Consider the following 460,795-nt stretch of genomic DNA (forward strand, 5'->3'; position numbering starts at 1 on the left):
GCGAGCAGAACAGATGTTCTAGACGGGCCACCTGGAACAACATGAGCTATTGTGTTAGGATTACAGGTGGAAGAAGTTCATGTACTTTCTTGGCCTATATGCAAAGGACAGAAAGTCAACCACATAATTAAATATGGAACTAAAACACTAAAACTGTTTATAGTGTATTAATAGTGTTGCTGATTTGGAGGATTCAAATGCTTTTTTGACCTGTCTGTCGTGTATTTTTTTGGGACTCTCAAAGGCAGAATTGTGCAAGCCTCGTTTATGTTGGGTGCTTTCTGAAAGTATTACTTCTCTTATGCTTCCGTCTCTTACTGACTTCCTTCTATTGCTGCCTTTTGTCTTTTGTCCTCTGAGGGAAGCGCTCCTTTGACCGTGGCCTAAATCACCAGAGTGATGGGCCTGATGGGAATTTGAGTCAGTGGTGGACCTGCTGAGCCGGAATGATCCGCTGATGTTCTCAAGGTTACATCTGCTAATGAAGAGGTCAACCGTGCAGCCATCCCTGAAGCCACACTGTCCTCAGCTTACCTCCGCAAAGTCCAGCCCAGTACAGGAAACGGCCATGGTGTGACACATTACCAATGCATTATGTCTTCCGTTTAGTCTGTTAAATATCTCCTAGGCTGTTTGGTGTGATGTGAACGTATATAGCTCTGTATCTAGAATTTTGTTCGAAGCTAAAATGATGCATGGTGATCAACATTTAGATCCTCAAAACCCCACCATATTAGTTATTATAAGCACCATGCCCACAGTGACATGAGCAGATGCAGAATACAGTACTAACCTTTAGCACTGGACCCTAACTATGGGTAGGACCACAACATTTGTTACATTTGTACAATGACAGACCACTACTAAAAGTGGTTTCTCTGATCTGATCCTCTATAATCTTTAGCAGTCACAGTAGTCCCTTCAAACTTGACTTGACTTGTCTCATCTCCCACTCAGGGCAGGATGTGGTTGTGCACACACTAATTTCAAAATAACTCCCCATATGTCTTCTCACTCCTTTTATAGTCAAAGGCATGGCCTCTCGGAGGGCAGACAGAGACACCTGAAAGAGAGGGTGTGTCTACCGTTTGAAGAAGGTGAAGAGCACCCTCAGTTTACCAGTGATGTCAGGGACCCCCTCATTATAAACCCAGGTTTTAGTCTGTTGGGTAATGACAAGCTGGTGAGAGAAGTAGAACTGCTCAAACAAACAAGCATCAGTGAATTCCAGGAAGTTCCCTTTGCAGACTTCCTGAAAGCAGTGGGCATTGACTTAGCTACCAAGTAAAAGCTATTTGTAATTTGAAACCACAACATAGAGAGGCTTTGTTTTCCTATACAGGCATGATGGGTGCAAAACACTATCAGTGAAACTGACCTACTTTTGAGACACCACCAAAAGGGTAGGTTTTTTTGTCAGCAAATTAGGAACATTTTAATTTATTTTCTTTGTGAGCCTTCATTCTTCATGTTTATGATTCAGGGTGTGAAAAGAGGCAACTTCCTGTAGTCTGACTGAAACAAACTTAAGCTAACAGAGACCTCTGGTGATAGAAAGATAAAGGCGACAGCTAGGCTGGTAAAATTCCACTTCGATGCAGCTGAGATTGTGAATCAAAAGAAATATGATACCTGAAACACTGCAAGTGAAGAATTTGTCACAAGAAAGAAGTAGGTGAAAAAGGAGAGTCTGTTTTCATGGGAGCAGAATCACCCTCATTGTCATTCATTATAATTTCACAATTGTGAAATTCTGTTCTTAAAAACCGATTGAATTGAACTGAATAGAATTCCAAAAAGACAATACGATAAATATAATCAAATGAAGATGATTTGGATCATAATTACACCCATGCTTTTCAATCATGCTGACGAAATGTAACTGGCTCAGGGCTCCCCCTAATGGAGGAAAACAGCAACAGCGAACCAACGCTAAATCCTTTGTTTACTTTCATGCAGCCAGTTGACAGTTTATTTCTCAAGAGCTCTTGCTCAACAATATGTTTGCAGGGTACGATTTCATATGTTGTGCAGTGTCACAAGTGAAATCCTTTCTAAAGTCACACACTGTGTCGGGGACATTCAAGTCAATAGCACATTCCAACTCTGAAGAGCTAACAGCGAGGTGCCATCTGTCCAGTGGGCCTACAGCCACTCGGGGAGAAACAAGAGCGACTCTACAGTAGATCTAAGTCTGGAGCCCTGCAGTGTCCAGCAGGGAGCCCCTGTGCTTCCCTCCCAGTAAACCAGACAGGCACGCCTTCAGGACGGAGGAGGGTGCTGTTGTTGTTGGAATATAGGCTTCTTTTGGGCCAGCTGAGAGCCACTCAGGAATGCAGAGCAGCCAGGGTCCTCACCTGTCGGCCAGCCTGCCCTGAGATGTCTGCTGTGCATCAGGGGTTGTCAAGTTTCAGCGGTCTAGAAGTAGGGCATCCGCTAGCATTTGGGGCTGAGTGAGATGTTGTTCAGAGTTATTCTGAACAGTAGTTAATGATAGATCCCAATGGCTAGCCAAGATAGACATTGAAATTACTGGCACAATGACTGTACATAGGGTATAAAAAGTTGAGGTGTATTGCAGATCTTGTTTTCACAAATTCTGCATTGGTGCATTGTCATGATATGTTTACTGTAACATTAAACATCCCAGTAGACTGATATAAAAGCAGACTGGGCTGAACATGAGCATTATAACATTGCCAATAAAAACACTTATTCGTGTGAAGTGTTTCATAACGATGAGTGTCGTGTCTCTCAGGAATTCAGATCATCGCATGGATCCTTCTCATGTTATTTTGTGCCTCTTATGTCGTCAGCCAAAAATTCCAAACCTAGACCAAGATGACTTGTTAAAACGATTTGTGTGAAAGGTAAGAAAGAACACCTGGACTGAGAAGGCCAGTGTCTGCTGAAAGACAATAGATCCTAAGTCAGTATCTCAGTGATGATAAGAAAAATAAATGTTATTAAAAAAAATGCAGACCAGGCACTGCAAGCCAAATCTGAAATGTACTCCCAGACAACAACATTAAGAATTCCTGTCGTATTTGGAAGAAACATTTTCCACTGGTGGTTTTGTGTTCCTTTACTGTAATATAAAACTGTCCTCTTTACTCAAGTCCTTTATGTCCTATGGTCAACTGAATACATGTAAAGCTTGAGAGCTGATGTCAAAGCAGATCTCTAATCCTGTTAGATTGTTTTTCCAGGTAAAGATCTGGACTTGTCTCATGTTCATACCTCAGAGTAGCAAGTAGAGGCCCCCTTCCCCCCCCCCCCCCCCCCCCCCGCGCGCCATGCAGTTACTCTGAACGGCTCTGAGAGTTTAGCTCTGAGACAGAAGAAGCCATGTTTGCTTTTACAGAGAAAGATTTACGGTCAAGTCATGTTAAGACTTCATCAGGACTGATTTTTGTTGACATTACTAGCGTCACTGAATGTGACCACAACCCTGCACCATGAATGTATCCAGATCTTCCTTCTTCTTCTTTGCAACATCAAATAAGTATGATCAGATTCATTTTAGATATCAAAACATCTTGCTGTCAGTTCAATGAACCTTAGAATGAATTGGGAATCTTGCCATGTTTCTGGTATTGATACTGGTACACTTCAAGCTCTGTGTTTTTGTCAAGCAGTACTGTGTACCCTACACTGGCTGAGAAATATAATTGAACTGAAATCTACAGCTGAGCTATTTAACCGTGAAAGATTTCTTCTTTTCATGTGCAACCAATTGCCGCTGCCCCACTCAACTTCTTGTGCAAAAATCTGGAGGTATTGTAGACCAGCTAACTCTTTTGAAGGTGCGGTTACGAGTATGAGCAATTCTGCAGAAAGTGCTTGACCACAAAACGGCATGAGTCCATAAATCATTAGTTGGAGGGGAGGGGAAGGGGGGAGGGTAATGGTCATACGTAGGCTACAAAAAACAATATGACGTTATTTTGTGAATCTAAAGTGCAACAGAAGCCACGTATTGCAGGTTTAACACTTATTATTTTTGCACTTGTTATTCTGAAGTGATTTCAACCAGCTTTAAAATGAAATAGTTTGGCCACCATAGCAAATCCTCCCTGCATATCACCCTGCTCTGGTGGATGTAAATCTAAACCTGACCTCCCCCAGCATTCCCATGGCTCTACTACCTATGTCGAGGGCATGGCAGAGCTGGAACAGATGTCGGAGTGTTGAATGTTGAATGTTTGTGAACTCATTATGCACCTTTTATAGCTGACTTTAGCTTCGGTTGAACTTGGAATTAGGATGTGTGAGAGCAGGGCTTTATGGGTGCCACTTGTGAGCAGGACATCAAAGGGCAGCTGCTAATTACAAGCTTGTGCATGACTGAGACCTTCAATTAGTTTAGTAGATCAAATTGATTACCGAGAAGGACAATGTTAGAGCTAGACTACAGTAAGATCCAATGGTATTGAAATGAAGCATAGGACTGGACATATGTATAGTGTGTATGTAGGCTCAAATCAATCAGAAGTCCCTACATCTAAGAATTGGCAAGCTAGCGAACTGTTGCAGAACAAGCTTCATCAATTATGGATCCCTAGATTTGGTTTCAGTGGTGTCTGGAGCACTCCCCCATTCAACATAATCCCCCGGACAACCCTCCCCCAATCTCTCTCCCTCCAGCACTACCAACTCACCCCGGCTCTGGCTCCCTGCACGCCGGTGTCAACCTGCAGACTGACAGCTCACTCTGGGAATTTCAGAACGAGAAACGAAGAGGACTCAACACATGGGACTCTGATCACAGCTCCTGTTGTATTGAGTGTGGGAGAGAGAGAGAAGAAGAGAGTAAGAGCATAGAGAGGGAGAGAGAGGGAGAAAGTAAGCAAAGAGAAAGAGAGAGGGGTAGCGAGAAAGGAGAGAGTGAGATTAGTGTGTGTGAGAGAGGGAGAGGGTAAAAGGAGAGAAAGAGTAAGAGAGGGAGAGAGAGAGGGAGAGTCAGAGAGAAGAGAGTGTAAGAGATAGACAGGGGGATGGACTGCAAGTAAGTGTATGGGCATACACAACCAGGAGAAGGCTTTTGTAAGGACTCAATTGAGACATTTCATTTTTTGGGATCTCTAGCCTGGCTGTTTTAGTGTATGGAGTCAGAGGAAGCCCCTGGAAGGAGCAGCTAGACTCCATTACAGATCCTTTCAGCCTAGTCAGATAGAGAGATTGAGAGTTTGAGAGAGAGAGATAGTAAGAGAGTGTAGGATACAGTAGGAGCGAGGTGACTCAACATCAGGACAGACATGCAGCCCTTCACCTGGATCATTGCTCTCCCGCTCTTGTTCTACATATCCTTGGGGAGTGTAGATTGTAGGAGGTAAGTCAGATATCAATCACATCCAGGGATTTCAAGAGAAAACCTTTGCTAAAGAAGATTAGTGAAGAAAATAACTTTTGTGTGCTGGTTGTGTCATTGTGTCCATTCACTCAGATGTCTTCAGCAGGTGTTAAGGACAGTGTTTACTGGTCTGGTGCTTCTGCACAGCAAAGAATTCAGTGGTGACATTCCTTGCCAGTGTCATGGGTATTACAGTGTTAAAGCAATTTTCACATCGCAAACAGCCAGTAAACTCATTCTGCAGCTGTCTAATGCTTATGCTGGGGATATATGCTACCGTGTTTAACATTTTAACCTTGCTACATTATAAATCATTTCCCATCTTTCTGTCAAGACAAACAACCAACAAACACGTCTAAGTAAAGCCTACAAACCAAAGTATGATGTTATTTTAAGTGCAGTCAATGAGACTGCTTGATGTACCTGTGTGGGTTCTAGGATTACATGGAAATATGGTTTCAATGTTATCATGGTGAAATTGTTGTTTTGGTAGTATGTGTACACTTCAAGGCATTGTGGCTACAGGACTGGGGGGCCACCATGCGCACCATGAAGCTGTGTCAGCTAAATGTGGCGACGGTTTATAACTGTGGAGGGACACCTGTCACACTTCCTGGCCTCTCTCCTGGAGGCTATTCTGGATGATTCCAATCAAGTCTCAGATTCCTTCAGTCCCCCTGGAGCCACCCACAAGATGCCAAACATACAGTGTAGGACATTATGGGAGATATCAGGTATCTGATATCTGGGGATATCCCATATGACTGAATATTTCCTGAGATCTCCCTATTACCAGAGCTGCTGGGATGGGGCCCTTCAAAGCCCCAGAGACCAGCTAGGGGTGGTGGCACAGTAGACATCTCAGAACCATTTGGATCTTAAAAATACACTTCCAATCCAATCACTACGGTATGTCCTGTAGCTTATTTCCAATATGCTGACCTGCCCACAGTAACTGGGAATAAGTGTGTGCACATGGCGATAATGAAAAAATAGGAAATAGTTTCCTGCTGGAGGTATCTGTGTAACACATTTTTAGGAGTGTCTGATTAAGTCTAAGTAGAGAGTGTGAGCATTCCCCCCCCCCCCCCCCCTGTAACCTACATCCTGTCAGCTTGTCTGGGCTCCATATGGAGCCCCCCTTTCCTCTCTGTAGGGGGGGCTCACCCTGCCTGGGGAAACTTTCTTTGGCCTGTTTGTTGTACCCACACCGCTGCCATTAGGGCCATAATTAGATGTGGGTGCCTGAGGACCTGCATTTGGGTAATGCTATAAATGAGACACTAGGGATAGGTTGGGGTCGATAGTCACCCCCAGAAAAAGCAAAATGGGTTACGTTCACTGACCCAATTTGCCTCTCACGTTCGATAGATTTGCCGGAGCCACTAAAACAAAGTCACAAAAAATTACTGAGCACTCTGTCAATGTCACTCAAGACAAACTTCGACTAACACTTAATTCAATTGACCACAAACCCTCCAGGCTCCATTCAGGGAAATATGGAGCGCTGATGGAGAAGTCCAAAGCAGCTGAAGGCCAGAAGGATGGAAGTCATGTTGATAACAGAGCTGTGTGTCACTGACTTCCTGTCCCTCACCTGCAGGCATTACAGACAAGTTTCTGCAGGAAGCCAACCAGGTGTGTGTCGATATGGCAGTAGGATAGAGTGTTGCTATGGCTGGAAGAAGAACAACAAGGGACAGTGTGAAGGTAGGCATCTCAACATCATCACATATGTCCTAAATGGACCAGGTTCATTTATAATTTCTACGTTTGAGTAACTTTGAACCTTCATCTTCAACTGTGCTCTCTATATATGCTTTAATCATTGCATGAGGACTTCATTCTGTACAAAATGGATGTTCAATGAGTGGAAAAATAAAGGTCAACCATTTAGAGTCCCTTCCACAATATGGTGGGTTTCAAATGTGTTATTCCTTGTGTGGTGGGATATTTCCTGACCCCAGAAAATGTGGAACACATTTATTCGGGGATAGAGTAACTGCCATACACATTATAAAGATGTGGTTATACTTCCTGTCTGTGAACCTGTGTAACCTCTCTTTCTCTCTCTCTCTCTCTCTCTCTCTCTCTCTCTCTCTCTCTCTCTCTCTCTCTCTCTCTCTCTCTCTCTCTCTCTCTCTCTCTCTCTCTCTCTCTCTCTCTCTCTCTCTCTCTCTCTCTCTCTCTCTCTCTCTCTCTCTCTCTCTCTCTCTCTCTCTCTCTCTCTCTACCAACCGCCACAGCTCAGTGTGAACAGGACTGCAAGCATGGAGAGTGTGTGGGACCCAACAAATGCAAATGCTTCCCAGGATACACAGGAAAAACGTGCAGTCAAGGTCAGTGTAACAGTACCGAGGCGAGACATTTGGCTCAAACTGCCAGTCTCTTTACGTACATCCTCATTTAGATGATGTACGTGATGACGATGTCCTTATTCACATCATCATCAGTCCCTATGTCGGTCATTATTTCTCCAAACGCCCGATAAATCATCCAGCCAGGGTGAGAGGATGAAATTCTCCCTCTGTCTCTCTCCAGATCTGAACGAGTGCGGGCTGAAGCCGCGCCCGTGTGAGCACCGCTGCATGAACACGTATGGCAGCTACATGTGCTACTGCCTCAACGGCTACACGCTCATGTCTGATGGATCCTGCGCCAGTGAGTCCCTCCTGCACAACCTACTTGATCTGGCAGAGGATGCACATACTGGAGACAGTTGTGAAGGGTGGCATTTCATGTGCGCGTGTGTCTGTGTGTGTCTGTGTGTGCGAACATTTGCAGACTCCAGGACATGTTCTCTGGCACACTGCCAGTATGGTTGTGAAGAGGTGCAGGGGGAGATCCGCTGTTTGTGCCCGTCCGCAGGGCTGCAGTTGGGGCCAGATGAGAGGACCTGTGTGGGTGAGAACCACTAACACCAACCCAACCATCTACATTCCACTAAAAACACTCTTGGTAATCTCGCTGGACCTCTCAAGCTTATAGCTTAGCAGCATTTGCCCACCATGGAGGGGTCAACATCTCAGGCATAGGTCTGTATAGACTTTATTATGTGGTTTCACATTCCTGGTCAGTCTCAAAGCTTTTCACATCAGAGCTCAATCATCTGTAGCCAGTTGTATAAAATGGAGTTGAGTTTCTTCCCACAACCCTGCTTGAGTTGAGAGCGTGCCAGTATTCCATCATGGTTATAAAACTGGTTGCTGAGGGACCTTGGTTCGACAGAAGAAATCAGAGGTCAATGATCCATCATTCTTTGCCTTCTTTCTTTCTTTCACATCAGATATTGATGAATGTGTGACTGGCAAGAACCTCTGCCCATACAACAGACAGTGTGTGAACACCTTTGGGAGCTACTATTGCAAGTGCCAGAACGGCTTTGATCTAAAGTACGTGGATGGCAAATATGACTGTGTAGGTAAGGTATACAATCAGCTAATCACAAACAAAAAAACATGATCTAAACAATAAATGACATAAACTCTGTGTTTAGGAAAAGGTCACGTCAGCTTGCTTGTATTTCCAGACATTGATGAGTGTGTGGTTGGCACTCACAAGTGCAGTCATCACGCAAGCTGTCTGAACACCCAAGGATCCTACAAGTGCAAGTGCAAGCCTGGTTTCCGTGGCAGCGGCTTTGACTGCTCAGGTGAGAAATAAAACTTTACTTGTCTTTCGAAAAGTGTTTTACAAGTGTAAAACGGTTTAAATTTGATTGTTTATCAGACATCTACAATGACTGCTGTATTAAACAATTACATGACATATTAGTTTTCATCCAAAACTAGATCAGAAAATCTTTCTTAAATATTGACCTAGTTGTTATACAGTCACAAACTTCATCTGTGCATTTAGGACATCTGAAAACATAAGCCCTAGCCAAGGCCAGCTTCCTGTTTTCAGACCCCTTTGCGCTCGACAGATGTTAGTCAGGGAGGAGAGGGCCCAATTGAAACAACACCTGTGTAAATATCTGCAAATGTAGCAAGCCGGCAAGACAGCCTTCTGGAGGAAAGAGGAGAGGCAGGGCCGGCACAGGGGAGCCTCAGTGTACTCCCTGAACTCCACACAGAACAGTCTGGAAGTACACAGTGTTAGGTGGCACAGCAGGCAAGCTCACGGACAGTACAGGATGGTGGGCTTCGTGCCAATCAAGATGATTTTATGTTTTGTAGTCAAGCCCTTTTATCAGAACTGGGATGGAGACAAGGGAAGTGCCGATGAGTTCCTCAACGGTGAGATTGTGAGGAATGCAAGGCTATCAGCATCCCCTCTTTGCACCTCGCCCCAAACTCCCACCCATCTCTTCCTGCTTCTCGCTGTGCTCTGTGTGCGCTGTGAATCCCATACTCCTATCTCCATCGCTACAGGCTGGCCACATGATCGCGTTGTGCACCGCTTGACGTGAGATGTAGAACTCAGCATGTGACCGTTTCAGACGTTATCGTGTGTTAGATGAAGTACCACTGGTTGTGCATGGAGCAGTAAATGCTAGACACACTGTTTCTATCTGCCATGTTTCTCCTGCATGATATCCAACATTCTTGTCTGTGGCCTTCCCTCTGTGTTAGTTATTGCAACTGAAATGTATTCCTCCGAAGAAACTGTATTTTACCTGCAAGTCAAGTCTTTGCCATTCTGTCATCCTTCTCAACCAATGTCACGTCTCAACGACATTTTATGGTCTAATAAACTAATATTTTATCGTAAGTCCTGTATCACTTCAGCAGATTCCACGTTTTGATGGGAGTTCCAGAGGTCTAACCTGTTTCCTCTTCCTACAGCCATCCCAGACTCCCCAGCCAGGGCCGGGAAGCTGGACGAGCAGATCAAGAACATCATCCCTGAGTCCCAGGTGACCCTCCCTCCTCAGATCCGTCTGCAGCCCTTCGACTATGAAGGTGAGGTCTACATAGGTGGCTCAAAGGAGATGGGCCAGGAGGAGTTCCCTGGTGGAGAGGACTTCCCTGAGGAGGAAGGGGAGGACAACCAGCTCAGTCCAAGAGGGGATGTTTTTGGTAAGCCTCCCTTACCTCAGAGCCTTTCCACTGATCCCTCTTTATTACCACCATGGGTGGTCCCAAATCTGATTAAACAAACACTAGTCCTTAGGACTTTTACACAGTTTGGATCTGCTGTGAGAGGATTTCAACCCATTCCAACACGTCTCTCAACATCCACCAAACCGTGACAAATTGCAAATAACAAGTATTCCTCTTTACATTGAAAAATAAAACATTCATGATCTACTAGGTATTGTAAGTCATGCTAATCAGGATTGAATCTCGTAACAACATAGCCAGGAGAGGTTGAAAGTAGGGTCAAGGGTTAAGGTTGTGTTTAAAATCAATGTATATTGACCAAACAACCCAGCTGTCCATCTGTCTTCTCTCTTTTTTCATGTTGCCTTCAGAGGAGCTGTATTCTCTGTGGCCACCTCTTACAGATGTCTCTAGTCACAGACAATTTATGGAGTCTATGCAGTGCCCTAATTACAGGCACCAAACCTGGCTGCATATTTGTCAGGCCTCTGGTTTCTTGGCCATGCTTAAATGGAGTCTAGTCTACCATATGATGGCTTTCTTCTAACACTGATACAGAGTCTCTTATCCCAGTAATTGGTTCTCATCATCTCCTGGGAGTTGATGCTTTAGGAAACATACGTGACATATAAAACACCATGCTAAACCTATGCTCAGGACATGGTTTATTTGCATTGAGTTATCATAGTATGTGCATGTTTCATGGAATTAGTTTACATCGTGTGCGCTGCTGCTTCTTCAATGGTCAGCGGATGTTCACTTGTCATCTGCGTTCATCAGGTTTAGGTGTAACCATGGTGAACGTTCTTTTTTTTTTACTGAAATAATATCCCTGTGAAAGGTATGGCCAAGCCGCAGTGTAATGTCAGTGTAGTGCCTGTCAGACAGCATTAAGTTGAGGGTCACCACACACACACGTACCGGTCTCAAGGCCTGCTGGACCTGACAAACCAGGGGCCTGTTGTTTCATGTTCAGCTCCTGACCTTTGACATTGTCTGTGTATGCTCCCCTTTGACAGCTAACTCTCAGGTTTAACACACACCGAGTACATGCGTTTCAACGATGACTTATATATCAAAAGCACTTTGGTAGACAAACTTCGTTTTCAAAGAGTCCTCTGCTTCACCACTGTAATTTTGCTATGACCTCAGAGTGGAGTGTGAGCCTGAAGGAAGGACAAACATCTGTCGAATAGTGTTGAATGTTTGAGTGACAATCCCACACAGTGTGAGTAGACAACCTAGCATGGTGACTATATAGCGAGTCAGATGGCTGAGCGGTGAGGGAGTCGGGCTATTAATCTGAAGGTTGCCAGTTCGATTCCCAGCCGTGCAAAATGACGTTGTGTCCTTGGGCAAGGCACTTCACCCTACTTGCTTTGGGGGGGAATGTCCCTGTACTTCCTGTAAGTCGGTCTGGATAAAAGCGTCTGCTAAATGTAAATGTAACTAGGCAGAGGTTGCTTGAACCTTCCTAGAAGGTGTCACATCTCTCGAACCTTATGTGACTCTGAACTGTGTTCTCAAGGCTACAAGGCAAGTGAGGGTGTTTGGGTGCAGTACATATGTCTGGGGGATATGTCTTTCAACTTCTTATACACTCACAGACTGGCATCATTGCAGGAAAAGCATTTCCAGTGATACATTGATCTCAGTAATCAATCTTACCGGTAATCTCTTGTCTGGAGGAAATACACTGTGTGTCAATGTCTACAGAAACCATGTTCCTTGTGATAAAGCACATGCATGCTTTTTGGGTTTGTACGGCCGCTTTGTAGCTTAGGCATACACACACGAGAGCAGGAAGAGGATCACTCAGTATTAGCATGCCTCTTAGGAAGACAGAAACAAGGCCGCTTTTCTTGATCTTTATGGCATCAGGCCTACCAGCAGACAGAGCCTCCGTCAGAACTCAGATAGCAAGAGGAGACAGGCCCCTGAGACGTCCATCAGCTCCAGGGAGAAATTCTACTCTGTCGGCATGTGTGAGCCTGGGGATACGACTCCTTCCAAGTCTGTTTACCATCCAGAAGGACGACGGGGGAAGTCAAGAGGGAGTGAGTTAAGGAGGATGGGAGCACAGATTCAAAGCCTTTTATTATCCTCCCCACCAGAACAGCTGTCGTGCAAACAGACCTGACACTCGAAGGGAGAGTCTGTCATCAGCTTCACTGGTCAGACCCCCCCCGGCCCCCCTACACACACGCACACACACACACACACGCGCACACACAACGGCCGACGCCCAACAAGCAGGTTCAATAAGCTCAGTCGCCGTACTGGTGGTATATGTGAGGGGGGGTTAAGGAGAGCTTAAAATGCTTGCGTTTTGAGTTACAACATCCTTAGAGCTATCTGGAGAGATGAGGGACGGCGTGGCAGGTCGACGCTTGTAGGCAAAAAGCCCCTTGGCTGGCTTTTGTTTTAAGAGAGGAAATCTCTCAACAACAGAATGCTGGCATGATCTTCAGGGATCACATATCCTTTAAAGAATGCATATCATTTATATATCCTGTTTTGATAGATTTAGAGGCCTAGTTCAGGTATTGTGACCCATTTGTGATTAAATTATAATGTATAATATGATGGATAAATAGCTTACCAAAGCACTGATTCACAGCACACTGACATTGACACACAGCTATCTGTTCCCAAAAGCAGTTCCAGAGGAGTTTGAATCAGTCTTTGGTCCTGCAACAGAAGTCAGAGAAATCGAAATAGCGCCAGTCCAGGAAGGTAAACTGTTTTTATTTGCTAACATCCTTTTCTAATAACAGACAAGAGTTCAGATGCCAAGAGGTGACATCTAATTCTGCCTTCCAGATTTCATCATGGACTGCCACTTTGATCAAGGGGCGTGTGAGTGGGTACAGGACAAGGATGATGACATAGACTGGAGTGTGGCCTACCATGAAAATGGTAAGTATGACCCTCAGACATCAGTGACATCTGAAGTTCCGGGTTGTTCTACCAACACGGAACAGTATGGCCATCCACATCATCAATCAATCCAACACCTTTGCCTCCTTACACCTCCTCAGGTCAGGAATACTACATGTCAGTCAGTGGCCTGCTCGGGGAAAAGAAAGACATGGCCAGGCTGAGGCTACTGCTCAGTGACAAGACCCAGCAAGGTAGCTTGTGCTTGACCTTCAACTACCGCATGTTGGACCACCACGTGGGCAAGCTGAGGGTGCTGCTGGATAACAACGTCCACCCACTGTGGGAGCAGAGCAGAAGCCGAGATCAGACCTGGCAGCCGGAGCTGATCTCCATAGTGTGGGAGGACGAGCCTCCCAAATCTGTGAGTGAACATTCCGCTCCACGCAAGTTCCCACTTAGGTGGATGAGGACCATCTCTGCATTATTCAGCTGCAGCATTCAAACGTTGACTGTGCCTGGATCATTTGTTTGCTCTGTGTTCTGTGTAAAAGTATAGTTGCACATGGGTCACTCTTGCCAAAATGTCTAACCAGTAGCCCTGTCCTCTCCCTGCAGGTAATCTTTGAGGCTGAGCGAGGAAGAGGCATTGGGGGAGAGATTGGGCTGGATCATGTGGTGTTGACCTCGGGATCCTGTGAACAGTATGAATCCATCTTTTAAACCGCACCTCTCGGAAGATCTCTATCCTACAGTTTGCAGTATCAAACATTTGTTGAAACGTATTAAGGGAATTTGAGGTTTATTTGTTGTTTGTCAGTAGGCCAGTGGTGGGCTATAACAGCTATGGAATGGCTGAGGTAGTTCTAAGGGTGTAGTTTTAGTGTGTGTAGATATTATCTCAATTTACAACTGTTTAATCGTATTTTCCCTTGATTTCACCACACACACAAAGAGCTTATCCTTCAAATAAACCATTTATTTTGAATAAAATTCACTAACACTTTATTTGCATAAGATCTCAGGTTTTATGAGGAAATTTCAGGAATGATCCATTCATTATGTCAATATTAACAGTGGTGTGCGCTGGTTTTAATTTTGTATGTTTGTGTTATGAGCAAAATAGGTGCTATGTAAGAAATGTAATGTGACTATCTACATTAATTAAATTCAAAAACAAATACAGGATTAATCCCAATTCTTTGTTGGTGTGCATGATCCTATGTATGCATAACCGCTGTAAATTATGCTTTCATCCTATCTATTAAAATGTTTTTCTACATTTTTCAATGTGTTTTCTATTTACATTCTATCACTTTTATCTTTTGAAGCTAAAGTAGGCCTGCACTCAGAAAGTTTAACCAATAGTTCTAGTTTTTTTACTCCGAAATCTTTTGAACTAAATTCAATTAAAACGTGTTCTTTATCGTTTGTTAAATATCGCCCTCTGTTGGCAATGCACTTTCATACACGTATGAGGATTGTCACAGTCAGACAAGACAGCAGTTTTAAAAAGCAGCACCAGCATCATCATCCGCAGATAGCTAGCAAGCTAAGCAGTGCTGTTGACATAGAAGCAAATAACCGTTGAGTCTGTAATTAGCTGTCAAATGTCTGATAGCCCCGTTGTCTCAGGCAGCAATTCGGACCTACAGAACTAGGTTTGCTAGCTAACATTAACATAACATCGCTTGCAAAGATCAACTATAAACTGTAGCCTAGCTAGCTAGCTAGCGTTAGCTGGACGGATTCTGGTTGGACAGGTTCATAAACAAGGTAGGTATCTGGGGAAACCAGTTTTCTAGATTGATTATAAATAAATGCAACAAAAAAAGGATAGTGTATTATTAGAAGACAGCTGACGGTGGTTTACATATTTGCTGTCTGTCTTTTTTCGTTTTAGCATACGTTAGCTTGTTAGACTGATTTGTTGTCTTATTATGTCATGCAATGACATGAAAAAGAGACTCATGTGACCAAGGACCAGTGTCTGCGGCACATGATCCGGGCTGGCTGAGACGGGAGGAGGCTTCAATCATTCACTTGTAAGTCTCAATTCATTTCCCTGGCTCCCAGCAAAGGTTAAACTGCAGTCTCTCTCGTCTTACTTGTTTGAATGTGGCCTAAAGCTATTGAACCTTGCATCCTGCTTTGCAGAAAAGGAGTTGTTGTATAACCATGGCAGGCAAGTCCTCCCTGCTGAAAGTCATCCTTTTGGGAGATGGAGGTGTGGGGAAGAGCTCCCTCATGAACCGCTATGTCACCAACAAGTTTGACACGCACCTCTTTCACACGATCGGCGTGGAGTTCCTCAACAAGGACCTGGAGGTAGATGGGCACCTAGTCACCTTGCAGATCTGGGACACTGCGGGCCAGGAGCGTTTCCGCAGCCTGAGGACTCCTTTCTACCGCGGCTCCGACTGCTGCCTGCTCACCTTCAGCGTTGACGACAACCAGAGCTTCCTGAACCTGGCCAACTGGAAGAAGGAGTTTATCTACTACGCGGACGTCAAGGAGCCGGAGAAGTTTCCGTTCGTGGTGTTGGGGAACAAGGTGGATGTTACGGAGAGGCAGGTGTCCGCTGAGGATGCCCAGCAGTGGTGTCGTGAGAGCGGCAACTATCCGTACTACGAGACCAGTGCCAAGAACTCCACCAACGTGGCGGTGGCGTTTGAGGAGGCCGTGCGGAGGGTCCTGGCCATGGAGGAGAGGACGGACCACCTCATCCCTACAGACACGGTGAACCTCCGCAGGAAGCCGCGCTCGAGTGCCTCCTGCTGTTGATGACGCCTGGAGTTGACGTCACTGAGGTTCGAGCTCATCAGCGCTCTCCAAAGCCCAAGTCTAGTTCTTCTTGTTATACACCTTCACTCTGGAGTGCCTAACTCCACTGTTGAGATGAGCTTGAGGTTTTCTCCTGTTACTTAAAAAATCTCATTTAAATGTGTCCTTAATAAGGAGATTATAAGTGTTCACATTGGGATTATGAGAAGAAGAATTAGGCCTTGGTGTTAGGTTGTTGCTTTCTCATCGAAGTTGAAAAAACAGGTATTGTCGGAAGATGATATTCTAGAGAGATTTAGCCTACTTGTCAAAGCTCTGATGTCTGGAAACACGTTGATATTTCAACACCTGTGATCACTGAACGATACTAGCTGTCTAAAATGCATCATCAAAGTTATTAATATAACTTGGTGGCCACAATATTTGAATGAGGTTTCACTTCTTGTTGGTTTTTCAACCTTCAAAAGTTGCATGGTGACTAACTAATCAAAGGTTGAGAAGAACTGCACCTGCTTTGCTTATTTCAAATATGCTTGTTATTTTGCTGGTTGAGCTTTGCTTTAATTTTGTGGGTATCTGCAATGTGAAGATGCTGTTGCTTAGTCGGTGCATGGACATCCATGCCTGGACTTTGTTAGGGACCTGGAATGGATGACAGCATGCAACACAGTATGCATCATTTGTTGTTGACAGAAATATTTGCCACCATTCCTGATTTATTTTCTGAAGAAGAGGGTTCCTTTTTGTGGAAATATGGAGGTTTCTCTCATTGTGACAAATGGTCTCTGATCCCGGGTTGAGATGAGATGAAAATGTCAGTCACATGATGACATACTTTTCTGCTGAGTCACTTTTTTTGCAACCAGCCTTCAAGTGTGATACTGTAATATACTGTTATGAGAGTTGCTAATTTAAAAGGTGCCTAATATTAAATATTATTTACAGAAATGCTGTCATTATTTTATTTTCTGAGATTTAAACATTTATTATTATGATGAAAGATGTGGAAGTTTGAGTGTTTTCTTGAATTTTACCTGCACTTTCTTGACCTTATAATGGCTGTTTAAAAACATTACATGGATTGTGTTCTCATCATCTAACAAACACACTGGAAGATAAGTTAATATAAACTACAGTTATCTCTCACTAACACTAACTTTCTAAAAAGTTCTATTAATACATCAATATTTGAATGATTTCTTGAGTTATTACATTTTCAGATAGAGGATAAATGCACAACATCCTTTGATCTAGTGGTAGAGAAGTGACTTGCCCAGAAAGCCCAGTGTTTCTGTCACAATTTAAAATATTCTCTCCTCCCTGCCAAACTTGTGATTCCAATGACTTGTTGAAAAGCTACGGCAGATAGTTTTTTATTTTTTGTTACTTATTTTCCATATTGTATACAACATTTAGCACTTAGACAAATGGTATGCATATTTACAACTACAATAAATTATGCGTAAATTACACTTTCCCCTTTATTTCTCTCCGGTGCGTCTATTTTCACAAAGCATAAAACAAAAGATGTCAGAAGCATGTTTGTAGCTTGCTGTTACTATTTTATCCAAATTACATACAACTTGGTTAAGTCATGAGGTTTGAATAAAGGAAATTATGTATGAGAAGTGTGTTTTTGAGTGTGTATGTATCTGCAGGCCATTGTATAATAGGTCAGGGTATACTAACAAGTATCTTAAGACTAGGGCACAAGACTATGGACAAAAGCTCAATGTTGCTATTCCATACTTGTGCCAGTTAGTCAATGGAACAGTTGTCGTTCTGTATGCCTAAACATGCCTCGTTAATTACCTAGTAGGGAGAACAAAAAACAATTACAGTTTTTTTATCCATAGTTTGGAATTTGACATATCACTTGATCAGGAAAAGTCTACAACAAAATATGCCATTGTTATCAATTTCAGTTAGCCTATCAATTTCAACAGTAATGCTTATATACAGTAATAGGCAATTTATTCAAATAATATAATACAGTAAAATGTCATTCATTTATGAGAATTAACAAAATACATGTATCAGTAAAAATAAAATATATTATAACAAATTGCACACAACCAATATAGGAAAGAATAAATCAGTTAATTAGGTTAGCTGATCAGCTTAGAAGGTGCTTCTTTCCAAGGAATTGAACTTTTCTGTCGAATGCTGTGGAACGAATTGGAGCATTGGTTTCATAGAAAGGATTCATCGCAAACTGAAAGAGAGAAACAAATGTAGAAACATTTACCAGATATTTGTAACATCTTCGAAGCTTCAATTAATTTCAGAGAAGATGTCAAATATGCATAAAAAAGCCACTTACTTTGATGTATAAATCATACACATCATTAAAGAAGTTCTTAATGCCATCTTCCTGCCGGACATCATGAAGCATGATGAATCTCATATGTAAAACTAACAGTTAAGGAACAACATGAACAAGGACTGTCTGATTACTAGTCAACAGCCAATATAGAGCAATGTTAGTTTTACAGTACTTGATAGTATTTTAGTAGTTTGCCTATTGTATACTACACTGATAATCCATCAGTGGGTGAATTCTGAAAAAGGATATGTCCTGCAGTGACAAAAGCTGACACAAACCACTCATTGAACTTGTCCACAGTTTTCAAGTACATATTGTTCGACAGCCACATGTTTTCATCCACTAGGTCAAGCGCTGCATGTGCAATGAATTGGTTCAAGTGGCGGTGGTCATCCTGTTAACAAGAAAAAAACAGAATGGACATACAATAATAATTGTAAATATCAGGTCACAGATTTTGACTGGCTCTTAAACCATATTGTCTGTATATGTATATTCTGTATGTTCCAAGTTATTTTAGCGAAGAATGTGAGTGTACTTTAAAGTCGACGACAGTAACATACTAGAAAAGTTTTCTATTTAATATGGTTAGATATAATGTCATACCTTTGACTCAGTTTTACCAGACGGTAAGAATTCCATCTCAAAGACAGGATTGTCATGATGACCAACCATGACAAAATAAAAACTACCCGCCATGGTTCACTTTTCAGAAATAGGCCCTGTTAACAATAAAAAACGAATTCAAGCGAAATGAACCAAATGAACAAGGACACAGTGAGGTACAGTAATAGTACGGTTGAATGCATTGATGTGAAAAATGGCTATCGCTAGCTAGCCAGCTAGCAAGCTAATGAAGAAATCTAACAAAATATCTTACTTAAATCGATATTTATAGCGCTGAAATTAAACCCCATGTATAAATACTGGTATAGATAAAGGGCTATACTCTTATGATAATAACTATTTGCGTTTGTTTACCTGTTAAAGAGATCCGTCTTCCTGCCTATGTTGTCGCATCTGGATGACGACGGCAACTTCAGGACGCTAAAGTGTAAATGTACGCATTTGTGTCATATATACAACATCTAAATATATTTTGTACTTTAAATAATGACATATTATTATTATTATTATTATATTTGTTAATATATTGTAAATACACGTTTAAAATATGTATATTCCAACTGGCACTTACACGACGTCATAACTGTGTGTCCGGAACTAAAGCAACAAAATGTCAGTTAGTTGGATTTAAAACTGTGGACACTTGGATAACGCCAACTGGTTACTAGGCAAGGCGTTTACCTTAATCCGAGCGGTTTTTTAAATTGTAGAATTAAATTGTAGTTTTCTGAGTAAGTAGCAGCTACATCTGAACATGTAGCAAGTATGATAGGTTAGGGTGTTAATTAGAACGTATTTGCTTCCCCTTGCTCAGGTCAAAATGTCTGTAACCAAGGAGGAGGCTTTATCTCCAGATGAGCTGAGGAAGAGGCTTTACCAAACTTTTAAGACTAGGGGAGTGCTTGACACTCTTAAGGTAAGTAAGGCTACGTCAGCTATTTTCGTTTCCCCAGCTATTGAGTTAACTGTTTACATCGTTGCACTTTTAACTTAGCATTCTCCCTGCTCGTTTGTCTCTCTGTGAAACACTCAATTCTAGACACAGCTTCGAAACCAGTTGATTCATGAATTGAAGCACCCTGTCGCGGCTGGAGAAAATGTGCCCAGTCCATTTTCTATGAGATCAGATTCTGTGCTTGTAACAGCCTCTAACAGTCTGGTGGCTGATCACCTACGGAACTCCGGATATGAATACACACTGTCTGTGTTTTACCCTGAATGTGGCCTTGGCAAGAATATGGTGAGTACTCAGTGCGCGGATGCGTGAATTTAACAAACCTAGGTTAGATGCATTCACATTCAGACCAGTTAGTTGCAGCTTGCTACTTGCTATTTTTCTTCCTTGTTAATTTGTCTATTTCATGTCTTGCCAGCTTTTCAACACAAGAGATCTTCTCCAGCTGATGAAAATAAGTCCAGGCTCACCTCTTTATAAAACTCTGGTAATGTCAACATTCCAGTGAAAAGTAGGCTACAGTTTTTTCTTCTCTGTACATGATACTGATGATTAATTGACCATCTGAACAGGCATTGCGGACTCAGGCGGATAAGAAAGGTACTCCTACAGTACAGTGTTCTGTTCATCCACCATGTCAATTCATAAGCTTCTCATTATGTGTGTCTTATGGCCGATTTCTGAATGATGTGTCTGATTTCCCTCAGGGTTGCTCATCAGCCTCCTGATGGAACTAACAGATGCTCACATGCATAAAGACCGCTGTGATGTTGATACCCAGACCACCACGACACCAAGTTACAGAGAGTCTCTGGGTGCGATTCAGTTCTTCCTCAAGTCTTAAAATGACTAAACCCGGGACCATTCCACCAGGTTTGTACAGTACTGACTCACTTGCTCAAAGCAGTTTTTTTGTTCACAGTTGACAAGATGAAGGTTATTGATGAGGAGTATGAGGCGCTTCGTTACCGTGGGGACAAGTGGGTTTCATATGAAGCGAAACTGGCTGCCTATAGAAAAGAGATTGAGGCGCAGGTGCAAGCAGAAATGAATGCAAAGGTACACCAAACACTCACATCACATGCTATTTTTACTCAGTGTTTTCATTGTGTTGCTTATTTTCGCTGTGTCTTCGCTAAACAACCTGTGTTTGCTTTAGTTACAGCATTTCAAAGAAGTGGAGATGGCCAAGGTGAAGATGGAAGAGAAAGAGAGGTCCCGTAAAGAGATGTTTGAGTTGAAACAGGAGATGGAGAGAACAAATGAACAGAAGGCCGAGGCGTTGATCACCAGGGAGAAACACGCCATAGAAAGGCTACAAAAACAACAAGAGGTGCTTGTAATTCACTTTTACAATAATTGACATCTAATGCAAAGGTGAGGGGACCTGTACACTAAATGTCTGTGGAATTATCTCCTCTTCAAGATCGAGGAAAAGGATGTCTTCATGCAGAGACAAGCCCTGCTGAAGGAAATCGAAACCGTCCGAAATAGGGAAACAGAGCTGAAGATGAGGATTGAAGCTTTTGAAAAGTAAGATTATGTCTCAAACATACACATGCATGCACTGTAGTAACACTGAACCGGCCTTTCACCAGTCAGCTCAGGAGGGTTAGGTGCTTTTCTCAACAATGTGTACTGAACTCAGGACCTGCAAAATTCAAGAGGAGAAGAACAAGACCATGGATGATTTGCTCAGGAGGAGAGAACTTGCAGTAAAAACGATGGAGGACACGTACGACCAACAACTAAAGAATGAACTTTCAAGGTAACTTACTGCATACTTGTCTTTTTGTCTGTTTCATTTGAAACCACAAGGTGTCACTGTAGTTTAGGAAAACAAAGTCATTAATGGTTATACTTAATGGTGCTCCACAAATTGTTGTGATAAGGCTTGGTTATGGATTGTTTCTGCCAGTGTTGTGTTGCCGTTGAGGTTGTGAGTCTGTCCCCTTGTTGCTATGTGTAGGTTTGTTTTGCCGTTGCTATCTGAGGGTTGGTGGAGCTGTTCAGTATCGCAGGCTTTTAACTGTGGTACAGTAGCAAGCTACTTGTTTTTTTGTTCTTTAGATGATCAATGTTTTACTATCACCACAATAGTATTATGTATTAAATCCCACATCAGGCTGGTTATTTTTAGAAGGTAAATCTGGCAAGTAGGCCTAAAGCAAGCTGTCAGGGAGCATTAGTGTAACATGCTGGTAACATTGGGGCCGGTCATCAAGGTTGTCCAACAAGAAGCATAGAGATGGCTGTTTAGAAGACAACATGCTGTTGCAATATTCTGTCAACATGTTGACTTTTGGGATAAAGTGTATATTATACTATGGTTATAGATTTTGGTAATGTCTTGCACATTAACCAATAAATGACTCAGCCCCTTTAGGAACTTAACTAAAATGCCTGATATGGATTTTAAAGTTGTGTTTTCTTCTCTGGTGTTTGTGAATTGTAGGTATCAGTTGGAGTTAAAGGAGGATTATGTGAAGAGGACTGAGAAGCTAACAGAAAATGAGAAAAAAAACCAAGGTGTGTGCGTTTCCCTTCTGTACGTTAAGGACATAGCTTATCTCTGACCTCTGTCATCTATACAACTTATCATTGTCTGTAGTAACGTTTTCCCAACGCCATCTTTCTCCCAGTGGAATCTTGCCGTATACAAAATGAGTCGTCCTCTCTCGATGCCAAGCTAAAGGAACACACCAGAGCCCGTTCTGAGCTGAGGCAACTGCAGGTAAGCAGCGCCACCCCAAACCGATCTTCTACGACTGCTAGAAAGTTCTCAAAGCGTTGAGGATCTACTTTCGACACGTCTGCTCTGCTCCTCCACGTGCCCTCCTGGGGTTGATGCAGACGGAGCTGGACACAGCCCAGGCACAGGCCTCCATCCTGGGCCAGCAGAACGAGCTGCTGAGGGAGAGGCTGGGGACCATGAGCGACTACCCCAGCCTGAGAAGGGAGAAGGTGGAGCTGCAGGCCCAGCTCAGGCTGCTTAGGAAGCAGCTGGAGGAGGCCCAGGGGGAGAACCAGCTGCTACGAGCAGGTAAGATGATAGGGTCATCAGCCAGCCACCCCCACCAAGAATGGGAATTGGTAGAGTCTGCTCACGGTACCACAAAGGCTTGGCCCACTCCAGCCCTGTCATGAGGGGGTTTCATCTTAAGCCTGTGTAATAATCCATTGTATCCCACCATTTTGAAATGTTCTTTGTCACTACAAGTTGGAGTCTGTTGAAGACATTTTAGATGTTTTTTTTGCAACTCAATACAGATGTGTCTGATGAATGCTTCTAGGTTTGTCCTGTTCTAGTGTGGTGTCTGAAGAAGCAATGTAGTGTGAAGAATGTCGTCTTGTTATCTGTCCAACTGCCTCTGGCTCTGGGGTGCTAGTTTGTCTGCGTGTGTCCGGCCTGTCAATGCAGGGCCTCTTTAGTCTGTCTGTAGCTTTACAGGCAGCTTTTTGAAGTGAAAGCTTGCGGTTCAGAGGGGGTTGCGGGGGAGGGGAGGGGTTGGAGTCGGGCAGGGAGCCTAGAGGAGGGAGCGACAGAGGGCTCTCTTTACCCTGGGCAGGGTGCCATGGCTTCACTCCTTTTTCTGAGGGACACAATGCTCTTCCTGTCAGAGGAGAGGACTTGGGGATGAGAGTCGACGCTGTCTCATCCTCAACAGGAGTTGGCTTCGTTAACCACATCACACCATGTGCCCAACGCTGTTATCCCCCCAGCACCGTGTCTGTCTGCCCCGACACAGCCTGGCAGACGAGCTAGAACTCAACCACTGGGGCTGAGGAACTTCTCTCCCTGTTCACACCCTGACAACTCTGGTGCCACACTTCCTTTGACTCGCTACCCCCGCTATTCTTCCAAGTGTGGGCGTCAGGCACTGCATGGTGTCGAATGACCGGGTGACAATGCACTGTTTTGTGTGTAAGCTGCTGTGCTTGTCCCCTCCTGCAGACCTGGGCCGGCCATCCAAGGAGCAGCTGGGCCTGCAGGCAGAGCTGCAGCGCCTGGAGAGCGCCCGGAGGCTGGACAGGGAGGAGTGTGAGAGCCAGAGACAGGTGTTGCAGGCTCAGCTCCAGAGCGAGGTCAGTCACGCCACGGGGCTGAGTGTGGGAAACAATACGTCCGCTTGTCTTCAAACGCATCTGCATCCACCAGTCCATCACTGTGGGACTGTTTCAGCCCTGCATCTGGCTTTTACAGAGACTCAGACATTCCGGCGGGTTTAAAGGTTCTTTCCCGTGACATCCTGTGTGTGTTTTTGTGTCTTTGTGTGTGTGTTTTTTTTGTGGTCTTTGTGTGTTTGTACGTGTGTGTCTTTGTGTGTGTGTGTGTGAGAAGGTGGAACTTTGTGCTCAGTTGAAGGCCCAGCTTATCGAGTGTGAGGAGAGGACCCAGTGGATGACCACCCATGCTGAGGACGTCAAACTTCAGCTCCGTCAAACACAACAAGGTACCACCTGAGTGTCCGTGCTTCCTAGTGGTGGCCTTTGAACCACCATGTGGTCGTAGTTCCTCTACACGCATCAAACTGAGCGCTTAGCCTCGGGATCCCCCTGTTTGCTGTAGTATGCATCTCAGTAGTTCAAGCTGGCTTCTTTTCCTTGACCTTGTTTCTACACTGGTCTTCAAGTGCCCAAATGAAAAGCTACCCTGCAGCTTTGACTTAATCTGTGTTTTATGATGAGAAATTGAAATGAGTCGAGGAGACGAAGGCATCTAAAACCTTAGATGCACATTCATAACCCGCCAAAATCAATTTTCGAATCCATCCTCTTCTATCTTATCTGCTATGTCTTTATGGTGGTTGGTCAGACTTTCTCCTTTTTTCTCTCCCATTTCCTCCTCCTCCCTTCATCCTGTTGTGTGTGATGCTTACGGCAGCTCTGGAGAGCGAGGTGCTTCGTCACCCCAAGCCCTCTCTGGTGGACCGCTCAGTGCTGGATCTCAGCCCTGACAAGCTGGTACCCCCTGATATCTATGTGGACAGGGCTCTGCTCAGGGTCAGGGGGCCTTACGGGGATGTGTGTGAAGCAGGTGGACCCTCCAGAGGGCGATCAGGCCGCTGGGGCAGAAGCAGCTCCCCGGATTCAGACGGGGATCTGGTGGCCGGAGCCAAAGCCAGGATCAGGGTGCTGGAGAAGGAGGCAGAGACTCTGGAGGAGGCCTACAGGAACTACCAGCAGAGGGCAGTGCACGCTGCCGTATCTCACATGCTGCCCCCGCGACCACTCTCTCCGCAGCGGGCGACCGTCTCCCACCGCCCTCTCTCGCCTCCGAGGCAACACATACCCCAGCTCTCTCGCCCCTTCTCCCCTCAGCACCCCCAGGTCTCTCAGAGACCTCTGTCACCCCAAAGACCCACCTCTCTGCACCACAGCAGAACCCCCCCAGCACCCCACCCCAGGGTGACCTTTTCAGACGACCAAGGCCAGCACTGGTTCCCAGGCCCAGGAAGCAACCGGGGTCTTCAGTCCCTGGACCTCAGTGAGTCCCAGTGGTCAGCAGAGAGAAACCCCCAAGAAGGAACATCTTCTCCCTCCAGGCGGCTGTCCTCAACCCCCCTCTCCCTGTCCAGGCGCCAGCTTCAAACAGAGACTGTGGAAGGTAAAGGATTTTCCTCAGCTTCGGTCGGCTTTATTGTGTCTTTCCTCCTTCAAAGGTTTTTCCGAAACAACTTTTCCTCCAAGAAATAAACTATTTATGCTTCGGCAACAATTCTGAATACCCTACTCCAGCCAGCCATTCTGTACACTGTTTATTTATTTACCTGGAGATCCAAATGACTCACTCAACCTCACTCTCACTGCGTCCTGTTCCAACACGGTAGTAGCTGTATGTTTCGTAGGGGCTCTATCCTCTTAACGACCTCCTCGATTCCTCAGAGGCAGCGTCTGGCTCTCCCGTGCCCTTCCCCGAGCTGTCCCCTGATAGGCCCGTGTCTCCCGTACGCTCGGCAGACGCGGCGGCATCCTCTGGAGACTTCGCCTCCGACCTCAGTTCTCCTCGCAGCCCGCAGCTCAAGAGCACAGCGCGAGACCAGTGCAGGTACCTGGCTGCTCTGGCCTCAGACGTCCGCGCCGCCGCTGTTTTAGAGGCTGGTGGCATGCTGACGAGCGTCTGTCCTCTTCTCAGCCCCCCCCAGGTCCAGACGGTCTTCTCCAGCTCCGACTCGTCCCCCCAGCCTGAGAAGATCACCTTAGAGGATCTCGCAGAACACCTGCCAGGTACTCTGCGATGGAAACCTCCGATTATTTCTGAGGATACTGTGTGTGTGTGTGCGCGTGCATGTGTGTGTGTTAGGTGTATTATCGGGGCATTGTGTCAGGGTTGTATTGTGACCTGCTTTCGTGTTGCCTCGGTACTAGGATGACAACCACAGCCTACAACCACTTAGTGAGGTTTTACACTGTGATAATCCCATGGACTGCTCTGTCCATTTCATCCGTGTGCTGTGCTTCCCAGTGCTAGGATTTACCCGATACATCCATAGCAAATGCAAACCGCTGCACTATCAGGCTGAATTGATGTCCAAGCAAAGCCATTTGTCCATATTCTGCCATACGCTCTAAACTCTGTTGACTAAGACCGTTCTGCAGAGTTACGATTAAACACCTTAATCCGCGGTGGCCATACAGCAGTCTATATATAGCTGCCATGAATGGGTCATGGCAGAAGTCTTCTCCCTGGGACACAGAGAGGGAATGACAAGCACTCTGCGTTCCCAGAATGCACTGCTTCCTAAAGCGGCGTGTTTGTCCTCAGTCCTGATTGAGTGGAAAAAACATCCTGACAAAGAATGGACACTAGCACTAGTTACATGCCACTTCTGGTACAGCACGTTCTGCTAGCTTTGCTGAAACTGTGTGAGACAGGGACAATATGCTCACATCAGAGGATGCATGTTCATCACCAGCCATTCTCTATGATGATTTTAGTCTTGACTGGGTATAGATGATTCTTTTACATTAATTGACTGCGAGTCATAGAGTGCATGAATGCGAAGCTCTAGAAAAAAATCTGTTCTGCTTCTTTGCCGTTTTGCTCTGTACAGTATTAATAGAGGAATAATGTACTCCATCTGTCTGGGTCCAAATGTACAAAGTAACATTGCAACAATGTTGTGTTCACTTGAAGATTTTAGATTCAGTGTATAAGATGTATTTTTTTAATATATGTATATATAATAATAATAATAATAAACTGGTACCCTCAACTTGTTAGATTCTACAAAATCAGCTTGTGCTTGTTTGGGTTTCCATTGGATCTTTTTTAATGAATGTGTGACTGGCCTCCAAAGTGTCCTCTCAGTGGCCCTACACAATGGTGAAGATGAAGGGCAACTGATTATGTATTCTGTGGCAGTCCTCCTGCCCTCCTGCATTATGGCAGCGCATAAAGGACCTCTTTGTGTGTCTCTCCCTGCAGAACCCAGCCACATTCCAGAGCTGCTCCTGGACACGGCCATCCCTCTCTCTGAGGAGGCCCCTGACGGCCCCTCGGCTCCCCTCCCCCAGGCCCCCAGGGACCCCCCAGAGACACACATGCAGACAGAGGAGCAGGGGGGTGAGTGAGCCAGACTGCACCCAGCACTTAGTTGACCCTTCACCGCAGCCAAAACCATCTTCCCACATTTTATTCATAGTACTACTGTACCATTCGACGATTCATAGCTCACCAACGCACACTTTTCTGCCTCTCTAACGTCTGTTCCAAGATTTGTCGCTTGGTCAACGTAATAATCTTGTTTTTCTTCGTTGACGTCCAACCAACCCCAGATGAACCCGTCAGGGAGGTGGAGAATGAGGAAGAGGAGGAGCTGAGGTGGGAACGAGAGAGGAGAGAACGAGCGGAAAGGCGACAGCGAGAATGGGAAGAAGCCCAGGAGAGGGAACAGAGGGAACTTGAAAAACTGGAGAAAGAGAGGGTAGGGAGCGTCTTGATGGCGGATCTCGTCATTTGCACACCGAGCAAGTCGTATCTTTTTCATTTTCTATTTTTTGAAAAGTTCAAAACAATATTGACTGAGATTACGAGTTGAGGCTTATTGTTGCCCGTCTCTGACTAGCTTTTAGAAGAGGAACGTCTGCAGGCAGAAAACAAATCACAGGAGGGAGGAGGCCTGGAGGAACCAGAGCATAAGGACCCAATGGGGGGTGGTGAGGAGATGTCCACAGACGTGAACCCACTTGAGAAATACATGAAGATGGTTCTGGAGACAAGAGAGAAGCAGCATGCACAGGTAAAACAACATATTCAAAACCCGCCCCTGAATGTAGTTTCACCAAAGCTTTGTTGTTACTGCAGATGTGGAACAGACATCTTGTGTAACTAATTGTCTGAACTTGTGTGGTTGTTCAGAGCCCTGGGAGAGAGGAACAGGAAGAGACAAGCCCAGAGGCAAGGAGTGTGTCCGAGGAGAAAGATGACAGGTAACTCTAAACAGTTCTCAGATCTTTTGAGGAAGAGAGTTGTGGGATTTCTTGAAGACCGTTCTGGATGGGAGAAAATATATTTCAACCTCCTTCAAAGGAAAGGGCCCTCAAGTGATATGCCAGTCTGTAAGACAGACTGCATAGCATAGGCACATAGGCATAGCTATGCAGGTATATAGCAGAGAGCTATGGTATATACTGTGTGATGTATTCTACTGTAATGGTTGTCAGTGATTAACCTTTGGTTTCTGTCTCCTTAGCATTGCTGCGTTCTCTCATGAAGATGTGGATGATGAGTTCTGGTGAGCTGAGGTGATGCATAGGACATGTATTTAGATCACAATCCGTTTTGATCAGCAACCCATTTTGATCCGGTTTGATTTTGGATAGTTATGTTTGTGAATGATAGTTCCTAGGTACATTGACTGTACTTAACACTAAATACAGTGTTTTGTTTATGGTGCAATTGTTTTTATTTTCTTATGCATTCTGTTTTTAACATCTATAAAAACTATGCTTGTTATAGTTTTCAATGGCGTTGTGCTTGCCGTGAACAATAAATGCCAAATGAAAGTATTGAATTTTCATTTTTATTTGTCTTTTCATATGAACAGTTAACAGGCTGGTTGTGTAATGTCAGAGGGGGACCCCTGTCAGACAGGATGGTGGATTGTTGTCCTCCAGGTGATTGATAGGTAGCCATTTTGATTATTTTCTTTTTGGTACTATACACAGGAAGCACTGAGACGCAGTGATGTTGTTAAAGTTACATCATCTTCCTGTAGGCCACTGTATACCCTTGCATTCGGAAGTTCTGCTGTACAATATCTCAGAGATATCTGTTAACAAGACATTGGCAATAAAGACATGTACTTGCCGAGGAACCTTTGGCTGAATCTTACATCATTCAGATTGCCATTTCCAATCATATGTTGGTGGTGTTTTGACAAAAAAATATTCATTTACAGGATCAGTGAAGGAAGAAAGCATCACCAGAAATACATTTATGAGGAAGCCCTTGACACTCATAGAAAATGTACGCTATAAGGTTAGAAAATACTATATAGGGTTCATATACTTTTGACTTGGGAAAAAGGAAACTAGGAAACATCTACAACTACTATGCCATAGATAGACAATGGATTAATTAGTTTTTCTATTAGAAAATAAAAATGAAAAGGGCAAACACTGCCTACCATAGTTGTCAGTACAAATGACTACACATTAACTGTATCACTGCATAAACTGTTGTCTCCTTCATGCAATAATGAATTAACATCGATATATCCCTGTAAGTGTCCTCTACCTAACCAAAAAAAATGATTACATCAGTAATAAGATCAGTATTAACAATTGCACATCAAGAACATTACTGAAATGCAATTCAAGATTTAAAAACAGTTTAAGTGGTTATATCTTCAATACAAAAAAGTTGAACAAAACCAATTCCTGACTTGTAACATCTTTACATTGTACAGTACACTCAAGCACTATGTTGTAGCTCTACATCCAGACTAGCACTACATCAAAGCTCAGTCTGAATAAAGAGCAGTTAACATTCACACAAATGTCACGGTATGAATTATAAGGTCCTCCGTGGTAGCAAAGCACAGTAAATCAAAATCAAATCATCTTAAAAAAAACATTTTTATATATCACAATTTAAAACAAATCTAAATGTAAGCATATTGTGTTTTGCAAGTACAGGGAGAGACACGACAATCACTGAGTTACCAATAGGGATTTGGAATGTATTGAGGAAGATAATACTCTACACTTAGCAAGCATTATTAATTTCTCTACCCCATAATCAATGTAGAATATACAAACCTCACCTGTCCCAGACTCTCAACAGTAGTTACCCTCATGAAGTAATGTTTTGTAATATCGATTTTCATATCAAAATGACATTAATCTTAATCAGATTAAAGTATTAATCTGGAGGTGTAGTGTAATCCCACTGTTGTACAGATGTAGTGTTATTCTCTGTGCTCTCTTTACTTACAGTATCCATCAGAGGCGTAGCCACGAGTAGGTAATTTGTTCTAAGGCTTACCCAAAAACGAAAATATCTCAGAAAGATTATGCACCGGGTGCACATTGAAAAGTAAACAAGTAAAAAAACTGAAAAGATGCCTATCCATATTTTTCTAGGCCTACCCAAAAAAATTATTCTGGCTACACTCTGGTATCCATATCAAGAAGAAATACTACTTGGGTCAGTTGAATAGTAGATTTGTAAGACTCAGCTTGTCATTCCCCACAGTCTTGTGACAGTAACCTTTACACTGATGTTCTTAAGAAGTGTACATGGAATTCTAGGAATACTTTCAAGAAAACTGAAATTAACCATTCAAACCACCACAGTTTTACTCGCCCACTGAAATGGGCAAGTGGTCATCTCAAGTAAAGAAGGTTCCATCCCTGTTGTACACCTGAGGTAGTTCTCATTCAGGGCGCTAGTCTCTTGCAGCTTTTCTCATGCTTGGATGTTTGTGCTTCTAACTAATGGGCACCTTGTTCAATTAAATGTCAACACTGATACAGGAAGACCATATTTTTAAACCTAACAAAACTTTATTTGAGGAATAACAAAATGTCTAAAATGCACTATATACTGTTTGTGGCTTTGTAAGGCGTGTCATGCTGTGCTAAAATGGATGACAAAAGTTCGTTTTATTTTTTATCATGAACAAAACATGATGTTCTCTGTTAAACTGCACACATAAGGTCTATATTAACAACACCACAGTCTAAACACATTTTGCTGACCAGTTTCCTTCTTGTTTTAAAATTGTTGTGTAGTGCACTGTTTTAAGCTTCACTAACAAAGACTGGCTGGAGTCATAGGGCTATTGAAAGAAAATGAGACATGAAAAGAGAATAGCTTATCAAGAAAAAAATATCTTTTTGAGATTGAGAACTACAAAAATAGGAACAAAAGTATCTCAAATATCAAACATAAATCAACAGTTCCAACACACATCAGGCTGAGTTAGAGCAGAAAGCAACACTGACGAGTTAGTTGGTTAGGAGCATTGTTAGTACTGCACTAAATGAGAGCAGTTGGCAGGTTATTGAAGCTGAATTTTCTCTTGGTCCAGCAGGGAAGCCAGTAGCTAACCTGCATGTAGGGTACATGTAAGTGTGCCTGTATGTGTGAGTGTGTGTGTACATCATTGTATGAGCAGTATTTGTGTGTGAGGGACGGCTGCATGTGTGTGTGTGTGTGTGTGTGTGGGGTGGGGGGGGGGGGGGCTGGGGGGGTGGGGGTGTCATCCTTATGTGTAGGAATTGAGGCATTCCTTTGAGCGTGACTGGATGTCCTGCAGCTCCTGCTCTTCCTTCAGTTTGATGTCTTGGTAGGCATGCATATGACTGGCGTCCTTTAAGTAGGCCCAGTTTGCTGACAGAATCATGAGGAAGTGGATCTGGAAGAGAAGGGTGAGGTGGATGGCCGGTGAGCATGTCAAGATGCAAAGCAAGCTACTTGTCAGAGCTATGTCACACACGTACACAAACAAAGTTAAAGCTTGACAAAAGACAACCTGCATTATTATGTTATCATTAATATCAAAATTACTATCATTACTACGGTATTGTTACACTACAGACATTACTACAAAACAGACATTTTAAAGGGGAGAGGAAGGGGGGGGGGGTGTTCTACATGCAAGCGTCATGACAATGGCAGTTAGAGCACTTGAGGTGAAAATGAGATTCTGAGGTGACATGAGCCAAATCCCACGACCCTGTGACTGTTCTCTCTAATAAAGATCTTTGTCTAGCACTTGATTAAAAAATAGACCATTGGGGATATTTTGTAAACAAAGATTGTTTATTTTGTATAGAAAGAGAAAAATGATAACTACAGTCTTCAAAATCTATGGATAGAATTAAATATTTATGAAATATAAGTCATCATAAACAGATTAAGGAGTCCAAAAATGTAAGCATGCAGGCTCAGTGTTAAAAAACAAACAACTTTAAACAACTTTTTCTGGATGAATAAAAGAAATTGATGAAACAAAAACATCAGCTGAACCTATAAAGGCATCAGGTCTCATAAAAAAAGACACTTACTCTTCTAAAATAGGAAAAAGAAACCTTCTTTATAAAATATATGAAGTCTTAAAGTGAGGCTATAGATGACCAGCAGCAGTATACCTCTGGTACTGGCCTTACTTTTATAATACTTGCTAGGTATGTGTGTGTGCAGTTAATTTGAATTCTACTGTACAGAACTGTACATCTTGTCAATTTCATCAGACACTGCAGATGAAACGTGTCAAGCTACATTTAGGATCTAGTGTGACAGAAGTAATACTGAAAATTCTCTGTGTAACACTTTGTGGCTCCCCTGGCTTGCATCAAGAAAATAGAAAAGTATAAATGATTAAAACTAAGACAGAATTGGGAATAAGGCACTTTGCCGAAGTAGAAATGTCTGAAATGTGGCACAACGAACAAATACTGTACTTCATCGCTTTAAATAAGAAGCCTTGGCTGTGGAGAACTTATCTTTGACACGGACAGAAGAACAGCATCATAACAGAGTCAGTTATTTTTTCTCATGGTCAATCATATCAGTGCTATCAGCTGAAAGGGCTGTTTTATATCATTTATGAGATCCCTAAAAACACTGGGGTAAAGGAAAATCCTGCCAATTTTATACCACTTCATTCTGACGCCCACTCTCCACGGGGGCCTCTCAGAGAGGCCTCTACCTGGATATCAAACGCTAAAAGATGCATACAATCAGCTATTTACACTTTTACTGTGAATTTCTAATGGAGAGATGCTTTTTTGTCTATTTTTCAGTTTTTAGTCCATTGATGTGAGTGGCTGCTGTCTCTACCCAGTGCAGTGTCATAGACTGCGCTGTGCTGTTTTCTTAAGAGGAATTAAAACTTAGTGCAGCAGTCTTCTCGACTCTTAAACTTCAAAACAGCAAAGTTATAAGTGGTAGCCATCATGTAGATCAGCTGGTGGAAGAGAACAGAATAAAGGAGGTAAGAAATCACTCCAGTAGCTACGAATCTCCACACACCAAATTAGCAACTGGTGGTTTGAAATACGAACAGCCTGATATAACTGCTAATGGATCAAATTAACCGATATAATTATTCACACACTCCCTTTCTAATATCTCTTTTTAAATATCATTTTTATAGCCTTCACGAAGTTTGTCTTTGATATAGACATCGGTGAGTCACAGTTCATCCGGTACCATTGTTGCTTAAATAAGACTGGAGCCGGGGGCCTCTATCTAGGCAGATGGTCTACAGAACATGTATCTGTGTAAAAAGCCTATGTGTAATCTTCCTTAGAGCGCTTACATAAACCACATGGGAGATGGAGGGAGGAGCACTGTACTCATGGTCTACAGATTCAAACCGTGCGAGAATGGACTAGGGGAGAGGATGAGAGGAGAGGAGAGATGCTTACCAGAGCAATGACGGTGGCCCCAGCTCCAGCACACGCTACAATGTACAGGTGGTAAGACAAGTAGAACTGGAGGGGAAAAAAACAAATACATGAACATGCAATGATTAGATTTGGTCCGTGCCTTCTCACTGTGAGCTTTCCAATGTGTGAGCTTGTGAGGTTTTAAAGTTTTGTCCTAATCATTATTCCACTTGCACACTTCCAGATTGGCTGTTCTTTTGCAACTTGAGTTCTCTTACCTCGCTGGTGTTGCAGATGTCTCCTAGTGTGGACCCGCAAGCTTTGCCTGGCGTAGCGTTCCATGGGATAATTCCTGCAGTCATTACATGGTTCATCAAATGGTTAATATTTACACAGAAAGTGTCCGATATATCATCTTCATAAAAGTCAAATAGTGTTGCAATAAATGAGCCACAGTCATAGTAAAATATCAGTGGTCCGTAGTTAGAAGAATTTGCAGCATAATTGTACAGGGGACCAATCCTACATTAGAATACCATAATGTAACTGATGAGTTGAGCATATCAAAGCAATGAACCTCAGCAAAGTGAACAATTGGGGTTATTTGATCCCACAGCTGCAGTAAAAGGCTTGCCTGTGAGGGGATAAAGACGCAGTGGAAACACACGAGCAGGAGAACAGATACCACTTGTGGTTTTCTGTAACATTTATTATCCACCACACTACTGTGTTGGCTCGGAGCCAGGCGGACCTGGCCGGAGTTTAACATACCAATAAAGAGCAGTGATCCACAGCCTCTCTAAACTGCTGCACACACAATGTATCAGTGTCGGCCATGTCCAGAAATAAAAGGATGGTGGGTGGGTCAGAACAAAGAATATGCTCTTTATGCAATGTTGAATATGGTTTATTCTAGAATGCGGCTTGTTGTGGCCCGGGGCGGAATGGTTGAGTGTCCGTCTCCTACCGTACTGACGGACGTCAACGCAGATGGAGTCCAGGTTGGTGAGGTTGGCCATGGGGGACCGCATGGCGGCGCAGGTGGACCACATGTTGTAGAAGAGGAAGACAGGCACGGCAGAGAAGCCGAACACGCCCAGCCAGGCCACGCCCAGGATGTAAGTCAGGAACACAAACTAAGACCACAAACGCACACCGTGAATACCTCATTAGGTCCTCGGCGACGGTCGCAATGCCTCACGTGGTCGAACATAAGACGTGTAGAACATCTGCAGCTGTCGTGATAAGAGTTCAGTTTGAGATCTGTGGTGGAGGTGAAAGCGACTCACCAAGCCACTGATGCAGCGTCCACAGATGGTGGTCTTGAACTCGCTGTGCAGCTCCTTGACCGCGCTGGTGGTGTAGAAGCCCTCCGCTAGCAGTATAATCCCATACAGGAAGAAGAAGGAGGCGATGCCATAGATGACATACTGCATCAGCTGCACTCTGTTAACACATCACAGAAAAACACACTAGTTCATTCTAAAGGTTATGGCCTTGAATACAGCATGGAAGTGAGTAAAGGTAAGGAGATGGGGATAACAACATTCCTACTGTATGTGAGGTCAAAGGCAGTGCCTTCATCTGTCAGACACTCAGTTGACAGTCTCAGGAAAGTATAGCCTACCTACTTAATTTTGTGATTGAGCGGAGCCTTGAAATCATTAACAACTTGCACTGATGAATTGTAAACAGCTGGCCCTAGTTGAGAATGACTGTCTCCGTTTCGCTAAGAAGGGAAAAAGGCTCCCAAGCCCACCCAAACTGTACTGATAGCAGGTGACACATGTCTGGAGAAATTATCTGTTGAGAGACTGATCATCTCCGAGACATCTTAAATTAAACAGTGCACTCACAAAGTCTCCCCTTAAACAGAAAACACATGCTCTCTATCCTGTCTCGCCCCTCTCTCCGGTCTCCCCTCTTTCCTCTCCTAACCTCCATGCCAGACTAATGGATCAGAGTAGAACAATCCATATAAGGTCCTGCCTCCAGGATAAGAATCACTCAAGACTTATCTCCTAAAAATAGATGTAATTAAAATTCATGGATATCTAACAATGGAACAAGTAGACAATGAACAGTCTTGTCGCTGACTTAACGTCCTTTATATTTTTGATGGAAAAAGTGATTGAAGTAAAGGTGCAGAGATAAATTCTCCAGAGCTACTACAGTACGTTATGGGGGAATCCCTCGACACATTATCCAGAGAGCTTCTGTCAGAAGACACTAGGCTGATGGAGTGTGATAGAGTGTGTCAAACCATTATTCGATATGTCTATATAGTGTTTAGCACGAGAATTATTGAAGGGTCATCTCACATGTCGGTCAGCATGGCGTGATCACTGGTGACCTTGGAGAAGTGGTTCTCCAGGATGGTGACGGTGCCTGTAAGTGCCACATGTCCGCAGCCACAGAACAGGGCTACCCCAGAGAAGCACAGGATGGTGGCCACCAGAGATGCATAAGGGACCCCGCCCAAACACTTGATGCAGCACTCAAAGCAACCTTCAGAAACACACACACAGAAAGACAGTCCAAGGATTAGTACAGTTGTCGATTAGCCTCGTTTGACAGGGTAACATTAGGTGCGTGCATGAAGTACATTCCCCATATCATTGATACTTCTTACTGTACAGCATGACAGTTCAATGCCATTGCCTTTCTCCCTGCATGTCCTTATTAGTCAACTCCCAATGTTTTTCGCAAGGACAAAGTCCTTATAAGGTCCCAGCCTGTCACAGCGCCACATGGCTACATGCGGTGCATTAGGACAGGCGCGCAGCTCCGGGAGCAGTTTCAACTCACAACGACCTAAGAAATTCAAACGAGCTGTTGCATAACCTGCTGACTAGAGAAAAGGTCATTTAAATATTCATACAAATATTGGACTTTTTCACCTTCAATAAAGTGACTCATCTTTCGGACAAAAAACATAGCCCTTACACCCACACTTAGCTGAAATCAAGCACAGTTCATATTTTCAGTAATGTCAACCACATTGTCTGACTCAGCCTAGCCAGACACTAGTTATCTGGCTGTGTGCATCTATGCTAGCTGGCTATTCATTAGCACACTTTAAGCACACTAATGGTTGTCGAACAGGTCACTGGGATGGGTGTCAGCCAAGCCGTAATGGAAATCAATGCCAAATTTTCAATGACAGAACCGAGTGACCCAGATGAGTCTGTAGTGTCTGCATTTGTTGTAGTAGTATAGACACACCACAGAGTCGTGCCTCTGGAAACAGACCACAACGGGATGCAAATCACATCCACATGTTCGTCTGGTCCAAGGAGGATGTTGTATTTCAAACAGGAGGCTGAGATTTATAGCCTGGCCTGGTAAAAGAGTGAGGTGCATGCGGTGATGGCCTTCCTGCTCTAATTCCCATGAAACAGGAAGATACAGCCAATACAGCCTATTACGTGTTGAAGTTGAGTCAACAATTTCCATTCACATTGCACACTGTTTACACACTGGTCCATGTTCCGGAATGTTTGAGCCTTTTAATTCTGCACTTCAGTCAGAACTGAGAAAGATGCGGAGTCTCCAGAGAAAATTCAAACTATAAATTCACGTCTCCTGTCAGGACAAAAGAGGCACAGTCAGAAAGTGAATCCTGAACTTTTGTGGAACATATAGAAGAATGAAAACATGTTTGTGCCAGACCAGGGAATAGCAGTTGGCATGACAGCAACTGTGTTAACCCAAGCCAGTGAGTGTAGTAGCTCCATATATCCTTATATGGAGCTACTGTCACCAGTACCCTGGTGTACTGGTACCCACACTGTACAGGGTACTGGTACCCACACTGTACTGTATAGATTGCAGACCAACATCTTGCAAGGTGTTTTATATCTTAGTGAGAAGAACATACACAGGCTTGGTTTAACCGACTCTCTGAGTTATAATCATCAGTCTGCTCTCTGTGTCCTTTGAAGACAATAAATATAAACAAGCAGTAATTACCATCAGTCCCTGTGAAAGTGATGAATATCTTTCCCGAGGAGGAGTGCGACAAAGATGTATGAGCATACATTAGTTTAGCATCAAATGGACAGTTGAGTGGCAGGAACAGTAACAACTCACATGGCTTTATTATGAATTCCGCTGAAGAAGAATCTATTGTGACAGGTCATGTTTAGAAGGCGGCGTTATTGCTCGCCTCATTAAGTGTGTGTTTGCTGTAAAAACAAGCCATCAACCATATTATACTTGATCTCTAATAACCAGATAGCACACAGCCCTCTCAGTCATCATATGGCATGACATGTTAGTCTGTAGCCCGTGTCTTGTGGGAAATCATTGCCTACTGCACTGTTTTTACCACAGATCTCGACCAATATGAATTATTTCATGCCATTCAACCATTTCAACAGACCAGCTACAGTACTGTGAAGCTGCCCTGTATCCCCAACAGTATCCCCGTCCCGCTCTCTCCTACTCTGAAAAGGTCAAGCTGCAAAGTTACCATCTGCCATGCCTTTCTATCTCCATCCAGTGAAACTAGATAAAATAACATTTACCATCAAAGGCCACCAATCCAATCAATGTGCCACATCCATTTCATGTTTAGCCTTTAACAGCTTTGGCCTGCTTTCCTCAGCAGTTCACAGCCCAGCAGGGAAATGTGGGTTAAACTGCCAGGCCACCATATGCATGCTGTCATGTGACCTCTACAGTACCCTGGTGATACACCTAAGAGTGGTGTTGAACGGAGGTTTTTCACAAGCCCACAGACAGGCAGACAGACAGACACAAGCCCACAGACAGACAGGCAGTCAGGCAGACAGACACAAGCCCACCGACACGCAGACAGACCGACAGACACAAGCCCCTGCGAAACAAAGATCCTTTTACTCTCCGAGCTGAAGTCCCGTGCCTCTGGTAAGGTGTTATTTTTAATAACTCTATAAATCCAAGGTGGTATTTTCTCAGCTGGGGTGTACACGCTGGCTGGTTAGACTGATACCTCTGTAGTTCACTGAGACAACACTGGCACGAGCACAGACCCACCAACTCAGTTTAAACACTCACCAGTCACCACCACAAAAATACTGCTCTGTTCACACAAAGAACCACTGTGAAACTATGGTTCGCCTTTGCCTTGATCTATGAAACAGATAGAAACTGGGGGGAAAAACCATATCAAACACCCACTGTACCTAGCTGCTGTTAATCCAATCTCAAGAAGGAATCCTATTCTCTGCTGACTGCTGTGCTTTAGAGGAATAATATCCGCCTCCGTCAGATGATCTCTGATACTCTCTAGAAGCACCATTTCATATTTCAGAGTCAACACTTTACCATTGGAACCAGAGCTTAATGACGATCTGTTTATAAATTTAGCTTCGGTGACCATCACAATATCAGATACTCATAGAAGGGGCGAAACATGTGCTCTCTAGTCTCCCTAAACTATTCCCATTCCAAGACTTTGATATTTACTCAGTCTTCAATTCACCACTTGTGTGAACTACAGACTTAGTGAGTATGGAGAGGCTGTGTCCACAGTGGTGTACTGTGCAAAGGCAGACAGTGATGAGGCTCTAACGGATAGATGTGCAGAATCTGACAAAAGGTCCGGTATTGTGCAGTGTTAACCTTCCAACACAACAGTCATCTTATTTTCAAGATCTCTCCCTGACTGTGCACGTGTGGGTCTTAACAGCCGAGAGGATATTGCAGTCTTTCATTTCCACTGTAAGATCCTCCTTCACAGGATGAGACAGAGGGAGTTGTTTACTTGCTGAATGACACACACACACATACACACACAAGATGGAGCCCATTGGCAGGACCTGAACAGAGAGGACCTCTCCAAATGAAACTCACATTGGCTCTTTTTTCTTTGATGACTTTCAGATGCTCTGAGTCACTGACTGATATCCTAGTTTAACATCCAGGCACTTCAAGACTCCACACATAGGGGAAGGGAGAACGAGAGAGGGATAGAGAAAGATAGAGATAGAGTGTGTGTGTGTGTGAGAGAGAGAGAGAGAGAGAGAGAGAGAGAGAGAGAGAGAGAGAGAGAGAGAGAGAGAGAGAGAGAGAGAGAGAGAGAGAGAGAGAGAGAGAGAGAGAGAGAGAGAGAGAGAGAGAGAGAGAGAGAGAAGAGAGAGAGGGAGAGAGAGAGAGAGAGAGAGAGAGAGAGAGAGAGAGAGAGAATGCAGAGCGCAACAAAAACAGAGCAGTCAGAGAGCGAGGGACATTTGGGATGCCTAACTAATGTGACCAGCTGCAATGACACGGTGCCAAACAGTAGAGCTCTCATTACTATGGTCATGCTATGGCCTAGATCTTCTGCTCCAGGATCACAAGTATTGAGAGATTGAAGGAAAAATATATAAACATAGAGAGAGGGAGAGGGAGAGAGAGAGAGAGAGAGAGAGAGAGAGAGAGAGAGAGAGAGAGAGAGAGAGAGAGAGAGAGAGAGAGAGAGAGAGAGAGGGAAAGAGGGAAAGAGGGAAAGAAAGAGGGAAATTAAAAGAAATAAAGAAAAAAGAGAGAGAGAGAGAGAGAGAGAGAGAGAGAGAGAGAGAGAGAGAGAGAGAGAGAGAGAGGAGAATGGCTGGCAGTCAGAAAAGCCCTAACACAAAGGGCCAGTGTGTAGCCTGTGTATGTCCCTGGTCTGTTCATCAAGCTAGGCCCTCAATGGGGAAGGGTCATTCAGAGCAGCGCTGGTCCACAGCCATGCTCTTCCGGTCACTTATTTGGGCGCTGGAGCCTAGGGCAGGCCAACCACAGAGCTCCATCCTGTCTTCCCACCATGCAGTGCAGCACCACAGTGGGTGTTGGAAGAGATGGGTGGCAGCCACTTCACACTCCAGGAGCATCCTGTTTCTCTGGGCCACTCTCAAGACAAACAGGAATCTTCCACTGTGATAATCAGATGGCCAATTAAGACCACGACAGGGAGTGTATGAGAGTACATGAGAGGTGGAGAGAGAGAGAGAGAGAGAGAGAGAGAGAGAGAGAGAGAGAGAGAGAGAGAGAGAGAGAGAGAGAGAGAGAGAGAGAGAGAGAGAGAGAGAGAGAGAGAGAGAGAGAGAGAGAGAGAGAGAGAGAGAGAGAGAGAGAGAGAAAGAGAGAGAGAGAGTGATCCCACAATTAAGAACAAAGGAGAGAGAGAAAGGTAGAAGTTGAAAGAGCTTGAGAGGCAGGAGAGAGGATGGGGGGTGAACCTCAGCCCTAACCCTGCTGCTGCACTGGGCTCCAGCTAATCCAATCACAGCCTGTACCTTCAGATCACTCCATCACACTGACCCCCACAGCTGGCTCTGCTTCATCACACACCCCTACACCACCCCCACCCCCCTCCTCCACCCCCAACCCTGCTCCGCTCTGCCATCACGTGTCCCTACCTGTCAACACCATCTCACACACACACACACACAAGACCCCCACAACCCCCAACAGCTGGGAGGCTGGGAAGAGCTGGGGGACTGAGGGGACTGAGCCTCACGGTCACAGCTTACATGTACAAGGCTTGGGTTTAAAGAAGCACAGTCCAAAAAAGATTTTTTTGGTCTCAATTTCAGTCGGGGGTCCTGCTTTCTACCATTCAAGGCTGTCAACAGAAAAACAGACACAGAACCACCCTGAAGAGTTTGAATATCTCCATCTCGTTGTCTTCTCACTCTCTCTCTTATTTCTGTTTTTACACACATCTAGAAAGGCTACCACAGGTAGCCTTTCTAGCTAATGACCGCATTCAGGCCTTATCGGCCATCTCCTCTCATTATTAACAGATGTGACCAGTTTGCCTTAATGCTAACTGTTGTTGTTGTTTGTTGCACTTCTCAGGGCGCTCCGCCAAAACGCTGTTTATGAGAGCCTTTCAGATGTTTCCACGGCGATGTGGAGGGAGATCTGCACGGTAATGACCAGCCTCTAGAGAACAAGTGATCTGATGTGTCTGAGGTGGTCCCACGCTTACTGAACGATAGAAGCGCTTGGCAATGCCGGCTAATGCTAGCTCGCTCATGACTGATGATTTCTGTTCAGACTGCTGCTTTAATCATGACAGAGCGCTGGAGTGATAGAGGCATGCAGAAATCAGTGTCACTGTAAAGCGTAGCTAGGGTACAGTGATGTTATGATGTGGTGACCATATTTCAGATGCATACACCAAGTGAGTCCTTTGCTATGATTCTCTCTTGGGGGGGGGGGGGGGGGGGGGCAGAGAAAGGATAAGAAAAATCAGTGAAATCCATATCAGCTGAGTCCAATGGTCGTGGTTGTGTACATAGTCATTTTGTGATCTGTATGCATGAGTACGTGTGTGTGTGTTTGTGTGTGAGTATGTCAATTTGTATGCACCTGTATGCGAATGTGTTAGGGCGCATTCATTGTATTTGTGCTGGTTTGTGTGTGTGCGTGTCCCAGTAGAGTGATTAATCACCAGTGGTGTCAGTGTGACTGGTGATGTGCTTGTCTTTGTTCTGGTCTCCCATCACACAAGACCCTCTGATCAATCCCATTACTGTCCCACTCACTGACTAAAGCCCCACACTGACCCACACAATATGTACAGTTATGATTGATGCACCCCACATTTTGCACTAAATAAACAGCACTTAACAGTGACTCTAACACAACTCACGGCAGCCACTAATGAAATGACTGGCTCAAGCGGACCCAACAATAAACACTTGAAGAAGAGCCTCTTATAAATACTTAGTATGGAACAGGTGATAGTTGAACAGACAGACTGTAAATTAAAATGAGACCAAGCACACATTATTACAATATCTCCGTGCTGGGATAGGTGAACTACAATGGACATAATTGTCAGCGGAGCAAATGAGTTTGCATGGAGCCCCGTTGAGCGTAGTCTAACCCTGCTATTGTGTCGTGAGCCCAAGCAGCCTCAAGTAGGTTAAACCTCCAGTAAACAAGGTTGTGAAAAGAGCTAAACTGGCCTTTTGTTAGTGTTCAATGGTACCTTTTTTGTCCTGGCTCTGCCCTTGGTTCTCTTCTGATGTAGTTTCCATGGTGGTTTTGAGCCAATCCACCAAAAATTCTTCCTTTAAGCAAATTCTCTCCTCCTATCGCTCGCTCCCCCACTCGCTCTCTCCTTCACTGTCTCGTCCTCTCTTGCACGTTTCCACTCTCTCTCTGTTGCACTCACTCTTTTCTTCTCTTTCTCTCTCTCTTTCTCTCGCTCCCTCACTCTCTCTCTCACTCTTACTCTCTTTTCTTTCGCTCCCTCTCTCACGTTTTCCCTCGCTTTCCTTCTGTCCTGATTGACTGAGGCACAGTTCTGCTTTAGAGGTCTTGACAGACTGGATTTGAACGGTCCATGAACAATGCTGCCAGCTAACCTACAAGTCCAGTTCTGTGTCCCTCGGAATCCACTTTCACAGAAAATACTGTGCACTTGTTTCATTCGCACTGACTGTTTAGGGATTCTGTCTGTGTTACACATTTGGCCCATTCCCCCCCCCCACACACACAATATCCCCGCCCCCACCCAAGGACTCTCCCTATAGGATGCGTCTCGAGTCTCTTCCTCAATGTCTAATAGAGTGGCACCATGACTGACAATTGGGTGGCGGTGTACCATTGAGGGTGGGTTTGTTACATCATTGGGGGTTGGGGCTCCAGAGGGATGAAAGCCCCAGTCTGTGTTGCTTACATCATTGGGTGCTGGGTGTGGGCGGGCGGGTGGGTGGGTGCAGGGGGCAGACCCTTCACACCCTGATCTCCACCATATGCCCCCTGATCCCTGTGGCATACATTAACGACCTCTGGTAGCGGTCTTCCCTCCATCTGCTGACTCCCAGCTCTCATTTTAAAAAGGACAAAAGAGAAGGATGAGGACCACCTCCTCTAGAAACAAGAAAAAGGGCTGTCCTCTGTGTTTGGACATAGTGAGTATGGTAGAAACATCAAGGCTCTGATGAAAGAGGGGAGGGGGGGCGAGCGAGAGAAAGGGGTGGAAAGATTAAGATAAAAGAGAACCAGACACTCACACAGACGACTGTCAGACAGACCAACAGACAGGCAGACAGGCAGACAGACAGACAGACAGGCAGACAGGCAGACAGGGAAGCAGGCAGACAATGTTGGCAATATTTGTTTGGCTTAGAGCAGCTAAGCCAAGCCTCCTGAGGCCAGCTAATTAGCGAGCTAGTAAAGCTGGAGGTGAGGCTAGAGCTAGAGTAGTCTTCTCCTGTGTCCACAGAGACCAGATGGGGGATTGGATCCTCAAAGTTCAGGGAAGTGAATTTAACAGGGACCTCACAACAACAAACTCTCCACAAATCTGCAGACACTTTCATTGTCAACCCTGTAAAAACATCACAAGGACAGATTTAGACCCCTTTCAGAAAGGAATGAGACATTTGCTGGTTGTTTTGGTTGAGTTTAGGCCTACAAGGTGATATTTCATGTTGGTCGAAGGCAACATGACAGACACTAATTGATGTAAGTGGTTCATCTGAGGCTTTGACATTATGGTGAACCTTGTAATTATTCCACTAAAGGAATTGTGAAACATGAAGAGGGAACACATGAGTGAAGATGACAGTTGATTCCCTCCTAATAGACACTCAGTTTTCAGCTTTGCACAGCTCCAGTTCACAGGAACTAGGTTAACTCTCCCCATCTCATCTGTTTTGTAAGAAAATCACAATAAACATAATGCAAACATGCAATAAATGTAGACGTCTGCACCCTGTTCAAAATATAGTTTTTCTTCTACAGTATGGTACTGGCTTGTTTATGAAATCGTCCATCGGCTAGAAATAGTTGGCTTCTGGACCATTACGCAGACACCCTTCACGCACTCAGCTTTCAGCTTTGATTATTCTTCTGAAACTGTTCAGACAAACAGTCACCAAAAGTGCAGAATTGTTTTGGACTGGCACTGCATCATGTTTATGCTACTAGCGTTTGTTGTAACAAATCAATTCCTTATTTAGCTCAACTCCCTTCAGGGAAAGCATTAAAGAGAAGCAACAACTCAGAAGTGAAGGCGAGAAAAAGCCCTTCAAGCAAAGGCCCCAGCACTCCTGACGAGGAGGTCACAGCGCTTCTCTGTAACTGCGATGTTGAAAACAATAACTCCCTTCCATACACATTCCAGGTTCTAACCACAGCTCTCTACTTTCATTGCAGTCTATTCAAACAGCATGTGAGGGCCTCTGAAATTCAAAGGGAGTCAATGTGTTTCAGCAGTCCTTTGGGTTCATATCATAATTAATATATGGCCCTGTGACTTTTTTGTCTGCTTTCTTGGTCTATTTTTTATTTCAAAGGGCTTCTTAGGCCACAGGGAAAGCCATCTGTGGGAACAACCTCAACGCTACCCCCCCAAAAAAACGATTGCAAGACGGTGCCTGATGGACTGGAGTGCCAACGCATTTCCCCAAAACACTTGGATTGGTTGAATGACTGTGAGAATATCAACCGCACATGGTGACAAAGCAGGGCATCACTGAGGGCCTTACAGAGCCAGCTTGGGGTCGGAGAGAGAGGGAGATCCAGCCCCCTTGTCAAGGACACCATCTGAATGATGATGAATCCTGGTCGAATGCAAGGAGCTGCATTGTGGGTCAGGCTTTATGGCATGAGACTGGGCCTGAATGGTCTCTCAGTGTTCGCTCACCCGTGAAGACCTGTGCTCTGCCTGGCCCATACAGAAGATGGGAGTTCTCATGGAGCCAAGGCTCTGGCCAAGCAGGGGCCTTTCACTCACATGAACAGGCTGAAACATCACCCTCACCATGCCAACCTCTCTAATTGAGCTATGGATGGACCAGAGGGAAAGACATCACATAGGATGGAATGAGGGGAAACCTGTTCGGGAAGCCTTACAGAGACTAAATTCCTAAAGGATTCTGGATGTTTTTCGTTTTACACTGCAGAGTGAGGATGAATTACGTAAGAAGACCTTACTCATAGCCTACATGAGGTGGTAACTTTAAATTATGTTGACCTAGTTAATACTTAATACAGCAAGTCAATGTGCTCTATATTTCTGACTTCATGTTTTGGCATGATGCACTACTCCATTGATCTGTTCACGAAGGCACTGGTCCATGTGCCCATTATGGGGGTGGGGGAACTTGAGCGAGTTTGAATGTGCATGTATTTGTCCTTGTCTTGTGTCTTGAGGACCCCCTCGAAAACGAGATGCTGCACCTCAAGGGGTTATCCTCCAAATAGAAATAAAATAAAAATAAAATTATGCACATCCATTCTCTTGTTTGTTGACCCATTTACAATATGTGGCTAAACAAGAACAAAGCAGTTGAAATGCAGTAGCTTTAAAGCTACACTAGGTAATATTATAAAATACATTATATTATTCAAAAAAAGCTTCCACGATTCTAGTGTGAACTTATATTCTTTCCACCAGTTCCAGTTTGATTAACAGTGGTTACACAAAATAAGCCAAGGAGCAAAGCCCGCCTCGCCAAAGGCAATTGGCTGGAACAAGATTGCTGGAGCATAATTGGTTGAAAAGTAGCAGGCCGCTCCACTGGCATTGAGCTGTTTGTGTTACTAAACAATTCTCAGAGGGCCTCATTTGCTTACACAACATGTTTTTAGGGGGAAATATATATTTTCTTAAAGAAATAATCTTACCTATTATACCTTTGAATCACATACAGCAAAATACAAGGCCTAAACTGGGAGACACTCTACACTACAGTGTTTTGTGGTGAAGCACAGCCCAAAGCTTTTCTCTAAAACATATGGCCAAAATGTCACATGTGCTGAGGGCTTGCCATTCTCAACAAGAATACGACATCAGAGGTCTTGATCTTCCAAAGAACACCAGGAGGCAAGCTAATGTCACTCAGACATCGTCTGAAGCCCCTGGATGCACCTTCACAGAGGAAATGCAGTTTTTATTGGGGAATAAGTGGACATGCCATTAAAGAGTAACCATCCTCATTCATTATAGAGGAATACATGGAGAGAGAGGAAGACCCACAATGGTCGTACCAACAGTAATGAGGCAGTTACTTCTCTTGCATGTCAGACTGAGCAATGGGATTACAAACATGCATGACTCATGTCAATGTCTGAAATATAAATACAATTATAGTTTGAAAACATTGTTTATGGTGTTTCAAAGGGGCATGCTGTGGTAACTGATTGGGCAAGGTTTCTTCGAAAACAACTTGTTTTCAAACAGATTGCAGACAAAACTAAGGATTCTCAGTCAAGTGATGCTGTATAGTGGTCAATCTGGTTCGAATAAATAAATAAATAAAATCTTCAAAAAAAGTTACCAACATTTTGTTCAAAACGTCAACCTTTGGAGACTGATTAAAAACACATGGAGTTCATCCTAACTGCTTCAGATGTTTGAGACTTCAGAAAACAGATGATATACTGTCTGAACTTCAGCCTCAAGATACTAACCACAGGGTCATTTTGTGCTCGAAGGATTTCTTCATGCATACCAACTCATTGCCCATAGGTTTCCATCAACATACCATCATTTAAAACCCTTTCCACTCACGGTTACAAAACTATCAGCCTTAGCTATTATTCTCCTATAAAACCCATAATCTCTCCTGTGGAACTGGTTGAAACTATTGTGCTGTCCACTGGTAGAAATTCCTTTCCCAGTTTAATTGCTAGTGTTTGACCAGATAAATTCCCTGGTTCTCTGATTCAGCACTTTTCTAATTGCATGTTTGTGTTTCTGTCATTTTGGGTCTGGAAGACTGGGGATGCCTGGCAGCCATGTTTCCCCTCTCATGTGACTTCACACCCCTGGTGCTGGCACCTCCAGCCGGGCTGTGGGATTGGCTGCTGGGAGCAGGAGTACAGAATCACAGATGCTTCCCATTACTCATGTTTCCTGCTCCACCGTGGTGGAATCTGCCACCAGGTTTGAAGAGCAGAGGTTGACGACCCCTTAAAGTCCTAAAGATTACAGCTGTCTTTAACACCATGCGTTGAGCCTTGAGAGCACAGCTGGGGGTTAGGTTGTAAATGTGCCAAAGACTAGAGATATCGAATAGAGCTTTGGGATGATGCAGTTGTTTCCAGAGAGAGAATACTGTATTTTCGATTTGTTGTGATGACCATCAGCCAGTTTCTGTGGTGAGCCAAATTATTTCCCACTCACTTCAGCATGCATGGAAGTACAAAGTTACCTCAGATCAGTTCAGATGATGTTAGAACAGCCAAAATAGTGGCCTCAAAAAGTATATGGTCTACTAGAAAAATTGAGGTTCTAAATCACAACAAAGCACGTTTCCATTGCTCTCATGGGTAAATGGAGTTCATTCAATAATTCTTCGGGAATAAAAGAAACCACTGAAAAAGCATTTGGGATGGAATTTCCACTCTGCGGGTGAGCAGAAGCAAGCCATTAACCCCATGATCCATTTACTCCAGAGATAAGGGAAGAGAACAGCTCAGTGAGGTCTCCTTAATAAGAAACGGCTGTGTTGATGTATTACTGTAATTGTTCCTAGTTGACGATTACAGAGAGATAATAGACAATGTTAACAACAAACACTACAGATCCTAAAAGAAATTCTGCTTTAGCCAAGTCTCTATGTAAATGTTTTCAATGGCTCTGGCTCTTCAATAACGTAAGCACTTGACTGACTGCTTTCCTTTAGCAGCAACACAGAATTTGTGATTAAGACCCCCATGTGGAGACGATATCCCTTTAATCTGACTCAATCTGTCCCCTCCACACCTTGTGTCTCTGGGGAGGAGACCACATTCACACTTGGCAGCTCTGCTAATGAAGCTTTCAGTGATGACTAACGATAATGGTCATCAGCTCTAATTGCTTCCACTTGTCAGGCTGCTAAGTCATCTTGACAACACCTATTAAGACCATCTGAGTGGTCTACTGTTTTAATGGAGCTGGACACAGTATCAAGGATAAAACAAAAGCTCACCTCAGAAAATGTAATCTTTTAGATATTATTTCCAGAAGCGTTTTTAACTTTTTGCTCAGGAATGTGTATTAAAAACAAAAATACTTTATTTTAAGTGGGGTTGGTGAAATAATCAAAATAATGGAAATTCAAATAATGAGCAAAATCGTCTCTCGATCAATGCAATCACAAGAATTGTACAGTAGCCTACACAGTTTGACACCTGTTATAATACTAGACTTGATGGTCTACTGTTAACTTGGCTCGCCAGATGGTTTGTAACACATAACCATCTGGGAAATCGTCTTTGGAAACTGTTTGGAAAAGGGCAGGCACTTTCAAAACATACTTGGCAGGTGATTGGATGAACTATATGTCTATCAGCGTCTATCATGGATGAACTAACTAAAAACAATCATAATATACAAGTGCCATTTTACGAGATACCAAGTATCTTGTTTACATTTCAACATTGCTGCCTGGTTTGATGTTGTTTACAATGTAATAGGCCTTGACGTCTGCTATGATGTAAAGTTGCTGTGAGGCTAGTGAGATCTTCTGTGTCCTTAAAACATCCCAGTGCCTTCAATTGATACTTCATACAGTATATAAACTTTACAGATGATGGCCAACATTTCTACTATGTGTAGATAATATAATAATACATATATTAAATGTGAAACTATTACTGTTGTTTGACTTTAAAATCATGTTTGTTTTTCATGCCTTATTCTTTTTTCTTTTTTTTCTCACATCACAGCTGAACTTCCGTCTGGCAAAGAGAGACACAAACTTCGTTTGACATTGTTGTTACCCAGCCATGTGAACCACCTCAAATCTGAGAAGTCCACTGTGTTCCCAGCATGAAAAAGAACAGCTGCTGCTATAGAATCTATTATCAAAGTCCCTGAATTGAACAAGGAAAGGACATTTTTACCCAGAAGGGTGTTATGAATAATACTGTATCGCTGTATTACCGTTGGCAGGAAACATGGCCGCATGTACACGCAATGTTTTACAGTCTACAGTTTGTTCAATATGGACATACTTCTCTTCACGTTAGAGCAAGTGTTTCCAGACTCAGAGATTCTACTTCCCAGAAGTTCCCACGCTACAGCTGGTGCCGTTGTGAATAACATTAAGCTGGAAAGGACTTTCGTTTTGTCAAGTCACACAGGGCAAACACACACGAACCTGTGGGCACAAGCACACACCGACGCACACACACACACACACACACACACAGACAATAGAGACATAATAAAACAGAGACAAGACTCTCAGGCTAATCTTGGGGGGTTTCCCATGACTATCCTCGCAACCCCACCCGCCCCCCACCATTCCCCTTCTCTCTCTCAGCTGCTGGGAGCTCTTTCTCCCCGTCCCTCCATCGGCGGGACTATTGTTCTCCCCAGCCTCATGCTGCCCACCTCTCACCCCTGACCCCACAGTTTACCCTATCCTAGCCCTGCAACTCTGCTCTCCCAGCTCTGTTTAGCACAGGGACAGCCTCCTCCATTCAGCCCAGCCAGGCCTCTCCACAGGCCAGCCAGCTAAAGGAGACGGTGTCAGGATTCATCGCCAGCGCTATGACAACAGGGCAGGCGACAGGCAGCTCACTTTAATGCCTTTGTTCGGACACGCACTCCTCTCTGCGCTGTGAGCTTCTAATCCGGGAGCTGAATCCTGGAAGGACAAAGACCGCTGCAACCTGAACTTGGCATCTCAACCCCACACAGATGTGCCAACCATGGGGGGGACAGTGGGAGTTCTCTAACTGGACCATGTGGTGTGTCCCCCAACTTTTGACATCCCTCATGCCATTCGATCAGAGGAAATACAAAGTCACAGGTGGTGAGAACTAAAAATGGAAACGGCTCAATTTTAAGGATATTAATGTATCTACCCTGAGCTATATCACTGCATTCTTGTGTTGCTAGAGACATTAGTAAGCAGAAAGGGCCTTGTTCAATGCGTAAAAAATACCTTGCATGTTCATTGTATAACACTCAGTCCTGGATAGACCTGTACTTTGCCTAGCATAAGCTACCATGTATTGACCTATGGTCAATGAACAGTGCAAGGGTTAAAAAAGATTCCATCTTAAAGCAACAGTCTCTGTCAAACTCATTTGCATGTGTTCTTCCACTCGTGAAACCCTCCACTCGTCTGAAAGATACTAAAATTAGCTCAGTACATGCCTCAGACATTGCATAGTCTACTTTAATGTGTCCCAAAGCCATGTTGTTCTTCATTAGATTCACCTCAGCCCTGTCCTAAACCACAGACCAAAACACACACAGACATTAGCCCCAGAACCAAGCTTTTAAACATCAAAACAGAGTGAAAGATAATCACATTTGTTACAAGGTCTTCAAAAAATAAACCAAGCAAAAAAAAAAGTTAGCTGGCCAGAAAACATAAAATGTATTTTTCTTAGCCTAAATCAAACCGGCTTGTGGGATGTGTGCTATGCCAAGTGGAGCACACACACACACACGCACTGACGTCTCACCCTCTTGAATAAAGCATAAAGAATGGTGCAAAGATGGCGGAAACACTGAATCATACTTCCAAGTAAATCTCATTACTCTGGTCCACTTTTACAAGTATAGTTCTACAGAGCTCTAATTGGTCCCAAGCCTGTGAGTGAGGGCACCAGCAGCCTGTGAGGCTGGAGGCTGGCTGTTCTGTGAAGCTGGGGGCTGGCTGTTCTGTGAGGCTGGAGGCTGGCTGTTCTGTGAGTCTGGAGGCTGGCTGTTCTGTGAGGCTGGAGGCTGGCTGTTCTGTGAGGCTGGAGGCTGGCTGTTCTGTGCCTCCCAGATGTTCTCCTGCCTTCACTGTGTTGTTTCCAAACATCAGCTGTGGTAACTCTATTGTTACAGAGTTTGTTTCTCTTAGAGCGGAGGTCAGGTGTTAAAATGGCGTGGTAGACCTCACAGCAGTGTGAATGCCATGCAGCAATGCTAGTTAGCTCCTCTCCGCGATCTCAGATGCCTAGTTATGGGGTTGATGTGTTTTTCTGACTAAAACGTGGGATTTCCTCTCTCCCCTGAAGCTCCTGGTTATTGGTATTCATTTAGTCCAGGGCTTTGCAGCGCTGTTCACTTTTTCAGAAACCAGGATACGATAGCGTTGCTTTGACTCTAAAGAGGAAACATTTCTTTGAACAGCAGTTTGACAGAACTGAATATTCTTCCCCATCTTATCACAGTCATTTGTGTTGGGAACATGCAAAAGTCAATTGTAGACATACGAGACATAACAAGTCCCTAAGTGGAGGACTAAGTTTTATTTTTATTTTTTTTTACGTTTTTTTTCATTGTCCACTTTCTGTAATTTCCCCCACACAGCCAGTGGCTCAAAACACGCTCCCTTGACACGCCAGCTATTGAGCTATTGGGTTTCCTGCAGCTGTCGCTCAGTCCGGAAAACTGCTCTGCTATTCCAGATATTTTCATCTGCTTAGCAGACGTTCCTATCAAGTCCCTCTCTCAGGAGGATGGGAGGTAGACAGCCTCCTCACTTGGGAGACCTCGTCACACGGGAAGATAATTCCTGGCTGAACAGTGTGACCATCGTGGTCATTGCCCGGAGACACTATTCAACACACATGCAGTCACATGCAGTTCAATCACCCCAGTCTGACCAGGGATGAGTCATGTGTATGTTACGTAACATACAAGATGTGCTCCTTAGGATCAAGTTGAGACAACCAAGTATTGTAGGCCTATGTATAAGATGGCTTTTGTAACCACTTTGTCATTAATAAAAAAAAGACTTGAACGGAAATAGCACTCATGCATAATTCTTTTTGACTTAGTACAATCTATTTTTGTCATTTTCACACGTCACTACATATAAATAATGGTAGCCATTGTTGGGCAATCCGTGTGTGCAGCACCCACATAGTCACATCTGTTTTCCTGGTGAACACCAGAGTCCTGGGTGTAGGAACATGCTCGTTGAAGCCATAGCTGATCACTAAAGGGTGTACTGGTAACACTTTAGATCCAGATGCCAATAATAAAGAATTAGATAATAGGTAATAAGGACCTTATAAGATGCTTATTAACATGAACATGTGTTGATTAAACATACTAACTTACTAAGGCCTTATTGCCTATTAACTAACTCTCTTTACAAGCACCTGGATTGAAAGTGTTACCGATGCAATTTCACGAATCCCTGAAGAGCACAGAGTCACAAAGGGTTACTTGGGTTTGTGTTTAAAAGTCTGCTCGACACGTCCTGAGCGTATCCTTTTGGATGTGTGTGAATGGTTGCGGGCTGGCCAGGATGGCTCTTCATATGGTGAGCACTTCTCATTGGTGCGGAGGGGAACCCCAAATGCTTTTGTCTTATGGTTGTTTAGCAGCGGCGTTGAAAGAGTGGAGGACAAAGAGCTATCTGTGGAGGGTTGAATATGCTCCATGGGCTCCCAGCCAACAGCTCAATCCTACAGGCTCCTTCTTTAGCAGTCCTCCACCACCACCCCACTCCCACAGTTCAAAAGCAGTCTAATGTATTCAGAGTGTATTCTCTCGCTCCCTGCAAATGACCTTGCAGGGGATTAGTTGGCATCCCTGACTATTCCTCCTCACTGCTTTCCTGCCTCTGCTGCCACTAAAATGATTTTTCTTCATCGACAGTCCACCATCACAAGCAAACAAGAAGGCTGGTGGTTGTAGGAGCATCTGAGGTGAATCAACAGGAAAGCACAACAGATCAAGCCAACGATAAAACAGGGATCCAGTTAAAATTCTTGCTTTTGAACAAGGTCAGAAGGGAACAAAATGTGACCCGTGGCAGGCTGAAAGACAAATGGTTCCAATTATTCACTTTTCCTTGGATCCAAAACGTCTACTTCTGAGGACAGGGGATTGTTTAAAGGTAAAGTAATTCAATCCCCTCAGACACGTTTAGAGGTAAAATGGCTCCTCCTGTGTCGGTTTCACTCCACTGTTGTCACATGTAGAGTTACACAAATCCTTATGCCTTAGGCTAGTGCCAGTAAGACACAATGGGTCCCCAAGGAATGAGTTAGATCAAGATCAAAGACAGTCATCTATCTTGTTAATTGCATGATCTTCGCAGCCACTCTGGCCCCGCCTCACTGTGACCTAGTCTAATCCCCTGGCCCAGATCCTGGTCTCGCCAGAGAGGTATGGCCCTGTCTGACCCAGGCATGATGACATCACAAGCCTGAGGTGTCACCCTTCCTCTTGATAACAACACATGGCTGTCATCTGAACCAATGGCATCGCGCCACTGTCTCTGACCCTGCAACGCAGACACTTCTATTAACCTTTGCTATGATCTGTTTATTTAGTTACACTAAGCCATGAAAATAGGCCAACCGCGGAAAAATATATCGATTTGTGCCTCATCGATGCCATCCTCTGTGTGTGTTATGTGGAGAGAGTGTGTCAAAAACTGTAAATGGAGTCATGGAAAATGTGTCTGTGTGGAGTCGGGTAATTTGATTTGAGGAGCAGCAGAGCGTGCAGTACAGTGCCTGTTCAATGAGGGTGTGGGAATGCACATCAGTGGTGGGTCTGTGTCCCTCTGCTTGCTTGTCCAATCCATTATTTCACACAGGCCTTCTGGAACACACATTATATGCGAAACAAAACCTTTGATACTGACTGCTATTCCACAGACAGATATCTACCATCCCCTCGACAAACAACACTGCCAGCATACAGTACAGAGAGCATCTGTACACACTCTGCACCACTGGTGTGGCTCGCAAAGACCCAATGAAAAAAAGCACAACTGAAACTGCCCTGATCGTATCTTTAGCATGAATCTCCCCTTTCTGGCAGGACCAACTTTATGCTCCCAGCCAATTTGAGAAGTAGTAGACATTTGCATATCTGAGATATTTCTTGTTATTCAAATGTCATACTGCTTCCACCATGTGGAATTGTGACAACACTCTGTAAGGGTAAACTCTGGGTAGCAGCTGCTGAATCTGTCCCCACTGTGGGATGGTGAATAGGCCCTTAAAACGTAAAAGTGAGGGAGGGGCAGGGGGGGGGTTCCCATGCTTGAGCAAGCATTCCCACTCAGGAACTTCTATTCCTATCATTTCATATCACAATACACAATGGCCCTCTTTGTGATCTGAAGACTTATTAAACTCAACAAATGAACATGAGCGCTTGGGCAGACCTGCAATGTTGCTGGTGTCGGTGGGCAATCAACCGTCGTCGGGCGAGGGTGGAGGGGACAGAGGAGGGGGGGGGGGACAGAGCAGTGAAGAGGAGAGAGGGAAGGAGGAGTGGAGGTTGAGAGACAGCAGGGGGGTTGAGATGGAAATTTGAGGGCCAACGGAGAAGAGGAGGAGAGAAAAGGGATGAAATATGTCTTTTCATAGGACTAAGTGCTTTCCCTTCAGGAGCTGCAGAGTATGTCTAAGAGGAAGGGCCTCGTCTACAAATTGATTGCCAGTGACGTTCAGTCAGATCCTCTGCCAAATGGAGGGAGGCCCAGAAATCACTTAATTATGACAACAAAGTATGTCTCATTAGCATAGATATTTAGTATATTTAATGACTGTGAATCCCCTACAGACTGGTAGTCTGGGAAATCTCACATTGTTGCAAAGGGAGTCAGACGTTTTTCAGACTTTGTGTCTACAAACCTTATTGGCGAAGGCCTAACTGAGTATTTGCATCACACAATAGTCTTGCAGTTCTTCACAGAGAAGAGTTCCTCTCCTGCTGTCCTTTATCATGTGCAGTGCCCTTGGGGACGTTGGCAGGAGGTCATCTACACGTGACCTCCAACCTTGGGTTGGGAGATCACCTTGGGTAAACTCAAAGCAGGGGGAAACATTATCTCACCAACTGTTATTGCTCAGGCATCAGCTGACAAGCTGCTGATTCTGTGAGCGAAAACACCCCCCGCCTCTGGCCTCGACATATACAGTTATGGGTCCTCTTCCCCTACTTCACACCAGGATGCAGGGTCACGCACCAGTCCTGTGTCTTTGTCACTGCCACACTAACACAGCGTGATGTGACGAAAACAATCGGATACTTTCCAGACATCCTAGTGCAGATGGTGGCAGGAGAACCACAGTGTAGCTTTCAAACAGCCTGAGGCAGCCACAACTCATGTTTCCCAGACACTTTTCTTATCCTGTCGGCTTGATCGCCTTCAGAGGGCAAAGAGTGAAAAACAAGCCTCTCTATCTTCTCCTTGTGTGGAGTGATTTGAAATTATGAGTCCAGCAGTATGCAGTGGAAACTCCAAGATCTAGTTTACCAGAACGCATTAGTCATACAGATTCACAAATCAAATGGCAAATCAAATAAGACAAGAGCACCCATGACATATTTTACCAAATTAAAGATTCAAATGACAGGAGAACTGGTGAGCAATGTTTAGATTGCGTGGTTTAATGGGGTTAAATCCCTCTTTCCATGGCACTATTGTATTGATTGTGGCTGTAAACAGTACCGTGTTGGAACAGAAGGTTAGTTTCCATGTTTCCAAGTTTCCATGAGGAAAAACAATTTGACTCTTCTTGGCTATCAGGGTCTGGCTCAAGAAGGAACAGAAAATAACTGTTCAAGTCAAGGCCATAATTTGCTGTATTTGATTATGCTTAACTCTAGAAGTCACAAGACAGACCTAAAATGTTAACCACCAAATAACTCAATTGTACAGTATCTATGAATGCAAAATTGACAGCCTGGTAGGTTTTCCTATTTGCTTTCTCCATCTCTATCTCAAATAACTTATCCAACTTCGTCTTCAAGCTACTACAACAGAATAGTGAACTGACTCGGGAATCATCATTGCCACTGTATAGCATTAAAAGATCATCGGAAAATGTGTATCTGCATTGGGAAATTGCCACTTTCTGCATAAACTTATTCTGCACACAGTTACACATACACCACATTTACAGTGTCACCTCTCTAAATTACTCAAAAGTGATGTCTTGACAGACCACAGATTAGATCTGTAAATAGAACGAAGACCACATAGTTTAAGACTCAAAGCTGTTTGTACAGAGGAGGTCCATGGCAACAGGGGCTGCTGAGTGGACAGGTGAGTCACATGACCAGCAGTAAGTAGCTGTTGGCAGGACATTGACATCCATGCTGTTCTTTCAACCAAAAAAAACACAGTGACAAGTATATTTCCACATTCGCATACTGTAGGCCAAGACAATGTTAAACTGTTGACCATAGACACAGATGCCTTGATCTCCCTGGGACATCGGAATATGGCATTTCAAATGGCAAAGGAAGACAGAAAGTTATCAGTTATACAACATCATCAGTCATGGCTTCAAGGCATCCTGTTTGTTTTGGGCCGCACAAATCCATGCACACATTCTTCACTTAATCAATTTCAGATTGTTTTGAATACAGCTGCAAGCCTTGCTTCTCCCAGGTTCAAATCAAGTCTAGGAACAATTAGACATCATAATATAATCAAAACCAGTTGTTCATTCACAGGTGTCATTAGTCTTCATGCTGATAGAATTGACTTATCACATCTAGAACTTATACGCAATTCCATAGAGTTTTACCAGAAGGATGATCAGTGCCTATTTAGAAGGGGCTCAGTATGAATGACTAATCTCAAAGGTAGGTTTAAGAGGATGAAGTAAAACCTCCAGTTCTGACATCACAGTCCTTCCCAACCAAGGAGCAGCAGTTGTTTTAAGGTCCCACGGAGAGCATTTGAATATGAACTGAGACTCAGTGAGTGACACAATGGACAATGGTCAATTGCCATGCAGGCCAATATCCTCCCAGAGAGATACAGGACGAGGGGCCGTGCTGTGTTAGTTCACAGGGTGGCTACTCTGCAACTTGTAATTCAGTGAACTTCCCTCTGCGTTAGGAGCCGCTCAAGTCGCACAAAGGAGCCGGGTCCAAATTAGGAGCACAAAGACGCCACTGTGGGAGCTTCAGAAGGAATTAATGAATGCTGATACACATTCTCACACTGTCAGGAGTCTCCTCTTCAGCCTCTGCTACAAACCCTGCAAATCACCGGGCGTCTTGTGAGAGCGCCACTACATTTGCTGTCTTAGAATGTATCTATGGGAAGATGGACAGCCAGTGGATGACCCCTTGCCAGTGCACCGTCTGACACTGTAAACAACGTTGAAATACATTGGAGAGTGTCAACAAGCTGCCTCCTGCATCATGGAGCACATAGCCTCAGCATTTGAGTGTTTCGTTTATGAAGAATATGTGAATACACGAAGGCTAATTCCCCAACTTTACAATGGAATAGCGAATGGTGAGGCAGCTAACTGCTCGTCCTTTCTATATTGTCCCATCTGGCCAACAGCCTCTTACTGCCCCAAAGCCCATAAGTCTGCTTGGAGCCTTTAAGAAGTGCTCAACATCCGTGGAATTGGCGCCTCACTCCTCCCAGGCATTCCCAGGGTGACAACACAGATGGCAAACACTTGGGACTGAGTCAGAGATCTGAGCAGGACATGGGAATTACTCCCATTGCATCTACCAGTTCAGCCCTTCACATGACAACATAGGCCAGCTAGACTGGGATGCAGTAGAGTCTCATGTCGAGCCCGGAGATGGATGCCTCAGTCTATGAAGAGTGTGTGGACCTTGAATAGACCATTCACCAAGTGGTTTAAGGGAAATGTAGTTGTACTCATCACACTGAGTGAGATAAATCTGTTGATGGTTTACCAACTCGAAATAATTGGTCTAATAGTCTAATCAAGGGCACATTCAAATAACAACTATTTTCACACCACACTAATTTTGTACCCTGTTCTGAAGTACCAATTCCACATGTTTTTAAGGGAAATGTAGTTGTACTCATCACACTGAGTGAGATAAATCTGTTGATGGTTTACCAACTCGAAATAATTGGTCTAATAGTCTAATCAAGGGCACATTCAAATAACAATTATTTTCACAGCACACTAATTTTGTACCCTGTTCTGAAGTACCAATTCCACATGTTTTACATACAGCGACGTCCTCTCAAAATTCCGTTAGTCCACATCGGTCATGGGACATCTTAAGGCTTTCGGAGAAGAATGTATCGGTCTGCTACTTTGACCAATCAATCAACTTGTGACAAAGACTCTATGATCAGGAAGTATTAATCATCAAAGCAAGCGTGCAAAGTGATAAGCGGGCAACTCATCAAGCAATGCAAATTCACTCAAATCTACAACTCACTGCGCAGTGGGCAACCAAAGCTGAGTGGCGCATGACAGTAGGGAAATCCTTTTAGACTTATCTCTAATCGCGTTCCACGACTTGGTCAACTACCCTGCACCTTATGCCGATACTAACGCAATAAGGTCAGATAAATATACTTTTGAAAAAATAAACCGATGGAAACTAATTGTCAAAGAATTTGCGATGAACTGTATAGATGGCAAATTTTTCGAACGACAAAAATGTAATTATCAAAAAGTGATGGTAAAGTACAAGTTAGATACGAGTGAACATTTAGATCATAAAATGAAGTCAAAACGTACCCATTGTTCAGTTTCCCAGAGGTTCCGAAGTTAAGTGGGGTCCGATGAAAGTTCAGCAAACAGAGATGTTGCGTCCGGGGATGCACAGCGAACGCCAAACTAGTCCACGGAGTTTCTGCGCTCCGTCCTGTTTGGAGACAAGCTACCGTGACGTCACCACGAGGGGGATTATACCGATAGTGTGGAAGGACAGAGCTTGCTTCGGCCCCTCACCTCGCCAATCTGCTGAGGAAACTGACAAAGTTTTACAGGGCGTTCAACTCAGACATAATTAGTCTCGCAACACCCATTCAGCCCGTGTGTGCAGCATGTAAAAAAACATGTTGCTAGTGAAGATAATATACATGCAGAGGATGAAACTAACTTTGAGACTTTTCTTCTTTTACCAAAGAATGATCCCGGGTTCGGGTTTCTAAAACGGGTCTGATAATTGTCAGTAAAGCGACCTGCACTATATCATGTAGAGTGTAGATTATTCCAGAGTTGTGTTGGGGTTTCTCAATGCTTGAACACATCAGTAGGCCTTATATGTGTACTGCACAACTAGCCTGATAAGATGTTATCAGGCCAGTTGTGCAGTCCTTAGCAAAAGTGTCAAGAAGGGACCAATGCCCCATCCTGCCCTTGCAGGGGTTAAGATTCAGAGCTGAATAGTTAATGAAATCCATTAACTCTTGCCTAATATCTCAACTTCTGTGAACAGGAACATAATAATCACAGAAGTGATTTCATAAGTTACGGATATGCCTATACTGGTGGACTTTCTTGCTTTCATGTTTTGATATCAATATTACAGTGTGTCCTTTCAGGCTGACCACTCGGGTAAATTCCAATCTCTCTGCTTTTCACAGAGTTGGGGCCAGTGTAGGGATGGAAACAATGCCAATCACCATTGATCGAGAGCGTTGGTATCCGGTATCCAAGGAGCCCCAAGCTCCCTCTAGCAACAGTCTTTTCACAGGCCGCCAAATGGCTAGCTCTCAATGGGACGCTTCATGGTCAAACAGGGCTTCCGCCCAACATGGCAAGGACAACAGCATCCAGACAGCATTCATTTGACACCAGCTATATCCCCTATCTTTGACTGAGAGATGGAAAACCCTCAGTTCACAACTGGATGTTGTGGTAAGAGAACCACACTGAGGGAAATGGTGTAGTTCCTTTAGTATTTGAGAGTTTGATGTAGTCTGTAATTACTGGTGCAAAACAAGGTGTTAAGTTGTACATAGAGCTCTGGAAAAAATGTAGAGACCATTGCACCTTTTTCTTAAATTTTTTACAAAGTTGAGTGAGGAACAGAAGAATAAAATTTGCAGTGGCCTCCTAAATTTTACTTTAGTGTTCCTCACTCAAAATTGTCCTCAAAATTGTACTCAAAAAATGAAAGAAAAAGGTGCAGTGGTCTCTCAATTTTATCCAGAGCTGTACAAGGAGAAGATAATCCACTCTTCTGCTATAATAACAGAGGCCAAAATCCATCCTCAGTAAAACACCCAGGATACATCCATGCTTAGTAGGCTGTCCGGATGTACTGCTTGTCCATACTTTTGTGTAGCATGTGTCTATGTAAATAGGCTGGCTGGGAAAATTCCAGGGCTCAGCTTGCTGGTACAGTAACAGCAGCTGACAGACAGAAGACATGCAACTGTAGCTAGGGTGCAACAACAACGCAGTTCAGCATTTCCCATTGATGCCCATAGGCCTATTGTTCAACCACTGTGTTGTACGAGAGTTGTTCTGTATCCTGAAATCTGTGACATGGCTACAAATCCGAGTTAAAGACCTCAAGGAACTACCATATAAAACTAGGTTAGCAATTTTGAAGGGTGGAACTGTTGTTGGACATATCTTCTTTTAACTTAAGAGAGAAGGTTAACAGGCAAAACATTTGCAGGATTTATTGCTGCCAAACATTCCTCTCCAAATTCTCAAGATCTCAAGAACATTTGGCCAAAAAATCACTTTATACAAACATAAATCACTGTGCTAATACCTTGCAGATTTAAAAAGGAAAGAAGTAAAAAAAAAAGGTTTTGGGGTTACAGGGAGCAGACTTTGCCCCTTCAAATTGATTCTCCATTCCGAAGTACAGAACCAGCTCACAAACAACATCAATAAGACGTTTGTCAAACTGCCTCCATGAACAATAACTCAATTCAGACTAATTAGTATGCAAAACCCCACATAGTCTAAAAGGAAGAGGCCATGGACTAAGTTTCTGCTAATAGTATTCACATTCACCAATTTGGTACTTTCATTCGACCTGCACATATGACCTGCACAGTATAAAACTATATTTCCTTATAGGAACAGGGACGTCATCAAGTCAAACCACATTAATTTCGCATTACATTTGTGCATAGAAAGTAGCATATTGCATAGTTTAGACAGACTAAAAGTTTAGCTAAATACCTTCATTGGAATGATCCACAGTTGTATCCATTTTGTCAATCTTTGTGCTTCCAATGTGCTTTATGCTCTTGTATAATTTGTTTAAATGTAATCTGAGTATGGGTCAGAGGGGGTGAGTGTGAGAGGACTGAGGTAATCCTGCTGCTCTTAATTGCAAATAAAAAGGATTTTGGAATGCAGTGTCAAACACAATCACTACCATGGTTACAGAACCACTGAGGTTCAACAAATCGCAGGATAAGAATACAGACACAGGCTCCAACTGTGAAGCACTCTAAACTTGGACAGCACATTGACTCTGGTTTGGGCCTGAGTTGTGTGCCAATATAGTCAAACTGTGACATGTAAAAAAACTAATGACTCCAAACCTTAAATAATATTGAGGGAAAACTGTGCTCATCTTTGTTACGAAATTATACTGTACAGTATATTACAGTAAACTCACACATTTTGGTCCAATATGAATATTGAGTCTCAGGGAAACTCCAGGGGACAGAATTTGAGTATGCTTTCCATTATCAATCGCTGCAAATATGTGTGTGCTAATCTATGACTCAAGCAAAATGGATGGTTCAATGTTTCCAAGCTTTGTCCAAATTCTTTCTCTAATGCCAGGAGATATGAAGTCACAGCATGGACTACATGACACATTCAATTACTTCTCATTTGCATGCCCTTTGAGTTGAAAGAGTCAACACATAAAGACAGTGAGTAAAAAGTGTTTCAGTATCTTTTCAATTTAGTGAATCCAGCTGTGAATTTACAACCTATCACAAAGTATGACTTTCATCAAAGGCCTTTAATGAAAAGCTGTAGATCTCATTATCATCCCAGGAAAAAAAATGCTCTCAAGCCAGACCAGTTGAACGAAAGACAATACACTTCTACTCCACTGTTGAACTAATCTAAATTTTGAGGCTTAAATCACCAGCAAAGTTACAACAATTCCCAAGTACTGTAAACCTCAATCATGTATTCACTGCAAAGTAACACGGAAGCAGGTGACATTTTGTAAAGGCAAGTTCATTAATAAAAAACATGAATAGTTTATTATAAATATAAGGTAATAATAAATTGGTAAATATTACAGTTAGATTATAACACATCATTCTGAATTTATTTTAGAGTGTGAGTACACTCTGAAAGGCTTTGACCTAGTTTTTGAAGTCAACAACAAATGAGTTATAACGTGGAACCACATCTGGTTTAACATTTTAAAACCAGTGGAAAAGAAGGCTCACTGACAACTGAAACCAGATATAGAGGAACCATGTTGTTTACCATTGACCACACAACACTATCAAAAGAATATAAACCATGCTCTTAAAGAATGCCTATTAAAGTAAATCTTGTTCATAATGAAACAGAAAAAAACAGACTAAACAGCTGTTGCTCTTCATAGTCCTCTTTCAGACTGGATGACTTGGACTCCTCAGCTGACTTTACTCATTGAAGGTTCCTGGCAGTTCACGTTTTGTGTTTCTACTAATGTGTTTCCCAGTGTCATCTTCATCTACCCCTGTTTGCATGCCTTTTCCATGGAACGAGTAAAAAGAAACTGCGCAAAACTATGGTCAGTTGTGATGGATTGTCTTCAGGTATCAGAGTCTTAGAGTCTTAGGGTCCATTAAGTCATACTCACGGAAAGTTGTTGCTGGACACTAATAGGAGTTTTCCACTAGCACCAGCTCATGTTGGCTCCCTGGAGACTGAGCCAGTCAGAGGAGAACAGCAGGCCAATGGACAACAAGGGACTCCCTTGATACTCATTTGACTTCGGCACTAAGATGTCGAATAATCCATGTTAATCAGGAGAGACTGACTATACATCCTTCACTGTCCTCTGTGGAAGAATTTGATTTATGATGTCAAATAATTGCAAATTCCACTTCCCAAAATGGTCTGTTTTCAGAGGGAAGCTTGTCAAACAGCAAAACAAAATTCCATGACTATATGGAAATATCCTGTGATGAATTCTACCGGTCACAGGGTGACATTGCTGTTCTTTTAGGAACATTTAGAGACGGCCTTGTCGTGAATGTCCAAACAGCCAGTTGTGAGGGGGTGGTGACCTACACTGGGAGGTCAGGGGAAGTGGTGGATGTATGCTGGGCTGAACTCGCATGTCATTTATCACCCCTGTGGCCCCGGGGTGAGGGCACTCAGAGAACAACCTCTCTGATGGGGCTGGGGAGGAAGTCATATCTCCTCTAGGCCCCGTGGAGTGGGAACGATGAGGAAAGCTGTGTAGAGACCCCCTGGGATGAAAACGTTTCATATGAAGAGCATGACTGAAACTACACTGAAGAGCGTGTGATGCAAATCAAAGGTTTCGGAGTCAGAAATGCTTGGTGGGTTGACTTCACAAAGTCTGAAAGTAAAGTGCTCTCAGTTCGTTCTTTCTCTGTACAGACTGTTCTCTGTTAAAAACATAAGATATGGTACAACCAAGAGCGAGACAGAGAAGGTAAACTGAGTGTATCTGCAAGCACTTTGATAAGGGATACAAGTCCCGCATCTTCTGCCTTTGATTAGCAATGCAGAATAGTGGGGGAAAGTTGGGAGCAGACAGATTGTTTGGAATCATCAGTCAGCCTTGCTCTGGGAACAGAAAAACAAAACACCACACTAAGCAGCCCCTCGTGACTGGGCCTTCCAAGGTAACGTGGACACTGCCGCTCTCCTAAACTCACTAACTGAAAGTGGATGAAATAGGACACATTCTGTCAACCCTTTATCTTGTGTTGATTGCTTTTGTAGAAAGAGCTGTCCCTCCTTTTCGACGTCTGAATGCCCAGGCTTGCCATATGAAAGAGTAGAACAGAACTTGAAATAAACGCTGCGAGTAAAACTTGTGTGGACTGAAATCAGAGGGACAATCGAGCTTGGATGCTTCCTCGTTCATGCTCAGGCAAGCCCAAAGATCGGCCTCGTTTGTGATTGTATTTCAAAGTACAGACATTTTGCAACCAAGTGTGAGTTGTTAAATGTTTGCCAGCCGGGTTATATTTCATATTGACTTAAATACTGCATTAACCCCCTGCATGTCAGAAATGGATGATCTGTGAAGAAAAAAAGTTCAATGGTTTGACCACACTTGAGGTGCTTTACTGTAATACTAGTTTATACTGCCATCTAGTGTCTCAGTTGCACATTACATGCATTCACTACCAGGTACTGGTACTGGTAGTGAATCACCTCAGATAATTCCAGTCTGCTCCTCAACCAGAGAGGTCAAATTGCAGAGACGGCAGGCAAGTCGAGTGTTATTAGAAATATTTTTTACCACCACAGAAGTTACATGCCGAGACTTGCACTTGAGATCTCCTTTTATGTTATTGGACAGATTAATAAAATTGCACATTTGAGTTGACCTCGGGGAAATTATCAACTTATGGGACGAGGGAGACTTATGGCATTTGAATGGTATCACCTCCATGCAGCTGTTCTGCTGTTGCATCAGCCCAGACAGGTCTCCTGAGCTGAAGCAGTGTCTTAGAGCATGGAGGGTGGTGCCTCATGTGTGTGTGTCTGTGAGTGTGTGTGTGTGTGTGTGTGTGTGTGTGTGAGAGAGAGAGAGAGAGAGAGAGAGAGAGAGAGAGAGAGAGAGAGAGATAGAGAGAGAGAGAGAGAGAGAGAGAGAGAGAGAGAGAGAGAGAGAGAGAGAGAGAGAGAGAGAGAGAGAGAGAGAGAGAGAGAGAGAGAGAGAGAGAGAGAGAGAGAGAGAAAGAGATATATAGATAGATACAAGCAGTCATCTACAGTTTTCTGTTTTCCCTTTCGGGTGCAGAGGTGCTAGATAGTTAAACAGTTTTTTGTATTACAGTATAACTCCACTTTGGACAAAAACAACAGTTGTCGATACTGACAGTTTATTGCAGACTGAAAGCATTTCACACACTTGAACAGGAACCAATGCTCCTTTGTAAAACACACACAACCCCTAACAAAGCATACTGTCTTCTCCCAGAGTACCGTACAGAGGGAAACAGCGCTGACTGCAATATAAATCTAGCTGCAGAGACAGTCATCTGACAGTTTGAGATGGGGGCCCCTTGGGCCATGCTCACCACAGTACAGTAGCTGTATAGGATGGATCAGTTTGAAGTTCTGGCTTGATATGGAGCATGAAAGGGGCTAAAGTCACAGCACCAGCTGACCTTATTATATAGAATATTGTGTGACTGTTCTCCTTACAATCACGTTACAAGCATGAAATTACCTGCCAATCCAAATAAGCATTATTTTCAAGCATACGTTTTCACACACTGACAGATCGGCCTGATTTAAAAGTGTTGTTATGAGTAAATAATTTAACCCAATGCTCTCCCACTGCTTTTTCCTTAAGTGGAGCTATTTTCCATCTCCTTGTCCTCTCATTCATTTCTTTTTATATCCACAGCGCTGGCCCTCTGGCTAATCTGAAACAGGGATATTACTCCAGAGCAGATTCCACCCTTGGTCTGAGGTAACACAGTGGGTTATCATCAAACATCTCACTTTCACTCCTTCTGCCAAAACACAATTATTGTTTCAACTTTGACCCCTTTGGCCCCTTGGATCGATTGGACTTCTGTTTTATTGACCCTGTAAATTTTGCCAGCTGATAGACAAGACGGGGTTGTGTTTCTTTCTCAATATATCTCTAGAAACAATACATTCTCTTTACATTTATTTAACCTAAATGCCAACTCTGTCAAACTGAGTTGCTGTCTTCCCTGCTGGTATTATATTAAAGTCATGTCCCACTATTCATTTGCAAGATTGTTATTGCATGTCTGTCTTAAGAAAGTAATAATTCTTCTGAAGACTGAATACAATCTTTTCCATTCCCTTTGTAAAATACTAATTGGAGGTTACATGTTTCATCTAATATTGTATTCATTCTGTAGTTTGTAGAATGTTGTTTTTTTGTTGTGGTTGATTGTGCCTTGTGTCAACAATATCTAGCTGTGATTCATAGAATTAGAGGTCATTAGTGAGCTGCAAATTATTACACAGCTGTTTGTTCGCTCCTCATTTGTGTCAAGTGATTGCTGTCTTGTTAAATGTATCATAATGTAACCCTGCCAGTCTCTATCATCTCTGTTTTATTGTATGTAGTTTGTTTGGCAGAAGTCAACCAGGCGTCTCTACATCCATCTGTTGTGGCTTGTCTTAGTTGTCAGAAAGCATTGTGTTTAAAGCAAGTATAGATGAGAAAGCAGCTTCGTACCTCGGCCCATCATGATCAAATTATGATATCATATCCAATTCATTTGCAAGGCCATGGATTAAAATAATTTGCATTCTGTCCAAGTCATGTATCTAAATGAGCATACATGGCTCATTAATTGCATACATTTGCAATGTAAAAATAACATGCATAGAGAGGGGGGAAAAAAAGCTTTTATGCTGTGATCATATTATATTTTGCTTTGATGCTGAACTCACAAAAGTCCCCACTAATTGCCATTTTCTTTCTCAATTGTAATACTGCTGTCACGGCCACACCCTGACAACTGCAACTGAAAAAAGGCTGAATTATGACTCTATTGGTTAGAGTAGAAAAGTGGCCCAGTTTTCTTTGTATTTGAGATTTTATAGATTTTAGATGAGCTACTTATTTAATCATTCTGACAATTGTGTGTCTAATGGCTCATTTCTGACAAATTCACTTTATTTTGTGTGACATTTTGGTTTAAGGTATGTTACAGTTTTGCTGTGTAGAAAAGTAATTACATTTTCAAATTAACTTGGCAAACTTCTAGTCCATTTGAGAAAAGTTTAGTGACTAAACTGTGATCTTGATTGTGATGTATTCAGTGCCAGGTGCCAATAAGTCATCATTTTCTCTCAGGTCTGAGCCTAATTAGAGAATCGACACACAGCCGTCTGCCAATGGGGAGCATTACTCAGCTTCAATACACTCCTTTGACTTACACTACTTAGTGTGTGTGTGTTTCTGTGTGTGTGTGTGTTTGTGTGTGTGTGTGTGTGTGGGGGGGGGCGTGTTTAGTTATTTTTTGTGGTGGGGGATCCAAAGTCCTCTGAAGAATAGTAAACTAAGGAAAGATTTGACTTCTGAGGACACTTTCTTAGTCTTTGGTCTTCTATGTGTTTCTGTGTACATGAGTTTCTCCGTACGTGTGTATGTGTGTGTGCGTTAAGGAACAGTGGTCCACTGTTATTTAGGGTAGGTGCAAACCAAGGTCCTAGTCCATAGTACAGTAAGTCGTCACCAATCCCTGCTAACTGTTAGCCTGTAGTTCTTCAACAACAACCAAGTACCAAGTACCAAGCCTTGTGAGCCCTATAAGCCCTTCTGACATGTTAAAAGAGGTCACGCCCTTCTTGTTCACCAACCCATTCCTTGGAGAAGAAACCTATTTAATGCATAGCCACTTCTTTACTGTACGCTGTTCTCAGTTGGTGTTTTTAGTGCTTCAGAAAGCTGTCGGAAGTTTTTTTAGGTCAGCGCTCTTGTACTTTCCGCCTAGCTCCCCTGGGACGTTCAAAAATCACTGGGGGGGGGAGCCATCAAGCACAGCCCTCTCTCAGGTTGTCCTCGACTGCAGTGCAGTTCGGTTTGTCTCTCAATGGCCTCAGTGAAGCAGTCTCTACTCAGAGTGCTGTGAGACTCACAAAACAGGAACCACTTATGAACATTGTATTGATTTACTTTCCTTTTCATGGCTTGTGAAATTTAAGTGTAGGTGCTGAAGACTTTAGACATCGGAATGTCTGATGTCTGAGTTTTACATATGACTCACAAACTGTATTTCATGTCTAGCTCCTTCATCAATGACATGGCAGAGAGAAATGTAAATGTAATATTGTTGCGCTAATTGCCTCCTGCTCCATTTAATTGAGTCTATTGATTCCACTAAAATCTAACTGTGCCTGATTGTTTCTCTGCAAGCTTCAGAAAACAATTGTATGTCAATAATATCCATTTTCAAAGCAAATTGGAGTTGGAGTTTAAGCACATTTCTTACTGCTCTTTCAGACAGAGAAGCAGACACCAGAACAAGATGCTAGTTGTGCCAAGCCAGATGAGAGCTGTTCACTATCTCTGCTTTATAATAAGAAATCAAAATAATTTCTTTATTTCTGTGGATCTCTTTTCCGGAATGCGTTTGCCAGTGTTTAATTGTGCTCACCAGCTGAAACACTCCTGGCTTCTGAGGTTGCATCCGTCATCAGAGAAGTGCATGCACACCAATCCGCTTATCAATGTGTGTCTCGGAGATGTTTTTAAACTGTGTTTACTGCGCGCCTGTGTTCTAAAAATGGTTCCAAAGTGATAACGGAGCCAGCAAGTGGAGCACACCGATGGGACCTTGTAACAGGTGGATTCAAACCAAGGTGTCTGTTTATGTAGGAGGATCAACAGTAACAGATTCAGAGAGGGGGGTGTGCACTTATTGAGAGCTGGCAAGTACCAAATTAGATGAAGGCAGGAAAGGAAATCAATCTTGTGTCAATCCAAGGAGTCCTGTTTTGGTGTGGTGTGCCAATTGCAGAACTATATAGGCCAATAAATAGCAGTTGCTCGACTTTTTCTGTTGATTAATTAAATCTATTCACTGACACTGTCCAACGCTCAAGACTTCCAGATAGTTTGCTTAACAAGCGGTCCTTTCTCCTTATTTGCATAATGAGATGTCCTCTTCAGTTTGAGCTCTCCAGTCGGTCTGGAGGCTTATTGTGACTGATCAGTGAACTAGCCTAGTATGGTATAGTTAAGAACAGCTCTTATGAGATGGTCTCTGAGACAATGTACCTTGTCCCACCAGTTTTTGTTTTGGATAAGAGGAACAGCAAGGCCTGAATTATTTAATGTAAGTAAAATAATCTAAAAAGGGATGCAAAATTTCACAGTATTTCACCCTACCAGATAGAAAAAAAGTTCACTGTGTTCCCATAGCAACATGCTTAAAGGAACGAAAAATGAATCCAGGGATACCCCTTCGGCCGCAGATCCACACGCTGCACTGTTGACTCGCCTCCTGTTTCTGTCACGTCACGATTTTTACCTTATTAGAGATCGACGTCCAGAAGCACACATACATTACCACCCCCGTCTTATGAACAGAAACCGCTAAAACACAGCCCAACATCAACATCTGAGAGGTTCAGATACACATCGAGAATGTTCTTTTGACATTATCAATTTTTCTGTGTGATGAATGAACAAATTCAGATGCATTCTATTCATTGGAATTCTTCAATTATTCATAGGTTCATGCCGCTAGCTGTTGACAGCTCTGGAGTGTGAGCTCAGGCATAAGAGGTTCGGCTTCAGTAATAAGAGCTCACTGGTCTTCTTCTGACGTGCTACACCTCCTCACAGCAAAGGCAGACATATCTCCAAACATAGGATTTCACAAATCTGCACACAAATTACCTTTCAACATACATCCAATAAAATACCTATAGCAATATTGAAATGAGAAGGTGTATGGTAAGTACATTTCCTGTAACAAACATTATGAACGTCATTTGTTTCCAGATAGATGTTAGTATTTCACACTGGAAAACTAATTTTATGTGTGAAGCTTAAAATCATTTTCAATGTTTGTCTCATGAGATAACAATAGTTTCAACTGCAGTACCTGTACTTTCAGATTTTTTTTTATCCTACGATTAATTAAACAGGTTTGTTTGAACATGAACCTGAGCAGGAAGGAATCCAATTCTACTCTGAAAAATGTATTACAATAAGACACAATTAATTATAATTTGGTGAACATATTAAAAGAGAAAATGTATTTTCCAAATCTACTGCATGTTATTGCATCCATATTATATGCTAATAAAATAACATGAGAAAAAGTTGATAAAGCACAGTTGAACTAAACCAAATAGGCAAATTGTAGTTTAATTGTGGAACCTTAGGTACTACGTATAGCAGGTTCACAGTGCACACAATGCAGTCTGTTTGTATTGTGATTCTGAGTGACATGATGCAGGAGAGAGCACTTGACATGTAAAGAGTGAAAACACTAATGTTGAATAATGAGAGCTGTTTGGTTTTGATGGATCGCCTTCGGCTATTAATGTACAGTATATTGTTATGCTTTTGGTGCCATTTTAAATACCTTATTTGCAGTCCCAGAAGCAATGCATCTCAAAGTCTATGTACAGTTCAACGTCACAGCAAAAAAGAGAAATTGGATACTTTCTACCGACAATATGGAGGCTTCTCGATAAGGATAAGGGTGAATTCTGAATGTGACAGTAATTCATCTTTAGTGCATGTTTTTTTGTTGTTGACAGAATCATGCTAATCACTTTTACGTAGCCATTTTTTCTGTAACTACATTATGTTCTCTATTTTTTGCATGCAATATGGCCTTGTTGTGGATATTGCGCATCTATACTATTTATTTCATAGCCCCTGGCTCCTCCATGAAATGGAATGACAGCAACTATCAAGGGAAGAATTTCCCCGTTTCCGCTCAAAGACCCAGGCGGATGAAACAATCAGTTTCATCAGCCAACAGTCGTCACCACAGGGATTGTTCAACCGGAGGTGCGAAATATGACTGAAACTGGGTTGCTATTTCAACAAACATTAGAATTCCAACACAAGCTGGCACATAGTGAGACAATAGTTTACACAGAAGCATTAGCAATAGCAGGATAATAACTTATGTTTCTCTGTTTTCATTCACAGTAATGGTGAGTGATCCTGTGACATATTTCGAAGTTCCACTGAGGGGGAAAAGACGTAAGCAAGTTCAGCAAGCGAGTTGGTGTTTGATCTCCTCTCTCATCCTTTTGACAGTTGCCCAGTTCCAGTGACATTGCTCAGTGAGACAAGCCTGCCAGGCAGAAACAGATAAGAGAGTGAGCCAGTGTCAACATCAAGCAGATGTTGGGCAAGGAAAGGAAGTGTGCTTGTTTGGATTTTGGGTGAATAAATGAACATTTGGAACCCACGTGTTTAACTGGAGAGGAAGGCATGCAGGTGAACTACCCCACATGATCCAGAGGATTTGAAATTAACAGTTACCCTGTGAGTCTACACTGTAACCATAACTGTATATTATGGTTACCAGACTATATGAACCTCAGGTCCATCGGACCACCCTCCCTCCCCTTAGAGAGGACTGGAACAGTTCAATAAATTCACATCCTGTAATCAGGCAGGGCGACAGGGTATCTTGTTGTAACCAGTGGCCGTGGAGCATAAAGTAAAGGTCTAGACTGAGGATCAGCAGGGGTTTCACTGCTCAGCGATGGAGAAAGGCTCAGTGACTGCCAGGTTGTTCCTACATTAATGGGGGAGGGTTGTGATTGGCGTGTGGGCTCCACTGAGGGCCCCCTCTCCCCTCCTGCCCTGGGGGGAGAAATGACCCCTCAGAGCCACGTTCCCCTGGGTCATGAAACAGGTTACACCACCAGGATCCATAAGCCACTAGCTTCTCAAGAACCCTCTGAGAAGGAACCTCACCCATGTCTAGCATACATAAATCCCTTTTGTAAAACATGGGCCCATGTCTGCATTGTGTTTGTCATCCTCTGTGTGTTTGTCAAGGTACTAAAAATAACCCCATTTGATTAGAATAGGAAGATTATGATAATTGTAGGGGTTGTGTCTGAATTCATACATCCTCCTCATAGTCCACAGACATCCTCTCATTAAATCCATCCCATGTTTCCTCTGCTGTATCTGTCAGCTTAGAAAATCTCACCTCAACATCTTTAAGCACCAGTGACAGCCCAGCTCGCCAGCATAGTTACGTTCAGATCCATGGAATGAATGATGAAAGTGGAAAAAATCCGAGAGTGAGATAAAAAATAATAATATATGGGATCGATGTTGCAATGGATACTTCCCCATGCATGATTGGAGTCGCTCCAGTGCACATGAGCATCAGGGTGGCTTCATTCTGCTGGTTGTTTTCAGGTGGGCTTCTCTTCAGCCAGTCCGGCTTATCTTCTCCTCTCTGCTCATTCAAGGGGATCGATGACAGCAGCCTTACCCCTGACTGGGAAACGAATAGAGGCTTTCTACAGGTGACTGCCTCAAGTGTGTTCTCCTGAAGATAATGTCATGTCGCCTTAAACCCACACCAATCAAGTGGACATGCCCAGTGTGACAACATGTTCTCTCATAATCACTTTTCAACTTCCACAAAACAGCACTGGAGAGCATTGTCTAGCTCAGAGTGATATCCTTGTAAAAGTGATATTCTTACAAAATAATGTTTTCACAAAATGGTAATAAAAATAAAAAACACTCAGTAACAGCTGCACTTAAAACTTTTTGTTTACATGTGAAAGTTGTGTCGCGTTTAAATGGACTGCCCTATAAACCTGGGATGTACAGTAAAATCCCCTGCAGAAAAGCAAGCAACAGGAACCTGTCTGTCTCGTAACTCGACGGCTTTCAAGAGGCTCGGCCCACACAGAGTCTTTATTTTAATGGCAAGACCTAGAGGAATAAAAGGGTTAGCTCATGTCAGGGGTTTCATCCGTCTAGCTCTTTCAACATAGAGAGACATATTTTGGTGACACTCTGAATACAGTTTTAGGCCCTTAATTATGTGACCCGTCTGGCCCAAAGTCCTTTCTCATGAGACTAATGGCCAATTGGGGTCTGGGTTGTCGGTTGTAACACAGTCAAGCCAATTGAGTCTGTCTTTGTGATGGTGACTAAATGACAAGAGGGTCAAATTAGTTCTGACCCCTAACCTAATCTATTTTTTTATTTTCTGTTCAATTAGGGCTGGATTCTTTTGCAGGATGCTCAATTGAGGTTTTCCTGCATCTTTAAGGGTTTGAAGTATTTACTCATGCCCTAGATGATTCAAAATCTTTTGGTGTCAACTCCAAAGCACACTGAAATGGTAAATATGCACATTTTATTCTAAGACCTACCATACTGATGTCCATAAATATAGTCTTATCTATCATTAGTCTGTTATTGTCAGTGAATTTGCAGCAGCTCAAATGACAGAACATGGGAAGCCTTAAGCCAGAGAAACCCATGCTTATCTTGTACCATGAGATCAAATGTGACACTTGCTGTGTAGGCCATAGCATTAAGTGGGGAGATGGGGGAGTTTAGCATGTCCTTCTTGGGCTTAGACAGTCAGCCTCCCACAGCAAACCACCAGGAAGCAGGGCAGTAACAGCCCACCAGGCTGAAGTGTTACTTTGCTCCAAACATGTCATAACAGTTAACCACGTGTTGTGTCGAGGAGTAATCGTTAAATGCCTCTGGATGGCTTGGCATGAATGAACAACAGGCTTTTTCTTTTTCACGCTTGCTTCCTTGCCCAAATAGAATGTCATTCATGTGTATGGACTGTGAGACACCTGCAGGCAACTCAGGGGCTTGCTTAAAGCTGACACACTTCAGACAGTGTTTTCATTACCAGGACAACGGTATAGTATATACAGTAATGTGTGATTTGGTCATGTGTTACGGAATTGGCAATTTCTGCCTTTCTGTCTGTCTCCAAACTCCTATCTATCTGCCAGATGTCCCTCCCTGTCTCACTCTGGGTAGCCAACCTTTCAGCATTTTCGATGATGAAATCTGTTTCCAGGGCAACCAGGGTACCAAATACATTCCCAGAGGCTTTTTGCAGGTGGATCTTTTGTTTACACCATATCTGAGGGTCTGCATTTCTATCAACAATCATGAATACAATAAAATTCTCATTATCATGAAACAATTTCCTGATTTAATGATTATAAATCCATTATTCTGTTGAATGTACCACTGTTTTCATTTAGTAGGTTGCCTTCATTTCAGAGTTTCTTGATTTGTTCATTTGAAGGTAAACTGTACAGAGACTAAAACAATAACTGGGGAACACACACAGGCCTGGGAAAAGAGTATATGATAGAGCCTCAATGATTGATTTCAGGATATTACTATTATTTTGATTATGAAATGTACTGTTAGTTTAAGTTTATTTTGTTCTTAATTAATAAGTGTTTTTAATGTATTTGTATTACATAGGGTTTCTATATGTTGCTAAGAGACAAACGCTATACTTTTCTATATGAACGTTTGTCTACTTTGACATAGTGTCTGGACTCTGCTAAATTGGTTTTGGATTGCATTATTGAGGTCCTGATTTCTGATTGTTTTATCCGAAATGCATGTATAATCTACATAATATCTATACTGTACATTGTCATTCAATGTATCGAGGCGCACTTGCAGAGCCATGAATATGACAACTATATGTCCCACTCCCACAACACAAGCTCTGTTGGCGCGCATTTGTGAGATGCTGCCATAAAGCATGCACTTGCACATCCATGTAGTCTTTTGCAATTTGGGGGGGATTGTAAACCGAGATTGATTGGTTCAATAGAGGTTACATTGTTTTGTAATTGTTGACTTCGTCGTTTATTTGACTTATTGAAAATCACCTCACGTCCTGCAGTTTAAAACGTTGCGCTTGCGCGCAAAGACACCGGGAGCTGTCCAAGCGCTGAATCGGAGAAGACGTCCACTGCTCTCTGATTCCTCAACATTGGAGGGTCCACTAATCAGAAAAAATATTACACTTTTCAAACAATACTTAACTAACAAGCATGTTGGCTTTACATTTTGTTTTTGAATGTAAGGAAACGCCCTGCTAATCGTTCTATGTTGCGTATTGGGGATATTTCGCACCTTCTTACGTTATCCACAGGTTCTTTTTTGCGGCGTCAATGACTCTGAATTTATGTTTCTTTATACGTTCTCCTCAAGAATAGCCAACTACATCAAGGAATCCGTGTTTCATCAAACTAAACTATGATCCTACGGACTGGAATGCCTCCTGCGTTTCTGAGTGCCACGAGAAAATTCAACTGCGCTTTGGACAGAAAGAAAGCGATTTTTCTGTTTGGATTATGTGCTTGACCGATAGCCTTTTTATACATATGGAAGAAATAAAAAAGTAAAGATTTAGGAAAATCAAGAGGAATGAATCGCGCCTTTATCATAGTCTTGACAGCTTTACTTGCATGTTTAATGGAGATCAGCAACTTAAGGTATGTGTATGATCTTATGAACTAAGAACCTCCTGAAAACTTATAGGAAACAGATGGTTAATGTTTTATAATGTTGAAAGATTGGGTGTATCTTTTCAAAGCAAAAATCCTTAATGATCTTCAAAGAAACTTTCCCCCGCACAAGAAAGTTTGAGGAAATGAGCGTTGACGCAGAATGTATTGGATCGTATTTGATAACGGGACAGATGTAAAATGTTGATACACTCAGTGTGGATAGCATAAGGGGGGTAGACTGGAATTGGGGTTGTGAATGGTTTCCCTCCTGCTGCTTGTATTACACCTAAATACCTGAGTTATGGCATACACGACATTCCTATAACAACGTGCATTTTAGGTCCATAGTTTGTTGGTCTGTATACAGCTTCCCTACCATTATGGATTAAGTGAAGTTGTTCCAATCAAGTCACGGATGGACGTCCCTGACATTGCAAGCAAAGATCATTGTTGGTGTTTTGCCAAGTTAATCACCGTCTGTGGGCGTTGTCATGAAATAATGTGCTGCTACAGTCAATTATTTCTAACTGTGTCGATGAATAGGTGACACATTCTAATATCTATAAGAAAAATAAAATAAATAACGTTTAATCGTATAATTACCGACTGTTTCAGACACGGTTTCCAATTTCCTTTCTCTCCTACACCGGTTCTATATGATTGAGCAGGACTGGCCGTGTTTCTTGTGTCTGTCACAGGGTTGTGGATGCCAAAGAGCATGAGTCCAGGTCATCAACAAACTTGTCTCCCTCGGACTTCCTGGACTCTCTTATGGGTCGAACATCTGGTTATGATGCGCGAATAAGACCGAACTTCAAAGGTTGGTTTTTGTTATTTTTCCATGATTATGTTATTTTTCTTTCTTCTTCTTCTTCTTCTTGATAATCTTTGTCACAAAGCTCAAATACATCATCAAAAGCAAAACATAAATAATCAGGCAGAGGAGACCTCTACTATTAGACTAGATTATAAAGAATGGATTCTCAGTTTGACTATTGACAAAACAGCCCCCTTGGAAAAAGCACACATCTAAATGATGACAGGTTATATATCACTTTTGTAGACAGGAACATAATCATCCCAGCAGGAATTATATGATTTGGGGGTTGAACCTTTGAACATGGCATTATGTCAGTTACTCACATCTGACAGGTTTATATCCCCCCGTAGAACTAGTGTAGATGGGTATTGGAAACAGAGCCAGACAACAATAACTGTGAGGTTGCCGATCATGAGCGCTGCAAACAGACAGAGATGCCACCGTGACAGGCCAGATGATGGATGGGATCCCCCTAGCCAGGCTGTCGGCCGCTCAGGTCTTCCACTGTGCTGCCGTGATGCTGGGGAGAGACTCAGAATCTGTCCCTGTGATAGAGCTGACTGACAATAGGATGCGGGGGAGGGAGAAAAGAACTGGGGTAGGGGCAGACTGGGATTTGGGCATATGGAGGGGCACAACCCACCCCTCCACCCGGGTTTGGGGGGGGTCTGGATTTAAGGCTGCTGGTAGTTTGGGAGCGCCACCACAGACAAATATAGCTGACTAAACACCGACACCGACAGACAAACCTTTTGGTCAGTAAGACAGAACCGCTGGCCCAGATCTATGTACTCGATCTGGAGGAACAGGACAACAAAGGTAGACAAGATCTCAGACAGAGAATGAGGACGAGACAAAGACGTGTCTGTTTTACGCCTGCTGGTGTTTTGAGAGATGGAGGAACAGCAGGAACTGTTTTCATCTGTGTGAGAACATTCTGGATTTGTAAAGAGCAGACAAGAAGATGGAGATAAAACTCATGGACCTAAGCAAGCTGTCTACAATTGACCCTGTCTCTATTTCTCTCCATCTCTCCGTCTCTGTCTCTTTCTTTCTATGTCTCTCTGTCGCTTTCTCTGTCTCTATCTCTCTGTCTCTTTCTCTCTCTGTTTTTCACAAGCTCTCTTTTTTTGCTCTTTCTCACTCTTGCTCTTTTATTTCTCATTCTCAAAACAGAGGTATTCACTGCCTTTGTTGTTGTCACCGAAAAAAAACCTGTTCGTCATCTACACTGCTACTAAGAATACTGATTGAAACCATACGGCTGAAGGCTGACCTACATATGTCTGTCCAGAACTTATTCTGTTTCAATTTTCTGCCACTACAGTTAAATGCAGCTTCTCGACTACAAACTGAAGCAAATATTAATACCAAATCCCATGAAATATTGATGAGGAAAACACAGAGGAAGGGCACAGCGCTCACAACTTCACTTAGCACACTGAGACCAAGATCTTTCAACTGCTTTTGGAGGGTAAAACTGTTTGTGCTCACTGGGAGATCTCCCTTCAGAAGGATCTGGGGAGTAAAAGAGTTTGACACAGAGTTTACTTTTTCATACAAAATTCATGACAGTGTTTATAGATTATGTTTTTCGCTTTACTATTTGTTTCTCTATATATTTTAAATTATACACAGATTTCATGTTGCATTACTAATTTACCAGTCATTTTCCAATGTGTGCATAAGATATCAGTGGAAATATTATTTCTGATTATTGTGTATAATACTGTATGTATGTTCAATAATGTTTCAATATACAACATTCCATACCTTAACATCTCATTAATTCAATATTCAGACACCATATCAAGCAACACAAATACTATGATATGACTGTCTATTTCAAATTACCATTATCAGGGACTGTTGAATATTTAATCTTATCACTGCGTAGCTACTGTTCGTACCTGGCATGCTTTTGAGGAAACATTTGTTTGAAGAGTCAGTCACTGGCAAAGCATGAAACACACAGGATGCTTTGCTGAACATTATCCCTCGTTTGTATTAATACACAAATACGGAAAGAGTATTTTGTTAAGGAAATTAAATCAAAGACAGTTTGCAGTCACAACTAATTATGCCTATCTTACGACAAACAGAACCTTATTTCTCACTGTCTATGTTTTGTCATCTACAGTATTCTAAACTCCTCCTTTCAGTTTAGCAGTATTTTGGCTATAAAGATTCCTTGACTTTTTATTGTCACCTCATTCTCATTCCATTTCACAGGTCCACCTGTAAACGTTACATGCAATATTTTTATCAACAGTTTCGGCTCTGTCACAGAGACAACCATGGTAAGTCACCGAGCATATTGATGGATTTCTGCCCTGTCAAACATGTCAATGTTATTTATCGTCCAACCTGCAGGTCCACCAGTTAATGTTACCTGCAACATATTTATCAACAGCTTTGGTTCAATAGCAGAAACTACAATGGTGAGTTGAGCATTGCGTTGCTTGGCCATGCTAATACAGCCTTGCTCTTTGCTCTGGAGTTAAGACTGATCCATTCGATTTCTTAACTCAACATGGATGTTTTGGATTTTTATTTCTCATTTTTATTTATTCACGAGACATGATCCAGTTTGTGCCATCTCTTTAGCCTATTGGCGTGTCCAGCAGGAAAATGATAGGGGCCATCACACACACAGCTGAATCAAACATTTTCCCATAATCCCTAGGGTAGTATCAGATTACTATTCCCATGACATCTCCATGTGTGAGTTTGATTCTCCTGTTTTAATAATTCACGTTGAAAATTCCAGCTAATAATTCACTTTAATTGCAGCCAATACCTGAAGTGGGGGACTTAGGGCTAGTGTTCCAAACAGATTAATTAGTGTAATGTCTGAAGATGCCTAACTGCTAAAGGGGTAAACAATATAAATCCTGGAATCCAGCATTGCATCTCTTTCCATCGTTGCTATCAAGGCCTCTTTAATTACATTTCAAACTTGTGAAAGTAATATGTGGATTTTTGTTAACAAAAACGTTATCAAATGCATACATATCAGCAGGGAAACACAAATTCTGATAGACCAGAACTTTATTAATCAAGACAGAAAGGCACTTTGGAACCGTCAATATTCTGTGGTTTACCAAAAATGATCTGTGAGGGTTAGGAAAGGAATCTCATTTGATAAGATGTCTTCATCAGTTACCAACTAAACCTCTTGAAAACTGCACATTTAATAACTGCATCTCAAAAACTCAGAGGACTTTCTTAGTCAACCATTCACTGTATTATCATCTATTTCCTGTTACTGTTTCTCTAATGATGATTCTAATAATATTTAAAGACAATACCTTTTAATGAGTCCAAAAAATGTATTTAGTGTTCAGATGATGATACTGTGTGGTGATTTAAAAATGACGTATTGGTGTATACTCTATCATCAAAAATGTATCCTAGGTCATTTCTGCCAAACAGTTATACAGAGCAGTGTTTTAATTGTTGTAACTTTGTCAACGTACACTTTAGAATGGACATCAATACTGCAATAAGTGTAACGAGGATCAGTAAAAACCTCACTAATGATCTACTACATGGTGTCGACAATAAAACTGAATGCCCCTATGATTTAAACCGAACCTGAGGCAGAAATTTGGCCTACATTGCTGCATCATAGAAGAGTCTTTAGAGTATGAATGTGAACAGAAATACTGATCCTGACAACATTCAAAACACAACGTTTTTCTCATTAGTGAGCATTCAGGTGTTACTGTACATGTAAAATAAGTTCACAATAAAGTGGATAAACAGATCTCTATTTCCTCAGGATTACAGAGTGAACATCTTCTTGCGTCAGAAGTGGAATGATCCTCGACTGGCGTACAGCAAATACCCTGATTCGTCTCTGGACCTGGATCCCTCCATGTTGGATTCCATCTGGAAACCTGATCTCTTCTTTGCCAATGAGAAAGGGGCCAACTTCCATGATGTCACCACAGACAACAAGCTTCTGAGGATCTTCAAAGACGGGACTGTTCTCTACAGTATCAGGTAAAGTTTGTGGCATTTTACTATGAGATGGTATGTTTCAAATACATTCTTTCAATAGTGGGGCGGATATTTGTGTTCTGTGCCTTGAGAATTACTACTTTCTTGGTGGAGATTTACAAACAAACCAGCAGAAATTCAAACCCATTGTGATTTCAGCAGACATTCAAGGGCTTCTTTTCAGCTGTAGTCTACCTCCAGGCCCCGTACATGTAATTATCCTTGTAAGAGAATGGTTCCTACATCAAAGACTGAGTCTGAGTATGTGGCCATCATGGGATTTGTCTCAATAAACTATACGCTCTGCAGGAGGGGCTTGTCTGCCCTGCTCTGTAAAACAATGTACAGTTTCCTTACCAGAGCTTTGCATGAGAAAAACAACCAACAGAGCATTCCCATACTTAAAGACAGGATATGGTATATTGTTGGAAAGCTGTAGTCTTATGGAATCATTCTCTTGGAAATCTTTATACCAATACGTTTGTTAAACGTTTCAGTGGATCAAAAATATTAACTCTTAAGAGAATCCAGTAGACAAGGCATAGCTGACTCTTTCTCAATGGCCTCCTCTTTGAAAATCCAATGTGCCCTTGAGAACAAAAAAGAAAAAGCATTTCATTTGATTTCAATATCACTTCAGTAGAATAGTGCATCTTCACGGCAATGCTGGGACAGATGTAATACAGATCAATTTGGTATCCATTTGAAGAGCAGATTGTGGCTGAGAGGTGCCCAGGTGTGGAGGGGTGCAGGGGGCTTGTGAGGAGATGAAAGGTGGTTAGACGTTCGCTCCATTCACGAAAGAGATGACGGCTGGAGACGACAATACATCTCAGAGACAATAACCCCAGTAATGAAAGTGTGATAGGAACCTGCTGAAGGGAATCCCACCTGCTGTGTGGGAGGGAGGCACCGAGTCTCAGAGGAGAAGTAGAGGAGCAGAATGAGGATTTGCTGCAGGAGAAGAGCATGCAATTAGCATAGATACAGTATGCTTGGGTATTAGGTCTTGAAATAACAATCGGAACCTCTGTGGAGTTCACTTTTTCTTAAATAATTTGCTCATGATATTTTTTATATTTAATTTAGTCAAATCTATATTGGAATATGTACCATTATCTATGGCGCAATACAGAATGTGTGTGCTGTCCTGTTTTAGTACTGAATACAAGCATGCTCACCAATTTTGAATTGACTAACTCCCTTGTAGGTTGACTCTCATTCTGTCATGTCCAATGGATCTGAAAAACTTCCCCATGGATGTCCAGACATGCACGATGCAGTTGGAGAGCTGTAAGTATTGATTCAAACTCTATCATAAAACCATTCAAACCCTTGTACATGACCCATTCACTTGTGACTGAAGACTTTTGTGTTGAAAATGTCTCTAAAATCACATTGTTTTTGTCTGCATTTTCTTTGCCGCTCCCTCCAGTTGGGTACACCATGAACGATTTGATCTTTGAGTGGCTGGGAGACGGACCTGTGCAGGTGGCTGACGGGCTCACCCTGCCTCAGTTCATCATGAGGGATGAGAAGGAGCTGGGCTACTGTACCAAGCACTACAACACAGGTCAATAGTCACAGTGAATCGTGCAGGGGGCGTAGGTTTCATTAGACCTGGGTCATGTCCCACCCGATTTTGGAAAATCTGTCCCACCCACATCGGCTGCAACCTCGATAGAATCAAAAAAGAAGCTGTCCCACTCAAATCTGAAAACAAACCTACGCCCCTGGAACAACGACCCAGTTTTTTGTCCTTCGCCCAACACATCCGTCTCTGTGCTGTAGCTGACGTGTCTCTGTGTGGGGTTCCTCAGGTAAGTTCACCTGCATCGAGGTCAAGTTCCACCTGGAGCGTCAGATGGGCTATTACCTGATCCAGATGTACATCCCCTCCCTCCTCATCGTCATCCTCTCCTGGGTCTCCTTCTGGATTAACATGGACGCCGCGCCGGCCAGAGTGGCACTGGGCATCACCACAGTGCTCACCATGACAACGCAGAGCTCTGGCTCACGGGCCTCCCTACCAAAGGTGAAGCTCTTGTCTTCGTATTCTCTGCATGAGTGGACAGTCTGTCTGACGATGGGCCTTAATGGGCTGCATTTAGCTCAACCACTCATGTATAATTAGCTAAAGTCATCCTCACGAATCAAACTGTAAAGGCTAATAAGATGTTCATGCTTTGCTGAATTTCAAATATTGGATCCCAATAGAAATCAGAAAAACAAATAGGTATGCCTAAGCAAACAGTTAATCCGAGGAGTTTTTCATTTAAATCAATAACTTTTAAATCAGAGCCTCTCAAGACATTCCTTTGCAACAACAAAAAAGACTTAACACACCAGACAGATGGTGTGAGTGTAAATAATGTTCTAACTACAGCAGTGGATACAAAGAGCTTTATTTTCCAACTCTCTCTCTGTCTCTAAATTGGCTTTTTCATTTACGCTAGCAAAAGGGAGCACAAGCAGTATGAGTCATCTCTTGATGATCAATCACTCCCACTCACTGGCCCGCGTATGACCGTTGAGGGCTTGGCCACGTCAGACAGGCCCACATGAAAGAGACGTACACTGATAAATATTTAGATGGAGGCCTTCAGAGAGGTCCAGAATACAAAAACACAAGCTGAATATGCCTCGAGTGCTCTCAAAAACTGGAGCTGTTTTTTTTTCACACCATGCAAATTATCTGCCATCGTTAGAGACAGGGGAGAGGTCATTCTGTGATGAATAAGGAAGCAACTTCAGGCTCAGGTAGGCAAGTGTTCATCTCATCTGATCAGCGCAGAGGAAGATGAAAGACTTTAGGCTCATGAATATTGCTGCAATATCCTTTGTGTTACCTCTGTACTTAAATAAGCAATTATTTACTCAATTGAGTTCCTAGCACTTCTAATTAATTCATATTGTGTGTCTGTGAAAGGAATTTGATCTTTAAACCAGAAGATCTGTGAATGCATGATCAATTTGAAAAGTAAACTTTCTGCTGCAATAAAGCATATGCAGTCAAATACACACATTGTCACATAAGAATATTTCACAAATAGTATTGGTTTGTCTTTCTTGCAGGTATCTTACGTGAAGGCTATTGATATATGGATGGCAGTTTGTCTTCTGTTTGTCTTTGCTGCACTACTGGAATATGCTGGAGTTAACTTTGTCTCTAGGCAACAGAAGGAATTCCTTCGCTTGAGGCGAAGACAGAGGCGGAATCACAAGGTAAACACTGCTGGGACACTGCAGTGCCTCTTAAAAATATGTTGTTCTCTGATATTGACCCCTGAGAAACCGAATGGGGTTGTCCTTGTCTGATTAAGAAATGATGTGCCAGTTTGTCATGTTACTGGGAACGTGTGTCAGGCTGTCTAGGATCAGAATAACTGGGATCATTCAGCTGTTTATCCAGTGTTTATGAAGTCCCTGAACATTGGGACTACGCGTATCTACAGGCAAACACCCGAGTCGCAGCCTGACATACGGCCCATGGTCCTGTGTGCATAATGTATGTGTGAGCATAAAGTCATGCTGTTTTCTCCACTAAGAAGAAGAACAATCCCTCGTTTGTTTTATTTCACCAGGATGATGACATGAGAGATGGACGTTTCAACTTCTCTGGCTATGGCGTGACTCAGTGTCTGCAGATGAAGGATGGGAATGCTGTGAAAAATACCGGCCCAGTCCCTGCCCCGCCACCACCTGTACAAAAAGACATTGACACGATGAAGAAGAAGTTTGTGGACAGGGCCAAAAGGATTGACACAATCTCCAGAGCAGCCTTTCCGTTGGCCTTCCTTATCTTCAACATATTCTACTGGATCACGTACAAGATCATCAGGCATGAGGACATCCACAAAGAGTAGTTGATCTGTCCCGTAGGTTTAACCCATTTCTCTTCCTTGTTTCTCTGGGTGAGAAATTCTTGGATGCCACAGAGAAGCGTTAGTTAGGAGACTGTACACAGAGAAAATGCACAGTGATGTTGTGGGTGATGTTCTTTCAGGGATACAAGTAGATGTTTGTACAAAACCCTAGACAAAGGCACGTATTGATTTACGAGTGGAAGAATTGGTGAAACAGAAAATAATTTGTTTGTTCTATTGCTGCATATTGTCTCCTGGAGAATTTTCAATGGTTTTTACTCAAAGCACAGTATAGTAATGGAGAAGTGGACCAAATATTACCAAACAAAACAACACTGCCTTTGCATTGGTTCCATCTTGCAGTGGAGCAACATGTCATGGATTTGTATATTTATGGTGGTCAGGATTTCAGGTAAAGTTAGACCTCTGAGTGTTGGAAGGAAAATATGTTTCGTATTGAGAATGTTCAGAGCTGTTTTATACAATTGTACTGCAGTTCGTCACCATTTCTATAAATGGAAAAATATAGCTCTTCTGTTCATTATTTAGAGAGCTAATGCGCGCGCACACACATACGTATTTAGAAAGCACCAGACACACCTCCTTTTCATGTGTGTGAGGCTGTGAAATGATAACATTCTGAATTGGCAGTTGGATACCGCAATTCTATGAACAACCCATGGCCTTTGATATCATGGATTTGATGAGATGAAACGATGCTTCCCCATTTTTCACAAAGCAGCATTTCTTGCTGCTCAGCTGTCTGTCAGAAGCACTGCTTATCTGAAGCTCTTCTATCTAGGGCTGGATGGATGTCTGTTCTTGTTCAGTTTCGGTCTATGTATAGTAAGTCATATTGTTGCATTATTGATGTCACCCGAATGTTTATTTTTTATTGTTGATTCAGTGAATCTTTGGCAGTTTCAAATTCCATCTGTTTAATTGGTAATTTTTTCAGTCTCACATTAACATAGGTGATGTATTGTAACCCGGCTTATGTTCCATTAGGTAGGTCCATTCTAAAAATGAACAATCATGAAAGACTATTATTACGAATGGCAAATTTCTGACACATAACTACATTTTTCAAAATTGCCATATGCCAATGAATATGTATCACAGGTCAATATTGCAGGTATTCTAGGTATGGTTTTAGAGATGAAGTGTACGTCTTTTGTAGATTTACTGTACTGAGCTGTTTATTGTCATGAGGGAAATTGTTTATAAAAACTATGTATATTTAAAATTCCTATGAGGACTGTTGAATGCATCCCCCTCACTTCTCTGCCACAGTGTTGACATGCCCTCATTGGGTTGCCACACTTGGCATTATATACAGTCATGCAACTAGTAAAGAGATCCTCATGACACTCATGGTGTAGAGCAGCTACTGGTCCTTGCACTCCTGATAAAATGTGGTGAACTCTTTTCTTGAAAGCTGATACTGGTAATAGGTTATTTACTTTACTGTACATCAATAAAGTTGAGTGTGCACCACATTCACAGTGTGTCTGAATATATTCTGTATATTGTAGGAAATCACCTGAATTCATTTGATTCAGATTTCAGGTCTTTCTACTTTTACATTTACATTTACATTACATTTAGTCATTTAGCAGACGCTCTTATCCAGAGCGACTTACAGTAAGTACAGGGACATTCTCCCCGAGGCAAGTAGGGTGAAGTGCCTTGCCCAAGGACACAACGTCATTTGACACGGCCGGGAATCGAACTGGCAACCTTCAGATTACTAGCCCGATTCCCTAACCGCTCAGCCACCTCACTCTCCTTTTATCAACAGCTGCCTACACTTTCTAATGTTAATGATGATTACATGACTATTTGGTCATAGAAAAAGATTTCACTCACTAATGGACAAAAGCTAAAACCTATGGTTTCCAACAGGAGCTGGGGATGAACGTACAGTAATAGAAACACCAACAGTGTCCTTTCCTTTTACCTGGCCAATAACTCAGGGTGATGGCAGATGCCTTAGATCTTCCTGGGTCACAGGGAGTGAAACAGACGCGAAGCGACAGCGAGCTTCCATTAATGCAAAATAATGGACCTGGTCCAGAGATCACCACAGGTGGCATTTACTCATCTGGACACCAACTGAATGAAAACGGGAAGGCAATGTTTCAGTCACATGAAAGCAGTTCCGTTAAACACAGCAGGTAGCTTTTGTGCTGTCTCAAGTCCCTTTAATTGCCTCTGAGTTGTTTAAAAGTATATAGAAATTCCTTTCTTCTGTTCTTCTACAACATAGAAACTCTATTGTTTCCTCTCATGTTCAAGAAGATTTTTTTTTTTATCAAACAGGAGAGAGTGCACATGTATGTATGGTTAGAACGTCTTACTGTACATTGTTTAGCGACTAATATTGGGTTATTTTCTTTAAAACATAAGGGACAACCAGGAAATGATTTTAGCAGCTTATCCAAACAGAAGCATCATTCTTAACTGCTCTTCTAAAGGGCCTTGCAAAAACACCAGGATTATAAGATAGTAAATAATTCTAATCCACTTCGATTTACCACACATTTGGCTTTAGGCGCAGCTTGACATTATTGCACATTATTTCTCTGGATGAATAAATGCTGATGCAATCTTATTTGGAAACATCCAATGAAGCTTAGTAATGACAGCTTATAAAAAATACAATTATTTTCAGACTTATGTGTAAAAATAGACTGTGTCTTAATTGTCTGCGAGAAAATACAGCTCCCATCATTCATTAAGCCTCAAGACGGTCTGGGAGAAGTAAGAAATTAGAGGGTTTCCATAGCAACTGAGCAGGAATTGAAAAGACCAGCATATGAGGAAAGTAGGGATTGATTGAGTTATGAAAATTGTGAGATCATTTACCAAATGGTTTATGTCTCTCCCGTCAAGAGGAATGTCTCAACAAATGATGTGGCTGCCTGTTAAACCTGTTATTGAACTAGAACCAAGTGACCATAACTCAGTGTCAAATCAGTGCACAAAACCTTAACCATGAAACATAACCTTGACTGAAACATAAAGCCTCAGACACAAGTCCAGACAAATAAGCAAACACTCAACAAAAAGTATGGCGGGATCAGTTTCGTGGGATTACCAGTCTTCATACCAAGAGCAAGCAGGCCTGTGTCGAAGGAGGCCGCGTGGAGATCCAGAGTGGGTATTACAGATGTCAGTGTGCAGTGGTGTGTGGGCTGGCGGTATTGATCCCCAATCCTTTGTCATGGCTCAAGGTAGTCCATAATCAATGAGAATGAACCGTCTGGGCATGCTTCGGTTCTCTCTGAGGTCGGCTGAGATTACTTTGTTTTATGATTTAGAAGGGTCTCTTTCAAAAGGCGACTGGCGTCAAAAAAATATGTGTATCTACCTTTAACTCTTAACAGCAGATACTGTATATTATACTGCATATGTTTATACTCGAAAACAATGTTTAAACTCTGCTGCCAGTCGCAGGAAGACATGTTTAATTACTGTTATGTTGTTAGAATGACACTTTGACGGTATATATTACTGTAGCCAGTAACCCTTGGACAGAAACCATATTAATGATACATATTTGAAAACATGTTTTGGAATAATATTGAATTGATGAATTCATTTGTTTCTCCTCTACATATTGACTTCCATATTTGACACTTTGAGGTCCTAAAAATGTTAATCTCTGACCCTGGTCAATAGCAAACATTAAAATCAGAGGTCTCAAGGTCAGCATGCATGGAATAGCCCAAGTCAGTGAGAAACAATACAAACATTATCTCCAGCCGTATTAATCGTGTTTGTAAAACTGCCAATCTTATTAGAACCACAACTACTATGTCGGACGATCTTGTCAGGGGACTCTAAACCTGAAATGACAAAACAACCTCGACAGCTCCATGTCTTGGTTTTGTCCAGCAATTACAGATGATGGCCTCATTCATGTCAGGACGGCGCTCTTCATCCAGAAGAAAGCAGTTCATCGGCGGTCAGACGTCCTGAGGCTACCCAGCTCAAACTTAATGGAACTTAGCATGTGGTAATGGAATGACAAAACAGATCCCCCCCATGTGATGTTCCTCAGCGTGGCAATGCAAGTTTTTCAGGGAGTCCTTGGGGATAGAAATCCTCCCCAGCTGCTCTCCTGTCAAGACGAGCGGAAACCTCTGACCCCTAGGAGAACCTTAGGCTTGCGTCTGGTACGTCAGGGAGGAAGGCAGAGGGTAAAGAGTGTTAAGGTGTTTAAGCAAGAGGGGAGGTGAGAAGGGAAATTGTGTAAGATTGGTGTGAAATCGACATGGAGGAGGAGGCGAGCCCCCCAACAGCAAGTGTCACATGTGATCCTGAAACAAAGGTTTTTTGTGAGCCTGTATCTATTCTTTATGGGAAAGCACATTCACTGCCGCTGAATGAGACTGAAGGTTTTCTTGGGGGCGTCGAAAACCTTACAGATGCAAAAACAATATATATAAGTGTTGTACAGACGAGACAAAAGAGACAAGACAACACAACCCACAAACAATATCCACCACCTCCTTGTGTAAGTCTATTTTAGTCTCGTAATAGTGAGTCCATAGGAGCCCATTATATGGCTGTCTGAAGCAGCAGAGCACAGACACCAAAGGTGTGAAAGAGAGGGAGAATTTATCTCTCATCAGATCGAGTGACACAAACAGATGGAGACTCAGCAGCGACTGGCTCTGATAGCAGCAACGTTATACTCCTACCCCCTGGCCCCAAAGGACCAGCTTCAACCAAACGGGGGCTGAAAATCTGGCTGAGTCACACTGTCAAGTCTTAGCAGACACCTTGAGCCAAGCTGTCACAGGACTAAAGGGCCCAACACAGACTGGGCTAGCATATGACAAGGCTGCTGTTTGAGCACACTTTAAAGAACACGCCGTTGCTGTTCGCCAGATCGAGAAACACTTTAAATAGCAACCATGTAGCGGCACGTCACAATAACGACAACATCTGAGGCAGGTTCATTTTCACTTTATTTATTTTTTACATCCTTTTTTCCAAACCGAAAATAAACTGATCCTTAAGGGGGAGAGTGGCACTAAAAGCTTTCGCAGTGTGCTAAGCGTGGAGCACACCATAAAGGCGTAGCTCTTCCCCAGATATTTCTGAACACGCGAATAGCATCGCTCCCTCAGTAATAGGAGGACTCCATCTCCCACTGGGCTGCAAACTGAAGCTCCAAGACCTTCTAGAGTGTTCCTGCAGACAAGACTAAGGGTCTAAGGGGTGAGCAGAGTGGCAGAGCAGTATCGAACACAGTTTAGAGGTGTTAAATCCCAGGTGGTGATACATCCCAGGTGGGAAAAGAAACTGACACACACATGAAGAAAATATAATGTATGTCAGTGTGTGAATCACATCAAAGTGATGTGAAACATGGTGTTTAAATAATGAACTGCACCATGACTTCACCATACTGGCACTCCTCATTATCACTGCATATATTTGCACTTACGTTCCTGTAGTAACAACAGAGCCTAGAGGAGAGACACGAGTCATAGATTCATTATAGAATATATGAATTAACTGGAAAACCATTAGATAACTCTTCTTAGATTATATGGCAGATGTGTAAAACAGGAATATGGAAATTTGATACTAAGTACTCTATAGTGAATCGTTATCCTGACATAATTTGTTCTCTCTCATCTGGCCAGAGATAGAAGATCTACAAGTCAGCGCAGGCCAGATCAGGTCCCAGTCCCCTGTGTGTCCAGGAGAGCAGCCACATCTGCCTCCAGCTGCCTCTGGGCGAGGCTGTGGATCAGCCTGCGGTAGCGGTCCCCATCCACCAGGGGGCGCAACCTCCTGCTGCTCCTCTCCTTGTCCCGGTCCCACTTGTCCCTGCACGTGTGAAGGCCCTCGGCGGAGCCTGGGTCTGGGACCTGCAGCTGTCTGCCTCTGCTGGCTGCCTCCCCCTCCTCCTCCTCCTCGCCACGGAGCAGAGATGAGACACCATCTTTGAGTGACAGCAGCTCTCTCTCCAGGGACAGGGAGAGGGCTGGAGGCTGAGATGTTGTCTCACATCCCCCGTGTCTGAGAGGCAGAATGGAACAGGAGGCAGGCAGGAAAGCACGTAGAGACTCCAGGAACTGGAACAACTGGAACTGGCTACAGGTAAACAATAATGTCAGGCTGGGGGTTCTTAATGTCATGCCTCAATAATTGATATGCATACATCAAATGTGTGTGTGCGTGTGTATGGTAGATATATATTACTAGTCACTATTATATATCTCTGTAAAAAGCAAACACTCGTCACCTGCAGTGGACAGACAGCTCTCCACTAAAAGGAGTTTTCTGCTGCCAGAGAAACAGCATGACAGCTGAAGGGCCTGCTGGGCTGGACAAGAGGTAGTGTGGGTTGATGTCCAGCTTCTCGCAGCGCATGCTCCTCTGGACCCAGACAGACACATCACCCAGACTGCGGTCAGGAGAGTCTATGTGGAACACCCACCGATCCAGGACTGCCAGCAGGCTCAGCAGGTCCTCCATGGCATTGTCTGCAACGAGGGATAAAGGAGAAGCAGGACTTTCACGTACACGAAAAGCTATAAAAAAACATATCAAACACAGAAGAGCCCTTATGAACTACTTCGACGATGGCGCTACAGCCATGGAGACCTTGCCTCGTCTCTAAGCACTGATCTGAAGAGTCACGTTACTCTACCTGCCGTGAGTTTACAGTTGTCCAGCAGCTGGAGGGTTCGTTCTGCACGGATGTCTACGGGGACTTCACCACACTGGACGGTCACTGGTGTTAGGGTCGTGTTGACATGAGCAGAGGAGCCCTGACTCTGGATATAATGGAGCATGACGGGGCATTTAACACAGCTGGAGGTCAGTAGAGGGGTTAGTGAGGTCACAGCGGTCACTGCCAGTCTCTGTGATTGGGCCTCATGACTGACTCCTGGCTCCTGCCTGCTCCTCTTGGCTGTGGGTTGTGGGTGAGAGGGGAGAGGCGGGGGACTGGGGACAGGAAACCAGGACGATCGGCTCTGGCTCTGGAGGACCGCCGGAGCTGGGCTTTGACCTGTCTCTGTCAGGATGGATAAACTCACACTGTCCACTGGTCTGGAACACAAAGGGATAGCACATCACTAACAATCCCCCGTCACAGGAACGGCTATCACAACAGGGAAGCAGTTCACGTTTTGCAGAATCATTGGATGAGTTCTGGTGGACATGTGGTTCGGTGTGAGAGAGAGAGAGGGTGAGAAAATGAGAGAGTGAATCAGAGAGTGAGTGAGTGAGTGATCGAGCATTTAAGAGAGCCAGTCAGTCAGCGAACAAAAGGACAGGTGAACCACTGACAGCCAAAACAGCTCAGAGAAGCACAGTATTACTCTCTATGCCAGAGCCGCCCACAATGTTATCCCACAGCAGTACTGAGAGCCCTGAAGCAATTCCACCGTACGGATCCCGATGCTCTCCATCCTCCAGATAAGCGCCAGAGTTTAACTAGAACAGGTGGAGTAACTAGGACTCTGATTGCTCCTCGCTCCAACAAAAAGAGCTGGGAGAGCTATTTGAGATGGTGTTGCTATGGCTACCAGGGAAGGATGTGGCTGCCGTGGAGCAATTTCTCAGCGAGTCTGCAGATATCGCCTGAGAGCGACTGGCGCTTCCACACACTCGGGGCTACAGACAGACGGCTGGACGGGGAGGCATTATTGATGTCCCCCCTCAGCATCCTGCTCTCAGAGCGTCTGAGATATTGGATGTTGGTTTTGTTTCACAACACAACTTGAGTGATGAGAATCACAACAATCAAACTTTGGGCAGTTTCTCATGTGACTCAAGTCGGCCAGAGGGGCTGTTTTCTTCTTGGAAATGTGGTTTAGAGCAGTGGTTTTCTACCCTTGGTCCTCAGGGATCACTGTCTGGAATGTTTTAGATGCTACAACACACCTGATTCAAATGAATGTATTGTTAACAAGCTCTGCAGAAGCCTGATAACGAACATGTTTTTAAATCAGGTGTGTTTGAGCAGAAAAACATCGAAAACATACAGGACAGTGGGCCCTGAGGACCAGGGTTGAGGACCACTGGTTTGTTTAGAGGGAAATAGCAGTCATGTTCTCACTGAAAGGTTTTTGGTGAAATTCCTAAGGATCTGACAGCAGGTAGGTTTCTCTAGCCTGAAACCAACACTTGAATGGACGCCATTATCACAAAGTATCATCAAATTAGCACAGCTTGCAGCATTACCATACAGTCACGCCTCCAGCTTCATAATGAAAAGGAGCGTTGCAAGTCATTATACTTGGAAAAATAACAAGACAATGCAGTTTCAAAATCCATTACTAACAACTTCTACATTGTGTTGTTCAATGACTCATAACTAAGGGCATTTGGGAAGATATTTAAAAGAACGGATTCATGAATCTTACAAAATAGCCCCACTTTAGGGGTAAATAAATAGACAATCCATTGAAAGAAACATTAGACTTACATTATGCCGCCTGGGGAGAGTGTGACACCCACAACCAAGCGGTCGTCGATGATGCGATGCCAGAGCTTATCCACCAGTGGTGATGGTGACGTCACTGGAATGACCTGCATCGGCTCATCCAAGGTCTCACCCTCTGTCTCCTCTTCCTCATCCCACAGGGATACAAGGCCTTCCTGTGTACGGGAGTTAGACCAATCATATCAACATCAAATCCTACACAAGCACACGTACACACACAATACAGATACTACAAAGTAATAATGAATGTAAGATTAATTTAGCAATGACATCGTAATGATGTTTTGAGAGTTTACTCAATCCTACTTGCTCAGGTTCTGTCAAAACATAATCTCTCCCTGAGACCGCATCTGCGAGAGCTTGAAGCGACTGCAACAGGACCTTCTCCTTCACCCTCACATCTCTCTGGAGGTCCTGCAGCAGAGTGGAGCCGCTCTAAACGGACAGACCACATCACATTTAGTCATTTAGCAGACGCTCTTATCCAGAGCAACTTACAGTAAGTACAGGGACATTCTCCCCGAGGCAAGTAGGGTGAAGTGCCTTGCCCAAGGACACAACGTCATTCAGCACAGCCGGGAATCGATCCGGCAACCTTGATTGATAGCCCGATTCCCTAACCACTCAGCCATCTGACCGCCCCCACATCAAGTACACACACTAAACACCAGTCTCAACTGGTACTATAATCCAATTCTATAAAGTGAGATTATTCTATGGTGATGAACGTTGTCGTCACCTGTAGCCTTGACTCCAGAGCTTTTACAGTAAGAAGGATGTTTTCCCGCCCAGTTTCAGATGATTTGTCCTCTCTGCTCTCCTGGCAACACTATACAGAACAGAATGCATACATCGGGAGTTCAGGCTGTCAGGTCCAATAGGAGCCATATTTTTTCAAGCAGCAAGTTGTTGCCAGCCGTTATAGGAGCAAAATAAAAATCCTCTTCTCAAAACAAAATGTGGAATAAATAAATACACGTCTCACTGAGTATGTGGATCCGCAGAGGTCCGTGACAAGGAAATTGTCCAACAGGTTCTCAGTAAGGTTCTCATATACCAGCAATATCTGGTCTGTTCCACAACCCAGGAAGTCATCCACATGAAGGGAACGGACACCTGACCAACATGATGCTACCTGGGGACACAGTGCTTTAGGTTAGTTCCTTTATGTGTGACTAGTATCAGTATAACTAATAGTTTATGGTTCTACATTTAATAGAAGTAGGACTGTGTCATTTGAGACCAAATATTCAAAGTAAATATTATTCATATGGATATACAGCATCATATAATAGATAATCACACACAAAATATAAAGGTACACTCCAACACCTGAAATGTGTCTTTCCATATTGCGCAGGCATGTCCCTGGTTGAATGATATGGCAAAGAGACTGCCATTTCTTCCTAAGTTGACCATCTTAATGTCCACTGGTTCCTCAAAGGGGAGCTCGCATACATCTCTGGGAATTCCATTCTCAAAATAAACCAATTGTTTTCTACTGGTTGCAGCAACAACAACTGATTTCAATGCATCGTTCACCTCTTCAGCTGACACCACCAAGATGCACTGTGTAATTGGACTGTATGCATGAGGTAAAATTGAACCTCCATCAAGTAGTTTTTCATCCTCTACCAAGTACCCAATACTTTTGCCCACATCTTCTGACTGATCTTTTGAATGCGTTTGGGAGCCTAAGATGAAAGTTTTTCCTGAATTAAAAGGAAACGCACTGATTACATTTAGAGTGAGCTTGATGGGCATTTGTCTAACTTCACCCGCTCGGGTATAGAATACATCATCACCATAACTCCACAGAACAGTTGGGCCCGGCAAGATTTCAACATTATCCCTCATTCGATATGGCAGATTAAACTCCATATATGACTCCAATGCATTTGAGTTACTCAGACTGAAAAGGCTATACTTAAATCCGGCTTTCTTCATACACTGAGTCAATAAAACGCAGGGTCTTGTGACTCGCTTTTTCACATCTAGAGCAGAAGAACACATCACTATCTCAACAGCTGGAGAACTCTTTCTGATGATAACAGCCACTCCCTCTTGTGTCTTTAAAAAACTGCTGGTATTTCGATGAAATGACAGTCTGATGAATTTTAGCTCTGATTCCATTTGATTTTCAGTTGGGATGGTGCACTGGAACATAAGAATTTCTCCCAGGAATGACAGAAGCTTCTGACTTTCCCTGTCTTCTTGAGTCATTCTGACGCTTGTGTGTGGAGTCTTGTTGGGGCTTTGCAGTTGACTTCTCGCTAACACCAAGATGCTTTAAATCAAAGCCAGTCCACAGGATAAAGTTGGCTAGAGAGCAGGCTTGCTATAGCTATTAGCTAGCTGGTGACTGTATTTGGTTAGACAGTTTGCTAGAGTCCCAGAGCGATGATGCCCCCAATGCATCATCCCCAACTCGGTTAAACCTACAAGCCTACCTGACCATTTCTAATCTCAAAAGCTTGAGTTTGTTGCTAGTTTATTTAAACTTTTGCCAGCAGTTTGCAGCCCCGACTTTACGGAAATCAAAACAACGCGCCACAGCTCGCATGAACCCCAAGGACATTCAATATATCTCACTGGGCGCGCCTGACTGGCATCAGAGCGAAGAGTTACAGTTAAAGACACTTGTTTAGCTGGATTGTAATGAACTGTATCAGCTAGATGTTTTTGTTTGTCCGTTATTGGCTAAACCAATTCATCACATTGTTTAAAAATACATTATTGTGTAATCAACGACATTTGTAGTAAACATTTGATTAAAACAACGTTTGATCCCAAGAGGAGGGGCCAAAGAAAGAGCCAAAATGGCCTCGGACTGGCACAGTTTCACAGTCAACTCTGATTCATCACAACTCAACTTCTTCCCTCTAGCTAGCCACACCGATAGCATACAGTATCAACAGAGTCCCTTGAACATGGCGGAGAGTGGACAACTTGAAACCGAGCAGGTACTGTAGCTAGTTGCTTTTTCATCAGGTTTGCAAACGTGTTTAGAGCTTGTCTAGCGACAGCTGCCGCAAATAACGAAAACATTTTAGCTCTGATAAAAGCCAGCTTCTGACATCATTATTTTTCATACAGGACACGGAGAAGATCGAGGAGATAAGATTTAGGTTCAAGAATGAGTACATCCAAGGTACGTTAGCAGCTAGCTAGCCAACTAGCAGTGCACAGCTTTGTGTTATTGGAGTCGAACATGCTGTGTGTTTATGTCATTTGGCGAGCTACCTAGTTCTAATCGTTTGGTTTGGGTGGCTAGTTGTTACATAGCTAGAACTAAGAACTTATTTCATAATAACTAGATAATCTTGTAGTTATGTTCCGTTATACGACCTCGCTATGAGCCTGCTGTAATGACATGTGATGTCAATGGTGCCCAGTTAATAACTGAATGTTAGATGGCACAGCCATCCTTTGGTCAGACCCATTCCATGTTTACTACAGATTTTAAGGCCCTGTCGCATGTCTATGGGAATGTAAGCGACTAAGCATTCTGACACCTTAATTGTTAAAAAAGACAACAAATAGGGCATGGCCGTATAAAGCTAGCGGAAATAGGTTCTGCTTTACTGGTCACCACTCTGTACTAATGTAGGCCAATGGCTAAAAAGTTAAACTATGTCAGTCGGTCACCTTAGAAACTCCTGTTTGATATGATGAAGATTATATGATGTTTCATTCTTGTCAGAAACTTCAGAGAAGTATGATTCCAGAGATGTGGACAGATTACAAAAGGATGATGCTCTGGTGGAAGGATACCTGACATGGAGACAGTTTTCCATCGATGATGCCTTAAAAATGATTGATGAAAGCTTTCAGTGGAGAAAGGAATATGGTGTGAATGGTAGGTCTGATTCAGCACTTTTCAATTCACAGATTGTGCAGTGGTAATTAAACTATTAACCTATAACTTTGATATGGTGAATTAACATGTGGTTCAGAGGCCAGCTGGGCTCTTGTTTGCGTTAGTGGTCAAAACAGGACTCTATAGTTTCATTAATATACAAAACTAAACTGGATTCATTGGCAGTCCAAACTGCACTGTGAGCCTACCACTGCCTAGCCAAGTGGCATGATTCATATGACTGTGTTGTCCTTGTGTTCCTCAGAGATGGATTCTTGGCCTTCTGCCAGACACAGCCTTATTGTTTCTTGTGCTCCAGTCTCTCCTCCATTTAGGCCTGAGGCAGTCTTCTATCTCTGCTTTTTTTTTAAAGAATCAAGCAATTACATAATTTTGATGGCTGTAAACTACCAGTTAGTCAAATCTCTGTTCTCCAGAAATTGGATATGCAAACATTATTCCTTGCCAATAATCAGACCTGTGATGTTTAAAATAATGACCATTTGTGAAATTCACAATGTGAATGTGCTTTGACTTCAGAGAAAGAGTAGAAATGCCTTTGATTAGGATGTTGTCAAATAACTTGTAAAATGAATCATGAATATCATTTATGTTCATTAATAACATTATTTCTTTGTTTCAGATATCTGTGAGAATACTATTCCAAAGTGGATGTTTGAGACTGGTGCCGTCTTCCTCCATGGTTACGACAAGGAGGGCAACAAGCTCTGTATGTTGTCATGACTTTGCAGATATGTTAGTACTGAGGGAAGTTATGTGATGCATCAATTTGCAAAATCAATGTATAGAAAATGTGATCTCAAAGCCCTATCGATTATTGGTTAATTGTATACTGACTGCCGTCTTTCATCTTTTATAGTCTGGTTCAAAGTCAAGTTGCATACCAAGGATGCAAAGACGATCATGGACAAGAAGAAGTACGTGGCTTTCTGGCTGGAGCGTTACGCCAAGAGAGAACCAGGGATGCCCCTCACCGTTGTGTTTGACATGTCGGATTCGGGTCTCAGCAACATTGTAAGGACGTATAAGGGGTTGTTGACGAGCAGGGTTTAGCCAGAAAAGGCCTTCCGCGCAGTGTTAACCTAGTTACCCTAGTGGATCTGATGCCCGAGCCACCCAGCTAAATTCTAGATCAAGTCTTTAGATGAAAAACTTGAGAAAAGGTTTGTTTTAGTTTGGTTACTTTTGGCATACAGTATATGATATGTCCCATTTGAAACCCCCTGGTGCTTTGCTGTGAGTATTATTGCGGTCATGGTGAGAATCCTAATATGGCTTGCTATTTGAGCTGTGGACTTGGAGGGATTGATGCTCTTCAATGGTTTAACACTTTGGAGATTAAAGTGACCTTTAAATCCGGTTGGTCAATCTGAGTAGACTTCCTAATCCAAAAGACTGACTTTGTTTCAGAAGTGGGCTCCCAGCAGGAGCTCTCTGACGGCGTGCTCATTTCAGAGGCCAAACTCTCCTGGAGAAATGCCCCAATTAAACACACAAGGCGCAAAGAATAAATAACTCCCTGAAACCCAAATATGAAATGAGTGGATTCGAAAATCTGTTTGGAAATCTGACCTAATGGAAGTTTGTTGAATGAAAAGTAGTCTATTGGGCAGGAGCAGACCTGTCTAGTGTTGTCTCATTAAGACCCTGGGTGAGTACTTTTTAGCAGTGGTGCAGTCAGCAAGCCCAGGAACCCAACCAGACAGTAGCTACTCTTAGGGATCTGCCTCCATTAATGGCTCTAGAGTTTCATGATGAGTCAATTATGCTAATCTTACCCATGTATTTGCCACATGAAAGGATTGTCACAAAGGTGGGGTTCACACACCTGATTATGTTTATTTTTTATAAATGTGCCAGATAAGTCTGTTGTGTTGTGGGATTGATTCTCTATTGTTACACCAGCTGTTGAGGGGGAGGGACAGATAGTTCTAGCTGTTAGATGTGCTCTTTTTTCTAATTTACACACAAGGACAGACACTTTCAGATTGTTTAGACACAATCTCCCAAAAAGGAACAAGATTGCTTCACGGGTAGTGACACAATCGGTCAGAGAATTCTGCTAATACATTTTACTATCCAGAGTATTGCGATTAATACTGCCTTTTATTTTCTGCTTTAGACTTGGTGTTTCTTTTTGTTCTTTATTTGTCATGATACCCATCACCCCTGAATAATGGTATTTCACATGATTGGGTGGAAGGGTGACTGAAAGGCCCAATTCATTTCATACTTTCAGAAAATGGGAGTTTTAGTCATTGTGAACTGGGTCATTGCACAGCTTGAGGCATCACAGACTGTAAACAATTTCCCTATTGAAAGTCCATAAGACATATTTTATAGTCATGCTCTGCTTTGAGGTTTCACAGGCTATACTGTTCTTTCTGACTCTTTTGCTTTCTGGTTTCAGGACATGGATTTTGTAAAGTACATCATTAATTGCTTCAAAGTGTATTACCCAAAGTTCCTATGTAAGTATGTTTTTATAGCACATTATATAACTTTATTGGTCACATTTCTATAATATCTTTTGAGGTCACTTATTGCACTCATGCAGGTCATACTCTGATTGTGTTCTTTTCTCTGACTTGTTTTATCATTTCAGCCAAAATGATCATAGTGGATATGCCTTGGATCATGAGTGGTAAGATGGCAAGCTCACAAGCAGTTATTGTCATTGTCTTGTAACCGCTTCATCATTAGTATTTTCACACCCTGTGATGTTTGTGTTTTCCTCGATAGCTGCATGGAAGATTGTGAAGACATGGCTTGGTCCAGAAGCCATTAGCAAGCTCAAATTTGCATCCAAAAGTGATGTGCAGAACTTTATCGGGCCGGAATATTTGCCATCCCACATGGGAGGAACGGTAGGTTTGTCCTCGGCTCAGAGGAGAGAGAAACAGTGCTGCCATTCTTCTTTCTTTCTCTTATCTTTCACAATGTCTTCACTTTCATTAGTTTCATATGCCTCAAAAAGTAATTTTGAAATACCAAAGAGCTGATAGATTCTGTGTACGTTTTTACCCACTTTTGATGAAAAAGTGAGTAGCCTTGCATTTGTTATACACCAGCATTGCTTGACAGCGATTGAAGCGAACTGATCCAACAAATGACTGTTGTTTTCTTTTGGTTCCAGGACTCCTTCAAGTACAGCTATCCCCCTCTTCCTGACGATGACTTCCAGACACCCATTTGTGAGAATGGACCAATCGTCAGTGAGGACGACAACGAGAGTAAAGACGGTGAATCGGAGTGCAAGGATGTCCTGGAGTCCAGTTACAGCTCTGAAGTGGCTGTAAAGCCCAAAAAGGTACAACACTTCCTTGTCTTAACCAACTGTCATTTTCTTCTTCCTGAAGGAGTGGATTGGCAGCAGGGGGGTAATTGCAGAAACACAGTCACATTTTTATATTCTACATTAAAAAAAAACCTGGTCTCCTAAAGTTGTTGACCGTTGAATTTGATAATAGACTCTGTAACTCATTAACCACAGTGTACATGTTTATTGTAAGCTGAGAGACTGGTCAACTACAGAGAACATTAACCTGAATGTACTTAACTGAGGTGCGTTTCGTTTAACAAAGTTCACACTTTTTGTGTTTTTATATGTAGTGTATTTAAATAGCAGTTGGCCTAGGTATGCTCTTTTCCAGTTACAGTTATAAACATATTAGTTATCTTCAACAACTTTCACAACTTACAAACACACCCAGGCCATGTTTGTCGTCAAACGAGACGTCGGCCATGTTCTGCAAAGTTCAGTCAAGTTCCCTTTCACTTTGATGTGGTGCTTCACTCATGGGCTTTTTTTCATTTCTGGAATTCAGTGTGAGATTACAGCATGTAATCGGGTACTCTGCCGAGACGCTGTGAATTAAGAGGCAGTAATGCCCTGATTTGGCAGCTGTTAAGCTCCTGCTCATTGTCTCTGTCAAGGTGACTCCTAATGTCTTCCGCTGCAGCTTAATCCTGCCCAACACTACCCACACATCACAGCCAGTCTCACTGAGCGCATGGCGTGCCTCTAATCTTCTGAGGTCTTTTTCAGGATACAGAGAGATGGTGTCAAGTCAGTCACAGAAGCAGTTTTGCAGGGTGTTTTTTTCATCCTCTCACACCTTCATCTACCTGACTTCACACAGGATTTTTCCAGATGCTCTCAGACACTCTCGTTGTCTCTATTGTGTTCCAGACTAGTGGCTTTGTTTTTGACCTTGTTGGAGGCTGGGCTGCAGGGGCTGTCAGTGGCTCAGTGATGGTCTCATCTGGTTTGCAGGGGGAGGGGTTAGTGACCGGGCGGGGGGGGGGGCCGCAACTGAGGACCCTATCATAGAAACGTCCACAAACCTTGGCTTGGTCCATACACCTTTGCTCAACATCTTCCGTTCTCGTTCTCTTTCTGTCTAGAGGAGGTCTCTCTCTTTCTCTATATCTGACATTATGAAATTGTCATGACTGGCATATGCTGCACACGTTCTTCTCCCCTACAGGGTCTCAATCCAGAGCACTGTAATCTATTTAGCCTTATTTTTTTGGGGGGGGCATGCGACCCGCCAAACGAACGTGCATGGGAATAGAGAGTGGGTATTAGGGAGTCATTTCAGGAGATACTTAGGGATTGGCGAGATTCTTGTGCACACGAAGACTAGCAGATATCCTGTCCCAAGTACCCCCTCGTTTAAGGACACTTTCTTCCGAGTATTTATAAACGGATCCAAGTGCTGGGGGCGTTGCTTGCCTCTGACAGTCTGGTTGTTTACCCTTGTTAGGTGTGTACTATCTAGTCCCTGTGTAGCCCACGTTTATTCAGAGCCAATCAGGTGAGGGGGGGTAGACTCCTGTTGAGCCTTTAAGCCATTGAGGAACCTGCGCTGTTGCTGGAGACTTCTTGGTGCACACAGACTCAAGTGGCCCGGCAGGCCTGCGTCACACAAAGCTGCTCCTGTGAGCCTCTTACGCGCCCACAAAACACAAACGGAAAAGATCCCATTGTTGGCGAATAGCACGTTGGTCACCCTCAACAGATTTAGATTTACACAACGGCGATATGCAAGTTTAGTTGGTAAATAATTCACGGGCTCCTCATTTGAGAGGCATGCGGATGGTGTCAAAGCACACAGGAATTATTTTTATTTATGGACTTTGTAAAACTTCAGGGTGGGAATAGCATGGGGGTTTGTTTTGAGCCTCACCAGTGAGACTAATAGGCCTAACCTAATGCTCTGACCTCTTATGTTTGATCAACACGCGTCGTTGTTTGTGCTGAATGGCTCAAGGAACCTGTGGAGCTGTTTCAGGCCAGCCTCTAGTGGGATGTGTGGTAAGACTGGAGGTTGAGCTGTCGGAATGTAAAGCCCCAAAGGGAATTAGCCAGACAGTGTCTGTATGTTAGCGAGTGTGTCTGCATGCGTGTGTGTGTGTGGGGGGGGGGGGGTGCCTCTAATCAGCCTGTACTGAGCTAGCCCTTATCTCATGATGCGCTGACTAAGGCTAGGGCCTGGTGCTAACCCCAGTTAGTGTCTGGCCTTCACTTTAAACCCTGTCTGTACAGAAGGCCATACATTCCTCACTGTCACTCATGGATTTAGCTTCTGATTCCTTTGCTCCGCGTAAACGAGGAAACCATCCCACCGATACTTTTTGGGGTTCAACAGTGTGTTGGTTTGCTGATCGCTCAGGGAAGCTAATTGCATTTCTCTCTGTTTTGAAACAAGGGCTGGTGGTAAGGCTTTGTAGGATCTCGCCCACACAAGCCTCACAGTGGAGATCTGCAGTGTGACATTTCTGCTCACCTGTGTGCTTCTGGGCACTTCATCCTTGATGCATCAGCCATCTGCCATCACGGACAAGTTCAACCTTTTTACGTTCAAAACCTACCGGGACTACACATTTCATACTCTGAAGATGTGCCCACACGTTTCAAAATGGCCCCTCACGTTTCAAAACGAAAGACGACATGTACTTTTATGACTTTTTAATCCCTTTTTATTGATTTGGCCTTTATGTTTGAAGAGAGAAACATAGCTTAGCCAACCAGTACTCTTTTGATATTTTAACCTGTAATATTGTGCCTCTTTAGACACCTAACTGTGTTAATATTATATATATTTGATACAGTCCAGAGACTAAGGCAATGTTATTAATGCCAAACGTATATCCAATAACTATTTTAATTCAAAGGCATAGCCTATAATTGCACTTAACCCTTGAATATGATATACAGTTTCATACGCGAAGGGAAATTGTTAAAAAACAATCACTACCAGCACAAAATGTGTCATTCTTTTTCCTTATACTCTTGATGGCATATTTGCACTCAACTGTGTCATAGATTTTGCTATATATTGTGCACTATACCAACTGCTAGATCACGTTATGCAAAGCTACCTCGGTATAATATATTATGGTATGGTATAATGGCCATGCACTGTGCCTTATTGTCACAATCATACAGCAGGCCATTCTGAATCTGTACCCAAACCACTCCATGGCCACTTCAAGATCTCTGCTCACAGACTTGCCTAAAGCACAGCTTACTGGATGTTTAGGTGTTTTTGTGTTGTAGTTTTTAGAACACAGCCAAGTTAACTTTTTATAGTATTAATTGCAGTCATGTAATGTAACCTTTTTAATATGGTTTAGTTACCAAATCTAACATTTTATTTGATCTCATGTATGCACCTGCTTTCATTAATCAAAATATTGATTTGAAGATTCTTTGTTTTCCACTTAATTTAATTAACAAAGTATTTTGTGATTTGATGACAATTGTATTAATTTTTAATGAAGGGATGTATTTTGATCATCCCTTGTGTTTACCTTTAGTGTTAGTGCCTTTTACCTGTACTACACTTGATTTGAAAAATCATAATAAATAAAATAAAAATGCTGTTTGACAAGAAACTGTCTCTTGATGTTCTCACTGTCAGCTGTGTGTCACAGCCTTCTGCTGATTGGGGGAGGAAGTGTGTGTTGCTTCGCACAGCAGAAGACACACTTCCCCATCTGAGTAATTAGTGGTTATACAGGGATCACAAGCAGATCTCCCCTCACCTCTCCGCCAGCTCTCTCATCCTCTCCTGCTGTGTTCACTCTTCCATCTGTCTCCTACAAGCTGGGTCCAAACAGCACGGGTGCTCCTGAGCAATATGGTACACTAGAAATGATGCAAGCTCCACCCACTGACATTCACTTTTCATTTCCTAACTTTCTGCCAACTTTGCACAATGCATGTGTTATCAGTCCTATAGTCTTGTGACTTGTCATGCATTAGGGTGGATGTGAGGAGAATGTAGGGTAAAGTGTATGGGTGTTGTTGAAGTGAGAGTGCTGACTTGTAGAGATACAGTTCCATTGTGGGTTTGTGTGGCTGGTTGTCGTCATGGGAACTTTGTGAACTTCACAAAAGGGTTGTTGTGGTTCTGAGTGTTTTAATTTATTTGGGGAAAATGTGGTCAAGTGCTCCCATGGCCCCACTAGACTGTGCGCAAGGGTCAGTGGTTGCCTTCTGTGTCGCAATGAAACGACTTAGACATGAGCTGACATGTCTTCAACCCTATGCCGACAAACAGACCCTTTACCAAGTCTTTAAAACAGATTGTCTTATGTGTTCATGAACCTAGTTTGACACGGCTAATGTTATTTCAGGTCAACTTCCAGGAAGACAGTCTGAAGTTGGACGACAGTGACAAAGGGGACAGCCGGACCAAAGGAGCCAGGAAGCCACTAACCACCTTCAAGGGCCCCCTTCTGCATGTTAGGTATATACCCCCACCCCACCCCACACCTCCTTCCATCCATCCAGTCATCCATCCAGTCATTCATCCATCAGCTATATACTCAAGTTGAATAGATTCCTCAGTCCAGTGGCCCCAGGGCATCCGGTAGTTCTGGAGTCATCCTGTAAGGGTTAGAGGATCAATGCCTTTTGACTTAAACCACAGCCAGGTGTCCGTATGTTTGCACCTTGCGGATCAATTGATTCTCTCGGATTTGAGCAGAAATCAAGAATAGCTTATTGAGTGAAAATCCTTTGGCAGGCTTAATTACTGTGGTGCAATGATCAATCAGACTCCTTGATTGACCATTACGGCCTATCATCAGTGTAGTGCAGCCATCATGCAATTACTTTACAATGAAGGGCTCAGTAAAGACAATAGTATTTTGTCAACAGCTCCCTGTGTCAATAGAAAGGCTACACGTCTAATGATGTCACTATTTATGCTGGCCAACAGGCAAACCTTCCAGCTACTGTAACTACACACTCCGCAAGGCACATTCTCTTTCCTAATCATACATGTTGCCTGTTTTGGGATTGGTCTCATTGTTGAATTTCCAGGCTTCAATGTTTATTGAGATGTCAAATGAGGTTGTTCCTCTTTTCCTGAGTCATTTCCCCCGAGTTTGGCTTTTAGAGTCTTTGATCTGACATTTTCTTTCACAGCTGTAGGCTATGAATTAGAGTAATAAACAGATTGTACTGTATATGAGCTTTAAATGCAATTAGGTTACGAAGCCGTGTTGGCCCTGATTTGGGTCCAGGAGGATTTTAGGCACAAGTGGGGATGTGAGCCTTTGATGTTCCAAGTATGTTTGTCAAAGGTTTCCTAGGATTCTAGTGGGTCACTCTGGTCTCAATGGACCACCACTGTCCCCAGACTCCTTTCTGGGGCAAAGAACATGAGGGGGAATGATAAGGAAGGAAGTTGGAACAATCCCTGTTCTAATAGCTGCAGCCTGAACGGGATGCAGAATGAGAGATTTTGTAATCACAACGCAGGCATTTTAATCCTGTGGTTCCTGTGAAGGTTGGGGTGGTGTGGGCGGGGGGTTAGCAGTGGAGACCAAAGTGCCTGGTGGCTAGTTTCTCAGGCTGTGGATTTGCCTGTGCTCCACATTTCGCAGCTTTGATGCCAGACCACAAATGTTTTTTGGCCTAAGTTTGGGAATAATGTGGTGTAATTCCCCATCTTGCCTGTAAGTGGGTTCAGATAGGGCTGGCACCCAGGGGCCTGACAGCTCCATATGGGTCAGGAGGTAGCAGGGAGAAAGCCCTGCAGGAAATGGTAGTCAGCTGCTATTTTACTGGAAATAATCCCTTATTTTTTATGTTTACTTGAAGGAGACACTCTCCTTTATTAAAAATAGCCCTAGAGTTCAATAGATAGATGACACTTACTGTGCTCTCGGCATGTATGTGAATATGGTTACTTGAGGTAAGAATAGTGCCAAACATTGTACAGATGGACCGTGTCTTCCCAGCTGAGCCCACAGCAGGGATGAAGAGAAAGCTAGTGATTGTAAGTGATGGAAACAGCTGGTTTAAGAAACGTGTATAAACAGAGCCTCCCAAGTCCCAGGATACACGAGCGGTAACCATACCACAATAACTCTGAGGCAGCTACATCTTAATCTGAAGCGTAGGAAGCTTAACCAACCAGATCGATACAGACAAGACATCACAGAGAACAACAACAAACAGGTTGTAAAGTAATTGGAAGATCATGTCGACACCACGCAGATGTATTGGCATTTGAGAATTATTATGATTCAATTCAATGTCCTTCATCACAGATTCTGACAGATAAAGACTTTTACTCTCCTCTACTCCTCCCACTCCCACCCCTCCCTCAGTCCAGCAGAGGAACTCTGCTTTGGCTCCAAAGACACTGAAAAGAAATGCCTCATTGTCCTGACCAACGTCACCAAGGATCAAGTGGCCTTCAAGGTTAGTGAGAAGAATGTGCAGGAGTGTGGGTGTCTTGTAACTGTGTGTGTGCGTGTTAGGCCGTAACTGCGTACATCATTGGACACAAAAAATGTTCTCCATGCAATCCATTGCTGTGTCTGTTTTCCTCTTTCATAGTTGTCTTGGCCGTGTCTCACCACAGGTACGAACCACGGCACCTGAGAAATACAGAGTGAAGCCCAGCAACGCCACCTGTGAACCAGGTGCTTCGCTGGACATAGTGGTGTCCTTACATGGAGGTAGAGCACTGCACTTCTCCTCTGCACTCTCAAATCTCATCTGCTTGGCAGATGTTTGGAAATATACTTTCACCCACAGAGAGAGCTTCAGAATAATCAAAAGGCCCAGACTGTTAAGTTTCCAAAAGAGCTGACAAAGTGCAGCTTTCTCTTTTTTTAATCTTTTTTTTTATTCACATACATATTTTAAGAGGAATAAAATAGTCATCTTTTATCTCCCCTAAACCGAGCCTTCCGAAATCTAATGGAGTGTAAATACAGAGGCTCTAGAGCCTCCATACGTTCCCCTGGAAGGCTGGAACACCAAAGGTCAAACCTTCTCTCAGTCTAGTGAGACTAACATGGAGTTTGGATACAGGAACTTGGCTGATAAGAAGCTGAGCGGGCTTTCAAGCATGGAAATGTCAACGGTGGCTTATGATGTGATCGACATGGTTCAGATCAATCAAATCATGGCACTATTCCAGACTTTTTCTAGCTTTCAACTTCATTAATTCTTTTTTTTTTTTTTTTTGGAAGGGACATCTATGGCCTGATATCTTGAATCCCCAGCTTTGTGGATAAGACATGTCTGTTTTCTAATCAGAGAGAAGGAAACAGAGTCATCTCTTTAGGCTCTTTTTAGTTTCATAAAATTTTCGTTACAAGGGACTCGTTTGTTTCAGTTCCATTCAAAATCTAGCGGGACATCGCCCTGGAACATTGCCCTGGAACTGGCTTTTTCACAGATTCCCGCCCCACCCCGCTTAAAAACAAAGGGGAAATTGAAATGAACTGAGAAAAAAAAACAGATTTCACTTAAATATATGTATTTATGCTAAAGCGAGGATTAAAAGCAAACGTTCCTTAATACTAAAACATGAGCGTGGTTAATGTAGTCTTTGGGTTGCAGGATATCAGGCGTCTCTGCAGGATCGCTTCCTTGTGATGGCTGCTGAGATGGAGCAGAACGCCGGCTCACCAGATCTCACCCAGTTCTGGAAGGAAGTTCCCAAAACCAGGGTCATGGAGCACAGGTAGCTTGTATGTATTTGTGCGTGGTCATTCTTGAGATGGGCATGTCAATATTGTCATATAACTAAGTCACGAGCAAAGGTCGTTGGATAAGATAAGTGCCTTCTTAGGACTCACATAGTTGCTCCAGATATGTTTCTCAACCCCTTCTAACCATTTCCCTCAGCCCGCTTCTGTCAGGCTGATTATCACTTCCTCCCTCGAAGAGGAACCTCATGTCTGGGTTTCCTTCCTGTAGATTGCGCTGTCACGTCCTGGAGAGCAGTAGGCCCTCCCCCAGCTATCAGGCGGACAACCCTATGGAAGCAGGAACCAATGGGCATCAGGACCTTCAAACAATGGTATGCTCTGATTGGAGAAAAAGTCTCACGTGTTTGAATACCTCTTTCGTTTAATTTTTTTCCTCTATTATCCATGCTCTGTTTTTACACAGCTCTACAAGTTCATGCAAACTGCATTGTGATAAGTGCGTCGGCTTGAGCTGGCATGGTGTTTAACATGAATAAACGACCAATCACCCCCCTCCTCATCTCTCCCCCTCATCAGCTGATGCGTCTGATGGCCAGTAACTCCCGGTTGGAGCAGAACATGAACGAGTGTCTCTGGGTGCAGAAGGTCCTCGTGGGTCTGGTGCTGATCCTGTGTGCGTTCAACCTCCTCTGCCTCTACCTGCTAGGTACCGGAGGGCAGCCCTCCTGACCTGCCCCAGCGGCTTAGACAGAGACTAGCCTTGTCCTTCTTAGGCAGAAGCAGAGGCAGGTCAGAGGCTAGCCAGCGGATGACTGCTTCTGGACTCACTGATAAAACAAGAGCAGGTAGGTCCTACCTCAAGGGCTGTCTGTTGTCATGCAGAGAAAGGCTTTCTGTGGTAGCAGTGAAATAGGGACGTGCGATAATGCCGCGTTTTCGGTTGCCCAGGGAGATTCGCTCTCATCTCCTTCGGGCATTTGAGAGTTACAGTAGCAGAGACTCCTAATCCTGTGACGTGAAATCGATAATGTATTTTTTATGACTGATCATGGATCTTTAAATTAAAGACTATTTATTACAAAGCTCACATAATGTACTGTAGAAAAATACTAAATTATTTTCTGATTGTAATGTATAATATTTCTTTTGGATACATTATATAACTATATGAACAAGAATAAACTTGCGCCATTGTTTTTATCAAGTTATGTCTATTGTCATGGAGTGTCCTGTCTCAGCTAGAGATCCCTCAGTCTGAGCAAGGCCGCCTCCTCCAGCAATGATCTGACATGGAGGAGCACCTAGAAATGTTTCCCAAAATACATCAGTTGAAGCTGGAAGCACCACCCAGAATCCTGCCAGATAACAATCTCAGACACATTCTGTACAACACTGAAGAAACATCGCTCCTCCTGGTTTGGCATAAATAGTCTTGCTGTGCTTTTGAGATGCTCCAGTCCTGCTGTGTCCTCCTGATGCCAGCCCTGCCCCATGCTCCAGTCTTGCTGTGTCCTCATCCTGATCCCAGCCTCTCCAGTAACAGCCTCATCGGTGCAGAGGTGTCTAATTGAAAACACAGCAGAGTGTGTGACCTCACTAAACCTCTTTCTATGTACTCCAGAGAAGCTACTGAGAGATCTGTGTCTCCGATATCGCCTCTATTTGTTTTAATTACCCGATGCCGGCAAACTAAATATACCCAGGCAATTACTGCTGAGTACGAGGACATGGCAGGAGCAGCTCACCCAGCTCAATGGGATAGCTGGGTATCTATAACAAGATCCAGCTCAGAGCAATCAGCCTATGGGCCACTGCACAGAGGGGGAGCATATTTAGAATATTAGAAAAGCATGGTCTCATGACACATGTACCAACGACAGTTGTCAACATTTTTCGGCTGATGGTGGCATTTAGACGGTGATAGGATAATGATAAAATGACTCACTGCTCACTTAAGGGAGTTTACCGTGTTGGGCTTTGTAAAACCTCTGAGCAGGTTCCGCTAGCCGTTGTTTCCTAACTTCTATTTTTATTCCTCTCATTCACATGTCATGTCTCCTTTTCCTTTTAAAGGTTTCCTTTACTCTTACACGCAGTTGAGAAACCTCTTCCCACATCAATGGGCAGTTGTTATAAGTCATTGGATCGTTCTAAGAGAATGTGTGCACTGGGTGTAAAACTCGCTTTATTTGTTGTTTTTTTACCGTTGCCGGAAAAATGCTTTTGCTGCTGTTCGGGAAGTAAGTGCAGGTGCATTAGGAGGAGGGCAAGGCTAAAAGCAGTGCCTGACTCCAGACAACGTATGTTAAAGCTTGGGCATCACATTCAGGTGGGCCAAGACCCTAAGTGCTGCCATACCTCAGTACCTGACCAAGTCCAAAGACTCACTTATAGGAAGACCAATCCTGTTAATTATGCAAGATCAAAAAACCCAATAGGCATGTTCTCATTAATGATGCAAGACCACAGCCCAGAGGAAGTTGTTCAATAGAAAGTGTGGCCGAACAACGGTTCACATGACGGTTCTCCCCCACTGACGGTGTCTTCATTCCTGATTTCCCAGATGTCACTAATTACAGGGGTCTGATCAGGTTCTGCTCAGGGAGTCTCAGAAGTCAGGAACTCCTCCACACCATTGATTTAACATTAAATGGAAGTCAATCGAAGCTGAGCTCAATGTGTGGCTGGCCCCGGGTGCTCATGCTACGTTTGAGGGGACAATGATTTACCTCCAGCAGCAAATTGGGAGAGCGGATCGATGGTGAGCTAATGAGTATTGCCGGAGAGGAGAGCCCTTGGATGTGTCTGAGCAACTGTTGCTTTATCACAGCAGAGATAATCTTCATGTTCGCTGCGCAGCACATTGCTGCCTCTCTCGACAAAAGCTCGCTGTTTTATCCAAATAGAAATACCAGGCTTTTACATCTACTTTTCTTGACAGAACCACAGTTTACTTTCTATTGACACTACCCTATAAAGCTCCCTAGGTCTCGCACAAACACAGCCCGTTCAGTCGTGCTTCGCTCCTCTCCTTTGTAGTGTGGCTTGTCCAGTCAAACCCGACGAGGTCAGGGGACAGTGAGCCCTGCAGCAGGCACACTAATAGACATTCAGAAGAGACGGGCAATGGTGACAGGCTGCCATGAGCCATAGACACACTCAGAAAGACACCTCACTAACAGTCACCTTTCATTACCACAGACAAAATTGGAAGAAGTGTGGTAAAAACAAGCAGAACTTTAACTGAAGGAATGACTTTTACTGTAGATGCTGTTATTTAGTTGGTCGTGGTGTAGATTGTGATTCCTCCATAGTTGTCTTATTTAAATTGTAAATACCAGATTTCAATACCCCCAAAAAAGCATCTGAAATAATTATCTAAACTCTCTTAACTTTAATGTTTCAAAATGTGAATTTCCTCAGTAACTTTTCTTGGGTTATTACTTTGTGGAAAATTGAAGCCAACACAAACTCAAGGAGAAGGCAATCAATAGATCACTTTAGCTAAATGTATCGGCCCTCACAAGGGCCACACTTCAGTATCTCCAGGTATCCATTTCTCTGGCAGCCTTTGGCTTCGTTTGTCTTGATTACTCTGATTCATGGGGAACCCTGAGGCCCATTTTCATCAGAGTCAGATTGAACTCTGATTTGAAATACTATCGACTAGCTGGATTGTAATCATGCTGTAACCTATTTATTCAGGGGAGAAATATATTTGTCTATTTTCAATAACACAGCTAATGGTATTGTTATCTGACAATGAATGTGGGTGTGTTGGTTTGTGAATGTGTGCATGTGTGTTGATGTGTACTACAGTATTTGATTGATTCATTCTGATGATAGATCATCTCTTGTGTGGTTTGTAATATTCCTGTTTATTTATTAATTATTTTATTAATTTATTTATTTTGAGACCATCCATTGATTCATCTTTCCTGAAAATGTATAGTGATAAAATGAATAATTTGTTCATTTAAAAGTTAAGAGAAAACACAGAAGTTAAGAATTAACTCAATATTGTGTTCAAAGTGCAGAGCTGTTCTCCTTACATGGTGCCAGTGCACCACCTATTGACATGACTTTGAAATGGATTGCAACAGAATGGCAAATATTCTATACTGCAGATGTAACCCATGGGTAAGATTGGTACAGACTAAATAGTTTCAACTCTAAAGGTAGGTGAACACCATGTATTTCACAAAGTCTCTTCTTTGCCATGACCTTTGTCATGTTTGTTTACTGATCGTAAACGGCACAACTGGGCACTCCTAGTCAGGCAACACAGTCCGAAACATGCATTTGAATAACGGCTATAACACCAACTCAACTGACATGATAAAGCTATATCTTTATCGTAAAACAGTATCAAACTACAAAATGACTGATTATTCATGAACAGACCCCAGAGGTAATCCCAGACTATGAGGCATGAGGGAGTGATGTGCTTTCTCCTCTCTGGGTGAGGAGTTTCTCCACCAGACTGTTGGGAGGGGCCAGATCCACAGGGAGCTTGCCCTGGGCGTTCCTGCTGGAGCAGTCTGCTCCGTGATCCAGGAGGACCGAGACCAGGTCAGGACTGGAGCTACGAGCCGCAGCATGCAGGGGAGACTCCCCATTCTCACTGCTGTTCACACTTGCACCTGGCGAAGGCCAAAAACACAAACACCTCAATTATACTCAAAATTATGTGTTCTTTCTCAGTTTAAAAACCGCATCACATTGCTAAACATATTGAGAATATCTAGAATTTTATGAAAATTGCCTTGTTTATGTTTGGTAGATGTGTTTTGGTAGAATGGCATGAGAACTATTTTAATGTTGCTATTCCTTTCATAAATTCTGCCTTGTAATTCTGCGTAAAATAGCTCACGATGCAGTAAATAAGGCCCTTAACCCTCGTGCTGCCTTCGGGTCACATGACCCAAAGGTTCATAACGAACCATCGTTGTGTTTACCCAATTTTACCCAATACAAAAACAAATACAAATAATTTTCTTTTAACCATTCCAATGTGGGGGGTCTGAGACAGCCCGACAGTTAAAAGAAAATGCTTCACTTTGTTTTTGTATGAGGTAAATTTGTCGCAATACGACGGTGGGTCACAATGACTGATGGGTCAGAATGACCCGAAGAGAACACAAGGGTTAAGACAGTCACACTAATTCTCTGGCATGATCTCGGTCAACTGAAGAAAATTCAGTTTCATACCCAGCTGAAGCAATCTCCTCACAGTGCTGAGATGCTGATTGGTGCTGGCAGTGTAAAGCGGGGACACTGATTGGTCGACATTGTGATTCACATCTGCACCATGATGAACCAGCGTCTCTATGCACTCCAGGTGACCTGGGCAAACATACTATATCATCAGACTGGGGGGCAAAAAAGCATGGAATCAGCTTTTAAGACCAGATTACAAACATGAGCCTGAGGTTAGGCAACTGGGTATTATAAGAAAAACAAGGTACTGTTTTAGAGGTAATTTCCATCATACAGTTGAAACCTTAATCTGCTTGGAAAGACTAAGGATAGTCTTACATTTGTTAAATATTAGCCGTGTAAATGTATATATTTTCCATCAATAAAAACTTTCCAGAAGGAAACAGAAGAAACAATATCAAAAAATTACCTCATTTAACTTTTTTGGTCAATGCTACATTTTCTCACCCAAATTTATAAAGAAACAAAGGTGCAACAATACTTTGTACCTGGTGCAAACACATGGTAAATCTAAGCCTTCCTCACAAGCCCCTGACATGCCTGTAGAAGGAAACATTGCGAGAGTCTGTCCTGGAGAATGTGGCCTTTGGCTGACCTTTGGCTGCAGCTCTGTGGATGGGCGAGTCTGAGAGGCAAGAGCCCTGGGGCACAGCCCCATGCTGCAGGAGCAGGGTCACACAGGCCACATGGCCCAGGTCACAGGCCTGAGACAGGGCAGTGGTCTGCTCCACAGTGGGTGAGTTCAGCTGGAAAACAACATGGCACTTCAACTCTAATGAGAAGGTTCTCTCTACTCTGTACGCTCCAGCTACTTCTTTTGGGTCAAAGATTATTGAGAAAAAGGAAAAACCTGAACCGTTCAGTCAAGCACTGACAACATTAGTATTGGAAATGACAAATAATTGCCGTCTCACCTACATTATGTATGTCGATGTTGACATGGGTGGTGCACTGTGTACTGGGGAATTAAACAGAGCTTTGCAGTATCCAGTTGTGAGTTTCTTCACACCCCACAGATCTGTCTTTTGACAGAGCTGATCAATTTGTCAGCTTTTCAGAAAGTTTTTTCCTCACATTTTTGGCCAAATCATGTGACTTTCTCAGTATGAGTATTGCTCTCTAAGGATTTTGATAAAAAAAAAAGCAAAAAGCCAAGTGTCTGTATTTGTGGTTAACCACCAACTAATTTCACACACACAAAATAGAAAATCGGCAATAATTGCCTGTTTTAACAGAATGATTTGTGCTTACTTTGTTCGAGTTTCATGTCCTTGTCAAACATTTATGTCCTCAAAGTTAATTTTAAATGACATGCTCGACTATGCACCCAAATTTCCCTGTCTGATTAATAAAGCGTGATCTTCTCTCATGCTATTTCGAAGTGTTTCTACTTTCAAGAGGTGGCCTCTTTTGTGAACAAAGTAAGTATATAACGCATCATCTTACTGACATTAGCCCCATTGTCTATCAGCATCTTGGCACATGCAGTGTTGCCCTGTAGACATGCTACATGGAGGGGAGAGACTCTGTCCAGGGTGGCCAAGTTCACACATGCTCCCTGTAAGGACCAAAGAATTATGTAAAGAAAAAACCACACAAGATACAGCACCAAAACATCAAAACAACCAGCCTCTCATAATCTTGAATTACATAATGGTTTAATGGTATATTCCCCTCATGCAGTAACTTGCTTGGAAGTTGATCACACAATGTAATGTTGGACATTGAATAACACTAGACAAGTAAAGGCATGCGGTGGTATGATAACAAGTCCAGAGCAGTCCTGTGTGCAACTGTACCTGAGCAATAAGCTTTTGCAGACTTAGAGCATGGCCGTTGTAGGCTGCATCATGAATTGGAGACCAATCAGACTGGATATCTTTCGGGGTGAAATATCATGGTTAATTCTTTCATAGGTACCTAGACTGAATGCTTAAGCTTTCTTTGCGTTGTACCCAACTCCTCTGCTACTCACCACTCATCAATGGGTTTGAAAAGAAAACGACAGCTCCAGTTTGACCTGCATGGCTGTCCCCTAATTTCTGTCTGTGTCCAGTGGGCTGTGCCATTGTATGTAAACTCACAGAGCACCTCAGTTGCACAGATGTTGTAGCACAAACTTTGAAACGCAAGAAGATGACACTGCGATCGACTGAAGTCTCATAACACTGAGCTAACGTCGACTGAGTTTGTGTGTTTGTTGTTTCAGCTTACAGATGTCTTTTATCTTCCTGACAGTGTCTGTCATGGAGGAAGAAGAGGATGTGCTGGTAGAGCAGGTCTGCAACTTGACACTGTCATCCCAGACTGTTCACACCTAGCACCTCGAGCCAGAGAGGGATCGGGCAAGGAAAGTGTTCACGCCTATCACCTTCTGCCTGAGCGAGAAAGGAGGAGGATCCTGAATTTGAGAGCGAGGAGGGGATTGGGTTTGAGGTTGAGCATGATGGTGTGAGAGTTAGAAAGAGGTGGAGTTGTATCTCATAACACTGAGCTAACGTCGACTGAGTTTGTGTGTTTGTTGTTTCAGCTTACAGATGTCTTTTATCTTCCTGACAGTGTCTGTCATGGAGGAAGAAGAGGATGTGCTGGTAGAGCAGGTCTGCAACTTGACACTGTCATCCCAGACTGTTCACACCTAGCACCTCGAGCCAGAGAGGGATCGGGCAAGGAAAGTGTTCACGCCTATCACCTTCTGCCTGAGCGAGAAAGGAGGAGGATCCTGAATTTGAGAGCGAGGAGGGGATTGGGTTTGAGGTTGAGCATGATGGTGTGAGAGTTAGAAAGAGGTGGAGTTGTATCTACCTGATATAGACACAACCGACTCTGACATGCAGGAAACATTTAGTATTCATTATTCAAATGGTGGCATAGCTTATTTTTGTGAGGGCCTCCTGAATAAAGGTGTGGGGTCCAACACGAGATATATTTTATAAATATTTTAAACCTTTTGAAACTGTACTTTTAACCTTTCGAAAATATTTGTTCTCAAATTTCTTTAAATGCACCCTCTGCTAACTTTGACTAGGGAAGTGACAAATGCCTACTTTGGTTACTCATAGTTGTAGTCCCCTCAATATACAGTTAGAATTATTTGATGCTGCAAGTGCTGACATTAGTCCCATTTGTCATTGTTTTGGCAATATGTTAAATGTCTGGACACGCCACTGCACAAGAAATGCTGAGTAGGACTTCATATTAATTCAACGCAAACTATATAATAATAAATAAGAAACTTTTTGGAAAATACATTTCCAATGGCAGCATTTGAGCGCACATCACATTAATCTACGAGTCCAATTTGGGTTTGGACTAGCGAGATTGAGGAAATGGGAAATGAGCCACTCTCCTCTCTCCGGTTCCAGGATTTGTTATCCGCCGTCGATCACCTTCTGGAAATAATATTACAATAAAACTTTGAGGGAAGTGACGAGTGGATGAGACGGTGGAGCTGAAATTCCTTGGTGCCATTAGGATTCCGAGGACGGCAACTCGAAACACGTCGTCATCAAAAGAAAAGCGAACTGGAGATGTGCGTCCATACACAGCATAAATAGTACGTCCGATTAATTCCATATCACTTTTAGCATGATATGATTGTCTTTGTACTGCTCGAAGTCCATAGCAGAGAATGTCTAATATATCCTTAAACAGGCTCTGTCCATAGTCAGAAAAGTGATGTTGTTGGATAGTTACTATCCACCACCAGATGGCAGTCTCAGAGAAGGGACTATCCAACTGCAACTTCGTTTACGTGTGTTGATGTTACTTAAGGTGTTGATGATCCCATGCAGCAAACTGTCACTCTACAAGACAAGATGATAACAATATTTTTGTAAGATTCTATAAACTCAAAAAACTAACCATACTATTGACTTCGTGACTTGTGATCGTACATTGGTTACTTTAGGCTATCACGGTAAGATAGGCCGTGCATGTTTGCATACTTTGATGAGCCATTAACAGAATAATTAACATATAGGATAGGCCAATATGTCTCTCTGTTTGCTTATTTCATTCCACATATTTTACGCACGTAGAAATAAAGTTCAATTGAAGGAACAAAACAAACAAACAAACAAAAAGCATTAAAAGGGAAATGAGAGGACACACCCCAAACACCCGATGTAGTAGAGTATTTGACATATTGTTTGCATGTTTCATTAACAGGCCTGTTAGGCTACTGTGGATTTTGAATTCATCCTAGGCCTCTTCAGGTAAACCCTTAGGTTAATTATTTTACTACTACTACAAATTCTATAATTTGGATTGTAGAGGAAAGAATAAAGCTAAATTTACTCCAAGCATTCTTCACAGGAACATTCTTTTTGTCGTCTACGACCAATGTGAGGCCGTTAAACCCTGACTAGAGGGATTAAATGGAAGCACATGATGATTCAACCCGTGATTTTACTGAGCGCATGCCATCGACTAAATGAATGAATTTCTCTTTCTTTTCTTCCCCTGACACCGTAGCACACTTCTCCACACAGTCCATGATGGCATCCCCAAGGCTGGAGACTTTCTGCTGCCCAAACCGAGACGCATCCACCGAATTTGTCATTACTTTTCAACCGCTTTTCTTCGGTGCCATATGCATTGGCAGCGCAAGTTTGAGTCTAATTTTTTCAATACTACAGATTTTGCCCAAACGCAAGGGCTACAGACGTCTTGGACAGTACCCTTTGCCGAAACCTGCATCGTCCTCGAGAATATTGTTCATAATCAGCATTTGTGATATTTTGGGATGTGCAGGTAAGGCCTAATATTTCTGTGCTCAAGCAAGGTTTTCTAATTAAATATTGGCGGCCCAAGGAATTCCACGTGCCCTTTAGGCCTATGGGCAGTCACGGATGTAAAAGATAAACGTTTTAAAAGATTGTCCAGAACCTGTACTTGGAATATGTCACACTGAACTGGGAGTCAGGTGGCTGAGCGGTTAGGGAATCGGGCTAGTAATCAGAAGGTTGCTGGTTCGATTCCAGGGCAATGAACTTCACCCTACTTGCCTGGGGGGAATGTCCCTATACTTACTGTCAGAGCGTCTGCTAAATGTAAATGTAAATGAACTGAATTTGAAGTCCAAGTATAGGCCTTTGACATACACACATTTACATAGAAATAAGTAGCAGGTTTGATGCTTTTTGGCCACTGCCAAATTAATTCAAGATAATTTATACCAGAATCGACTATTTAATTCTGAAATAAAGTTCCTCTCAGTGATTCATGTCTTCTAGAGACATCATGTTGCCATGTTTTCTGTGAAAAGAATACTGTTATTTTTGTGATGGAAATAATACCCTCCTCTCCATTTGTTGGGATTGATCTCAAACCCATTTAATTCCATGCCTCTATAAAAGACAAGGTAATTGGCAATGGAGATGGTAATACTAGGGAATCGTCAGTTTATCAAGAATAAGAGTCGCATTATCTTGCGTGTTGTACAGTCTTTTACCTACGCATTGTTTTAGCCATATGTGGTTCCTGTTTGTTTCTCAGCACGGTTCATTTTCCACTGCAAGTGAAAGCACTTAAAAACAAGTAAAGCATTCCTTGGCCACAATTTAGATGCAAACACCCAGCACAATGTACGTCACAGGAACTTCCTGAAGGTATTCTCAGTTTTCCAAACCTTAGTGCTCTGCAGCTGGGCCAGTCCATTTGATAGAGGAAGTGGAAAGACCCTTATAAAACATAACCCGGGGCCGATTGTATTTCCATTACTAACATATGCAACTATAACCAAAAGGATTCCATGACAGAATCGAATGAACCAGCTGTATATTCGCAGAACAAGAGGAGAAGCTTTGATAATTGTTATGTGTCCCTACAAGATAGCACTGTTAGCACTAATATTATTTGCTTTTACTTGATTGATGTTGATGCATACAGTGTCACCAGTAAGACTCACAGACACATCGTTCTCAGAGAAGTGTGGAGTGAGACAGTCCCTGCTAAAGCCCTTGTGTTCCTCTTGTGTTTCTCAGGAATCATCGTGAGATCGTCCATCTGGCTGGGCTTGCCAAACCTCGTTAGCGGCATCTCTGTGGCCAACAGCAGTGATGTCTGGCCAGAGGTGTTTTGTGTGGGCAGCGCAGTACGTACAGTTCCTTAACTTTCTCTCTCAGCAAAGCATTAAAATAACATAATCACAAGCTACTCAAATATAATGCACTGGGGAAATCAAGCCCATAGTATACTTTGTTGGACATAGTTACTTGCATCAAAAGGTTGGTTTAAAGGTATGCATGTTCTGAATAATATTCACCTTAAAAACATTTCTTCTCACACAAACCTGTGTCTGAGGAGAATCAGCAGTGTGTATAAAACAGCTAATCTGCAGGGAACCTGACCCAGATTCAGGTTTGGGTCTTAGAACAAACTACTGAATCCCACACGTTCAGAAAAGGTCATGTCTCAGACTGTGAAAGCACAAATGAGCAATAAGATATAAATCCAATCAGTTTTTGTATTTCAAAGAAAATGCTGTGTGCACTATTGGCCAGATACATTCTAAACCTTCATGTCCAGATTTCTGTAGCTGTGATGTCTAACTATTTATCAAGTGTACTTTAAAGCACAGGGTTATTCTGAACAATTAATTTTTTAGGTCATGAGTTTTGTGTGTGTGCTGAAATGCCAAGACCATTAAAACTATTACAACTAAACAGGCACCGAAGTAGCTTCGAAATGGCCCAAACGCAGTTTCTCCTCAGAGTATTCATGTATATCTAGTGGAATGGTTGTGCAGCCTTATTATGATGTGGTGGTTGAGCCTTGTTCTCTCCTACAGATGTGGATCCAGCTGTTCTTCAGCGCTTCCTTCTGGTGGACCTTCTGCTATGCTGTGGATGTCTTCCTGGTAGTCAAGAGATCTGCAGGAATAAGGTACACCTTAAACACCACTAACATATCTCTGCTCGTTCCTCTGAAAAGTCCTGTATCTTGCGATGTGGTTAAAAACAAACATTCACACTAAATTATTCAGGCATTGTTAATGACATTCCACTTACATTTGGCAGACAGAGAAAATTGAATATTTTTTCAGGCCCTTCTGCTTTAGCCTCCAACTCCATTTTCTGTGTAATCAGTGAGATACTTGATGTTCAGAGAGCTGAGTCTCATGATACGTGACCTTTCAGTCTCACGCTCACTTTATCATTCTCTCTTGTTCTCTTTCTTCGCTCTTTCTCTCTGTCTCTCTCTTTCCTCTCTTTCTCTATCTCTCTCCCTCTCACTCTCTCTGTCTTTCTCATCCCATCAGCACTATCATCCTCTATCACATGATCACATGGGGCCTGGCTGTGTTGCTGTGTGTTGAGGGTGTAGCCATGCTATACTACCCGTCAATCTCCAAGTAAGAAAACAGTTTTCTTCTCAGTAGGGTCGACACATTCCTGTCATTGTCTTCAATCGATTCGAGACGCTAAACCCTGTGTCTCAAATGTTGCCTGATGTTTAGAAAATACAGTACTTGGGTTTATATGCATAACCAGAGAGTCCTGTCATTTGACACACTGTGACGTGTCGACCTTTTGTTTGCAGTTGTGAGAATGGTCTTCAGCATGCCATCCCCCACTACATCACCACCTACGCTCCTCTGCTGCTTGTGCTTCTGGTCAACCCTGTGCTGTTCGCCCGCACCGTGTCTGCAGGTCAGTGCACCCTGCATCTCAGTCACTAGCTGAGACGCATCGAGAGGAAGAAGTTGAAATAAGTATAACAAATGCAAATACGACAGCTGCATGATGGTCAGACACGTTCAGCCATGGAGGTGGTTGTTTCATGTCATGATGTTGGATTGTTTTAAATGTGGAATTTGAGGTTGACTGAACTTTTGACTTTTGACTTTTAAAGTTACATCCTTACTTAAGGGACGACAAGGAATCTACACAGAAAATGAAAGACGCCTAGGCACAGAGATAAAGATACGCTTCTTCAAAATCATGCTGGTGTTCTTTATTTGGTGCGTATTACTTACTCTTTGCTGAGAAAAAGGGATTCTCATTGTGACGTATGAGCAATACTATAGACTGTTCTATGCCATGTTCTCTTTTTAAGATAGAGCACAGCAGCTCTTATTCTGTCTTCAACACACGGCTTGTAGAGGGAAAAAAACCTGCTTCTATCTGGAAATAGCAGGGCTTGGGTGTGGAACTGTAACTCGCTCAAAATCCTTCCTCAGAGATTAAACTAACCGTTTCTGCTAAATTACTTTCCACAGTCACAAATACATTCTCTGTGAGAAAAAAAATAGATAATAGATGCATTCTGTATATAAAAAGGTGATAGTGTACCTTCATTGTTGATATTGTTCACAGCTGGTTACCCAACATCATCAATGAGAGCTTGCTCTTCTACCTGGAGATGCAGATAGACATCAAGGCTGCCACTTTAAAGAATGTGAGGAACGCAGCCCTCATCACATGGTTCATCATGGTAGGTCTCATCCTCAATAGATTTAATATGGAATTCAACAAAATAATTTAATCAAGGTCATAACAGGATACCAAAGTGAGAGCCAAGAAAGGCTATTCATCCATTAAATAACTATAATAAAACATAGTTGGCATTGCATATACTGCAGACTAGAGGATATATGTACTGAGGGCTGAGGTTGGGGTCTGTGTGTGTTGCTATTTCCAGGGGATCCTCAATCCAATGCAGGGTTTCCTCAATACCCTGGCCTTCCATGGATGGACAGGCATGGATGTGGACCTGAGCCTGCAGCGCAGGAGGGAGCTGGCCTGGGACTCTGCCTCCACCTCGGCGGCTGCCACAGGGGGCTACAACCCAATTGTAGGCTCCACCCTACTCTACCAGAGTCACGTCCAGGAAGGCAAGAAGAACATGACGGCCAATGGGCATCAGCCGTCCGACGCGATCAGCGTCCTCTCAGAAGGTAATGGGTGGGGCACTCAGAATGGAAACTCTCCTGTGTATGAGGGGTGGTGAAGATGACCTTCCTGTCCCCCACACATGGTGCTTCCAAATGCTGCTTGGTCGACTCCTCCACACACCTGGGTAGCACAAGCTTTGATCGTTTTCAAAAGCTACAGGTGTTTTAGTGTTCCAAAATGATGTCTTGGAACATTGTGAATGTTATTGTTTTTGAAGATGAAGGTTAAGATAACCAGAAACGACCAGGGACTTCATTATTGTACATTACTGTACCAGGAGTGCTGTCAATCTCATGGAAGGATTTGTTTTTGCAGGAAGAAATGCAATTTAATGTTTTATCCAAATGTAAAATATCCATGTCTCACATCTCTTGTATAAAGATGTGAGGACAGAAATATGAAATGTATTTTGGGAGAAATGTATTTTTTTTTAACTATTTATGCAGAATTAGTGAAGCGTTCCTGCTGTACTCATCACATAATGTACACAATAATTCAATGTTTTGGTCTATATTCAGGATTCCTGACAAGGACCCTGAATATGTGCACTAATGAACAACTTTCAAGAAATAAAAAACAATTTCAAAGGTTTTAATGTTTCATGTTTATGAATATAGCCCTGAATCTGACAGAAAGAAGGTTTTGTAAGTAGCTATTAAACTATATCACTTTTTTTCCTACATAACCTTCTCCTGCCATTTTTTTAAATTACAATTAAAAATAAGACACATTACTTTCCAGACAATTCAGAATCCCAAAATACATTTACCAGTCATATAAAATGTACAGGTTTAAACAGCTGGTAGAGAGGAGAAGCAATGAAATGTAAATGATTGAAGCTCATGTCTCTCATTTAGAGTGTAGAAAAAGAAAATGTTCATCGAGACAGAATTTTGAAATCCAAAAACAGGTAACGCACGCTTTAACACAGCCATCTCCCCCCATTTTGTCTTGCTAGGTTCTGAGTCTAGTACAATTGAAATCCACATTTCCAGTGAGCTTCGCGAGTATGAGGATGTAGACGCAGATGAGGAATCGCTGGAGAACTCTGTGAAGCACTAGCTGGGGCCAAATGCTGCAACAACCACCAGCCTCTTCTCTCCACACACAGAGACTGTGTTCATATTAAGCTTCCCCAAGTCCTCGTCTAGAAGGACCACTCTCTTTTCCAACGCAGGGTTAGAACGTTTCAATAGATACTTTACAAGTATTTAAAGCAATCTTTTGTGAGCTGTACTGTGTTAGTTGTTCTCCATCAATGATATTTTATCAGACAAACTTGCACTATGTCTATAGAGTATTCTCTGTCTATATGTGACACCCTAATGGGCTTTGCCTGTTTGTTTCCACAGTACACAATCCTACTAATTAATCTGCTGTAGATGATGTGGTGTTATATTATTGAATCATCAACTGTACAGTAATGGAATAGTCCCATGGACAACTCACCGTTTCATATTGAAGTCAGTCAACAGTAAAGACCTGTCATTCCCCATTGTTAAATAACACAAAGGCTGACCTTTAAAAGTGTTTGAGTTACTTGATAAAGATGCGTGTACTAAATTCAACATGTCACCAGATGACAGGCTCTGTGCATCAAATCAACACAAATGCTCATTCGCACCCGGTGCATCAGATGATTAGGAGTATTCATATGGGTTGTTGAAAAGTCTGTTTTAATGTTGTTTTTCTGTCATGTTTTTGCATTCCTGTTCTTTTTCATATAAAATTAAACAGACATTTTAAGTTCTTGTGCCAGAACTGCATTAAGGTGACAGTCACTGTAATCCCCTTTTACTTTAATTTCACCACTTTCAACTAGGTCAGGACCACCAGTAATACAACATGTATAACTTATGCTCAATAAAAGTCCAAAAGAGACCAAAATAATGACAATACAGAACACAGACACAGTAATTTCTAGTATCAAAATAGAGTGATTTATTTGAGACATTTGAGTGTTGACTTTATCGTCTTGGAAACAGGTGAGCACACACCCTGGTTGGGAGTGGGAGAAAGATAGCTGTCACAGCACTTGTTTCACACTGGGCCCCTCAGCAAGCCAAGATGGCCCCCAAATAACAGCCCCATTCTCAGTCTGACACAGACAATAATGGCTCTCTGCAAAAAAAAAAGAATTATGTGTAAAAAAAGAAAAGAAAAATGCGATAGGAAATAAAATGCTGGCCTTATCTCTTTACGCAAATCCGAAACATAAGCTGACCCTACCCTGAAAAAGTGCACTTAACATTGCTCTAAAAATTTGCTTTACTGAAAGAGTGAAGGGACCAGAAAAAGGCATATCAAAGTGGTGGCCTGTTAGTTTGTAGACACTGCTCTCACAATATAACCCCAGTAAGCTGAAGCAGACAGACATACTGCACACAATTAAAGCTAAGCCCATAATACAGGCATTCAAATAAGAAGTCAGATCTGACCAATTAAATCAGGCGGTGGCAACATCGGGACCTCAACCCAACTAAACCAATCACAGCTTAGAAGCAACAGCAGTACTTTCACTTGACCAACCAGAGAACGCTCAGGCAGTACAAATAAGATACTGGGTTTCTACACGACTGATCAGGGGAAGGTGTCAAATAGAGAAGGGTTGTTAGAACAGCTCAGTAGATGACCCATGACACTTTGTTACTGCAGCAGCATTGAAGAATTGAGATAAAAGTTGGCTCTTATTTCAGGTCAGTCCATGTGGTGTCTGTCTGTTCAGCTCCCCAGACGCCAGGCTAATCACAGACGAGATGTCACAAGAGTTGCAATATCCTGTTCCAGAAATGGGAAATCCAAGAGCCTTGGGGCTACGAAGCAAAGCAGGTGACCGGGCACTCTTGTTCAGTCCCATTCTGTCCACTGGGTGGTCTGCTGCAGCAGGCGTTGCTGAGGCACAGATCCCACATGGCTTCAAAGCAGAAAAGCCTTAGAGATGAGGAACAGTATAACTGAGATCCAAACCAATGTCACACATTACTGACAAAGCACCTTAATATACTGTATGCATAATTGGCAGAATAAAAGAACAGAGAATGTGACAAAAGAAATATGTCTGTCATGCACCAGTTATCCAGGGTCTTGTAAAGTATTAGGAAAGAAGCTCTAGCCAGTGTTGAGCCCCAAGATGACATTAAAGTGTACTGTATATAAACATATATACACAGTATATAAGTCTGTGTATTTATCTAATTTACATATCTTTACATTCATTAAATTTACATCCAGAGGGGAGAATATACACCTTTGGCATCTTGTACAGACGCCCACCAAAATGTTTATCCTCTAGTAAACCAAACTTCGTTTGAACTTGGCAGTTTTTTGTTGTTGCTGACCATGATGTTATTAAATGTGAGCTCAGAACTACTCTCTCAGCGACATATTTTTCAGACTTCTAAAAGTCAATTTATGACAAATTCGACAAGAAGTACTCTTGAAACAAGCCATTCTCCACTGAGGAGAAGTTAAGCATTTTTTCAATTGAGGATGCTAGAGTATCGCTTATGATGTTACTCTCCTTGAGCCTTCCTATTGTTACTCAAATCATGGAGGAACATTTGCGCTTAGAAGTTCTAAAACACAATCTTTCATGATTCATCGGCAAACACACATCAACACTGATTTGTCTGTTTTCACACCTCCTCCTGTGCACACCTTCTTTCCGGAGGTTTCAGAACCTCAGCCAGTGAGCAGCTAGACCACAGGCCAGGAGAACGACAGCATGTTACATCATCTCCTCAGACAGAGGGTCAAATCAGTTGGACTGGCTTCAGTCCAGCCCAGTGGATTCTCCCAGCAGAACCCCTTTGTGGTCTCCCACTGGAGAACGTCCATGGGAGTTCTAACAGACGTTTAGGAGGTTTTGGTTTTCTAAAGGTTCTCACACTCCTGAAGTGTGGTTCCACTGAGGACGTTGTCAACACTGCCAGTCCTGCTGGAGAGTGTGTTTGCTGATGTCAGATGGCCTTTCACTGCACAATCCATGGTCTGTCCTCAAAGTCACTGCTAGGATGCTATTTTCGTAGATCAAGAACGCATACCTGGAGGGAAAAGATAACAGGATTAATTAGACGTGAGTGTTATGGTTCCCCTCCTTGCAGCCCGGTAATCAGAAACCAGAGGGATGGGTGGTTTCTTACACATCACCCTTATCAGTGTTAGCAGCAATATGGAAGTGAAGGGTTAACAGCTAATAAACAGATGCAGAAGAATAGAGGAAATTAGACATATATACATACAGACGATGTGACATCATGATAAGGGCGGATGTGACAAGGGGAAATCTTACCGATCCATCGGAGGCGCTGGCGCCCACTTTGTCTCCAGTGCTGTTCCAGCAGACCTCGAATATGCCGCCAGTCCCCCTGTAGCTGTGTACCAAGGCCCCCGTCTGGAAAAATACAAACCACAACGATATCACAACCAAGTCCAGAAGGATTGGCCAGTTTCCTTTCCATTCAACCAGGGGAGTAGGTTTCATTGTACATCCCACACACACACACACAAACAAATCTACACCCCCTGCATTCAACATCAGTCCCTCACCATGGTGTTCCAGATGTGGACACACTTGTCGAAGGAGCCGCTGGCCAGGTGGCGCCCGTCGGGGCTGAAGGCCACGCTGTAGACGGGCTCCTGGTGTTTGGTCAGCGTGTGGATGCACACGCCCCGCTCCACGTCCCACAGGCGCACCGTGGAGTCAAACGAGGCACTGCGGGACCACGAGAGCACAAGAGCACATGGTCATGTCTTCTGCTGGATGCTACAGAGCCAAACAAGAACCCGTCACACTGTCCACCCCTCAACATGGTTTAAGATGTTATTTTGTGTGTTGTGACACCAAATGCAGCAACATAACAGGTTAACAAATTAAAGGTTATTTTTGGAGCAGGAACATTAGGCTTGAAAACATATACAGTATCAAACAGATTCCTCATGATGCCCCAAAAAATACACAAAAAAAACTGATGCTGTAAATATCTGTCACCAAAAAAGAGACCGATGAAAGCAAGTGATGGTATAAAAATGGTCTGACAGTCATCGGCACGTGTTCATTAAAATGGTATTATTAGGTAAGCCGAGCCACCTCCAGCTACATTGGAAATCACACTCTGAAAAGCTTTGGGGAAAGAAATGTGAGATTAAACTAAATAAAAAATGAGTTGAAATACATTATGGGACAAGAAGCAAGCTATATCTCGCCCACAACGGTGACATTTACCTAAGATCATTATCCTGTTCCTTACAAGCCGTGCCAATAGTGGCGGTTTTACATCCACAGTGAAATGATGTGCCTGTACTCTAGGATGTCAGTGGAAGCCGTAAATGCCTGTGTTAGTTGAACTAGAACATTTCCACATGCTGCACGCATGTCAAGGTCAGGAGCGAAGGCTCTGGGCCGCTGGCAGAGGCTGAGACCCAGTCTGCATGGATTTCATCTTGAATGTCAGGGCTTCATAAGAATCTCCTCCTCCGGTACGCGCACAAACGCACGTCTGTTCTCCTCTTACAAGACGGTCAACGTTTTCTCATTTCAAGCCCTTTAGTTTTAGTCTGCTTGCCCGGGTACTGTGTAGGGGGACGGAGATAGTGCCGGGTGTCTCACCTAGCGAGCATGATGTTGGAGTTGGGGTTGCTGGTTCCAGGGCCTGTCGGGCTCCACTTGATTGTGTATATTTCTTTGCTGTGAGCCTGGAGGTCGTGGACACACACGTCCTGTTTCATACTCCAGATCTGAGCCAAGGGAGAGCAGGAAGCACCATGTCATAAAGCTCAGTGGAATAATTATTGTCTTAACACTGTCATTTAGGTTGGGCTAACTTAAACTTGATTTAACAAATGGGCTTAATTTAAAAACGTATCGTATTTACACCAATTGCATTGGAAAGTATCAATTGATTTAGCAGCAGTTATCTTCCGAATACTAAATTCAATTTGGTTCCAGAAAATGCCTGAGAAAACTATTGGAAACCACTGCACGAAGGGGTCTGACTTGTTGTTGATCATCTAGTCTCACCTTTAAAGTCATGTCGTCAGAGCAGGAGGCCAGCAGCATTCCTGATGGATCCCACTTAATCGCGTTAACTTCATTCTGAGAGACAAACAACAAAGACAGACTGTCAAGGCTTCTTCAGAACAAAGTGGAACTGCTCTTTTTGCCCGGACATCCACCATGACACGCATTTCCTCAGCCTCTATGCAGAGAGCCTGTTGCTCGACGACTGCCGTGTCGTCCGCGACGTGTGTGAAGAGCGCGCAGCGTGTTTACCGTGTGTCCCTGGAAGGTCTTGAGAGGGCGGTCGCTGCCCAGCCGACACACATGGATGCACATGTCCGTGCTGCAGGAGGCGAAGGTGGAGTTGTTCTGCCAGTCCACGTCCAGAGCTGGGGCTGAGAGACCAAACCCACGCAGGTCAGTCATGTCCACACGCTAGATAATCTACTCTGGGCTTGCTTCACTGACATCAACAACTGCAGATTCAATCGGCAGCTACAGAAGCACAGATCGTCTTGATTTAGCTTTACCTGAGTGGAAAGGGAATTGCTGCTTGGCCTCTCCTGTGTGTGCATCCCAAATGATTGTCGTCTGGAAATGGACACATGTATTAAATATATGTTGTATAGTATTTGGATTCTTTATATAGTAATTTGATCTATTCTGTTTGCGACTGGATGCTACGTCAAATACACTGTCTTTGGAAGCTTTTGGCCAACACTAACTTCTTTCTGAAAATAATGACTTTATACTTTTCAATACTAGTGTACATTTTAAATGACGCCCACCTTATCTACACCAGCACTGAGGATAGAGTTCCCCTTCTTATTCCACTTCAGTGCAAATATGGGCCCTTTGTGTTGCCCCAAAGTGCTCGCCAGATTACCTGTGAGGAGACAGATCAATGTTCTTCAGAAAAAAACAGCCATGGATATGTGTAACACACAGACCATAACATAATTGTGAACTACAAAGAACTGAAGATGGTGAACACATACCGTCTTTCGTCCATATCCTTGCAAATCCATCGTAGGACCCTGTTGCTAGAAGAGTCCCTTCGCTCTGTTTGGGAGGGAGAGAGGGGGGGGGGGGGGGGGGGGTTGGAGTGGTGGTGGAGGGGGGACCAAAACGTTACTTAACTACTCTGGCTGCACAGAGACACAAGTGATTTCCCCCCTGTTTTGAGGCAGAGCATGTAGGATGGGTGAAGACCTACATTCCAGTCCAGTGAGGTGACGTCTTTGTTGCTGGGGACGTCTTGGCCTCCCTCTCGGATGCAGTGACGCAGCACCAGTTGGGTGGAGCTCGAGTTACTGTTCTCATTCAGGTTCCAGATCCTGGCTGTCGAGTCCCCAGAACTGAAGGCATAAGAAACAGAACGAGCAGTCAACCAGCAGCTACATCCACACTGGTATGTGTGTGTGTGTGTGTGTACAGTACGTTTCTCTTGTTGAATATTGGGGGTCTTCTTCAGACTCGACACATCCAATTCTCTTGGACCAGCCAGGCTGGTTCACTTGTACATTCAGAAGCATTCAACTAAAGGCCCACTCACCCTGAGGCCAGCAGGGCGCTGACTGGGTTCCAGGCACAGATGAACACCTCGGACTCGTGGCCTCGCAGGACCGTGGCCTTGCTGGCTGGGATCTCCACATCCACATCCATCTCCATCTGCTCACTGTGGTTATCTGATGACACAACATCCACCCTCGGTTAGCTACATACATCGTACCACACCAGATATCAAATACACAAAGTAAAATACATAAGTTAAGGTCAGCAAAAATAATTACGTAGGCTACACGTTCTGTTGGTTTGGTTTAGCAATAAAAAATTACAAATGTCTAGTAAATAGATGTCTGCCTGGTATTTGATAAATCATTGATAAAACATTTTGATAATTAAATGGGAGTTAAATGGCGCACAACATTTCCCTCAACATGTAAAACCGGTTATCTATTAAGCAATTACAACATAATTATTGCTTCTTGACCCACTTTAAGCAGCCTCTAAAGGAAGGAGCTATGGTTTAGCGGGAGGAGCTGGGTATTTGAACCTGTGCTTGCATTTTTAGAGAGCGTTGTGTTCCATCTCTTAGTCATTACACTAGGACAATTCTGCTTGTAGCCACCCAAACTGTTGACCCTTATCCCAGAGGGATCTGCTGACACAAACATCCACTACCGGCCTCCCCTGGTCTGGCTCGGCACCCAATCCCCTGCTCTCAAGTTTCTCTGACTGAACTTTAGAACTTGCTAAACAGAACAAAAAGATGGTAAATGTGGCTGGTTCGAATCAGTCACATGTAAAACCCAGTGTTTTGGGGTGTCACATCACTGTTGTACATCTCTTAATAGAGGTGCACACAGACACAGTTTGGGTTGTTGACGCGAATGTCAGGCCTGCTCTTACTCATGTTGTGAGTGCCGTTCTCGTCTCCATTCAGCATAGGCTCTCCGTTCTTTGGTGTGTTGCCCTGGTGACCCAAGGCGCTGTCGGCCATACCGCAGGCCTGTTGCTGGGCCAGTTTGTCGCGGAAGGCCTGTTGCCGCGTCTGCACTACGTCTGGCATCACCGCGTCGATAAGCGACAACGACTCGATGGGCCGCCCGTCAAACACAGTGCCATCCTGCCGGGAGAAAACACACACACACACACGTTTACCGACCCGTCAATGTTCAGTAAAACAACGGAGCGTTAACTGACAATCACTGACTATGTGATTTGATTTCCTTTGTTTATCAGACACTATAGTGCAATGACGTCCAGTGGTGTCATTAGAGAAGTCAATAAACCTGCACTGCATTCGGATGAGCCTGCACTAGGTTGAACAGAGCCAGTGTATTAGTAGGGGCAGCCGTGCGTAAATAGTCATTGACCATTGATTTCCATGCAGCAAGAGGTCTACAGTTTGCTGGGTTGAAAGTTTAGACGGCAGTGGCTGTGTTTGCCCGGGGGGGGGGGGGGATCCAGTTCACAGGCCACCATGCCAGGAGGCTGCAGTCTGTTTGCTCACCTCATTGATGCTGATCTCTGCCTCCACATACTGGAGGCCCTTCTGCAGGATGGAGATCAGGGCTGCAGGGGGCACTAGCGTTCCATTGATGTTGGACTGGCTAATGTGGCTCTCGATGCCAAAGGTGAAAGCCGAGTGGGAGAAACCTTGAAATGAAAACAAAACCAAAGAACACTTCCTTAATGAAAGCACCAAAGACAAAAAGTATTGTCCGGTGTGTGAAAACATGTTTTCTGAACGGCAGTATCAACAAAAACAAATGTTTCCAAACTCATGTCAACAATTATGATAAGGGCCGGTTGAAATGCCAGAGCAGGCATGCTTTTCTCAAATGACTAGCTTCAAAGAGAGTTTCCAACAATGGAGTAATGAAATACAGAAGCTGAGGCCTCAATAATTCATTCACGGCCTGAGAAATAGGTTAGAGTGAATGGCATGTTGACAACTATACATATGAAGGAAAGCGATCCACCAGACGAGCATATTGGAGGACATACTGGGATGATATTTTCCACAAACATTGAGTCAAGCGATTGTGGTCTTCTGTCTCACAAGTCTACTGAGCGGCTTTCGTTTTTTTTTTGTTTCGTCTAGTCTGTTAAGCGGAGAGCAAACATGGTTTGGGTGGCAGTCATACCTGATTCTTGGAGATATCTGTAGACCAAGAAGTTCACTTCGTCACTGGTTATACTCATTTTAGCCCACCTCAATGGATGAGGTATTTAGGAAGGTTCCGCCCACTCTATACAAAAAATAAAAAGAGAAAGATAGGGGGGAAAAAAGTGAAAGATATTTAGTGATTATTATTTACATTTTGCAAGACACCAAGCCTTTCCTCAAGTGGACTGAAGCAGATGGCAACACATCCGTCATGTTTGAGCGCCAAGAGATAAAGAAGCCCCTTGAAACTCGGAGCCCAGGGTGAGCAGAGCAGTGCTTCCCCAACACAATCACCCAGGATGTTCCTAACTTCCTGTCGCCATTACCATGTGCACCCCAACCCGCCCCCCTCCCTGTGCCCAATACAACAGTCCAAGCCTCACTGACAGACCCAGCTGCTGGGTCACTTGACCGGCCAATCAATCTCCACGGCTGAAGCAAAGTATTTCTCAGCTCTTCATCCTGACCCGACAACAGTGTGTCCGAGTCAATATCCATCTGGGTAATAGGGTCGAGGTTGGAGTCTCCCCTTACTGACCTAGCCAGTCATCTAGATAGAAGGGTATCTGATAAAGAAAGGGGGCCATCACATGTTAGCTTGGAGAGATTTAGTAAAAGGCAAAGGAGGGCATGGAGTTATTTTATCCCTCTGATTGATGTTAAACCAACACTGCAGTATTACACAGTACCTTTCATTTTGCAGTAGCTAAATGAAATGCCAGACTGGTTACAGGCAATAAGAAAACGCCTCTGTCACACTGACTCTGGCCGCTACCATTCATCCACCTACATGGAAAACATCCCCTTGTTTATATGTACATAGACACCAGCCAAATATATTACTCTAGATGGTCTAAAAACAATCCACGCTTGACATTCCCATCATTGTCATGTTTGATTATTTATTTCTATTCACATGGATTGAAATTATTTTAGGAATAAAATCAAGTCGCTGAACAATAACATCATTAAAATGAAGGGATTTCTAATACTGACAACAACAATTATTCTGCTCCCACTAATAAGACCTTGTTTTCAGGCTAATGAGCACTTAGCAAAAATATATGATTCATCGTTTTCTAACAATATATGAGCTAATTGTCAGAGGTCGTTGTGCATAAGAATAGACACAGGTGGAATCTAATATCACTTTTAAATGAGCATGATTCATAAAACGAATTAATGATGGATTAAAATGGTCTGGAGGATTAAAATCTCCAGTTGCTCAATGCCACACTCCCAGCAAATCTCAACCAGGCCATTATTAGACCTGCTTCTAGGCTGGACCGTGAACACCGTTTGTATGTCCTTCATTTCAGCCTTACCTGTGAAAAGTAAATGGAGGACCTCTCTCTCTCTCTCTCCCTCCAGCACAGCCTGTCAGACAGTAGGAATGCATGTCTCTCAAACCTCCATACCAAACAGCCTCGGCTCTCACTCATGTTTCTCTTTGGTAGCATAGCAACAAGCAGGAACCAGCACAAAATAGACATAGAACAGTGTTGTCCCAATTACCATTGGGCACACTGCCAACCGGGCTGAACATGTTACTCAACATGAATAATTCACCGTTCACCTTGGGATATTCTTTCAGATGGACTCCAGCTTTTATTGCACCACCACAGACACGGGCCATGAATGAAATAAGCCTGGAATTGGCCGAGCAGGAGCGTGTCTCACAAATTCTTCCAAACAGGATGAGATGGCTGCTTTAATTTTGGAGCAAGTGAGAATCAAATCTCACACACTGGGACATTCCCTCTCTGGGATCACAGTGGCTGGAATGCATTTCAAATCCCTGAAAGGAACACTTTTAACATGAAAAGAAATCCCTCGTTTCAGCCAGCTGGGTACATGAACATTGCGGTCGAAAGAGAAAAAGGCATGTCCTATAGATGGCTACATACCAAAAACCTCTCAACAGACACAAAACCCCTCCGTTTCAGTTAGTTCAGCCTCACAACCTTGGCTAGACAGGAGCACAGAGCCACACTGGTTCAGACCATTTGATACCAGGAGGGGCCTGGAAGCTATCTGTATCAAAGCTGTGAGCCGTTGCTCCCATGCCCGCTGCCACTCCACAACAAACAACTGGAACCATAATTAGTGAGGAGCATGGAGGGGCATGCGTGTCCGCCAGGGGAGTCAGCAGCAGCACTAATCCGTGTATCAGATTGGGCGCATGACGCCACCATCCATTACAACGCTCCCTTGGCATCCAGGCTCTCCCTTGACAAAACACGGCCTCTTCCAGGGATGCTGACAGAAACGCTTACCTAGGCACTAGCTTTGTGCTGTGGCGGGCATATCCACTCGCTGGTAAGGTAAGGGTAGTCCCACGAGGAAGTCATGATCCGTTTCAAGTGAAAGGAATACGGCAGAGACAGTGCCAGATAGCACTGGTGAAGACCCAGGCTGGGACTTCTGATACCACAGTACGGTAAAAAATGTGCAGTGTCAACTCACCCAAAGTGGATATCAGGAAGGGAAATCGTTTTACATTCATTCACTAATCTGTTTGCACAACCCATCACATTCTTTTATATTCCATCGTAATACAAGACATTGTGTTTGTCGTCCTGACCAGGCCATTGAAATCTGGCTCTTTAGAAGGGAGATATTGGCAATGAAGTTACACATGCTTTCTCCCTCAGGCGATGACTCACTCCACTGAACTGTATAAAGCCAGCAGCAGGAGAAAAAAAACACATTCGGACAGCAAGACTCCATTAATAAAGACGTAAACTGTTAACAAATCCATACAAACCTGCACACTGATCAACAGCATTAGGTGGTTTGTTCTGCCTCAGGTGTATTTCCACTAGGATCCGCATTAGATTTAACTAACAAATGGATATCCCACCGGGCAATGATGAGCTTCCCTGCCGTGGCCCTCTGGCTCATTAGGATCATCATTACTCTTAGAGTAACAGTTATTACTTTACGACGTCATACCACTTTAACCAAGCAGCCCTTGACCCAACCTTACAGGTCACAACTGATTTCAAAGCCTGAGGATAGGAAGGGAGTACAACAGCATGGAACAGACCATGGCCAAAGCATGACTGCTTTGTGACCAAGCACACCCAATAAATAAATAAAATACACTGGACTGAAATTATGTTGTTGATCAGTTCATCTACTCTAGTGTAAAGAGTCCTAAATTGGAACCTTAGTCCAGATATGAAGACCTACAAAGCAGAATAGGATATCAACAGAGTAGAATAGGATAACTGCAGAGGCACATTTTCTCTGGTTAATCTCCTCTAAAAATAGATGTCAATTCTGGATGGTTTGTGGTGTAGAACTCAAGGGCAGAGAAATTCTGTCGCAGATGAGAACATTCCATTAGAATTCACTTATTGGAAAACCGCGACAGACAGGAGGAACATTTTGATACGTAGAAGGAGAATCGCACGACTCAAGTCGGATGACTTTTTTTCATTCACAATCATCATTATATTTGGCCCTGATCTTGTTCAGACTGCTTCATGTCTCACAATATACTATACAATTAAACAACTCATATGTGTCATACAAATCAGTCCAAAGTGAAAATTAAATAAAAAATAATGAATTCTGATTATAAAGTTAGAAATCACTTCTAAGAAATCAATCAAATCGGACTGAGCAGAGAAAAACTGTCGTTTAAAGTGACTGATGTAGAAAAACAGGACACCACAAAAAAAAGACGTTTAAAAAAAAAAAAAGAGAGGAAGGCAGAGGCACATTCTACGCTACACATGCCATGGACCCCATTTTCTCTTGAACAGTCACCTCCTGACAGATGTGCAAACAAGACCTGGAAACAGCAGCCATTTTCTCTTGAACTGCCCTGCTGAGTTAAACCCGCCTTTGAAGCTTTGGGCTGCAGTCATGGGGGATGGGAAGGGAGATGGGGTGGAGCTGGTTGGTGTCTGACAGGGGGGGTGATAAATAACGACCCAACAAACAGGTAGTCACAACAACTATACGCATTATTCCTTTCCTTCTCAATGAGTCACTCAGTGACGGCGGATGTAGGTTGGAGAACCAGTGGGGGTTGGTAGGCTAGTCTACTCTCTCAGGGATCCTCCACTCCCACGCCTGTCTAGAGGTGGCAGAAGTTAGGAGTTACATTGCTGGAAGGGTTAAAGGGTCACAAATCCCATGCTCCCCCCCCCCAACCCCCCCCCCCCAGATCCTTGACTCATCATTATGCAGCAAAATCAGCAGCATTTCAATGACTAAGAGAATACAGACACAACATAGCAGCTGGGAACTTTTCAAGCACGAACACAGTGACCAACTTTGTCTCAGATATCAGTCACCCAGTGTTTGATAAGAAAACTCAATCTAAACTTGATGCAGTGTGGATGCACACCCTCGACCCTCCTCTCTCCACACAGTTCCACTCCACTGCTACAAAGAAATCCACAGATAACGAAAGAGGCTGCTTACCACAGCTTTTATAATTTGAATTCTTCACAAAGAAACAGACCAGGGTAGTAGACACATTTACTGCCTGATTAGACACCCGCCTCTGGCCTGTGTTCTCCTGTTCCCAAGGGAACACGTGAGGACAGCCACAGATACACTGGCTAACAGAGCGCGTTCATCATGACATGATCATTATGGGCAGGAACTTATACCCCCCGCCCTCCGCATTCGCCGATTTGCATCTTACAAAAATGACATCCCGCAGAGTAGGCGACTGCCTTTCTAATCGTTGTGCGTTCAACAGCCGTGGGAGACCGAAGACTGAAGGCTCTTTAGTTCTGACAACAGCATCAACGGGATAATTAGAGCTACTGGAATCAGCCTTGTAAAATTAATCCATCATTCCCCAGAGAGGTAGTCCATGTCTAAATACCAGGTCCCTACTGGGGAAGCAGTATGGCGGGGGAGAATACAGAGGGCCTTATTTCTCAGTCTGAGAACAGTCATTCTCATTGCAGCACAGTAACTGGCCTCCCCTGTCTGCTCCAAGTCATCCTTAACACTGTATAGAAACTGAGTAACAATGGCTTGTGTAGTTTAGACAGTTGTGCTCTGCCATCTACTAATTCATATGTAAATATGATATAAATGTAGGTTTATGGAAAAACAGTGTGAAAGTCCTTTCCGGGTGAGCCAATCAAGGTTTTTATTTCACTTTGGACCGCACCTCAGTTTCTTGCCAAAGCCAATGTAGGAATGAACTGCAGTTATTAACAGCTCCAAATAGAGATGGTTTGTACAACCCGAGCAGAGTTTTTTAAACATTATTCAACGCCTGGGCTTTACATCAAGAGCAATCATGAGACAAACAGCCGACACCACAGGTTTGCAACATTATGTGTCACTATGTTGCATAATTTGTTAACAGACTTAGAATTCCTGACTACAACTACTGCTTAGATTAGCTGTTGACTTAGCGGTGAGATAAGCAGCAAATTCAATAAAGCAAGAGATGCAGCTGTCAGACACAAAACAAGCAAAGGTCTCCTTGCCTGCGCATCACTGAAATTATGTGGCATTCTCTTCTGACAATGGTAAAATTTCAAGACTGCGTGGAGCCGATATCCTTCAGTAAGTATCAGATGTACATGTGCTGTTTTTGTTTTTTACTTCAAATATTATTCATTTAACTCTAAACATGTCAATCATTTTCCACTGGGCACAGACCTTGCAGCAGGCAGCATACTGTCCCTGTGACCTTAACCGTCTCACTGTGACCGTCAGGCCCTTTCACTCATAGGCTCACTGGCCATTTCATAATAAGATGTAAACACGGCGATACACCATTGTAAGCAGTAAAAGTGTTTCTATGGCGACTAAAAGATCCTGCTTCTCTGTCAACAGCTGCTCATGCCATCCTAAAGTGCTCCCCCCCCCCCCCCACCACCGCCCACCTTCTCCACCCCCTCCTTTATCCTTCAGCCTTCCTTCTCTCTGACACCAGGGTCAAGCAAGCTAGGAGGCCGTAACTATTGAAACACTAATCTTCATTCAAAGACATGCCCTGACTCATAGTTGGACACAGTCACATTAGGAGAGGGGGAGAGACAGTCTTTCTACTAAAGCACCTCTAAAAAGGCTGTGGTATGAGATTATCTCTCGGATTTGTGTGGTGGATAGTTCTGCCCTACTATGTTTCACCAAAAGTATCAACTGTGAGAGCCCTATATCCTGCAAATGTCCACTGAAGCAAACCAGTTACCAGGACCTTGACAGCTACTAGACTAATGTACATCTGCTATGTGCATTCACAGTATAAAGTGTGAGTTCTTCATTACAAAAGGGCACTCACCCTTTCACACAAAAGCTTTCGCAGAATTCCCTTGGTATGCAGTCATCACAAATAGGATTAGTGGCAGAAAAACAACAAGGACTTTGGATAGATATACCTTCTCTGAATGTGCCTACTATTCTGTTCCCTTTGTCTTGTTTAATCATTAACCTACTCTTTCTGTGATGATTTACAACTATCTATGCATTCTGGAACTATTTATACAGTGTTCCAATGACAGTACATGGTTTGGACATTGTGAACTGTCTCGGTCGAGGAACTATTGGAGTCAGGGTTGTTGCTTCACAGCTCTAATTGTCTGGAGCCATGCAATGACAGAATAAAACAAAAGGCTTTCTTTAAACAAATGTTTTATCAGATAGGCATGCCATATTGGCATAGTTTGTCCTTGTGATATAAATGTAGAATGAACCCGAGAATCTCAAGTCTCTTAACATTTAGTCAGAGAATAGAAGTGAATGTACTGCGGGTTGCGTGCTGAGAGTGTATCAGACTACACACAGCAGGAAATTACAGAGATAGAGGATGGCTAACCAAAGCAGAACCGAAACTTTAACTGGCATCCTATAGACGTTGCATGGTATCCGGAGCCACTGTTCAGGGTTTTCCTCAAAATAAGATAACCTCAACCAGGGCTGGCCATGGCCAAGGTTGCAAACAGATGACCTACATAAGCAAACAGACAGCAGAAGAAATATTTACCGACCATAAAATAAAACATTCATTGAATGGTATTCACTCATGACTTCTTTCTAGTAAAGGAACAGGTTCAAGCAGATGAATAAGCGGTGATTCATACTTAACTAAAGATTGATAGTGCTGGAAATCACTGTGCCAATCCCTAAAGCAGGAGGCTGCCTATATCACCACATGAACATCCTCTCCATCAACTAGACAAGGAACTAATGGATGCATTTAACAACAGTTAACTACCTCTGTACTTACCATGAAACTGTATTCCCTTTACACTAGATTACATTTCTTTCTATCGTACATGGCGTGTCTATTGCTCTGCAATCTTCTGAGTTACACAATTCACAGAGCAACTGATTAGATATGCCTGGATGGCTTTTGTTCTTCTTCAGGGGGGGAGGAACAGTGGGTCTTCTTTAAACTGTCTTCTAACAAGGGCATTCTTGCAGTTTAGGTCCAAGAATAGAAATTGATTCAATGTTGCAGTAAGTAAGTTGGCTAGTGGCCCATGTGAACAGCAAGGCTCTTCTGCCACTTCTTGGAAAAAAATGTTTCTCTTCCATGTTCTATCATAAATCAATATTGCTGCGGAAATATGTGGACAGTCAGATATAGACTTGCAGAGCAGTTGTTGCATGGATTTGACAGGGGCTCACCCCTCACTGGCTGCTGGTGAAGATGGGAATCTCTGCCTTGAACGCATGGGGATTGTTCAGCACAACGTACACAATAGAATATCCACCAATGTTGATCTTCTCAATCAATTGCATCATGATCTATTTAGAGCCACCAAAGGGAAGCTGGCAACCATGTCTCTGAAGGCAAATTGAAACATGCGGTGCCCTGCAGCTAACCGCTCACCTAGTGACGCACAGTCACCAGCAAAGTCAAAGACAAAGAGGTCTCCTCAGAAAGAAGATCACGAATGCTGTGGGAAGACATTTTGAACCCCACGGCCCAACTCTGTTATCCATGTATGCCCTTAGGGAGCAAAGCAAGCCAAGACTAAACCATCTTCCTCTTTAGAAACATCCTACTGAAAACAAAACAATAATATAATCTCTCGGAACAGAATGTTCCCTGAGGTTTAAACCAATTCAGTCTTTGCTGTTCCAATCAACGTTCAGTTATCTCTTGCTGCAGAGGCACAGGGCCATCTTACCAGGCTCCTATTTTAAAACATACTAATGGGTGGGAACATTACAACACTAATAGCTTTCACAATTCCTCAAATGGAAAAGAGCTGAGTCAAGAAAAGCAATTAGGCTGTAATAAAACCTCATTGTTCTTAATAAAGGGCAGTAAACCAGTTTTTTTTCCTTATGACTGTAATTGGGTTTCACAACTACCCAAACAGGCCAGACATAGGTAAGAGTGTTTTTTTTTTTTTTTTTTGCAATCCGACAGGTTCACATTGTTTGAGGTGGCAAATCTCTGAAGAGACACCTAACAACCATGCTTGTAGGCATCAGAACACTGAGTCCCTCCTTACCCGTATAATGTAATTGGTGTTTGTGAGAAGAGGCTGATGGCAAGCATGGCAACATATAAAATGCCTTTATGAAAAGCATGTTTGGAAATTCTACTTGCTGAACTAGAATTAATATTACAACACAATTACTACATACTTCAAGGAAGTGCAGGATAACCCATGTTTGATCATCCAGAACAACCTCATCAACAGGTAATGCATAGGGTGTCACGGGCCTATGACCTAAGAGGCCTTAGGAACCCATCCATTCCTGAAAAATCTGCCGTCCATGTTTTGCGTACACAATTAGAAGTAACTTTATTTCCCACTCAACTTTCAATTCAAACATACTTCAAACAAGTAAAAAATGTATTAGGTTGCATTTGGCCTTTATAACACATTTACGTTAGACTGACAATAGCACTTGATAAACAGGCCTATAATGAAATTAGTATATTGACTGATACTGTAACAAGACTGTCCCTTCCTTAGCCGGTGAAAGCAAGTGCAGTTGAGTGACCCTCCCCTCCCCCACTCAAAGGCTTCCAAACTATCTGCACGGGAAACAACCTTAAATTGTTGCATATTTATTGAAAGTAAGAGTTAATATAAATCGATTAATGCTACGTTCAAAAACAGCTTTTATCGCTACAAGCAGAAGCTTATGAAGCAAGTTTAAGGTACTTGATGATCACAAAAGAGCGACAACGTGCTAACAAAAGTTACTGTATTTTAAACTGTGATGGGTGTTCGCTTTGAAATATGTCCAGAAATGTAATGTATAATCATTACTATGACATAAGGGGTGAACTGTTAGTATACATAAAAATAATTGATCCAGTGAGAGGCATTTCAACACACGTGTTAAGTGACAATGTGAGCCGGTGCTTTACAATACCCACAATATTAGCCCACAAATGGGCGAAAAGACTCCCTGTAATACACTGTGCAGCTACAAGGTTATTCATGACACTTGAGCGAGAGTTCCAACTTACCTTTCTCTTTGAGAGAGTGCTTGTGGTATTGCCGCGCCACCTATTCCTCTTCCACAAGGAGAACCTCCAACTTCAGTGAGCGAGCGGCGACTTTCCTCCCATTTTGCTTATCATAATTCGAGTTCTGATTTAACGATGGTCTCCAACTACGTTCAGTGCTTAACTAGTCGATTTCACCTCGACAATAAATTATGTGATATTTAGGTATGTTTACACTCACAGCTGTGAAGCCGAGGAGGTTGGCTTCGGAACACTTTTCAGCGTTTCTGAGAATGGAACGCAAGAGACAGCAGCAGCAGGCACTCAGCGGCAGAGGGAGAGGTGGGGTGGGGTGAGGGGGGTGGAAGAGGAAGATAGAGAAGCCCAGAAGGGGAGAGAAAAAAACTACACTATCACTGTCCATGTTTTAGGAAAAAGTGAAGCATTATTGGAATCATACTTTCTTTTCAATGGATTCAACTTAAAATCAGGGATAGCATTTTAATTCGTTGTCATTCTTATTTACATACCAACATAGGGGTTATTTGTTGAAACCGTAGGCCTATATCTTGACGACCGAATTCTACATTTAATTTGCATTTAAAATATCAGTGATGAAAGGGTGTGTTTTTTATTTGAGATGTGTATTACTTTTAAAGATAAAGGTCAGCTGGATCAAGCCATACGGCTTCTTATTTGCATTATTTTGCATATGCCATGTCCACTCAATTTCCCCTACGCTATATTCAAAAAATATAGGCTACATGTTTGACGTTAGATCGTGAACCGAACCGAAATACTGAACTGAATCTACTGCAAGAAAGGGCTACAGTAGCCTAGTAGTGGAATTCTTCGTATGAAACTCTACCATGTATTTGGCCTCTGAGCCGGTTCCCCCTCCCCCACAGTTCCGTATTTTTCGCCTGCCCGGTCACAGAGTGGTTGATTAATTCTCCTTTCGCCTTGCTCAGTCATTCAGATTTGGAAAGTAAATAACAAGTTGACATCATTACGGCTCTACATTGGTGTGACACATTCCTTTGGTTACCGTAAAAAATGAAACATTGACGCCCCTAAAATTTGAGGGCTCAGAATTATGCAATTCATTTAGGCTACTACGCAGCTGAAAATAAATAAATGCAATTTAGTTTTCAAAAACACGGGTTTGTATCACATGAAAGCCCACACATGAAGAAAAGTAAAATAAAGAAAGAGCCTGCTTTTTACTAACGACAAGCCAATATATCTTCCTTTCTCAGATATATTTGATCTTTTATACTGTATACTGTACTCTAAGAGTAAATAGGATGTATGCACATGAGTTATAAGAAAGATCAGTCATTCCAGTGTCACAACGCGATCATCTAGTCGCATGATGGACAATAACCAGACTACAAATACATTGTTTCCACAATTGCACATTCTGTCCCTATTCGACAGAAGAGAAAGGGGTTTGTTACAGTACGAAGCAAGCTACATGCCACATTTTGGATCGTCATGCCCTGCTATTAGGGTGTGTATGGTAGGCACTCTTCCTGCCATGGAGCTGGGGCTGACCTCCTAACAAAGAACAGGTTCAATCTGCTTCCCCTCCCCCAACCGGGGAGACTGATGAGGGTCACATGACCTTTCTAGACAGCACAGAGCGCGGATGGTAATATGTAGCTGTGGGGGAAGGGTGCCGCCAGTCACACGACTCTCGTTGGGCTGTACAGGCCTGGGAAGCGCGGGGAAAGCTCAGCCTGTAGCAGGGGAATATCCAGCTGTGTGTGTGAGTGTGTGTGTGTGTGTGTGTGTGTGTGTGTGTGTGTGTGTGTGTGTGTGTGTGTGTGTGTGTGTGTGTGTGTGTGTGTGTGTGTGTGTGTGTGCGTCTCTATGCTGCAGTGCCCATCGACATTTTGTATTTAGCTTCCTGAGCCCCTCCAGTTTTATTTATACCACAAAGAGAATATGAGCACGGGGTGTGTGAGTCAGTGTGGCAGGGCAAACACAGATAGTGTGTGTGTGCACGTGTATATGGCTTTGCGTGTATGTGTGTGTGTGTGTGAGAGAGAGAAAGAGAGAGAGAGGCGGGGAGGGGATTGGTGGAGGCTGTTGTACCTGTGTGTGCATACGTGCTTGTTCATTTTTGGTGTGTGTGTGAAAAAAAGCGAGAGAAAGAGAGAGAGCTTTGTATACTTTGTAACACTGTACCTCCCCTCCCCCACTCTCCTCCTCCCATCCCCCACTATAACCTAACAGCACAGGCAGGAGGGTTTCTGTGGTGCTGTTATGTCATTCAGACCCATTTTCCAGACCAAGCAATTGCAGATACAACAAAAGCAAACCAATGGCAGCTACATAACCTATGGTAGTTTGCACAGGTATATTTCTATGTATGTATTATGTACACACTATGTAAATATATACCTTTCTACTTTATCACATAAACATTTCCGTTTCACATTTGACACTTCACATGCATAAGCATTTTTTTATTTATTATCGAGTACATTCTTTACCTAATGATCTGTAGGGGGAAGAGGAGGCGGCGGAGGAGGGGGGGGTTAGGAAAGGCGGGAAAAGTAGACAGATGTCAGAGAATGGGGCTGAGGTGAAGGGTCAAGGGTTGATGACCTGTGGATCCTCCAGCTTCTCCTCTTCTGCCCCCCCTCTTTTCTCCTCCTGCTCTGGCGGAAAAGTACCATCGATTGCCGTGACAGTTCAGTACAGTCAAATAATACATTATTGCTTGTAGTCTGGCTTCAATATGCTCTGAAATCAAAGCTTGTTTCCGTTCCCCTCGTGTCTTTGGTGACACTGTTGTGTGCTCTCAGTCAATTTGTTGGTGTCATCATCTTATTATAGTCTGAAGAAACCCAAGTCCTACATTTGTTGCAAGTGTGTAAAAGCACACAACCCGAACACTGAATAGTTTTATCATGAGATCATGTTCATTGATTACCGTTAAAACACTGGTTTACATTTTGCCCCTGATTACAGCTAACCTTCATGTTTTTATTTACATAACGTTTGAACCATAACAGTCACTGCATAGTCAGAACATGTCTTAAAAGCATAATGGCGTCACAGGCTTTGGCACCTTGAAGTGTGCACCACCATGTACAATGCAGATGACTAACAGTTCTGCTGGTTGAAATGTCAGCAATTAGGTTTCCATGGAGATCCTAGCAGCCCTGGACGGGGGGGTGTTATGAACATCCTTCACACTCGGCTGCTAAACTGAAATGATAATTTACTGTTCAGCCTCTGTCTCTCTGATATAGGAAACTGTATTGAGAAATATTGCTAAACGCTGTGACTGTATAACTTGTGAAATGACCATAAAATGGCTAGGCAGTAACCTTTTACCGGCAGCAGTATTAACATTGAATTATTGTGTCACATGGTTGCATTTATTCTGCATCGATTAGAGTGGCGTCGAGTCAAAAGTTGTTATTTTAACCAACAACATTGAATAATTTGGAACATGTGTTTTTATTTCATAGAGAGAAACACCCCTGAGAATGTGGTCTGACACCGGCAGTGTATTGTTAACCAGAAGGACCGGGGAGGGTTAGGGCTGCCTTAGTTATTGCTGTGAAGAGGATCAGTGGATTCAGTCCGCTGCTGCTTTGTCATATCAGCATATTGCTGTGTAATGGGGCCATCCAGCCAGCCCATGTGGGCACACTGAACTGTCACCCATACACAATCACTCTGCAAACTCATGGGGTTATTTAGAACTAGTTTCTCTACCTACAGGAACACGCAAAGGATTTGCATGTGACCAAATGAGAGAGAGGTTATCTTAGGCAAAAGAAAACTAACTGTGTTTATCAAGTTGTGATGACAGTCTTCAAATTAAGATGGTGATCTTTTTTAAATGGATGAGATGACTATGACAGGAATACATAATGTGCATTATATCACCTGATTAGTAAACTAGGTCATGAAAATCATGCTGTAATGTTGTGTGAGTCTCTCTCTTTCTATCTCTCTCTATCTTTCAATATGCATATGTATGTGAACCTGTGTGAAAGAGTTTTTGAGAGGGGGGAGAACAAGCTGGGAGGGAGGGGGTATGAGAAGAAACATTAAGACCAAAATCTGCTTAATTTTCCATCATATACTTCATTCTAATATTGCTTGGAGTTTGATTTAACAAAACCCCCCTTGTGAATTCTCTATTGTTGGGTTAATGAGTCTGGAACATCTTATGGAAACAACTAAGTCCAAAAATCAAAAGGGAGAAAAAAACGAACCTAGACAAGAACTTATCATATAGTTGTGTGTGGCCACATTGCCATCTAGTGGTCATTACAGAGCTCAACAGAACATCACTGTATCCCGCTCAACTTCAATCAAGGATTTCTAGGGCATCTATGTATAGAACTCCTCTACAGTAATCTGTAGCATATACAGGATCAATATTTTAATATTTATAACATGTATATATAACATCGTTTTCTTGACACATCATGAATACAGAAAGTCTACTGCTCAAGTTGAGGGACATGCCTTATATGCTAGTATGATTGAGTAAGGATAACACAAAGAACAGATTAGGAATGGGCCCGTATCATGGGAAATTAAAATAACTGAAATTGTGACATACACACCCACCCTAACCCTAACTTTAACATTAACCATAACCCTAACTTTTTAATACTTAGAATATATATTTTGCAACACCAAAACATATATGTTTAAGTGTTAATTATTAATTTAGCAAAGATCCATGGTAAATTATGGTAAAATAACAACAACATTTTTGGCTTGGATATAAGTTACAGTTGGCACGACATAAAAATAAGCGTTTTTAATTTAAAATAAAACATTACGTTTATTGTGTAATTTTATCCAGGCAAATGATTCCACCTGGTGGCTGACATCGGAACTGCCAAGCTATATATTTTTTTAATGTGACATTAATGTAGGGAGTGGCGACACTAACACACACACACACACACGCACACGCACACGCACACACACACATATTAGGGTTACTTGCGAAGACCCATGTGTGAACAGGGAAGACCATACTCCAGGAACTCCACACAGAAAGGTCCGGAAGATAGCCATGCTTTGAGAAGTGAGTAAGTGAGTAAATATTTTTGTTATTAAAGTCAGAAAACCTAATGAGATTAGTCTCTTAAATGCAACAAATATACATTGTAATTCAGAGACTGTGTTTTTCATGGTTCAGTCGTGCTTGCCTAATTATTAGTAGATGGATATCTCTTGTTATGATGTCATCCCAGGGTTGTGTAATGTTTGTTGCCACTCCTGACTTTACAGGAAATGTGAAGAGTATCTGAAAATCATCCAAGATACTTCATCAATGTGCTATCAGGATGTGTTCAAACAGAAAGGGGTCTTCTATTAAAGCAAAAGTACAGGGCTTCATGTTCTTTTGATAAATATACACACACACACACACACACACACACACACACACAGGGAATTGATGGATTTATTAAAGATTAACAGATAAACATTCCACATTTACTACGCGTTGTTTTCCTCGATGGTTGTGACAGAAGGGCCAGAGATATGCATCTGTAAAACTCCACTGTTCTAGTGACCAGCCAAAGTCTGAACCAATTTCTTCTTGATTTCTTGGTTTTCAAGGGGAAATAGGCAAACTGCCAGGCGGTGGAAACAGAAGCAGTAAATGTTCAACTGGTCATGCCTCAATACGATTGGCAGAGACTTCTTTATGTACTTTGTCTCGACATATCCAGAACTTAGTTGATTGCTGCCTCTCATCTGAGTGGCCCCTTTACGCAGGTGTGGGTTTATGACAAAGAGCACACCTGCAGCCCGGGATCAAAGATCACCAAGCAGTAGAGCACTATGTACCTCTTTCCTCTTCGGTGTAAATAAATGGCGTAAATGTATCTGGTGTGTTGGCAGTGTGTTCAGCTGGTGTTTTGAAATACTTATGAAATACAGTATTGTGTGACAGAAAAGGTCCACCTTGGTATAACCAGGGAACCATAACTGTCTTCAGTATACGTCCAGAAGAATTTCATTGAAATTGTTTAGTGTGGAAACAGTGATTTGGCTTCTCCTGAATGTAGCAGCTGCAACATTCTACATGCTGGGAAAGGAATCCCACAACCTATAAACAATTCAGATCAATCTTACATGTTTGGGTTAAAACCGATATGTTATTTGTGTTGAGGGACCATGTATGGGTTAGGATGGGGTCAGAGAGAGGTCAGAGGATCACAGCAAGGGTTGAGGTGGTGGGGTTAGGCCATTCAAAGGTGGTTGAAGGATTAAGGGATCTGAAAAGGAAGTTTTGGGCTAATGAGGTTGGTTTTGGTTTATGTTACTTTCAAAATAATCTATGCATTTCTCATTATTAAAATGTGGCCCAGTGGTGGGATGATGACAGTAGTAAAAGGCAGTAAAAGGATGTAAATCAACACAATAACCATGCTTTGATAGTCCACGGGGCACACATTCAAATCACTCTTGAAGCAAACAACTATAAAGTTTCTTCACAATTAGGTAATGTATGCTTTTCGTATACACAAAATCTATACTCAATTAGTTTGGATGCACTTCTATTTACACATGTAAACAGAAGTTACCATGGAGACCCCCAGTAATTAATGGTCCGAATTAAGGGATTGACGTGGTTCGTTGAAAATCAAGTCCCACCTCTGCCCAGACAAACACCTCCAAAACTGCATCTGCTTTATGGCCTGAGTTCACTATTGGCAGAGGCTTTTCCCAGTCAATGAAACAGTGGAGTGGAAGAGATGCGTGTCCCACAGGCTGCAGGAGACATTAGGACCGCACACAGGCTTCGTGTTTCCTCCACCACACACCATAAACCCCCCCTGCCACACATGGCTGTAATAAGCCAACAAATTAAGCCATTACACAGTTTTTAAGGTACACAGACATCCGCGTTTAAATATTTTAAGAGTAGCAAGGGATATCTCACCAGGAGTTGCATTGTGTCTGAGACCACCAGGGATCTGAACACCCATTCAGAGTCAGAGAGCAGTATCGTACCTCCAGGAGTGGGTCTACACGAAACACATTGGTTTTAAAGACTAGATGGTCTGTCATTGTGGTTCACTGATAACCACAATCAGAAGGTCAAGATTTCAGAACACAGTACAGGAAATATGGGAACCACAGTAGTATGGGAATGTAAACATCTCATCACATCAGTTAATCAATGACGTTTTTATGTGAGGGCGATCCCCACTTTTGGTGCTGGCAGCTTATGCTTTCCAGGATATACTTGTTTGGGCATCTTTAAGGATTTCTTTTATTACAAAGGGAAAGGCAGAAGAATTGGCTCAGAGCTGTGCTGGCTCAAGGGAAGAGGGCATACCTTAGATGAATGTAATGAAGGAGTAAGTCTCAGTTTCTGTCTAATTCTGCACAGTTTAGGATCAACACATAAAAGCTCATTACATTGGTGCTGTAATGGTATACAGGCAAGTAGTCAGTAAGCTAAGAAAAGCAAAGCGAGAGTGTCTTGTAAACCCTCTAGGGAACTTTCTTATTAAATACAGACTCTTTTTTCTCTCTACAATAAATGGCTGCGATTTCAGCCTTTTCCTACATGTCATATTTTCTCCATTCCTAGGGCTATGAAACAATGCCAAATGCTGGGAGTCCATGTTGAGGAATGTGTTTAAGGATGGTTGTAATTGTTTTCCAGGTAGAATTGTTTTTCCAAGCTACTGTTAAATGGTGAGGCCAGGCTGGAGCAAAGGGGTTCCCTGGGATGCTACCAAGCTGCTTCTGGGCCATATGTGGGGGCTTGGTTTAGACAATCTGTGTACTCTGCATTTTGCATGTTTGAATTTGTTGTGTCATCAGTATATAGATGTAGGTTTATCTGCTGTATTACATCAAGTACATTTACGTTTACTCGACGCTCTTATCCAGAGCGACTTACAGTAAGTACAGGGATATTCCCCCGAGGCAAGTAGGGTGAAGTGCCTTGCCCAAGGACACAATGTCATTTTGCACGGCCGGGAATCGATCCGGCAACCTTCTGATTAATAACCCGATTCCCTAACCGCTCAGCCACCTGACTTACCCAAGTACATGGTTAGGTAAGATCCATGTCTGTTATACAGTTTAGGGTACATCAAGTAGCTACACATTTTTGGGGGCTGAATATATTTATTTCTCATCTTTGACTTTGAGATTAAATATAATAAATTCGCATTAATTGTACTGATTAATCTTAATTTGAAACTAAGTCTCTAGATAAGATTTCAGGCAATAACGGTGTAAATGAAGGCCTAGTGTGCTCATTGCAGGACGCAAGAGTATTGCAGAATTAAATGCGTTTTTAATCATTGTGATGATAATTGAATCGTGACCATCGGTCACGATTACAGCTTCAACATCTATGACCTTCCACACACAGTACCTGCTCCTATACACTCGCTGTATTCGCCAATCACCCCGCAGTCCTCCAATAGCAAAGCACATGAGCGTCTGACTCCTCCCCTGTGTATAATTGAAGTTTCTTTAGTTTCTCCAACGGAGTATACGCGCAGTGTAGTCCGATCTGTGGAGGGATAAAAAAGCAGAATCTCAGGACCATGTTTCCCAGGAGCCTACGTGTAGGTGCTACCCTCTGTATATGGATTATAGTGTTGTCTACCCAGGGAAATGTGTCCGCGAAGAAGCACGATGACTCCTTCTTTACCGGCAGCATTTATCGAGCAAGATGCGCCTCAAGATGTCTCAGCCTGCACATCACTCGCATCTCTGCGTTTTTCAAGCACTCTCAGGTAAGAGCATGTTGCTCTATCCAAAAGTTTTACTTAACTGAGTCCTTCCATCCCAAAAATACAAGATTCCCATAAGTTTAATTTAATTTGATATCTCTTGAGACGATTATGTGCAATTAACCACTTCATGTAATAAATGCCTGTTTGTCGTAGTCCACTGAGTAGGCAAGTAATTAAGGGCTGCTGAAGTTTTTAGCGTGACTAAAGAGGGAGGTTCATATACTATGATAATTGGAAAGTCCAGATATGTTAATGGGACAAGCCTCGAGAAATGTCTGTTAAAATATTAAATGATGGCAACTGATATCCATTTGTTGTGGCGGCAGTCTTTCAAGCTATGTGGCATCCGTACTTCTTTTGTAGAATGACATATGTACATGAAACATACAGTATATTATACAATTATATTCATTTTTTATTAGTTCAGCCCATTCATCATAGTTGAATGTCTTCTAAATCATTGATGTATGTAATTGTGCATTGTGAGAAATCTAGATTTTTTTTATTTTTATTAACAAGTCTGAGAAAGTTGTGGTGGGACCGCTGATCCAATGGTTTAAATGTGATGTTATTTTCATAGTTGAGATTCCACTAGGATGTTGCCCAGTTGTATTTCTCACCACAGATTAAGTTAATTTGCCTCTCCACATTGCCTCACAAAACCAAGACAATAAATTCAGAATTATATCCCCTATGACCACTTAACGTATTGTGATGCTTTGTAGTGGATTTGTTTGAAATTGAATTGAAGTTATTTGCTGAAGATTTATCCTTGTCCTCTGGGTGATTTGGTATGTGGTGTCAGAAGTTGTTTTTCACCCATCACTGGACACACTGTTCTCTCTCTCAGGACTTTAGTCAAAGAGCTGGCCTCGAAGCCTTCCTCCCTTAACTCTCTTTCACCTCCTCCTATCTGCCTCCTGTCAGCTTTCAAACCCTACATTTGCATTTACAAGGATGAAAAAAGTTGTATTTTTCAGTTTCATCAGGCCCTTGCTTTATTAGTGTTTAATAATCATTACAAAGCAATGCACAACTTCAGTTCACGAGTTGGGCCCCAGAAACAGTATTCTTAAACCAACCACCTCTACCTTCTCTTCTACACTGGATACATTTCTGTTTAAAATAAATGGCTTTTACCAAAAGTGTTTGGTTTCAGATAGGTAACAAATTGACATTTGGCATGTTGGAATGTGTTCCAGAAACGATCTCACTCACCATCTCATCTCACCACAGCAGGAGACAAAAGGGCAAACAGGTCATTGATGAAGTTACACTTATAATGAAGAGATAATGGACTAAATAATTGACTGCAGAGCTTGAGTCACTGTGGTTAAAGTCAGGTGCATTCAACGAGGAGGAAATGAGAAGGAAGTGTTGTTTATGTAAAGAGAGAGGAGCATTTTTTGCCTGTGATAAGGGGGCTGATTGAGCAAGCTTGCCAGTCTAAGAATAGAAGGCAATTGTTGTTCATACTCTTTTAAGACTCTTGAATGCACTGTGTTCCCAACGGGCCTTTCATGTGGAAATGGGAGGTCTGGTCAGCTGCAAAAACACATGCCTCTCCTCCCCCCTGCCCTGCTGGCCCTTGCTCTTGTCCCTGGCCTGCCAACAACTGCCATGCAGCATCACACCTCACAGACTCCTAGAAAATACACCGATGCTGTCCCTGTGAGGTCATCCTTCTGCTAAATGCAGGGATCCACTCGGACTAAGTGTGATAATCTCTAATGTACTGTTGCCACAACCCTGGAGCATGCTCAGTCAGCACGACCTACAGGTGGATATGCGTCCTCCGGCAGATCTTGTTACTGCGGCAGGCGAAAAAGCAAGCTGCTCCACTTTAATGATTGAGACTGCAGACCTTCTAATTCAACTCAGAAAGCCTTCATGCTCATTTAATACTGGTTGAGGAAACCAAGACATACAATGTTTCAAGTTTCACGGAAATGAAACTTCAGCAGTATGTCAAGTGGGAGGAAATTTACTATTGATAATCGAGTTTTCATTAGGACAAAGAAAGTATTAATATATGCTTTTTAATGTACTTGTTACTATTCAACCGGCAATTTGTTTTTTTAAATCTGTTATTAAGATGTAATTTCTCTGCTTTTCATGTTACATTGAATTTACATTTGTGAAATCCTTCCAGCATTTAACTGCCTTCCCTGAAGCTGGCTTAATCTGGAATCAAAGGCTTTTTGTTTGAATTTGTCACCAATAATGAATTACTGAGAGGTGGAAACATGCAGATTCACAGTTGGAAAAAGAGTGGGTTTAGTTTTTTTAAATTTATGGTAACTGCTGATTTATAGATGTACTATTTCCAAATACATATGTATTTATTGACATTTTTCTTCACTTGTGGGGGGAACTTGTCACCCTTGTACAATAGACAGAGGGGAACACCCAGTCATAAATATGGCCTCCAGACACTTTAAAATATTAAGAGTGAACTGGGGTCTCTGTTCCCTAAAGCATTTTGAAAGCATTAGCCATGCACTGGATTATTTATGTGAGGACCTATAAAGCCAGAAAACAAGGTGTGTCCATCAGGTCTTGTTATTTCATTAAGTCTTTCAAAAAAAAGAAATTCGGCCTTTCATTCCTGGTATTGAAGTTTATGTATGACACTTTATTTGGTAAAGGAAAGAAATACATGGCAAAGTAGTTTTTCCATGTCTCCTCATTTTACCTTTGATATGTAACAACTTTAAATGGAATGAAACCACAGACACTGGCCTTCTCATGGTTAGAGGTTTTCATTGGTGAAGACAGTGGATGAATAGGCTCCGTGTAACTTCACTTTACTGTAAGAGCTTTTATATCAGGATAGTGCTGTATGTGAATGTGACCTCCAAAGGCTTCTCCATCTCTGACAAACAGGCATTCTCACCTGGATAAATAAAACCATCACATAATGTGAAACAAGTCAAACGAAATAAAGCAGCACCTGAAGAAGTTGAATTTGTTCAGATCATTGTCCTATCTCTATAATTGGAGTTCACGTTTAGAAACAGTTAATCAAATGACCGCACGCATACTCTCCTATAAGCTTTGAGACCTTTTATTTTTGCAGTCGGTAGTGCCTTGACCTGCAGGCTCCAGGGTTAGTTATTTTGGATCCGATTGTAGAGCCCCTGGGCAGTTTAAGGACACAGAAAGGCTGATCCTTGCCCTGTCTCTGTGGTTGGTCAGTGATGTACAAGAGCTCGTAGACTTGCACTCTATAACGGGAGCACTCAACAGACAAGTCCGAAATTAATAATCAACGCTGTATTAATAAAGGGTACATCTACACCAAGTAGTCTGGAACGACTCCAAAACCTGCAGAGATTGTCTTACAAAAAATCAAAGAAACCTCTACAGGAAACAAAATAATTCTGTGTCAGTTTTTTTTTAAAGCAGGAATTCTGTCCTCAAGGAGGAAGCAACAGTTTATCCACGTTCCTCTCAGAGGTCCAGACGATACAACATGCCACAAGCCACCTGCTTAGACTGCTCAGCCAACACAAGGCGTATTACATCTGTAGGATGAGCCCCCTGTTTACATAACTCTACCAGTGACACTTGAGAGAAAGCCCTGGGTTCACCTCTCTCTGTCTCTCTGTCTCTCTCTGTCTCTCTCTGTCTCTCTGTCCTCTCTCTGTCTCTCTCTGTCTCTCTCTGTCTCTCTCTGTCTCTCTCTCTCTCTCTCTCTCTCTCTCTCTCTCTCACTCTCTCTCTCTCTCTCTCTCTCTCTCTCTCTCTCTCTCTCTCTCTCTGTCTCTCTCTCTCTCTATCTCTGTCTGTCTCTCTCTCTTTCTGTCTCTCTCTGTCTCTCTGTCTCTCTCTCTCTTTCTGTCTCTCTCTTTCTCTCTCTCTCTCTCTCTCTGTCTCTCTCTTTCTCTCTCTCTCTGTCTCTCTCTCTGTCTCTCTCTCTTTCTCTCTCTCTCTCTCTCTCTCTCTCTCTCTCTCTCTCTCTCTCTCTCTCTCTCTCTCTCTCTCTCTCTCTCTCTCTCTCTCTCACACACACACACACACACACACACACACACACACACACACACACACACACACAACCTGCACTGTTTGGGCTAAACCCAAGTCATTCTAGCCAATGCATGGATAGCACCGGATGAGTGTGGGACTGTGTGTCTTCAACCCTGGCTGATGTTGAGCTTGCAGGGGAATGTCCCGGTGAGTCTAAAGGGATGAAGCTCTGACCTATAATTATTCCCATCGGTCCCTGACATGGCAGGGTCAGGTCTGGACAGCTGGGCCAACATCCATTGAGCCCTGGTGCTACAGAGATGCTGTCACACAGCAAAATTAGACCCTCACCGGATCCCCCACTGTCTGCCTGTCTTTCTGTCCGTCTGCCTGTAGGGATGCATGGCTTAGAAGAGGTGTCACGAACAGGTCTGCTGATTTAAGAGCAGTTTTGGAGTTCTGACTAACGTGTATAAATGATCCTGAGGGATGGTGTACCGGTGGAAATGTCAGGAGTTTAGCCTATTCGCAGAGTTACCGATTGATGATTTGAACTTACCTGATGGATAGCTTTTTGTATCATGCGGATAATTGTTTGTCAGGGAATTGATTGATTTGATCCAGCCCAGTGTTTTAAACGTTCATATCTACTGGGGTTTTCAGACCGGTCGTAAAGGTGCATAAAATAATAGTTCTAAATTGAGAAGTGTTGCATGATAACATGACAAGTGTTGTTTGACTCATCCATGCTATGCTAGGAATGCCATTTTACGTAATTGCAATCAGCTACAGGGAAACTTTTAAATACACCTTTAAGGAGGAAATTCTCTGTCCTCGACCTTGTCATACAATTATGAATTGCTTTGAAGCTAACTGACCATTATCCTTGACACCAAAAGCACAACACTTACTAGTACTGGATGGCAAATTAAACCCTTTAATGATAAGTTCTCTGCCGAGGTCTCTCTGGGAATTTCCACCGGATTACATTGTTTGAGAAGGCTTTGAACTTGACATTGAACTTGAACAGACTTTTGGCTTACAGACCCTTAAAGTTAGGCTATGTCCTGCCTCGGGGTCTTATAGCAAGGAACAAAGAACATATTCAGGACTTGCAATGACTTTTCATTTGTAGCATACAGTGTATGTATTAGCCAATGGAAATTGGCTTTATGAAGAAGGTTTTCTATGATTTTCTCACATCTGGATTTTCCCAGCTATTCGTGGTTACAGAAGAATATCAGTTGCAGTAGTTGCGGCTCAATATACACATCCACCTGAGCCACCGACCTGGACACAGAGGTATATTAAAACCCTCCAGTGAGTTAATCAACTGGTCATTTAGTCCAAATATAATTTATCATGCAAGCTATCCAGTGCTCAAGTGAAAGTGTAATTGGTGAAAATGCCCTTCTGGCTCCATGTGCTATTGGACATTCAGGAAATAGCCACTCACAGAAGTCATTTACGCCCATGGTCTTTCTCACAGCGACTGAGAGGCACTCCATCTCTAGCCAGCTCAATTAGGACCAAATGTTGGGTCTCTGTGGTGCCTAGAAGGTGGCACTTACTCAGCCATTAGTGGGAATTGGAGGTGTCTGCAGTCTGCTCAGGAGTGCTGACATCAGTTCCTGTCTGGTTGACCTGTCGGGATGTCTGTTGGGGAGATCAAACAGACTCTGATAAGAGCTGAACGCGGCACTGCACTGCTCTGAAGCTGACCAGAGATCTGCCCCCACAGCTCTGACCTTGCCGTCTTGTGTTACACACTGAGAAGGTTGCACTGACCTCTAGGAGCCTTTTGGGTTTGTGTATTTTTCCTGTGGTAATTGGCGTCTCATGCAGGGAAGTTGTGATGGAAGAGATTTCGAATGCTCCCCTGAGGCTGGGTTTGGGTTTGTTTTGTGTCACACCCACATTGATGACACCAATCTCATGGTCTGCTTTTTCTGTCTTTCAGAATAATGGATCCTTGGTGTGGTGTCAGAATCACAAGCAGTGCTCAAAGGTGAGGTATCGACAACACTCCAAGCCTGATGTACACACTCTGACCAATGTCTATCTACGGGGGGGGGGGGGGGGGGGGGGGGGTCATACTCATATCAACAGGTTACTGCACCAACCTACAGTATTCGACATATTAAAGTGAAACATGAAAACGTCGTCTCTTTGTTAATCCGAGTTTACACTGCAATAGGATTTGTCTATGAAACTCTTCCCGGACGCCTTGTTTGTTTTTCATGCCCTGTCCTGGGGATGGTTGATGTAAAGCTGGTGTTGACAGCTTCCCTGAAAAGACGGTGCTGACATGTCCTCTCAGCTTCCCTCCGAGGTGCTGACACGGCTCTTGCTGTTGCGCTGAGTAGACGGCGGAAAGGGTATTCTGAGAGAAGAACCAGGAGGTATATGATGACACCCCGGCCGTGCTCCCACGCACGGGAGAGACAGGAAAGATGCACTCTCTCTTCCTACCTGTCAGCATCTCCCCTTTCCCTCTGCCCCTCTCTCTCTCTCTCTCTCTCTCTCTCTCTCTCTCTCTCTCTCTCTCTCTCTCCCTCTCTCTCTCTCTCTCTCTCTCTCTCTCTCTCTCTCTCTCTCTCTCTCTCTCTCTCTCTCTCTCTCTCTCACGCTGAGCATGAAGCAAGCCCACACGCCGGCTCCAACTGTGTCGGATGTGGAGGTGGGAATGTAGTCCTGGATATAAACATCAATTGAGCGAATGTTCACCGTTCACACTCACGCAGATGTTTACGGTTTTCACTTTCAGGAGAGCGTGTCTTTGTTTGCTTTTCCTTTGTGAAACAAAAACTTGAAGGAACAGCTCACGGGATGTGTTTTCATGCAGAGATGATGACAAATTGGACCTCATCCTCGCCTGTGTTTAGTGCTTTTGCTTGTACGACTTGTTCATTTGGCACGGTGCGCGGCTACAAAAACAAATACATCTAGTGTAAATGTTTGCCTTTCTCACACTTTTATTGAGTCCTGTTTTATGAATCACATACCTTGAAATGTCCAAGGATTCTCGTTTATTTGCATGGGCAGATGCTTAATATCGTTGGCCATTTAGGGTATTCTAAATGATCTGACAGCCTATTTTAATCGTACATGACAACAGGGAAAAATCCGAACCTGGAAAATGAGGGTCTGCTGTAGCTGACTTTACAGGCACGTTTGGTGGAAACATTAATCACAACAGTCAAATCAATCTCGTGATAATTGTAATTGATTTCAGAAGTTGCCCTGTCCATATTAAGGGAAAATGCAGCTCATTTAATTCAGAATAATCTACATTTTACTATACTATCCTGTTTACGTATCTGCTAGGTAAACATTTCTACTCTACATTCCTTGTTTCTTCACATGGGAAAAATGTACATTAGTAATAATGCATCTGATGTAATTCCCAATGAGCAACAAGCGAGTTTGGGTATTATAAGGATAGATAGGCATGCCTTCTGTTAGAAACGAGCCTCATTTGTTTTCACTATAATGCAGTGAAACTTGTTTCTCTCCTTTCCATAGTGACGGCCAACATTGGTTCTTGGCACCAGTCATTCCCCAGTCATTCATCAGGAGTTTTATGTTTGAAAAGGTTTTTGCTGGCTGCAAGTCCATGCACAGCATACTGTTTTCATAATCAACCCGCTAACATTGCTGAATCTCTGAAAATGCCAGAGATTCTTTAATAGACATCTTGTTCTCCCTGTACTCTAACAAGCATGTCCGTTTCGCACTTGTTAACCCTTGACTTTCATATGCATGAGTTGAGTGCATTCTTGAAAGTAATTGGATGAAAGGTTTACAAGGCTTGTTGAGCCATAACAAATATTGAACTCCCTCATGGTAAAGTTCGGTTTTAGGAAGTCAAATTCTGTTCCTATTCCTTTTTGACGTTTTCCAAGGTATCTAAACACGGACCTTCTTCTTACTTCAAGCGTCTGCCCAGGCCTGGTGTTTGTGGAGCATACATACACACACTTCACATCCCCATGAGGAACTCAAGTGTTTACCTAAGCTCTCTGTGGACGTCAAAACATGGGACTATTGTGGAAGCTCCAACAATCACCCCAAATGGGCCCGTGTTGTACAGTGACCAAGGGTGAATGACTCTACAGCCCCTGATTAGCCTCTACACTTCATCAACAGCGCACAGTCAAACAGACAGACAAAGGCGCTGTCTGGAGCCCCCCCCTCCTCCATGGGACTGGTGCAGGGCTGTCCACCCTGGGCTCCCATGGCTTTGCTCAAGGCCCCTTAGTGAGCGCCCTGCCTGTGGAGATAATGTGTGGAAAGGCTGGTTAATTATTTAGACAAAGATGCGGTGACCCCCGTCCATCTGTCTGCGCTTTAGGAAATCAAAGCCTCCCGTTTTCATTTGAGACGGGAAAGTCATCTTGGCCGTCTCATGTGCGGTGTCCGGAGTCGGCACCGCTCCCAGTGTCCCCATTGTCATGGTAATTAACCCTCTTGCCCTCTCAGCGGACCAGAAAGAGGTTTCGCGCGGTGCGGCATGGGGGAGGCATTAGCATGCTATAACAGTGGCCCGGCAGCCCAGCCCTATTCACATGGGACGCTGGCATTTGTATGAGCTATTGTCATTCTGTCTTTGCTTTGATAGCGTCCCACTTGAGAAATGTGGAAGTTTGAGGAGAAAGTTTTGAAAACTACAGGGCGTTCTCTCTCTTGACTGTGTGTCTGTGTGTGTCTGTGGATATGCAAGAAAAGAGAGCAAGCCAAAACGCTTTCCACATTTGGAGCATGGCTGACATAACTGGGTAGCTTTCCCCAAGGGTGTGATCCAGGCTCCAAATCAAATGCTACGATTGACTCGAGGCAGCTAAACGCCAGTCTGCAAATAAGCAATGCACTTCATTACTCAAAGTCCTCCAAGGGTATGAGAAGAAAGAGGCCGTGTCTCATGCCTGGATGAGTTGGCCTCCTCAGACTTTCAACCCAGAATTCAATTATTTCGTGTCTGAAGAACATTTTTTCTATTTTCTGAAGAGAAACATACAATTCTGCTTTAGGATACATTTGTTATGCCTCTGTGCACGGTTTCTGACCAGTATAACAGATTTCCCAGTGAACTAGAAAGCGTGGATTTCTAATCTGAAGAGATTTACTGCAGTAATCTCTGGGATAGCATCTATCTCTAAACTGTGGGCTGATTACTGCTGCCTCTCTCAGGTTTCCTGCAACATGAACACACAAGGTTTTTTCAAGAGCTTGCAGAAAGAAAAAGCCTTAGGAAGCAGGATTGTTTAGAGGAAGCTGTTTGACGGCAGTGCGTCCTTTTTGGAATTGAAATGCCCCAGGTGTTCCTATTGAGATATTTTAGAAGTGCTTCTTCCAACCAATCACTACACACATAGTACAATGATTAAAAATAAGACTATACAATGTCATTTCATTCTCTTGCTTCACATGTGCCTCAACCTTTATGTTTGGGACTAAGGTTTTGGAGCAGTTTGCTTGACTACTAATCATTGAAAAGCTATGTCTCTCATTCAAAAGTGTCTTTCAAAGCCTGTCTTCAGCCCCCCTTCCAACCCCCTCATTTTCTCACGCCCCCCAAAAACGTTCAACTTCCCCAACAGTAGTGTTTTTCTAGGTCAATCAGTCCAATACAATTTAATTGGTAGCACTGGCTCAGTCATGAATCTGCATTAATCTTCATTAAAAAGAAAAATAATAGTAAGAGCTTGGGGGAAATATCACATTCCTTGTTGGCTTCAAACTTGAAGAGTGTGTCATGGCAAGTTACTAAGGTCTTTGTGTGGTCATCTTTTCTTTGGCCCGCAGGGCAGTATATTTTGTGGTGCTGTGAAAAGACCTGATAAAGTAGGTTCTGTGTGGAGGGTTTATGGCAGGGCATGGCACATTTTTTGTTCTTGGACAGACTTCAAAGCCCCTTTTGGTCATGTTGAGGCCTAACACTCAGACTGGACACCTCTGATGTGTGTAGGGCAGCACTACTAGAAATAGCCTGGACACATCAGGCCAAATCTGAACCAACCCACTGTCTTTTGTAAGGATATTTTGTTATATATTTTGATAAAGGTTAAAGGGATGTGCTTAGTTCGACCATTGGATCCCAAACTGACAATTGATTCATCTGCAACTCATTTCACATTTCCACACAGCGACTCTCTCGATCTTACTTGTCGAAGAGAAGAAAGAGGAGCACATACCTCAGGGTTGAAACTCAGGCTAAGCTCTTTTTTGTATGAGTTTGAGGCCTGTTTGTGTGTGTGTGTGTGTGTGTGAGAGAGTGTTTGTGTGTTAGTGTATGAGAGAGGTGTTTGTGTGTGTGACTGTGTGTGTGTGTGTGTGTGTGTGTGTGTGTGTGAGAGAGTGTTTGTATGTCGGTGTATGTGAGAGTGTGTGTGAGTGTGTGTGAGAGAGAGAGAGAGTGTGTGAGAGAGTGTTTGTGTGTGGGTTTATGTGAGAAAGCGTGTGTGTGTCTGTGTATGAGTGAGAGAGTGTTTGTGTGTGGGTGGCGGAGGAGTATGAAGCAAGGCTGGTCAGTCCCAGCAGGACAGACCTGATCTGGACATGGCTGTTAAGTTTCATTGGCTGAGGGGGGTTGCTCCATTGACTGCTATCTGTGGAGCTCATTATTCACATGGTGGGTGGCAGAGAGCGAACCCCCTCTGCCAGACCAGACCAGACCAGCAACCCTTGCAGAGAGGAGACTGAACAGCCTTCCATCTCCACCGGGGATGATAGCCTGGGACTGAACTGTAATGACGATGATAAAAGTGAGGTTAGCTAGACTTCCTCTAGTGAGGTAGCAGCTATTCACTCTCGCTGTTTTAAAGCAGCAGTTAGAAGAACAGGCATTATGCCATCATTTTTTAGGGGCATTTCAGCCATGTATTAGCTGTTTCGAATTTGAAAAAAAAAGGTTTTAGTTTCCCAAATAATCTTTCAAAGCAACCCCCGATTTCACGCCCTCTCCTCATCAAATGTCAGATGGTTTTTAATTTGCCTGGTGTCCATGGAAGGATTACTGTAATCAGAGCTGCTCGGAACAGTCACAGCTAGGCAATCTGTTCTCATCCAACTGCTTATGCTCCTACTGAGTCAGTGCAACTCTGGGCTCTTTTTCTGTCAATTTACCAAGACGCACAAGCTCAGCTCATCTTGAAATCCCTCCCTATCTTGCTCTTATGTGAACCCTCATAGAGACCTCACAAGCTGAAAGAGTTTAAGGACATTGCTGTTTGGTAATTAAATGGGATCTATTCTATTTGGTCCATCGATTGACAAAAGGGAACTTGCCTTAGGCTCAGTTTTGTTCAAATGATTGTTTTTTTAATGGGGGGATATTGGTTCAATCAAATCACATCTAAAACATTGCCATTTTAGCTGTTAGCTTTGTGAAATCACATGCATTCTCTGTGATATGGCTGAAGGGATCGAAAGAATGGTGTCGAACCTTCAGTGGCTCTTAGCTCCTATGTAATCTAGGGCCTTGTGGTCAGTCTGTCAGCAGAGTAATTTACACATCTAGGATTTACCAAGGCGAATTTGCCTGTAATCAAAAAATAATTAATCCCGGTTTAAGCTCTGGTTTGATCCTTGCAAACACACAGCAGTGTAAATCCTGAGCCCTTTGGCCCTGGCCTTGCCCTGTGGCCCTCTGGGTAAAGCAGGACCCCTGTGAGCAGTGAGACATATGGAGAAAACGAGGAGCCTGACACCCTGATCCACCATGAGGAATGTCTTCTAGATTACCACAGCGCTCCTCATTATCTTCCCTCTAGCAGGAGGTGATGCAGTTCAGCCCTGGTTAGCAAGGAGGGCCGCTCCCATAAGGGTTCGCTAGCAGGAGACAGTGGGGGCAGGTTGAGTGGGATTAGTGGATGTGGAGTGTTTCTCAACCTCAAATAAACAAAGGCAGATACTGGTGGAATGTGACCGCTGCATGTGATTAGTTCCTTCTGCCTCCCGTCGAAGACATGTCATGTTAGACATGTTGTTGACCCAGATGTCAGACCACTTGATGGTACAAATAATCCCTACTGTCTTTTTAATATCGCAGCGAGCTCGAGACCATAGGCTACACGGTTTCACAGCCCCGTGCAGCAGAGGACAGCAGGAAAATGTTAGCAACAGTTCATTTGTTTGCTATCCCGTCAATTCTCAAAGGAGAATTGGCCGTAAGAGCGAAAGCCTTTTTTTTCCCTTTTAACTTCTTTGTGAAAAAATTTGACCCGGTTATCACAACCATAAATCTATTAGTGTTTAAGAAGTCTCAATAGAGCTGGCTGCTGGGAAAACACATTAGCGCTTGATCCCGTTCTAAACTCTGCTTTCATGTGTCCATCAATATTGTGTCGTTGCGGCGGTTGGTGTCATCGCTCGGAGAAGTGCAGACGTGTGGGAGTTGGTCTTCTAAATCAGACGTGATGAAGAGCAGCGTGGCGTGGGACAGAGGGGAACAGCGACGTGATGGAGAGCAGCGTGGCGTGGGACAGAGGGGAACAGCGCTGAGGGCCTGTGTTTCCCAGGCTGTTCCACAGTGAAAGGACAAACAGTGTCTTTATCGTGAATCTGACCCGACGCACGACGGAAACATCCTGTTGGCTCTTATTGTCATGAAATGTAAACCGAACCCTGAGAAAAGTGATCGCCGGGGTCTCCGATTACGGCCCACTGTAATTTTGTCCCTTGTCGCACAACATCAAATGGAGGAGACCTGTGGAGTCCCCCCCCCCCGGCTGCTTTGACAGTCTCTGTGTCTCATGAGGTGATGGACTGGTTTTAGTGAGTAGAGAAGGATGTCTGTGTGTGGTTAGGTGGACTGCTGAAACAGAGTCATGAAGTATTAAGGCAACAGCTATTGCATTCCACAGCAGACAAAGCCCAATACTGGCAGAGCTCTTTTTTTTCAGCTCATAAATAAAGCAGGCATTTCTGATTGTGGGGTGTATGTATAATTCATGGCCAGTCCCCCCCGCCACCCCCATCCCCCCTCCTTCCCTTCTCGCTTTCTGGCAACAGATTCCTTCTAGGCTCTTTGTTGTCTGCTCCCTCAACTGCATTTAAATTAATAATTAAAGTGATACTCAAAGAATGTCTGTGACACCACCTGCTTTGCTGCTCGCCATATCATGCTCCTGTTGAAGAACAAAATTGCTGCTCTTTAGCCTTATCAATTCCAGCCCAAAAAAGATGGAAATCAACATCGCTTTTCCTGGTGTGAAAGTCAGGGAATTGTTTAATTACTACTGTTTCCAGGCCATAAAGTATGAAGGTATTTGGCCAATTTAATATTACGTCTATCAAAATTGGACATGAGGTGTTTACATGTCACTTGACTGGAAATAATTTCCATTTGCCTTTAATTATTGTAACATTAATAATGAATAGGCAGTAATAAAACTTTGACAGGAACATTTAGCTGCTTTCTGCTTCCAAGGATTTTTTTAACGACTACTGTATATATAAAAAGGTTTTGCCTACAAATATCTGTAATTAAAAGTATCAAAGATGTTTGAAATATGTAAGAAACGTATATTTTCCTCCACTAAAGTAAACTATGGAAGTTACAGAGAGAGAGACATGCCCCCATGATTACATTTCTGGGTTGTGAACCCATGACAGGGTAGAAAGAGACACAGTGAGTCATGTATCCTTGGTAAACTCAACCAACACAAAACCAACAGACGCTTTTGAAGTTTGAATCAACCTTAGCAAGCTGTGGCGAAAGATGAGTGATTGTGTGTGAGTGTGTGTTTAAGGAAAGAGAAAAAAAGGTGGTTCTGAATCGCATTTCAAGTTAGAACACTCTTGTTCATTTGTCTTTGTCTCCTCCATCTTGAAGCACATAATCCACTCCAGGGTGGCAGCATGCCTTCACTGTCCTCCACATACACACCTGTGTTGGTTTACTAGGAGCACAGAGAGACAACCTGGCAGTCTCACGTATGGCCACACCCCAGAAAGCAGACCAAACAGAGCACTGAGTATTATGTGAAAGGTTTACTGTAGCAGTCGACCCAGCACCCAGCCACTCCACCCAGATTTATTCGCAACAGTTTTACAATCCTATGAAAATTAATGGTAAGTCAAAGACATATTGGAAAGGCGTATTAACATATTATTTTATACTTATTCAGATCACAACTCTGACACGTGATGAAATATGTTTCCACTTCCTTGATGTGGGGACCTCGTGTTATGATACTCCCAGAGTGCATCAAAAGAGAAAGGCATTTGAAAAATGTCACGCAGCTCGTTTAAAAAGAACTTTTTTCGGGACATGGTTGAAATAAAACACTCGACTTGAATATGGATTTGGATGGAAACCAAGCTGACTTCTGAATTCTCTCTAATGCAATTTGAAGTGGGGCCTGTGCCACGAATAAGAATGAGAGAAACAGGGGGATGACAGGGGAACCATCCAGAGTAATGGGGCTCCTAGTAATGCCTCTGAGACACAACTGGGGTGGGGTGATGAAGGAGAGGGGGAGAGGCGGAGAAGAGGTAGGGAGAGAGGAGGAGGAGAGGGGGTAGAAGATGCAGAGAGAAGGGAAGAGGAGACGGAGAGAGGGGGAGAAGAAGCAGGGAGAGAGGAAGGGTAGAGGAGGAGAAGAGGATGGAAGAGAGGGAGAGGAGAGGGAAAGAGGTTAAGAAGAGGCACGGAGAGAGGATGTTGGAGAGGGAGAGAGGGTGAGAAGAGACAGGTAGAGAGGATGTTGGAGAGGGAGAGAGGGTGAGAAGAGACAGGGAGAGGCGAAGATGAGAGGGAGAGATCGAGTGGGTGAGGTCATGAAAGTGTGAGTAATAAAAGAAAAAAGAAGAGTAGAGGGAGAGAAGAAAAAGAGAGAATTAGAGAGAGAAAGAAAGGAAGTGAGTATGCCAGGAAGAGAGAAAACGTGTGAGTGAGCAGTTTAAACCCAGAACTAAAGTAAGGTTTGGTGACCAGCTCCTGGATGGGTCGATAAATATGAGCAGCCTCGAAGCTGCCGGAGTAATTGAGTCTGGTCGCCGTGTGCGTGAAAAGCGCCAGGGCAGCAGAAAAAGCCCATAACTCAGTGAGATAGGAGGTGAGATTTACAGCGTGTGATCAACAACAGAGATTCCCTCATATCTGCCTCTCCCAGAGGAGTTTGGTCCCTACGCTCTCTCGCCTGCCTGCCGCCCAGGGAGCAAGGCACGCACTGACATCAAACTTCAGGCCCTGGGTCGATAGCCTCTGTGTGCCGGAGCCATCTCTTACATCATGAGATGATGTGGAAAAAAACTTAGGCAAGTGGAGCTTTGGAAAGTTATGCTTAGGTGACTTTAGAGCAGAATTCATGGGTACAGAGAAAACTCTCTCGTCGGTTATGCATGTGTAGAAATGCTGTATTTACTTGATAGATGTGAGCATTTATGAAACGAAAGCATCCATCATATCTGTCACGGAAAAGCCACACACATCTCCCCTGATCCAGCCGCATGATTGTACAAATAGGCTCAGGCTGTATGGGAAAAAGTCTCCTATGCGATACATTAGTATGAATTATGTTCCCACTTTTATTATGTCTGCAGTGCTTATTGTAAGGCCTGGGGCAATCTTGCCTGGTAGCAGTTCATGCTTCATTAACTGAAGCAAAACACTTCTGTGACATTTTGTACATGGATTTCTCCCCTCGTTTATGTTGTTCCAGCTGTCCCCTTTGGGTAGTGTTTTAAAAAAAAGATTTTAACGATGGACAGAGATAAGCAAGACCCGGCCGCAGGGGAAGTGAGTTCTAGGATGCAGAACCACCCTCCCCTCCCCCTGCTTCTCCCCTCCTCCCCCACATCGCCCCAGCCTCTGCCACCCACCCACCACCCCTCTGCTGTGTCCTGGCCGTGACAAACTGAGGACGAGCTCTTGGCATTGGCAGCCATTCAGGCTGACTCTCACATCGGCCCCACAGAAAGCCTTTCAGGGTCCCCCGGTGCAACAACTGCTGAGTTTTATTACAGCGTGAAATGGGGAGTGAAAAGGCCCCATGGACGGCCCTACTTAGTCATGCAGAATGTGTCACTTTTGGGGAGGAAGATAAGAGCACAAAAGAGAGAGTTGGGAACACAATCGCTTTTGTCGGGAGACTGTTAGCAAACAGCTCCAAGTCCATAGAAATGGCGAGACGTGCTTGTTTACATCTGAGAGTGAAAACATTCAATTCAAGATAAATTTGTGGAAAATTGTGAGGAAATATGTTAAGTACTCATAGGAGAATGGCATGGTTTGCTGTTGTTATTCCAACAGATGGTAGCATGGTTGCCAGACTGAGAGATTTGCTTGAAGAGAATGTCAGGCTGGCATCCACACTAACAGATGTACCATGTCCATCCCTATTAGAATGTGTCTCCTGTTACATGCTTTCTTTGCCCAGCTAAAATCCAATGGTTCTGCCCATGCTAAAGAGTCACAGCACCTGATATTGTTGGAATTGGCAAGAAACTGTGTAAATTCACTCAGTTTTTTTTGATTGATGAGAGCACCTTTGTAATTATATACAGGCTCTTCTATTTGCTTTGGCAAGACATCTGTCGTTAAACCCCTCCTCCTCTCCTACTAAAATGTCAGGTTGTGGGTGTGGCTGGTGAGAAATGCTGACAGATTGTCAGTTATCAGCACACCTGTGGAGAACTATCACACAGACCACTCCAACGCTTACATTTTATGACCCCTTTTTTACAACATATCCATTCCCTTAAGAAAATTGTAACAAGGGAACACATTCCTAAGATATCACCTTCTGGTGAATCAGCATCCTGCACACGCGTGTGTGTGTGTTTGTGTGTGTGTGTGTGTGTTTGTTATGTGAACAAAACTAGCTTCAAGGGTTAATAATTAAGGGTAAGGCTGAAAAATGGGAAGAGGGTGGGTCTGGAAACACAGAGCAAGCATTCTGATCTGTGTCGCAACGTCCCGTCGCGTGGTACAGTACACTATCTTAATGACCGTGGCTTGGCACGCGAGCTCAGGCATCTCGAGATAAGTTCCTAATCCATTTTCACTTTCTCTAAAGATCTGGCTGTGTGCTCAACTCCACAGAGACGCCATCCTATGAGAATAGCCCCCGTTTTTTTTTTCTCCCAACGATGGAATGCATTCATTCCTCGCACACAAGATCTTTGAATGGGAAAACGGGCCTGATCCTGAGGCTTACGAGTGTATGTTCAGTGATTTGTAGAAGGGATTTGTGGGCTTTAACGTGTGGGTTACTGGCGGAGGTTCCTAGAGACTCTGATGGAGCAGAAGTCATTCCTTCAACACCTCATTGTTCCAGGATGGTGCTTCTTGAAGATGGGGCACGGTGCCTCTGCCAGGGCTGCTACTGCCCTCTGCCTGGACGCCTGCCCTCCGCCTGGACGCCTGCCACCTGCCTGGCCGCCTGCCACCCGCTACCGACACTGGAGCTAGATGGAAGTGTTCAACGCTTCCCTCAGGCTAGCGTGGAGGGAATTCTGAAATTCATTTGAGGACACCGGTGGTTTTCAATATGGCATCCTCGCAACCTTTTGACTCCTTCCCGTTCTCGTATGTTTTCAAAGTTATTTCAGTCTCAGGTTGTAGTTGTGGTGTTCGGTGGAGCCTGGAGTGGGTTTGTCTTGGATTCCTAGACCAACATAACTTATTGCCGGGTCGTTATGAACTGACACTGATACATTCTCCAGCAGTGAAGGCTGAGTCACACAGTGAAGACTATTCTGCATTACCCCGAGTGACTATTATTATCTCGCCGTTTTAACACTTTATCGGCCAGACGAGCCAAACGCGACCCAGCGACAAGACACAGGGAGACATAACGAGGTGAGGCGAGACTGGGGGAGAATCACACCACAGCATGTAATTGAGAGCTGGCAGGCGAGCGCAGGGCCTTGATTGCAGCATGTTTCACCAGAAGCCAGATTTGAGCTTCAACGTGTGCCCGTCCTGCTCACTCCATAAAAAGCAAATAAACTTTTCACTGGCAATGGCATAATAACGACAGAGGCTGCTAATGAGCTAATTAAAGACTCATAAACACAGGTTCGGCTCCCTGACTGAGATGTGTAATTTTGTTACATCAACTTTGCGTTTAACTGATTCTTATGATGAATGCACTGACTGTACTATGAAGACATGGGCGCAGATTGTAACGCCAGAGAAATGTTTTCTCCTGGGTTTCCATATGCCGTTCTTGGTTTGGTCTGGATCTCTCTGAAGTAAGGCATCCAGAAGCCTCTTAAGCCCATGGTTCACATCAGAAATATTCCTCCTCTCTCTTCTTCTCCCCTCCTCGTTATTTTTCTCCAGGCAGTACCCGTTTCTCCTTTATCAGAGACGATTCCCCCCCACTGACCAACCATGTTGAACTTTCCCAAAGCAGGAATGTGGTGAAGACTGTTGAAAGTTAGCTGCTGTGACTCCATCACTGTTAGCTGGTGCAGGAGGCGAAATTGAATGACTAGCTTTGGCAGGTCTCTGGTTGGTGTGGTTTGGGCCTGTCCCAGACGGTGAACAGAAGCAGCACAGCAGTGGTTTCTCTCTGGGAGCCCTCTGCTCTGCTCTGCTCTCCTCTTCTCTGCTCTGCTCTGCTCTCCACTCCTCTGCTCTGCTCTGCTCTGCTCTCCTCTCCTCTGCTCTGCTCTCCTCTGCTCTGCTCTCCTCTGCTCTGCTCTCCTCTGCTCTCCTCTCCTCTGCTCTGCTCTGCTCTGCTCTCCTCTCCTCTTCTCCCTCACTGTCTCCGCTAGCAGCCAGCAGTCAGCAGAGGGAACGCATCAAGCCCCATCCTCTGAATCCAGACTGAATTCTTGCCCTTTACTGTGGTGGCATTGCCTTGATTTTGTTGGACATGCATGAAGTTTCATGTTTTATAACATTTACCATCATTGAATTTGATTTGTTGAGGGTGAGTTGTTGTATTTACGTTGAAAGGAATTTCAGCATATTGGTATATTTTCATTTCAATTTGACCATCCGATAGGTTTGGCTAAATGAGTCTGGCAGCAGTCGCAATGAATTCGTCTTTCATCCTCTGCCAACACCAAACTGATGCAGTAAATCAGTTCCACGTGTTGCAAAAGGGAATCCCAAAAACCTTTTAACTGGGTGTATCATCTATTAAGCATCCTCTCGGCTCTGTACTGAAGGCGGTGCAGAGTGAAGGTTGTGCCGGTGGCAGACTGTATCAGGTTCAGACATGAGTGTGTGTGTGTGTGTGTGTTGGTGGGTGGGGGCGGTGGGGGGGCTGATGCTGATGCATCAGAGAAGGAATTTGTCAAGGCCAGGGCCAGACAAAACCCCAGAATGCACCTTTTCTTTCTTTTTCGAAGTCAAAGCACCGGTGTGCTTTACTCCATTCACAATGATCCCCCTTTTAGCCCGCAACTCCTTTTGTAGGAAATTGTTTATGTTCTTTGAAGGTATGCGGGGCATCTGTGTCAAAGAGGTGTGACGGGTTGTTGCGGTGTAGTTGCCAGGGAAGTGGCTGGGAGAGGTACTTGTCATACAGGCAGGCAGGCGGGCGGGCGGGCTAGGCGGGCTGTCTGAGCGAGAGCACCTCTCCAGTGTGCTAGGTTTCTTTGATGTGACTGAGTCTTTGAAGCGCTGACACCCTTCTCCCTTTCACAGTGCCTGGAGCCTTGCAAGGAATCCTGGGACCTGAAGGAGAACCAGTGCCAGGACTTATGCGAGGTATGTCACCATCGCCTCAGACCTCAAGTGTTTGAGTACTCCCTCCAGAGAGGGAACATTGTAAGAAGGGGGAAACTCTGAGGGGAGTGTGAAGTGGGTATTTTTCTGTGCTGTAATGGCACTCTTGTCTAAAATTGAATCAAAGCTGTTTAACTTACTCACCACTCAAATGAGTCATAAGCTGAAATGTAAACAGGACTTTCCCTGTTAGCTCACTGACCTGCCTGTTCAAGGCCTGGCAGCCCTAAACTTAAAAATGATCTGACATATATTTTTCCCATCTGTGTCCGCCCCCCCTTCCCCTTCCTCGTCCTCCCTGCCCCCCTCCAGCCCCTCTTTCCCAAGAAGCACTACGAGTGTCTGACGAGCTGTGAGTTCCTGAAGTCGGTGGAGGGGGTGAAGCAGGGCGACTGCCCCGCCCCCGAGAAGGCCAGTGGCTTTGCCGCCGCGTGCGTCGAGAGCTGTGAGGAGGACGCCGAGTGCTCCACAGTGAAGAAGTGCTGCTCCAACGGCTGTGGACACACCTGCCAGCAGCCCAAAAACCTCTACAAAGGTACATGTTCGCAGGCCACCTGTCCGGTCACCTGGCTCGCCTCAGAGGCGCCTTCGACGGTGGCTTCCGTCGTTCGTGGCCTGTCTTTCTGCTATCTTTTCCGTCATAAATTCACACTTTTTTGTAGCAGCATTAGGTGTATTATGTATTAAGTTTGAGTGTATTAGGATTCCAGTTTTCCTTGTTTCAGTGGACCCATTAATAACATTTAAATCCTACGAGTCCACCCAGGAGTACATCGGCCACTTTGGCACACCCATGTACACTGAACACTGTATAGTACCTGTGTAGTGTAGAATCATTTTAAGCCAATTTAAAGGTTCCTGACATGAGAGTCGTTTTAGTTCACTTCCCAACTGCGAATGATGGGCACCCACAAACATCTCCAGATTCCCCCTAGCGGTGAAGATACCTTCCTGACCACCTTGAAGGTGTTTCACAACCCCACATGCTCTCCAGCTCTAGGAGCCCTGTCTAATGGCCCAGCCCGAGGAAAGTTCTCTGAGCGTGCCCTCATTGTGTGAGACGAGTGCTTGCTTCCCCACCGGGAGATAAAAGCTGGAGCTCCATTCTTTGTCATGTCGGGAAACTGGGGCCAACAGCCTTGGGCCATAACAAAGGCTGTGCAGGGCCGGTATCAGTAGAAGATGGGAGCCGGCTCTTAACTTTGAACCACTGCAGTCGGAGCGGTGATTACTTTGAAGCGCGTAGCCACTGTTTTGTGTATGTGTGTGTATGTGTGTGTTTTGAAGCAAACTTTTAAATTGATATATGCTCAGAAGTGAATGATGAGAATGAATAAGGTGCAGGTTCTGTGCCGTACCAGGGCCGGGAGATGAATAGCCATGACTACGTAGGCAGATGAATGAAGACTCATTCAATACAGAGATGTCTTCGCTCAATCACCGCCACCCACACCGAGACACAGCTGACAGTTAATGCCATCCAGACAGTCTGACTACCCGAGGATTGATCTCTCACTTGCCCATATTCTAGATACCCATGCGGTCAAACTCTTGATAATTTCCATCCTAATCTCCAGTGTTAAAGGTCTAATTATGTGCTCACGGTTTGGAGAGTGTAATTGTTTCTGTGTGTGCACAAGTGTGTTCAGGATGATCCACAATGCTGGAAGCCATTACCCAACACGAGTGGTGCAAAATGGAGCATTTCCCACTGCTGAGATCACTCTCAGATGTGAGTGTGTGTGTGTTTGTGTGTGCGTGTGTGTGCCTGTGCAGGTGAAGAAGGTCCCCAGTGAGCATGTGTCCTTGACAGAGTATAGGCAGGATGAACGAAGCACATCCCTTTGTGCTTGCTACCTCTTCTCTAAACAGAGATACCAAGGACCCCCAACTGGGTTTTTATTCCATATGAACTGGAGCTCTTCCCCTTACATCTACACAATCCACTTCTACTTGTTTTCAAAGACATGCTGCGATGTGAAATATTTAATAGGATATGTATAACATAGCAGATGGTGAAGCAGATGAAGACTTTTCAGGGGTTTCAGTGGGATACAAAAGCATTCTTGTGTGAATTTGTGATAATTCTCCTTTTAGTTATTGTTTATTTAGTATTGTTTATTAAAATTCCACTCTTTCCTTTGTTTCATTCAGAGAGACCCTATACTCCCTCTATCTCTCTGTCTCTTTCTCCCTCTGTCTCTCTCCATCTCCTTCTGTGTCCATCTTTCTCCGGCTCAGTCTCGCATTCTGTCGACTACAACTTCTTCTTCTTCTCAACCCACATCCACGCGTCCATCTGTCAGTCTCCATTTATAAGTGCCCTCCCTCTGACAACAGTGAATCCACCACAGTAACTTGGTCACTAGAAAGTCATTAGACTTGGACGCCCCATCATCCCCCTTGTTGACAGAGAGGACCGTGGGACTGTGTGATGCAGCCATTATTGGATAAATGGATTTATGGGAAAACATTGTAATTCTTTAACTTTTGAAGTGTGTTTTGGGAAATGTTCCTCCCCCATTTATCGGTTCCTGTTATTAGAAAGGTCATAATGACAGCGTGTGCGTGAGTATGTCGAATTATAACACACAACTTTTTGTTGGCGCGTTCATGACGTAGGACTGGCACTCCGCTCTTGATAGTTGTTCAACAGGAGTTACATCATGGATTGGAAACAGGAGAGCAGGCGTGTGGTCATTGAAAGATGAACACTATAAATACCATTCTTGGACAGGATCTCAAGCCAATAGTTCATTTTCATGAGGGAGGAGGTGTAGAAAGGTTCAGGATTGGTTGTTTTGTCCCACATGATGATTTCCTTTTGTCTGTGTGTGTGTGTGTGGAAGAGTTCTGCACAGACAAAAGATGAGTCTGATTGGAGGAAAGACGCAATGTTGTGTTTGTATTTAAGCGTGTCCAAAAAGTGTGTATTCGAGTGTTTAGGGGGTATCACAAATACACAGACACACACGCGCCAGAGCTGTGAAACCACGGCACAATGGGACACAGCTGTTCCTACACAGACCTGTTATCTGTGGGACACAAAAATGGCTTCGTAAAATGTGGTTGGAAAATGGACCCGACTCCATCTTTATGTGCATCAATCAATCACATCAAGAGGCCTCTAGAAGATTGAATAGAGACATAACAAGATCACCCCCCACACACACAGACACACCCCAACCCCCCCCCCCTCTCTAACAGCACACGCTGTTCCTGATAACCTGAGTGTGTTGTTTGCACCACAGGCTGAGTTTATTGCTGTGAATGCAAAGCAGCTACAGGAGTGTGGTGCTCAGTAATGCTGTGAGCCGCCAAGTAATTTATAGGGAGCTGTGCGATTTATTCGGCGTTCTTCTGTACTCCTGAAACCGCTTTTTTGCAATCTCCATCTCATTATCACTCCGCCCACCTCTCAATCAACAACTCACTACGTGTAAACTGTCATAAATCCTACAGGGAGAGTTAATCTGTCGTGGCGGAACACTTACACTCCATCCTGGACTTAATAAATCTCTAATTTATCACACATGGGTACACTGACTGAGTTTGAATGGGTTGAATGTGTGGAACAATGATACAACTAGATTGAAACTTGTGTCTGGGTGCGTGTGTGTGTTTATCTGTTGGCACACCTCACCATCATGATGTCATGTCCTCTCACCGCCGCCACTGGCTCACAGGAAGTTGTTATGTGTTTCCCACAGGGGCTCCCCTGAAGCCGAGGAAGGAGCTGGTCTTCCATGAGCAGCCGTCAGGCCAGCTGGACATCCGCTGGTCCTCCAAGTTCAACATCTCGGTGGAGCCCGTCCTGTACGTGGTGCAGCGCCGCTGGAACTATGGCATCCATCCCAGTGAGGACGACGCCAGCGAGTGGCAGACCATGGCACAGGTGAGGCGTGCCGCTCCAGCCCTCTGGAACACATCTGGTGGGATGCGCGTCTTGCCAGCGTGTTACGTCACAGTCCCATTGTTTATCCCTCTGATCTACTTCCATCTGACGGGGGTCATCGTAACCTTTTTGGAAAATAACAAACACGTCGACTAAAAGCGTGGCGGGTATGACACAGCTGTGGAATCACTGCTCTCACTCAACGACTGTAGCACACGGTTGCACATTCCATACAGACACCGTGTCTTTGAACGTTCCCCCAAAGAGAAACATGTAGATGACTGATGTGGCAGCAAAGGCTGCACGAGCTATGACCCTGCGTGATCCCTGACCCCTGTGGGCTTGCTCCCCCCCCCCCCCCCCCCATCTGTCCCTACAGACTACAGAGGAGCGCGTCCAACTGGCCGACATCAGAGCCACCAGATGGTACCAGTTCAGAGTGGCGGCCGTCAATGTTCACGGGACCCGCGGTTTCACTGCCCCCAGCAAACACTTCCGCTCACACAGAGGTCCGTATGTGTCTGTGTGCGTGTGTGTGGCCCTTCCTCGAGTGTCAGTTCCTGTTTGACACCCAACGCTCCCCATTTGCTACAGTTAAGACCTTGGAACAGGTGGAGCCTTTGGGACACAACTTTACAAGCTGATTTGCCTCAGTAACGCCTGAATTACCCTCTTTAGCTACACATGCTCATGAGATGTGTGTATATGTGTGTCTGTGTGCGTGTGACTCTGTCTTTTTCTGAAATTGAATCAGACATGCACAAGCACAATGCCGAAACATTGAGGTTTGAGAAACATTATTCTTGTGTAACTTTGACGGTTCTCAGGTTTAAACATCTGCTGTAGTACACAGCTCAGATCCTGCTTGAATCAAGCAGAAAGTCTAGGCCTATATGATTTATTTTTTCGCTGGATGACTCCAATCCATCAGTGCTTAGCATAAGCTTTTGAAAGGACTGCATTTGTATCAGTACCTAGCTATCCTGAACACTAAATAGGATTAGTTTGCTCAGCATTTCTCCTTCAATGTCCCCAAACTTGAATAAAGAGTGTAATAGAAATTGTAATTCAGCTCATAAAAAAAAGAATTCTACCAGCAGAGCATTTATTCTCTGTTTTGCAACCAGATCTTCATTTAAGTCTTCAAAGTTGGGGTTTTCCCTCTTTACGGTCATATAAAATGTAATATGTCTGAATTAGTTAGGATATTGCAGGTTTCAACTGCATGTGGGAATGAGGTAAGGTAGGCCTGCTTCAGATCTTTGGCCCAGATTAGACCTTCAGGATGGCAGCTTATGCTGGCTCCTTGCTGCTCTGAGTGTTCCATGTTGAATGACACTAAATAGCCGTGTACTGCAGATGCAGATGGCAACTGTTAAAGTGCCAAGCTTTTGTTTCTATGAGTTCTTGTAAATTACAGGTTTATGAACGGGATATTGTGTGTGTCTAGATTTCATTTGATTTACAGCAGATAACATCTGTTCAGCTTGACAATAAGAAACCGGGCCATGTGTGCCAGGCAATTCAGTTGCATTGAGTTGAAATGGCTCAGAAAAAGTTCAGATGTCGCCTCATCGCCAGAACGAAAATCCTTCACGTGTCATGGACCACCTGTGTGTTGGTCTTCAGTTTGAATTCCTAAATAAAAAAAAAATCTTAAATACTGGAATGTTCACAGGGGACCCAAAACACACACTATCTTGTGGCTCATGTGAGGACTAAGAAGTCTTAATGTGTTTGGTGGTGTATGCTGGCTGACCTTCCCTGTCAGCGGTATTAATACACGAGCTCCCCTGAGTGTTCTGGATGTGTGTTTGACATAGCCAGACACCAGGTGGACCGGCACTCTGCTGCAGGGCTTGGAAACGGATCTTCAATCAGTCCAATCAGAGCCCGGACATTGATGGATTGATGGATGCTGTCATGGATTTGATGAGAACTCAGCCGTTCTGTCATTCCATTGTTATTGACATAGCACAGCCACATCATCTGATTGCAATTTCGCACCGCCATACTTTGTTAGGTGCAATTTGCAAAAAACTGCCTGCTTATTTATCTTTCGGATAACATTAGCCAGCTCTCTGAAATGGTGCGTCCCAATTCCAGTCTCGCTCCACCTCAAATGTGTTTCAGGTGGGAGAAGGCAGGCAGGCAGGCAGGGGGAGATGAGCTAACTGGGCTGTAGACTCGATCATTTTCTCATTATGGGCTGATTCCCTGTGCTCTGGCATGTGGCCCTGTCCTCCTGAGTCCTGCAGACTGGGGCCAGGCTGACATCAGCACTGCGCACGGCAGCCTCCCGGCAACTAGCCCAGGTCACAGCCCATCTGGCTGGCTTCAAAACAGGCTTACAAAGCCTCTCTCTTCTCTCTTTCCTTCTCTCTCTCTCTCTCTCTCTCTCTCTCTCTTTTTTTTCTCTCACTTTCTCCTACACACACATTCGCGCATTAACCTGCACACATGGAAACGTACACGCACACACGCACACCCATGTGCAAGTGCACACGGACACACATGCTGACACCCACTGGTTAGGTAGCGACTCTGACAGGATGGAATGTGGGGGTAGAGTCAAAGTGAGCAGCATGTGTTTGTTAACCCCTGACCCCGTCTCCATCCCGTGAAGCGCTGTCATAGACATGACATGACACCTGTCATAACATTTCGTGACAGATTGTCAATGTAAGACTAATTACTCTACGCCATCACAACGGCTCCTTCTCAGCTGCAGTGAGAGGCTGTTAAAACCAGGAGAGATTTACCCGGGTTTGTAGCACGAAATAACCAAAACGCCTATCATGATATCCAGTTTAGTAATGAATCCTGTCGATGGAAGATAAAATTGGTTATTCATTTCAAGTATGGATAGACAGATGGCTATTTCTCCATTTTACTGCAGGAACATGTTGCTGTCATGTCTGATGCAGACTGTATTTGTGGCTGTCCTCAAATTTGCTAAGCGAAAACAGCTCAAGATGATTCTTTGTCATCCATTAGAAACAATAGCCTTTTATGTATCCTATTAGGCTTAGTCTCTATTTAAATCAGAACAGCTGGAGTGAGGGCTGCTGTCTGACTCTGCCTTTTTGTGTGTGTGTGTTGGTGTCTGTGTGTGTGTTTTGCCTGTGTGTGTGTGTGTGTCTGCAGATCCGTCTGCCCCTCCCAGTCCCACCAGTCTGCGTGTTACCAACATGACACAGGGTACTGATGGTCTGGTGACAGCTCGCCTCAACTGGACCCTCCCAGAGGAGCCTGACATCCCTGTCCATCACTACAAAGTTTTCTGGAGTTGGACTGTCGCCAGCAAGTCCTTGGTACCATCCAAGAAGAAGAGAAGAAAGACGACCAATGGGGTAATCCTCTCTCTGTCTCTCCGAGGTGTGGATAGGGCTGATGGAAGCTGTAGTCTCCTCCAGTTGAAGCCTGGGACCCGGTCTGGGTCTGGTCTGGGTCCAGGTCTGGACCTGTTCTGAGTCTGGATGAGCTGAGCCAGAACAAATTCTGTCTGCTCCAGACCTACTTTCGACTTGGTCCTCCAGCCTCAACACTGCGAATGTGAACCACAAGTACACAAAGGGAAATAGGATAAACAATGAAAGGCTGCATGTTGGATGAAACAAACTTTTAAAGCCATCCTTCACACAGCGAGACACAATGCCCTTTTCACTGTTTTATTTCCTTATACAAATTAAAGCTCTCTTAAGCGCATGGTTAAACTTGGAAAGAAAACACAACAAATCATTTGAGCCTCATTTACAGCGAGATGAATTATGTAATGTGTTGCTTGGAAAACTTGATGCATATTTGTTAAAGTTACTGTTATTTAGAATACTTCTGACCCAGGAACTGGACAGAAATAAACCTTATATCAAAGACAATATTGCTTTAAAGAATATAATATTTTCACAAACGTATATGTCCAGACAGTGAGACCAATACTGTCTGTAGAGCGTCCCATCCAGAATTGGTTCTAAAGATCAGTAACAGATGGTATGCCATGGAGGTGAGTGAGGTGGCAGATATCAGACACCTATTGACACATGTACTACTGGTTTCCACTTTGGCACCTCAGGGCTTTGAAAGCAACCTGCTGATGTAGGAATGTAAAAACAAGGCCAGTCAATAAGCTGGGCCTATCAAGCCCATGCTGATGGAGGAATGCTGGGAGCCAAACACAAGGCGACCAGGCCCCAGGAGGCTGTGATAATACATCCCCCTCACGCAGCCCACAGCCTCTGGGCCTGTGCATTGTCTCCTTGCGCTCATCGCATCCCCAAGCACATGTGTTCCCGATCAGCGCTCCATCTCCTCCAGACTGGCTTGGTGGAGCTAAGTGGGTGTGGGGAGAACCTTGGGGTTTTGGAGGCTGGGAGTGAGACAGGATGCTGAGTCTGGGGGTCCTGATGGGGTTTGTGTGTCGGCAGGCTCAGAGCTGGGTGGACCTGGAGGGGCTGCAGGCGAACAGCAGCTTCACAGTGGAGCTGCAGGCTGTGACCTACTGGGGGCAGGTGCGTCTGAAGAGCTCCAAGGCCTCTCTTCACTTCACCACAGGCCAGAACGAGGACTCGGGTAAGGCATGCCGCTTTCGAGTAGGGGTAAGAAAGAAAACAACCAGTCCTTTGAGCCTCAGTTGAAATCTCGTTATGCTCGCGGTTAAAGTTTTCTATCCAATATCCTTCTATGCACTGTATATTTATCATTATTGCATGATTAAAAGGCCGGTAAAGGATAGTATGCCAAATAAATGTGAAGTTGTTGTACCCAACTTCTTCAACTCTTTTCTTCCCCAGTTAAATTGGCGTCTAAATCAAGGAAGGAGGAGATGTTGCCTGTTGCCTCCACCCTGGGGAAACGCCCCGCAGGGCCTTTGGAGGTGGGCACCCCCTTCTACCAGGACGGCCTGCTGCAGGTCCGCGTTTACTGGAAGAACAGAGGAGGTATGTGCTCCTGGCCTGGTCTCCATTCTACTGTAATTACTACCCCGGGTCCTATCCATCATCCTGCTTCCTTTTATCCCCTAATCAATGCAGGGTTATGGATATGATTCTCAATGACTTACACGGTGGACGTTTCATTTAGAAAGAAACGGCATGGGATATTGTAGATCAAATAAATGAAACAATGTGTCTTTGTGACGGGGGTAATGGGAGTGCCGGGTGAGTGGGTGTAAATCTGCACCGGGCCGGGTGCAGCGGAGGCTCTGTTTGCTAAAGAACAATAAACACAGAGAGCCAAGCCCGTGTGATGGGGTTTATTGACAGCTGTAGTTAATAGATCCTCCCGTACAAAGCCCTCCCTCATATTAGTGCTGAAACAGTCCATTTGGGTTTTTACAAGGTCTGACGTCAGGCAGTAGGGCACGTCGAAGGGTTAAAACCTGTTGGAATGCTTGTCCCTGCAGCATATGTCCCTAGCCCCGGCCCTTCCATTAATACCAGAGTGGAAACCTTGAAAGGCATGCACCAAGGGAAGCCTGTCAAGTTCCATTCACTGGTCTATGTTATGTTACTAATATATGTCATCGCCCAAGCCAAGCTCCACAAGGCAGAGTCAAGAATGCACAGCCTTGCTGAATGTGAGGCTTGGTGGTAGTGATGGAGAGGCTCACTGCTGAATCACAGAAAGAGAGTGTTAAGAGAGGTAGAGAGAGCGAGCGAGAGAGAGAGATTAAGAGAAAGAAGAGGTAATGCTTCCTGGTCCAGAGTCATTATAAGAGTTGGCTGGGCTTGAGGTTGCCAGGGGTTGAGTGATAGTGACTGGGTTGGGCATTTGTTCAGCCCAGAGTCTTGTGGAGTGCATTGAACTGACTGGGCCGGGGCCAGGGCCAGATCCTGTGGCTTGACTGACTGCCGGCCTGGTCTTGCAGTGAGGGCACAGCACCTCGCTGGGCTGATGGATCACTCTGCCTACGAGCCTGACCACCCATGTTCCACTGCAGTAAACAGACAGCTGGATCTGGGAGTTGTAGTGCCTGGGTGTCCCGGCTCAGGTTTCCCATCAGTCCTGTGTGTTCTGATTGAGGGAGAGACAGGTTAGCTTAACCCTGATTGCAACATTCATCCACTCACTGTGAGCCAGAGCAGCAGCAAAGGCCTGATCCCAGAGTTGGTTCTGACCTGACTGTCTGGGCCGCCTCCAGAGGACCCAGAAGGGTCTGTTACACCGAGATAACGTATCACCGTCTGTCCGACACACAGACAATAGGCAGTCCAGCAGCGTCGGCGACGCTTCAGAGATTAGTTTCCAGTCATGATTTATCCAAGTCTTCCGCGCCGCTCTCTACCTGATTTCCATGTTCCTGCTCTTGCTTTACATACCACTTCCCTCCCATGTCAGACCCGGCTTCTCATATCTTGTTTATTTTTCCCAATTTCCCCCTTCCTCGTAATTCCCTCTCTTCTGCTTCCAAAGTGCTCGGAGGCTGTGCGCGCCAGATCCGTGTCTAAGCCTTCAAAGGACCCCTTTTATCTCCTCACCGCAACCCGGGCCCCTGCCAAGGGCTAACACAGTGTAACTCAATTATTAATCGGAGTGGTATCATTTCACATCCAAACGACGCAGCTAGATGAATAATAAATCCAGTAGAATAACAGGGTGTGTTGGGGGGGAGGGGGGTTACAGGAGCATAAACACTGCTGATTAGTCAATGAGGTACTGGTGTAGCGTAATGAAGTGAATGTTGCTGGTGTACCCAGACTCAGGGCTGCCTGCTGCTGCACAAGTTAGATGGTTACACTCAACAGTTGTGTACTGGAGTGTTTATAGAGAGAAGCTGGTATGTGATGGTTGAGACCTGCGCAGCATAGCTACTGGAGAAATTCAATAGGACGATTTTCACATATATTATATTCACATGAAAACTTTTAGCGTCTATGACGGTCGGTGACGGTGATAGACAAAATCAAACTGATACAGAGAATTGATCAGATTAGACATCCAAGTTGTTTTGATTTGTCAGATAACATCACTTCGCTGCACACGCAATTATGATGTCTGAAATTGAATCATTCTTATCAGGCGCTTTGTAGTACTTTATGCCGACATACCGTAGGTCGGGCTGAGTGATTTATTTATCTCTGTCTCTCTCTCCCTTTTCCCCCCTCTCTCTGTTCCTCTCACTGTCTCTCTCCCTACCTCTTTCCCCCCCTCTCTGTCTCTCTCTCTACCTTCATCCCTCATTCTTCCCCAGACCCGACGGTGAGCCGATACCATGTCCAGTGGGTTCCAGAGTACTGTAGCCACAATGAGACCAGGGGACCGGAGAAGTCTGTCACACAGGTACGTCCCACGTCCTTCTTTCACCAACAGTGATCATACCATCTAGCGACTACACAGCTCCGTGGCTCTTCTTCTGTCTGGTCCTAATCAAGGCCAACCGCTCTAATGAAAAGAGTTCCACTCAGAGAGTCTGAGGCCCTGGTGTGTTGCTGTGCACTGGGCAAATTAACCACTGTTGTTTGTATTATTATGACTCAGTCAGTGTGGTCAAGCATGTGGTTTGCTGGGCCGTAAAATAAATTTACTAAAACAATGTTTCCGGGAATGGGGGGCCTTTGCCCCCCCCCCCCCCCCCCCCTCCACCCCCACCCCCAGCATGAGAGTCTAGGCTGAAGAGGCATTTCTTGAGGGTAGCAGGGTTGGGGTCCAGGGGATCTGGAGGGAGGAGGAGGAGGGGGTTGAGGGCTTGGCTGGCTGGACTCAGGCTGATACAGGATGGCAGAGGCCTGGCAATCAACGCATTCTTTTGGGACCTGATCTCCGGTTGCTAGGATATGCACATCCTTTTTCTATAGATCACTGGGAAGTATTCCAAAGCAGCGCTCCTCCTCGTTCCCCTGTGTGTGAATGTGGCGCCTCATTCAGATTTAATCAGAGCTGTTTCATATCAGGAGGGAAAAAAACACACCAACTCTGGCTATTAGTTTGGAGCCATTTAATTACCAGTGCGAGATCTAAAGCTTGGACTAAGCAAAACATTTCTTTTTTCCTCAAAAAGAGAGGCAAGAGGCGATTTTTAAAAGATCAATGGCTGAATAATGTAACGGTATTAGTCCACAGCCTTAAAAAACAGGAAAGAATCGATCAACATTGATTTACATGTGATCCTCATTTTAATTCACACAGAAATCCATTCAGCTGTTTTTCTCTTCATTCGGTTTCTAATAGGTTATGTGTTACATTTGGAACCCCTACAAAGAGAATGGCTATTTACATAGAAGTGTTTGTACGGGGAAACAGTGTTAACCCTAACCATGTGAGTGTTCTGAGTGTTCCTGTAATGTGGAGCGTGTTCCACATGCTGGGGAGGGAAATTCAATCCTCCCTGGCTCTGTGTATTTAATTATCTGTGTAGCCCACAAGGGACATGACCTGGGCCACATGATGTCAAAGTCATCAGGGCTGAATCATTTTTTTCTTGGCTCAGGAGAACTACATCAACCTCCCAGGCCTGCTGTTCTCGTGCAAGTACAAAGTCACCGTCCACATGCTCAAGTCGAAGAGACGCGCCAAGGACGAGAGCACCACTTTCCTCACCCCCTCCTGCGCAACCATCAGGAGCAAGACCCACAAACACATCCCGTGCCCTGGGGAGGGAGGTGAGACACAGCCAGAAACAGCCAGACACAATTGCCTGAGATTTAATCAGCATCGGTCCCGCGCCCTGATGGTGATGTTGATGAGAATAGATCCTCAGATGAATACAGATGTCTAAAAATGATTCTTTTTTTAATTGCTGTCTCTTCCTCAGCCACTGGTCTTCCCAAGGTGTTGGCCAAGCCAGAGAATCTGACAGCCTCTTTCTCCATCCACGAGGGCAACATCACCGGTAACTTCCTGTGGCGAGTGTCCAGGGTTCTGGCTCATCAGCGAATCACAGGCTTCCAGGTCACATGGGCAGAGGTCACCACAGAGAGCCGACAAAACAGCCTTCCCAACAGCATCATCTCGCAGTCCCAGATCCTCCCTCCAGTATGTCTACTCTCAGTCACTTTCAAAACAAATAACTGTTCACCTTTGCTCTTGTCTGAAAAGATAAAGCTCATATCATCATCATATGTCTATGCTGTCATTTGTTTTTGGAGGAAGCACAGGCAGAAAAACATCTGTGTGCTACTTAACGGTGCTTTCTTCCACTGCTGAAAAACAAAATTTTCAGTGTTTCATTATGCAGTGTTTGTCAACATTGGAGGTATTTTTAAGGATACACAGTGATGGCCTCTTTACATAAAGCTCCTGATAGGCTGGGGTTTGCAGACGGAGAGAGAGAGGGAGGGAGACAGACAGAGAGAGAGAGAGAGAGAGAGAGAGAGAGAGAGAGAGAACGAGAGAGAGAGAGTGAGAGAGAGAGAGAGAGAGAGAGAGAGAGAGAGAGAGAGAGAGAGAGAGAGAGAGTGAGAGAGAGAGAGAGAGAGAGAGAGAGAGAGAGAGATAGAGAGAGAGAGAGAGAGAGAGAGAGAGAGAGAGAGAGAGAGAGAGAGAGAGGGGAAGGAGAGATCTGAAGGCGGAGTGTTGTCTCCTGGTAGAACTTCTCCGCCTCCCACTTTTCCTCTACCTTCCCTCGTACCTCTTTCATCCTCTGTGAGAGCTCAGAAAAACCCAGTGTTTTACATAATCTCCTCTATCAACAACACGTTAGGACTGTCTGCGCCGCCCAGCGAGGTAGACAGATCTATAAATAAAGGGCCCCACCACCATACAACTATAGGCTGGAAGAAAAAGAAAACAGGTTTTATTAGAACAAAGTCCACCTTTGCAGATAGAGAGAGAGAGAGAGAGAGAGAGAGAGAGAGAGAGAAAGAAAGACAGAGAGAGAGAGAGAGAGAGAGAGAGAGAGAGAGAGAGAGAGAGAGAGAGAGAGAGAGAGAGAGAGAGAGAGAGAGAGAAAGAAAGAAAGAAAGACATGAGCACAGGAAGGAACACCTCCCAGGATTACACCAGTGGGTTCAGCAATGTTTTGACAGTCAAAATCTGCAGACCTGTTCACTGGGTGTAAACGTTTCATCCAAGCCATCTTCTGATTAACCCCAACCAGGACCATAACTTGTTGGTGGTGTCCAACCTGCGGCCGGCCACATACTACAGACTGGAGGTGCAGGTCATCACAACAGCAGGCGAGGGTCCTGCTACTGTCAAGGCTTTCCAGACTCCCGGTGTCTTACCCGTCCTGCAACACCGTAAGCAGTAACTTTCTATCTGGTTTGAACACTGTTACTGGATAGCCGTTGTATTACTTTTCTTTCGACTTAAAAAAACCCAACTACGAACTAAAAAAGATGTGTTTCTTGTGCATTGTAGGACCCAGACTCAGGCAGCACCACTCACACCACCAGAAGCCGTCAGCAGAGAGGCATTGAAAGGCCTGGCTAGCGTGATCTTTTTGGGAGCAGATCCAATGTCTACCAGCGCCGTTTCCCAGGAAGGGAATAGAGAGTGGAACCAAACAAACACAGCAGACCAGATTCTGATCTGACCCCCTACTTATGTGCTATAGGTTCTCTTCCTAACTGTAGCTGTCCCTTGTGATACCACCTACTGACTGGGGGCTGGCACAGTCAGAAACATACTCTAGGGCCATTCTCTTATTGTTATATTTCATCGTTTGGGGCTGTAGGACAAAGTTTGTGTTGGAGCCATCAAACTGTTACACCCTAATTGAAAGAACAGTATGATGCTAAATTGATTCCCATGTCAGTGAAAGATGTTGGCAGTGTGATTGAATACCCCTTGAATACACCGAGGATATGAATGGAGGAAATGCCGTACAATTGTAAAACACAATCATTTATTCATCTAGTGAGGAAAGTTTGATTTCACCTATTTATTTTGATTTCCCAAGTACAAAAGAGGGCGCTTAGGCATACAGTATGTGCTGTTGAATAATGTAACTAAAGCCAGTCTAGTTTAATCCAAAAAATAATTCTCATAGTATGTTGCATGTAGAAGTACATTTGATTTTTACTGTAAATGAATTACCAGCTTCAAATTGAATGCTTGTAATGGTTTTGCATGACAAATGTTAGTGTTGTGTAGGCATGAAATACTTCTGTGTTACCTCTTTTGAATATGTTAGCATTAACTAATTAACAGAGAACTATATGGGGAATAATATGTCATGTTTATTAATGAAATTATAACTTTGTTTGCAAATGATGGAATTGTATATGTTCTTGGCTGTAGAAATATTTGTCGTGAAACAGTCAGTGAATGTCTATATTTATTTATGTGTGTATTACAAAGTTTGATTTGTGTTGGATGTGCGTGGATGTGTGTGTTTGGTGTGTTTTAGTCTTAGAGTTTTTGAACTGGCAAAACATCTTGTAAAGACATTTTGTAAAAATGGAATTGTAAATACAGTCTTATGTTACATGTTATTTTTCCATGGTAGAAACTGTACAAACTGCTAAGTAATAAAAAATAATCCTTAACCTATACCCTTTGCCATTTCTTGCTTGATCGAAAGTCTATGAACCGTCAAAATTCAGTGTACTCTCTGAGCATGAGGTTATTTGGCAGATGCTGTTGCTTGTTTTGGCTGGAACGCCCATATTGCTAGACTCCTAACACAGTGTGTTCACTGATCTGCCCAGGAGACTGAGACACGCACTCCAGCAGTCTAAATAAACAGGTCATTCAGAGCTTAGCAGCCGCAGTGAATGCATGGTGACCAGGGCAGGGTGCTCCACAGCATAATGCCACGCTTTTGAGTGTACTGGGGTATTTAAAGAGCTTTGAATCTGTTAAAGCAATGTTCTCTTGCTTTCTGTGTATACAAGATTATAATTTTTCATATTTTTTATCATATTCTTCCTATGTGATGTTCAAAACATTTGCTGTAATTGTGTATTGTTTTATTTTTATATATACCAAAAATGGCATATGTGTGAGTGTGGGGGAGGTTAATGTATGGTATGTACCGTGTGGTGCTATAATATTGGGTTTGATTTTTTCAGTCATTTCAGTTATTGTGATCACCTTTTCTTAGCAGTTCAGTGCTAAGAATCCTACCTCTCACACCTGTCTGAGCCACACCATCCTTATAGAATAACAGGTTTGATGTACTCCAGTCACCCTAGTCAGTTTGTTTTGGACAACCAGAGATGTTTGCCCGTGGTTTGGCAAACAACCTGCTTAATGTTTTCACTGTCCACTTCTTTCATATGGAAAATTAGCATGCATTCGATTCTCAAGGACTGTCATATAACCTGAGTTCCCGGGTGGTATGGCAGAAGTACAGTATAAATCTATGACTCCATTGTCATTGTGTCATAGAAATGAAGATACAAAGAGATACAGAGAAAGAGGGAGAGGGATATTCAGGGTTAGAATTGCACCAATACCAAAATTAGCTCCTGCATTTGGAACCACAGCAGCCGTACAAGTCTAGACAATTGGCTGTTGTGCCTCAGCGAACGTCCAAATTTCCAAGTGGTCAAGGCCTGGTCTCAACCTTCATCCCCAGCACTTTCCACTGTGAGGAGCTAATTATTCTTAGTCCTGGTTTCGTGCACACGGAGACCATCGAGCTTGGCCTCTCTCCTCTCTGAGATGTTGTTTATATGCAGTTCTATTAAGTCATAACAGCTTAGTTCCTCTCAGTCCGCGCTCACTAATCCTCTTCTTAGCTCCAGGAGCCGAGCCAATGTTCAGCCCAAACTGCTTTCTCTGAGCACTCCCAGTGCCTCACCCTTTCAGTCGCTCTCCACGCACACCAAATACCACGGTCATCAAGTGTGAAAACCTCAAAACAAAAGCCCCCAGCCTCCTTTGAGCCATGTTGTGCTGTGTCCAAATGTCTGACGACGTGAAAGGGAAGAAAAACGGCAACAGCCAAATAAAAAGCAACACATTCGGACGGAGGTTCTGTCTCGGACAGTGGAAGGCAGTGGGGCCGAGCGTATTCACCTCACGTGATCACGTCCTTTATTGTGGTCGAAAGCCATTTTTATCCAATCACACAGTCTTTTTTTAACAATATACAAAAGTTGTTTTTTTTTATATATAAACCATGCCTGTCATTTGTTTAGTCTTCAGCTGATTGCTATTCTTTATAATATTATGAAGTATAAAACAGTACCTTGTTTCACAGGAGAGTAACAAAGACTGTCTGTGTCTCCAAGACATTTCCTTTGACCTCTTAGCACCGTTCTGCATATTAAAACTGCACTGAACCACGCTTTGCCATTTATCAAACTTTGCACGCTATTTCTGTCCTGTTTTCCTCTTGCATGTGCAACAACCTCCCTGCTCTGAGACACCCCCACCCTGACCGAACAGGATCAGTTGCACCTCATAGGGAGGAGGGGGAATTCTTCACACGATTGTTTTTGTTTGTAGTGCACTTACTTTCCAATACCCCTGGACGCTTCCGTGGTCACGACACTAACCCATCTCCTACTCCCATGTTTCTGAGTTCCAAGGCACGTTTTTTGTCACTGGCACAGAGTAGAGAATGGTTTTCATGTCACCACCACCTGGAACTATTCGGTTGGCATTGTGAACCCTTTAGATATGAATGACCGGGATATGAGCTTTGTGAGTTTGATCAAAAGTAACTGGAATGTCTTTTCTCTCCATTAGAGGAGTCCATGTTGCTATAGGGTTGTGGTCTGGTAGGAACTCTGACCTGGCCTTGGGCTGTGGCGTGTTTCTGGTTAGGCTCTGGTTAGTGGGACCAGGCAGCAGACACATGAAAGGCTCTGGCTGTCAGGCCGCGAGGATGTTCTGTCTAAGTCTAATGAAGTCCAGAGCATGTGTATGTGGGACCTGAGAATGTGCTTAGCACACATTCTATGAGCATGCTACATGCTAAATATCTGCCATCTCTGCAAAGAGCAACACAGACTAAGAAGAGGCACAAATAAGCAAATGGATATACTGGGTTGTGCAAAAACTCACAAATGACAACTCCACATCCTAGTGTTGCTGTCTGTTTGAGAAGAAAAAAGAATAAAGTAACCAAGTTGGAACATTCAGTGCTTGCCTGGACATATTGTATTAACCTTCAAGGACACAGTGGAATTCAGATGCACCCAACCTTTAAAACGTTTTTTTTTCTTTTCTTTTCCCCATGAGTCATATTGCAGAAGGTAACCTGTGGAGGAGACGACAGGCTGCCAGTTCTCAAAGCTGGGTCGAAGGTAAACAAGAGGTCCACCGAGACTCTAGTTTGTGTTTACAAAAGAAATCCTCCCCTGAGAAATCATTATCTAGATCCCTCTTCCCAAACCAAACATCCTTCTCCTTGAGCTCCTACAAAGTGCAGAGATTATGTTGAGGACTATCATCCATCCAAGTAATAGTTGCATATAATCTGCTCTGATTAGCACTAATCCTGTTACGGCTCCTTCCTGGAAATAAACAAATATTGACCCAAGCACCCTGTTCCTAATTAATACAGTTATATCCTGTCTTTCAGCTTCATATGTCTTCTTCCACTTTGAGTGTTCAGCCCAGCTGTGTCTAGATATTGGTACTGCAATGCTACACAGTACCATATAAGCTCCTCTTAGGCCTCTCGTAAAAATGTCACGTGATGCGTAGCATACACTAAATTATGCAAATACTACCAAATACTACTGTTAGACTGAAAATAACTGGAAACTTTGAAACACTGTATCTGTGACTTTAAACTAGAGTTTCAGTACTACAGTGTTAGCAATGTTTACTGCTTGGACAAAGGGGATAAGAGTTCTCCACTCACAGCCCAAGGCGTGCCTGGTGGCAAGAGGTAACTTTATGTCTAGAGTTCGCCTCTCTCCTCTGAAGTCAGTGTGTGCCGAGAGGTCAGAGAGTTGGACGGTAGCTGAGCCTCAGAGGCAGGTCAGAGGTGAAAGGTCGCCATCCCCAAAGGACCAGGGCAAGGCAAGACCTGGGCTTCGGGTTCACATGGAATCCTCACAGAGGATGTAAGAACTGATTGTAGGGAAAACATCCAACTCAGTAGTGAATCTAAACATTGTGTGAAAAGGAAAGGATGCTGTAATTCTAATTTTGTGTCATTTGTCTGAAGAAAAACATAAAATGAAGGTTATTTGGGAGTCAGGTGGCTGAGCAGTTAGTGAATCGGGCTAGTAATCTGAAGGTTGCCAGTTCGATTCCCGGCCGTGCAAAAATGACGTTGTGTCCTTGGGCAAGGCACTTCACCCTACTTGCCTCGGGGGAATGTCCTTGTACTTACTGTAAGTCGCTCTGGCAGAAGGCTGCGGTCCATCAGGACCAAAACCTCACGCCATAAGAACAGTTTCTTTCCATCTGCTACTGGCCTCTTCAACAAGGCCAAGGACTCCCATTGACATTCATTCACTTATATAACTATTACAAGTCCATCTAATGGCAATTACAGTATGCACAAGCCACCTTACCTCAGTATCCGTTTGCACTATGTTGACCACTCACGCTGCTCATTCTTATTGTTATTTTTATATATATTTTATTTTATATTTAAATTGTTGTATTCTTAGATTGTTTAGTTCTTAGAAATAGTTAAACTTTTGTACTTTTACTTAATTTAAGATTCATATATGTTTAGTGTTTTGCACCTCACCCTGCCACAGTAAATTCCGTGTTTGTATAACATACATGGCGAATAAACCGAATTCTGATTCTGATTCTGATAAGAGAGTCTGCTAAATGACTAAATGTAAATCAAATGAAGGTAACACATGTGAACTTGTTAATGAAATTATCCATTGCTAATACTAAGTTCACACTGTAGAACATGACAGGTGTAAGAAGTCTAAAATGAAGATATTCACAGCATCTAGTTGTCAAGTACACATATGAAGCTATTTCTGGTTTTCCTTTGACAAATTCAAATGAATTAAAATTACAAAAGTGTATTGTCTTCACACATACTTTCATACAACACCCTTGACACTTACCCTGACTACTTTTATGAATTTCTTAACAGTATGAGCAATGATACTGAATTTTATAACAACACACTGCTTCTAAATATAATGGAGACCGTGCCAACATACGGCTGCGAGAAGCACAATGATTATAAACAAATATCTAATCTTGCTCTTGTGTGTATGTATGTGACAGTGTGTGTGTGTGTGTGTGTGTGTACTCCTGGACTGAGAGCTCATTTCCACCCTGATGATCACAGGCACCATTGATTATAATTCCAACTAGCAGGCTGTTCTGCCCTGTGGCATACAAAGGAATCTGGACGTGTTTAAAGCACTAACTTTTATGTTTTTTATATACTAGCATAAAGTTCAATTTTGATGTTGTGGGCAGCTGGCTCTCATTAACAAAACATGATGTCAAACAGAGGCTGGTGAATGTGAGCCACTGTCACTTTCTAGTCCTGTGGTGTCTGTTTGAGGGGCCTCTGTACTGTTATTGTATCGTGCTGTATGGAATATGTTCACACTGTTCATGCGGAACTGATTTAATTTAATTCTACAAAGATTATCAAGCTAATTATTTGTAAAATACGAAACGTCTGAAATTATCAAGATTTAAATTCTGAAATGTAACTGAATTCTTAAGCCAATTTGATTTAGACATTCGGTCAGAGTATTTCAAACAACCAATATACTTATTATCCAACTGTCACAGTTGTACGACGGCGTGCTTTGTAAAATGCGAATCATGCACCTGCGTCATTTCACATCTACTATTGGAACACCGTAGATGTAATTAAGTGTCACCCACTTCAACCCACGAGGGTTGCTCTCCACAATTTTGGTCTTCTCATATACAACACAGGGAGGTGCAGCAGCTTCCCTGGTTCTGTGAGGCTGCCTCTTCTGGTTTGTTGCTGTCAGATGGTGAGGGGAACAACACAGGAGGCCATAACTCACAGGCAGAACAGTCAGTGAGACTGAAACCATATGCATCCTGCTTACCTCCCGTTAAACGTTATCTGCTTTTCTGCTCTCTGTGTGCACCGCCACATGAAATATTCTCATTACGCTACTGTTCACAGCCAATGTGTATTTTCTTGTGTTGAAAGTATGCATGTTTTCCTGGTACTGTGTAGGGACAGTGTGTAAAGTTGCATCAATGAGGGATATTCACGTGTCGGGCATAATGGTGCTATGGAGCTAGTCTTCAAATAAATCCATCGTGTCACAGACAGCATGACGAGTTTCAACAAAAATCCCTGTTTGAATGCATCGTTGCCTTTACGCTGTTTTGGACCCTGCTCGTGACATAAACAGTTCCGTTTGTGTTAAGGTGCTGAGAGCCGGCCAGATTTAGGTGAGCCGAGGGAACAGTGTGATTTGGTGTCGGGATGGGCCGGTGTGGCCGTGTTGCCTGTAACACGTTTATGACACCCCAGAGGAGGGGAACATGTGGGATACATGTTAGGGAGGTTAGCTCTGCGCAGCTAGAGGGGAAATGATAGCTCTTTTTCCACACTTTGATGATGGGTGACCGTTAGCCACCGACCGCCCCTGGGATGAATGTTATTATCGACTACTTCTGTGACGTTATGCAGACTGACTGGTTCTCATCAGTCTCCATGTTGTCATCTGTCAGGTCCTGAGTAGAGGAACAATGTTTCCGGCTGACAAACCCTGAAGACCAGGCAATTAAAATAATGTATTTGGATGAAGATACACTTCATTGAATTGCTAAGAATTACACGACACTTTACTTTTTAATTAATTAGCAGACTCTTTCATCTGAAGCAACATACAAATAATGTAGGATCAGAAGTGTACAATTCTAACATGTATTTCGGTGGTCAAGGGATGTTCTGTATTTATCAGGCCCAGGGCAAAGTAACCACATCTCACCTCCCATGCACTGTGCAAACAAAATTAAACGACAGTGCAACAACATCTCAACTACAGTTTAGTATCACACAGTACAGTGCGGTAAAAACAACATAATCTCTGAAGTACAACATCAAACAGTTTTGTGGGTGAACTGTGGAACAAGATTGCCCTTTTAATCTCCATTGCTAACTGTAGTTCAGGCTTTGAGGGAACATACTTCACGTGTATCTCAGAGTCCAGGCAGGAGACAATCACAATAACTCAGCATGTTTTCCTGAAGGGGAAAAGCAAGGGATGAAGACCTCCCTATCAGTGCCAAGATGGGTCATACACCGTATATCAAGAATTCAGATTATATGAGAGCATGAACATTTTCCCACTTTGATTCAGAGTTGATTTACAGTTTCATATTATGTTTGCAGTGTCTTGGCAGTGTTCAGCCTCTCACGTGTTGTGTAGTGTGTTTGGTTGTTATGATGTTGCTACGGACCCCCTCTCTACACAGCTCATCCCTACCTCAACTGAGAGAAGCCTTTACAGCACAAATCCAAAGGCAAGTGAAATATAGAGCGGCTTGAAGAATTGATTTAAACCAGCTTCCCTGATGTGAACGTAGGGATCTTTTTGACGTGTCATTTCATGTTTCAAAAACCAAAATGTCAACATAATTTGATTAAAATGGATTTATGGCACACTGTCAATGTATGAAAGTTTGTAGACTGTTTTTGATTTCTCTGGAGGGGAGTCCTTTACCTTCCAATTGTCTTGTTTAATATGAGGACAGTGCCTTTCATGTGCTCCTCCAAGAAGGAGGCTTAATGCATTACAGATCCTTTTCAACCCTCTGACAATATTTTACCATCGTCGTTTTGCGGTACTTGGGAAGAAACCCTATTAATCTTAATGATACTTACAGTAAAGCAGAAAGTCAATACTCTTTGCTTAGATGAAAGTTCTAGTTTGAACTGGGAATGTCGCATACCTGTCTTTCTCTGCAGAAACACATGCTGGACAATAGTTCACAGTCATGTGTGCACGTGAAGCTGTGGTCACGTGCTTCCAAACATTTGGCCTTCCAAACATGGGTTTGTCAGACGTTAATTTTCTACTGACGGTATACTATAGTGTCAAGTAAAACAACAGTAGCTACAGAACTTCAAGCTGAGCTGTATTGATGTTCAACACAGTGAGAAGAGAGACAATAAGCCTCCCACTCTGCCTTGTGTGCTGTATCTACTGCTGTTCAGGGCGGGGGTCGGGTGGGGGGCCGGGTGGGGGGCAGGTTGGGCCGATGGGAGTAGGTAACGGCGGGTGAGGGTAGGTGGGGGGGTATATGGGGGGGTGCATTCCTAGAAATCTGGGGCCTCATCTGTAGAGTTTTAGGTTAGCAAGAGTAATGATGCCGCAAACACAGAATGCCTGATGTGATTAAACCAGGACCCATGCTAAATATTATTGTTCCGTCATGACCTCTTCACCTCCACTGATCCCACTGTGGTTCTGGTGTTTCAGAGGCCTGCAATAACCAACCACCCTGAGCTGCCTGTACAGCACTTCCAGGTCCAGGGTGATTAACTTAATCAGTACATCCAAATCTGAACCAGGAAGCAATAATATGTAAAAAAAATCATATGAAACCCAAACATTTTATTAACTAACTACTCAAGTGGTCTCCCTATGGGTAAGCGTCTGGTCTTGCTTGACGATCTGTCTTTCATAGAGCACCCAGCGTTGGCTGCCAAGAACAGCACTCTGTCTGATGTGTCTGGCTCTTGTTAGCACATGATAGGTCTCTAACGGTGTTCAAAAGCAAGCTCTTTCTTTCTCCCTCTCCGGGCTGTGTGTTGCTGTGGTTGTGAGGAGCCTGGCCTGTTGTATGCAATCACTCATTGTCAGAGATGTCAGGACTAGTAAATGACACACCTCCAAACAACTGATGCTTTGCCAGCGTGAGTCATTTCTTTTCATTGCAGAGGGCCTCATACAATGGCTTTGAACAGGTGTTTATCTTTCTCATCTCTCACTGCTATATTTAATCTCTCATGCTCTTCTTCTTCTCTTTCTTTTACCACTATCTGTCCGTTGACCTCTATTTTTTTCTTATTAATTTGCATCAACTTGTCCATCAGTCAAAGTCTTTCTCTGTAACTCTCTCTTTTGGTCTCTGTCTTTATCTCTGTCAGCCTCCCTCTTTTTCTGTCTCGCTCCTTGTCTCTCTCTATGACGCTCGCCCTTCCATCTGTCTCACCTACTTGTCTGCTCCTTACTAATCCCCTCTGTTGTTAACATTGGAAGAATAAATCTGCATTCATTGTGCATTGAAATGTAGCAGAAACGGGAGGTCTGAGAAAACCTAACGTTTAGTCACGTTCCATGGTGTGTTCTGACTGAAAATAGGTTTCTCATTCAGTGTTATTTCAATTCTCAATATTTTCTGTGGCATATTAATCCTCTTTTGAAAGGCTCACAAATTGTTGAAGTACAAGTAAAGAATTACATGAGCAGAGAATTTGCTCTCTTGAAGGTCTGCCAAGCATTTAAAAAGCCTGTTTCATATTGACTCATTGTCCACATGGTTGGAATATTCATTGCCGTTGCCATGGGCGCTGTGTTTTCTGATCATGAGCTGCAGCTGACGGCTGGACATCTCTGATCCAAATCCTCCAATTGAATAGATGGAGGCCTGATTGATGTTTCAAGGAAGTTCGTTCTTATTTAAATATTCATGGGTCCATGGCCTGCAGGGGTCACATGAGAAGCCAAAGCCAACCTGTGGACAACAATAACAGCCCACTAGGTTCCTCCAGTCTGTCTGCTTCTCATTAAAATTAACCTTCACTGGGCTACCATCCCATCACCCTGCATTCCTCTAGCTCTGCTATTTCCAGGACACACCCCACCAATATACAGGATGTGTGGCCACTGGAATCACATTGGCTACGTGTTGTGTCCATTCACAGTTTCTTTATTCAGTAGGCTACAGTAGTCTATTCAGAAGTTACCACATCTTATGAAGATTGAGAGTGACAGATAGCAACGGCATGGTGACTGAATCATATTAGTCATGTTACAGGTGTTGCCTCAGGCAAAACATTTCCATTTTCTTTTCCAACTCCTTCATTTACAACAAACCACACTAAAAAGCTGTCCATCAAGGAAGGTCTGTCAATTCCACAACACAGGCCCTTTCTGGGGCTAGCTCCAGTCTGCCACACCACATTTATCACACCATTAATAATGTGGAATAAGGAACAAAAAGCATTCTTAGAAGCTTTTAGAAGATTTATTCATCGTGCCATAGCTGTTTGCACTTAGCTGAAAGTTTTCTTTTGCCAAATATGAATAAACTGAATGATGAACGTCCTACAAGTGCTGGTTATAAGTTTCTTCCACTTATTTTGGTCAGCATCCTCAGTGGTAAGTTGACTATTGACGTGTTAACAACCATTTGGAATACTTCTACTTAATGTCCTTTATGTGGACAGAGCAACAAAGCCTTTCCAGAGAAAAGCAGGCAAAAACAATACGATACTATCATGAGAGACCTTTTAAAAGCCTTGCATGAAGTTCTTTGCCCATACCATGCAGATCACCCATTCACTCTTCATCATGGTATTTAACCCTTGTGCTGCCTTCGGGTCACATGACCCAAAGGTTCATAACGAACCATCGTTGTGCTTACCCAATTTTACCCAATACAAAAACAAATAAAAATAATTTTCTTTTAACCTTTGCAATGTGGGGGGTCTGAGACAGCCCAACGGTTAAAAGAAAAGGCTTCACTTTGTTTTTGTATGCGGTAAAGTTGTCGCAATACGACGGTGGGTCACAATGACTGATGGGTCAGAACGACCCGAGGAGAACACAAGGGTTAAGTGGAAAATTCCAGGAGCAAGTTCCAACTTTTTTTCTGACACCACAAACAAGGATGAAGAGTATAAACAACGTGAGGTGGTGAGTGCAGCCCACAAGCACGAAATGCGAGGCCCTCGAGATTACGCATCCTCACCAGGGGAATCAACTCAATACCTCAGCAGCCCACACTCCACAACGTTGATTACTGCAATAAACATGCATTCAATGTGTCTATCGGCTTGTAACAATGGAACAGCAATACATGTCTGGGTGACCTGCTTATGACAAAACAGTCTGGAAAGATATCGATAACTACTTCATTCATTGTGCTAAATGATGTTTGCTAAACAGACTATTCTGAATCTTCTCACTTTACATAAACAAAATGTTTTTGTGAGAATTTAATTACTAAGCTAGTGTGAGTGTAGGGAAACTGGGCAAACAGCACAATAATGAAAAGTTTTGTTAAACTGCCAGAGAGGAAGAACATCGTTCTATTAAATATACAGCTCACATTTCTTTCTTGTTGCCGTCAAGTGTTTGCCGCACTGCATAATTTGTCTGCATATCTTTATTTATGAAGTCTGTAGATATGTGGCCTCACATTCCTTAATGATGTTGAAGCAAAGAAACATTTGGAGAGTATGCCAATAAACGCTGAAAATGTGTTGAAATAACTTTTTTTTTCCAAATCATATCAATTAACTGTCAAGATACAATGAATACTGTGAATACCCATGACGTGTGTGCATTGTTGGAATATTTTAAACTGTACAGTTATTTTGACGATTGGGCTTGGTACATTAGCTTGACATCCTGGTGAAGATGAATAGTTGAGTGAACCATCAAACACCAAATAGTATAGTCTGTGCATAACCCTTTGACTTTGTATTGTGGGATGGAATGACTGAGTTAGTACAGTGATAAGAGAGCCATGGATATGCACTGTCGTTTGTCTCATGTATCTCATGCTAAAGATAGCTGTTCTTCAGATGAGAGAAGCTTGATTTCTAAATTTCCTATACAGTGAGTCAATTAATTCCCATCGCAGCCTTTGAAGTGACACATGGAATGGAATGAAGCATAACATCCTCAGGGTCCCATTTAGTGTTCAATGAAAATAAACATTTGTTGGCCAAGTCTGATCTTGTATGATTCTGAAGGCAATGACCTACGGAAAACGCCAGTGGTATTTCTAAAACATAATTAAAATGTTAGGTGTTTAGAGATTATCTCATTTGCGAGTGCTGTATTGTGTTGCTCTATCTGCCTACACTGACAATTAGGTCGATGCTGCTCGTGAGCTCAAAACTAACATCCAACAGGACATACTGATACTCAATACGAGCGCCATGGACAGCAGCAAACCTCCATACCACCAGTGTGGTATTATTATCAATCTGTATGTGCCTCTTTTTTCCCTTTTCAGCTTTGTACATGAAGGCTGAACAATCTCCGTTAAAGTCATGTGAATTTGCTCTGTGAATTTGCTCTCTTCCCAACAGCAATGTTCTACTTACTGCTTATCACTGCAGCGGATTCAGCAGCAAAACTGTCATATGGATGAGTAATTGAGGAGCGTTCAATTTGATTCCGGACAGTTTAAACAGATTTCCAAAGCCTTCGGTTCTGCTGCCCATAATCCCCCCTTACACAATATCCTGATTTATCATATCTTCGAATTTCACAATCTGGGGACACATTTGCCCCTCAGGAATGCATATACATTACTACGAAGCACCACACTGAAATAAAATAAATTCACAATGCAGTCTGAAAGAATGCGAGCATCACATATGTCACTGTGAATGAAGGAGTTTTCATAACCCTCAACACTGTTACTAATTTGGGGGGCATTTCGTTTGGAGAATTGCATTAACCGAGAAACAAACAGAGCCGCCCGCAGTGCAGTGTCTCTCAGCTCAGTCCACGTGTTTGAGGTGACAAAGACACGCTCCCAGCTGAGACCAGCATCTCCCCAGTGACAGGAACTAAAGCACTGAGTGAGTCAAAACAGGCCACCATGCCAAAACACTCTTAAAGAGGCATGAACTGGCAAGTCCCAGATCTCCACATCTTGAGAAATAATCACTCCCTTCTGGATGTGTTTATGAGAGCCGTATGGTCTCAGCTAGGACGCCTGTACAATGCACCAGGAAGAGGAAAACACACACAGTACAAGTGAACTTTCTTCTATTGGTCGAACCAAGACTTTGTGAGATAAGAGGGATAAATTAAGGAAATGGACTTTGGGTAAAACAAACCAGTATCAAAACATAAGCATTAAAGCCATACCTGATTGTTGCACTGCATGTCAGGGGTGATTTGTGGCATGATGTAGATCGAGGATTGGTAATTCAACCCACTCTACAAAGCCAATTTGTCAGTGCTAATGTAATAAGCCTTGTTTTGGTGGAGCGTGTGGCTTTGGTGAAATATTTCAAGTAGATTACTCACATCCGTTCCATGATTGAAATAAGAAGACGACTATATTTCACTTTTCAGCTATGGTTTGTATATTATACTGTAGGTATCCCTACATGTGCTTTTGATAAAATCATAACATTCATGCTTTAAATCGTACTACAAAATCATTTATTCTGGCATATGTGCAGTTATTTAAGATTTTCAGTAAAAGAGAATATTTGTCCCTTGGCACAGAGCAATTGTTTTTTTCCAAAGGAGAGAGCTTCGTCCAACACCTAAGCGAGTGGAGTGCCATGACAGTGAAAAAAAACCTTCTGATCCACATGAATGGAGCCAGACCTTGGGCCACTGAGCCAAGGAGCCTGGACTTTTTTAACTGACAATAACACACTGATATTCAATAGTTTTCCCATTTGTATGTATTCATATAGTTAATTAGTTTTTAATATTGTTTGTATTCAAGCAGACATGGATATTTGTCTCAAAGGATCTCCCTAAAAAATAACGGAGTGGAAACTTTATGTAAAATAATATTTGAAGGTTCCATGTCAGTCATTTCAGACTAATGTTATAAAGTGGAATTGAAACCATGGCATCCTATGATTGCTAAAACACCACACAGACATTTAGACACCGTGCCATGGTTATTTGAGTGGAGGGCTGTTTGTTTGCAAGGTTCAGCAAGATTACGATGGGAGAGATTCATGTTCCAACTGAGGCTCAAGTTATTCCTCATCAAATCCAGGGATGTGTGTTATTTTTTCTCTCGATTTGGAAGCAGGCCTTTTAAGCTGACAGAGATGGTGAGAACTCATGCCATGGAGTGGGATTTGCATCTCTCTTTTATGATTCCGTTTCATTGTTTATGTCTCAGCCCTGTGATTCCCTAAGGAGCTCTAGGAAAATCAGGCATTTGTTTGTTTGTCAGAAACCCATTTATAATAGATCCATATTTCAAAACAAAGAAAACCATCAAAGCCTTTATCTTCAGCATTATATTCAACTCAGTAAAACACTTGAAGCATGTTCTCATAAAGATGTGATTAAAGACATAAAACTGATTACAGCTCAGATGGGATTCAGGCCCTCTCAACATCACACCTTTTTGGATTGTCAAAAAGAAAACATAAATCCATTTCAGCCAGTGCAATGGTTGGTTTAGACAATCACTAAATGTTTGTTTTTATGCATCATCAGACAAAAGCTAATTCCTTGTATGTGAAAATATACTTATTGGAAAAATAAATTCACTGTCCAGACCTACTCTTCAACAGTTAAGCTACTGGACATCCTATGATTGGTTTTGCTCTAGTTTGCCACTGCAATCATCTGCAAAGCAGGATGAAAGAGTTGGAGTAGCTGTGTTTCCTGAGTCCACGAAAGAAGGCTTTATGTGTCTCTGCAAGCTCGTTAAGAAGCGAGGGGGAATGTCACGGAAAGGAACACATGTGGATATACCATTCCCAGAGGAGTGGCCCCAAGTTTAAGAGTCAAATGTGTTCAATTGGGTTTGCCAAGTTTTCACGAATGGCTGTTGCTATCAATATATTGTATGAAATATGAAGAGACTTTGATAACAGATAGTGCCAACAATCTGAGATGCAATATAAAAACTTTCCTGGAACAAAACTCGGAAGTGCAATAAAAGTATGTTTGTTATTGTTACGTTGGGAGGCATGGTTATTGTGTTAACACGGTCCCTTTGGATTTATCATTGCAAAAAACTTTCGAATCTTGATTTAGGTCAAATGTATTTCCGAAAGATGAGCTAGGCATATTAAATTAATATAACTGTGAGAGGTAAACATCTTAAATCAAGTCCAAAACTATAGGTATTACTAGAGCGTGAGGTGTGTGGGACAAACCTGCCACAGAAATTAAACTAATTTGTTTGGGTTCATCTTTCTTTGCAGGGCAAGTCGAGACGAATTGCTGTGTTGACATTTACGAGGCCTCTGATTGGGTTGGATTGTTATAACAGGTTTGATCAACACGGAGGGGTGGTGCTAGTTAGGGCATGCTGTCTACTATCTACACCAAGCGCACTACATCCTTACAGGTCCCTATGGTTGGTTCTGGTGACAAGACATCAAAATACTTTTACCTTACCTCCTCCTTAAAGCCCCCTCATGCATCAGAGAGCCACTCAACAGCACAAATCAGACACTGCAAAATATAGCTACGAAACAAACAATTCCTTTTATGATAATCTAATGCATAAACATCAGAACTCCCCATTGCTCTGAGCAGGTCAGGTTGGGCAAATGACATTGACAGTAGTTGCGAGGGTGTTGCTTCACTTTACATCTGATTTGATTTTAATTTGGATTTAACGTTACGAGCAGAGAATCAATAGAACATCACACAAGGAATTGTCTGGAACCAATTTCCCTCCAGTGTGACCCTCGTTCTGAGGTGTGTAAATGAGGGCCACCACTGCGGTGACCACAGCCCAGAGTGCATCTATCACCCTGCCAACTGTTCTCTCTCCATCCCTCCATGCCTCTGTCCCTCTCGTAGTCGGTAAGAGCTTTAACCTTGAGGCCAAGGCAGCACCAAAACATGTGCAAGCAATTTGTTAAGAATAAATAAAGGGATGATTCTCTGACAGGCAGCACAGCTGCTCTGCTTTGTTGTTGCTAGGTTGGAGGACACCATTCATGGGATGTGTCACCGGAGTGGCATTATTGTACTGTCACCGAAATGACCTCAAAGCCATTATACAGAACACCTAGGACAGGCAGTACGTGAGTCCTACTAGAAGGATACTAAGGACACGAGCATACATATTGACTCCAGTGTGCCACAACATGCTAAGCACATAACTCCTGCTTCTCTCATACATTTTTCATTCGCTGTCCATAGAAAATCTAATCAATGTTTACAAAGAAAGGGAGCCAAGTGAAGGTCGATAAAAAAACTCACAATACACACTGGTACATTTAGTCATTTATCAATTGGTAGTCTGCCAGATTGGTTTCAATATCAAACCATGAGGCTGTGAATGCAAATGAAAAGACCACACCCTTTTTTGTCCCTGCCTCTCTCTCTCTCACACACACACACACACACACACACACACACATTGACCTGCTGTGTAGGTCTGACCTGCACTCCTAAATACCCTCCCCATCACACATGGCCTCAAAGCCACTTGCACAGGCACATGTGGTGGGATGGAGAACTATTCAGGGAATGTCTTACAATGTGTGAGTAATGCATCATAAACTTTTGCATCCATATCACTTGCTTTCTCAGCCTCTTTTGCAGAGGCCAATGATTCATACCAGCCTGGAGAGCAAGGGTGTTTAAAGCAAATTGCTGTCTATATGCTTTCCCCCCCTGCCCCATCAAATCTGTAATGCAATTGAGATATCCAAAGCAAATAAAAACTTCTCATAAAAAGATAAACCGTGGACTGACACCAAATCGCTCATTCTCTTGATGTCAGATCGTCTCGCCATGGCAGGTATGGGTTATGGATCTGTTCATTTCCTCCTAACTGAGCCCTGCAGCAGATGGATTGCATATTGAAGGGCTTCAGAGTCACCAATGACCATTTATAAACTGTTAAAATATGAGGGTTTAGGAGATCCTACCTTTGCCAAGGTGACAGATTTAAGGTGCCATGATTTCCCGACGGCCCAGGTGACCTGGAGCTACTTGGAGAGTAGACCTATGAGAAATCACCCACTGGTCTGTGAGAATTTGTCCAGATATGTAGAATTTGTATTGTAAAAAACATCTTAAACAAAACAACTGGGTTGACAGTTTAAAATATTCTTGAATTATGAAAATGAATCCAAGCTGATTAACTTCATTTTACAGAGCTGCAGTTGAGGATTGCAGAATAAGCATGTGTACAACCCAGTCTCCGTTCGACAGCGACAGCAACAAATAGAGCTGTGAACTGTATCTAACACTGCTCTGTGACTCGTGGCCCACTGTCATCCAAGAATACCACATAAAACAAAATAGTTCTTATAAAGCTCTGCTGTCCCTATGGCTTTGAGGTTGGGTTTCGGGGCAATAAAGGGGATACTAAACCCCCTTTAGGAGACTCTGCGGCCTTGGGGGTTAAGGTAACAGCTAATTGTTTCGCTCACGTCCTGAAGATATCCACACTGAGCTCATGAATCCAGCATGTGACTTATGCATCCAGCCACATCCCCTGGTTCTCTTCCTGCTGCAGGCCTCTGATTTATGGCTGGACAGTGGCCTGAAGAGGTGTTGGATTCAATGAAATACAAGGGAGAACATCTGGAAAGGCCATTGGTTGAAATTCACAACTTGGGCTGGTTTGATAGCGATGGCCGTTGCAGACGTGGAATTCAGATGACAGAGCACTTAACGGGACATTCTGGGGCTCCTTGCTGATCGTACAGATACGTGTGAACCAAGGTTATTCACACTTTAGGTAGATCATTCTCAATGTTCCTTTTAAAAGCAGCAGGTGAGCAAATGAGCTCATAAATGAGCTTATTGGCTTTATTTTAATGTGTCCCAGATGCACGGCCCATCAGTGATTGTGGTGTCCTTGATGTAATATAGATTCTTGGTGTGGAGAATCAAAATAATCTGCGCAGCCAGTTCTATGTGGCAACCCATTGAAAACGGTGTGTCATCATGTTGAGTCCTCTGGTGTAGGAGCCATGAGGAGAGGGAGCATCAGTGTGTCTAGGCATAGCGACCCTCCCCCCCCCTCCTCCTCCTCCTCTTCATAAGAGCAGGCGAGGTGTGTTGAAACACTAGCCAGTAACATTGAACTTCACCCCCTCGGTGCACCAACGACTAGCATGCGGTCTGCTTTTCATTTGGTGGATTACCTGTGTATGGGGGGCGGGAGGGAGGGATGGGGGGGAGGGAGGGGGGGGGGGGGGGGCGGGCAGACGTCTCTGCAGTGGCTCCGTGTGTGTTCTCCCCATCCCTGCAGAGCTGTCTCATTAACACAGCAGCACCCAGGCCGGACTCACATCTCTCTCTTTCTTTACCTCTCTCACTCTCTCACTCTTTCTTTCTTTCTTTCTTTCTTTCTTTCTCATTCTCTCTACCCCGCTCTCTCTCCATCTCCATTTTTCTCTCTATCTATCTCTACCTCTCTTTCCTTTTTTCCCCTTTCTCTTTCCTCTCTCTTTGTCCTACACACTGACTCCACACAATACTGGTAGACGGTAATAACTCACAGGTTTACATTAAAGCAGATGGTTGACAATATCTACACTACTACTTCTCACACTATAGGGAGGCAGATGAGAGAGAGAGAGGAAATAGAGGGACACCAGAGCGGATAAGGGCAAAGGAAGAAGGGCTGGCTTTTCTACAGCACTATCTTCTATCTCATGAGGACATGCCTCATATCACCTTCATGTCATTCTAAGCCCTGTGTGTGACAGACATGAACTGACTACAAACCTGGAGTTCCTATAACGGAGGGATTCTGGGTGGAGGAAGCATATCCCACGTACGGCTCTCTGTCAGAGGGCTGTCAGAGCCTGTGAGGGGCTGTCAGAGGACAGGATCCAGACCGCTGGCCAGCACAGGCCAGGCCAAGCAGCTGTCACCTCTCTGACACAGGGTGAGCCCATCCATCTGGCTGTGAGAGGCTCACGACGGGGGCAGAGAAACACAGCAGTTCCCCACCCACGCACACAGACACACCCACACACGCACACTTGCACACACACAAACACACACACTGTACATGCATGTACAGACAACAAACACATATGCATATACACACACACATACAGGCACTCAAGCATGACAGAGGATAAGTGTTCAACACCCCAATGCTATTCTGGTTGATCACTGACTCAGTCTTTGGCTTTTGTCCAGATTAATCATGCTCTCACCGAAAGATCTGGGAATAGGTCTGACACACTGCCATCACTGGCCAATCAGCATAAATAAACAATCAGAGCATATGGATGTAACGGCTTCCTGCACTTGACTTTGACTGATCCACAGAGTGGCGTTTTTAATGCAAACAATTTTACACGTAACTTTTTCGGAAAGTATTCGCTATTAACAAACACGTAAAAAGTAAGTGTTAACTTCCAAATGGTGTAGTACTGAAGTTGCTTTTCTGGGTTTAGACATGGTGGTGCAAAACAGTTCACTGCAAGGCCTATTCCTCTTGTGTGTTGACAGACACTCTTGCCGAGTGCAGTATTGACACCAGAGCAGATTGGGGTGCAATCCAGTTCATCTCACAAGGCATACTACTGCCGCAGGGTCAAAGCAGGACCCAGACATATGGAGAACATTTTGAGATGCTCCAACTCCACCACATGAAAGACAAATGGATTGTTGCGCTTCCCGGGAACTGATTTCTATGCAGTCCCCAATCACCCACTGACAGACCCAGGCTCCAATCAGTGCACTGCCTTACCTGCACAGAGCTCAGACCACGCTGGCACTGCCTTCTCCGTCAGGCTCTTTCATTGGGAAATCTATTCTTTACAATGACATTTGCACGAAAGCTATTTTCTTTTGTGAAGATTGGTGTTTGATAGTAAACAAATGAAGACTAAAAATCATTGTGATGCATGTACCCTCAGATAACCAATCAATAATGCACTGATGAACTGTTTGAGGGCAAACTACAATGAGGTTTTGATCATCATTTGATGCACAATCCTGAAACAGCACAATCATTTTCTACCATCATCAACAAATAGACACTAAACACATCTAGAAAGTTCAGCATTTTGCATTTATTCATACTCATTCAGAAAGTTATGTTCCCACAGAGTGACTCACTTTAAAAATCTGGAAACAGTGCACGTAGCCTCTGGAAAGGTTTATGTAGTAATTGATGTGAACAATGTCCCTTGCTGTCTATGAGAGGTGTACAGTGGGCTGCTGTGACTGTGGCAAAGAGCTGTGCCATCCAACTGGTGTGGAGACAGCAGCCGTAAATTCACCAGATTGGCTGCAATTACCCACCAAGTTTGTGCCAACACATTTTTTCCAGCGATTATCAGCAGGGATGCCTGTTAAGTATTAGAATCAAGTGAAGGTGATGTGTTGTTTTCACAGTCTTGGACAAAGACTTTCATTGTTGTGTTGTTTGTGATAAAAAACAAAGCAGGTCACCGGCCAATTCCGAGCTATTCTAGTCCATATACAGTCATCTGGTCTCCTCGTCGTTTTGAAGTGATGGAGGAGAATAATGTAATGTTGTAATGGGAAGTCTGAATGAGAGAGGTGCAGTATGGAGTGCCATATTGGGTAAAGGGATGAGAAAACAGAGAAGGTGATAATGTGATAGAGGATGAGTGATTGAGAGAGAGAGAGAGAGAGAGAGAGAGAGAGAGAGAGAGAGAGAGAGAGAGAGAGAGAGAGAGGGAGAGAGAGAAAGGGAGAGAGAGGGACAGAACAAGAGATCAATGAAAACGTGATCTGATGTCATTGACGAGTGAGTGAACTGCTGCTCTTGGTGGTCCGTCTAACAATTCAAAGATGAAGAGAATCAACTTTGTTTGGATTGACTTTTATCTTTCCATCAGGCAATATGAAGGAGGCAGTACGCTATGAGAGTGTTTTCCATTTTGCCACATGAGAATCATGTCAGGTCTGGGAGTTCTTGCAGCATGGCACTTTGACAGGCAGCTTGTTCAAATAAAGGACCCACAAAGCCCTGAACCAAGCAACTGAACTATTGAGAAATGTATTTACAGGAATACAAACGCATGACAACACAAAACCAAAACAGAGTGATTTCCTGTTGTCCCCCAGAGATAGTCTCTATGCGGCATGGCAAGGATGCATATTCATTTAGTGACAGCAGAATGTGAATTTTCCAGTCAAAACTTAATTGAAATGGTTACATTCTTGTTTTAAAATGTGGGCAAATTTAAAACATGAGCTCTTTGTGACAGCCTAACGTCTTTCTAAGTATACCCAGGAGAATTCGGAAAATGATGCAGGGATTATCAATGGCAAATAACATCATATGGTGCTCATTGTTTCAAAGAGAAGAGTGTGAAACCAGATGATTCGTTTTTTGAAGAGTACTGGTTGCATGGGAATATGTAAATGTGAAGAATGCTTTCGTTCTATGTCTTTTGCATCTGTCAGTGAGATGTCTGTGCTGTGCAAACCCTTATTTACTTTAAATGACACTGATTTCCCTCAAGGATAAACTAAAAGCATATAAACAAATTCATATGGTGTTTAACTTAAAGCCCATAAAAAAATTCTAACCAAGTTGCCAAAAGCAGTTACTGCATGCCTTTTGGATATTAAGGAGTCTTCTGCTCCATGTTACAGGGGTATTTCTGTTCTGTCAGCTTGGATATACTATAGTGGACAAATCAGGACTGGACTAGGTCTCCATTGGCTGACTAGCTAATTAAAAGAAAGACACAAGAACAAATGATTTTTTCAAATGAATGCCAGTGTGAAGCCAACTTGACAACACACAAATGCTTTGAGACCTTTGCCAGTCACAAGAATGAAAACAAATAGTATTTACTTCTCAAACTGAGTTTACCGTAAACATCTCTTTCCTGAAATATTTCCAGGAGGTTATGTGACTGAGTAACAACACAAAGGAGTCTCCGTGACTTCAAAGACTAGACAGACCACAAAGAGATGTTTTGAGTTTCTAATTAGGTTACGATTATCCTTGTAGAGCGAAAGGAACTGTTGTGAGACTCACGCGAGCGCTACAGAAAGGCCACTATGGACACCATATTTCAAGCTGGAGGTCTCAAACCCAGTGTTTACACTATGGTCTCCAAATATGAAAAGGGCGCAACAGTGTTCTGTTTGGTAGACAGTGTAATAATTTGAACAGAAGACAAGGCAATACCCTAAATGTTTTATTAGTTAAATATTGAAAGCATACTAGGCTCACAAATTGCCATAGTATAATGTCACATGTTGAAAAGTGTTCATTACATTAATATTCTGTGTTGACATTTTTGACACTCTCTTTTGATTACTTTTACAACTAAAGATTTACAAGATTTTCTTTACAAGAAAACAGTGTCAGATAATTTTTATATATATATTATGTGGGGAGGAATGGACATATTAGTGACACAGTTAATACCTTTTTCTTGTGGACGGGAAAGAACATGTTTGTTACTGACCTGAATATCATCAAGGGTGCCTTGGGGCCTTTTAAATGTTGCATGATCACCAAATGTTAACAGCAAAATGGAGCATACACATTGGGTCTGATCCAAACACAGTCATAAAGCCCAGTATCTTGGACGGCAGCCTCAGTCAATACAATGCGATAACAACAATACAGAACAATGCCTTCTTAGTCACTCCTGGTATTCTCATAAAAATGACTCTGGAGACAAATGGCTGCTTAATAAAGGTCCAGAACGCTAATGGGAAAGGAGTCTCGTTCATTATTCCATTATGTTGTCTAAACCACACCGAATGATTCATCCACATAATCACTCTGGGCACAACGTTTGCACTGTCACAGTAAACTGTAGGCACAAAACGAGCCATTCATAAGCACACTTTTATTGAAATTATATTAATTGATCTATCCTGAACCATCCGGATCTGGCGTCCTTGGCCTCGGTCTCCCCAGGGGAGCTGCGCCAGGACTCGGTCTGAAACCTGCATAAAAATAAATGAGAAGCTCTGGGGTCATAGTCTAAAGCCAGAGGATATTGTTCGATTCTCCCTCAACCCACCAGGAGGCTATTTAAACAACCAAGCATGCTAATCAACCTGGTATAAAAAGATTCTTCTGGAAGGTGCCCCCCCCCCCCCCCCCCAGATCCCCCCTTAGCAGTGAGGCCAAACTGGGCCTATTTCGAACTCAGAGGAAAAGAGTAATTGGCTCTGTCTGAGGCAAGTAACTCTCTAAAGAGACATATATATGGTACAATGTCTGTCTTAGACCAGTACTCTCTAACAGGACATACACATTGTGTGATGTGGAGGTAGAAACAGGTTCTCTTGTAGCACAGGGAGCATTACAACTTTATGAGCTGCCTTGCTCCTCCTGTCTGTGTCAAGTCAGATCCAGTGCAACCTGAAGATGAATCAAGTAACTATAATGTGCCCCCGCGGATGGCCTGTTCCTTAGTCTAGGAAGACTTATTGTTGTATTTTTACAAATTACTGGTGACGATTTATGTCAAAGGTAAGAGCCAGGAACCTCCTCTGTAACAATAGCAGGCTAGACAATCCTTGGAGAACTGGGAGGGGTGGAGAGGCGAACCAGCTCTATAACCACAGGATCCACATGATCTGAGCCCTCCTGCTGCCAGCAACACATCAACAACGTCTCAGAGGAACCGCATTGTGACCCCCATCTAAAGAAGCAGTGCGCCCACTCCCCCCAGTATAATTCAATATTCTAATACTCCCCTGGTATTTGTTGTGACCACAGAAATACGATAGTGTTCATTTTCCACTTGTGCTGGGAACCCACAGGTCAGCTGGCTGGTAGCAGATCACAGACCTCGCTTTGACTCTAAGGTTAAACTAATCAGGCCTGACTATAATAGGCAAGGTCTATTCCCTTTGGAAGTTTACAGTAGTCACATATTACAGAATAAAAGTAATTTTGCATTATTTTTATCAGCCACTGAGCAGAATTCACAGGACTGAATTATGTTACTGTATTTTCTTTTTACTTTACCTATGTCATCCATAGGGCAAACATACAGATACATCAGTACAGTCAGTCAGAGTAGGAATTGGTTCATCATGAAGAGGTTATAGTTTTTGTCACTAAGGGAAATACTTTGTTTGCAGATTACTGCTAAATCCAGAGAGCTCTTGATAGTCGATCAGTTGTCTGATGAAAAGAAAAGCAATGGAACACTATCCCCTAGTGGCAATACAGTGGTATTGCATTGAACTCATTATATCACTACTTAAAACTCATTACTTCATTACACATACCTTGTCTAAACATTTCAATCGACACATTCAACATCTGTGTCTATCTCACCACATGAGTAATCTGACATCTGACTGGTGGTTCTGTTTTGGAGTATTTCTGGGTCTGGTAGGTTCTGATGGGTGCTTCCTCTCTGTAAGGTCGTTACCCAGCTGTGTTTCGCTGTTTCTTAGTTCATCCGAATCTGTCATCAGCTGTTTTTTTTCTAATTTCATGTTAGTTATATAATCGCCCTATATAGTAAATATTCCACAGCAAAATTATCTTTGCACAATTTAAAATACTCACCAAAGGAAATATATATAATTAAAGATACAGAAAGGTAACCTATTTAATGAAAATCATCCAAATATACTATTAATATGTTGTGTCAAAAGGAAAATAATTGTCCAGCTAAACACTGCTAGTTCCACTACAATATCATATCACCAGTCTCGGGGTCAAAAGAAAAGCTTTGGAACACTGACTCTTACTGGCAATAAAGCAGTATTGCAATCATAATTTACTGCTCCAGTTTATGATTTTTCTTTGCCACCACTTAATAGTGTTATTGAACCACTTTCTCTAAATATGTAACTGTCAATATCAACAAGATCATCATCATTGTAAGCATCATCCATCTGTCTTACTAATATATACAAATGTTATTTCAAATGAAAACCAAACCGATTTCAAAGTTTCAAATTATATTTTTACACATATACTAGATGGTCATATGTTCTCATTTAATAATGGATTATTAATGGATAAAGTTATAATGGATTAAGTGTTTAACCCTTGTGTTATCTTCGGGTCATTCTGACCCATCAGTCATTGTGACCCACCGTCGTATTGCGACAAATTTACCTCATACAAAAACAAAGTGAAGCATTTTCTTTTAACTGTCGGGCTGTCTCAGACCCCCCACATTGGAATGGTTAAAAGAAAATTATTTTTATTTGTTTTTGTATTGGGTAAAATTGGGTAAACACAACGATGGTTCGTTATGAACCTTTGGGTCATGTGACCCGAAGGCAGCACGAGGGTTAAGGAAAGAGAGGTTTCCCTGGGTGTGGTAAAGTTCAACTGTGTGCCAGTGTCTGGCTGGGTGGGGCATGTCAGTCCTTTTAAATACATTTTCTCAACACCTTTCCCAAGCACTGACTTAAGTATGTTTTGGTTTTAAATGCATCTCATCATACCAGTTTATCATATTTAATATAGTGAGATCGTCAGCCTAGTAAAGCGCCTAGTAAAATTATAAAAGTAGACAGGTAAACTGGCTTAAGAAATTCAACCTCCACCTGTATTCTCCCTCTAAGACCTCTTATTCAACACCCACATACCCAAGTTTATGACATTCAAGATATGATTTGACCATCTGGTCTTTATCTAGAATTCCTGCTGTGTGTGCATTTGAAAGAATGACTCCAAAAGGAAAAAGTCTCTCATTCCTACCCGTTTCTTGCTATTTTATATTTTAAAAGAATTATACAACATAAAAAGGTCAGCATAACTGTTTCCTCTTTTTACATAATTAAGGATTAACACGTTGATCACTTCTACATTTATAAAATGGTATATTATATTTTTAAAGCAGTATACTTGTTTAAAAAAATCCCTGCTATCCCTGCCTCTCCGCTCTGCTTCCCAGAATTGAATACCCTCTCTGACTGCCTGCCTTCATGTCCCGTTCAGTGTTTGCTACCTAGCAACTCGTCTGTATCCTTCTAGTCTTCTAGCTTTCGATTTGTCTCACCCTGTTCTGTCCCCTTAGCTTTCGCATCAGAGTTATCATCTGCCTGCTCATCTGAACCTGCTCCGTCCATCTGACTGTCTACCTTTATGCCACCCCCGTCTTTTTTGTCATCTTGCTCGTTATTCGCATTTTTCTCCACTTCTGCCGTTTCTACTGTATCACTCTGGCTTGAAACATCGGCCTTCTCTCCGGGGTCTGGATGTTGCTCTGCACTCTCATCTGTGCCCGTCTTTTCCTCTTTCATGGACTGTTGCTCCGTATTCCCCACTTCTACAGCTGATGTCTTATTTTCTTCATCCTCCGTCTCCATGCTTCTACTGATCCCCATAGAATGATCCACCCCCCCTTCTGGTTTCTCTTTTTCCACATCCCCTGCCTCCATTTCTTCCTCTGCCTCCTTTGATCCTTCTTCACTCCCTACTACTCCCCCAGGAGAGATGGAACAACTCTGGGAGTTTGGCTTCTGTTGACATCTGTTGTCCACATCTCCTACAGCTTTTGAGTCATCCGGTTCTGGTTGGACCTGACCCGGTTCTGCATGCTTGGAGACAGTTGCAGTGTCTGGTGTGCTTCCATTTATCTGATCCTCTTTGGAGCTCAACGTAGAAGCTGGAGAACGCTCTGTTTCCCCATCCCTTGTCTCTAACTCATCTTCATCCCCTTCCTCCCCCCCAGGAGAGGTTGAACAGCTCTCAGGTTTGCCTTCTTTATTTGTGTCAAGCTGATTTTTGAGAGCCTCTGCTTCTGACCCAACCTGTGTGGGATTGTTCGGGTTTGCTAGCAACCCAGTTTGTTCCGATATGTTTGTGTCGGGTTGTTTCTGATGTCCGGTTTCTCCTGCGCCCGTGTCCTGCTTTGTGGGACATGTCGGTCCTTCTGGTCCTGGGTCTGGTATGGCCTGGCCTGTGGGTTCCTTTGTTATTGATTCATGTGCGGCCACTTCACTCTTCTGGTCAGGGAGACTGACCACAGACACTGCTGGGTCCTGATCTGGTACTGTCTCTTGTTTGGGTCTGGTTTGTAATATTTTCTGGTCTGACTGGATCATGCTGACTTGGGAGGGTGAGGGTGGATCAGACCTGTTGCATTCTGCTGAGGGTTTTGTAGGAGTCAGAGCTGGAGGTTGTGTGTCACTTGTCAGTTTCGGGGTGCTTGTATCTGTGGGCTTTGTTTGACTCTGAGCTGAATCCTCAGCCTGCTGAGATAGATCTCCGGCGTGCTCTGACTGATTTGGTTCTGATTGGACCTGACTCGGTTCTGCATGCTTGGAGACAGCTACAGTGTCTGGTGTGCTTCCATTTATCTGATCCTTTTTGGGGCTCAACATAGAAGCTGGAGAACTCTCTGAAACACAGTGTTCTCTCTCTTGCTCTGTCTTTCTGATTGCTTCCTCTCCATTTTGGTCCATGGCATCTTCGTCAATTCCTCCATCATTTGTCTTTCGCTCTGTTTCCCCATTCCTTGTCTCGATCCCTTTTTCCGCCTCCTTTAACCCATCTTTATTCCTCCCAGGAGAGGTTGAACAGCTCTCAGAGATTTCAACGTGATGACCCTCAGCTGAAACCTCAGATTTGTCTTCTGTATTTGTGTCAAGCTGATTTTTGGGAGCCTCTGGTTCTGACCCAACCTGTATGGGATTGTTCGGGTTTGCTAGCAACCCAGTTTGTTCCGATATGTTTGTGTTTTGTTGTTCCTGATGTCCGGTTTCTCCTGCGCCCGTGTCCTGCTTTGTGAGACATGTTGGTCCTTCTGGTATTGAGTCTGGGTTAGGCTTGGCCAGGTCAGGGAGACTGACCCTCACAGACTCTGGGTCCTGATCTGGTACTGTCTCTTGTTCAGGTCTGTGTTGTAATATGTTCTGGTCTGACTGGATCATGCTGGCTTGGGAGGGTGTGGGTGGATTAGACCTCTCTTCACTTTGAGCTTGCTGAGGTAGTGCTTGAGTGCTGGGGAGTGTGGCTCTGTGAGAGTTATCTTCAGTTCTTTCGATGTTCTCCTGCTTCTTATTCCCGTTCTGTTCATCCAGTCTCCCTAACAGAGAAACATAGAATGAGAGGATGTGTGTTACATACCACTAAGGAAGCTAATTCCCAATAAAAAGGATCATAAAATATGATGGGCACCATATGAACGAACGAACGTACGTAACGCTCATTTGATTTAAATCAAATAAGCCCAAAGTAGCAAATAAAGACCTTTTTTTGGACTGTGCTGCCTTGCCAGACTCTCAAATAGTTCTCTCTTCTCCTTCACTTGTCCTGTGAAATATAAGGATTGAGTTTCAATAGTGGTGACTTCAATTCAATAGTCTATACCAAAAACTAACAAAACACATTGCATTGTTGTTTGTTTCTCTCAGATCTGACAATTGACGGTATTCTAGCGGTAACAGTGGTAACAGTGTCATGGACTGTACAAATAAAGATACATATTTCAACAGGTCTAGCATGTTGTGTGGAAGATCTACAGAGCAGTATTTCGAATTTTGTACGTTTGCAAAATAGCGAGGCTGCTGCGTGGAACGGTCACTCGAAAAAGCAATGAGACGTCTGATAAAAAAAGAAGAAATCTTGACTAAAACTAGGTTAGCCTGGGAAATATAAGGATTGAGTTTCAATAGTGGTGACTTTACTCAATGTCCTCTGTACTTGCAACATTAAGGAAAATTAATATAACCTTTTGGTGGGGAGTCATGTGGGGTCTTGTCATGCTCTGGAACCTCTGTTAAAATAAAACAAATTTCTGCAAATCACAAACTCTGCAAGTCTGATGACAATCTCATCTCATTATGGTATCTTCTAGCGTTATACAAAATATGATAGCAGCTTTGTAAAAACATAACCTTACCTTGCATCAGAGGATCCTCCACATCATCTTTCTTGTTGCGAGCAGGTTTTGCTATGAGTCAGTAAACAAAAATGGAGTTGGAGGAAAAACAAAGACGTACAGTAAGGAAGTGACCATATGTGAATGAAGCATCTGTCTTTTAGACAACTGATCTATGAACCATTTTACTCCCCCCCCCCCCCCCCCATCTTCAACCATGTGATGGCCCTCTGTTCAATGAGAAGGGTCTTACCTTTCTTGTGTCTCTTATAAAACCACAAGCCAACAGCCACGATCAGCAAAATGACCAGGCACAACAGGGCAAGACAGACAGCCAGTACTGTAGATGAGCTTTCGTCTAAATAAAGATACACCAAAACAATAGTACAGTTGCTTACTTACAATCGACTGACACTCACTGATGTGCAATTATATAGCGTTGTCAAATGTACAAAGTAGCAAAGTAGACAAACAACAAATGTAAGGTTAAGAATGATGTGTTACCTGTGAAGCAGTTCTTCACTTGGAATTGGGCCTGCTTCTTACTCACAAGGTTGCTAACTGAACACTGGATGACTGCTTCGTCATGTCTGTCCTTAACAGCGATGGACAACTTTTGACCAATGGATGAAGAGCTAAGCAATGTGCCCTCCAACCCCGCCCAGCTGTATGTCATTGGGGACTGTTGGTCTTGAGGGTCTGCATTGCACTGCAGTGTTGCCATGGAAGCAGTCGTCTTGGTATCGTTGACCACAACCATACAAATAATGGTGGGTTGTGCCACTTCAGCTATGAAGAAACACCATAAACGGCATCAAATCACCTTCAAAAAGCAGACTTTACCACAACTTCTTCACACTTAAATATGGTAGGCTATTCTATTCAATAGTATAGAATTTAGAGGTGCGTAGATTCATTGTGGTTATTAATCTGGGCTATTTAATTTCCATCCTTGAGGATTTTTTCCCCCCCCCCTTGGTGTGCAGGCTTTACAAAAATGTACAATGTTTTCAGACCAATGGCAATAATATGGCTTATGCATGAGTAATATAGCCTGCATATAGCCTGCATAGCATATAGCCTATGCATGAGTAAAGTATAACACAATTTCCACACAAATTTACCGATGACCTCCACTTGATGGTATGAGTACTTCAGCAGGTTGTTGATGTGTGCTTCTAACTCATAATGTCCACTGTCTTCGGCAGTGAGGTCACTGATTATGAGCTCTCCGGTGACGAAGTCTAGGACGGTCCTACCCACATAAGGGCCAAACTCCTTGTTCTGGCTGCCATCGAATTCCACCACTTTATTACCCTTATGTTTCCACAAGATCTCGTTCATTTGTCCCGTGACAGTGGGGACCAAAGTGATCTTCCCTCCGAGTTTTCCATGCTCAGCGTCTGCCGCCTTCACAAACACTGAAATCATACCTGTCAGGTCAATATATAGGCCTTCCAAACAAAACACATTGCATTGTTGTTTGTTTCTCTGAGATTGACGGTATTATAGCGGCAACAGTGTCATGGACTAGCCTACAATATACATATTTCAACAGGCCTAGAATGTTGTGTGGAAGATCAACGGAGTAGTATTTCGAACTTTGTACGTTTGCAAAATAGCGAGCTTCTGCTGCGTGGAACAGTCAGTCGAAAAAGTAATGACAGTCAGTCGAAAAAGTAATGATATCATTACTTTTTCGACTGACTGTTCCACGCAGACTAAAACTAGATTAGCCAGACCAATCTGTGGTTGATTTGTTGAAAGATCGGGAGGAAAATAAGAAAATAAGAAAAGTTTCAGATAATTGTGATTGATTGTACGGGCTAGCTAGTCTACCTGTCAGGTCCAGTTTACATTAGCTTAATTAAATGTAGGACCTAAACTAACTACACGATGGATGATGTTATAAACAACTTATTGCAAAACACTTTTAAGTTACTCACCAAAGTAAACTCCAATAAATAAAATAACACTTTGGATAGCCATTGGAGGACGAAGTGAAACTGGTTTCGTTTACGTCTCTTCGAGAAAAAGTTTTTTTCTTAATCCACGACAATCAAGTTTACTATTTCTCAGGATAACCTATACATTTACATTGAAGGGTTGTGGGGGAAATAACTATAAATTACATCTGAAAAAGCAACGATTCAATATTTCGATATGTAGCCTATAGCCTATTGCGTTTACAGGTAGGCTGGTTGATTTGAGTTACAGGTGAATCCACCTCTTCTTAAAGGACCCTTGTGAAGTTGGCTAATTTGAGTATAGTTAATTATTCCGCGACTTGTGTAGTTTGATAGCTACCTGATACTGAAGAACATTATGAAATACGCAAGGCAAACAACTCCATTGTTATTTCAAGATTTTGAATAGGCTACAGGCATTTCCTGAATCAAAACGTGTTTGGGTCACTGCGTCTCAACTGTAGCCTACTTTAGGCAATGTTGCATCAATGAAACGTGAACTCTGCTCTATTCCCCTGTCAATTCATATGCACATTTCTTAGGGTTATGATAGCCTGCCTTCAAAAGTCGCATAATAAAAGCCTATAGCCTAATAAAATGTAATTCAAATAACAACAATCAATCTGATTTGTATTTCTTTATTTGTGCTCTTTATGTGAACAGGATATAGGCTACAGTTTGAACTGGGAAAATGAAGTTACATTATTATTAAACACACTTTAGCCTACAAAGCGTGGGTGGGTTGATTTACCCCTGTGGAACCAATATGCTATAGCTTGTGTGTGAGCTTAATGTGTGCACTTTAATAAAGAAAATTACTGACAAAGAATGGTGCAAGCTAAGTTGATTGAAGTTCAAGGAATAGCCAAGTACTGTATTTTAGCCCTTACTGTATTTTAAAAGAATTATACAACATAAAAAGGTCAGCATAACTGTTTCCTCTTTTTACATAATTAAGGATTAACACGTTGATCACTTCTACATTTATAAAATGGTATATTATATTTTTAAAGCAGTATACTTGTTTAAAAAAATCCCTGCTATCCCTGCCTCTCCGCTCTGCTTCCCAGAATTGAATACCCTCTCTGACTGCCTGCCTTCATGTCCCGTTCAGTGTTTGCTACCTAGCAACTCGTCTGTATCCTTCTAGTCTTCTAGCTTTCGATTTGTCTCACCCTGTTCTGTCCCCTTAGCTTTCGCATCAGAGTTATCATCTGCCTGCTCATCTGAACCTGCTCCGTCCATCTGACTGTCTACCTTTATGCCACCCCCGTCTTTTTTGTCATCTTGCTCGTTATTCGCATTTTTCTCCACTTCTGCCGTTTCTACTGTATCACTCTGGCTTGAAACATCGGCCTTCTCTCCGGGGTCTGGATGTTGCTCTGCACTCTCATCTGTGCCCGTCTTTTCCTCTTTCATGGACTGTTGCTCCGTATTCCCCACTTCTACAGCTGATGTCTTATTTTCTTCATCCTCCGTCTCCATGCTTCTACTGATCCCCATAGAATGATCCACCCCCCCTTCTGGTTTCTCTTTTTCCACATCCCCTGCCTCCATTTCTTCCTCTGCCTCCTTTGATCCTTCTTCACTCCCTACTACTCCCCCAGGAGAGATGGAACAACTCTGGGAGTTTGGCTTCTGTTGACATCTGTTGTCCACATCTCCTACAGCTTTTGAGTCATCCGGTTCTGGTTGGACCTGACCCGGTTCTGCATGCTTGGAGACAGTTGCAGTGTCTGGTGTGCTTCCATTTATCTGATCCTCTTTGGAGCTCAACGTAGAAGCTGGAGAACGCTCTGTTTCCCCATCCCTTGTCTCTAACTCATCTTCATCCCCTTCCTCCCCCCCAGGAGAGGTTGAACAGCTCTCAGGTTTGCCTTCTTTATTTGTGTCAAGCTGATTTTTGAGAGCCTCTGCTTCTGACCCAACCTGTGTGGGATTGTTCGGGTTTGCTAGCAACCCAGTTTGTTCCGATATGTTTGTGTCGGGTTGTTTCTGATGTCCGGTTTCTCCTGCGCCCGTGTCCTGCTTTGTGGGACATGTCGGTCCTTCTGGTCCTGGGTCTGGTATGGCCTGGTCTGTGGGTTCCTTTGTTATTGATTCATGTGCGGCCACTTCACTCTTCTGGTCAGGGAGACTGACCACAGACACTGCTGGGTCCTGATCTGGTACTGTCTCTTGTTTGGGTCTGGTTTGTAATATTTTCTGGTCTGACTGGATCATGCTGACTTGGGAGGGTGAGGGTGGATCAGACCTGTTGCATTCTGCTGAGGGTTTTGTAGGAGTCAGAGCTGGAGGTTGTGTGTCACTTGTCAGTTTCGGGGTGCTTGTATCTGTGGGCTTTGTTTGACTCTGAGCTGAATCCTCAGCCTGCTGAGATAGATCTCCGGCGTGCTCTGACTGATTTGGTTCTGATTGGACCTGACTCGGTTCTGCATGCTTGGAGACAGCTACAGTGTCTGGTGTGCTTCCATTTATCTGATCCTTTTTGGGGCTCAACATAGAAGCTGGAGAACTCTCTGAAACACAGTGTTCTCTCTCTTGCTCTGTCTTTCTGATTGCTTCCTCTCCATTTTGGTCCATGGCATCTTCGTCAATTCCTCCATCATTTGTCTTTCGCTCTGTTTCCCCATTCCTTGTCTCGATCCCTTTTTCCGCCTCCTTTAACCCATCTTTATTCCTCCCAGGAGAGGTTGAACAGCTCTCAGAGATTTCAACGTGATGACCCTCAGCTGAAACCTCAGATTTGGCTTCTGTATTTGTGTCAAGCTGATTTTTGGGAGCCTCTGGTTCTGACCCAACCTGTATGGGATTGTTCGGGTTTGCTAGCAACCCAGTTTGTTCCGATATGTTTGTGTTTTGTTGTTCCTGATGTCCGGTTTCTCCTGCGCCCGTGTCCTGCTTTGTGAGACATGTTGGTCCTTCTGGTATTGAGTCTGGGTTAGGCTTGGCCAGGTCAGGGAGACTGACCCTCACAGACTCTGGGTCCTGATCTGGTACTGTCTCTTGTTCAGGTCTGTGTTGTAATATGTTCTGGTCTGACTGGATCATGCTGGCTTGGGAGGGTGTGGGTGGATTAGACCTCTCTTCACTTTGAGCTTGCTGAGGTAGTGCTTGAGTGCTGGGGAGTGTGGCTCTGTGAGAGTTATCTTCAGTTCTTTCGATGTTCTCCTGCTTCTTATTCCCGTTCTGTTCATCCAGTCTCCCTAACAGAGAAACATAGAATGAGAGGATGTGTGTTACATACCACTAAGGAAGCTAATTCCCAATAAAAAGGATCATAAAATATGATGGGCACCATATGAACGAACGAACGTACGTAACGCTCATTTGATTTAAATCAAATAAGCCCAAAGTAGCAAATAAAGACCTTTTTTTGGACTGTGCTGCCTTGCCAGACTCTCAAATAGTTCTCTCTTCTCCTTCACTTGTCCTGTGAAATATAAGGATTGAGTTTCAATAGTGGTGACTTCAATTCAATAGTCTATACCAAAAACTAACAAAACACATTGCATTGTTGTTTGTTTCTCTCAGATCTGACAATTGACGGTATTCTAGCGGTAACAGTGGTAACAGTGTCATGGACTGTACAAATAAAGATACATATTTCAACAGGTCTAGCATGTTGTGTGGAAGATCTACAGAGCAGTATTTCGAATTTTGTACGTTTGCAAAATAGCGAGGCTGCTGCGTGGAACGGTCACTCGAAAAAGCAATGAGACGTCTGATAAAAAAAGAAGAAATCTTGACTAAAACTAGGTTAGCCTGGGAAATATAAGGATTGAGTTTCAATAGTGGTGACTTTACTCAATGTCCTCTGTACTTGCAACATTAAGGAAAATTAATATAACCTTTTGGTGGGGAGTCATGTGGGGTCTTGTCATGCTCTGGAACCTCTGTTAAAATAAAACAAATTTCTGCAAATCACAAACTCTGCAAGTCTGATGACAATCTCATCTCATTATGGTATCTTCTAGCGTTATACAAAATATGATAGCAGCTTTGTAAAAACATAACCTTACCTTGCATCAGAGGATCCTCCACATCATCTTTCTTGTTGCGAGCAGGTTTTGCTATGTCAGTAAACAAAAATGGAGTTGGAGGAAAAACAAAGACGTACAGTAAGGAAGTGACCATATGTGAATGAAGCATCTGTCTTTTAGACAACTGATCTATGAACCATTTTACTCCCCCCCCCCCCCCCCCCCATCTTCAACCATGTGATGGCCCTCTGTTCAATGAGAAGGGTCTTACCTTTCTTGTGTCTCTTATAAAACCACAAGCCAACAGCCACGATCAGCAAAATGACCAGGCACAACAGGGCAAGACAGACAGCCAGTACTGTAGATGAGCTTTCGTCTAAATAAAGATACACCAAAACAATAGTACAGTTGCTTACTTACAATCGACTGACACTCACTGATGTGCAATTATATAGCGTTGTCAAATGTACAAAGTAGCAAAGTAGACAAACAACAAATGTAAGGTTAAGAATGATGTGTTACCTGTGAAGCAGTTCTTCACTTGGAATTGGGCCTGCTTCTTACTCACAAGGTTGCTAACTGAACACTGGATGACTGCTTCGTCATGTCTGTCCTTAACAGCGATGGACAACTTTTGACCAATGGATGAAGAGCTAAGCAATGTGCCCTCCAACCCCGCCCAGCTGTATGTCATTGGGGACTGTTGGTCTTGAGGGTCTGCATTGCACTGCAGTGTTGCCATGGAAGCAGTCGTCTTGGTATCGTTGACCACAACCATACAAATAATGGTGGGTTGTGCCACTTCAGCTATGAAGAAACACCATAAACGGCATCAAATCACCTTCAAAAAGCAGACTTTACCACAACTTCTTCACACTTAAATATGGTAGGCTATTCTATTCAATAGTATAGAATTTAGAGGTGCGTAGATTCATTGTGGTTATTAATCTGGGCTATTTAATTTCCATCCTTAAGGATTTTTCCCCCCCCCCTTGGTGTGCAGGCTTTACAAAAATGTACAATGTTTTCAGACCAATGGCAATAATATGGCTTATGCATGAGTAATATAGCCTGCATATAGCCTGCATAGCATATAGCCTATGCATGAGTAAAGTATAACACAATTTCCACACAAACTTACCGATGACCTCCACTTGATGGTATGAGTACTTCAGCAGGTTGTTGATGTGTGCTTCTAACTCATAATGTCCACTGTCTTCGGCAGTGAGGTCACTGATTATGAGCTCTCCGGTGACGAAGTCTAGGACGGTCCTACCCACATAAGGGCCAAACTCCTTATTCTGGCTGCCATCGAATTCCACCACTTTATTACCCTTATGTTTCCACAAGATCTCGTTCATTTGTCCCGTGACAGTGGGGACCAAAGTGATCTTCCCTCCGAGTTTTCCATGCTCAGCGTCTGCCGCCTTCACAAACACTGAAATCATACCTGTCAGGTCAATATATAGGCCTTCCAAACAAAACACATTGCATTGTTGTTTGTTTCTCTGAGATTGACGGTATTATAGCGGCAACAGTGTCATGGACTAGCCTACAATATACATATTTCAACAGGCCTAGAATGTTGTGTGGAAGATCAACGGAGTAGTATTTCGAACTTTGTACGTTTGCAAAATACTGTAGCGAGCTTCTGCTGCGTGGAACAGTCAGTCGAAAAAGTAATGACAGTCAGTCGAAAAAGTAATGATATCATTACTTTTTCGACTGACTGTTCCACGCAGACTAAAACTAGGTTAGCCAGACCAATCTGTGGTTGATTTGTTGAAAGATCGGGAGGAAAATAAGAAAATAAGAAAAGTTTCAGATAATTGTGATTGATTGTACGGGCTAGCTAGTCTACCTGTCAGGTCCAGTTTACATTAGCTTAATTAAATGTAGGACCTAAACTAACTACACGATGGATGATGTTATAAACAACTTATTGCAAAACACTTTTAAGTTACTCACCAAAGTAAACTCCAATAAATAAAATAACACTTTGGATAGCCATTGGAGGACGAAGTGAAACTGGTTTCGTTTACGTCTCTTCGAGAAAAAGTTTTTTTATTAATCCACGACAATCAAGTTTACTATTTCTCAGGATAACCTATACATTTACATTGAAGGGTTGTGGGGGAAATAACTATAAATTACATCTGAAAAAGCAACGATTCAATATTTCGATATGTAGCCTATAGCCTATTGCGTTTACAGGTAGGCTGGTTGATTTGAGTTACAGGTGAATCCACCTCTTCTTAAAGGACCCTTGTGAAGTTGGCTAATTTGAGTATAGTTAATTATTCCGCGACTTGTGTAGTTTGATAGCTACCTGATACTGAAGAACATTATGAAATACGCAAGGCAAACAACTCCATTGTTATTTCAAGATTTTGAATAGGCTACAGGCATTTCCTGAATCAAAACGTGTTTGGGTCACTGCGTCTCAACTGTAGCCTACTTTAGGCAATGTTACATCAATGAAACGTGAACTCTGCTCTATTCCCCTGTCAATTCATATGCACATTTCTTAGGGTTATGATAGCCTGCCTTCAAAAGTCGCATAATAAAAGCCTATAGCCTAATAAAATGTAATTCAAATAACAACAATCAATCTGATTTGTATTTCTTTATTTGTGCTCTTTATGTGAACAGGATATAGGCTACAGTTTGAACTGGGAAAATGAAGTTACATTATTATTAAACACACTTTAGCCTACAAAGCGTGGGTGGGTTGATTTACCCCTGTGGAACCAATATGCTATAGCTTGTGTGTGAGCTTAATGTGTGCACTTTAATAAAGAAAATTACTGACAAAGAATGGTGCAAGCTAAGTTGATTGAAGTTCAAGGAATAGCCTATGCGAAAGCTTTTACTTTCATAAACCTTTAGAACAACATTTTTTTAAGTAGGCCAGGCTAGAGTCTGCCACGCATGTACAAAAATAAATTACTTTACACGATGCATAATTATATGGAGGACTAAAAGTGCCACAATGAATTAAATAAATACACCATTAAATAAATAAATACACCATTAAATAATTACTTAAATGTGTCATGAATTAATTAAAATAGACATTAAATACAGAAATGTGTTCTTAAATGTGTCATGAATTAATTAAAATACCAATTCATTTAATGTAAAATACATATATAATTATTTCACTATTTAAGTATTTCATGCTACATTTCATGCTACATTTCATGCTACATTTCACAACGAGTTGTGTTGCAGTGCTTCATTAATTGTGTTATCTGTCAAACTCGCCCATCAAAGTCAGTGGGTGGGGCTAGCGCGAATCTAGTCTGATCCATTGCGTTGGTCTGAAGTAGACTGCCTGGATAGAGACGATGGAGGATCTTCATGAACTTTCTAGGGAGTTGGTGAGAGATATTTTAGACTTAGCTGACGACGTGAAGCAGGACCTGCTGACCCAGAACATGTAGCGAGTAAAGCAGAGGAACTTCTTGAAGTTTGGAGTTATTTCCAAACTTTCCGACCAAGATAGTGACCACAGTGACTGCAAATTTAGACTCTGGTACCAGGGTGCATCAGCATCTTCCTCCATCAAATTCGCTGCTTCTCTCAGCAGCTCCGGGCAAGTTTTAGACATTTGGTCCTGCACCTCGCACGCTGTCTCAACATGGGGGCTAGCAGGACCGAGTCTTCCCCTCGATTAATATTAGCCGTAGCATTGCAAAGTGCGGAAATAACTCCAACTAGAGAAGGTACAATTTCTGGGGAAATTGTAGGGTGTGCTCGCTTGCAGGTGGGTCCGTCCCCTTAAGTTTTTCCCATCTAGTGATATTTTCAAGCATTTAGCCTACTCAAGAACCCCCTTTGTAACAAGCTACTGTAACAACGTTGTCACCGGCAGTATTTCCGATGGAATCGCGATTCAAACAGTACCATCTGCTAAGTGAAAATATGCCCCCAAAAACGTAAATAAGCTTTACATCTATTTAGGGAGAAATGGCTAATTCAAAAGAAGGCTAGCCAAACTTGACTGAGGGAGGGGATTGTTTTTAAGCGCCGGAAATGAGAATGTGTCTTTTGACATAAAGTTTAGGCTGTGGCACTGAAGCCAGCGACGCACCACACAAGCTTGAGTTTAAATACATTCTTTAATGTGACATTACTTACTGTACATGCAAGTCTTGATTTGCTTAAATGTACATGTAAGCTGCTAGTAGTAGTACACCACGGCACGATACGATACTCGCTGTGCAACTGCACATCAATCCATGCGTCGTTGCTAACGTGTGCTGACGTGGTGACGTAGCTAGCACTGATTACCCTTCGTTGACTAAAGGAACTTTTTGCCACAAAAACGTTGTAACCTCCTAAACCGTGCAACGGAACGTAAATAAAAATACAAGCAACGCAATCGAGACCAAGACATCATTTTGACACAGGCGTTGTCTATGTAGTCCAAATATTGACTGATCCTTAGGGGGGCGAAAATAAACAATATATATGTGAGAACAATGGTTGTGCTCGCCGAAGGCGTGAGCACACCCAATAACTTTAAGAAGTTCCTCTGCTTTACTCGCTACATGCTCTGGGTCAGCAGGTCCTGCTTCCACATCGTCAGCTAAGTCTAAAATGTCTCTCACCAACTCCCTAGAAAGTTCATGAAGATCCTCCATCGTCTCTATCCAGGCACTCTACTTCAGACCAACGCAATGGATCAGACTAGATTCGCGCTAGCCCCACCCACTGACTTTGATGGGCGAGTTTGACAGATAACACAATGAATGAAGCACTGCAACACAACTCGTTGTGAAATGTAGCATGAAATGTAGCATGAAATGTAGCATGAAATGTAGCATGAAATGTAGCATGAAATACTTAAATAGTGAAATAATTATATATGTATTTTACATTAAATGCATTGGTATTTTAATTAATTCATGACACATTTAAGAACACATTTATGTGTTTAATGTCTATTTTAATTAATTAATGACACGTTTAAGTAATTATTTAATGGTGTATTTATTTATTTAATGGTGTATTTATTTAATTCATTGTGGCACTTTTAGTCCTCCATATAATTAGGCCTATGTGTGTTTTATGTAATTTACTGATCTTTACCTTGAATTACTATAGGGGGCGCTCAAGTTTGATCAAAAACGTGCCTTCGTATGATAGCCCCTCGGCACGTCCATTAGCCTAATTATACCGGGAAGTTATTCCTTAATTCTCATCATGAGAAATACAAGCCAAGGTGTCGCGTGAGAACGTGAGAAATGGGCTCTGTTGATATGCATGAGTTTCACGGCGAATGCGTGAGACTGTATTGTATTGTTCAATGTAGTATGAAAATAGTGGATTAGATGGTACAGCCTACTCGACCGTAATGTGTTCCATGTGAACTGTCTCAGTCTTAAAACAAATGCAGAGTCTAAAAAGCACCTGCATCTCCAATAAAAATTGTGTATTTTGTCTTTAGGTTGAGGTGGCCATCTGACTATTTGTGAATTGAATTAATATTGCTAGCATAAAAATTATTAGATATTTATCTTCTCTATCTTTTTGGAAATAAACGATTTAATTTGTGTCAGACAGGAAGAAGAAAAATTGTTGCCATGGAGATGACGCTTCTCCCCTTGCCGCGCGACAAGGCATTCTGGGTTGCGAAGAGCCTCGCTTGCTACTGTCATGGCGGCGCAGGTAGATGATAGCGTTAGCATCCATTAATTTCTTGGATTCTGTAACCTTTAACAGGAAAAGGATAATAAATTCAGACAATTGGGTACATTTCTGGTTCCAAACAGGTTACTCAGGTGGACCTAATGTACATTTTATGAAAGAAGGTTTGAGATCCTCCAACATTAGCTAGCTAAAGCTGGCCACGACGAGACTGAGACGTACCCGCACACATTTTCCAGAGAGGCTAACTCGAACGGTGAGATGCGTGTTGTGCTGTTTTTGTGGAAGCTAGTTAGCTACCTAGCTACCGAGCGAACTTACAGTAGTGGTATGCCCAGGCTTTGTTAGCGTGCCATTGCAGAGCAGGATGGTTATGTTGATACATTGGATCATCCGTATTTGTCGTTCTGCAGTTAGTTAGCAAACATAGCAATGCTAACCAGACCAGACTGCTAAAACGACTGTCTTAAAAAATGTCTAAGCTAGCTAGTTCGTAACGCACGTTATATTAGCTTAGCCCGCTATGTCAGCTAACTAGCTAGCTTAGCATTAACGCCAGCCTTAACAAAACCAGCACTGTGAGGTTCTCATGAATAGCGTTCACGAGAACGCGTTAGCTAGCTACAGTGACTACAAACTAATTTAGCCTTCAAATTAATGGCCCGGTACGCTCATTAGTAATGGATTGTGTGTATTATTAGTCATGGATTGTAACCTGGACTGGGATAATGTTAACCTACTAGCTAGCTATTATTCTATGGTGCAACTTCAGCGAACTATTTTGTAGCCAACTCACTAGCCTGAACCCGAATACTTATCGCCTTACTGTAAAATAGTTATAGGGTCTATTGGTACTAACATTAGCAATCGGAAAATGACAAACGTTGTTGTAAAGTTGCCTTTGGAAGCTAGCTACAATTAGATCAAAATGTATTTTGCGTATTTTATACGTTTTGAATGTAGCCTACTTACTTGACACAGACTTGGTGTTTAAAATAAGTGTGATTTAAAGCCTATTATTAACCATGCAGTTCAAATATTGACACTAACTTGGCTATATTCTGTGTACATGATTATATTATATGAATAAAAAAATGTATTTATTTTCCAGATTTACATCAGAGTGCCACTAGAATTGTTGACGTCACATTTCAAGCAACAAGAGCTGTTTCAGGGTGTACAATCGGCCAGCTTTTGGCACCGAAGCAATGGAGTGTGCAGTAGACACCCAACCAGGTGAGTGACAAAAAGACAATCAAAAATCTGGAAGTCTGTTACCAGTCACCTGCTCTCTTAGTAGCTGCCATTTGCAGTGATTTACATTTGCAACAGTGGACTTAAAATGAAGACGTACTTGCTCATCATTTGTTCTAACATGATATAACATAAGCTGATGTTTCAGTTCCCATTTTGCTTTCTCTCTGACGGTTGTCTCAGCTGTGTACAGGGCCAGAGCCTCTGTTTGACAAGGTTTCTTAGAAATGTTGTTTGCGACACTCGTGTGTAATTCCTGTGTGTAGGAGAGGAGGATCTACAGGAGAGGGACCATTCCACAGGAGAGAAAGCTGCCAATGAGGGCAGTGAGACACCCCACAAGAAGAACAAGAAGCACAAAAAACACAAGAGTAAGAAGAAGAAGAAGAAGCGAAAGGGAGAACGAGAGAGCAGCTCTGAGTCTGCCCCCGAGTCCGAACCAGAGCCTCCACGGGCCATGAAAACAAGAGCCAGGTCAGAACTCTCCCTGATAGGACCTGCACCTCATCAGGACACAGCAACTTCTAGTATCTGGCCAACAATCAACTCACATATATATTTATAGGGACTGTAAATAGGGACAACATACACATTTTTTAAATTATTATTTCATTAATTAATTGTCGCTCTAAAACTGTTACGAATGAATTGCAAATTCATTTTTTGTTTGTCCATCCCAGAAGTTCTCTGTTTTCTACAACAATTAAACTTATTCTGTATGTTTGTAGTGCGAGGATTGCCCGACCAGCCATCTCTGCTTCAGGGGAGCCAGTTGATGCTAAGGAGGAAGGAACAAGGGACTTGATCACAGGTAGGTGATTCTGGACACTTGTTGGATCCTCAATTGGGTGTTTGATGTGTACTCTGATAATGGTGAAAACAGACCACATTGCTTTAAACTTTAGACATTTCAGTGTTTGCACAAACTTTGTTTCAAGTGAGTGTACTTCAGATGTTTGTCCTCGTATATAAAACCTCTTTAAGCCTTTTCTCACTGTATTTGTAGATCCACAGGAAGTAGAGGGAGATGGAAAAACCAAAAAGCATAAAAAACATGCAGCCAAGAAGAGGAAAAAGAAGAAGAAGAAGGAAGAGAAGCAAGAGAGGAAGTCCCACTCTCCATCAGATAGCACCTCCGCTTCGGGGTCCGAGTCCGAGGGAGAAGGGAAGCCAGCAGTGTCTGAAGACAAAGCTCCCCCTGGAGCCAAGCTCTCCCCCATTCTGATCAAGACCAGGCCAGAGGACAGGCTTCCCTCTGCGAACCTGACCCGGGGCCACACAGAAGAGGCTCCAGCTGTGAAGGGTGAGCCTTCGGATGAGGAGCCACTAGAGGCCGGAGGGAAGGGGTCAGTAGAGGACTTGCCACCTTCTACAGATCAGGACAACCACCAAGCTGCCAAGGGAGAAGAGCAGCCAGGAAACGGCAGCTTCACCCACGCTCAGGAGCTGCCTGATATCATCCCCAAGCTGGAAGGCTCACAGAGAGATGAAGCCAACCTGAAGGAGGCTAGTGCAAGCCAAAGGGCAAAGGTCAAGGAATGCAACCCTTCCAGATCACCGTCACGCTCCCCCATGCGCCCCGGGGCTGATATAAAAAGGTCTAGGTCCAGTGTCAGTGACTCACCAAGCCCCAAGCGATCCTCTGATCACCCTGCGTCTGACCGGGCCCGGTCCCCTTCCAGTCCCAGGAGGAGTCCTAAGACCAAACGGTCCTCGTCTCCCAAGACAGGGCGTCGGTCTCCATCCCCCAAAAGGAAGCAGTCCAGATCCCCCAAGAGGTCCAGACGTAAATCTCAGACTCTCTCCCCGAAGAGGGGCCGAAGCTCGCTCTCCCCCTCTCCCAGGAGGAGGCCTTCCAGATCACCCAGACGAGGTCGTAGGTCACCGTCTCCGTCTCCAAGGAGATCTCGACGCTCTACCTCCAGGCCTCGCGCCGGCCGTGCCCGAAGGTCCAGAACCAGGTCCCCCCGACGGGTCGGCAGGCGCTCTCGATCCCGCTCACCAGCACGGCTCCGCCGTTCGACCTCCAGATCCAGGAGGTCTCGGCGCTCCAGGTCTCGGTCAGTGAAACGAGGACGCCGTTCCCCAACCCCATCACCCCCTCGCAGAAAAAGATCCCCGCCCATCAGAACCCGAAGGTCTCGGTCTCGGTCAGTCCGGAGGAGCAGGAGAACCCGCTCACGCTCGGTCGTCATCCTGAGGAAGGGCCGGCGCTCTAGGACCCGGAGTCCCAAGAAACGAACCAAGTCCAGGTCCCCAGTTCGAAAACGGCGTTCCCCGTCTCCCAGGCGGATCCGGGGCAAGTCCAGGTCACCGAGGACGAGAAAGAGATCCAAGTCCCGATCCACATCAGCACCACGTTATAGGTCCAAATCTCAATCACCTGCAGCTGGTGGCAGACAGTCCAAATCACCTGTGAGGAGCAGGCGATCAAAGTCCAAGTCCCTCAGCCGAGACAAATCCAAATCCAGATCTGTGTCCAGCGACAGGCAATCAGAAAGTGTGTCTCCAGCTCACTCTCGATCTAGGACTCCAGCCAAGGACCACGAGTCCCCCGCACAGCCTGAGAGAGCTGCCACAGAAGAACAAGTGGTCAAGAAGAGCCTCGTAGGGGCAGCAGATCAGGTGCAAATGGTTGCAGCAGATCAGGAGCCAGTGGTTGCAGCAGATCAGGAGCCAGTGGTTGCAGCAGATCAGGAGCCAGTGGTTGCAGCAGATCAGGAGCCAGTGGTTGCAGCAGATCAGGAGCCAGTGGTTGCAGCAGATCAGGAGCCAGTGGTTGCAGAAGATCAGGAGCCAGTGGCTGCAGCCGGACCATGGAAGCCCTTGCCTCTGGCCCCTGCCCCTGATTCAGCAGCCAAGTCTTCCTCCGAGACTGAGCTCACTGGCCAGAACAACAACCATAGCGCCTCAGCTGACACGGCCTCAGATAAAGGGCCGGCACAGCCGGCAGGGGTGAGCAGCCCAGCCAGCTCGTCTGAGGAGAGAGATGATGCTGCTGCTGCTGTCTCCAGGTCTGGTTCTCCTGAACCAGGTGTGGAGCAGTCAGACAGCTCTGACCAGGAGACCAAGTCTTCTGGCAAGAAGACAGCCACGGCGTCATCGAAACGTCAGACCTCCACTTCAGCGTCTCCCGCTAGGAAGAAGCTGTCCGTGTCCCGCTCACCTGCCCGCAGGAAGTTGTCACGCTCCACTTCATCTCCCAGGCGCTCCCCGTCTAAATCTGGAAAAGAGGAATCTAAAAGAAGAAATAAGTCCAGGTCTGTTTCTACTTCTCTTGTCGGCTGTTTTGTTCTAAGACACTTTGTTGGATGTTTGTTTAGGTTGTTTCAACCTGGTGACTCACTGCATGTTTGAAAAGGATCTAATAATAAATGTTTGTTGTTGTCGCTTTCAATGTTTGCAGGTCCAAGTCCCCCGTGAGAAAGAGAAATTCCAGGTCTCCTGTGGAAAGAAAGAAGAGGCGCTCCAAGTCCAGGAGTCCAGCCCGGCGTCGCAGGTCTCGCTCGAGGTCAGCCGCACGCCGCAGGAAATCTCGCTCCAAGTCCAGACCCAGGACCAAGCGGTCCAGGTCCCGCACCCCACCTCGCAAAAGGAGGTCCAGGTCTCGTTCCCCAGGCCGCAGGAAGAGGTCCCGGTCCACAGACCGAAACAAGCGCTCAAAGTCCCGCTCTCCCGACCGCAGGCGGCGGTCTAGGTCTCGGGGGCGCCGCAGGCCCGTGTTCCGGAGCCGCTCGTTCGACCGGCGGGACCGCTGGAAACGAGAGCCCAGCCACTCCCCCATCCTCATCCTCCGCAAGCAGCGCCGCTCCACTTCTCGCGCGCGCCGCAGCGCCAGCAAGACCCCCCCGCGCCTCACAGAGCTCGGTGAGACACCTGTCGCTATTTTAACCCTCTTCAATACCCCTCCACAGCTGCACACCGTCCACACACGCTTTCTTCTGTCTGCGTGGAGAATCTGTGCATCCACTTAACTTGTCTTCACTAACCGATTCTTCTTCTCCTGTCCATCCCGCTGTCTCTTTCAATCCCCTTCTGCACTCTCCCTCCAGACAAGGACCAGCTCCTGGAGATAGCCAAGGCCAATGCAGCCGCCATGTGTGCCAAGGCAGGGGTGCCCATCCCAGAGAGCCTGAGACCCAAAGCCATCCTCCAACTGCCCCTTCCCACTCCATCTCCTACCCCCTTGTCGCTGCCCCTACCCTTGCCTCTCAACTTGCCCATGGGCATGCCCAACATGTCCATGGGAATGCCTGGCATGCCCAACATGCCCAACATGTCTAACATGACCATGAGTGCTGCCATGGCCAGCATGACGGCTGCCACTATGACCGCGGCCCTCACCAACATGGGCGCGTTGGCTTCCATGCCCTCCATGCCCCCTCTGCCCACCATAACCAACAAGCCCCCTCCCTGCCTGGCACCGCCCACCCCCACTCTCAACCTGGGCCACATAGAGGAGGTGAAGAGGAAGGTCACACAGCAGGCCAACATCCACACCATCAAGGAACTCACCGAGGTCAGGGAACTTTTCGCATCCTAGACTTCTTGGGGTCTAATATTTACACTTAGATCGTGCTCTCTTGGTGTGTTTGTCTTGTTAGATGTCTCACCCCGGTGTGGTGCGTGTGTGTGTTTGCAGAAGTGTAAGATGATCGCGGAGAGCAAGGAGGAGATGGCCATAGCGAAGCCACATGTGTCAGATGACGAGTCATAGTGAAGTCACCACCAAGATTCTCTCAAAGGTAAGAACCCCAAACCTGTATGCACCATTTAGACTGTATTTACTAAACATGCAAGACTAGCCAAACAAGGCAAGGCTTTGACCAAACTTTTGAAATCTGTTAGTGTGTAGTTGTTGTGTTTTTATTAAAATATTTTAACATACCACATTGACCATAATCTGTTGGTTGAGGGACTGTTTTTTGACACTTTATTTGTATGTGTTTTTTTCAGAAGCACTCTCCCTGTTTGATCGGAAATGTAGAAAGGACTGGGCCCCTGAGCTGGCTGTTGTGGCTACAAGCACCAAAGCCAGCAAACTGCCCCTGTGTGTGTGCGTGCGTGTGTGTGCGAGCGTGTGTGTGTACGCGCATGTTAGTGTGTGTTGTTAAAGAGACGGCTCCTCCTGGACAGTAATCACCTCCACCACCACCACCATTCTAACCCCACCAGTACTGTGTATGTTGACCTTGTGTTACCTACCAATGAGGAGCCTAGAGTGGAGCTGTGTGTGTGTGTGTGTGCGTGCGTGTGTGTGTGTGAGAGAGAGAGAGTGTGTTGGCCAGTCCACTCATTCAGATTTTACAGTATTGCTACTCACACAGACAATACTGGGAGAAAATGACGGAAGAGAAATTAAAAGAAGAATCGAATGCTTTTCAAAGTTTTGTTTTGATGTTTTTTCTTTCTGCTATTTTACTTTTTATTCTAGTTATTTTGAATTGTGTTAATTGATGAATATTTCATGTCTCCTTTTGTGATATTTTACCCTGTGGTAGAGTGCTAGTGTTAGACTATTCCTGGTTACCTGAGGGCAGGTAGATTTACTGGTAACCTGTTTGCTGCCAGGACACCAGCTCATCAACACTTTAACAATTAATTTAGAAGGTTCTGTCACTTCTAGGGATCCTAAATGGTGTTTTCCTGTTTAAAAAAGGATGTGATTTTGGACAGTTTTAATGAAGATGCATTTTAGGGTTTCTTTGGTCAATAGGTAATACTTTGCTTGCTTTGTACATAATGTGTTGATGATTATTAAAGGAAACCACAAAATTACCAGTGGTCTTGTGATTCTTTTATATATCAGGCACTGAAGACTATTTTGATAAGTCTAAAGTGGTGCTTAGATACATCTGTGATCCTCCCCGACCAGAGGTTAAGTGAGGGAAAACGGGAGAGCTGGATGCGTGTGATGAGTATCTAGCCAGGGTCTCTTAGTGCAGAGCTGGCCATTCCACATGAGCAGAGTCTCCCGTCCCAGTCATCGACCTCATCCTGCCCAGCTGCTGTTATTAGGCCTAGGGCAGACCCAGGCTTCTGCAAACTAGCACCTCCCCTGGGTCCTAGAGAACGCCTGGTGCTGGTCCTCCTCTGACATCCCTAACTACTGTAAAGGACAGTTACCCAAGTAGTCATGAAAACCTCGTAGTGAAGTGAAGACTTACTGAAATTATGTCATTATTGAAGGTGCACTGGTCTGTGGGATGAACTAGCATACTTAGGGCTGGGTTTAGTAGATCTTGAGTCACGCATCAGATTAAACAAAATGTGTGAGGAGCACGGGAGGTGATACTGAACTGTTGATGTAAGATACTCTTTTATTCCAGAGGTAATCTGAAGCTCTGATGTGTGAATTGCAGCATGCTTTACTGTCAGAGGGTGGATGCACTTTAGCATTCCAAATCAATGCTGCAGGATCGATGATGGAATGCCTTCCAAACGGTCGATGGGTTTCTTTCGGGCAGGAAAGAAAAAAAAAGGGGTCACACACATCTCCCACTCTCCCCATACACACCACCACCAATTAGTAAATCAACCTGTGTTTGTTTGTCACCGACTGTCGCATATCTGAGAACAACGGTCAGAGAAGGAAGAGAGAGGAGGACCAGAGGAGGACATGCCAGACTTTACTGATGAGGATCTGGACCAATACCTCCAGAATCAGGCAGGAGCTCAAATTGACACATTTTCTTTGTATTTACAAGTTTGAGTGTGCATTTGTATTTGTGGTAGCAAATAAAAAAGATGGGTTCAGAATTGACAGGGTTACTATATACATTTAAAAAAAACGTATGTCTAATGTGTCTGTGCGTGTGTGTGTGTGTGTGTGTGTGTGTGTGTGTGTGTGTGAGTAGGTGGACCTGCGGCACCGCACAGTGAGTAGAAGGGTGGAGGAGGTTCTGACTGTTGTCAAAGAACTTACCAGAGAGATTAGCGGAAGAGATGGACGCTTCCAGTCCATTGTCCAGGCTGGAGTCCACAATGAGAGCATCAAGGTACACCGTTACTTTGAGTGTATTGGAGTGCTACTCTCTTATGCTACTCTCTTTTTGATACCTAAATGCTCACATAATCACTTCCATTGTATGTTTCGGTGTCTTTGCGTGAGTGTTTTGTAGGATCAGCCTGCCATGTTGTCCAAATGGACTGCTCTGCTGAGAGGAAGATGTACATTCAACCCTGCCATCCAAGTAAGCCAAGCTGTTTCAGTGTCTTTGTTCATGTTGATAGTATGCAGAACTCCTAACCCTCCCTGTACTTACTGTAAGTCGCTCTGGATAAGAGCGTCTGCTAAATGACTAAATGTAAATGTAAGAAGAAAATGCACTTTCACATACAGCATACTGAATATCTGTGTGTGTGTGTACAGGTCTTGACCCCTACCCTGATGTTGGTCAGTGTACCAGTCAGAGGGCTGCTTGGTTACCATGAGCATTTAACCCACCAGTGGAGGTACTACTCTCTGAGTGGATCTCGGCTCCCCTCACCTGTACGTGAGCCAGAGAAGCTCCACCAATGGCTGGAGTTTGATAGCTTCACAAACCCTGCCCAGGACTGGCAGGACACACGGGTGTGTGTAGAGGGCGACATTGTCCCAGCTAAGGTAGTCAGCCTCTTCAGAGAGATGCTAGACAACGCCATAAAGAGCTGTGGTCTGACTGGTAGGTCTGTCTGAGTAGTGTGTGTGTTTGTGGTGGTCTGCATCTCCAGAGACACTGGAAAAAAAATCGAACCCACCTGCGAGTGCCTGTGTTTCCAGGTAAAGTCACCGTCTTGGAGTCAGTGGGCACGGTGGTACGTGTTGCCATAGAAACGGAAGAGGGCATCATGGAGGCAGAGCTTGTTCCCACAGTGGAGCTCGTCAACTATTGGCCGAAGAAAGCTCGTTGGCCCCGCCTACTGCAGCGCTGGCCTGTTGCAGAGCGAGCTCGCTGCATCAAGGTCGGCCTCTCGCTCCCTTCCTGGAACCTCATGTGGTGTACACCTGAAACTGACCATTGAGTTGGTGTATGTTGAAACAAAGTTCACTTACAGGTTTTGAATTGTTTGTTTATGTTGTTCTCTCTGCAGTCGTTCGGGTTCAACTTAATGGCCACTTCTAATTACCACTGGCTGCTGTCCTTCTCACGAGCAGAGCAGGCACTGTTAGGCGCAATTGACGAGGACGGCGGTTGCCGTAGAAAATGTTACAGAGTCGTCCGGCAACTGAAGGAGGATGTCTGGTGTCCTGGAAACAAGCCTGTCATCACAGCTTTCCACCTGCAGGTACCGATCAAAACATTTGCTCCAGCCCTAAGCCTTCCAAACTTAGTGAGTCTTCAACAAGTCCCTCTAACAGACTTGCTTCTTCACTAAATAGGCCACTGCCTTCTCCCAGAATAATACTCCTTTCACTCCATTTGCCTTACCTTTTCCACCTCATGCTCCTCCAAAAAAAACTATTATCCCTGTCTCTATCTTCTCTCAAATCTCTAACCCTTCACCTTCTCTATCAACCGTCTTATTGTCTCTCAAATCTCTTTTCTATCTTTGCTCTGATGTTTCACATGTTCTTCCCCCTTTCCTTCCTCTCTCTCACCCCCTCTCTATTCTCTCCCTGCGGTCTGATCCCTCTCCCTCTGCTCTCTTTACACTTCACCCCTCTGCTTCCTCTGGCTGACCCCTTCCTCTCCACTTTTTCTCACACACCAACTCTTTCTCTCACCCCTGTGACTGACATCCATCTCTTCCCTTTCCCCCCCACAGACGCTGTTGTTCTGGTGTTGTGAGAAGTTTCCCTGTGTGCGGGACTGGAGATCTGTGAAGGAGTGCGTGTTGCGGATAGCTACAAAGTTGCACAAGTGTGTGAGCCAGCGTTACCTGAGGCACTACTTTGTCCGCTCCTACAACCTTCTCAAGTACAGCAACACCACCGAGCTGGATAACACAGCACAGAGGATCAACGCCTTCCTAGTAAACCCCAGTCTGTATGTCCACTAAACCCTGTGTTTCTGTGTGTGTGTGTGTGTGTGTGCGCGCGCTCATGCGTGCATGTATGTGCATGGGTGCACGGATCTTTGTGTAAAGGAGGGAAGTGGCCAACTCTGTCTTGTTACCTAGTATTGCCTTTTAAATCACAAAGATCACATTCAACAGCTTCATACACATAACTGACTTACATCAGGGTGAACAAATAAACTGTTTAGTTTTTTTATTCTTCAATGACAATGACATGGTTATGTATGTATTGATCTTGTTTGCTACCCGTTGTAATGCAGTTCAATGTAATAGATTGTATTTTTTGTGCTTCACTGATATTGTTCTGCCCAGGGACTGTATATACAGTAGCTAACTCTACTGGTGTAATAATACCGTCTGTGGACCCTGACAAATAAAGTAATAAACAGCCTTGGTGTGTGTGTGGGTGTGTGTGTGTGCGCATGTGTGTGATTGAGAGAGAGACAGAGAGAGAGAGAGAGAGAGAGAGAGAGAGAGAGAGAGAGAGAGAGAGAGAGAGAGAGAGAGGGATGAAGTGACTGGTAAAGAGAAGGATGGAGAGAGAGAAGGCACGTTTAAGGAGACAGAGGACTCCTGAGAGGAGAGCGGATGGAGGGATTGTGGGGAGGAATATAAACGGCTCTGTACTGCAGCAGCCTGCTGACGTGAGGAGTGTTCCCAAACACAGTTACTGACTGCAGACAGCATTACCATACTCGCACACACACACACACACACACATTCTCACACACACACAGTCAATGCCCCTGGGATTGAGCACAGCACAGTACTGCTTCAGGGCTCAGAGGAAACGAACCTTAGCCTTTCGTTTGGAGTCCTGAGGATGAGACTTGAGGTCATTTTGTGATGAGCATGTGTGGGTGTGTGTTTTTGTGTGTGGGGGTGTCTTTTTATGTGTGTGTGTGTGTGTGTGTGTGTGTGTTTGCCCGCTCAGGTCTGTTCCCTGCTCTCCGCTCTGACTGTGCCTCCAAATGAAGGTGCGTGTCATTGGCTGCGGGCTCCAACACTGTCCAATAGCATCTGGAGAGCAAGAGAGAGAGAGAGAGAGAGAGAGAGAGAGAGAGAGAGAGAGAGAGAGAGAGAGAGAGAGAGAGAGAGAGAGAGAGAGAGAGAGGGGGAGGAAAGAGAAAAAGAGATTGATTATTGTAACGTCCTGGGCCTTTTAATTCGTTACCTATTCTTACATCCAACCGTTTTTGCACTGATTGACGCTTTTATTCCGGAGAGTTCGCCGAAATATCCCGGGCACGTCGTTACTGCACGAGGCTCTGCGGTTAACGGGATGTAGTCTTGGGATTTCGCATTTCGTACACCGTGGTATTGTACATTTGTCATTTGAGATTTTACTGCAGAAACCAAAGCCGATACCGATGCCTTAGTCAGCGATGGTGATGTAGCTTAGGTTTTCTTCTTTAGCCAGGACGCTGCTCGTGGTATAAAGAGACATTAGGTTACTATACGTTTTATTCAGTGAAAATTATTCTTGTCCATTTTTGTTTCTTAAAAAAAATGTTTTAATATAAATGTTGATAATTTATTATAGCCAATGCATATCTGGAAAATATCCCGACAGTGTTGCTTGATATTGTTTTGGTCAGAATTCCTTGACGACTCTGGACTAGAATAACAATTAGCACCTGTTCTGGAATTCCACTGTATCTGGACAGTGACGAATTGTTACATCGACTCTATTACACTGCTTTCAGACCTGTGTGATAATTTTTAATGGATAGGCTATGCGTTAGTTGGGGCCCCCAGGCGTATTTGACAGACAGTGTCATGGCATGGCCATATTGTATGGGGCAGCAGCTGTAGCAGAAAGAAGGCCTACCCGTGCTTGCAGGTCACACACAGCCTACCGCCTGTTCAGGAAGTAATTAAGCGTGCGTGCCGTCCTATGTCGTACCTCGACAACCAACCATAAAAACATTGTTCGAGGATTAGCTGGAGACATGAAGCTTAAGTCAGTAATCAATGTTGTGCTGTCCTTTGAGACAGTGAGATATTGAATAGGCTGAACTATTGAGTTCATAGTAAAAAATAAATTGATAATGTTTGCCGAGTATAATATTGCACAAGTACCATGATGTACAATGTAAAACATTAAATGATAGTATGCTTGTTTAAGACTGTCTTTATCCCTCCATTTCTTCTTCTCTCCCAGGATGAATATTGTGACTGTTGTGGAGGTGACCAGGAGAAGTGTGACAGCACACTGAGGCGAACCATCACGAACAGACACACACTCATGATAGGCACACACTCATGACTCACTTCTGACAAGCGACACACTCTGAAAAACACACTGACTCATACAATCTTACTAACACTCCTCTCGCACACACACACACACGCATAACAACAGGGTTCTGTGGTTCTAGGCTGTAGTATGGACAGAGCTGAGCAGATCTGAATGAGCGCTGGTCTCTCCTGGGTTCTAAAGGGTTAACCAGACCCCCATCCTGTGGTCAGCAGAGGACCATGTCGGTCTCCAGGCACACAAATCTCCTCCCACTCCGAGGGAAGCTTCCGCGTCCAGCCGTACCCTCCCCTGCCAGGCTGTGGCCTCTGCCCCTGTTTGTGTCTCTGCTACTGTGTCCAGGCGTCCTCAGCCAGAACGTACCAGTGATCACCACAGCCCAGGGTCAACTCCGGGGAGTCCTCAAACCGCTGGCGTCCGATATCCTTGGACCAGTAGTACAGTACCTGGGGATCCCCTACGCCCGCCCCCCTACAGGGGATCGGCGTTTCCAGTCCCCGGAGCCCCCTCTGCCTTGGACCGGGGTGCGCAACGCCTCCCAGTTCGCCTCTGTGTGCCCCCAGTCTCTGGATGAGCGCAGCCTGCTGAGTGACATGATGCCCGCCTGGTTCACTGCCAACCTGGACATCGCCACCACCTACCTCACCCACCAGAGCGAAGACTGCCTCTACCTCAACATTTACACACCCACAGAGGAAGGTACGCAGCACCTGTCCACATCACACCCACGCACAAGACTGGATGCATCCTTGTTTAGAAATAAGTTGAAGATCAGCTGGCATAGCTGTTGCAGTGTTGATGTTTCGAAGTGCAGACGCCCAGGGGATCAGACCGGTGTCAGGGGTCAGGGTTTAGGTTCAAACTCGGCATCCATTTGTCTTCCAGACATCCACGAGGAAGGGGGTCTGCGTCCAGTGATGGTGTACGTTCATGGAGGCTCCTACACAGAAGGAACCGGAAACATGATGGATGGTGGTGTCCTGGCCAGCTACGGAAACGTCATTGTTATCACCATTAACTATAGACTTGGAGTACTGGGTGAGATGTTGTTGTCACTGTCATCATCGTCATCATCATCATCCTCATCATCATCAACAACCACTAGATGCTTAGAGTACTGGGTGAGCCATCATCATCATCATCAACAACTACATGCTCAAAGTGTTGAGTGTACCTTAATTATTATCATAATCATCATTACTATCGAAGCTCTGTTCCCGTAGGTATTGTCATTATGCATGTGTGTGTCCTGTTGTAATGTATTGGAAGGTAAATGGAGTGTGCTGTGTTGTTTTCATCTGCATCTGTAGGACTGGAATATGTTGCGCTTCCACTCCAGGCTTCCTTAGCGCTGTGACCATGGATATCATTTGTTATTTTAATACTGTTTGGTGTGTAGTGATGTATTGTGTATTTTTCCCAGGCTTCCTAAGTACGGGTGACCAGGCAGCCAAGGGGAACTATGGTCTGCTGGACCAGATCCAGGCCCTGCGCTGGGTCAAGGAGAACATCCTGGCCTTCAGTGGAGACCCAGACAGAGTCACTGTGTTTGGCTCTGGGGCTGGAGCCTCCTGTGTGAGCCTTCTCACCTTGTCACACTACTCAGAGGGTGAGAAAGCCCTCCCTCTAACTCCTAATTTACTTCTGTCATTTTTAAAATAAAGGAACAAGGACAGACACCTTGTACTTTTCCACACCGCACATGGCAATGGCTTCTGGTGTGTTGCTGTGATGGGTGTGTGCGTGAGATCTTGTGTGTGCATGTGACTTATGTTGACTTATGTTGTGTGTTCTCCTAGACCTATTCCACAGGGCTATCATCCAGAGTGGCAGTGCCCTAGCCAGTTGGGCGGTCAATTACCAGCCAGGGAAGTATGCACGTGCCCTGGGGGAGAAGGTGGGCTGCCATCTGGATGACAGCATGCAGCTGGTGGCCTGCCTGCAAGAGAGGGGCTACCGTGAGCTGGTGGAGCAGAGCGTTACGCCAGCCAAGTACCACACCGCTTTTGGCCCCGTCATCGACGGCGACGTCATCCCCGACGACCCCCAGATCCTGATGGAGCAGGGCGAGTTCCTCAACTACGACGTCATGCTGGGCATCAACCAGGGAGAGGGGCTGAAGTTTGTGGAGGGCATCGTGGACAGCGAGGACGGCGTGTCCGCGGAGGACTTTGACCTGGCCGTGTCCGACTTCGTGGACAGTCTGTACGGTTACCCGGAGGGGCGCGACACGCTGAGGGAGAGCATCCGCTTCATGTACACCGACTGGGCCGACCGGGACAACGCGGAGACGCGCAGGAAGACCCTGGTGGCGCTGTTCACCGACCACCAGTGGGTGGCGCCGGCGGTGGCCACAGCAGACCTGCACGCCCAGTACGGCTCGCCCACTTACTTCTACTCTTTCTACCACCACTGTCAGAGTGAGACCACGCCCCCCTGGGCTGACTCCGCCCACGGCGATGAGGTGGCCTACGTGTTTGGTGTCCCCATGGTGGAACCGACCGACCTGTTCAACTGCAACTTCTCCAAGAACGACGTGATGCTCAGCGCTGTGGTCATGACCTACTGGACAAATTTTGCAAAGACCGGGTAAGCACCGATACCCTTTAAAGTTTATTAACTTCAAAACCATTACTTCCATAACTGGGCCTTTTACTCAACCAAGACTTTGGTTTCTGCGTCCTCTCCTGTGACTATACAGGAGTTATAATGCTCACCATCATCAATATCCCCCTTACTCCTGTCTATGTGCTTCTCATGTTGTGGATGTATTCAGCTTATCTGATTGTTGTTGATGTTGTTGGGCCGGTGGATGTGGCTGTTGTTGTGTTCCAGGGACCCCAACCAACCAGTACCTCAGGACACCAAATTTATCCACACCAAACCCAACCGCTTTGAGGAGGTGGCCTGGGCCAAGTACACCCCCAAGGAGCAGCTGTATCTGCACATCGGCCTCAAACCCCGGGTCAGGGACCACTATCGCGCCACCAAGATCTCCTTCTGGCTGCAGTTGGTGCCTCACCTCCACAACATCAACGAGCTGCTGCAGTCCGTCTCCTCCTTCACTCACAGCCCCAACCCCCAGGAGGACACTCCCTACTCCTACACCAGGCGGCTGTCCAAAGGTACCAGCTTCCTACTTAATTGCCTTTTATTTCCCATCTTCTTTTGAGACGTGTTTTTCTTCCCGTGATACTTGTTTTGGGGTAGCTCTGTATAAACCTGTGCCGTACAGGTTTTGTAAAGTTGGATGTTTGCCTCCACAGGTTGGCCCCCCAGCACACGGCAGGCATCCCCCCCCAGCACGCCCCAGGCACCAGCGCCAGCCCTCCATGCTGGGGAGCAGGCCTCCAAGAGCCCGGTGGAGGACTACTCCACAGAGCTGAGCGTCACCATTGCAGTGGGAGCCTCCCTGCTGTTCCTCAACATCCTGGCCTTCGCCGCGCTGCTCTACAAGAAGGACAAGCGCCGCCTGGAGCACCGCAGGCCACGCCTCCCACCCCGGAACGACGTCATCACCGCCACCGATGTGGCTGCCAGCCAGCTGCAGGCCGAGGGTCTTCTGTCTCTGCAGGTCAAACAGTTGGAGTGTGAGGCAGGCGTCCACACACTGGACGAACGCAACGCTCACAACAACACGCACCACACGCTGGACACCCTCGATGCTCTGGATGGTATGGACACCCAGGACATCTACAGCACGCTGGACACAGTGCGCCTCACCTGCCCGCCGGACTACGCCCTGACCCTGCGACGCTCACCTGACGATGTGCCCCTCATGACCCACATCACCCCCGGCTCTCATCCTGGGACCCCCATGACCCCCATGACCCCTGGTTCAGTGGTAGGCCTCAGGATGGGTCCTCCCCAGGGCTACAGCCCCTACAGCAATGCTCACCTGCCCCACACACACATCGCCGCACACACACACTCCACTACCCGTGTATAACCGCAGAACTACGGCGGGGAGCAGAACAGAACAAATGTACCTCTAATACCCACCTGGATTCTTAAGGCCCAGTCTGACCCGGACCACACGGTGTTGCATGTATAGAACACTGAGGAGGACAGGGAGCCCTGGGAAGTGAAGTTCTATGCATCATATGACTAATCATTCCAACAGTTCACCCAATATGGCTGCTGATCCATGTACCACAGGCAACACTGCTTCTGACTAGAACGTCTGGTCGACCTTTTCTATAGCCACAAGGATGACTGGACTGTTTCTCTGGCTGTGAACACAGCCCCGGAAAACACAGCTAGTGTCTAAAATATTCTGGCACCATCCGGAGCGACTGCATGCTCTGGGACTTCCAGTACTCAAGTGGGACCATCAGAGTGAACTTGAGTGACCTGAACTTTAAAAACCTGCGAAATGTGAATGTAGCATTTAATTTAAGAATTTACCTTCAGAGGATCAAGTGCTTGAAAAAAGAGAGACAGAGAGACAAAAGGAAGATCAACTAATTGGATTGACAATGACTGAGTGAAAGATAGAAAGACGAAAAAGTTAAATTATGAGGACTCCTTGATGGTTCATTATTATCACTTTTACCAGCCAGCTATACTTTCAAATATGTAAATAAATGGTAGCAACATAGATACAAAAGATTTACATCATTCACAGCTCCTGCATCAGCATTAGTTACTTAACTACATTATGCTTTCATTTGAGGTATTGTATTTGTATAGATATAAAATAGAACTCATAACAGGTTACATTAGGGTAGCGTTCAGCTCAGCTAAACGTTTATCGACGTTATGCAACAGAATGAAACCTCATGGTTAATTGAATACTTTTTAAGGTGGTGGGCGGGCTGTGCCATTTACCAGATGCTTTTATCTAAAGCAACTTACGGTAGAGTGAGTGCCAACGTGGTTCCTAGGGGGCTTTAAACCCACAACCTCAAAGTCATGGCACCATGCTCAATAAACCAAACCACATGAGACCTAATCGCACATGTCAGACTGTCAGAGCTGGTTTCTCTCTGCGCTGTAAAGAGAGGGAGATGTGAGAACTGTCGTAGCCCACCAGCCCCCCCCCATTACAACTGCCGTCTTTCAACTGCTGTAGATTCTGAGCAGCACTGTTGCACATCACCTCAGTCTGTGCGGCTTTCAGTCACCCTGAACCCACCCACATGTTTGACTACTCAAGAAACACACCCTCCTCTGCTACTGAACCTTTTGTTTGTGCTTGAGGTGATCTGCCATCTAATCATTCATTTAGCTACATAACTGCCGAAAAGGCACGGATGTGAAGGAGGGGTGATTAGAGATGGAGGAGAGGTGATGGAGAGTGTGTTTCCAGAGTACTGAAACAAGGCCCTGAGGTTATATTCCTGGCATTGTGTCTTGTTGTAACTTGGCAATAAGAGTTCTTCTTTCCTCCTGTCAGTTAAAGCTGGAGTGTAGATAATATATTAGACTCATTAGTAGAAACATATCTAACATGTGTTGTTCATCCTATGTAATCTCATGTGTTCATGTTTTACAGTCGGAGAACTGGAACTGTGGATTGTAGCAGTGAATCTTTTAAATGATGCAGAGTGATGATCCATGTCCGTACTGTATACTTTTTTCCATTTATTTCCGACTCAGCTGATGGCTGGATTGTGTTAGAGCATATTAAACATTTCTGCTGCATTTTTAAGAATAAAATATCAGTATTTTACAGTTTAAACAAGTTCTCGTTTATCTAACTACGCTGTTGTCAAGCTGGAAGGTGTCAAATGACGGTGTCTGAATAGGGAGACCCAAGAAAATAAGGTGACTTAGATCCTGTATGTCTCTTCTTTGTCTCTATACTTCAAAATTACAGATTGAACATACTTGTATTGGTCAAAGAAAATATGGCAGTTGGAACTCATTACACTCTTTGCATGACAGCACAAAGGTGTCAGGGACAAAGGGAGAAGAGAAGGAAGCATTCCGAGCACACGTCAACAGTACCCTTGTGTCACGAACCAGCCCCTGCTGGTACTGGGTGTGAAACCCTGTGTGACGGATGTGTAAATGGAGCAGCTTGTTCAAACAGAGCGCACCAGGACTTAGTGTTGATTGGCTGATCAGGTCACTGTTAATCTCTCCTATATGGCTGAGTGAATCATGTTGTCAGCGGTGGTCATTTCTCATCCTGAAGCTCCCTCTCATCTCTCTCTCTCTCTCTTTCTCTGCCAGGCTCTTTGTAGCAGAGTAATGGCCGCCTCGTTATCTGATGCCCTTCAGTTGCTCTTGGAGGGATCTCAGCAGCTGAGTTGGAGGTCAAGCAGCAGCAAGCAGCTCTCTGTTGAGAGAAAAACAACATCAAACTGAATCAAAGATAACAAGCTAGTTAGTCTCTCTTCTCTTTTCTCTTCTATCCAACCCCCCCCTCTCCTTTCCGCTCCTCTCTTGACTCTACTCTACTCTGCTCAGGTCTGCTCTGCTCTACTCTTCTCCCCTAGTCCTAGCTTGGTTTATCTCCCTTGTTATTCTGGCATAGCTGCATTTCTGTGTGATTTTTGTGACCCAGTATGTTTTTTTTTAACATTCTGTTGTTAGGGAGTTTCTGAGTCAAAATGGCCTTCAGGGGGCAGTATGGTACCCTGGATAGGAGAGGAGATGTAACTGTTAAAATGTTATTTCTAAGTTTCTGTTAAAAAGGTTTTTTGTTATCAGGTGATAATCAGTAAGTTCTGACAGTATCTTATCTCACTGCACATGAGAGGAGACTGCAGGGGCCGTGCAGCAGGGCAAAGGAGAGTGTGTACTGTTCTCAGGCTGCAGGGACAGATGTGCCACTTCTGGCTGGACCGTGTGTGTACTCTTCACACAAGCCATATCTGTCTGAAGTTCAGTGTGTGTGTGTGTGTGTGTGTGTGTGTGTGTGTGTGTGTGTGTGTGTGTGTGTGTGTGTCTGTGTGTGTGTGTCTGTTATGGTTGGCGTCTACTTTGGTTCAGGCAGGAAGGAAGTTTGGCTTTCCAGAGTTTGCTCTCCTCACAGCAAACATGCTCTGTCTGAATATAAAAACACACTCATGAATGTGCTCACACACACTGGTTAATAGTGTTACTGTGACAATTGTCTTAGATTGTGGTAAAAAAAACCCTATCTACACAAAGGTAATTAGCATGTAAGCAGTGACAGATAACTAAAGGCAGTACAGTACAGTGTCATTAAAATGACGGCGTTTGACAGAGACAGAGAATAACGTGCTGTCCTGTATGTGTCCACACATTACGATACACAACTGTAAGGTACCAGGTGTGTGTGTGTGGTGTGTGTGTGTTACATAAAGTTGCCCAGGTGGGTAAGCAGGTTGTGTGATGATGTAATAGGAAGGCTCCAGATTGGCAGCTGGGGGGAGATGAGGATGTCCAGGGACATCGTCACTCTGGCTTTACTGATGTCAGAGGTCACCTCTGTTAGATTCCTCTTGCTGGGGTCAAACCCATAATCTTCAGCTCTTAGAAGTTCCAAAGTGTCTAAGGAGAGATGGGGAAAGAAGGAGAGAGTCCCTCTAGCATGCCTCAGAACAAAGGAGTGTTTTGCTCTGTCAATCAGTCAATGAACACGCACACAAGTAGTACGCAAACACACACCCATTCTTACACACACGCAGGGCTGCACATACACACACACACACCTAGGATGAGAGAAGAGAACTCTGTACTGAAGGAGAGACCAACCCAGGCAGCTATGCGGGATGGATGTACCCCAGATGGAATATCCATGGGTCTGACTAGACTGTGTCTCGCTGACTATCTGAAAGATCCTCTGTCCATCTGAAAGATACCAGAGGGAGAGGTGCTTAGTCGGCTGGCGATGTCAGACTGTTACAGGGAGCCAAAGAAAAAAAATTAGTCAACAAATACAGCTCCGTGAAGACAGGGAACACATATGTGCAGACTTGAAACCACTTACAGGACACTCTGCCTTAAGTCATATAAGATTAGTCCCAAAAAATAGTGCACAAATGTTTCACCCTCGCAGAGTTTTCTTTGTTTGATTTCAGAGCAGATACAGAAAATGTCTGACAGGGTAGGCTGGCTTTTAGCTTAGGTAGCTCTTGACACATTCACAACCTTCTACAACCCCATAAATCCTCAGCCAGTATTTTAGGGGGACAGTGTGTGTGTGTCTGTTATTGTGTTCATCTGCCAGTATGTGTGTGAGTCCATTAGAAAATGTAACACAGTATGTGAGTGTTATGTTATTCAATTTAACATATTCATCTAGCAGACTCATTCATCCAAAGCGACATGCAGGGGAAATGAACCTGTAACCTCAAAATCTGCAGTCAAATGCTTTAACACTGAGCTATATGCATCCCACACGAGTGATGTAGAGTGGGTAGCACTAATAGTCTATTGAGCTTCGTCATTTGTCCTGCACATTTGTTATTCCAATTTGGCAACGAAATGAAGTAGAAACTCTAAATGGTATTTTCTAATACTTGGCAGGGAGCAAACCATTTGTATTTGATACAGTTTCTGGACCTCCTCCTTGATTGATTAGCCGTCCCAAGGTCAAGGAGGGTCAAGGTTTAAAGGAGAGATATGACACCAGTGAATAGTAGTGAGGTCGGAAACCCAGCTGAGCAAGAATCGTGTTACACTCACACACACACACACTTCTTCTCAACGTCTCTCCATCTTTGTGTGTGTGTGTTGGGGTGGGGGTGGGGGAAGCTGGATTTCAGAGTGGCTACAATTTCTCAGAAGCAGTAATTAAAAGTTAATTCAATTACTGTAAATCTACTGTAATTGAAGAAAGTAAATATTTGGAAGTGGAGGCCAGACTTAGGCATGAGGGTACCTGAGATTGTGCTTGGAGAGCTCTCCACAATCAATCTCCTCTGCCCATAGTGTCAGGACTGGGACTGTAAGCCTCGCCAGAACAAAGCAGGCATCGAGGGAGCATTAGAGGGAGGTTTCTACTTGCCCAAGCAGGCTAAAGGTGGCTACCACTGGCCAAAAATTTGGAATCCATTAACTTACGTTTATTAGCAGGATTTGGACCTCCGCTGTTTTGAAAGTGCTTCCTTGTGTGAATGATTAGTTCTTGGTGGTCGACAGGTCAGTCCAGGGAACCGTGATCTTTTCATCATGTCAACTGTTGGTGTGTGCATACATGTATGTGTGTTCTTGTGTCTGTAATACGTCAGCCCAAGGGGATGCTAGGAGTACCTGGGGATTAGGTTTAATAAAAGTTAAGCAGGGCTTCGGCACCATATTAATACCAGCAGGCTCACTCTCCAACACTCCAACACTAGCCTCATTCATGCAGCACTGCCACTGGCCAGAGAGCTGTTCTTTCCTCACCTTTCTCTCCCCTCCTCTCTCCCTATTTCTCTCTTTCCCCTTGTTTCACTCTCTGTGCCTTGACTTTTCCTCTATTTCTGTTTCAGAGTGTACGATTCAGAACGACTTTCAAGGCTCATTAGGGTTGCTGATGTGACAGAGCAGTTCTGCGACAGAGCAGACTCTTTATCAATACTTCTTGAAATCCTACTCTCAGCATTCTCCTCCCTTCTTCCATTTGGAAGTGTGAAAAAAGAAACATCTAACCTTTTTTTCTCTAAAGCGTACGAGTGAGGAAAAAGGAGGGAGGACATGAGGAAGTGAGGGTAAACTCTGCAAAGGGGTTTGTGGATAATCCAGGGGTATTTCCGGTCTTTGGTAATAGTTTACCCCGCATGGATAGCAAAGCAGTCATGTATGTGTTTGATTTTTTTTATGACAGTTTCTGGGTTTACTCTGCCTTTCATTTAGCGCTTAGCTGTTTTTCTCCCATTGTAAAAACTCCAAACGTAACTGGATACACATGTCAATACTACACTAGTCTCTATCAAAGGAAAAGAGGAAAGGGAGGGAAAGAAACAGAGGGAGAAAAGAGAGAAAGAGAGCAAGACCCTCCCACAATCTTTCCTCATACTGTCCTCTCTGGCGGTCTGTTTCTTCTCACCTTTCTCTTCCTGACTAAGAAGAGAAGTGAGAGATGGAGAGATGAGGAGGAGGAGCGCTCTTTAAACAAGGATCAAACATATCAGAGAGATGTATCAGTCCAGGCTTTCGGAATCAAAGGCAAACAACAAACAGTCAGCAGATCACGCAGTAACAACATCCAGGACACAGTCGGATGATTATTATTGTTGTTGCTACTTCCTCTCCATGGTGTGTGGTTGTGTATGAAATAACATGTATGTGTTCATTGAGAATAAGGTACATAGCACTATGATGCTAAATCATCATGACCAGCTGGGTAAAGATTACAGAACATACACTTGTTTGCCCAAAGGATTGTAATGCACACACACACGCACGCAGCACACACACATACACACACACACACAGCTCTCGCTTTGTCTCTCTCGCTCTGCTTCAGTGGTATGCATGCTAAAGTAATTAGAACGTTCCCAGTCACTCCTCGTTAGGCCTGCATGCTCTGTTTTGCTAATAAGTTGTTAGTATGTTGACATGCAGGTCCCTGTGTTGAAGGTATGTTTATGTGTTGTTAGTATGTTTATGGGCTTCCTGTAGCTTCTGCTGCTTCTGGTCTGCTCTCTGAAGCTGTGACCTTCAGGTCTCTCCTAGGAGGGCCTGTGCTCAACACACTCCTGTTCATTTACTAGACGTTCAGAATTCAAGACAGAGGATTTGACCAAGTAGGTTTACACATACAAGGAATTTGCTATGATAGGTTGGTGCTTAACAATAAATATAAGAAGAAGAAAGATAGAACAAGTACTGCAGCAAAAGGCATAAATAGAAAATAGAAAAATGTACAATAAGGTAACAAAATGAAGAATTCAAGACAGAGGATTTGACCAAGTAGGTTTACACATACAAGGAATTTGCTATGATAGGTTGGTGCTTAACAATAAATATAAGAAGAAGAAAGATAGAACAAGTACTGCAGCAAAAGGCATAAATAGAAAATAGAAAAATGTACAATAAGGTAACAAAATGAACTCATTGTCAATCATAATGAGCTTTACTTTATGATCATTGGTCTCCATTCTCTAGGCCATGTCACCAATTATCCCTCATCCCCTGTGACAATGCACTTCAAAGGGGACTAGATGTTTGATGCGGGGTTCCAGGTTGTTCTCATATCTCAGGAGCTGACAGCTTCGATTTGTCTCGAGCAGAACTATATATGTTGAAGTGTCAGCACTGTTATCATAGTTAGAGACAGAGGCACTTCCTATTCAGCTTCGAGCTCCCTTTCTTTTATGGCGGTCAATAGTTCCAGCTGGAGGATTCCCATAGCTGACTGGAGAGAAGGATCTGAAATGTCACATCTGGAGACAGGCTGGATGAGCCTCACTCGCTCACTCCGTAATGACTACTATTATATCAGTAGCCTTCTTGTGCATTAACTGCTTCTAGCATTATTGAGGAGTGGGCTGGACTGGACTGGACTGGAGCAGGGTGGAGTAGAGTGCAATGGAAAGGACAGGAGAGAGTAACATGTCCCTTTGTGCTTGAACTGTCATTGGTACCAGCAGACCCACTTTACGACCATGAATAATGCACTTCTGAGTGAGCAGGATGCATCTGACTATAATTTAACAGATGGACCCAGTCCCAGCATTCTAATCTGTCATCTGTTACACTGTGCACTTGTTCAGTTTTCCTTGTTTACTAAAAGGAGAAAATGTCTCAATTTGCCTCTGCTTACCATTTTTTATTTAACATTTCTGAAAAGATGTGGCAAAACGAGAAAACACTACAAGGAGCCTAACAGAGAACTAGGACATAGGAGCTGTATCGTAACCTTGTCAATTCTGTCACAATAATTACAGTGCATTTTGTTTTTGACCCTCTGTTCTAACAGTCTGTTTGCTGGTTTTAGCTTCAAGTGTATTCTTACACAACCACAGGATTTTTTTATTGCCAGGACTTGGAATCTCTTTCATCATCCCAAAAAGGAAATTCTCTCTCCTGCAATAAGTTTAATTGGATCAAGACTTTAGCACAGCCAGTCCACAACAATGTGTGCTTGGTCTCTTACCAGAACTATGAGTGTAGATTAAAATGTGGCTATGACCAGCTAAAAATAAAACAGTTATTAAAAGATTTGATTTGTTTCTGCTACTTAGTTGGCTAGTTTACTCACACCTCCAAGTTAATTGCTTAAGTGCTTGGAAGCCAAACAATATAACTGAGATTAATTGACAGTAATCTGTTTTAACCCTCGTGCTGCCTTCGGGTCACATGACCCAAAGGTTCATAACGAACCATCATTGTGTTTACCCAATTTTACCCAATACAAAAACAAATAAAAATACTTTTCTTTTAACCTTCGCAATGTGGGGGGTCTGAGACAGCCCGACGGTTAAAAGAAAATGCTTCACTTTGTTTTTGTATGCGGTAAAGTTGTCGCAATACGACGGTGGGTCACAATGACTGATGGGTCAGAACGACCCGAGGAGAACACAAGGGTTAATGACAGAAGCTTTGACTCAGAGTTACGTTTAACTTCTACAAGCGCAGACTGACCATGGAGGTCAGTAATGTTTAAGAGAACTTTCCAGCATTAGCCTTTGTTCTGAACTCCTCCACAGGGTTCTCTGTGTGTGAAGGACAAACAAAGGGACTCTGAGACTGATTAAAACATCTCTCAGCCTGACAAAAGGAAGGCATACCCCCAGGGCAGACCTCTGGCTCTGACCCCCACTGACCATGACCCCCCCCCACCCACCCCACGAGTCCAGAGCCCCATGCCTCCCCCTCACGGCCCGGGGCAGATGCTCTTCCAGTCCCACAAGGGTCCTGAGGCATAGATCAAGTCAATATAGACTCCACCAACACTCTACCCTGGTCATCAGAGCCCCCACAATCCCCCCCAACCTACAGCCTGGTGGGCCAGGCTCCAGGGTAAACACTCTCACAACTCTCTCCCTTCTAAAACCCCATTAGACTAACAGAGAGTCAATAAACGACTGTGCAAATTATGCCTATCCGACTGTTGATGTGGACTGCATGGATCGACTGTGAGGGTTGGCCGTGAGGACTCAGGACCACACCTTTTGAGTGGCAGTGATCTAACAGGGCAGTGCCTCTGGCCTAGCCCAATATGAGCTAGTCGCTGGTCCCTGGGTAGGTCTGGCCTGGGCCACTGGCCCGCTGTCAAACATCCAGTGCTGCATGTTACCAGCCAGTCAGCATTGACTGGACAGCAGACACAGACAGGACATTCCAACATTATGATGGTGATCTCATAGAGTAATAGAGATGGCGTGGGTTTGGACCTAATGCTTTCTGCAGCCTCAGTGAGTAGAACTTACAGGAACAGTTACTGCTGATGTCTCCAACAGAGAGCAGGAGAGAAAGTAAATGGAAGGAAGGGCGAGAGAAAAGACAGGGAGCGAGGACAGAAGAGAAGATGATCTAAGGGGAATGAGAACGGGCAAGAAAGAGAAATACATTACATTTAGTCATTTAGCAGACGCTCTTATCCAGATATATATTTACATTTAAGATAACGAGATAACGAGGGAGAGAACGAGAGAGAGAGGGGGAAAGAGCCAAAGAGAAAATGGTCTCACAAACCAACTGACCAATGGACAGATAGACAAACAGAGAAACTGAGAGACAGCCCGAGAAGGACAAGAGAGAGTGAGACTCCCCTACACAGCCAGGTCCTGGAGGAGGGCAGTCTGGTTGGCAGAACAACAGCTGAAGAGAGTCCAGACTATTTCTGTTGTCAGCCTTCCTCTTTTGGCATGTTCCCTTTCTAGGTGTAATTATGTAGAGGTCAAGGACCTCTACATAACGGCTGAAACGCTCTCTCATCCAACCCTAATCATATCCCAGAGAAAAGACAAACAATTGAATGTCATTGGCTAGACCAACGAAGCTTCGTTCTGAACGGAGAGAGAGCGAAGAGAAGGCTAAATAGATGTAGAGATAGTAAGCAGACCATGTTTCATAGCGAAGCATGTGCGTATCTGTTCAGTTTTACAGTTTTACTGTATCTGCAGAAAGCCCCTCCTCGGACCCCTGCACGGAGCGTCATTCTCCAGTCTCCTTCAGTCCCCCTCCTCCGGAACGCTAAGACGCGTCCCCAAATAGTCTCTTACCCACTCATCTCTTTTACTGCCTCGCAGCGAAGCAAGGAGTGCCGTGTGTTGGAAATTGTTTTATTTTTATTAGAATGAATGAGAAGTGGCCTAAAGCCGGTTAAATCATTTGGACAATATTTAATTTTTTGTCATTCTCAACAGGCTTCGAAAACTCTCTGAGGCGTCCGAGCATTTATAATATCTCAACTGCATTGTCAATGTTTTGTGCAGTTCATCGGACGTTTTAAATTAACAAAGTCGAGTAATTAAATGCTTGGGTCTCTCCAACAAATGTTACAAAAATCCTGGATTTAATGCGCTGCTGTATGATTATCACAAAGCCTGTGAATGAAATGCACAGTCCAGACTTTTTATCGAGGCATTACGAGGTAAATCAACAATTTATTATTCTCTTTGTAATTTTCAGTGACTCAGTATGGGAATGACCTGTCAACTACTAAAGAGCCGCAAACTGTTCTCACACAACGTTATGTTATTATTCGCTTAGCCTACTTTACTCTTGATCTATTATTTGACATTTTTACCTCAAAACGTTAGGAGAAGAGTTTCATAAGGCTTCGATATAGCTTTGGCATATCCCGCGGATCTCTTGAAATGTTGTACTTTCTCCTAAGAGTTCCGTTGCATGAACACCTGTTAGAATTCTGCAGTTTGTCTGAAAGGCGGCCAGCAGGCACCCCCGGGGTTCTGAAGAAATAAGAACCACTGACAGCTATTTGAATCATATTGTATCACATCTTTTTCTTTCTTTCTTTCTTTCTTTCTTTCTTTCTTTCGTTCCCTCTCTCTCGCTTTCTCTCTCTCTCTCTCTCTCTCTCTCTCTCTCTCTCTCTCTCTCTCTCTCTCTCTCTCTCTCTCTCTCTCTCTCTCTCTCTCTCTCTCTCTCCCTCCCTCCCTCCCTCCCTCCCTCTCTCATTATTTCTCCCTCTCTCTGTGTGGTGTACTACAGTTGATGTGCCACAATATGCAGTGTGAGATAGTCGTGTATCTCTGTTTGTGCAGTGAGGAGCCCAGTGTGTGTTATATTATCCTTGGAAAAGATGGGACGGTGTGCGAGTATTGCCCTGGCTGTGCTGGGTCTGCTGCTGGTGTTGGTGACAACGGTGCCTGCAGGACAGCCCTGCCCCAGACCCTGCTCCTGCCACCCGCCCTCAGAGCTCCACTGTACCTTTCGCTCTCTGCTCTCCATCCCCCCAGGCTTGCCCAAACACTCCCGCCACATCAACCTGGGGTGAGGACACACCCAAACACACGCATTACAGTAACACTGTCAACACATGTTCGTACATGTAGTCTAATTGTGGCCCTGCTTTTTGATAGGTTTAATAGCATCAGCAGGATTGGGATACATTCCTTCTCTGGGCTGAAGAGGCTGGAGCTGCTAATGCTCCATGGAAACGACATTCAGGAGATTCCAGACGCAACGTTCCGAGACCTGGGCACCCTGCAGGTATAGCAACTCCATGACTTCTAACCTGCAGTTAGAACATCACACCTGGCGAAACAGCACGGCTTCCAGAACGTTTTGAGAATTTGTACATTTGAGCGTTAAAGTTCGGACCCCTTGGACCCTTCTGAACTCATTACACTTTGTCCTCAGGTCCTAAAGCTGAGCTACAACAAGTTAAGTCAGATCAGCGCCCAATCCTTCTCCGGGCTCTCCACTGTGCTCCGCCTTCACCTGGACCACAACCGCCTGCGGTTCCTCCACCCGCGAGCCATGCTGCAGCTCCCAGCTCTCCGCCTGCTTCGCCTGCAGGGCAACCAGTTGCACCAGCTCCACCCCCAGGCCTTCTGCACCCTCTCTCTGATGCACACCTACTGCCTCTCCACCCTCCGGTAGGAACAGAACCACACACAAGAAGGAATTAGTTAGGAAGGAGTAAGTATCATTGTGATGATAGATTTTCCTTTAATCTCCTCCGTCCTTAGACATCTGGACATATCCAACAATAGCCTGAGTGGTCTCCCCCAGGACAGCCTGGCCACAGCGCCCCTTCTGGAGACTTTGGGACTGCAGGCCAACCCTTGGAGCTGTGACTGTAGCATGGCTTGGCTGCAACCCTGGAGCCTCAAACACCCAGGTGACTGACTAGGCACTGTTCTGTTGTACAACATTTTATTCTTTTTGAAAATGAACCCTGTTCGGAAATCTTATGTGAGTTTTGATTTATCCTTCCCCATCCCAGTCTCTAAAACTTTTCTCTGTCCTCCAGGTGTGCTGAAATGCCCAGGAGGACCACAGTGTCCGATCTGTGAGTCACCCAATCACCTGAAAGGGCGTGGCCTCATCCAGCAGACTGACCTACCCTGCACTTCACCTGTAATCTCCTCCCCGCGTAGAGACCTTCCCCGTGAGGAAGACCACAGTGAGATTCAGCCAATTGAAGCATGGAGAGAACAACTAGGCCACACCTCTCTGACCTTGTCTGACCAACAAGGAAACAATGTCGACCTCAGCTGCAACGTGACTGATTCTGCAGAAACTCCTGACGTCACCCCTGCTGACCTTTCCTCTATGCCCCTCTCCTTGTCTCTCTCCCTGTCCCTGGACTGCCCTGTGGAAAGGGGAAGCTATGAGAGGGTGTGGAGGCTGCTGGCCTACTACAGTGAGACAGCTGTCAGGCTGGACAGGGAGATCATGCTGAGCAAACCCCCCAGGTTGGCCTACCGCTACAAACAGGCTGCAGAGAGGGAGGGTTACTACCACACTGGGGTCAGGGCCTCTGTCACAGCCACCCCCGCCTGGCTGATGCAGCCGGCCCTCAGCCTGCAGCTCGATAGAGCCCAGTCTGGTAGTCGCACGGTTAAACTTGTCCTCAGCACCAGCGTGTCAGCGCAACCCGCCCCTGTCCCGTCTGCCTCTGTTTCATCACACAAAGCTCACCCCTGGGTCCTCATCTCCACCAACCACACGCCCACAGCCCTGGCTACAGTGGCAGGCAGCAAAGTGGAGCTCGCCTGCCCCGTTCTCAGCTCGGCAGAACCCAACCTTCAGTGGGTGTTCCCAGATGGATCCCATCTCTCCCCCACTTCCTATAGCTCAGATGGTAGGGTCGAGGTGTCAAGCACCGGTTTGATCTTGCACAGAGTAAAACTTTCAGATGCCGGACTGTACCACTGTGTAGCCCGGGTAGGGAAGGAGGTGGATGTTCTACCTGTACGCATGGCAGTGGAGGAATCCTCTGACCCTCCCCCAGGAGAACAGGGAGCTCCTGCGGTGATAGGATTGGCTGGGGAGTCTGTTAGTCTGCCGTGTAAGACTTCTGGATCACCGGCAGCAGAAGTGAGTTGGGTGCTGCCTGACGGTCGAGTGGTGAAATGGGCCGGGGTCTCGGAAGGGTCCCCCTCTTCACAGGTATTTGTTTTGAGAGATGGGAGCTTGTCCCTCCCCCTCCCTGGCCGAAGCAATGCAGGTCAATATCGTTGTGTGGCAGTCAACGAGCATGGCGTTGACGCCCTCTCCACCCACCTGTCTCTAACCCAAAGCCAGGCCACACCACTGCGGGCATTTCCCCGGATGTCTCAACTGGCAGCTAGGGTGTCAACCAGGACACCAGCTCCTCTAGAGGGGGAAGGGTCTGGATATGGGGACAAGGAAGAGATGGAAGAAGAGGAGAGAACCCCCTCCATCAATAGGGAACGTCCCAGACCGGCTATGCCCCCTCAGACCAGATGGCGCCCCCCCGGTCCCCCACACAGGCGTGTTCCAGGTGGAGGTCAGGAGAGGAGAACAGGTCCCCCAGTGGAGCAGAGGAGGAACAGGCTGGAAGGCAGGCGGAGGGTGAACATGGCCAAACATAAGATTGACCCGCAGAGATGGGCTGACATTCTGGCCAAGATACGCCTCAGAACTGCCCCTAATGCCACCCAGCCAACCGTGGGACCTGATGCCACCAGGGAACCTACTGCACAGCCAATTAGCAGTCAGCCAGGAACAGGAAGGAAGGGAGAGTCACAAACGGGCTCAGCTGATACCACAGAGGGCTCCTCAATAGATGATTCCATTCTGCAGGAGGAAGGCTTACAGGCTGTTCATACCCACAGAGACACAAATAAACAGTCTGGCACAGACACAGAGACAGATACAAGAACAGAAACAGGAAAAGAAATGACCACCTCTACAGTGACCACCAAGCCCATTCCCAGTTCTAATGACATAAGTCGATTGAATGGAGAACAGTATGTCCATACAGGTAGAACCAGACCGCAGAATCCCAGGCAAGGAACATTCACCAATTCTGTTCCCACGCGGCCCAGAAGGCCTTGGGATGCCCGTAGAAGGCTGGGCCCAAGGAGACGCATAACCAGGCCTGGGGCACAACCTCACCCTGACCTTGCAACCCCTGACCTCACCACCGCTGGGCCACAGGGTGGAGCCACAACTGAATCAACCACTAGATCCTCTGTTCTGCTGCCTACCACCACATACACAAAGACCCCTGCCCCCTCTCCAGTCCCCATCTCCCCCACAATCCATCCCCCTGCTTCTACCTCTTCACCCCAGACACACACAGACAGGCTGACTCACTCAGTAAACTCTGCGGATAAAATCCCAGTCATTCCTGAAAATACACACTTGCTCAAACAGGCACACACTCCCACACACACACACACGGGTAAACAAAGTCAGCGGACAAAGGATGTTTCCCAACCCTATGTGTATTCCCCGTCTCTGACAGTCCAGCCCTTTCACAGTGAACCCACAGCAGTGCAGGGCCCCACTTTCCTCACGCCAGACAACCATGAGGAGGTTACAGCCTATGAAGAACAAACATCAGAATCATCCACAGAAGCCAGAACAGAACCTTCCACCAAGCCTGTTATAGAACATACAACTGAGGGGAACACAGAACCCATCACAGAATCCATTTTAGAACTGACCTCAGAGCCGACAATAGAACCCAGAACACAACTCATCACAGCAACTACCACAGAACCCACCACAGAACCGACTACCTTACTAACTACAGAAACTGCAGTTCATACTGTTACTGCTAGCACTTCTTCTACGATTAACTATGCACCTTCCACTGGAATTACTACTACACTTTCACTTACCTCTACATTTTTGACCACCACAACAGAACTGAAACCAATACCAATCCCCAGAGAGAAGCCCAGTCCTGGACTACCAGACTCTAGAGAGAAGCCCAGTCCTGGGTTATCAGACCCCAGAGAGAAACCCAGTCCTGGATTATCAGACCCCAGAGAGAAGCCCAGTCCTGGATTATCAGACTATAGAGAGAAACCCAGTCCTGGACAACCAGACTATAGAGAGAAGACCACTCCTGGATTATCAGACTCTATAGAGAAACCCAGTCCTGGATTATCAGACCCCAGAGAGAAGCCCAGTCCTGGACTACCAGACTCTAGAGAGAAGCCCAGTCCTGGGTTATCAGACCCCAGAGAGAAACCCAGTCCTGGATTATCAGACCCCAGAGAGAAGCCCAGTCCTGGATTATCAGACTCTAGAGAGAAACCCAGTCCTGGACAACCAGACTATAGAGAAAAGACCACTCCTGGATTATCAGACTCTATAGAGAAACCCAGTCCTGGATTATCAGACACCAGAGAGAAGCCCAGTCCTGGACTACCAGACTCTAGAGAGAAGCCCCGTCCTGGACAACCAGACTATAGAGAGAAGCCCAGTCCTGGACTAACAGACCCTAGAGAGAAGCCCATCCCTGGACTACCAGACTCTAGAGAGAAGCCCAGTCCTGGACAACCAGACTATAGAGAGAAACCCAGTCCTGGATTATCAGACTCCAGAGAGAAGCCCAGTCCTGGACTACCGGACTCTAGAGAGAAGCCCAGTCCTGGATTATCAGACCCCAGAGAGAAACCCAGTCCTGGACTACCGGACTCTAGAGAGAAGCCCAGTCCTGTATTATCAGACTCTAGAGAGAAGTCCAGTCCTGGACTACCAGACTCCAGAGAGAAACCCAGTCCTGGATTATCAGACCCCAGAGAGAAGCCCAGTCCTGGACTACCAGAATCTAGAGAGAAGCCCAGTCCTGGACAACCAGACTCCAGAGAGAAACCCAGTCCTGGATTATCAGACCCCAGAGAGAAACCCAGTCCTGGATTACCAGACTCTAGAGAGAAGCCCAGTCCTGGACAACCAGACTCTAGAGAGAAGCCCAGTCCTGGGTTATCAGACCCCAGAGAGAAACCCAGTCCTGGATTATCAGACCCCAGAGAGAAGCCCAGTCCTGGATTATCAGACTCTAGAGAGAAACCCAGTCCTGGACAACCAGACTATAGAGAGAAGACCACTCCTGGATTATCAGACTCTATAGAGAAACCCAGTCCTGGATTATCAGACCCCAGAGAGAAGCCCAGTCCTGGACTACCAGACTCTAGAGAGAAGTCCAGTCCTGGACTACCAGACTCCAGAGAGAAACCCAGTCCTGGATTATCAGACCCCAGAGAGAAGCCCAGTCCTGGACTACCAGACCCCAGAGAGAAACCCAGTCCTGGATTATCAGACTCTAGAGAGAAGTCCAGTCCTGGACTACCAGACTCCAGAGAGAAACCCAGTCCTGGATTATCAGACCCCAGAGAGAAGCCCAGTCCTGGACTACCAGACTCTAGAGAGAAGTCCAGTCCTGGACTACCAGACTCCAGAGAGAAACCCAGTCCTGGATTATCAGACCCCAGAGAGAAGCCCAGTCCTGGACTACCAGACCCCAGAGAGAAACCCAGTCCTGGATTATCAGACCCCAGAGAGAAACCCAGTCCTGGATTACCAGACTCTAGAGAGAAGCCCAGTCCTGGACAACCAGACTCTAGAGAGAAGCCCAGTCCTGGGTTATCAGACCCCAGAGAGAAACCCAGTCCTGGATTATCAGACCCCAGAGAGAAGCCCAGTCCTGGATTATCAGACTCTAGAGAGAAACCCAGTCCTGGACAACCAGACTATAGAGAGAAGACCACTCCTGGATTATCAGACTCTATAGAGAAACCCAGTCCTGGATTATCAGACCCCAGAGAGAAGCCCAGTCCTGGACTACCAGACTCTAGAGAGAAACCCAGTCCTGGACAACCAGACTATAGAGAGAAACCCAGTCCTGGACTAACAGACCTTAGAGAGAAGCCCATCCCTGGACTACCAGACTCTAGAGAGAAGCCCAGTCCTGGACAACCAGACTATACAGAGAAACCCAGTCCTGGATTATCAGACTCTAGAAAGAAACCCAGTCCTGGATTATCAGACCCCAGAGAGAAGCCCAGTCCTGGATTACCAGACTCCCAGGAGAAGCCCAGTCCTGTATTATCAGACCCCAGAGAGAAGCCCAGTCCTGGACTACCGGACTCTAGAGAGAAGCCCAGTCCTGGATTATCAGACCCCAGAGAGAAGCCCAGTCCTGGACTACCAGACTCTAGAGAGAAGCCCAGTCCTGGACAACCAGACTCCAGAGAGAAGCCCAGTCCTGGATTATCATACCCCAGAGAGAAACCCAGTCCTGGATTACCAGACTCTAGAGAGAAGCCCAGTCCTGGATTATCAGACCCCAGAGAGAAGCCCAGTCCTGGACTACCGGACTTTAGAGAGAAGCCCAGTCCTGGATTATCAGACCCCAGAGAGAAGCCCAGTCCTGGACTACCAGACTCTAGAGAGAAGCCCAGTCCTGGATTATCATACCCCAGAGAGAAACCCAGTCCTGGATTACCAGACTCTAGAGAGAAGCCCAGTCCTGGATTATCAGACCCCAGAGAGAAACCCAGTCCTGGATTACCAGACTCCCAGGAGAAGCCCAGTCCTGGATTATCCGACTCTAAAGAGAAGACCAGTCATGGACTACCAGACTCTAGAGAGAAATCCAGTCCTGGATTATCAGACCCCAGAGAGAAGCCCAGTCCTGGACTACCAGACTCTAGAGAGAAGCCCAGTCCTGGACAACCAGACTCCAGAGAGAAACCCAGTCCTGGATTATCAGACCCCAGAGAGAAACCCAGTCCTGGATTACCAGACTCTAGAGAGAAGCCCAGTCCTGGACAACCAGACTCTAGAGAGAACCCCAGTTCTTTTCTGCCAGACTCTAGAAAGAGGCCTCATCCTGAGTTAACAGACCTCATAGAGAAGCCCAGTTCAGGACTACCAGAACCAGAAGAGAAGTCCAGTCCTGGGCTACCAAACCCCAGAGAGAAGCCCAATCCTGGACTGCCAGACTCTAGAGAGAAGCCCAGTCCTGGATTATCAGACTCCAGAGAGAGGCCCAATCCTGGACTTCCACATTCTAGAGAGAAGACCAGTCCTGGGCCACCAAACCCCATAGAAAAGCCCAATCCTGGACTACCAAACCCAACAGAGAAACCCAGTCCTGGGTTAACAGAGCAGGACAGACAGCCCCCAGTCTGGACAAACCTGGGGGTGAACTCTATTCCTGACTCCCATGGCAGTCGACCACTAGTTCCCTTCTCCCCCTCCCTGCCAGTGTCCCCAGGCTTACAGCCAGGATCCCAGCCGCTGTTGCTGAGAGCCAGGCCCCGTATTGCTCTACCCCATGTCCGCACCATGTCTGTCCCAGCCGAAAGCACAGCTCTGTTGCCCTGTCTTTCTGCAGGAGAGCCAACTCCTGTAATCACATGGACCAAGGTTTCAACAGGTATACACACACACACACTGACTATTGCTGGCTCAGAAAAAGTAAATATATTACAGTTAAAAGATTTGAATCACAGTATCCATATACTGTTGATATCATACTGTATAATTGCATTGGGTTGACTCCAACCTCGCCCTCTCTTTTTCTCTCTTTTTCTCTCTCTCTCTCAGGAGCAGTGATATCCGTTCATTCCAGGGCCCAGCGTTTCGAGGTGCTGCCAAATGGAACTTTCATCATCCGAAGCGTGCAGTTGCAAGACAGGGGGACGTACATCTGCAGCGCACAGAATACACTGGGCCGGGACAGGATGCTGTTGACCCTGGAGGTGTGGACCCGCCCCCCACGCATGCAGCTTGCCAATTATCGCGAAGTAACAGTACACCAAGGAAGTGAAGTGGAGTTGGAGTGTCAGGCTGATGGAGTCCCCGCCCCTCTCCTCTCCTGGGTTCTACCTAACCGCTCTGCATTGACCTTTAACCCCGGCCTTAACCCTAGCCCCTCCCCACGGGTGTACGTGCAGCTTAACGGAACTCTGCGTGTCTCAGCAGTGTTGCCGGGTGACAGGGGAGTGTACCGCTGTGTAGGATCCAATCCAGCGGGAACAGCAAGCACGTCGGTGCGTCTGCACGTGTCATCGTTGCCACCTGTGATCCAGCAGGCCTCAGAAGAGGTGACGGAGCTGCCTGCTGGTCTGCCGCTCTACGCCCACTGCTCCGCAAGGGGAGCCCCGCCTCCTGCATTGCGTTGGCGAATCCCCGACGGTACGCTGGTGCGGCCCTCTCAGTTCCTCCGGGGGAACCTGTTCATCTTTCCCAATGGGACCCTGTTCATACGCAGCCTCATCTTTGAGGACGCGGGCAGCTATGAATGCACGGCCAGCAATGCTGTGGGAGGCGCCAAAAGAACAGTTAGGGTAGATGTGACTGGAGGGAGAATCACACCTGCAATCCCGGGCAAGTCCTCCCCCCTCTTTCCTGCCTCTCCCAGCAACAAGACCAAAATACCCATTGTCTCCTCCTCCCATCATGCACCCTCAATTTTCAACAACACTAGATTCTCCCCCTCCTCACCCCTTTACCCTGCTTCCCCTCAATCTCCTTCTTCTCCTCTCTCCCCTTCCTCACCCCTCAACAACACCCAAGTTGCCCCCTCTTCGCCTCACTCACCTTCCTCTCCTCAGTCTCCCTCATCCCCCCTTTCTCCCTCTCACCCTCGGTCTCCTTCTCCTCCCCTAACCAATTCTAGAGTCTCCCCCCCATTCCCCTTCTCCCCCTCTTCGCCCCTCAGTAAAGCAAAGATTATCTCCACCTCACCCCCTAGTGGTAGAGTCACATACGGCAGCTCTGTGATGCTTCACTGCTCCACCTCTGGCAGCCCACAGCCTACTGTCATCTGGAGAACCCCCAGCAGGAAACTAGCAGACATAAACTTCAGGTGAGTGTGTGCCTATGCCGGTGTGTTTGTTTGTTGGAGATGTTTATGTGAGTAATTACTGCTGACTAGCTGAGCTGTCTGTTGCCATTTGTTTTCCAGTTTTGACCGGCGAATCCAAGTCTTCACTAACGGCAGTCTGTCGATCCAGGCGGTGACAGAGAAGGATGGGGGGGACTATTTATGTGTAGCACGCAACAAGGTGGGTGATGACTTCAGGTTGCTCAGAGTCACTGTGGTAACCAAACCAGCCACGATAGAGTACAAACAGCCGTCCAATCAGAAGGTCTCGTACGGCGAAGCCCTGAAGGTGGACTGTCAGGCGTCAGGTTTGCCAGACCCGGCCGTGAGGTGGAGCCTGCCAGACGGAACCATGGTGAACAGCGTGTTGCAGGGAGCGGACCGAGGTGGACGCACACGCAGGCTGGTGGTGTTTGACAACGGGACCCTGTTCCTGTCTGCGGTGGGGATGAAGGAAGAAGGGGAGTACACATGCTACGCTGAGAACCAGGGGGGTATGGACCAGATGAGGGTGAGGGTGAGAGTCCTGCCCTCTCCACCCTCCTTTCCAGGTCAAAGCAGCTATGAGGTAATCAATGTGAGACCTGGAGGGGCAGTGACTCTGCGCTGTGGGGTCAAAGGGGAACCTTCCCCCACCGTCACATGGCTGTCCCCTGCCAATCGTGTGATCACACGAGGTTCTTGGCCAGAGCGTATTCTGGTGATGTCAGATGGGTCTCTGGTGATCCAGGGGGCCAGGGGGGGTGACGGAGGAAACTATACCTGCAGAGCCAGCAACGCAGGTGGGGTGAACAGCAGAGTGGTGGGACTACAGGTGGAGGTCCCCTACCCAACATTCACTGGCCCTGGGAGGGGAGACACCCAGATACTTATGAATGGACGAGGGGCAAGCAGGGGTGGTACTGGGGTTAGCAGTAGGGATGGCAACAGTGCAGGGTATGGGAGAGTACCTGAGAGTAGTGCAGGGTATAGCAGGGTGGGAAGTGGGGTAGTTAGTGGAGGGGTGAGTGGGGAGAGCGGTCAAGCTGGTGATCAAAGTAGTAGGGCTAGTGTCAATAGGGATTCTGGGATGTCAGCCAGACACAAAGCAGTGATTGGCCAGACTGTGCTCCTTCCCTGCCCCACCCAGGGTTCCCCTTTCCCCCGCCTCACCTGGCTACTTCCTGGTAACGGGGTCATTCCAGTGCCGTTTTATGGCAGCAGGATGACAGTGCACCGGAATGGCTCACTGGAGCTGCGTGGGGTGAGGGGGAGTGATGCCGGCATGCTGGTGTGTGTGGTGAGCAGTGAAGGTAGGGAGGAGAGGTTGCAGGTCCACCTGGAGGTCTCAGAAGCTCAAGAGACAGCACTCCACAGAGTCTCAGGCCTTCCAGAGAGACCTGCACCAAGGGCCCTAGTTACAGAGAAACCTGTACAAAGGGCCCCAGTCTTACCAGAGTCAGCTCGTCCGAGAGGCCCAGTGCCAAAGCCAGTGGAGAGGGAGCAGCCTGTAGTGGTCAGCAGCAGGTCAGCCTCTCTAGTGAGCATCATCAATGGGGAGAACCTCCACCTGCCCTGCCCCCCTGTCCCTGGTTTCTCCCTGGCTCCCCAGGTAACCCTCTCTTGGACCCTGCCCAGTGGGGTGGTCCTGTCTCGGGGTCAGTCAGGTGGGTCAAGCCGGATCTCAGTCCTGGAAGACGGGACTCTGACAGTGCTGCAGGCGTCTGTGTACGACCGTGGATCCTACTCCTGCCGATCCACCAATCAGAATGCCACGTCTGTACTGACCGTGCCAGTCATCGTCATCGCCTACCCACCCCGCATCACCTCTGGACCATCCCCCCTGACCTACACCCGACCCGGTGTGGCCGTGCAGCTTACCTGCCTCGCCATAGCAACGCCCCGGGCAACCATCACCTGGGAGACGCCTGACCAGTCGCAGCTTCAGGTGACAGGTCAGGCCCGTGTCTATGGTAACCGGTACCTGAGCTCCCAGGGGGCCCTAATCATCCAGAACCCCAGCAGTCGGGACACTGGGTTCTACCGATGTACGGCGCGGAACGTCATAGGCACGGACACCAAGGCCACCTATCTGCACGTCATCTAATACACCAACACAAACACACCATTTTCACACATGCACAACACACACACATGCACCTGTAATCTTTGCTGTCACTTTTCCACATCTTACATATAGACAGTGTCCTTCATGCCCACAGAAACTGCAAACTAAGTGTAGAAATACTGATCAACCAAAGAAAGACTCAAATGTTGAGGTAAAATGTCTTATAAACATATACAGTATATATCAAACAGGGGATGGAAAAGGCAGTCAGTGTACATCTCGTATCATTCTGCCATTATGCCATTCTTTCCACTCACTGATCCTCAGGCTTCAGACATCATCACATTGTGTGTCTGGGCTCTGTGGTAAAGTGGATAAGCGTGTAATCATATTTGTTGTGTATGACATGTATGAAATCCTTCCATTGTAATGAGCTCTACACTTTAACATCTACTTGTCTTGTCTAGCTGTGTTGTTTTGTTTGGTTGTTCGGGCCTTCAGCATATAATGAGTCCCACTATTGTGCTATTGTGACCAGTGGGATTAAATGGGTATCAAGCTACAAAACGAACTTAGTTCAAATGGTGCTCATGAACCTGTCCATCTCAAGTGACTTCAGGGAACCAAACTAACTGTTAACATAAACCATATAATCCCATGTAAGGGAATAACATAGCTGTGTACAAAGCTGTCTCTCCCTCCATCTCGATGCTACAGCATAGTAGAGGTGCAATCGGCTTGGTCTCCTCACAACCCAATTCTTTACCATTAACTGAAGATAGACTGACTTGGGTAAATGTACATCAGCTCTTCAACACAAGGAGAAAGTTTCCCAGTGCATGTATGGTTACATCTTAGTTCCAGATCGCTAGTTTTCTCTCTGTGGGACCAACCCAGATGTCCAGCCATGCAGAATGTATATTTCTCATATGTATAATATAAACCTGATTCTAGCCAAGTCTTTTGAAGCATGATATTTGTATTAATTACAGCTTGTGATTTGAATGCTCGTCCAAGTCTTTTTTGTAACCAAATGAAAGCTGGTACAGATCATGTTTTCATGAATATTCCTTAAATGTTTTCATCTCTCTTAAATTATTTGTCTTGTAAAGACCCAGATGTAAAGTGATGTTATTTTGTGCCTGTGGCTGTTCTCTTAGTAGTCATCTATAAATGTTGGTTTATTTTCAGTAGCTTCATTTTATAAATAAAGGACAAAAGGAATTCAGTCAAGTCACTGTGGTTTGTTGACCCGATACTTATGTGAGTCAAAAGTGTGTGTGTGTGAGAGAGCTGATGACATCACACCATGTCCTTCCGTTTAGAAGAGATGTCTGGTTGCCCACGTCACCCTGTCTATCTGAAGATTTCCTGGAGACAAACCCCTTCAATAAACGCCCGAGCAACATTCTCAAGTTATTGCCTAGCATATGTGCTGTAAAATATCGAGGAGAGTAGAAGCGTGAGATGTTGGTAGGGAGGTTGAGAATACTGATGAGACATCCTGCTCACACGTGACCAGACCAGACCCGGGGGAATAAGATAAGTGCGTCATTTGTTTTGGCGTAGGCTCATACTGTATGGTCCTCAGACATGGCTGAGTATCCATGGTAATCCAGATGGCGACAAGATCATGGACCCAACACACTCCTTGGTCCACCCCGCTGATCTGATCTCAGAATCCCAACAGATGACACAGAATTTGACAGGGTTTCAATATGTCAGTCAAGTCAAAACACCTTTCGCAGTCACAACACCACTTACAGTAACAAGATTTCTGAGGATCCGTCCTTTGCACACACCCTGTCTCTCCTCCCCATCTCTCTTCTCTCAGAGCCAGCAGGTTGTTGAGAGAGCCTGCCAGATAAAGATTATGGACAGCTGGAGTTGGATGCCGTCATCCAAACAGTGAACTCGAGCATCCCGGCTTCTGCTCAGGATCACTGACTGAGTTCCTGAAAAACTCGACTATTGGAGAGGAGAATTTAATACAGGTCATATCACACACCTCAACCCACCCCTCCCCACCACCACCACCAGGGAAAAACTTTTGGACATCAAGTAATCAAGATGCTGGTTATGAAGAACACATGATTTAAGACCGCAATATCTCTTTAAGTAGTGCAGTGTTGTAGAAAGGGACTGTTAGTCAGCAGTGTTGGGTGGATCCCCCCCCAGGGGGGAAGGCTGAGTCATATGTGCTCTGCCCTAGTTTCCACTAAGCTCACTGGAAACCGAATCAATACAGGCCCACAGGAAATCTCAAACATGCTGCAATGACACTTTTCAACTAGCCAATCAACATACTGTACTGTACTTTAGAAGATCAAAGCTCTGTGGGAATGATGGCCTGAGGCATCCGTTAGTACAAGTCTTCCCTCATCAGGAGGATACATGTCAGACAGGCTGTGATTAGACAAGACCGCTACCCATGCTAACCGTCTAAACACACATGCACACACGCAGTACACAAGCATGGACATGCTTTGACATACAGTATAAACATACACACGCACACAAGCACACACACACACAGCAGGCATCCTCAGAGACTTCTTATAAATGTAAGAGTGTGAGTAAATGAGTCTGCGGGGGAAAGGGAGAATTCTGGGTAAACATGGACATAAATTGTGAACCACATTTAAGTCGTCAGGTCTGACAGAAGGGCCCACATGGAAAGATATGCACCAGATCTTTCTCTCTTTCTGACTCTATTTCTGTGTCTCAGTATTACAGACTACAGCAGCACAGAGAATGCCATAAATCAAGTCATTATTCAATGACATGAAACATGGTTTTCTGCTGTGTGCATTTATTATGACATTGTTTACAATATAGAGACAAACTCGCTGGAAATCATTCGAGTATGTTGTTGACTTGATCAATGTGTCTGTCCATCTGAATATCAGGCATGAGAGGTTAGAGGGAGACAAAGGAGCCATCTGTTTCGTGTCAGTGACAGTGCAGGCAGAGATAGATCAGTGCTATTCAAAGACAGATAGCAACAAAAAGAGAGAGTGGAAAACCTTAGTCAGAGAAGATAGGTCCTGATTGTGTTTGACCACTCATGTAGGAGCACTGAGAGCATGTCTGATTGTGTGCTTGTGTGTGAGTGTGTGTATGTCATTGACAACGACAAAAGAGAGAGAGAGAGAGAGAGAGAGAGAGAGAGAGAGAGAGAGAGAGAGAGAGAGAGAGAGAGAGAGAGAGAGAGAGAGAGAGAAAGAAAGAAAGAAAGAAAAAAAGAAAGAGAGAGAGAGAGAGATTGTCTTGGTTATACTTGTATTTGATGGAGACAGGCATTTCAGGACACTCTCTGGCCCCTGATTGATGTGTGTGTGGGTGTGTGTGTGTGTCAGTGTGTGGCACAGATAGAGCTGCTGTATATGAGTTGATGAGTCAGACTGGATGGAGTCGAGGTGTCTGGATCAGTGTTGGGTTGGTAAGGGGAAGACAATAGAAGTAGGCGGAGGGTTGGAGAGATACAGGGGCCAAATCTGGACATGGTCTGGGCTTTGTTTCGGAACTGGGGGGTGTGGAATGGGCATCTGGGGGATCGGTTGGGTGGGGTCCTATGGCCTAACATACTGCTTGTGTCCCAGTTCTGGTAGTTATTACTGAGCTGTCCTCCTCTCCCGCTGGAAACATCTGGAAGGAGCAGAATCCCCCTCCAGGACCCGCCAGGCCTCAGAGAAATTCACTGTCCTGTTCGTCAGAAAGACCCAGACTTGTGGGGGAGGGCTCCATTATTCTGCTCAGGTAGAAGTTCATTCCGTCCACCGAGAGTTAGCACGAGTCGGGGGTGTGTGGAACTTTTGTGCAATTTTTCACTGTTATCTCCACAGTGCTGAGGCCATGTTTTCTTCCAATCCCAACTTAATAAATCTAATGTTACTAAACCCTCTCTCCCTGGTGAGGACATTCAACCTCAACAATAATATTGAGACACCAAACCGCAGTCGGAGGAATGATTCAAGAAAAAGACGCTACTGTCCTTTGGAGGGTCAGAAGTGTAGGGGAGATTCAAGGAGCCTTTAACTACACACACACACACACACGCACAGTGGGAATATCAAAATCACTGTGTAGACAGTCATGATGGCCAAGTGGCTTTCGAACCAAAGATCTTATTCTCAACCCTTGCTTTTTATTGTCGGGATGTCTATGGAAGGGAAATGTACTGTAAATCTGGCACACTACAACACCACACCGATGGAGTACTGCTACAAATGAAAGGGAGTTGTATATCCTCAGAAAAGGAGTCATTGTGGGACTGTTAAATTTGAAACTTTGCCATAGCAGTAAAGGAAAGTATGCCACACTTCTGCATAGTCACATTCCTGTGTGTTCTCCCATTATCACCCAGAAACAGGTGTGCTCCCTGCCCTAAATCACCAAAGGGAGAGACGGAGAGAGGGCGAGAAGAGGGACGAGCAGAAGGGGGAGGTTGGGGTCAATCGCCACTCTGAGGGGGTGACCTACATCTGCTTCTGGGTTTCATAACTGTATGACCTCATCACCTCTCTTTCTAAACTGTTCCTTCTTCCCTCTTGTCTTGCTCTCTCATCACTGCTCCCTCACGTTTCTCCCTCTCCATCCCTCCTTTTATTTCCGTTATGTCCATTCCTATCCCTCCTGAGACTGTTTGACTGAGTCTCATGTCATCTGTGCTCCTGTTTCTCATTGGACATACCTGCATTTTGACCTGACCTTCTCCTCCTCTCAACATCTCTCCTCCCCTCTGGCTTTCAAACAGACCTCTCCTTTCAGTAACTCTCTTTTACCTCTCTTACACTCACCCCCCACTTTCATGCCTTAAACCCAAAACTCGGTAAACTCAGGTCGATAAGACAGCTGTGTAACTGATATCTTAATAGTGATTAATAGTGACCCTTACTGCTACCATGTAGCATGCATCCCCAGACCAACAAGCAGACAGACATTAGTTGGATCTAGGTCAGGGTTATAGTCTTGCCCAATTATGGGTCTGGTGGGGTGCAACAACTGCCTAGGTGTTATTTTTGTCTGAGGTCTGTGGTCCACTGGAAACTTCCCTAAGGCAACTTGTTCATTGATAACTTCCAGGATGTTTCTTACTTGATGAAGCAGCTTGTAGACCATGACATCACTGTCTCAGCTTTGATGTCGAGAGTTATGGTGTGTGTGTGGTTGTGTGGCAGAGGAGGGGGTGGAGGTTGAGAGGGGTATAAAGGATGTTTTAGCCTAACAAAGGAAATATATTTGTCCTTCACACAGTCAAATAAAATTGCTTCACACAGGAACAATTAATAGAGCCTTTTGAATTCAGAAAGGACTCTCGAGTGAAGACCTGGGTCTGCAACTCAGGACCTCAGATCCTTTGTCATCGACAGGAGAATCTCACATAGGACTACTAACTCTTCACTGGCCAGTACACTGTCCGTACCAGCAGTAGAGACCTCTGTGTAAAACTCAGACATGGTTCACGCTGCAAGTCTCAAAACAACCCAGGGGTTAATAGACCATGGCTGACATGTATGTAAACAACACTTAATTGCAGCTGGAAAGAAATTAAGGCAAGTCATTGCATGGTTTAAACATAGCATGTGTGTGTGCAACCCTTCAAGATCTTTTATAAGTAAAACTGTGGGTCCTAGATGTGGTGACTTAATGATCTTTAATCTAGACACATTACAGCCAACTCTGATGCGTTTCCACAGGCCTTCAGAGGGGTGTGCGTTTGTATGTGTGAGGGAGTAAGGGACTAGGATTCCATGCACCATGTGAGTAGGTGCCAGTTCCAGTCAGGCTAACATTAGCCTAGTTATCTGCCCCTCATCACACCCCACCTCTGTAAACACTTCCTGTGCCAGAGGGTGTGAGTACTTATAATGGGCTTACTGCCAGCAGGGGGGTGTGAGGGCGGGGGGGGGGGGGGGGGGGGAATGGGGTCCAAAGAGAAATAAGTGTGTGTTTGTGTGTGTGTGTCTCTCTGTGACAGTGTCAGTGCCACATGCCCTGCCTGCAGCCATATCCCCTGTAAGGAGCATGGTAATGTTGACCAGATGGATCGCTCGTCAAACACACAAACAGCACTCTTTTCGACAACCACCACAGTTCACAGCAAAACAGAAAACGCGATTGTGTCCTCTAAAAAATTCTTCATGACATACTCCAACCACAAAATACTACAAAATCCACAAATCATTCTCTTCTTCATAACTGAATGACAACTCGCTGTAAAAGTACTGTAAATCTGTGTAAGCTGTGTGTGTGTGAGCGAGTGAAAACTCTCCAGCAGAGACAATGATATTCCCCTTGAGCATTCTCAAAAGGGAACAATTCAACCAGTGTAACCCCTGCAAATGCACAGACACACACACAAAAACACATTCTCTTTAAAAGCTTTACTGCCAACAAACTCCTCCACGACGACCAAAAAAGAACTCTACTCATTAACATCTTAGAGTACAGTGGGGGACTGTTAGCTGAGTTAGCATTCAGTGCTAATCACACATCATTGAAAGAGCCAACCTGTTCCCATGCCTGACTTTACAGTGGTTACACATTATAATAATATCTACTGTTTGACAAAAACAGGATTAAGTTGATCACCACACTGGTTTAATTGTGGTTTGTAAAGAGTTTAAAACAAGAAAGTTGTGGTTCATAATGATGTTTATAAATTGTGGTTTAAAATGGGCCTGGCTACTGGCTGACCACAACTGTGGTTTCTGCAAGTAAACTGGCCCCCTCTCTCTCTTTCTCTCTCTCTCTCTCTTTCACTTTAATTCTATCCTGTGTCTTTCATTTAATACAGTGCCCATGTATACAAAGACAATGTGTTATGTGTGTGTGTGTGTGTGTGTGTGTGTGTGTGTGTGTGTGTGCGTGTGTGTGGAGGAGAAGGGGGAGGTGACTGTGTCCACATGGCAACAGCTCTCAACGGAAATCACAACCATGAACTACTTATAGGTTCCATAATCCCAAACACACCGTACTGATTCCAAACACACTATACCAAACAACCAGCAAAGGCCATACGTACCATACATAAAGGCCAAGCATGAACAGTATATCCTCAATTGAGATATCTTGTAATAAAACAACATGGTATCCAATGAAATGACCTAGATCCCGTTACTGAAAGCACTGACCATAAAAGTAGCAAGATAGTCAAAGAGTCTGATAGGATGCATCCAGCCTATCTGTTCTTCTCAGTCACTTGTTGATGATCAATCACAGCCTCCGCTCGGCTGCCACAGTGACTCCCTGGAGTCAGACCTGACAGAAACCATCATGGAGATGGGATTCTCCCTAAGCTTCACTTTCCCTCTAACGCTCTTCTGCATATCCAGCATATATGGAAGCAATTTAGCTTCTCTGGGTTGTCATGCCAGGTTTATGTATGGAAAAGACCGGGAAAACAAGTCCATAAAGATGCTTTATGGTTTAAAGAGCCAGTGACCTTTACCATAGCCTTTTCGAGCACCACAAACAGATGAATCAGTATTTCAGTCATTGGTGCAGTCAAAGCCAGAGACTCTGAGGAGAAGGATTTACATTTTCAGACACACTGATCTGGGATCCACCATTACGGAAGAAACAGTCAAAAGTGACCTGAGACCTACTGACCTGCTAACATAACAGATTTAGAAACCGTTTTGCCTTTTAGATTGTTGTAAAAGGTATAAATATGAACAGTGATCTATGGAGGATCAGGAAGATCAGCTTCCCTCATGACTGAAGGTTTAGCATGCATCTGAAGGTTTACTGTATACCGTCTGTCTGAGTCTCTGATCTAGAATGTTCCTGCAAGGAGGATGGCTCCATACAGATCAGACAGGCTCCAACAAATCACACTGACTAGACTACACTTGCATTCACGAACCATGAAACACACGTTTGACCCCAGAAACACTTAATACAGGTGAGTGTAAGAGACAATAACTGCCCAGTACTCATATTTTTGTTGGTAACTGTCTTTTCATCATGGTTCTGTCTGACACTGACTACATAGTGCATGGCTGCCCTGCCCCCTGCTGGTGACTAAGCCACAGCACAGTCATCAATACTCCAGCCCTGACACAGCAGAAAGCAGAAAGGCTGCACACTGTAACATTCCAGAGATGCCATGCTTTCACTACTAAAAGGTCAAACTGGGTGTTCAAGTATAAACAATGAAGTGGATAATGCTGTGCTTAAGCCACCATGTCCATATGTGAAAGGGGAGGAGCTGAGGGAACAGCAAAAAGTACATTTAAAAAATGACAGTGCAGACACGATTAGTTTTTTCCTTTATCAAAAGGTCCTGTCACAATTTACATTTTTTTCACCCCAAAAATCTTATTGTACAAAAAAAAAAACACTAGAAAAAGGTTAAACTTGAAACCCTTTTTCTGGGTATATAACTTCTCTAGTTAAAACACAACAACAATTAAATAGCTTCATCTTTCACTTCACAGCTCAGGAATGTTCAACTGTTTCCTGCAACAGAGGCACACCCTGGCTTGGCGGAGACAGAAATGTATGTATGCGTGTGTGTGTTATGTCAGTGAAAGTGAATGTGTTAGGTCAGGCTTGTGTAGAGTTCTCTGTACAGCCACAAAAGGGAAAGGTTCCACAGCAGGGCTGAAGCCAAGGTCTCCACAGGATCTTCTCCCAGGACAGCTGGCTAGGGGCTGGGTCAGATGTATGTGTGTGTGCCGGTGGAGGAGAGTGTGTGATGGTTTTGCTGTGATGCTCCACTGCTTTGGCGGTCTGTTCCAAGACCTCAGCATAGCGAGGCTCGCTGGCTGGAGTCAAGGGACTTGTCTCTGAGGGGTCAGCGTGGAGGTCAAACAGGAGTGGGGGGTCATGGTGGGTCACGTGATCTCCGTGACAGAGACACACCTTGGTGTTATAGCAGCCACCGGCACCAGTGGGGGAGAAGTTGGGGGTGAAGAAATGTGCCTTGAAGATGGAGTCACCTGCAGGCACACAGGCGACGTGCGCACGTTTTAACACCAACAACAGGCCTCAACAATCTACCTGTGTAGGGTGTGTGCGTCAGTACTCACTTCCGGGCGGGTGCCAGCGCACAGCGTTGAGGTAGACCCCACAGTAATGGAACATGAACTTGTGTTCTGAACGCCTCGTCCTCCCCTCCAGCAAAGGCATCAGATCATAACCGTCCAGAAGCCTGGGAAAGACAACTTATGTCAAAAAAAAAAAAAAAACGTGTACGATGCCATTTCCTGTTTGTTTTCCCATCTGGAGGACAGTAGGACCACACGGCCACGTGCCTACCTGTCTGAGGGCGTGGCCTCGGCAAGATTGATTAGGGTGGGATACAGATCCATGAGGCTGGTGGGCTCGTCTACTGCCTTCCCCGCCGGCAGCCTGCCAGGCCAGCGAAATATGCCTGGTACTCGAATGCCCCCCTCCCAGCCCCCCATTGCCTTACCCCCTGGGAAGGGGAGTTGCAGTCATGGCTTATTAGAGTATTTTAATTTAGAACGTGTGTGAGTGTGTATGCATGTGTGAGGCGTTTACCTTTGTATATTCCATTCCAGCCTCCATGTTGATCCTCTATGTGTCCTCCATGGTCGGAGGTGAAGTACATAAGAGTGTTGCTGGCCAGCCCCAAACTATCCACCATCTCAGTTACCTGGCCTGGGAATCAGACATGTTAAGTGTAATGTCGAAATAATATTGAGCAGACAAATGATTATATTGATTGCTGAATAACTTTTAAAGACTTCTGCATTCCACTATTATGTCACTGAATCCTCTATTTTCTCACCAATGATCCAGTCCGACTCCTCAACATTGTCTCCATAGCTACCGTGGCGACTGTGTCCTTTGAAGGCAGGAGTAGAGAACATGGGGGTGTGCACATGGGCTAGTGACAGGAACAACAAGAAGGGGCGGTCTGCGTTTCTGGTGTCAAAACGTCACACAAGAGGAAGTTACATGACAATCTTCATAGAATGCGGAAATGTAATTGTGACTGTAGTTTTAGACAAAATGTTTTGACTGATTGTAGATGTGGCATGTATAGAGAAGGTATCTAACCTCTCTATGAATCCCTGGGCCTCTCCCAGCAGCCTCTGGGGCAGGGTGTCCAAGTTCATGGGCTGCTCTACCACTTCCTGGTTTCTCATGATGATGCAGTTCCAGGTGGGCAGGAGTTTAAAGGGCACGAACCACACCATGAACGCCAGCATACTGAGAGAGCTTAAGGCTAGGATCAGCCACATACTGACTTCCAACAGGCCACTGGCATGCACACACACCTGGAATGGGACACGGAGGGGTAAGACACACAAACAATCACACACACACACACGCACACACACTTTCTCTCTCTCTCCCTGACACCCACCAGAGTGAGAAGGGCCAGCCCCCCCAGCAGTGACAGCTGCCAGAGTGTGTCCTGCAGGTCGGCCAAGACGTCATTCCCGGCACCAGGTAGACAGTCGTTAAATAGTGTGAAGGGCAAGCCATAGAAGAAGTCAAAGCCATGGTTGTTAGGGTGGTGGCAGTTGTCCCCTCTATTCTTGCAGTTTACTCCCAGATGCCACTTACCTACAAACACAGATACATGGTATTTTCTTTAACAAAAACAAACAAAAAAAACACGTCCTTATCCTTAAATGCTAACAACCCATCAACAAAAAAATATCCTTACTAAAACAAAACAACCTATATGAACATGATCCCTTTTCCCAAACATGTCCATCTCCAGAGTATGTTTCTTACCCACGAGGCCAGTGGTGTATCCTTGCTCCTGCAGTCTCTTGGCAAAGGTGGTCTCAGTAGGCGGCAGCCCCCCCGAACCCGCCAAGAACAGCAACACCTGTACACGACCTGTGCTGCCCAGGCCTGATACACACGTACAAAAAACAGCAGCACAGAGAATCAGCAAGGAGAAACAGTCTGGTAACAGTAGGTTACAACAACAGAGAACAGAGTGTATGTATGTGTGTGTGTGCGTTACCTGAGCGTAGAGCGTAGCGTCCAGTCATGAAGGCAGCCCTGCTAGGGGTGCAGAGAGGAGCAGCAGAAATGTGCTGAGTCAGCTTCACCCCCTCTTCTGCCAAACGATCTATGTGAGGGGTCCTGGGAAGCAGAAGGAGAGGCGCAGACACAGAAAGAGGGAGGGAGGGAGAGAGAGAGAAAGAGAGATTGCCCAAGTTCTACTCATTTTTGATGGAGGCTGGGTTTCTGGACTATCCTGGGTGTGTGACACATGTAGCCTATTATATGAGTATTGTAAAGGGGGTACAAGAGAGCAGTACAAAATGAGTAGTAAAGAGTAGTAAAGTCAAGAATACAAAGACACGAACAGGAGAAGAGAGGGAGAAACCAAGAGGAGAGGAATGATAAGGAGGAGCGGATATTCAAGTAGAACGAGGAGTCTTTGGTTGGTTCTGTCAGTGACAGCAGGGATCCAAGTTTCCAGGTATACCTTATAGTGTCATTGCCATAGCAACCCACATCCCCAATCCCCAGATCATCCACCATCATCAGGACGAAGTTGGGTTTTCTGTCAACATCAGCCTGAGTGAAATCGCTAAATGTGACAAGGAGCAGTAGGAGGGACACCTGTGGGCAGATCCTGTGAAAGGATAACGGTTAGGAAGGAGAGTGGTTAAAGTACAATCCACACTGGTAATAATTCATAAACTAGCAGTGGGAGTTATGTTACAACAGACTTAGAATACTGTATTTTCTTTGTGTTTCTACCTCAGAAGGCCTTTGAGCTCCATAATGTCCTGATGTCGTCCAGATCTGTATGTACACCAGGATCGAGGAAAATAAAACGTCTGGCTTAGTAAAGTAGTCGGCTTGTAGGCTACATAACTCCCTCGAAAACTCAATTCATGGCAGACCTAGTCAGGATCTTACGAAGAACTGCTTCACAAATATTTCACATTGCACATTGCGCTGCAGACTGGTCAACTAATTTACAGACTGTAAATTAAACATTAGCCTTGCTGATGTGAGTGTCCAGAGATCAAGCAAGCCGTCTTCCTGAGTCGAGGTTGACTATAAATTGGAGCAAACTAGTTAGGTATCGGATTGCATCATAACGTGCAGGTTAACATATCTCAAGTTTAAAGACCGTCCCAAATTTTCACTTTTTTACAACGTGGCATCGGTCCGTAAATGTCCACATCTTACCATAACATACCTCCTTCTGCCACAATGACGAGAATCAAAGTTGATAAATGCCACACTGCTTGGGCACTGACGTCGGCCTTTCTTTACCGTAATGGTAGTAATGCGCGTCAATGGGAGGAATCTGGAAATGCTGAGTTACCCAATCTTAATTTGGTCTCCTTATGATATCTTATAGGATCAGGGGGAAAAGGGGTTAGTTATTTTTTAGCCTAATACAGTGTAGGCTTAATAAAGAAGACCACATTGGAAAGAGTATATGCATTTGACCCCGTTTATTTCATCCTGTAGCCTAAGTGTGAGTCATGCAAGCATGACAGTAGAGTCATTGCTTGTCATTTGAGCTTCAATCAAATATTCCCATGAATTTTACCAGCATGACATTGCAGGTGTGGCTGATAGTTGAGATTTGGAAAATTTCCCATCGATAGTTGTTGATTTACTCATTTATCCCTCTGGCTCTAAATGTGTCATCATCAATTACTACCAAGCACTCCAACTGGGTGTTCAGCGCATTATTTTGTGTTTGTGAATGCATGTGTGTGTTAAAGTGTGTGTTTGTGTGTGTGAGAGAGAGAGAGAGAGAGAGAGAGAGAGAGAGAGAGAGAGAGAGAGAGAGAGAGAGAGGTGTGAATGTATGTGCAATTAATGTGTGCGAATCCCAGCACTAATAAAATCATGATTCATCTGACAGCACAGGTTTCTGTTTCTGTGCTTAACACAGATTGACGAAGACACCAAGCTACAGCAACACTAGGACTCAGATCAGACACACAGGTTCCCCCCTCTCATATCTTCTTTATTCACCTTTTCAATGTTATTTACACAATTCAAAAAGAAATTAAACAAATGAAACAATAAGTGCCAAGAGATATAAATCACACACATAAATTCAAAATGCACAATAACAATGAGATTCATTAAATAGAAGAGAAAATGGATAACTCTATATGTCAACATGTATTCTCTAAATATGTATTATACTCAAGATGTGTACAGTATAAGAAAGTGCTTCTCCAAAAGAGTTCTTATTTAATCACCAGTGAATTATGTTGTGTGTTTGTGTCAATTTCTCTTCTTTGTCTGCCACCACCTGCTACTGGACTAGAGAAAGATAAAGTGAACAGACCTCCCTGGTATCATGCTCATAGCCATGGAAAAGAAATGATAAAGAAGAGCTGATCTGCTTTGACACCTACGACCTACAGGTCATTTCCTGTGGCCTTGTTGATCCACTTCCTGCCACCTCTCAATTCACATCCTTCTCCCTGAACTGAGCTTATGTGCGCTGCCTTCATGGATCAAAAAGCAGAGAGCTGGTGAAGGCCCAATGGCCCACTTCACCTTCCAGGGAGAGGACGTGTACGTAACACATCTCTAGCAAACAATCTTGGTGTTCCTTATAAACTTGTTTATTTGTAATCTCTATGGTGATGCAGCATTGCGGTCACATAAATGTATGAGGTGACACATTTGACAATTCTAGGCACACATTGTCAGAACTGTTTTCTGACCCGTGTGACAGTCAGACAGACATGGTAAAGCATAAGTACACTAGCCTGCATGGGCAGACTGTGTCCAGGATAAGGCACTAGAGGAGGAACATCATTACAATGTGACACAGACTAGATCACCACTACTACAGGTTCAGTACATTCTATATTTCCAGACAAACACCCCGGTGAAGATACCTAAGCCCCGCCCACACCCAACACAAACACAGCTAAACTGACATCATCAGTCTGCTAAACAGAGATTCGAACGAATGCAAACTTTAAGTTTTTAAGTTAGAAGTGACATGTGTGCATCACTGTCACATCATTTTATCTAGGCTGACATCGAAACTTTGCACTATTCCCTTTCAATTAAGAGCATAGCAGGTGAGAGGGGCATTTAAAACTGAAGGTCCAAATAATCTAAAGTAATTATTGTCTTTTGATCTCTCAGGCTAATCATTGTATGTAAATCAGACACTAAAGGAAAAGTCCAATAGACAAGTGTGATTGTAGTTATCACAGGTACCTCGATTGCACTACAAAACAGAAGAAAAGAACCTTGTGGAATTAGTGGAAAAAAAATTGTTTTGGTAACAGTTCAGCTCTGTTTAGGGGACAGACAGTGTAACCCAACACTTTACAGAATCAGACTGATCTCAGACAGATATCCTATTGATACCTCTCTCACACACACACACACACCTACAGCTTGTTAGGAGTGGGGGTGGTCAGCCCCCCTCCTCCAGCCTCACTAACTCACAGTATTCTAACTATCCAGATTCAGGCTGAGTTGGAGCTTCAGCCTGGTTCAGCGAAGGAACTCCCGTCGGTCCTGCTGGTCTGGACCGCCACAGGGTCTAGGAGGAGCTCAGGAGGTTGCTGAGGACTGTGAACAGGGAACAACATGTACTGTTATGGGTTGGCAAACCCATGTATGCATGCACATCAATTTACATGAGTAAATGGTTCTAAGAGTAAATTAGCTACATGGCTGGGCTTGACCTTTGTGTGTGTGGGTGCGTGTGTATGTGTGTGTGTGTGTGTGTGTGTTGTGTGTGTGTGTGTGTGGGGGTGTGTGTGTGGGTGTGTGTGTGTGGGTGTTTGTGGGTGTGTGTGCTAGCAGGGTGTGGTTGGTTCCCTACCCTGGGGATCAGACTGTGCTTCAGCCTCCTGCTTCCTGGCGCTCTCTGGGTCTGCTGCTGAAGACAAAGGACATTTAACACTAAAGCGCTTAGCAGGCACACTGTGGGTACCATGCTCGTTTAAAGCCACAACTCACCACCTCTGTTCTTGAAACAGAGCTTCTTCTTCTGATAGGCGAAGTATCCACTGATCGCGCCCACCAGAGCCACACCGACTGCACTCAGAATACCCGCCACCGCCGAACCAGAGCTAGCCTCTGTGAAAGAACACATGGGTAGAACATTAACATCAAATCAAATGTTATTGTATAGCCCTTTTTACAAGCAATGTCACAGAGGGCTTCACATACGCCCATAGAACTGCCCCTCAGCCAACCTCAACCATCAAGGGGTAAGGGCTAATGTCAGTGCATGCAATCTCATGTACATACCCTGAATATGTTTTCTCAAAACAGTGTAGCGTACAGGTGTTGAAAACATAGCATCTTGTGACATGTACTATTCACGTTTCTCTTGTCTCCTGGCACATGCTGCATTCAGCACATACTGCCCATAACTTTTCAGTTAGAGACTGACATATAGTCGGCACAGTTTTGTCAGTGTAATGTCTCTGTTACTATAAACATACCAGCAAAGAGACCACAGGAACTCCAGGAATTGGGACATAATATCAATAATATAAACCTAAATCTCACTAATGTACTTTATAAAGACCTCAAACACAGTTAAACAACTGTGTGTTGTGCTGTGTGTGTACAATACTGTGTTGTGCACTGCTACTGCTAAGATGAATTGTTTGCTAATTACAGCCCTCAGGTTATCCTAGTGGCGGATCACTCATCATGCAGTGATTATGAAATGCTATAGACTAGAGAGTGCCGAGAGACAAAGAGAGAGGAGGGGGTAGCCAGGTGCTTAGATAATACTCCACACCCACCGATACCCGCACCCACACTCCACTTGGGTATATGTATAAACAAATACACAGAACATATACATACTCATGGCACGCACATTACATATATGACTCAGAGTACATTGTGTCCCTACAGGTAAAGATGATTCATACACACACACACAACACATACATGTGAAAGACTGGAATTTGAGGTAGAGAGGGCTGACATGAAGAGACAGGTAGGACATTGAGCCCCTATCTGAGGCCTGCATGTGATCATGGAAACATTTACAGCAGAGGAAGTATATAGAGCCCCTATAGAAACACTCTGGGGCAAAGGTAGGCAGTTAACGGCTTCTTTAAGTATGACAAAATAAACACATAAACATAAAGACAGTGAAGAGCTCACCTTGAGCCTCGGCTGATCCATCTGGGGCACAAACCACACACAGACACACATTGTTAGTCACAGGAACAATTTATGCTGACAACTTGTGCGTGTGAGATGTAATTTAGATGCAATATAAAATGTGTAATGACGAAAACATTCATTGACAATGAAACATACCTGAAGCGGCTTCTGCTGTGTGGGCTGGGAAAGGAGAGAGAGGACAGGGAGGGGGGAAAGGAAAGGGAAGAGGATCCAGACGAGAAAAAATAAATAGAGAGAGACAGGGAAGTGGACGGAGATTGAAAACAGATATAGAGTGAGAGAGAAACAGAGAGGGGGGGGATTAAGAGAGAACGAAGGGGGGGGGGGAAAGAGGTTGGATAGAATGAGAGAGAAAAGCGACAGAAGAAAGAAAGAGAGAGGAGGAAAGATAGCGAGATAGAGAGAGAGAGAGAGAGAGAGAGAGAGAGAGAGAGAGAGAGAGAGAGAGAGAGAGAGAGAGAGAGAGAGAGAGAGAGAGAGAAAAAGAAAGAAAGAAAGAAAGAAAAAAAGAAAGAGAGAGAGATAGTGGGGGTGAGAGGGTTGGGAAAGAGAGACAGTAGGAGTTATTCAACCTGGTATTCTATTGATGCCCTGGGGCTCATTGCTATAGAGTTTCTGTCCCGACTGGTATGCCTGAGAACATTTCTACAGCTTTTGCATGCAAACATCGCCCACCCTCCCTACTGCAGTGACTCACTTTCTTTGATCCACATGCAAACACAGCCCATGATAACAACTGTCTCACTCACCTTGCTCATGTTTCAACATGAAAAACGGACAGATTTTATGCCATTGCTGACGAATGCTAATCGGTATAATATAATCTCCTCGTTAGGATTGTTCTGAATAGTGTTTGAAGATAATTCCAGTTTTCTTTCTTTGGGATCCAGGTCAGACATACTGCACATAGCCTGAGGAAATCGACGTGTCATACTCTGACTGGAGTTTCTGGCCTAGATTACTTCTATTTTAGTTTTGAAACCAGTGAAGGTATAACTGGTGATATGGTAAATGCTGGCATTGATACTGGATTAAGCATTATTCTACAACTGGTATTAGATGACAATGACCCTGCCCCACCTTGAAGGCAGCATGGAAACATGCCTACTCAACTGTTGAAAAAGTGCCCCATTGCCTTGTATGTAAATAGAACAAGATCCAAACAGCTAGTGCTCAGCTGCATTTTTGGACTCAGGGATTCCTGTATGATTGTGCCTAGTACCACATTTAGTAGAAGACAATGTGTCTTCCAAAGATGCTACTGCATTTAAATAATTTGTTTGAATACAACTGGAATCTATTGGTTAACTACTCCAGTATTGTATACAGGTTCTGTAACTGCCAATGGTCTACAGACCTAGATGTATATTACTAACAGTGGTTAATACTGACCCACAGAACCTCCGCTGCGGCCCCGGCCTGGTTTCACGCCTTCTTCCACTGCCCCAAGAGCATCTGCCAGATTCAGATCTCCGTCACCTGAACACAAATCGACCAAGCACATTTAGTGCATGTGGTTGGATTTGTATTAGTGCCTTTCCTATACATTTACATTACATTTAGTCATTTAGCAGACGCTCTTCTCCAGAGCGACTTACAGTGAGTACAGGGACATTCCCCCGAGGCAAGTAGGGTGAAGTGCCTTTCCCAAGGGCACAACGTCATTTGCACGCCCGGGAATCGAACCAGCAACCTTCTGATTACAAGCCCGATTCCCTAACCGCTCAGCCACCTGACTCCCAGCTCCCTATAGCACAATACGCTTCCCATTCTGAGTAACCTTAATCACTCCTACGACCATCTCACCTGCTTCAGCTTCTGGATCAGCAGGAACTACAGACTACTTGTAGTTCTATCCTATCCTGGCCACAAGCCTATCACAGACTTTGTCGGGTAGGAAGTTACGGGGACATTCTAGCAGAAGTCAATCACCTGATGTTTTTTGCTATAATGAGAGCATGTTCGTTGTCAGTCGGCACCTTGAGGCCCCTTTTCCAAGCAACTGTATCCTGGATGGGGGACTGAGACACTACGAGACACTACGTCTTAGCAACTATGTTACTAAGGAATGAGGTCATTGCTAGTAATGGCATGAATTAAGAATTGGTCTTCATGATGAAAAAAACATCAGGAGAAAAGACTTCTGCTAGGCATAAATAAACTGAATCCATAGAGAGGACTACTTGATTGAAGATGATTGCTAAAATTAAAAAGTGGATATTCTTTCTCTTATGAAGATTCCTCTGGACTGGTTGGTCCCTCTGAAAGAGGTAGCCCATTTTATTATTAAACTTTAAAACAGTGCTGCACATAATGCAGGTCTGTGTCACTGAGTTTGAACACTATGTCAGGAAAAAAACCTGTTGGGGCACTTTTCCACTGTGTACCAAATCAATCATTCCCTACATACACACACACACACACACTTTGAGGATTGTGAGTATTGACATGCAAGTTAGACCCATTGGGGTGGTGAGGGGGGAGGGGAAAGGTTGTGTGAAAGTTGTACACAGGTTATTTGATGGTTGTTGACAAAGAGGCCAACAGTACCTGCGGCAGGCTCGTCTGGGGCTGCTTCCTCTTCTAATAAAGACAAATTAAAAAAAACAAAATGAGTTAATAGTTTAATATTCGCAAGTATGTTTATATCATTCAAACACAAACCATGCTAAAATCATGTGTGTGTGGAAGAGTCTCTCTCTCACCTGTCTTTTCCCCCTCTGCGGGGACGATCTTTTCTTCTGCCACAGTTTCTTCAGAAAACCCCTCTGTTTCACCCAGTGGCTCTGCTGTAGCATCTGGTTCTACCACCTCTGTATCTCCAGCATCTGGTTCTACAGCCTCTGTCTCCTCTGCAGGTTCCGTTTCTGATGTAGCCTCCGGTTCTGCAGGCTCTGTCTCCTCAGCAGCTGTAGGTACCTCTTCTGGTGCGGCTTCTGGTTCTGTGGCCTCCGTTTCCTCAGCAGCTGCAGGTACCTCTTCTGGTGCGGCTTCTGGTTCTGCAGGCTCTGTCTCCTCAGCATCTGTAGGTACCTCTTCTGGTGCAGCTTCTGGTTCTGTGGCCTCTGTTTCCTCAGCAGCTGCAGGTACCTCCTCCGGTGCAGCCTCTGGTTCTGCAGCTTCTAGGTCCCCAGCAGGTTCTTCAGCTTCGGTTACTTCTGGGGTACAAACATTTTTGTAAATTAATCGTTTTCTCGTATCACATGAGTATCTATTCCCAAAGAGCCCATACTGCTCTGACTGGTTTAAAGCTTCAGTTGAGATTAGATCACATGATATATCAATATTCAGTCATGCCCTTATTAACCTGGGACCCTGGGCTTTGCCACTAAGGTGGAAACTCAGCTCTAATGCAATAGTCTGAGTCATAAGTGTGTGTAAGTGTGTGCGTGTGTTCCACATAGAGCTGCAACATTCCTCTGTTGTATGCCAGAAACAGAAACAGTAACCATGCTCCCACTCTAGAAGTTCGCCTAATGGGCCACTGAGTCCGAGTGAAATGAGTGCACACACACACACACACACACTACGAGACAAGCAGCGACACTGCCAAAACATTAGATGTACAACATATTTTAATGCCAATAAATCTATTCTAGTGTTAATACATCCCCCCCTAACTTCTCTTCCCCTTAGTCACTCCATCTTTTAATCTATAGACAAGGATATACAAATAATGAGAAATTAACAGTAGGTTGAAAAAAGGCCTTGGGATTTATGAGATAACGAATTACACATACACAAAACATTGATAAAAACACAGGCAAAGGGGAATATTGCTAATCCACAAGTCTGTCACAAAAAAAAAACTCTTTACATTTAGCAAAGGTGTATCTCTACAACTTCAACCCTATACGAAAGGGAGGATGGAGACTATGCTTGGTCTGTTCTCGTCTGTGTCTGTTCCAATGTCCAATAGGCTGGTTTGGCCTGAGCGTGTGGGTGTGTGTGGGTGGGAGGGAGGGGTGGGGGGGATGTTTTTTGTTGCGTGTGTGTTTCGTGCCACAGTATATCCCCTATGCTTCACGTGTGTGTTAGGAGAAGGAAGTGGCAAACAGAGGGAACAGAACAGAATGTTCTTGTGAGTGGCAGAGTTGGGGGTGGGGCATGCAGATCTATAGGAGACCTGGACGAGAGGGAAGAGAGCGGGACAGTAGATAACTGGCAGAATCCCTTACACAACTGCTAAGATTCCATGAACAGGACACGTGTAAACACTCACCTCTGGAAACAGTTTCAGTGCAGTTACTCAGGATTTCTATGTTTGCAGTATTTTATGTATGCAATCATTAAAATGAGGGAAAATGCACAAGCTTACTGTAGTAAATATTGTATGTAGTCACATAAGCCATGTAGGGATGGTTACTGTCTATTGATATATATATAAATAAATGGGCCTTGCCCTGTAACAGTAGGCCCCCTAAAATAATGTGAGCTGCCTGTCAGTTGATATAGCAGGTAGTTGCGGAACACCTTGTTCCCTCAGGTACTACCATTGTGTTGAAGGCTGGAGTGAAAACTGTACTTCCGCTCTCTGTGGAGCTGTTCAGCCCCAATCATACAATCTATACACAGGCCTGGTAGCACACCTCCCAATAGACTGTCCGAGCTGTTGCGCTGTGTGTGTGTGTATGTGTGCGTGTGTGTGAATGGTGACTTCACCAAGCAATACACTTTCATGTGTCTTCACTGTTGAGTGTTACACACAACACACAAAGCACATGGCACACATCCCATAGCTCTTTGGTCTTTACCACTCAACACAGACACACGCTCACAACTGTGTACACACACACAGACACACAATAAATTTAGCTTTTCCCACCCTCTCATATACACATAGCCTTAGGAAAATCAAGGCGCTGAAACTGGTTCTGTGTTGGGTGTTGTCTGCAGCTGGGCTGTATTGGGTTACAGAGACCTGCCCTCCAGTTCTGCTAAACAGACACACACACGGAGAGAGAGAGAGAGAGAGAGAGAGAGAGAGAGAGAGAGAGAGAGAGAGAGACCCAAACTCACCCAATCTGAATACTAAATAGACTTTGTAAACTGTTACACCCCACAGAAACACACCCACTGCTTTACTTCAACAACAAAAAAAGTGGGTTTTCATATGAAACACCTCTCTGACCCATATGACCTGGCAGGGTGAGAGCAGACTAGAGACAGCTTTGTTTCAAGAGAAAAAAGTGCATGATTTAATTAGGATCACATAGCATACAGAATAGTTTTTTGGGGGCAGGGTCTACATAATAGTAGTCTATGTATTGTCACATAGACGGCTGTTATATGACCCATAATACAGACTTACTGGTGAGAGAAATACTTTAGATATAGATGGGCTGTAGACTACAGGCCCACGCCCATGTAGGTCAGTAAAACCATTAGAGGACACACCTATACCAAAATGAGAGTTGGCACAGATTTAACAGTAAGTACATTTCAGAGTAAAAAAATCCTAGTGGATGTTAATTATAAAATGGTTGAAAACATAAGCAGCTCCATATGGCACGAAACAGACAAAGAAACCCAGCAGTAAATGCATCGAAGCTTACCTTGCGACTGAGCCCCGATGAGCAGGCTCCCTAACAGCAGAATCCACAGGTATGACATCATGAGAACACCGTGTTCTGGTTCTGTTGGGCTGAGTTTACCTTTTCTCTGATCACTGATAACAATTTTTTGAGCAGCAACGGGGATCTACAGCGGGTTGTTAAGGTGAGCTATATTATCATGTTTGCAGATGCTCGGTGATGCTCCCTTGGTTGCGTCTCCGCCGACTGTCTTTGTTTGAGGGAACTTTAAGGGGCGTGCCATGACGTGCTTGAGTCCCTTCACTAGACTGACAGGTAGGCAACCCAATCATATTTCCCACTTTTTTTGATCGTCTCCGCCTCCGGTTTTGAGAAAGTTAAAGTTTACATATCTGTTCTGAAGTGGTGCGTGCATGCATCCACATAATGTCGAAAGAAGGACACCATGACCAAATGTTTATGCCACGGAGGTAAGAGCGGTAAAAGTACTAAATGTACACTACACTGTTGTCCACTATCATGGAATTACAAATACTTGTGTTGACCTGCATATTAATTCACATACATCAGACTCATACATAGAATGGAAGCTCATTCACAAATAGGCGCTATCTGTGTACGTCCACTGAGCACCACAAGTGTGACAGTCTGGACCAACGGGTATTTTATTCTTTTGAGTCAACATGAACTGCAGCCGGTCACTTTCTGCCGCGCGTTTTTATGGTCAATCACACTTTACAAGAGATAAAGACATCCGGATTTCCGGTATTTGCCAACAGGTGGCAGCATGGCGTCAACTGTGGACATTTACAGCCACCTAGTGGTGGAAAATAAACTGATCACACACGCGCCCGTGTTCTCCTTTTAACTCCACGGTTGCTTTCGAACTTCAGAGGGTCACACAAACTACGTTGTTCGATATTAGGTAATGGCTCAAACGCCAATATAAAAAAGGTTAAAGTAAATATACATGGATCATTTTATTAGTGTCTTGGCATAATTATTACAAATGTATTAAACAGTACAGTCCCATGACTGTTCACACATCTTTGTAAAAACGTAGTTGATGTTAAGTATGATGGCACGTTACACCTGTTACTCCCTCAGAGCCGGTCAGGTAGCCAAGTAGTAAGTCTTGGTCAGAAATAGAACATCAAGGACCAGATTTGTCTTTTAGGCTGTTTCCAGGTGGATAATCTTATCATTGATAAGCACAGGCCCTTACTGCAACTTGGAGCTAGAAAACGTGACATTGGCAAATTACATCCAGTGTCTTTCCTGTGTAACCTTCCTGTTTCTTTGGTCAACTATTTGACTGTCCCTGCCCTATGGGCATTTGCCTTGACTTTGCAGAAAAGCAGACACATGGGTGATAAAGTTCAATCCACAAAAACATTGAGTCTGTTAACTGGGCCACTCAAATGGTGTGCAAAGGCCCATTCTAAAACCTTAGAAAAACTCACCAGCAAATGCAACGGGATTTACAAAAACAATGTCCGAACACATTCAGAGATGCCCCTTCTCAAATGATCTGACAGAATGAGAGTTTCTTGGAAGGCTAATAAGATGGACTGAATGCGTCTACAAAAAACACCATTCATGTCAGACAACAGTACTTTGAAACATAGCACCTGACCAAATACATTTGTAAAATATAACCGAAAACCTTATGCATGTTGTTTCAGTCTGTGAGTTGCAGTTGTGGTTACATGCAGGAAGATCTAGGCAGCAATTGGCATAAGACAGCAAATAATATTAACAATAATTCTTATTTGGACAATTCCATTTACAAAAAAAGTTAATTTACGAAATAAAATCCCCCCATTCCAAAGAATATCAGCTCACCAATCCCAACTAAAGTTTGGTCTGGTGCATCCCTGTAGGAGGGGCTGTTTAGGTTGGTAACGGGGGTATAGTTGGTTTAAAGACTGGGTTGAATCAGCAAGAGTTTAGTAGTTGCTTGAATGACGGGTCTGAATGGACATTGTGGCAGGCTCGACTGATCAAAAACTCTGGGTTTTAGTTAGTCACATCTTGTTGAAGCACTCCTTGGCATTGGTCCACACCTGTATGCCCTAATAAAAGAGTTTGGGTTCAGTAAAACCTCTAGAAAAATAGGATGACGAGCACTGAATGCAGGATCGTATTATGTAGGTGTGTATTATGCAGTGTACTATGTAGGATGACAGGGTATGTTATCGTCACGTTAAATGTGGCCTACCTTCTTGCACATGCTGATCTGCATGATGGCGTAGCTAATGAGCGCCTCTTTCAGGTCACTGTCCTTCTGCTGCTTGAAGTGCTCAATGTCCACCCACGCCGCCTTCACAAACTCACTGCGGGCAAGACACAGCGTTTTCACATCCTCATCGCAACTGGTGAAGCGAGGAGAGGGAGATATTGATGAAGAGATGGGAGGAGAGGAGTGGGGAGAGAGAAGGCCTTACTCGCACTCTGCATTCTTCTCTTTAACAGTCTCCTCCCCCTCGTCTATCTGCTGTTCCAGAAGTTGCAGTCTGGCCTCCCTCTGCTCCGCTGTCTCTTGACCAAACAGCTTACTGGTCATCCCCTTCAGGGAGAACGTACGCACGGTCTGCGCTTACAGAGGACAGATGGAAGGACAGCATTATCCAACATGAAACATGGATGTCATTAGTATATTGGGGTTTGCAAAGTTTCATTATACATTTTTGGCAAATGTATAATGAAAGTGATCATTTATTTATTTAACTAGGGGTTAAATAAGGAAACTGTATGTGTGTGTGTGAGTGTGTGTGTTGAGGATCAGGGGCTTCAGGGCTTACACCAGTGACAAGCTCCTCTTTCTGCTGTTTTTTGCTGGTGAGATCCAGGGCTGCCATCTCCAACTCGTACTGATTCAGTTCGTGTTTTCTGCACACTGCCCTACACAAATATAGAATGTTCTTAAAACAGACCCCCAAACAAATGATGAGTTTGCATAGGCAAAATCACAACATATGATGTTTGCCAGCATATAGTCTGGTCTGAAGTTGATGGGAGAGAATACCAAGCTACGTAGACAAATGCAAAGTAGCTCACTCACAAACAACAGAGTAACTGACACCAAGATTACAATCTAACGGCCTACTTTAGTGCTTCTGTGTAGAAGAGATACTCCTTCAACTGGTCAGCATAGTGCTCCTCTTCCTCCAGAATGTCATCCACGGATGCAGCATACCTGCACCACACAGGTAAATCAACAACACACCTAAAAGACTTGGGATAGTCAGTGGTAGAGCTCCTTCATATACAGTAAAGCAGCTCAAGGGGGGTGGGGGAGTACTGGTGAGAGCTGACTGAACACTAGCATCTCTTGTTTCATGCTAACAACACATACCTGGTGTGTGGGTAATGTGACTGGTGTGTGGATAATGAGACTGGTGTGTGGGTAATGTGACTGGTGTGTGGGTAATGTGACTGGTGTGTGGGTAAGTGACTGGTGTGTGGGTAATGTGACTGGTGTGTGGGTAATGTGACTGGTGTGTGGGTAAGTGACTGGTGTGTGGGTAAGTGACTGGTGTGTGGGTAATGTGACTGGTGTGTGGGTAAGTGACTGGTGTGTGGGTAATGTGACTGGTGTGTGGGTAAGTGACTGGTGTGTGGGTAATGTGACTGGTGTGTGAATAAGTGACTGGTGTGTGGTTAAGTGACTGGTGTGTGGGTAAGTGACTGGTGTGTGGGTAAGTGACTGGTGTGTGGGTAAGTGACTGGTGTGTGGGTAATGTGACTGGTGTGTGAATAAGTGACTGGTGTGTGGTTAAGTGACTGGTGTGTGGGTAAGTGACTGGTGTGTGGGTAAGTGACTGGTGTGTGGGTAATGTGACTGGTGTGTGGGTAAGTGACTGGTGTGTGGGTAATGTGACTGGTGTGTGGGTAATGTGACTGGTGTGTGGGTAAGTGACTGGTGTGTGGGTAATGTGACTGGTGTGTGAATAAGTGACTGGTGTGTGGTTAAGTGACTGGTGTGTGGGTAATGTGACTGGTGTGTGGGTAAGTGACTGGTGTGTGGGTAATGTGACTGGTGTGTGGATAAGTGACTGGTGTGTGGGTAATGTGACTGGTGTGTGGGTAAGTGACTGGTGTGTGGGTAAGTGACTGGTGTGAGGGTAAGTGACTGGTGTGAGGGTAAGTGACTGATGTGTGGGTAAGTGACTGGTGTGTGGATAAGTGACTGGTGTGTGGGTAAGTGACTGGTGTGTGGGTAAGTGACTGGTGTGTGGGTAAGTGACTGGTGTGTGGGTAAGTGACTGGTGTGTGGGTAATTGACTGGTGTGTGGGTAATGTGATCTGACATATTGTGGGCTGCAGCTGGTGGCTGCTAGAGGAGCCATGTCCCCAGCTGCTGAATATCCGACATGGGACATGCTGTCTGTCTGGACCCTAACCCGCTGGGACCGACTGACCTCTAACCCCCAGTGTTGAGCTCGACCATCTGGAAGCAATTTAACACTGGGCGAAGGGGAGTCCTGTTACCTTGGATACTACTCCAGGGAAACGGGCCAATCCACTCAAGTCACTCAATCTACTCTCGTTGGCAGGGCAAGCTGTCAGCCGTAGTAGTCTGGCAGCTTCTCTACGTGTGTCTGTGTGAGTGTGTTACTTACGCGTCCATGTGGTGGCCAGCACTCTGTAGCCCATCTCCCATCTCCTTCTCTATGGCGCTCCACTCGCTGTGGAAAAAAATGCACTCACATTTACAGCCTGACTGCCACATCATAATCTATATCACATAACACCTAGGTGTATAAATAATAGCCATTTCATACTGTACACTTAGTACAGCTACGCGAACCTGTCCCAATTTCCATCTTTCTTCCTACCTAAAAACTCTTCCATAGTTTCCATGGACCTTGTAGACCCCATACAGTCGGTCTGCCACCCTCTGAAAGAGAGGACAAGCTAAGGTAAATTACGGCTATCTAACGTTGTAGTGTAGAGTGGGTTCAAACGACTGTATATTCAGGTATCGGTGTGCTCTAAAAGAGCGCCTAAGTGTACTAACCGCTCGCACTCGGAGCAGCTGAGAAACCACGGTCTGGAGTTCGTCGCTGTAGTGCTTCAACTCTGTGAATCTCCTGTAGGACACAAGACAATTTTGTTTTCATATAGTCCTCCCACTAAGTTACTTTCACGTCACACGACAGAAGAACTCTGAAGAGAAACTGTAGAATGTTACTATGTGATACCGATAACACAGCAGAACAGTGGAGCAAAAATGAAATACTAGGACAATCATAAACATCCAGTCTATATCAACCATAGTCCAAAACAAATACAGCCTCTTTTTCCAATACATCAATCACAAAGGTTTTGGTGACCACAAGGGTTTGGGCCTTGCCATCATAAAAAACACAATGTTAACCTACTTGTCTGGGTTCTTAACTCTGAACATGGCACTTAAAGCTTTCAGCCTGGAGTCAGCCTGTAACAAAGACAGACAGTCAGGTAAATGTCATCCTTAAGACAGTTCAATAGTTTCAGAAGGTTAGACAGAACATTTTCAGGTGTGCACACCTTAGCTTGAAACCCTGTCTCAAACACCATCTCCCTCCATCCTTTCTCCTGTGAACATACAAAGAACATCTCAATCTTGAGAGGAACATCCCAAACACAAGAATACCATCAAAGAAGTGACATCACCGAGGAGGAAGGCTTACTTCTGTGAGGAAGAGAAAGAAGATGTTGTCGTTCGAGAGGCCAGCGTGTGAGGCCACACGCAACAGGAAGTTCTCAAGACCAACTCTCCGTCGTTCGACAAAGTCAGGGTCCAGGTTATCAGCTGACAGCTTGTGCCACACAAACTCTGCCTGCACCAAACAGGAAATGGAAAGCGATGCATCAGCATGTGGCTTGTTGTGTCAGTACATGGGAGCTATGTATAAGGGTTTTCTAATGTTTTCTCTATTCTCAGGATAAAATGTAAAGATGTATTTTCGATGACAACATTCTTCATCGTAAGGTGCATTCCATTCTAGAGTGTTCCTTCGAATACACTCATCCACTACAACTGATGTAGTGCCAAATTTCCTACACAGTGTCGGTAAAAATGTGGAAATAAGCCATTGCATCCACTCACCCTCTTCTCTGGTAGCGGTGGGACAACGATGAAGGGATAAGCCACCAGCAGATAATTTCTCAGGAGTTCAAACTCGCTGTATCTCCTCCACACAGAGTCAGGTGCAGGGCTTGTGCCTTCAGTCACAGTGTCAACTGGCCTTTCACACAAGGTGGAGAAACTTATTTACATTTAGTCATTTTTAGCAGACACTCTTATCCAGAGCGACTTACAGTAAGTACAGGGACATTCCCCCGAGGCAAGTAGGGTGAAGTGCCTTGCCCAAGGACACAACGTCAGTTGGCATGAACGGGAATCGAACTGGCAACCTTCGGATTACTAGCCCGACTCCCTCACCGCTCAGCCAACTGACTCCCTGAGATTTGTTATTGTTAATGTTTAACAGATATTAACTAGGTCTATGAGACCTAAAAATGTGTGTTAGTCTCATGTTTGGCACCGAGCCTAGCACCAGGAGCAGTTGTTGTTTCCGTTTAGACCCGTTCTTCTACTTTTTTACGATACGATAAGTCTATGACATGCTTAGGGAAGTCCTGGCAAGGAATGGCATACTATGTTTCAGAGAAGTTTACCTTGTTTCAATGAGGTAAACTGTGTACGTCTCTTGAATGTTGACAGCATTCTTCCCAGTTCTTTTGTCTGCCTCTGCAACTGATATCTCCATCTTCCTGAGAAGAGCGGTCCCTTTCTCGACCATCTGCAAGTGGACAACACAAACTGCTCACTGCTGATGCATGTATACTTTCGGGTGCAGTAGCAAACATGCAAAATACGTGCTAGCTAGCGTATCGAGCTGCATGATGTAGCTTGAAGTAGGTTGGCTGTTAGCTAGCTATCTAACGTTAGCTAGTTCTAGTAGTAACTAGTTAGCTAACTTTCACCACTAGTAAGCGTCGTTGTTGGCAGTAACTTATGCTAACTTAGCTAGAGTCCAACCACTCACTATAATTGCAGCTAGTCGTGAAAATGACTTTGGAATGGAAGAATAAACAACCGAATTTAACAAATCCAAAATAATGTTTTTGTACAGTGTTTACTAAGCTAGCCAGGGCGCTGGGTAGCTGAGGCTACATTTCTGCTCAACCAGCTGTTGATTGTTTGAAGTCACTCTCGCGAAAGTCCGTGGACAAGCTGGGCCTGGACAACTAAACTAAAAGAACAGTTATGAAAAATACACTGTCCAGGAATAATATCGTAGCCAATACTTTAATTTTAAACTTCGATCGGAATCCTGTACCGTATTTCTAATGTTGTTTTCTAGTTCAGAAGATGTGATGTCGATGTTCCCGATCACCGCTATTTCCTCGGTTCCAGAATCAGCCATCATCTTGCCGAGTGCTGACTGTCAGCTGCTGGCCACGGCGCCTCTGCTGTAGGTCGCATGCGCGCAAACTCAAGTTTGCACTCACCTGAATGTCATGCGACTGACAGAAATAATAAATCCTTTAAAACCATTAAACAAATGTGTTTCGGTTACTGGCTTTTGTCAGTTTTTTTCAATTAAAAAATGTGTTCAACATGAGACAAAGTAAAAATATGTACTATTGAATCGGGCTAACTAAGCAACCTGTTGATAATCAAAGTGTCTATCAGATTGGGTTATCAGATTATACTGTATGCTGCTGACTGTGCCATATTCAAAATAATATTTCACTTGGTGGAAACATATTCAATAATTATAGCCTACATATTTCCAAATAAATGCACCAAAAAGAGCACTACCGTGTTTTGAACGTTTTATTGTTTACAAAATGTGTGCAAAATGTGCATGTTATCATTGTATGAGATGAATTATTGGCCAAGGCAATCAACATCCTATGTCCTATCAATAGCGGCGGACAGTTCTGGGGCGGGTCTCTCAACACAGCTGGATGAAAAACATCTGGATCCGCCTACACGGAACTTCAGCCAGCAGCCCCCGAGCCCGAGCCAGTTGTTCCAGTAAATACGACTTCAATAAACGAGGGTCTATTTTACCCTTATGCCTGAATAACGGTGCAGCGCGACACGGTCGTTTAGATCGACTTATTTTATGTCAAGATTATGGGGTACTGGCGTTATTCGGCAGTGTATGTTGTTCTTCTATCACTTTGTAAGTACTCTCCTTCTCTCTTCGTATGCGCTGTTAAGTGGTGCTCACTGTCTATTGTTTCTAAAAGTTTGTAATGTTGTCAAGGGGGAGGGGGTCTATGCATTAGACACGAGAGATACGTAGGGTATTTATGCTTGGATCAAACCTTTTCGTTTGTTACGTGGAGAAACTTAAGATATATGCTTGATGATGTTAGTAGTGTGATATGAAATACTGCCACTCCTGCAAAGAAATGTCTACTTTCTCGTTATCCATCTTATTCTTTCAGTGCCGTTTATACAACTTGACATAAAGAGTTGGTTCAATAACAGTATTGTCTATCCAACATAAATAGATCAGGATGTAATAGCCACTGACAACCATAAAAAGTAAAATCACCGTTTTGATATATAAAAGATGCAACAATAGACTGCCATATCAAAATGTGATTGCCATCTGCAATGGAAATCTTCAACAGGAAATCAATTTTGAGACTCAATTATCCTTGCTGCCTAACTGGGCAACCCAGGGGAATAGGACGAGATTAAAAACAGAGATACTGTAGGTGGAGAAATACCGAGTTCATTTAAATGCTCTTCTGACATGCTGCATTTTAGGAAGAGTAAGAGTAGCTGTTTGTTTAGATTACATAAAACTCTGGATCTTGGGAACATAAAGTCACCACAAAATCCCAAATGAGTTAGCATGGATTAGCAACAGAACAGTGCATTATTCTCAAAAGTCCCCAGAGTTTTCCTGTTCTTTTTTAAGGTCCAAGACCTTAAACTCTGTGCTATTTAGATTGAATTCAGAATTATGGAGAGAAAAAAAGCTAAAAAGAGTGGAAGACAGAAGTTAAAAAAGAAAGAGAAAAGGGAAATCAAGGAAAAAGAAGAGAGAATATAAAAGAAGGCTTGTCAGAAGAGAGGATATAATGAGCTGTTTAGAAGAAAGTGATGGTAGAAAGGTTGTCTTTATATCTTCTGACTTTTCGTCACCAAGTCATACAATGTGATGATTCAATATGACCAACACCCCACAACTCCTCTCCTACAATGACAATACTGTTATGATGATTTAAAAGGGAATAGGACCCCCCCCCCCTTTCCCTTGGCGCTCTGCCAGTGTGCGATGTGACCGTGTCCTATGTGCCAGGCTGCCAGCTTGCCTCTCTGCTGCCTGGAGATGCCTCCAGATCGTCCGGGATGATGCTATTCAGAGAAAGGAACAATTTCTAAACAAAGACACTGGACTTTTATTGTTGGCCATGAGATTATAGCTCTAGCAACCATAACTAAAACCTACAACCCACCCATCCACCAACCCAGCACCCCACAATCCGGTTCTCCTCTTGCCAAAATAGGGGCCTGCTTATACAACTCTTGGCATTGTTTTATTTCCTCTTGTCTGCTATGTAATGTAAAAAAATGTTTTTTTTCTTGTATCGTATGTTTATGGGAGAGTTTGTTCTTGTCCGGGTGCTACCTGTGTTGCTGCATGGATACCTTATGTGCACATGCGTGTGTGTGTGTGCGTGAGTATGCATTGCCATATGTGAGTATGTGTTTGAGTGTAGCGTGTAAACTGATAGGGAGGGGAGAGGGAGAGAGGCTAGCTAAAGTTGTAAAGTAAATAAAAGCTGCCTTTATCCCCAGACCTCTTTGCCTCCAGTCAGCATGCAGCATTTGGATTTCCCATGAGCACCAGGGGGGTGGAGTTTCATACTTGGCTCCAACTCACCCTTCTGGCTTCAATTTATTCCTGGAGCAGTCACTGCTGATTTTAATTACTTGGAAGTTTGCGGAGGGGGCTTTTTTGCTTACCCAAGCCTTTTTAGTTTTCTTCCCTTCTTTGTCTTTGTGTGCGTGTGTATTTGGATTGTTGGCATCCGCCAACATCTGGAGGTCCATGTGAAATATGTGTACAGCTTCTTTTAATGTTTGCCTAGTTTAGTTAGCTCATCCCTATCATCTGGCTCTGATCAGGGCCTGATATTGTTGTGATGTGGCATTGCAGGGCTGTGCAAGATGCCTGGGAAGAAAGGAAAACACCCGCTCATACAAACAGGCACACGCGCGTTTTTATCTGTTCCTTTTAACCACATCTGCTGTTGTTTTCTTTCAGTCAAACTCTCAATTGAAAAAGTGATATACACACATTAGCACATGTGATACATTCAAAGATTGGTAGCGTATTTCGATAAAATAGACACATTTCACTACTTAACTGAATTAGAATGTTTTTTAAACAACAATAACTAATGTTGCTTCTTATGTAAGACGAGATGTAAGAGTTCTCTCTTCTCTATAATTGCAGTCTTGTTAGTTTGACCTGTTTCCTTAGATTTTATTCTGTTATAAAAAAATCTTCAGTGATGTTACTTATTCATACGTGTATGTGTGTGTTTGTGTGCGTGTGTGCCAGGTGTCTCAATCCTCCCTTTCACTCACATCAACACCAACCTGTGTAAGTGGTGTGAGTACTCCAGCCCTGAGTGTAAGGACAATGTGTGTTACAGCAACTGTAACCTCTCATCCTTCTGTAACCGCAGTGAAGAGATCTGTGTGGCTATATGGTAAGTCCAGTCTAACTTCTCTTTTTTCAAAGAAATAGTCTCGGTGCAATGTCTGTAAAATGACATTAGACTTACAGATAATCGGGAAGGACACCATCCTAATCTTTCTGCTTGGTGTGTATGTGTGGCTATGTGAACCCCAGGAGGAAGACCAACGCAAGTTTGAGTGTGCAGACTCTGTGCCATCATCCCCAGCAACCACTAGAAAGCATGGATGTGACTCTGCTGGCCAACTCTTCATCCAGACAGTGTGTGATGATGCCTCAGCCTTCTGACGATGGAGTTCTCTTCTTTTGTGGCTGTGTGGGAGACCATGAGTGCAACGACAAGCTTATATTTGACAAAGGCTCCAACGGTAACAACTATAACACTGCTTTTATTCAAGATACAACATATGCTATACATACATAATAGATTAAATATACCATCAGATCGATCCTGGCCTGTTGTGAAATGACTGTGATTAGTCACTAACTGAGTAGTGATTTATTTAAATGTGTTTGTTGTGCCACCTCAGGTTTCTCTAAACTGAAGAGTAAAGATGTGATTCCTGTGGTGGTGATCAGCCTGGTGCCCCCCTTGCTGGTCGCTCTCATTGCCACCATGGCCTTCTACCTCTACCGCACACGTCAGTCAGGCAAGCCTGGCAAGCAATCAAAAGACTGGGTACACAGGTGCAACCCTGGTCCTTACCAGGCTCTGGAGCTTCCTGAGGGTCTGTCACCAGGCCAGGAAGGTGTTAGAGTGAGGGATGCCTGTCTGGGTAAGCTGTCCACCATGAGAGATGAGGTCACCTCTCACATGTTACCGGTGCACGGCAATAGCCTGAACCACAATACAGAATTACTTCCCCTCCAGCTGGAGGCGCTGGTGGGCAAAGGCCGCTTCGCTGAGGTTTGGCGAGCAAGGCTTCTCCACCGCACCGGTGCAGGCAACCGGTACGAGACGGTGGCTGTCAAAGTGTTCCCGTCAGAGGAGTACGTCTCGTGGCGAAACGAACGCTCCATCTTCTCTGACGTCCACCTGGAACATGAGAATGTGGTGCAGTTCTTGACTTCAGAGGAGCGTGGGCCTCTAGGATCCGCCCATCGGCAGTATTGGCTAGTTATGGCCTATCACGGCTTAGGAAACCTTCAGGACTTCCTGTCTGGCGAGGTGCTTAGTTGGGCAGAGCTGTGTGCCATGGCTAGCTCTGTGGCGCGGGGACTAGCACACCTGCACAGTGACACCACTCCCCATGGCGTGCCTAAGGTGCCAGTGGCTCACCGTGACCTGAAGAGCAGCAACATCGTAGTGAAAAGCAGGAGCGAGTGTGCCCTATGTGACTTTGGCCTGGCACTACGGCTCGACCTCTCTCTCACAGTGGACGACTTTGCCAACAGTGGACAGGTACTTGGAGATGAGGATCCATAGAAACACAGATGCTGGTAAATATAAACAGTGATAGAGAATGACGTTTGTGTGTGATTCCGCTCAGGTCGGCACGGCTCGTTACATGGCCCCAGAAGTGTTAGAGTCAAGGGTGAACCTGGAGGACTTGGAGGCATTTAAACAGATAGATGTCTACTCCATGGCCCTAGTCCTCTGGGAGATGTCCTCTCGCTGCCATGTTATTGGAGGTGAGTTTACACATTTTAGAGTGTCAGATGGTTACCATAAATGTGACCTAATGTTTGTTCTACATTTGCTATAATCATGCAGAAGTGAAAAGCTATGAGCCTGCATTCGGGTCCAAGGTGTGTGACCAGCCATGTGTGGACAGCATGAGAGACCTGGTTCTCAGGGACAGAGGCCGGCCTGATATCCCCTCCAGCTGGACACAACACCAGGTCTGCTGATGTATTGTGATCCAGTTTTGAAAATATATTTATTAGTAAACATGTATCAACATACATGACTGACGTTAACATACATAATAAATAATTCTGGATCTTGCGAACATAAAGTCACCATAAAGTCCCAAATGAGTTAGCATGGATTAGCAACCGAACAGTGCATTATTCTCAAAAATCAAATTACGTTTTTAAGGTCCAGGACACTTCATATGAATAAAAGGTATACAGAGATTAAGAATATCTATTTCCTGCGGAATGTACAGGGGATGGACCTGCTGTGCGCCACGATCACGGAGTGCTGGGACCACGACCCAGAGGCCCGGTTGACTGCACACTGTGTGGTTGAACGTTTTAACACCCTGGACCTGGAAGAGGCAGAGCAGGTGGAAGCAGAACCAGACAACAGCTGCCAGCAGGAACCTCCGGCCCCTGACCCAACCCCTCCCTCAGCCCCCTGCTCCACACCCACCCCTACCACCACCCCTACCACCACCACCACCCCTACCCCTACCACCACCCCTACCACCACCCCTGGCCCCGACACAGACTCTGGTATTATTGAACACCGTCCTCTCCAGACAAACTCAGAGGGAAGTACAGACCCTGAACTGCCATCCCAGATCTGAAGAAGCCAGATCAAAGCATCTAAACTGACATACAGACAGGTTCTTGTATGATAAACACTGGTAGTGGATTTGCTGGAAAGGAGCTGGTCTCCAATCTATTTCTCTAAATAATGGATTCTTAAGTAATTGTGGCTAAATTCTGAAAGATGTGGCCATGTACTGGAACACACACTGTGACTCTCTAATCCAAACTGTGTACCATGAGAACTTGAGAATCAGACCAATCCAATCATCTGCTGACTGTCTGTCTGACAAGGGATGTCTTTCTTTATAACCAGTCAGACTGATTTAGGATGTCAGACAAAATAAGATGAAGTCATTAGGATCAACTGATCTCCCTTTAGAACTTAGTCAAGCAATGTTAAGTTTCTAATCTCCCTAATGTCAAGCCATCTTATTACTCTCAAAAGGAGGAGCAATTTCAGCTGGGAATAACTAGACCAAACTGGAGCACCAATATCCCGTCTGTTTCACTGATTTGATGATGTCACATGATGATAAAGTGCCCTAGATAATACTAAGGGATTGTAAACTGGTGCCATAAATGTAGTATAAAATCACCTTTATATATAAGGTCTGACAGTATATGTATCTTTACTGCAATTTTGTCAACTTTGTGTATCCCCTTGTGTTCTTAGATGGTACATTAACATCAACATTCAAAAACACGTATCTATCAGAAGAGAACAGTCAGAAGAGAACAGGAAAAAACAAAGACTTCAAACTCGAGTCTCAGACATGGTTTATTTTGATGCACCAGTATTTCTTTCTTATTTTTTTGTCTTAAAAAGCAGCCCTTTTTTTGAAAATGAACATACTTGAGATATAAAACAAATACATATGTAGTGTATCAATTAAAGTTGTTTTCCCAGACTATGAGCAAAATAAGAAACCATGTATTTCTGCATAGAAACATCTTTGGTGTCTGTACATTAATGAAATGTTTGCTTTGCTAGTTCTGATTCACCATTTATTTGAATCACATGCCAATCAAATATTTCAAAATAATTTCTTATTAATCTGTAGCATCATGATCAATGGGTGACTAAAATGCAAAATACAACTTTTGATTTGTTAGTGCCCTCTACAGGCTGTATGAACCAATGACAGTTTAGTGCAGTATGCTTGTGTACTACATTATATTTTAGAAGGATCTTTTGACAGTACACCATGATAAACCATCCAAAACTTACAAAATAATTAAACCCTGGAATGTTCCCAGAAACAAACAAAAAATATCACCACAGGGAAGCATAATCAACCATCTTTCATATCATTAAGGCCAATTGTACTTATTTACTATAGAAACACTATAGAAAACAATTTGTAGATAATTGGGATATCTTTAGCTGCACTTAGATAATAAATACTTTAGCCTTTACATGTTACAATATCTAACAGATCTCAGTGTACTTAAAGGGACATTATACCCTCAAATTGTCAAAAGCTGTCACTCGCAGTGCATGTCAGAGACTAAAAGATTTAAAATAAAATAACCATATGGAATATGAACACACAATGTCTACATGGGTAAATATCAGGTCCTGTTACAGATCAATACTAAATAAATACAGACAGTAAAACGTCAAACACCAAGTATTGTTAAAGTTACACCGTGTACAAACGTAGTGCCCAAACTTACACTATGGTGAGCAAACACCAGGTTATGCTGAAGTCTATGTCGTTGCTTTCAGTGAGCTTGTACACGCTGCTGACCCCCCCTGAGAATACACCAGAGACACTAGTACGTACTCAGCTTTAGCTACTTCCAAGCCAATGTTACCATGGAATAATGCCCCTGTAACAGCATGAACACACTAACAAGGAAAGGGGTATCAATGGCAAATAAAAAGACATTATTTGATCCCGGTTTACACACTCACCAGGTGTAAATCATTGTAGTTACTCTGGCACGTACACACACATACACACACCGGAAGTACTATTGTTGCCAAGCTTATTTGATCATATTCTCTGGCTGACTGCATGTGACTTGAAGGCTTCAAACTTCACAGTCCATTTTTACATATCAGCGAAGAGCTGTATGAGCCAACATGAAAAAACAAAAAAAGAAATAACTATACATTAACATTTTTGCATCATCAGCAAGATGCTTTTCTTCAATAATATATTATTTGTACTATAAACAAATTTTTCTCGACTCAAATCCCTTGAACAAAAACCCTCAGCATTACATGGTTTACCATCAACATCAAGCACCGTCTGTTAGATTGTAATGTTGCTGTTAGTGTTATTTTTTCTATCCCCCGTCCACCAAAGAGCCCTAAGGGCTGTTATAGCCTGCACGGGTTGGCTAGGCTACATGTTCACACAGTGATCTGTAAGGAAGGTGAATACTGCATCAGGATGCATACTGCATGGAGCACAGGGACGGTCTACACTACACAATATTAAAACACACATAAATCCAATTTCTTAAAACCGGGGTAGGAAGGGAAGAGTCTCCTTTATCATCATCATCTTCATCATGGTTGTCTGTTTAGGGAGTATGGCTTCTGATTTAGATGTCCAGACTGGCACATTGTTGGTTCAATAAATAAACATCAATGGCTTGTATTTCTCTGATAGAGGCAAGGGTGGGAAAACTTCTGTTCCATCTCTCTGGGAAGGCCAGTCTCAGCCATGGCAAGTTTAGATTAGTTGCTTCATCCTCTCAAGTCCCTACACCTCTGTGTACTTGCAGAAATATGAAGCTTGGGTCATGAATCTCCACATTAAAATGGTGCCTTCACACAAATTCAAAGCCACCAAGACAAGACAAAGTCAAAAATAATTTACGAGGATCTTTGTACTAGTTTGCAATTGAACAGGAGTGTAGAATTTTCCAACTTAGTTTTAACACTTTAGAAAGAATGCTACAGTATGTTAGTGTCCAAAATAAGGTCATTTATGGTCTGGGGTTTGGATTATTACTGATCCGCTACACTGCACTCTTATGACAAAGTATTACAAATTTCCCTGACTTGTACAAGTGATGCGATTCTCAAGAAATGGTGACCAAAGGAAGTAAAAGATAAAAAGCAACAAAAGTTTCAAATGTGTACGTGACCACCTGATCCACTCCTCTTGTTCCATGTCCTCCACCAGTAGATAGTTGCCTGATGTTGAGAGGCCGGTAGCCCGGGTGGTGATATTCCCCCAAGCACAGAACAGTTGTGGGGGCCAACTGAGGTAGTCGTGAGCCTTTTGTGGAACCTTCCTGAACAAATCCTCTTCTAGAAAACTACCAGGAAGCACAGCATGTTCCCCACACATGCAGCTGTCATTTTAGTTCCACTCACACACTGTTGGGTCAGTTCCACACACAGAGGATGAAGCCAGCCAGGAGAGGGACCAGGTTCAACAATAGCAGCCAGAGAGTCACCACCAGGCTGGAAGAACTGGAGCAAGGGTCTGGAAGAAAGGGTGACACCATTTTCACTACACAGCTCACCATCATCTGCAGTTCATTCAGTATGTATGCATGTAGGTGTGTATGAGATAAGACTGCAGCATGGATGACAAGGAGGAGGGGTGGACTGACCAATAGGAAGAGTCCTGGTGGTGGTGTTGAGAGGCGGGAGCTGGTGTGGGAGTAAACAATTAGGGCAGAAATCTGAGCAGGCAGGACAGATCAGCTCGCCGTTGTAGACCCAATCGTTGATGAGCACGCTAACACTGAGCACCTGACCTTTACGGAGACACTGGAACGGCATGTCTTGAACCCACAAAATCAGCCCCAGGCTTGAACACGACATCTGAAACACAAACAGACACCCGTGTTGTTAGAGGTCCAGGTTTAGATGGTCGGCAGATGGGGTTAGGAGATGGAAAGTCTTTGTTAAGGTTGGACCTTGTAACAGCCGCTGCCCCAGTCAGGATGGGTCATCGTGCGAGTGCACTGCTCCATGATGAAGGCTCTTCTCTGGTACACACACACAGAATCAGGCCCGTATTGCTCTGCACCATAGTTCCTCCACCAGTCTATAAAAAAAACAAAAACAAGGCAGGAGCAGTTCAACAACAGGAAAAAGGGCAAAGCAGTGAGTTTATAGATACCCACAGGAAAAAAGAACCCAAATAAGAGCCACTAAAATATCCCCAGGTAGACAGACAGACAAGGGTTACAAGAGACAGGTGGACTAGATGGTCACTGACCGGGTTGGTTCTCCTGAATGCGGCAGTGGGAGTTGCGCTGGTATTCCCCACTGAGGTGCCACCTGAACTCCTGGCTGAAGGGACAGTAATCAGCGATCTCCACAGCACCTCCGTAAGAGGACTGTTCACCAGCTGGGACATCTGGGATCTGGTCAAAGTACTAACCAGACAGACCAGAGGCAGCAACGGATAAGAAAGAATACAGAAAATATGGATAAGTAAAACAAAAACAAAATTACATACGTTTATTTTTTTACCTTTCACAACACTCTGGTGAACGGTATTATGTGTCTTTGTGCACTGTGTGGTTTTACCTGGTAGTCCATGGGCAAATCCTGGGAGTATTTCTGGAGGTTGCAGACAGCCACAGCCAGCTGGTCCTGTCGACAGGTGAGCTTGAGGGGCGTGGCTCGCACCGTGTCACAGTACGGCGTCACAGGATGTCGACTGGCGTACACACAGACAAAACGGTTTCAACTTGTTTCAGACACAAACCTATCAAAGACAGTGCGTGCGCCCATGTGTGTTTGAGGAGGTAGTCAACTTGCCTCTGGCGCTGTCTATCCATCCAGAACTTGCAGCTCTTCATGACGAAGTCACAGCCCAGCCCCCTGCCCCAGTCCAGCCTCTCAGCCATGCTGTAGTTGGCTCTGTACCAGCTTAGCACGCACACGCAGAAAAACACATCAGCAAAAGTAAAAACACATATAGCATTCCAGTATATTCTCTTCTAGAGAGACAGCAGACCTACCCAGTGTCCTCCATGATGGCCAAGGTAATTCTAGAGAAGACCCGGTTCTGAGTGTGAGATCCAGTCATTGCTTCGTTCTAGTGAAAACACAGGCAGTTGAAAACGGCAGCATTCGAAACCATCCATCCCTCAGACTAATACATTCTTCCAGTACATCTCAACTCAGTCCTCCTCACTCAAAATGGCGGAGAGGTCTCACCTCCAGCAATCTCTTTTCCCAGTGGTTGAGTTCTGTCCCCATACCCCCCTGGTTCTCCAGCTCCATTCCCTCTAGAATGGGACACCCAAAATGGCTCCGTGCCTCCTCCTTAGAACAACACTCAGAATCAGGATACACACAACATACACAACAAATGGACAAACCGAAACACTGTGTACATAAAACCTACAACAACAAAAATGGAATGTTACAAACACACACTTACCACAACGCGCGGGGTCACCAACACATGCACTTCATGACGAACCATCTCTCCATTTCGGATGTCCCAAAGCCGAGCCACCCTCCGTATGACTGCATTGCTCCACTGGTATAACCCCAATCTGACACACAGTGGAGGGGAAAGGTTTTACAATTCTCTCTAGGGGAACAAAAATAACTCCTGAAAAATTGAATGTGCTGGGAGCAGCAACGGTGACTGACATTTCCCATTAAATCCTGCGAGGCTGTGAGACTAACCGACGCACACACAGGTCAACATATCACTCATCCACCATTGTCATTCATTAAATGCTCCATTTAGCTACAGCATACTTATAAGTCATTTTAAAGAGGGTTGATATGGGACGCAATTGCAGTGTGGCAAAACTAGTGAACTAAAAATTTGGTTAAAAACCGCTGAAACGACAGCCAAGCAGTCAATAAGTCATGATCAAATTTCTCACGTCTCGTTGAAGGCTGGCAGTCCACTGGCAAACCTTGGGGTCAAGGGTTTCCCATTGTCATCATGATAGAAGGCAAAGAGTCCTGCTGAAAAGCCCTGTGGGGTGGACAAGGGGCACATCCACCAGTGAACCGCAGCACACAGCATTCTCAATGACATTTAACTTCCCATTTAGCCCCAGTTGACCCCATGGTGTAGACTGAATTAATTAAACTAGTTCTGGTATGTAACATGGGTACCGTTCAAATACCTTAATTGAGAAAATGTACTTACCAGGGCATGTATGATCTCATGTTTAACGGTGGACAACATGCCCTCAAACTCCTGAGGCTGGGGGGAGATCATGTTAGGACACAGGTTGGCGTACCCAGCAATGGGCCTGAGTAGACACACACAGAGAGATACAGGGAAAATTTAAATTTCACTTAATCATTAGGGTCACAAATCCAAATCCAGTAACCATATTTTATTCACAAATAAAAACAAAACTGACATTTACTTTTGTAGGCTTATGTTGACATAAAATCTTAAATAAAAGATGGATATTGTAAGAAATTGGGCTATAGGTTGAAGGTGTGTGCCACTTCTGGCACCACCAATCCCAGGCCTGATGGCTCTCACCTGTCCAGCTCAGCCTCCAGCTGACAGTAGGCAGCATAGGCTACAATGTTCTCCTGACCACACCTCTCAGTGGTCACCCCGCTCACGTAAAGGACAAAGTCGGACCCCGTCACTCCAGGTCCGTCTGCTGGGCCTGTGGGACCACAGGACTTGCCTGTTGCGCTGCACACCTTGCATTGCTGGGATTTACAGACTAGTGTTAGACAACATGTCAACAACATTGTTAACAGCGTCCCAAACAAGAGCAGCAAAATCACTAGGACTGTTTTGTGCTGAGGTAGATTATTGTGATAGCTCAATTTACTGCTGAATTTACTACACTGTAGCTACAGTGAATGTAGATATTTAAACCTGTAGGGGGTGCACTGTACCCCTGGTTTTGATCACCTAATCTGTCTTAATTCTTCCAAGCCATGCTGGCTTCAGTCTATGTCATCAGGCAGTAAGCATTCTTCCTGAGCCCCAATTACTAACATCGTACTCCATATTTTGCTTATCTTGAATGGTATAAAAGCCTACAGGGTAACACCTCACAGGGATACAATTGTTCTTAGCATGGGTTGGAGGGGGGGGTGGAGGAAGTTCTATCCTATCACTCTCAAACTACTCTAAACATCTGGCTCCCTTTTATAAATAAATACATGTATTAATAATTATAATTAAGTTCTGCTCCTTGTAACGGCCACTTGCATATGCACTGATGTGGGATAGCAAATTGCAGGGCATCATATCTGGAACTCACCTGTAAATGATCCTCAGGTACGATGACAGGTCCGCACTTTGTGACCTCAGCACACGACCCCTGGCAGTAGCGATGAGGGTCATCTCTCTTCCGCAGATACTGATTGGTTGCACATTGTCTGTACAGGAACATGAAGACAGACATCAATGATGGCTGCCTCCTACTACCCACAATCAGCTAAACAGTGTTGATGGTAGGCTTAATTTATTGATTATCATCTTGAGAAGAGCGAATAAAAATCTTCAACCTCTCAATCATGTATTAATTGTGTGCTTGTATAATGCATTTGATACTTATTGTTAATGTATGAAGGACAGACAGAAGAAGTGAATAACTACCTGCTCAATAACACTGGACCCACTTGCCGGCGCACTTGAAAAGCTCTCTGGAGGTAATCAATTGCTTGCGGAAAAAGTTTATCCTAAAAGTGACAAGAAAACCAGTTTGACATCTGCCAAGTTGACTATAGGCTAATGCAGAAAACTAAGAAACTATATGTGTTATATGGGTGCAAATTATGTCCTTCAGCCATAGTTTAGCCACAGTTAGAATACAAACATACCTTCACAAGGCTTCTTTTATCTGCATCTAAACTGAGAGACACATACATGCATAATAAGAGGTTTAGACAAGGAGCATGAATAAACACATTTAACTGAGCTGATAAGATATATTATGTTAACATATCATTACCAAGACAAAACAGTAGTCATTATCTAACATACACTTACTTGTCTACGCTGAAATCATAAATAATTTGTATTTTTAACTGTGGATCAGAGGAGCTTCTCTTAGTCAACCTCTCAGATCTCAGATGCACTTTATGGACAACCTGCAAGAGGATACAGTGTTAGACTTAATAAGTAGCTAGCTAGCTGTAATGCACGAGAAGGTGCACATCACAAGACAGTCTGTCGACTCAAAGCACCTAGAAGATAAAGCTAGCAGCACTTGTATCTCAACAATACCTCGTCTAAGCTGTGAGAGTATGAGACTGAGAAAACCATATGAGCGCATGTTACCTAGCTTAGCGTTAAAATTAACAAATATATTAACGGGGGAAACATTTAAGCGTTATAAATTCAGATGAGACAAATTATGTAGCTAAATACAACTTGTCTGCATTAATTATCTAGCTACTGTAATCAGCCGCTGAGCCGGTCGAGAAGTCGGCAGCTGGCTAGTTGGATTTAAAAGGTAGCTAGCTAGGCTAGCTGAATAGAGAGCCACGGTAATGAGAACACCTTTAACTTACCTCAGCCGGAGATGGGACTTGATGCTTGCATGTGCTGTGACTATGCACAAACAGGAACAACAGAGACAATATGCCGATTCGACTGAGTGGCCCAAAAATAATCCAAAAGTAGCTCAACCTCGTCCCCATCGTATGTCAGCCACAGTTGCTGAGCGCGCGACGCTGCCACCAATCGTGATTCGACACTTGGTTCTTTCATTGCTAGCTAACTAGCTACATGCTTAATAACTTGGGGGGATGAGTCAGCCTTCTGTGCATAATTTACTGATCGCAAATATTGATGACAACGTGAATATTGATAATTGCGTCACCTGCACAAATCAAAGCTACTTGATAGCCTAGCTACCTATGACCAGAGTCTCTGACCAGACTGAAGCTAAAGCTACTAGGCAACTGGAACTCCAGGATGTCGACCCAGAGTTGCCAGATTTTCAGTAACCCCCGTGTTGCTGCATCCCTTCTCCTTACGGTGTTGAAAATACATATATATATCATAAACCTCTTTTCAGTCACTGATTGCAACAGTCAATGTTTTTTTAGGGCAACATGTTCACTTTATTGTATGCCAGACAAGCAAGGCAATCGTATTACAGTTTATGAATCAGAGGCAGTTCAGGGAGAGGAATAATATTGCTGATATCGTCAGTTTTAGATGAGCTACTTGAAAAACATCGGAGGGGCAGAAGAGCAGGAGTCACTGATCCACAGCCTGTATAATGAAATCCAATATAACGCTGTAAGACAACTGTATTTAGATGAATAGCCAATTGGAGGTTTTCTTTTCTAACAAAGAGTGGGCACTGTACAAGAGTTTGTGACAGTATTTTAATAGCAACCATTACCTGAGCCAAAACATTGATCCACTCTGGTGCTGAGTAGAAGAACAGCATGCCTGTGTCCTTCCTCAGAACCATAACATTCTCATTTTCAAACTCCAACATCTCATGTTCACTATTCACAACGTATATCTGTGGGGAAATGGGTAAAGTAAACATAATTTTCTTTCAATTCATATAATAATGGTTCCTATAACTAAACTCTCGATTTGATAAGTTGTTAGGAAATGTATTGTGACATTACTCTCATACTTACAAGTGAAACCTTCTTATATTTGCGTTTGGGTAGTTGTTTAGGTAATGAACAATTACAATGGCCTTCAGGACCACTTTCACCCCTCGCTCCTCTAATTCCTGGAATTGCATACACTAAAGGAAGACAGAAACAACCAATTGCCTATATTGCCTCGATTAACATGATTATTTTGCTTAAAAATAAATGTTACAGCAACAAACAGCGACATAATACAGAATAAAAAGCATTATGGTCCAAGTAAGGATAATATTTAAAACATTTTTGGGGTAAGCACCTAACCTTGTCCTGGTGCACCTGGTGACCCAGTAGACCCTGGCAGTCCCATTGTCCCCATGAATCCTTGAGGCCCTGGTGGACCGCGATAACCCTTTGTTCCCTGACAACACATTTGAAATCGTACGATTAAAAGTTTCTATAGTTTGGTGGATGTGTTTTTTTCTTAACACTTTTACAGAGAGCAGCCAAGTGGTCTGTAGAACAAAGGTCCAAGTAGCAAAGCATCAGTCTCTTGTACACCAAAGGTCAAAAACCTCATCTGTTGAACAAGGTTTTCCTGCGAGAAAAGTGGCAAGGCGTCGGTCTCGTCTGTTAAAACCACTTGTTGGTTTTGTGAGTAGCTCTGCATAATCTGTTGAAAAGGGTTTTCCTGCGAGAAAAATCCACATTTCTGTTAGAGCTGCAGGGCATGGTGGCCAAGTGGCAAGCCGTCGGCCTCGTAAACCGAAGATCATGGGTTCAATCCCCATCCGTGCCTTTCATTCTTAGTTGTCAATTGCTGAAACACCCGGTTGGTTTAGCTCTGTGTCATCTGTTGAAAAGGGTTTTCCTGCGAGAAAAAGCCACATTTCTGATATAGCTGCAGGGCATGGTGGCCAAGTGGCAAGGCGTCGGTCTCGTAAACCGAAGATCATGGGTTCAATCCCCATCCGTGCCTTTCATTCTTAGTTGTCTATTGCTGAAACACCCGGTAGGTTTAGCTCTGTGTCATCTGTTGAAAAGGGTTTTCCTGCGAGAAAAATCCACATTTCTGATAGAGCTGCAGGGCATGGTGGGCAAGAAGCAAGGCGTCGGTCACGTAAACCGAAGATCATGGGTTCAACCCCCATCCGTGCCTTTGTTTCGTAGATTTCAATTGCTTAAACCATGTGTTGGTTTTGTGATTAGCTCTGTGTCGTTCGTTGAAAAGGGTTTTCCTGCGAGAAAAATCCACATTTCTGATAGAGCTGCAGGGCATGGTGGCCAAGTGGCAAGGCGTCGGTCTCGTAAACCGAAGATCATGGGTTCAACCCCCATCTGTGCCTTTAATTCTTTGCTGTCAAATGCTGAAACAACTGCTTGGTTTTGTGTGTAGCTCTGTGTCATCTGTTGAAAAGGGTTTTCCTGCAAGGAAAATCTAAATTTCTGATAGAGTTGCAGGGCATGGTGGCCAAGTGGCAAGGCATCGGTCTTGTAAACCGAAGATCATGGGTTCAACCCCCATCCGTGCCTTTGTTTCGTAGATTTCAATTGCTTAAACCATGTGTTGGTTTTGTGATTAGCTCTGTGTCATCTGTTGAAAAGGGTTTTCCTGCTAGAAAAATCGACATTTCTGATAGAGCTGCAGGGCATGGTGGCCAAGTGGCAAGGCGTCGGTCTCGTAAACCGAAGATCATGGGTTCAACCCCCATCCGTGCCTTTGTTTCGTAGATTTCAATTGCTTAAACCATGTGTTGGTTTTGTGATTAGCTCTGTGTCATCTGTTGAAAAGGGTTTTCCTGCGAGAAAAATCTAAATTTCTTATAGAGCTGCAGGGCATGGTGGCCAAGTGGCAAGGCGTCGGTCTCGTAAACCGAAGATTATGGGTTCAACCCCCATCTGTGCCTTTAATTCTTTGCTGTCAAATGCTGAAACAACTGCTTGGTTTTGTGTGTAGCTCTGTGTCATCTGTTGAAAAGGGTTTTCCTGCAAGAAAAATCTAAATTTCTGATAGAGCTGCAGGGCATGGTGGCCAAGTGGCAAGGCGTCGGTCTCGTAAACCGAAGATCATGGGTTCAACCCCCATCCGTGCCTTTGTTTCGTAGATTTCAATTGCTTAAACCATGTGTTGGTTTTGTGATTAGCTCTGTGTCATCTGTTGAAAAGGGTTTTCCTGCGAGAAAAATCGACATTTCTGATAGAGCTGCAGGGCATGGTGGCCAAGTGGCAAGGCGTCGGTCTCGTAAACCGAAGATCATGGGTTCAACCCCCATCCGTGCCTTTGTTTCGTAGATTTCAATTGCTTAAACCATGTGTTGGTTTTGTGATTAGCTCTGTGTCATCTGTTGAAAAGGGTTTTCCTGCGAGAAAAATCCACATTTCTGATAGAGCTGCAGGGCATGGTGGGCAAGAGGCAAGGCGTCGGTCACGTAAACAGAAGATCATGGGTTCAACCCCCATCCGTGCCTTTGTTTCGTAGATTTCAATTGCTTAAACCATGTGTTGGTTTTGTGATTAGCTCTGTGTCGTTCGTTGAAAAGGGTTTTCCTGCGAGAAAAATCCACATTTCTGATAGAGCTGCAGGGCATGGTGGCCAAGTGGCAAGGCGTCGGTCTCGTAAACCGAAGATCATGGGTTCAACCCCCATCTGTGCCTTTAATTCTTTGCTGTCAAATGCTGAAACAACTGCTTGGTTTTGTGTGTAGCTCTGTGTCATCTGTTGAAAAGGGTTTTCCTGCAAGGAAAATCTAAATTTCTGATAGAGTTGCAGGGCATGGTGGCCAAGTGGCAAGGCATCGGTCTCGTAAACCGAAGATCATGGGTTCAACCCCATCCGTGCCTTTGTTTCGTAGATTTCAATTGCTTAAACCATGTGTTGGTTTTGTGATTAGCTCTGTGTCATCTGTTGAAAAGGGTTTTCCTGCTAGAAAAATCGACATTTCTGATAGAGCTGCAGGGCATGGTGGCCAAGTGGCAAGGCGTCGGTCTCGTAAACCGAAGATCATGGGTTCAACCCCCATCCGTGCCTTTGTTTCGTAGATTTCAATTGCTTAAACCATGTGTTGGTTTTGTGATTAGCTCTGTGTCATCTGTTGAAAAGGGTTTTCCTGCGAGAAAAATCTAAATTTCTGATAGAGATGCAGGGCATGGTGGCCAAGTGGCAAGGCGTCGGTCTCGTAAACCGAAGATCATGGGTTCAATCCCCATCCGTGCCTTTCATTCTTAGTTGTCAATTGCTGAAACACCCGGTTGGTTTAGCTCTGTGTCATCTGTTGAAAAGGGTTTTCCTGCGAGAAAAATCCACATTTCTGATAGAGCTGCAGGGCATGGTGGCCAAGTGGCAAGGCGTCGGTCACGTAAACCGAAGATCATGGGTTCAACCCCCATCTGTGCCTTTAATTCTTTGCTGTCAAATGCTGAAACAACTGCTTGGTTTTGTGTGTAGCTCTGTGTCATCTGTTGAAAAGGGTTTTCCTGCAAGGAAAATCTAAATTTCTGATAGAGTTGCAGGGCATGGTGGCCAAGTGGCAAGGCGTCGGTCTCGTAAACCGAAGATCATGGGTTCAACCCCCATCCGTGCCTTTGTTTCGTAGATTTCAATTGCTTAAACCATGTGTTGGTTTTGTGATTAGCTCTGTCTCATCTGTTGAAAAGGGTTTTCCTGCGAGAAAAATCGACATTTCTGATAGAGCTGCAGGGCATGGTGGCCAAGTGGCAAGGCGTCGGTCTCGTAAACCGAAGATCATGGGTTCAATCCCCATCCGTGCCTTTCATTCTTAGTTGTCTATTGCTGAAACACCCGGTTGGTTTAGCTCTGTGTCATCTGTTGAAAAGGGTTTTCCTGCGAGAAAAATCCACATTTCTGATATAGCTGCAGGGCATGGTGGCCAAGAGGCAAGGCGTCGGTCACGTAAACCGAAGATCATGGGTTCAACCCCCACCCGTGCCTTTGTTTCGTAGATTTCAATTGCTTAAACCATGTGTTGGTTTTGTGATTAGCTCTGTGTCGTTTGTTGAAAAGGGTTTTCCTGCGAGAAAAATCCACATTTCTGATAGAGCTGCAGGGCATGGTGGCCAAGTGGCAAGGCGTCGGTCTCGTAAACCGAAGATCATGGGTTCAACCCCCATCTGTGCCTTTAATTCTTTGCTGTCAAATGCTGAAACAACTGCTTGGTTTTGTGTGTAGCTCTGTGTCATCTGTTGAAAAGGGTTTTCCTGCAAGAAAAATCTGAATTTCTGATAGAGCTGCAGGGCATGGTGGCCAAGTGGCAAGGCGTCGGTCTCGTAAACCGAAGATCATGGGTTCAACCCCCATCTGTGCCTTTAATTCTTTGCTGTCAAATGCTGAAACAACTGCTTGGTTTTGTGTGTAGCTCTGTGTCATCTGTTGAAAAGGGTTTTCCTGCAAGGAAAATCTAAATTTCTGATAGAGTTGCAGGGCATGGTGGCCAAGTGGCAAGGCATCGGTCTCGTAAACCGAAGATCATGGGTTCAACCCCCATCCGTGCCTTTGTTTCGTAGATTTCAATTGCTTAAACCATGTGTTGGTTTTGTGATTAGCTCTGTGTCATCTGTTGAAAAGGGTTTTCCTGCGAGAAAAATCTAAATTTCTGATAGAGCTGCAGGGCATGGTGGCCAAGTGGCAAGGCGTCGGTCTCGTAAACCGAAGATCATGGGTTCAACCCCCATCTGTGCCTTTAATTCTTTGCTGTCAAATGCTGAAACAACTGCTTGGTTTTGTGTGTAGCTCTGTGTCATCTGTTGAAAAGGGTTTTCCTGCAAGAAAAATCTAAATTTCTGATAGAGCTGCAGGGCATGGTGGCCAAGTGGCAAGGCGTCGGTCTCGTAAACCGAAGATCATGGGTTCAACCCCCATCCGTGCCTTTGTTTCGTAGATTTCAATTGCTTAAACCATGTGTTGGTTTTGTGATTAGCTCTGTGTCATCTGTTGAAAAGGGTTTTCCTGCGAGAAAAATCGACATTTCTGATAGAGCTGCAGGGCATGGTGGCCAAGTGGCAAGGCGTCGGTCTCGTAAACCGAAGATCATGGGTTCAACCCCCATCCGTGCCTTTGTTTCGTAGATTTCAATTGCTTAAACCATGTGTTGGTTTTGTGATTAGCTCTGTGTCATCTGTTGAAAAGGGTTTTCCTGCGAGAAAAATCGACATTTCTGATAGAGCTGCAGGGCATGGTGGCCAAGTGGCAAGGCGTCGGTCTCGTAAACCGAAGATCATGGGTTCAACCCCCATCTGTGCCTTTTATTCTTTGCTGTCAAATGCTGAAACAACTGCTTGGTTTTGTGTGTAGCTATGTGTCATCTGTTGAAAAGGGTTTTCCTGCAAGAAAAATCTAAATTTCTGATAGAGCTGCAGGGCATGGTGGCCAAGTGGCAAGGCGTCGGTCTCGTAAACCGAAGATCATGGGTTCAACCCCCATCCGTGCCTTTGTTTCGTAGATTTCAATTGCTTAAACCATGTGTTGGTTTTGTGATTAGCTCTGTGTCATCTGTTGAAAAGGGTTTTCCTGCGAGAAAAATCCACATTTCTGATAGAGCTGCAGGGCATGGTGGCCAAGTGGCAAGGCGTCGGTCTCGTAAACCGAAGATCATGGGTTCAACCCCCATCTGTGCCTTTTATTCTTTGCTGTCAAATGCTGAAACAACTGCTTGGTTTTGTGTGTAGCTATGTGTCATCTGTTGAAAAGGGTTTTCCTGCAAGAAAAATCTAAATTTCTGATAGAGCTGCAGGGCATGGTGGCCAAGTGGCAAGGCGTCGGTCTCGTAAACCGAAGATCATGGGTTCAACCCCCATCCGTGCCTTTGTTTCGTAGATTTCAATTGCTTAAACCATGTGTTGGTTTTGTGATTAGCTCTGTGTCATCTGTTGAAAAGGGTTTTCCTGCGAGAAAAATCTAAATTTCTGATAGAGCTGCAGGGCATGGTGGCCAAGTGGCAAGGCGTCGGTCTCGTAAACCGAAGATCATGGGTTCAACCCCCATCTGTGCCTTTAATTCTTTGCTGTCAAATGCTGAAACAACTGCTTGGTTTTGTGTGTAGCTCTGTGTCATCTGTTGAAAAGGGTTTTCCTGCAAGAAAAATCTAAATTTCTGATAGAGCTGCAGGGCATGGTGGCCAAGTGGCAAGGCGTCGGTCTCGTAAACCGAAGATCATGGGTTCAACCCCCATCCGTGCCTTTGTTTCGTAGATTTCAATTGCTTAAACCATGTGTTGGTTTTGTGATTAGCTCTGTGTCATCTGTTGAAAAGGGTTTTCCTGCGAGAAAAATCGACATTTCTGATAGAGCTGCAGGGCATGGTGGCCAAGTGGCAAGGCGTCGGTCTCGTAAACCGAAGATCATGGGTTCAACCCCCATCCGTGCCTTTGTTTCGTAGATTTCAATTGCTTAAACCATGTGTTGGTTTTGTGATTAGCTCTGTGTCATCTGTTGAAAAGGGTTTTCCTGCGAGAAAAATCGACATTTCTGATAGAGCTGCAGGGCATGGTGGCCAAGTGGCAAGGCGTCGGTCTCGTAAACCGAAGATCATGGGTTCAACCCCCATCTGTGCCTTTTATTCTTTGCTGTCAAATGCTGAAACAACTGCTTGGTTTTGTGTGTAGCTATGTGTCATCTGTTGAAAAGGGTTTTCCTGCAAGAAAAATCTAAATTTCTGATAGAGCTGCAGGGCATGGTGGCCAAGTGGCAAGGCGTCGGTCTCGTAAACCGAAGATCATGGGTTCAACCCCCATCCGTGCCTTTGTTTCGTAGATTTCAATTGCTTAAACCATGTGTTGGTTTTGTGATTAGCTCTGTGTCATCTGTTGAAAAGGGTTTTCCTGCGAGAAAAATCGACATTTCTGATAGAGCTGCAGGGCATGGTGGCCAAGTGGCAAGGCGTCGGTCTCGTAAACCGAAGATCATGGGTTCAACCCCCATCTGTGCCTTTTATTCTTTGCTGTCAAATGCTGAAACAACTGCTTGGTTTTGTGTGTAGCTATGTGTCATCTGTTGAAAAGGGTTTTCCTGCAAGAAAAATCTAAATTTCTGATAGAGCTGCAGGGCATGGTGGCCAAGTGGCAAGGCCTCGGTCTCGTAAACCGAAGATCATGGGTTCAACCCCCATCCGTGCCTTTGTTTCGTAGATTTCAATTGCTTAAACCATGTGTTGGTTTTGTGATTAGCTCTGTGTCATCTGTTGAAAAGGGTTTTCCTGCGAGAAAAAGCCACATTTCTGATATAGCTGCAGGGCATGGTGGCCAAGTGGCAAGGCGTCGGTCTCGTAAATCGAAGATCATGGGTTCAACCCCCATCCGTGCCTTTAATTCTTTGCTGTCAAATGCTGAAACAACTGCTTGGTTTTCTGTGTAGCTCTGTGTCATCTGTTGAAAAGGGTTTTCCTGCGAGAAAAATCTAAATTTCTGATAGAGATGCAGGGCATGGTGGCCAAGTGGCAAGGCGTCGGTCTCGTAAACCGAAGATCATGGGTTCAATCCCCATCCGTGCCTTTCATTCTTAGTTGTCAATTGCTGAAACACCTGGTTGGTTTAGCTCTGTGTCATCTGTTGAAAAGGGTTTTCCTGCGAGAAAAATCCACATTTCTGATAGAGCTGCAGGGCATGGTGGCCAAGTGGTAAGGCGTCGGTCACGTAAACCGAAGATCATGGGTTCAACCCCCATCCGTGCCTTGGTTTCGTAGTTGTCAATTGCTAAAACCACTTGTTGGTTTTGTGATTAGCTCTGTGTCATCTGTTGAAAAGGGTTTTCCTGCAAGAAAAATCCACATTTCTGATAGAGCTGCAGGGCATGGTGGCCAAGTGGCAAGGCGTCGGTCTCGTAAACCGAAGATCATGGGTTCAATCCCCATCCGTGCCTTTAATTCTTTGCTGTCAAATGCTGAAACAACTGCTTGGTTTTGTGTGTAGCTCTGTGTCATCTGTTGAAAAGGGTTTTCCTGCGAGAAAAATCGACATTTCTGATAGAGCTGCAGGGCATGGTGGCCAAGTGGCAAGGCGTCGGTCTCGTAAACCGAAGATCATGGGTTCAACCCCCATCCGTGCCTTTGTTTCGTAGATTTCAATTGCTTAAACCATGTGTTGGTTTTGTGATTAGCTCTGTGTCATCTGTTGAAAAGGGTTTTCCTGCGAGAAAAAGCCACATTTCTGATATAGCTGCAGGGCATGGTGGCCAAGTGGCAAGGCGTCGGTCTCGTAAATCGAAGATCATGGGTTCAACCCCCATCCGTGCCTTTAATTCTTTGCTGTCAAATGCTGAAACAACTGCTTGGTTTTGTGTGTAGCTCTGTGTCATCTGTTGAAAAGGGTTTTCCTGCGAGAAAAATCAAAATTTCTGATAGAGCTGGAGGGCATGGTGGCCAAGTGGCAAGGCGTCGGTCTCGTAAACCGAAGATCATGGGTTCAATCCACATCCGTGCCTTTCATTCTTAGTTGTCAATTGCTGAAACACCCGGTTGGTTTAGCTCTGTGTCATCTGTTGAAAAGGGTTTTCCTGCGAGAAAAATCCACATTTCCGAGAGGGCTGCAGGGCATGGTGGCCAAGTGGCAAGGCGTCGGTCTCGTAAACCGAAGATCATGGGTTCAATCCCCATCCGTGCCTTTCATTCTTAGTTGTCAATTGCTGAAACACCCGGTTGGTTTAGCTCTGTGTCATCTGTTGAAAAGGGTTTTCCTGCGAGAAAAATCCACATTTCTGATAGAGCTGCAGGGCATGGTGGCCAAGTGGCAAGGTGTCGGTCTCGTAAACCGAAGATCATGGGTTAAACCCCCATCTGTGCCTTTGTTTTGTAGTTGTCAATTGCTAAAACCACCTGTTGGTTTTGTGAGTAGCTCTGCATAATCTGTTGAAAAAGGTTTCCCTGCGAGAAAAATCTACATTTCTGATAGAGATGCAGGGCATGATGGGCTAGTGGCAAGGCGTCGGTCACGTAAACCGAAGATCATTGGTTCAACCCTCATACATGCCTTTGATCAGTACTTGTCAATTGTTGAAACAAAAAACTTAAATTCAAGTCTCTTGTGAATAGTTCTGATTTAACAAAAATCATCAATTGTTATGGGTGTCCATGCAAGAAAAATCAAAATTTCCCAATATACCGCAGGGCATGGTGGCCAAGTGGCAAGGTGTTGGTCTTGACAACCGAAGATCATGGGTTCAATCCCCATCTGTGCTGTTGTGTCATAGTTCCTATTGTTAATATAATTGCAAAAACACAGGGTTTCCTTAAATAGGGATTACTTTTTTGGTTGATGACAGGTAATGGTGGGCTCATAAACTGAAGATCATGGTTTCAATACCCATATGTGCCTTAGCTTTAAAAGTTTATATTGCAATATACAAAAGTTTAAATATGGGTTGTGTTAACAGTTCCGCCCTCTGTAAAACAGAGAGCACATTTTTTATGTTGAATTTAGATATTTATATTTTTTTACAGTAAATATATAAAGTACATTCATACAATTGATGATTAGTTTACCATAGTCCCTCTCTGTCCAGGGACTCCCCTTTGTCCATCCGGTCCCCGCAAGCCTTTCATTCTTTTCAGCCCTGGATCCCCCTTCAATGCATATGAATAGAAATAAACATTACAGGAAAACATTGGCTGAAGTTGGGCAAAACGTTTCCTTAAATCTACCGTGTCAGCCAATTACCTTTAGCCCAGGGATACCACCACTTCCAGGGTATCCCTATGAACACACATTTGGTATGTTGATGGAACAAGGAATTACTTAATGTCATCATCAAAAATAAGTTGGAAAACAAACAAATTGCTCACATTTTCTCCCGAAGATCCTTGGACTCCTTTCAATCCATTTTCACCCTTTTGGCATCACAATTGAAAAATTAAGAACTCTTTTTCATCAATATTACAGATCATTTGGATGGATACAGGTAAAGCTTACTTTGGATCCACTGCGTCCGGGACGACCCTGAAACCGAAGTATTCACTGTTAAAGAAGAATACATCTGAGATCAACATGTTTTTTGTTGTATATGTAGTTGACATTTGTAGTAATGTATTGATTCACCCCATGTACTCCTGGTGTTCCCATGTCACCAAACAAGCCTCGCCAGCCTCTGTCCCCCTTTTCTCCCTGGAAAAATAAAGATTATCAAGGTACAATGTTAATGTTAATGATGAAATTAACATTTTATGTTATATTATGTTAACCTCATGGTCCTCGGACCAACCTGTTCGCCTAAGGGACCCATTATTCCAGACATCCCTGGTTTCCCCTCTTGACCAATGGAACCTGGCTGTCCCTGGGGTACAGAACCATATGACATACACAACTTGAAGCTGATGCCTCGTTTACAAACAGATGCTTTTTGACAAGTCATATGAATCACTTGGTGACAATGAGTACATATTTCCAGTTCCACCTAAACAGAATATAAGTCCTTTACTTCAATCTCATATACTTTGTCTTACCTTACGTCCATTGGGTCCTCTGCATCCCTTTAAATAAAACCAGTAATAAACTGTAATATACGGCTTTCATTACCATAAAACTGATAATAAAACCTCCCATATAATAAAGGCATACCTTTTCACCTTTTTTCCCTATAATGTGTTCAGTTATATCAACCTGAAATATGTATATATATATGAATATGCATGAAGTTAAACATATTTCTAAATAAAATTATGGACAATATGTACTTTTATGTATGTTTTCGTTAACAATTGGAAAATTAGAATATTAACGCTTTACCATGAGCATAGATTTTTGCGTTGATGGAGGAAAAGGAGGAGGTGGAGGAGGAGGTAAGAAGGTCCTGCATGGAACTGACCATATACGTCTCATACCTGAAATGCACATTGAGTTAGTGTGTGGTTCATCATATCCTGACTGACGCTCCAGTCATTGATTAAAGTAATTTTAAATATTTGTACTTTTAATGAAATATGTGAATATTATAATATTATATTAGAAAAAACTAATACCCGATGTTACAGTGATTTTGTGTGCATCTATGACAATCCAACCCAGGATATGAATTATAATGACACATTTGTTTGACATTTTGTCTCCAAATCTGTGGAGAATAAGAAAAAAAGATCAACTTTGTAGCCTTTCCAGGCCCAGCTGTATTTAGAACTTAATTCCTTTCAATGATGCATTTGTGTTACTCATCCGCAATAAGCGTTTGCAACCAGGACATTTAAAATAGCTAAAATAGATTATTAGAATAATCTGGTTCTTTTCAGAGATGAGCAATTTTCTATCATTCTGTCTGAAGGTTAAATGAAAATGTAAAGGGTGTGGAAGTAGGCCAGACTTTATTAGAATATTCTGGTGTATATTTGAGATTTTTTTACACAATTTTGAAAAAGTTATTAAGATTTGCGAGGATTACACTATTTGCATAGATGAGCGATTTTCTATCATTTTGTTTGAAACGTAATTGAAGAAGTAAAGGCTGTGGAAATATACCAGACATTTTTAGAATACTCTGGTGTCCGTTTGAGGCTTTATATTCATACAAACATTGTAAATGTAATCATTTTTCAAAATTGTATGGGTATAGTTTAAACACGGTCCCTAATGCGGCGCTGCAAACTAGCGTTTCCCGAATGTGAGACGAATGTTGAATGTCGAATATGAAACTAACTTCACCTGGCTAAAATAGCCTATGTAGATTTAACATCGTCACCTAAATAGGCAAACATAAATTTGCAACAAATGCAATTATACATTTCGATCTCATCTTTGTTCGTCACCATCCCCGCTCTATTGACTCGTAAAGTCTGGTTGATTTAACAATTAATTTGATTGACCGTGGTTATTGGCTTTTAAACGTTTCCCAATCAGACATGCATGTATGTTGTATTGTTACTTGCGTGCAGTGATAAATATAATCATAGCATTGCTAGACACGTGAATGACTGCTTAGTTTAGTCAGAAGAGGGCAAATCATCAGCAAAGCAATTTAGCTACGGGTAAAGTGAAGACTTGGTGAAAGACGTAAGGTAGGATAGATAGCCTACTTCAGTAATGTATTGTTATTCATATTCAATTGGAAAAATCCTCACGGCAGATCTTACCTATTGCGGACCAGTCGTCTGCGTGCTGTGGATTTTTTTCTGGTGATCTTTCAGGAGACAAGTGGGTCCCAAAATGCAAGCTTGCACACAGATTCCACTTACTGTAATAAGGATTTGACTGCAGCTCTGGCACTCGCTAACTAATTAAAGAATTTGGCATTGCAGTGTATCAGAGAGCTTGGCTGTTGCGCTAGATGAATAAAATACTGTATCGTAAATAGCACAAGGTACAAAGAGAGTTTTGTTTCACACGATCAAAAGAATATTTTAAAATCTCTATCCTAATTTAACTCCATAGATACCCATTACATAGGCTACCATGACCACTGTTTGCTATGTATTGTGCTATGGAGTTAAGCGTGTGTTAATAATACACGTATCTGAATAGTTATTAATTTAGTACATGTGTATTGTGTACATTTATCAGCGACTTCATACTATGTTAATATCATGAATAAATTCCATTTATGTGCTTTACATTTCCACACTACCATTCTATATGAGATTATATGAAATAGATTGTGATAGATTGTTAACCCTACCAAACCCCGTTAATTAATATCAGTTTTCATTTAATTGTATGCATGAGTTGTAGGCTTAAATATTAGCTGGAGGTAAATAAAAAGGCAAAGTTTTGTTGTGCTGAAATCATGCTTTATTAAATCAGTAATGCATAAAACTCAAGGAGGATGAATACACTGGTAATTCTACATAATAGATCAATTAAATCAAAGTGCAGGGTATAACATTAATGCATTTGCTTCTTTTTCACAGGAGATGGAGTCACTGTGGTACATTCACTTGATGGTTACCCTGACTATTGACAAGGTGAAATTCTAAAACTAAAACACACTCAAACACACAAAATATTACCTAGCAATCCTCCAAGAGATGGCACTGCTTCTGCAAAGAAGAACTTGAATTGACTTTTATTTTAATGGCCAGGAGATGTTAAATTTGAAAAAAACAATTCAACTATCCGTTGCCAGAAACAGTGCACATAAAATTATATAGAGCTCAAAGTGCAGGCCGCTCGCACATTGAGCATGTCATTAAAATGGTGGTATGACATAGTCAGTCAGAACACAAGACCAGTTTATGCTGCTTCCATGAGGGTAATATGCAAACAGCACTCAGGGTCTTATGGTCATGTTACAATTCATAGGAGTATTGTAATATTGCACGCACAGATGTACGGTGCATAATAACATTGTCTCTCTGATTTTGTGAACTTCAACAGGGAGCCTCTCTACCTGTTGAGGCAATCTTAAGACTTCAACTTATTGTTGAGGCACAGAGTTTAGTTTCAGGTTTTTCAGGGTATTCGTTTCATGTGAATCTTTCTCCTGTTAAACATTTAGTTCCATTTGTTTCAGTTAATATTGTCATAAATAACAATTCATACATTTTCCATAACCGTTAAATTCGGCTATATACATTATGTACATGTCACAGAAAAGTGGTTCAAAAATCCTAAGTCATAATTATCCAATATGGCACATTTTATAACAACTTTAGACTTTAGTCTAGTTTGGCATAAATTAATGTCAAGTTTGGTATAAAAATAGTTGATATTTACAAGAACAGAAATCCAAGTCTTTATCAAGTAAAGATGATTTTTTGCTAATTCAATAAATAAAAATGTACTGGATGAGGGAAATAGGGATATAAATTTATATTAGTTGTTGCTTTTTTCTTTTTTACATGGATCGAATGTGAACATTAACAGTTGCAGTGTCAGATCCAAGCTCATTGGACAGTTTGAGGGTGTACGCCCCAGCATCATCCTCTTTCACGCCAGTGATCATGAGTGTGGTGAGGTCCCCAGTAGTCTCGATGAGGAACCTATTGCTCTCCTCCTCACAGGGAAGGGTCTTGCCAGAATGAAGCCACTCAATGGCCGTTGGGTCGCCAGAGAAGGCACAGGCCACAGTCAGGAACTTGCCTGTTTCAACACTGATATCCTCTGGAAGGGCCTCGATCTTTGGTGGTGCACCTGTTAGGAAACCAAAGAATATAATGTACTTTCAAAGACACACCAAAAAACATTTAGTTGAACAATAAGGATAATACACTTTGTATATCTAGTCAGACTTGTAGCAGAGGTAGCAGTAGAATCTCACCTTTAAACCCCTGGGAGATGGCTCTCACTGAGGAGGCCTCTATATTTGAGTGACTGGACATTTCCATTACACTGCTGGAGCTCATTTTTACGATTGACTCAGCTGCCATGGTGGACATGCTAGCAATGGACATGCTCTCAAGTGTAACCTCAGCAGAACTGGAGCTGCTGGAGAAGGCAGTCTGCATGGATGCCATGTGAACTGAAGAGGCTGAGAAAGCAGTATGCAAGCTGGTAGCAGCAGCACTTTGTTCCATAACAAGCATTTGTGCTGGTTCTTCTACAAGAGCTGTGAGAATATCAAATAAAAGTCACATGACGAACTTAGGACAAAATTCTGTGTATGCTTTTATACATACACACATATTAGTTTAAACATATGTTCAAAGCAGTTATTAGTAACAACACATAATTTACATTGAGACAAACTCCAGAAAGCTTTGCAAGCCTGTTGTGTATAAGATGGATAAATCAACTAAAACTTACCGATGATGTTTAAAGATGCTGTTGCAGAACATTGTCCATATTGATTCTTGGCTTTTATTGTGTATTTGCCACTGTCTGCAACTGTGGTCTCAGATATCTCCAGTACATACACATTTTTAGAGCGGCTTATTTGCATGTTTGATGCCATAGATATCTGTAAAGAGAGTGAAGACTTCTCTTAGTTACTCTTGTTATATTTCAACAATGGGTACAGATTTTTTTTACATAAATGTTTGTGTGCTTACTATGATGTTGTCCTTAAGCCACTCCACTTCAGGGGCAGGCTCTCCGGCAATCTCACATGTGAATTTTACACTTTGCCCCTCATTGATGTTCTGGGATCTGGGTTGCACCAGGAATGAGGGGGCATCTGAGATGTTGGCACTAATGGTGGTGTCAAACTGGCATTTGACCAGGCCGTGCTCTGTCTTAGCCTCACATGTAATAACCCCTTCTTCCTGTTGACTGACCTCCTTGATAGCCAAAGTGTGGTCATTTCCAGACACACCATACCTGTACTGGTCTGAGTTGGCCAGTTCAACTCCATTCAGGATCCATCTGATGTCTGATGCTGCAGGGATATTAGCTCTTAGTGTGAGAGATTGGCCCGCTGTCATTGACATCTGGGTGTGGGAAGCCTTTACTTCGGTGTAAGACTGGATTTCCTCATAAACCATTTCCTTTTCCATTATTTCCTCACAGATTTCTGTTTTTGCGTGATAGGTAGAGCTGGATATTTCTTGAGATTTCTCTGCAAGTGCTGTGGTTTTAGCAGAGGCTAAAATAAAAACAAATGCATGGTTAAGATATAATGTCCTGTGTACAGTGTTAGAGTAAATTATTATATGATACATTTATAATTGAAGGATAAAGTAATTTTATATCAGTAGATAATACATTATTATACATAAATGAAAAACATTTGAACAAATGATTTATAGTAAATAATTTTACCTTGAACAGTGACGGTGCAGGATGTGGATACAGATCCAGCACTGTTGGTGACCGTGCAATTATAAACACCACTGTCAGAGACCTCAGATTCATATATCTCAAGATATGCTGAGCCTTGCTCCTCAAAGATTTCATATTTCCCACCCTCTGAGAGAGTCTACAAATAAGGAAAGAACAAAGGACATTTAGTTAGATAATTTGTTATCAGCACATATGCTGGCCATGCAATTATACTATTGTACAGTGAATTTAAATGTGGACTAAAAGCTACCTTTCCATCCTTCATCCAAGAAAATGCTGGTTTTGGATGTCCTGCTACTTTCACTGTCAGCTTGATGATAGAGTCAGAAGCTGCTGTGATGTCATGCAGGTCCACTGAAATGGAAGGCTTGGCTTTCTGCACCTCCATCTTGGTGGGTGACTTCACTGTGGGTGGCGACTTGACTCTTGGGGGCGAACTGATTGGAGACTTGATTCTTTTGGGGGACTTGACCCCTGGAGGAGATTTAACTCGGGGTTCTGGTGAGGTCACTCTGGGAGGAGAGGCCACCACCTTCTCTTTAGACTCTCTGCGACGAATGGTGAGGGTGAAGTGGGCCACCTCTCTGCCGTCTGAGTTCTCAAACACTACCAAGTAGTTGCCTTCATCTGAAAGCTCCACTGAACTGATCTCGAAAGTAGACTCAAGATTAACATTTTGTGCTGAGGTTACATGGTGGCGCTGTGTGGAGGTAACAACCTGTCCTTCATGCAGCCAGGTAACGCTGGGCATTGGTTCTCCATTAGCCTCAGCCACGAATCTAGCAATCTCACCTTCAGACACAGTCAGGGACTGGGGTCTCAAAATGATTGTAGGTGAAAATTTCTTAATTTCAATTTTCTTCTCCACAGTTACTTTCTTCTCCTCGGTTACTTTCTTCTCCTTAGTTACTTTCTTCTCCTCAGTTTTCATTTGTAAAGCTTCCACTTTCTCATGTTTCTCAGTGGAGGAAGTTGTTTTGGAGGACACGTGGTAGACTTCTGTCTTGGTCATCTCCGGGACATATGCGGATGGGGGCTCCTCATCTTGTCGACGTGAGGCATAGGTAGAGAACCCTCCTCCAGCCACATCCAGAGTTGCATAGTCAGACGCTTCGCCCTTTGCGTTGGTGCACACAACACGGTAAGTACCACTATCCTCTGTCTGGCAGTCCATTATCTGAAGAGACAGGACTCCGCTCAAATTAGAAATTTGGTACTTCTTGCTCTCGTGGATCTGTATTCCATTATGGTACCACTTGATATCAGCCACAGGCTTTGATTGGACATTTAGAGTGAATTTGGTGCTCTGGCCAAATGGCACACGGTGAGAACGCATTCTGACGGTTACACGTGGCACGTGATCAAGGCTGAAAGGCTGCTGAGTGACAACCTCAAATGTACTCTCTGTTGACTTTCTCTCGGATCTCAGAACTGCCTTTCTCGCCTCATATCTGGACATGAAATCAATTTTAGATAAGGTGACATCATGTGAGGCAGTGGAACTTGGGGATTTATGACGGGGCTTTTCAGGGGTTGGGGATCTCTTTCTCTCAGGTTTAGCCTCTGCAGATGCTGTCTTTTTGACTGCAGGGCGTGCCATGGGAACATATGAAGGAGTAAATGAGGCAGGAAGATGCTCAGATGTCTCCATTAAAGAACCTTCAGTCACACTTGACACGTGAACAGTTGTTTTCTCTTTTCTTGTAACTCTTGTTTTTTCCTCAAACTCCATCTGTTTCAACTGACTTTTATAAGAGGTGATTCTCTGTGTTGTTTTGACAGGTCTCAGCATCTCTTCGTCTTCTCTCTCTTCATACACTTTTTGCTTCTGTCTTGGAGGTCTGTGTGTGGCCTTGTCATGGCGCTGGCGAAGGTTGAGGAAACTTGGCCCTGCCTCATACTTGGATGGAATACGATAGGAGTCGTACCTCTGAACCTCTTCACCTTCCTCTTCTTCAGTGTATGTCGCGCGCCTTGGAGATGTATGGCGAAGTGAAGACAGCTCAAAGCGCACAGGGCTAAGGCTGGGTGGGGAGGCAGAGAAGCCAAGCTCCAGTTCTTCCTCCAGACGGAGTCTCTGCTCCTCTGTTTGCTTCATGGAGAGATACTCATCAACAGGCAGGAGGAGCTCCTCATCTGAGAGATCCCCAAGAGACCTCCTCCTTATTCTTTGGTAGGCCTCCAGGTCAGGGGAAGGAGTGCGGTGCCTTGCAGGCCTCACTGTCTCCAGGTCATCCTGTGTCACTGCTGGAAGGCGCCATTTATGTTTGTACTGGGTTTTAATCCTTGGCAGAGGCACCTCATAGAACTGTTCCCACCTTGACAGACGGATACGTTTCATCCTCTTCTGTTTGATCTTGTCCATAGGCTCAGGGAACTCATACTGGTCCCGGAGCTTCTTGTACCATTTCATATCAGAGAAGGGAACAAAGTGTTTGATTTCCATATCCTCCTCGAGCGCTGTGGGCCCCACAACACGAGGCGGGGGAACGTCGTACGGCATGCGCAGCCTCTTCTCATCCGCCCTCTTCTTCCTTTCCTCTTTTTCTTTTTGTACTTCAGCCTCCGTCTTCTCACCCTTCTTTGTTGTCACAGCAGGTTTAAACATTGTGGATGCCTCTCTTATAGCTTGCTGTGCCAGTGGGGGAAGAGCCATGACCTCGGTACCAGAAAGGATCTGTGATATCCTTACTTTTTTGTCCATTTGTTCTTTTTCAGCTTGTTTCTTTTTGTCCCTTTCACTCACATACTCTTTCTTAACATGGGTGGACCGCTCTACCTTTAGGGTGGCTTGGCAACTGGCAGATCCAGCAGAGTTGGTTGCTGTAACTCTATATACGCCTGAATCTTCAAGTAGAGTGTCTTTCACATGAAGGACAAAGTAGTCCAGGCCTTCATGAACAATTTCAATTGATGGACCAAATGCCAATGGCATGCCATCCTTCTCCCACTTCAGTGTTGGGAGTCCTGACACTCTGATCTCAAATCGCGCATTCTGGCCTTCTCTGCACTCGACATTAGCAAGCAGGCGTTTGAACATGGGCCTCAAGGTGTTGTCTGCTGGTGCAGGACGGGGAGTCAAAGTGAGACGAGCCTTACAGCTGTCATCGCCATACCTGTTACGAGCCACGACGCTGTACTCTGCCTCGTCATCAGACTCCAGGTTGTGAATCACTAACTGATAAAGACCCTTGTCGGTGAGGAAAGTGTACTTTTTGTCATCATCACCAGGAATGAGCTTCTGGCCAGATTTCAGCCACATTACACGTGGCTCAGGGTGCACAGTGATGGTGACACCGAAGCGGATATCTTCTCCAATGTAAGCTGTGCGGTTAAACAGAGGCAGGGTGAACTCAGGTGGTTTCTGGAGCAGTCTAGCTGTGTCCACTCTGCGTTTCACCTTCTTCACCACACGCGTTGTGAAGTGGTCACGATATGACCTAACTCCATTGACAAAGAGTTCAGCGTAGCCACTGTCCTCACCATACTCATTGACAATCTTGCATCTGTAGGTGCCATCATCAGCTCTGGTGACCCCATTTATAGTTATAGTTGCCAGCCCATCTTCATATTCAATTTCATACTTGGTACCTGCCTCCAGCTGTCTAACACCACAGTACCATGTGACCTCTGTGGTGCTGTCATAGTTCTCAATGTTGCAAATAAACTTGATATTTTCTTTCTCATCCACGACAACATGACCAATCTGCCCAGCCACTGGGCCATGTTCAAATGGTGCGATCTTCACTTTGGCAACAGAGACACCTCTCTGGGGTCTGATAGCTCCACCGCCGGCAATGCGAGCACCTGAGACAACAGTGCTCCATTCTTTCTTTACCAAGGCCTGGTAATATCTCTTGTGCCTAGTGGTCGGAATGATTCTTCCGCTGAGTTGTTCCGGCTGCATTGTCAGCCAAGGATGGCCTAAAGCTTCAGCAGCTGTCATACGATGTTTACGTTCCTTTGTGAGAAGGCGGTCTGTGAAATCTAATGATTCAACACTGACCTGTTTAAAGGCTTCATCTTCGTAATTGTACTCGGCATTTGAAATGCTGTCAATCATTTGCTGGTTAGTTTCAGCAGTGAAGGGGTTGAGTCCACTAAGAAGGATGTATGCAAGGACACCAACTGACCACATGTCAGTGACGGTGCTGACCATATCGGTCTGGTGGATTTCAGGAGCTGCATACTCGGCCGTTGTGTACTGCACCTTGATCTGTTCTCCTGGTGTCAAGTGTCTGGCCTGTCCCAATTCAATGATCTTAATGTTAGTGCTTTTCCTTGTAGTGTACACTATGTTCTCAGGTTTGATGTCAAAGTGACCATAACTTGCACTGTGCAAGAACTCGAGAGCTTCACATATTTGTCTGATGTAGTTGACAATTTCACGCTCTGTAAGCTCAAAGTCGGCGGTTCCAAGGCGTTCGAATATGTCAACACCTGAGATGAAGTCATAGATCATGACTAATTCTTCAGGGCTATCAAATGATTCATGGAGGCACAGGAAACTATTGTGCTTTGCCACATTCAGTGTAGCAATTTCTTTTTTGATAATTGCTTGATCTGCTCCCTTCACCTTAACATATTTGGCCATGTATGTCTTCTGAGAGCTGGTCTCAACACAGCGGTGAACAATACCAAACTGTCCTCTTCCCAGCTCCTCAGCAATCATGTATTTTTCATGCACATCCTTAGCATTGGAATGAGGAGCTTTGCCTCTTGAAACATATCCTGAATCATCAACCTCCTTGTCATAGCTGAGGACTCTTGATTTGTCTTCCTTTGTCATAACCGGACAGCTTGGCTCTGATGGGGAACTCTGGCCAAACTTATTCTCGGCAATGACTCTGAACTGATAACTAGTTCCTCCAAACAGGTTGACAACAGTGTAGTGAGTATCGCGGGCCTGGGCAACACGTTCCCATCTGTCAGCTGTTGTAGGGCACTTCTCTATGATGTAGCTAGTTACTCTACTGCCACCATCACTTGCTGGGTCAACCCAACTCAGAGACACTGAGTCTCTTGAGACATCACTGGCTTTGAGACCACGTGGTGGATCTGGAACATCTGCAACATCCAGTTCAACTGTCTGTTGGTCAATGCCAAATCTGTTCTTGGCACAAACAATGTAGAACCCAGCATCCTTCCTATCCACACCGTTAGGGAACACCAGTGATGTGAATGATCTAGTGACAATAACTTGATAGTATCCATTGTTGTCAATGAGGTCTTGTCCCTTCTGCCATGTGATGACAGGGTCTGGTTTGCCACTGAAAGGAATCTTGATGTTTACCAACTCTCCACGCAGGGCAGGGATGGCCTCCTTATCCTTAAGGTTTTTGGGCAGGTTAATCTTGGCAGGAACTAGAAAAAAATGTTTCATTTATTTAGTGTCAAGAGAAAGTAGTATTATGACCAAATAGAAATGCAACTTACAAGATTAGTGTCCTGTATTATTGTAAGCCTAAATATGTAAAGTGTCAAAGATGTTTTAATGCCACAGTAAATTGTTTGCTCACCTTCAACATCAAGAGAGACAGTGGATGAGATAGATCCTCCCTGGTTTGTTGCTCTGATCTGGTATACAGTGGAGTCATCCTCTTCAGCATCAGCAATCACCAGCTGGTGATAGCCTCCCTTGAATTCTTGTACTTTGAGTTTCTTTCCATCAGACTGGATCTCCTTACCACGTTTGAACCATTTGATCACAGGCTTAGGTTGTCCTATAATCTTACAAACAAAGGTAGCATTGCTCTTATATTTGACACTCATGCTTCTCAGCTCTTCTTTGAAGGCGGGAGCACGGACGTCAACAGCTGTCTTTGGAATGATGGGTGCAGACTCTTCACTCCAGTCACTCTCACCGCCGAGATTCTCACACTTAATGCGGAAGATGTACTCTGAGCCCTCCACAAGGCGTTTGACGGAGAAGACGGTTTGGTGGATTTCATCAGTGGTAACAGGTGTCCATTCACCCTTCTTCTCCTTTTTCTCAATGCAGTAACTCTTGATTTTAGAGCCACCATCAGAGAGAGGAGGTTTCCAAGCGACAACACATGAGACTTTGGTCACTCCGGAGACAACCGGCAGGAGTGGTGGACTAGGTTTAGCTGTGGAGAAGAGGAATTCAGTTAGAAATCACAATCCTTTTCTTTTAGTTGTGCTTCTAAATGTTATTTGGAATGTTACGGTCAACATACCCAGCTGGCTCTTGATGAGGATAGGAGCAGATAGTTCTAATGGCTCACTATTTCCATAACGATTCTGAGCATAGACGCGGAAGAAGTAGCCAGCGCTATCAACCAGGTTGGGTACACGGCAGTTGGTGGCAGTGATAGATGATGACACCAGTTCCCACTGTGCCTCTTCCTTGTCCTCACGCTTCTCAACAAGGTAGTTGGTGATCATTGATCCACCGTCATCCTTTGGTGGCTTCCAGCTGATGATTACTGAGTTCTTCAGCAGAGCATCAAGCACAATAGGACCTTCAGGCATTGACGGTTTATCTGAAATGTGCAGAAGAATAAGGCTGGTTTATACACTGGATTGGACCAAGATATTTTCTTATACGTATTGCACAAACATCGCCTATGAATGTTTGTTGAAGTGTTTTTTAAATCCGCAAATAAACATACCTTGGATTTCAACATTGATTGCAGTGTCAGTTCTGCCAAAGTGGTTGTGCAGTCTGACTCTGTATTTTCCTCCATGTACCCTGCGTTCAACATTCTTGATCACCAGGTGAGTGTAGTGCTCTGTGTTCTCAATGCTTATGTTCTCAGATGGCTCTACAGTAGAAGCTCCATGGAGCCACATGATCTTTGGCTCAGGGCGTCCGATGTAGACAACATGCAGGCGCAAAGTAGTGCCACAACCTGCATGGTATGTGTTCTTCAATGGGAAGTCAGGGTGGAACTGAGGAGCGGCCTCCAGCACCAGAGTACCAGTGGTCTCTGCCTCACCTGCATCATTGAAAGCCTTGCATGTGTATTCACCCTCATCCTCTTGCTGGTCTGTCATTATACTCAGGGAGTGGTTGCGACCATCAGAGCTCATCTCATATTTACGAGACTCTATGATCTCCTTACCGGCCTTGTACCATTTGATCTCAGGAACGGGCCTACCAATAATCTGGCATTTCATAACTGCTGGTTGTCCAAGTTTTGTTGTTACTTCATCCATTTCTTTCCTAAGGCTTGGTTGAGTTCCAACTGTTGACAGAGAGTGGTGTATAAGTGTTAGTGGAATTCAATATAATGCAAATGATGCATTCATTCAATATAATTAATATTCAGCAATACATTAACAGTTACACAAATTGCTGTGCATATTATCATGTGTTACGTACCACTGAGTTTAGTTTTGATGCATGTAGCTGTTCTGCGTGGTCGGCTGATTCCGGTTTCATTTTCAGCAAACACTCTGAACTCATACTCAGTGGCCTCGGCAAGACCAACCATTGTGAACTCTTTCTCCTTCAGACGCTGTTTGTTGCACTTCTTCCATGTGCTCTCTGTAGACTTCCTGTACTCCACCCAGTAACCCAGGATCTCTTTTCCACCATTACATTCTGGCACCTTCCAGCGGATGGCAATGTTGTTGTTTGCAACACTGACTGTGTCGATCTCACCGGGTTGACTTGGTTTGTCTAGAAAAATACACAGAGGAAAGTGTAAAGGCACTGTAGCGCAATGTCTATTTAAACACAAAAATGATCACACTTAAAGTTTGTACGCGGTAACTCACCAAATGGATCTTTGCATGTGACTGGATCAGATGCAGGTCCGGCTTCACTCTGTCCAATGACATTGACAGCAATGACGCGGAACTGGTACTCAGCGTCAGGAGTAAGACGAGGCACAGTGAACATGGTCGAGACAACTTTGGTCTCGTGACGAACCCAGGTCTCAGAGGACACTTCTTTGTATTCAACAATGTACCCAGTGATGCCAGAACCACCATCATCCTTTGGCCTGGACCAGGAGAGAGCAACTGAGTTCTTTGTGACATCCATGATCTCTGGTGGAGTGCTTGAGGATTCAGGAGGACCTGTTTATAGTAGAAAATAGCACCGTTAGCATAAAGGTAGCCTTTATTCCTTCCTACATATTCTTACTCCCCATTGTTTAGAAGGTGGGCTATACATTTGACAGTGTGTATTGCCAATACTGAATAAAGAACTGATAAATGCTGTGAAAGAAATACTCACACAATGGAGTCTTTGGTATGATAGGTTCGTCTGACTTCAAAGATTCACTGATACCATACTGGTTCTCTGCTGTCACCTTGAAGTGATACTTAACACCTTCCTGCAGTCCCTTGACCAACAGCTGTGTGTCGACCACCCTGGTATCCACGGTGTACCATGCCACTCTGGAAGACTCACGTCTCTCAACAATGTATCCTAAGATATCTGTTCCACCGTTGTCTTTGGGGGTTGTCCAGCTAACTCTGACAGAGTTGGCTTGAATGTCATCAAATTTGAGCGGGCCTTCAGGAGCGCTAGGGCGGCCGATGACGTTCACCTTGATGTGAGCAACCTTCTTCCCAACCCTGTTCTCCAACTTAAGCTCATAGACACCTGAGTCGCTCCTCTCTGCATCCTTGATCACAAGCTCAGTGACGTCTTCAGAAGAAACAAGCATGGCCTTCTCAGCAACATCCGAGCCATCCTTGGTCCACTTGCATGTAGGGACTGGTTTACCCTTGACAGGCACAGAGAGTCTGACAACTCCTCCATGTCTGACCACATATACAGCCTTGTATTTAAGCTCCAGGTCATAATCAGGAGATTCTGCAACAACAAAAAAAATGGTTAGAAGAGCAACTTTCCCAAATAACATGAAGAAAATAGATGTCTAAAGCCATGCTGTATTTTCTGCATATGTTCTCACCAAGCATCTCTGTGATTTTGATGGTTCCTGGTACTTCAGCGGGCTCTCCAGATCCGCCGGCATTGCAGGCCAATACACGGAACTTGAATTCTTCTCCTTGGGGCATTTTTGTCAGTGTATATTCACAGATCAGAGAAGGAGTTGTATTGCATTTAATCCAGCTCATCTGGCCGACCTTCTGCATCTCAATCAGGTAGCCTGAAACCTTGGCATCTCCCTCATCATCAGGTGGACTCCAGGCCAGAGACACAGAGGACTTTGTGGTATCTGTGATTCTGGGGTTCTGGGGTGAGCCAGGTGGATCTGTGATAGTAAAAAATTATGAATTTATTTGATTATATAATTAGTAGCTTAGTTAATTGTTTGTTTTAGAAGCTGTACAATTGTTCATTAATTGTATCTTCTTACCAATGGGGTCAGTTGCCACTGCTGGTTTTGAGACAAGGCTGGGTTTGCCAACTCCTCTGGCATTTATGGCTGTGACTCTGTGTTCATACTCCAGGCCTTCGATCAGATCTGTAGATCTGTATCGGGTCATTGTTACTGGGTTCTTGTTGGCACGCACCCATCTGTCAGACCTGACCTCCTTGCGTTCAATGATATATCCGGACACTTCTGATCCACCATCTTCCTCTGGTTGGAGCCATGCTACGGTCATGCCATCACGAGACACATCAAACACTGTTGGCCTGCCAGGAGGTCCAGGAATGTCTGTAGACAAGAAAGTAAACATTTTTGTCACTCTCCAGTTTGAATAACAACCAAATGTATAAATAAAATGAGGTAATATCACGGTTCTTACTCGTTGCACTCTTGCATACAGCAATCTCGGATTGAAAGAATGATCCAGTGCCAAAGCGATTGATCGCGGCTGCACGGAACACATATTCATCGCCCTCTGTGAGTTTTTCGAACTTATACTGGGGCCTGCTAACAGAATCACAGACTGGAACCCATCCAGGACGATGAGCATCACGTTGCTCAACAGCGTAGCCACTGATTGGAGCGCCTCCATCCCTCTCCGGAGGATCCCAACTGCATGTCACTGAGGTTGCATCAATCTCATCAAACCTGATTGGTCCCTTAGGTTCATCAGGTTTGTCTAGAAAATAGAAGCACAATGAAGAACATTGCAGCATTACGTTATAGTATTATGAAGTTATTCTGTAATGCTCCTCCCCTCTCCAACTGCTATGCAAATGTATTTCATTATTGCTATCTTGTAAAGGTACTTACCAAGAATAATGACTTTGATAGTTTCTGTGATGACTCCAGTGATGTTCTTTATTTCCAGATTATATTCGCCAGTGTCATCAATGGTTGTATTAAGCACAGTCAACTTAGAGAACTTTCCGGTGCTTTGAATCTTAACACGGTCAGTGACTTTCATCTTGTTGTCTGCAAAGTACCATGAGCAAACGGGTGGGGGTCTTCCAATGATTGGCAAGTCCAGCTCAAGTGGTTTTCCAGCCCGAACATTGACAACCTTCTGAGGAATGCTCGAGAAATCAACCTTGGGTAGAACTGTGAAAGAGAAAACATGTTATGTAGACACGTGGCTTTAAAATGCATTAATATTCTTTATTAGGATTCATTTGTATTCATTTATATGCATATGTTTGTATTGAAAACTATACCCCGTTGTTCTTGGACTGTAACAGCTGTTACAATCTCCTTCGGCTCACTAGGTCCCCTGCTGTTAACAGCTCTGATTCTGAACAGGTACTGTTCATTCTCATTCAGAGAGGTAATAGTGTACTCAAATTCAGTTGTCTTCAGGGTTGCCACCTTCATCCATTTGTCAGTGCCAAATTTGCAGGCTTCAATGACATAGGCTGTGAGTCTGCTGCCACCATCATGCTCTGGTTTCTCCCATCCAAGTGTTACTGAGGACTTGGTGACATCCACCATCTCTAATTTGCTTGGAGGCAGGGGTACTTCACATGCTAACACAACGTCAGGGGTTTCACATGGCTCTCCCACTCCATACAGATTCTCTGGTAAGACTCTGAAGTAATACATCAGTCCCTCCATGAGTCCAGTGATCTTATAGGATGTCTTGCTGCACTTGGATGTCACTGTTTTGTAGGCTCTCATTGATGCTTCACGCCTCTCAATGATGTAGTTGTTCACTGGAGCCCCACCATCCACAGTTGGGGGATCCCATGCAATGAGGGCAGACTCATTTGTGAGCTCCTTGATCTTAATTGGTCCTGTTGGACCGGGAGTATCTGAATAGGAGAGCAGATTTACAGTTAATAATCTGTCCACTACTGATCCATATATACTAAAATATCAATATTCACAGAATATATAGAGCATGACAAGTCTCACCATAGATTTTGACAACAATAGTAGCAGACGTCTTGCCAGACTGATTCTCTGCATCAATGGTGTATTTGCCTGCATCATAGCGATGCACTTTGTCAATAATGAGAGTTGTAGAGGAATTTGTGACTTCAATGAAACCACGGTTATGGAGGTCAACATCTGGCTTGCTCCAGGTGATGGAAGGAATGGGTCTTCCAGTTACATTAACACATAATTTGAGGATGCCTCCTGCTCTCAGGCAGATGGTCTTTTTGAGATCATCATGCATCTCCAGGTCAGGTGTTTCTATAAGACAAAACATACAGTTAACCATCCCACATCCACACTGTTTGATTTTTTAAATTTACATGAATTTTAATTTTAACAATTAAACTCACCAATTCTCTCAGTTGCCTCTGTCTCTGCACAGGGTTCACTGAAGTCTCCAGTTCCATTGACATTGACTCCAGCAACTCTGAAACAGTATTTCTTTCCAGTTGTGAGACTGGTAGCAACATGTTCTGTGCCTCGCAGAGTCTTCTCATGGACCTTGGTCCATTCCTCAGCTCCCTCTTCCTGCTTCTCCAGAAGATAGCCTAGGACATCGGCGCCTCCGTCCTCAACTGGTCGGGACCAGGCTAAGCTGATGCTGTCCTTGGTGGTGTCTGTGATGCGGGGGATTGATGGAGGAGCAGGGGTACCTGATGGATGCAAGCACAAAGTAAATACTTTGCACAAAGTCAATACTCATTCTTCTCAAGGGAACAAGGACTACAGTTAGGACTCATATTCCAGCAACAATTCTTTGTACATTAGTAATGGAAACTTACATGTGGGCACCCTGCAGACAACATAGAGAGACAACTCGCTAGGTTCACTCTCGCCAGCCTTGTTTATGGCTGTCACGCGGAACTGGTAGGTGTTTCCCTCTACGAGGCCTGAGACCTTCAGGCATGTGTCCAGAAACGCTGAATCTCTGTTCACCTTGATCCACCTAGCACTCTTTTTCTCATGCTTCTCGACGAGGTAATGGGTGATCTCACTACCACCATCGCTCTCTGATTTCAGCCACTCAATGGTAGCAAAGTCCTTCCCAACAGCTAGAATCTCGGGTACTCCCGGTGGAGATGGCACAGCTACAATATGACAGAATACGTTTTAGTCAACTATTTTAGCAGCAATAAACAAAAATTAGGTGGCTCTTGATGCCTCAAATTTTCAAGTAGATAGACAATTAGACTTACTGAATGTGTTTCTGGCAATGACAAGCTCAGACTGGAGAAGAACACCACTGCCATACTTGTTGACTCCTCTCACACGGAAGAGGTACTCTGTGTTCTTAAACAGTCTGGTGATGTCACAGGTCAATGCCTTGCACTCAGCATCCATAACCACCCAATTGAGCCTGTTGGTGTCGCGTCTCTCAACAATGTAGTGGGACACGTCATCTCCACCATCCTCAAGAGGCGGCTTCCAGGACAGCGTACATGACTCTTGTGTAATTTTGCTGAAGGTAATCGCACCCTCGCAAACTCCAGGTGTATCTAGAAGCAGGACGGACCAGGTTAATCATGTTCATTCAAGTTGTATGTCGTATCTTTTTATGCTAACTCTTTATGTCTTTTGTCTGCTTTTTTCAACTCCATTTTAATACTTACCAAGTACTTTCACATTAACCTCTGCTGTCTTGACCCCACTGGCATTCTTGACAGTGAGAATGTACTTTCCAGTGTCATCTCTATCACAGAACTTGATGATGGCCATTGCTCTGGTACTTGTGTACTGCAGACAGTACTTCTCGCACAGCTCCAGATCCTTATCTCCCTTGGCCCATGAGGCTTTGGGATTAGGTCTGCCACCAACAGCAGCATCCAAAACTAGGTCTGAGCCAGCTCTAACAGTAACAGTGTCTGCCAGAAGCTTGCTGTCCAAGTCTGCCTTAGGTGGAGCTGTGAGTGAAAAAGAAAGGCATTTAGGGAAATTATTACTGACTTCATTTGGCATTTATCCCCCCCCCCCCCCCCCCCCCCAAAGGTTTGGGATCACAAATTGAGTTGTATCTAACCATATTCAGATTTGCATGTCACAGGGCCGGTGGACGCAGACGGAATGCTGAAAACTTGACCAGCATTCTTAGCGATGACACGGAATTCATAGACCTCTCCCTCTCCCAGGGCTGTGATGGTGAAGTTATTATCTGTCACGTTGGTGTAGTTACACTTCAGCCAGCGGCCTTCTCCAGTGATGGAGTACGGCTTACGCTCAACAATGTAACCGACAATAGGACAACCACCATCATTCAGAGGGGTAGACCATTTGATGGACACTGTAGATCCTGACACATTTGTAACTTCTGGTTTACCAGGAGGGTCTGGGGACAATAGAAATATTATTTAGAAATAGAATAGACTGTCTTTCAGACACATTTATTTTCTGCACTGTTTGCACTTGGGTGTTCAAATGACTTTTGAGCTATAATAATAATAACTGAATACTTTATTTGAGACAATAATGACATACTCCTAAATGTAAGTGCAATTTATATATATCTGAATGGACTCACCAACTGGGTTCTGAGCCACTGTTCTCTTCGATGCCTCACTGGCTTTGCTCAGGCCAGCACTATTCATTGCATAGATTCTGAACTGGTACTCCAAGCCCTCTACCAGCCCCTCTACTTTGTAGTAGCACTCGAAGCATGGGATCTTGTTCTCCCTCACCCACAGGATAATGTTTCTCTCCTTCTTCTCTATCCAGTAGCCTGTGACTTTGCTGCCACCATCTTGGAAGGGCTCCTCCCATTTGATGCTCATGCTGTTAGATGTCACACCAAACACCTCAGGTCTTGTTGGTGGACCAGGAGGCACTGTAAAGAAAATCAATAGCTTGTTTTAGGTCAAACTTTTTTTAATCATAACTATTTATACAGTATAGAAGAGAATAAAGTTACACTCACCAAATGGATGCTCAGCAACAATCGTCTCAGACTCGGTAGACTTGCTTACACCAAATCTGTTCTCAGCGCAGACACGGAAAGTGTACTGCATGTATTTGGTCAAGTGTGAGACATGCAGCGATGTGCGTTTCACACTGGAATTGATCAGCTGCCAGGCAGTGGAGCCAGATTCACGCTTTTCAACAATGTAGTTTGTGATATCGGTTCCACCGTCATCCTCTGGTTCTTCCCAGTTCAGCACACAGGACTCAGAAGTGATGTTTGTGATCTCAATGGGCCCGGTGGGAGGACTAGGTCTTCCAATGACATTAACATTCACAGTGAAAGTCTTTGTACCTGCTACATTCTCTAGGGTGAGGAAGTATTTACCACCATCACCCCTCATGGCCTCTTTGACTGATATTGTTGTCCTTTCCTTTGTTGTCGTGATGGATACCCTGTCTGAATTCTTCAGCCTCATCTCCTCAAGTTTCCAGATGACTTTAGGAGCTGGTCTGCCACTGATGGGAACATCAATGGTGAAGGTGCCACTGTTCTTACACGTGATCAGTTGGTTAGTGATTTCACTGAGATCTGCGGTAGGCTCAATTCGTGGCTCTTTGATAAGAACAGGAGCCATGGCTTCTTTTGGCTCACTAAATCCTGCTTCATTCTTTGCTTTGACACGGAATTCATATTCTGCACCCATACCTAAATTCTCAATCACCATGCTCAGACTCTTGGTTTTGTTACAAACCATCCAGTTATCTGTGCCCTTAGCTTTGGCCTCAACAACAAAGCACTGGATACGACTACCACCATCATGCTCAGGCTTCAACCAAGCCAGGGTTGCAGAAGTATCAGTGGTGTCCAGAATGTCCAGTCTCTTCGGTGATGCAGGTTCTGCAGTGGCAACAATTGGATCTGGCTTTTCATAAGCCTCACCAATACCATTCTGGTTTTCTGCCGAGACTCTGAAAAAGTATGGGACGCCCTCTAGCAGATCACTTATTCTGAGTATCAACTGAGTGCACTTGCCTCCAGACTGTTGCCAGGTACGGCGGCTAGCCTCACGCCTCTCCACAATGTAATGATGAATGCGGGCTCCGCCATCGTTAGTGGGAGGTTCCCAGACCAGTGTGAGAGATCCTCTGGAGACTTCCTTGAAGATCAGAGATACTGGAGGTCCAGGGGTGTCCATCACCTTCACAGTGAATGTAATATCCTTAGTGCCGCCACTGTTTTCAAGGGTAATGGTGTATTTACCAGAGTCATATCTAGTGCAGTTCTCAATCGTCAAAGTACTGGTGTTCTCTGTTGTAATGATTTCAGTCATGACTCCCAGCTCTCCATCCTCCTTAACCCATTGTGCTGTGGGAGTTGGTTTACCCCTGAAGGCTACTTGGAGACAGACAGTATCTCCATTCTTCACAATGTGTGTCTGTTTGAAGCTGGCATCAATATCAACAATAGGTGCTGTTTGTCTGTCCACTGCCTGTGCTGGTTCAGGGATTTCTTGTTCCTCTCCTCTACCAATATGGTTGACAGCAGCAACACGGAACTTGTATTCTGCGCCAGTCTCCAAACCACTTGTGACATACATAGTTTCAACGCAGAGCTCTTCATTTACTCTGTGCCATTCCTCCTCGACTCCTTTGCACATTTCAATAATGTAACCCAGAATTTCCATGCCACCGTCATCCGCAGGCTTGGTCCATTCCAGACTGATGGATGTATTTGTAGAATCGCTTACATTTACTATAGATGGAGCGCATGGAATATCCCTGGGCTCACTGGCTTTAATGGCCATGGATATGTTGCTAGGAGCTCCAATTCCAGCGTCGTTCACTGCCATCACTCGGAACTCGTACTCCATATCTTCAGTCAAATTGACTACTTTGTGACCAGTCTCCACAATAGGCTTTTTGGTCTTGACCTTTGACCAGCGAACTGTCTTCTTCTCACGTTTCTCCACAATATAGCTTTGGATTGGATTTCCTCCATCTGAGGTGGGTGTTGTCCATGCCAGTGTGATACTTTCACCTGTGACTTCAGTTGAGTCAGGAGTGCCAGGGGCATCTGGAACAGCTATAGGTAACACAATTACAACATTGTCAGCCAACACTATGAGGTACAAAATAACTTGAATATTGTTGCTTTAAAGTCAAAATAATATTTTCATTCAAACTTACTGTATTGCATCTGTGCAATAATGGGGCTGGACTCTATAGGTCTGCCTACTCCAACGTTGTTGACTGCAGAAACCCTGAACTGGTACTCATTAGTCTTGATCAGCTTGGATGCATTGTAGGTGCTGTCCTCACAACGATCTGTGACAAGCGCCCATGAAATCTTTGAAGTCTCGCGCTTCTCAATGATGTAATGAGTAATGTCAGAGCAGCCATCATTCTCAGGTGGCTTCCAGGAAAGTGTCACTTTTCCTTCAGAGATATTGGAGAATGTGATGGGTCCCACTGGCTCTCCAGGTGTATCTAAATCACGGGGAGAGCAGAATAGACGATGTAATGTAAGGAAGCTACCCTGTGTGAAATAAGACATGAAAACATCATAGTCCAGTTTGTATGCTTACAAAATTGAAGAAAAACGTACCCAGGACTTGGACATTAATGTCCTCTTTCTTGTCCCCAGAGCTGTTGGTGGCTTCCACAGTGTACACACCACGGTGACTGCGGTCAGCGTCACGTACAAACAGTGTGCTTGATCCAGCGATTGTAATGATGTCCATCATCTTTTTGGTAATCTCAACACCATCTCTGTACCACACAACCTTGGGAGATGGGCGTCCAGTAATGCTAACCTTAAGTCTGATGTTATCTCCTGCCTTGGCAGTGAGACCCTCAAAGTACTCAGGTCCAAACTCAAGTTGTGGTGCAACTGAAAAAACAACAAGGGATAAATGTAAGGAAATAGTGGTAGAAGTTGTTTAATTGAAAAATATTTTTTTATAGAGTAAACCATGCAAAGTTTTTGCATGGTTTAAAACCAAAATACTGTATTAACTTACCACTTTCATCTCTGACGACAATGTAGCCAGATGACTGAGAAGGTGGACTCACAGTGCCTATTGCGTTTCTTGCGATCACTCTGAATTCATAGCGTTCGTTACATGCCAAACCAGCCACTGTGAAGTTGCACTCGTGAACATTTGTGAAGTTGCTCTTCAGCCAGCGTCCCTTTCCTTGACGTTTCTCAACATTGTAGGCAGTGATTTTGCTCCCGCCATCATGGTTGGGTGCATCCCATTTGAGTGACACTGAATTACTAGTAACATCAGTGTAGTCAGGCTGGCCAGGGGCATCTGAAACAGAAGCAGGACTGGGTTTACATTTCAGTACATTGAATATTCTTCATATACTGACAAATACACATACATAATGATAAAATGAATATGTATATGTTCCACTATTTTTTGTCTAAATTAGGACTTACCAACAGGAGAGACAGCCATGGTGTAGTTGCTTTCGTCACTAAAACGACTGAGTCCAGAATCATTCTTTGCATAGACTCTGAACTGATACTCGAGACCCTCAATAAGGCCAAGGATCCTGTAGTCTCTTTCAGTAATCAGAACTGTGTTGACCTTCTGCCACATAATGCTGTTCTTCTCCTTCTTGTCAACGTTGTAGCCTTGGATGGGTGTGCCACCATCATAGATGGGGGTCTCCCACTGAATAGTCATGCCATCATTGGTCACATTGTATACCACTGGTTTTCCTGGTGGGCCCGGTGGTCTGAATTGATGTTTGGCAATGACAGTCTGAGATATGAGTGGCTCACTGACTCCAAACCTGTTCTCAGCACACACTCTGAACTGATATTGTGTTCCTTTGATCAGATTGGGTATGTTGAAGGACGTATCAGTCACACTGGAGCAAGCCATCTTCCAGGCTGTCTGAGCGGTGTCGAGTTTTTCCACACTGTAGCATGTTATTTCTCCACCGCCATAATCGTTTGGCTCCTCCCAGGAGATCCTGATGCTCTCTGCTCTAATCTCATCCAGGTTAATGGGTCCAATAGGTTTGGATGGTGGTCCAAGAGTGATGACATGAATGTGGAAGGACTTCCTGTTAACCTTGTTATCCAGGGTTAATGTGTATTTACCTTCATTGTCTTTCTTCACATTCTTGATCGTGAGAATAGCTTTATTTTCTGTTTTCTTGAAACGCACCTGCTCACTCTCCTTGAGAGGCAGATTATCCTTTAGCCAGTAAATACTTGGTTTGGGTTTGCCCTTATATGGCAATTCAATATGCACATTGTGACCCAAGCGAACGTTTACACGACTACCTGGATAGTCATCAAGACAGGCATCTGGTGTAATGATAAAGTCTTTGACCTGGATTGATTTAATTTCCACAAAGTCACTCTGACCTTTCTCATTTTTGGAACACACTCTGAAGTCCATATATGCGAGCTCTTTCAGTTTTTTGACCTCACATTCACATTGTTTGCTGGTGCCAGCTGCTGCCCATTCCTCTTCGTCTTTGAGTTTCTTCTCAATGACATAGTCACTGATGATGCTGCCACCATCATAGTCAGGCTTCACCCACTGTAGTGTGACAGATGTCTTTGAAGAGTCCTTCATGGACAGCTCTTTGATTGGACCAGGAGTTTCTGTCGCTTTCACTGGTTCAGCTGTATCGCAAGCATCGCCCGCACCGTTTTCATTCTCGGCTAACACACGGAAGAAGAAGGATGTCTTCTCTGACAGATCTTCAATGGTGTATGTTGTATCTGTGCATTTGTTGGTCACACTGGAGTAAGCTCTTTTTGATGAGTCTCTCTTCTCTACAATGTAGTTGGTAATTTCCGCACCACCATCAAGTAGAGGGGCTTCCCAACAAAGAGTGACTTTGCCACGAGTAACTTCCTTCAACACTAGGTTTCTGCAGGCAGATGGTGAGTCTTGAACCTTCACAGACAACGTCAATGTTTTGGGCTCTCCAACGCCATTCTCAATCTTTACTGTATATTTTCCAGTGTCATTCCTGGTTACTTCAGACAAATGTAGTACTGATGTTGTGTCGGTGTTGTGAATTATATATTTGGGATCACTGTCAAGGCAATCTTCTCCCTTTGACCATGAAGCCGTAGGTGCAGGTCTGCCTTTAAGAGGAACCATGATCTCCACATCTTTTCCTGCTTTAACAATGTAATGAGTTCTCATGGCAACATCTGGATCAACTTGAGCCTCCTCTGTAAAACACAAGATAAGGATGTCAGATATAAAATAAGCATAAGAAACATGAAACATACATTTTTTATAATGAAGTTCTCAGAAGTGCATTAACTGACCCAGGATATCCTTAGCTTGCACAGGCTCAGTCATCTCAAGAGGTTCTCCACGGCCTGCAGAGTTGATTGCTGATACGCGGAAGAAGTAGTTCACATCAGGTTTGAGGTCGTGGGCTACATACTCTGCAGTCCTCACTTCTCCTTTGGCGCTGATGACTGTCCATTCCTCTTCACCCTCCACCAGTTTCTCAACTACATAGCTGATGATTTCACTGCCACCGTCCCACTCTGGTTTTGACCACCCAAGGGTGATGGACGTCTTGGTAGAGTCAACCACTTTGAGCTTGCAAGGCTCATCTGGTGGATCTAATGAACAAAATGCATTTAGATACAGGTAGGTCTGCATAAATCTCTTGTGGTAGTTCAACATATTGATCTAGAAAATTCTGCTTACCAACTGGCTCAGCTGCCTTGTAGAAATCAGACACATCGGAGAAGGGGCCCTCTCCAGCCTTGTTAGTGGCACACACTCTGTACTGATACTCATTCCCTTCTGTCAGGTGGAACACCTTCTGAGTAATGTCGCTGATTGGATCTTTGAAGACCTTAATCCAGCGAAGACTTTTCTTGTCACGTCTCTCCAGGTAGTAACCTGTCACTGGACTTCCACCATCCACAACTGGTTTGTTCCACACGACTACCATAGATGATTTTGTGATAGCATTCACCTCAGGAGTGGCAGGCTGTCCAGGTGTTACTGTAAAATAGACATTGAGAGAACATTGCACATTAAATAATAAATTCCTTTGAGGATGTTTTATGAACTGTAGGAACACAAATTTCATGAGGTTATGTAAATTATCCTAGCAAAAATTATGTTTCCAATGTAAATACAAATTACTTTTAGTCCCACTTACCAAAGGCATTCTTGGCAAAGACTGTCTCAGACTCGAGAGGCTCTCCAATTCCAAACTTGTTGACCCCCATCACACGGAACACATATTCACTCCCTCTCACTAGCTTCTGGACAGTGGCACAACAATCAGTCATCTCATCGGAGACAGTGGACCACACCACTCTGCTGGTTTCACGTCTTTCCACAACATAATGGGTGACTTTAGCACCACCCTCATCTGTGACTGGCGCCCAATTGAAGATAATCTTGTCTGCCGTAACTGTGTTAAACTGAATGATTCCTGGTGGTGGTCCTGGTTTGTCTGTTGATAAGAAGAAGTTTCACATCAAAACACAATCTCAAATAAAAGATTTTCAGTCCATTTAGGACAAATATAAGTAGAAACTGTAAAAAATTATAATTTAGTTGAATTCATCATATGTAGAAATACCTAGAATTTGTATCCTGATGGATGCCGATGCTGAGCCCAGAACATTCCTGATCTTGATTTCATATGTGCCAGTGTTAAAGCGAGTGGCATCCTTGATAAGAATACTAGATGTGTCTGTTGTACTCTCAATAGACAGCTCAGAGCTTGACACCAGTTCCTTTCCATCCTTGCACCATTCAATTGCAGGCAAAGGTTTTGCAAGAATTCCAACTCTGATCTTCACAGAGGCTCCAGCTTTGTATTGCACAACATCTAAATATTCTGGTGGGAGGTCGATTGCTGGAGCACCTGAACAATCAAAAAGTAGCTTATTAGCAAAAAATATTTTTTGGACAGAGCATAGTAATACATTACTACAGCACACCTGAAAAACAATCAACTATCTCTTACCACTTGAATCAATACAGGTTACTGGGCCAGCAACGAGAGATGGATTACTGACGGATCCAACTGCATTCTTTGCAAACACTCTGAACTCATAGGCTTCATCTTGTGTAAGTCCTGATGCAATGAAGCCCATTTCAATGATGTTGGTAAAGTTGGCCTTTGTCCATCTGCCATTGGGGGCGTCTCTCCTCTCTACGCTGTAACCTGTAATCTTGCTGCCGCCATCATAGGGAGGTCTCTGCCAGACCAGGCTGACAGAGTTCTTAGTGATTTCAGAGATATGAACATTTGCAGGGGGCTCTGAAAAAAAAGAAGTTAATTAGGCATGGCACATGGTACAGAGAGGTCATACAAAATTAAGTGACAAAAAATTGTTTGTGATCTTTAAAATATTTACCACAAGCATCAATTGCAAGCACTTCCTCAGATGTCTTGCTCATCTTTCCAATACCAGCTGCATTTTCTGCTGCAACCTTAAACTCATAGATGAGACCAGGGCAAATATTCGTAACTCTCCACTGTGTGCCAGCTATCGCAGTTTTGTTGACCTTCTGCCACAACATGCTGCTTCTCTCTTTCATCTGTAAGTGGTAACCAATGACAGTGTTTCCTCCATCCATAACAGGCTCATTCCAGTTGATGGTGAGACTCTCTCTGGACACAGAGGTCAACCAGGGGGTGGAAGGAGGTCCAGGGATGGCTGGAAAAGACAAAACAAAAGTTAAAAGTCTTTTTTCTGCAGCTTAGAGGCAAACATTAAACTATCAGATGGTAATTGCATAGTAAAAAACTAAAAGTCACTTACTGTATGGAAGCTTGACTGTGATTGGCGGGGTGTCAATGTGGTCGCTGATACCTAAACGGTTCTCAGCCTTAATCCTGAACTGATACTCTTCTCCTTTGGTGAGCTTGGTGACTTTAATTAGGTTTCTTGCTACTGAAGATGACACTTCTGTCCAAGCAGGAGTGCTTGTTTCACGTCGAAGTACAATGTAATTGGTGACTGGGCTGCCACCACTGTAAACAGGAGGAGCCCATTTGAGACACACTGTCGTCTCCCCAACCTCTCCAACCTCAACTGGGCCAACTGGAGGTCCAGGTCTGTCTAGTACAACAATGTTAGTAAATATCTTGGTGGTGCCACTTGTGTTGGAGGCAGTGATGTCATATTTGCCTGCATCACTTGCAGTGCTCTCATTGAGAGTGATGATGAGGCTGTTGGCGGTGACATCCGCGATGAGCCTCTTGCTCGCTTTAATAACAACATTGTTCTTTGATAGAACGACTTTGGGCATAGGTTTGCCAGTGAGAGGGAGCTCAAAAGTCAAGTTTGATCCAGCTCTTACATATACTGTATTCCTGGGATAGTTCTTCAAATCGAATTCTGGGGCCTCTGTTGAAGGACATTTTTGTTATCAGTAGTTATAAGATGCTGGTAAGATTTATTAATACATAAAAAATGGGATACAGAATTATGTCTAATACAAATAAAAAACTTACCCAGTTGATCTTTTACGACAACAGGGACAATCATTTCTTTGGGTTCACTGAGTCCAGCATGATTCTCAGCGCGAACTCTGAAGAAGTATTCACCATGTTCCCTCAGACTTTTGACTGTGTGAGTATTTGTCTTCACCACGGCACACTTCACCCACTTTGTCTGTCCTTTTTCCAGAGCATCAATGAGGTAGCTTGTTACTCTGCTTCCACCATCATGCTCTGGTTTGGACCATGCAATTGTGATGCTATCCTTGGTCACCTCCGTGGCCCCAAGTCTAGTAGGCGCACTTGGCTTTTCTGTAAATGATAACGATACAGGTTAACAAAATCATGAAGTCACCCAGGAGTTCAAGGCATATTTCAAGGCAGTGTTCAAGTAAAAAAAAAAAAACAATAAGGGCTTTTTCCATTCAAACATTATGTACGTAATCAATTAATAGTAACACAAGAACAAACAAATCAGAAAATGAACACAAACCTGTAATCTTTGTTCCATCTCTGGTCTCAGCAGGGACACCCACTCCGAATTCATTTTCTCCAATGACTCTGAAGTAATACATTGCTCCCTCTTGAAGATCTTCAACTTTGTAGGTCAGTTGGTGGCAATTGCTGGTCACAGATACCCATGCCTTCTTGCTGGCCTCACGTTTCTCAACATGATATGCTTTCACAGCATCACCACCATCATTTACTGGAGCCTCCCATGCAACTGTCACAGAGTCTATTGTAACCTCCTTGATTTTAACATTAAGCGGTGGTCCTGGAGAATCAAGAACCTTAACAACCATTGGTAGTGTCGCTGTCCCCAAGCCATTCTCCAGTGTGACTGTGTATTCTCCAGAGTCATTTCTTGTGGCGTTCTCAAATGTTAATGAAGTAGAGGTGTCACTTGTTTCGACGGTTGATCTTGCCTTTAAGTCTACTTCCTCCTTAGTCCAAGTTGCAGAGGGGACAGGTGTACCTCGGAATGGTGCAGTCAGTGTGAATGAGTTGCCATGCTTGACAATCAATGTCTTGCGCATCTCTAAGTCAACATCAAAAGCTGGCTCCTCTGTCTTATCCTTTGCCAGCTTAGGCTCAGAGATTTTACTGAGTCTGCTCTGGCCAATCTTGTTAATTGCCCTAACAGCAAACTCATAAACGCTATCAGTTGTAAGTCCAGAGATAGTAAACTCTGTGTTTTTGATAAGTGGAATGGCCACAGTCCAGTTATCCTCCTCCACGACTGGTGCCTCCTCAATTTTCTCCTCTTCTTCCTCCTCCTCATCTTCATATTCTTCCTCATCACTTTCCTCTTCCTCTTTAGGTCTTTCCACGTACTCTCGATACTCAACACTATATCCAAGAATATGAGCTCCACCATCACATGTTGGTGGTTTCCATACAACGCTGATGGAGGTATTTGTTGAATACACAATCTTTGGTTTCGTTGGTGGTGAAGGCACAATCAGTGCATCCATAGCAAGGAATGGGGCGGATGTATCGCTAGGAAGACTCAAACCAGCAGCATTTTCAGCATAGACACGGAACTCATATTCAGAGCCCTTGCGAAGTTTAGTTGCTTTAGTAGTACACTCAACAACAGGTTCTCTGTTTACACGAACCCAGCGCATTCCTGATTTGTCCCGGCGCTCAATCACATATCCTGTGATCTCACTGCCTCCATCACCATCAGGCTTTACCCAGGTGAGTGTCATCTTGTCTCTGGTTACAGCTGTAACCTCAACATTGGTTGGAGCTAATGGGATGGTGAATGGATCCACCATTTTGACAGCATCACTGTCCAAGGCCTCGCCAAGTCCAAACTTGTTGACAGCCAGAACCCTGAAGATGTACTCATTCCCTTTAAGAAGTTTTGTGACTTTGTATACTGTCTTTTTCAGGTCTCCATGCACCAGCGTCCAAGCAAGGCGGCTTGTCTCACGCTTTTGAACAACGTAGTGTGTAATTTCAGCACCGCCTTTCTCTTGAGGTGGACCCCATGCCAAAGTACACTCTTCTGCTGTGAGGTTGCTGATCTCTAGAGGTCCAGCTGAAGGACCTGGTTTGTCAAGAATCACACAGTTCACAGGCATGTTAACTGTTCCAGCAATGTTCTGCAATGTTAGGGTGTACTGTCCAGAGTCAGTTCTCACAGTATCCTTTACAATTACTGAAGTGCTGGTTTCTGTTGAAACAATTTGAATCCTGGCCCTCAGCTCAATCTCTTTGCCATTCTTTGTCCAGGAGATAACTGGGGCTGGGCGTCCTGCAATATCTGCATTGATCTTCAGGACCTCTCCAGATTTTACAACGACAGTATCTCTGAACTTGACATCCATCATGATGCGTGGAGGATCCACATCTGCTTTGACAGTGATAGGGCCAGTGCAGTCAGATGGTTCACTGAACAATCCTGCAGCGTTCTTTGCAATGATGCGGAAGTCATACTGGCTGTCCTCCGTTAAACCTGTCACATCAAAGTAGGTCTCTGGAACATTGGTAAAGTTGCACCTCATCCATCGACCCTCAGGTAGATCCCTGCGTTCAATAGTATAGCCAGTCACCTTAGCTCCACCATCATACTCAGGCTTTTCCCACGAGAGGGAGACAGATGTTCTTGTAACACTGGTGACTGTTGGCAGACCTGGAGGGTCACATGGGTCTCTTGCAGCCACAGCCTCACAGGCCTTGCTGCATTTTCCAATTCCAGCAATGTTTTCAGCATAAACACGATATTCATACATCATGCCTTCTTCAATGCTACTAACTTTATACTCTGTGTCTTTGATCATACCTCTGTTCATCTTATTCCAAAGGATACTGCTTCTCTCCTTACGCTCAAGGTGATAACCAATAACTGTGCTACCACCATCATTGACTGGCTCATTCCATGTGACCAACATAAAGGATTTGGTTGCATGTTTCACCAGAGGGGTAGAAGGAGGTCCTGGTTGCTTGAAGTTATACTGAGCTGTGATTCCAGGGGAGTCCAAATATGTACTCTTTCCATAACGATTAACAGCGTATACACGGAACTGATACTCTGCACCATGTGTCAGTCGACTGGCCTTGATTGCGGTTCTAGCAATTTGTGATGAGACCAACTGCCAAACTGTTGAGTTTGTATCCCTCTTCTCAACAATGTAGTTGTTGATTGAACAGCCACCATCATACTCTGGTGGCGACCATGAAATTGTTATGCTATCAGCAGTCACAGCGTCCACCTTAATAGCAGTGGGTGGACCAGACTTGTCTAGTACAATGATTCTGAGATCCACAGTTATCGTACCACCTGTGTTGGCAAGAGTGATTTCATATTTTCCAACATGTTCTTTAGCGGCCTCCTTAATAACAAGTTTGGTTGAGACCTTTGTATTTAGAATGGTCACTGAGGTTGTTTGCTTCAGAGGAAGACCATCTTTCTTCCATGAAATAACAGGCTTGGGACGGCCTCTCATTGGAATTTCAACCGTGAGATCATCTCCAGCTTTCACACTGTAGGTGTTGAACAGCATACTGACTGAGGGTTCTATATCCTGGTCCTTTGCAACTACAGGTAATCCTAGTTCCTTTGGCTCACTCTTTCCCTTCTCATTAATTGCAACAACCCTAAAGGAATATGTTTCTCCAGATGTTAGGTTTGGGATTGTAGCTTCCAGTACTTTGACTGTGCAAGATGTACCCCACTTATCACCACCTTTAACTTTCATCTCCACATTATAACACATGATTTTGCTTCCACCATCATGAGCAGGCTTCTCCCATGAGAGTGACACACTGGTTTTGGTCATATCAGTGAGCATGACTTTTCCTGGGGGTAGAGGTACCTCAGAAACCTTTATTGGATTTTTCGTCTCGGACATCAACCCGATGCCATACTCATTGACAGCACTCACACGGAAGTAGAATATGCATCCTTCTGGCAGTTCATCAATTTTAAAGGAGTTCTGTAGGCAGTTGCTTGTCACAGTGGTGTAAGCCTTCCTGGTAGATTCTCTTTTTTCTACAATGTAATTGGTTATCTTTGATCCCCCATCTGTAAGTGGTGGATCCCAGAAGAGTGTGACTGAATCCTTCTTGATTTCTTTGACTTCAAAGTTCTGTGGGGCACTTGGTGAGTCTAACACTCTGACATTTATAAGGGCAGATTTTGTTCCACTGCTGTTCTCTATGGTCAGTGAGTACTTGCCACTGTCAAAGCGGTTGACATTGTCTATGACGAGCATTGTGTATGAACTGGTGGCTTCAATCTGGGCCCGTTCTGTCAGAACACCCTCAACCTTCTCCCACTTAACTGCAGGTTCAGGTCTTCCTCTGATTGTGACAAAAAGCCGCAGTGTTCCACTTGCACGTACAGAGACGACCTTCCTGAGGTCCGCATCCAGCTCAATTTCTGGTGCCTCCACCTTCACTGCTGCAACCACAGTGCCATGGACATCTGCATGTTCTCCTACTCCCTCTGAGTTGATAGCACAGACACGGAAGTTGTATTCTGCACCTGCCTTCAGATCTCCCACGGTGAGATGAGTCACCTGAAGGCCAGCGGGAGGAGTACATGTGGTCCATTCCTCGGCTGTGACCTCTTTCATTTCAACAATGTATCCCTTGATATATGCCCCACCATCAGTGGCAGGCTTACCCCAGGCCAGGGACACCGCTGATTCTGTGTGGTCTGTCACCTTAGGATGGTGTGGTGGTCCAGGTGGTGTTGTTACATCACATGCTCTGCAGAACATTGAAAGGTCACTCAAGTCTCCCACTCCAGACTCATTTTCTGCAGCAACACGGTATTCATAAAAGTGACCTTCCGTAAGTCCTGTGACTTTGAAAAACAAGTCAGTCAACTTCTGTCTGTTGCATTTGGTCCATCTCACACCATCTTTGTCACGCTTTTCAAGATGATAGCAATCAATTTCTGCCCCACCATTTTGCTCAGGTGCTGCCCATGACAAAATCATATAGTCTTTTGTTATTTCAATAGCTTCAGGTGCTGTGGGCGCACTTGGTGGTTTATATGGATTACGAGCAGTAATTGGCTCAGTCTCCAGAGCCTCTCCTATGCCATATTTGTTGACAGCTCTGATCCTGAAGAGGTATTCATTTCCAGAGAGCAGGTTAGTCACTTTGTAATTCAGAGCTTGAATGTTAGGTGCAGAAACGGTCCAGGAGAGTTTGCTGGTCTCTCTCTTTTCTAAAATGTAATGAGAGATTTCAGCACCACCATCCAATTGAGGCTCTGTCCAGGATAGGAAACATCTGTCAGCAGTGACTCCAGTCACTTTGATAGGTCCAGTGGGTGGGCCTGGTTTATCCAAAACCTTTACAGTGATGGGTATTGTCTTTGTGCCACCAATATTGGTGAGAGTGAGGTCATAGTGACCACTGTCTAACCTTGTGACATCTTTAATTGTCATTGATGCAGTTTTATTTGTGGTTTTCACTTCAATGCGGAGAGCCTTTTCCATTTCTTTACCTTCCTTCAACCACAAGACATCAGGAAGAGGTTTGCCATGAATGTCAGCATCAAGAAGTAAGTTCTGTCCTGCATTGACAATAATGGCTTCTTTGTATTTAGGATCCATGGATACACTTGGTGGTTCAACTTCATCGGTAGCTGTGATTGGTCCAGTGCTATCAGACGGTTCACTGAACATGCCTGCGGCATTTCTGGCAATAACTCTGAATTCATATTGTTCATTTTCTGTCAGGCCAGTGATAGTGAATTCGGTCTCAATGACATTCGTGAAATTGGCTCTCAACCAGCGTCCCTCGACTGAAGCCAGATCTCTCCTCTCCACAACATATCCAGTCACTTTACTGCCTCCATCATATTGGGGCTTTGTCCACTGTATCACGATATGGTTCTTGGAGATAACTGTTGCCTCAGGAGTACCAGGTGGATCACATGGATCGCGTGCAACAATTGAGTCTGATATTTTGCTGCATCTACCAATACCAACAATATTTTCAGCTGAGACCCGGAATTCATAACCAATGCCCTCCTCAAGATTACATATTTTGAATAAAGTATCGGTAATTAGAATCTTGTTCAATTTAGTCCATAGGATGCTGCTTCTTTCTTTGCTTTCCAGATGATAGCCAATGACTGAGCTACCACCATCATTGACTGGCTCATTCCATTCAATGATCATTTGTTCCTTAGTTGCAGACTTGGCAAATGGTGTTCCAGGTGGACCAGGTGGTTTGTATGGATACTGCACAACAATTGACTTTGAGTCCAAAGATGAGCCCTTGCCATATCTGTTCTCAGCAGATACTCTGAATTGGTACTCAGCACCAGTCTTCAGCTTAGTGATTCTGAGTGCAGTTCTAGCGAGCTGTGCAGTCACAACTTGCCAGATGTTGCCAGTTGTATCACGTTTTTCCACAATGTAGTTTTTAACTTGACATCCACCTGTATACTCTGGGGGGTCCCATGCGAGAGACACAAAAGTGTTGCTCACTTCACAAATTTTAAATGGTCCTGTGGGTGGACCAGGTTTGTCAAGGATGATGATGCCTACTTCTTCAGTTGTTGATCCAGCATTGTTAGTTGCTGTGACTGTATATTTTCCAAAGTCGTCCTTACATGCTTCTGTAAATTGAATGGTAGTGGTTGTGAGTGTGTTCAACACATTCACTCTACTTGTCACTTTCAAAGACTGGCCATCTTTGGCCCAAGAGACCTTTGGTTTTGGCCTACCAATTACGGGGATTTCAACCTTCAGATCTTTACCAGCCTTAACGCTGTATGTGTTAAACATGGGCTTCAAGCTTGGTTCAATAGTCAGGTCACTAGCGATTACTGGTGCAGCAAGTGGCTTGGGCTCACTCTTTCCCTTCTCGTTGTGAGCAATGATACGGAAGAGGTACTCCTGCCCTGAGGTCAGACCATTGACAGTTCCATCACATGTCTTTGTGTTTGCAACAACACCCCACTTATCTGTTCCCTTGGGCAGCATCTCAATTAAATACCCAGCAATCCTGCTTCCCCCATCATGCTCTGGTTTCTCCCATGCTAGAGTTGCACTGACTTTGGTGACATCTGTCAGGAAAACCTTTCCAACAGGAAGAGGCACCTCAGAGGCTTTGGATGCTGTTTTTGTTTCAATAGACTGTCCAACTCCATATTCATTCTCAGCCATAACTCTGAAGTAATACATGGCTCCCTCAGCAAGGTTTTCAACTTTGAATGATGTTTTAGAGCACTTGGTTGATACATTTGCATAAGCTTTCCTTGTTGATTCCCGTTTATCAATGACATAATTTTTGATTTTGGAACCTCCATCAATTAGTGGCGCATCCCAGACAAGAGTAACAGAGTCTTTCTTGATTTCTGTAACAACAAGGTTCAGAGGTGCTCCTGGAGTGTCCAGCACTTTAACTGTGACAAATTCGGACACCGAACCACTGCTGTTCTCCAGAGTAAGAGTGTATTTTCCAGAATCATTTCTGTCACAGGGATCAATAGACAGCTGTGTGTAGTTGACCGCTTTCTCAATTACTGCTTTCTCTGACAGCTCAGCCTCATCTTTTGTCCACGTAATTTCTGGAGTAGGTCTTCCCTTGAATGGCACATTGATACTCACAGATCCTCCAGCTCTTATAACTATTCCCTTCCTAAGCTCTGAGTCCAGTTGGATTTCTGGAGTTTCCACTTTCTCCTCAGGTTTGGCTGTTCCTGGTATAGCAGCTGGTTCACCAACTCCAAGTTTATTCAGAGCACAAACCTGGATTTTATATTCTTGTCCCTCAGTGAGTTTGGTGACTTCATATTTGTGTACCCGCAGGCCAGTAGGAGGGGTTACCATGGTCCATTCTTCTTCCTCAGCCTTACATACCTCTACAATGTAGCCCTGAATTGCAGTGCCACCATCGCTAAGTGGCTTTCCCCATGACAGTGTGATTGATGTCTTGGTTGTATCAATCACATGAGCATGTGTGGGTGGTCCAGGTTTATACTTGGGATCACAAGCCTTGTAATATGACGTTTGTAAGCTTGGCTCACCCACTCCAGCTGCATTCTCAGCAGCAACTCTGAACTCGTACTCATGATCGACTGTCAAGCCTGTTACTCTGAAGGACAGATCAGTGACCTTTTGCCTGTTGCATTTGGTCCATTTAACTCCAGCCCGGTCTTTCTTCTCAATTGCATAACTAATGATGTCACTTCCACCATCGGTGTCTGGTGCAGACCAGGTTAGAGTCATGGAGTCATGAGCAATATTGGACACTTCCTGGACATGTGGTGCCCCAGGAGGAACAAATGGATTTTTCATTATCACAGAGGCCGACAGTAGAGGTTCACTCACACCGTAGCTGTTGACAGCCATGACACGGAAGATGTATTCATTTCCCTCCAGTAGTTTTGTTACTTTAAACAGTGTGGTGTCACATTTGTTAGACACAACAGTCCAAGCCAAACGGCTAGTCTCCCGCCTCTCAATGAAGTAGTGTGAAATGTTGCTGCCTCCATCGTGTACTGGGGCCTTCCATGACAGAGTGCATCTATCACAATTAACTCCAGTGACATGAAGAGGCCCTTCACATGGCGCTGGTTTGTCTAGAACCTTCACCTGGAATGGAACTGTCTGTGTGCCAGCAACATTTGTTAGCAGAAGATTGTAAAGTCCGCCATCAACTCTGATAGAGTCTTTTACAATGACAATTGCTCTTGTCTCAGTATTTTTTATCTCACACCTCAAAGTATTTTCAATTTCCTTATCATCCTTGAACCATTGGATGGTGGGAATTGGCTTTCCATGTACATCAGCATCAAGTTTGAATGTGTCCCCAGCATTGATAACGATAGTTTTTGTGAACCCTGGATCGATAGAGAACTTTGGTGCTTCTACTTCATCACTCGCTATGATTGGTCCACTGTTATAAGATGGCTTACTTATAGTGCCAACAGCATTCTTAGCAATGACTCGGAAGTCATACTGAGCCATCTCAGTGAGTCCAGTGACAGTGAACTGTGTCTCAATTACATTGGTGAAATTAGCCTTCATCCAGCGCCCTTCTGGCAGGTCCCGTTTTTCCACAACATATCCAGTGACCTTGCTGCCTCCATCATACTCTGGCTTAGTCCATTCAATGACAATGGTGTCTTTACTTATGTGGATGGCTTCAGGGGTACCAGGAGGATCACATGGGTCACGGGCAAAACAGCCCTCTGAGATCTTACTGTATCTGCCAGTACCAACAATATTCTCAGCAGAAACTCTGAATTCATACTCGATACCCTCTTCCAAAGGACTGGTCTTGAAACTTGTATCTTGGATGAGTGTTTTATTTATCTTAACCCAGAGGATGCTGTTTCTCTCTTTTCTTTCAAGGTGATAGCCAAGAACAGCACTGCCTCCATCTACAATGGGTTCGTTCCATTCCACAATCATGTGATCCTTGGAGAGAGATGAGATAAAGGGTGTACCTGGTGGGCCAGGTTCTTTGTATGGGTATTGTGCAACTACAGGGGATGAGTCCAGAGCATAACTTTTTCCATAGCGATTCTGAGCAATTACTCTAAATTGATATTCAGCTCCAGTCTTAAGCCTTGGCACTTTCAACGAAGTTCTTGCAACTGAGAGGGACACGTTCTCCCATGTTGTGGAGGTTGTATCTCTCTTTTGTACAATGTAATTTGAAATCTGGCAGCCACCAGTATTCTTTGGTGGAGCCCAAGAAATAGTCACACTTTGTACTGTAACTTCATCAAACTTAACAGGACCAGTAGGTGGGCCAGGCTTATCAAGAGCAATTATTTCAACGGTTGCATCCTTATGTCCAACATCATTAGCGACATTAATACCATACATCCCACCATCATCACCTGCTGCCTCTTTAATGTTCAGTGTTGTGTGAGTGAGTGTGTTAGTAATGTTCACTCTTGAGGTCAGTTTTAGAGTATCACCATCCTTTGTCCATGTGATCTTTGGCTTGGGACGTCCTGATATGGGTACTTCAACTTTGAGGTCTTTGCCAACACGAACACTGTAGTTGCTGAATACAGGTCTTACATCTGGTTTAATGACAAGGTCCTTGGCTTGTACAGCATATGCAAGGGTATTGGGGTCGCTCTTTCCCTTTTCATTGATAGCTGTCACTCTGAACATATATTCCTCACCCGGGTTCAGATTACTGACAACAGCATCCATAGTTTTGAAAGTGTTGATGCCAGACCATTTGTCTTGGCCCTTGACTTGCATTTCCAGCAGGTAATGAATAACTTTGCTTCCACCATCATGCTCAGGCTTCTCCCATGCCAAAGAGACACTGGTCTTGGTTTGGTCAACAACAGTGAACTTTCTTGGAGTTTGAGGCACCTCTGAGACCTTGAGAGGATCAACTGTTACTGCTGGGAGGCCAACACCATGTTCATTTTCAGCAAGAACACGGAAATAGTAATTGCAACCCTCCTGAAGATTATCAATCTTAAATGACAGTTTGTGGCAATTTGTCACCACAGCTGAGAAAGTTTTACGTGTGCTCTCTCTCTTCTCAACTATGTAGTTTTTGATCTTGGCTCCTCCATCTAACAATGGGGCTTCCCATGCAAGTGTCACTGACTCTTTTGTGATTTCTTTCACCTTGAAGTTGGCTGGGGCACTAGGTGAGTCCAGTACTCTGACAGCAATCACATCAGATTTTGTTCCACTTGCATTCTCAAGAGTCACTGTGTATTTTCCAGTATCAAATCGGCTAACTTTGTCAATTACAAGAGATGTATAGCTACTTGTCACTTCCACCTGAGCACTCTCCTTGACTGCAGCTTCATCTTTCTCCCACTTGACGGCAGGAGTGGGTCGTCCTTTAATAGGAATAAACAGTCTGAGGGAACCTCCGGCTTTGATGCTCACAATCTTCCTGAGTTCAGGGTCAATGTCAAGATCCGGTTCCTCTGCTCTCTCCTCAACAACAATCTCTCCCAAGACATCTGTATGCTCTCCAACACCAAGCTTGTTAATGGCACATATTCTGAACTTGTATACATTATTTTCCTTCAGATTTACAACCTCAAAGCGTGTTTGTTTTACACCAGTCGGTGGAGTACACATAGTCCATTCCTCAGCTGGTGCTTCAGCAGTTGTTTTGGCTGCTGGCTCGGCTGCTGGCTCAGCTACTGGTGCTGGCTCAGCTGCAGCTGCTGGTTCTGCTGCTGGCTCGGCTGCTGGTTCTGCTGCTGGCTCGGCTGCTGGTTCTGCTGCTGGCTCGGCTGCTGGCTCTGCGGGAGCCACTATGGGTGCTGCTGCTTTAGTTAGACAGGCCTCAACAATATATCCTTGAATTTCACAGCCTCCATCATAGATAGGTTTACCCCATGACAGTGACACAGTTGTTTTGGTTGTGTCAGTTACTTTAGGGTTGTGTGGTGGACCAGGTTTAAAGATAGGATCCAAAGCTTTGTAGAAGACAGATGGGGAGCTTGGTACTCCCACTCCAGCAACATTCTCAGCTACTACTCTAAATTCATAGTTGTGGTTTTCAAGAAGTGCAGTAACCTTGAAGGTTAAGTCAGTCACTGTCTTTCTGTTGCATCTAGTCCATCTCACTCCCTCTTTGTCATGTTTCTCAATATTGTATCCAATAACTGGACTGCCACCATCATTGGTGGGTGCCTCCCAGCTAATTACCATTGATTCCTTCTTGACATTAGAAACTTCCACTCCCTTTGGCGAATCAGGTGGCACAAATGGAGTTTTGATTGTCACAGGACTAGACTCAAGTGGTGCACCCACTCCAAATTTGTTGACAGGCACAACTTTGAAAATGTACTCATTTCCCTCTAGAAGTTTTGTAATTTTCAGAATAGTTGTTTGAACTTTAGAATCAACAACCGTCCAAACCAATCGACTTGTTTCCCTTCTCTCTACAATGTAATGAGAGATTTGACTGCCTCCATCTTGTACTGGTGGTTTCCAAGAGATTGTGCACTGTTCGTTAGTGATGCTAGTGATAGACAGGGGACCTTGTGGTGCCCCAGGTTTATCCAGAACAACCACATTGACATTCACTGACTTCTCGCCTCCAGGATTCCTCAGCAGCAGAGTGTACTCGCCTCCATCAGTGAGTTTAGCTTCTTTGACAGAAATACAAGCTGTGGTGTTTGTATTCTTAATCTCTCTGTGTATGGTGTTTCCAAGTTCCTGGTCTCCCCTCATCCACTGGATTGAGGGTAGGGGCTTGCCATGAACATCAGCATCAATCTTGAAGTTGTCCCCAGCATTAACAACCAATGTTTGAGTGTACTCTGGGTCAATACTTATACGTGGGGGGTCAATTTCATCTTTAGCAGTGATGGGTCCAGTGCTGTATGAGGGAAGACTGAATACACCTGCAGCATTCCTAGCGATGACACGGAACTCATATTTCTGGTCTTCGACAAGACCAGTTGCAGCATACTCTGTCTCAATAACATTTGTGAAATTGGCCTTCATCCAGCGGCCCTCTGGCAGGTCCTTCTTCTCCACTACATAACCAGTGACTTTGGCTCCACCGTCATACTCTGGTTTTGTCCATACAATGGTCACAGAGTCCTTTGTTATCGTAGTGGCTTCAGGGGTACCGGGGGGGTCACAGGGATCTCTAGCAACATTACCCTCGGAGATCTTGCTGAATCTTCCTATTCCCACAATGTTTTCAGCATAAACTCTGTATTCATATTCAAGTCCAGACTCCAGGCCAGTGGTCTTATAACTTTGATCAACAATCAGGGACTTATTCAGCTTCACCCAGAGAATACTGTTTCTCTCTTTCCGTTCAAGATGATAGCCCAGGATGGTGCTTCCACCATCCATCACAGGCTCATTCCACACCACCACCATGCTGTCTTTAGTGGAAGATTGTATATTTGGTGTTCCAGGAGGACCGGGTAGTTTGAATGGATACTGAGCAATAACAGACTCTGAGACCAGAACTGGACTCTTTCCATATCTGTTCTCTGCTGTGATTCTGAATTGATATTCTGAGCCTGTCTTCAGTCTTCCAGCTTTGATTGTTGTTCTGGCCAAATTTGGAGATACAATCAACCAGTTCTGTGAAGATGTTTCTCTCTTTTCTACAATGTAATTGTTGATAGTGCAGCCTCCATCATACTCTGGTGGTTTCCAGGAGATGGTTACACTGTCAGAAGTGACATTCTCCACTTTGACAGGGCCGCTTGGTGGGCCTGGTTTGTCAAGAACAACTATTCCAATGCTTGCTGTTGTTTCTCCGGTGGTGTTTAACAGAGTAATGTGGTACTTGCCAACATCCTCTCTGCTGGCCTCTTTGATAGTAAGACTGAGCAGTTTGTCTGTGGCTTCAAAGTTAACTCTAGAGGTTCTCTTAAGAGGCAGACTATCCTTAACCCATGAAACTGCCGCTTTGGGACGAGCGACATATGGAATTTCAATTGTCAAATCTTCTCCTGAGAGCACACTAAATGTGGAGAACATCAGTTTTGCTACTGGAGCAATGACAAGATCTTTAGCAATCACTGGCACACCAATCTGGCGTGGATCACTTGTTCCCTTCTCATTTCTTGCAGCTACGCGGAACATGTATTCTTCACCTAGTGTCAGTCCAGGCACAACTGCCTCCGTTTCTTTCACAATCAAAGCCTGGGTCCATTTCTCATCCCCCTTGCTCTGCATCTCTACAACATAACAACCCACTCTGCTGCCTCCATCATGTTCTGGCCTCTCCCAGGATAGTGTAGCGCTGGTCATTGTTACATCCTTCAGAGTGATTTTGCCTGGTGGCTGTGGCTTTTCAGATACTTTAACAGATTCTCCTGTCTCAATTGGTATACCAATTCCATATTCATTCTCAGCTAAAACTCGGAAGTAATAGTTACATCCCTCCTGCAGGGGGTCTACTGTCCAGACTGTCTTATGACAGTTAGCATTTACTGTGGCATATGCTTTTCTTGTTGATTCACGTTTTTCTACAATGTAGTTCTTAATCTTAGTTCCACCGTCATTAGCTGGAGGATCCCAGATGAGGGTGACCGACTCCTTGGTGACTGCGTTAATCTTGAGATTTTGTGGTGCTCCTGGTGTATCTAAGACACTGACAGTCACTGTAGCTGTATGGTCTCCAGAGCTATTTTCAACTGTGAGTAGGTACTTGCCACTGTCAAATCGGTTGACATTTTCAATCACTAGTGATGTGTAAGATGTCGTACTCTCAATTGTTGCCCTCTCAATCGGGTCACCGTTTTCTTTTGTCCATTTCACCTCTGGTGCTGGTCTTCCTCTTATTGGCACAAAGAGTCTGAGTGTGTTGCAGGCTCTGATATTGACAACCTTGCGGAGGTCTGCATCCAGATCAACTTCTGGAGGAAGCAGCCTGTCTTCAGCTTTGGGTGAGCCTGGGACAGATGCTTCCTCACCAATTCCTTCACTGTTCGTAGCAGAGACATTGATCAAGTATTCCTGGTTCTCTTTCAAGTTAGTAATTGTAAATGATGTGGCAAGGATTCCTTCTGCCGGGGTGACAATTGTCCATTCCTCCTCACTAGGGAGGCAGGTCTCCACAATGTATCCAGTGATGTCAGAACCACCATCATATACTGGCTTGTTCCATGCAAGTGTGATGGAGGACTTTGTTGTATCCAAGATCCTTGGATTACCTGGAGGTCCAGGCTGGTAGAGGGTGTCAGTAGCCTTATAGAATGGACTGGAAGCACTTGGTGCACTGAATCCTGCTGCATTTTCAGCAATAATTCGGTATTCATATTCATGCCCAGGTACAAGGCCTGTGACTTTGCATTGTAAATCTGTCACCTTCTTCTTGTTGCATTTCACCCAGCGGAGGCCAATCTTGTCTTTCCTCTCCACATTATAGTTGGTGACTTCACTACCACCATTGTTCTTGGGTGCCCCCCAACAAACAATCATTGAATCTTTAGTGATGACCCTCACCTCAGGAGTCTCTGGAGGATCTGCTGGCACATATGGGTTGTCTGCAATTGTTGGATCGGACTCCAGTGGCTCTCCAATGCCGTATTTGTTGACTGCCATAACTCTGAATATGTATTCATTTCCTTTGAGTAACTTGGTGACCTTATATTGGTTGCCCACTAGGCCTGATACCACATTAGTCCAAACCAGTCTGCTTGATTCACGCTTTTCAATCACAAAATGCTCAATCTGGGCACCACCATCATCTGCTGGTGGGTTCCAAGACAGGATGCAGTTGTCAGCGGTCACATCAGACACTCCGAGGGGTCCCCCTGGTGGGCCTGGTCTGTCAAGAACCTTGACATTGAAGACATGCTTGGCAAATCCACCAACATTGGTGGCAGTCAAAATAAATTCGCCCCCATCTGCTCTTATAGAGTCTTTGTTAACCAGAGTGGTAGTTAAATCAGTCATCTTGACATCCAGTTTCAATGTGTTTTCAACTTCCTTTCCGTTCTTGGTCCAGACCATGGATGGAATTGGCTGGCCTGCAATATCTGCATCAAGCTTGAAATTGTCACCTGCTTTCAGTAGAACCACGTCTTTGAACTTGGCATCAACCATAATTCTTGGTTCTACAATGTCATCTTTGCAGGTAATGGGGTCTGAGGGCTCAGATGGATTACTAACAGCACCAGCAGAATTTCGGGCAAGCACCCGGAATTCATATGATTCATCTTGAGTTAACCCACTGAGAGTAAATGAGGTCTCAATAATGTTGGTGAAGTTAGCCCTTGTCCAGCGACCAGCTGTCAAGTCTCTTTTCTCCACCGTGTAGCCAGTGATCTTAAACCCACCATCGTACTCAGGCTTTGCCCACTGAATTGTTACAACATTTTTGCTGATATAAATAGGCTCTGGCTGACCTGGTGGATCTACTGGATCCAGTGCCAACATAGCTTCTGAGGCCTTACTTGGCTTACCAATTCCAGCCATGTTCTCAGCAGCTACACGGAATTCATAAGCAATTCCATCTTCAAGACCAGCTGACTTGAAAATGTTTCCTTTGACCATGGCTTTACTGATCTTCTGCCAGACGATGCTACTTCTCTCTTTCCTCTCAACGTGGTAACCAATAACCTCGTTTCCACCATCGGATACTGGCTCATTCCAGCCAATTGTCATTGTGTCTTTCGTAAATGCCACAACTTTAGGAGTGCCAGGGGGCCCAGGGGCCTTGAATGGATATGCAGCCACCACTGCCTCAGAGGTGATAGGTGGCCCAGTGCCGTATCTGTTCTTAGCTTTGACCCTGAATTGGAATTCTGCTCCTGTTTTAAGACGAGTAGCTTTGAACATAGTACGAATCACTGTTGAAGACAACTCTACCCATGATTGCCCAGTAGTATCCCTCAACTCAACAACATAATTGTTGATTGGGACTCCACCGTCATTCTCAGGGGTATCCCATGAAATTACTGCATAGGTTCGAGAGATCTCATCAATTTTGATTGGTCCCTTTGGAGGTCCAGGAATATCATGCACTTTTACAATAATACTATCTGTGACTGAGCCAATGATGTTTTTCCCTGTCATGGCATAATGTCCACTGTCAGCCCTTGTGCATTCCATTATAGACAGAAGAGTGGTTGCTGGAGTGTTTTCCACGTTGATTCTTTGGGTCAGCTTGAAGGTAGCGTCATCTTTCTTCCATGAGACAGTAGGTGCTGGACGTCCCATTACAGGAATCTCAACCTTTATGTCAGATCCTGCCTTGGCAATAACAATCTTCTGGCAAACACCACGCAGATCAAACTCTGGCAGTGAAGTTTGCTCCTTGATAACAACAGGTTTGCTTTCACGAGGAAGACTTCGGCCAGAGTGGTTGACTGCCATTACACGGAAGATATATTCCTCATTTTCATTAAGATTCTTAGAAATGAAGTCCATGGTCTTGACTGTTGTTACATGGGACCACTGATCTCCTCCCTTCTTCTGCGCTTCAAGAACATATCCAGTTACTCTGCTACCACCATCATGTGTTGGCTTCGTCCATGCGAGACTGACAGAGTTCTTAGTGACATCTGTAGCATAGATGCTTTCTGGGGGAGTTGGTGCCTGGGATGCACGGATTGGATCTGGAGTCTCAACAGAATCTCCAATACCATACTCATTCTCTGCAGACACTCTGAAATAGTATTCACACCCCTCTCCCAGGTCCGGCACTTTAACCGAGCAAGTTGTACAATTTCTTATTATGGCTGCGTATGCTTTACGTGTTGCCTCTCTCTTCTCAATTACATAGTTTGTAACCTTGGAGCCGCCATCAAGAAGTGGCATCTCCCACTGGAGGGTGATGCTTTCTTTGTCAATTGCTTTGGGCTTCAGGTTGATTGGAGGTCCAGGAGTGTCTAACACTCTCACATTCACGTGAGCAGTCTTCTGGCCTGCAGCATTCTCTAGGGTCAAGTCATACTTTCCTGCATCTATTCTTGAGCAGTCAGGAATCACAAGGAGAGTGTATGATTCGGTTGTATCAATGATAGCACGGGTGATTGGTGCTTCTTTCTTGCTCCATGTCACCTGAGGAGTGGGGCGTCCCTTAATAGGCACAAAGAGACGTATGGATCCACCTGCCCTGACAACAAGGGTTCTTCTTAGCTCAATGTCAAGTTCAAGGTCTGGAATCTCCTCATGGTCCACAAGCTCAATGAGTTCCTCAGTCTGGGCAGGTTCACCTACTCCCTCTGCATTCATTGCACTGATTCTAAAGTGATACTTTCCTCCAGCTTCCAGGTTGGGAACAACAAACTCTGTGATTCTCAAAGGGGCTCCAGCATTATCCTTGGCCCACTCTTCTTCCCCATCCTTCTTATGTTCAATCAAGTATCCTGTTACTGGAAGTCCACCATCTTCAAGGGGTTTTCCCCAGTTCAGTGTAGCAGTAGTCTTTGTTGTATCTGTTACTCTTGGGTTGACTGGGGGTCCAGGCACATCTAGAAAATATGTGTAGAATGCAACCGATTTTTTAAGATGTTTAGAATGCAGCATTATGTCCTTTAAGTACATGTTGACCCACATTTACATATTTTAATTACAATTGGAGATATGAACAATTGCTATATGTGTAATTAACATTTAATCATTCATTTTATAGATAGACAATGGATGGAATTTATACTCACAGGCAACCACTTTGGTTGTAACTGATTGTGATGGTTCACTTGGTTCTCCAAAGCCAGCTTTGTTCTCTGCTGTCACCCGGAATTCATACTCCACACCTTCTGTGAGACCCTTCACTTCATATTGAAGCTCAGCAATAGATTTCTTAGATGCCCTGAACCATCTCATGGCCTTCTTCTCTTTCCTCTCAACACAGTAGCCTGTGATGTCAGTTCCTCCATCCTCCACTGGACGTTTCCATGTGACGGTGGCAGAGTGTCCACCAACATTCTCAACCTCTGGCTTGGATGGAGGGCCTGGGGGACCTACAAACAAAATCCCAATATTCACTGTATGTTAACTAAACAACATCATTTTACTATATAATAAAATTAGGAGATATTACATTTATTTTACTTACCAAATCCATCCACCATTTTGACTGCCACAGAGTGGGATGCTTCACCTGCACCATAGTGGTTCACGGCAGAAACACGGAAAACATATTCATTTCCCTGGATCAGCTTGTTCGCCACATGGTGGCAGTCAATCACCTTCTCTTGAAGGATGGTCCAAAGGAGACGGCTGGTCTCCCTCTTCTCAATTGTGTAGTATTTAATGGGAGATCCACCATCTTCATTAGGTGGTGTCCATGATAGAGTGACCTTTTCAGATGAAACTCCAGTCGATTCAATAGGACCAGGACAACCTGGAACATCCAGCACCTTTACTTTAACATTCTCCTCCTTAATGCCAAATGGATTACTGGCTGAAATTGTGTATTCTCCAGAATCATTCCTGCTGGCGTATTTGATGGAGAGAGTAGATGATGATGCCGTGGTCTCAATCTGGCAGATGTCTGAGGGCTTGAAGAACTTGCCACCCTTGGACCACGCTGATGTTGGTTGGGGTTTGCCCATAATGCTTGTTGCAGTGATGACAATGGTTTCACCTGCCCTGACGGTCAGGCCCTCCTTCACATGGGAATCGATAATAATAGTTGGTGACTCTGTTGAAAACCAAAATGATTAATGACTTTATTCAAATGTAATCAAATATTATTTCAAATGAGTAAAATTATAATACAATCTATTTTCCCGAACAACAGTTTTCTATACAACAGCTAATTATAACTGATTTAATATAAATGTTACCGTATTCATCTTTGCACACGAGAGTGTCTGTTTGTTCAGAGGGAGGGCTCAAGGCACCAGCTGCATTCTTCGCCCTGATTCTGAACTCAAACTTGCAGCCTTCTTGTAGCTCTTTCACAGTGAATGCACAGTCCACAATGTTGACGTTATTAGCCTTCATCCAGATCTTTGATGGCAGATCTCGTTTCTCAACAATATAGCCAGTCAGTCTGTGTCCACCGTCATACTCTGGCTCAGTCCATTGAAGCGTTACTGTGCTTCTTGTGATGCTGACAACATCAGGTTTACCTGGAGCATCTGCAACATAGGATTACACCTTATGTAGTAAAGCAATCTGTCACATTTATGTCTTATATTTGTCATGTGTTTTTTTTTTGTTGCTATATTTAGGGAAAATGTTTACCAATTGGATCCAGGGCAACGTGAGACTCAGTCGCTGGGCTTGGTCTCCCAACTCCAGCCAGATTGACTGCCATGACTCTGAATTCATACTCCAGACCTTCAGTCAAGCCTGTGACCTTATAATCCCTCATCATAACAGCACTCTTGCTGGCTCTCTTCCACAGCATACTGTTTCTCTCCTTAAACTCAACATGATATCCTGCAATTACAAACAATAGACGTATTGGTAAGATGGTTGCAAACCCTACCTGATATGATTAAATAATCAAAACAAATACAAAATGTCACTATTTATTGTTGATTATCATCAACATAAATTGTTTAGCTTAATAAGCAACATGTTGCAAATATGTTCAATTGTAATGTACCAGTAATTGGAGATCCTCCAGTCTTCCTTGGGTCAGACCACATCAGTGTTGCAGAGTCATGTCGCATGCTCATCATCTGAGGTGGTGGAGGTGCATCAGGCACATCTATGGAAAAGCAATGACATCACTGTTACAAATTTCCCAATTGCGTCACACTTAAAAGCCACACTACTCTCCAAAACTGACTTACTGAAAGGATGCTTGGCAACAATGGGGTCGGATTTGAGTCCTTCACCAAACCCATATTTGTTTTCTGCACACACTCTGAAGATGTACTCTGTGCCTTCGTGGAGTCCAGTCACCCTCATGGTGTTGGTCTCCACTGAAGAAGATACGGTGACCCACATGTTGGTGACGGAGTCCCTCTTTTCTAGAACATAGTTGGTGATCTCTGATCCACCATCATCCTTAGGTGCACCCCATTTCAAGGTAGCCCCATCAGCAGTGATGTCTTTAAATTTAATTGGTTGTATAGGTATTCCTGGCTTGCCAACCACCCTAACAAAGATGGTAGATTCTCTTGATCCAGCACTATTTCTCAGAGTAATAGTGTATTTAGAGGCATCACTCCTCTGGCAGTCACGGATCAACAGCATTGTGTTTACTGCTGAGGACTCGGCACACACTCTGCCAGTGTCGGTCAGATCTACGTCTTCACCCTTCTTCCAGGATACTTTAGGAGCTGGTTTGCCAATAATGGGAATCTTCAGACGGACTGTACTTCCCTCCTTGGCAATGTAGCATAGATTTGGAAGGGCTTTCAAGTCACATGCAGGTATAACTACAGAACAGAGACAAGGGGGTAAGTGTTATATACAAGATGAAAGCTATGTTTTTAAACCTTTTATTTTTCTACATTTGTGGGTATAAATTATATATAAATGACTTACTGATGACGTCTTTAGCAAGCACATCAAGCTCTTTCTCTGAACCATCTCCAGTTTCATTTACTGCTTTTACTCTGTATTTGTACTCTTTTCCTTCTACAAGGTCCTTGGCACTGTATTGCATGTTTTTAGATCTCATCAGCTCCTTCCAATTGTCATCTCCATTCAACACTTCCAGCACATAGCAGATGATACGGCTGCCGCCATCAGTTAAAGGTTTCTTCCAGCCAATTGTGCAAGAGTCCTTTGTGACCAACACGATCTTAAAGTCCATAACTGGCCCTGGTTGTTCTGAAAGAGGATATATTTATTATTGGATGAATTCTAACTTCATGTACATCCTTGCCAACAGACACGGTCAGAAGTATTATAGAAGTTGCAAGTAATAATGTAAATAATTACATCTATGTAGATTTACTCACCAGAAGCTCTAACTGAATCTGCAGTTTCACATGCCTCTCCAGTACCAAGTTCATTTACTCCTGATACCCTGAAGCAATAAGACCTTCCAGGTTCCAAATCAGCAATTTTGAAGGATGTCTTGGTGCAGTTTGAGGAAACTATGGACCATGCTTTTCTTTCTGCATCACGTTTCTCCACAATGTAACTAGTTACTTCACTTCCTCCATTAATCAGGGGAGCATCCCAAAGGATGGATGCACTGTCCTTGGTGGTCTCTTTAATCATCAGGTTGACTGGTGGTCCAGGGGTATCTTAAGGGGTTCAAAACCAGTTAGTTTAGTGATCTTAAGCAAATTAACATTTCCCTTGCGACACAAGAAAGAAAAAATAACAATATTCTTTATGAATGTAATCTATACTTACCAATAACTTTGACAGTAATTGTGTACATCTTCATCCCACTGCTGCTTTCTAAACTCAGAATGTATTTTCCTGCATCATATCTAGTAACGCTCTCGACAGAGACAAGGGTGTCGTGCTCTGTGGACTTGATGATGATGCCTTGTCTGTCCTTAATGTTGGTGTTCATCTTGGCCCAGATCACCCTTGGGACTGGTCGGCCCTTTATAGTGGCTCTGAGTTTCATGCAGTCTCCGGCACGTAGCTCCAACACCTCCTTTAGCTCTGCACTAAGCTCTGCCTCAGGTGCAACTGCAAGCAAAATACAGATATTTTAGAAACTACACAGGGTGAAAATGCAGGATGGATGTGAAAATTACAAATGTTTTATGCACATTAAGATTAGATAGGAAGAATGTAACAGTTCACATACCACAAATATCCTTAGCAATGTGCTTGTCTGGAACTTCGCATGTCTCACTGAAGCCAGCTTTGTTCACGGCAGACACCCGCAATTGATATTCTGATTTATCAATGAGGGACTGAACCACATAGTTTGTGTCCTGCAGATTCTTTGGCACGTTGCATCTTATCCAGTCTGTGGCATCGGTCCTCTTGCTCTCCACCAGGTAGCCCAGGATGGGACTGCCGCCATCATTGGCTGGCTTTGTCCAGGTCAGACTGATTGTGCTTTGAGTGGTGTCTTTGACCACAGGGGAAACTGGTGGGCCAGGAGGATCTAGGACAACAGAATTTATGTCCGAAAATCAGGATCTGATATTTTTGTATGTAGTTAACTAGTACATAGTTTGGAAACCTTATGGATATTGCTCATAGGCATCTTAAGAGATATATATTTGTTTTATACTCACGGATGGGGTCATGGGCTGAAGTACCACTGGATGGTTCACTGGGTTTTCCAAGGCCAGCTATGTTGAGGGCAATGACACGGAACTCATACTCTGCTCCCTCTGTGAGACCACCAACCTCCAGGGATCTCTCTAGCGTAGCCTTCCTGTTAATTTTTGTCCAATTGACATCTTTAATTTCTTTCTTCTCCACCATGTATCCCAGGATGGTGGACTTTCCATCATTATCAGGTTCCTTCCAGCTTACAGTCATGTGATCTTTAGTGACATTGGTTATGACAGGAGCTTCACATGGGCCGGGCACAGCTGGAAAAAAAAGGCATTCATTTTGTGAGGTAGACTTATTTGTACAATGTTGTACGAACTGCATAGAAATACACACACTGTACAAATTAAATTAAACTGTTCTTACTGAATGGATTCTTAGTAGTCACTGGGTTGGTCAAGATAGGCTCGCCAACTCCGAATGTGTTCTCTGCACGAATGCGGAACTGATACTCATGGGCTTCAATGAGCCTCTCTACAGCAATCTCCAGAACTTCACCCATGACCTTGGAGGAAACCTGAGCCCAGTTGGCTCTGCTTGTCTCACGCTTGTCAACAATGTAGTTTGTTATGGGAGAACCACCATCATTCAGAGGGGCCACCCATGTAACTTTGAGACCAGTTGCAAACACATCACTGAATGTGGCAGATGCTGGTGGACCAGGAACATCTGAAGAAGAAAATACATTTTAAGTTCATCATATTGCATGAAATTGCCAATAATGTTAGCTTAGTTGTTAAAAATTAGGATCATACTTTGTCTTTGATCTTACCCAAAACCTTGATCTCTATATCTCCAGTCTTAGATCCACTAGCATTTTCAGCCAGAATAGTATATATTCCGGTTTGTTCTTTAGTGACTTCAGTGAGTTCCATCTGGAAGAGATGTCTCTTCTGGGTTATCTTCCTTTTTTCAGAAGATTTCAGGGAATCATCATTCTTCTTCCAGGTCACTTTGGGCATGGGCTTTCCAAACACCTCAGCCGCAAGTGTAACATTAGCGCCAGCCTTTACAGTCAGTGGTTTTTGCACGTTCACTGCAAGTTCTATCCTTGGTGGCACTGGAATGATCAGAATCAAAATATGATTTAGGACTTTTAAAGTACACTCCTGTGACCATATTCAGTAAACATAAGTTTTCAGAAGCTTTCTTACCGTTCTCTGCAGACACCAGGACAGGGTCTGTGGGGTCTGATGCTTTGCTCAGGTTGACAGCTGTCTTTGCAGTAACTCTGAACTGATACTGCATGTCCTCCTCCAGTCCAGTTACAGTGTACTCTTCTCTGGGGACATTCTGACTGCTGGTGTTACAGCGAACCCACTTGTCACCAGGTAGCCTCAAGGCCTCAACATAATATCCAAGGATCTTGCTTCCGCCATCATTCTTTGGTCTGGTCCAGACCAAAGTCACAGTGTTTTTGGTGACATCAAGAATGTCTGGTTTGCCTGGTGTATCTGATGAGAAATTAAACAAATGCATATTGTAATAAACATCAGTAGAACAACATGAAAAGTAGTAAAGTATTATGAGTATACCTACCAACTGGTGTTCTTGCAGTGACAAAGTCAGTCTTCTTGCTAGGCTTGCCTTGTCCGGCACGATTTATAGCGGATACTCGGAAAGTGTACTCCAAGCCCTCAATAAGGCCAGCACAGGGATACTCAGTTGTTCTAACAACTGCGTCATTAGCTTTGACCCACAGGAGACTGTTCCTCTCCTTCCGCTCAATGTAGAAGCCAGTGATGGGACTGCCACCATCCGACTCTGGTCTGTCCCAGGCAACAAACATGCAATCCTTGTTTGTTTTGTTGATGCGGCAATTTAGGGGCTCTCCTGGAAGCTCTGTTGACAAGAAATGTGGATTGAAAGTTTTGTCACTTTGATTAGGTAATTCTGTTTCTGCCTTGTCTGCTTTAATGTGTTGTGGATATTTAACCACAACACGCTACTTTTTATAACTTAAAGACGAGGTAAATGCTAAGACATAAAATGGCAACTTCAAAACATTCAGGTGGATGCCTGACATGTTTACGTTTCTGTGATTGTATTGTACCAGAGCAATCGTGAGTAATAAGCACACCAGGTAAAAAATAAAAAATCATGTATTTTCACCATGTCTGTAAACCTACCGAAGGGGAATTTGGCAACCATTCTGTCCGATGTGATGGGGTCAGAGATTCCAAAGCGGTTCTCGGCACGGGCACGGAATAAGTACTCCTTTCCAGGAATGAGCTTGCCCAGCCTGCAGCCGGTTTTTCCACAAGAGGAAACAGCATTGACCCAGTCACCGCGACTCAAATCACACTTCTCAACTACATAGTTGGTGATGTTGCTGCCACCATCCTCCAGAGGTTTGTTCCAAGAAAGTGAGCAGGCATCAGCATCAATGTCACTGATCTCAAATGGTGGCTCAGGTGGGCCAGGGATATCTGAAACAAACATTATTATCATTAGCACTTCTTTTACAATAAAAGTTTGGATATGTTTTTTTAAGTCCAATTATACAAACCTCTGATGATGATTTTCAGGACCTGGTCAACTTTAGCCGAGGTGTTCTCAGCAACAAGGCTGTATTCACCACTGTCATTTCTTGATACATCTTTGATGATGAGCACACAGAGATTCTTAGATTTATGCACGGCGAGACGACTAGATGAAACAACAGGATTGTCTCCCTTCATCCATTTGCAGACTGGTGCAGGTTTGCCAGATACTAGAGCTTCCACTCTGAGTTTAGCGCCTGCTCTTGCACTTACAACATCAGGCATGATAATCTTGGGTTCAACTGAAAATAATAATAATAATATTTTTTTGTTATCACTAATTTCCAGATTCAAGCAAAAAATATAGTGTAGGACAGATGATTTTTTTAATGCAATTATAACTTACGAATCTGCTCCTTGACCTCAAACGCGTCACGGGTTTCGATAGGTAAACTGCATCCCATGACGTTTCTCGCTGCCACTCTGAATCTATATTTTTTGCCCTCCTTTAGGCCACTAATTGAAATGCTAAGGCCTTTAACAACAGTGTATGGTGTCCATACGTCTTCTTGCTCCTCCTCCTCCTCTTCTTCAACAGGAGGTGCCGGAGCTGGAGGAGCAGGCTGCTCTCCTCCCTCTCCCTCGACCTCTACTGGCTGTGGTGGCTCCTTGGGGGGAATCACCTCCAGATAATCAATCACATAACCATCTATCTTGGCACCTCCATCCCTCATTGGTGTCACCCATCCCACAACAGCGCTGTTCTTAGTAATTTCAAGAACATCAATCTTCTGAGGGGAGTCAGGTTTACCTGAGAAAAAATAGATACAATTTAGATAAAGATTCAACGCAATATCAAACCAGTGGATTCTTGAGGGTCAAATGTAAATATACTTACTGACTGGATCTGAGGCCAGATATGAAGTTGGTGAGACTCTGGCTACTCCAGGTCCATATTCATTTACTGCTGTGACCCTGAAGTAATACTCTGTGCCAGAGACCAGATTGCTGATCTTCAAGGTTGTTGCTTCCACATTGCTATTGACTGTTGCCCATGTCTTGCGGTCCATTTCACGCTTTTCAACAATGTAGTGAGTGACCTCACTGCCACCGTTTACTTCAGGTGGAGACCAGGAAAGTTTGCAGGACACCATTGTGATGTCTGTGGCTTCAATACCTATTACAGGCCCTGGGGTGTCTGTTGAAAAGGATCAGGCATACATTTGTCATCTCTATGAACATCATGCTTTAAACAGTAAAAAACGAAAACAGCTTAAACAGTATGGTTAGCAGTCATTGTATTGCAGTGAGGTTTGACTTACCTAGCACTTTGACATTTACAAACACTGCCTTCTCTCCTGCAGTACTCCGTAGTGTCAGAGAGTATTTGCCTGAATCGTCACGGGTACTGTCAGGGATCACTAGGAAGGTCATGGTATCAATGATATCCACATGTCCCTTCCTGACAACATTGTCAATGCCCATCCTCCTCCAAGAGACTTTGGGTGGAGGTCTGCCTCTGATGGTGGCGCACAGCCTAATGGGGCATCCAGCCCTGACAGTCAGGCCGTCCTTCAGACTGGCATCCATGTCGATCTCAGGGGCATCTGTTAGCGAGAATAGGAAGAGTTGTCAAAGGTCAGCAAATATTTGGATTAATGTGATTTTGTGATGAGTATGTAGCAGCATTATATAGAAATGTTTCATAATGGTTTGGCAACACAGAATTGGATGAATTTATGCTTGTTAGAATGTAACTCTCACCGAGAATATCCCTAGGTACTACAGCTCCCTCTAGATCTGCAGGAAGGCTCAGGCCAACCTGGTTTTGTGCAGAGACACGGAACTCATACTCCAGTTTTTCATCAAGACTGGTGACAGTGAATTCGGTCACAATCAGCTGGGCTGCAACGTTGCACCTCTTCCAGCCTTCATCTCCTTTCTTGTTGGCTCCCTTGACTCTTATCTCAACCACATATCCGATAAGTGGAACTCCACCATCAGACACAGGCTTGGTCCAGCTCAGACTGATGGAGGAGCTGGTGCTGTCAACAACCTTCAGGTTGCTTGGAGGGCTTGGAGGTTCTGTAACATAAAGCAACTGAGTATAAGCATTCAATTAATGTCAACTATTGAAATAAAAAATGCTAAATAAAATGTACCGTGTTTTAATAATGTGTTGAATTGGTGATATCCTTACCAACAGAATCCTTGGCAGTAATGGCTCTAGAGGGTTTGCTTGGGTCTCCAACACCGATCTCATTTTCAGCCTTAACTCTATACTGATACTCGTGGTTGAACAACAGATTGGTGACTGCCATTCTTGTTCCAGGTATAAGGTCTTTGCTAACAGGGGTCCATCGAATGGCGTGCTCCTCCTTCTTTTCCAGAAGGTAGCCAATGATTGGCTTTCCGCCATCATTTTCAGGTGCAGCCCACTCAACGGTCATCTGGTCCCTGGATATCTTGGTAACTTCAGGTGCTTCAGGAATCCCAGGCCTACTGAACTGGGTTTTGGCCACAATCGATTCACTTTCCACAGCAGGACCTGCCCCCATCTTATTTTCTGCTCTGACTCTGAATATGTACTCATTTCCTTCAATAAGACGAGTGACTTTGGCTGAATTTGTGATTATAGCATTAGAATGAACAGACCAAACCATTCTCTTTGTTTCACACTTTTCTAAGATGTAGTTATAGATCTCACAGCCACCATCATCTTCTGGGACATCCCAGGCCAGGTGGCATCTATCTATACTGACCCCAGACACTTTCAAGTCTTTAATAGGACCAGGTCTGTCTAGCACATTGACTGTGGCATGAGCACTGCAAGTGCCAGCAGCGTTGGTAGCAGTGATCACATATTTTCCACTATCGGGACGCTTAGAGTTGGTTAACAGGAATTTGGAGAATTCCACACCAGATTCAATCTGAAGCCTTGTGCTTTTGCTGATATCTCCAATGTCTCCATCTCTAGTCCACTTGACATCAGGCTGTGGTTTTCCTTTGACTGTAGCTTCTATAGGGATGGAGTCACCAGCCTTAACAACTAGGGTGCCAATCAGTTTAATTTTGATCTCTGGCTCAACTAGCTGTTCTTTAACTAGAATTTCAGCTGTTGTCACCCAGTTGCTTTCACCTCCCTCATTCTTGGTTTGCACTCTAAATTGGTAAACTTCGTTTTCAATGCATCTATCTGCCATGAAGTAAGTCTCCTTAATGGCACCCTTATGAAGTCTCTCCCAATCATCTGCCTCCTTTGGCTTCTTCTCAACATGGTAACCAATGTTGCGGCTACCACCATCATAGTCTGGCTTCTTCCATTTGAGGAAGACAAATGTCTTGCCAATTTCACTGATGTGCAAGTTCTCTGGATCACCTGGTTTCTCAATGGGATCTACAGCCACTATGGCTGTCTTTGTCTCTATGGGAGGTCCAGCACCAATCTTGTTCTCTGCACTCACACGGAAGAAGTATTCACATCCCTCCGTAAGAGGTGCTTTCATGAGACGCTTTGTGCAGTCATTTGAGACCAAAGTCCAACCTCTTTGGCTAGCCTGACGAGACTCAATGGTGTACTGTGTAATCTCAGTGCCTCCATTATCCTCTGGGTTCTCCCATGACACCATGCCAGAGTCTTTTGTCACATAAGAGACCTTAATATTTTGGCAAGGTCCTGGTGTGTCAAGCACATTCACAATGATTGTGGCCTGGGCTTGGCCGCTGCTGTTCTTAGCCAGGATAGCATACTTTCCGTAGTCCTCTCTGACTGCTTCTGAGATCACAAGCTCAACCAGAGGGAAGTTGTTGTTCATCTCTGTGCGCTTGTCCCTGCCCAGAGCCCTGGCATCCTTGGTCCATGTGATCTCAGGGTCGGGTCTACCCTTAACTCTGGTAGTCAAATTAATGCTCTGGCCTGCTCTTACTGTCAGTAGGTCACGGCAAGCTACATCAACAACGACCACTGGAGGCACCAAAATGTCCTTTGCAATGACAGACTCCTGTATATCTCTAGGCTCACTGTCTCCTATTATGTTGGAGGCTCTGATGCGGAACCTGTATTCCATACCTTCAATCAGACCAGGGGCTCTGTAGGCACCGCCAAGTATGAGGAAATCCTTGTTCATTCTATCCCACTGAGCACTAGTTGATTTCTGACACTCAACAATGTAACCCAGGATGGGACTTCCTCCATCTCTGGTAGGCTTTGTCCACACCAAGTCAACATAGGACTTACTCCAGTCCTTCACCTTGGGGTTGACTGGTGGTCCTGGCTTTGTGATTGGACGAGTGAGCTTCACTGGGTCTGACACAGGAGAGGCCACACTGACCCCAGCAACGTTCTCAGCAAAGATTCTGAACTCGTAGCTGTTGCCTTCAAACAAACCAGATGCTCTGTATCTGAGATCCAGCACGGGCGTTTTGTTTACACGAATCCACTTCCCTGTCATTTCCCTACGCTCAATGACATAGCCACTGACAGGGCTGCCACCATCAACTTCAGGCAGAGTCCATTCCACTGTCACAGCGTTTTCTGTGATGTCTGAGCATGTTGGCTGGCCTGGAGGACCAGGAGGGTCAAACATATGTTTGGCAATAGTGGGAGGACTCTCAAGTTCTGCACCAATACCAATTTTGTTTTCTGCACGGACACGCACAACATATTCACGCCCTTTTTCCAATCTGGGAATCTTGGATTTGGTGCTTGTACTTCCAGAGCTTACAACTGACCATGGCTCCCATGGCTTCTTGATATCCTTCTTCTCAACAATGTAGTTTGTTAGCGGTGTGCCACCGTCATCTTTAGGTGGCCTCCAGTTAATGGCCATATGGTCTGGAGTGACCTCTGTGATGTTTACAGGACCAACAGGGGCACCTGGGACGTCCAGCACAGTGACATGAAGAGCAACAGTCTTGCTTCCTGCTGGGTTGGTCACAGTGAGAATATATTCTCCAGTGTCACCTCTTATGCACGCAGGAATACTGAGGCTTGTTGAGGTATCCTCTGTGTCAATCTTAAACCTGCCCTCTGATACAATTTCGTTTCCATCACTCAGCCACTTAGCAGTGGGAGTTGGAATTCCTTTCATTATTGCTGGCAGAACGACTTTGCTTCCAGACTTGACAATGAGGCCCTCAATAAGCTTCACATCAACTTCAATTGTTGGTGCCACTGAAAATAAAACAAGGAATTAAATGTTAGGCTTTGAGAATTGCATGTATATTCTATAGACAAATTGTTGTTGAGGAATCTGTCTTACATAGTTTCTCCTGACAGGTGATAGGGACAGTAGTGTCTGGACGGCTCACACCAATGGCATTCTGGGACTTCACACGGAACCTGTATGTCTTGCCCTCCACCAGTCCAGTTACATGACAGAGAATGTTGCTGACAGTCTTGAAGTTAACCCAGTCCGTTGTTCCTTCCTCTTGGTGCTCAACAATGAACCCAGTTACCTCACTTCCTCCTGTGCGGTCTGGCCACTCCCATGCAAGCCACACTTCAGTTTTTTCAGCATCAGTGTGATGCAGATTCTTTGGTGGGCCAGGTGGATCTTAAAGTAAAAGAAAACAAATGCAATTACAGCAACAGCTACTGCATTTAGGCAACCAATGTGCCTTTAATATATGAAACTTTCAAATGAATAAGAGAGGCTTACATAAAGGATCGACGGCCTTGATAGGAAGTTTGGTCTCAATGTAAGCACTTCTGCCAAACTGGTTCTCTGCTGCAACACGGAACATGTACTGAATACCCTCCATCAGGTAGAGAGCCATCAGGCTCAACTTCTTTGATGAGGCACAGACCGGCACCCATTTCTCAGCTGCAACATCCTTCTTCTCCACCACGTAGTGGGAGATGACAGCACCTCCATCATCCTCAGGAACCTTCCAGGACAGGTAGGCTGACTCGCTGGTTATCTCAGAGATTGTTAGATCCCTGGGAGGGCCAGGTTTATCTGTATCACAGAGGATTTGGTTAATGGAATATGTTCATTTGTTTGCTGAAATGAATTACACATCTGTTCATGTTTCAACTTTAATTGAGTCTTTTACAGAAAAATGTGACCAACCTAAAACGAGCACGACACAAGTTGCTGTCTTGGATCCAGCTGCATTTTCAACAGTTATGGTGTAGTTTCCAGAGTCAGGACGCACACTCTTGGGTATAAACATCTTACTGCCTGAGGCAGTGACTGCAATAGTGGCATGTGCTGGTGCCTCTCCGTCGTTCTTCTTCCATGAGACAGTGGGGGGCGGCATGCCCTTGATAACAGCACTGAGAGTGATGTCTGTTCCCAGCATGGCAAGGTGGTCACGGGACATGTTGGCATCAAGAAGCAGCTCTGGAGCCTCTGTTGAAAGATAATACCACATTATATTCTTTGTTAACATGATATCGAATGTTTACATTATAAAATGGCTTTGTTTGCATTGAATGAAATCAAGCTATAAAATGTGTCAACAAATTACCCAATCTGTCGTGCACTTTCACTGGTTGACGAACAAAGGCAGGCTCTGAGTTTCCTGCAGCATTGACAGTGAAGATTCTGAAATTGTACTCTTGACCATCAGCCAGGCCTGTCACGACATAGTTGATGTCCGGGCAGGTCTCGGGAGTCTCGTTGGACTTGGCCCATTCTTTTTCACCAACCTTCTGGTACTCCACAAGATAACCAAAGATTTTGCCTTTGCCGTCATGACGAGGCAACTGCCATTTCAAACTGACAGTGTCCTTGGTCTTGTCTATTGCCTCTGGCAGAACAGGAGGGCTAGGAGGAACTGTAATGAGAGGCAATTCAACAATTAACTTCATGCTAAATACTGTCCTATATTATTATGGATAATGACAACTAGCATTATACTGTTTTCTTTTTTTACATGACTAAACACTCACCAATTGGATCTTTGGCAAGGATGGGCTTTGATGGTACACTTGGGTCACCAGTGCCAATCTCATTCTCTGCCATAACTCTAAACTCATATTCACAGCCTTCAATCAGATCCAGCACCCTGAACTGGGTGGCTGGATAGAGCGGATCTCTGGTGGCACGGGACCACCTCTTAGCAGAGGGTTCCTTCTTCTCCAGGATGTAGTTGGTGATGGGCTTGCCACCATCACGAGGCCTGCTCCACAGCACTAAAGCATTATCCTTGTACACTTCTCTTACATTGGGCTGCTCCGGGGCCTCAGGTACTCCTATAGTAAGTGAAGTTAACATCTCAAATTAGAGTTGGTTGGGAGAAAAGTTACAATCATAAGGTGATCAGTTACGTACTGAAGAGATCTTTGGCTCTCATCTCGTCTGAATCCAGTGGATCGCTGATGCCGTACATGTTCTCAGCACAAATTCTCATGATGTACTCTTTACCCTCCACTAGCTTTGGCACTTTGCAAGTGGTCTTGGTGGAGGCGGATGTTACAGTCATCCACATGTCTCTGTTGATGTCTCTCTTTTCTATGATGTAGTTGGAGATTTCAGTTCCGCCACTATCCAGAGGAGGTTTCCAGGAGATCACCATGTATTCTCTGTGAACTTCGTCAAAGATCACTGGACCCACTGGAGGTGTTGGGCGATCTTGAAATGAATGTATAGTAGAATGTTAATTCAGAATTTAAATAATAATTTAGAATAGATGGTTAATATAATTGATTGGATATCTGATTCCATGTTCAAGAATAATACTTACCGACAACAGTCACATTGCAAACGCCTTTTCTTGAGCCAGTGCTGTTCTCAACAAGTACACAGTATCTGCCACTGTGCTCTCTCTTAGCCTTCATGAGGCCCAAACACATGGTGTTCAAGGTGTTCTTGAACATGATGTGATTGTCTGCCTTGAGCTCTTCATCATCTTTGAACCAGATGATAGATGGAGATGGCTTTCCTGTGTAGCGTCCCTGGAGTGCAAAACTCTCACCAACACGAACAACGATCTTATCACGGAAGTCCAGCTCAATGGTTGGGGGCTCTAAAAAGTGAAATACAGAATCAGTGTAAGATCGTTTTTTTGTTTTGTTTTTACAATGGAACAATGTGCAGGTTTATACAGAAAATATGATTATACTCCTACCTAATTCATCCCTGCAGGTGATGGGTTTGGTGCAGAAGGATGGCTTGCTGGGACCGATCTCATTCACAGCCAGGACCCTAAACTCATAAGTGTCACCCTCCCTCAGACCATCATACGTGTATCTTCTCTCCATCAGCTTCTCCTTGGTCAGCCTGGTGTACTTGTCCTTGCCGATCATTCGTGCCTCCAGGATGTACATGGTCACCTCAGCGCCACCATCAAACTTGGGAGGTTTCCAGGTGACACTGATGTAGTCCTTGTGGACAGATGTCACCTCTATTTCCTCTGGGCGTTCCGGTACAGCTGGGGAACACAACCAGGCAATATTATTTGAATGGTTAAAAGTTTAAATAAACAGGTGACAGGTATTGGTGAAGACAGTGATCTAGAGGAATACATTTTTACTTACTGATAGGATCCTTGATTACGATTTCGCACGTAGTCTCAACAAATGGACCAAGTCCAATTGCATTTTCAGCTGCAACCCTGAAGAAATAGGTATTTCCGACCATCAGATTGTGGGCTATAGCAGTGTGCCTGGTGACTGTGTAGGAGAGAGCTGTCCACGCCTTGCGTTCAGCCTCGCGTTTCTCTATGATGTAATTGGTGATGGCGGAGCCACCATCATCCTCAGGGAAGAACCAGTTCAACTTGCAGGAGTCACTGGTAAGATGCTCAGGAGTGAACGGAACACCCACAGGTCCAGGGACGTCTACGGAGGATCATCATCACATACAGTATATCAAAAGATGACATTGGATGATGAAGATGGATTAGAAAAATATATATACAAATATATTTCAATTTTGAAATGCTCACCAAGGACATCAACAATGATGGCTTTCTTCTTTTCACCTCCGTCATTCTTAGCCGTCAGAGTGTAAACTCCCTGGTGTCTCCTTGTACATGGCTTGATGACCAGAGAGGAGCTGATGGCAGTGGTCTCAATTACAGCATCTGGTGGCAGAGCACCATCATCTCTGTTCCATGTGATTGTGGGTGCAGGTTGTCCTGACACATAAGCTATGATGCGAATCACCCCGCCAGCATGAACAACCATCCTGTCCTTCACTGAGGCATCCAGGTCAACCTCAGGAGCAACTGCAGGTAAGACAACCAGGATCGTGTCAAACAAAGAATTGTTTCTATGGATTTTGTTATGATTGTTTGAATGTACTGTATTGGTTTTGAGAGTTGTCTTACTTGTCCTGTCCTTGACCTCAATAACTTCTGGAACTTCACCGGGTTCACTCAGACCTGCAGCATTGATAGCTACCACTCTGAACTTGTATTGTCCATTTGTCTTTAGTCCAGAAACAACAAACTTGGTGCCTCTGACTTCCTTCTCTTTGGCCTAAAATAATAACATTCAACAGAGTGTAAGTTTACAAGTCCAAGAAACAGAGGATGCCATGACGTTGCAGAAAGCAAAACATCACTCACTTTAACCCATGCTTCTGTTCCCTCCTCTTTGTACTCAATGTAGTATCCCATGATTTTGGATCCACCATCCTTCAGAGGTGGAATCCAAACCAGATCTACGGTGGACTTGGTCCAGTCTGTCACCTTGGGTGTTGGAGGTCCAGGGGGAGCTATATTGCAAGACACAAAATATATACAGTGTATACAATTATCAAATTGCAAATTATTAATTACAAATACATTTTACAGTAAACTTAGAAATGTGACAGGGAAAAATACAGCAATGTGCCTTACAGTAAATGACAACACAAATGATGCAATTTGTTTTAAAGTAAATTCTTACAGATGGGGTCTCTAGCAAATATGGGATCCGTTGGTGGACTGGCAAGCCCACATCCGGCTGCATTGATGGCTGACACACGGAATAGGTATTGGGAGCCCTCAATGAGGCCGGTCACGCAGTGGGAGATGCCAAGCGGCATGGGGCGGATGGGGTCACGTGTCACTCTGTTCCAGCGCTTAGAGGTTGTCTCCTTACGCTCCAGCCAATATCCAGTAATGGGACTACCACCGTCCACTTCAGGCTCTTCCCAGTTGATTGTCATAGAGTCCATAGTGACACTGGAGAGGGTTGGCTTCTCACATTGGCCTGGAACAGCTGTACGCAGGATACATACATGAGTCCTTAACTTCAACACAACTTGAACCTCAACACAACTTTTATATCCTTACATGATTACTCAAATTGTATTAGGACATGGTGACTATGAGCTGCACTTACTGTATAAATTCCTGGCTGTCTCTGGTTCACTGTCCAGAGGATCTCCAACTCCGTATTTGTTCTGAGCCATGATGCGGAACACATACTCATGTCCCTCCATTAGACCTTCTACCGTAAAGACACGTTCTTTGGGCTCATTGGTAACTGAAATCCAGGTCTTTCTGTTGGCCACGCGTCGTTCAATTACATAATTCGTCACCTTGGAGCCACCGTCATCCTTAGGTGGAAGCCATGACAGGGTAATCTTTTCAGCACCAATCTCCTCGAACTTGATGGGAGCAGAGGGAGGTCCAGGTCGTCCTGAAATAAGCAAGCAAGCAATAAGTTAGACAATTGAGACTAGAACCAAGGCATAGTCATGGGATCATGGTAATAATTGAGACATTTACCTAAGACATTGAGCCTCATCTCCTTGGAGGCCTTTCCTAGACTGTTGCTGGCAGTGATGGTGTACAGACCAGTGTCTGAGCGTTTGCCCTGCTGAATCAGCAGTGTGCAGCTGTCGTCACACACAATCTTGTTGATGTGCTCATCATACTGCACCTCCACTTTGTCATCAGACTTGTGGGGAGGAGCCTTGAACCAGGTGAGAGTGGGGAAGGGACCACCGCGGATCTTAGCCACAATGGCAATGTCCGCTCCCTGTTCAACCTCCATGAACTCACTCAGTTCAATAGAAGGTGCACCTGTGTGAGAAACAGTTCCATTTAGAGAATGTCGTCAACTTACCGAAAATTGACCTAACCTTGAATGTGGCTGGATTTTGGATGTGATCTTACGTGTTTGGTCTTGGATTAGGACTGGCCCAGCAGTAGAGGAAGGTCTGCTAGAACCGGCTTCGTTTACAGCCTTGACACGGAACTCATACTCATCGCCTTCATTCAGGTCATCCATCTTGAAAGTGGTGGAGTCAATGTCACGCCTGTTGCATTGTCTCCAGGATTCCTTTTGGGCACCACTGGCATCCCAGCAAAGACGTTCAACAGTGTAGTGAGTGACAGGAGCACCACCATCATTCTTGGGTGGCTTCCATGTAAGGGTAGCTGTGCCCTTGGTAACATCGTTAATCTTAACACGAGTTGGAGGCTCTGGGGGATCTGAAAAAAAGAACGTGTTTTACAGGTTTAAATAACAGACATGATCTTAGGCAACATGGTATGAAGTTGACATATCTGATTTATCACTTACTGATAGGGTCTCTGGCTTTGGTTCTTTGGATGGTGTCAATGTAAGGTCCCATTCCAAAGCGGTTTTCTGCCCTGATACGGAAGAAGTACTCTTGTCCCTCAATAAGGTCTGGCACCACAAAGGATTGGCTGCCACATGCAGGGTTAACTTTTGTCCATGCCTTTCCTAACACGGTCTTCTTCTCAATGAAGTAGCTCTTTATCCTCTGTCCACCATCATTATCTGGAGCTTTCCATGTTAGTCTACATGTGCCTCTTGTGATGTCAGTGATCTTCAGGTCTTTAGGTGGACCTGGCAAGTCTGTGAAAAAGAATAGTACAACAATTTACAGAATGCACTTTAAATAAATCTCTTTGCTATCTTGTGCTTTATTTTGTTTATACTTACCAAGGACATTGACCCTGACTTTCATGATCTTATGTCCAGCTACGCTTTCTGCATTGATGATATAGCGTCCAGAATGGTTGAGTTTGCACTCAGGAATGGTTATGACTGAGGTTGTATCAGTAGACTGGATCTAAATTCAGACATTCACAACATAATTCAGTTATTACATCAGATTTTTGGCCATTAAAACATTATGTAGCTTGGAAATGTGAATGCTTCTTACATCTGAATCTATAGGAAGGGTGTGGAGTTCATTCTTCTTCTCTGTCTCTGCTGTTCCATCAAACGTCCACGTCACTTTAGGAGTCGGACGTCCTGTGATGACTGCTGGTATCTTAATCGTAGAGCCAGCCCTACAGGACAGGAGGTCATGGGCGCTGACCTCAAGAGAGATGGTTGGCTCCACTGTGAATACACAAGAATGCCATTAATCACACTGTCCAACTGGCATTTTCTTTAACAAGACATATCTTCATAAATTGATAGTTAGTTATTGTGATATAATCTTTTTTAAATGAAACATCAAATTGTCTGTTGTTCTTTGTTGTATTTAAAGTCTGGTCATAGTCTCAATTGACTGATGTCTTACATAGGATATCTTCAACGATGATATCATTGGTACGTGAACTGGGATCAGACTCTCCAGCTGCATTGACAGCGATGATTCTGAACTTGCACTTCTTGTTCTCTTTGAGGTCTGGAACAGTGAACTCAGTGCTAGGATGCGGCTTGTCGGCGGCGTTAACTCTTCTCCAATCAGGAGCACCTTCCTCGTGGACCTCGATTATGTAGCCCTTGACAGGACTTCCTCCATTCCTCTCTGGTGGGTTCCAAGTAAGTGTGACACTGGTCTTGGTTTTGTCCTTTAATTCTGGGCAAGATGGTGGGCTTGGGGGGTCTAAAGTAGAACATTCACATTTGTGTCAATAGGGAGTAATAGGGTTGTCAAAATTAGCTCTCGCTTTCTTTGCAAGGAGTACTTACTGCGTGGATCAATTGCATAGGCACACTCAGATGATTCGCTAGGTGGTCCAAGTCCTGCAGCATTGCAGGCCATCACTCTAAACTGGTATTCAGCCCCTTCATTCAGGCGGAGCACATTGTACTCCAGACCCTTTACTGCAGGCTTGGTGACAGGAGCTCTGTTGACACGACCCCAGTACACAGCTCCTCTCTCTCTCTTTTCTAGCCAGTAGCCTGTGATGGTGGATCCACCGTTGTCTAGGGGAGGATCCCACGTCACCAGCATGGAGGTGGAGGTGTGTCCGATAATTTTGGGGTTGCGAGGTGGACCAGGAAGACCAAATGGATCCTTAAGGACGACTTTATCAGAATCACAACCGTCACTAATTCCAAACTTGTTCTCGGCTTTGATTCTGAACTGGTATGATCCGTAAGTGTCTAGTTTGTAGACCTAAAGGATAGAAAGTAATTGTCAAATTTGTATTTTAAATACTGAATACCAGCCTTATTTTATGATTTATATAGTTGTATATAAAAACAACTGACAAAACTGTATTGTAATTTGAACAAAACATTTTCAAAAAGTTAGCCTTGAAATGGAAGAGAAAAAAACAATATGAAAGACTGAACATTTCACTAACCCCATATCTTCTGTCAATAACGTTGCAAGTGATCTGTTCAAAGTCAGACTTTTTCTTGCTTGCATCCCTCCTCTCAATGATGTAGTTTGTGATATCACTGCCTCCATTGTCTTCAGGGGCATCCCAAGTGAGATAGCATGATTCAGACTTGATATCAGAAACCACTATAGTATGTGGTGGAAGAGGACGATCTGTAAAAGAATACAAAAAAACGTGTTACAATTTTTTTTTAAACGTCAGCCTTTCAAGTAAATGTTATATTTTAACATTTCAAAATATGCATGATTGTTAGACCACTTACCTAGGATCTCCACTCTGATAGTGTGATGGGCAGAGCCATGACAGTTTGTGCCAGTCAACTTGTAGTATCCTTTGTCTTGTCTGATAGTCTCAGGGATGCTGATCTTGGTTGTGGCTTTAGTTCTGCTCACCTCCTCTGACTCCATCAGTAGAGTCTCTGTGGGCTTCTCAATGACCACCCCATCCTTAGACCACTGGAACACTGGCATGGGAAGGCCACTGACCTCAGCAGGGATGTCAATGGCCTCTCCCTTCTTGACAATGATGGTATCTCTCTTGATGTGTTTCAGGATAGTAATTGTTGGGGCGACTGAAATAAAAAGAGTTTAGATCAACATCATGCAATGCTAATTCAAAAGGCATTACCGGTATTATGAATTTGAGCTTATAAGGATATTCAAAAGAATGTCCCTCAAACCTACAAACTGTACAGTAGCTTTAGTGCAACCCATAAGGATCTTATTTACCTTCATCATCCTGCATGTTAGCGCTGATTGGTTTTGAAGGGTCCCCTTCTCCAACCTCATTCATAGCCTTCACACGGAACTGATACATGTTGTTCTCAGTGAGGTTTTCAATGGTTGCAGTTGTTTCTGTGATGATCTGCCGGTTGGCCACGTCAAATTCAGTTCCATCATGTCTCATCTTCTCAATGTAGTAACCCCTAATAGGACTCCCTCCGTCAGTACGGGGGGGTTCCCAAGAGAGAGTGATGGTGGTCTTGGTCCTCTCTGTGTAATGCAGCTTCTCTGGAGCAGAGGGTGTGCCTGAAATGATATATTAGAATTTAGAATACATTTAAATTTCAGATCGGACAATCCATTTTTTATTTGTATTTTCATACTTTACTCCCTTCATACCTTTGGGATCCACAGCAAGGATAGGTCCAATGTCACATGGGGCTCCAAGACCGTACTTGTTCCTTGCTATAACACGGAGCATGTACTCCTCTCCATCAAGCAGACCCTGAATGTCACACTTGCATGCAGCAACTTCAATAGGTTGTCTGAAGAGTTGCATCTTAGCATCCTTCCTCTCAACCACATAGCCAATGACATCACTGCCACCATTGTCAACAGGGTCAGCCCAGCTTATGCCAATGTTCTTCTTAGTAACCACTGTAGTCTTCAGGTCAGCCACAGGCCCAGGAACGTCTAGTCAAAAAGTAATTTATTTTGATTAATGTAATTTTTCTTAGAATATAAGCAGAATAACAGATGACTCTTATTTCATCCTGACAGAACATTGTGTGTAGACTCACCCATGACATCAACTTTAGTGACAGCTGCCTTGGTTCCACTGCTGTTGGTTCCAGTGACTTGGTACATTCCATGGTCAGTTCTCAAGGCATGCTTGATAAAGAGAACGCTGTTCTTTCCCTGTGTCTCAATGACAACTCTTTCCTTGTCAGTTTCTGATTCGTCCTTGGTCCATTTCACCTCTGGTTGAGGTCTGCCAATCACGATGGCTGGAAGACGCAGGTTGTCTCCGGCGCGAATTATGACTCCATTCTTTACCGAGTCATCAAAGTCCACAACGGGAGGTTCTGAAGGAAGAAATACATTATAAGTACTATGTCTGTTGTGTTATACTTAAAAGTTACACTCGAAAGTTACACTCAAAAGTTACACTCAAAAGTTATACTCAAAAGTTATACTTTTGTTGTGATATATGTAGATATGAAATATAGTGGAGTGTGAATTGATACCTTGAGGTTCTTTTACTGTTACAGGCTCAGTCACTCCTGGCACTCCAGGTCCGCAATCGTTAACAGCAATGATACGGACTATATAGTCAGCACCCTCAGTGAGACCGGTCACAGTATACTTGAGCTCCTTGCATCTAAACTCTGTGCTACGTTTCCATTCCTTCTCTCCAGCCAGAACTTTCTCAACATGGTACCCAAGGATGTCTCCTCCTCCATTGTACAATGGAGGTTTCCAAGCCACATCAATGGAAGTTGCACCAGTGTCAACAATCCAAGGAGTGGGTGGACCAGGCGGCACTGTAGGATGGGACATGATACATCTTAGTGCTCCTCGTAAGGCTACAGTATGTTCTAAAGGTAATCATTGGGATGTGCATTTAGACTTACAGATAGGATCCATGGCAATCTGAGGGTCTGTTGGGACACTGAAGGGCCCAGGACCAGCCATATTTTCAGCACAAACTCTGAAAATGTAAGTCAAGCCCTCCATAAGACCCAAAACCTTGACCTCCAGAGAGTTGAACAGGCTACGATTGACCCTTGTCCAGTGCTTGCTGTTGATCTCCTTCCTCTCGATCCAGTAGCCCAGGATGGGACTGCCATTGTCTTTGGGTTCATGCCAGGAGATGTGGATACTGTTAGCGTTGACCTCTCCAATCCTAGGCATGTTTGGTGCATCAGGTGGATCTGAGGAAAGAGTAGAGGAAGACACATTTGACATTGTTATATTAGTAGAAATACTAATAGTGTTAAAAACAAACCAACCAGCTTTTTTAATTGAATATATAATTACCAAATTGATTCTTGGCAACAAGTGGCTCAGAGACACATGAAGGTCCACAGCCAGATTTGTTTTCAGCGGTGACGCGGAAGATGTACTCCTTTCCTTCAATCAGTTTGGTCACAGGGTAAGTGCAACCCCTAAGGGTTGAGGTCACTGTTATCCAGCCAATCTCATCATTCTTGTTGTCTTTCTTCTCCAGAATGTAGTTTAAGATCTCGCTGCCACCATCATCCAGAGGAGGTTCCCAATTGCAGATTACAGAGGTGTTTCTGGTGTCCTCAAATGTGAAGTTCACTGGAGGTCCAGGTTTATCTAGACATCAAACAGATGCCAGTGTCAAAGCAGGCATATACACATACAGTGTAAGCAAATGTAATCAATACAGTGTAAGCAAATGTAATCACACAGCTTGCACAGCTTGATAGTGGCAGTGTTTAAAATAGGTGTCTTACCAAGAACATTGACCTCACAAGAGGCAGTTGCAACTCCATGAGAGTTCTCCACCCTGATGGTAAAGCATCCATGATCCACTCTCACAGATTCACGCACCATGATAGCGGTTTGGCCCTTCTTGGTCTGGTCAAAAGAGAGACGCTGCAGGATTGGAGTTACGAACACCTCCTCAGGTTCAGGCACCTTCGACTTGGTCTTCTTCTTAACCACTAGTGGTTGCTGTTTCTTGACAGGCTCCTTCGTGACATCCTCATTATCCCTCAGCCAGGTCACCGTGGGATAAGGAGAACCAGAGATAAAGGCATCCAGGCGGATTTCCTCTCCTTTTCGGATGCACAGGCCAGACTGCAGGCGTGCGTGGAGGGTGACCTTGGGAGCGTCTGAAACACGTTAAGTGAGATGTTATTAGATATAACTTTTTAGTAACGTTTTAATGTATCACAGAAGGGCCCTCCGAATGGTTGATAAAGCCTATCCTTACCAACAGCATCACAAGCCTTTATCAGTGGAGTGCTGCGAGATGGTTCACTAACGCCAGCAGCATTCTCAGCCCTGACACGGAACTGGTACTCCATTCCTTCAGTTAGGTCAGGTACAACATAGGAGAAACCAGGCACCAAGGATGGGTTGATCCTCTGGAATCGCTCTCCCTCTTTTTCAATCTTCTCCAGAATGTAGCCAGTGATAACACATCCGCCATCATATTCTGGTGCTTTCCATGTCACAGTGATGGATTTTGAGGTTGGGTTAAGAGCCTCAACCTCAATCGGTGGATCTGGCTTCTCTGTAAATTAGTAAGGAAAGTGGAAAATTATAGCAAATATACATAACGGCAAGTAATAAGGTAAAGACAGGGGCACACATTTGCAATCATGTTCTGAATACCGTGATATTGTTACAGCCTAAATTAAAATCTTTCATTTTAATTATTCAGAGGAGCAAATCGTACGTTTTATTTCTTCAGTGATGACAGGGTTGCGAAGATCTAGGAACACTCCCGGTCCAACTTTGTTGACAGCCTTCACCCTGAAGTGATACTCGCAGTTGAGGAAGAGATCCTTAACCTGTCGTGTCAAGATATTCTCTCCTGACATCACAGGCATGTAGGTCTTCTTAGAAGCCTCTCTGCGCTCCAGTACATAGCTGAGAATGGGGCTACCTCCATCATCCTCTGGAGCCTCCCATGACATTTTGCAGGAGGTACTGGTAATGTCACTGGCACTAATGTCCTTGCATTGGCCAGGAAGACCTGAGGAAATGACATTGTGAAACAGTCAAATTCATTATCTACTAAAACTGAAATATGTTATATAACCTGCAGGTTGAATACCACTAAAGTGGTCTTACCAATAACTTTAACATTGATGATTCCAGTTGCTGTTCCAAGAGAGTTCTCCAAAGTGATGCTGTATGCACCGGCATCACCACGAACACACTTCAGCAGCTCCAAGTGAACGCTGTTCAGCTCACAGGTCATGGTCAGTCTATCATCAGCCTTACACTCCACTGTGTCCTTCTGCCACACCATCTTTGGTTTGGGAATGGCTCTATATGGGATGTTGATGTGGAGTTTCTCACCCTCAACAACAACAATGTCTTGGGCCTGTACATCCATAGTAGGTATACCTGAGAAAGACGACAAAGTAATTGCAAGTTTTGTATATTTTCAAAATGGCAATTGTTTTACACATATTGACCGAAGTACACTTACAGTCAGGGTCCTTGGCAAACACCTTGTCGGAGATTGCGGAGGGGTCACTGACACCGATGGAGTTGATGGCACGCACCCTGAGGACGTACTGTTTCTCTGGAATAATGCCCTCCTCTACCTTGTACTTAAGCTCCTTAATTGGACGAGAGTTGACCCTCATCCACTTTTCTGTGCCAGCTTCAGAAAGTTCAACATGGTATCCAGTAATGTGGCTGCCTCCGTTCTTTGCTGGGACCTTCCAGGTGATGGAAATATGCTCCCTGCTGGCGTCGGGAATAACCAGATCAAGAGGAGGAGATGGAGGACCTTTGAGAAAAACAAAGTACAACATATATATTTAGTTTGGCTTTTATTTGAATAACGAAAAAAGTAAAAGGCTATGACCACAAACTTACTTGTTGGATCTTCAATTGTGAGGATCTCAGTAGGTTCACTGGGATGTCCAACACCAGCCTCATTCTCAGCACGGACTTGGAACTGAACCTCGGTTCCTTCATCCACGTCAGTTACCTTGTACTTGCATTCAGCGCCTGGGGTCTTGCCAGACTTCACCCAGCGGGTTGCCAGCTTCTCTTTCTTCTCAATGACATACCTATAAAATACATAATATATGCATTAAAATGTGAATAATAGAAGTACGATTCAGAAAAGGCAGTCCTAAAGTCGTCTTGCATACTTTGTAATGGGTCTTCCACCATTGCTTTTTGGAGCCTCCCATTTCAGTTCAACGTGTCTCTTAGAGACCTCCAACACAGTCAAGGCATATGGTGGCCCAGGAGTGGCTAGAAGAAAAACACACAAGTTTAACATAAAAGTACACCATTTACCATGGTAACATACTGTATGTCATATCCCAATACGATTTGAACTTACTGAAGGTGTCTTTAGCCAGTACGGCGTCTTCTAGTTCATAGTAATCACTTTGTCCAACAGCGTTCTCAGCAGCCACACGGAATACGTACAGTGTGCCCTCGTTTAGAGGAGTCACAGTGTACTTGATCTCCTTTACAGTGGTGTCTACTGTCTGCCAGGTTTTGCGTCTGACATCCCTCTTCTCAACTAAGTAGTTGGTTATTGGTGAACCACCATCATTGTCTGGAACAGCCCACTTCAGGTCAGCATTGATCTTAGTAATGTTGGTCACCTCAAGCCAGCGAGGAGGTGATGGAGGGTCTGGAACAGCAGATCAAACAGTCATTATATGTCAGATGCATAATACCCTTTGAATACATGGTCATTGAGGATAATTCTACTGAATACCCCTTCAATACATGTTGTGACTTACAGAGTCTCTCCTTGCAGACCACTGGATCGCTTGGATCACTGGGCTCACTCTCTCCAGCCACGTTGACAGCCTTGACTCTGAAGGAGTACTCCTGCTTCTCCATAAGCCCCTTCAGGAAGTGTTCTGTCGTTGGGATATCGTCTGCTACACGAACCCACTCCTCAGTTCCTGTCTTCTGAAGTTCAATAATGTAGGACTCAATCTTGGCCCCACCATCATGCTCGGGCCTGGTCCATTGTAGGCAGGCTGACGTCTTGGCAATGTCTTTGATGTATGGTTTACCAGGGGCCCATGGAGGATCTAGAACACAACATGGGTTTAGAAGAACATGTTTTCTTGACTTTCACCCACAATATATATTTAAATAATACTTGAATGCTCCAAATCATACCAATTGGATCTTTAACCAAGATTGGATCAGTTTCAGTGCTTGGCTTTCCTGGTCCTGCGAGATTCTCTGCCAATACACGGAATCTGTACTTCTTCTTGGTAGGCAGTCCCTTCACCCTGAAATGAGAATGGAAACAAACTTAGTCAGACTGTAAGAAGAATTATGTGCTAATAACCATTGCCCTTCACCAGACATACCTGAAGGTGGTGTCCTTAATAGGCAACTTGTTGCATCTGATCCATTTGTCCTGTTCTTGGTCAAACTTCTCCACCCAGTAGCCAGTGATGGGACTACCACCGTCCTCATCAGGCTCATACCAAGTGAGAGTCAAAGAGTCCTTGGCAATGTCAGAGTGCTGTACTCTTGTTGGAGCACCAGGAGGATCTAAAACAACAGCATATCATCGATGAACTACAACATCTAGTTCAATAATTACATTGTATTACGCATTTATGTATTCTATATAGAAATTGAATCTTTACAACAAAAACTATGTACCAAAGGAGTATTTGGCAATAATTGGCACATGCTCGGTAGGGGCTCCAATGCCATACTGGTTTTCTGCCTGAACTCTAAAGACGTATTCTTTCAGAGGAGTGAGCTTCAGGGCATGGAAAGTCGTTTGCTTCACAGTAGAAGACAATTTCTGCCACTCTTCTTTGTCAGTAGCACGTTTCTCAACAATGTAGTTAGTGACCACTGAACCGCCGTCATCTCTTGGAGGGTTCCAGGCCAGGAAGCAAGACTCATTGGTGATGTCAGAGATGTCAAAGGCAGCTGGAGGACCTGGCTTGTCTGTTGGGTAAGATGAAAAGGAAAAAGAAAAATCATTAATATGTTCAAAGTTGTGGATTCTTAGCGCAGTATGTAGTTTTAATGTAAACAAGACATCATAGTACCAAGAATGTTGACATCAATAGTTGCAGTTGCACGACCACTGCTGTTGACAGCTTCAATGATGTACGTGGCAGTGTCTTCTCTTATTGTTTTGGCAATAGATAGCTTGGAATGACCAGGCTTGGTGTCAATGGCAACATGATCGTCTCCCTTCAAGACCAGGTCAGCTTTGGTCCATTTCACTTTGGGTTCTGGCTTTCCAAGCACATCAGCCGGGAGCTCAATCTTTGTTCCAGCCCTGGCAGTCAGTCCAGCAATCAGTTTCACGTCCAGCTGAATCTCTGGAGGTTCTGTTTGGATAGAATGTTTAATTAGAGAGCTATTTTATAAATGATCAAGTCCTTTGCACTGGGACATTATGAAATAATGTTGTACCTTTTGGATCCACAGCCAGGATTTCATCTGTAGCCCTGCATGGATTGCTGGCTCCCAGTCTGTTGACTGCTCTAACACGATAGGCATACCACTGTCCTTCAGTCAAACCAGTCACCTGGAACCTGAGGAAGGCACAATTTTTTTTATTTTCGAACAATCTGTGTAGTTTATCATCAGTAACAAGGTCTAATATAGCATGGATAGAGACACAGTAATGTAGAAGTTAACTTACTTCAGCTCAGGCAGGGGTTCACCACATGGCTCCCATTTGTCTGAGCCTCGTTGACACTTATCAACAACGTAGCCTTTGATGTTTGCACCACCATCATACTTAGGTGGCTCCCAGAACAGGAAGATACCTTTGGCTGACTTGTCCCTCCATTTCAGATTCTCAGGCGGGTCTGGCACAGCTGTTAACCAGAATGTTTTATGTTGTTTTAAATGATCCATTAAGATACAGTTGGAATAAGAACATGTGGTATTGAGTAATACTTACTGGCCGGAGAGGACACATTGACTGGCTCATCGATGTAGGCAGGCTCTCCTGGGCCACATTTGTTGCAAGCAGTAACACTGAAAAGATACTCCTTGCCTTCAATGACATCTGAGACAGTGTGCTCCAGATCCATGACATTGGTGGCAACCTAAAAAAGTCACCACAAGAGGAAATTCAATAGATGATTTTGTCAGCAACAATGGAAGCTGTGATTGTTCAAAATGGCTAAGATGGTGTATAACAGTAATCGCATGATAATATAACGTACCTTGACCCAGGTCTTGCGAGATACCTCACGTTTTTCAATTTGGTATCCAGAGACTGGGCTTCCCCCGTCATGTTCTGGTGCCTCCCACATCAAATGCACATGATGTCTGGTAACCTCTGATACTTTGAAGTCTTTAGGTGCACTTGGAGATGCTAAAAATAGCAACATAACACAACACAGTGTTCAAAAAAGAAATACTTTAAAGGTTTGTTTCTATTGTGCTTCAATTATTGAAGGTAAATTCCTATATTTGCAGTTCTTACCAATGACATTAACTTCAATCTCTCCTGAGACAGAGGACACATCATTTTCCAGTTGCAGGGTGTATGTTCCCTTGTCTGGACGCACACTTGGGGTGATGACAAGCTCTGTGAAGCCACTCTTTGTAACCATGGATACACGGTCACCAGTGGTCAACTCCTTGTCTCCAAATCTCCATTTAGCTTTGGGTGTTGGGTATCCAGAAATAGGGACACGTATTGTGAGAGCTTGAGGAACAATGACCTCTAGACCATTCTTGAATGCATTGAGGTCCATTGAAGGTGAAACTAAAATGAAAAGAAAGATGTAGGTGTTACCACACGGTTCTAGATATTTTACTAGACTATAGACTATATGTCGATTCAGAAGATACTTGAACGGGGCTAATATGGCATAATGTACCATGTATATCGTCAGCCAAGACAGGTCCAATCTTATCAGCTGGATCAGACATTCCAGCTGCATTCTCAGCCATAACTCTGTAGTGGTACTTTTGACTCTGCTTCAGACCAGTCACCTGCACCACAAACATTAGTTATGAACAATTTCCCAACTTAACAGGATTAGTACTATATATATATATATACACACACATTTAGTAGAAAGTGTTGGTACCTTATAGTTCAGGTCTTGGCAGAGCCTAGCGTTGCATCTTAGCCATTTGTCTGTTCCATCCTCACACTTCTCGATGATGTAGCCTGTGATCATGCTGCCTCCATTGCTCATGGGAGTCTCCCAGGTCAGTTGAACAGAGTTCTTTGTTGGATCACTGAAGTTGAAGTTAAGTGGTGGACTGGGTTTCTCTGTAAATAGGGAGTATTTTAAAATGGTCACTGCTATGCAATTTCTTTTGTATTAAATTTAAAAAACTTTCATGTAACTCACCAATGGGGTCCATGATCTTCACTGGATCTGTGGCAGCACTTGGTTTGCCAATTCCTGCTTTGTTTTCAGCTTTGACTCTGAAGATGTATTCCTTGTTCTCAACCACATCACTCAGAGTGGCAGAGCGGTCCTCTGGCTTGCAGACCATAGCAGCCTCCCATTTCACAGACGTCCTATCACGGAGCTCAATGATGTAGGAGGTAACCTCAGATCCACCATCGGAAAGTGGAGGTTTCCAGGTAACGGTGGCACCAAACCTGTTCACAATTCCAACCATAACGTTCTCAGGAGCTTCAGGCACATCTGTGAGAGAAACAAAATACATCACATCCGCTTATAATCAAAATATTGTATTCACTGTATTATTTGGGCAGATTCTTTTACTTTTGTATCGTGTTGTAAAATATGTTACGGCTGTTGTCCAAGGCTTACCAAACTTGTTCTTAGCTTGGACAGCTGTGTCTGTCTTAACTGTCGGGCCACTGCCCACTCTGTTGCGAGCACAGACACGGAATAGGTACATGGAATCCCTCTGGAGTCCGCTGACGCAGTATTCTGGAGTGTCAGCGCGATCAGTGGACATGGTCCATGTCTTGCGCTTGATATCACGCCTCTCTACCACGTAAGCAATGATCTTGCTGCCACCATCACTCTCTGGTTCATCCCAGGCCAAGCTCACCTCACCATCGGCAGTGTCAACCACCTTCAGGTTCTTCACAGGTCCAGGGACATCTGCCAACCACACATAGTTGATTAAGTACTGTTCTTTGGAATTATTTTTCCAAGTTAAAACGTATAACTTAATGCATATTTGTACAGTTTTATCAGAAGATCTTCATGTTCCCTTAAGAGCAGGTTCTGACATTCATACTTCGAAACCTTTATTTTACTTACCAATGACATCTAGGTTGATGAATGCCTCTCCCTGTCCGTGTTTGTTCTTGATGACAATCTTATACCTTCCCTGATCATTTTTATTGGGGCTCTTTAGTCTGTATTCTGTCTTGTCTGTAGAGGTGTCAATGTTCTGCACTGGTAAGCTGACATCCTTGTAGAACCACTCAGCCTCTGCACGAGGATAGGCATCATAGGGAATTGTCATGACGAAGGGTTTCCCAGCATCAGTCACCAGGTTCTGGTCAGTGGTCTTGATCTTTGGCACAGCTGGAATTGGTAAAAAAGGGGAATCAGACAAATATCAATACTGTAAAAAAATTAATAAAAATAAATTTACATAAAGCGCATGCAGAGAAAAGAATGTGGATGTTTGTGTGTAATGAGCTGTGACAGCTGATGTAAAAGCACTACAATGATAGCATGTTCATCATGTTCATCATGTTCTGACATACCTGCCAGCTCCAGCTTGGCTCTGGCGTCCTTTTCCTTTGCAACGATTCTGTACTCTCCTTGGTCACGGGGCCTAATCTCACACACTTGCAGTCTGTGGACCTTTCCTTCACTTATCATCTGGTACTTGTCACCCTGGACAATGATCATGTTGTTCCTCATCCATTTCACTTCAACTCTGTCTTTGTTGAGCTCCACCTCAAACAAAATGTCTGAACCTGGAGGCTCAAACACATCCGCTGGGGGTCTGATGATCTCCACAGGGGTTTCTGCGAAGAAGCATAATACATGTTAGACACACAGTTTAGAACATCTGGATGAGGAGTTTAAACCAATCATTCTGTTAGGTAGGCACAGAAAAATGAATAACTTGCCTTCAACGAAGAGTCTGGCCCGGGATCGCCTGTCATCAACTCCACAGGCATATTCACACTCATCATCTGGTCTGCACTCCTTGATGCGCAATTTGCAGATCTTGCCAGCTTTCTCAAACTTGTATCTGTTGAACACATGAACATGAAAACTCTCTGACAACTTTCTAAAACAAAATCCACTTGATTACAAATTCAATTACAAATCAAAAGCAAAATATCGTGAACAAAGCTAGTTGGACAGGAGGCTATTTATGAAGTACCTGGGACCCTCTCTGATCTCACGTCCGTTCCTGTACCATCTGACTGCAGCCTTCTCTTTAGACAGCTTGCAAGTGAACTCTGCCTCCTCAAACTCAGTGATGGTCTGGTCTTTGAGTTGTGTGGAAAAGTCTGTGGGTGCCTCACTGATGATAAGCTCAGCGGTGCATTTGTCATCACCGACAACTGCGGTGTATTCACCCTCATCGGCCAGAATACAGTCCTTGATGGTCAGCGTGTGTTTGTCTTTGTCTACCCTGTACAGGATGCGCTTGCTGAGGGTAACCTCCTGGCCGGCCTTCATCCATTTAACCGTGACATCAGGTCGGTTCACCTTGCATGTAAAGACAATGGTCTTTTTCTCTTGAGTATCAATGTCTTCAAGAGGCTCCAAAAACTTGAGTTTCTCCTCTGTATTTTCAAAAGACAACAAATTAATTAGACATTGAAGTAACAAAAAAAAGCATGACGTTGTCCATCCACATCAATTAAATAATGGCACTCACCTTTCACAGTAGCATTGGCGGAGACCTTTGCATGTTCACCGCGCTGGTTGGTTAGTGTAATAGTGTAGGTACATTCATCTGTCCTTTGGGCATCCTTGATCCTCAGAGAAAAGACATTGTCTTTCTGGATCATGATGTACTTGCTGCTCTCAAACATAGTCTCTTCCTTCTTCAGCCACTTTGCTTTGGCTCCCTCAGTGTTCACCTCACAGTTAAAGACAATCTCATGTCCTTCCTTCACTTGCGTATCTTTGATGGGTGTAATTATCCTGAGTTTCTCTGTTGTAAGAAAGAAGTGTCCACATTATCCTCCTTCATACGTGTCTTTTGTACATATGGTTGAGAAAAGCAACACAGACGTTGTATAATACTTACCAATGACATACAACTCAGCTGAAGCTTTGGTGGAGCCAATGAAAGCAACATAGCTTCCTTCATCCTTTGGTTCACATTTCTTTACAATAAGCGCTCTCCTCTTTCCATCACAGACAATGTCGAATTTGTCCCCAGCCGTAATCTCCTTGTCATTCTTAAACCATTTGACATCATAGGTGTCTTTGGAGACCGAGCAGACAAACTCAGCCTTCTCTCCTTCAACCACCTCCTGACTCTGAGGCCTGGCAATGAACTCGGCAGCAAGTTCTGGAGGAAACAAACATACTGTCACACTCAAACATGGTTTTTGGACTTTCTGAATCATATTATACACCATACATCATTTTTGTATGTTTGAATGACATTTCACACTATCAGAGGGTGTTAAACGTATAGTTTTTGTCCTTGCCATTCAGCTTCAGAGTAGCAGATGTCTTGGCGTTAGAGAGTCTACAGTTGTACTCTCCAGCGTCATCCATTTTGAGATCCTGGATGATAAGAATTCTCTTCCTTCCATCTGCAATGTGTTCATATCTTCCTCCCTCAGGCAGCTCCTTGTCACCCTTGTACCAGGTGACTTCAGCACTGGGCTTTGATACTTCACAGATCATTTTCACGCTGTCTGTCTCTGTTCCTTCCACATTAGACAGGTTCTTTGAGAACCTAGCTTCCTCCTCTGCAAGGGTAATATATTTTAGTCATCAATCCATGGATCTACAATATGTCTCTTGTAGAATGTTAAAATAATAACACTTACCAATGACAGTCAGCATGCCAGAGGATTTTGAGGTTTTTGCATCACATTCATATTCAGCTTCATCATCAAAGACTGTCTTTGTGATGATGAGAATGTGCTGGAGACCCTTGGAAATAATTTCATACTTCTTTCCTTTTCTGATCTCATTACCATCCTTGAACCAGCGCACCTTTTTCGGCAGAACAAAACAATGTTATTACATATGAATGCCACATATTCCAGGCACATGGTCACAACTCATGGCATTAGCATTCGTTGGCGGTTAATCAAACAGTTCTCACCTTTGCAGACTCACGAGACACCTCACACTCAAATCTTGCAGAGTCCTTCTCTTTGACTTCAACGTCATGAAGTGGTTTGGAGAACTCAACATAAGGAGCTGTAAGCATATGACCATATTTTTCTCTGAAATCATTTTGGAAATCCATAAGAAAACCACATTTTATTAGCAATGAAAGTGTTACTTACGCTCAACATTCAGGAAAGCAGATGTTTTGAATTCCTTTGCGTCACAGGTATATGTCTTAGAATCATCAAGTGTACACCCTTGAATGATCAGTTTTCTCTTGCGGCCATCAGCAACCATTTCATGTTTCTTAGTTTTGCGGATTTCCTGTCCATCTCTGAACCATTTGACTTCAGCCTTTTCTCTGGAAACTTCACATTCCAGAGTAGCAGTGGCCTCCTCTTCTACAGTCTGGTCCTCCAGAGGTTTGGTGAACTCAACTGGTGGCTCTGTTTAGAAAATGATCAAATAATTAGAAGTAAAAAATGAATCAAACTACATTACAGTTCTTATTCAACTGAGAAGATCAACATACCAGGTAGCAACTGGACAAAAATTTGAATTAAAATGCCCTTTCCATTTCAGTTTTTATTAAACATGTAATTCTCAATACACATAAATGAAGCAAGACTTACCATTAACAGTAAGTGTGGCCTGAGCGTTGAAGTCCTTAGCAGTGAGTTTGACCTCACCAGCTTCTGTTAGTTTGACATCTCTAAGAGTCAGAGTGTGAGCTTTACCCTCAGCACGGGTTACAACCTATAAAAGAAAAACACATTGATGCAAACAAATCTATACACATGTTATACACACTATACACTATACATGTCTCTCAGAGCTGCACTTGACAGTAAAAATAGCTTTGAGAAATGCAGGCATGATAGGACAGCCTACTGTTATCACAAACAGATAGAGGTTCCTCTGTGTCTAGGCCCTTATATGTACAATATAAAAACATGTTAAACTATTTCAACAGTGTTTTTATTTTACATGAAAAACTGTAGGAATGTCAATTTTAGTAATACTATCACAATATATACTAGTTTGTGTGACCAATTTGCTTACTAATAAAACCAGCCTTCTGGTGATAATAGCATTGATTTTGTAAAGTCTTATGTACTCACCCTGTCGCTTTCTACCATCTTTGTGCTTCCAAGGAACCATTCTACAACAATGCCCTCATATGACAGCTCACAGTCAAAGGTTGCAGTCTCTCCAGCTGTTACAATGACATCCTTCAGCGGACGCAGCATACCAATTGATCGAGCTTTGGATCCAGGAGAAGCCATTGTTAGGTCACCCAGTTATGAAATGTAATTCTCCCACAAAAATCTTGCCAAAATTACTTGTTCCATTAGACTTCAGAACAACAGAAGCAAGTATGACTTCTCTTTGGTAACCTACTTAAGTTGCATGTTGAATGTGTTCTCGTGTGTTTGATTTGCAGCAAACTCTGGACAGAGGAATGAAGTAGCTCTGCAAAACCCTAACCACCCACTCTAGATAGATAAGGTATGTGGCTTCTAAAATAGCCACAACACCCGATTGGCCATTAGCCAAACACTGCCCAAGCCTTACTTATTATTGGTCAGCTAGAAAGGTGATGGGCACATGATGTCAAACTCATAATCATGTTAGCATTGCACATAATGAAAGATAAACTATTTCAATAACATAACATGCTGTACTGTAAGTCTACATCAAAACAAATGCCCAGCAACATAGTTTTTCCTCTGAACTCACCCTTCACTCTAAGCTGGGCATTGGATTTGGCATTTGCAGCCTGGAAGTCAACTCCTCCAACTTGATCCATGCGAACATTGTACAGTATCAGCATGTGCTTTGTGCCTTCCTCCTTTATTTCACAGTCCTGGAAAAGGTTGAACAAAAAGACATTAGAGATCTTCATGTATGTCTCTTGTCTCTCTATAAATTAGCTCATTTAACTCCCAATGATCACGCTCATCCTGTGATGGATAATACTCTTACAGGAGACTGGTGAAGAGCTTCTCCTTTGAGCTTCCAGTGACCATGCACATCCTCCTCAGAGATCTCTGTCTCAAAGCGAGCAGTCTCAGTCTCTGTGACTTCCACACTGTACAGGGGACGGACTATCTTGATGTCACGCTCTGCAGAAGAGAAGCACATATTTGTTTGCATTAATTTTGCACGCTGAATTCTCTGGAATTAAATGTCCTAAAGGTATAATTGTTTTACCACACCTTCAATATCCAGCCTGGCTATGGTTTTGTCAGAACCACAGTCACAGGTATATTCTCCAATGTTGCCTTTTTCTGCCTTCTTGACTGTCAGAATACGCCTCTTTCCATCAGCTTTAATAAGAACATTCTTGGATGGAATAATATCTTGTCCATCTTTAAACCATTTCACCTGAGCAGAGGCCTTGCTCAGTTCACAGACCATCATTACTTCATCCTTCTCCACTGCAGTATAGTCTTGCAACTTGGTGACAAAGTATGGCTCTCCCTCTGCACAACACAAATACAATTTTTGTCAAATAATTATTGCAGCTAGTACAGGAAGCTTTTGGTCAGTGCATGCTAATACAACTTTTAACACATTTACATACCAAGAACTGTCAGCATGGCCTTGGAGCTCTTTCCCAATGCTTCAACTTTGATCATAGATGTGTCATCAATGGACACTTCCTTGAAGGCCAGGGTGTGGAATTTGCCATTCTCTGACATGTGCACCACTTTGCTGGGATGCAAACGCACATCGTTCTTGTACCAAGTGACCTGGATCTTGTCATGTGAAAGTTCAATACTGAACTCTGCTGTCTCACGCTCCTTCACTGTGACATCCTTAATGGGCTTGACAAACTCAAGGCGAATACCTATCCGGAAATTATAAGTTAGTTATCTTATTATAACAGGCACTGTGGATGATCAGTTGAACACTGTAGATGGCAAATGTATGAAATAAATGTTAATTACCCTGGATAACTAGTTTGCCAGTTGTTCTCTTGTCCTCAGCCTCAAACATGTACTTGGCTTCATCATCAAATGCAGCGGATTTGACCACCAAAGTGTAAATATTTCCCAGTTGTGTCATCTCAAACTTGTCATCGGATTTCAACTCCTGAGATCCCTTAAGCCAACGGAAGCTCTTGGCCTTTCTTGACACTTCACACTCGAACCTTGCCTCATCCTTCTCATAGACTTGCACATCACTCAAAGGTGTGATGAAGGTTAGTGGAAGTTCTGAAATCATAAAAATAACAAGATAAATAATGTAATAAAAACTTCTATTGCAGCAATATCAGATGAGAACATAATAATAATAATAATAATAATAAATGTTATTTATATTGCACTCTATATTTAAGCAATCTCCGAGTGCTACAAATCATATAGTAATACAAATTAAAAATAATTTAAATATATATATATATATATATATATATATATAACAATAAAAACTAGAGAGGATACAATTTCTGGGGAAATTGTAGGGTGTGCTTGCTTACATCGGTTGCAGATGGGTCCATTTAATAAACAAGCTGAACATCCTTTGAAACAAGCTATTCTAACCACGTTGTCACCGGCAGTATTTTTCAGATGGAATCGCGATTCAAACAGTACTAGTACCATCTCCTGACTGAAAATATGCCCCCAAACATGTAAATAAGCTTGATATTTATTTAGGGGGAAAAAGTTAAAAAAAAAAGTTTGCTGGAAGCGATCATTGTCAGTAACAAAGCCAAAAGCGACTTTTTGGTCTCAGTCTAGAGCCCTGCCTGGAGAAGCTGAATTGTGCTACGAGCAAGCTACTGTAGCCTAGTGCTAGCTGCTGTTGCTAGCCAAACTACGGCACGATACGATACTTGCTGTGCAACAGTCTCTATGCACGTCGTATCTAATGCGTTGTTGCTAACGTGTGCCGACGTTGTGACGTAGGCTAGCACTGAGTACCCTTCGTTGACACAAGGCACTATTTTGCCACAAAAACGTAATTCAAACTTAAACCATGCCACGGAACGTACATAAAAATACAAGCAACTCAATCGCTACCAAGACGAAACTTTTGACACCTACGCTGTCTATGTAGTCCAAATATTGACTGAGGCTTAGGGGTGGGAAAAGAAAGAATAAGAATATATATGTGAGAGAACAAAGGTTGTGCCCTTGCCGAAGGCAAAGCACACCCAATAAATAAAAAAAGATCAAGATCAATAAATAATTAAAAGCAAAACCTATAAAACACATTTAATTAAAAGCTTTAAAAATAAATATATATATATGTTTTAAGGATTCCTTCAAAAACATCTGTCGTCTGAGGGGCCCTAAGATGGTCAGGGAGGGCGTTCCACAGCTTAGGCGCAGCAGACACAAAGGCCCTATCACCCATGCTGGATAGCTTGGTTCTAGGGGCTTTAACCCTTGTGCTGCCTTCGGGTCACATGACCCAAAGGTTCATAACGAACCATCGTTGTGTTTACCCAATTTTACCCAATACAAAAACAAATAAAAATAATTTTCTTTTAACCTTTGCAATGTGGGGGGTCTGAAAAAGCCCAACGGTTAAAAGAAAATGCTTCACTTTGTTTTTGTATGCGGTTAAGTTGTCACAATACGACGGTGGGTCACAATGACTGATGGGTCAGAATGACCCGAAGATAACACAAGGGGCAAGGGTGTGTAATGTTGCAGATCGGAGGGTACTTGAGGAGGTCTGGGGGTGAGGAGTTCCTGTACTGGTAACTGGGGGCATGTCCATGAAGGCACTGGTGGGTGAGGAGGGAGACCTTGTATTGGATTCTGAATGGGACAGGTAGCCAGTGAAGAGTTTTCAGGATGGGTGATATGATCATATTTGAGCACCCTCATTAGGATCCTGGCAGCGCTGTTTTGAATGTATTGCAGTCTCTGGATGCTCTTGCCAGAGATCCCGATGAGGAGTGCATTACAATAGTCCAGCCTGGAGGAGACAAAGGCGTGGACAAGCTTCTATGCATCTGCCAGGATGAGTGTTGGACGGAGTTTGGCGATGTTCTTGAGGTGGTAGAATGATGTCTTACAGAGGTGTTTTATGTGGTTGTCAAAGGTGAGCTGAGAATCTATTTTAACACCCAGGGCTGCGTTTCCCGAAAGCGTCGTAAACCTAAGTTGATTGTAGAATCCATCGTATGACAAATCTTAGTTTTACGGGCGGTTCCCAAAGACATCGTAGCTAAAGTGTCTCTTAAAAATGTGTAGCTCTTGAAAGCGCATAGATTAGCCTACTCTTTACGAGCATGTTTGGGAAACGCACGTAAGATAATTTGATGGTTTTGTTTTTTACTCGATCGTTGCTACGATCCATCGTTATCGGGAAATGCAGCCCAGATTGGTGACAGAAGCATAAAGTGGGATGTTTTGGCCGGAGAAGGTGACACTGTTGATGGTGGAAAGGCGGAGCTGATGTGGTGTTACAACTAATATGGCTTCCATTTTGGAACTATTCAACTTCAGTTGAATAGTTCCAAGTTGAGCATCATCCACGCCTCTATCTCCTCCAGGCAGCTGGTCAATGTGGATGTTGGCAGGGGAGCAGAAGAAGTGGGGGTTGTCCTGAGGTAAAGCTGTGTGTCATCAGCGTAACAATGGAATGATATTCCGTGCCTGCTAATGAATTCGCCAAGAGGGAGCATGTAGATGGAAAAGAGGGTGGGGCCCAGCACAGAGCCCTGAGGGACACCACAGGTGGCATTGTGGGTGTGTGATTTGGCTTTGCCCAGGGCGACGTGCTCAGTCCTGCCGGTGAGGTCTGAGATAAACCAGTTGTGAACATTTTCTGAGAGTCCAATTGTGTATTGCAGGCGGTGGAGGAGGATATTGTGATCTACTGTATCAAAAGCAGCTGTTAGGTCCAGGAGGATGAGTAGAGATGAGGAAGCAGTATCTGCTGCCATCAGGAGGTCGTTAGTGACCCTGACCAAGGCTGTTTCAGTGCTACATAACATAATGCATTCAAGAAACAACAATCATACCTTTCACTTTCAGATTAGCTGTGCATTTAGCATTGGCAGCCTGGTATCCCACTTCACCTGACTGGCTGACTTTGCAGTTGTACAAAGTCAATGTGTGCTTGCCACCTTCCTCAACAATTTCCACATCCTGTGAATAATTTTGTAAGATCAGTGAAGAAATGAGTACATCCCAAAAAATTATATTCACAGATTGTCTTTGCACTCTGAATATGTATGATATGTTATATGAATATGTCAATGAAACATACAGGGGAAGGATTTAGGACATCTCCCTTCAACTTCCACTGGCCATGGACATCATCTTCAGAAATCTCAACCTCAAAACGAGCCGTTTCGCCATCAAAGAGTTCAACTCCATACATGGGTCGAATCACCTTGATATCACGAGCTACAATAGAATTTACATAACAAGGTGTTCAAACAAACAAAAAAGCCTAATTTGCTTAGAAAGGAAATTCATGTGCAACAGGGGTCAGAAACACATACACAGACACAGAACAGCACCACCAAATGCCAACAACATTACACAACACAGAACACACAATGGAGACACACCAACAAAAGGGGCCAATTGGGACAGTAGCCTAAAACAGAAATACATCATAATGGCCATTGACACGAAGAAAATAAATAAATAATATCGAAAAGAAAATCTAGATGTCAGCCAAGTGAATTCAGGTTCCTAATAGCCACAGGCATAGCCTAATACCTTCAATATTGATGTTTGCCATGGTCTTGTCAGTTCCACAGTCACATACATATTGCCCTCTATCTTTTTCCTCCACTTTCTTAATGGACAGGACTCTGCGTTTCCCTTCAGACTTCATGGTCACCATCTTGGAGGCTTTGATCTCTGTCTCTTTGTGGAACCACCTCACAGGGACGTCTTTGCTGAGTTCACAGTCCAGAGTGACCTCGTCTTTCTCCACAGCGGTATAGTCTTGCAACTTCACTATGAAGACTGCGTCACCCTCTGAGAAGAGCGTTAAATCGCAATTAAAAAGCTTAATTCCAGTTTGTACCACAATATCATATCATACATGACATCAATCTGGCGTACTACATGAAACAGTGCATACATTAAACAGATGGTCAACAATAAGACAAACAGAGAGAAGAAAGACACAGTCGTGGTTACCTATCACCGTCAGGTTGGCAGTTGACGATATTCCTTTAGCCTCTGCCTTAATTTGGCATGTATCGTCTAGTGTCAACTCCCTCATTTCTAATGAATGTTTCTTTCCTTCAACATGGTTGATCAGGGTTCTGCTTGGATGGAGTTTTATTTCGTTTCTGTACCACGTCACTGTCACATTTTCATGAGTTAGCTCAAACTCAAATTGAACCGTTTTACCTTCCTTCACAATTTGGTCCCTTAGTTGTGAGACGAATTTGAGCCTCATACCTACAATGCATTAGGTAAGTGCATAACAGGTTTGCTGTTATCAGCGAGTAAGGCTAGTCATCCATCAATAATCCAGAAATTTATTGACATAGAAGATTATTAAGCACAAAAAGAAATGATCATAAGAATGGATTAACCAATACTTACCCTCAACTGTAAGTTGGGCTGTTGACTTTTTGCCCAAAACTTCAATAGTATATTGTGCCTCATCATCAAAGTCACAGTTGTTAATGACCAACATGTGTTTCTTTCCATCATCAATAATGTCATATTTAGAGCTTGCTGTTACAATGTCAGAGCCCCTCAACCACATGACTTTGGGCACATCTTTTGTGATGGTACACTCAAATTTAGCCTGTTTCTTTTCAGGTACAGACACGTCCTTCAAGGGGACTGTGAAGTCCATTTCCATTTCTGGGAGGCACGGATAATGATTAAACATGATACAAACATACCTGCACATCGTCAACTTTCCTTTTCTGTTTCCTGAGGAAAAAATATTAAAAGTACAGGTACTATTGTGTTCCCAACGGCTTACCTTTGACTGTGAGCACAGCGCTGGTGATAGCATTCAGAGCTTGGTAAGACACTTCACCAGACTGGTCAAGTTGGATGTGTTTCAGAGTGAGGAAACGTTTCTTGCCCTCAGCTTTGATGTCACATGTCTTAAAGAAAAAGTTAATACATTTAAATTAGATTATTTATTTAAAAAAATGTATGCGTATTTTAAGTGTAAGGTACAGAGCTGATGACTCGGTCTTACCGGTGATCTTGTAAGAACTTCTCCCTTCAGTTTCCATTCTCCAGCTACATCTTCCTCAGATATTTCAGTCTCAAATGAGGCCTGTTCCTTCTCAACCACCTCCACACTGGAAAGGGGCTTCAAGATCTCGGCTTCCCGCTCTTTATTTAACAAAAACAAATTGTAATCATATACTTCATTTTTGTACCTTCGTACTGACAACATTGTAAAAACAGGTGGTTCAACAAACCTCCAAGTGTTAGTTTAGCTGCATATCTGCGTCCTTCAACTTCCATGGCATATTCTCCTACATCTTCAGGTTGTGCGTTCTTGATTGTAAGAGTTATTTCTTTTCCTTCCTTCTTCACCTCAGTCTTGCTAGTTGGATCATTAGGAATTTCATTGTCTCCCTTGACCCACTTCCAATTGGGTGTGTCTTTGAAGAGTTCACACTTGAATGTGGCTGTGGCCTTAGGTTTCACATGCTGGTCTCTCAGTGGTTTCACTAACCAGTCTCTGATGATTTCTGTAGGAATGAACAAATAAATGTAGAGGTATATCAATCATAAAACCATTTAAGTTACTCGACTGATGCATTTAACATTTATTTTAAAGAAGATTATTGTATAATTTGGTACATACCTATTACTTTGACAGTAGTTTCAGTCTTAATGTCCTCACATTCACATGTATATACACCAGCATCTTCTTCCCCTGAGTTCTGGAGTGTAATTGCATGTTGCATTCCAATGACATTGATGGCCAACTTCCCTGCGATTTTCTTCAAGGGCTGACCATTCCTCTTCCATACAACATCTCTCTCTTTGTTCAGCTCACAGGTCAGGTACATAGACTGTCCCTTGATGACGGAAGTCTCTTCTTCCAAATTCTTAATGAACTTCACAGGCAGTTCTAGAGAAATATAATTCAAAACACTATAAGGACATTACTGTTACAAACAATTAGATACAAACAATTGCATATGCAGCAACTAAGTCATTACTGTGTGGTTTAAATTGATGAAAAATGTATTCATTAGCAATAAAAATACATTAAAAAATGAAATATTTAAACTCGTAAAATACCTTCAACAATGAGTTTGGCTGTGCATGTTACTTCTTTGCCTGCATTCTTGGCAACGCATGTGTATTCGCCAGTGTCAGAAAGTTGGACATCAATGATATTCAGTTTGCGATCTTTGCCATCAGAGGTGAATTTGTGTTTTGGGCTCTCTCTTAGGTTGCTTCCATCTTTCATCCATGTTGTTATTGCAGTAGAGGGTGAAACCTCACACTCGAACGAAGCAGCAGAGCCAATAGATTCAGCTTCCTTCAACACTATGTCCTGGAGTTTTTTAATGAACTTAAGGGGAACAGCTTTGAGCTTGAATCCTCCGAAGGGTTCCTCTGGTGGTTTGTCTCCACCAGGTCTCATTCCTCTACCCCTGCCACCATCACCAGGGGATGGTGTTTGCTTCGCTGTAATGAAAAAAGTTAAATACATTAAGATATCTGTTAATAACTTGTATCTCACCAATACTTCACCTCTGGCAAGTCTGGAAATTTAGTTTTTGATGGTTTTTAGATTGTTTCCAAATAAACGTGTGCATTCGTAACAATGCCCTGTTTAGTTTGTATTAACTAATGCTTAATAGAAGCGTTTTTGAATGTAGTATGATGTGGATGCACATGTATGAATACATGTAAATATGTGTATACATATATATTTCTCATGAGTATGTTCTTTTCTGTTTTTCTAGACAATATTTTGTCTACTTGGAGGACTCACCTTGACTCAAAGTCACTGCTTAAAGAGCAAATTCTTACACAAGACAATTTAGATATACAGACATGAAGTTTGGTGCAAGAGTGATATAAGATTTTAAAGATGAAGCATTGTGTTACAAGAGTTAAGCTTGTATATTCTCACCCCCAAGACCTCGGCCTCTGCCTTTTGGTGGCTCCTCCTTTGGTTTCCCATCTGGACAGAGAACAACAGTGTGACAACAGAGTCTATTGTGGTAAACACAATTACATACAAAACAGACTCACAATAGATAAAAATGGACAAACCAAATATGGTATGGACAAACAACGCAAGATAATGAAAATGAAGAAAGTCTTACATAATGTAATACTGTATACAACATGACAGGCACATGAAACATCACATGATGGAAAATGAGGAGAAATGTGGTATAAACTAGTACCAAATGCATTTAGAATTAGTACAGATGATTTGATGACCTGAATGAAGAACAAGATGAATTAGACACACACACACGGAACACAGAATAAATGAGAACAGATGTTAAGATGGAAAACACAGAAACTTTAAGATGGATGGATGGATGTAGATGGATGGATGGAAAGAGGAATGAATAAATTGGTGGAGGTAGATGAAGATTAAATGATGTGAGTCATCCTCTGAGTCGTCACTTGGAAGGTTCTGCAGTCGCCACCTCACCTCGTCTGTCACCTGGCATCCCGGGGGTCTCAACTGCCCCATCTTCCAAGGATTCATCTTCCCAGTCCTCTGTGGAACCATAACTCTCACGAGGGACAAGCTCCCATCCCCACGCTTCATCCTCCTCTTCTTCCTCCACATCTGGCTCATCCTCATACACCTCCTCCTCCAATTGAGTAGCAATTTTTCTCATCTGCACCGCTTGAGGTGAAAGCTCTTTCATCATAGGAATCTTTTCTGGTGCTTCTTGGGTCTGTTGCTGTGGTGATGTTTTAGTTGCCACTTTTTTTAGGGAAATGGCTTCAACTGAATCTTTAGGGGAATCTTTTTGAGGTATATATTTGCTTCTTTCTGCACTGGGCTTCCTTTCCATAGATATGGATTCGAGTGCTTTTGGCTTCAGTTTCTCAACTCTTGGTGAAGGAGTCTTCTTAAGCTCTACACCTCTCTTGATGGCCTCTACATGCTTTGGAACTACTTCTTTCTGTTTAATCTCTGCTTCTTTTGACAGGCTCTCTATGTTCTTTAACTGAATTGGCATATCTTCCTTGATACTTTCTTCCTTCTTGGGAGGGACCACTTTCCCTGACGGGCTTGGTTTTTGTACCACACCAGGCTCTTTGTTTTTGTTTCTCTCAAGTCCCTTATCTGGAGACTTGGATTTTCTCTCAGTAGTATCTCTTGATTCTCGACTTTGTACTTTACTTTCTGGTTTCTTCTGTATTTCCTCAGGGGACTTTATAACTTTTATCTCAGCTTTAGGAGACTTTGCAAATGGCTTCAATTCAACATGTCCACTCTCCTTTTCTGGAGTAGAAGTCATTTTAGCCTTTGAAAGGGGTTTATGAGAATCCTTTGGTTTTTCGTCTTTAGGTTGATGAGCTACATGTTCTTTCACCAGTTCATCTCTATTGGGTCCCTCATCTCTTTTTGAAACTCCAAAGGGACTGTCTTTCTTAACAACTGATTTCTGTATGTCTTTGGGTGTAGCAGTTTTTTCAAATGGTTTTAATTGCACAGTTTCTTGTTCTTTCTTATCTGGTATCTGCTTTGCTACTTTTTTTAAAGCTAAACCTGTTTGATCCTGGGGTTCTTCTTTATGGAACCTAGGTGTTTTCTTGGAAATTGTCTTCACTTCTACCTTCTCATCTTCAGGTAGATTTTTCAAATGTTCAGCTGACTCTTGAGTGGAATCCGTAGGTTCCTTTTGGTTACTATTGTCAGCTGGACTGCCCATCTGCATGTGATCTTCTTTATCATGGTCAAAATGTGGAGCTTTGGTATGAGCCTCAAAAAGCAGTTTTCCATCAGATGTCCGAGGTGTGACTTCCTTTGCCTTCTCTTCTGAAGGAATCTTGGGCACGTTTTTAAGTTTGATGATGTCTTTGTCTTCCTCCTTATCTCTTGAAGGTATTTTCACCTTCTTCAAAGTTGGCACATCTGGTTTCTCATCCTCCTGAACATGAATTTTACCCTTTTTGGGTGTTGTCGTGTATTTTTCTAAGACAGCAAAAATGTTCCATAACATAAAATGTATAAAGCACATACAACACAGAACTCACTCAGAACACTGAACAACTTGAAGATTTTTGTTCTGCATAACAACCAAACTAAAATACTTACTAGACAAGGATAGGAAAGTTTGACATAAAAACAGATAAAGGTAAAATGGCAGGTAAAATGTCCCGCACATAAAATAAAATTAGACATTACATTTACATAAATATTATACATATAAAGTTAAGATATATTATCAAAAAATGTCAAGATATTGTTTGTATAAGAATGGATGTTTACCTTTGCTTGGTCCAGGCGCTGTAACAGGGCCCTTGTCTGTGGGAGATTTGTGACAGAGATGTAAGTCAGTTTAGACTGAATACATACAAGACATCTTAAGGGATATGGGAAATTGCCCATTATTGAAGCATAAATATCTACCCACTATGGAATAGAGTAGATATTTTTGTTATATAAGAGAGCGTGACATGCAACACATCAAGAACATTTGTACATATTTAAGGTAAACAGGGCATATTTTAAGTGAGTTAAAGAGCATGCTTTTCCAAAGGCTTACAATTGCCATCCTGCTTCTGGTTAAGCATGTAGCTAATGTTATTTATGGATTGCTTGATGATGATTTTCGTTAGTCATATGATGACAGTAGATGCCATCATCTTCTTAAATGAAAGAAAGACCCAATAAATGGGACTTTTTTTTCTATAAGCGCAAGCATACAGAAGTAGTGTAGCCATCAGCTCCTTCAACAGGATCTGATACCATCAGAAAATCGGTTAGTCGAGCAATCATTTCATGATATCAGAACAAAGATACAGTATATCTCCAACAAGATTGTTCAGATAAGACAAGCTACTTAAAATACACATGAAGCAAAAAGATGTTCTATCCAGTAGCAGAGCATGTCGACTCAAACTCACTGTCCTGAATGTGCTATGTGTAGCACAAGTTAATAAGAGAGATATTCAAGAAGAGACATTTTAAAACAAAAATTACTAAAAGACAAAGCAAGAGACTACCTTCAGGTGGTGAAAACTTCTCTGCTAGGGGAGCTGCCAAGGAAGTTGAAGTTGGCGGGGAGATAGTCTTCTCCACAGGTAACCCTTTAGCTACAGAAGCATTTCAAGAAATGACCATTTTGGCCAATATTTGAACCAACATATAATATGAAAGAGCTATAAAAGAGTACAAATAAGACAAGGACATACATGACAAAATGGAAAACAGTGTACCTTCAGAGGGAGATACTCTCTCTGCATGGGGAGCAGATGAAGCCTTTGGAGCTGATGGGGAAGGCTTTGTTTCCACTGTAGGCACTTAGGAAATAGGTATGCCATTGTCACAATCACATATGTATCCCTTGGGCTAAGAGTAATATCAAGATTGACAAAACAATAAAACACAAACAGTTAACACAAACACAAAAGAATATGAGTGGTGGATACACCACATAAGATGGAAGAGGATTGTGTACTTTGTGTACCCTGAAGAGGAGTGGCATCCTCAGCTATAGGAACAGGGGCCATTTCATGGGAAACCTTATAGTCTGGTTTAAAAGAAACTACATTTTTACAGATTCTAGACACTCTACACAGACAACATGCAACCTGTCAAGATGTGAAGGAAGAATATCCAACCAATTACGGTTGTTAATCATGGTCAAGACATAAGATACCTAAAGAAGGTTACATATAGAAGAAGAGTTGTCAATCTTATGATGATTGCGTGAATATGATTTCTCAGAATCAATTGGATACCTTTACGAGTTGTTTGCTGTTGATCCTTCTGTGCATGGCCTTCCTCTGCTGTCTTTCTGATGTTCTCTCTTGGTGTCTCCTGGGGTGTTTGAGAAGTCCTGTACTGAATAGCTTCCTCCTTCATGAGAGAATCAGCTTTCTGATCAGGAAAGGCTACATCCTCAGTGGGAACTTTCTTCATCAGTAGAGTAGGATCCTCCTTAGGGATGGCTCTTTTCTCAGGTGTGGATTGTTTAGATGAAGAGACTTCCTGAGACAAAGTGAGTATCTCAGATGAAGACAGAGAACCTTTTTTCTCTGAAAGAGCCTCTTTCTGAGATGGAGAAACTACTTTTTGAGATGGAATAACTCTCTCCTTTTGAACTACAGCTATTTCATAGGTAGCTTCTTCCTTCAGGTGTATTTGTCTCTGAATTGATCTGCCTTCATCTTCTGGACACATTGATTTCTTGAGCGGTATGTTTTTGTCTTCAGGGGACATAGGTTTTGGGGATTTACTACCTTGATTCTTGGTTAAAGCAGGTTTCTCATATGGAATTCCTTTCTCAGGTAAAACAACTGTTTTAGATGTGACGGCTTCGATTTTTGGAGAAATAACATTTTTGTGAGGAACTGCCTCCACTGTTCGCCTTTCTGAGCCATTTTCAGTTGTCCAATCATCCTTGTACTTCGTGTAAACATCTTCTGGCTTTGACTGAATAATATCCCCTCTTCTCTCATCTGTGCTCGCCTCTTCTTGTCGGTAAATGACTTCTTCTGTCAATAAAGTCCTCTCCACAAACTTCAGCGATGTTTCTTGAGTCATCTCAACCATGGTTGTGGCAGTTACCTCTGTCCTCAATGGAACTGGGGCAACTTAAAGATATAATGAAAGATTCAAGAAAAGCACCATGTAGCGGTGGCAAAGATGACAGAACAACACCAAAACAAAGACAGTTAAAAGCTGAAGGGGATGGGGGTTGTTTTTAGGTCTACAATGTTCTATGTATCCAACATATAATGTAGTAGCTCACAATATATTTCTTGTAATTCTTATACTGATATAATGTGTAGAACTGTTACTTTTGTAGTGCAAGTAACCTAATTATCTGTGGGTGACTATTGTTAAAAAATCTGGATCAACATAAGCTATAACTATCCAGATAATATGAATGTTGACTATTATCAGAGTGTCTTTCATGAAAAGTCTTCTAGCATACCTTTGTTGAGGGTAACGTCTTCCTCCACTTTAGGTTTATCTATTGCCGTTTTCTCAGGATGCACATCCCTTGGCATTACTGGTTAGATGCATATGAAATAATCAAACACAACACGGACATAGGGATATGACTACACACAACAAAGAAATAACCAAAGATTGCATATACTAAAGTTTCAAAAAATTGAAATTTGCGTTTGAAGAAGTTAATTGAGTAAAAGATTGACACAAAAGAATGTCACTTTCAAACTGCAAACTTTTCAAACTGTCATCTCTTCAGAATTTACCTTGCTGCTGTACAGTTTGCCTTTTTGCCTCTGACTGGCCAGCTGTTTGTTGGGGTTTTCTAGTTTCGTCTGTCATGGGTGCCTCTGACTTAACATCCTTGACAACTTCAAAGAATGTGTGAAGTATGATTATTAAAACCTTTGGTCAATAAGCTAAACCATTATCTGCATAGCACACTCTATCGAGTGATTATCTTTTTTCCACTTTGATTAGACGTGATGATCCACAATAACATAACAGAAAACATTCAGGAAGAAATATTACCAAAAATGACAGTTGACACACAAGGCATTAACATTTATCCACACAAGATAGAAGATTAAATTGCAGCATTAGGATAAGTAAGACAGCTGCAACAAGAGGAATGTACTTTCTGTTTTCTATTCAAGTACCTTTTTTCAGTGTGGTATCTGTTGTTTGATGAACTTGAGCTGCATGCGGTTGAGCAACAGGTTCTTTTAAGCCTTGGACTTTTAAAATGTAAAAGAAAGGGGATGTTCACCTAAATTGCTAATACAATCTTTACAGTTTGAGTTTCACTCAGTTACCTGAAATCTGTTTCCATTTTCTAGTCTATTATTGCATTGCTGTGGTCTATAACTCAAGAAAAATAAGCTCTTGATAGATGATATATCAAAAGGGAAATTGAAGTTAACATTTAAATGGAATTCCTATGTTATAGAGGCAGTGTAGAGCAATAGTCTTCAGAAACTGTAGGATACCTTTCTGTGAAATGACATCCTTTGGAGGTTGGGCTGGTTTTCTGACAGGTTCTGTTTGAAGGTACTCTTCATGTACCAAAAAAAGAATCGTTTGGGTTTAATAACCAAACTATAAGAATCCCTAAGTAGGTACTCACATACTACACATCATTTGACAGTACAGCATATGACAAACATTCACATATTGACACACAGTTATTGGGCACAGTTAAAGAGAAGAGTTATAGAAGAAAATATGGAACTGTACCTTTAGCCTGAAGAGTCTCAGGTGACTTTTTGGGTGTGGGTGCTGTCATTGGTTCTGGTTCAAACTGAGTTGAAGGTGCCATTTTTGGTCCGGGTGCAATCTTTGAGTCAGATGGCTTTTTTGGCTCGGTTTTTGGATCAGGAGCCACTTTTGGCTCAGGAGGCATATAAGTTGCAGGGCTAGGCACATCTTTCAGGTAATACAGAAACATAACTATCAATCAGTACCAAGACATCAAAAAGAGGTAAGACTAAGAAAATCAAGAACACACTGAAAGAACATACAACAACCATAACGAACACCCTGGCATTACAGTTACAGTGAATCACCACAAACCATTGAACAGATAGACATTGATTTGTAGAAAGCAAGTATATATGAAACCATTATGCGATACCACAATATATTCACACAAAAACATACGCACATACAACACACAAAACACAAAAGGTTTGATGGGCAAATAAAAACCTAATGAGGTGCAAAGCCTTTGCATCAATCTGAATGGAACATTTTTCAACAAAATGTTTGAACTAATAGATTCTCAAAAAAGTACTCAAAAAAGTCACAGTACTCTGAGCATAAGAACATTTGTGGAAAATGAAAACTTTCCATAAAAACAATAGACACACAAACACATGTTATCACAAGCACTATTACCTTTAGGGGTGGCATGATCTTTTTGCTGGACTACTGGGGTGATCTTTTGTTCTTCTGGCTTCCTTGCTTCAGGCACTTTTAAAACATTGTGATTCAATTTTTTTTAAATCATCTCCAAATATACTATAGGTTGTAAAGATGTTTAACGCTTGACAACGTTCTTGCACAAATACATCAAGAAAGAATGTATCACAAACACATTTAAATTAGACTCACAAAAACATATGGGAAAACCACAGACAAACTTTTTAAGAATCACATTAAAGAATGACCATGAAGGGTCAACATTTTGAGAATACCTTTGCTAGGAGCTGGTGAGACCTTCGTCGCTGGTTTCTCTTCTTGTTTCTTGTAAGCTTCAGGAACTTTAAAGATATGTATTTTGTTAGATCACTTTTACAAAGTTGGAAAATTAGGGGTTATTATCAACCAAATGCATAAGCAAATGTTAATACAAGAATCAAAAACATGAAGATGAAACAAACAGTAGCTACACAGAAGCAGAGAAAGAGTAGCTGCAACAGTACAATATGAGAGCAAGAATAGCTGTATTCAACCATTCCAAGCAAGTCACCAAACAAGAAGTTATGGCATGAAGATGTTGGTAGGACAGATAGAGATGGTAGTTATTTGACATGACAACATATAGTTAAGAAATCCAGACATAGTAAATGCTGGTATCGAGTAGGTTCGACTGAATGAGCATCATTGGCATGATGATCATCTTGCTTGTTAATTTATAGCAGTAAGCTTTTGCTGGCATAATTTTGGTTTGTTATACCTTTGATAGGTATTTCTTCACTCATTCCCACAGTTTGTTTACGAACACTTTCATCAACGGGCGTTCTTTCTGCTGATGAAAGACAAGAGTAATCTTAGAAACTCAGGACTTATATGACATTATATGACAAAGATTGGTCAGCATTATTTAACTAACAACAATACAACACTTCAACATGTTATCATTTATGACTTGGTAACTTGAACAAACACAGGTGAGAGAACATGTACAGTTAAATGGGAAATCACATTCAAGGGACATTAAGACAACAAACATAGCATTCTGACACACATGGAACCTACAAAAGGAAATGTACACATACATGAACAATTACAGAAAACAAACTGACAGTAAGGTGCCCAATTGCCAAAGGCAGACACATTTGCATCACACAATAAAGTTTTCACTAATGATGTTCTCATTATACCTGAGATTGTCGAGTACTGAAGAGATACTTTCTCTTCTTGCATGGTCCAACTTTCAAATGCTATTAAAAGTAACAACCGGTGGTAGAAATAAGAGCACAAATCTCATTTTGATAAGGTAGTTACTCTCTATGACGACAGTTCACACATTACATAATATTTGCAAGAAGTATCAGCCATTATAATATGGATGATGAATGGAAGAGTAGATGAATCAATTATGATGGTTCATTAGATTTTTAGTAATGAGTTAAAGTGCCCAAGATTGATGATAATGGTATTTATTAGGGAAGTAATGATTGTTAAAGATGAACAAAAAGTAGAAATGCAATGCTTTGCATTTCTGATTTCAGCCGACAGATTTAAAGTGTTTCAGTGTGAACTATTTTATAATATTATTAGTATGTTAAGATGGTACAAATCATGAAAGTGATGTACCTTTCACTTCTGTCTTCTTGTAAGAGTATTCAGATGACTCATCTTTTGATTAAAAATCAAGACATATTTATTTAACCAATGTATCTCCAATCGAGGTGACATTTTATGTAAATATTATGTTATTTAGTTATTTGATTCTTACCTTGGTAAGAAACTAACGATGGAACATCTGGAACTTGTATGGATGAATCTGGGACATCTAAGGATTTTATTATAAATAAGGTTTTAGTACCAGAATGGACACTAAGTATGTATTGTGTTGCTATTTTATAAGTTGGATGTGTCTATAACTGAAAATCTCTCAGGCCTTATAAGTAAAACTCTCTGCCCTACATCAAACCATGAAGGATCATACATAATCTGTCTTGAGTCAAAATAAAATTAAGACATAATCAATAAGGTATGTATAAATTCCTACTGGTTCTGATAAAGAGGTATATGCAGTTTTGCTTATCTTGAAAAACCTGTTTCTTATTATTTAGATTTGACAATGACATGATACTCACCATAAGGTACCCTTCCTAACCCAATCTCTGTAAGAGGAGGAGGTCACACATTATAACTCAAGCATAAGTACTGATGTATGGGGGGAAAAGCTAGTAAATGTACAGACCTTTGCCTGAAAGGTAAAGCTCAGCTGTGCTTTTAGCCTCCCCCATGGGTTCCAACTGCGCAATCACCGAGTAAACGCCTAAAGGATTAGTAATGAAGATTGCTGAGTTTATATCAATGTAATTGACAGAGGTGGGAATAAATTAGCTCTATTTTGGGTAACGCTACACACCTTCGTCCTCAGAGGTTACATTTCGGATGATCATAAAGTGTCGTCGCCCTTCACTTCTGAAGTTATATTTTGGGCACTCTTTAAGCTCCCAAGTGTCTTTATACCACGTAACGATAGCATTGTCGAAGGACACCTCACATTCAAAGGTGGCAGACTGTCGCTCATTCACCTCAATGTTCCGGATGCGTTTGGTGAATTGAATTTGGTCAGCTAAAGACAAATAATGGGGATTTGTGATTACAAAGATCCTAAAATATTTATATTTAGATAGTTTGGTTCTAAAGGCTTAAATACTTAAATACTTAAAACCTATTTTCAAATAAATAGCTGCATAATTTTTACAGTGTTGGGATTTTACTTTTTTATAATAAAATTAAGGCAATTGCAACATGAGAACAAAGCTTAAAGTTTAAAATAACACATTGACATAAACTTGACATTAACAGTACATGTAAGCTATGAGAAGAAAAGAGGTTAGTAAGTGACACCCTGAGATCTATTTGCTCAAGTGAGGTGTCAATATGTCCCCTTACCTGGGTGGGAGACATCTTCATCTGACAAGAAAAGCAAGGCAATGCTTGATCCTTTACTATTCAGTACATGTATGGAAACAAGACATTAATAAATCCTACCTGTCACTGTCAGCTTGGCACTGGAGATGTGTGGGCCACAAACCACACGGTAGTTGCCCTGGTCCTTGGACTGACACTGCTTGATCTTCAGAATGTGGCGGTCACCAACAATGCTGATTTCATATTTGTCATCATTGTCAAGCTTCTGTGTTGCCTTGTACCAGGACAAGGAAATCTCAGGGTAGTTGATCTTGACCTCACACTCAAACACCGCTGTCTTGTTTTCAGGAGTACTCTGGTCTTTGATGTCTTTCACTAGAGTGACAGGCTACACAAACAAACATTATTTAACACAATGGGTCCATTCTATATTCCGATAGTAGACCTTAAATAATTGGAAGTGTCAATGAATACATAAATTGTTAAGAACATTCAGTACCTCTGCCTGCATTTTTGATTGCAGACCACTCATAAATCTGTCCAAATCATCATCATTGGCTCTTCCTCCATGCTCTGACTCCTGGTGCAGAGAAACAACACTTGGTAATATTTGGCTATAGTGGTCATCATTGGTGCAGATGTATCAGGTTTGAATGTTAAAGTAGAATCTATACTTCATTTTGTTTCTCACCTGTGTTCCACTTTCTGCAGCTTTCTCCCTCTTCAGTTGCTCAATGGCCTGAAGGAGGCCACGGTAGTCAGTGATTCCATACATTTGGGCATATTTCTCATACTCCTTAGGATCCACATTTCTGAGCAACTCTACTATGTCAATATCCTGGTCCTTCTTGGGACTTTTCTGTTTAGATGGAGTCCTGTGAGGAAGCAGACACGCTGATGTTAAACAAGTTTGGATTTAAACATAATGCGATTGAAAGCATTATTTGCAATCACACTTACTTTTTTAGTTTGGCTCGGAAGTCTCCATCAAGTCCAGATTCCTTCTTTTCATCAACAATCAAGTCAGTGCTGCTTTCTATTTCCCCTTCCTTGTTAGATGCAACACATCTGTACTGCCCAGAGTCAGATTTGGTCACTTCTCTGATCTCCAACTTGGCCTCCTGGCCCTTCTGCTCAATAGTGATGCGACCTCCATGAGTGATCTGCCTCCACTTGCCCTTCATCCATTTCACATTCGGAATGGGATCACCTCCGACTTTGGCAATGAATGTTGCAGTGCCCTCTGAAAAGGGATGAAAGATAATACATTTATGACGTTGAAACATTAATCATTTATGAGTGCAGATATCTCTATTTAGCATTATAAATCTGACACACTTACTTTCACAAACATGGGCAGTCTTTGGCTCCTCAATGAAAAACAGATTGTCCAGTCTTTTCGCTGGGGCACTTGGCGCTGCGGCACTTGGCGCAGGGGCAGTTTGCGCTGGTACACTTGGCGCTGGGGCTGCATCTCCTATGAAAAAAACAACCCGGATGCTCAATAAATAGAATGTCATTGTCATTCACATAGGTAGGTAGTTACTTTATTGATCCCAAAGAGAAATTACAGAATATATACTGTAAATGAATAATACATATAATAAAACATGGCAAGTTACTTCATAATGTACTATAAATAAAACATTCAGTTATCTGATATGAAATAACTATGAAACTTTATGAGAACTTTGGAAATAAAATGATTACTATAATCAGCAATACATGTATTACCTCTCATTGTCACTTTGGACTTGCAGAATTCACTGCCAGCCTGATTTGAAGCCTTGCAGAGGTAGTCCCCTGCATCGGTTTTTGACACTTGGCTGACTTCCAAACATGCAGTGCTGTCAGCAAAGGTGATCTTAGTGTTGCCTGTGGATTTCAGTTCTCTCCTGTCCTTCATCCACTGAATCTTGATGGGAGGTGATCCAAAGACGTGGCATCTAAGGGTCAGCTTCTCTCCCACATTCACACTCACTGGTTTCAGAGGGATGTCGAAAACTGGAGGCTTCTTGTGCTCTGTGAAGATCAGAGGATCACAAATTGGAAAGGTTTAGGGACTTCATTTAGGGAACATTAATGTAACGTAATGCAATAAATATCTAACCTAATTATAATGTGATGTGTGCTTTAAAATGAAACAAACCTGTTATGGTGAGAGCCACTTGGTAGGAGGCAGAGCCAGCTTCATTGGTGGCTTTGCAGGAGTACATACCACTGTCTGAAATCTGAGCGTTCTTGATACACAACGCAGGTGCATTACTCTTGAAGGTAATATCATACTTATCGGAGCTGTGAATTTCACTGTTGTTTTTGCACCAAGTGATGGTCATGGGTTGAGATCCAGATAAGAGGCTCTCAATATTCACAACCTGGCCTTCTGAGTTTTCCATGGTGTCAAAAGGCTTTTTGGTGAAGTTGGGAGGAATTTTACGCTCTGGTGACAAAATACACAGGGCACAATATTAATATAGGTATTATCACTAAAGTTAAAATGTTAGTCTGAGTTTAACATAGTCGTTAAAAGCACCTGTACAAAGACAAATAGTAATAAAACAATTATTCATTAGTAATAAGAAATTATATCAGTAATCAAAATCCCTGTTGTTGCCTTTTATAAATATAAACAGAATAAGGCCATTATGAGTAATAAGGGTTTGTTAGTGATTTACCTATTGCCACCTGAGCATGGCATATATCAGTTCCTGCTCCATTGGAAATTTCGCAAGAGTATCTTCCAGCAGCCTCATATCTGTCACTGTTGAGGACTTCCAGGATGCAGGAAGTGTCAGTGGTTCTGACATTATACTGATAAGAAGCCCATATTATTTTGCCATCCTTTAGCCAATTTATAAAAATCCTAGGAGTTCCAGTGAATGTGCACTCAAGTTTCAAAGGTTGTGCCAGTTCAATTCGCATATCCTTCAGCTTCTTCACAAAGTGGACAGGTTCTGAGTGGAGTAACATTGACAAAGGTTACAAAATTGTTGATGTGTTCACATGCTTATGAATAAGACTCACATACGTATAATAGCATGTATGTAAACTGCAGTTTTGGTTTGTTCTTAGAGGCTTTAAAGATTTAAGCACAAATTGATTATCCGTCAATATCTTAACAAACCTTGGACCGTCAGTGTAGCTGAACAAGACGCAGTTCCAACATTATTTGTAGTTATGCAAGTGTATTCCCCTGAGTGTCTGAGTTCACTGCGGGTTATCTTTAGGACAGCAGTGTTATCATCATAAGAAAGTATATATTTCCCATCATTTGTCAAAGATCCGCCATCTTTAAGCCAGGAAACCTCAAGAGGAGAGGATCCTACAACCCGACACTCAAATCTAACTGGCTGTCCTATAGCCTTCTGGAGGCTAACAAGTTTTTTGGGAAATGTGGGTGGCGTTTTGATATCTAGAATAGAGCAATTAGACAGAAATGTTTGAATCTGTTTACATGAGTAACGTCACAGTTTCAGAAAAAAAGAAAAGCGAGCATCACCTTTCACAACCAGTCTGCATCTACTGGAGGAAGTTCCAATGCGGTTTTCTGCCTTGCAGGTGTATTCTCCATCCTCAAACTTGGTTGCTTTACTTATTTTCAAAGTGGCTATGCCATTAAGGTACTCCATTTTACAATTACTAGTTTCTCGCTGTTTTCCATCAGACTTGAACCACGACACTGTAATGTCAGGGGTTCCTCCAATATGGCATCTTAAGCAAACCGCATCACCCATATTTATCTCCTTTGATTCCAAAGTTTCAATAAAGTATGGTCGTTCTGAAGAAACACATACAATTCAATGAGTAATAAAACAAATATTCTTGATGAACTGAAGTATGATGGTGAATTTATATTAGAAAGAAGCATTTTTTATATTTACCTAATATGGACACTTGCGCGTGACACGTGTCACTTCCAACTCCATTAGAAACTTCACAAGAGTATCTTCCAGATGCCTGAAGCCTATCACTGTTCAGTACCTCCAGGATACAGGAGGTGTCTGTGGTCATCACATTATACTGATAAGAGGCCCAGATCGGCTTGCCATCTTTCATCCAGGTAACAAATATTCTTTGGCTTCCAGTAAATGTGCACTCAAGTTTCAAAGGTTTTCCCTTTTCAGAGGAAATGTCCTTTAGCTTCTTCACAAAGTGGACGGGTTCTGAGAGAAGCAATGTTGACATTAGTTGCAATGCTTATAATAACATGGACAAATTAAGACTACTTGAATGTTCTGTCATAACGAACCTTTTACAAACAAGTGAACCGGACAGCTCTCCTTCCCAGCATCATTAATGATCTGACATGTATACTCTCCAGAGTGGGATTTATCAATTTTGAACAACTCCAGAGTGGCTTTATTGTCCCGTAAAGCAATTGTACAGTCCTTTCCAGACACAATTTCTCTTGTGCCCCTAAACCATTTGACTTTCAAAGGGGAGCTTCCTTTAACAATTGCTGAGAAAGTAACATTTGAGCTCAGCAGAGCACCCTTTTGCGCTGGTTTTTCCACAAAAGATGGAGGCTCTGAACAGAAAAGAAATGTAGCAGGGTAAGTATGTGGTTTCTGAAATAAGTTACCATATTCCTCTTGCTGAAAAATATATCATTACACTGTGTGCTTGACAACTATTGATACTGACCTTTTACTACCATTGAAGCGCTTGTTTCACCGGTTCCTGCTGTGTTAACAGCCTTGCATGTGTACTTTCCAGAGTCAGACAACTTAAGAGATGGCACTCTCATTTTGCAAGTGTTATCACTGCATGTAATGTCGCAATTTGGCCCACTCTTGATCTCGCGGCCATCGTGGTACCAAGAGGTAGTGAAAGGAGGAGAGCCAGAAACTTTGCATTCCATTTCACCAGGTTTACCCACAATAGTGTGAGTGTCCCTGAGTTTCCTGATGAATGTGGGTGGGATCATCTTATCTGTTTCGAAGAATAATTGATTAGATTGATTGTTGAGCTACTTATTAGATCATGTAGTGGAATATGAATATGATAGTAAATATCCAATGTCAGAAAAAGCAGATATGGCACCAACCTAGGACAGTGAGATTGGTTTTGCAGGACACACTGCCAGCTTCATTTTGGACCTCAAATGAGTATTCTCCTGTGTCACCTTTCCCTGCTGACAAAACTTTCAGGGTGGAGACCATCTTTGAGAAGGTGATTTTATACTTGCTGCCAGAGGAGAGCTCAACACCATCCTTAAACCATTTGGTTTTCAGTTCAGGTGTCCCTGACACAGTGACCTCTAGAGTTGCTGTATCCCCTGCCTTGGCATTTAAAGACTCAAGGCTCTCCACAATTGTGGCAGGCTCTGAAAGTTTAAATAGCATATTTAGATTATGAAAATTTACAAATTCTGATTACTGGCAAGAATCAAATAAGAGTTTTACAAACCGAGGACAGTGACGTTAGAAACACACTCCACAACTCCAGCATCATTTTTGAGTTGGCAAGTATATTTTCCAGGAGTGGTTGAGTCTGCTTTTAACACCTTCAAGGTAACTATATTGTTTTCAAAAGTTATTTTCCGGTTATCTCCATCTCTGAGAATGTGGTCCTTGTCCTGAACCCAGGACACAGTCATTGGCTGAGCGCCTTTGACAGAGGCAGTTAGAGTCATTTCCTGACCATATTTAACTGACTGGTTGGTGAGTTTCTTCACAAACACTGGTGGTTCTGAGAGGAAAAAAAGATAGTGGTGAAGAGCTGGGATCATCTTGTTATACAGTGATCCCATATTCACACAATTCAAAATGTACTAACCTCTGAGAGTAATGGAAGTTTGACAGGTTTCACTCCCTACATTGTTTGTTGCCCTGCACTCGTATTGGCCTCCATCTGAGCCATCCAATCCAAGGACAAGCAGACTGGCAGAGCTACCCTCATTCACCATCTTATACTTTCTGCTTTCCTTAACAACCCTTTTGTCCTTGAACCAGATAATCTCAAAAGGTGCTGTGCCATACAGCTCACAGGAGAAGCTGACATCTTTGCCCTTAATTCCCTCCACAGGCTTCGGCACTTTAACGAAGGATGGTGGATCTAGAAACAATATAACCAATTTTGTTAACATTTTGTTGTATCGTTCCATAGCAGTCTGTTCGCATACTTTCAAGCAAGTGGCAAGTCCAAAGAACAACGATCTTCCAAGGGACATGCTATACAGTCCATGCTAGAAATACCGAAAGTGCAACGGTTTAATTAATAGTGTAACCAGGCACAAATAGGACAATCTCTTATTCTTACAATAAGAAATAAGTAAACAACCAAACATGTCAGAAATGTTATCAATAAAAGGAGAACTCATTCCTGTGATGTTCATGCTACAGAAAGTCATTTTGTATCTGTAATATTTTTACTGCAAACAAGTCAATCAGTGGAGGGAATAATTCTGCTTTGAGGTTCATGCTGCAAACGATTTAAAGAATCAATTCAGAACTATGAATTATGAAACGAAAATGTCGAAAAACAGGGAGGTCCATGCTTAAGTAAATTCACAAAGAACATCCAAATTTCAGTCGAGGAAACTTGAAGTGCATAAAGACATTTCACCATCCAGTAGCTAACCTTGGACAGCGAGAATGGTGCTGCAGCTTATGCTTCCAGCATCATTTTGGGCCTCGCAGGTGTAGACACCCTTGTCATCAAATCTTGCAGTAAGCATCTGAAGGACTGCCGTTGTGTCGGCAAACGATGTTCTATAGTTGTCACCGTCTGTTATCTTTTTGTCATTTTTGTACCAGCACATTTTCAGAGAGCGTCCACTGGTAACTTTGCACTCAAGACGAACTGGGTCACACTGCTTCACGAAAGTGTGGAGCGGTAATTTCAGGATAAATTCAGGGGATTCTGCAAAGTCAAAAAGTGATAAGTTATTAAAACTAAAATGCTGAAAAGATTAAGCAATACGAATATGGTTATGCAGATTAGGCAAATGAATGTTGAATGGATTTTTTGCTGTTTAAGATAACAGACAATGCTGAAAAAAAGAAACAGTGAGCATACTGTAAAACATGCATATGAAGAAACAATGAAAATTAAGAAAAAAGATGGACTTGATTTAGTGACAGAAGCATAAAAAAAGAGTGTAGTCCAACCTGTCACCAGTAAAGTGGCTGCACACTTCACTGTGCCAGCATCATTCCTAACTTGGCAAAAGTAAACTCCACTTTGCAAAAGTCCAACTGAGTAAAGATCTAAGAAGGAAGTGTAGCTCTCCACTCCAATCAAACATGATGGTCCAGTCATAAGCTCCAAGTCATTCTTGAACCATTTCACAGTGAAAGGAGGTGTTCCCTCATATACACTCTTGAAGTGTATAGTGGACTTTGGAACAACGGCCTGAGACTTGGGTTCACATACAAATCTTGGAGGCACTAGAAATCCATTTAAAGAAAGATCTAATAAGATACACGTCTACAGCTGGGAACCTCAACCCATGCACACTTGATTAAATATAATGTCTAATACACTCTTCAGTTCTAATATTAAGGATAAGTACTGTATATAAATACATTGTAAGCTGTTGCTGTGGTGACCTGCTAAGGCTCAAGTATGCACGCAAATATTTTCACAGTATGTTCAAAATATTCAAAGATTATATTAAACAAATCAATACTATTAATTTCATCCCAACCTTTTGCTTTTAGAGCACCACTGCATTCACAACTTCCCGCTTTGTTTGTTATGTTGCATGAGTATTCTCCAGTATGGTCCTCATCAAAATAATTGATCTCCAGTGATACTGTATTGTCAATGTGTGCTAACTTATACTTGGCTTCACTGGAGATTACATGTCCATCTTTACTCCACTGTACTTCCATTGGCAAAGAACCAAAGACCTTGCATTCCAAATTAACCACAGAGCCCAATATCTCTTGAACATCCATCAATTTCTTGGTGAACTTCGGAGGAATGACTTGTTCTGTTACAATGACAATGAGCGCAGGTCATTTTAGGTTTTCAATTCTGCCATAATTTCTAAAACAAAAGGCAATTAAATAGAGGTTACTAACCTACAACATTCAGTTTAATTAAGCAACTGCATTTGCCAACTGAGTTTTCTGCCTCAAACAGATAGCTTCCTCCATCTTCTTGCAGCGTAGACATAATTTTACAACTGCTGAGATTTTTCTCAAAATGTATTTTGTTTTTCCTGCTAGGTAGGAGTTCTCTGCCATCTTTACTCCACTTGACTTTGATATCAGGAGTTCCACCTACTCTACATTCCACGCTGACTGGATCACCTTGAGTTACAGTGACTACTTCTGGTTTCTCTATTATCCTGGGAGGCTCTACAACACAAGGAGGCGATATGAAGACTGTTAACAGACATGAAGATTGTTAAACTAAAAAACAATCTGAATGACGATGTAAGGTAATCAAAGACAAACCTTGCACCATGAGGGTTGCAAAGCACTTGTCTTGTCCAGCTTCATTATTGACAAGGCAGGTGTATTGCCCACTGTGACAGGCTTCACAGACCGGAATTGTTAGGGTTGCCACATTATCCCGGAAAGTACTTTCAATCTTCGGATCATCCAAGATCCATTTATCATTGTTTTGCCATTGTACAGACAGAGGGGGTGATCCGTTCACCACACACTGAAATGTGGCCACATTTCCCAAAATTGAGGCCACATTTTCAATTTTCCTTACAAAAGATGGTGGGGCTGATGTGAAGAAAGCATGTCATTATAATTACACCTTTTTATAGGCAAGACATTGCTAGTGGTAGTTTGAAATTACAAGACAAACCTCTCATAGACACTGTCGTGAAGCCCGAACAACTGCCCACCTCGTTGGCAACTATTAACTGATAATCCCCCATGTCTGACACATCACAGCCTTGGATTTTAAGAGTGACATTAAAATCGCACTGTTTGATTATGTGTTTTTGACTGGGTCTAATCAGCTTGTTATCCTTGTGCCAGGTCACCTCAAATGGTGCAGTTCCTGCCACTTGGCAGTCCAATTCTGCCACAGAGCCTTTTACAACCTCTCGAGGTGTTAGATCCTCTACAAAGGATGGTGGCTCTGAAACAAGGAAACAAGAAGGCATGTTTTCATGAACTAGCCAAGTGGTGTTCACTTGTTAGTGTAAATGCTCAAAGTCTTCCTTAGCAAACAACAGTTAGACCCACCTTTCACTGCTAGTTCCATACTGCAACTTTCACTGCCTGCTTCATTGCAGGCTTCACAATAGTATACCCCACTGTCTTGGAAGCCAGTGTCACAAATCTGCAAGCTTGCCATGGAGTTGGAAAATGTAATTCCATGTTTTCTACTTTGATTGATCTCAATCCCATCTCTGAACCAGTGTATGGATATAGCTGGTGTGCCAATCACCTTGCATTCAAATAGTTTTTTGTCCCCATGTTTAATCACTGATACTCTCTCAGGTTTTTCAAGGAAAGTGGGGGGTTCTGAAAGAATGTATTAATATGTAAGTTTGTTAACAGCCTGGCACCACATTAACAACAAGTGTGAGTAAAGATATATATCAAAGATACCTTTGACAAAGAGTGTTGCTTGACACACAGCTGATCCTACAGTGTTCTTAATTTCACAGACATAGTCTCCAGAGTCTGAGCGCTGTGCAGAGAAGAGTTCCAGTGAACTTGAGGAATTATCCTTACTCACAGAGAAGGTAGACCCTGACAATATCTCTTTTTTGTCCTTAAACCATTTTATGGTCAACGGTGGAGTGCCAGACACAAAGACATTAAACTGGACCTTGGAGCCAAGCAAAGCATCCATTGATGCAGGCTTTTCTATGACACATGGTGGTTCTGTAGAGGAAAGGTAAATGCTTTCTTTAGTATGCAAACTCTTTATGTAAAGTAGGCCACTTAATTTAAGAAATTTGAAATGTAGGCCAACCTTTTACAGTTAAGGTACCAGAGCACTGGTCAGTCCCAGCTTTGTTTTTAGCAATGCAGGTATAGCAACCAGTGTCGAAACTATCAAGACGACAGATTTCCAAAAATGCCAAGTTATCAAAGAATGTGAATTTGTGCTTCTCATCACTCTTGATCTCATTTCCATCTTTGTACCAGAAAACAGTCATAGGCAGAGAGCCAGATACAAGACATTCCAAATGGTCAAAGGATCCTTTGATATTCTCGGTTTCCTTCAGCCTTCTTGTAAAAGAAGGTTTGATTATCTGATCTACAATGGACAAGGAGTAAATAGTACAATGAGCGTGGATCTTGCTTCAGAATTATAGAAGTGTGCTTCCAAACATTTAAGAAAAAACTTTCATGAACTGACCGAGAACAGTTACTGTAGCCTCACAAGAGCTTTGTCCAACGTCATTTGAAACCTCAAAAATGTAGTCACCGCTATCGCTTTTCGCTGTAGCAAGAATAATCAGTGTGGAAATTGTCTCAGTGCATTGCACTTTATATCTTTGGCCTGAAGTCAGCTCCCTTCCATCCTTCAGCCATTTGGTACTAAGGACTTTACTTCCTGAAAACCTGCATTCAAGAGTAGCTGGATCTCCTGTGGTAACGCTGACAGACTTTACTTGCTCTATGATTTTTGCTGGTTCTGTGGTACAACAACAAAGAATCAAATAATAAATAATGTCCTGTTCTGTGTTACTGAAACAAGTACAGCACCGTAACAGACAGACAAACATTTAATGGATTAGCGTATTAGATGGAGATGGCCACAAAGTTCAACCAACCTCTGACTGTAAGCATTGCAATGCATTTCTGACTCCCAGCATCGTTCTGTGCCTGACAGATATATTTTCCTCCATGTGTAATCTGGGTGTTTTTCAAACTCAGCACCGCAGAAGTGGTTTCATAGGACATCCTAATATGTTCATCATCTGTAAGCTCATGATCATCTTTGATCCAAGACACAGTCATGGGCAGTGATCCAGACAGCATACACTGCATAAAGATCTCAGAACCCACTATGGAACTGATGTTTTCTATTCTTTGAACAAACGATGGAGGTTCTATTGAAGGAAACCCATACATAAAATCAGAAAAAAATGAATTATACAGTTACAATAGCTGTACAACTATCTTTCAAATAATACATTGCCTTTAAACTAACCTTTTAATGTTATTTGGTAATAACATGAAGACTCTCCAACATCATTAACTATCGTGCACTGGTACTTTCCAACATCTCCAGGCTCACATTTCAGAATCTGAAGAGTGACTTTCTCATTATGCACATGTATCTTATGCCTTTTGTCGTTTCTGATTAGTTTGGTGTCATGATAGCAATGTATTTCAAATGGCAGAGAGCCAGACACTGTGCCTTCTAAGACTAGGTCAGATCCTTTTACAACTTCAGTCGTCTCAAAAGCCCTCACAAACATCGGAGGTTCTACAATAAAGAGATAATAATGTTGTTATATACAATGTTGCTAAACGTTTAGATCCACTAAATAGTTTGCAATGCTGTGCTTTTACAAACCTTTGACTGTCACTGTGCTGCTGCAGCGATTACTACCAGCATCACTTGATGCCACACAAACATAATCTCCACTATCATCAACAGTGGAGTTGACTATCTCCAATGTGGCTACTGAGTTAATGAAGGAGATTTGGTACTTTTGATTTGGATATATCTCATTCTCATTTTTCAGCCATTTTATACTGATCACAGGGCTGCCCTGTACTTTGCTGGACAACTGAAGAGTCTGCCCATTTTTCACAAGCTTTGAAGTCTCAAGCTTCATAGAAAATGTGGGTGGTTCTGTAAATGGACAATTATATTAGACATAACACAATACATTATGAACAGTATTAACAGTTCCAGTTGATTAATAAAAGACAATGCACCTTTAACAAACAGCACCGCAGTGCATGATACTTTCCCAGCATCGTTGGTTACGTGACAACTGTAGATTGCAGAGTCAGAAGCTTTGACAGAGTGAAGCTCCAAGAAGCTTGATGAGGCGTCTTTCTTGATGAAACATGAGCCTCCAGTTGATACCTCTTTGTCTTCTTTGAACCATTTAACAGTAAAAGGAGCTGTTCCAGAGAAAGCTGCCTTCAAGATGACCGCATATCCTGGTATGACATCTTGAGAATCAGGTTTAATTGTGAAGCTTGGCGGTTCTAAATTCAGTTTGAAAAAGAAAGAATTTGTGATGGGTTTACATGGCTTTTTAAAAGAGTAAGTAATAAGAATAAGGGCTGAAAACCAAAGCTTAAATTTGGCTTTAACTTAAAAAGTCTTCATTAATGACAGAGGCAAAGAGAGGAGTCATTCTAACCTCTGACGCACAAAATTCCACTGCTCTCTTCAAATCCAGCAGCATTTGTTGCCCTGCACATGTACACTCCACCATCACTCTTTTCCAAAGTGGTAATGCTCAATGTTGAAGCGCAGTCCTTGATTTGAATCTCATATTTATCTCCAAACATTATTTCTTTATCATCTTTGTACCAGGTCATTGCAATGGGCTGTGATCCAGATACTTTGCATTCAAATGTGATTTTGTTTCCTACATTTCCATCAACCTTTTTAAGATGTTTTGTGAAGGATGGTTGAGTAGTACGATCTGTCAAAAGATCACAATCTATATTCAATATTCTTGTTTTATAAAGGGTCAATATATAAAAAGAGAGGTTTTAAACAAACCTATAACAGTAATAGAACAAGAGCACTGGTCTTTTCCAACCCGATTGGACACTTCCATCTTGTATTCAGAAGTGTCTCCCTTTTCTGCTGAAATAATCTTTAAAACAGCAAAATGATCCTTAAAAGTCATCTTATATTTTCGACCTCCTGTAATCTCCTTTCCGTCTTTAAACCATTTCACTTTGAGGTCTGGACTTCCTGCAACAGTGCATTCCAAGCGTGCAGAATCCCCAGTCGTCACATTGATAGATACGGCTTTCTCTAAGATTCTGGCAGGTTCTAAAACACAAATATATTACAATGTTTAAGACTTCAAACATCAATTTGCTGCTACTCATTGATAATGTTCTTGAAAGATTTGCTATGTCAAACCTTGAATTGCTAATGACGCTTCACATTTTTGTTGACCAGCCTCATTCTCTGCTCGGCAAATATACTTGCCACCATGACAAATGTCAACAGCTGAGATTGAAACAGCAGCAATATTATTCTCAAATGTAATTTTGACATTACAGTCGTCCTCTCTCAGCAATTCTGCATCCTTCATCCATTTAACTGTGATGGGTGCCGAGCCTTTAATGGTACCCCACAGTTTCACAGCATTACCCAGCACTGCTGTAGCACTCTCAATTTTCTTTGAGAATACAGGTGGTTCTATAATACAATTGTGAAAAACAAATTATTATGAAAACAATCAAAGTTATAATTAAACAGGAATACTATTCAATCATATGTATGCATATATTTTAGATGCACAAACCTTTCTGTTTGGCAACTGACTTTGACGATACTGATCCAACCGCATTTGATACAACACACTGATATTCCCCAATGTCTGCGCTTTCAAATGAGTTGATCTCTAAACAGGCCATGGATTCCTGAGAGACTATTTTGTATTTCTTATCTGTGGCGAGTCGTTTCTTATTCTTAAACCAATCCACTTCAAAAGGACTAGTGCCGGCTATCTCACATTTAAATGTGCCAACACTTCCCCTCACAGCCTCAACAATTTGCAGTTCTGTTTTGAAAGAGGGTGATTCTGAGAAGAAATGTACAGAATGATTAGAGAATTTATTCTAAAAGCACAGTTAAAGTCTGGAATTAGGTTAAAAAGTCCACAAACCTTTAACAGTTAACTTAGTGCTGCAGCTCTCACAGCCTGCTTCATTCAACACTTCACATGTGTAGTTTCCACTGTCTAGTAAAGCCACATCACTTATCTCCAGAGATGCAAGACCTTCCTTAAAAGTGATTTTATATTTCTTATTTGTAGACAGCTCTTTGTCATTTAAAAACCAGGTAACGTGAAGTTCCGGTGATCCCTTGACTGTGCACTGCAGCCGGGCAGAAGAGCCTTTCTTCCAGACCATGGTTGGTTCCAGCCTCTTAACAAAGATTGGTGGCTCTGGAGAGTGTAGGCAATGCACAATCCCAACATAATTTCAAGCAGTCATTGTCATAAAAAAGAAATCAATGTTGAAGAAGAGAAGTAGGAACAAGCGAAAGCGTTTCGTGAAGAGGCAGCCAAAGAGCATTCACCGATAACAAGAATACAATGAGGATACGATCTAACCACACGCCAAAGATGTTAATTTTCAAGCCTGTAGATTTGTTGTGCTTCAAATACTACAGGGGATGAAGATTAACTGGCTAGTCTTACCTTGCACAATTACAGAAGAAGAGCATGTTGTGCTTCCAGCATCATTTGCAGCTGTGCAGTCATATTTTCCTGAATCTTTCAACTTTGTCTTTGGAATATCAAGAGAGACTATTTTATCCTCAAAAGAGAGTTTACAATCCGTTGACTGGTGAATCTTTTTGCCATCCCTTGTCCAGGTGATGGTCACTCCAGTGTCCTCATCCACTTGGCACTCAAGATGGAGTGGAGTTCCCACAGCTGTGGCAACTGCCTCAAAGGGCTTGACAAAGCTGGGCTTTTTGATGACCTTTATCTCTGCACTGCACATTGCTGTCCCAACACTGTTGGAAGCTTTACAGAGATAGATGCCCTGGTCAGACGGTTCAAGTTTTACTACCTCAAGAATGTACTTATTCTTGTCGGAAGAGGTTCTGTAGCTTGCGCCTGAAGAAACAACTTTGTTGTCTTTGTGCCAAAGAACACTCAGAGGAGAGGAGCCTGTTATCACACACTGAATCGTAGCTTTCTTTCCAGCATACAAGGTCATTGGATCAGGCTTAGTTATAAAGGTGGGCGGATGGGCACGTTCTACAGAGTTTGAGAATAAGAAAGAGAAGTTAGTAGTTAGAACCTAAAACCCACCAAGTATTTCCTTTTAAAACCTAACCGGGAACTAAAAGAAATCAAGATATGTATATGTAACTGTGCTTAGATTGTGTTTAAATGACCATATTGTTAGCTTTTCAATGAAAAAGAAAAGATCCTTTGACACAGTTTTTGAGACCCATTCCCCGACTTTAAGTAAGTTAAACAGTTGGTCCACTTACCTGTTACTGTCAGAGAAGCGGAGCAGCTGTCACTGCCATGCTGGTTGGAGGCTTTGCAGGTGTATTCACCACTGTCTGGTTTTGTTGGGTTCTCAAGCTCCAGAGAAGATTTCTGTTGGAGACTGATGATCCTGTACATCTCGTTCTGTTTAATCTCAGCATCAGCTTTGAACCACTTGAAGGTCACATTGGGTGCGTCCTCAGTCTCACATTCAAATTTGGCTTTGCTGCCAATATTGATCTCCACGGGCAGGATTTTGTACCTAAAGACAGGTCGCACTGAGATGTGCAGAGAAAGGACATGAAAGAAACAAAAGTCACCACACTGCATATTATAGACAGTTGAAAGTAGTTTACAGGTGAATGAGGACCCTAGGGTGGATGATTGCAAACAGTAGTTATCCAGGAGTGACTGTGGAGGAAAATGGTGTTAAGTTTTGATCAAGCCATGTAAATGAAGAAAGACCGTGATGAAGACAAAAGCATGCAAAGAGTAGAGACAGTCTCTTCACTCGGTGGAATGGTCCAGATGCAAGAGGTGATTTTTAAGATGAAGAAGTGAAAAAAGGTTTTCTTGGAACGACGTTGCGGGGTGGATATGGGGGTGATGTCAAAAGACACCATACGGTTAAGGATGATTTTTTAGAGAGAAGTGAACACATGCTAAAATATTCACTGAAAATACAAAACGTGTATGTTGCATTAGTTATTACTTTAAATTGTGAAATCAAAATATCCCCTTCCTCCAACCTCTTGAGACTACTGTGAGTCTTCCAGATGTGGTGGTCTTGCCGGCTTCATTCTCAGCCTCACAGACATATTCTCCTTGATGTTTCTCCTTGATAACTTTGTTGATTTGTAACGTGTATGTGTCATGGTCTTTGGAACACTTGAACTCTTTGCCAGATTTCACCAATTGTCCATTGAAAAGCCAGTTCACATGTTGGACACACTTTATGGTCACACTGAAAGTAACCTTACTGTTCTCCTCTATGACAGTGTCCTCCAGGGAATTCAAAATGATAGGGTAATCATTGGTCAAAGTGTCTGAAGACTCACTAATTATGATTGCCTCTGAGATATACTCCTCCCTAGTTTCTTTTTCTATGGACATATCTATGCATTGTTCCACAGGTACAGGGCCCAGGGGTACTCTTTTGGTTATATCTGCAGAACCCACATCTCTATCCTTGCTTTTTACGGTTACAGCTCTCGCTCCCTGCTTACTACTTTGCCTGGATTCATGAACCTCAAAGTGTTCCTGGACTGTTACACTTTGGAAAGATCCTTTTACTTCCGTTTTGACAGCAGCTGTTTGAGACTTTGGAGTTGCAAAATCCACTGCACTCTCTGCAATTCTCACCGTCTCCACCACAGAAGACAACATTTCTTTAGAGTGTGTACTGCTGACCTGAACTCTTTGAGGCTTGTCCATATGTTGAATTCCAGGCTGTTCAGAAGACAGGCTTTTCTGCTCTCGATAAACTATAGCATGGAAAGCTGCCTTGAGTTCAGTCCTCAGATCAGCAGTCTGAGGGTATTCACCTTCAAAAGCCAGAGTGATTTCTATAGGAGTGCCTGTTGTCGTAATAAGATATGTGAATTTTGAAAATTTGGGTTCTTTCTGGACCTTCACCTCCTGTATCCCAACAGCCTCTAAACTCTCCACAATGTCTGCAAGTAACAGTGGCTGGTCACGAGCCACGGCAGACTGAAGTGCATCTTTTAACTGATGTCTGATGTTCAGACTGAGTGGTTTTGGCATTGGGATCACAAAGGTCATCTCCTTTGGGAGCTCCTGGCTCTCCTGGGATTCATGAACAAACATTACCCCTTTAGGTTGAGTCCTTACACTCACAACAGATTCCTCAGACCTCTCTATTTCACTTGATTGTTCACCAAAGATGATTTGTTTCTCCTCCAATATTATTGATTTCCTTACTGATTGCCCTTCATGAATTAGGACTGCAAAGTCTTGCGCTGCTGAATCTAAAACAGTACAGCTTTCAGTTGAAATTGCCTGCTCCTCAATAAACACAGGTTTTTTAGGGATTTTGGGTTCTATTTTCAGTTCAGGTTTGAATCTGTCATTGGCTTTCAGCGTGTTGGTGTGTCCCTCTTCTAAACTTTGATTGTCCCGCACAGTTACTGCATGCATGACATCCCAACGTTCCTCCTTCTGGACTAGTGCACGCTGCTGTTTCATATCACTGGTAAATGGTGTTTCTTTTGGTAGTTGCATGGGCTTGTAAGAGACCTGAAGAATGTTCTGAGGTTTGGGCTCTGCTTTAAGTTCTGACTGAAGGCCTGTCACTGAAATGTCAAGATCTTTGTGATAATCAGCAGTAAGTGCTCTTCTATCTTCAGATGTCGCTGCATGTTTTCTGGCTTTTTCCTGTCTCTGTGCTGCCATCTGCTGGTCTGGCTTTTCTATGACGAGTACACCCTCTTTGGGTAATGCAGTGATTGGCCAAATAGATTGAAGATGCAATGCAGCAGGAACTTCTTTTGTAGGTTTAATGGAGAATGTGTCACGTTTTGATAAGAACTCTGTTGTATCTTCACAAATGACAGTTTTCTGTTCGTCCTGAGACACTGTGTGTAAAAGAGTCTGGCTTTTCCTTGCAATTAAATTCTCTGGCAAAGGCCTTTCACAAGTGAATCGCCCTTCAGACTGAAATGTGCCTTGATCCGCAATCATCTGTAGATGCATGAGCCTATCCCCTTCTTTTTGAGAGTTCAAAGACATGGCACTCTCCAAACCAGGTACCATGCTCAAGTGTTCCGCTTGGAGTTGGTGTCTTTCCTCAGCATGCATTGCTGATAGAATGATAGAATCCTTATGTGCCAAAGCTCTCTCTGGTGCAGGCCTATGCATTTCAAATCTCTGCTCTTTAGACAACTCTGTTTTAGTCTCACTCACTGGTGCAAACGTTGGCTGAGAATGTTCTATTTCAATGAAGGACTGAACAGGTGGATCCCTAGCAGATAGCGGTTCAGAGTGGCTCTCTGTTATAGGAAGTTGCCCTGACGATTGAGCAGAGTATAAAATCTTTACACCTTCGGTAACTCTGAAGCCTCTCTCCCCCTCAGGCCTTGTTGTCAAGCCTGTTTTTTCTTTGAGTATTGGTAAACTAGTTTCTACCTGATGACTAGTGACAACTTGTCTGGGTTCTGTAGAAGGCTTGATCCTTTCTGGTATTCTATCCCCTAAGGCCTCTGTTCTCACTGTAGTTAGAGGAAGGACCTCCTCAGCAATGGCTGACCTTAACTTTGAGGATTTCTCTTTTGCCAATTCCAGTTCTATGACCTCTGGGCTTTGGATTCGGTCAGAGTGCTGCTCGATTATATGGTGACTTTCCTGGACAGAAGATGTAAATGTAGCCATGTGCAGTTGTTTTATAGGAACAGCTGCAACTTGGAGTGGATGTGTGGGAGCTACAGATACTCTTTCTTCTACTTCATGAGACTGCAGCACAGCAGCTTGGTGGGTGACCTGCTCTCTATGAAGAGAAGCAGCAGAGATGTCCACCTCTCCAAGCGTGCCCACCTGCTCACTTGAAACAACCTGTCTGTCCTCAGTACCAATGGTATACACCATCTGATGCCCTGCCTGAAGACTTGCCCCGGCATCTCCTGGAAGGTTGACCATGTACAAGCGGGATTCTGTAGCTTGTTCAGTCATGGATACTTTATAACCTTTTTGTTTCTGAACTACCATGTGTTGTTCCTGTCGAGTTACAGAGACAGGCTCTTTGAATACTACTAACTCAGCACTACAAGAGGCTTCCCCAAATGGGTTGGAAGCCTTGCATGTATATACCCCACTGTCCTCCTGTTTAACGCTCTTCATGTTGATGAAGCCAGACCCATCTGGATTATTAACCTTGTTACAATACTTAGTGGGTTGAATATGGAAACTGCCTCTGAGCCATTGCACCTCAGGGAGAGGGTCTCCTGTGACAACATACTTGAAAAGAGCTTCGCCTCCCTCTATACATTGGAAAGGTACAATAGTTGTTGTGAATTCTGGAGGTTTGCCGACGGTTTTGAAGATTTTTTCAACCCCCTTCTTTGTTTTTTGGGGATCACTCAATTCAACATGTAGGAACGAAGTGCAGCTTGTCTGCCCAAATCTGTTGCTTACAGTACAGGTGTATTCTCCTGCATACTCTTTCTGCACCTTGTTTATGACCAAACTGTATTCATCTACCTCTTGGACAAATGCGTAAATAGAGGAACTAGTAATGACATGGCCATTGTGAAACCACTGAACATTGGGCCTTGGGAAGCCAGATACTGTGACAGTAAACCTGGCCATCTCCCCAACAGTGACAGCTGCTGGTGAGAGTTGGGTAATGAAAACTGGCTTTTCTTTTTTCTTTTCTAAAATACTAGAGAAACGTTTAGATTCTGGCATGAGTTCAAGTGTTTTGCTTTTGTCTGGTAACTGTAGGCCAGTGTAGTAAGAAGATGCCCGTTTTTCCTCTTCAGTTGAGACATTCAAGCTAGAAAAAGCTGAGTTGAACAAGCACATTACTCAGTCATATTTAAATTGAGGGTCATCTAGATTTGAATATCTAAAAACGACATACATTTCAAGCACATTTTTCCCCCAAACATTGTTACATAAGACACAAAGAAAAGTATCATGCTTTTAAAAAGATTTTAAAAACTATCTGCAGAAGGTATTGCAAAAACCTTTGGATACATTTATATATTTGTAATTAATTTAAACATTGAAGAATGTATATTGATGAGAAGGAAATGTTACCTGTAACTCCATCCTGAGTTCCATAGTCCTCCTCTGTGGTTGTTACTGTGAAGAGACAAACATATAAATTAGAGATGATGCCCTCCATCCATGGTGCAAAGCTGTTAGATCCAGGTGACACATTGTGCATCCATATTGTCATTTTCGCTGGCATGCTTGGGTTTTGACATATACGCATATAGTTCTCTTAATTTGGAAACTTATTTGTAACGTGCTCAGTGATATGAGTACACTCATCTTCGACATCCGTCATTGTGCTTGAAAACCTGGTCTAACCTAATTATTATTCAATCGAATTTTGATTGTCACGAAGTTTCTTTGTCTGTGTGGTAAAAGACAGTGTGGGTGGGAGAAGAGAGAGGAGAATCGACATGATTGGCCGAGATAGCACAAAGGACTAAAGCATGCAGATGCCAACCTGTCATCACTGGGCTGCACTCAGCATCTCCAGCTGAATTGACAAGTTCGCAAGTATAAGTGCACCCTTGCCAAGGACCAACATTCTTAACATTTAAACAGCACAGGGGCCCATCGTGTTTCAGAGAGTAAAAGACAGACTCTTCAACAATCAACTGATTGTGTAGCCAAATGACAAATGGAGTCGGGATTCCCTTCATTATGCAAAACAGAGAGATTGTGTCTCTGTGTTTGACAAGCAGTTGAGGGGGGAGTTTGATGAGGAACTCTGGGATGGTGGCGCCACCTCTCCCACGCTCTTCATAAGCATCAGGGAAACAAAGATGGTTGATGAGGCTGTAAGCCCTCTTGGAGGTGGGTGGTGGAGATCCCAGTGTCTCCATGGACTCTTGGTTGTCTTCTTGGTCAGAGGTCTTTCTAGAGGACTCTCTGTCTGGCTGCGAGGCTTTATAGACAGAATCGGTAGGGATGGGAGTTTCTGCTTTGACATTTGCTTCTTTTGCTGAGTGAGAACAAAGTTAGGGAGATTTATTAGGGATTAAAGTTCATCAGTTAAAGGGTATCTAGGCTTCAAATAGGCGGAAGGGGTTAGTGAAATGGAAAGATGGATATTAGGGGCAAGCTTGCAATGGGAGAATAACTAGATTTAACAAAGATGGTTATTCCATTACATTTCACTTGGTTAACAATCTATAGGATATATTAAAGGTTTAAAAGCAGCAAGAAGCAGATGGTGTGGGGTGGACAAGAGAGTGGTGATATTCAAAAAGAGAGATTAACCACCTTCCACAGTGAGCTGAGCAGAGGTGCTGTTCTCGCCATGTTTATTGAGAGTGGTACAGCGGTAAGTCCCCTGGTCACCCAGCTCTACCCCCTGTATGATTAGGGACTGAAGCCCTCTGCTCTGGGAGAATGTCACCCTCTCTGTGTCTGCCAGCCTCCGTCCGTTATGGTCCCACACTATTCCTGTAAACGGCTGGCCATCAAAAGAGCAGTTGAACTGGGCCATCTCACCACTTTTAACCCTCACGTCGTTCATTCTTAAGAGCAAGGTGGGGCTTGAGGGAATGCTCATGTCAGATTCTTCAATAGTGGTGACTTCCACCTTCCTCACAGATGAGGATGTCATCCTCACGGTGGATGTCTCAGAGACAGACCGAAAGGTCTGTACACTGTGTGCGCTCGTATCCACTGATTGGAAGCCCTCTGAGTGTACCTCCTTTTTGTGACTTATCTCCCCAGTTCTCGACACAGTTTGCCTATCTATGGTTTTCATATTTTCATCTGGGCAATAAAAAGAGTAGAATTAGGTCAAGAATCAATAGTGACTTCTTCAGGTTATTGTTGACGGGAATGCAGTGCGAAGTTGGTGCAGCGTTTTGGATGGGTGGCATTTCAAGATGAGAAGTGACAATGGCTGGTTTCTTGTCCGGTCATGCAAGCTTGTCTTGAGTAAAATACTACACTTTACTCTGTGTTCCAAAAACAAAGAATGCAAAAAAAATAATTCCTGAAGGGGATTGGTTAGCTAATATTACCTTTAAAGTAAGAGACAAAATATAGCATGCCACGAAGAGCAAAGCACTTGTAAGATTGCCCCGTGATAACTGTTAGGATTTACATACACATGTTGGTAGTACTATCGGTTGCTTTAAACATATTTTACAGCATGCTCAGAGAAAGCATAAATTAAGAATATCCTGGTGACCACAGTATTCTAATAAATTCAAAGACAATGTTTGTTGCGGGCCAAATTGGTGGCTTATTGTACAAACAACTTATCTCTGACTATAGAATGCTGGGCACAAGCATGAAACCTTGCCACTTCTCCATGATGCACTAGCCTTTACAACGTGCTTTTAACTGACTAAAAACAGACAACTGACACTATCTGCTGTTGGATATGCTGCAAGTTGGGAGTGCCACTGAGAACAATGTATTTGGCTTTAAAGACAAATTATGCTGTTCACTGACCTAATGGTAGCCTATAGCACAGCATTCAACACAAGATACAAATGTATGTTTTCTAAATCTAGTTAATTCTGATAACAGTGTAAAATCAACTGCATGGGAAATCTCAGTTTTACTAAACTAGCTCATGCACAGTATACATACCTACCACTGTAATTCCCAATACAAAGGATTACATAAATTGGAAATATGTCAAATTCTTTTTATTACGTTAATTAAACTCACCATCAAGTGTTAAAGTTGCAGAGCAAGACACCATTCCTGATGAGTTTCTAGCAACACAAGTGTATTCCCCTTCTTTGTCAAGGACAACTCTGGCTATCTCCAGCTGGCAGTTGTCATCAAACTGAGACATCTTAAAGATGTCAGACTGTTTGAGCTCCTTATCCTTGCAGTACCAAGTGATTCTCAGATCTACAGAGAGAAAGAACAATTTATTTGGTTTGTGTATTTCATTACAGTTCAGAGAAAGCAGTTATTTTTAAGATGATAAAGCATAGATACCTTCACCAGAGACACAACACTGGAACTTGGCTGACTCTCCCTCTCTGAGTAAGAGATCTTTAAGGGGAGAGATGATCATAGGTGCAGACCGAGGAGATCCAGAATCGGGTGAGACTAATTCGGAAACTGAAATACAAAAAGGTTCAACAAAATTATTGATCAGATATTTAAACTTCTTATTTAAACAATTAAATTGTATACACAGTGTCTCAACCTACCTTCCACATTAAGGACACCTGAGCTTGTGGCCATGCCAAAGTCATTCTTCGCCTCACAGTTGTAGACAGCTGCATCTTCTGGGAACACCTCAATCAGTAGCAGTGTGTGCTCGTTTCCTTCACGCAGGAACTTGCACTTGAACCCAGGGGAGAGAGCCTGGGAGTTCTTGTACCAAGACACTTGAGGCTGTGGGATGCCAAACACTTCTACAGAAAAGCGAGCAGGTTTGCCTGCCTCCACAGACAGTGGCTGCATGTGGCGAATGATCTTTGGTGGATCAGGGACTAAATGAAATAAACAGTTACAGAGGAGCTTTTGTTAGAAATTGATGATTGATTTTGAGTTCATGCTTTCAATTTAAATGAAATTCAATGAATGGAATTGTGCAAACTTACCATTGACATGTAGAGTCACAATTGTCCTGTTTTTTCCAGCAATGAACGTGTACTCCCCTGCATCACTTCTATAGGTTTCTGAGATAGTCAAACGGTGAATCTTCCGGATGACAACATAGTTAAACCGGTCCTCAACTGAAAAAATTATCTCTACACCGTTTCGGAGCCAACGGCCTTCAATGTCATCCTCATTGACTTCAAATTCAAACATCGATCTTTGTTTTTCAACCACCTAGAAAAATATTTTTCAGACATTAGTATTCTACAGACACATATTGGCATACAAGACAGCGCTTTTCATTTGTAAACCTTCAGGTGATACTAACCGTGATTTCTTTATCTGCTGGCTCTGAGATCCTGACATCCCGTCCCTCTACAGTCAGATGACCCTTTGACACACTTGCACCAGCGACCACAGAATACTCCCCAGCATCAGACAGGCGGACAGTCTGGATCATCAAGCGGTGCAGAAACTTCTCAGTGGAGACTTTGTATCTGCAATGATGACCAATGGAGGGGATATTGACCAACTGTTATTAGTAGCATTTTTCTATATTCTATAAAAAATGTTCTATAAAATCGATGACACTGACCTTTCAGATACTTCCAGCTCCTGTCCATCTTTCATCCACATCACTTGGATGTTGGGCTCAGAAACTTCACATTCAAAGATGGCCTTCTTCTTCTCTGTTATCTTGATATCTTTAATATGCTTGGTGAATTCAATCACGCGAGCTTCAGGTGCAAAGACAAGAGTACAGGAATACATTTAATACTACTGCCAAATACTTAGTACCAAGTATTGCCAAGCCTTGTATCAAGCCTTATCAACAGTACTTACCATCAACATAAAGGTTTGCGGATGAAGATGCGGAGCCAGCCACAAATTTATAATCTCCAGTATCACCAAAATGAGTATTCCGGATTGTGAGGGAGTGTGTAAGCTGCTTTGAGCGACTCTGGCATCTGTCTGTGGACCGAATCTCAATACCATTCTTGAGCCACTTGTAGGTGATGCTCTCATAATTGACATTCACTTCAAATGTGACGGTGTCTTTCTCCTGAGCGTTTATGTCTTGCATCATGGATGTGATTAAGATTGCTGTCAAAAACACGTAATTGTTAGATTTTCATCTTACACGGTTTAAATAAATATAATTAGTTAAAAAAAACTTACGATTAACAGTCAGTGTTGCAGAGACCCTGTCATTTCCACAGACAAAGGTGTACTCTGCAGAGTCTTGTCTGCTGGTATTCATGATCTTGAGCTGGTGAAGTTTTCCCTGGACCACAATCCTGAACTTTTCACTCATTTCAATCTGCACTCCATTTTTCAGCCAGGTGGATGGGACATTGAAATGTGAAACTTCACACTCAAAAGTGGCAACATGTGTCTCTGGGACTTCAACACTCTTCAGTGGTTTGGTGACACGCAGAGCTGGAAACGTAAAACATACATTTAATATGTTGCAAATTGTTCATTTACAATGTTGAAAATAATTGATTTCAAAGTTAAAACTTACATTCAACATAGAGAGATGCGCCACATTGCACATGGCCAACCATAGCGGTGTACTCTCCAGCTTTGTGAGTGTCCACATGTTTGATGATCAACTTGTGAGTTTTTCTATCACACAGCATGTTGACTTGCTCACTTGGTTTCAGCTCCACATTGTTGAACATCCATTTTACAGGAATGTCATCGTGGGACAGACCCAGCTCAAAAGTGGCAGTGGCATCCAACAGTGAAGTCACATCTTTTGGCTTCTTCAAAATCTTAATTGCTGGAGAAAAGAAATATTGATATCCATGAAGTTTGTAAAACATTTTCAACACACAATATTACAAGATCTACGACAGCTACAGTTGTACTTACTCTCAATGTTTAACCTGGCATTAGCAGACAGCTTTCCAAGTTTGAATCCATAAACAGACTCATCTTGAGTGGTGCAGTTCTTAATCTTCAAGGTGTGGACCATGCCTTCAACAGAGATTTCACATCTATCACTGGGACGGATGTCAACACCATTCTTGATCCACTGTGAGCCCTTCACATTCTCATGGGTCAGCTCCAGACTAAACACTGCCTCCTGTGTCTCAGAGACAGTCTGGTTCTTCAGGGTCTTCTTGATTTTCACAGCTGTAACATTAAATATGGGAATGTGTTAAGAGCAAATACTGTAGTAGGAGGGAGGATGGGGCTTTTAATGGTCTTAAATAAAATCTTTAAGCTTAGTAAGACACTTTGCAATAGCCTATACAACTAAATCACGATTACAAGTAATACGAGGTTCTGTATGAATATATAAGTCATAGTAAAGTAATTGTAAACTCATTTTTCAAGAACAGATCAATGTCTTCATTCAGAAGATGGTACTTACCCTCTACTCTCAGGTTGGCAGTTGTCTTTGAATTTGCAATCTGGTAGGTATATTCCCCAATGTCAGTGGCTTTGGTTATAACAATAACAAGACGCCTGACAGCACCAAGTTTTTCACTCCTGACATTTTCACTGAAGTCCACAGGCTGTCCATCCTTCAGCCACTTTCCTTCAGCGCTTGGGTTGGCGACCTCACACTCCATCTCAGCAGTCTGAGAGTCAGCCACAATCAAATCACGCAGGGGTTTGTTGATGGCGCCACCTAGGTATCAAAAAGTAACAAGTGATGTCAACCTGGTGCCCTATATACAATTGTTTTGTTACAATGTTTTTTTAAATGGTATTGGTATAGTGAAAAATGCTTGTTTAGCATACCTGACACGGTAAGCTTTGCGCTGGATGTCTTTTCACCAGCTGCAAAAGCGTATTCTCCCTCCTCATCCTTCATGGCATTAATGACAGTCAAGGCATACCGCTTGCCCTTTGCCTCCATCTTGTATTTCGCACCAGCTTTAAGGGGCTGGTTCTTGAAGGTCCAAAGAGCATCAATGCCAGGATGAGAAACTTCAACCTCAAAGATGACATTCTGAGTCTCGGTGCACACTCTATCCTCCATGTGCTTCACAATTGTAATTTCTGGCGGAATAAGTTACATTAGAACACAAACTAAAATGTTCTTTCCTATGATTTTATAAAGAAATAAAATGCATCACTTGTTCAACATTCTTACTTTGGACAGTTAATTTGCAGCTTGTGTCAGCTCTGCCAACAACCAGCTTGTAGTTTCCTTCATCTGAGGCAAAGGACCTGTTAAACACCAGGCGCTGTTTGGTTCCCTTTGCAACCATCTGGATCCTCTCACTGGGCATAATGAGCTTGTCATTTTGGTACCACTTCACAGAGCTGACATCTGCAGCAGAGATCTTAGTCTCCATAACAGCCTTGGTTCCCTCAACTGATGTGATGTCCTTGAGTGGTGCCAAAATGCCAATAACTGTAACACAAAAAAGTCAACAATTTGGTTAACTTGGAAAGAGTAACTGTGTGAAACTGAAAGTTGATGTAAAATATGAACTCACCTTGAATTGTCAGTTTTCCGTTAGTGGAGATGTCTTGGGCAGGCACCACAAAGGAGTACATTCCGTTGTCATCCTTCTTGGTATCCTCAATCAGTAGTTTGTGGGTGAGTTTGTCAATTACAATGTGAATACGATCTGAGGCAGTGATAAGATTACCATTCTTCATCCAAGACCCCTCAACATTTTCTTGAGAGAATTTGACTTCCAGCTGAGCAATGTCACCCTCACAAACCGTCACATCAGACAGGGGTTGCATCAGAGTCACAGGACGCACTAAAAGGGACAAGTGATAAGATTCAGATTTCCATGATCAAATCAGCAATGTATGTTCAACGTTCAGTGACCTCAAATACATTGTATCTTTAGAAAATAAACAGACACCGTCTTACTAATTGTAAAACTCACATTTCATCTTCAGGGAAGCACTTGTCTTAAATTCACCAACAACAAATGTGTATTTGCCCTGATCTTCCTTCTTCACGTCTTTCACAGATAGTGAATGTCTTCCACGACGGGAGGAGGTAACATATTTGCTGCTGGGAGTGATCTCCTTCTTCTCAAAGTACCAGGTACCTTCAGCATCCTCACGTGACACAATACACTCAAACTCTCCAGAGTAGGTCTCAGGCACCTCTGTGTTGTCCAAAGTCTTCACTAATTCCAGCGCAGAACCTATAAGCGTAAGTGTACAAAGAATAAAAGAAGATTAGTACAATTAAATTGGTGGCTTAAAATAAAACAAATCAAACTTCTTGAAATGCATGCATTCATTCATTTAAACCCACATTTATAAATGCATCTTTAAGGATTTTAATGTTGCAGGAAAATGTTTATATGCTGTATTAAAATACCAAAAAATACATTTGTGAATGTGGTTAATTATGTCATAATTGTTACATGTGTTTCTTTAGTCTACTTATTTGATTACAAAGTGAGAGGCATAAAGGAAAATGCGTGCCTGGGAAGTTCATTAAAAAGCAAAGCTTTCAATCTCTATCAAAGGCAATGCTGCAGATTTGGTTTGGAAATTAGATTAAATACTTATTGGTACACTAACATACCTTCAACAAGGAGTCTGGCCGTGGTTCTGATGTTGGGGTCCTCAACAACGGCACAACTGTATTCTGAATCATCCTTCATGCTGATGATTAGCACAGACAGGAAGTGGACCTTTCTGTCTGAGTGCATCCTGTATTTGTCTCCAGAGAAAATCTCCACATTGTTTTTCAGCCATTTGACTTTGACAAAAGGCTCATTGGTTTCACATTCAAAGGTAGCCATGGTGTCCTTCTCCTTAGCATCGGTATCCTCCAGCTCTTGAGTGAAGGAAATGACTGTCTTTCCTGCAGAGTAGATAATGAATCAGGGATGCAGTGATTAACAGTATGTCAAACTACTTAGCTCATTTTAGCACATATTGTTTGTTATGAAATACTGTGCGATGACAATGGTTGACAGGATTCAATTTATTTATCAAATCAAAACCGTAATACTATCCATAATCACAAATAGACAATAATTATTAAATAATGTTTCTCATATAATTACCTTGCACCAACAGGAAAGCATGGCCTGAAGTTTCCCCTGCAATGTTGACGGCTTTAACCATGACACTGGCAGAATCTTCAGCTGTGACATTGCGTATCACTAATTCACATACATGTTCTTCAGGCCAATACCAATTGACGCGATCCGTTTTCTCAAGCAAAACACCATTCTTAAACCATTGGCACTCAGGCTCCGGTTTACCAATCACCCTGACTCTGAAACGAACCTCATCCATCAGGGAAACTGTCTGGCTTACAATACGCTCTATGATCTTTGGAGCTTCCATGCTGGGAGAGAGCTTGAATTTTTCTGGTTTGATTGAGGGAGCGGTGACCTTGCGTTCTTCCTCCTTCTTCTTTTCAGCCTCAGACTTCTCTTTCATATGATGAAGAAGTTCCTCCTTCCTCTTCTTAAGCATGCCCTCGTAAGACTCATCCTTCCTGCGAGACTTGAGCTCCACAGCAGTGATGGCCTCATAGTAACCCTCCTCTTTTCTGCGCTTGAATTTATTTTTCAACTCATCGGTCTCCTCTGTGGATTTTTCATGGATCACTCTCTCTGTCTTCTTCAGCTTCACAACCTCTTTGGGCCGAGTGTCCTCGTCGGGTTTTTCAACCTTCACAACGTCAAAGGAAACTTTCCCAGCTTCTGGTACAATGCCAACTTCTACAGCCTTAGCCTCAGGGACACGACGAAGGACAGATCTGAAGTCCTCTTTCTGTGTGATCTCAAGCTTAACTGTATGCTCAGCTGTACCAATGGGGTTCTCTGCCAACACTCTCACTTCTCCTGAATCGTATGACTTGATATCTACAATCTCTAGGTAGTAAATACCATCATAGTGAAGTCTCATTCTCTTGCTCTTGCGAATGAGCTGACCGTTAAGGTACCAGTTAACCTTTGGTGTAGGATAACCAGTCACTCTGCAACGGAATTTTGCAGCTTCACCTTCCAGTACTCTGGCAGGCTCAGGAACAAGAACAATCTCTGGCTTTGTCTTCTCTGATCCTTCATCTGCACCAACTCCAGAAGGACCACCTTCATGAGCCATACGCTCCATCTCATCAATTCTTTGTATTCCCTTCCTACCCTCAGGTAGCTGACTTTCCTCAACAAGGCTCTTCTCATCCTTGACAATCAGGGTAGCTGAGGTCTGGTCAACTCCAAACTTGTTAGTTGCTCTGCAAGTGATGACACCACTGTCTCTGGCATAAGCAGCTTCAAAGTCAAGACTGCAGTAGCCAAATTCATTGACCATGCGCAACCTGTTTGCAGCTGCCAGGGGTTTGCCATCATGCAACCATTCAACCATCATGGTGGGGTCTCCAATAGGGGTAAGTCTGCATTCAAAATGGACGGGACCAAAACGCTTGAGCCTGACCGAAGTCAGCTTCTTCTTAAAGTGGGGCTTCTGTTGTTTCTCTTTGTCATAAAGGTCACCCTCCTCCCACTGATCTTGACCATAACGGAGATGCAAGGGTTCCAACTCTGGAGGAGCAATATCCTTGGCCTTGTAGGTTCCCTTGGGAATAATAAGCTTCCTTTCAGGTTCAGGTTCAACAAAGTCCACCTCAACATTGACCCTGCAGCGAGTGGTATCTCTTCCAGCTTTGTTGATGGCTGTGGCTGTGTACCAGGCACTATCAGAGCTCACTGGAACAGGGATCTGGAATTTGGCCTCTCCTTTGGTGCCTTCAATCCTAAAATAACATTTTTTTATCAATTAATCTGATCAAACAAGCATCAAGTTACTGTGTAAGTTTAAATCAAGATTAGAATAAAACATACTTGATATTTGGGTGCTTATGTGGGGAGATGATGTCACTGTTTTTCAGCCAAACAATATCAGGCAGGGGGTTTCCGATGGCTTTGACCGCCAACTCAACCAGAGTGCCTTGTCTTACACTGATGTTCTTCAGCTTGTCAGTAAACTGGGGTCGGACCAAGTTTTCTTTAGCTGTAAATCACGAAGAAAAGAAAGTCTGCAGTCAAGCATGAGTCAGCAATATCTCACTTTATACTATCAGTCAATTATACATTACATTTATTATTATAGTTAACCCATATATCTAATTAAAACTAAGTATGTAAATGAGATGACATTGTATTACCATCAACGGTTAAAGTCATGGAAACAGAGGTTCTTCCAGCTCTGTTCTGTGCAACAACATTCCACTCTCCAGAGTCATGGGGCATTGCTGGAACCACAATCAACGACTGAGTTCCATCCTCCTTAACAACTATCTTGTGGGTGTAGTCATTGACCACTTGTTGTCCTGAAATGAAAAAACAATAGAGGAGGATAAAGTTGTCATATTTCATAAAAAGTCCTATAGCAACATGTCAAATCCAGACTCTAAAGTCACATACCGTTGTGGAACCAATATGTGTCAGGCATTGGTCTACCAACAACTTTCAGGTCAAATCTTGCAGTTTGCCCCTCAGCACACTTGAATGAGGAAGGCTTCAGGACAAAGACAGGCTTGTACAGCCTTTCCAACTGACTCTCATCTGTTTCATCAAGCCTGCGAGCAGGAGAGCGACCAGGAGAGCGACTAGGAGAGCGGCTCGCAGATCGTGGGGATGTAGATCTGAAAATATATGAAGTTAGTGATGCTTTGCAGTCTTAAGTCTCTGATGATAGAAGGTGCATTGATCAGTTTTATTAGAGTACAAATAGTTTGAAATCTAACCTAATTCTCTGCATTGCTGGCTGGGGTGTATATCTCTGAGGTCCCCCTACTGCAGACGACACTACGAAAAGCTTCCCAGAGCTCACAGAATTGCCCTTCATGTTGCTGGCAAATGCTGTGTAAACACCCTCATCTTCAGGCAGCACCACAGGGAGACGTAGACTGGCTCGGCCATCCTGAAGAACCTCCATCTGGTAACGACCGCCGTGACGGATACGCTTTCCATCTTTGTACCATGCAATCTTTCAAACAACAAAGCAGAGAAATAGGATTGATTAATGTCTAAAATATATTTTTTGTGAAGTATTATTTTATTTTTTAAGTACTATGCTTATAATAAGTTTAGATATACTTAGCACCTTAGGAAGTGGATTTCCTGTCATTTTGCAATGATAAGTGACCCCCATTCCCTCCATGATCCTGTAGTGTTTGACTGGAGTAGCAAAGGCTGGCTGTACAGCCTCTTCTTCTGCAGCAGTCACCATCTCCTCTCCATCCTCAATAACTAGTTCCTGGTAGGTGATCCTCATGATGGTCAACTGAATCTCATAGATAATCCTCTCTTCAATGTTTGATATTTGGAATTCCTATGGAAAACAAAATATTTAAAAAACCAAAAATGTTACCTTTTGCTAATCATCAAGCCTTTGGCTTTTTTAATAATAACAATTACAGACTCTTTTAATCTGATTACCTGCTCGGAGACAAATGTTTGCATCATCTGGGTCTGCATGCCCCTCTGCTCCATCCCATATTCGCTCACAACAACGGGGGGCACATCTCCCACTTTGGGCTCCTGTACCATTGTAGTCACTTCAGTCTTGTATGTCACTTCCTGTGTCTTCATGTAGGCTTCATATTCCTCTGTAAACAAACATTTTGTATGATCATCAAGTTACTGATCCCCTTTTAGATAGAAGTTGCTGCATTCAACTTTTTTCAAATTTTACTGACCTTCCTCAAGCAGACTGGCTGAGGCTGAGGCTTCTCCAAGCTGGTTCTTGACAAAGATGGCGTACTCTCCCGCATCATCAGCAAATGTCATAGAGATCTCCAACCTGCACTCTCCAGTCTCCTTTTTGTAGGCAACTTTATATCTAATCAATTGATACAGAGTACATGGTGAATAACAAAATCCCCACATTCTCATAGGTAGAAAACTCAGTTTTTACTGTAAATAAAATGTGACAATGTGTACCAAGTACCTGTATCCAGTTGTAAGAGGTACCCCACTCTTCTTCCAGAAAATGTTGGGCTTTGGACTACCTCCAATCTGGCACTCAAAGACAACACATCCTCCTTCCTCCAACTTTTGTACAGTAGGTTTCTTGATGAAGAAGGGAGCAACAGCAGCTGCAGTTTCCACAGACTCTGCAACGCCACTCACCTCCGACATGGTCTCCTCCTTTGCTTCAACTGTCATCCTGAAAGATGAACAAGTTTGCCATAAAAGTTAAAACACTGTGGAAATGAATTAATCTAAAACAGTTCAAATTAAGAGACTAATTTCTTCTCACTGTTTCTCGTGAACAATTGTCTGTTCAGTGACAGCAGCCAATTCAATTTCTTCTGACACTGTAATGGAAAAAGCATTTAATTGTATTTTTATGCTTCGCATACAACATTGGTTTGATTTTGTTGTAGAATAATATCTATGTTCACTTACCTTGAACAAGTAGGTAGCTGGATGTGCTGATTGTTCCAGCCTCGCTGGTGGCAGTGCAGGTAAAGCGACCGCTGTCCTCAGCAAAGGCCTCACGGATTACCAGACGAGCAAATCCACCCTCATAGGTTATCTGGAAGTCAATGGAACTCTCGATTCTGTAGTCCTCTCTAAACCACATGATGACAGGGGCAGGGTGACCACTGATCTGGCACTCCAGAGTCACAGATTCACCCTCTGTCACAGTCAAGTCCATCAAAGCCTGAAAAAAAATCCAGCAAAAAACAAAGTTCACAAAGTTGTAATCTTTAACTAAAGTAACTTAAAAAAGGTAAGAATAATTAAATACTTACAGCCAAAAGAGTAGGTGGGACCACACTTTCCTCCAGAGTTGAAGGTACAGCGGCTGCCTCCACAACCTATGGAAGTAAAATATCTCTTTGTTAGTTTGTTGGTACTGAATGAAAAGTGTCTCCAACTTCTCTTGCTGTGGACTCAAATGAAAACATGAACATGCACAAAAGAGGGGAGGCTGGGAGAAAAGGACCTAAAGGAACAGAGAGAGATTGTGAGTAGCTAGAGAGGAAACACCATTAGAGACTGAAGAGGGGGGAAAGAATCTGACGTACAAACCTGTGTTTCCCAATCCTCATATATTTGCTCCATGCCCCCTATATATCCTGTCCCTGTCTGTAATTGAGTGTCGAAATATGTCTGATATCTGTCAGTAATATCTTTAAATGGAGGAGGGGTAGACTCTGGCATCATTCTTGTCTCCACAGTCTTATGAGATGGAGGCTTGACTGGCTTGATGATCTTTTGTGCAGAGGTAGAGGATAACTCTTTCTGCAGTGTGGCAATAGCAGAGCCTGTTCTTGAAACCTGACCAACCCAAGGAGAATTTTATTATGATCACAAACCAGAACAGTACAAAATTGGGTTTGTTTAATTAAATTATTATTATTTTTGCCACAGGAAAGGGGATCTATGTTAGTTTTATTAATGTAATACAAATTAATTTAAAGACTACGTTCAACTAAGTTCTAAGGATCAAGACAGGATTTTATGTTTTTAGTATACGGTACCTATTGATTAATGAAACTATAAGCTGAGGGGTTAAATGTTCATACCGTCGGTGTTATACTGTGTAAATATTTATTAGAAGCACTGTTACTTCTGAAAGATATACATTTGCATTTACATCTCAGGCAAGCAGTTTTTTTATCACTATAGTTGTATTTTTTTATTTTATTTTATTTTGTAAATGTAAATTTGATTGAATAACACATTTTGACCATATACTTCTAACTAAAAGTATATAGTTAGGATTTAGGTTTGATTTCCCATACTTATTACAAACAGCTGGTTATGCTACACTGCTTGCCCGGGGTGGTCTGAGCTTACCTCATAACTATAGTCAGGTTTAGGAACAGTGACTTTTGAAACTGTAAAATGTGGAATTGGGGATGGGGGCAGGGCAGTATCCACATGGGTGGTTGTTTCTGTACTTCTTTGCATCTAAAGTAACCAACAGAACAAATGATCACATATCTAAAAACTACGTATTAAAATAAGTATTAGGAATACAAAGACGGAAACACTGTTGTTATTATGATTTTTTTAACTTCCAAAGCCCTCTAACCTGGGAGACCTGCAGGCTTTGCTCAGGGGTATAGGTGTGGATAGCAGTTGGCATTTGGGTTGTCACTGTCCGGGTTGTTACATGTTGCTCTGTGGCCAGCATTTGCTGCTGTTTCAAATCTGTTTCTATAGTTTCCTCTTCAGCATGACCACCCTCTGCATGCACAGGCTTCCGAACACGTGCTTGGTCGACAGCAGCCAGTACTGTAGCCACCGCCTCAGCCTTTTTCCCCCCCTCACCCTGGAGACAACAAGCAGCGGGTGTCAGACAGCACATAGATCTCAGACCATCCATGGCAGTTGAAACTAGACCAACAAGATATTGTGTACATGAAAGCAGAAAACAAAATTTCACAAGAACATCACACTGTGTTGTGTTAGTACCTTGTTTAGTACCTTGTCGTGTAGACAATGTCATACAGTATCACAGTGGCAAATGAAAAGTATAAGTCACAGGACTTTGTCCTTAGGTGCTCTACTTTATCTTTGTTATCTTTTATCTATCTATCATGTTGTTGAAAAACATTTGAAAGTGACAAGATGGATGATGAGGAAAAGAAAATCAGTTAATGTCCATGCTTATTGATGCACTGGGCCAATGCTGCTACCCCCTGGGCCCTGTGGTTACAGAAATGATCCACTGCTCCATAACTGCGGCCAAGTAGCTATCACCCTGGTTGTGTTGACCCTGATGTATGTTAGTGAGATTAAAAGCTATATCACTCACAATTACAACACAAATTAACAGACATCACCATGATGGTGATACACAGAAATCTGCTGAATCATAATGTGTTGCTCATTCAAACATTCTGTCATGCGTCACAACACTGGTCAAGGACAGTATAACGGCATCACAGTCCACCACTAGGGGGCTCTGGTTCTACAAAGTTGATGTGGTCCCCAGTGGGACTTGACTCACCTCTTTGACAAATACGGCTGTCACCTGCTGCTGCTGCTGCTGCTGCTGCTGAACTCCATATGAGCCCTCCCAGTGCTGCTCCATGTGAACAGAGGAGGCAGAGGTCTGGACGCGGGTGGCTCCAGCAGTCATGGTGTAGCTGGACTCGAAGCCTCCCTGCTTCCAGGGGGGCGGGACATCTGCTCCCAGGGCCATCTGCTTACGTGTGGTCAATGGTGACTTCACAGGTCTGATGGGGGAGACAGACAGTCTGGATGTGGGGGAGGCAGACCTGGAAATGGAGAACACATTGAATCAGAGACAAACATGTACAGAATATGTATGAATGCTTGCCTGGTAAAAAATGATTCACAATTTGTACCTGACAGGGGTTGGAGTGGGTGCCTTCACATGTCTCACAGGTGATGGAGACTGGTGACGAGCACCTGCAACCTTGGACACCAGAGATGGTGGAGTTGGTGACTTTGAAGTTGGCTTTGGTGGCACACGGGGGGGGGTCTTGTGTGCCAACTGCTGGGTCATAACACCCCCCTCGACCTGCATCGACATCATGGACGAGGACGCAAAATGAGACTCCATTCTCTGCAATAAAATTGACAAGGGTAAGAGAGGAATACGATAGAGGATGGAGAAAGTTCCTTGATGTTTGTCACTGTACCTTCTCAACTCTAGTCTGGCGAGTCTGAGAGATCTGAGAAGTAGACACAACTGTTTTGGTCTTCTTAGCAGGCACTGCTACCTCTTCACCTGGGGAACAGACAATTCAATTATACATTTGTTAGTATCAAGTTAGCAAAGCCTTTGCCTGGGGTTCATTTTCTGATTCACACTCAAGACTGTACTCTCTCACTTTTAAAAATCTTACCCTGAACTAGTAGTTCACAAGTGGAGGTAGCCCGCCCACTGCTGTTTGAAGCATTTACGGAGTAGGTTCCAGAATCCTCTGGGAAAGCTTCAGCAATCAACAAACTGTAAAGGTCTCCTTCTTGAACAATCTGAAAGTCAGCGGAGCTTTGTATCTCAGCTCCTTCTCTGTAGAACTTAATCACAGGTGTAGGGATTCCTGCCACACGAACATCCAATCTCACTTGGCTTCCTTGTCTCACGGTCATACTCTGAAGTCTCTGAATAAAGTTGGGTGGCGCAGTCTCCGCTGTAGAAAGAGGAGACAGTGTGTTAGTGTGTGGTTGTTCCCTTAAACCAATTCCTGCATCCGTCTTGCAGTTATAAGAAAGGTTAGTATTTACCTGTAACAAGGAGTTCAGCGGTGCTAGTGGCTTGTCCAGCTCCATTGGTAGCTCTCACAGAAAATCTTCCACTGTGTGCGGCTGTCACAGCAGGGATCGTCAGAACAGCGCGGCCATCGCTGAACGAGATCTGAACGCCGGGCAGAGCCGCAGCAGTAAGAACCTGGCCATCACGGAACCAGCTCACCTCAGGAACTGGAGAACCTACAGATAGATATGGGAATTCATTCAGGTGTTAAGGCTGCTTCATCCAAGCAAAAGTATTGGTTTCAAATGCTTAACTGTAAATGGACAACGTTTTAATACAACTATCAAAGTATTTTATTTAACATCATCTCTGGACAGTGCCACAAACATTTTATTTGTATGCTATGAAACAAAATAGTTTTCCTTACCACTAACTTGAGCCTCAAACGTTGCAGCACTACCCTCAAGTGCCACAACGCTTTGTAACGGCTGTGTAAATGTTGGCGCCTGTGTCGACATTTTGATAGACACCCTGGAACGAGAGATACATGCAGAAACAGAATTACCCCCTTTTCCAAAACACTTCAGAAAGTTAATCATACACTATTTTTACATTCGAAAGGTATGGCTTTGATTATGTCCAGCACTGAAGTTCCATAACTCTCTGAGAGCAAGAGCGTATTTATAGTCTCTGAGAGAGTCAAAGAAACTAAGTCATCAGTTTTGGCTGTCCCTGCGCCCCTGCACCTGGCCTAAAGCAGCATGTCGGTCCTGACTGCCCACGGCTCAACAGGCACCAGGGGCTCTTTGCGGGGTTGGGTGTCAGGCCAAACGCTAGGACTCTACAGCCAGCAGTCAGTGACAAGCCTCAAACAACTTAAACAACAGCAATCTTCACATTCTCTGATAGCTCAGTGGAATACATTAATAATGCGTAGCAACACTCTTAACCATATTTGTGTGTCTTTGTATTTTAAACGCAGCTGTAGTGCACAAATTGATAGCCACTAATTCTCTAAATCTAAATAACGATAGGCAGATGACAAATTGATTAACACACATTTCACCTCAATTTAACACCTTGAAGGAAATTAGTTACACAAATTTCACGAATCTACTGTACATTTGCATAGCAGAAGGGTCATAACAGCATTACAAATGTATTCAATCCTATTACAAGATTGCAAACAGTGATCACAAACTGGTTTAATATTAATTTAAATTTAATTTGCTTTAAAGATCACAGATATCACAAATCCTGTGATATTCAGTACAGATACAGAACCTTGAATGCTGTTAAAGTCCAAGATTGGAACTAAAAATAGCTGTTGGCTTCAAGTTCCATCTTCAAGTACTCTCTCTTTCCACAACAGGCTTTTTACTGTTATTCAAACGCACATTCTACTTTCATACATTTACGTATTTTGTATTGCATTGATTATAATGACAGAATACGTTTAAGATTAATTCTTCTACTGTCAAATTATATTTAGGCTATTATACCATTGGACCATTTCATGGTTTCTTAGAAACAACCATGCCCCTTTGAAAGCACAGAAATAACTTCAGAAATAGTCTGCAATTCATATTTGAGACTAAAACAGATTGAGCATTATTCAATCATTTATTAACTGCCTTTCTTTTTACTTAAATGTCTGTTTAAAAAAATCTATCTATTTCTATTTCATAAAATATTCAAATGTAGTCATGGCATTCAGCCCTCCAGATTGAAACTGTATTAAAGCATTTTCAATACAAGCTCTGATAGTGATGAAAGGAAACACAAACAGCTTTTTAAAGGGGAGCTGTCCTCAACAACCAAGGAAACCCATCTGTCACTGGCCTTTGCCATTTGCTACCTGCCATGACCAGCCAGTCACCCCTGATTCTAGATACCACTGTCAAACCAGATTCTATCACACATATTTATAGAACTCCAGAATCAAAGCTTATTCATAACCAATGACAGGAGACTACATCTTCACTGGATGTATAATGGCAGTATCTGTACAGTGATACCAAAGGCCTACGTGACTAGCAGTGTCAGCCTAGGCCTAGTTATAGGCCTGTCACTGTGCAGCTCTTCCACCAGACTGCTCCTGTCTGTCAAATCCCAAACCACAACTTTCACATGAAAAGGGAAATATCAATATGCTTAAAACAAACATGACTACATATCCCAAACTCCCACATATAGCTGGTCAAACATCATAAATACCAAATAATAATAATCTGATCAGTAGATTAGAACCACCAATTGACACCAATTGACCTACACTTCAAGGTATCAGTTAGACTGATCTGCTCATTTGAACTATCAAAAACAACACACATGATTGCTGGGCAGTCATCACTGGAAAAAAAACATAATATAACACCTTCATAAAAACCGTGTAGGGAACTGTATTAACTTCCGATGTTTAAAAACTGGAATCTGAGGGACAGATATGGCAGTGGCCAAAAATACCTTGTCCCCCTTGCTTGATTGACAGCCACCATGTGGCACATAGCTGGAGGTGCAACTGATAGCCCTGCTGCTGATTCCCTTAAAAAGACATAGAGACCCAGCTGGGATACCAAGCTAATGCTATCACAGGCTATTCTTGGATTTTCTGAAATCATTCCACAAACTGCATACGTTTAATAACCTTGAAAAGCTCAGAAAACAGCAGCTCAAAAGCAACAATAATGGAACTAAATGTCAAAATGGAAGTAACACAGTATGATATTTTTTATATTGAACGATGAGAACAGCCTTTAACTAAATCCTCACTTGCAAGAAAATGTACCTTTTACCAGTAAAAAGGCTAAACAAGAAATAAGTAAACAAATGTTAGAGGTATGTGTGGATACAGGGTGAAAACTACTCACTTGTATGCACCAGGGTGCCTTGAACAGATGGGACTGTGCCCAGGTGACTAATGCAACAATCTCCTTATCCAGAATGTTTCCAAAATATCCAAGGTGAGAACGGTTGAGCCTCGAAATATCCCCTCAAAACAAAACTACACAGTGTAGCGTGTAGTTTTGCTTTTTCCTTGCAATCCCTACACCTGAGGCAAGGCTGGGAATGCTCCAACTGCTCAGAAGTGACAATATGGTTCTTTAACTTTATATACTTGGGGACAAATCAGCATCATCACTGCTCTGTCACTCCCCATTGGTCACTCTCTTGGGGGCATCATGGGAGAAGAGTCCATTTATGCAACTTCCCACCTGTCACTCAACTCCCTCCTGCTAGTCTGTGGTTGATTTCTCTGTTATGGTCAGGCGATTTGTCTGTTTTCATTGACGTTCATTAAGTATTAGAGAATTGTCCACTCACTATTCGTACTCTTAGTAATATTTGTTTTCTTACATTACTGGTTAGATACCCTGAGTCATTAAATAGCTGGTGACCATAAGGAGTAAGTGGCTGTCCCTGTCACTCAAACTGAAAACCCCCGTTACAAGACAGCAGAAAACAATGTACAGACACCTTGGCCACCATGCTTGTTTCTCTCTACATTATGTTCATTAAAACACAATGAGACCAACCCATCCTTACAGTCCAAATATTTGTATCAATATGTATAACTATTACAGTAAGATCAAAGAATCCTGATTATTTTTTGTGGAATCACATTTGAGTGAAATCTGAAGTTTTCGTAATCAGGTTTGGTAACAACATTCTGCTTAAGTAACTCAGTAATTCATCCTGAAAATGGCCCATACTATTTCACATACCTTTCCCTAAAAGGGAAATTGATCAGATCAGCATTTCTATAATTAAATATTCTCATTTTTGGATATAGCCGTTTGATTTAATGGAATGATGGACCACTTTAGTTTTCAACTGCATTGATAAACATAATTTTGTCAACGTAAGAAACTACAAAGTCAGTTATGAACCATCAAAATATTCATTTCAATTTGCTGAATGGGGAACAGTCTTTAAATTGTCTAAGAGGAAATGATTATACAAATAGCAACCTTTCATACCTGAAGAGGTTGTTTGCTCTGTGAGTGCCTGGGCTTAGCTTAGGCTGTATTAAAGAGATCTCCGGATCAGAGGCAGACAAAGCCTGCTACAATAGACCACCTAATGAGAAAGTGTGTCCTGATGCTTCATATCAGTAGGTACCTCAAGTAACAAATTGCTGAAGGCCGCACTGCAACCAGCCCTGTCTGACACAATTGAATCATTCGTAAGGTTAGATTCTTGTCACAGGAAACTAATGTAACAAAACTGTGTTTCTATTACTTTATACCTGCTTTGAACTTCCAAGTTACCAATTAATTGATACATTTGTCAGTCATAGTTAATTGTGCCTAATGATCTTTTTTCTTTAGCAGATATATTCTACAGCATGTTACTAACATTGTCATAGTCACACAAGTCCCAGTTTGTTTTTGTAGTTTCTTCAGTTTTTGTAACCCCGGGTAATTTTCATATTGACTAAGGTTCGGCTTGTTTTACAAAACATTTATGCAGGAACTTGATCCACAACACATATAGAAGCATTGTTGGAAGCATTTAATCTCAATTAAGTGAATCCTCCTCCTTCAATAGTTTGAAAACATTCAGAAGCTGTTGTTGGCGAAGCACCTGATCAGATTGGGGGACATTTGCAATGAAGGGACCTGGTTGAGGTGTGAGTCCGCACTGTGTGATGGTTCCATTTGCAACGCACAGGCATGGGGGTTTTCAAGACCAGGCCCCTCCCAGGCTGAGCCCCAGTCTCTGGTACACTGACAGGTTATTTCTGCTAGCCAGTCCTGGGGATGGGAATTTGATTTATACAGCCAAGCCATTTCTGTCTCACAGGCCAGGGTTTTGCAATGGCTTCAGGTCTCAGCCTGGTGGGCTCATATGTCACACTGGGACAGCTGCAGGGCCCTAAATCCAAGTTTGGGAGCTCTAACTCCTCTCGCCAGTGTGATACATAAGGGGCAAGTCTCTCTGACTAGCACAGTGCTGGGACACATGAGAGGAGAAAGAGAAGTCTCTGGTACAGACACTAAGTGGCCCCATTTTAAAAAAATACAAATTATCAGACCATGTAGGTCCATTATTTGCGTGAATTTTTGGGCTTAAATTCCAGGACATTACATTTTCCCCTTGATCGTACTCCCAGTTCTACTAGACTAGAGTTCAACAGTAGTTATTCTGCTTGAGTATAACTCTTTGGCAGCTAACTGTCTGATTTGCAGAGTAACTTATTAGCTGGGATAGAACTCTGCAGCAGCTGTGACAAGGTCTCTAATACCACCACAAATAAAGTGTGTGAGTTTGTGTGCGTGAGGATGTGTGTGTGGCGGGGGGGGGGGGGGGGGGGGAGGCACTATGGGCATACAGTGGGGGGGCACTATGGGCATACAGTGGATGACCACATCCTAATAGGTCCTAATTGTCTCAAATAACAGAAACCCAGTTGTCACCTGTATTAACACTTACACAGTAGCCTTCTCTTCAGTGGACTCACTTTGATGAATGTTTGACACCAGAAAGTACCATTTTGACTACTGCTTTTAAGTCATTGTGTTTGCATAAAGGTGTGTACATACTATTCATAAACATAAGTGTTTACATAAAGTCAAAGAATCTTTGCCAGTAATTAGTTACTTGTTTAGACTGGAGCTTTTTTAGGTCGCTGGACACTCCATGATATCTTCCTGTGGTCCTGGACGAAGAACATTGTGTGTGCAATGGCGCCATCTTCTGTACCATTCGACGTAAATCTTTAAGCTGTATTCCGATTCCATGGTGCTTTCCAGCGCTTCAGAAGTTGAAATTGATTTAATTAGCGTTGGCATGCTCTTGAGAAACGCAGAAGGCTTTACAATCCAGAAGAATGTTGATTGCAAGGAAAAAGCTAACAAAATGCTAACTTTTCGAACAATAGAACCGGCGCGTGCCTGTGACGACCAAGCTAGTACTAGTAGAAGGCTAACGCAAACTAGCTGTCCCTAGCAGACCAGCTTGGAAAATTACTACTTTCTAGCACTATATTCAGGTAGTAGTTTAGTGGAAATTAATGCATGCAAATGAGTGAGAATCACTGACAATCTGAGCACGTGAAACACTGCATTTTCAGTGCAGGTATTGTATCTGTTTAACTCAATTTAATTTAATGAAATTCTGAAACCTTCCCAAATATGTATATATAATGAACGTAGTTATCGTGACGTCACCCATTGGTTTGTGAAAGCCCGTTTTGAAGCCTCGATTTTTGCACTTCCTGGTCGCCATCTTTGTTTTTTGGAGCCAGAAGTTACCCTACCTAGTTGGACGAAAGGGCGGAGTGATGCGCTCCCACCTCGCTAACGGGCTTTCGCCTCTATGCCGCTGGTTAGTAGACCTGTCAATCAAGCTATCCACGCCCCCAAGTATACCGATCTTTGAGGCCTAATATCTACATACTTATCTAATTGTTTTCAGATGGACCACCAGGACACTGATAAGAAGAAGGGAATCTAGCTAATGACACCATATTGAATTGTAAACACTTTGTTTTGACTTAGTATTTCATGAGAGAATTTGGCGATTTTTGAATGGTAGTCAATTGGAGACATCGTTTTTTGGAGCCTGCCCCTGGCGGCGACCCTCGGCGGTATGGCACTTTTCAGCCCCGGAGGTTGCCCCT

The 460,795-nt window shown here is 43.6% G+C and overlaps 23 protein-coding genes, 1 long non-coding RNA gene and 41 other non-coding genes across 81 annotated transcripts; 54 read left to right on the forward strand and 11 right to left on the reverse strand.

Annotated features, from left to right (window-relative positions):
• The first annotated feature begins 4,965 nt into the window (after window positions 1-4,965).
• egfl6 (EGF-like-domain, multiple 6) lies at window positions 4,966-14,526 on the forward strand. Of its 2 annotated transcripts, none has more exons than XM_062456698.1 (13): window positions 4,966-5,332; window positions 6,957-7,063; window positions 7,600-7,692; window positions 7,895-8,014; window positions 8,138-8,257; window positions 8,640-8,774; window positions 8,883-9,005; window positions 9,532-9,591; window positions 10,141-10,374; window positions 13,057-13,134; window positions 13,222-13,317; window positions 13,440-13,702; window positions 13,897-14,526. In XM_062456698.1, the coding sequence occupies exons 1-13, from the start codon at window positions 5,259-5,261 to the stop codon at window positions 13,999-14,001; spliced, it is 1,608 nt and encodes a 535-aa protein (XP_062312682.1). In that variant the 5' UTR covers window positions 4,966-5,258; the 3' UTR covers window positions 14,002-14,526. The 2 variants fall into 2 exon arrangements, with proteins under 2 accessions (XP_062312682.1, XP_062312683.1); XM_062456699.1 differs by having other exon boundaries at window positions 13,060-13,134.
• Window positions 14,527-14,743: 217 nt separating this feature from the next.
• Window positions 14,744-17,532, forward strand: rab9a (RAB9A, member RAS oncogene family). Of its 2 annotated transcripts, none has more exons than XM_062456700.1 (3): window positions 14,744-15,054; window positions 15,182-15,323; window positions 15,436-17,532. In XM_062456700.1, the coding sequence occupies exon 3, from the start codon at window positions 15,457-15,459 to the stop codon at window positions 16,060-16,062; it is 606 nt and encodes a 201-aa protein (XP_062312684.1). In that variant the 5' UTR covers window positions 14,744-15,054; window positions 15,182-15,323; window positions 15,436-15,456; the 3' UTR covers window positions 16,063-17,532. The 2 variants fall into 2 exon arrangements, with proteins under 2 accessions (XP_062312684.1, XP_062312686.1); XM_062456702.1 differs by having other exon boundaries at window positions 15,243-15,323.
• A 360-nt stretch (window positions 17,533-17,892) lies between these two features.
• On the reverse strand, window positions 17,893-19,486 carry trappc2 (trafficking protein particle complex subunit 2). 2 transcript variants are annotated; one of them, XM_062456703.1, is made up of 5 exons: window positions 19,370-19,486; window positions 18,995-19,110; window positions 18,634-18,782; window positions 18,386-18,467; window positions 17,893-18,277 (listed from the first exon to the last, which is right to left on the reverse strand). In XM_062456703.1, exons 2-5 carry the CDS (start codon window positions 19,085-19,087, stop codon window positions 18,179-18,181), a joined length of 423 nt encoding a protein of 140 aa, XP_062312687.1. In that variant the 5' UTR covers window positions 19,088-19,110; window positions 19,370-19,486; the 3' UTR covers window positions 17,893-18,178. The 2 variants fall into 2 exon arrangements, with proteins under 2 accessions (XP_062312687.1, XP_062312688.1); XM_062456704.1 differs by lacking the exon at window positions 19,370-19,486 and adding an exon at window positions 19,269-19,358.
• Window positions 19,487-19,614: 128 nt separating this feature from the next.
• ofd1 (OFD1 centriole and centriolar satellite protein) lies at window positions 19,615-28,982 on the forward strand. 3 transcript variants are annotated; one of them, XM_062456706.1, is made up of 23 exons: window positions 19,615-19,683; window positions 19,830-19,931; window positions 20,055-20,255; window positions 20,389-20,457; window positions 20,543-20,570; window positions 20,678-20,785; window positions 20,893-21,029; window positions 21,130-21,303; window positions 21,397-21,503; window positions 21,619-21,738; window positions 22,426-22,499; window positions 22,613-22,704; window positions 22,824-23,013; window positions 23,926-24,056; window positions 24,313-24,424; window positions 24,856-25,578; window positions 25,857-26,019; window positions 26,107-26,198; window positions 27,400-27,537; window positions 27,750-27,898; window positions 28,040-28,213; window positions 28,333-28,403; window positions 28,667-28,982. In XM_062456706.1, exons 2-23 carry the CDS (start codon window positions 19,836-19,838, stop codon window positions 28,710-28,712), a joined length of 3,195 nt encoding a protein of 1,064 aa, XP_062312690.1. In that variant the 5' UTR covers window positions 19,615-19,683; window positions 19,830-19,835; the 3' UTR covers window positions 28,713-28,982. The 3 variants fall into 3 exon arrangements, with proteins under 3 accessions (XP_062312690.1, XP_062312691.1, XP_062312692.1); XM_062456707.1 differs by having other exon boundaries at window positions 25,006-25,578; XM_062456708.1 differs by having other exon boundaries at window positions 25,009-25,578.
• A 2,307-nt stretch (window positions 28,983-31,289) lies between these two features.
• gpm6bb (glycoprotein M6Bb) lies at window positions 31,290-59,377 on the reverse strand. Of its 3 annotated transcripts, none has more exons than XM_062456711.1 (7): window positions 59,187-59,377; window positions 36,137-36,323; window positions 35,105-35,261; window positions 34,783-34,951; window positions 34,094-34,167; window positions 33,855-33,920; window positions 31,290-31,837 (listed from the first exon to the last, which is right to left on the reverse strand). In XM_062456711.1, exons 1-7 carry the CDS (start codon window positions 59,188-59,190, stop codon window positions 31,688-31,690), a joined length of 807 nt encoding a protein of 268 aa, XP_062312695.1. In that variant the 5' UTR covers window positions 59,191-59,377; the 3' UTR covers window positions 31,290-31,687. The 3 variants fall into 3 exon arrangements, with proteins under 3 accessions (XP_062312695.1, XP_062312693.1, XP_062312696.1); XM_062456709.1 differs by lacking the exon at window positions 59,187-59,377 and adding an exon at window positions 42,766-43,169; XM_062456712.1 differs by lacking the exons at window positions 31,290-31,837; window positions 59,187-59,377 and adding exons at window positions 32,224-33,391; window positions 42,766-43,166.
• Window positions 59,378-75,510: 16,133 nt separating this feature from the next.
• On the forward strand, window positions 75,511-85,782 carry glra2 (glycine receptor, alpha 2). The gene is made up of 9 exons (XM_062456713.1): window positions 75,511-75,590; window positions 76,304-76,425; window positions 78,799-78,866; window positions 80,210-80,433; window positions 81,641-81,723; window positions 81,866-82,003; window positions 82,251-82,465; window positions 83,506-83,655; window positions 84,015-85,782. Exons 1-9 carry the CDS (start codon window positions 75,523-75,525, stop codon window positions 84,294-84,296), a joined length of 1,350 nt encoding a protein of 449 aa, XP_062312697.1. The 5' UTR covers window positions 75,511-75,522; the 3' UTR covers window positions 84,297-85,782.
• Window positions 85,783-89,266: 3,484 nt separating this feature from the next.
• Window positions 89,267-95,358, reverse strand: fancb (FA complementation group B). The gene is made up of 8 exons (XM_062456721.1): window positions 94,108-95,358; window positions 93,761-93,910; window positions 93,515-93,604; window positions 93,082-93,210; window positions 92,758-92,930; window positions 90,973-91,376; window positions 90,565-90,805; window positions 89,267-90,413 (listed from the first exon to the last, which is right to left on the reverse strand). Exons 1-8 carry the CDS (start codon window positions 94,996-94,998, stop codon window positions 89,993-89,995), a joined length of 2,499 nt encoding a protein of 832 aa, XP_062312705.1. The 5' UTR covers window positions 94,999-95,358; the 3' UTR covers window positions 89,267-89,992.
• Window positions 95,359-95,581: 223 nt separating this feature from the next.
• Window positions 95,582-108,831, forward strand: mospd2 (motile sperm domain containing 2). Its single transcript, XM_062456722.1, has 15 exons — window positions 95,582-95,738; window positions 95,872-95,926; window positions 96,479-96,634; window positions 97,278-97,364; window positions 97,515-97,669; window positions 99,066-99,126; window positions 99,261-99,299; window positions 99,398-99,522; window positions 99,792-99,965; window positions 104,303-104,415; window positions 106,289-106,382; window positions 106,546-106,642; window positions 107,535-107,658; window positions 107,895-107,997; window positions 108,203-108,831. Exons 1-15 carry the CDS (start codon window positions 95,595-95,597, stop codon window positions 108,353-108,355), a joined length of 1,680 nt encoding a protein of 559 aa, XP_062312706.1. The 5' UTR covers window positions 95,582-95,594; the 3' UTR covers window positions 108,356-108,831.
• A 3,126-nt stretch (window positions 108,832-111,957) lies between these two features.
• LOC134017272 (ankyrin repeat and SOCS box protein 9-like) lies at window positions 111,958-115,287 on the reverse strand. Its single transcript, XM_062456733.1, has 6 exons — window positions 114,822-115,287; window positions 114,646-114,725; window positions 114,297-114,404; window positions 113,442-113,592; window positions 112,838-112,972; window positions 111,958-112,269 (listed from the first exon to the last, which is right to left on the reverse strand). Exons 1-6 carry the CDS (start codon window positions 114,913-114,915, stop codon window positions 112,049-112,051), a joined length of 789 nt encoding a protein of 262 aa, XP_062312717.1. The 5' UTR covers window positions 114,916-115,287; the 3' UTR covers window positions 111,958-112,048.
• Window positions 115,288-115,435: 148 nt separating this feature from the next.
• On the forward strand, window positions 115,436-123,884 carry gpr143 (G protein-coupled receptor 143). Of its 7 annotated transcripts, none has more exons than XM_062456731.1 (11): window positions 115,436-116,402; window positions 117,017-117,063; window positions 117,323-117,601; window positions 118,834-118,943; window positions 119,640-119,734; window positions 120,111-120,203; window positions 120,392-120,501; window positions 120,704-120,812; window positions 121,168-121,285; window positions 121,493-121,748; window positions 122,705-123,884. In XM_062456731.1, exons 3-11 carry the CDS (start codon window positions 117,343-117,345, stop codon window positions 122,806-122,808), a joined length of 1,254 nt encoding a protein of 417 aa, XP_062312715.1. In that variant the 5' UTR covers window positions 115,436-116,402; window positions 117,017-117,063; window positions 117,323-117,342; the 3' UTR covers window positions 122,809-123,884. The 7 variants fall into 7 exon arrangements, with proteins under 7 accessions (XP_062312715.1, XP_062312712.1, XP_062312716.1 ...); XM_062456732.1 differs by lacking the exon at window positions 115,436-116,402 and adding an exon at window positions 116,677-116,765; XM_062456728.1 differs by lacking the exon at window positions 117,017-117,063.
• On the reverse strand, window positions 123,664-141,179 carry tbl1x (transducin beta like 1 X-linked). 2 transcript variants are annotated; one of them, XM_062456723.1, is made up of 15 exons: window positions 140,851-141,179; window positions 131,398-131,502; window positions 130,761-130,906; window positions 130,157-130,373; window positions 129,300-129,432; window positions 128,961-129,102; window positions 128,743-128,806; window positions 128,533-128,630; window positions 128,275-128,335; window positions 128,018-128,139; window positions 127,766-127,840; window positions 127,355-127,482; window positions 126,295-126,460; window positions 126,038-126,139; window positions 123,664-125,789 (listed from the first exon to the last, which is right to left on the reverse strand). In XM_062456723.1, the coding sequence occupies exons 2-15, from the start codon at window positions 131,453-131,455 to the stop codon at window positions 125,763-125,765; spliced, it is 1,539 nt and encodes a 512-aa protein (XP_062312707.1). In that variant the 5' UTR covers window positions 131,456-131,502; window positions 140,851-141,179; the 3' UTR covers window positions 123,664-125,762. The 2 variants fall into 2 exon arrangements, with proteins under 2 accessions (XP_062312707.1, XP_062312708.1); XM_062456724.1 differs by lacking the exon at window positions 140,851-141,179 and adding an exon at window positions 132,746-132,794.
• Window positions 141,180-142,435: 1,256 nt separating this feature from the next.
• Window positions 142,436-144,796, forward strand: LOC134016354 (uncharacterized). Its single transcript, XR_009929483.1, has 3 exons — window positions 142,436-142,594; window positions 143,071-143,192; window positions 144,318-144,796. It is a non-coding gene; the product is annotated as an uncharacterized LOC134016354 (long non-coding RNA).
• A 4,537-nt stretch (window positions 144,797-149,333) lies between these two features.
• Window positions 149,334-184,584, forward strand: LOC134017273 (anosmin-1). The gene is made up of 14 exons (XM_062456734.1): window positions 149,334-149,594; window positions 155,527-155,574; window positions 169,177-169,239; window positions 169,570-169,792; window positions 172,968-173,152; window positions 173,532-173,661; window positions 176,300-176,505; window positions 177,577-177,721; window positions 177,943-178,089; window positions 180,342-180,430; window positions 181,578-181,749; window positions 181,902-182,122; window positions 183,186-183,327; window positions 183,449-184,584. Exons 1-14 carry the CDS (start codon window positions 149,403-149,405, stop codon window positions 183,505-183,507), a joined length of 2,022 nt encoding a protein of 673 aa, XP_062312718.1. The 5' UTR covers window positions 149,334-149,402; the 3' UTR covers window positions 183,508-184,584.
• Window positions 184,585-209,485: 24,901 nt separating this feature from the next.
• si:ch211-39i22.1 (uncharacterized) lies at window positions 209,486-284,843 on the reverse strand. The gene is made up of 14 exons (XM_062456739.1): window positions 284,598-284,843; window positions 281,748-282,200; window positions 281,593-281,625; window positions 280,435-280,521; window positions 279,178-279,201; window positions 279,019-279,039; window positions 277,852-277,968; window positions 219,097-219,297; window positions 218,846-218,950; window positions 218,614-218,664; window positions 218,443-218,487; window positions 217,962-218,024; window positions 216,384-217,797; window positions 209,486-211,240 (listed from the first exon to the last, which is right to left on the reverse strand). The coding sequence occupies exons 1-14, from the start codon at window positions 284,656-284,658 to the stop codon at window positions 209,770-209,772; spliced, it is 4,146 nt and encodes a 1,381-aa protein (XP_062312723.1). The 5' UTR covers window positions 284,659-284,843; the 3' UTR covers window positions 209,486-209,769.
• sona (SON DNA and RNA binding protein a) lies at window positions 224,197-231,261 on the forward strand. Its single transcript, XM_062456735.1, has 9 exons — window positions 224,197-224,485; window positions 225,341-225,465; window positions 225,750-225,957; window positions 226,212-226,294; window positions 226,490-228,743; window positions 228,890-229,350; window positions 229,536-230,002; window positions 230,126-230,228; window positions 230,440-231,261. The coding sequence occupies exons 2-8, from the start codon at window positions 225,438-225,440 to the stop codon at window positions 230,198-230,200; spliced, it is 3,576 nt and encodes a 1,191-aa protein (XP_062312719.1). The 5' UTR covers window positions 224,197-224,485; window positions 225,341-225,437; the 3' UTR covers window positions 230,201-230,228; window positions 230,440-231,261.
• mab21l3 (mab-21-like 3) lies at window positions 232,012-234,941 on the forward strand. Its single transcript, XM_062456741.1, has 7 exons — window positions 232,012-232,150; window positions 232,341-232,481; window positions 232,605-232,676; window positions 232,856-233,147; window positions 233,246-233,427; window positions 233,557-233,751; window positions 234,232-234,941. Exons 1-7 carry the CDS (start codon window positions 232,103-232,105, stop codon window positions 234,463-234,465), a joined length of 1,164 nt encoding a protein of 387 aa, XP_062312725.1. The 5' UTR covers window positions 232,012-232,102; the 3' UTR covers window positions 234,466-234,941.
• On the forward strand, window positions 236,653-242,420 carry nlgn4xb (neuroligin 4 X-linked b). The gene is made up of 6 exons (XM_062456740.1): window positions 236,653-237,442; window positions 237,629-237,781; window positions 238,167-238,352; window positions 238,543-239,332; window positions 239,579-239,868; window positions 240,010-242,420. The coding sequence occupies exons 1-6, from the start codon at window positions 236,965-236,967 to the stop codon at window positions 240,690-240,692; spliced, it is 2,580 nt and encodes an 859-aa protein (XP_062312724.1). The 5' UTR covers window positions 236,653-236,964; the 3' UTR covers window positions 240,693-242,420.
• On the forward strand, window positions 251,083-264,151 carry LOC134016937 (matrix-remodeling-associated protein 5-like). The gene is made up of 8 exons (XM_062456181.1): window positions 251,083-251,186; window positions 251,821-252,049; window positions 252,139-252,268; window positions 252,419-252,657; window positions 252,751-252,902; window positions 253,035-259,430; window positions 259,601-260,864; window positions 260,964-264,151. The coding sequence occupies exons 2-8, from the start codon at window positions 251,859-251,861 to the stop codon at window positions 262,966-262,968; spliced, it is 10,377 nt and encodes a 3,458-aa protein (XP_062312165.1). The 5' UTR covers window positions 251,083-251,186; window positions 251,821-251,858; the 3' UTR covers window positions 262,969-264,151.
• Window positions 271,194-275,107, reverse strand: arsh (arylsulfatase H). Of its 2 annotated transcripts, XM_062456736.1 has the most exons (11): window positions 274,639-275,107; window positions 274,361-274,510; window positions 273,890-274,011; window positions 273,652-273,774; window positions 273,275-273,477; window positions 272,965-273,185; window positions 272,693-272,829; window positions 272,443-272,562; window positions 272,197-272,356; window positions 271,968-272,089; window positions 271,194-271,877 (listed from the first exon to the last, which is right to left on the reverse strand). In XM_062456736.1, the coding sequence occupies exons 1-11, from the start codon at window positions 274,659-274,661 to the stop codon at window positions 271,483-271,485; spliced, it is 1,776 nt and encodes a 591-aa protein (XP_062312720.1). In that variant the 5' UTR covers window positions 274,662-275,107; the 3' UTR covers window positions 271,194-271,482. The 2 variants fall into 2 exon arrangements, with proteins under 2 accessions (XP_062312720.1, XP_062312721.1); XM_062456737.1 differs by lacking the exon at window positions 274,639-275,107 and having other exon boundaries at window positions 273,890-274,148; window positions 274,361-274,483.
• Window positions 284,844-285,535: 692 nt separating the features above from the next.
• On the reverse strand, window positions 285,536-292,069 carry snx4 (sorting nexin 4). Its single transcript, XM_062456742.1, has 14 exons — window positions 291,911-292,069; window positions 291,246-291,370; window positions 290,674-290,812; window positions 290,255-290,404; window positions 290,112-290,159; window positions 289,964-290,019; window positions 289,600-289,672; window positions 289,418-289,479; window positions 289,202-289,267; window positions 287,686-287,775; window positions 287,381-287,480; window positions 287,024-287,169; window positions 286,798-286,912; window positions 285,536-286,651 (listed from the first exon to the last, which is right to left on the reverse strand). Exons 1-14 carry the CDS (start codon window positions 291,998-292,000, stop codon window positions 286,604-286,606), a joined length of 1,308 nt encoding a protein of 435 aa, XP_062312726.1. The 5' UTR covers window positions 292,001-292,069; the 3' UTR covers window positions 285,536-286,603.
• Window positions 292,070-292,576: 507 nt separating this feature from the next.
• Window positions 292,577-299,299, forward strand: tgfbr2l (transforming growth factor beta receptor-like). Its single transcript, XM_062456745.1, has 7 exons — window positions 292,577-292,765; window positions 295,169-295,319; window positions 295,463-295,674; window positions 295,837-296,708; window positions 296,797-296,938; window positions 297,021-297,148; window positions 297,418-299,299. Exons 1-7 carry the CDS (start codon window positions 292,717-292,719, stop codon window positions 297,778-297,780), a joined length of 1,917 nt encoding a protein of 638 aa, XP_062312729.1. The 5' UTR covers window positions 292,577-292,716; the 3' UTR covers window positions 297,781-299,299.
• On the reverse strand, window positions 298,737-306,620 carry lmln (leishmanolysin-like (metallopeptidase M8 family)). Of its 2 annotated transcripts, none has more exons than XM_062456744.1 (17): window positions 306,192-306,620; window positions 305,668-305,768; window positions 305,499-305,529; window positions 305,275-305,357; window positions 304,937-305,054; window positions 304,195-304,373; window positions 303,847-303,952; window positions 303,575-303,669; window positions 303,115-303,232; window positions 302,889-302,993; window positions 302,690-302,766; window positions 302,487-302,597; window positions 302,253-302,385; window positions 301,939-302,098; window positions 301,634-301,764; window positions 301,325-301,538; window positions 298,737-301,194 (listed from the first exon to the last, which is right to left on the reverse strand). In XM_062456744.1, exons 1-17 carry the CDS (start codon window positions 306,318-306,320, stop codon window positions 301,094-301,096), a joined length of 1,992 nt encoding a protein of 663 aa, XP_062312728.1. In that variant the 5' UTR covers window positions 306,321-306,620; the 3' UTR covers window positions 298,737-301,093. The 2 variants fall into 2 exon arrangements, with proteins under 2 accessions (XP_062312728.1, XP_062312727.1); XM_062456743.1 differs by having other exon boundaries at window positions 302,889-302,996.
• A 627-nt stretch (window positions 306,621-307,247) lies between these two features.
• On the reverse strand, window positions 307,248-319,397 carry LOC134016978 (collagen alpha-3(IX) chain-like). The gene is made up of 13 exons (XM_062456223.1): window positions 319,300-319,397; window positions 318,199-318,290; window positions 317,966-318,060; window positions 317,798-317,839; window positions 317,683-317,709; window positions 317,442-317,513; window positions 317,279-317,344; window positions 317,153-317,179; window positions 317,026-317,070; window positions 316,901-316,936; window positions 316,726-316,806; window positions 307,563-307,659; window positions 307,248-307,396 (listed from the first exon to the last, which is right to left on the reverse strand). The coding sequence occupies exons 2-13, from the start codon at window positions 318,275-318,277 to the stop codon at window positions 307,248-307,250; spliced, it is 816 nt and encodes a 271-aa protein (XP_062312207.1). The 5' UTR covers window positions 318,278-318,290; window positions 319,300-319,397.
• On the forward strand, window positions 307,966-308,037 carry trnat-cgu (transfer RNA threonine (anticodon CGU)). Its single transcript has one exon. It is a non-coding gene; the product is annotated as a tRNA-Thr (tRNA).
• On the forward strand, window positions 308,146-308,217 carry trnat-cgu (transfer RNA threonine (anticodon CGU)). Its single transcript has one exon. It is a non-coding gene; the product is annotated as a tRNA-Thr (tRNA).
• trnat-cgu (transfer RNA threonine (anticodon CGU)) lies at window positions 308,513-308,584 on the forward strand. Its single transcript has one exon. It is a non-coding gene; the product is annotated as a tRNA-Thr (tRNA).
• trnat-ugu (transfer RNA threonine (anticodon UGU)) lies at window positions 308,700-308,771 on the forward strand. Its single transcript has one exon. It is a non-coding gene; the product is annotated as a tRNA-Thr (tRNA).
• Window positions 308,887-308,958, forward strand: trnat-cgu (transfer RNA threonine (anticodon CGU)). The gene has a single exon. It is a non-coding gene; the product is annotated as a tRNA-Thr (tRNA).
• On the forward strand, window positions 309,074-309,145 carry trnat-cgu (transfer RNA threonine (anticodon CGU)). The gene has a single exon. It is a non-coding gene; the product is annotated as a tRNA-Thr (tRNA).
• Window positions 309,261-309,332, forward strand: trnat-cgu (transfer RNA threonine (anticodon CGU)). Its single transcript has one exon. It is a non-coding gene; the product is annotated as a tRNA-Thr (tRNA).
• Window positions 309,448-309,519, forward strand: trnat-cgu (transfer RNA threonine (anticodon CGU)). Its single transcript has one exon. It is a non-coding gene; the product is annotated as a tRNA-Thr (tRNA).
• On the forward strand, window positions 309,822-309,893 carry trnat-cgu (transfer RNA threonine (anticodon CGU)). Its single transcript has one exon. It is a non-coding gene; the product is annotated as a tRNA-Thr (tRNA).
• trnat-cgu (transfer RNA threonine (anticodon CGU)) lies at window positions 310,009-310,079 on the forward strand. The gene has a single exon. It is a non-coding gene; the product is annotated as a tRNA-Thr (tRNA).
• On the forward strand, window positions 310,195-310,266 carry trnat-cgu (transfer RNA threonine (anticodon CGU)). The gene has a single exon. It is a non-coding gene; the product is annotated as a tRNA-Thr (tRNA).
• Window positions 310,382-310,453, forward strand: trnat-cgu (transfer RNA threonine (anticodon CGU)). Its single transcript has one exon. It is a non-coding gene; the product is annotated as a tRNA-Thr (tRNA).
• trnat-cgu (transfer RNA threonine (anticodon CGU)) lies at window positions 310,562-310,633 on the forward strand. Its single transcript has one exon. It is a non-coding gene; the product is annotated as a tRNA-Thr (tRNA).
• Window positions 310,749-310,820, forward strand: trnat-cgu (transfer RNA threonine (anticodon CGU)). Its single transcript has one exon. It is a non-coding gene; the product is annotated as a tRNA-Thr (tRNA).
• Window positions 310,936-311,007, forward strand: trnat-cgu (transfer RNA threonine (anticodon CGU)). The gene has a single exon. It is a non-coding gene; the product is annotated as a tRNA-Thr (tRNA).
• Window positions 311,303-311,374, forward strand: trnat-cgu (transfer RNA threonine (anticodon CGU)). The gene has a single exon. It is a non-coding gene; the product is annotated as a tRNA-Thr (tRNA).
• trnat-cgu (transfer RNA threonine (anticodon CGU)) lies at window positions 311,490-311,561 on the forward strand. The gene has a single exon. It is a non-coding gene; the product is annotated as a tRNA-Thr (tRNA).
• On the forward strand, window positions 311,677-311,748 carry trnat-cgu (transfer RNA threonine (anticodon CGU)). Its single transcript has one exon. It is a non-coding gene; the product is annotated as a tRNA-Thr (tRNA).
• trnat-cgu (transfer RNA threonine (anticodon CGU)) lies at window positions 311,864-311,935 on the forward strand. Its single transcript has one exon. It is a non-coding gene; the product is annotated as a tRNA-Thr (tRNA).
• On the forward strand, window positions 312,051-312,122 carry trnat-cgu (transfer RNA threonine (anticodon CGU)). Its single transcript has one exon. It is a non-coding gene; the product is annotated as a tRNA-Thr (tRNA).
• trnat-cgu (transfer RNA threonine (anticodon CGU)) lies at window positions 312,238-312,309 on the forward strand. The gene has a single exon. It is a non-coding gene; the product is annotated as a tRNA-Thr (tRNA).
• On the forward strand, window positions 312,425-312,496 carry trnat-cgu (transfer RNA threonine (anticodon CGU)). The gene has a single exon. It is a non-coding gene; the product is annotated as a tRNA-Thr (tRNA).
• Window positions 312,612-312,683, forward strand: trnat-cgu (transfer RNA threonine (anticodon CGU)). Its single transcript has one exon. It is a non-coding gene; the product is annotated as a tRNA-Thr (tRNA).
• trnat-cgu (transfer RNA threonine (anticodon CGU)) lies at window positions 312,799-312,870 on the forward strand. Its single transcript has one exon. It is a non-coding gene; the product is annotated as a tRNA-Thr (tRNA).
• On the forward strand, window positions 312,986-313,057 carry trnat-cgu (transfer RNA threonine (anticodon CGU)). Its single transcript has one exon. It is a non-coding gene; the product is annotated as a tRNA-Thr (tRNA).
• trnat-cgu (transfer RNA threonine (anticodon CGU)) lies at window positions 313,173-313,244 on the forward strand. Its single transcript has one exon. It is a non-coding gene; the product is annotated as a tRNA-Thr (tRNA).
• On the forward strand, window positions 313,360-313,431 carry trnat-cgu (transfer RNA threonine (anticodon CGU)). Its single transcript has one exon. It is a non-coding gene; the product is annotated as a tRNA-Thr (tRNA).
• On the forward strand, window positions 313,547-313,618 carry trnat-cgu (transfer RNA threonine (anticodon CGU)). Its single transcript has one exon. It is a non-coding gene; the product is annotated as a tRNA-Thr (tRNA).
• On the forward strand, window positions 313,734-313,805 carry trnat-cgu (transfer RNA threonine (anticodon CGU)). Its single transcript has one exon. It is a non-coding gene; the product is annotated as a tRNA-Thr (tRNA).
• Window positions 313,921-313,992, forward strand: trnat-cgu (transfer RNA threonine (anticodon CGU)). The gene has a single exon. It is a non-coding gene; the product is annotated as a tRNA-Thr (tRNA).
• trnat-cgu (transfer RNA threonine (anticodon CGU)) lies at window positions 314,108-314,179 on the forward strand. The gene has a single exon. It is a non-coding gene; the product is annotated as a tRNA-Thr (tRNA).
• Window positions 314,295-314,366, forward strand: trnat-cgu (transfer RNA threonine (anticodon CGU)). Its single transcript has one exon. It is a non-coding gene; the product is annotated as a tRNA-Thr (tRNA).
• trnat-cgu (transfer RNA threonine (anticodon CGU)) lies at window positions 314,482-314,553 on the forward strand. Its single transcript has one exon. It is a non-coding gene; the product is annotated as a tRNA-Thr (tRNA).
• Window positions 314,669-314,740, forward strand: trnat-cgu (transfer RNA threonine (anticodon CGU)). The gene has a single exon. It is a non-coding gene; the product is annotated as a tRNA-Thr (tRNA).
• Window positions 314,849-314,920, forward strand: trnat-cgu (transfer RNA threonine (anticodon CGU)). The gene has a single exon. It is a non-coding gene; the product is annotated as a tRNA-Thr (tRNA).
• On the forward strand, window positions 315,036-315,107 carry trnat-cgu (transfer RNA threonine (anticodon CGU)). Its single transcript has one exon. It is a non-coding gene; the product is annotated as a tRNA-Thr (tRNA).
• On the forward strand, window positions 315,223-315,294 carry trnat-cgu (transfer RNA threonine (anticodon CGU)). Its single transcript has one exon. It is a non-coding gene; the product is annotated as a tRNA-Thr (tRNA).
• trnat-cgu (transfer RNA threonine (anticodon CGU)) lies at window positions 315,410-315,481 on the forward strand. The gene has a single exon. It is a non-coding gene; the product is annotated as a tRNA-Thr (tRNA).
• On the forward strand, window positions 315,597-315,668 carry trnat-cgu (transfer RNA threonine (anticodon CGU)). The gene has a single exon. It is a non-coding gene; the product is annotated as a tRNA-Thr (tRNA).
• On the forward strand, window positions 315,777-315,848 carry trnat-cgu (transfer RNA threonine (anticodon CGU)). Its single transcript has one exon. It is a non-coding gene; the product is annotated as a tRNA-Thr (tRNA).
• Window positions 315,957-316,028, forward strand: trnat-cgu (transfer RNA threonine (anticodon CGU)). Its single transcript has one exon. It is a non-coding gene; the product is annotated as a tRNA-Thr (tRNA).
• A 534-nt stretch (window positions 319,398-319,931) lies between the features above and the next one.
• On the reverse strand, window positions 319,932-457,214 carry LOC134016979 (titin-like). Its single transcript, XM_062456225.1, has 221 exons — window positions 457,041-457,214; window positions 454,598-454,701; window positions 454,203-454,406; window positions 453,821-454,108; window positions 453,614-453,702; window positions 453,317-453,537; window positions 452,956-453,226; window positions 452,035-452,274; window positions 451,797-451,910; window positions 451,026-451,274; window positions 450,746-450,811; window positions 450,396-450,654; window positions 450,247-450,304; window positions 449,935-450,153; window positions 449,684-449,826; window positions 449,424-449,593; window positions 449,089-449,316; window positions 448,730-448,971; window positions 448,407-448,627; window positions 448,148-448,312; window positions 447,825-447,993; window positions 446,037-447,736; window positions 445,550-445,831; window positions 444,894-445,160; window positions 444,489-444,761; window positions 444,140-444,403; window positions 443,785-444,045; window positions 443,411-443,671; window positions 442,906-443,169; window positions 442,553-442,813; window positions 442,207-442,467; window positions 441,871-442,131; window positions 441,623-441,764; window positions 441,356-441,524; window positions 441,030-441,261; window positions 440,634-440,918; window positions 440,416-440,541; window positions 440,137-440,325; window positions 437,524-437,568; window positions 433,500-437,267; window positions 432,750-433,028; window positions 431,944-432,510; window positions 431,407-431,688; window positions 431,044-431,322; window positions 430,656-430,937; window positions 430,284-430,562; window positions 429,916-430,203; window positions 429,479-429,757; window positions 429,111-429,392; window positions 428,742-429,020; window positions 428,362-428,640; window positions 427,944-428,222; window positions 427,184-427,462; window positions 426,815-427,096; window positions 426,429-426,707; window positions 426,065-426,343; window positions 425,687-425,965; window positions 425,308-425,595; window positions 424,769-425,047; window positions 424,239-424,520; window positions 423,435-423,713; window positions 423,066-423,347; window positions 422,704-422,982; window positions 422,301-422,588; window positions 421,906-422,184; window positions 421,538-421,819; window positions 421,156-421,434; window positions 420,781-421,068; window positions 420,332-420,610; window positions 419,806-420,096; window positions 419,391-419,678; window positions 418,999-419,103; window positions 418,617-418,899; window positions 418,348-418,531; window positions 418,156-418,236; window positions 417,777-418,044; window positions 417,145-417,354; window positions 416,974-417,051; window positions 416,867-416,893; window positions 416,503-416,559; window positions 410,127-410,162; window positions 407,793-407,843; window positions 406,949-407,341; window positions 406,506-406,775; window positions 406,114-406,389; window positions 405,885-406,024; window positions 405,660-405,786; window positions 405,269-405,535; window positions 404,855-405,121; window positions 404,426-404,689; window positions 403,965-404,104; window positions 403,717-403,843; window positions 400,682-400,948; window positions 400,315-400,581; window positions 399,947-400,213; window positions 399,714-399,853; window positions 399,468-399,594; window positions 398,849-398,991; window positions 398,360-398,483; window positions 397,907-398,173; window positions 397,720-397,817; window positions 397,439-397,607; window positions 397,091-397,357; window positions 396,682-396,948; window positions 396,307-396,585; window positions 395,803-396,211; window positions 395,543-395,667; window positions 395,171-395,437; window positions 394,716-394,985; window positions 394,254-394,553; window positions 393,822-394,124; window positions 393,552-393,739; window positions 393,339-393,453; window positions 392,939-393,223; window positions 392,676-392,827; window positions 392,408-392,555; window positions 392,144-392,321; window positions 391,912-392,033; window positions 391,539-391,826; window positions 391,138-391,434; window positions 390,837-391,023; window positions 390,640-390,755; window positions 390,249-390,548; window positions 389,837-390,136; window positions 389,640-389,745; window positions 389,359-389,555; window positions 388,964-389,269; window positions 388,600-388,878; window positions 388,202-388,501; window positions 387,734-388,036; window positions 387,252-387,632; window positions 386,809-387,111; window positions 386,403-386,702; window positions 386,016-386,312; window positions 385,569-385,853; window positions 385,168-385,461; window positions 384,775-385,074; window positions 384,309-384,617; window positions 384,008-384,198; window positions 383,388-383,817; window positions 382,993-383,301; window positions 382,627-382,808; window positions 382,404-382,533; window positions 382,017-382,316; window positions 381,608-381,925; window positions 381,218-381,514; window positions 380,829-381,128; window positions 380,391-380,705; window positions 380,069-380,217; window positions 379,829-379,979; window positions 379,445-379,726; window positions 379,035-379,337; window positions 378,626-378,928; window positions 378,242-378,523; window positions 377,830-378,129; window positions 377,448-377,750; window positions 377,024-377,332; window positions 376,624-376,905; window positions 376,210-376,509; window positions 375,811-376,104; window positions 372,750-375,722; window positions 372,314-372,634; window positions 371,872-372,156; window positions 371,448-371,747; window positions 371,233-371,360; window positions 370,956-371,130; window positions 370,576-370,851; window positions 370,196-370,495; window positions 369,606-369,908; window positions 369,221-369,520; window positions 368,839-369,126; window positions 368,433-368,735; window positions 368,024-368,326; window positions 367,585-367,890; window positions 367,176-367,463; window positions 366,773-367,063; window positions 366,354-366,641; window positions 365,654-366,244; window positions 365,464-365,568; window positions 365,097-365,294; window positions 364,694-364,990; window positions 363,961-364,548; window positions 363,563-363,865; window positions 345,989-363,373; window positions 345,511-345,807; window positions 344,816-345,403; window positions 344,408-344,710; window positions 344,014-344,310; window positions 343,624-343,911; window positions 343,195-343,494; window positions 342,732-343,034; window positions 342,338-342,643; window positions 340,472-342,238; window positions 340,047-340,340; window positions 339,632-339,916; window positions 339,214-339,513; window positions 337,043-339,109; window positions 336,650-336,952; window positions 336,152-336,457; window positions 335,745-336,035; window positions 335,331-335,630; window positions 334,917-335,222; window positions 334,485-334,787; window positions 334,111-334,392; window positions 333,414-334,007; window positions 333,013-333,300; window positions 332,579-332,878; window positions 332,185-332,487; window positions 331,777-332,079; window positions 331,092-331,676; window positions 330,629-330,931; window positions 330,231-330,530; window positions 329,518-330,093; window positions 329,083-329,388; window positions 328,402-328,992; window positions 323,133-328,246; window positions 322,862-323,018; window positions 322,153-322,685; window positions 321,908-322,061; window positions 321,423-321,710; window positions 319,932-321,295 (listed from the first exon to the last, which is right to left on the reverse strand). Exons 2-221 carry the CDS (start codon window positions 454,686-454,688, stop codon window positions 321,000-321,002), a joined length of 90,078 nt encoding a protein of 30,025 aa, XP_062312209.1. The 5' UTR covers window positions 454,689-454,701; window positions 457,041-457,214; the 3' UTR covers window positions 319,932-320,999.
• Window positions 457,215-460,795: the final 3,581 nt, after the last annotated feature.

This window comes from Osmerus eperlanus, chromosome 3, assembly GCF_963692335.1.
Source record: "Osmerus eperlanus chromosome 3, fOsmEpe2.1, whole genome shotgun sequence".
In the NCBI taxonomy this organism is placed as follows: Eukaryota; Metazoa; Chordata; class Actinopteri; order Osmeriformes; family Osmeridae; genus Osmerus; species Osmerus eperlanus.

Bases quoted from the DNA above. Each gene is read 5' to 3' on its own strand.
- LOC134016978 (XM_062456223.1), bottom strand. From the start codon at position 318,277: ATGTCAAACAAATGTGTCATTATAATTCATATCCTGGGTTGGATTGTC. The intron at 318,061-318,198 runs GTATTAGTTTTT...TGTGCATTTCAG, and splicing joins CAAAATCACTGTAACATCGG to GTATGAGACGTATATGGTCA. The intron at 317,840-317,965 runs GTAAAGCGTTAA...TACATATTTCAG, and splicing joins CGCAAAAATCTATGCTCATG to GTTGATATAACTGAACACAT.
- fancb (XM_062456721.1), bottom strand. From the start codon at position 94,998: ATGACTCAAGAAGACAGGGAAAGTCAGAAGCTTCTGTCATTCCTGGGA. The intron at 93,911-94,107 runs GTGTTGGAGTGT...CTGTGTCCCCAG, and splicing joins TATGGAAAGACACATTTCAG to GTAGCATCATGTTGGTCAGG. The intron at 93,605-93,760 runs GTGAGACGTGTA...TGTTCTGTATAG, and splicing joins TCTGCGGATCCACATACTCA to TGTTGCCAGGAGAGCAGAGA.
- tgfbr2l (XM_062456745.1), top strand. From the start codon at position 292,717: ATGGGGTACTGGCGTTATTCGGCAGTGTATGTTGTTCTTCTATCACTT. The intron at 295,675-295,836 runs GTAACAACTATA...GTGCCACCTCAG, and splicing joins ATTTGACAAAGGCTCCAACG to GTTTCTCTAAACTGAAGAGT. The intron at 296,939-297,020 runs GTGAGTTTACAC...ATAATCATGCAG, and splicing joins TCGCTGCCATGTTATTGGAG to AAGTGAAAAGCTATGAGCCT.
- egfl6 (XM_062456698.1), top strand. From the start codon at position 5,259: ATGCAGCCCTTCACCTGGATCATTGCTCTCCCGCTCTTGTTCTACATA. The intron at 7,693-7,894 runs GTCAGTGTAACA...GTCTCTCTCCAG, and splicing joins AGGAAAAACGTGCAGTCAAG to ATCTGAACGAGTGCGGGCTG. The intron at 9,592-10,140 runs GTGAGATTGTGA...CTCTTCCTACAG, and splicing joins TGCCGATGAGTTCCTCAACG to CCATCCCAGACTCCCCAGCC.
- glra2 (XM_062456713.1), top strand. From the start codon at position 75,523: ATGAATCGCGCCTTTATCATAGTCTTGACAGCTTTACTTGCATGTTTA. The intron at 82,004-82,250 runs GTCAATAGTCAC...GGGGTTCCTCAG, and splicing joins TACCAAGCACTACAACACAG to GTAAGTTCACCTGCATCGAG. The intron at 82,466-83,505 runs GTGAAGCTCTTG...TCTTTCTTGCAG, and splicing joins CACGGGCCTCCCTACCAAAG to GTATCTTACGTGAAGGCTAT.
- ofd1 (XM_062456706.1), top strand. From the start codon at position 19,836: ATGTCTGTAACCAAGGAGGAGGCTTTATCTCCAGATGAGCTGAGGAAG. The intron at 20,786-20,892 runs GTGCGATTCAGT...TTTTGTTCACAG, and splicing joins AAGTTACAGAGAGTCTCTGG to TTGACAAGATGAAGGTTATT. The intron at 27,899-28,039 runs GTAGGGAGCGTC...GTCTCTGACTAG, and splicing joins AAAAACTGGAGAAAGAGAGG to CTTTTAGAAGAGGAACGTCT.
- gpr143 (XM_062456725.1), top strand. From the start codon at position 117,286: ATGAATTTCTCTTTCTTTTCTTCCCCTGACACCGTAGCACACTTCTCC. The intron at 120,813-121,167 runs GTGCGTATTACT...TATTGTTCACAG, and splicing joins ATGCTGGTGTTCTTTATTTG to CTGGTTACCCAACATCATCA. The intron at 121,286-121,492 runs GTAGGTCTCATC...TGCTATTTCCAG, and splicing joins TCATCACATGGTTCATCATG to GGGATCCTCAATCCAATGCA.
- si:ch211-39i22.1 (XM_062456739.1), bottom strand. From the start codon at position 284,658: ATGATGTCATACCTGTGGATTCTGCTGTTAGGGAGCCTGCTCATCGGG. The intron at 281,626-281,747 runs GTGAGAGAGAGA...TGTCTTTATTAG, and splicing joins CGCAGAGGGGGAAAAGACAG to AAGAGGAAGCAGCCCCAGAC. The intron at 217,798-217,961 runs GTCTTTATTTGC...TTTCTCTGTTAG, and splicing joins GCAGCACAGTCCAAAAAAAG to GGAGACTGGATGAACAGAAC.
- mab21l3 (XM_062456741.1), top strand. From the start codon at position 232,103: ATGCCAGACTTTACTGATGAGGATCTGGACCAATACCTCCAGAATCAG. The intron at 232,677-232,855 runs GTAAGCCAAGCT...GTGTGTGTACAG, and splicing joins CATTCAACCCTGCCATCCAA to GTCTTGACCCCTACCCTGAT. The intron at 233,752-234,231 runs GTACCGATCAAA...TCCCCCCCACAG, and splicing joins TCACAGCTTTCCACCTGCAG to ACGCTGTTGTTCTGGTGTTG.
- sona (XM_062456735.1), top strand. From the start codon at position 225,438: ATGGAGTGTGCAGTAGACACCCAACCAG. The intron at 225,466-225,749 runs GTGAGTGACAAA...TCCTGTGTGTAG, and splicing joins TGCAGTAGACACCCAACCAG to GAGAGGAGGATCTACAGGAG. The intron at 225,958-226,211 runs GTCAGAACTCTC...GTATGTTTGTAG, and splicing joins GCCATGAAAACAAGAGCCAG to TGCGAGGATTGCCCGACCAG.
- nlgn4xb (XM_062456740.1), top strand. From the start codon at position 236,965: ATGTCGGTCTCCAGGCACACAAATCTCCTCCCACTCCGAGGGAAGCTT. The intron at 237,782-238,166 runs GTGAGATGTTGT...TATTTTTCCCAG, and splicing joins CTATAGACTTGGAGTACTGG to GCTTCCTAAGTACGGGTGAC. The intron at 238,353-238,542 runs GTGAGAAAGCCC...GTGTTCTCCTAG, and splicing joins CTTGTCACACTACTCAGAGG to ACCTATTCCACAGGGCTATC.
- rab9a (XM_062456700.1), top strand. From the start codon at position 15,457: ATGGCAGGCAAGTCCTCCCTGCTGAAAGTCATCCTTTTGGGAGATGGA.
- LOC134017273 (XM_062456734.1), top strand. From the start codon at position 149,403: ATGTTTCCCAGGAGCCTACGTGTAGGTGCTACCCTCTGTATATGGATT. The intron at 169,793-172,967 runs GTACATGTTCGC...TGTTTCCCACAG, and splicing joins GCCCAAAAACCTCTACAAAG to GGGCTCCCCTGAAGCCGAGG. The intron at 182,123-183,185 runs GTATGTCTACTC...AACCCCAACCAG, and splicing joins AGTCCCAGATCCTCCCTCCA to GACCATAACTTGTTGGTGGT.
- LOC134016937 (XM_062456181.1), top strand. From the start codon at position 251,859: ATGGGACGGTGTGCGAGTATTGCCCTGGCTGTGCTGGGTCTGCTGCTG. The intron at 252,903-253,034 runs GTGACTGACTAG...TCTGTCCTCCAG, and splicing joins CTGGAGCCTCAAACACCCAG to GTGTGCTGAAATGCCCAGGA. The intron at 259,431-259,600 runs GTATACACACAC...TCTCTCTCTCAG, and splicing joins ATGGACCAAGGTTTCAACAG to GAGCAGTGATATCCGTTCAT.
- gpm6bb (XM_062456709.1), bottom strand. From the start codon at position 42,814: ATGGAAACTACATCAGAAGAGAACCAAGGGCAGAGCCAGGACAAAAAA. The intron at 34,952-35,104 runs GTGAGTCGCTTT...TTGTGGTCTTAG, and splicing joins GACGCTGCATCAGTGGCTTG to TTTGTGTTCCTGACTTACAT. The intron at 33,921-34,093 runs GTAAGAGAACTC...TTTCCCCTCCAG, and splicing joins ACATCTGCAACACCAGCGAG to TTCTACTTGTCTTACCACCT.
- trappc2 (XM_062456703.1), bottom strand. From the start codon at position 19,087: ATGGCGGGTAGTTTTTATTTTGTCATGGTTGGTCATCATGACAATCCT. The intron at 18,783-18,994 runs GTATGACATTAT...TCTTGTTAACAG, and splicing joins CTGGTAAAACTGAGTCAAAG to GATGACCACCGCCACTTGAA. The intron at 18,278-18,385 runs GTAAGTGGCTTT...TCTCTCTTTCAG, and splicing joins TGTATGATTTATACATCAAA to TTTGCGATGAATCCTTTCTA.
- LOC134017272 (XM_062456733.1), bottom strand. From the start codon at position 114,915: ATGGCACAGCCCACTGGACACAGACAGAAATTAGGGGACAGCCATGCA. The intron at 114,405-114,645 runs GTACAGTTGCAC...TGGTCCTTACAG, and splicing joins TGCAAAAGCTTATTGCTCAG to GGAGCATGTGTGAACTTGGC. The intron at 112,270-112,837 runs GTATGAAACTGA...GGCCTTCGCCAG, and splicing joins GAGGAGATTGCTTCAGCTGG to GTGCAAGTGTGAACAGCAGT.
- tbl1x (XM_062456723.1), bottom strand. From the start codon at position 131,455: ATGAGTATAACCAGTGACGAAGTGAACTTCTTGGTCTACAGATATCTC. The intron at 127,483-127,765 runs GTGAGACTAGAT...CCCTTGGCTCAG, and splicing joins CTGACGACATGACTTTAAAG to ATCTGGAGTATGAAACAGGA. The intron at 126,461-127,354 runs GTGAGACACCCG...GTGGTCCCGCAG, and splicing joins TCCAACATCATGCTCGCTAG to TGCCTCGTTTGACTCCACGG.
- arsh (XM_062456736.1), bottom strand. From the start codon at position 274,661: ATGGAGCTCAAAGGCCTTCTGAG. The intron at 273,186-273,274 runs GTGGGTGTCAGG...GTCCCATTCCAG, and splicing joins GGCTGGCCCTTCTCACTCTG to GTGTGTGTGCATGCCAGTGG. The intron at 272,563-272,692 runs GTGAGAAAATAG...TCTGATTCCCAG, and splicing joins GGAGTCGGACTGGATCATTG to GCCAGGTAACTGAGATGGTG.
- LOC134016979 (XM_062456225.1), bottom strand. From the start codon at position 454,688: ATGTCGACACAGGCGCCAACATTTACACAGCCGTTACAAAGCGTTGTG. The intron at 431,689-431,943 runs GTAAGACTAGCC...TACACTCTCCAG, and splicing joins TTCTTCTGTAATTGTGCAAG to AGCCACCAATCTTTGTTAAG. The intron at 375,723-375,810 runs GTAAGACAGATT...TTTTATTTTCAG, and splicing joins CACCTGTCAGGAGAAACTAT to TGGCACCAACAATTGAAGTT.
- snx4 (XM_062456742.1), bottom strand. From the start codon at position 292,000: ATGATGGCTGATTCTGGAACCGAGGAAATAGCGGTGATCGGGAACATC. The intron at 289,480-289,599 runs GTTAGTACACTT...CCTCTCTTTCAG, and splicing joins AGCTGCTCCGAGTGCGAGCG to AGGGTGGCAGACCGACTGTA. The intron at 286,652-286,797 runs GTAGGCCACATT...CTCTTTTATTAG, and splicing joins AGATCAGCATGTGCAAGAAG to GGCATACAGGTGTGGACCAA.
- lmln (XM_062456743.1), bottom strand. From the start codon at position 306,320: ATGGGGACGAGGTTGAGCTACTTTTGGATTATTTTTGGGCCACTCAGT. The intron at 305,530-305,667 runs GTAAGTGTATGT...TGTGTCTCTCAG, and splicing joins TATGATTTCAGCGTAGACAA to TTTAGATGCAGATAAAAGAA. The intron at 303,233-303,574 runs GTGAGAAATTTG...ACTGTGTGTCAG, and splicing joins CTGCCAGCCTTCAACGAGAC to ATTGGGGTTATACCAGTGGA.
- mospd2 (XM_062456722.1), top strand. From the start codon at position 95,595: ATGGCCTCGGACTGGCACAGTTTCACAGTCAACTCTGATTCATCACAA. The intron at 104,416-106,288 runs GTATATACCCCC...CCCCTCCCTCAG, and splicing joins GGCCCCCTTCTGCATGTTAG to TCCAGCAGAGGAACTCTGCT. The intron at 107,659-107,894 runs GTAGCTTGTATG...TCCTTCCTGTAG, and splicing joins ACCAGGGTCATGGAGCACAG to ATTGCGCTGTCACGTCCTGG.